Here is a 497,962-nt window from a genome sequence, read left to right on the forward strand (position 1 = left end):
AAATATCATTTTTTTTCAAAATTTGCGGTCTTTTTACGTTTATATCGCAAAAAATAAAAATCGCAGAGGCAATCAAATACCATCAAAAGAAAGCTCTATTTGTGGGAAGAAAAGGACACAAATTTTGTTTGGGTACAACATTGCATGACCGCGCAATTACCAGTTAAAGCAGCGCAGTGCCAAATTGTAAAAAGACCTCTGGTCATTTACCAGAAAAATGGTCCGGTCTGAAGGTGGTTAATACACATTTTTACCTGGGGTGCCCAAACGTTTGATCCCCACTGTACATCACTGTCAGCACACAAGTAGTAAACCATGAGACCTGGGGACCTTCTCTGGGCACCAGTATTAATGGGGCTATTACCTGGGCACTTACCAGTCTGTGTTGCAGGGTCCCAGAATAGCCTTTATCATAATGGATATGAAGATGTCCCGTGTCCTGGGTTGTATGATAAAGGCATTTGTTTTTTAAATTCATTCTGATATGATGGGGGGGGATAATAACCCCTGTCGCTTTTTTGGGGGGGGGGGGGGGGGGTCTTCTATATCCCATTGGGCATATTTTCCTTCACTTCCTGTCTCAGCAAAAACAAGAAGTGAGGGCAAATCCCTCCAAAGTGAGGGAAACCAGGGTTGTCGATGTACAGGTGATACTAGAAAAATTTGAAGATCATGGTTTACAGCTCATGAAAACCCCAAATACACAACCTCAGAAAATTAGAATATTGTTAAAAGGTGCGATATTCTAGGCTCAAAGTGTCCCACTCTAATCAGATAATTAAGCTATAACACCACCAAAGGGTTCCTGAGCCTTTAAATCGTCTCTCAGTCTGGTTCAGTAGGAATCACAATCATGGGAAAGACGGCTGACATGACAGTTGTGCAGAAAACCATCATTGACACCCTCCATAAGGAGGGAAAGCCTCAAAAGATAATTGCAAAATAAGTTCCCAAAGTGCTGTATTAAAGCACATTAATAGAAAGTTATGTGGAAGGGAAAAGTGTGGAAGAAAAAGGTGCACAAGCAGCAGGGATGACCACAGCCTGGAGAGGATTGTCAGGAAAAGGTCCTTCAAAAGTGTTGGGGACTTTCACAAGCAGTGGACTGAGGCTGGACCGATCCGAAAAAGTGTGACGGAGGAAAAAGCTATTTTCCCAAGTGTTCTTCCAGGACAGCCCTTGAGAGATGGAGCTCCTCCCATCGACACAGGAAACACATTGCCACAGTTCAAAAGGCGGTCCCTCAGGTCCCTGGTCAGTCATTTGTGTTTCCTCCGTCGGAGGAACATGTTGCCAGGAACCTGGAGGCCCCTCTCAGGGGCTGCCTGAGAATCTGCAAGCCTAAGGGACCGGGTCCTGGTTTATGGCTGCAGTTTGGGTCCATACCTTTTTTCTTTGGCTCGGGTACCGTCCAGCTGAACCGGAGCAGACCCGTTACCCTCCTCCTTCCAGTGCCGAGGTGGCCAGGGGCAGAATGACGCCGGTTTCCCCCAGGAGTGGTGAGTGGAACCTTCCATCTTCCCTCCTCGTTGCAGGGGGTCGGAGACGCCGAGCGTTCACTTCCGGCGGAACCGCGTCATCACTGCGTGCCGAGACTTCCGGTTCCGGGTCTCTAAGGGTACAAGGAGGAGAGGGAGAGCCAGCGCTGTGCCTGTGAAGCCCGACCAGCGTCCAGCTATACCGGATTAGCGGCGGGATTCGGAGCGTCAGAGGGGGACCATGGAGGCTATTCCCCAGGATACTCCGGCGGAGACAGGCACCAGCCAAACCCAGGTAGGCTGCTGGGCATGCTATTACTCTGGTGGAGTGGTGGTGTTTGTAGGCTGGGCCCTGTAGTACCCCACGGTGGCGGTTTACTCACAGTGAGGTTGTTTGTTAGTGGTGATTCTAAGAGGGACATGGTGCTGACGCTAAGAAATCCTTTTGTCTTCTTATTTTCAGGCTAAAGAGATGCCAAGGGAAGACAAGACAGGCCGCAAAAAGTGCCCTAATTGTGGGAATAGGTTGTCCTCGGGCTCTAACAAAGCCCTATGCAAGCAATGCATTGCAAGCTTGCTTAAATCTGAGGCAGATTCCCCTTTAGCAAAGTTTTTGGGCTCCTTTAAAGAGGAAATGGCGTCGACCTTTAAGTCCCTCCGGGAGTTAATCACTGACGTGGGATCAGCTGCAGCTGCCTCCACGAGTAAAACAACTATAATCTCATCCTCACCATGCCTTACAACACCCAGCTCAGGGGAGCCCCGTATGGTCAGGGAGCCTAGCCCCACGTTGATTAGTCCCGAATCCTCTGACACTGACTCGGGTCAGGAAGAGGATCAAGCAGCATCTAAAGCCTCAAAATATAGATTATCTCTCGAGGAAGTAGATGAGCTAATGGGGGCTATCTATGATACGCTGGAAATTGAGGAGGAAGAAACTCAGTTATCCAGACATGATCAAATGTATGAGGCTCTGGGGAAAAAGAAAGCAAGGGTTTTCCCTATACATAAGGTGCTTTCTGACCTTGTCCTTAAGGAGTGGTCTGAACCAGACAAGAAGGTTTTCTTTCCTAAATCCCTTAAGAGAAGGTTCCCTTTTGATGAGAGCCCAGAGGCGGTCTGGAATAAAAATCCAAAACTAGACGCCCCTCTGTCCAAAATCTCAAAGCAGGCTGATCTGGCCTTTGAGGATATGGGCCACCTGAAAGATCCCATGGACAGGAGAACAGACATTGTCTTAAAGAGGGCCTGGGATGCCTCTATGGCAGGCTTAAAACCAGCTCTAGCCACTTCCTGTGTAGCTAGAAACCTGGAGTTCTGGTTATCGCAACTACAAGAACACTTAAAGGCAGGCACTCCTAGGGGGGAGCTTTTGAAATCCTTCCCTATGCTTTTTAAGGCCACCAGTTTCATCTCTGACGCCTCCACGGACTCCGTTACATTTACGGCTAAATCTGCAGCACTTTCAGTGGCAGCAAGGAGGTCAGTATGGATGAAAACCTGGGGGGGAGACACGGCGTCTAAAACCCGCCTGTGCAGCGTCCCTTTTACAGGAGACTTAGTCTTCGGGCCTGAATTAGACTCCGCCTTAGAAAGGACGGCGGACAAAAAGAAAACCTTTCCCGCAAAAAAGAAAAATTTTCAAAGAAAAATTTTTCGTCCCTTTAAGGAACCCTCTAAATCAGAGAAGAGTTCAACCCCCAAAAAGCATTGGTCGGGACATAAAGGGAAAGGAAAAGGGGGCATACTGTTTAGCCGCCCCAATCAGGATCCCAAACCCCAGTGACGTCAGGGTTCCTGTGGGAGGAAGATTAAGCAAATTTCTTCCTCAATGGGAAGAGACAACCTCGAACGAGTTTGTCTTAAATATAATAAAAAGGGGTCATGCGCTGGAATTTCACAGCAACCCTCCTTCCAAGTTTCTGGTGACAAAGCTTCCAAGTCACTCAGAAAAGGCCAGGGCCTTACCTTTACTAATAGGGGAAATGGTAGATCAAGAAGTATTGACACCAGTCCCTATTCAGGAACAAGGGGACGGTTTTTACTCGCACATCTTTGTGGTAAGAAAACCGTCAGGGAGATTCAGACTAATTATGAACCTCCGTCCACTGAATCGCTCCATCCGTTACAAGAGATTTCGGATGGAGTCCATTTATTCCATAAAGAATCTCCTGCAGAAAGAGACATTTATGGCAACCCTGGACCTAAGGGATGCTTATCTGCACATTCCAATAAGGGAGGAATGCCAGAAATTTCTTCGAATGGCAGTGCAGATAGACACAAAGGTTTACCACTTTCAGTGCAGAGCACTTCCCTTCGGTCTATCATCCTCTCCGAGAATCTTTACCAAGGTTCTCGGAGAGGCTTTAGTTCCTCTGAGGCTTCAATCAGTCTCAATTATCCCCTACCTAGACGATCTGCTCCTAACAGCCCACTCAGAGAGTCGTCTTTCTCAGGACCTAGAATTGACTCAACTCAGTCTGAGTCGATTAGGGTGGATTGTCAGTCAGGAGAAATCCAAGACAACCCCAACACAGGAGATCCTGTATCTGGGGTACTGGATCAAGTCTGTAGATCAGAAAATTATACTGCCGGAAGAAAAGATTTTGAATCTGTGGCAGAGAATATCTTTTCTTCAATGCAGCCCCAAGTGTACGGTGAGGGAAGTAATGTCGGTCTTAGGTCTTATGACGGCAGCCATTCCAGCCGTACAATGGGCCAGGTTCCATCAAAGAGAACTTCAGGGTTTTCTGTTAGAACAATTAAAAGGCAGAGATCTGGAGGAGGAGGTATCGATCCCCTCAAGGGTAAAACGCTCCCTCTGGTGGTGGAAGGACAGGGAGAACCTAAACAAAGGGGTTCATTGGGTCCTTCCTATCACTTCAACACTAACAACGGATGCGAGCAGTTGGGGCTGGGGAGCCCACCTAGGCTCAAGCTGGGTCCAGGACAAGTGGACCCCGGAGGAGAAATGTTTCTCTTCCAATTGGAAAGAACTAACAGCAATCCTGAGAGCTGTTCTAGCTTTCCACCCCGCAATACAGGGTCACCATCTACAAGTCCGTTCAGACAATACGACGGCTGTAGCATACATAAACAAACAAGGAGGAACCAGAAGTCCTCGTTTGATGGTGGTAGCCAGACGCATTCTCCAGTGGGCAGAAGCCAATCTGGAATCCATTTCTGCAGTTCACCTGAAAGGGGAGCTGAACAACAAGGCGGACTTCTTGAGTCGACAAAAGATTTCGAACCAAGAATGGTCCTTACACCCAGAGGCATTCAATCTCATAACAGCTCACTGGGGAGAACCAGAGGTAGACCTTTTTGCGAGCAAGAAAAATGCAAAGGTTCCCAATTTTTTCTCGCTAAACCCAGGAGATCAACCCCTGGCGGTAGATGCCTTGCAAACTCCATGGACTTTCAGTCTGGCGTATGCATTTCCCCCTCTTCATCTCATTCCGAGGGTCCTAGCAAGATTCCTCAAGGAGAAAACCTGTTTGATTCTAGTAGCACCTTTTTGGCCCAGGAGACCGTGGTTCACAACGTTGCTACAATTGACAGACTGTCCGCCTCTAAGACTTCCCTACAGACAGGACCTCCTGTCGCAGGGACCTCTTTACCATCCGCAGGTCGCCACACTGAAGCTGTCAGCGTGGTTACTGAGGAGGAAATCTTAAGGAGTAAGGGCCTGTCAGACGAGGTAATTGCGACCTTACTACAGAGTCGCAAACCAGTCACGAGAGCTATTTACAAAAAAGTCTGGAAAAAATTCAATAGCTGGCTGAATAGCCGGGACATAAATACGGCTAATATTCTACAGTTTTTACAGGAAGGTGTAAACAAGGGTTTAACCCTAAGTACTATTAAAGTACAGATAGCTGCCTTAAGTGTATACCTAGATGAACGCTTACAGGAAAATCCTTTTGTCGCTAGATTCTGTAAGGCAGTCGCTAGACGCAAGCCAGTCAGAATCACAAAAGTCCCATCCTGGGATTTAGCAGTTGTGCTAAAGGCTTTCTTGGGGTCACCCTTTGAGCCTATCTCAGAGGCCTCCCTAAGGCTTATTACCTTTAAGACAGTTCTCCTGGTGGCAATCACTTCAGCCCGTAGGGTCAGTGAAATCCAAGCACTTTCCATCAGGGAACCATTCCTACAGATCCTAGAAGACAGAGTCATTCTAAAGACAGACCCTGGGTTCTTACCAAAGGTAGCATCTAGCTTCCATAGGTCCCAAGATATTGTCCTCCCTTCATTTTGTCAAAATGCAGCAAATGAGAAAGAGGAACGTTTTCATTTATTGGATGTGAGGAGGTGTATTCTAGAATATCTTAAAATAACAAATCCATTCAGAATCTCAGACTCCCTTTTTGTCCTTTTTTCCGGACAGCGTAGGGGACAGAAAGCTTCAAAAGTAACCATAGCTAGATGGATTAGGCTAGCTATAGCAGAGGGGTATAAGGCCTTGAATAGAGATCCTCCTGAGGGTGTTAAAGCTCACTCCACAAGAGCGTTGTCTGCATCCTGGGCAGAAAGAGCTGGTGCCACCCCGGAGCAGGTATGTAAAGCAGCCACATGGTCAAGCTTTTCCACCTTTACAAGGCATTACCGACTGGACTTAATGTCTAGTCAGGATCAGGCCTTTGGGAGGAAAGTCCTCCAGGCCGTGGTCCCCCCCTAATCTGGTAAGTACTTGGGGATCCTCTCAAGGGCTGTCCTGGAAGAACACTTGGGAAAACTGGAGTTAGTACTTACCGGTAACTCCTTTTCCGGTGGTCTTCCAGGACAGCACGATCCCACCCTTTATTTGATTATAGTGATGTACTAATGTTATTACCTGTTATGGTTTATATGTTTTTCAGTTCCATCCTTCGGTTCTTGGTGAATGACTGACCAAGGACCTGAGGGACCGCCTTTTGAACTGTGGCAATGTGTTTCCTGTGTCGATGGGAGGAGCTCCATCTCTCAAGGGCTGTCCTGGAAGACCACCGGAAAAGGAGTTACCGGTAAGTACTAACTCCAGTTTTTCCATCCGTCATCGGATTGGATCGGGTGACAACGGACACTGCGGTCCGTCGTCACCCGATCTGCCATAGGGGAGAGCGGCGCTGTGACAGGTCCGTCCCTGCGCAGTGTGCAGCGGCGGACCTGTCATCTTCCTGCTCAGCGGGGATCGACGGAGCGGATATCCACGGGGCGGATCAGCACTGATCCACCCCGTGTGACAGGACGCCAATACAGAATACATATTGGCCTAAACTGATGAATACATTTGTTTTTTATATATATTTTTGGGATATGTATTATAGCAAAGTCAAATATAATGTGTTTTTTTTTTTTTTCAAAATGGCGGGTCTTTTCTCGTTTATAGCACACAAAAAAAAAACGCAGAGGTGATCAAATACCGCCAAGAGAAAACTCTATTTGTGGGGACAATTTTATTTGGGTACAGCATCGCACGACCGCGCAATTGTCAGTTAAAGTAATGTAAAAAATGACCTGGTAATTAAGGGTCAGGGTAAGTCCTTCTGGGGCTGAACTGTTTGACACTATGCCACTGATGGCAAACCTTGGCATTCTAGATATTTTGGAACTACATTTCCTATGATGCTCACCTACACTGCAGAGTGTGTGAGCATCATGGGAAATGTAGTTCCAAAACATCTGGGGTGCCAAGGTTCGCCATTACTGCACTATGGTATAGCATTCTATGTGTGTACATATCGTCTGTAGTTAGCCATAATTTCTACTTGTTTATTGTGCAGCATCTCTCCCTGGTGGTCTAGTGGTTAGGATTCGGCGCTCTCACCGCCGCGGCCCGGGTTCGATTCCCGGTCAGGGAAAGTAGATTTTTTTTTTTCTTGAAACCTCATCTGCCTATTTAATATTATCACCTCAAAGCAAATGCTGATTATCCAAGAATTATGCCTAGAAAACATGATGAGAAAATCGGACGAAAAAATACCGCTTTCAGAGCGATCGTCTGATAATCTGATCATTAGTACACAGCTTTTGAGAGCCGATCATAACAGCTCATGCAAAATTATTTGAAGGAACAAGCACAAGTGTTTTCTCGTACAATAAAAGAACAAAATAAAAACGATTTTTGTTTAATCAGTACAGTATTTGTCCATAAAAAAAAAATTTGATTGACCAAGACCACGCATGCTCGGAAACAAAATAATATATTCAAATATAATACATTACACCATTACAGGAAGTTGCATTCTGTCGTATGAGAATTTTAGTAACTCTAAAAAAAAAGGACGATCGTTCATCTGATATTCTCATTGTGTGTACCAGGCTGATTTGAGGAGCTAACTAAATTTACCTAGCAGCCTGCTCTAGACATGTTCACTGCTGAAAATTCTTTCATTTTCATTTCATTCATTATTTTTCTTTTATTCTTTATGACCGAAAATCGTTATTTTGAATACATCACTTCAGTACACAATAATTACCCACGAGACCTGGGGACTTTTCTGGGCACCAGTATTAATGGGGCTATCACCTGGGCACTTGACAGTCCGTGCTGAAAGGCCCCATAACTTTTACCATAATGGATATACAGATGCCCCGTGTCCTGGGTTGTATGATAAAGGAATTTATTTATTTTTAATTCATTTTGGATATGATAGGGGAAGATCCTGACCCCTGTAATTTTTTTTTTTTGGGGGGTGGGGGTCTTCTGTGTCTCATTGGGCATATTTTCCTTAACTTCCTGTCTCATAGCAAAAACAAGAAGTGAGGGCAAATCCCTCCAAAGTGAGGGAAACCAGGGTTGTCAATGTACAAGTGATACTCAAAAAATTTGAATATCGTGACTTACAGCTCATGAAAACCCCAAATCCACAATGTCATAAAATTAGAATATTGTGAAAAGGTGCGATATTCTAGGCTCAAAGTGTCCCACTCTAATCAGCTTATTAAGCCATAACACCTGAAAGGGGTTCCTGAGCCTTCAAATGCTCTCTCAGTCTGGTTCAGTAGGAATCACAATCATGGGAAAGACTGCTGACCTGACAGTTGTGCAGGAAACCATCATTGACACCCTCCATAAGGAGGGAAAGCCTCAAAAGGTAATTGCAAAATAAGTTGGATGTTCCCAAAGTGCTGTATCAAAGCATATGTAGCGCCGGCTCCTGAAGAGCACGCGCTATGTTTTGAAAGTTAATGTTACACCTGAACTGCAGTTTGGTTTGGGTATAATTGTTCCAAATTTGGACCTCAGCATCAGTCTGACTGGACTATAGGGTGTTCGGCCTAGCCATAGGGGGCACTGTCTCTTCTGGCAGGCATGGAACCACAGTCTGGTTGGGTGCTTTAAGGTTACTTTCTCTCGCAGCCCGCCCAGTGGGAGTGTCCCTCTTGCTGTGCTTTCTGGGAGAGGGTACTTAAGATGCGGATGTCACATGGTTCGGGGTTCGGATCCAGAAGTATGTTCTGACTCTATGGTCCTGGTCCTCCCGACCAGCCCCCAGGAAGGCTATAGCCTGGGGTGCGGATGCACCCGACTTTATGTCTCGGGGCTTGCTAGCCCGAGGCAAGGAAACTAAAGAAAGGATTCCGAGGTGGTCCGGTGCCGTCTCCGGTCGTGGAGAGGCCCAGCAACTTCGTAGCTATCCTTGGGAGGACTCATCAGAAGAAGGCCACGTATGGGTTGGCTACTTAGCAAGAGCCTGGTAAGGCTGAGGGACCTAAGTGAATCCAATCTCGTGGGTATTGCCGAACCGGCTGAAAGATACTGGTACCACACGAAAGTTCTACAAAGTCTAGTTTCCTACATGTTCTATAACAACGTCTGTTGCAGAGACTTATTCCTGATTTAAGCACCTTGTTGGATGTTAGACCTTGTGAGAGGGACTATCCAACTTGAGTGAACATCCAGTTGTGAATGGCTATTCTCTGGATTTAGTCAAAGTAAGCAAGTCCTTCGTTATTGACTTTGACACTAAGACTACCTGAACGTTCCTCCTAACCCTCTTATCCTATTTTAAGAGACTGTTCGTTAATTACGTTTTTGAAAATAAAAATCCCTTTATGTGGATCTGTCGTCAGTCTCTAAAGTTACTGGGCCATCTACCACAGGAAACCTCTAGACGTAAATCAAGGAGAAGAAGGTAATGGTAGGCCCGATCAAACCAGCAGCTCCTTCGGGGGTTAGTGCTACACATATTAATAGAAAGTTGTGTTGAAGGGAAAAGTGTGGAAGAAAAAGTTGCACAAGCAGCAGGGATGACCGCAGCCTGGAGAGGATTGTCAGGAAAAGGCCATTCAAAAGTGTCCGGGACTTTCACAAGGAGTGGACTGAGGCTGGAGTGCATCAAGATCCACCACACACAGACGGATCCTGGACATGGGCTTCAAATGTCGTATTCCTCTTGTCAAGCCACTCATAAACAACAAACAACGTCAGAAGCGTCTTACCTGGGCTAAAGAAAAACAGACCTGGTCTTTTGCTCAGTGGTCCAAAGTCCTATTTTCTAATGAGAGAAAAAATGTGCATCTCATTTGGAAACCAAGGACTCAGAGTATGGAGGAAGAATGGAGAAGCACACACTGCAAGATGCTTGCAGTCAAGTGTGAAGTTTCCACAGTCTGTGTTGATTTGGGGAGCCATGTCATCTGCTGGTGTTGGTCCACTATGCTTCATTATGTCCAGGGTCAACGCAGCCGTCTACCAGGAGATTTTGGAGCACTTTATGCTTCCTTCCGCAGATGAGCTCTATGGGGATGCTGACTTCATTTTCCAGCAGGACTTGGCACCTCCCCACACTTCCAAAAGCACCAAAACCTGGTTCAATGACCATGGGATTACTGTGCTTGATTGGCCAGCAAACTCACCTGACCTGAACCCCAGAATCTGAGAATCTATCATAGAGAATCTATGGGGCATTGCCAAGAGAAAGATTAGAGATATGAGATCGAACAATGCATAAGAGCTGAAGGCCACTATTGAAGCATCCTAGTCTTCCATAACAGCTCAGTAGTGCCACAGGCTGATGGCTTCCATGCCACACCTCATTGGGGCAATAATTGCTGCAAAAGGGGCCCAAACCAAGTACTGAGTACATACGCATGATTATACCTTTCTGAGGTCCGATATTGTTTTATGTACAATCCTTGTTTTATTGATTGCTTGGAATATTCTAATTTTCTGAGATTGTGGATTTGGGGTTTTCATGATCTGTAAGCCATAATTATCACAATTATGACAAATCATGGCTTGAACTATCTTGCTTTGCATTTAATGAGTCTATCTCATGTATTAGTTTCACCTTTTAAGTTGCATTAGTGAAATAAGTTAACTTTTCTACCATATTCAAATTTTTCGAGTATCGCCTGTAGAACCGTCCTAGTGTAGAGCAGGCTAGGCATGTGCAATTTGTTCCAGTCCAAATTTGGCCTAAACGAATGAATACGTTTTGTTTTTTATTGTTGCTCTTTTTTTGTTTATAACACAATGAATAAAAACCGCTGAGGTGACCAAATACCACCAAAAGAAAACTCTATTTGTGGGGACAATTTTATTTGGGTAGAGCATTGCACGACCACGCAATTGTCAGTTAAAGTAATGCAAAAAAAAATGACCTGAGTGCACGAGCATCATGGGAAACATAGTTCCAAAACATCTGGGGTGCCAAGGTTTGCCATTACTGCACTATGCTGTAACATTCTGTGCTTGTACATATAGTCTGTAGTTAGACAGAATTGCCTTTTGCTTGCAAAACAGCAGCAGCATCTCTCCCTGGTGGTCTAGTGGTTAGGATTCGGCGCTCTCACCGCCGCGGCCCGGGTTCGATTCCCGGTCAGGGAAAGTCAACTTTTTTTCATGAAACTTCATTTATTTATCTATTTAATATTATCAACTCAAAGCAGAGGCTGATTATCCAAGAATTATGCCTAGAACAGACGATGAGAAAATCCGACTGAAAAAATACTGCTTTCAGAGCGATCGTCTGATGATCGTTATTACAAAGCTTTTGAGGGCCGATCATAACAGCTCGTGCAAAATTATTTGAAGGAACAAGCACATTTTTTTTTCTCGTACAATAACAGAACAAAAAAAAGGGTTTTTGTTTAATCAGTACAGTATTTGTCCATGAAAAAATCGATTGACCAAGACCGCGCATGCTCAGAAACAAAATACTACATTACAATATAATACATTACACCATTACAGGAAGTTGTAGTCTGTCGTATGAGAAATTAAGTAACTCTAGTAACCTATTCGTTTTTGATGTGAGATTAGCATGCAAAAGAAAAAAGACATGTTCACTGCTGAAAAATGTGTTAATTTTTGTGTTATTTGTTTTTTTTTTTTTTTTTTTTTTGTGTGTCATTTGTTAAGATTGAAATTTGTTATTTCGAGTAAATTTGGAGCTTCGGAAAAAAATTTAATTTGTTACGTTCCATTTGTTTAGATGCAGTATTCATTATTTAGATAATTCGTAGAAATCTGAAAATCCAAAAATAAGAACGAAAAAATTACTAACTTACTAACAATAACTAACTACAGTATTACCTCGGATTGCGAGTAACACGGTTTACGAGTACAGAGAGGCAGAACAGGGATCTGCCTATGTAAACAAGGCAGATCCCCATTCTGACAAGGGACACCATGGAGATCTGCTGTTCCTAGTGATCAGGAACAGCGATCTCTGTGTACTTTCTGTCAGCACTTTGATTGCCCCATGTAGTTAACCCCTTCCCTGTAATTGTCCTTTATACAGTGACAGTGGATTTTTTTTACAGCACTGATCACTGAATTGATGTCACTTAGTGTGTGCCCGCTGCAATGTCGCAGTCCCGCTATAAAATCGTAGATCCTTGCCATTACCAGTAAAAACAATGAAAAAAAATTAAAAGTCCATAAATCTATCTCCTATTTCGTAGACGCTATAAATTTTGCGCAAACCAATCAATATACGCTTATTACATTTTTTGTTTTTTTTACCAAAAATATGTAGCAGAATACATATTGGCCTAAACTGATGAATAGATTTGTTTTTTATTTTATTTTTTTGGATCTGTATAATAGCAAAGTAAAAAATAATGTGTTTTTTTTTTCAAAATTGTCGGTTTTTTTTTGTTTGTTTATAGCACAAAGAATAAAAACCGCAGAGGTGATAAAATACCACCGAAAGAAAGCTCTATTTGTGGGAAAAAAAGGACATTAATTGAATACATCCCTGGGAATTACAGACCAGTTAGCCTAACATCAATAGTATGTAAACTCTTGGAAAGGGATGATCAGGGACTATATACAAGATTTTAGTAATGAGAACGGTATCATTAGCAGTAATCAGCCTGGATTCATGAAGAATCGTTCTTGCCAAACCAATCTACTAACCTTCTATGAGGAGGTGAGTTGCAATCTAGATAAAGGAAGGCCCGTAGACATGGTGTATCTGGATTTTGCAAAAGCATTTGACACAGTTCCCCATAAACTTTTACTGTACAAAATAAGGTCCGTTGGAATGGACCATAGGGTGAATACATGGATTGAAAACTGGCTACAAGGGCGAGTTCAGAGGGTGGTGATAAATGGGGAGTACTCGGAATGGTCAGGGGTGGATAGTGGGGTCCCCCAGGGTTCCGTGCTGGGACCAATCCTATTTAATTTGTTCATAAAGGACCTGGAGGATGGGAATGGGGTAAACAGTTCAATCACTGTGTTTGCAGACAATACTAAGCTAAGCAGGGCAATAACTTCTCCGCAGGATGTGGAAACCTTGCAAAAAGATCTGAACAAATTAATGGGATGGGCAACTACATGGCAAATGAAGTTTAATGTGGAAAAAGGTAAGGTAATGAATTTGGGTGGCAAAAATATAAATGCAATCTTATTACTAGGAGGACAACCTCTGGGGGAATCTAGGATGGAAAGGACCTGGGGGTCCTAGTAGATGATAGGCTCAGCAATGGCATGCTTGCCAAGCTCCTGCTGCTAACAAAGCAAACTGAATATTGGCATTAAAAAGGGGATCAACTCCAGAGATAAAACGATAATTCTCCCGCTCTACAAGACTCTGGTCCGGCCGCACCTGGAATATACTGTCCAGTTCTGGGCACCAGTCCTCAGGGAGGATGTACTGGAAATGGAGCGAGTACAAAGAAGGGCAACAAAGCTTATAAAGGGTCTGGAGGATATTAGTTATGAGGAAAGGTTGTGAGCACTGAACTTATTCTCTCTGGAGAAGAGACGCTTGAGAGGGGATATGATTTCAATTTACAAATACCGTACTGGTGACCCCACAATAGGGAGAAAATTTTTCAGGGAAGGGAGTTTAACAAAACACGTGGCCACTCATAAAAATTAGAAGAAAAGAGGTTTAACCTTAAACTATGTAGAGGGTTCTTTACTGTAAGCCCTTGTACACACGGTCCGACATTCTGACAACCAAATCCGTCGGATTTTGTCCGACGGATCTTGTCCGAAACTGTTGCATACACACGGTCGGACAAAGTTGTCGGAAAATCCGATCTTTCAGAACGTGATGACGTAATTTCGTTACGATGGGACTACGTTCAGGCTAGTAGCCAATAGCTTTGATGTAGGAATTTGAGCATGCGTGGCACTTTGTCCGATCGGAATTCTTTACACATGATCGGAGTATGTCCGATCGGAGCATTTTGTCGGAAAATATTTCCAGCAAGTTGGAAAATTTGGTCCGACGGATATTCCGTCGGAAACAGTCCGATGCATACCACACACAGTCGGATTATCCGACAACACGGTCCGATAGGAAACATTCCGACGGAATCTCCGACCGTGTGTACAAGGGCTAAGAGTGGCAAGGATGTGGAATTCCCTTCCACAGGCGGTGGTCTCAGCGGGGAACATTGATAGTTTCAAGAAACTATTAGATAAGCATCTGAACGACCGCAACATGCAGGGATATACAATGCAATACTGACATATAATCACACAGGTTGGACTTGATGGACTTGTGACTTTTTTCAACCTCACCTACTATGTAATTTTATTTGGGTACAGCGGCACATGAACGCACAATTGTCAGTTAAAGTAATGCAAAAAATTACCTGGTTATTAAGGGGGTAAGTCCTTCCAGGGCTGAAGTGGTTGACACTATGCCAGTTATGGTGAACCTTGACACCCCAGATGTTTTGAACTACATTTCCCATGATGCTGAACAACTCTGCAGAGTGCATGAGCATCATAGGAAATGTAGTTCCAAAACATCACTGCATTATGCTTTAACATTCTGTGTGTGTACAAACCTTCTGTAGTTACACAGAATTTCCTCTTGCTTGCTAAGTATAAACATCTCTCCCTGGTGGTCTAGTGGTTAGGATTCGGCGCTCTCACCGCCGCGGCCCGGGTTCGATTCCCGGTCAGGGAAAGTGATATTTTTTTTTCTTGCAACTTCATCTGCCTATTTAATATTATCACCTTAAAGCAGAGGCTGATTATCCAAGAATTATGCCTAGAGCACACGATGAGAAAATCAGACGAAAAAAAAAAATACTGCGCATGCTCGGAAACAAACAAATATATTACAATATAAAACATTACACCATTACAGGAAGTTGTATTCTGTCGTATGAGAATTTTAGTAACTCTAGTAACCTATTCGTTTTTGATGTGAGATTAGCATGCAAAAGAAAAAAAGGACGATCGTTCATCCGATATTCTCATTGTGTGTACCAGGCTGATTGAGGAGATAACTAAATTTACCTAGAAGCCTGCTCTAGACATGTTCACTGCTGAATAATGTGTTTTTGTTTTAATTTCATACATTTTTCGAATGAATTCGTAACTTCAAAAAAAATTTGAAATCATTAATTTCCATTAGTTTAGCTGCGGTATTCATTATTTCAATAATTCGTAGAAATCCAAGCTTCAAAAAAAGAAGGAAAATCCGAAAATAAGAACAAAAATTTGATTATTCTTTTTTTTTTTTTTTCCATGTCATTCGTTATGATTGAAATTCGTTATTTCGAATAAATTCGTAACTTTGGAAAAATATGAATTCGTTCCACTCCATTCGTTTACATGCGGTATTCGTTATTTTCGATAATTCGTTCAAAATCTGAAAATAAGAATGAAATAATAACTAACTTACTAATAATGACTAACTACAGTAATACCTCGGATTGCGAGTAATACGGTTTACGAGCGTTTCGCAATGCAAGCTATTTTTTTTTTTAAATGTAATCATTTAATTTAATGTATTATTTTTTTTTTAAATCCTGACTTGGTTTGCGAACGTTGTCTTGCAAAACTAGCAGGATTCAAGCCTCTGCGGTGTGCAGTATTGCATTTGGCCACAGGTGCGGGGGGTACCGGTGACACTCAGAGCTGCTCGGAAACACTCTCCTACTGCATCCGAGCGGCGTCGAGTGTTTCTATATGTCTCCGGCACCACCCCACCTCTGGTTACATGCAATACTGCATACCATAGAAGTAACTGTGGAACAAATTATCTTTGTTTCCATTGACTTCTATGGGGAAACTCGCTTTGATATGCGAGTGCTTTGGATTAAAAGTATTCTCCTGGAACGAATTATGCTCATAATCCAAGATTCCACTGTATTAAATTATAGGTATTGGAATTTATTTTCAAATTGGCTGTTAGTGAACGTAACGAATACGAATTTATCCGAAATAACGAATGCTGCATCTAAACAAATGGAACGTAACTTTTTATTATTATTATTTTTATTATTTGTTATTATTAATTGGTTACGTTCAATTTGTTTATATGCAGCATTCGCTATTTCAGATAATTTGTAACTTTGAATTTGAAAGCAAATTCCAATAGCTATAATTTAATAGTTCGTAATAGCTATTATTAGTTAGTTATTATTTTGAATTTTCGGATTTTCATTCTTTTGAATTCTCGGATTTTCGTTCTTTTGAATTTTCAGCTTTTCATTCTTTTGAATTCTCAAATTTTCATTCTTTTGAATTCTCGGATTTTTGTTCTTTTGAATTTTCAGATTTTCGTTCTTTTGAATTCTCAGATTTTCGTTCTTTTGAATTTTTGGATTTTCGTTCATTTGAATTTTCGGATTTTCATTCTTTTGAATTCTCGGATTTTCGTTCTTTTGAATTTTCAGATTTTCATTCTTTTGAATGCTCAGATTTTCATTCTTTTGAATTTTCAGATTTTCGTTCTTTTGAATTTTCGGATTTTCATTCTTTTGAATTCTCAGATTTTCTTTCTTTTGAATTTTCAGCTTTTCATTCTTTTGAATTCTCGGATTTTCATTCTTTTGAATTCTCGGATTTTCATTCTTTTGAAATTTTGGATTTTCGTTCGTTTGAATTTTCGGATTTTCATTCTTTTGAATTCTCGGATTTTCGTTCTTTTGAATTTTCAGATTTTCATTCTTTTGAATGCTCAGATTTTCATTCTTTTGAATTTTCTGATTTTCGTTCTTTTGAATTTTCGGATTTTCATTCTTTTGAATTCTCAGATTTTCTTTCTTTTGAATTTTCAGCTTTTCATTCTTTTGAATTCTCGGATTTTCATTCTTTTGAATTTTCAGCTTTTCATTCTTTTGAATTCTCGGATTTTCATTCTTTTGAATTCTCGGATTTTCGTTCTTTTGAATTTTCAGATTTTCATTCTTTTGAATTCTCGGATTTTCGTTCTTTTGAATTTTCGTTCGTTTGAATTTTCGGATTTTCATTCTTTAGAATTTTCAGCTTTTCATTCTTTTGAATTCTCGGATTTTCATTCTTTTGAATTCTCGGATTTTCGTTCTTTTGAATTTTCAGATTTTCATTCTTTTGAATTCTCAGATTTTCGTTCTTTTTAATTTTCGTTCGTTTGAATTTTCGGATTTTCACTCTTTTGAATTCTCGGATTTTCGTTCTTTTGAATTTTCAGATTTTCATTCTTTTGAATTTTCAGATTTTCATTCTTTTGAATTTTCAGATTTTCGTTCTTTTGAATTTTCAGATTTTCGTTCTTTTGAATTTTCGAATTTTCATTCTTTTGAATTCTCAGATTTTCATTCTTTTGAATTCTCAGATTTTCATTCTTTTGAATTCTCAGATTTTCTTTCTTTTGAATTCTCAGATTTTCATTCTTTTGAATTCTCGGATTTTCGTTCTTTTGAATTTTCAGCTTTTCATTCTTTTGAATTCTCGGATTTTCATTCTTTTGAATTCTCGGATTTTCGTTCTTTTGAATTTTACAGATTTTCATTCTTTTGAATTCTCGGATTTTCGTTCTTTTGAATTTTACAGATTTTCATTCTTTTGAATTTTCAGATTTTCGTTCTTTTGAATTCTCGGATTTTCATTCTTTTGAATTCTCGGATTTTCGTTCTTTTGAATTTTACAGATTTTCATTCTTTTGAATTTTCAGATTTTCGTTCTTTTGAATTCTCGGATTTTCGTTCTTTTGAATTTTACAGATTTTCGTTCTTTTGAATTTCGGATGTTTCATCTTTCGAATTTTCAGAAAAAAATTGTTAACCCGGGTTTTTTCGTTCATTCTAATATTTCAGAATTAACTAATTTGTTGAATTTATTCTAAAAACGAATTATTGTTTATATTGTAAAGAGCTGTGTAAATTGCTGGAGCTATATAAATCCTGAATAATAATGTCTAGCCTGCTCTACACTAGGAGGGTGCTACGTCGACAACCCTGGTTTCCCTCACTTTGGAAGGATTTGCTCTCACTTCCTGTTTTTCGCTATGAAAATATCCCCAATGTGACACAGAAGACTAAAAAAACAAAAAAAAAAGGTGACAGGGGTTATAATCCTCCCCTTCCTGTATTCAAAAAAGTGTCATAAAACAATTACAACGACCATTTTATTCTCTAGGGTCCCTGATAGAAAAAAAAAAAAAATTATATGTTTTAGGGGATTCTAACTAAATTTCCAGCAAAAAAACAACTCATAAATGATAAATATCAGAAAGGCGTGCAATCTTTAACTTTTTTAGAGAGAGAAAACAGCTACCAGGATGGCCGAGTGGTTAAGGCGTTGGACTTAAGATCCAATGGACATATGTCCGCGTGGGTTCGAACCCCACTTCTGGTATCAACTTTTTAATATGAAATCCTGATTTTTTGGCGGCACAGAGGAGGCTCCATATAACCTCACTCGGACTCTGGCATCAGAGGGGTGGACCGAACAAAACCCCAATATGAGAGTGCATGGTTTGGACTGGGTGATATAAGACCGCCCCGTCCGCACACGCACGTCACGAGCGGTGGGCGGGACCATAGGCTCCTGGGAGCGGAGATTTGGGCGGCTTGGGCACGTGACCTCCCACACGTGCCCGATTGGAGGAACCACAGGCGCCCCCCCAACTACACTTCCCATGATCCCCCCCGCCCAGCGAGCGGACGCCTCAGCCAGTGGGGGGAGGACGGGACGTGTAGTTCTGCGGCGCTCAGGTGCGAATCTGCCGCCGCGGACCGCAACACTCATTACCCACACTGCAGCCGGGGGAGGGAGGTGAGCGGTGCCGCGCATGCGCGGGGGGCTCTGCCTGGCGTTATTGTGTTGGATGGAGGGAGCAGCAGGGAGCTGTGTGCGGTGATAGACCGGAGAAGGGTCGTGAGGTAAGGTGGGGACCTCCACACCTCCATTGCAGGCCTGGTGGGGTTGGCTGTGTCAGCTTTTCTCATGACTGGAGATATTCATCACCCCTCCAATGTGTGGAATCGGTGGGGCTGGAAAATTAGTCGCTAATACCGCCCTCCCCGCCCCCGCGCCGCTGAGCTACGAAAAGAGCGAACGTGTGCGAATACGTCCTTCTGGACCCCCCAAACCCCCCCCCCCCCACCGCGATGTCACACGCACAGGCTGGGGTTGCGCCTTGGCAACGCATGTGCATCGGTGGACGTTGGTCTGCGCGTCAGTGCACCAGCGCGCAACGCAATCGAACAGGTTGCGCCAAAAAAATGCGTTTGCGCTTTTTTTTTTTTTTACCAATTCTATTCCAATTCCGACATGTAAAAATCTGACATTTTAGAAATTTACTCGGATTCCCCCAAACGTTATTAATTTTTTTATTTTTATATTTATTAATATATTTTTTTTTCAGCCGAGACCCAAGAGAATAAGACTGAGGTCGTTTTGCGAGAAAATGACTCGGATTCCCCCAAAACGTTGGGGTTTTTTTTTTTTCAAGCAGGGACCCAAGAGAATAAAACTGATTTCGTTTTGCAAGAAAATGACTCGGATTCCCCCAAACGTTTTTTTAAAAAAAATTTTTCAGCAGAGACCCTAGAGAATAAAATGGAGGTCGTTGCAATTTGTTATGTCACGCCGTAAATTTTCGAAGGCAATTTGTTTTGGGGGGGGGGGGGGGGGGGGGAAATACTCTTTAACCACCTCAAAATACCGGGCACTTTTTACCCCCCCTTCCTGCCCAGGCTGTTTTGTCAGCTTTCAGCGCTTGTCACGATTTGAATGACAATTGCGCGGTCGTGCGACGCTGTACTCGTATGACATGTTTATCATTTTCTTCACACACAAATACAGCTTTCTTTTGGTGATATTTAACGTGGAGTTTGACCCAAAAATGGAACTTCCGGTTTCAGGGAATGTGGCCCCCTGACGTGCCATGTTTGGCATGTGTTTTTTTTTTTTTTGGGGGGGGGGGGTTGTACCCTCTTTTCAGAGAGTTCCGGCTCCCACTTCCTCCTGGCGCACCAGTAAGGAGATCACCTCTTCCCCCCTCCCTCTCGGCAATCATCTGGGACACGTGACAGGTCCCAGATGATTGCCCGGCCAGTCACGGCAAGCGGCTTGCGCATGCACAGTGAATGCCCATCTGTGACGATGCCGGGGCCGCGGAGAGGAACGGGGCTTTGATCCCCCTCATCGCTGGACCCCGGGACAGGTAAGTGTCCGTTTATGAAAAGTCAGCAGCTGCAGTATTTGTAGCTGCAGACTTTTACAATTTTTTTTTTTTTAAGCAGAACTCCGCTGTAATCACCGCTGGGTTTTTTATTTTTTGCTATAAATAAAGTTTTTTTCTTATTTTCTGTCAGTACATTTTGTAAATAAGTAATTTTTTTTCCTTCACTAATGGGCGGTGATTAGATGGCACTGATGAGGAGGCACTAATATGGCGCACGTATGGCCACTGATGAGCACTGATGGGTGGCACTGATGAGGAGGCAATAATATGCCAAACTTATGGCCACTGGTATGTGGCACTGGTAGGCATTGAGGAGGCACTGATATGCTGCACTGATGGGGTGACACTAATATGTCACACTTATGGCCACTATGTGGAACTGATAGGAGGCACTGGTGGGCACTGATGAGGAAGCACTTATATGCCACACTTATGGCCGCTATGTGGCATTGATGAGCACTGATAGGAGGCACTGATGAGGAGGCACTAATATGATGCACTGATGGGTGACACTGATGAGGAGGCACTAATATGCCACACTTATGGCCACTGATATGTGGCACTGATAAGCACTGATGGGTGGCACTGGTGGGCCCTGATGAGGCACTAATATGCCACACTTATGGCCACTATGTGACACTGATAGGTGGCATGGATGGGTGGCACTGGTGGGCACTGATAGGCAGCCCTGATGGGCACTGAGAGCCAGCACTGACTGGCATCACTAATGGGCATTGATTGCTGCCACTGATTGGCGCTTTAGTATAATTTCATCTCTTGTCCCCTGCGAGGAGATGCCACTGATCGGCTCTCCTCGCCACGCGCTCGGTCAGTGTGAGGCGATGAGAGACGATTACCGGCACTTCCTGTATTTACATGTGACCGGCTGTGATTGGACACAGCTATCACATGGTCAAAGAGCCCATCAGTTACTCCTTACAGAGATCAGGGTCACACCGCGTCCTACCAACAGGGCATGGCGTGATCGGCCCCGTGGGAGCGGCTGTTCGGGCGCACCGTCATACAACGGCGGGCGGCAACTGGTTAATGAATTAAAAAAAAAAAAAACGCAGTATTTACACAATTTTATTATTTTTTTTTTTTTTGTATAATTTAAAAGATGATGTTACACTGAATAAATAGATACTGAACAAGCGCTTTAAAATTGCGCACGCTCGCGGAATGGCGACCAACTACGGTAACATTTTTTTTTTTTTTTTTACAGCTTACCAGTTTAGCGTTAAAGAAGATTATTGCTAGAATTATTACTCTTACTCTACTTAAAGTAGCGCAACGCTGAATAGCAAAAAAGTGGCCTGGTTAAGAAGGGAGTAAAACCTTTCCGGAGGTCAGGTGATTAAACAATTATAAAAATGCAGGAGACTTTGTATTACATGAATGTTTTTTTTTAAATGCGCCTCCGTCTTTGCTGAAGTGCTTTAACTCGCGTATTAAATAAAATAACATTTAAAAAAACTAAAATGAATAAAAATCTTTGGGGAAGAATTGTTGGATCTTATACTTTCTTCTGGATTCCATGATGATGGTGATGGGGGGGGGGGGTATAATATCATGAACTTCCAGAGGTAGGGGAATGCGAAGTATTCCGGAGCTGAGAAGGTGATGGAGCATCTTGGTGAGGTATAGAATCAGCTACCAGGATGGCCGAGTGGTTAAGGCGTTGGACTTAAGATCCAATGGACGTATGTCCGCGTGGGTTCGAACCCCACTTCTGGTATCAACTTTTTATTACAAAATACTCTCCTAATTTCTTCACAAATCACGCTTGTACACATTGGATCCTGCCAGGTAATTCCAAGAACCCCCAACAAATAAGAGGGAGACAGTAATCAGTTATAGTGCACTTATGCAAATTTGTCACCATGTGGTTGATTTACTAAAACTGGAGAGTGCGAAATCAGCTCCCAGTTTTTTTTTGTCAAAACTTAATTGAACAAGCTGAAGTTAGAAGCTGATTGGCTACCGTGCAGAGCTGCACCAGATTTTGCACTCTCCAGTTTTAGTAAATCTACCCCCCTCCCCCCCCCAAGTGTTACTGTCAGGGAAGAAAACTCAAATGTGTGCCAATCTTTACCTGTCTGGCGGATGTGGAATCCTGTCTTTTGGAAACCTTAAAAACGTATTGGGCTGCATTACTCAACACAAAAAAACAAGGCGGTTTGCTTTATCCTGCAATTCTTCTTTAGTTCACATCAAGGTGTTGAAAGAGGAAAAAAAATTAAAAATAAGAAAGAATAGAAGTAGAAGTTTGCGGGTGTAGGATGAAAAAAGAGAGCTGCAATGTGTGGTAACAGTGCATAACATTGCGCATTACAATTAGGGGTGCGCATCTTCACTGGTCCCACGATTCTATTATCTTGTCCGCGATTTGATTCCGCGAGGCATCACGATTACTGCGCAAGTGCGCATGGTTAAAAAATGTTTTATCCAAAGATTCAAGCAGTCAGAAAAACACAATTTTTCTCCAGTGGCAAGGGGATGGTGGGATCAGACTGAGATGGTGGGTTCAGAGGCACGGCGCGATCAGAAATGGATGGTGGGATCAGACTGGGATGCACCAGACTGGCATGGTGGGATCAGACTGGCATGGTGGGATGGTGAGATCAGACTGAGATGGTGGGTTCAGAGGCATGGCTGGATCAGACTGGGATAGTGGGTTCAGAGGCACGGCTGGATCAGACTGGGATAGTGGGTTCAGAGGCACGGCTGGATCAGACTGGGATAGTGGGTTCAGAGGCATGGTGGGATCAGACTGGCTTGGTGGGTTCAGAGGCACATTGGGATTAGACTGGCATAGTGTGATCAGATGCATGGTGGGATAAGGCAGAGGGGTCATGGTAGTGTAGGGATGGAATCAGTGACACTGGCACTTACCTGCTATTAGTGCCAGTGGATTCCCCCTCCTCCATGCTGCTTGGTGTGTTTTCCCCCTTCCGGTGCCTCCAGTGAAGCCTCTCTTCATGTCGGGTCTCCTTGAGCTCCTCCCCCTGCACTGTACTGGCTGTCAGCTCATCAGCTGACTCTGCTTCAGTGAAGGGGGAGGGGAGGGGGCGTTATTTAGCATACAAGCTCTTCCTCTGTGTTTCTCCCGGAGAGGCAGAGCACTGCACGGAGCGACCAATGACGTCATCAAAAATCTATTCGGCCAACTCGCAACATCGGTGCAGCATCGCGAACGTCCAAATCGCGATGCAGCGATTATATTCAACAGCACTAATTACAATTCAAATACCAATACACGTATGGAGAGCATATTATTAAAGGGGTTATGAAGGCCGAAGGTGCATTCTATACATCAAGATAAAAAGCCGCCTGTGTGCAGCCGCCCCCCTCCCAAAACTTACCTGAGCCCCACCTCTCTCCAGCAATGTCTACGAGTCCCTCGGCCTTGCAGGACTCTCCCTCCTGATTGGCTAAATCTTCCGGAGGTCAAGTGGGTAAACTTAAATTTTTTCTTTTTTTTTTTTTTTTTTTATATTACTATTATTATTATTTTTTTTTTTTTTTACTTTACTGCTATCACAAGGGAGCTGATTTGTGAGCTTTTGCTCGATCAGCTTCTTCCTCGGTTAGAGCAGCGAAGACTTTGTTTATATGTAGTAAATACATCAGTGGCAGTGAAAGGGTTACACTTCTACAACATTTTATTTTATCTTTATTTCTACATTTATTTCTACATTTATCTGCCTTCTTAGGTATCCTCTGGGATTGATCTGATGCCACGGTGAATGTTGCACACCTCAGTTTTGCAAGCACATTCCTGATTACTTCTCTCACCTGCACGTCGTCGGGTATTCAAAGTGAACAGGAATTTGTTTTTCACATTGAATAATCATTTCACACAGAATACCAATTGAAGTGAATATCTTTGCAATTCGTTGTGTTTAAAAATTCTTCATTCTTTTAGTGAATCAGCCCAGCTGTGTTCCAAAAGGGTCCCACAACTGACATCACAATGCTTGTCTTCTAGTAAAAACAAAAGAGAAGAAATCTGTTGGTGGCCTGGTGGTAACTTTTTAGCCTCCTCGGTTTCTAGTCTTTAGGAAGAATCTTTAGCTGGCTGGATTGGTAGAATATCCACTTTCCGACCGCCTAACTGGAAAAAAACATGTCATTACTTTACCATATAATACCAGGGTGCAGCTAGATGCCATAACCCCAGTCAGATTTCCTCAGCCGCTAATCTTTCTGCTAAAAGTGATCCGAGTGGCTGATTAGCCACTAGATCGCTTTTTCTTTTTTTTTTTAACTTTAAGTCTTTATTGGAGTTTCAAAGAAATACAGGAAACAACAAGGAGAGTGAGAGCTGCTAGATCGCTTTTAGACGAGGCAGGCCCCCTGCGTGTTTCCAGTGATTCCGATCCGGTGGTATTGGTGGCTGGCCATAGAGATTAGTAGAAGAAAGATGGCCCCCGATCACCTCTATGGCCTAGGAGGCCGGGAGCAACGTCACTTCCGGGTTCACAGCCCATGTAAACAAAGCTTTTTTATTTTTTTATTTTTGGAAAGCATTAGATGTGGTTTGTATCTTATTGTATTTTTATTGATCGGATGCTTGTAATTTTATTGGAGAGATGTGGGGTCCGATTAAGCCCCAGATCTCACCATAAAGAGGACCTGCCATAGTTTTATTGTTGTCACAAGAGATGTTTACATTTCTTGTGACAGCAATAAAAATGATAGAGATAATTGTTTTATACTCTGTCTCTATCCTAGAAGTGCAGAATCGCGTATATATGATGATATAGAGATATATATCTATCTATCTCATTTTTTTTAAATATAAATTATATATATAAATTATATATATATATATATATATATATATATATATATATATATATATATATATATATATATATATTATATAATACACACACACACACACACATATATATATATTATAATATAATTTATATACAATTATATTATTATTTACTATGTATATAATTTATATACATAGATTCTGCACTTCTAGGTAGTCTCTTCTGTCAAACATAATCAAAGAAATTTCCAAGCTCAGCCTGCAACCTTCCCTTCCCTCCCCTCCAATCAGCTCTCAGGCCTCTCCTGACTGAGCTCTGCAGTGTGTAATTTCAGCTCTCTGTCCCTTTCTTTCTGACCGCTCGGACAGGCTATATAGATTCTGGGCTTTGTGTTTATGTAGAGAAGAGAATACTGCTGATAAACAGGTACAACTTATGTAGGAGGGGCGGGCCTAAGACTCCATACACTCGCAGGACATCCTCAGTCTTCAAGGTTGAAGGATGCTCAGCATCATTCAGGATAGAGGACTGAAGACAGTTTTTGACAGGAGGAGAGTGCTAATGGAGGACAGCTCTAGGTTGAAGCTGAGTTTTGCAGCCAGACCTGCTTTTTTCACAATTCTAAAACCAAAATAAAATCAAAGCTCCTTATGAATAAAAGGAACGTAAACCCAGCATTTATTTGTTTTTCAGGTGGCATGTCAGTGAATCCATACCTTTTCCCAAGAGTTAAGGAAGAAGGCGACATGGATAACTCTTATACGGACAACTCTGGTCAAGGTAAGAACCGGGGGTGTTGTACAAAGTTACACTTCATCACTGCAAGCCAATGAATACAGATAGACACACACCTTTAAGCCAGGGCTTGACAAACCCCAGGCACCAGGTCGCAGCGGTGACGAGAAGTTTTGTCCCACCCTGTGTGTGCCAACCCACCCCGCGTGGTATCCGGGGCTCCGCTTGCGCACATGCGGCCCCAGGACCGGCATAGTGGGTGCCGCCCGGTATTGGGGGCTGGGGGAGGAGGGAGAGTGGACACACCCCTTCTAATTGACCCGGAAACGACGTGTGACGTCACTTCTGGGTCCCCGTTGACAGTTTCTCCGCTCATCAAGGGCAGAAAAGAATGTAATGCAGTTTAATGTGCATTGCATTACATTCAGTGGAGCACAGGGGAGATATGCGGGGTATTTTAGAGAACCTCTTACCTAATAATAAAAATAAATAAAAATCGTCACATGGGGATTTTTTTTATTTTTTAATTGTAAAAAATTAAAGTTGCACATAAAATCCCCCCCAAAAAAATGTAGGCCCCCACCCCTACAAATACACTCGTACAAACGTAAACGGAAAACTTTGATTGCAATACACGTTACATATCACTGTGGACGCTGGAATGAGAGCAATAATTCTAGCACCAGACCTCCTTTGTAATGCTAAACTGATGGCTTATAGAGGGCTTTTAACCACTTGGCCTCTGGAAAATTTAACTGCTTCATGACCAGACCGCTTTTTGCGATACGGCACTGCATTACTATAACTGACAAATGCGCGGTCATGTGGCGCTGTACCCAAATAAAATTTACGTCCTTTTTCTTCCCCCACAAATAAAGATTTCTTTCGGTGTTATTTGATCACCTCTGGGGTTTTTACTTCGTGCTCTATAAACAAAAAAAAGAGCGACAATTTAAAAAAAAAAAATAATAAAAAAAAAACAAAAAAAAACATTATATATATATATATATATATATTTTTTTTTTTACTTACTCTAATTTCTTCATAAATTTAGGCAAGTGTATTTTCTGTTACATGTTTTTGGTAAAAAAAATCCCAATAAGCGTATATTGACTGGTTTGCGCAAAAGTTATGGCGTCTACAAAATATGAGATATTTAATTTTTTTTTTTTTACTAGTAATGGCAGCGATCAGAGACTTTCTAGCATCACTGTGATATTGCACTGGACAAATCAGACACCGAGACTTTTTGGGGACCAGTGACACTAAAAATATGCACTGCCACTGTTCTAATGACACTGGCTGGGAAGGGGTTAACATCAGGGGCGATCAAAGGATTAAATGTGCGCCTAACCTTTGATTCAGTGTAGTGGGGGAGGTGCTTTGACTACTGGACGGCATGGATTGGTGTTCCTGCTTTATAGGAACACTGACAGAATGGCAATCTGCCTTGTTTGCATAGGTAGACTGCTGCTCTGCCTGTGTAACGAAGCATCGGCGGGTGCCAGCGGACGAGTACATTGTACCCGCTGTGTATAATCAGTGGGAGCGGGTCGTCGGTAGCACGCATGCACGCCCCAGACCCTGGAGATGTCAGATCGGGTATTGGATTCGACACCCTGCCACAGTATATGTACTGTGGGCGGTCCACAAGTGGTTAAAGCGTCACCTATGGAAAATATAGGGTACTGACATTTTTAAGGATTTACATGTTATCTCTTTGGTCGTTCAACCTCGGCTTTTATAGGTTACCAAAAGATTGGGTCATTTATTGCATTTTTGTACCCCCAAAATAAATTTTTAATGTGTTTGTATTTTTTTATTTTTTATTTTTTTTACTAAAATTATGTTTCCTAGACCTTTTCAGTAATACCGTGTGACATAAAAAAAATGGAACTAGCCTTATTTTATTCTCTAGGGTGTCTGATTTCAGAAATTATTTAATGTATGTAATCTTCAGACCTAAAAATGTGCAAAAATCGTCTCTGGTTGTGGAAGGGTTAAAGGATAAGTTCACCTTCGGGGACATGTTACATGTCCCACCTGTAAAGTTTGTTAGTTTAAAAAAAAAAAAAAAAAAATTAGCTGGCTCCTAACTTGTTTTTTAGATTGAAAGCATATTTGCCCTGAAGCCAGCCATACGTGGATCGAAATCATCAGGTTCAGCAGGGACCAGCTGAATTTTGATTCATGTATTGGCACTGTGGTTGTACAGAAGCCAAGCTTACCGTTCAGCTCCTGTACAACCGCTCTGTTGGATTTTTCCTGATTGATCAGTGCCACAGGCTATACCCTGCAATGGCGATCATCGTATTCTGATGGCAGGAAAGTCATTGCGGTGTATAGTAGGGATGTACCGAAATTTCGTCCACAGAAACATATCGGCCGAAGATGAAAAATGCCCGATAATTGAGCCGAAAATGGGGTGGGGTGGGGCTCCTCCCCCCCCTCCCCTGGTACCACCTATCATGGGGCTTCCTATAGCGTACAAGAGAGGAGAGCCACCACCTGGTTGATTAGAGCGCCGGGAACATTACAGCTTTCATTTCAATAGCTGTTACCTGTGCCCGGACAAGGGGGAGGGACTGTATTTGACGGTGCGCAGTGGGGAACACACAGCCATTGAAATTAAAGCTGTGATGTTCCCAGCACTCTAATCAACCAGGCAGCGGCGGTGGCTCTCCTCTCTCTTCCCTTCACAGGCTGGCTGCACTACTGGGGACACTGGCTGGCTGCAGTACTGGGGACAGTGGTGAGGCTGCATTGATCTCGTGTGTCATGTCCGCAGTCTCTGACCATCTCCTGTACCACGTCCGCAGTCTCTGACCATCTCCTGTACCACGTCCGCAGTCTCTGACCATCTCCTGTACCACGTCCGCAGTCTCTGACAATCTCCTGTACCACGTCTGCAGTCTCTGACCATCTCCTGTACCACGTCTGCAGTCTCTGACCATCTCTTGTGCCACGTCTGCAGTCTCTGACCATCTCTTGTGCCACGTCCGAAGTCTCTGACCATCTCCTGTGCCACGTCCGCAGTCTCTGACCATCTCCTGTGCCACGTCCGCAGTCTCTGACCATCTCCTGTGCCACGTCCGCAGTCTCTGACCATCTCCTGTGCCACGTCCGCAGTCTCTGACCATCTCCTGTGCCACGTCCGCAGTCTCTGACCATCTCCTGTGCCACGTCCGCAGTCTCTGACCATCTCCTGTGCCACGTCCGCAGTCTCTGACCATCTCCTGTGCCACGTCCGCAGTCTCTGACCATCTCCTGTGCCATTTTCCGCAGTCTCTGACCATCTCCTGTGCCATTTTCCCCAGTCTCTGACCATGGATTCCTGCCGCTAGGATTCGCACCTTAGCTAAACGCTCGTATGAATGCTGCCTTAAAGATACTCTTATAAAACTAAAAATGAAAGTGGAGTTCCACCCAAAAGTGGAGCTTCCACTCGTTGTACTCTTTCCCCCCTCAGGTGACACATATTTGACCATTGATGTCACCAAACCGGGCACCCTCCTCTTTCCCCGGCTGCCGGGCCAGTAGGAGAAAGGAGTACCCACCACTGCAAAAATTAAAAGCCAGCAGCTGCACATGGTGCTCCCGCCACCATTGCGAGTAGGAGAACCCAGCAGTGTAGCCTTATGGCTTCACGTCGAGAACCCTACTGCACAAGTGCGAGGCTCCGCTCCTCTTTCCTACTGGCCCGGCAATGGGGGGGCCCAAGCGGTGATGTCAGTGGCCGTGGCTCCCTCAAAGATATCCTGTCCCCCCCCCCTCCACCCGAAAGGTGCCAAATGTGGCACCTGAGGGGGGAGGAAACAAATGAGGGGAAGTTCCACTTTTGGAACTCCGCTTTAACCACTTGAACCAATGGAAGATTTACCCCACTTCCTGACGTATTCTTTGCGATACGGCACGGTGTTACTTTAACTGACAATTGCGCGGTCGTGCAACACTGTACCCAAATAAAACTGATGTCCTTTTTTCCCCACAAATAGTTTTATTTTGGTGGTATTTAATCACCTCCTAGGTTTTTTTGTTTTTGTTTTTTTTGCGCTATAAACAAAAAAACAGACTGACAATTCTGGAAAAAAAAAAAAACTATATTTTTTACTTTGGGATATAAAACATACCCAGTAAAAAATTAAAAAAATATCTAATTTCTTCATCAATTTAGGCCAAAATGTATTCTGCTACATGTTTTTGGTAAAAATAAATCCCAATAAGCGTATCTTGATTGGTTTGCGCAAATGTTACAGCTTTAACAAACTATGGCATATTTTTATTTTTTACTAGTAATAGTTCCAATCAGTGAGTTATAGCAGGGCTGCGATATTGTGGCAGACAGACGGGCACTAACTGACACTTGTTGGGGACCAATGACACTAATACAGTGATTAGTGCTAAAAATATACACTGTTACTATACTGATAACACTGGCTGGGAAAGGGTTAAACATAAGGGGCGATCAAAGAGTTAAATGTGTTCCTAGGCAGCGTTTTTAGTACACTGTGGGAGATGCTTTTACTAGGGGATGCCTCCCCTCCTGTCAGAACAGCAATTTGCTTTGTTTACATAGGCAGACTGCCGTTCTGCCTCTGTGCTGGGTGATCGATGGGTTCCGGCAGACTTCGAGTGTATAATCACAGCGGGAGAGGTGCTGCTGGCGGCATGCATGCACTCCCCCAGCCTGGAAGTGTCGGATCATGTACTAGATAATTGATCCGGCACAGCAGTGCCACCTTGCTACCGTATATTTAAGTTATACGGTTGGCAAGTGGTTAAAGCTGAACTTTTGATACACTTTACTTAGTTTGGGCCAGCTCAGCCCAAACAAACTATGTCCTTCACTAACATGTGAGGCCGCTGGATGTGCAGTATAAACTGTGTATGTAGCAAAGGCCACCTACAGCATACCACACCGTGTTCTGGGTTGGAGCCAAGACCTTCCCCTCTCATACCTGCAACACAGAAGAGTCTATCTGATCGCTGCTCAGCCATTCAGAGTAAGCTATGTATTCTAGCAGTGAATACAAAGCTTCCTCTGAATGGCTGAGTCTGAGAGGTGGGCTGATGATGTCACAAACTCTGACTCAGCCATTCAGATGAACCTTTGTATTCGTTTCTAGAATACATAACTTTCTCTGAATGGCTGAGTGCTGATTAGATAGACTCTTCTGTGTTCCGGGTATGAGACAGGAGTGTCTCGGCTCCAACCCAGAACATAGTGCGATATGCTGTTTGTGGCCTCTACATACAGTTTATACTGCACATTCAGCGGCCTCACATGTTAGTGAGGGAAATAGTTTGCTAGGGCCAGCTTGGCTCAAATTAACTATGTAAAGTTTATCAAAAAATTTTAAATACCAAAAATGTCATACTTGCGTCCTCTGTGCAAAGGTTTTGCACAGAGTGGCCCCAATCCTCCTCTTCTGAGGTCCCTCCGAGGCGCTCCTGGCTCCTCCTCTTCTCGAGTGCCCCGTCGGAGAAGCGCTTTCCCCGGGGGCACTCGTGCTGGCATGCTCTTGTGTCTTGCTGCTGCATCAATTGATGCAGACGGCAGGACTCCGGCCCCCAAGTCATTGGATTTGATTGACAGCAGAGGGAGCCAATGGCGGTTGGGGGCATTAAATATGTGGCTCAACTGTGGGCTTTTACTCCCCAGGAACTACTAGTGTGACCGAACCCTTTTAACAGACATTTTGATACTAAAATACGTGTAGCAAAATGTGCTGGGCGTGAAATAAGCAAAGTGACAATATCTTCTAAGTCACCCTTGGATGGATCGAATCTTGGCTGGTTCAACAGGGACGGGCTGAGATTCAATCAATCTATGGGCAGGCTGGTTGTATAGGAGTCGATCCAGTGATTGACTTCAGTACAACCAGATTGTTTTTTTTTTTTTTGTTTTTTTTTTTCATGCGATCATTTCCGGTGGCTACAGCTGCCAGCAGTGATCATTGTGTTTTGTGGGCCGGGAAGACTCCCTATCGGTAAAACACAATAGCAATGCAGAAAGGATTCCCCCATCAATACATGGTGGAAGAAAAGAAAATTGCATAATCTATGGCCAGCTTTAGACCAATGGTTTGCAAGGCTCGGTCAATAAACCTTTTTAGTTTCTATGCACAGAGGTGTTTGTCGTATGTAATGGGCAGTTTCTGTATTTATCATGATTTTGTGTTTTTAGAGCTCTCCGCTTACTCTGATGTCTTTGATCATATTAAAACGGAAGATTCCAGCAATTCATATGGATCTGTGAGGGAGGAGGGAGACAAGATGCAAGGTATCACTGGCATGTGGTTTTATGTTGGTAAATCAACAAGTAAAGAAATTAACCACTTCAACTCTGGAAGATTTACCCCCCTCACCCCTTAATGACCATGCCATTTTTTGCAATACAGCACTGCGTTAATTTAACTGACAATTGCGCGGTCGTGCAGCGCTGTACCCCCTTAGTGTGGGGACAAATTGGACACTAAGTGACACTTTTTTGGAACCAGTGACACTAATATAGTGATCAATGCTAAAAAAAAAAAATATGCACTGTCATTGTACTATGGCGCTGGCTGTGAAAGGGTTAACATGAGATAACATCAGGGGCGAACAAATGGTTAAATGTGTGCCTAGCTGTTTCAGTGTAGTGGAGGAGATGCTTTTTACTAGTGGAAGGCTTGGATCCATGTTCCAGCTTTACAGGAACACAGGGTCCTTGCCGTCTGTACTGATAGAACGGCAATCTGCCTTGTTTACATAGGCAGATTGGCGTTCTGCATGTGTACAGAACGATCAGTGGGTCCCGGCAGACCTCGGGTCCCGTGGGACCCACCAATCAGCTCCTGCTGTGTAGAATCTCAGCCAGAGTGAGCAGCCAGCAGCGTGCACTCACGCCCGATACCCAGAATTGCAGGATCATGTATATACACATGATCCTGTGCAGCATGGCCGCCCTGTAGCAGTAAATGTGCTATAGGGCAAGCGGTAATAAAGCAGTGCAAATGTTTTTAAAGCCTTAAGGGTTTTCACCTTGCTGCATTCTGTGACTAAGCTTGGGGGGAGGGGGCAGAGCGAAACGCGTTGTGGGCGTGGCCTGGACGAAGTCCAGACTTCAGCTGCCACTCTATTTGCCTTCCTAGGAACTCTCGGATATGCGGCATCAGGGAACACCCCCTCATCTCCTTGAGCCATTACGGGGGATGGCCACCATCCCCTGACTGCTCTCCGAGTGGCAGATGCGGAGGCATTTGTTTGCATATCCCCCGTTCATCGAGGAGGGGCCTGGAGCATGGGCAGGGACCCCCGAATAGGAGGATAGGGACTGCTCTGTGCAAAACCAATGCACAGAGTAGGTAGGTATAGGCATGTTTTTTTATTTTTATGAAACCACTTTAAGAGTCAATCAGCCCGATCTATCATAAGCCATACATAGCCAACAAATACATTTTAGGCTTTAAGGAAAATTGGCTTTTAATTACTTGCTCTAAAGTAACGTGTGTAGCTAATGTTCACTCCAAACATAAAGCTGCACTCCGACCTTCCCTTCAGTCTTGAACAGTTGTATAAGCTCCTCTCCTGGACTGAAAGTGGTTGTAAAGCCTACAATTTTTTTACCTAAAAAATGTTTTAGGTCTCCACATTCCCCCCCCCACCCCCACTTTTACTTACCTGAGCCCTCATTGATCCAGCACTGTGCACGTTGCAGCTCTTCTCTCCCCTCACTTCTGGGTCTTGCTGGCTTTGCTGTGGCAGCGGGAGCCATTGGCAGTGACGAGAGAGTGGGTGGGGGGGGGGGGGCGCGGGGCTGAGTCCCGCTGTCTGCGCCAGTCGACGCAGCCGCGGGACTAGGGTGTGAGCACACATGAGTGCCCCCCATGGGAAGTGCCTTCCCCTGGTTACACTGGACAAAGGGGAGGTGCCAGGAGCGCTGGCGGGGGACCCGAAAAGAGGAGGTTCATGGCCGCTCTGTGCAATCGTAAGTATAGACATATTTTGTTATTTAGCCACTCAGCCCACTTCCTGATCAGACCATTTGTTGCGATACAGCACTCCGTCGTTTTACCTGACAATTGCGCGGTTGTGTGATGCTGTACTCAAATAAAATTGATATCCCCCCCCCCCCCCCCCACAAATAGAGCTTTGTTTTGGTGGTATTTGATCACCTCTGCAGTTTTTATTTTTTGTGCTATAAACAAAAAGAGACCGACAATTTCGAAAAAAAAAAAAAAAAAAATGTTTTGCTTTCTGCTATAATACATATCCAGAAAAAATGTAAAAAACTAATTTCTTCATCAGTTTCGCACAATATGTATTCTTCTTTTTTAGTAAAAAAAAAAAAATCCCAATAAGCATATATTGCTTGGTTTGCGCAAAAGTTTGTAGTGTCTACAAAAATAGGGGCTAGATTTATGGCATTTTTTAAAAAAAAATATTTATTTTTTGTTTTTACTAGTAATTGTGATCACCGATTTTTTTTTTTTTTTTTTTTTTTTTTTGCGGGACTGCGACATTGCAGCAGACAGATCGGACACTTTGACACTTTTTTTGGGAACAGTGACACTGGCAGGAAAGGAGTTAACACTAGAGGGCGATCCAGGGGTTAAATGTGTTCCCTGGGAGGTGTTTCTAACTGTGGGGGAGCGATGTGTTACACTGGAGGAAAAGAGAGATCATGATTCAGCTGAGCTGAAACACGATTTCTCACTTTTCCTCCCTGACAGATCAAAGGTGTGTTTTGTTTACATTAGCACGCTGCTGATCCGTCTCTCCTGTGACCGTTCATCGGGCATTGCGGCCGCCGGACCCGCAGATTTGCTCCTGCTATGTCCAAGCCGCGTCCACAAAATCACACACATACATCGTGATTTTGCGCACCCGGGCTGTCTGGGAAAAAAAAACAAAAAAACATTACAATCACTTGAATTTTCTTACTCTGATTTCACTGCATACTCTGAGCTTCTCACAATGTGCCTTGTGCAGCAAGTCAGATAGAGCCGTCTCGTTTCCTGGCTGGAGGACATCCGTCGTCATCTAGTGTTTCCTCTGCAGCCTGACTGTCTCTGGCCTCACTCCTTTCATTCATTGGATTTCAGTTCTTTCAATCATGGAGACTCAGCGTCACATGTTGGTATTACTTGGGTGGTCTGCTGTGTATTATAAACGGTTTCACACACGCATTCCAAGAAAAAGTAAAATACATTTCTTAGCTGGCTGTTCTTTGTCTTCGACATTGAAAAAAAAAGGTTATTGATTAAATGATATATTAATATTTTACTTTTAAAGGGGTTGTAAAGTCTTGTTTTGTTTTTCATAAAAATAACATACTTCATACTTACCTGCTCTGTGCAATCGTTTTGCACAGAGCAGCCCCGATCCCCTCCTTCTGGGGTTCCCCAGGCCCCTCCTTTTTGAGTGCCCCCCACAGGAAAGCCAGTTTCCCTGGGGGCACCTGTGTGGGCTCACTCCCACTGCTGCGTTCATTGACACAGACACCAGGACTTGGGGCCCTCCCCCGCTCCCCCTGCTCCTGTGTCACTGAATTCGATTGACAGCAGTGGGAGCCAATGACTTCCGCTGCTATCAATCTGTCCAATGAGTAGAGAGACAGCAGCTGGACCTTCATTTGTGCACATCGCTGGATTGGATCGGGGGTCAGGTAAGAAAAAGGTGGGGGGAGGGGGCCCACTCTGGGGTAGGGGGTGCAGTGCAGAAGGTTTTTATGCCTCAAGAAAAACCTCGAGGCTTTACAACCACTTTAATGTTTTCCCTTCATACATTCAAATTATATAAAGACAATTTTGTTTTAATGTATACAGTAATAGAAAACAAATCTTCACCTCTTATTCAATCTCGCATTGTTTAGGTGATTTGATTTATAACCCGGATACTTTGCTTTGGATCAAGCGGGTTGATGAAGCAGAAATGACAACTGATGAGGACTCAGAAGCAAAAGGTATGTATGAAATTTGCAAATTTGCAGTGTGTTCTGTGGATTCTAAACTGGAGGCGGCTACCTAGCATGCTAAAGCGTTTGTCCAAAGTCTGGGTCACGCAGGCTTATAGAAGTGCTGCAACTTGCTGAAAGCCCACTCAAGCTTTCTAATCACTTGTTTAACCATTTGCTTACTGGGCACTTTTACCCCCTTCCTGCCCAGGCCAATTTCAGCATTGTCGCACTTTGATAATTGCGCAGTCATGCTACACTATACTCAAATGCCATTTTTATCATATTTTTTTCACACAAATGGAGCTTTCTTTTGGTGGTATTTAATCAATATTTAACCACTTGCTTACCGGGCACTTAAACTCCCCTCCTGCCCAGACCAATTTTTTGCTTTCAGCGCTGTCACACTTTTAATGACAATTGCGCAGTCATGCTACACTATACGCAAATGACATTTTTATCATATTTTTTTCACACAAATGGAGTTTTCTTTTGGTGGTATTTAATCACCACTGGGTTTTTATTTTTTGCTTAACAAACAAAAAAAGAAATTTCATAGTTTGTTATAAAATTTTGCAAACTGGTAATTTTTCTCCTTCATTAATATTTGCTGATGAGGCTGCACTGATAAGGCGACACTGATGGCCACTGATAAGGCGACACTGATGGCCACTGATAAGGCGACACTGATGGCCACTGATAAGGCGACACTGATGGCTACTGATAAGGCGGTACTGGTAGGTGGCACTGATGGGCACTGGTAGGTGGTATTGATAGGCAGCACTGGTGATGACTCACTGGTGACATTTATCGGTGGCACTGTGGACACTGATGGGTGGTACTCTGGGCACTGGTAGGTGGCGCTGGTGGGCGCTGGTAGGCCGCACTGTTGTGCTCTCGTAGGTGGCACAGGTGGGCACAGAAGCAGAGGCTCTCAACGATCGGGACTGATCTCTCTCTCACAGCCGCCGCTACAGCGCGAGGAGAAAAAATAGCCGATCACCGGCTCTGTTTACGTCACATGATCAGCTGTCACTGGCTGACAGCTGATCACGTGGAAAGGGGTCAGGATCGACCCCTTACTCTGATCTGTGATCAGCAGGGGGTGCGCAGGCCACTCGAGCACAGGAGGACGTCTATGGACGGCTGGACACCCTCCCAGCAAAGTAAGTCCGGGCTGCAGCTGTCTTTCGGCTATACTACGGATGGGAAGAGGTTAATCGCTGATGAGGCTGCACTGATTGGTGGCACTGATGAGGCTGCACTGATTGGTGGCACTGATGAGGCTGCACTGATTGGTGGCACTGATGAGGCTGCACTGATTGGTGGCACTGATGAGGCTGCACTGATGAGGCTGCACTGATTGGTGGCACTGATGAGGCTGCACTGATTGGTGGCACTGATTGTCAGCACTTAGGGGCACTGATAGGTGGCACTGGTGGACATTGATAGGTGGCACTGCTCAGCAGTGCTGATATGCACTGGTAGGTGCCACTGATTAGCAGCAGTGGGTCTGAAGTGTGCGGGACCGATGGCCCATTTACTCCAGACGGTAATGGCCTTTTTTTGTTCCTTCTCACGCTGTAAGCTCTGTTTACATCACATGATCAGCTGTCATTGGTAAGGGGACTCGCTGATCACAGAGCAAGCAGCTCATGCATGGGAGGAAGTACATGGACGCCCTCCTGGCAATTTAGGCCTGCGCTGTAGCTGTCTTTCTGCTATAACGCGGATGTGAAGAGGTTAAGGGACAGCTATTACTCTTGTGAAGCATATCTAGACTGGTGCTGAAGCGTGCTTTAAAGCAGTTGTAAATCCCGCCCGCTTTATTTTTGCCTACAGGTACTCTAAGCCTAAAATAAGGCTTAACTTTAGGTCAAATGAATTTCTCCTAAATATGCACCGTTTAGGAGATATGCAGCCTCTAATGTCAGCGGCGCATGCGATTTGAAGGTCCAGCATACTGTGCCGGACCTTCGGAGCTTCTTGCTGGAACCAAGGGTGCGGGAGCAGATTTTTGCCAGTCGCAAGCTGTGTCACACCCCTCCAGCCTGTGTCTTAGAATAAGAGGGAGGTGAAGCCTCCATCAATCTACATGTAATATACTTCCTTCATTGTGTTTAGCTGGTTAGTGGGCATGGAGGAGGAAAGAGAGAGTAGGCTGTTATTTACCTCTGTGACTCTGTAGTCGCATGGGCTGCTCAGATGTTATAGGGAAGAAATGCTCAGGGTAGAATATACACTGAAAACTGAGCATGTTCACTAGCCGCCAACACTGCTCTGCAAAATCCCCAACTGCAGTGGGGACATGGACTGGAGGGGGGTGGGGGGAAGAGATAGAGAACAGCAGGGTCAACCAGGTTTTTTTACAGAAAACAAATCTCATAGTGACTGACTATGAACAGCAAGTAATACATCATTTGTTTTTTTTATGATGTGGACTTCAGAGTTCAGAGCCATGTCATTGCTTGTCACCGCTCTTTGCACCCGCTCCCACCACCAGATAAGAAAGAGGACTTGTGTTCTCATGACCAGAAGGCACCCGAAACAGATTTTTAAGAAAATAAATAAGGGTGCAGAAGGGGTGCACCAAAAGCGAGGGAATAGCAGCAAATAGGGGGCAGGGAAAAACGAATGCTGCGTACACGCGATCGGAATTCCGGCAAGAAAAAGACTGATGAAAGCTTTTTCATCGGAAAATGCGACCGTGTGTATGCTCCATCGTAATTTAGCTGTCCGAATTCCCGCCAGCCAAAAATTGATAGCATGTTCTCAATTTTCCAGACGGAAAAACTTTCTATCAGTAATTCCCATCGTGTGTATGCAATTCCGACACACCAAAAATCACGCATGTTCAGATTCAACTACGAGACAGAAGTTATTGACTACTGGCTATTGAACTTCCTTTTTGTATTCGCGTCGTACATGTTGTACGTCACCGCGTTATAAACGAACAGACAACTGCAGATATCGCCCCGGTACTGTTTTTTTTTTTTTTTTTTTTTTAGAGACGGCTCTCTTATAATAGCAATTGGAGCGGCTTACTACTCGATTGCTATTACAAGTAATGGGAAGGGGCTGTCCCCCTACCACCGCCTTCTGCAGCTCCCTCAGGCTTCATACCAGTAAACCGGAAGCGATGACCTGACAACTCCTGTTCTCGGGACCCACTAACAGGCCAGATTTTAAGTATTACATTGGGGAGATGTAGACTAGAATACTGCAATTACTGAACGGCAAATGATATCACCTGTGATGTATTTCAGTTATCTTGCAAACTTGGTCTGTTAGCGGGTCCCGAGAAAAGGATTTGAGAACCACTGCTCTAGAGGAACCCTAGTTGAAAAACCCTGCTTTAACCGCTTGCTGACCAGCCACCGTCATTATACTGAGGCAGGTCAGCATGATCCCGCGAGCCGTCGTAGCTATACGTCGGCTCCTTTAAGTGGGATAGCAGGCGCGTGTGTGCTGGCCGCTGCACTGCAGGGGTGCCGATGGTCGCGATTACTACTGGCCACAAGCGATCGTGGGCACGAGAGGCAGAACAGGGTGCGCGCGTGCGTGTGTGTGTGCGTGCGTACACACAAATCCCTGTTCTGTTCTGTGAGCAGAGACAGATCGCGAGTAGCTAGGAACCACGATCTGTCATTTCCTCTAGGTCAGTCCCCTCCCCCTACAGTTAGAAACACACACTGAGGGAACACAGTTAACCCCTTGATCACCCCCTAGTGTTAACACGTTCCCGTGCATCATTATAGCACTGATCGCTGTATAAATGCCAATGATCCCAAAAATGTGTCCAAAAAGTGTCCGATGTTTCCGCCACAATGTCGCAGTCCCGATTAAAAATCGTAGATCGCCGCCATTACTAGTAAAACGAAAAAAAATTATAAAAATGCTATAAATCTATCCCCTATTTTTTGTAGACGCTAGAACTTTTTGCGCAAACCAATCAATACACGCTTATTGCGATTTTACCAAAAATATGTAGAGGAATACATATCGCCCTAAAATTTTTTTAATCGCGATATTGATTATAGCAAAAAGTACAAAATGTTGTTTTTTTTTTTCAAAATTGTCGCTCTTTTTTTATTTATAGCGCAAAAAATAAAAACCGCAAAGGTGATCAAGTACCACCAAAAGAACGCTCCATTTGTGGGAAATAAAAGGATGTAAATTTTGTTTGGGTACAGCATCGCATAACCACACAATTGTCAGTTAAAGCGACGCAGTGCAGCATTGCAAAAAAATGGCCTGGTCATTCAGCAGCCAAATCTTCCGGGGCTGAAGTGGTTAAAGTGTATCCCGTTTCTGTATGTAAGAAGTAAATTTTAGTACATTTTTGTCTTCTGACAGAGCATCAGGTTGATGTGCTATCCAGCAGAGAGGGATACCTAAAAACGGGATCTACAAGTAGTATCACTGATAAGGAAGTGAGGCGACGCCCTCGGTTTTCAGCCTCCGAAGAATTTGTTCTGGTGACTGAATTGTTAGAACACTACGACAGACTTTTCGGGGAAAGAGCCAGAATTACCCCATTTGCACAGAAAGTTTTGATTTGGCAGAAGGTCCTCAATAATGTGAATTCTGTCGGCGTGGTGCAGAGAGGCATAGAGGAGGCCAAGAAACACTGGCATCTTTACAGGCATAGACTCATGGAGAAACTAGCTTCAGTCCGAAAGCACGGTTCTGGACCTGGCCACCCCTTGTTTATGCAGTTGACACCTTTGGAAAGCAAGGTGGCCAACCTGTTCAAACTGGAGTACATGCTCAAGAGCCCACAACATGTCCTTCAGAGCCAAGGCAGCGTGGACAAGGCAGGAGAAAAGGGCGGTGTGTGTGTTCAAAATGGAAGCAGCACCGGCGATCCCGGCGTTGGTAGTTATGGGCAGGGTGATTACTCTTACATCAAAGCTCCCCGTAACATCAAATTTTCCTTTGACGAAAACTGTGCTTTGGTACACGAAGCTGTCGGCGTGTGGGACAGTATTATTGGCAAGGATGCAGCCACTACCTCTCAAGCCCGTAAGAACTTCCTGTGGTCCAGGATTGTAGAGGCGGTCAATGCAGCAGGAACCCAGCCCCGAAGTCCAGAAAACTGCAAGAAGAGACTAAGAGATATTAAAAGACGCGTGAAGGCAAAGATGGTCGACCAGCGCAAGTATTTTCAGCGTAACAGCGGTGCTCCTGGCTTGGAATTACAGTACCTGTCCTATGAGGAAGAATTAATGCACGTCATTGGCCCAGATACCGTTCGACCGATAGATGGTCATGTAGATACAGATCGAGAACCACGTAAGTCCAGTTTTATTGCTTGAATGTTTTCTATCCGCTACTGACTTGTTTTTTTTTTTTTTATCGTGTCATGAATAGGGCTGGGGAAAAAATCTTTTTAAATCTTGAATTGAGTTGAGAGGTCAAATCGATTCAAAAGGTCAGCAAATCGATTTTTTTATTTTTTTTCCACCAGGACCGGCTCTGACACCGCGCCGGTCCTGAGGTGCTGCAGGCAGGAGTTTTTATTCGAGGCCGCGGCTTCAGCCTAGGCCATGAGGCCGGAAGCCGTGGACTAGGCCGAAGCTGCAGCCTCGCCTGAAAACTCCTGCCCGCAGCTCCTCGGGACCGGCGCGGTGTCCATCAAAAAAAAGAAAAACTTGATTCGAATCGGGAATCAAGTTTTTTTTTTTTTTTTTTTTTAACTTTTGTAACCTTGTAGCTTCTTTTTTACCACATACAGATACAATTGGTAGCATTGTCCTTGTCGCATTTAAAAACTTCCAGTAGTGTCAGACCCTTACATCTCCCACCATGTTCTGTGTAACTGCAGGCCACAGCAATGACATGTCGGTTAGCAAAAGGAACTGCAACACGCGGCGGTGAACGCAAGGTATCCAACACACCTGAAAGTGTTTAATGTGAGCATTCTTAAAGTGGTTGTAAACCCTTAGGCCCCTGTCACACTGAGGCGTTTTTCAGGCGCTACAGCGCTAAAAATAGCGCCCGTATAGCGCCTGAAAAAAGCGACTTCTTTCACTCCAAGTCCTGCTAGCCGCATCTTTGGAGTGGTGAGGTAGCGGTGTATTCACCGCTCCTAGCCATTGAAATCAGTGGGGCGGTGTGTTTATACCGCTGGCAAAGCACCACTGCAGCGGCGCTTTGTGGGCGGTTTTAACCCTTTTTCGGCCGCTAGCGGGTGGTTTTAACGACGGTAAAGCGCCGCGCAGTGCCCCAGTGTGAAAGGGGCCTTACATATATCGAGTGAAGTGGTTATCCTCAGGTGGCACACAGCGATGAAATAAATCTTTCTACATAAGCTGTACCTGTTTATCTGCTGTCTTATCTTCTCTACAGCCATTCAAAGTATAGAATTTATACAACTTGTCTGAGAGTTCAGAAAAAGGGGGATGGAGAGCTGAAGTTGCAATCTGCAAAGCTCAGTGAGAAGAGCTCTGAGAGCTGATTGGAGGGAAGGGACCCCCTTCACACAGCACCACAGATGCAGAGCTCAGGCAATCAATCAGCTGGAGCTTTCTCCCCTGTCACCTTTTTTTCTCTTGGTGTCAGAAAAGTTTGTCAGAGGTGATTCACGCTGATAGCAGAGGAATGAAGCAGCAGACAGAAATTACACTTCCTGCTTTTAAAGGAGAAGTACAGCCAAATCTTGTTTAGCTGTACTACTCCTGTGACCCGTTTTCAGCAGACAGCGGGCCGAAGCTGACGTCGCAGAGCTGGTCCAGGCTTGGGAAAGATCTGCCCACATGCTTAGACCAGCACCAAGCTCAGCCTCTCCTAAAGCTGTTGAGTGCCTAAGCCGGCCGCTCCGGCCCCCTCCACAGCCCAGCGCTCCAGTGAGCGTGGGGGGGGGGGGGGGGCAGGGCAGAGAGCTGCTGAATGACAGTCACCAGATCTCTTCTCAGGGAGTTGTGTGAACCAAACGTTCGGCGGTGATTGATCGTTCGGTTCTCAGTGTTAGAACCGCAGGGGGACAGATGCAGCATCAGATCGATGCTGCATCCACCTAGGTAAATATGATTCCAAAAAAAAAATCCCCAAACTTCTCTTTTTTAATTGAAACAAGTACACACTATAGGGGCACATGCTTTGTACATATTTCATATCTGAGGTTTACAACCACTTTAGGCCAGCCATAACTCTAGGCAGGACAGGTGAGTATAGAGTCTCTTCTTTTGCAGGTACTGCTTTTTTTAAACCTCTTTTTAACCAAGACACAGAGTCACTTTAACTACAGCAAGTGGGTAGGAGGTATTTCTTTCTGGTGCTGCACTTAAGGACATAGGAGCCTCTCTCACATTCTAGGACCAGGCTATGTGTGGGACCTTGGCTTCTTCCCAAGCTAAGAGTAACCTACACCCCCTGTGGCTTCCATTCAGCTGCCAAATTTCAGAACATCAGAGGGCTGTCCAGGCTCCGACAGCTGAATTCTGAGGCTTGGCTTCTGAAGGAATGAGGGTAGAAATTCTGACCCTATGGACAACCTTAGGGGTTGAAATGCAAGTTGGTGGCACTGGTATTTATAGATTTGCATTTAAGAATGCAGGTACTCGAAGACACCACCAGGTGCCTGCACTTTGTGACATTTATGATCTTTTGAGGTGACATTTAATTTGTCCAAGAGTCCTGTGTAAGAAAAGCCACATCCCTATCTGCTAAGTCCTACGCCTTGCTTTAACAGTGTCATTGCCGAAGCAGATGGCTATACTTGCTTTTTAAAGGGGTTGTAAACCCTCATGGTTTTTCACCTCAATACATTCTATGCATTGAAGTGCAAAACCTCTTGTAGTGCACCTGCCCCCCAGAACCCCCCTTTTACTTACCTGAGCCTGGTCTTTCCTGCGCCGGGGATGAACACACCCGCTCCAGTTGGTGTCTCGTGTCCTGATTGGATAGATTGATAGCAGCGCAGCCATTGGCTCCCGCTGCTGTTAATCAAATCCAATGACGTGAGAGCCGGAGGGGGGGAAGCCGAGTCCTGCTGTCTGTGTCAATGGACGTGGCAACAGGACATGGGAACGTGTCCACACGGGTGCCCCGAGGGAGAGCGCTTCTCCGATGGGGCACTCGAGAAGAGGAGGAGCCCTGCTGAGGGTCCCCAGAAGAGGAGGATCGAGGGCCACTCTGTTCAAAACCAACTGCACAGAGGAGGTAAGTATGTTTAAGAAAAAAAAAAAAAAACTTTAGATATCCTTTAAGCATGGAGAAATGTGTATGAACCATCATTCATTTCCACAGGAAAGGAGAGGGACAGGTCATACATGACCTTGGTTTGCAAGATCTTGGTTGGCCTGTAGCCACCTTCTGTACACATAAATATAGCAGCACACTGGTGGGCTTTATATCCTTCGTCGGTGGTTGCTATCGGGGACCATTCCCAGCAGGAAACACTGAAGGTGACTGCTAGCAGTGGATATAAATGTATTGTTTTCCAATGGGTTGGTCTGGTTCCCACTATAACTAACAAAACAGAGTCACCGATCCAGGTGAGCATTTAGGCCGGCAGCCCCTCCATATACAAGCAGTTGCTGGTCTGATCTGTGATCACGGCAATAGAAATACAAAGATGAAAGGCTGACCTCACTCCCAACAATGTAACGGATAAACAAAGTTTTGTTGAAGTCTTCACAACATTAAAATACAACCACCACAGCTTCAAAGTGGACAGAGGACAGTTGATGTGTTTCACATGGAATGTGTTTACTCATAACTGTCCTTTCTTTTGGAGCTGTAGCGCTTGTGTATTAACCCCTTGGCGCCAGCCACACGCCTCACGGCAGGTGGGTCTTGGCGCATAGCGGCTGCATATTTGCGTGAATTGGTGCTGTGCCCGAGAGCGCACGCCCTGCATACTCTCAGCATAGTTACCATTGGCTGATGGAAAGTTCCCGATCGCTGCTTGCGAATGGGAACTTTCCAATCATGTGACCACCATGACAGTCAGTCACAGCGGTCACATGATCGTTAACCCCCACCTCACCTCCCGGCATCCTAAACCTCCTAAAGAGCCAGGAAGTCTGGTGGCCTGGCGCCCAGAGGTTTATGTTCTGAAGACTTCAACAAACTTTATCTGTTGCATCTTTGGAAAGCTGTCAGCCTTTCATCTTTGTATTTCTATTGGTCTGGCTGCCAAGCACCTGACTACTGTGACAGCCAATACAAGAGACCGCTAGCATCTATCATTCCTCAGGATTTTTATTGAGGTAATTTTGCAAGTGCAATATACAAAAATGCATAGCCTCAAGTGTGGTATGGTTTACTTTGCATTTTGTATATTGCTCATGTAAAATTACCTCCTTTAAAATCCTGAGGTCGATTGGTTGAGTGCTGGCGCTCCCTTCTACTTATTGTTGGTGTATTGCTGCTAGCCATGCACTCCCGACAAAGGAAACGAAAGGGTTTGGTTCTGGTTGGATTTGTTCCATGATACCATGACAGTCGATCGCATCGATCACATGACCAGAAAGCCCAGGAAATGCCTCCAGTGTAAAGCTGAGCTGGCAGTAAGAGGGTAATAAAATTTATGCCACAAAGGCCACAAACTCAAAAACTTTATTTTTTTTTTTTTTTTTTTTTGTAAACTTTTTTTTTTGTTTGATTTTTAACTTTTTGCAGGTATCATTAATTATCCCCAACCAGCGCTTATGGGGTTCTCCTCTCCTGCCACCATTATGCAGAAAAAAGAAGGTAGGAGAAAAACTGTATATAAAGTAGGAACACTGTTACTTTCTGCAAAAGCTTACTGAATTTTTTTTCTTTGTTCTTTTTTTTTATTTTTTTTATTTTATTTTATTTTTTTTTTCACTTATATCTATTCCCTTAAATGGGGTCTTTAGGTAGAAATGGGTGAAGTGGTTGTTATTCCTTCGTACTGACTGACCTTACTTCATAAGGTCTTTCTTAACTTCCAACAGGCAGATCTGAGCCTGAAGACACCTGTGACGGTGAAGACTTCTGGAACCATTCATCGTGTAAGTATTACGTGGAAGGTGAGAATGTTATGTTTACTCAGCAGCCACTTTATTGTTATGTCTGTCCCTTTAAAGTGGTTGTAAACCCTTTACAGACACTTTATACTACAGGCAAGCCTATAATTAGGCTTACCTGTAGCTACGCTAGATATCTCCTAAACCTGCACAGTTTAGGAGATATCCCTGTATTTGCATGTGCCGACATCATCGGCACGTGCGCACTTAAGCAACATGCGTGCCGTTGCTTCGGTTGTACTGTGCCATTACCGGCAGCTCCCGCGCGCATGTGGAAGTGACGTCATCGCGGCTCGGCCAATCACAGCGTCGGAGCCGCGAAACCCGGGAGTAACCCCCCAGGGAGATGTCGGCCACCGGAGCGGTGAACGGGGACCTCTGCGGGGGCTTCAATCTCAAGTACTAGCTCATTATCCCTTTTTCTTGCAGGGTTTTTTTGGGGGGGGGGGGATTTTTTGAATGGGTTTACAACCACTTTAAAGCAGTAGTAAATTCTTGTTAAAAAAAATAAGTTTTTTCCTCCAAGGCAATATCATAATGTGCTAGTAAGCACCACATACTAGCACATTATGAAAGACTTACCCTGAAACGAAGCCTTCCAGCGGCACACTGTCTCTGATGCAGAGGCTACCATCTTCTCCTGGTCTTCCTTCCAGGTTCGTAGGCTGTGGCCACTTGAATGGCCGAGTTGTGATGATGTCGCTCCCTCGCAAGCTTGCTGGAGTCAGGGTCATGGCAAACAGCTCTGAAGGAAATGGCATGGGTATGCTGCCCTTCCTTCAGAGACCTCACCGGCTGCTGCTTGCTAGAATATCTCCTACACAGTGCTGGCTTTAGGTGATATTCATTTTACCTACAAGTACTGTAAGCTTTATTATAAACTTACCAGTAGGTAAAAATTTAAAAAAGAGAGTTTGTGGCTGTAAACTCTATTACACCACTTGAACCTACAGGCAAGCCTATAATAAGGCTTACCTGTAAGTACTGTGAATATCTCCTAAACTTGCACGGTTCAAAGTGCATGCAGCCGATGACATCATTGGCGCATGCCTTCTGAAGGTCCGTCTTACAGTGCCGGACCTGTAGAGCCCATGCCATCGGGGGCTAGAGAGCAGTAGGATCAACCAGGTTTTTTGCAGAATACGTGAAATAAATCCTATAGTGGCCCAGTGAGTATAAACAGCATGCAATACACCATTTATTCAGAGTTTTTTTAATGTTGTGGGTAGGGCTGAAACAACTAAACGATTATGAAATTAATCGATTACTATTTTCATATTCGATTAATCGGCCAGTAACAAAATGGGGTTAAAGTTAATGAGTCTGATATTTACCAGATTGATCCTTTAACGGTATATGCGGTATATCTCTCCTCTAATGGTATATGCGGCATATCTCTCCTCTAATGGTATATGCAGCATATCTCTCCTCTAATGGTATATGCAGCATATCTCTCCTCTAATGGTATATGCAGCATATCTCTCCTCTATATAGCCTATAATAGTATATACAGTCTCTCTCTATCTCTCTATCTCTCTCTCATAATAGTATATATGGTACATCTCTAATATATCTCTTCTGTCATTCTCAAAGTGGATTAGATATTTTGCTCCCTAACCATATAGTTGGTTATTTATATTTACCACTGCATATAGAGATATCTCAGAATAAATTTCCTTTTTTTTTAAACTTTACCTCTTAACTAAATTATACACCACACTTTTTTTTTTTTTTAAGGCTATTAACCGATTAATCGGTCAACTAATAGATTATGAAAATAATCGTTAGTTGCAGCCCTAGTTGTGCGTTAAGGCTTGGTTCACACAGGGGCGACTTGTCCAGGCGACTTAGCCGCCTGACAAGTCGCGCTCCATTCTGTACAATGAAACCGTTCTAATAGGAGCGACTCAACTACTTCACTACTAGTACTACTGTACTACTTCAGGCGACTTGCATTGACTTCTATACAGAAGTCGTTTTGCAAGTCGCCGCTGATCGTTTACAGGTCGCGGCGCTGCATGTTGTGCCTCCCCTGTGTGAACCGAGCCTTAGTGACACTTTATCAGCGGGTAATATGGTACAAGTCTCTATCATTGTTTTGGTTTTGAAATGGAAAACAAACAGACAACCAGATTTAGATCATTTTCAGAAAGGTGTGTACATTGACGTCCTCTGTATCAGTGCAGTTTTCCTTTCATAGCTGATGTGGTACTGAAACAATGCAGACATGTGATGACAGTATGCATCTTACCAAAATTTGCGAAGTGGCGCTTTTAAGAAAAAAATTAGCCCAAAAAATTAGCCAATACACAATAGTTCAAAAATAAATGTATTTTATTTTATTTTTTTTAATTGCCAGCATCATGTCATTGGTAGAATTGTTTTTTTGAATATCTTTATTATTATTATATTTTATTTTCATGTTTAGTTGATATGGCAGAAGAAGAAGAGGAGGAAGATGATAAAGAGATGGTGGTAAAGACAGAACCTATCGATTACAGTGCCGATGCAGTTCCACCTCCTGCACAACCATTTCCTGTTGTTGTCCAGCCCGTACCCGTTACTACCCAGCTTCCTTTTCCTTGTCAGCTTCCTGTTCCTCCTCCACATCAACCAGTTTCTACTAAGTCTATTGTCGATACAGCCAATCCTTCTTTCGTTCCCGCTAAGCATCCACAAGTCATTACCAAGCCTCCACCCATCGCTACTAAGCCAGTCTCCCTTCCTAACAAGCCTCTTTCCTTTCCCGTCAAACCTCCGCCCGTTCCCCACCAGCCTCCCCCTGCTGCTAACGCTACGGGGAATCAGCCCAACATGGCCAACGCGGGAGCTTTTAATAAGGTTTTGGGGTCGTTTCATTCAGTCCAACATAACTATCACCGATCCCAAAGGCACCAAATGCATGTAATCCACATGGACCTGTTACATCTAGGCATGGGTCTCCAACAACTGACTAAAAACGTCAAAGTCCACAACCATGTCCGATCGACCGCAAGGTCCAGAGAACTTAGGCTGAAACAAAAAGACATGGAGGACCAGAGACAGTACAGAATGGAAAAGTTATGTTTGCTGCGAAAACATCAGGAGGAAAAGCAGAAGCTGTTACAGAAACACTTTGAAAGGAAGGAGAAACTCATGCAGGAAAACAACCAGCTTCTAAAAAGTATTTTACAGCAGTTGTCCGATTCTTCTGGGCAATTGCCGGAAGGTTCTTCACAAGCTGCATCTCGAGAGGGTACACAGTTGTCAACCACAATGCAGCCAGTGTATGATCGTGAACCTTCTCCGACCTCGGTCCGGCATTTCCCAAATAAAAGTGGCAGGACAAGAGGTGGTAAGGGGAGAGGAGGAACATAGACAAAACTATGTCTAGGAAGGTTCTCTTTTTATCCAGGTCATAGTATTAGCTAGTAGTTGTTAGTCACATTCAAGGGAACTTGTAATGTTGAAGACCTTTTGTAGCTTCTCCAAGCTACTTCTGCAGTGCTGATTAAGTATCAGGAACATATCCCAGTATTTATATCCCTAGAATGCTTGGGTATCCTGCTGACTAAGTATTAGCCCCTGTACACACGGTCGGCGATTTCGACAACCAAATCCGTCGGATTTTGTCCATCGGATCTTGTCCGAAACTGTTGCATACACACGGTCAGACTAAGTTGTCGAAAAGTCTGATCATTCAGAACGTGATGACGTTATTTCGTTACAATGGGACTACATTCAGGCTAGTAGCCAATAGCTTTGATGTAGGAATTTGATCTGAGCATGCGTGGCACTTGGTCCAATCAAAATTCTCTACACATGATCGGAGTATGTCTGATCGAACCAGTTGGTCGGAAAATATTTCCAACAAGTTGGAAAATTGGGTCCGACGGAATCAGTCCGATGCATACCACACGCAGTCGGATTATCCGACAACACGGTCCGATAGGACACATTCCGACGGATTCTCCGACTGTGTGTACAAGGGCTTAAAGCTCAAAAATGGACTTGGAGAAGATAGGCAACATCTTCAACATTACAGAACTGGTTTCGTCGAATGTGACTGATTATTACTAGGTAGATAAAAACTATACATTCCTACTTGTCACCCTCCCTATTCTTTTGAAAGACTACTGCACTAACTTTTAGGATACTGTTTGCCATAACCTAATTTTGATATCCTTTAATAGAACCTAATTAGTTTAATCCTCAGTCCACTGATTCCTACAACAGACTTGGAGAGTATATCTGGGCAGACTAAAAAATGAAAACGCATTCAGAAGATATCTGCGACACATGCACATTTCTCCATTAATACTTTACAAATATTTCAAGTACATAGAAGTAGCTGGTAGTCTAACAAAGAAATCTGCCTGCTAACTTCCTCTTTGATCTGATAATTCGATGCCTTTGCTGCACTGGAATCTCAAGCGTTGTCAGTTCTTTCTTGCTGTAATACAGCACATAGCCCCACCCTATGCGTCTCATTCCATATGCATATATTGACTTCTTTTCCTAGAAAAACAGCGCTGCTGTCTTGACTTCCATGAGCCTTTTCATATACTGTATGTAAACTAAGGGCTCTTGGGAGATGTAGTTATGGGGGGGGGGGGGGGGGCGTGTCAGTAGGAACTAAGCTCCCAATAGCTGACAAGGCTATTGAGGTCACCAGTTTTTACTGTCCATGTTCATGGATCCATGGCTCATTTTTATAAAGTGTAATTCACTGAAATGTATAATTTGTTGCATTTCCCTTAACAATAACTGCACTTTAAAGACCCAGGCATGCTAATGTAGCTGATAAATTGAGATTTATGTAAAAAAAAAAAAATATGAAATCCCAACTGCCTTTTTATTTTTTCTTCTGTTAACAGCTAGCAGTTGACATGAACTCTTCCATTTTTGTTGATTGTTTCATGTGTTGTTGAAAGACCCTTTAATACTTAAAGGATAAGTTCACCTTTTGTAAAAAAAAAAAAATGCACATCTTTTTGCAGGTTAAAAAAAATGAGCATTTATTTATTTTTACATTGCAGCATGTTATGCATTGTACCCGCGATCATACCGGGCTACTGCAGATTCTCAGTGAGCTATCTGCCCCTACTTCCCCTATGGGGCAGACAGTTAATGAATGGCAGGAATAATCAATGAGCTACGAGACTGCTCACCAGCGCCCTCGCAGTTCATTGAGAACTACAAGCCGTCAGCTGCAATGGGTGACTGAACTTGTAGTCTATTCATTCACAGGAGAATCTGAATGATATGGCTGTGTGGATGGAGCCTTTGCAAATTGTGACAGAACTTGAGAAGAACCCCCGCCCACTGTCACAGAAAGGGGTGCGCCGGAGGTGGGTGTAATAGGAGCATGTTACACCCTAAATATGGGTGTTACCTGCTCCTTAGGGTAAACTTATCCTTTTAAAGTGCATATTGAGGTTTAATAAGGTGGGAACATTTCCTCTCGCTTACTGCCCCATTGCAGATAACCTGTATTAGCAGTAGAGTAGGGGAGGCCTAGATCCCATCCTCAGCTTTTTATAACCGCCTGTGTCACTGTTGGAAATCTCTAACAGAGTTTGAAAGTTAAATCCCCAAGTGTAATTTTGCAATTTCTTTTTTAAAGTAGAATATTTATTTTTATATTGGCCCTGGGATATCTGGATAAAAACAAAATATTGCCAGTGTTTACATACCCTCTTCATGCTCCAGCACTGTCCTCAATTTCCTTCTCAGTCCAGCACCTGAGGTCCTCTTCTGGGCCGAATAGCACTCTGTCATCATGCAGGCGTGGGAGGAATAGTGCCCCATCATTGGTATCAGTGGGAGAAATAGTGCCCCATCATTGGTATCAGTGGGGAGGAATAGTGCCCCATCATTGGTATCAGTGGGAGGAATAGTGCTCCATCATTGGTATCAGTGGGAGAAATAGTGCCCCACCATTGGTATCAGTGGGAGGAATAGTGCCGTATAATTGGTATCAGTGGGAGGAATAGTTCCCCATTCCTGGTGTCAGTGGGAGAATTTGTGCCCCATCATTTATGTCAGTGGGAGAATTGGTGCCCCATTCCTGGTGGAGGTGGGAGGAATAGTGCTCCGTCTTTGGTGTCAGTGGAAGGAATAGTGCCTTGGATCATTGCAAGGCATAGTGTGCCCCAAGGGCTGGGTAAAGCCAAGCAAAGGACTACATGCAGGCCACAGATTGGAGACTCCTGGCCTATAGCAACTAATCAAATTCTATATATTTTTTTTTTTTTTTTTTTTTTAAGCAATCATTTTCCCTGTGCACATATGAATCCAGTTGAGGCAATACAATACAGGCACATACATGATATGGCCAGACGTTTGCAGACACCTGACAGCATACAAAGACAGTGCTGTTAAGCAATACTTAGAGGAAGGCCCTTATTTGTACCAGCGTGCACGGATTGAGGTGGCGGAATTTAAATGGTCTACACAAATCCTTCCCCTCGACCCTTTTAAACTTTTTTGTAATGAACTAGAATGTTGAATGCAGGCCAGGTTTTCTAGTCCACCATCAGTAAGTAACCTCATAAGTGTGCTTGTGACTGAATTTCTACATACATGCCCCAAAAATCCTGTGGACAGCCTTCAGGGCAGAGAAGGGCAGCTTCCCTGCATACAATGGTTTATTGCAGGGATGGGGCACCCTAACCCTAAAGGGGGGGGGGGGACACAGTTTGTCATTTTTGCCCTGGGCGCTGAATGACCTTGTCCCGTCACTAACAGCCTCACTGCAAGAGTGGTGGCGGATTAGAAAAAGGATAGCAAGCTTATGTGAACAAAAACCCTTAACCACTTCAATACCTTAGGGAGTAATATGACGTCCTTGGCAGCTACAGGCATCATTCAGATATCATTCTTTCAAGCAGACGATTCTGTGCACGATAAGAATGATCATAGCGGCAGTTCCATTGATTGATGGGTGACGGGAGGGGACGCCCCCCTCCCGGTGCTTCTCCGGGCTCTCCCATGCCATCGAGGGCGTGGAGAAAGAATAGGGTGACGCCGGATGACGACGATAGAGATTTCCAGTCATCTCTATGACCGCCGGAGGCCAGGGCGCAACGTTATGAAGTCACTCCCGGGTTCCCAGAAGTAAACAAAGCCGCGATTGTGGCCGTCAGCATGAGATCGGTGAATTTGTTTTCTTGATCCCATGCTTTCCAACCTGGAGGACAGATGTGGGGTCTTATTGACCCCCGCATCTCTCCATAAAAAAGGACCTGTCGCAATAGATTCCTATTACAAGGGATGTTTACATTCCTTGTAATGGGAATAAAAGTGCAAAAAAAAAGTGTAAAAGTAAAAAAATTAAGTAAAATAAAAATGTAAAACTCCCCTGTCCCCAGTCGCTTGCGTTCAGAAGCAAACACACACGTGTGTCCCGCCCACATATGTAAACGCCGTTCATACCACACATGTGAGGTATCGCCGCGTGCGTTAGAGCGCGTGCAACAATTCTATCAATTCAAGACCTCCTCTGTAACTCTAAACTGGTAACCTGTAAAAAATTTCAAGGCGTCGCCTATGGAGATTTTTAAGTACCGAAGTTTGGCGCCATTCCATGAGTGTGCACAATTTTAAAGCGTGACATGTTAGGTATCTATTTACTCGGCATAACATCACCTTTCCCATTATATAAAAAATTGGGCTAACTTTACTGTTTTTTAATTTTTTTAATTCATGAACCCTTTTTTGTTTTAGTTTTTAAAAAAAAAACAAAAGGCGTTTGAAAAATTGCGCAAATATCGTGCAAGATAAAACGTTGCAATAACCACCATTTTATTCCCTAGGGCAGTGATGGCGAACCTTGGCACCCCAGATGTTTTAGAACTACATTTCCCATGATGCTCATGCACTCTGCAGTGTAGCTGAGCATCATGGGAAATGTAGTTCCAAAACATCTGGGGTGCCAAGGTTCGCCATCACTGGCCTAGGGTGTCCGCTAGAAAAAATAATTAATATATAGTGTATGTGTGTTTTGGGGTTCTGATGATTTTTACATGTAGGAGAGAAGTGCCAGAATAGGCCCGGTATTGAAGTGGTTAATAAGGTTAAGCGTTATACACCAGTTTCAAATCTGCAAGGACCTAATTGCTGTGCTGCGGGATTGACGGTGTCCCTGGCTGCCTGGTGGAATTTCCATGAAAGTGAAAAGGATGCTCAACTATGCTAGACGGGAAATAAGGAGAAATAACCCCTCTGGAGAACAAAACAATGAAAACCCGATGATCTAGCAAACGTCTTCCACTTTGGTCCTTTAACATTTCTCCATAAATTCACAAGTACCTACCATTGCAAGGAATGCAGCAGGTGGTTATGCAGTGTTTGCAGAAGGTAGACAGAAATCCCAGGTTCTGATAAATTACTCCTGAAATTGTCAGAGGATTTATGGCACGAATAGGTGATTTATTTAAATTCGCTGGTACTGTCTCTGAGCAAGACAAAAAAAAAATAAACGGTTTCAGTTGGACATTAAACTGCTATTAAACCGTAGTGGGGGAATTGAGAAAAGCGCAGTACATGGGTATTTGGTGTGCAAACGTGCTCTGTGCCATTTATCTGAAAGTGAGGAGTTGATTTACAAAACTGCAAGTTTTTATTTCTTTATTCCTGCAGTCCAGAGCCTCAGTAGTCCGCTCCAGTATATCTAGTACATTCCTAAAACATAGTTACTTTTTCTTTAGAAAATGTGAATAGAATGTTTTTAGGAAACGGTGTTCCCCCTAAATTGAATGCCTTTTATACCTTTTTTTCTTTCTTTCTTTTTTTTAATTTTTTTTCCTTTTCCAAAGTGTTACTTTATTTTTTTCATGTTTAGAACTTTTTGTCATACAATAATAATGTAAATGTAGCATTATGGTACTTCAAAATAAATGTTTGGTTATGAAAGTTTGATTTCCTTGTGTTTTTCCTTTCTTGCAGAGGTTCAGTTACAGAATATTGAAACTTCTTTACGTTAAGACCCCTTTCACGCGGGGGTGGCGTCAGCGGTAAAATGCTGCTATTTTTAGCAGCGTTTTGCCGCCAATTTCGTGCAGCTATTAAGCCGCTAGTGGGGGCGCTTTTACCCCCTGCTAGCGGGCCGAGAAAGGGTTAAAACCACCACAGAGCGCTGCTACAGCAGTGCTATGCCGGCGGTATAGCCGCGCTGCCCCGTTGATTACAATGGGCAGGAGCGGTGTATGCACCGCTCCCTCACCGCTCCAAAGATTCTGCTAGCAGGAAGGTTTTTACCGTCCTGCCAGCGCATCGCTCCAGTGTGAACGTCCTCTGGGCTTTCACACTAGAGACAGCGGCTGTTTCAGGGAGCTTTGCAGGCGCTATTTTTAGTGCTGTAGTGCCTGCAAAGCTCCCCAGTGTGAAAGGAGTCTAAAGGAGTTGTAGACCCTTGTGTTTTTTCACCTTAATGCATCCTTTGCAGTTACCACCCCTCCCGTTTTACTTACCTGAGCCTCAAATTTCCATCGGCGCATCCCCGCTGTCCCCCTCTACGCGGGTTCCCGGCTCTTGATTGGATAGATTGATAGCAGCACAGCCATTGGCTCCCACTGCTGTCACTCAAATCCAGGGGGCGGGACCGAGTCCGGCATTAATGTCTGTGGATGCAAATGCTGGACTCGGGAGCACGCATGCAAGGTTACCCCCTTGGGAGAGCGCTTCTCCAAGGGGGTTATCTAATGTGGGGAGGAGCCACCGAGAGACCCCAGAAATGGATGTTCGGGGCCACTCTGTGCAAAATGAGCTTCACAGTGGAGGTATGACATGTTTGTTATTTAAAAAAAAAAAAAAATCCTTTAGTGTCACTTTAAGTGCTAGTTCACACCAGATGCCTTTCCATGTGCTTTTTTTCGGTACTTAAAATACATGCACAGTGTTTTCCATGTATTCCAATGGCTCTAGTTCACACCAGTGCTCTATGATCAGCTGGCAGAAACGCCAGCTTCAGTCCTGGGCTCCCTTGTGGAACCGTAGAGCGAGGGAAGGCGGTGGGGGAAAGACCACCTTCCACCACTTCTAAAAGTTATCCAGCAGCTCTAAAGCCGTTCGGAACACTTTTTACATTACTCAGCAACGCCTTCTGAGAAAAGACACCAAGGGTCATGCCTGCAGCTGTAGCTGTGGACCCCGCATAACCACTGAAACCCAAGGATGTATGGGTACGTCCTTAGGGCATAAAATTGTTACGCCATACCATATAAAAATGGCACGATGGTACAAACGCCTCCAAAATAGCCCCTTTGTTGGAAAGTGGACATCCCAAGGTGATTTCATGTTAGCCATTTTTTGGGGAAATTAGGAAATATCCTGGTATGAGGTAGTTGGAGAAAAATAAATTAAAGTGCTCTTAGCCTTTAAATCACTCATTGGAGCCAATTGCGGGACTTCTGTTATTAGTGAAAGAAATGTAAAAAAGTTCAAATTTAACCCCCCCCCCCCCCCCCCCCAAAGAAAATAATCCCACAGCATTGGTGATCAGTGGCATTGTAATGGCCCTCAAAGCAATCCTACAGTCGCTGCATTTTAAAACCTCTAACCCCCCCCATCATTGGTGATTGTTAGCACTTTAAGGCCTGGTTTACAGTGATGCAAATAGTACCACCTCTCATCGCTGGGGACAGTCGTATAGGCAATTCAATAAAAGATGGCCGCCAGTTCTGAGAGTGGAATTGGAGGTGTGACGTTAGCTTGTAGCTGCTCCCCGAGTTTGTGCAATGGCAATACAAGCGCCTCCTGAAAACGTGCAGTCGCACGAAAAGCGTTGATTCGGAGCTACGTATTCTGATCTGTTCCGAATGCATGGATTTGCATATCATCTGAAATAGCGTTGTTTTCAATTAATCCAGCCCAACTTGACAGCAAGGTGCCGGTGGGCCACTTTTGAAGGCTTGGGCTGCTACCTCTGGGTAAGGCCTCAAGGTCGTTTGCGGGAAAACTTGTGAGGATAGGTAAAAGGAGCGCCCAGTATCCAATCAGAAGTAAATCGGGACGATTGTGGTATTCTCTGGCGGTGCAGCATGGCTCCATGCGGCACTGCCGGAGAATACTGCAAACGTCCCGATCCCAGTCTCACAGACACACCATCTTGGGCACATCATAGCATAGAGCAGCAGCCCTGAAGAAGGGAGGGAGTCTTGTTCCCATGAAACGCGTTGGTTTTATCATGCTCTACTATCCCCAATAAAAACGATCAATCAACTTTTATTTACTTCTGAATGGATACTGGGTGCTCCTTTTATCCATCCTCACCGGCCTACAGGTATTGAATGATAAAGGAGCACTTTTATAAGTGCTTGGCATGCTTCAGTGCATGGAGGGTGGATTATGGAAAATGTCTCTAAAAGGTGAACTAACCCCTTAAATCACCCCAGAGCAATTCCATAACATTGCTAGTATGACCTATGGTTTGGTGTTTCCTTCCATGTAGAGACATTCCCTTTGGTTATATACAGTATCTCACAAAAGTAAGTACACCCCTCCACATTTTTGTAACTATTTTATTATATCTTTTCATGTGACAACACTGAAGAAATTACACTTTGCTACAATGTAAAGTAGTGAGTGTACAGCTTGTATAACAGTGTAAATTTGCTGTCCCCTCAAAATAACTCAACACACAACCATTAACCACTTCAGCCCCGGAACGATTTACCCCCTTCCTGACCAGAGCACTTTTTGCGATTGGGCACTGCGTCGCTTTAACTGACAATTGCGCGGTCGTGCGGAGTGGCTCCCAAACAAAATTTACGTCCTTTTTTTCCCACAAATAGAGCTTTACTTTGGTGGTATTTGATCACCTCTGTGTTTTTTTTTTTTTTTGTGCTATAAACAAAAAAAAAAAGCGACAATTTTGAAACGAAAACATTATTTTTTACTTTTTTGCTATAATAAATATCCCCCAAAAATATATATCATTTTTTTTCCCCTCAGTTTAGGCTGATACGTATTCTACATATTTTTGGTAAAAAAAATAGCAATAAGCATATATTGATTGGTTTGTACAAAATTTATAGCATCTACAAAATAGGGCATAGCTTTATGGCATTTTTATTATATTTTTTTTATTAGTAATGGATTTTTTATCGGGACTGCGACATTATGGCGGACACATCAGACATTTTTGTCACTATTTTGAGACCATTGTAATTTATACAGCGATCAGTGCTATTAAAAATGCATTGATTACTGTGTAAATGACACTGTCAGTGAAGGGGTTAACCACTAGGGGGTTAAGTATGTCCTAGGGCAGTGATGGCGAACCTTGGCACCCCAGATGTTTTGGGACTACATTTCCCATGATGCTCAACTACACTGCAGGGTGCAAGAGCATCATGGGAAATGTAGTTCCAAAACATCTGGGGTGCCAAGGTTCGCCATCACTGTCCTAGGGAGTGATTCTAACTGTGGGGGGGGGGGGGGGGGGCGGAGGGGCTACAACACACATAACGGCGATCACTGCTCCCGATGACAGAGAGCAGTGATCTCTGTTATGTCACTAGGCAGAACGGGGAAATGCTTTGCTTAAAAAAAGCATCTCCCTGTTCTACCTCTCCGTGGCACCATCGTGGGCACCCAGCAGACGTTGAGTCCGCGGAGAACGCGGCGGGTGCACTCTGCAGCTCACCCCCCGCAGCTCCGCTTCCTAAAGGGGACGTACCTGTACGCTCTGTTGCCCACCAGTGCCATTCTGCCGGAAATGCGGTTAATGTCTAAACCGCTGGCAACAAAAGTGAGTACACCCCTAAGTGAAAATGTCCAAACTGGGCCCCTTTAAACATTTTCCCTCCCCAGTGTCATGTGACTCTTTAGTGTTACAAGGTCTCAGAATGGGAGCAGGTGTGTTGAATTTGATGTTATCGCTCTCACTCTCTCATACTGGTCACTGGAAGTTCAACGTGGCACCTCTATCTAATGATAAAAATGTAGCTTGGGTATAGCGTTGCGTAGCTGCGCAATTGTCATTCAAAGTGTGAGAGCGTTGAAAGCTGAAAATTGGCCTGGGCACGAGGGGGGTAAAACTAGTGCCTGGTATTGAACCGTCACGCAGGAGGAGATGAGCAGCCCATCCTCTTCCTTCCTAGGCTCTAACCCATTGGCTGCATTTTTTTTTTCGGGGAGCAGTTACCTATTTTGGCAGGTACCTACTCCCGCTGCCTGGTCATGAAGGGGGGGGGGGGGGCGGGGGGGGGGTAAATGTTCCAGAGGTCAAGTGGTTAACTGCTAGAAGAGGAAAAAAAAAAGTAAACAAATCACAGCTCTGTAACAAACACCAATTTTCCATTATGGAAAATTAAATCAGTACATTGCTATATTAGGAATCTGAAGTATTATACAGTACTGTGTTTAAAATTTCATCAGTAAGCGTTGGTGGTATAGTGGTGAGCATAGCTGCCTTCCAAGCAGTTGACCCGGGTTCGATTCCCGGCCAACGCAGATTTGTTTTTCATTTCCCTTTTAATTAAATATGATGAATATTTGAAATAGGAATCGATATTACAATATATATATAATCATACAATCTTACTATATATCAAATAATCTGGAATTAATGCAACTGAAACAATATTAATAATAATAAAAAAAAAACAGAACAGTATACTTTTTTTTTTTTTGTGTTCCTTTGCCATTGACACACTGGTAACTTGCACTGGTAGTTTAGGAAATGGTTAATATTTTATACTATGTCTGCTTTACACATTATAAATAGTGCTGAATCTATTTATTTTTTTTCCTAAATTACTGTCAGGACTTAACCACTTCCCGCCCGCGATATAGCTGAAAGACAGCTACAGCGCGGACGCTACCTGCCGGGAGGGCGTCCCTGGACGTCCTCCTATTTACTTCCACAATGCTCGCTCCTGAGAGCACGCATCGGGGGAAGTTCTGTGCTGGCCAATCACAAATCGCTGTAAACAGCCAATCACAGCGGCTGTTTACAGCGCGATCGGCGTGTCCAATGAGAGATGAGATCATCTATGTATCACGTATAAGTGCCATCTGTCATCAGTGCCACGTGTCATCAGTGCCATATCAGTGTCACATGTCATCAGTGCCACATATTAGTGCCATCTGTCATCAGTGCCACATATCAGTGCCATTTGTCATCAGTGCCACCTGTCAGTGTCACGTGCCATCTGTTATCAGTGTCACGTGTCATCAATGCCATGTATCAGTACCATCTGTCATCGGTGCCACGTATTAGTGCCATCTGTCATTAGTGCCACGTATTAGTGCCATCTGTCATCAGTGCCACGTATAAGTGCCATCTGTCATCAGTGCCACATATTAGTGCCATCTGTCATCAGTGTCACGTGTCATCAGTGCCCCGGATTAGTGGCATCTGTCATCAGTGCCACATCAGTGTCACGTGTCATCAGTGCCACGTATCAGTGCCACAGCAGTGCCACGTGTCATTGTCCTGGTGCTCCAGCGCCTTCAAAAGTGTAATAGGTAGTCAACAATTTAGATGTGTAATTTATGCTCCTAGAACACGTGATGGCGCTCCCTGCATGTTGGGCCTCTCTAAGTGGCCAGGCTGTGAAAAAGTCCCACACATGTGGTATCATAATACTCAGGAGGAGTAGCAGAATTTATTTTGGGGTGTCATTTATCGTATACACATGCCATGTGAGAGAAATAACCTATTAAAATGACAATTTTGTGGAAAAAAATTTAAAAAAATCAAAAAATCTTCATTTTGCAAAGAATTGTGGGAAAAAATGACAACATCAAAAACCTCACCATGCATCTTACTAAATACCTTGGAATGTCTACTTTAAAAAAAGGGGTCATTTGGGGGGTATTTGTACTTTCCTGACTTGTTCCGGTCGCAAGAAATGAGATCGGCCACCAGTACATCAGATGTGATCAATTTTGTGCGATTCGCACCACAGCTTGTAGACTCTCTAACTTTCACAAAGACCAAATAATATCCACTAACTTGGGTTATTTTTACCAAAGATATGTAGCAGTATAAATTGTGAAGAAAAATTAATAATTTGCAAAATTTTATCACAGAAATAAAGAAAAATATGGGTTTTTTTTTTCAAAATTTTTGGTCTTTTTTCATTTATAGCACACCAAATAAAAAACCCAGAGGTGATCAAATACCACCAAAAGAAAGCACTATTTGTGGGGAAAAAAAAGGACAAAAAATTAATTTGGGTACAGTGTTGCATGACTGAGCAATTGTCTGGATTTTAGGTTGAAAGGTTAAATAGGAAAAAAAAAAAAAAATCAAAATTCTTGTTCCCTGACCGGGAATCGAACCCGGGCCGCGGCGGTGAGAGCGCCGAATCCTAACCACTAGACCACCAGGGATCCTTGTTTGTGTTTGTGAGTCTCAGAAACTTTGTATAAAATATTGATGTTCCTGTGAGTTCTGATTTTCAGTTTTCAGATTAATTCTCTCTTGTCTAGTTTTGATGTGGCAGAGGCAATATGATGAACCCATGAAAATGTTTTAATTGTTTAAAAATAAAAAGTTTATTAGTATTTATGTTTGTGTATTAGCTTTTTAACCACTTGTGTACCAATCTTCGCCCATTTCTGCGTGCTCATATTCATGAGAATAGATGCACTCATGCTTATATTTGCGAGCATGAATTTATTTGTGGATTTAAGGGAAAATGCACAGGCACGCGCCACACTGCCCACGTGCACGCACACAGATTGTGGTACCAGGCAGCCTTTTTAACCACTTCCTGACCGCCCTGTACTTTGGATTGGCAGCCGGTGTAGGCAAAGCGACATACTCATATGTATTTTATGATGCGCTAGTATGCACATTTTTTTTTTTCCAAAACTTTACTACTGCTTTAAAGTGTTTGTAAAGCCTTTTTTTCTTAAAATAACAAATGTGTTATACTTACCTGCTCTGTGCAATGGTTTTGCACAAAGTAGCCTCGATTCTCCTTTTCTTGGGTCCACCGTTTTTGCTTCTGGCTCCACCCCCCTACCGAGTGCCCCCCATAGCCAGGGCCAGATTAACATAGGGGCTATTTGAGCTGCAGCTCCAGGCCCCTTACCTTAACCACTTGCTTACTGGGCACTTAAACCCCCATCCTGCCCAGACCAATTTCCAGCTTTCAGCGCTGATGCACTTTGAATGACAATTGCGCAGTCATACAACACTGTACCCAAATTAAATTTTTATCATTTTTTTCCCACAAATAGAGCTTTCTTTTGGTGATATTTAATTACAGTTGGGAGTTTTATTTTTTGCTAAACAAACAAAAAAAGATGCAAAAAAAAAAAAAAATCATGTTTAATAGTTTGTTATACATTTTTGCAAACAGGTAATTTTTCTCCTTCATTGAAATGCGCTGATGAGGCGGCACTGGTGGGCACTGATGGGTGGCACTGGTGGGCACTGATAGGCAGCACTGGTGGGCACTGATAGGCGGCACTGGTGGGCACTGATAGGCACAGTTAAGGGGACACTAATAGGCACAGATAAGGTGGCACCGATAAGCACAGATAAGGCAGTACTGATGGGCACAGATAAGGCGGCAATGATGGGCACTGATAGGTGACACGGATGGGTGGCACGGATGGGTGGCACTAAGGGGCACTGATAGGTACCACTGATAGATGGGACTGATGGGCACTGATAGGTGGCACTGATAGGTGGCTCTGATAGGTGGCACTGCTGGGCGGCACTGATGGGCACTGATGGGCACTGGTAGATGACACTGATGGGCACGGATATGTGGCACTGAGGTGCAGCAATGTTGTTGAGGCAGATTGTGGGCACTGATAGGTGGCACTGTGACTGATGTCCCGATCACGGCCGCTGGTGATCAGCTTTTTTTTTTCTCTTCTCGCGCTGTCAGCGCGAGGAAGAAAAATAGCCGATTACCGGATCTGTTTTGTTACATGATCAGCTGTCATTGGCTGACAGCTGATCACGTGGTAAGGGGTCGGGATCGACCCCTTGCTCGGATCGGTGATCAGGCGAGTCTCATTGACTCGCCGATCACAGAGCGCGCCGCGCGCGCCCCTCAGGGGGCGCGCAGGGAGCTCGTGCACGGGACTACGTCTATTCGGCTATAGCGCGGATCTCAAGAGGTTAAGATAAAAAAAAATGAAATAAAATAAAAACGATTGATTTTGAGGGGCGTGGGTCGGTGACCAAGGGTCACAGAAACCCCAAATTTGAGGGGTAGGTAGCTGAAGACCTATCCCCACCACTGCCATACCCCCCACACTCCTCTCCTGTACATAGTAACCACTGTAATACCCTCCACACTCCTCTCCTGTACATAGTGCCCACTGTCATACCCTCCACACTCGTCTCCTGTACATAGTGCCCACTGTCATACCCTCCACACTACTCTCCTGTACATAGTGGCCTAAGGGGGGCTGAATAGAAACACACTTTTCCATATTTATTTGTAGAAAATTTTGAAAACCATTTATCATTTTCCTTCCACTTCACACGTATGTGAAGTGATGTGTGAAGACTTTGTGTTGGTCTATCACATAAAATCCCAGTAAAATACATTTACGTTTTTGGTTGTAACGTGAAAAAATTTTGAAAATTTCAAGGGGTGTGAATACTTTTTCAAGGCACTTTATTAAAACAATGGATGTTTTCTTGTCCATGTATTTTGTCTGCAAAAATGCAGGCAAGTACATGACAGCACATAAGCAGAAAACATGCCTCTTAATGTATTACATGACATCTCATTTGTCTCATCAGCTTGTATGTTATTCCGGTGGAAACGTACAGTTCTAAGTTACTTATTTCATTTGTTGACATTTTTCATTGACCTGGAGTACAGAAAAATTAGGTTAAAGAACACAAGACAGGTCAAAGGTTTGTTGCTGCAGCATAAGAAAAAACATTGCGTCCCTGGGTGGGCTTGAACCACCAACCTTTCGGTTAACAGCCGAACGCGCTAACCGATTGCGCCACAGAGACCTGTGTGATGCAGACTTCCAAAATTCATTAACACTTAGCACATTTGCATTGCTTTCCAGACAGGTCCATCCTCTCCTGGTCTGGTGAACTTTGGGTTTGCCCACATAGTATTCATATCAACAATGGTTTGCGGTATTCCTTCAGATCTGGCTTGGCAGTGGCTTGTTTTTTCCAATTCCTAGTCTTCTTGTAGTATATTGACTACTACCTTCCACTTCATAACTTCAGGTCCATACCTTACTACAGGCCTGGACTAAAGTAAGAGTCTGTAGGAGCCATGAACCAATAATTTTGGTTGCAAAGTTTTGCAGGCTCCAATGCAAGACATTAATAAATGCACATTGTTTGAAATGATTGTGGGCGAGCTTAATTATTTTTTGCATAGGTGAAATTAGCCCTTATTCTCAATTAGAGTGTCTTAAGGAGACACGTGTTAGAGTTAAAGAGGAAGTAAAGTCTATTTAAAAGGCAAAGGCATAATGAGCTAGTATGCATAGCATACTAGCTCATTATGAATAACTTACTTGAGAACGAAGCCCCCGAAGCGATCCTCCGTCTTCATCTTCACCACTGCCATGTATCCTAGAGTGACTTCCGGATCTCGCTGCTCCGGCGCTGTGATTCACCGGAGCCGCCACATGCGCACAGGAGCCGACACGAGCGGCATATTGCCGTGATCTGCGGCCTGCTCAGTGCGCCTGCGCGCCGCTGTCTACGGCGCATGCGCCGTAGATAACGATGCCTGTCTTTTTGTAAATATCTCCTAAACCGTATAGGTTTAGGAGATATTTCTTGGACCTACAGGTAAGCCTTAATCTAGGCTTACCTGTAGGTCAAAGTGGTTTGTAAGGGTTTATAACCACTTTAAGCCCTGTACACAAGGGTGAATGCCGGCTGACATCGGCCACTTCAATAAACACCAGCATGTGTATGCATGCTGGAAAACCAGCAGTGGACCGGCTCTCAGCCAATGGTTAAGAGCACTGATCGGAGTGTTCTAGGGGGGGGGGGAGGTGTCCCCCTGTCAGAACACAACAGCTCAGCAGGAGAGATCGATGTACTTTGAAAGAGAAAGGGAAAATATTTGTGTATAGATATAAAAAAAAAATTATAAACACGCTTTCCTCCCTTTTTTTTTATGTGATCATATACCCTCTGTTCTCAGCTGCATAAGGAGCTCAAAGAAATGGGAGAGGGGAAATAGCAGCACACTAGTCTTCCCAGTGAAGGTCTATGTGAGGGGGTGGGGATATGTCTGATCATTGGAGGACAGCAGGCTGAGTTCCCAGCACAGCTAGAAAACTGACCACGCTGTACTCTCATGCACATGTACATGGCACAGCAAGCACATACACTATATTACCAAAAGTATTGGGACACCTGCCTTTACAAGCACATGAACTTTAATGACATCCCAGGCTTATTCCGTAGGGTTTAATATTTAGTTGGCTCCGCCCTTTGCAGCTATAACAGCTTCAACTCTTCTGGGAAGGCTGTCCGCAAGGTTTAGGACTGTGTCTATGGGAATATTTGACCATTCTTCCAGAAGCACATTTGTGAGGTCAGGCACTGATGTTGGCTGAGAAGGACTGATTTGCAGTCTCTGCTCTAATTCACCCCAAAAGGTGTTCTATCATGTTGAGGTCAGGACTCCGTGCAGGCCAGTCAAGTTCCTCCACCCCAAACTCACTCATCCATGTCTTTAGGGGCCTTGCTGTATAGGGGCGGGATTAGGGGTGGGGGATGGTAGGGGTTGGGTGGGGGAACTGGTGGCGAGTAACTCTTAAGGCCTGGCTAGTAGCTCAGAACTTTAAATTTTGAGCCCTGACTATATCTACAGCTCATGACACATTAGTGTGATGGTCAATGAGAAGAATGCTCCTTTCACTTGTGGTCATTGGAAAGAATTGCCCCCTAACAGATAACTAAAAAGATCAATGGTGTCAGTGGGAACTTATCTGAGAGGCAGAAATTGCTCATTGCTCAAGGAACCCCCAGCAGCCTCTGGAGGAACATTGGTTGAAAAACTCTACTATAGAGCAGTGGTGGTCAACTTTCTTGATATAGGGGGCCAAAGTCCTGCACATAATAATCAGTGAATATTCGGTGTTAGGGACAGCAGACACACAACAGGATGTGGTCAAAGGCAATGGACAAGACACAGCAGATGGTCAGGGGCTGTTGGAATGCTACAAGAGATGATCAGAAACTGTGGACATGCTAAAGGACATTGTCAGAGACTACGAGTATGCTACCAGAGATTGTCAGAGAATGCTTCATTAGCCATAGACTGCTGACACACAGTAGTGACTACTGGGACCCTGAGGGTCACACAAAAAGTGCCAAAGGTTGGCATGAGGCCCCTGGGCTACAGGTTGGCCACCACTGGGCTATAGAGTGTCACTTGAGTGACAGCTCTAAGTCTTCTGGGGCTTCTGACATCACATCAAAGATGATGGCATCCAGTAGCAGTCTAATGCTGGCCATACACTAGCCAAAAAATCATTTGAAAATGTCATTTGGACCGTTCATTTTTCGTCCAGTTAATGGGCACAAATAGAAAATCGGTTTTAACTTTTCAGAGCTAAAAAATCAAAGAAACAGGTTAGAAAAACAAAAACAAATGATCAATTGAAAGTTTAACGTGTTTCTCACACTTTAAAAATCTAACTGTTTGCACTGTGAATATGTGACAAAACGGACAAAAAAACAGATTCATTTATGTCCATAATCTAAATCAAAATGTGGTCATTACATGATGGTACTACTGTTTACTTCCATGGCCAAGTGTTCGTTATTCGAAAACGAGTTTGAACGATTTTTTGGCTTGTGTATGATCAGTATTAGTGCTTTTTGAATGTCTATGGGGGTTATTTACCAAAATTGGAGCGTGCAAACTCTGGTGCAACTCTGCATGGAAACCAACCAGCTTCCAGGTTTTATTGTCAAAGCTTAACTGAACAAGCTGAAGTTAGAAGCTGATTGGTTATCAACCTCTTTCTGTCCACATGCACTCCAGAGATTGCTGCTTGGCATTTCTAAGGGTGGGTTTCCTGAGAGCGTCTATAGTGAGCTATGTCTGTGTATTGTGTGTTTAAATAGCTGCTTGTAGTCTCAGTCAGAAGCCCAATTGACAACTTAGGAGCACAAGGATGGCCAACCTGTAGCCCAGGGGCCTCATGCCATCCTTTGGCAATTTTTGTGTGACCCTCAGGGTTCCAGTAGTCCCTACTGTGTGTCAGCAGTCTATGGCTAATGAAACAGTCTCTGACATTCTCTGGTAGCATACTCGTAGTCTCTGACAGTGTGCTTTAGCATGGCCACAGTCTCTGATCATCCTGTTGTGTGTCTGCTCCCCTTAACAACGAATATTCACTGATTATTATGTGCAGCACTTTGGCCCCCTATATCAAGAAAGTTGACCACTACTGCTCTATAGTAGAGTTTCTCAACCAGTGTTCCTCCAGAGGTTGCGGGGGGTTCCTAGGACAGAACATTGTCACCCCTTAACAGGAAGTAGTGATGGACGAACTTCCGACGGGACGTTTCGCAAACGCGAACCGCGAACGCGGCCAATAATATGTGGTTCGCGGCTGACCCCATTGACTTTAATGACAGGCGAACCTTAAAAACCTCCAGGTCATATTTTCAGCCACAAAATACTTACTAGCTGTGCACACATAGTCCCACCACATGGACACTGACATAACAAAAGTATTAAGTGAATCTGGGATCGACAACGACAAGCATTCTTTTTTTATCTGTGAAATTTTGACAATTCAGGAGTGCATGAAGGCCATAGAGGAGAGGCAAGGTCAGGCCAGGCTATGAAGGGGGTGCAGGAGATGATCAGTGCCACAGTCAGGGCAGCGTAGTCCTGTGCCAGTGTCCCAGTGTGCCAACCTGTGCTTGAGCCCCTCCCTCTGCCTGGCCCTTACCCCCACCTATGCAGGGCTCCACTGCAGTGGTCCGGAGGTTCCAGTCCGGTGCTGATCCTCAGCCATGGTGCTGGCACTGCCTGCTGATTGGCTTCTCTGCTGCTATCTCCTTCACTGTCTGAAACCAGCACCGAGATAGAGACTGAGCACTGACACCACACCAGCACTGAGATAGAGAGCACTGACACCAGCCCTGTGATAGAGAGCACTGACACCAGCCCCGTGATAGAGAGCACTGACACCAGCCCCGTGATAGAGAGCACTGACACCAGCCCCATGATAGAGAGCACTGACACCAACACTGTGATAGAGAGCACTGACACCAGCACCGAGATAGAGAGCACTGACACCAGCACCGTGATAGAGAGCACTAACACCAGCACCGTGATAGAGGGAACTGACACCACACCATTACCGAGATAGAGAGCACTGACACCATACCAGCACCGAGATAGAGAGAGAGCACTGACACCAGCACTGTGATAGAGAGCACTGACACCAGCACCGTAAGAGCACTGACCCCATGATAGAGACCACACCAGCACCGAGATAGAGAGCACTGACACCAGCACCTAGATAGAGAGCACTGACACCAGCACTAATACCAGCAACTCGCTGCGGGATATCTATATGTGCAAGTATTTTATACGTGTATTACACACCTATGTACTGCACACCAAATAGTACACCTATACCAGTCCTTAAAAGGACCTTTGTGGACCTAGTAGCTAGTGATTTGCAGACTGTCCCTCAGTCCCTACACTGATAAAAGACTGCTGCAGAATAGGGCAGCAGTGAGCAGCAGTGCACCAGCACCCTATATATTGTACACCTATACCAGTCCTTAAAAGGACCTTTGTGGACCTAGTAGCTAGTGATTTGCAGACAGTCCCTACACTGATAAAAGACTGCTGCAGAATAGGGCAGCAGTCATCAGCAGTGCACCAGCACCCTATATACTGTACACCTATACCAGTCCTTAAAAGGACCTTTGTGGATCTAGTGACGCCATCACGTTGTACGAGGGGAGGACAGGCTTCCGAATGCCGGCCGGCTTTTTATTTTATGCTGGATTCTAATGTGCAATATCCACGTGTTTTAAATAAATGATTCAAGCGGTGTTACACTATGAGGGTTTCCTCTTCTTTTTGGAGCCACTGTTAGTATTATCTGGGATCGCTGAACGTGGGAAAAGTTTATGTGAACGCTGCCACTCATTGGGGTTAGCTGATCCATGAGCGTACGATATAAGGAGAAGGACACAGATGATTCATATACAAGGCTTTATTTAAGCTTCCATCTGGTAAGCACATCCACTTCTCGGTGACGGGCACCTGTTTGCTGTTTAGTGTGGACTCACCTTGGTGTTCTGGAAAGAATTGCGATAGAGGACTTTATATTATGAACCATGTTTGCTCCTTTCCTTTTAGGTTGATGAATTGTAACCTATGATGCTATCCCATTAATTTATCTTGTATTTAATATGATTTATATTAATTTATTCACATTTACTTATTTTTCAATATTTGTGAAGGTAGTAGATAGAGGTTACGGCAAAGCTTTTGTAATCTTTTTTTCTACCTTTTATTATTATTATTATTATTATTATTAAACAAGTGTGATTTAACTGTACTTCTGTCTCAGTCTGATTCGTGGTTTGTGACACTTCTCCCCTGTCAGAACAGCGATCTGCCTTTTTTTACATAGGCAGACTGCCATTCTGCCTCTCTTGAGAACGATTGGTGGCTGGCATACACTGCAGACCTGCTGATTGGCTCCCCCACTGTCCAATCAATGTGAGATTGCGCCTTGGGTTGCACACTAACACCCCCGAGTAGCTATTGCACAAAATGACATACAGGTACGTAATTACATGCAATAGAGCCGACCTGCCACAGTACAAGTACTAGGAAAAGAAAATGTCACTCTAGGTAAATGATGGACCTGGGTAGGCTGGGTAATGGACTCTTCCCAGGGGTGCTAGCCTCGGCTTGCCGGCCATGCAATTTGGATAAAAGGAATGGATGGTTGAACACCAAAGAAGCGATGAATCTCTGTAAAATCCGTAACAGGAATAACACCACAGGACAGGCAAACAGGTACAGGTAGACACGTTTATCACAGCGACAATGCGCTTATTCATTACCGCATTTTACCAAGAAGGCAAAGTCACATGTGAAAATTAAGAGTCAGCAGCTACAAAAACTGTAGCTGCTGATTTTTTATAATGAGAAAATATTGGGTGGATTTCACCATAACAGACAAAAAACAAAAAAAAAAGACAAAAATTAATCAGAACATTTTTCAAAAAGAATCACATGGACTTTTTAGGTGCTCCAAAAGAGTAACTATTGAGCCCTTCTGTCAGCTTGGTCTGGCTTTTATTATACAGGAGCATTTCAATTTTGTATGTATCAGGTTCAGGGGCAGCGCTAGGTGGGTGCTTGAGCGTGCTTTGGCTCCCACAAAATTTTACATAGCACTTTCATAGCACCCCATTCAGCAGCTACCTCTGGAAGATATTTACTGTTTGGAGCCTGGGGCTCCTGCTACTAGCGACGCTCCCGCCCCTAAGCCCACCCCGATGTTCTGCTGACGTCTTAAGTAAATGCATGGGCTATGGACTTTTTAGGCATGGATTACAACAACTAAGTAATTAAAAAATAATTTTATTTACAAAAATATTACAAAGACAAAACAATAGTCAGTACATAAAAGGAACATCATCAGATATCCACACCAATTATTCTTCAATTGTGTTACCACCTAAATATATAATGTAAATACTCTATATTAGTGGAGCAACCACATAATCATCCAATGAATGGAATAAAGCATAATCCAAAAATCGTGGAACATCAATGAGGGTTGAGTGGTGATGTTATCCTCGACATGTTTCGCGTCTCTCAACAAACGCTTCTTCTGGAGCTTAATGTAACTGACTGATAAAATAAAATACAAAATATAGTTGAGTGATATCAAAATATTCATCAGTAAACGTGCTATAACACATCAAAAGGTAAATAAAAATTGGTTAGGCGACAAACACCGGTGTACAACAGGACACTAAAAGGAAGGAACACCATGGGGGCGTGTGTAACATAGTAGAAAAAAGTTTTGTACCAGGGTTAAAAAGGTTACTAGAATCTATCCTAATGGACCAACAATTATCCAAAAAATCACTTACTGAATAACGTGGGAATTCGCTAAACGGATATCCCGTAAACAAAGAAAGGCGGACTAGAACACCTCCACTATAAACTGTGTATACTATGTATAGGAGCCAACCCCAAAGGGTTAATATATTAGGAGATCCCAAAAACAGAATTCTGACATATAAGTAGAAACAGTGTATGAAAAATAATTGTTTAATAACCACCATCGGTAGCATCATTTATTAAATAGATATATGTAAAGCCCAATAATATGCACCACAAACTCACCATCAGGTACTGAATGAAGCCAACTCTCAATAAGCCACAGGAAAAGAGGGCCAAAAGATAGTATTAAGCCATAACCATAACGGAACCGTTTAAGTAACGGTATCAAGACAGCCCGGCGCCAGCATACAGTGCCAAAAACAGGGGTAGCCTGCAATCCAAAACGGCAAATAAAAAAAAATTAAGTAAGGCCAAAGTACACAGTATCCCCTTTAAAGAGGGGGGAACCAAGACGGACAAATCCAAATAAGATACCTCTTAAGGATCCTAAACAGCTTAGCGTGTGAACCACCGAAGACCGATAAATGTGTCCTACAAAGAAAGACACCGGCGGGACGTGTCTTTTTGTACACACGTCCCGCCCGTAGTCAACCAATTGGCCGTTACGCTGACGTGACATAACCCGGGCCGGCCAAATGTGTAAAGGCACATGCGCTCCCGCAAAGGTTACCCGCACCTGCGCAGCACGAGATTATGTGTGAGCAGTACGCAGGGAAAGAGTGGGGCAAACACTAACACATAGCACTGACCGGTGGGAGTGGAGGAACACCATCTCTTGCTCAGACAGGCCCAGTGTCAACAGGCTTAAACAAAGCCTATGACGCTGGGTGGCCGCATGGTGCTCTCAAGACGTCCATATACACCGGCACCAATGCATTATAAAACATGTATACATATATAGTCAAAGAAACATTTCATATAATATTAATACTATAACTTCTTAAATATCAGGAAAAAAAAACCTTTTTACAAGAGTACCGTATATACCAATATCTAAATGTATATTATAGTAGTGTAAATAAATATTAATACAAAACAAAAGTATATACCACTATCTAATTGTACATTATAGTAGTGTAAATAAATAATAGTACAGAACATATTACAGATACTGTAGTGTGAAAAAAAATTATAATACATTTTTAATCAAAACACCCATGTAAACTAAACCAATAAAATATTACTTCGGTGATTCATAAAAAAGGTCTGTAAGACTGAACCTCATTAATGCCGGGAGCAAAAAGGGCATTAAGTCGCTCAATCCACACAGTCTCCCTTCTAAGGATCTGTTTGTCCCAGTCACCCCCACGAGGATTAGGGGGGACTACTGTAAGCGCAATAAAGGAGACCACCGAAGTATCGAATTTGTGGAATAAATCTAGGTATCTACTGACTGATGTAATCATTTTACCCTCCGAGGAATAGTAGACATGATTCTTTATGGGGGCACGAAATTGTCTAATGGTTTTACCCACATAGAAGGCCGTGTATTTGCATAGCATTAAGTAGACAACCCCCCGTGTTTCACAGTCAGCGTAGAAATTGGGAGTAAAGTGTTCCCCATTAGGTAGTATGAAATGCTTGCCTGTCTGGATCTATGGGCAAAATGCACAGCTGCCACACCTATGAATCCCCCTTAATGGGCGACTCCCAGATGTGGTGGAAAAATGGCTAGATGTCAGTTTGTCATGCAAAGAAATTGATCTGCTTAAAGTGAAAATTACATATTTTGCCAGAACTGGATCCTCAATGAGGATAGGCCAATGAGCTGTAAGAATTTTACGTATTTTTTATGTATTTCTGCATGATGATTAGAAAATCTGGTTATAAACCTCACAGTAGAATTCTGTTTAATCGTTTTTTTCTTGTACAACAAGGAATGTCGTGATTGACGTGAGGCTTTGTTGTATGCTCTACATAAAATAGATTTTCTATAGCCTCTAGCTTTGAGACGATCCCGAAGGAGGTTAGCCTGGAACTTAAATTCCTCTATATGTGTACAATTGCGACGTAACCTTACATATTGTGCATATGTGATACTATGTATCAGGCCTTCAGGATGTGCACTAGCTGCATGCAAAAGTGTATTGCCAGCTGTCTCCTTACGGAATAAGGTAGAGGCTATGCACCCTGCTTTATCCTTAAAGATATTAAGATCTAAAAAGGTAATGTGAGATGCATGACTGGACACTGTAAAACTGAGATTGAATGAGTTATGATTCAAAATCTGTACAAATGAATTAAGCTTGTCCAACATGTTTGTCCAGATAATGAACACGTCATCGATGTATAGCAGCCAGCAAAGTGCTTGGCTGGTGTACATCGATAAGGCATCATTATAAAAAATGTGTCGTTCCTACCCCCTCAGGTACAGGTTAGCATAGGCTGGTGCACAACATGTGCCCATAGCCACCCCCTGTACCTGGAGGTAGTGGGACTCTTGAAAAGTAAAACAATTCCGAGTTAGGATAAATTGAAGTAATTCAACAACAAATTCACAAAAATCCCAGCGGTGGTGATCTTGTTCTCCTAAGGAAGGTACGTACTGTCCTGATGCCCTGCTCGTGAGGGATGCTCAAGTACAACGCTTCCACATCCAGGGTCACGAGCAGGGCATCAGGAGGCACGACCATTCCTTTAATATGACATTAAAACAGGATCCACAAAACGACTGGCATTTTCAGGTAAAAACCCTATGCCAGACACTATAGGCCTGTCAGGAGAGACTGTAGGATGTTTATGTACTTTAGGCAGAGCATAGAATGTTGTCATTTTAGGATGTTTCACATTTAGTTTAATCATATGTCTCCTTGTCAATCAAACCTTTTTGGTATGCAGATCCAATAATCAAAAGGTATTCATTTTTAAAAGATAGAATTTGTGTAGTCGTGATTAGTTTATACCATTCCTTATTGCAAAGTATTCTCTGTGCCATAGCTATATAGGAATCTTTAGTCATCAATACAATATTACAGCCCTTGTCTGCGGCTTTTATGACAAGATTCGCATGATTGCGTAAACGCTGGATGGTTTGTAGTTCTGAGGATCTGAGGTTACTTGGTTTGGAACTGAATGTCCTGCATTTTAGGTCCTTAACCGTGGATTTTAAAAAAGCCCAAATGTTCGGGTTGGACATAAGATCAGGAAAACGTTGCGATTTGTGTTTAAATTTGGGTAGTAAACAATCGGTGGGGTTGACAGATACTTCTGTTGGAAGGATCGTTTCGTCCTTAGGCTCATTTTCTTTCAATAATAGTATTAGATCCCGAAGGGCCCGAAAATCCTCCATTGTGTAATTTTTAACTGATTCGGAGATACGTTTATCTTGTAAAGAGTGAAGACAATCCCCATCAAACAGGAATTTGTATGTCAGGTTATGTGAAAATAAATACAGGTCTTTAATTGACCTCATATTTGTCAACACCCATAGAGGGACAAAAGCTAAGGCCCAAACACAGCACATCCAGTTCCTGGGCAGTAAATGTGTAGGGAGTCAAATTAATAACATCAAGATTTAAATCTATGTGAGAGGAAGAGTGTTGGGGGTATTTGAAAATTTGGACTAGAATTCACAGTTTGTGAGATATGTGCATCAAGTGTACTTTGACATGTGAACATTTGCAGCTGTGTAGCTGGTGGAAGAGGGGTCAAAGTGTAATTTTAAAGTGATACTGTAGTGTCAGATGCCCCCATATCCGTAGAAACAGCATGGGAGACAGTGGTACCATTCACTAATGTAGTAGAAGTGGGTGTAGAACCTTTCAATTGTATTTGGCAATTTAAAAGTGAGATAGCTTGTAGAGCACTAGCTCCCAAGTACTTTCCATGTGAATGATTGCCATTGCCTTGTGATTGTGAACCGTCATGAAAAGGTTTATGTAAAGTAAGAGTGGTGTCTACTGTAAGGTTCCCGTTTACGTGCGCCCAAGTAGTAGCATGAGAGGTAGAGTTGCCTTTTCTTGACGTCAACTGTGAAGAAAGCAAAGTAGAATCAGATTCTGTGTCATCATCAGTGGTAGAATAAACATAACCTTTATTTTTATCATTTTGAGAATTTACCCTTGGATTTCTGTTATGTAGTATAGATTGCCAACGATAGGCAAAGCCTTCCATGAAGGCCAGTCTGTCCTTGGAACGTTTGTTATGCTTCTTAAAAATAATGTCACAAGTGATTCTAGTTACATAATCCTTAATTTCCTGCCACCTTTTTTCATAAAGAGTTTGAGTTTTCAATGTCTCATTAGTAGATTGCAATAATACAATATTCTGATCAAGTGAATTTAATTCAGATTGGTGTTGCGAAATAAGCAATTTCATCAAATTTATACTGCATGATGTCAAAATATTTTCTCATGCTACTTTAAATTCAGGAGTATTGTTTTGAAGAGACGGGAAAATGTGTACTCTTAAACCTAAAGGACTTATATTTTCACGGATGTATTTATTCAAAAATTGAATGTGCCAGTATAGCTTAGCTTTCTTTTTGAGCAAATGTTTCATTTTAGCCTTAAACTGATTTAGACCAATTTCTTGTTCTGTATCGACATTACAATTTGTCTGTATTTCTGACATATATCCTGTCCAAGCCGTGCCTACAAAGTCCATAATGGGAGTGGGGGGGTTTGAAGGGGGAAAAAAAAGGATATTTAAGGCATTTATGTAAAAAGGGTATAAAACCCGTGAAAATGGTGTCAAAATTAGGACTAAAACTAATTTAGGACTAAACTCTACGCCCGGGTGTTCCCAACCCACTGAATATTAAATAATTTTATTGTATCAAGGCACCGTGTGGTAAGGTGGATACAGAGAGAGTCCAAACGTGCCGCGTCCTACATTAGCCCTTGTACACACGGTCGGAGATTCCGACGGAATGTGTCTGATCGGACCGTTTTGTCGGATATTCCGACTGTGTGTGGTCTCCATCAGACTGTTTCCGTCGGAGTATCCGACGGACCAAGTTTTCCAACTTGTTGGTAAAATTTTCCGACAAAATGCTCCGATCGGACATACTCCGATCATGTGTAGAGAATTCCGATCGGACAAAGTGCCACGCATGCTCAGATCAAATTCCTACACCAAAGCTATTGGCTACTAGCGTGAACGTAGTCCTGTCGTAGCGAAATAACGTTATCACGTCGGATTTTCCGACAACTTTGTCCGACCGTGTGTATGCAACAGTTTCGGACAAAATCCGTCGGAACAAAATCCGACGGACAAAATCCGAGAGATTTGGTTGTCGGAATCTCCGACCGTGTGTACAAGGGCTTAGACGAGGGGGAGCCCTATTTAAGGGATGTCAGTGGAACAAATCAGGGTAATGAATAAGCGCAGCGTTTCTGTGTGAACCGTGTCTATCTGTACCTGTTTGCCTGTCCTGTGATGTTATTCATGTTACAGATTTTACATAAAAGAGGATCATCACTACCTTGGTGTGCAAGCATCCATTCTTTTTTATCCAAATTGCACGGCCGACGAGTTTGCACCCCTGGGAGGAATCCATTGCTCGACTTACTTGGTTCCATCACTCACCTGGAGCGGCATTTTCTTTTTTTTACTGCCCATGCAAAAAGCATGTCAGTTGAAGGGCTAGATGATCTCATTCCTGTGCCCGTACAGCATGAAGAGGGAGGGATCTTGGAAGCATCTGCTCAGTCTTATCCAATCATATTGTGCCTGTGCTACAACCCCTCACTTCCCCTGCCACCTTGTTTTGATTTCAGGCACCTCTAGAGGAAGAAGAAGCCAAAATGACTCCTCAGCATTCTAACTCTCATGTGAGTCTTTTTTAAATGTATCCTTAGTGGAGGGGAGAAGCAAGTTGTGCAGCAGCCTGGGCGGTGATAGGTTTGTGGTTTAGTGCAGGCAGTGTTCTCCAGAGGAGGACAGGACAAGAGGAAAACGTGTTCTTACCGTCAGGGGAAAAAGTATTTGATCCCCTGCTGATTTTGTACATTTGTCCACTGACAAAAAAAATGATCAGTCTATAATTTTAATGTTTGGTTTAATTTAACAGTGAGAGACAGAACAACAACACAAATAACCAGAAAAACGCATTTAAAAAAAAGTTATAAATTGATTTGCATTTTAATGAGTGAAATAAGTATTGGATCCCCTATCAATTAGCAAGATTTCTGGCTTCCAGGTGTCTTCTATACAGGTAACAAGCTGAGATTAGGAGCACTCTCCTAAAGGGAGCTTGTTACCTGTATAAAAGACACCTGTACACAGAAGCAATCAATCAGATTCCAATCTTTCCACCATGGCCAAGACCAAAGAGCTGTCCAAGGAATGTCAGGGACAAGATTTTAGACCTATACAAGGCTGGAATGGGCTACAAGATCATCGCCAAGCAGCTTGGTGAGAGGGTGACAACAGTTTGGTGCGATTATTTGCAAATGGAAGAAAAACAAACTAACTGTCAATCTCCCTCAATCTGGGGCTCCATGCAAGCTCTCACTTTGTGGAGTTCCAACGATCATGAGAACTAGGGATGAGCCGAACACCCCCCGGTTTGGTTCGCAGCAGAACATGAGAACAGGCAAAAAATTTGTTTGAACACACGAACGCCATTAAAGTCTATGGGACACGAACGTGAAAAATCAAAAGTGCTAATTTTAAGGCTTAATATGCAAGTTATTGTCATAAAAAGTGTTTGGAGACATGGGCACTGCCCCAGGGGACATGTATCAATGCAAAAAAAGTTTTAAAAACTGAAGTTTTTTTGGGAGCACTGATTTTAATAATGTTTAAAGTGAAACAATAAAAGTGAAGTATTCCTTTAAATTTTGTACCTGGGGGGTGTTTATAGTGTGCCTGTAAAGTGGCACATTTTTACCATGTTTAGAACAGTCCCTGCACAAAATGACAGGGTTAGTAATTTAAAGTGGCTATAATGAATTGTCGGGTCCTGGCAATACAGATAAAAGTCATTGAAAAAAACGGCATGGGATCCCCCAGTCCATTGCCGGGCCCTTTGGGTCTGGCATGAATATTAAGGGGAACCCTGATCCAAAATGTAAAAAAAAAATGCGCGGGGGTTTCCCCAAATTCCATACTAGGCCCTTTGGGTCTGGTATGGATATTAAGGGGAACCCTGCGACAATTGTTTTTTTTAAATGGCGTGAGGGTCCCCCAAAAATCCATACTAGACCCTTATCCGATGTCCCATGTTGATGGGGACAAGGGCCTCATCCCCACAACCCTTGCCCGGTGGTTGTGGGAGTCTGCGGGGGGCTTATCAGAATCTGGAAGCCCCCTTTAACAAGGGGACCCCTAGATCCCGCCCCCCTGTTTGAAATGGTAATGGGTACCCGACCAGTTCACAAAAAAAGTGTCAAAATGTTGAAAAAACACAAGACACACCTTGGGACAAGTCCTTTATTTAAAAATTTAAATATAAAAATGTCCCAAGAATTCCATTCATCTTATTCTATGGCTCCACTGATGGACCGAAAAAAACAAAAACCCACCACCGATCTGCCTCCATGGGAGGCTCCCTCCATCTATGCGTCCTCGCAGGTGACTGTTCTTATATAACTGAGGATGGGGCCACACGGTAACGTACCCAGGTGACCCCACCCCTGATGCTCGGGGACTTCCCCATGGCTTTCCTGGAGCGTCAGAGGGGGCGGGCCACCCAGTTACGTAAATGGATGGCCCCAACACAGGGAAGCCATTGGGAAGTCCCCGTGTGTCAGAGCGGGGTGGGGTCACCTGGGTACATCACCGTGTGGACCCGCCATCAGTTATATAAGAACTGTCACCTGCGAGGACACGTCAGACGGTAAGATCCTCCTATAGAGGGGGATCGGTGGCAGTTTTTTTTTCCGGTCCATCAGCGGAGCCATAGAAGAAGATGAATGGACTTTGTGGGACATTATTATTTTTTTATTTTTTAATAAAGGACTTGTCCTTAGGTGCGTCTTGTGTTTTTTTTTTTACATTTTGACACTCTTTGTGAAATGGTACGGGTACAATGTTTTAAAAGGGGGGGGCCAGAATCTGGTGGTCTTCCAGATTCCGATAAGCCCCGCCCACAGACCTCCACAACCACCGGGCAAGGGTTGTGGGGATGAGGCCCTTGTCCCCATCAACATGGGGACAAGGTGCTTTGGGGGGTTACCCCAAAGCACCCTCCCCATGTTGAGGGCATGTGGCCTGGTACAGTTCAGGGGGGGCGCTCTCTCACCCCCCTCTTTTCCTGCTGTCTGCCAGGTTACTTGCTCGGATAAGAATCTGGTATTGATTTTTGGGGGATCCCCATGCCATTTTTTTAAATTTTGGCACAGGGTTCCCCTTCAGGTCTGGTATGGATTTTGAGGGGATCTCTACGCCATTTAAAAAAAAAAATTGGCACAGGGTTCCCCTTCATATCCATACCAGACCTGAAGGGCCTGGTATAGAATTTGGGAGGACCCCACGCAATTATTTTTTTAAACTTTGGTTCGGGGGTTCCCCTTAATATTCATACCAGACCCTATATTGAAGTATAGTGCAATGCGTAGCGGCAGCCCCGGTGTCACCCCTCTGGCGGGAGTCATCCATTGTGAGCTGTGCCCTCCGCCCCCCATAGTGACGCCACTGCAGCTCTGTGACATTAGTCGACAGCGAGCTTAAGCAGGGGAGCAGAGCTGAGGCAGTGATGTCCAGAGTGGCATGCACTTTATGGATTGTCTGTGGTGTAAGCTTATTACTGGTTGGAAGCTTCTAAGGAAGCTCTCAAAATTTACAGTTAGGACTGTAGAAAATATTGGGGTGCCATAACGGGGCTCTGCAGTTTCCGCATGTATTTGCAAATGTGTGCAAACTAAACTCTTGTTTTTTTTTTATAATCGTTATTTACGTTTTTCTTTTGTACAGTCAGTTGACAAACATATAACCAACAGACATTAAAAGGCTACCTCATCCCTTATACAAATCCCCCAGTACAATCACCCATTCATATTAAAAAAAAGGGGGGGGATCCCTGAATCTTTTTGTATTGCAACATAATAAGATTCCTGAATTCCACATCCGGGAAAAAAAATAAAAAAATAAAGGCGTGTCTCCTCCCTTTCATGGAGAAGAAAAGTCTAAACTCCTGTTCACTATACTAAAATTAAACCATGGTTCCCATTTAGCACAAAACTCTTTCAATCTATTACTATTGGTACAGAGCCATTTCTCATCTTCCATAATTTTGTTGACCCATTGTTCTACATCAGGTACTTGGGGCTTTTTCCAATAGATCGGAAATTAACTCTTTAGCTGCATCCAATAGATGTGAAATTATACTATACTCTTATATGCCCTGATGGAACTTTGAGTACCGTGAAAGAGGCATTGCACAGGGTCGTCTCTGATCAAGGCTGTTGCTATTTTAGAGATAACATTCATGAGCTCAGCCCAAAATGGCATAGTCTTAGGGCATTCCCACCAGATGGGGATATGAAAGCCTTGTTGCCCGCAGCCCCATCAACATCTATTGGAGACTGAGGGGTATGCGACGGCCAACATCTTCGGGACCCTATACCACCTAGACAGAAGTTTATAATTTGTCTTCTGTATCTAATATTTATTGAAGATGTATGTACCAGTCCTAACATATTCTGTTTCTGTAGGTCTGTGAAGTGACATTCTAACTGTTTCTAACTCCCCAAAAAAGGCCTATGGTGGCACTACGTCTATTCAGCAATTTATAAGAGATAGAAAACAAACCCTTATCTATTGGCTGTTTATGATAGAAATTCAAAATTAGAGAGAGGTTCCACCTTTCTAGTAGGTGAACAGTAATAAAATGCTGTAGTAGCTTATACCTCCAGGTATCCATTGGAAACTCACGATATTCCCCTCTAATGTCCCTCAACAGGCACTGTCTCCCATTCCACATAAGCTTGAGATAACTAGTGTCTCCATCAGTCACCCGAGAGTAAAAAAAAAGTGATTCACCGCAGGTGAAACCCACAGAAACCACCCAATGGTGATAACGAAGAGATTTTTGTGGATAGGGCTTCTTGTTTACCCATGATTTTAACACATACTGTTAGACAGGACAATTTGGTTGGTTGCAGGTTAGTCGGTAAGTTAAGCTGGGAATTTTCTTTGATTTTCTGCATGCATTGCCCTTCCATGTGCTCCTTGCTGCAAAGGCCAGTTATAGGTGAGGGTGGCGGCCATTTGTTTGTACTGAAATTTGAAAGTGCAACACTTGAACTTTCAATTAAATAATCTTTTAAAGGGTTTATGCACTATGGTCAATTTTATTTTTTAGTGCATGTATTATGACTGCAGCTACCATGTGATGATATCAGTTGGCAAGCCTTTGAAAACTGCAAAACAGCTTATTCATTTGGTCCAGTCAGAGTGGGATGGTGCTGCCAGATTACAATTAAGTGTGTTTTCGCCTATGTATTGTGGCAGCAGCCTCTGGTAGCACCCTGTATCCTCACAGTTGTGGTGATGTAAAGAGTTGGCGGAAGATCTGTACTGATCTCAAATATCCAGATAAACTTTTGTTTTATTGCACATGTCACTTTATTTTTGGTGGAGAAACAATGAAATGGTGGCTAATAGCCGTCAGGCTATCTGCTTCTGTTTGTAATGCATCAATGAATTTAATCTGATGGTTTCAACTTTATTCACTTATTCTAGTTATGTATGTACCACTTTGTTTACACTTAGCACGTTAATTAATTTTGCACAGCATGAAATCGGTACATGTTAGCACATCTATTCAATATTTAGCTATCTCTCAAAGTATTTGTTCATTCACACTTTATGCAGTGTGCTGCTTTCTCCATTTTATTATAATTGTTTAAAAACATTTTGATGAATAGCCACTAAGAGCTTTTGTTTCTATGCACATTTATCAGATTCTATGTAACCTATTTCTCTTAAGCCACTGCCACTGTCAGATGCTATCTCTGCATGCCCACTATGAAACGTGGCATGCTAAGTACTTTTTCCTTTTTTTTTTGTGTGCCCTAGGTCTTTCACAATCCTAGCAACACCCATGCACTATAGCAAGATGCTATATTTCGCTTTTTCCTAGTTAATAAGCTCTGTGGTCTGCAGAGCAATCTTGCATCTCCTGACATCTAGTCTATAGTAGCCTGCTGGGACCCAGGGCTGTTATAGTTTGCAGGTTGATATGAGAAGAGCAGTTGTGGTGCAAAGAGGAAATGGTCTGGAGAAGCTTCTAGAGTCTTTAGATGGTTCCCCCGGCTTATTTGCAGGCCTTAAAGTGGCACTTTTTTGGCACTTGTACCTACAGGTAAGCCTATAATACCTCCTAAACCTACAAGGTTTAGGAGATATTCACACTGCATGCGGCCGGTGACGTCACCGGTGCATGTACTTTGAAGGAACGTTTATCCCTGCCGTCACTTCAGAGCTTTTTGTGCAGTGGAGTGACATAAACCCTGCAGGCCAATCAGACAGCTGGAGGACGCGCACCCGGATGCAAGACCAGGTGATGATAGAGGCAACTGTCAGTGGTGGCATCGCGGCACTGGAGGGCTTTGTTCTGAGGTAAGTATTTCATAATGTGCTAGTATGCTATGCATACTAACACATTGTGCCTTTACCTGGCATTGTTTAAAATTGGTGCAGTTTACTGCTGCTTTAAATTACTATACTTAACTTACCAACTGATGAGGTTATTGCAGGGCCCTGGAACCTTGCTCGGAGTTATAATTGCTGGACCTGACATATTCTGGGGACTCTTATTGTTGGCTTTGGCAATGGAGCTTATAATACTTCCACAAACTCTTCAGGCCCTACTCTGTCAATACAAAATGGCACACTACAAGCTATACACTTGGAAGAAACACGCCCATCTGACCACACCCACTTTTAAGCCACGCCCACCTGTGCAAATTTAGCGGCGCGCTTTGCGCGCCGCATTACTTTCCTCCCTTTTTCCTCTACCTTCTCCTCAACACCCTGAAAAACTGTATACAGTTGGCGAACATCACACAGTAAATTGTTGGAAATAAAGAAATCCATACCAAAATATCTTATCTATGAATTTATGTGTTTCACTTTTAGTAGCAGCTATTGACCTCCTGAAGAAGCAAGCATAGACCCATGCCAACACATGTTGAGGAATCATGGTCATGTTTGATTCACAGGCTAGTGAGACAGGGCCGCGGCGGTGAGAGCGCCGAATCCTAGCCACTAGACCACCAGGGAGAGGTGTGCCCCGTTCTTCCCAGGCTAGCGAGACGAAGTCAATGGCAAATACCCAAGATGGCGTTGATGCACTTTGGAGTGGGCAAATACGGCTTTCTTCCGTCAGAACCAAGGTCTCCAAAATGGGGTGAAGGAGGCACTTCTAGCTACAGCTGGTTAGCAGTGGGTTATCCTAGTCTCTTAACAGCTGGCCGAGTTGACCATGTGGGCCTAAAAGCGCGAAAAGCTTGACAAGGCTCAGCGCAACTGAGAAAACCAGGCCGATGGATGGCGGAGCATTTTTTGGCCCTTAACGAAGCAGAAGCCCAGACGATAGTGTCCAGCTGCTACCAGGGCAAAGAAGAATTCCCTGACCGGGAATCGAACCCGGGCCGCGGCGGTGAGAGCGCCGAATCCTAGCCACTAGACCACCAGGGAGAGGTGTGCCCCGTTTTTCCCAGGCTAGCGAGACGAAGTCAATGGCAAATACCCAAGATGGCGTTGATGCACTTTGGAGTGGGCAAATACGGCTTTCTTCCGTCAGAACCAAGGTCTCCAAAATGGGGTGAAGGAGGCACTTCTAGCTACAGCTGGTTAGCAGTGGGTTATCCTAGTCTCTTAACAGCTGGCCGAGTTGGCCATGTGGGCCTAAAAGCGCGAAAAGCTTGACAAGGCTCAGCGGAACTGAGAAAACCAGGCTGATGGATGGCGGAGCATTTTTTGGCCCTTAACGAAGCAGAAGCCCAGACGATAGTGTCCAGCTGCTACCAGGGCAAAGAAGAATTCCCTGACCGGGAATCGAACCCGGGCTGCGGCGGTGAGAGCGCCAAATCCTAGCCACTAGACCACCAGGGAGAGGTGTGCCCTGTTCTTCCCAGGCTAGCGAGACGAAGTCAATGGCAAATACCCAAGATGGCGTTGATGCACTTTGGAGTGGGCAAATACGGCTTTCTTCCGTCAGAACCAAGGTCTCCAAAATGGGGTGAAGGAGGCACTTCTAGCTACAGCTGGTTAGCAGTGGGTTATCCTAGTCTCTTAACAGCTGGCCGAGTTGACCATGTGGGCCTAAAAGCGCGAAAAGCTTGACAAGGCTCAGCGCAACTGAGAAAACCAGGCCGATGGATGGCGGAGCATTTTTTGGCCCTTAACGAAGCAGAAGCCCAGACGATAGTGTCCAGCTGCTACCAGGGCAAAGAAGAATTCCCTGACCGGGAATCGAACCCGGGCCACGGCGGTGAGAGCGCCGAATCCTAGCCACTAGACCACCAGGGAGAGGTGTGCCCCGTTCTTCCCAGGCTAGCGAGACGAAGTCAATGGCAAATACCCAAGATGGCGTTGATGCACTTTGGAGTGGGCAAATACGGCTTTCTTCCGTCAGAACCAAGGTCTCCAAAATGGGGTGAAGGAGGCACTTCTAGCTACAGCTGGTTAGCAGTGGGTTATCCTAGTCTCTTAACAGCTGGCCGAGTTGACCATGTGGGCCTAAAAGCGCGAAAAGCTTGACAAGGCTCAGCGCAACTGAGAAAACCAGGCCGATGGATGGCGGAGCATTTTTTGGCCCTTAACGAAGCAGAAGCCCAGACGATAGTGTCCAGCTGCTACCAGGGCAAAGAAGAATTCCCTGACCGGGAATCGAACCCGGGCCGCGGCGGTGAGAGCGCCGAATCCTAGCCACTAGACCACCAGGGAGAGGTGTGCCCCGTTTTTCCCAGGCTAGCGAGACGAAGTCAATGGCAAATACCCAAGATGGCGTTGATGCACTTTGGAGTGGGCAAATACGGCTTTCTTCCGTCAGAACCAAGGTCTCCAAAATGGGGTGAAGGAGGCACTTCTAGCTACAGCTGGTTAGCAGTGGGTTATCCTAGTCTCTTAACAGCTGGCCGAGTTGGCCATGTGGGCCTAAAAGCGCGAAAAGCTTGACAAGGCTCAGCGGAACTGAGAAAACCAGGCCGATGGATGGCGGAGCATTTTTTGGCCCTTAACGAAGCAGAAGCCCAGACGATAGTGTCCAGCTGCTACCAGGGCAAAGAAGAATTCCCTGACCGGGAATCGAACCCGGGCTGCGGCGGTGAGAGCGCCGAATCCTAGCCACTAGACCACCAGGGAGAGGTGTGCCCTGTTCTTCCCAGGCTAGCGAGACGAAGTCAATGGCAAATACCCAAGATGGCGTTGATGCACTTTGGAGTGGGCAAATACGGCTTTCTTCCGTCAGAACCAAGGTCTCCAAAATGGGGTGAAGGAGGCACTTCTAGCTACAGCTGGTTAGCAGTGGGTTATCCTAGTCTCTTAACAGCTGGCCGAGTTGACCATGTGGGCCTAAAAGCGCGAAAAGCTTGACAAGGCTCAGCGCAACTGAGAAAACCAGGCCGATGGATGGCGGAGCATTTTTTGGCCCTTAACGAAGCAGAAGCCCAGACGATAGTGTCCAGCTGCTACCAGGGCAAAGAAGAATTCCCTGACCGGGAATCGAACCCGGGCCGCGGCGGTGAGAGCGCCGAATCCTAGCCACTAGACCACCAGGGAGAGGTGTGCCCCGTTCTTCCCAGGCTAGCGAGACGAAGTCAATGGCAAATACCCAAGATGGCGTTGATGCACTTTGGAGTGGGCAAATACGGCTTTCTTCCGTCAGAACCAAGGTCTCCAAAATGGGGTGAAGGAGGCACTTCTAGCTACAGCTGGTTAGCAGTGGGTTATCCTAGTCTCTTAACAGCTGGCCGAGTTGACCATGTGGGCCTAAAAGCGCGAAAAGCTTGACAAGGCTCAGCGCAACTGAGAAAACCAGGCCGATGGATGGCGGAGCATTTTTTGGCCCTTAACGAAGCAGAAGCCCAGACGATAGTGTCCAGCTGCTACCAGGGCAAAGAAGAATTCCCTGACCGGGAATCGAACCCGGGCCGCGGCGGTGAGAGCGCCGAATCCTAGCCACTAGACCACCAGGGAGAGGTGTGCCCCGTTTTTCCCAGGCTAGCGAGACGAAGTCAATGGCAAATACCCAAGATGGCGTTGATGCACTTTGGAGTGGGCAAATACGGCTTTCTTCCGTCAGAACCAAGGTCTCCAAAATGGGGTGAAGGAGGCACTTCTAGCTACAGCTGGTTAGCAGTGGGTTATCCTAGTCTCTTAACAGCTGGCCGAGTTGGCCATGTGGGCCTAAAAGCGCGAAAAGCTTGACAAGGCTCAGCGGAACTGAGAAAACCAGGCCGATGGATGGCGGAGCATTTTTTGGCCCTTAACGAAGCAGAAGCCCAGACGATAGTGTCCAGCTGCTACCAGGGCAAAGAAGAATTCCCTGACCGGGAATCGAACCCGGGCTGCGGCGGTGAGAGCGCCGAATCCTAGCCACTAGACCACCAGGGAGAGGTGTGCCCTGTTCTTCCCAGGCTAGCGAGACGAAGTCAATGGCAAATACCCAAGATGGCGTTGATGCACTTTGGAGTGGGCAAATACGGCTTTCTTCCGTCAGAACCAAGGTCTCCAAAATGGGGTGAAGGAGGCACTTCTAGCTACAGCTGGTTAGCAGTGGGTTATCCTAGTCTCTTAACAGCTGGCCGAGTTGACCATGTGGGCCTAAAAGCGCGAAAAGCTTGACAAGGCTCAGCGCAACTGAGAAAACCAGGCCGATGGATGGCGGAGCATTTTTTGGCCCTTAACGAAGCAGAAGCCCAGACGATAGTGTCCAGCTGCTACCAGGGCAAAGAAGAATTCCCTGACCGGGAATCGAACCCGGGCCGCGGCGGTGAGAGCGCCGAATCCTAGCCACTAGACCACCAGGGAGAGGTGTGCCCCGTTCTTCCCAGGCTAGCGAGACGAAGTCAATGGCAAATACCCAAGATGGCGTTGATGCACTTTGGAGTGGGCAAATACGGCTTTCTTCCGTCAGAACCAAGGTCTCCAAAATGGGGTGAAGGAGGCACTTCTAGCTACAGCTGGTTAGCAGTGGGTTATCCTAGTCTCTTAACAGCTGGCCGAGTTGACCATGTGGGCCTAAAAGCGCGAAAAGCTTGACAAGGCTCAGCGCAACTGAGAAAACCAGGCCGATGGATGGCGGAGCATTTTTTGGCCCTTAACGAAGCAGAAGCCCAGACGATAGTGTCCAGCTGCTACCAGGGCAAAGAAGAATTCCCTGACCGGGAATCGAACCCGGGCCGCGGCGGTGAGAGCGCCGAATCCTAGCCACTAGACCACCAGGGAGAGGTGTGCCCTGTTTTTCCCAGGCTAGCGAGACGAAGTCAATGGCAAATACCCAAGATGGCGTTGATGCACTTTGGAGTGGGCAAATACGGCTTTCTTCCGTCAGAACCAAGGTCTCCAAAATGGGGTGAAGGAGGCACTTCTAGCTACAGCTGGTTAGCAGTGGGTTATCCTAGTCTCTTAACAGCTGGCCGAGTTGGCCATGTGGGCCTAAAAGCGCGAAAAGCTTGACAAGGCTCAGCGGAACTGAGAAAACCAGGCCGATGGATGGCGGAGCATTTTTTGGCCCTTAACGAAGCAGAAGCCCAGACGATAGTGTCCAGCTGCTACCAGGGCAAAGAAGAATTCCCTGACCGGGAATCGAACCCGGGCTGCGGCGGTGAGAGCGCCGAATCCTAGCCACTAGACCACCAGGGAGAGGTGTGCCCTGTTCTTCCCAGGCTAGCGAGACGAAGTCAATGGCAAATACCCAAGATGGCGTTGATGCACTTTGGAGTGGGCAAATACGGCTTTCTTCCGTCAGAACCAAGGTCTCCAAAATGGGGTGAAGGAGGCACTTCTAGCTACAGCTGGTTAGCAGTGGGTTATCCTAGTCTCTTAACAGCTGGCCGAGTTGACCATGTGGGCCTAAAAGCGCGAAAAGCTTGACAAGGCTCAGCGCAACTGAGAAAACCAGGCCGATGGATGGCGGAGCATTTTTTGGCCCTTAACGAAGCAGAAGCCCAGACGATAGTGTCCAGCTGCTACCAGGGCAAAGAAGAATTCCCTGACCGGGAATCGAACCCGGGCCGCGGCGGTGAGAGCGCCGAATCCTAGCCACTAGACCACCAGGGAGAGGTGTGCCCCGTTCTTCCCAGGCTAGCGAGACGAAGTCAATGGCAAATACCCAAGATGGCGTTGATGCACTTTGGAGTGGGCAAATACGGCTTTCTTCCGTCAGAACCAAGGTCTCCAAAATGGGGTGAAGGAGGCACTTCTAGCTACAGCTGGTTAGCAGTGGGTTATCCTAGTCTCTTAACAGCTGGCCGAGTTGACCATGTGGGCCTAAAAGCGCGAAAAGCTTGACAAGGCTCAGCGCAACTGAGAAAACCAGGCCGATGGATGGCGGAGCATTTTTTGGCCCTTAACGAAGCAGAAGCCCAGACGATAGTGTCCAGCTGCTACCAGGGCAAAGAAGAATTCCCTGACCGGGAATCGAACCCGGGCCGCGGCGGTGAGAGCGCCGAATCCTAGCCACTAGACCACCAGGGAGAGGTGTGCCCCGTTTTTCCCAGGCTAGCGAGACGAAGTCAATGGCAAATACCCAAGATGGCGTTGATGCACTTTGGAGTGGGCAAATACGGCTTTCTTCCGTCAGAACCAAGGTCTCCAAAATGGGGTGAAGGAGGCACTTCTAGCTACAGCTGGTTAGCAGTGGGTTATCCTAGTCTCTTAACAGCTGGCCGAGTTGGCCATGTGGGCCTAAAAGCGCGAAAAGCTTGACAAGGCTCAGCGGAACTGAGAAAACCAGGCTGATGGATGGCGGAGCATTTTTTGGCCCTTAACGAAGCAGAAGCCCAGACGATAGTGTCCAGCTGCTACCAGGGCAAAGAAGAATTCCCTGACCGGGAATCGAACCCGGGCTGCGGCGGTGAGAGCGCCGAATCCTAGCCACTAGACCACCAGGGAGAGGTGTGCCCTGTTCTTCCCAGGCTAGCGAGACGAAGTCAATGGCAAATACCCAAGATGGCGATGCACTTTGGAGTGGGCAAATACGGCTTTCTTCCGTCAGAACCAAGGTCTCCAAAATGGGGTGAAGGAGGCACTTCTAGCTACAGCTGGTTAGCAGTGGGTTATCCTAGTCTCTTAACAGCTGGCCGAGTTGACCATGTGGGCCTAAAAGCGCGAAAAGCTTGACAAGGCTCAGCGCAACTGAGAAAACCAGGCCGATGGATGGCGGAGCATTTTTTGGCCCTTAACGAAGCAGAAGCCCAGACGATAGTGTCCAGCTGCTACCAGGGCAAAGAAGAATTCCCTGACCGGGAATCGAACCCGGGCCGCGGCGGTGAGAGCGCCGAATCCTAGCCACTAGACCACCAGGGAGAGGTGTGCCCCGTTCTTCCCAGGCTAGCGAGACGAAGTCAATGGCAAATACCCAAGATGGCGTTGATGCACTTTGGAGTGGGCAAATACGGCTTTCTTCCGTCAGAACCAAGGTCTCCAAAATGGGGTGAAGGAGGCACTTCTAGCTACAGCTGGTTAGCAGTGGGTTATCCTAGTCTCTTAACAGCTGGCCGAGTTGACCATGTGGGCCTAAAAGCGCGAAAAGCTTGACAAGGCTCAGCGCAACTGAGAAAACCAGGCCGATGGATGGCGGAGCATTTTTTGGCCCTTAACGAAGCAGAAGCCCAGACGATAGTGTCCAGCTGCTACCAGGGCAAAGAAGAATTCCCTGACCGGGAATCGAACCCGGGCCGCGGCGGTGAGAGCGCCGAATCCTAGCCACTAGACCACCAGGGAGAGGTGTGCCCCGTTTTTCCCAGGCTAGCGAGACGAAGTCAATGGCAAATACCCAAGATGGCGTTGATGCACTTTGGAGTGGGCAAATACGGCTTTCTTCCGTCAGAACCAAGGTCTCCAAAATGGGGTGAAGGAGGCACTTCTAGCTACAGCTGGTTAGCAGTGGGTTATCCTAGTCTCTTAACAGCTGGCCGAGTTGGCCATGTGGGCCTAAAAGCGCGAAAAGCTTGACAAGGCTCAGCGGAACTGAGAAAACCAGGCCGATGGATGGCGGAGCATTTTTTGGCCCTTAACGAAGCAGAAGCCCAGACGATAGTGTCCAGCTGCTACCAGGGCAAAGAAGAATTCCCTGACCGGGAATCGAACCCGGGCTGCGGCGGTGAGAGCGCCGAATCCTAGCCACTAGACCACCAGGGAGAGGTGTGCCCTGTTCTTCCCAGGCTAGCGAGACGAAGTCAATGGCAAATACCCAAGATGGCGTTGATGCACTTTGGAGTGGGCAAATACGGCTTTCTTCCGTCAGAACCAAGGTCTCCAAAATGGGGTGAAGGAGGCACTTCTAGCTACAGCTGGTTAGCAGTGGGTTATCCTAGTCTCTTAACAGCTGGCCGAGTTGACCATGTGGGCCTAAAAGCGCGAAAAGCTTGACAAGGCTCAGCGCAACTGAGAAAACCAGGCCGATGGATGGCGGAGCATTTTTTGGCCCTTAACGAAGCAGAAGCCCAGACGATAGTGTCCAGCTGCTACCAGGGCAAAGAAGAATTCCCTGACCGGGAATCGAACCCGGGCCGCGGCGGTGAGAGCGCCGAATCCTAGCCACTAGACCACCAGGGAGAGGTGTGCCCCGTTCTTCCCAGGCTAGCGAGACGAAGTCAATGGCAAATACCCAAGATGGCGTTGATGCACTTTGGAGTGGGCAAATACGGCTTTCTTCCGTCAGAACCAAGGTCTCCAAAATGGGGTGAAGGAGGCACTTCTAGCTACAGCTGGTTAGCAGTGGGTTATCCTAGTCTCTTAACAGCTGGCCGAGTTGACCATGTGGGCCTAAAAGCGCGAAAAGCTTGACAAGGCTCAGCGCAACTGAGAAAACCAGGCCGATGGATGGCGGAGCATTTTTTGGCCCTTAACGAAGCAGAAGCCCAGACGATAGTGTCCAGCTGCTACCAGGGCAAAGAAGAATTCCCTGACCGGGAATCGAACCCGGGCCGCGGCGGTGAGAGCGCCGAATCCTAGCCACTAGACCACCAGGGAGAGGTGTGCCCCGTTTTTCCCAGGCTAGCGAGACGAAGTCAATGGCAAATACCCAAGATGGCGTTGATGCACTTTGGAGTGGGCAAATACGGCTTTCTTCCGTCAGAACCAAGGTCTCCAAAATGGGGTGAAGGAGGCACTTCTAGCTACAGCTGGTTAGCAGTGGGTTATCCTAGTCTCTTAACAGCTGGCCGAGTTGGCCATGTGGGCCTAAAAGCGCGAAAAGCTTGACAAGGCTCAGCGGAACTGAGAAAACCAGGCCGATGGATGGCGGAGCATTTTTTGGCCCTTAACGAAGCAGAAGCCCAGACGATAGTGTCCAGCTGCTACCAGGGCAAAGAAGAATTCCCTGACCGGGAATCGAACCCGGGCTGCGGCGGTGAGAGCGCCGAATCCTAGCCACTAGACCACCAGGGAGAGGTGTGCCCTGTTCTTCCCAGGCTAGCGAGACGAAGTCAATGGCAAATACCCAAGATGGCGTTGATGCACTTTGGAGTGGGCAAATACGGCTTTCTTCCGTCAGAACCAAGGTCTCCAAAATGGGGTGAAGGAGGCACTTCTAGCTACAGCTGGTTAGCAGTGGGTTATCCTAGTCTCTTAACAGCTGGCCGAGTTGACCATGTGGGCCTAAAAGCGCGAAAAGCTTGACAAGGCTCAGCGCAACTGAGAAAACCAGGCCGATGGATGGCGGAGCATTTTTTGGCCCTTAACGAAGCAGAAGCCCAGACGATAGTGTCCAGCTGCTACCAGGGCAAAGAAGAATTCCCTGACCGGGAATCGAACCCGGGCCGCGGCGGTGAGAGCGCCGAATCCTAGCCACTAGACCACCAGGGAGAGGTGTGCCCCGTTCTTCCCAGGCTAGCGAGACGAAGTCAATGGCAAATACCCAAGATGGCGTTGATGCACTTTGGAGTGGGCAAATACGGCTTTCTTCCGTCAGAACCAAGGTCTCCAAAATGGGGTGAAGGAGGCACTTCTAGCTACAGCTGGTTAGCAGTGGGTTATCCTAGTCTCTTAACAGCTGGCCGAGTTGACCATGTGGGCCTAAAAGCGCGAAAAGCTTGACAAGGCTCAGCGCAACTGAGAAAACCAGGCCGATGGATGGCGGAGCATTTTTTGGCCCTTAACGAAGCAGAAGCCCAGACGATAGTGTCCAGCTGCTACCAGGGCAAAGAAGAATTCCCTGACCGGGAATCGAACCCGGGCCGCGGCGGTGAGAGCGCCGAATCCTAGCCACTAGACCACCAGGGAGAGGTGTGCCCCGTTTTTCCCAGGCTAGCGAGACGAAGTCAATGGCAAATACCCAAGATGGCGTTGATGCACTTTGGAGTGGGCAAATACGGCTTTCTTCCGTCAGAACCAAGGTCTCCAAAATGGGGTGAAGGAGGCACTTCTAGCTACAGCTGGTTAGCAGTGGGTTATCCTAGTCTCTTAACAGCTGGCCGAGTTGGCCATGTGGGCCTAAAAGCGCGAAAAGCTTGACAAGGCTCAGCGGAACTGAGAAAACCAGGCTGATGGATGGCGGAGCATTTTTTGGCCCTTAACGAAGCAGAAGCCCAGACGATAGTGTCCAGCTGCTACCAGGGCAAAGAAGAATTCCCTGACCGGGAATCGAACCCGGGCTGCGGCGGTGAGAGCGCCGAATCCTAGCCACTAGACCACCAGGGAGAGGTGTGCCCTGTTCTTCCCAGGCTAGCGAGACGAAGTCAATGGCAAATACCCAAGATGGCGTTGATGCACTTTGGAGTGGGCAAATACGGCTTTCTTCCGTCAGAACCAAGGTCTCCAAAATGGGGTGAAGGAGGCACTTCTAGCTACAGCTGGTTAGCAGTGGGTTATCCTAGTCTCTTAACAGCTGGCCGAGTTGACCATGTGGGCCTAAAAGCGCGAAAAGCTTGACAAGGCTCAGCGCAACTGAGAAAACCAGGCCGATGGATGGCGGAGCATTTTTTGGCCCTTAACGAAGCAGAAGCCCAGACGATAGTGTCCAGCTGCTACCAGGGCAAAGAAGAATTCCCTGACCGGGAATCGAACCCGGGCCACGGCGGTGAGAGCGCCGAATCCTAGCCACTAGACCACCAGGGAGAGGTGTGCCCCGTTCTTCCCAGGCTAGCGAGACGAAGTCAATGGCAAATACCCAAGATGGCGTTGATGCACTTTGGAGTGGGCAAATACGGCTTTCTTCCGTCAGAACCAAGGTCTCCAAAATGGGGTGAAGGAGGCACTTCTAGCTACAGCTGGTTAGCAGTGGGTTATCCTAGTCTCTTAACAGCTGGCCGAGTTGACCATGTGGGCCTAAAAGCGCGAAAAGCTTGACAAGGCTCAGCGCAACTGAGAAAACCAGGCCGATGGATGGCGGAGCATTTTTTGGCCCTTAACGAAGCAGAAGCCCAGACGATAGTGTCCAGCTGCTACCAGGGCAAAGAAGAATTCCCTGACCGGGAATCGAACCCGGGCCGCGGCGGTGAGAGCGCCGAATCCTAGCCACTAGACCACCAGGGAGAGGTGTGCCCCGTTTTTCCCAGGCTAGCGAGACGAAGTCAATGGCAAATACCCAAGATGGCGTTGATGCACTTTGGAGTGGGCAAATACGGCTTTCTTCCGTCAGAACCAAGGTCTCCAAAATGGGGTGAAGGAGGCACTTCTAGCTACAGCTGGTTAGCAGTGGGTTATCCTAGTCTCTTAACAGCTGGCCGAGTTGGCCATGTGGGCCTAAAAGCGCGAAAAGCTTGACAAGGCTCAGCGGAACTGAGAAAACCAGGCCGATGGATGGCGGAGCATTTTTTGGCCCTTAACGAAGCAGAAGCCCAGACGATAGTGTCCAGCTGCTACCAGGGCAAAGAAGAATTCCCTGACCGGGAATCGAACCCGGGCTGCGGCGGTGAGAGCGCCGAATCCTAGCCACTAGACCACCAGGGAGAGGTGTGCCCTGTTCTTCCCAGGCTAGCGAGACGAAGTCAATGGCAAATACCCAAGATGGCGTTGATGCACTTTGGAGTGGGCAAATACGGCTTTCTTCCGTCAGAACCAAGGTCTCCAAAATGGGGTGAAGGAGGCACTTCTAGCTACAGCTGGTTAGCAGTGGGTTATCCTAGTCTCTTAACAGCTGGCCGAGTTGACCATGTGGGCCTAAAAGCGCGAAAAGCTTGACAAGGCTCAGCGCAACTGAGAAAACCAGGCCGATGGATGGCGGAGCATTTTTTGGCCCTTAACGAAGCAGAAGCCCAGACGATAGTGTCCAGCTGCTACCAGGGCAAAGAAGAATTCCCTGACCGGGAATCGAACCCGGGCCGCGGCGGTGAGAGCGCCGAATCCTAGCCACTAGACCACCAGGGAGAGGTGTGCCCCGTTCTTCCCAGGCTAGCGAGACGAAGTCAATGGCAAATACCCAAGATGGCGTTGATGCACTTTGGAGTGGGCAAATACGGCTTTCTTCCGTCAGAACCAAGGTCTCCAAAATGGGGTGAAGGAGGCACTTCTAGCTACAGCTGGTTAGCAGTGGGTTATCCTAGTCTCTTAACAGCTGGCCGAGTTGACCATGTGGGCCTAAAAGCGCGAAAAGCTTGACAAGGCTCAGCGCAACTGAGAAAACCAGGCCGATGGATGGCGGAGCATTTTTTGGCCCTTAACGAAGCAGAAGCCCAGACGATAGTGTCCAGCTGCTACCAGGGCAAAGAAGAATTCCCTGACCGGGAATCGAACCCGGGCCGCGGCGGTGAGAGCGCCGAATCCTAGCCACTAGACCACCAGGGAGAGGTGTGCCCCGTTTTTCCCAGGCTAGCGAGACGAAGTCAATGGCAAATACCCAAGATGGCGTTGATGCACTTTGGAGTGGGCAAATACGGCTTTCTTCCGTCAGAACCAAGGTCTCCAAAATGGGGTGAAGGAGGCACTTCTAGCTACAGCTGGTTAGCAGTGGGTTATCCTAGTCTCTTAACAGCTGGCCGAGTTGGCCATGTGGGCCTAAAAGCGCGAAAAGCTTGACAAGGCTCAGCGGAACTGAGAAAACCAGGCCGATGGATGGCGGAGCATTTTTTGGCCCTTAACGAAGCAGAAGCCCAGACGATAGTGTCCAGCTGCTACCAGGGCAAAGAAGAATTCCCTGACCGGGAATCGAACCCGGGCTGCGGCGGTGAGAGCGCCGAATCCTAGCCACTAGACCACCAGGGAGAGGTGTGCCCTGTTCTTCCCAGGCTAGCGAGACGAAGTCAATGGCAAATACCCAAGATGGCGTTGATGCACTTTGGAGTGGGCAAATACGGCTTTCTTCCGTCAGAACCAAGGTCTCCAAAATGGGGTGAAGGAGGCACTTCTAGCTACAGCTGGTTAGCAGTGGGTTATCCTAGTCTCTTAACAGCTGGCCGAGTTGACCATGTGGGCCTAAAAGCGCGAAAAGCTTGACAAGGCTCAGCGCAACTGAGAAAACCAGGCCGATGGATGGCGGAGCATTTTTTGGCCCTTAACGAAGCAGAAGCCCAGACGATAGTGTCCAGCTGCTACCAGGGCAAAGAAGAATTCCCTGACCGGGAATCGAACCCGGGCCGCGGCGGTGAGAGCGCCGAATCCTAGCCACTAGACCACCAGGGAGAGGTGTGCCCCGTTCTTCCCAGGCTAGCGAGACGAAGTCAATGGCAAATACCCAAGATGGCGTTGATGCACTTTGGAGTGGGCAAATACGGCTTTCTTCCGTCAGAACCAAGGTCTCCAAAATGGGGTGAAGGAGGCACTTCTAGCTACAGCTGGTTAGCAGTGGGTTATCCTAGTCTCTTAACAGCTGGCCGAGTTGACCATGTGGGCCTAAAAGCGCGAAAAGCTTGACAAGGCTCAGCGCAACTGAGAAAACCAGGCCGATGGATGGCGGAGCATTTTTTGGCCCTTAACGAAGCAGAAGCCCAGACGATAGTGTCCAGCTGCTACCAGGGCAAAGAAGAATTCCCTGACCGGGAATCGAACCCGGGCCGCGGCGGTGAGAGCGCCGAATCCTAGCCACTAGACCACCAGGGAGAGGTGTGCCCTGTTTTTCCCAGGCTAGCGAGACGAAGTCAATGGCAAATACCCAAGATGGCGTTGATGCACTTTGGAGTGGGCAAATACGGCTTTCTTCCGTCAGAACCAAGGTCTCCAAAATGGGGTGAAGGAGGCACTTCTAGCTACAGCTGGTTAGCAGTGGGTTATCCTAGTCTCTTAACAGCTGGCCGAGTTGGCCATGTGGGCCTAAAAGCGCGAAAAGCTTGACAAGGCTCAGCGGAACTGAGAAAACCAGGCCGATGGATGGCGGAGCATTTTTTGGCCCTTAACGAAGCAGAAGCCCAGACGATAGTGTCCAGCTGCTACCAGGGCAAAGAAGAATTCCCTGACCGGGAATCGAACCCGGGCTGCGGCGGTGAGAGCGCCGAATCCTAGCCACTAGACCACCAGGGAGAGGTGTGCCCTGTTCTTCCCAGGCTAGCGAGACGAAGTCAATGGCAAATACCCAAGATGGCGTTGATGCACTTTGGAGTGGGCAAATACGGCTTTCTTCCGTCAGAACCAAGGTCTCCAAAATGGGGTGAAGGAGGCACTTCTAGCTACAGCTGGTTAGCAGTGGGTTATCCTAGTCTCTTAACAGCTGGCCGAGTTGACCATGTGGGCCTAAAAGCGCGAAAAGCTTGACAAGGCTCAGCGCAACTGAGAAAACCAGGCCGATGGATGGCGGAGCATTTTTTGGCCCTTAACGAAGCAGAAGCCCAGACGATAGTGTCCAGCTGCTACCAGGGCAAAGAAGAATTCCCTGACCGGGAATCGAACCCGGGCCGCGGCGGTGAGAGCGCCGAATCCTAGCCACTAGACCACCAGGGAGAGGTGTGCCCCGTTCTTCCCAGGCTAGCGAGACGAAGTCAATGGCAAATACCCAAGATGGCGTTGATGCACTTTGGAGTGGGCAAATACGGCTTTCTTCCGTCAGAACCAAGGTCTCCAAAATGGGGTGAAGGAGGCACTTCTAGCTACAGCTGGTTAGCAGTGGGTTATCCTAGTCTCTTAACAGCTGGCCGAGTTGACCATGTGGGCCTAAAAGCGCGAAAAGCTTGACAAGGCTCAGCGCAACTGAGAAAACCAGGCCGATGGATGGCGGAGCATTTTTTGGCCCTTAACGAAGCAGAAGCCCAGACGATAGTGTCCAGCTGCTACCAGGGCAAAGAAGAATTCCCTGACCGGGAATCGAACCCGGGCCGCGGCGGTGAGAGCGCCGAATCCTAGCCACTAGACCACCAGGGAGAGGTGTGCCCCGTTTTTCCCAGGCTAGCGAGACGAAGTCAATGGCAAATACCCAAGATGGCGTTGATGCACTTTGGAGTGGGCAAATACGGCTTTCTTCCGTCAGAACCAAGGTCTCCAAAATGGGGTGAAGGAGGCACTTCTAGCTACAGCTGGTTAGCAGTGGGTTATCCTAGTCTCTTAACAGCTGGCCGAGTTGGCCATGTGGGCCTAAAAGCGCGAAAAGCTTGACAAGGCTCAGCGGAACTGAGAAAACCAGGCTGATGGATGGCGGAGCATTTTTTGGCCCTTAACGAAGCAGAAGCCCAGACGATAGTGTCCAGCTGCTACCAGGGCAAAGAAGAATTCCCTGACCGGGAATCGAACCCGGGCTGCGGCGGTGAGAGCGCCGAATCCTAGCCACTAGACCACCAGGGAGAGGTGTGCCCTGTTCTTCCCAGGCTAGCGAGACGAAGTCAATGGCAAATACCCAAGATGGCGTTGATGCACTTTGGAGTGGGCAAATACGGCTTTCTTCCGTCAGAACCAAGGTCTCCAAAATGGGGTGAAGGAGGCACTTCTAGCTACAGCTGGTTAGCAGTGGGTTATCCTAGTCTCTTAACAGCTGGCCGAGTTGACCATGTGGGCCTAAAAGCGCGAAAAGCTTGACAAGGCTCAGCGCAACTGAGAAAACCAGGCCGATGGATGGCGGAGCATTTTTTGGCCCTTAACGAAGCAGAAGCCCAGACGATAGTGTCCAGCTGCTACCAGGGCAAAGAAGAATTCCCTGACCGGGAATCGAACCCGGGCCGCGGCGGTGAGAGCGCCGAATCCTAGCCACTAGACCACCAGGGAGAGGTGTGCCCCGTTCTTCCCAGGCTAGCGAGACGAAGTCAATGGCAAATACCCAAGATGGCGTTGATGCACTTTGGAGTGGGCAAATACGGCTTTCTTCCGTCAGAACCAAGGTCTCCAAAATGGGGTGAAGGAGGCACTTCTAGCTACAGCTGGTTAGCAGTGGGTTATCCTAGTCTCTTAACAGCTGGCCGAGTTGACCATGTGGGCCTAAAAGCGCGAAAAGCTTGACAAGGCTCAGCGCAACTGAGAAAACCAGGCCGATGGATGGCGGAGCATTTTTTGGCCCTTAACGAAGCAGAAGCCCAGACGATAGTGTCCAGCTGCTACCAGGGCAAAGAAGAATTCCCTGACCGGGAATCGAACCCGGGCCGCGGCGGTGAGAGCGCCGAATCCTAGCCACTAGACCACCAGGGAGAGGTGTGCCCCGTTTTTCCCAGGCTAGCGAGACGAAGTCAATGGCAAATACCCAAGATGGCGTTGATGCACTTTGGAGTGGGCAAATACGGCTTTCTTCCGTCAGAACCAAGGTCTCCAAAATGGGGTGAAGGAGGCACTTCTAGCTACAGCTGGTTAGCAGTGGGTTATCCTAGTCTCTTAACAGCTGGCCGAGTTGGCCATGTGGGCCTAAAAGCGCGAAAAGCTTGACAAGGCTCAGCGGAACTGAGAAAACCAGGCCGATGGATGGCGGAGCATTTTTTGGCCCTTAACGAAGCAGAAGCCCAGACGATAGTGTCCAGCTGCTACCAGGGCAAAGAAGAATTCCCTGACCGGGAATCGAACCCGGGCTGCGGCGGTGAGAGCGCCGAATCCTAGCCACTAGACCACCAGGGAGAGGTGTGCCCTGTTCTTCCCAGGCTAGCGAGACGAAGTCAATGGCAAATACCCAAGATGGCGTTGATGCACTTTGGAGTGGGCAAATACGGCTTTCTTCCGTCAGAACCAAGGTCTCCAAAATGGGGTGAAGGAGGCACTTCTAGCTACAGCTGGTTAGCAGTGGGTTATCCTAGTCTCTTAACAGCTGGCCGAGTTGACCATGTGGGCCTAAAAGCGCGAAAAGCTTGACAAGGCTCAGCGCAACTGAGAAAACCAGGCCGATGGATGGCGGAGCATTTTTTGGCCCTTAACGAAGCAGAAGCCCAGACGATAGTGTCCAGCTGCTACCAGGGCAAAGAAGAATTCCCTGACCGGGAATCGAACCCGGGCCGCGGCGGTGAGAGCGCCGAATCCTAGCCACTAGACCACCAGGGAGAGGTGTGCCCCGTTCTTCCCAGGCTAGCGAGACGAAGTCAATGGCAAATACCCAAGATGGCGTTGATGCACTTTGGAGTGGGCAAATACGGCTTTCTTCCGTCAGAACCAAGGTCTCCAAAATGGGGTGAAGGAGGCACTTCTAGCTACAGCTGGTTAGCAGTGGGTTATCCTAGTCTCTTAACAGCTGGCCGAGTTGACCATGTGGGCCTAAAAGCGCGAAAAGCTTGACAAGGCTCAGCGCAACTGAGAAAACCAGGCCGATGGATGGCGGAGCATTTTTTGGCCCTTAACGAAGCAGAAGCCCAGACGATAGTGTCCAGCTGCTACCAGGGCAAAGAAGAATTCCCTGACCGGGAATCGAACCCGGGCCGCGGCGGTGAGAGCGCCGAATCCTAGCCACTAGACCACCAGGGAGAGGTGTGCCCCGTTTTTCCCAGGCTAGCGAGACGAAGTCAATGGCAAATACCCAAGATGGCGTTGATGCACTTTGGAGTGGGCAAATACGGCTTTCTTCCGTCAGAACCAAGGTCTCCAAAATGGGGTGAAGGAGGCACTTCTAGCTACAGCTGGTTAGCAGTGGGTTATCCTAGTCTCTTAACAGCTGGCCGAGTTGGCCATGTGGGCCTAAAAGCGCGAAAAGCTTGACAAGGCTCAGCGGAACTGAGAAAACCAGGCCGATGGATGGCGGAGCATTTTTTGGCCCTTAACGAAGCAGAAGCCCAGACGATAGTGTCCAGCTGCTACCAGGGCAAAGAAGAATTCCCTGACCGGGAATCGAACCCGGGCTGCGGCGGTGAGAGCGCCGAATCCTAGCCACTAGACCACCAGGGAGAGGTGTGCCCTGTTCTTCCCAGGCTAGCGAGACGAAGTCAATGGCAAATACCCAAGATGGCGTTGATGCACTTTGGAGTGGGCAAATACGGCTTTCTTCCGTCAGAACCAAGGTCTCCAAAATGGGGTGAAGGAGGCACTTCTAGCTACAGCTGGTTAGCAGTGGGTTATCCTAGTCTCTTAACAGCTGGCCGAGTTGACCATGTGGGCCTAAAAGCGCGAAAAGCTTGACAAGGCTCAGCGCAACTGAGAAAACCAGGCCGATGGATGGCGGAGCATTTTTTGGCCCTTAACGAAGCAGAAGCCCAGACGATAGTGTCCAGCTGCTACCAGGGCAAAGAAGAATTCCCTGACCGGGAATCGAACCCGGGCCGCGGCGGTGAGAGCGCCGAATCCTAGCCACTAGACCACCAGGGAGAGGTGTGCCCCGTTCTTCCCAGGCTAGCGAGACGAAGTCAATGGCAAATACCCAAGATGGCGTTGATGCACTTTGGAGTGGGCAAATACGGCTTTCTTCCGTCAGAACCAAGGTCTCCAAAATGGGGTGAAGGAGGCACTTCTAGCTACAGCTGGTTAGCAGTGGGTTATCCTAGTCTCTTAACAGCTGGCCGAGTTGACCATGTGGGCCTAAAAGCGCGAAAAGCTTGACAAGGCTCAGCGCAACTGAGAAAACCAGGCCGATGGATGGCGGAGCATTTTTTGGCCCTTAACGAAGCAGAAGCCCAGACGATAGTGTCCAGCTGCTACCAGGGCAAAGAAGAATTCCCTGACCGGGAATCGAACCCGGGCCGCGGCGGTGAGAGCGCCGAATCCTAGCCACTAGACCACCAGGGAGAGGTGTGCCCTGTTTTTCCCAGGCTAGCGAGACGAAGTCAATGGCAAATACCCAAGATGGCGTTGATGCACTTTGGAGTGGGCAAATACGGCTTTCTTCCGTCAGAACCAAGGTCTCCAAAATGGGGTGAAGGAGGCACTTCTAGCTACAGCTGGTTAGCAGTGGGTTATCCTAGTCTCTTAACAGCTGGCCGAGTTGGCCATGTGGGCCTAAAAGCGCGAAAAGCTTGACAAGGCTCAGCGGAACTGAGAAAACCAGGCCGATGGATGGCGGAGCATTTTTTGGCCCTTAACGAAGCAGAAGCCCAGACGATAGTGTCCAGCTGCTACCAGGGCAAAGAAGAATTCCCTGACCGGGAATCGAACCCGGGCTGCGGCGGTGAGAGCGCCGAATCCTAGCCACTAGACCACCAGGGAGAGGTGTGCCCCAATCTTCCCAGGCTAGCGAGATGAAGTCAATGGCAAATACCCAAGATGGCGTTGATGCACTTTGGAGTGGGCAAATACGGCTTTCTTCCGTCAGAACCAAGGTCTCCAAAATGGGGTGAAGGAGGCACTTCTAGCTACAGCTGGTTAGCAGTGGGTTATCCTAGTCTCTTAACAGCTGGCCGAGTTGACCATGTGGGCCTAAAAGCGCGAAAAGCTTGACAAGGCTCAGCGCAACTGAGAAAACCAGGCCGATGGATGGCGGAGCATTTTTTGGCCCTTAACGAAGCAGAAGCCCAGACGATAGTGTCCAGCTGCTACCAGGGCAAAGAAGAATTCCCTGACCGGGAATCGAACCCGGGCCGCGGCGGTGAGAGCGCCGAATCCTAGCCACTAGACCACCAGGGAGAGGTGTGCCCCGTTCTTCCCAGGCTAGCGAGACGAAGTCAATGGCAAATACCCAAGATGGCGTTGATGCACTTTGGAGTGGGCAAATACGGCTTTCTTCCGTCAGAACCAAGGTCTCCAAAATGGGGTGAAGGAGGCACTTCTAGCTACAGCTGGTTAGCAGTGGGTTATCCTAGTCTCTTAACAGCTGGCCGAGTTGACCATGTGGGCCTAAAAGCGCGAAAAGCTTGACAAGGCTCAGCGCAACTGAGAAAACCAGGCCGATGGATGGCGGAGCATTTTTTGGCCCTTAACGAAGCAGAAGCCCAGACGATAGTGTCCAGCTGCTACCAGGGCAAAGAAGAATTCCCTGACCGGGAATCGAACCCGGGCCGCGGCGGTGAGAGCGCCGAATCCTAGCCACTAGACCACCAGGGAGAGGTGTGCCCCGTTTTTCCCAGGCTAGCGAGACGAAGTCAATGGCAAATACCCAAGATGGCGTTGATGCACTTTGGAGTGGGCAAATACGGCTTTCTTCCGTCAGAACCAAGGTCTCCAAAATGGGGTGAAGGAGGCACTTCTAGCTACAGCTGGTTAGCAGTGGGTTATCCTAGTCTCTTAACAGCTGGCCGAGTTGGCCATGTGGGCCTAAAAGCGCGAAAAGCTTGACAAGGCTCAGCGGAACTGAGAAAACCAGGCTGATGGATGGCGGAGCATTTTTTGGCCCTTAACGAAGCAGAAGCCCAGACGATAGTGTCCAGCTGCTACCAGGGCAAAGAAGAATTCCCTGACCGGGAATCGAACCCGGGCTGCGGCGGTGAGAGCGCCGAATCCTAGCCACTAGACCACCAGGGAGAGGTGTGCCCTGTTCTTCCCAGGCTAGCGAGACGAAGTCAATGGCAAATACCCAAGATGGCGTTGATGCACTTTGGAGTGGGCAAATACGGCTTTCTTCCGTCAGAACCAAGGTCTCCAAAATGGGGTGAAGGAGGCACTTCTAGCTACAGCTGGTTAGCAGTGGGTTATCCTAGTCTCTTAACAGCTGGCCGAGTTGACCATGTGGGCCTAAAAGCGCGAAAAGCTTGACAAGGCTCAGCGCAACTGAGAAAACCAGGCCGATGGATGGCGGAGCATTTTTTGGCCCTTAACGAAGCAGAAGCCCAGACGATAGTGTCCAGCTGCTACCAGGGCAAAGAAGAATTCCCTGACCGGGAATCGAACCCGGGCCGCGGCGGTGAGAGCGCCGAATCCTAGCCACTAGACCACCAGGGAGAGGTGTGCCCCGTTCTTCCCAGGCTAGCGAGACGAAGTCAATGGCAAATACCCAAGATGGCGTTGATGCACTTTGGAGTGGGCAAATACGGCTTTCTTCCGTCAGAACCAAGGTCTCCAAAATGGGGTGAAGGAGGCACTTCTAGCTACAGCTGGTTAGCAGTGGGTTATCCTAGTCTCTTAACAGCTGGCCGAGTTGACCATGTGGGCCTAAAAGCGCGAAAAGCTTGACAAGGCTCAGCGCAACTGAGAAAACCAGGCCGATGGATGGCGGAGCATTTTTTGGCCCTTAACGAAGCAGAAGCCCAGACGATAGTGTCCAGCTGCTACCAGGGCAAAGAAGAATTCCCTGACCGGGAATCGAACCCGGGCCGCGGCGGTGAGAGCGCCGAATCCTAGCCACTAGACCACCAGGGAGAGGTGTGCCCCGTTTTTCCCAGGCTAGCGAGACGAAGTCAATGGCAAATACCCAAGATGGCGTTGATGCACTTTGGAGTGGGCAAATACGGCTTTCTTCCGTCAGAACCAAGGTCTCCAAAATGGGGTGAAGGAGGCACTTCTAGCTACAGCTGGTTAGCAGTGGGTTATCCTAGTCTCTTAACAGCTGGCCGAGTTGGCCATGTGGGCCTAAAAGCGCGAAAAGCTTGACAAGGCTCAGCGGAACTGAGAAAACCAGGCCGATGGATGGCGGAGCATTTTTTGGCCCTTAACGAAGCAGAAGCCCAGACGATAGTGTCCAGCTGCTACCAGGGCAAAGAAGAATTCCCTGACCGGGAATCGAACCCGGGCTGCGGCGGTGAGAGCGCCGAATCCTAGCCACTAGACCACCAGGGAGAGGTGTGCCCTGTTCTTCCCAGGCTAGCGAGACGAAGTCAATGGCAAATACCCAAGATGGCGTTGATGCACTTTGGAGTGGGCAAATACGGCTTTCTTCCGTCAGAACCAAGGTCTCCAAAATGGGGTGAAGGAGGCACTTCTAGCTACAGCTGGTTAGCAGTGGGTTATCCTAGTCTCTTAACAGCTGGCCGAGTTGACCATGTGGGCCTAAAAGCGCGAAAAGCTTGACAAGGCTCAGCGCAACTGAGAAAACCAGGCCGATGGATGGCGGAGCATTTTTTGGCCCTTAACGAAGCAGAAGCCCAGACGATAGTGTCCAGCTGCTACCAGGGCAAAGAAGAATTCCCTGACCGGGAATCGAACCCGGGCCGCGGCGGTGAGAGCGCCGAATCCTAGCCACTAGACCACCAGGGAGAGGTGTGCCCCGTTCTTCCCAGGCTAGCGAGACGAAGTCAATGGCAAATACCCAAGATGGCGTTGATGCACTTTGGAGTGGGCAAATACGGCTTTCTTCCGTCAGAACCAAGGTCTCCAAAATGGGGTGAAGGAGGCACTTCTAGCTACAGCTGGTTAGCAGTGGGTTATCCTAGTCTCTTAACAGCTGGCCGAGTTGACCATGTGGGCCTAAAAGCGCGAAAAGCTTGACAAGGCTCAGCGCAACTGAGAAAACCAGGCCGATGGATGGCGGAGCATTTTTTGGCCCTTAACGAAGCAGAAGCCCAGACGATAGTGTCCAGCTGCTACCAGGGCAAAGAAGAATTCCCTGACCGGGAATCGAACCCGGGCCGCGGCGGTGAGAGCGCCGAATCCTAGCCACTAGACCACCAGGGAGAGGTGTGCCCCGTTTTTCCCAGGCTAGCGAGACGAAGTCAATGGCAAATACCCAAGATGGCGTTGATGCACTTTGGAGTGGGCAAATACGGCTTTCTTCCGTCAGAACCAAGGTCTCCAAAATGGGGTGAAGGAGGCACTTCTAGCTACAGCTGGTTAGCAGTGGGTTATCCTAGTCTCTTAACAGCTGGCCGAGTTGGCCATGTGGGCCTAAAAGCGCGAAAAGCTTGACAAGGCTCAGCGGAACTGAGAAAACCAGGCCGATGGATGGCGGAGCATTTTTTGGCCCTTAACGAAGCAGAAGCCCAGACGATAGTGTCCAGCTGCTACCAGGGCAAAGAAGAATTCCCTGACCGGGAATCGAACCCGGGCTGCGGCGGTGAGAGCGCCGAATCCTAGCCACTAGACCACCAGGGAGAGGTGTGCCCTGTTCTTCCCAGGCTAGCGAGACGAAGTCAATGGCAAATACCCAAGATGGCATTGATGCACTTTGGAGTGGGCAAATACGGCTTTCTTCCGTCAGAACCAAGGTCTCCAAAATGGGGTGAAGGAGGCACTTCTAGCTACAGCTGGTTAGCAGTGGGTTATCCTAGTCTCTTAACAGCTGGCCGAGTTGACCATGTGGGCCTAAAAGCGCGAAAAGCTTGACAAGGCTCAGCGCAACTGAGAAAACCAGGCCGATGGATGGCGGAGCATTTTTTGGCCCTTAACGAAGCAGAAGCCCAGACGATAGTGTCCAGCTGCTACCAGGGCAAAGAAGAATTCCCTGACCGGGAATCGAACCCGGGCCGCGGCGGTGAGAGCGCCGAATCCTAGCCACTAGACCACCAGGGAGAGGTGTGCCCCGTTCTTCCCAGGCTAGCGAGACGAAGTCAATGGCAAATACCCAAGATGGCGTTGATGCACTTTGGAGTGGGCAAATACGGCTTTCTTCCGTCAGAACCAAGGTCTCCAAAATGGGGTGAAGGAGGCACTTCTAGCTACAGCTGGTTAGCAGTGGGTTATCCTAGTCTCTTAACAGCTGGCCGAGTTGACCATGTGGGCCTAAAAGCGCGAAAAGCTTGACAAGGCTCAGCGCAACTGAGAAAACCAGGCCGATGGATGGCGGAGCATTTTTTGGCCCTTAACGAAGCAGAAGCCCAGACGATAGTGTCCAGCTGCTACCAGGGCAAAGAAGAATTCCCTGACCGGGAATCGAACCCGGGCCGCGGCGGTGAGAGCGCCGAATCCTAGCCACTAAACCACCAGGGAGAGGTGTGCCCCGTTTTTCCCAGGCTAGCGAGACGAAGTCAATGGCAAATACCCAAGATGGCGTTGATGCACTTTGGAGTGGGCAAATACGGCTTTCTTCCGTCAGAACCAAGGTCTCCAAAATGGGGTGAAGGAGGCACTTCTAGCTACAGCTGGTTAGCAGTGGGTTATCCTAGTCTCTTAACAGCTGGCCGAGTTGGCCATGTGGGCCTAAAAGCGCGAAAAGCTTGACAAGGCTCAGCGGAACTGAGAAAACCAGGCCGATGGATGGCGGAGCATTTTTTGGCCCTTAACGAAGCAGAAGCCCAGACGATAGTGTCCAGCTGCTACCAGGGCAAAGAAGAATTCCCTGACCGGGAATCGAACCCGGGCCGCGGCGGTGAGAGCGCCGAATCCTAGCCACTAGACCACCAGGGAGAGGTGTGCCCCGTTTTTCCCAGGCTAGCGAGACGAAGTCAATGGCAAATACCCAAGATGGCGTTGATGCACTTTGGAGTGGGCAAATACGGCTTTCTTCCGTCAGAACCAAGGTCTCCAAAATGGGGTGAAGGAGGCACTTCTAGCTACAGCTGGTTAGCAGTGGGTTATCCTAGTCTCTTAACAGCTGGCCGAGTTGGCCATGTGGGCCTAAAAGCGCGAAAAGCTTGACAAGGCTCAGCGGAACTGAGAAAACCAGGCCGATGGATGGCGGAGCATTTTTTGGCCCTTAACGAAGCAGAAGCCCAGACGATAGTGTCCAGCTGCTACCAGGGCAAAGAAGAATTCCCTGACCGGGAATCGAACCCGGGCTGCGGCGGTGAGAGCGCCGAATCCTAGCCACTAGACCACCAGGGAGAGGTGTGCCCTGTTCTTCCCAGGCTAGCGAGACGAAGTCAATGGCAAATACCCAAGATGGCGTTGATGCACTTTGGAGTGGGCAAATACGGCTTTCTTCCGTCAGAACCAAGGTCTCCAAAATGGGGTGAAGGAGGCACTTCTAGCTACAGCTGGTTAGCAGTGGGTTATCCTAGTCTCTTAACAGCTGGCCGAGTTGACCATGTGGGCCTAAAAGCGCGAAAAGCTTGACAAGGCTCAGCGCAACTGAGAAAACCAGGCCGATGGATGGCGGAGCATTTTTTGGCCCTTAACGAAGCAGAAGCCCAGACGATAGTGTCCAGCTGCTACCAGGGCAAAGAAGAATTCCCTGACCGGGAATCGAACCCGGGCCGCGGCGGTGAGAGCGCCGAATCCTAGCCACTAGACCACCAGGGAGAGGTGTGCCCCGTTCTTCCCAGGCTAGCGAGACGAAGTCAATGGCAAATACCCAAGATGGCGTTGATGCACTTTGGAGTGGGCAAATACGGCTTTCTTCCGTCAGAACCAAGGTCTCCAAAATGGGGTGAAGGAGGCACTTCTAGCTACAGCTGGTTAGCAGTGGGTTATCCTAGTCTCTTAACAGCTGGCCGAGTTGACCATGTGGGCCTAAAAGCGCGAAAAGCTTGACAAGGCTCAGCGCAACTGAGAAAACCAGGCCGATGGATGGCGGAGCATTTTTTGGCCCTTAACGAAGCAGAAGCCCAGACGATAGTGTCCAGCTGCTACCAGGGCAAAGAAGAATTCCCTGACCGGGAATCGAACCCGGGCCGCGGCGGTGAGAGCGCCGAATCCTAGCCACTAGACCACCAGGGAGAGGTGTGCCCCGTTTTTCCCAGGCTAGCGAGACGAAGTCAATGGCAAATACCCAAGATGGCGTTGATGCACTTTGGAGTGGGCAAATACGGCTTTCTTCCGTCAGAACCAAGGTCTCCAAAATGGGGTGAAGGAGGCACTTCTAGCTACAGCTGGTTAGCAGTGGGTTATCCTAGTCTCTTAACAGCTGGCCGAGTTGACCATGTGGGCCTAAAAGCGCGAAAAGCTTGACAAGGCTCAGCGCAACTGAGAAAACCAGGCCGATGGATGGCGGAGCATTTTTTGGCCCTTAACGAAGCAGAAGCCCAGACGATAGTGTCCAGCTGCTACCAGGGCAAAGAAGAATTCCCTGACCGGGAATCGAACCCGGGCCGCGGCGGTGAGAGCGCCGAATCCTAGCCACTAGACCACCAGGGAGAGGTGTGCCCCGTTTTTCCCAGGCTAGCGAGACGAAGTCAATGGCAAATACCCAAGATGGCGTTGATGCACTTTGGAGTGGGCAAATACGGCTTTCTTCCGTCAGAACCAAGGTCTCCAAAATGGGGTGAAGGAGGCACTTCTAGCTACAGCTGGTTAGCAGTGGGTTATCCTAGTCTCTTAACAGCTGGCCGAGTTGGCCATGTGGGCCTAAAAGCGCGAAAAGCTTGACAAGGCTCAGCGGAACTGAGAAAACCAGGCCGATGGATGGCGGAGCATTTTTTGGCCCTTAACGAAGCAGAAGCCCAGACGATAGTGTCCAGCTGCTACCAGGGCAAAGAAGAATTCCCTGACCGGGAATCGAACCCGGGCCGCGGCGGTGAGAGCGCCGAATCCTAGCCACTAGACCACCAGGGAGAGGTGTGCCCCGTTTTTCCCAGGCTAGCGAGACGAAGTCAATGGCAAATACCCAAGATGGCGTTGATGCACTTTGGAGTGGGCAAATACGGCTTTCTTCCGTCAGAACCAAGGTCTCCAAAATGGGGTGAAGGAGGCACTTCTAGCTACAGCTGGTTAGCAGTGGGTTATCCTAGTCTCTTAACAGCTGGCCGAGTTGGCCATGTGGGCCTAAAAGCGCGAAAAGCTTGACAAGGCTCAGCGGAACTGAGAAAACCAGGCCGATGGATGGCGGAGCATTTTTTGGCCCTTAACGAAGCAGAAGCCCAGACGATAGTGTCCAGCTGCTACCAGGGCAAAGAAGAATTCCCTGACCGGGAATCGAACCCGGGCTGCGGCGGTGAGAGCGCCGAATCCTAGCCACTAGACCACCAGGGAGAGGTGTGCCCTGTTCTTCCCAGGCTAGCGAGACGAAGTCAATGGCAAATACCCAAGATGGCGTTGATGCACTTTGGAGTGGGCAAATACGGCTTTCTTCCGTCAGAACCAAGGTCTCCAAAATGGGGTGAAGGAGGCACTTCTAGCTACAGCTGGTTAGCAGTGGGTTATCCTAGTCTCTTAACAGCTGGCCGAGTTGACCATGTGGGCCTAAAAGCGCGAAAAGCTTGACAAGGCTCAGCGCAACTGAGAAAACCAGGCCGATGGATGGCGGAGCATTTTTTGGCCCTTAACGAAGCAGAAGCCCAGACGATAGTGTCCAGCTGCTACCAGGGCAAAGAAGAATTCCCTGACCGGGAATCGAACCCGGGCCGCGGCGGTGAGAGCGCCGAATCCTAGCCACTAGACCACCAGGGAGAGGTGTGCCCCGTTCTTCCCAGGCTAGCGAGACGAAGTCAATGGCAAATACCCAAGATGGCGTTGATGCACTTTGGAGTGGGCAAATACGGCTTTCTTCCGTCAGAACCAAGGTCTCCAAAATGGGGTGAAGGAGGCACTTCTAGCTACAGCTGGTTAGCAGTGGGTTATCCTAGTCTCTTAACAGCTGGCCGAGTTGACCATGTGGGCCTAAAAGCGCGAAAAGCTTGACAAGGCTCAGCGCAACTGAGAAAACCAGGCCGATGGATGGCGGAGCATTTTTTGGCCCTTAACGAAGCAGAAGCCCAGACGATAGTGTCCAGCTGCTACCAGGGCAAAGAAGAATTCCCTGACCGGGAATCGAACCCGGGCCGCGGCGGTGAGAGCGCCGAATCCTAGCCACTAGACCACCAGGGAGAGGTGTGCCCCGTTCTTCCCAGGCTAGCGAGACGAAGTCAATGGCAAATACCCAAGATGGCGTTGATGCACTTTGGAGTGGGCAAATACGGCTTTCTTCCGTCAGAACCAAGGTCTCCAAAATGGGGTGAAGGAGGCACTTCTAGCTACAGCTGGTTAGCAGTGGGTTATCCTAGTCTCTTAACAGCTGGCCGAGTTGACCATGTGGGCCTAAAAGCGCGAAAAGCTTGACAAGGCTCAGCGCAACTGAGAAAACCAGGCCGATGGATGGCGGAGCATTTTTTGGCCCTTAACGAAGCAGAAGCCCAGACGATAGTGTCCAGCTGCTACCAGGGCAAAGAAGAATTCCCTGACCGGGAATCGAACCCGGGCCGCGGCGGTGAGAGCGCCGAATCCTAGCCACTAGACCACCAGGGAGAGGTGTGCCCCGTTTTTCCCAGGCTAGCGAGACGAAGTCAATGGCAAATACCCAAGATGGCGTTGATGCACTTTGGAGTGGGCAAATACGGCTTTCTTCCGTCAGAACCAAGGTCTCCAAAATGGGGTGAAGGAGGCACTTCTAGCTACAGCTGGTTAGCAGTGGGTTATCCTAGTCTCTTAACAGCTGGCCGAGTTGGCCATGTGGGCCTAAAAGCGCGAAAAGCTTGACAAGGCTCAGCGGAACTGAGAAAACCAGGCCGATGGATGGCGGAGCATTTTTTGGCCCTTAACGAAGCAGAAGCCCAGACGATAGTGTCCAGCTGCTACCAGGGCAAAGAAGAATTCCCTGACCGGGAATCGAACCCGGGCTGCGGCGGTGAGAGCGCCGAATCCTAGCCACTAGACCACCAGGGAGAGGTGTGCCCTGTTCTTCCCAGGCTAGCGAGACGAAGTCAATGGCAAATACCCAAGATGGCGTTGATGCACTTTGGAGTGGGCAAATACGGCTTTCTTCCGTCAGAACCAAGGTCTCCAAAATGGGGTGAAGGAGGCACTTCTAGCTACAGCTGGTTAGCAGTGGGTTATCCTAGTCTCTTAACAGCTGGCCGAGTTGACCATGTGGGCCTAAAAGCGCGAAAAGCTTGACAAGGCTCAGCGCAACTGAGAAAACCAGGCCGATGGATGGCGGAGCATTTTTTGGCCCTTAACGAAGCAGAAGCCCAGACGATAGTGTCCAGCTGCTACCAGGGCAAAGAAGAATTCCCTGACCGGGAATCGAACCCGGGCCGCGGCGGTGAGAGCGCCGAATCCTAGCCACTAGACCACCAGGGAGAGGTGTGCCCCGTTCTTCCCAGGCTAGCGAGACGAAGTCAATGGCAAATACCCAAGATGGCGTTGATGCACTTTGGAGTGGGCAAATACGGCTTTCTTCCGTCAGAACCAAGGTCTCCAAAATGGGGTGAAGGAGGCACTTCTAGCTACAGCTGGTTAGCAGTGGGTTATCCTAGTCTCTTAACAGCTGGCCGAGTTGACCATGTGGGCCTAAAAGCGCGAAAAGCTTGACAAGGCTCAGCGCAACTGAGAAAACCAGGCCGATGGATGGCGGAGCATTTTTTGGCCCTTAACGAAGCAGAAGCCCAGACGATAGTGTCCAGCTGCTACCAGGGCAAAGAAGAATTCCCTGACCGGGAATCGAACCCGGGCCGCGGCGGTGAGAGCGCCGAATCCTAGCCACTAGACCACCAGGGAGAGGTGTGCCCCGTTTTTCCCAGGCTAGCGAGACGAAGTCAATGGCAAATACCCAAGATGGCGTTGATGCACTTTGGAGTGGGCAAATACGGCTTTCTTCCGTCAGAACCAAGGTCTCCAAAATGGGGTGAAGGAGGCACTTCTAGCTACAGCTGGTTAGCAGTGGGTTATCCTAGTCTCTTAACAGCTGGCCGAGTTGGCCATGTGGGCCTAAAAGCGCGAAAAGCTTGACAAGGCTCAGCGGAACTGAGAAAACCAGGCCGATGGATGGCGGAGCATTTTTTGGCCCTTAACGAAGCAGAAGCCCAGACGATAGTGTCCAGCTGCTACCAGGGCAAAGAAGAATTCCCTGACCGGGAATCGAACCCGGGCTGCGGCGGTGAGAGCGCCGAATCCTAGCCACTAGACCACCAGGGAGAGGTGTGCCCTGTTCTTCCCAGGCTAGCGAGACGAAGTCAATGGCAAATACCCAAGATGGCGTTGATGCACTTTGGAGTGGGCAAATACGGCTTTCTTCCGTCAGAACCAAGGTCTCCAAAATGGGGTGAAGGAGGCACTTCTAGCTACAGCTGGTTAGCAGTGGGTTATCCTAGTCTCTTAACAGCTGGCCGAGTTGACCATGTGGGCCTAAAAGCGCGAAAAGCTTGACAAGGCTCAGCGCAACTGAGAAAACCAGGCCGATGGATGGCGGAGCATTTTTTGGCCCTTAACGAAGCAGAAGCCCAGACGATAGTGTCCAGCTGCTACCAGGGCAAAGAAGAATTCCCTGACCGGGAATCGAACCCGGGCCGCGGCGGTGAGAGCGCCGAATCCTAGCCACTAGACCACCAGGGAGAGGTGTGCCCCGTTCTTCCCAGGCTAGCGAGACGAAGTCAATGGCAAATACCCAAGATGGCGTTGATGCACTTTGGAGTGGGCAAATACGGCTTTCTTCCGTCAGAACCAAGGTCTCCAAAATGGGGTGAAGGAGGCACTTCTAGCTACAGCTGGTTAGCAGTGGGTTATCCTAGTCTCTTAACAGCTGGCCGAGTTGACCATGTGGGCCTAAAAGCGCGAAAAGCTTGACAAGGCTCAGCGCAACTGAGAAAACCAGGCCGATGGATGGCGGAGCATTTTTTGGCCCTTAACGAAGCAGAAGCCCAGACGATAGTGTCCAGCTGCTACCAGGGCAAAGAAGAATTCCCTGACCGGGAATCGAACCCGGGCCACGGCGGTGAGAGCGCCGAATCCTAGCCACTAGACCACCAGGGAGAGGTGTGCCCCGTTCTTCCCAGGCTAGCGAGACGAAGTCAATGGCAAATACCCAAGATGGCGTTGATGCACTTTGGAGTGGGCAAATACGGCTTTCTTCCGTCAGAACCAAGGTCTCCAAAATGGGGTGAAGGAGGCACTTCTAGCTACAGCTGGTTAGCAGTGGGTTATCCTAGTCTCTTAACAGCTGGCCGAGTTGACCATGTGGGCCTAAAAGCGCGAAAAGCTTGACAAGGCTCAGCGCAACTGAGAAAACCAGGCCGATGGATGGCGGAGCATTTTTTGGCCCTTAACGAAGCAGAAGCCCAGACGATAGTGTCCAGCTGCTACCAGGGCAAAGAAGAATTCCCTGACCGGGAATCGAACCCGGGCCGCGGCGGTGAGAGCGCCGAATCCTAGCCACTAGACCACCAGGGAGAGGTGTGCCCCGTTTTTCCCAGGCTAGCGAGACGAAGTCAATGGCAAATACCCAAGATGGCGTTGATGCACTTTGGAGTGGGCAAATACGGCTTTCTTCCGTCAGAACCAAGGTCTCCAAAATGGGGTGAAGGAGGCACTTCTAGCTACAGCTGGTTAGCAGTGGGTTATCCTAGTCTCTTAACAGCTGGCCGAGTTGGCCATGTGGGCCTAAAAGCGCGAAAAGCTTGACAAGGCTCAGCGGAACTGAGAAAACCAGGCCGATGGATGGCGGAGCATTTTTTGGCCCTTAACGAAGCAGAAGCCCAGACGATAGTGTCCAGCTGCTACCAGGGCAAAGAAGAATTCCCTGACCGGGAATCGAACCCGGGCTGCGGCGGTGAGAGCGCCGAATCCTAGCCACTAGACCACCAGGGAGAGGTGTGCCCTGTTCTTCCCAGGCTAGCGAGACGAAGTCAATGGCAAATACCCAAGATGGCGTTGATGCACTTTGGAGTGGGCAAATACGGCTTTCTTCCGTCAGAACCAAGGTCTCCAAAATGGGGTGAAGGAGGCACTTCTAGCTACAGCTGGTTAGCAGTGGGTTATCCTAGTCTCTTAACAGCTGGCCGAGTTGACCATGTGGGCCTAAAAGCGCGAAAAGCTTGACAAGGCTCAGCGCAACTGAGAAAACCAGGCCGATGGATGGCGGAGCATTTTTTGGCCCTTAACGAAGCAGAAGCCCAGACGATAGTGTCCAGCTGCTACCAGGGCAAAGAAGAATTCCCTGACCGGGAATCGAACCCGGGCCGCGGCGGTGAGAGCGCCGAATCCTAGCCACTAGACCACCAGGGAGAGGTGTGCCCCGTTCTTCCCAGGCTAGCGAGACGAAGTCAATGGCAAATACCCAAGATGGCGTTGATGCACTTTGGAGTGGGCAAATACGGCTTTCTTCCGTCAGAACCAAGGTCTCCAAAATGGGGTGAAGGAGGCACTTCTAGCTACAGCTGGTTAGCAGTGGGTTATCCTAGTCTCTTAACAGCTGGCCGAGTTGACCATGTGGGCCTAAAAGCGCGAAAAGCTTGACAAGGCTCAGCGCAACTGAGAAAACCAGGCCGATGGATGGCGGAGCATTTTTTGGCCCTTAACGAAGCAGAAGCCCAGACGATAGTGTCCAGCTGCTACCAGGGCAAAGAAGAATTCCCTGACCGGGAATCGAACCCAGGCCGCGGCGGTGAGAGCGCCGAATCCTAGCCACTAGACCACCAGGGAGAGGTGTGCCCCGTTTTTCCCAGGCTAGCGAGACGAAGTCAATGGCAAATACCCAAGATGGCGTTGATGCACTTTGGAGTGGGCAAATACGGCTTTCTTCCGTCAGAACCAAGGTCTCCAAAATGGGGTGAAGGAGGCACTTCTAGCTACAGCTGGTTAGCAGTGGGTTATCCTAGTCTCTTAACAGCTGGCCGAGTTGGCCATGTGGGACTAAAAGCGCGAAAAGCTTGACAAGGCTCAGCGGAACTGAGAAAACCAGGCCGATGGATGGCGGAGCATTTTTTGGCCCTTAACGAAGCAGAAGCCCAGACGATAGTGTCCAGCTGCTACCAGGGCAAAGAAGAATTCCCTGACCGGGAATCGAACCCGGGCTGCGGCGGTGAGAGCGCCGAATCCTAGCCACTAGACCACCAGGGAGAGGTGTGCCCTGTTCTTCCCAGGCTAGCGAGACGAAGTCAATGGCAAATACCCAAGATGGCGTTGATGCACTTTGGAGTGGGCAAATACGGCTTTCTTCCGTCAGAACCAAGGTCTCCAAAATGGGGTGAAGGAGGCACTTCTAGCTACAGCTGGTTAGCAGTGGGTTATCCTAGTCTCTTAACAGCTGGCCGAGTTGACCATGTGGGCCTAAAAGCGCGAAAAGCTTGACAAGGCTCAGCGCAACTGAGAAAACCAGGCCGATGGATGGCGGAGCATTTTTTGGCCCTTAACGAAGCAGAAGCCCAGACGATAGTGTCCAGCTGCTACCAGGGCAAAGAAGAATTCCCTGACCGGGAATCGAACCCGGGCCGCGGCAGTGAGAGCGCCGAATCCTAGCCACTAGACCACCAGGGAGAGGTGTGCCCCGTTCTTCCCAGGCTAGCGAGACGAAGTCAATGGCAAATACCCAAGATGGCGTTGATGCACTTTGGAGTGGGCAAATACGGCTTTCTTCCGTCAGAACCAAGGTCTCCAAAATGGGGTGAAGGAGGCACTTCTAGCTACAGCTGGTTAGCAGTGGGTTATCCTAGTCTCTTAACAGCTGGCCGAGTTGACCATGTGGGCCTAAAAGCGCGAAAAGCTTGACAAGGCTCAGCGCAACTGAGAAAACCAGGCCGATGGATGGCGGAGCATTTTTTGGCCCTTAACGAAGCAGAAGCCCAGACGATAGTGTCCAGCTGCTACCAGGGCAAAGAAGAATTCCCTGACCGGGAATCGAACCCGGGCCGCGGCGGTGAGAGCGCCGAATCCTAGCCACTAGACCACCAGGGAGAGGTGTGCCCCGTTTTTCCCAGGCTAGCGAGACGAAGTCAATGGCAAATACCCAAGATGGCGTTGATGCACTTTGGAGTGGGCAAATACGGCTTTCTTCCGTCAGAACCAAGGTCTCCAAAATGGGGTGAAGGAGGCACTTCTAGCTACAGCTGGTTAGCAGTGGGTTATCCTAGTCTCTTAACAGCTGGCCGAGTTGGCCATGTGGGCCTAAAAGCGCGAAAAGCTTGACAAGGCTCAGCGGAACTGAGAAAACCAGGCCGATGGATGGCGGAGCATTTTTTGGCCCTTAACGAAGCAGAAGCCCAGACGATAGTGTCCAGCTGCTACCAGGGCAAAGAAGAATTCCCTGACCGGGAATCGAACCCGGGCTGCGGCGGTGAGAGCGCCGAATCCTAGCCACTAGACCACCAGGGAGAGGTGTGCCCTGTTCTTCCCAGGCTAGCGAGACGAAGTCAATGGCAAATACCCAAGATGGCGTTGATGCACTTTGGAGTGGGCAAATACGGCTTTCTTCCGTCAGAACCAAGGTCTCCAAAATGGGGTGAAGGAGGCACTTCTAGCTACAGCTGGTTAGCAGTGGGTTATCCTAGTCTCTTAACAGCTGGCCGAGTTGACCATGTGGGCCTAAAAGCGCGAAAAGCTTGACAAGGCTCAGCGCAACTGAGAAAACCAGGCCGATGGATGGCGGAGCATTTTTTGGCCCTTAACGAAGCAGAAGCCCAGACGATAGTGTCCAGCTGCTACCAGGGCAAAGAAGAATTCCCTGACCGGGAATCGAACCCGGGCCGCGGCGGTGAGAGCGCCGAATCCTAGCCACTAGACCACCAGGGAGAGGTGTGCCCCGTTCTTCCCAGGCTAGCGAGACGAAGTCAATGGCAAATACCCAAGATGGCGTTGATGCACTTTGGAGTGGGCAAATACGGCTTTCTTCCGTCAGAACCAAGGTCTCCAAAATGGGGTGAAGGAGGCACTTCTAGCTACAGCTGGTTAGCAGTGGGTTATCCTAGTCTCTTAACAGCTGGCCGAGTTGACCATGTGGGCCTAAAAGCGCGAAAAGCTTGACAAGGCTCAGCGCAACTGAGAAAACCAGGCCGATGGATGGCGGAGCATTTTTTGGCCCTTAACGAAGCAGAAGCCCAGACGATAGTGTCCAGCTGCTACCAGGGCAAAGAAGAATTCCCTGACCGGGAATCGAACCCGGGCCGCGGCGGTGAGAGCGCCGAATCCTAGCCACTAGACCACCAGGGAGAGGTGTGCCCCGTTTTTCCCAGGCTAGCGAGACGAAGTCAATGGCAAATACCCAAGATGGCGTTGATGCACTTTGGAGTGGGCAAATACGGCTTTCTTCCGTCAGAACCAAGGTCTCCAAAATGGGGTGAAGGAGGCACTTCTAGCTACAGCTGGTTAGCAGTGGGTTATCCTAGTCTCTTAACAGCTGGCCGAGTTGGCCATGTGGGCCTAAAAGCGCGAAAAGCTTGACAAGGCTCAGCGGAACTGAGAAAACCAGGCCGATGGATGGCGGAGCATTTTTTGGCCCTTAACGAAGCAGAAGCCCAGACGATAGTGTCCAGCTGCTACCAGGGCAAAGAAGAATTCCCTGACCGGGAATCGAACCCGGGCTGCGGCGGTGAGAGCGCCGAATCCTAGCCACTAGACCACCAGGGAGAGGTGTGCCCTGTTCTTCCCAGGCTAGCGAGACGAAGTCAATGGCAAATACCCAAGATGGCGTTGATGCACTTTGGAGTGGGCAAATACGGCTTTCTTCCGTCAGAACCAAGGTCTCCAAAATGGGGTGAAGGAGGCACTTCTAGCTACAGCTGGTTAGCAGTGGGTTATCCTAGTCTCTTAACAGCTGGCCGAGTTGACCATGTGGGCCTAAAAGCGCGAAAAGCTTGACAAGGCTCAGCGCAACTGAGAAAACCAGGCCGATGGATGGCGGAGCATTTTTTGGCCCTTAACGAAGCAGAAGCCCAGACGATAGTGTCCAGCTGCTACCAGGGCAAAGAAGAATTCCCTGACCGGGAATCGAACCCGGGCCGCGGCGGTGAGAGCGCCGAATCCTAGCCACTAGACCACCAGGGAGAGGTGTGCCCCGTTCTTCCCAGGCTAGCGAGACGAAGTCAATGGCAAATACCCAAGATGGCGTTGATGCACTTTGGAGTGGGCAAATACGGCTTTCTTCCGTCAGAACCAAGGTCTCCAAAATGGGGTGAAGGAGGCACTTCTAGCTACAGCTGGTTAGCAGTGGGTTATCCTAGTCTCTTAACAGCTGGCCGAGTTGACCATGTGGGCCTAAAAGCGCGAAAAGCTTGACAAGGCTCAGCGCAACTGAGAAAACCAGGCCGATGGATGGCGGAGCATTTTTTGGCCCTTAACGAAGCAGAAGCCCAGACGATAGTGTCCAGCTGCTACCAGGGCAAAGAAGAATTCCCTGACCGGGAATCGAACCCGGGCCGCGGCGGTGAGAGCGCCGAATCCTAGCCACTAGACCACCAGGGAGAGGTGTGCCCTGTTTTTCCCAGGCTAGCGAGACGAAGTCAATGGCAAATACCCAAGATGGCGTTGATGCACTTTGGAGTGGGCAAATACGGCTTTCTTCCGTCAGAACCAAGGTCTCCAAAATGGGGTGAAGGAGGCACTTCTAGCTACAGCTGGTTAGCAGTGGGTTATCCTAGTCTCTTAACAGCTGGCCGAGTTGGCCATGTGGGCCTAAAAGCGCGAAAAGCTTGACAAGGCTCAGCGGAACTGAGAAAACCAGGCCGATGGATGGCGGAGCATTTTTTGGCCCTTAACGAAGCAGAAGCCCAGACGATAGTGTCCAGCTGCTACCAGGGCAAAGAAGAATTCCCTGACCGGGAATCGAACCCGGGCTGCGGCGGTGAGAGCGCCGAATCCTAGCCACTAGACCACCAGGGAGAGGTGTGCCCTGTTCTTCCCAGGCTAGCGAGACGAAGTCAATGGCAAATACCCAAGATGGCGTTGATGCACTTTGGAGTGGGCAAATACGGCTTTCTTCCGTCAGAACCAAGGTCTCCAAAATGGGGTGAAGGAGGCACTTCTAGCTACAGCTGGTTAGCAGTGGGTTATCCTAGTCTCTTAACAGCTGGCCGAGTTGACCATGTGGGCCTAAAAGCGCGAAAAGCTTGACAAGGCTCAGCGCAACTGAGAAAACCAGGCCGATGGATGGCGGAGCATTTTTTGGCCCTTAACGAAGCAGAAGCCCAGACGATAGTGTCCAGCTGCTACCAGGGCAAAGAAGAATTCCCTGACCGGGAATCGAACCCGGGCCGCGGCGGTGAGAGCGCCGAATCCTAGCCACTAGACCACCAGGGAGAGGTGTGCCCCGTTCTTCCCAGGCTAGCGAGACGAAGTCAATGGCAAATACCCAAGATGGCGTTGATGCACTTTGGAGTGGGCAAATACGGCTTTCTTCCGTCAGAACCAAGGTCTCCAAAATGGGGTGAAGGAGGCACTTCTAGCTACAGCTGGTTAGCAGTGGGTTATCCTAGTCTCTTAACAGCTGGCCGAGTTGACCATGTGGGCCTAAAAGCGCGAAAAGCTTGACAAGGCTCAGCGCAACTGAGAAAACCAGGCCGATGGATGGCGGAGCATTTTTTGGCCCTTAACGAAGCAGAAGCCCAGACGATAGTGTCCAGCTGCTACCAGGGCAAAGAAGAATTCCCTGACCGGGAATCGAACCCGGGCCGCGGCGGTGAGAGCGCCGAATCCTAGCCACTAGACCACCAGGGAGAGGTGTGCCCCGTTTTTCCCAGGCTAGCGAGACGAAGTCAATGGCAAATACCCAAGATGGCGTTGATGCACTTTGGAGTGGGCAAATACGGCTTTCTTCCGTCAGAACCAAGGTCTCCAAAATGGGGTGAAGGAGGCACTTCTAGCTACAGCTGGTTAGCAGTGGGTTATCCTAGTCTCTTAACAGCTGGCCGAGTTGGCCATGTGGGCCTAAAAGCGCGAAAAGCTTGACAAGGCTCAGCGGAACTGAGAAAACCAGGCTGATGGATGGCGGAGCATTTTTTGGCCCTTAACGAAGCAGAAGCCCAGACGATAGTGTCCAGCTGCTACCAGGGCAAAGAAGAATTCCCTGACCGGGAATCGAACCCGGGCTGCGGCGGTGAGAGCGCCGAATCCTAGCCACTAGACCACCAGGGAGAGGTGTGCCCTGTTCTTCCCAGGCTAGCGAGACGAAGTCAATGGCAAATACCCAAGATGGCGTTGATGCACTTTGGAGTGGGCAAATACGGCTTTCTTCCGTCAGAACCAAGGTCTCCAAAATGGGGTGAAGGAGGCACTTCTAGCTACAGCTGGTTAGCAGTGGGTTATCCTAGTCTCTTAACAGCTGGCCGAGTTGACCATGTGGGCCTAAAAGCGCGAAAAGCTTGACAAGGCTCAGCGCAACTGAGAAAACCAGGCCGATGGATGGCGGAGCATTTTTTGGCCCTTAACGAAGCAGAAGCCCAGACGATAGTGTCCAGCTGCTACCAGGGCAAAGAAGAATTCCCTGACCGGGAATCGAACCCGGGCCGCGGCGGTGAGAGCGCCGAATCCTAGCCACTAGACCACCAGGGAGAGGTGTGCCCCGTTCTTCCCAGGCTAGCGAGACGAAGTCAATGGCAAATACCCAAGATGGCGTTGATGCACTTTGGAGTGGGCAAATACGGCTTTCTTCCGTCAGAACCAAGGTCTCCAAAATGGGGTGAAGGAGGCACTTCTAGCTACAGCTGGTTAGCAGTGGGTTATCCTAGTCTCTTAACAGCTGGCCGAGTTGACCATGTGGGCCTAAAAGCGCGAAAAGCTTGACAAGGCTCAGCGCAACTGAGAAAACCAGGCCGATGGATGGCGGAGCATTTTTTGGCCCTTAACGAAGCAGAAGCCCAGACGATAGTGTCCAGCTGCTACCAGGGCAAAGAAGAATTCCCTGACCGGGAATCGAACCCGGGCCGCGGCGGTGAGAGCGCCGAATCCTAGCCACTAGACCACCAGGGAGAGGTGTGCCCCGTTTTTCCCAGGCTAGCGAGACGAAGTCAATGGCAAATACCCAAGATGGCGTTGATGCACTTTGGAGTGGGCAAATACGGCTTTCTTCCGTCAGAACCAAGGTCTCCAAAATGGGGTGAAGGAGGCACTTCTAGCTACAGCTGGTTAGCAGTGGGTTATCCTAGTCTCTTAACAGCTGGCCGAGTTGGCCATGTGGGCCTAAAAGCGCGAAAAGCTTGACAAGGCTCAGCGGAACTGAGAAAACCAGGCCGATGGATGGCGGAGCATTTTTTGGCCCTTAACGAAGCAGAAGCCCAGACGATAGTGTCCAGCTGCTACCAGGGCAAAGAAGAATTCCCTGACCGGGAATCGAACCCGGGCTGCGGCGGTGAGAGCGCCGAATCCTAGCCACTAGACCACCAGGGAGAGGTGTGCCCTGTTCTTCCCAGGCTAGCGAGACGAAGTCAATGGCAAATACCCAAGATGGCGTTGATGCACTTTGGAGTGGGCAAATACGGCTTTCTTCCGTCAGAACCAAGGTCTCCAAAATGGGGTGAAGGAGGCACTTCTAGCTACAGCTGGTTAGCAGTGGGTTATCCTAGTCTCTTAACAGCTGGCCGAGTTGACCATGTGGGCCTAAAAGCGCGAAAAGCTTGACAAGGCTCAGCGCAACTGAGAAAACCAGGCCGATGGATGGCGGAGCATTTTTTGGCCCTTAACGAAGCAGAAGCCCAGACGATAGTGTCCAGCTGCTACCAGGGCAAAGAAGAATTCCCTGACCGGGAATCGAACCCGGGCCGCGGCGGTGAGAGCGCCGAATCCTAGCCACTAGACCACCAGGGAGAGGTGTGCCCCGTTCTTCCCAGGCTAGCGAGACGAAGTCAATGGCAAATACCCAAGATGGCGTTGATGCACTTTGGAGTGGGCAAATACGGCTTTCTTCCGTCAGAACCAAGGTCTCCAAAATGGGGTGAAGGAGGCACTTCTAGCTACAGCTGGTTAGCAGTGGGTTATCCTAGTCTCTTAACAGCTGGCCGAGTTGACCATGTGGGCCTAAAAGCGCGAAAAGCTTGACAAGGCTCAGCGCAACTGAGAAAACCAGGCCGATGGATGGCGGAGCATTTTTTGGCCCTTAACGAAGCAGAAGCCCAGACGATAGTGTCCAGCTGCTACCAGGGCAAAGAAGAATTCCCTGACCGGGAATCGAACCCGGGCCGCGGCGGTGAGAGCGCCGAATCCTAGCCACTAGACCACCAGGGAGAGGTGTGCCCCGTTTTTCCCAGGCTAGCGAGACGAAGTCAATGGCAAATACCCAAGATGGCGTTGATGCACTTTGGAGTGGGCAAATACGGCTTTCTTCCGTCAGAACCAAGGTCTCCAAAATGGGGTGAAGGAGGCACTTCTAGCTACAGCTGGTTAGCAGTGGGTTATCCTAGTCTCTTAACAGCTGGCCGAGTTGGCCATGTGGGCCTAAAAGCGCGAAAAGCTTGACAAGGCTCAGCGGAACTGAGAAAACCAGGCCGATGGATGGCGGAGCATTTTTTGGCCCTTAACGAAGCAGAAGCCCAGACGATAGTGTCCAGCTGCTACCAGGGCAAAGAAGAATTCCCTGACCGGGAATCGAACCCGGGCTGCGGCGGTGAGAGCGCCGAATCCTAGCCACTAGACCACCAGGGAGAGGTGTGCCCTGTTCTTCCCAGGCTAGCGAGACGAAGTCAATGGCAAATACCCAAGATGGCGTTGATGCACTTTGGAGTGGGCAAATACGGCTTTCTTCCGTCAGAACCAAGGTCTCCAAAATGGGGTGAAGGAGGCACTTCTAGCTACAGCTGGTTAGCAGTGGGTTATCCTAGTCTCTTAACAGCTGGCCGAGTTGACCATGTGGGCCTAAAAGCGCGAAAAGCTTGACAAGGCTCAGCGCAACTGAGAAAACCAGGCCGATGGATGGCGGAGCATTTTTTGGCCCTTAACGAAGCAGAAGCCCAGACGATAGTGTCCAGCTGCTACCAGGGCAAAGAAGAATTCCCTGACCGGGAATCGAACCCGGGCCGCGGCGGTGAGAGCGCCGAATCCTAGCCACTAGACCACCAGGGAGAGGTGTGCCCCGTTCTTCCCAGGCTAGCGAGACGAAGTCAATGGCAAATACCCAAGATGGCGTTGATGCACTTTGGAGTGGGCAAATACGGCTTTCTTCCGTCAGAACCAAGGTCTCCAAAATGGGGTGAAGGAGGCACTTCTAGCTACAGCTGGTTAGCAGTGGGTTATCCTAGTCTCTTAACAGCTGGCCGAGTTGACCATGTGGGCCTAAAAGCGCGAAAAGCTTGACAAGGCTCAGCGCAACTGAGAAAACCAGGCCGATGGATGGCGGAGCATTTTTTGGCCCTTAACGAAGCAGAAGCCCAGACGATAGTGTCCAGCTGCTACCAGGGCAAAGAAGAATTCCCTGACCGGGAATCGAACCCGGGCCGCGGCGGTGAGAGCGCCGAATCCTAGCCACTAGACCACCAGGGAGAGGTGTGCCCTGTTTTTCCCAGGCTAGCGAGACGAAGTCAATGGCAAATACCCAAGATGGCGTTGATGCACTTTGGAGTGGGCAAATACGGCTTTCTTCCGTCAGAACCAAGGTCTCCAAAATGGGGTGAAGGAGGCACTTCTAGCTACAGCTGGTTAGCAGTGGGTTATCCTAGTCTCTTAACAGCTGGCCGAGTTGGCCATGTGGGCCTAAAAGCGCGAAAAGCTTGACAAGGCTCAGCGGAACTGAGAAAACCAGGCCGATGGATGGCGGAGCATTTTTTGGCCCTTAACGAAGCAGAAGCCCAGACGATAGTGTCCAGCTGCTACCAGGGCAAAGAAGAATTCCCTGACCGGGAATCGAACCCGGGCTGCGGCGGTGAGAGCGCCGAATCCTAGCCACTAGACCACCAGGGAGAGGTGTGCCCTGTTCTTCCCAGGCTAGCGAGACGAAGTCAATGGCAAATACCCAAGATGGCGTTGATGCACTTTGGAGTGGGCAAATACGGCTTTCTTCCGTCAGAACCAAGGTCTCCAAAATGGGGTGAAGGAGGCACTTCTAGCTACAGCTGGTTAGCAGTGGGTTATCCTAGTCTCTTAACAGCTGGCCGAGTTGACCATGTGGGCCTAAAAGCGCGAAAAGCTTGACAAGGCTCAGCGCAACTGAGAAAACCAGGCCGATGGATGGCGGAGCATTTTTTGGCCCTTAACGAAGCAGAAGCCCAGACGATAGTGTCCAGCTGCTACCAGGGCAAAGAAGAATTCCCTGACCGGGAATCGAACCCGGGCCGCGGCGGTGAGAGCGCCGAATCCTAGCCACTAGACCACCAGGGAGAGGTGTGCCCCGTTCTTCCCAGGCTAGCGAGACGAAGTCAATGGCAAATACCCAAGATGGCGTTGATGCACTTTGGAGTGGGCAAATACGGCTTTCTTCCGTCAGAACCAAGGTCTCCAAAATGGGGTGAAGGAGGCACTTCTAGCTACAGCTGGTTAGCAGTGGGTTATCCTAGTCTCTTAACAGCTGGCCGAGTTGACCATGTGGGCCTAAAAGCGCGAAAAGCTTGACAAGGCTCAGCGCAACTGAGAAAACCAGGCCGATGGATGGCGGAGCATTTTTTGGCCCTTAACGAAGCAGAAGCCCAGACGATAGTGTCCAGCTGCTACCAGGGCAAAGAAGAATTCCCTGACCGGGAATCGAACCTGGGCCGCGGCGGTGAGAGCGCCGAATCCTAGCCACTAGACCACCAGGGAGAGGTGTGCCCCGTTTTTCCCAGGCTAGCGAGACGAAGTCAATGGCAAATACCCAAGATGGCGTTGATGCACTTTGGAGTGGGCAAATACGGCTTTCTTCCGTCAGAACCAAGGTCTCCAAAATGGGGTGAAGGAGGCACTTCTAGCTACAGCTGGTTAGCAGTGGGTTATCCTAGTCTCTTAACAGCTGGCCGAGTTGGCCATGTGGGCCTAAAAGCGCGAAAAGCTTGACAAGGCTCAGCGGAACTGAGAAAACCAGGCCGATGGATGGCGGAGCATTTTTTGGCCCTTAACGAAGCAGAAGCCCAGACGATAGTGTCCAGCTGCTACCAGGGCAAAGAAGAATTCCCTGACCGGGAATCGAACCCGGGCCGCGGCGGTGAGAGCGCCGAATCCTAGCCACTAGACCACCAGGGAGAGGTGTGCCCCGTTTTTCCCAGGCTAGCGAGACGAAGTCAATGGCAAATACCCAAGATGGCGTTGATGCACTTTGGAGTGGGCAAATACGGCTTTCTTCCGTCAGAACCAAGGTCTCCAAAATGGGGTGAAGGAGGCACTTCTAGCTACAGCTGGTTAGCAGTGGGTTATCCTAGTCTCTTAACAGCTGGCCGAGTTGGCCATGTGGGCCTAAAAGCGCGAAAAGCTTGACAAGGCTCAGCGGAACTGAGAAAACCAGGCCGATGGATGGCGGAGCATTTTTTGGCCCTTAACGAAGCAGAAGCCCAGACGATAGTGTCCAGCTGCTACCAGGGCAAAGAAGAATTCCCTGACCGGGAATCGAACCCGGGCTGCGGCGGTGAGAGCGCCGAATCCTAGCCACTAGACCACCAGGGAGAGGTGTGCCCTGTTCTTCCCAGGCTAGCGAGATGAAGTCAATGGCAAATACCCAAGATGGCGTTGATGCACTTTGGAGTGGGCAAATACGGCTTTCTTCCGTCAGAACCAAGGTCTCCAAAATGGGGTGAAGGAGGCACTTCTAGCTACAGCTGGTTAGCAGTGGGTTATCCTAGTCTCTTAACAGCTGGCCGAGTTGACCATGTGGGCCTAAAAGCGCGAAAAGCTTGACAAGGCTCAGCGCAACTGAGAAAACCAGGCCGATGGATGGCGGAGCATTTTTTGGCCCTTAACGAAGCAGAAGCCCAGACGATAGTGTCCAGCTGCTACCAGGGCAAAGAAGAATTCCCTGACCGGGAATCGAACCCGGGCCGCGGCGGTGAGAGCGCCGAATCCTAGCCACTAGACCACCAGGGAGAGGTGTGCCCCCTTCTTCCCAGGCTAGCGAGACGAAGTCAATGGCAAATACCCAAGATGGCGTTGATGCACTTTGGAGTGGGCAAATACGGCTTTCTTCCGTCAGAACCAAGGTCTCCAAAATGGGGTGAAGGAGGCACTTCTAGCTACAGCTGGTTAGCAGTGGGTTATCCTAGTCTCTTAACAGCTGGCCGAGTTGACCATGTGGGCCTAAAAGCGCGAAAAGCTTGACAAGGCTCAGCGCAACTGAGAAAACCAGGCCGATGGATGGCGGAGCATTTTTTGGCCCTTAACGAAGCAGAAGCCCAGACGATAGTGTCCAGCTGCTACCAGGGCAAAGAAGAATTCCCTGACCGGGAATCGAACCCGGGCCGCGGCGGTGAGAGCGCCGAATCCTAGCCACTAGACCACCAGGGAGAGGTGTGCCCCGTTTTTCCCAGGCTAGCGAGACGAAGTCAATGGCAAATACCCAAGATGGCGTTGATGCACTTTGGAGTGGGCAAATACGGCTTTCTTCCGTCAGAACCAAGGTCTCCAAAATGGGGTGAAGGAGGCACTTCTAGCTACAGCTGGTTAGCAGTGGGTTATCCTAGTCTCTTAACAGCTGGCCGAGTTGGCCATGTGGGCCTAAAAGCGCGAAAAGCTTGACAAGGCTCAGCGGAACTGAGAAAACCAGGCTGATGGATGGCGGAGCATTTTTTGGCCCTTAACGAAGCAGAAGCCCAGACGATAGTGTCCAGCTGCTACCAGGGCAAAGAAGAATTCCCTGACCGGGAATCGAACCCGGGCTGCGGCGGTGAGAGCGCCGAATCCTAGCCACTAGACCACCAGGGAGAGGTGTGCCCTGTTCTTCCCAGGCTAGCGAGACGAAGTCAATGGCAAATACCCAAGATGGCGTTGATGCACTTTGGAGTGGGCAAATACGGCTTTCTTCCGTCAGAACCAAGGTCTCCAAAATGGGGTGAAGGAGGCACTTCTAGCTACAGCTGGTTAGCAGTGGGTTATCCTAGTCTCTTAACAGCTGGCCGAGTTGACCATGTGGGCCTAAAAGCGCGAAAAGCTTGACAAGGCTCAGCGCAACTGAGAAAACCAGGCCGATGGATGGCGGAGCATTTTTTGGCCCTTAACGAAGCAGAAGCCCAGACGATAGTGTCCAGCTGCTACCAGGGCAAAGAAGAATTCCCTGACCGGGAATCGAACCCGGGCCGCGGCGGTGAGAGCGCCGAATCCTAGCCACTAGACCACCAGGGAGAGGTGTGCCCCGTTCTTCCCAGGCTAGCGAGACGAAGTCAATGGCAAATACCCAAGATGGCGTTGATGCACTTTGGAGTGGGCAAATACGGCTTTCTTCCGTCAGAACCAAGGTCTCCAAAATGGGGTGAAGGAGGCACTTCTAGCTACAGCTGGTTAGCAGTGGGTTATCCTAGTCTCTTAACAGCTGGCCGAGTTGACCATGTGGGCCTAAAAGCGCGAAAAGCTTGACAAGGCTCAGCGCAACTGAGAAAACCAGGCCGATGGATGGCGGAGCATTTTTTGGCCCTTAACGAAGCAGAAGCCCAGACGATAGTGTCCAGCTGCTACCAGGGCAAAGAAGAATTCCCTGACCGGGAATCGAACCCGGGCCGCGGCGGTGAGAGCGCCGAATCCTAGCCACTAGACCACCAGGGAGAGGTGTGCCCCGTTTTTCCCAGGCTAGCGAGACGAAGTCAATGGCAAATACCCAAGATGGCGTTGATGCACTTTGGAGTGGGCAAATACGGCTTTCTTCCGTCAGAACCAAGGTCTCCAAAATGGGGTGAAGGAGGCACTTCTAGCTACAGCTGGTTAGCAGTGGGTTATCCTAGTCTCTTAACAGCTGGCCGAGTTGGCCATGTGGGCCTAAAAGCGCGAAAAGCTTGACAAGGCTCAGCGGAACTGAGAAAACCAGGCCGATGGATGGCGGAGCATTTTTTGGCCCTTAACGAAGCAGAAGCCCAGACGATAGTGTCCAGCTGCTACCAGGGCAAAGAAGAATTCCCTGACCGGGAATCGAACCCGGGCTGCGGCGGTGAGAGCGCCGAATCCTAGCCACTAGACCACCAGGGAGAGGTGTGCCCTGTTCTTCCCAGGCTAGCGAGACGAAGTCAATGGCAAATACCCAAGATGGCGTTGATGCACTTTGGAGTGGGCAAATACGGCTTTCTTCCGTCAGAACCAAGGTCTCCAAAATGGGGTGAAGGAGGCACTTCTAGCTACAGCTGGTTAGCAGTGGGTTATCCTAGTCTCTTAACAGCTGGCCGAGTTGACCATGTGGGCCTAAAAGCGCGAAAAGCTTGACAAGGCTCAGCGCAACTGAGAAAACCAGGCCGATGGATGGCGGAGCATTTTTTGGCCCTTAACGAAGCAGAAGCCCAGACGATAGTGTCCAGCTGCTACCAGGGCAAAGAAGAATTCCCTGACCGGGAATCGAACCCGGGCCGCGGCGGTGAGAGCGCCGAATCCTAGCCACTAGACCACCAGGGAGAGGTGTGCCCCGTTCTTCCCAGGCTAGCGAGACGAAGTCAATGGCAAATACCCAAGATGGCGTTGATGCACTTTGGAGTGGGCAAATACGGCTTTCTTCCGTCAGAACCAAGGTCTCCAAAATGGGGTGAAGGAGGCACTTCTAGCTACAGCTGGTTAGCAGTGGGTTATCCTAGTCTCTTAACAGCTGGCCGAGTTGACCATGTGGGCCTAAAAGCGCGAAAAGCTTGACAAGGCTCAGCGCAACTGAGAAAACCAGGCCGATGGATGGCGGAGCATTTTTTGGCCCTTAACGAAGCAGAAGCCCAGACGATAGTGTCCAGCTGCTACCAGGGCAAAGAAGAATTCCCTGACCGGGAATCGAACCCGGGCCGCGGCGGTGAGAGCGCCGAATCCTAGCCACTAGACCACCAGGGAGAGGTGTGCCCCGTTTTTCCCAGGCTAGCGAGACGAAGTCAATGGCAAATACCCAAGATGGCGTTGATGCACTTTGGAGTGGGCAAATACGGCTTTCTTCCGTCAGAACCAAGGTCTCCAAAATGGGGTGAAGGAGGCACTTCTAGCTACAGCTGGTTAGCAGTGGGTTATCCTAGTCTCTTAACAGCTGGCCGAGTTGGCCATGTGGGCCTAAAAGCGCGAAAAGCTTGACAAGGCTCAGCGGAACTGAGAAAACCAGGCCGATGGATGGCGGAGCATTTTTTGGCCCTTAACGAAGCAGAAGCCCAGACGATAGTGTCCAGCTGCTACCAGGGCAAAGAAGAATTCCCTGACCGGGAATCGAACCCGGGCTGCGGCGGTGAGAGCGCCGAATCCTAGCCACTAGACCACCAGGGAGAGGTGTGCCCTGTTCTTCCCAGGCTAGCGAGACGAAGTCAATGGCAAATACCCAAGATGGCGTTGATGCACTTTGGAGTGGGCAAATACGGCTTTCTTCCGTCAGAACCAAGGTCTCCAAAATGGGGTGAAGGAGGCACTTCTAGCTACAGCTGGTTAGCAGTGGGTTATCCTAGTCTCTTAACAGCTGGCCGAGTTGACCATGTGGGCCTAAAAGCGCGAAAAGCTTGACAAGGCTCAGCGCAACTGAGAAAACCAGGCCGATGGATGGCGGAGCATTTTTTGGCCCTTAACGAAGCAGAAGCCCAGACGATAGTGTCCAGCTGCTACCAGGGCAAAGAAGAATTCCCTGACCGGGAATCGAACCCGGGCCGCGGCGGTGAGAGCGCCGAATCCTAGCCACTAGACCACCAGGGAGAGGTGTGCCCCGTTCTTCCCAGGCTAGCGAGACGAAGTCAATGGCAAATACCCAAGATGGCGTTGATGCACTTTGGAGTGGGCAAATACGGCTTTCTTCCGTCAGAACCAAGGTCTCCAAAATGGGGTGAAGGAGGCACTTCTAGCTACAGCTGGTTAGCAGTGGGTTATCCTAGTCTCTTAACAGCTGGCCGAGTTGACCATGTGGGCCTAAAAGCGCGAAAAGCTTGACAAGGCTCAGCGCAACTGAGAAAACCAGGCCGATGGATGGCGGAGCATTTTTTGGCCCTTAACGAAGCAGAAGCCCAGACGATAGTGTCCAGCTGCTACCAGGGCAAAGAAGAATTCCCTGACCGGGAATCGAACCCGGGCCGCGGCGGTGAGAGCGCCGAATCCTAGCCACTAGACCACCAGGGAGAGGTGTGCCCCGTTTTTCCCAGGCTAGCGAGACGAAGTCAATGGCAAATACCCAAGATGGCGTTGATGCACTTTGGAGTGGGCAAATACGGCTTTCTTCCGTCAGAACCAAGGTCTCCAAAATGGGGTGAAGGAGGCACTTCTAGCTACAGCTGGTTAGCAGTGGGTTATCCTAGTCTCTTAACAGCTGGCCGAGTTGGCCATGTGGGCCTAAAAGCGCGAAAAGCTTGACAAGGCTCAGCGGAACTGAGAAAACCAGGCCGATGGATGGCGGAGCATTTTTTGGCCCTTAACGAAGCAGAAGCCCAGACGATAGTGTCCAGCTGCTACCAGGGCAAAGAAGAATTCCCTGACCGGGAATCGAACCCGGGCCGTGGCGGTGAGAGCGCCGAATCCTAGCCACTAGACCACCAGGGAGAGGTGTGCCCCGTTTTTCCCAGGCTAGCGAGACGAAGTCAATGGCAAATACCCAAGATGGCGTTGATGCACTTTGGAGTGGGCAAATACGGCTTTCTTCCGTCAGAACCAAGGTCTCCAAAATGGGGTGAAGGAGGCACTTCTAGCTACAGCTGGTTAGCAGTGGGTTATCCTAGTCTCTTAACAGCTGGCCGAGTTGGCCATGTGGGCCTAAAAGCGCGAAAAGCTTGACAAGGCTCAGCGGAACTGAGAAAACCAGGCCGATGGATGGCGGAGCATTTTTTGGCCCTTAACGAAGCAGAAGCCCAGACGATAGTGTCCAGCTGCTACCAGGGCAAAGAAGAATTCCCTGACCGGGAATCGAACCCGGGCTGCGGCGGTGAGAGCGCCGAATCCTAGCCACTAGACCACCAGGGAGAGGTGTGCCCTGTTCTTCCCAGGCTAGCGAGACGAAGTCAATGGCAAATACCCAAGATGGCGTTGATGCACTTTGGAGTGGGCAAATACGGCTTTCTTCCGTCAGAACCAAGGTCTCCAAAATGGGGTGAAGGAGGCACTTCTAGCTACAGCTGGTTAGCAGTGGGTTATCCTAGTCTCTTAACAGCTGGCCGAGTTGACCATGTGGGCCTAAAAGCGCGAAAAGCTTGACAAGGCTCAGCGCAACTGAGAAAACCAGGCCGATGGATGGCGGAGCATTTTTTGGCCCTTAACGAAGCAGAAGCCCAGACGATAGTGTCCAGCTGCTACCAGGGCAAAGAAGAATTCCCTGACCGGGAATCGAACCCGGGCCGCGGCGGTGAGAGCGCCGAATCCTAGCCACTAGACCACCAGGGAGAGGTGTGCCCCGTTTTTCCCAGGCTAGCGAGACGAAGTCAATGGCAAATACCCAAGATGGCGTTGATGCACTTTGGAGTGGGCAAATACGGCTTTCTTCCGTCAGAACCAAGGTCTCCAAAATGGGGTGAAGGAGGCACTTCTAGCTACAGCTGGTTAGCAGTGGGTTATCCTAGTCTCTTAACAGCTGGCCGAGTTGGCCATGTGGGCCTAAAAGCGCGAAAAGCTTGACAAGGCTCAGCGGAACTGAGAAAACCAGGCTGATGGATGGCGGAGCATTTTTTGGCCCTTAACGAAGCAGAAGCCCAGACGATAGTGTCCAGCTGCTACCAGGGCAAAGAAGAATTCCCTGACCGGGAATCGAACCCGGGCTGCGGCGGTGAGAGCGCCGAATCCTAGCCACTAGACCACCAGGGAGAGGTGTGCCCTGTTCTTCCCAGGCTAGCGAGACGAAGTCAATGGCAAATACCCAAGATGGCGTTGATGCACTTTGGAGTGGGCAAATACGGCTTTCTTCCGTCAGAACCAAGGTCTCCAAAATGGGGTGAAGGAGGCACTTCTAGCTACAGCTGGTTAGCAGTGGGTTATCCTAGTCTCTTAACAGCTGGCCGAGTTGACCATGTGGGCCTAAAAGCGCGAAAAGCTTGACAAGGCTCAGCGCAACTGAGAAAACCAGGCCGATGGATGGCGGAGCATTTTTTGGCCCTTAACGAAGCAGAAGCCCAGACGATAGTGTCCAGCTGCTACCAGGGCAAAGAAGAATTCCCTGACCGGGAATCGAACCCGGGCCGCGGCGGTGAGAGCGCCGAATCCTAGCCACTAGACCACCAGGGAGAGGTGTGCCCCGTTCTTCCCAGGCTAGCGAGACGAAGTCAATGGCAAATACCCAAGATGGCGTTGATGCACTTTGGAGTGGGCAAATACGGCTTTCTTCCGTCAGAACCAAGGTCTCCAAAATGGGGTGAAGGAGGCACTTCTAGCTACAGCTGGTTAGCAGTGGGTTATCCTAGTCTCTTAACAGCTGGCCGAGTTGACCATGTGGGCCTAAAAGCGCGAAAAGCTTGACAAGGCTCAGCGCAACTGAGAAAACCAGGCCGATGGATGGCGGAGCATTTTTTGGCCCTTAACGAAGCAGAAGCCCAGACGATAGTGTCCAGCTGCTACCAGGGCAAAGAAGAATTCCCTGACCGGGAATCGAACCCGGGCCGCGGCGGTGAGAGCGCCGAATCCTAGCCACTAGACCACCAGGGAGAGGTGTGCCCCGTTTTTCCCAGGCTAGCGAGACGAAGTCAATGGCAAATACCCAAGATGGCGTTGATGCACTTTGGAGTGGGCAAATACGGCTTTCTTCCGTCAGAACCAAGGTCTCCAAAATGGGGTGAAGGAGGCACTTCTAGCTACAGCTGGTTAGCAGTGGGTTATCCTAGTCTCTTAACAGCTGGCCGAGTTGGCCATGTGGGCCTAAAAGCGCGAAAAGCTTGACAAGGCTCAGCGGAACTGAGAAAACCAGGCCGATGGATGGCGGAGCATTTTTTGGCCCTTAACGAAGCAGAAGCCCAGACGATAGTGTCCAGCTGCTACCAGGGCAAAGAAGAATTCCCTGACCGGGAATCGAACCCGGGCTGCGGCGGTGAGAGCGCCGAATCCTAGCCACTAGACCACCAGGGAGAGGTGTGCCCTGTTCTTCCCAGGCTAGCGAGACGAAGTCAATGGCAAATACCCAAGATGGCGTTGATGCACTTTGGAGTGGGCAAATACGGCTTTCTTCCGTCAGAACCAAGGTCTCCAAAATGGGGTGAAGGAGGCACTTCTAGCTACAGCTGGTTAGCAGTGGGTTATCCTAGTCTCTTAACAGCTGGCCGAGTTGACCATGTGGGCCTAAAAGCGCGAAAAGCTTGACAAGGCTCAGCGCAACTGAGAAAACCAGGCCGATGGATGGCGGAGCATTTTTTGGCCCTTAACGAAGCAGAAGCCCAGACGATAGTGTCCAGCTGCTACCAGGGCAAAGAAGAATTCCCTGACCGGGAATCGAACCCGGGCCGCGGCGGTGAGAGCGCCGAATCCTAGCCACTAGACCACCAGGGAGAGGTGTGCCCCGTTCTTCCCAGGCTAGCGAGACGAAGTCAATGGCAAATACCCAAGATGGCGTTGATGCACTTTGGAGTGGGCAAATACGGCTTTCTTCCGTCAGAACCAAGGTCTCCAAAATGGGGTGAAGGAGGCACTTCTAGCTACAGCTGGTTAGCAGTGGGTTATCCTAGTCTCTTAACAGCTGGCCGAGTTGACCATGTGGGCCTAAAAGCGCGAAAAGCTTGACAAGGCTCAGCGCAACTGAGAAAACCAGGCCGATGGATGGCGGAGCATTTTTTGGCCCTTAACGAAGCAGAAGCCCAGACGATAGTGTCCAGCTGCTACCAGGGCAAAGAAGAATTCCCTGACCGGGAATCGAACCCGGGCCGCGGCGGTGAGAGCGCCGAATCCTAGCCACTAGACCACCAGGGAGAGGTGTGCCCCGTTTTTCCCAGGCTAGCGAGACGAAGTCAATGGCAAATACCCAAGATGGCGTTGATGCACTTTGGAGTGGGCAAATACGGCTTTCTTCCGTCAGAACCAAGGTCTCCAAAATGGGGTGAAGGAGGCACTTCTAGCTACAGCTGGTTAGCAGTGGGTTATCCTAGTCTCTTAACAGCTGGCCGAGTTGGCCATGTGGGCCTAAAAGCGCGAAAAGCTTGACAAGGCTCAGCGGAACTGAGAAAACCAGGCCGATGGATGGCGGAGCATTTTTTGGCCCTTAACGAAGCAGAAGCCCAGACGATAGTGTCCAGCTGCTACCAGGGCAAAGAAGAATTCCCTGACCGGGAATCGAACCCGGGCTGCGGCGGTGAGAGCGCCGAATCCTAGCCACTAGACCACCAGGGAGAGGTGTGCCCTGTTCTTCCCAGGCTAGCGAGACGAAGTCAATGGCAAATACCCAAGATGGCATTGATGCACTTTGGAGTGGGCAAATACGGCTTTCTTCCGTCAGAACCAAGGTCTCCAAAATGGGGTGAAGGAGGCACTTCTAGCTACAGCTGGTTAGCAGTGGGTTATCCTAGTCTCTTAACAGCTGGCCGAGTTGACCATGTGGGCCTAAAAGCGCGAAAAGCTTGACAAGGCTCAGCGCAACTGAGAAAACCAGGCCGATGGATGGCGGAGCATTTTTTGGCCCTTAACGAAGCAGAAGCCCAGACGATAGTGTCCAGCTGCTACCAGGGCAAAGAAGAATTCCCTGACCGGGAATCGAACCCGGGCCGCGGCGGTGAGAGCGCCGAATCCTAGCCACTAGACCACCAGGGAGAGGTGTGCCCCGTTCTTCCCAGGCTAGCGAGACGAAGTCAATGGCAAATACCCAAGATGGCGTTGATGCACTTTGGAGTGGGCAAATACGGCTTTCTTCCGTCAGAACCAAGGTCTCCAAAATGGGGTGAAGGAGGCACTTCTAGCTACAGCTGGTTAGCAGTGGGTTATCCTAGTCTCTTAACAGCTGGCCGAGTTGACCATGTGGGCCTAAAAGCGCGAAAAGCTTGACAAGGCTCAGCGCAACTGAGAAAACCAGGCCGATGGATGGCGGAGCATTTTTTGGCCCTTAACGAAGCAGAAGCCCAGACGATAGTGTCCAGCTGCTACCAGGGCAAAGAAGAATTCCCTGACCGGGAATCGAACCCGGGCCGCGGCGGTGAGAGCGCCGAATCCTAGCCACTAGACCACCAGGGAGAGGTGTGCCCCGTTTTTCCCAGGCTAGCGAGACGAAGTCAATGGCAAATACCCAAGATGGCGTTGATGCACTTTGGAGTGGGCAAATACGGCTTTCTTCCGTCAGAACCAAGGTCTCCAAAATGGGGTGAAGGAGGCACTTCTAGCTACAGCTGGTTAGCAGTGGGTTATCCTAGTCTCTTAACAGCTGGCCGAGTTGGCCATGTGGGCCTAAAAGCGCGAAAAGCTTGACAAGGCTCAGCGGAACTGAGAAAACCAGGCCGATGGATGGCGGAGCATTTTTTGGCCCTTAACGAAGCAGAAGCCCAGACGATAGTGTCCAGCTGCTACCAGGGCAAAGAAGAATTCCCTGACCGGGAATCGAACCCGGGCCGCGGCGGTGAGAGCGCCGAATCCTAGCCACTAGACCACCAGGGAGAGGTGTGCCCCATTTTTCCCAGGCTAGCGAGACGAAGTCAATGGCAAATACCCAAGATGGCGTTGATGCACTTTGGAGTGGGCAAATACGGCTTTCTTCCGTCAGAACCAAGGTCTCCAAAATGGGGTGAAGGAGGCACTTCTAGCTACAGCTGGTTAGCAGTGGGTTATCCTAGTCTCTTAACAGCTGGCCGAGTTGGCCATGTGGGCCTAAAAGCGCGAAAAGCTTGACAAGGCTCAGCGGAACTGAGAAAACCAGGCCGATGGATGGCGGAGCATTTTTTGGCCCTTAACGAAGCAGAAGCCCAGACGATAGTGTCCAGCTGCTACCAGGGCAAAGAAGAATTCCCTGACCGGGAATCGAACCCGGGCTGCGGCGGTGAGAGCGCCGAATCCTAGCCACTAGACCACCAGGGAGAGGTGTGCCCTGTTCTTCCCAGGCTAGCGAGACGAAGTCAATGGCAAATACCCAAGATGGCGTTGATGCACTTTGGAGTGGGCAAATACGGCTTTCTTCCGTCAGAACCAAGGTCTCCAAAATGGGGTGAAGGAGGCACTTCTAGCTACAGCTGGTTAGCAGTGGGTTATCCTAGTCTCTTAACAGCTGGCCGAGTTGACCATGTGGGCCTAAAAGCGCGAAAAGCTTGACAAGGCTCAGCGCAACTGAGAAAACCAGGCCGATGGATGGCGGAGCATTTTTTGGCCCTTAACGAAGCAGAAGCCCAGACGATAGTGTCCAGCTGCTACCAGGGCAAAGAAGAATTCCCTGACCGGGAATCGAACCCGGGCCGCGGCGGTGAGAGCGCCGAATCCTAGCCACTAGACCACCAGGGAGAGGTGTGCCCCGTTCTTCCCAGGCTAGCGAGACGAAGTCAATGGCAAATACCCAAGATGGCGTTGATGCACTTTGGAGTGGGCAAATACGGCTTTCTTCCGTCAGAACCAAGGTCTCCAAAATGGGGTGAAGGAGGCACTTCTAGCTACAGCTGGTTAGCAGTGGGTTATCCTAGTCTCTTAACAGCTGGCCGAGTTGACCATGTGGGCCTAAAAGCGCGAAAAGCTTGACAAGGCTCAGCGCAACTGAGAAAACCAGGCCGATGGATGGCGGAGCATTTTTTGGCCCTTAACGAAGCAGAAGCCCAGACGATAGTGTCCAGCTGCTACCAGGGCAAAGAAGAATTCCCTGACCGGGAATCGAACCCGGGCCGCGGCGGTGAGAGCGCCGAATCCTAGCCACTAGACCACCAGGGAGAGGTGTGCCCCGTTTTTCCCAGGCTAGCGAGACGAAGTCAATGGCAAATACCCAAGATGGCGTTGATGCACTTTGGAGTGGGCAAATACGGCTTTCTTCCGTCAGAACCAAGGTCTCCAAAATGGGGTGAAGGAGGCACTTCTAGCTACAGCTGGTTAGCAGTGGGTTATCCTAGTCTCTTAACAGCTGGCCGAGTTGACCATGTGGGCCTAAAAGCGCGAAAAGCTTGACAAGGCTCAGCGCAACTGAGAAAACCAGGCCGATGGATGGCGGAGCATTTTTTGGCCCTTAACGAAGCAGAAGCCCAGACGATAGTGTCCAGCTGCTACCAGGGCAAAGAAGAATTCCCTGACCGGGAATCGAACCCGGGCCGTGGCGGTGAGAGCGCCGAATCCTAGCCACTAGACCACCAGGGAGAGGTGTGCCCCGTTTTTCCCAGGCTAGCGAGACGAAGTCAATGGCAAATACCCAAGATGGCGTTGATGCACTTTGGAGTGGGCAAATACGGCTTTCTTCCGTCAGAACCAAGGTCTCCAAAATGGGGTGAAGGAGGCACTTCTAGCTACAGCTGGTTAGCAGTGGGTTATCCTAGTCTCTTAACAGCTGGCCGAGTTGGCCATGTGGGCCTAAAAGCGCGAAAAGCTTGACAAGGCTCAGCGGAACTGAGAAAACCAGGCCGATGGATGGCGGAGCATTTTTTGGCCCTTAACGAAGCAGAAGCCCAGACGATAGTGTCCAGCTGCTACCAGGGCAAAGAAGAATTCCCTGACCGGGAATCGAACCCGGGCCGCGGCGGTGAGAGCGCCGAATCCTAGCCACTAGACCACCAGGGAGAGGTGTGCCCCGTTTTTCCCAGGCTAGCGAGACGAAGTCAATGGCAAATACCCAAGATGGCGTTGATGCACTTTGGAGTGGGCAAATACGGCTTTCTTCCGTCAGAACCAAGGTCTCCAAAATGGGGTGAAGGAGGCACTTCTAGCTACAGCTGGTTAGCAGTGGGTTATCCTAGTCTCTTAACAGCTGGCCGAGTTGGCCATGTGGGCCTAAAAGCGCGAAAAGCTTGACAAGGCTCAGCGGAACTGAGAAAACCAGGCCGATGGATGGCGGAGCATTTTTTGGCCCTTAACGAAGCAGAAGCCCAGACGATAGTGTCCAGCTGCTACCAGGGCAAAGAAGAATTCCCTGACCGGGAATCGAACCCGGGCTGCGGCGGTGAGAGCGCCGAATCCTAGCCACTAGACCACCAGGGAGAGGTGTGCCCTGTTCTTCCCAGGCTAGCGAGACGAAGTCAATGGCAAATACCCAAGATGGCGTTGATGCACTTTGGAGTGGGCAAATACGGCTTTCTTCCGTCAGAACCAAGGTCTCCAAAATGGGGTGAAGGAGGCACTTCTAGCTACAGCTGGTTAGCAGTGGGTTATCCTAGTCTCTTAACAGCTGGCCGAGTTGACCATGTGGGCCTAAAAGCGCGAAAAGCTTGACAAGGCTCAGCGCAACTGAGAAAACCAGGCCGATGGATGGCGGAGCATTTTTTGGCCCTTAACGAAGCAGAAGCCCAGACGATAGTGTCCAGCTGCTACCAGGGCAAAGAAGAATTCCCTGACCGGGAATCGAACCCGGGCCGCGGCGGTGAGAGCGCCGAATCCTAGCCACTAGACCACCAGGGAGAGGTGTGCCCCGTTCTTCCCAGGCTAGCGAGACGAAGTCAATGGCAAATACCCAAGATGGCGTTGATGCACTTTGGAGTGGGCAAATACGGCTTTCTTCCGTCAGAACCAAGGTCTCCAAAATGGGGTGAAGGAGGCACTTCTAGCTACAGCTGGTTAGCAGTGGGTTATCCTAGTCTCTTAACAGCTGGCCGAGTTGACCATGTGGGCCTAAAAGCGCGAAAAGCTTGACAAGGCTCAGCGCAACTGAGAAAACCAGGCCGATGGATGGCGGAGCATTTTTTGGCCCTTAACGAAGCAGAAGCCCAGACGATAGTGTCCAGCTGCTACCAGGGCAAAGAAGAATTCCCTGACCGGGAATCGAACCCGGGCCGCGGCGGTGAGAGCGCCGAATCCTAGCCACTAGACCACCAGGGAGAGGTGTGCCCCGTTCTTCCCAGGCTAGCGAGACGAAGTCAATGGCAAATACCCAAGATGGCGTTGATGCACTTTGGAGTGGGCAAATACGGCTTTCTTCCGTCAGAACCAAGGTCTCCAAAATGGGGTGAAGGAGGCACTTCTAGCTACAGCTGGTTAGCAGTGGGTTATCCTAGTCTCTTAACAGCTGGCCGAGTTGACCATGTGGGCCTAAAAGCGCGAAAAGCTTGACAAGGCTCAGCGCAACTGAGAAAACCAGGCCGATGGATGGCGGAGCATTTTTTGGCCCTTAACGAAGCAGAAGCCCAGACGATAGTGTCCAGCTGCTACCAGGGCAAAGAAGAATTCCCTGACCGGGAATCGAACCCGGGCCGCGGCGGTGAGAGCGCCGAATCCTAGCCACTAGACCACCAGGGAGAGGTGTGCCCCGTTTTTCCCAGGCTAGCGAGACGAAGTCAATGGCAAATACCCAAGATGGCGTTGATGCACTTTGGAGTGGGCAAATACGGCTTTCTTCCGTCAGAACCAAGGTCTCCAAAATGGGGTGAAGGAGGCACTTCTAGCTACAGCTGGTTAGCAGTGGGTTATCCTAGTCTCTTAACAGCTGGCCGAGTTGGCCATGTGGGCCTAAAAGCGCGAAAAGCTTGACAAGGCTCAGCGGAACTGAGAAAACCAGGCCGATGGATGGCGGAGCATTTTTTGGCCCTTAACGAAGCAGAAGCCCAGACGATAGTGTCCAGCTGCTACCAGGGCAAAGAAGAATTCCCTGACCGGGAATCGAACCCGGGCTGCGGCGGTGAGAGCGCCGAATCCTAGCCACTAGACCACCAGGGAGAGGTGTGCCCTGTTCTTCCCAGGCTAGCGAGACGAAGTCAATGGCAAATACCCAAGATGGCGTTGATGCACTTTGGAGTGGGCAAATACGGCTTTCTTCCGTCAGAACCAAGGTCTCCAAAATGGGGTGAAGGAGGCACTTCTAGCTACAGCTGGTTAGCAGTGGGTTATCCTAGTCTCTTAACAGCTGGCCGAGTTGACCATGTGGGCCTAAAAGCGCGAAAAGCTTGACAAGGCTCAGCGCAACTGAGAAAACCAGGCCGATGGATGGCGGAGCATTTTTTGGCCCTTAACGAAGCAGAAGCCCAGACGATAGTGTCCAGCTGCTACCAGGGCAAAGAAGAATTCCCTGACCGGGAATCGAACCCGGGCCGCGGCGGTGAGAGCGCCGAATCCTAGCCACTAGACCACCAGGGAGAGGTGTGCCCCGTTCTTCCCAGGCTAGCGAGACGAAGTCAATGGCAAATACCCAAGATGGCGTTGATGCACTTTGGAGTGGGCAAATACGGCTTTCTTCCGTCAGAACCAAGGTCTCCAAAATGGGGTGAAGGAGGCACTTCTAGCTACAGCTGGTTAGCAGTGGGTTATCCTAGTCTCTTAACAGCTGGCCGAGTTGACCATGTGGGCCTAAAAGCGCGAAAAGCTTGACAAGGCTCAGCGCAACTGAGAAAACCAGGCCGATGGATGGCGGAGCATTTTTTGGCCCTTAACGAAGCAGAAGCCCAGACGATAGTGTCCAGCTGCTACCAGGGCAAAGAAGAATTCCCTGACCGGGAATCGAACCCGGGCCGCGGCGGTGAGAGCGCCGAATCCTAGCCACTAGACCACCAGGGAGAGGTGTGCCCCGTTTTTCCCAGGCTAGCGAGACGAAGTCAATGGCAAATACCCAAGATGGCGTTGATGCACTTTGGAGTGGGCAAATACGGCTTTCTTCCGTCAGAACCAAGGTCTCCAAAATGGGGTGAAGGAGGCACTTCTAGCTACAGCTGGTTAGCAGTGGGTTATCCTAGTCTCTTAACAGCTGGCCGAGTTGGCCATGTGGGCCTAAAAGCGCGAAAAGCTTGACAAGGCTCAGCGGAACTGAGAAAACCAGGCCGATGGATGGCGGAGCATTTTTTGGCCCTTAACGAAGCAGAAGCCCAGACGATAGTGTCCAGCTGCTACCAGGGCAAAGAAGAATTCCCTGACCGGGAATCGAACCCGGGCTGCGGCGGTGAGAGCGCCGAATCCTAGCCACTAGACCACCAGGGAGAGGTGTGCCCTGTTCTTCCCAGGCTAGCGAGACGAAGTCAATGGCAAATACCCAAGATGGCGTTGATGCACTTTGGAGTGGGCAAATACGGCTTTCTTCCGTCAGAACCAAGGTCTCCAAAATGGGGTGAAGGAGGCACTTCTAGCTACAGCTGGTTAGCAGTGGGTTATCCTAGTCTCTTAACAGCTGGCCGAGTTGACCATGTGGGCCTAAAAGCGCGAAAAGCTTGACAAGGCTCAGCGCAACTGAGAAAACCAGGCCGATGGATGGCGGAGCATTTTTTGGCCCTTAACGAAGCAGAAGCCCAGACGATAGTGTCCAGCTGCTACCAGGGCAAAGAAGAATTCCCTGACCGGGAATCGAACCCGGGCCGCGGCGGTGAGAGCGCCGAATCCTAGCCACTAGACCACCAGGGAGAGGTGTGCCCCGTTCTTCCCAGGCTAGCGAGACGAAGTCAATGGCAAATACCCAAGATGGCGTTGATGCACTTTGGAGTGGGCAAATACGGCTTTCTTCCGTCAGAACCAAGGTCTCCAAAATGGGGTGAAGGAGGCACTTCTAGCTACAGCTGGTTAGCAGTGGGTTATCCTAGTCTCTTAACAGCTGGCCGAGTTGACCATGTGGGCCTAAAAGCGCGAAAAGCTTGACAAGGCTCAGCGCAACTGAGAAAACCAGGCCGATGGATGGCGGAGCATTTTTTGGCCCTTAACGAAGCAGAAGCCCAGACGATAGTGTCCAGCTGCTACCAGGGCAAAGAAGAATTCCCTGACCGGGAATCGAACCCGGGCCGCGGCGGTGAGAGCGCCGAATCCTAGCCACTAGACCACCAGGGAGAGGTGTGCCCCGTTCTTCCCAGGCTAGCGAGACGAAGTCAATGGCAAATACCCAAGATGGCGTTGATGCACTTTGGAGTGGGCAAATACGGCTTTCTTCCGTCAGAACCAAGGTCTCCAAAATGGGGTGAAGGAGGCACTTCTAGCTACAGCTGGTTAGCAGTGGGTTATCCTAGTCTCTTAACAGCTGGCCGAGTTGACCATGTGGGCCTAAAAGCGCGAAAAGCTTGACAAGGCTCAGCGCAACTGAGAAAACCAGGCCGATGGATGGCGGAGCATTTTTTGGCCCTTAACGAAGCAGAAGCCCAGACGATAGTGTCCAGCTGCTACCAGGGCAAAGAAGAATTCCCTGACCGGGAATCGAACCCGGGCCGCGGCGGTGAGAGCGCCGAATCCTAGCCACTAGACCACCAGGGAGAGGTGTGCCCCGTTTTTCCCAGGCTAGCGAGACGAAGTCAATGGCAAATACCCAAGATGGCGTTGATGCACTTTGGAGTGGGCAAATACGGCTTTCTTCCGTCAGAACCAAGGTCTCCAAAATGGGGTGAAGGAGGCACTTCTAGCTACAGCTGGTTAGCAGTGGGTTATCCTAGTCTCTTAACAGCTGGCCGAGTTGGCCATGTGGGCCTAAAAGCGCGAAAAGCTTGACAAGGCTCAGCGGAACTGAGAAAACCAGGCCGATGGATGGCGGAGCATTTTTTGGCCCTTAACGAAGCAGAAGCCCAGACGATAGTGTCCAGCTGCTACCAGGGCAAAGAAGAATTCCCTGACCGGGAATCGAACCCGGGCTGCGGCGGTGAGAGCGCCGAATCCTAGCCACTAGACCACCAGGGAGAGGTGTGCCCTGTTCTTCCCAGGCTAGCGAGACGAAGTCAATGGCAAATACCCAAGATGGCGTTGATGCACTTTGGAGTGGGCAAATACGGCTTTCTTCCGTCAGAACCAAGGTCTCCAAAATGGGGTGAAGGAGGCACTTCTAGCTACAGCTGGTTAGCAGTGGGTTATCCTAGTCTCTTAACAGCTGGCCGAGTTGACCATGTGGGCCTAAAAGCGCGAAAAGCTTGACAAGGCTCAGCGCAACTGAGAAAACCAGGCCGATGGATGGCGGAGCATTTTTTGGCCCTTAACGAAGCAGAAGCCCAGACGATAGTGTCCAGCTGCTACCAGGGCAAAGAAGAATTCCCTGACCGGGAATCGAACCCGGGCCGCGGCGGTGAGAGCGCCGAATCCTAGCCACTAGACCACCAGGGAGAGGTGTGCCCCGTTCTTCCCAGGCTAGCGAGACGAAGTCAATGGCAAATACCCAAGATGGCGTTGATGCACTTTGGAGTGGGCAAATACGGCTTTCTTCCGTCAGAACCAAGGTCTCCAAAATGGGGTGAAGGAGGCACTTCTAGCTACAGCTGGTTAGCAGTGGGTTATCCTAGTCTCTTAACAGCTGGCCGAGTTGACCATGTGGGCCTAAAAGCGCGAAAAGCTTGACAAGGCTCAGCGCAACTGAGAAAACCAGGCCGATGGATGGCGGAGCATTTTTTGGCCCTTAACGAAGCAGAAGCCCAGACGATAGTGTCCAGCTGCTACCAGGGCAAAGAAGAATTCCCTGACCGGGAATCGAACCCAGGCCGCGGCGGTGAGAGCGCCGAATCCTAGCCACTAGACCACCAGGGAGAGGTGTGCCCCGTTTTTCCCAGGCTAGCGAGACGAAGTCAATGGCAAATACCCAAGATGGCGTTGATGCACTTTGGAGTGGGCAAATACGGCTTTCTTCCGTCAGAACCAAGGTCTCCAAAATGGGGTGAAGGAGGCACTTCTAGCTACAGCTGGTTAGCAGTGGGTTATCCTAGTCTCTTAACAGCTGGCCGAGTTGGCCATGTGGGACTAAAAGCGCGAAAAGCTTGACAAGGCTCAGCGGAACTGAGAAAACCAGGCCGATGGATGGCGGAGCATTTTTTGGCCCTTAACGAAGCAGAAGCCCAGACGATAGTGTCCAGCTGCTACCAGGGCAAAGAAGAATTCCCTGACCGGGAATCGAACCCGGGCTGCGGCGGTGAGAGCGCCGAATCCTAGCCACTAGACCACCAGGGAGAGGTGTGCCCTGTTCTTCCCAGGCTAGCGAGACGAAGTCAATGGCAAATACCCAAGATGGCGTTGATGCACTTTGGAGTGGGCAAATACGGCTTTCTTCCGTCAGAACCAAGGTCTCCAAAATGGGGTGAAGGAGGCACTTCTAGCTACAGCTGGTTAGCAGTGGGTTATCCTAGTCTCTTAACAGCTGGCCGAGTTGACCATGTGGGCCTAAAAGCGCGAAAAGCTTGACAAGGCTCAGCGCAACTGAGAAAACCAGGCCGATGGATGGCGGAGCATTTTTTGGCCCTTAACGAAGCAGAAGCCCAGACGATAGTGTCCAGCTGCTACCAGGGCAAAGAAGAATTCCCTGACCGGGAATCGAACCCGGGCCGCGGCAGTGAGAGCGCCGAATCCTTGCCACTAGACCACCAGGGAGAGGTGTGCCCCGTTCTTCCCAGGCTAGCGAGACGAAGTCAATGGCAAATACCCAAGATGGCGTTGATGCACTTTGGAGTGGGCAAATACGGCTTTCTTCCGTCAGAACCAAGGTCTCCAAAATGGGGTGAAGGAGGCACTTCTAGCTACAGCTGGTTAGCAGTGGGTTATCCTAGTCTCTTAACAGCTGGCCGAGTTGACCATGTGGGCCTAAAAGCGCGAAAAGCTTGACAAGGCTCAGCGCAACTGAGAAAACCAGGCCGATGGATGGCGGAGCATTTTTTGGCCCTTAACGAAGCAGAAGCCCAGACGATAGTGTCCAGCTGCTACCAGGGCAAAGAAGAATTCCCTGACCGGGAATCGAACCCGGGCCGCGGCGGTGAGAGCGCCGAATCCTAGCCACTAGACCACCAGGGAGAGGTGTGCCCCGTTTTTCCCAGGCTAGCGAGACGAAGTCAATGGCAAATACCCAAGATGGCGTTGATGCACTTTGGAGTGGGCAAATACGGCTTTCTTCCGTCAGAACCAAGGTCTCCAAAATGGGGTGAAGGAGGCACTTCTAGCTACAGCTGGTTAGCAGTGGGTTATCCTAGTCTCTTAACAGCTGGCCGAGTTGGCCATGTGGGCCTAAAAGCGCGAAAAGCTTGACAAGGCTCAGCGGAACTGAGAAAACCAGGCCGATGGATGGCGGAGCATTTTTTGGCCCTTAACGAAGCAGAAGCCCAGACGATAGTGTCCAGCTGCTACCAGGGCAAAGAAGAATTCCCTGACCGGGAATCGAACCCGGGCTGCGGCGGTGAGAGCGCCGAATCCTAGCCACTAGACCACCAGGGAGAGGTGTGCCCTGTTCTTCCCAGGCTAGCGAGACGAAGTCAATGGCAAATACCCAAGATGGCGTTGATGCACTTTGGAGTGGGCAAATACGGCTTTCTTCCGTCAGAACCAAGGTCTCCAAAATGGGGTGAAGGAGGCACTTCTAGCTACAGCTGGTTAGCAGTGGGTTATCCTAGTCTCTTAACAGCTGGCCGAGTTGACCATGTGGGCCTAAAAGCGCGAAAAGCTTGACAAGGCTCAGCGCAACTGAGAAAACCAGGCCGATGGATGGCGGAGCATTTTTTGGCCCTTAACGAAGCAGAAGCCCAGACGATAGTGTCCAGCTGCTACCAGGGCAAAGAAGAATTCCCTGACCGGGAATCGAACCCGGGCCGCGGCGGTGAGAGCGCCGAATCCTAGCCACTAGACCACCAGGGAGAGGTGTGCCCCATTCTTCCCAGGCTAGCGAGACGAAGTCAATGGCAAATACCCAAGATGGCGTTGATGCACTTTGGAGTGGGCAAATACGGCTTTCTTCCGTCAGAACCAAGGTCTCCAAAATGGGGTGAAGGAGGCACTTCTAGCTACAGCTGGTTAGCAGTGGGTTATCCTAGTCTCTTAACAGCTGGCCGAGTTGACCATGTGGGCCTAAAAGCGCGAAAAGCTTGACAAGGCTCAGCGCAACTGAGAAAACCAGGCCGATGGATGGCGGAGCATTTTTTGGCCCTTAACGAAGCAGAAGCCCAGACGATAGTGTCCAGCTGCTACCAGGGCAAAGAAGAATTCCCTGACCGGGAATCGAACCCGGGCCGCGGCGGTGAGAGCGCCGAATCCTAGCCACTAGACCACCAGGGAGAGGTGTGCCCCGTTTTTCCCAGGCTAGCGAGACGAAGTCAATGGCAAATACCCAAGATGGCGTTGATGCACTTTGGAGTGGGCAAATACGGCTTTCTTCCGTCAGAACCAAGGTCTCCAAAATGGGGTGAAGGAGGCACTTCTAGCTACAGCTGGTTAGCAGTGGGTTATCCTAGTCTCTTAACAGCTGGCCGAGTTGGCCATGTGGGCCTAAAAGCGCGAAAAGCTTGACAAGGCTCAGCGGAACTGAGAAAACCAGGCCGATGGATGGCGGAGCATTTTTTGGCCCTTAACGAAGCAGAAGCCCAGACGATAGTGTCCAGCTGCTACCAGGGCAAAGAAGAATTCCCTGACCGGGAATCGAACCCGGGCTGCGGCGGTGAGAGCGCCGAATCCTAGCCACTAGACCACCAGGGAGTGGTGTGCCCTGTTCTTCCCAGGCTAGCGAGACGAAGTCAATGGCAAATACCCAAGATGGCGTTGATGCACTTTGGAGTGGGCAAATACGGCTTTCTTCCGTCAGAACCAAGGTCTCCAAAATGGGGTGAAGGAGGCACTTCTAGCTACAGCTGGTTAGCAGTGGGTTATCCTAGTCTCTTAACAGCTGGCCGAGTTGACCATGTGGGCCTAAAAGCGCGAAAAGCTTGACAAGGCTCAGCGCAACTGAGAAAACCAGGCCGATGGATGGCGGAGCATTTTTTGGCCCTTAACGAAGCAGAAGCCCAGACGATAGTGTCCAGCTGCTACCAGGGCAAAGAAGAATTCCCTGACCGGGAATCGAACCCGGGCCGCGGCGGTGAGAGCGCCGAATCCTAGCCACTAGACCACCAGGGAGAGGTGTGCCCCGTTCTTCCCAGGCTAGCGAGACGAAGTCAATGGCAAATACCCAAGATGGCGTTGATGCACTTTGGAGTGGGCAAATACGGCTTTCTTCCGTCAGAACCAAGGTCTCCAAAATGGGGTGAAGGAGGCACTTCTAGCTACAGCTGGTTAGCAGTGGGTTATCCTAGTCTCTTAACAGCTGGCCGAGTTGACCATGTGGGCCTAAAAGCGCGAAAAGCTTGACAAGGCTCAGCGCAACTGAGAAAACCAGGCCGATGGATGGCGGAGCATTTTTTGGCCCTTAACGAAGCAGAAGCCCAGACGATAGTGTCCAGCTGCTACCAGGGCAAAGAAGAATTCCCTGACCGGGAATCGAACCCGGGCCGCGGCGGTGAGAGCGCCGAATCCTAGCCACTAGACCACCAGGGAGAGGTGTGCCCCGTTTTTCCCAGGCTAGCGAGACGAAGTCAATGGCAAATACCCAAGATGGCGTTGATGCACTTTGGAGTGGGCAAATACGGCTTTCTTCCGTCAGAACCAAGGTCTCCAAAATGGGGTGAAGGAGGCACTTCTAGCTACAGCTGGTTAGCAGTGGGTTATCCTAGTCTCTTAACAGCTGGCCGAGTTGGCCATGTGGGCCTAAAAGCGCGAAAAGCTTGACAAGGCTCAGCGGAACTGAGAAAACCAGGCCGATGGATGGCGGAGCATTTTTTGGCCCTTAACGAAGCAGAAGCCCAGACGATAGTGTCCAGCTGCTACCAGGGCAAAGAAGAATTCCCTGACCGGGAATCGAACCCGGGCTGCGGCGGTGAGAGCGCCGAATCCTAGCCACTAGACCACCAGGGAGAGGTGTGCCCTGTTCTTCCCAGGCTAGCGAGACGAAGTCAATGGCAAATACCCAAGATGGCGTTGATGCACTTTGGAGTGGGCAAATACGGCTTTCTTCCGTCAGAACCAAGGTCTCCAAAATGGGGTGAAGGAGGCACTTCTAGCTACAGCTGGTTAGCAGTGGGTTATCCTAGTCTCTTAACAGCTGGCCGAGTTGACCATGTGGGCCTAAAAGCGCGAAAAGCTTGACAAGGCTCAGCGCAACTGAGAAAACCAGGCCGATGGATGGCGGAGCATTTTTTGGCCCTTAACGAAGCAGAAGCCCAGACGATAGTGTCCAGCTGCTACCAGGGCAAAGAAGAATTCCCTGACCGGGAATCGAACCCGGGCCGCGGCGGTGAGAGCGCCGAATCCTAGCCACTAGACCACCAGGGAGAGGTGTGCCCCGTTTTTCCCAGGCTAGCGAGACGAAGTCAATGGCAAATACCCAAGATGGCGTTGATGCACTTTGGAGTGGGCAAATACGGCTTTCTTCCGTCAGAACCAAGGTCTCCAAAATGGGGTGAAGGAGGCACTTCTAGCTACAGCTGGTTAGCAGTGGGTTATCCTAGTCTCTTAACAGCTGGCCGAGTTGGCCATGTGGGCCTAAAAGCGCGAAAAGCTTGACAAGGCTCAGCGCAACTGAGAAAACCAGGCCGATGGATGGCGGAGCATTTTTTGGCCCTTAACGAAGCAGAAGCCCAGACGATAGTGTCCAGCTGCTACCAGGGCAAAGAAGAATTCCCTGACCGGGAATCGAACCCGGGCTGCGGCGGTGAGAGCGCCGAATCCTAGCCACTAGACCACCAGGGAGAGGTGTGCCCTGTTCTTCCCAGGCTAGCGAGACGAAGTCAATGGCAAATACCCAAGATGGCGTTGATGCACTTTGGAGTGGGCAAATACGGCTTTCTTCCGTCAGAACCAAGGTCTCCAAAATGGGGTGAAGGAGGCACTTCTAGCTACAGCTGGTTAGCAGTGGGTTATCCTAGTCTCTTAACAGCTGGCCGAGTTGACCATGTGGGCCTAAAAGCGCGAAAAGCTTGACAAGGCTCAGCGCAACTGAGAAAACCAGGCCGATGGATGGCGGAGCATTTTTTGGCCCTTAACGAAGCAGAAGCCCAGACGATAGTGTCCAGCTGCTACCAGGGCAAAGAAGAATTCCCTGACCGGGAATCGAACCCGGGCCGCGGCGGTGAGAGCGCCGAATCCTAGCCACTAGACCACCAGGGAGAGGTGTGCCCCGTTCTTCCCAGGCTAGCGAGACGAAGTCAATGGCAAATACCCAAGATGGCGTTGATGCACTTTGGAGTGGGCAAATACGGCTTTCTTCCGTCAGAACCAAGGTCTCCAAAATGGGGTGAAGGAGGCACTTCTAGCTACAGCTGGTTAGCAGTGGGTTATCCTAGTCTCTTAACAGCTGGCCGAGTTGACCATGTGGGCCTAAAAGCGCGAAAAGCTTGACAAGGCTCAGCGCAACTGAGAAAACCAGGCCGATGGATGGCGGAGCATTTTTTGGCCCTTAACGAAGCAGAAGCCCAGACGATAGTGTCCAGCTGCTACCAGGGCAAAGAAGAATTCCCTGACCGGGAATCGAACCCGGGCTGCGGCGGTGAGAGCGCCGAATCCTAGCCACTAGACCACCAGGGAGAGGTGTGCCCTGTTCTTCCCAGGCTAGCGAGACGAAGTCAATGGCAAATACCCAAGATGGCGTTGATGCACTTTGGAGTGGGCAAATACGGCTTTCTTCCGTCAGAACCAAGGTCTCCAAAATGGGGTGAAGGAGGCACTTCTAGCTACAGCTGGTTAGCAGTGGGTTATCCTAGTCTCTTAACAGCTGGCCGAGTTGACCATGTGGGCCTAAAAGCGCGAAAAGCTTGACAAGGCTCAGCGCAACTGAGAAAACCAGGCCGATGGATGGCGGAGCATTTTTTGGCCCTTAACGAAGCAGAAGCCCAGACGATAGTGTCCAGCTGCTACCAGGGCAAAGAAGAATTCCCTGACCGGGAATCGAACCCGGGCCGCGGCGGTGAGAGCGCCGAATCCTAGCCACTAGACCACCAGGGAGAGGTGTGCCCCGTTCTTCCCAGGCTAGCGAGACGAAGTCAATGGCAAATACCCAAGATGGCGTTGATGCACTTTGGAGTGGGCAAATACGGCTTTCTTCCGTCAGAACCAAGGTCTCCAAAATGGGGTGAAGGAGGCACTTCTAGCTACAGCTGGTTAGCAGTGGGTTATCCTAGTCTCTTAACAGCTGGCCGAGTTGACCATGTGGGCCTAAAAGCGCGAAAAGCTTGACAAGGCTCAGCGCAACTGAGAAAACCAGGCCGATGGATGGCGGAGCATTTTTTGGCCCTTAACGAAGCAGAAGCCCAGACGATAGTGTCCAGCTGCTACCAGGGCAAAGAAGAATTCCCTGACCGGGAATCGAACCCGGGCCGCGGCGGTGAGAGCGCCGAATCCTAGCCACTAGACCACCAGGGAGAGGTGTGCCCCGTTTTTCCCAGGCTAGCGAGACGAAGTCAATGGCAAATACCCAAGATGGCGTTGATGCACTTTGGAGTGGGCAAATACGGCTTTCTTCCGTCAGAACCAAGGTCTCCAAAATGGGGTGAAGGAGGCACTTCTAGCTACAGCTGGTTAGCAGTGGGTTATCCTAGTCTCTTAACAGCTGGCCGAGTTGGCCATGTGGGACTAAAAGCGCGAAAAGCTTGACAAGGCTCAGCGGAACTGAGAAAACCAGGCCGATGGATGGCGGAGCATTTTTTGGCCCTTAACGAAGCAGAAGCCCAGACGATAGTGTCCAGCTGCTACCAGGGCAAAGAAGAATTCCCTGACCGGGAATCGAACCCGGGCCGCGGCGGTGAGAGCGCCGAATCCTAGCCACTAGACCACCAGGGAGAGGTGTGCCCTGTTCTTCCCAGGCTAGCGAGACGAAGTCAATGGCAAATACCCAAGATGGCGTTGATGCACTTTGGAGTGGGCAAATACGGCTTTCTTCCGTCAGAACCAAGGTCTCCAAAATGGGGTGAAGGAGGCACTTCTAGCTACAGCTGGTTAGCAGTGGGTTATCCTAGTCTCTTAACAGCTGGCCGAGTTGACCATGTGGGCCTAAAAGCGCGAAAAGCTTGACAAGGCTCAGCGCAACTGAGAAAACCAGGCCGATGGATGGCGGAGCATTTTTTGGCCCTTAACGAAGCAGAAGCCCAGACGATAGTGTCCAGCTGCTACCAGGGCAAAGAAGAATTCCCTGACCGGGAATCGAACCCGGGCCGCGGCGGTGAGAGCGCCGAATCCTAGCCACTAGACCACCAGGGAGAGGTGTGCCCCGTTCTTCCCAGGCTAGCGAGACGAAGTCAATGGCAAATACCCAAGATGGCGTTGATGCACTTTGGAGTGGGCAAATACGGCTTTCTTCCGTCAGAACCAAGGTCTCCAAAATGGGGTGAAGGAGGCACTTCTAGCTACAGCTGGTTAGCAGTGGGTTATCCTAGTCTCTTAACAGCTGGCCGAGTTGACCATGTGGGCCTAAAAGCGCGAAAAGCTTGACAAGGCTCAGCGCAACTGAGAAAACCAGGCCGATGGATGGCGGAGCATTTTTTGGCCCTTAACGAAGCAGAAGCCCAGACGATAGTGTCCAGCTGCTACCAGGGCAAAGAAGAATTCCCTGACCGGGAATCGAACCCGGGCCGCGGCGGTGAGAGCGCCGAATCCTAGCCACTAGACCACCAGGGAGAGGTGTGCCCCGTTTTTCCCAGGCTAGCGAGACGAAGTCAATGGCAAATACCCAAGATGGCGTTGATGCACTTTGGAGTGGGCAAATACGGCTTTCTTCCGTCAGAACCAAGGTCTCCAAAATGGGGTGAAGGAGGCACTTCTAGCTACAGCTGGTTAGCAGTGGGTTATCCTAGTCTCTTAACAGCTGGCCGAGTTGGCCATGTGGGCCTAAAAGCGCGAAAAGCTTGACAAGGCTCAGCGGAACTGAGAAAACCAGGCCGATGGATGGCGGAGCATTTTTTGGCCCTTAACGAAGCAGAAGCCCAGACGATAGTGTCCAGCTGCTACCAGGGCAAAGAAGAATTCCCTGACCGGGAATCGAACCCGGGCTGCGGCGGTGAGAGCGCCGAATCCTAGCCACTAGACCACCAGGGAGAGGTGTGCCCTGTTCTTCCCAGGCTAGCGAGACGAAGTCAATGGCAAATACCCAAGATGGCGTTGATGCACTTTGGAGTGGGCAAATACGGCTTTCTTCCGTCAGAACCAAGGTCTCCAAAATGGGGTGAAGGAGGCACTTCTAGCTACAGCTGGTTAGCAGTGGGTTATCCTAGTCTCTTAACAGCTGGCCGAGTTGACCATGTGGGCCTAAAAGCGCGAAAAGCTTGACAAGGCTCAGCGCAACTGAGAAAACCAGGCCGATGGATGGCGGAGCATTTTTTGGCCCTTAACGAAGCAGAAGCCCAGACGATAGTGTCCAGCTGCTACCAGGGCAAAGAAGAATTCCCTGACCGGGAATCGAACCCGGGCCGCGGCGGTGAGAGCGCCGAATCCTAGCCACTAGACCACCAGGGAGAGGTGTGCCCCGTTCTTCCCAGGCTAGCGAGACGAAGTCAATGGCAAATACCCAAGATGGCGTTGATGCACTTTGGAGTGGGCAAATACGGCTTTCTTCCGTCAGAACCAAGGTCTCCAAAATGGGGTGAAGGAGGCACTTCTAGCTACAGCTGGTTAGCAGTGGGTTATCCTAGTCTCTTAACAGCTGGCCGAGTTGACCATGTGGGCCTAAAAGCGCGAAAAGCTTGACAAGGCTCAGCGCAACTGAGAAAACCAGGCCGATGGATGGCGGAGCATTTTTTGGCCCTTAACGAAGCAGAAGCCCAGACGATAGTGTCCAGCTGCTACCAGGGCAAAGAAGAATTCCCTGACCGGGAATCGAACCCGGGCCGCGGCGGTGAGAGCGCCGAATCCTAGCCACTAGACCACCAGGGAGAGGTGTGCCCCGTTTTTCCCAGGCTAGCGAGACGAAGTCAATGGCAAATACCCAAGATGGCGTTGATGCACTTTGGAGTGGGCAAATACGGCTTTCTTCCGTCAGAACCAAGGTCTCCAAAATGGGGTGAAGGAGGCACTTCTAGCTACAGCTGGTTAGCAGTGGGTTATCCTAGTCTCTTAACAGCTGGCCGAGTTGGCCATGTGGGCCTAAAAGCGCGAAAAGCTTGACAAGGCTCAGCGGAACTGAGAAAACCAGGCCGATGGATGGCGGAGCATTTTTTGGCCCTTAACGAAGCAGAAGCCCAGACGATAGTGTCCAGCTGCTACCAGGGCAAAGAAGAATTCCCTGACCGGGAATCGAACCCGGGCTGCGGCGGTGAGAGCGCCGAATCCTAGCCACTAGACCACCAGGGAGAGGTGTGCCCTGTTCTTCCCAGGCTAGCGAGACGAAGTCAATGGCAAATACCCAAGATGGCGTTGATGCACTTTGGAGTGGGCAAATACGGCTTTCTTCCGTCAGAACCAAGGTCTCCAAAATGGGGTGAAGGAGGCACTTCTAGCTACAGCTGGTTAGCAGTGGGTTATCCTAGTCTCTTAACAGCTGGCCGAGTTGACCATGTGGGCCTAAAAGCGCGAAAAGCTTGACAAGGCTCAGCGCAACTGAGAAAACCAGGCCGATGGATGGCGGAGCATTTTTTGGCCCTTAACGAAGCAGAAGCCCAGACGATAGTGTCCAGCTGCTACCAGGGCAAAGAAGAATTCCCTGACCGGGAATCGAACCCGGGCCGCGGCGGTGAGAGCGCCGAATCCTAGCCACTAGACCACCAGGGAGAGGTGTGCCCCGTTCTTCCCAGGCTAGCGAGACGAAGTCAATGGCAAATACCCAAGATGGCGTTGATGCACTTTGGAGTGGGCAAATACGGCTTTCTTCCGTCAGAACCAAGGTCTCCAAAATGGGGTGAAGGAGGCACTTCTAGCTACAGCTGGTTAGCAGTGGGTTATCCTAGTCTCTTAACAGCTGGCCGAGTTGACCATGTGGGCCTAAAAGCGCGAAAAGCTTGACAAGGCTCAGCGCAACTGAGAAAACCAGGCCGATGGATGGCGGAGCATTTTTTGGCCCTTAACGAAGCAGAAGCCCAGACGATAGTGTCCAGCTGCTACCAGGGCAAAGAAGAATTCCCTGACCGGGAATCGAACCCGGGCCGCGGCGGTGAGAGCGCCGAATCCTAGCCACTAGACCACCAGGGAGAGGTGTGCCCCGTTTTTCCCAGGCTAGCGAGACGAAGTCAATGGCAAATACCCAAGATGGCGTTGATGCACTTTGGAGTGGGCAAATACGGCTTTCTTCCGTCAGAACCAAGGTCTCCAAAATGGGGTGAAGGAGGCACTTCTAGCTACAGCTGGTTAGCAGTGGGTTATCCTAGTCTCTTAACAGCTGGCCGAGTTGGCCATGTGGGCCTAAAAGCGCGAAAAGCTTGACAAGGCTCAGCGGAACTGAGAAAACCAGGCCGATGGATGGCGGAGCATTTTTTGGCCCTTAACGAAGCAGAAGCCCAGACGATAGTGTCCAGCTGCTACCAGGGCAAAGAAGAATTCCCTGACCGGGAATCGAACCCGGGCTGCGGCGGTGAGAGCGCCGAACCCTAGCCACTAGACCACCAGGGAGAAGTGTGCCCTGTTCTTCCCAGGCTAGCGAGACGAAGTCAATGGCAAATACCCAAGATGGCGTTGATGCACTTTGGAGTGGGCAAATACGGCTTTCTTCCGTCAGAACCAAGGTCTCCAAAATGGGGTGAAGGAGGCACTTCTAGCTACAGCTGGTTAGCAGTGGGTTATCCTAGTCTCTTAACAGCTGGCCGAGTTGACCATGTGGGCCTAAAAGCGCGAAAAGCTTGACAAGGCTCAGCGCAACTGAGAAAACCAGGCCGATGGATGGCGGAGCATTTTTTGGCCCTTAACGAAGCAGAAGCCCAGACGATAGTGTCCAGCTGCTACCAGGGCAAAGAAGAATTCCCTGACCGGGAATCGAACCCGGGCTGCGGCGGTGAGAGCGCCGAATCCTAGCCACTAGACCACCAGGGAGAGGTGTGCCCCAATCTTCCCAGGCTAGCGAGATGAAGTCAATGGCAAATACCCAAGATGGCGTTGATGCACTTTGGAGTGGGCAAATACGGCTTTCTTCCGTCAGAACCAAGGTCTCCAAAATGGGGTGAAGGAGGCACTTCTAGCTACAGCTGGTTAGCAGTGGGTTATCCTAGTCTCTTAACAGCTGGCCGAGTTGACCATGTGGGCCTAAAAGCGCGAAAAGCTTGACAAGGCTCAGCGCAACTGAGAAAACCAGGCCGATGGATGGCGGAGCATTTTTTGGCCCTTAACGAAGCAGAAGCCCAGACGATAGTGTCCAGCTGCTACCAGGGCAAAGAAGAATTCCCTGACCGGGAATCGAACCCGGGCCGCGGCGGTGAGAGCGCCGAATCCTAGCCACTAGACCACCAGGGAGAGGTGTGCCCCGTTCTTCCCAGGCTAGCGAGACGAAGTCAATGGCAAATACCCAAGATGGCGTTGATGCACTTTGGAGTGGGCAAATACGGCTTTCTTCCGTCAGAACCAAGGTCTCCAAAATGGGGTGAAGGAGGCACTTCTAGCTACAGCTGGTTAGCAGTGGGTTATCCTAGTCTCTTAACAGCTGGCCGAGTTGACCATGTGGGCCTAAAAGCGCGAAAAGCTTGACAAGGCTCAGCGCAACTGAGAAAACCAGGCCGATGGATGGCGGAGCATTTTTTGGCCCTTAACGAAGCAGAAGCCCAGACGATCGTGTCCAGCTGCTACCAGGGCAAAGAAGAATTCCCTGACCGGGAATTGAACCCGGGCCGCGGCGGTGAGAGCGCCGAATCCTAGCCACTAGACCACCAGGGAGAGGTGTGCCCCGTTTTTCCCAGGCTAGCGAGACGAAGTCAATGGCAAATACCCAAGATGGCGTTGATGCACTTTGGAGTGGGCAAATACGGCTTTCTTCCGTCAGAACCAAGGTCTCCAAAATGGGGTGAAGGAGGCACTTCTAGCTACAGCTGGTTAGCAGTGGGTTATCCTAGTCTCTTAACAGCTGGCCGAGTTGGCCATGTGGGCCTAAAAGCGCGAAAAGCTTGACAAGGCTCAGCGGAACTGAGAAAACCAGGCCGATGGATGGCGGAGCATTTTTTGGCCCTTAACGAAGCAGAAGCCCAGACGATAGTGTCCAGCTGCTACCAGGGCAAAGAAGAATTCCCTGACCGGGAATCGAACCCGGGCTGCGGCGGTGAGAGCGCCGAATCCTAGCCACTAGACCACCAGGGAGAGGTGTGCCCTGCTCTTCCCAGGCTAGCGAGACGAAGTCAATGGCAAATACCCAAGATGGCGTTGATGCACTTTGGAGTGGGCAAATACGGCTTTCTTCCGTCAGAACCAAGGTCTCCAAAATGGGGTGAAGTAGGCACTTCTAGCTACAGCTGGTTAGCAGTGGCTTATCCTAGTCTCTTAACAGCTGGCCGAGTTGACCATGTGGGCCTAAAAGCGCGAAAAGCTTGACAAGGCTCAGCGCAACTGAGAAAACCAGGCCGATGGATGGCGGAGCATTTTTTGGCCCTTAACGAAGCAGAAGCCCAGACGATAGTGTCCAGCTGCTACCAGGGCAAAGAAGAATTCCCTGACCGGGAATCGAACCCGGGCCGCGGCGGTGAGAGCGCCGAATCCTAGCCACTAGACCACCAGGGAGAGGTGTGCCCCGTTCTTCCCAGGCTAGCGAGACGAAGTCAATGGCAAATACCCAAGATGGCGTTGATGCACTTTGGAGTGGGCAAATACGGCTTTCTTCCGTCAGAACCAAGGTCTCCAAAATGGGGTGAAGGAGGCACTTCTAGCTACAGCTGGTTAGCAGTGGGTTATCCTAGTCTCTTAACAGCTGGCCGAGTTGACCATGTGGGCCTAAAAGCGCGAAAAGCTTGACAAGGCTCAGCGCAACTGAGAAAACCAGGCCGATGGATGGCGGAGCATTTTTTGGCCCTTAACGAAGCAGAAGCCCAGACGATAGTGTCCAGCTGCTACCAGGGCAAAGAAGAATTCCCTGACCGGGAATCGAACCCGGGCCGCGGCGGTGAGAGCGCCGAATCCTAGCCACTAGACCACCAGGGAGAGGTGTGCCCCGTTTTTCCCAGGCTAGCGAGACGAAGTCAATGGCAAATACCCAAGATGGCGTTGATGCACTTTGGAGTGGGCAAATACGGCTTTCTTCCGTCAGAACCAAGGTCTCCAAAATGGGGTGAAGGAGGCACTTCTAGCTACAGCTGGTTAGCAGTGGGTTATCCTAGTCTCTTAACAGCTGGCCGAGTTGGCCATGTGGGCCTAAAAGCGCGAAAAGCTTGACAAGGCTCAGCGGAACTGAGAAAACCAGGCCGATGGATGGCGGAGCATTTTTTGGCCCTTAACGAAGCAGAAGCCCAGACGATAGTGTCCAGCTGCTACCAGGGCAAAGAAGAATTCCCTGACCGGGAATCGAACCCGGGCTGCGGCGGTGAGAGCGCCGAATCCTAGCCACTAGACCACCAGGGAGAGGTGTGCCCTGTTCTTCCCAGGCTAGCGAGACGAAGTCAATGGCAAATACCCAAGATGGCGTTGATGCACTTTGGAGTGGGCAAATACGGCTTTCTTCCGTCAGAACCAAGGTCTCCAAAATGGGGTGAAGGAGGCACTTCTAGCTACAGCTGGTTAGCAGTGGGTTATCCTAGTCTCTTAACAGCTGGCCGAGTTGACCATGTGGGCCTAAAAGCGCGAAAAGCTTGACAAGGCTCAGCGCAACTGAGAAAACCAGGCCGATGGATGGCGGAGCATTTTTTGGCCCTTAACGAAGCAGAAGCCCAGACGATAGTGTCCAGCTGCTACCAGGGCAAAGAAGAATTCCCTGACCGGGAATCGAACCCGGGCCGCGGCGGTGAGAGCGCCGAATCCTAGCCACTAGACCACCAGGGAGAGGTGTGCCCCGTTCTTCCCAGGCTAGCGAGACGAAGTCAATGGCAAATACCCAAGATGGCGTTGATGCACTTTGGAGTGGGCAAATACGGCTTTCTTCCGTCAGAACCAAGGTCTCCAAAATGGGGTGAAGGAGGCACTTCTAGCTACAGCTGGTTAGCAGTGGGTTATCCTAGTCTCTTAACAGCTGGCCGAGTTGACCATGTGGGCCTAAAAGCGCGAAAAGCTTGACAAGGCTCAGCGCAACTGAGAAAACCAGGCCGATGGATGGCGGAGCATTTTTTGGCCCTTAACGAAGCAGAAGCCCAGACGATAGTGTCCAGCTGCTACCAGGGCAAAGAAGAATTCCCTGACCGGGAATCGAACCCGGGCCGCGGCGGTGAGAGCGCCGAATCCTAGCCACTAGACCACCAGGGAGAGGTGTGCCCCGTTTTTCCCAGGCTAGCGAGACGAAGTCAATGGCAAATACCCAAGATGGCGTTGATGCACTTTGGAGTGGGCAAATACGGCTTTCTTCCGTCAGAACCAAGGTCTCCAAAATGGGGTGAAGGAGGCACTTCTAGCTACAGCTGGTTAGCAGTGGGTTATCCTAGTCTCTTAACAGCTGGCCGAGTTGGCCATGTGGGCCTAAAAGCGCGAAAAGCTTGACAAGGCTCAGCGGAACTGAGAAAACCAGGCCGATGGATGGCGGAGCATTTTTTGGCCCTTAACGAAGCAGAAGCCCAGACGATAGTGTCCAGCTGCTACCAGGGCAAAGAAGAATTCCCTGACCGGGAATCGAACCCGGGCTGCGGCGGTGAGAGCGCCGAACCCTAGCCACTAGACCACCAGGGAGAAGTGTGCCCTGTTCTTCCCAGGCTAGCGAGACGAAGTCAATGGCAAATACCCAAGATGGCGTTGATGCACTTTGGAGTGGGCAAATACGGCTTTCTTCCGTCAGAACCAAGGTCTCCAAAATGGGGTGAAGGAGGCACTTCTAGCTACAGCTGGTTAGCAGTGGGTTATCCTAGTCTCTTAACAGCTGGCCGAGTTGACCATGTGGGCCTAAAAGCGCGAAAAGCTTGACAAGGCTCAGCGCAACTGAGAAAACCAGGCCGATGGATGGCGGAGCATTTTTTGGCCCTTAACGAAGCAGAAGCCCAGACGATAGTGTCCAGCTGCTACCAGGGCAAAGAAGAATTCCCTGACCGGGAATCGAACCCGGGCTGCGGCGGTGAGAGCGCCGAATCCTAGCCACTAGACCACCAGGGAGAGGTGTGCCCCGTTCTTCCCAGGCTAGCGAGACGAAGTCAATGGCAAATACCCAAGATGGCGTTGATGCACTTTGGAGTGGGCAAATACGGCTTTCTTCCGTCAGAACCAAGGTCTCCAAAATGGGGTGAAGGAGGCACTTCTAGCTACAGCTGGTTAGCAGTGGGTTATCCTAGTCTCTTAACAGCTGGCCGAGTTGACCATGTGGGCCTAAAAGCGCGAAAAGCTTGACAAGGCTCAGCGCAACTGAGAAAACCAGGCCGATGGATGGCGGAGCATTTTTTGGCCCTTAACGAAGCAGAAGCCCAGACGATAGTGTCCAGCTGCTACCAGGGCAAAGAAGAATTCCCTGACCGGGAATCGAACCCGGGCCGCGGCGGTGAGAGCGCCGAATCCTAGCCACTAGACCACCAGGGAGAGGTGTGCCCCGTTCTTCCCAGGCTAGCGAGACGAAGTCAATGGCAAATACCCAAGATGGCGTTGATGCACTTTGGAGTGGGCAAATACGGCTTTCTTCCGTCAGAACCAAGGTCTCCAAAATGGGGTGAAGGAGGCACTTCTAGCTACAGCTGGTTAGCAGTGGGTTATCCTAGTCTCTTAACAGTTGGCCGAGTTGACCATGTGGGCCTAAAAGCGCGAAAAGCTTGACAAGGCTCAGCGCAACTGAGAAAACCAGGCTGATGGATGGCGGAGCATTTTTTGGCCCTTAACGAAGCAGAAGCCCAGACGATCGTGTCCAGCTGCTACCAGGGCAAAGAAGAATTCCCTGACCGGGAATTGAACCCGGGCCGCGGCGGTGAGAGCGCCGAATCCTAGCCACTAGACCACCAGGGAGAGGTGTGCCCCGTTTTTCCCAGGCTAGCGAGACGAAGTCAATGGCAAATACCCAAGATGGCGTTGATGCACTTTGGAGTGGGCAAATACGGCTTTCTTCCGTCAGAACCAAGGTCTCCAAAATGGGGTGAAGGAGGCACTTCTAGCTACAGCTGGTTAGCAGTGGGTTATCCTAGTCTCTTAACAGCTGGCCGAGTTGGCCATGTGGGCCTAAAAGCGCGAAAAGCTTGACAAGGCTCAGCGGAACTGAGAAAACCAGGCCGATGGATGGCGGAGCATTTTTTGGCCCTTAACGAAGCAGAAGCCCAGACGATAGTGTCCAGCTGCTACCAGGGCAAAGAAGAATTCCCTGACCGGGAATCGAACCCGGGCTGCGGCGGTGAGAGCGCCGAATCCTAGCCACTAGACCACCAGGGAGAGGTGTGCCCTGCTCTTCCCAGGCTAGCGAGACGAAGTCAATGGCAAATACCCAAGATGGCGTTGATGCACTTTGGAGTGGGCAAATACGGCTTTCTTCCGTCAGAACCAAGGTCTCCAAAATGGGGTGAAGTAGGCACTTCTAGCTACAGCTGGTTAGCAGTGGGTTATCCTAGTCTCTTAACAGCTGGCCGAGTTGACCATGTGGGCCTAAAAGCGCGAAAAGCTTGACAAGGCTCAGCGCAACTGAGAAAACCAGGCCGATGGATGGCGGAGCATTTTTTGGCCCTTAACGAAGCAGAAGCCCAGACGATAGTGTCCAGCTGCTACCAGGGCAAAGAAGAATTCCCTGACCGGGAATCGAACCCGGGCCGCGGCGGTGAGAGCGCCGAATCCTAGCCACTAGACCACCAGGGAGAGGTGTGCCCCGTTCTTCCCAGGCTAGCGAGACGAAGTCAATGGCAAATACCCAAGATGGCGTTGATGCACTTTGGAGTGGGCAAATACGGCTTTCTTCCGTCAGAACCAAGGTCTCCAAAATGGGGTGAAGGAGGCACTTCTAGCTACAGCTGGTTAGCAGTGGGTTATCCTAGTCTCTTAACAGCTGGCCGAGTTGACCATGTGGGCCTAAAAGCGCGAAAAGCTTGACAAGGCTCAGCGCAACTGAGAAAACCAGGCCGATGGATGGCGGAGCATTTTTTGGCCCTTAACGAAGCAGAAGCCCAGACGATAGTGTCCAGCTGCTACCAGGGCAAAGAAGAATTCCCTGACCGGGAATCGAACCCGGGCCGCGGCGGTGAGAGCGCCGAATCCTAGCCACTAGACCACCAGGGAGAGGTGTGCCCCGTTTTTCCCAGGCTAGCGAGACGAAGTCAATGGCAAATACCCAAGATGGCGTTGATGCACTTTGGAGTGGGCAAATACGGCTTTCTTCCGTCAGAACCAAGGTCTCCAAAATGGGGTGAAGGAGGCACTTCTAGCTACAGCTGGTTAGCAGTGGGTTATCCTAGTCTCTTAACAGCTGGCCGAGTTGGCCATGTGGGCCTAAAAGCGCGAAAAGCTTGACAAGGCTCAGCGGAACTGAGAAAACCAGGCCGATGGATGGCGGAGCATTTTTTGGCCCTTAACGAAGCAGAAGCCCAGACGATAGTGTCCAGCTGCTACCAGGGCAAAGAAGAATTCCCTGACCGGGAATCGAACCCGGGCTGCGGCGGTGAGAGCGCCGAATCCTAGCCACTAGACCACCAGGGAGAGGTGTGCCCTGTTCTTCCCAGGCTAGCGAGACGAAGTCAATGGCAAATACCCAAGATGGCGTTGATGCACTTTGGAGTGGGCAAATACGGCTTTCTTCCGTCAGAACCAAGGTCTCCAAAATGGGGTGAAGGAGGCACTTCTAGCTACAGCTGGTTAGCAGTGGGTTATCCTAGTCTCTTAACAGCTGGCCGAGTTGACCATGTGGGCCTAAAAGCGCGAAAAGCTTGACAAGGCTCAGCGCAACTGAGAAAACCAGGCCGATGGATGGCGGAGCATTTTTTGGCCCTTAACGAAGCAGAAGCCCAGACGATAGTGTCCAGCTGCTACCAGGGCAAAGAAGAATTCCCTGACCGGGAATCGAACCCGGGCCGCGGCGGTGAGAGCGCCGAATCCTAGCCACTAGACCACCAGGGAGAGGTGTGCCCCGTTCTTCCCAGGCTAGCGAGACGAAGTCAATGGCAAATACCCAAGATGGCGTTGATGCACTTTGGAGTGGGCAAATACGGCTTTCTTCCGTCAGAACCAAGGTCTCCAAAATGGGGTGAAGGAGGCACTTCTAGCTACAGCTGGTTAGCAGTGGGTTATCCTAGTCTCTTAACAGCTGGCCGAGTTGACCATGTGGGCCTAAAAGCGCGAAAAGCTTGACAAGGCTCAGCGCAACTGAGAAAACCAGGCCGATGGATGGCGGAGCATTTTTTGGCCCTTAACGAAGCAGAAGCCCAGACGATAGTGTCCAGCTGCTACCAGGGCAAAGAAGAATTCCCTGACCGGGAATCGAACCCGGGCCGCGGCGGTGAGAGCGCCGAATCCTAGCCACTAGACCACCAGGGAGAGGTGTGCCCCGTTTTTCCCAGGCTAGCGAGACGAAGTCAATGGCAAATACCCAAGATGGCGTTGATGCACTTTGGAGTGGGCAAATACGGCTTTCTTCCGTCAGAACCAAGGTCTCCAAAATGGGGTGAAGGAGGCACTTCTAGCTACAGCTGGTTAGCAGTGGGTTATCCTAGTCTCTTAACAGCTGGCCGAGTTGACCATGTGGGCCTAAAAGCGCGAAAAGCTTGACAAGGCTCAGCGCAACTGAGAAAACCAGGCCGATGGATGGCGGAGCATTTTTTGGCCCTTAACGAAGCAGAAGCCCAGACGATAGTGTCCAGCTGCTACCAGGGCAAAGAAGAATTCCCTGACCGGGAATCGAACCCGGGCCGCGGCGGTGAGAGCGCCGAATCCTAGCCACTAGACCACCAGGGAGAGGTGTGCCCCGTTTTTCCCAGGCTAGCGAGACGAAGTCAATGGCAAATACCCAAGATGGCGTTGATGCACTTTGGAGTGGGCAAATACGGCTTTCTTCCGTCAGAACCAAGGTCTCCAAAATGGGGTGAAGGAGGCACTTCTAGCTACAGCTGGTTAGCAGTGGGTTATCCTAGTCTCTTAACAGCTGGCCGAGTTGGCCATGTGGGCCTAAAAGCGCGAAAAGCTTGACAAGGCTCAGCGGAACTGAGAAAACCAGGCCGATGGATGGCGGAGCATTTTTTGGCCCTTAACGAAGCAGAAGCCCAGACGATAGTGTCCAGCTGCTACCAGGGCAAAGAAGAATTCCCTGACCGGGAATCGAACCCGGGCCGCGGCGGTGAGAGCGCCGAATCCTAGCCACTAGACCACCAGGGAGAGGTGTGCCCCGTTTTTCCCAGGCTAGCGAGACGAAGTCAATGGCAAATACCCAAGATGGCGTTGATGCACTTTGGAGTGGGCAAATACGGCTTTCTTCCGTCAGAACCAAGGTCTCCAAAATGGGGTGAAGGAGGCACTTCTAGCTACAGCTGGTTAGCAGTGGGTTATCCTAGTCTCTTAACAGCTGGCCGAGTTGGCCATGTGGGCCTAAAAGCGCGAAAAGCTTGACAAGGCTCAGCGGAACTGAGAAAACCAGGCCGATGGATGGCGGAGCATTTTTTGGCCCTTAACGAAGCAGAAGCCCAGACGATAGTGTCCAGCTGCTACCAGGGCAAAGAAGAATTCCCTGACCGGGAATCGAACCCGGGCTGCGGCGGTGAGAGCGCCGAATCCTAGCCACTAGACCACCAGGGAGAGGTGTGCCCTGTTCTTCCCAGGCTAGCGAGACGAAGTCAATGGCAAATACCCAAGATGGCGTTGATGCACTTTGGAGTGGGCAAATACGGCTTTCTTCCGTCAGAACCAAGGTCTCCAAAATGGGGTGAAGGAGGCACTTCTAGCTACAGCTGGTTAGCAGTGGGTTATCCTAGTCTCTTAACAGCTGGCCGAGTTGGCCATGTGGGCCTAAAAGCGCGAAAAGCTTGACAAGGCTCAGCGGAACTGAGAAAACCAGGCCGATGGATGGCGGAGCATTTTTTGGCCCTTAACGAAGCAGAAGCCCAGACGATAGTGTCCAGCTGCTACCAGGGCAAAGAAGAATTCCCTGACCGGGAATCGAACCCGGGCCGCGGCGGTGAGAGCGCCGAATCCTAGCCACTAGACCACCAGGGAGAGGTGTGCCCCGTTTTTCCCAGGCTAGCGAGACGAAGTCAATGGCAAATACCCAAGATGGCGTTGATGCACTTTGGAGTGGGCAAATACGGCTTTCTTCCGTCAGAACCAAGGTCTCCAAAATGGGGTGAAGGAGGCACTTCTAGCTACAGCTGGTTAGCAGTGGGTTATCCTAGTCTCTTAACAGCTGGCCGAGTTGGCCATGTGGGCCTAAAAGCGCGAAAAGCTTGACAAGGCTCAGCGGAACTGAGAAAACCAGGCCGATGGATGGCGGAGCATTTTTTGGCCCTTAACGAAGCAGAAGCCCAGACGATAGTGTCCAGCTGCTACCAGGGCAAAGAAGAATTCCCTGACCGGGAATCGAACCCGGGCTGCGGCGGTGAGAGCGCCGAATCCTAGCCACTAGACCACCAGGGAGAGGTGTGCCCTGTTCTTCCCAGGCTAGCGAGACGAAGTCAATGGCAAATACCCAAGATGGCGTTGATGCACTTTGGAGTGGGCAAATACGGCTTTCTTCCGTCAGAACCAAGGTCTCCAAAATGGGGTGAAGGAGGCACTTCTAGCTACAGCTGGTTAGCAGTGGGTTATCCTAGTCTCTTAACAGCTGGCCGAGTTGACCATGTGGGCCTAAAAGCGCGAAAAGCTTGACAAGGCTCAGCGCAACTGAGAAAACCAGGCCGATGGATGGCGGAGCATTTTTTGGCCCTTAACGAAGCAGAAGCCCAGACGATAGTGTCCAGCTGCTACCAGGGCAAAGAAGAATTCCCTGACCGGGAATCGAACCCGGGCCGCGGCGGTGAGAGCGCCGAATCCTAGCCACTAGACCACCAGGGAGAGGTGTGCCCCGTTCTTCCCAGGCTAGCGAGACGAAGTCAATGGCAAATACCCAAGATGGCGTTGATGCACTTTGGAGTGGGCAAATACGGCTTTCTTCCGTCAGAACCAAGGTCTCCAAAATGGGGTGAAGGAGGCACTTCTAGCTACAGCTGGTTAGCAGTGGGTTATCCTAGTCTCTTAACAGCTGGCCGAGTTGACCATGTGGGCCTAAAAGCGCGAAAAGCTTGACAAGGCTCAGCGCAACTGAGAAAACCAGGCCGATGGATGGCGGAGCATTTTTTGGCCCTTAACGAAGCAGAAGCCCAGACGATAGTGTCCAGCTGCTACCAGGGCAAAGAAGAATTCCCTGACCGGGAATCGAACCCGGGCCGCGGCGGTGAGAGCGCCGAATCCTAGCCACTAGACCACCAGGGAGAGGTGTGCCCCGTTTTTCCCAGGCTAGCGAGACGAAGTCAATGGCAAATACCCAAGATGGCGTTGATGCACTTTGGAGTGGGCAAATACGGCTTTCTTCCGTCAGAACCAAGGTCTCCAAAATGGGGTGAAGGAGGCACTTCTAGCTACAGCTGGTTAGCAGTGGGTTATCCTAGTCTCTTAACAGCTGGCCGAGTTGGCCATGTGGGCCTAAAAGCGCGAAAAGCTTGACAAGGCTCAGCGGAACTGAGAAAACCAGGCCGATGGATGGCGGAGCATTTTTTGGCCCTTAACGAAGCAGAAGCCCAGACGATAGTGTCCAGCTGCTACCAGGGCAAAGAAGAATTCCCTGACCGGGAATCGAACCCGGGCTGCGGCGGTGAGAGCGCCGAATCCTAGCCACTAGACCACCAGGGAGAGGTGTGCCCTGTTCTTCCCAGGCTAGCGAGACGAAGTCAATGGCAAATACCCAAGATGGCGTTGATGCACTTTGGAGTGGGCAAATACGGCTTTCTTCCGTCAGAACCAAGGTCTCCAAAATGGGGTGAAGGAGGCACTTCTAGCTACAGCTGGTTAGCAGTGGGTTATCCTAGTCTCTTAACAGCTGGCCGAGTTGACCATGTGGGCCTAAAAGCGCGAAAAGCTTGACAAGGCTCAGCGCAACTGAGAAAACCAGGCCGATGGATGGCGGAGCATTTTTTGGCCCTTAACGAAGCAGAAGCCCAGACGATAGTGTCCAGCTGCTACCAGGGCAAAGAAGAATTCCCTGACCGGGAATCGAACCCGGGCCGCGGCGGTGAGAGCGCCGAATCCTAGCCACTAGACCACCAGGGAGAGGTGTGCCCCGTTCTTCCCAGGCTAGCGAGACGAAGTCAATGGCAAATACCCAAGATGGCGTTGATGCACTTTGGAGTGGGCAAATACGGCTTTCTTCCGTCAGAACCAAGGTCTCCAAAATGGGGTGAAGGAGGCACTTCTAGCTACAGCTGGTTAGCAGTGGGTTATCCTAGTCTCTTAACAGCTGGCCGAGTTGACCATGTGGGCCTAAAAGCGCGAAAAGCTTGACAAGGCTCAGCGCAACTGAGAAAACCAGGCCGATGGATGGCGGAGCATTTTTTGGCCCTTAACGAAGCAGAAGCCCAGACGATAGTGTCCAGCTGCTACCAGGGCAAAGAAGAATTCCCTGACCGGGAATCGAACCCGGGCCGCGGCGGTGAGAGCGCCGAATCCTAGCCACTAGACCACCAGGGAGAGGTGTGCCCCGTTTTTCCCAGGCTAGCGAGACGAAGTCAATGGCAAATACCCAAGATGGCGTTGATGCACTTTGGAGTGGGCAAATACGGCTTTCTTCCGTCAGAACCAAGGTCTCCAAAATGGGGTGAAGGAGGCACTTCTAGCTACAGCTGGTTAGCAGTGGGTTATCCTAGTCTCTTAACAGCTGGCCGAGTTGGCCATGTGGGCCTAAAAGCGCGAAAAGCTTGACAAGGCTCAGCGGAACTGAGAAAACCAGGCCGATGGATGGCGGAGCATTTTTTGGCCCTTAACGAAGCAGAAGCCCAGACGATAGTGTCCAGCTGCTACCAGGGCAAAGAAGAATTCCCTGACCGGGAATCGAACCCGGGCTGCGGCGGTGAGAGCGCCGAATCCTAGCCACTAGACCACCAGGGAGAGGTGTGCCCTGTTCTTCCCAGGCTAGCGAGACGAAGTCAATGGCAAATACCCAAGATGGCGTTGATGCACTTTGGAGTGGGCAAATACGGCTTTCTTCCGTCAGAACCAAGGTCTCCAAAATGGGGTGAAGGAGGCACTTCTAGCTACAGCTGGTTAGCAGTGGGTTATCCTAGTCTCTTAACAGCTGGCCGAGTTGACCATGTGGGCCTAAAAGCGCGAAAAGCTTGACAAGGCTCAGCGCAACTGAGAAAACCAGGCCGATGGATGGCGGAGCATTTTTTGGCCCTTAACGAAGCAGAAGCCCAGACGATAGTGTCCAGCTGCTACCAGGGCAAAGAAGAATTCCCTGACCGGGAATCGAACCCGGGCCGCGGCGGTGAGAGCGCCGAATCCTAGCCACTAGACCACCAGGGAGAGGTGTGCCCCGTTCTTCCCAGGCTAGCGAGACGAAGTCAATGGCAAATACCCAAGATGGCGTTGATGCACTTTGGAGTGGGCAAATACGGCTTTCTTCCGTCAGAACCAAGGTCTCCAAAATGGGGTGAAGGAGGCACTTCTAGCTACAGCTGGTTAGCAGTGGGTTATCCTAGTCTCTTAACAGCTGGCCGAGTTGACCATGTGGGCCTAAAAGCGCGAAAAGCTTGACAAGGCTCAGCGCAACTGAGAAAACCAGGCCGATGGATGGCGGAGCATTTTTTGGCCCTTAACGAAGCAGAAGCCCAGACGATAGTGTCCAGCTGCTACCAGGGCAAAGAAGAATTCCCTGACCGGGAATCGAACCCGGGCCGCGGCGGTGAGAGCGCCGAATCCTAGCCACTAGACCACCAGGGAGAGGTGTGCCCCGTTTTTCCCAGGCTAGCGAGACGAAGTCAATGGCAAATACCCAAGATGGCGTTGATGCACTTTGGAGTGGGCAAATACGGCTTTCTTCCGTCAGAACCAAGGTCTCCAAAATGGGGTGAAGGAGGCACTTCTAGCTACAGCTGGTTAGCAGTGGGTTATCCTAGTCTCTTAACAGCTGGCCGAGTTGGCCATGTGGGCCTAAAAGCGCGAAAAGCTTGACAAGGCTCAGCGGAACTGAGAAAACCAGGCCGATGGATGGCGGAGCATTTTTTGGCCCTTAACGAAGCAGAAGCCCAGACGATAGTGTCCAGCTGCTACCAGGGCAAAGAAGAATTCCCTGACCGGGAATCGAACCCGGGCTGCGGCGGTGAGAGCGCCGAATCCTAGCCACTAGACCACCAGGGAGAGGTGTGCCCTGTTCTTCCCAGGCTAGCGAGACGAAGTCAATGGCAAATACCCAAGATGGCGTTGATGCACTTTGGAGTGGGCAAATACGGCTTTCTTCCGTCAGAACCAAGGTCTCCAAAATGGGGTGAAGGAGGCACTTCTAGCTACAGCTGGTTAGCAGTGGGTTATCCTAGTCTCTTAACAGCTGGCCGAGTTGACCATGTGGGCCTAAAAGCGCGAAAAGCTTGACAAGGCTCAGCGCAACTGAGAAAACCAGGCCGATGGATGGCGGAGCATTTTTTGGCCCTTAACGAAGCAGAAGCCCAGACGATAGTGTCCAGCTGCTACCAGGGCAAAGAAGAATTCCCTGACCGGGAATCGAACCCAGGCCGCGGCGGTGAGAGCGCCGAATCCTAGCCACTAGACCACCAGGGAGAGGTGTGCCCTGTTCTTCCCAGGCTAGCGAGACGAAGTCAATGGCAAATACCCAAGATGGCGTTGATGCACTTTGGAGTGGGCAAATACGGCTTTCTTCCGTCAGAACCAAGGTCTCCAAAATGGGGTGAAGGAGGCACTTCTAGCTACAGCTGGTTAGCAGTGGGTTATCCTAGTCTCTTAACAGCTGGCCGAGTTGACCATGTGGGCCTAAAAGCGCGAAAAGCTTGACAAGGCTCAGCGCAACTGAGAAAACCAGGCCGATGGATGGCGGAGCATTTTTTGGCCCTTAACGAAGCAGAAGCCCAGACGATAGTGTCCAGCTGCTACCAGGGCAAAGAAGAATTCCCTGACCGGGAATCGAACCCGGGCCGCGGCGGTGAGAGCGCCGAATCCTAGCCACTAGACCACCAGGGAGAGGTGTGCCCCGTTTTTCCCAGGCTAGCGAGACGAAGTCAATGGCAAATACCCAAGATGGCGTTGATGCACTTTGGAGTGGGCAAATACGGCTTTCTTCCGTCAGAACCAAGGTCTCCAAAATGGGGTGAAGGAGGCACTTCTAGCTACAGCTGGTTAGCAGTGGGTTATCCTAGTCTCTTAACAGCTGGCCGAGTTGGCCATGTGGGCCTAAAAGCGCGAAAAGCTTGACAAGGCTCAGCGGAACTGAGAAAACCAGGCCGATGGATGGCGGAGCATTTTTTGGCCCTTAACGAAGCAGAAGCCCAGACGATAGTGTCCAGCTGCTACCAGGGCAAAGAAGAATTCCCTGACCCGGAATCGAACCCGGGCTGCGGTGGTGAGAGCGCCGAATCCTAGCCACTAGACCACCAGGGAGAGGTGTGCCCTGTTCTTCCCAGGCTAGCGAGACGAAGTCAATGGCAAATACCCAAGATGGCGTTGATGCACTTTGGAGTGGGCAAATACGGCTTTCTTCCGTCAGAACCAAGGTCTCCAAAATGGGGTGAAGGAGGCACTTCTAGCTACAGCTGGTTAGCAGTGGGTTATCCTAGTCTCTTAACAGCTGGCCGAGTTGACCATGTGGGCCTAAAAGCGCGAAAAGCTTGACAAGGCTCAGCGCAACTGAGAAAACCAGGCCGATGGATGGCGGAGCATTTTTTGGCCCTTAACGAAGCAGAAGCCCAGACGATAGTGTCCAGCTGCTACCAGGGCAAAGAAGAATTCCCTGACCGGGAATCGAACCCGGGCCGCGGCGGTGAGAGCGCCGAATCCTAGCCACTAGACCACCAGGGAGAGGTGTGCCCCGTTCTTCCCAGGCTAGCGAGACGAAGTCAATGGCAAATACCCAAGATGGCGTTGATGCACTTTGGAGTGGGCAAATACGGCTTTCTTCCGTCAGAACCAAGGTCTCCAAAATGGGGTGAAGGAGGCACTTCTAGCTACAGCTGGTTAGCAGTGGGTTATCCTAGTCTCTTAACAGCTGGCCGAGTTGACCATGTGGGCCTAAAAGCGCGAAAAGCTTGACAAGGCTCAGCGCAACTGAGAAAACCAGGCCGATGGATGGCGGAGCATTTTTTGGCCCTTAACGAAGCAGAAGCCCAGACGATAGTGTCCAGCTGCTACCAGGGCAAAGAAGAATTCCCTGACCGGGAATCGAACCCAGGCCGCGGCGGTGAGAGCGCCGAATCCTAGCCACTAGACCACCAGGGAGAGGTGTGCCCCGTTTTTCCCAGGCTAGCGAGACGAAGTCAATGGCAAATACCCAAGATGGCGTTGATGCACTTTGGAGTGGGCAAATACGGCTTTCTTCCGTCAGAACCAAGGTCTCCAAAATGGGGTGAAGGAGGCACTTCTAGCTACAGCTGGTTAGCAGTGGGTTATCCTAGTCTCTTAACAGCTGGCCGAGTTGGCCATGTGGGACTAAAAGCGCGAAAAGCTTGACAAGGCTCAGCGGAACTGAGAAAACCAGGCCGATGGATGGCGGAGCATTTTTTGGCCCTTAACGAAGCAGAAGCCCAGACGATAGTGTCCAGCTGCTACCAGGGCAAAGAAGAATTCCCTGACCGGGAATCGAACCCGGGCTGCGGCGGTGAGAGCGCCGAATCCTAGCCACTAGACCACCAGGGAGAGGTGTGCCCTGTTCTTCCCAGGCTAGCGAGACGAAGTCAATGGCAAATACCCAAGATGGCGTTGATGCACTTTGGAGTGGGCAAATACGGCTTTCTTCCGTCAGAACCAAGGTCTCCAAAATGGGGTGAAGGAGGCACTTCTAGCTACAGCTGGTTAGCAGTGGGTTATCCTAGTCTCTTAACAGCTGGCCGAGTTGACCATGTGGGCCTAAAAGCGCGAAAAGCTTGACAAGGCTCAGCGCAACTGAGAAAACCAGGCCGATGGATGGCGGAGCATTTTTTGGCCCTTAACGAAGCAGAAGCCCAGACGATAGTGTCCAGCTGCTACCAGGGCAAAGAAGAATTCCCTGACCGGGAATCGAACCCGGGCCGCGGCAGTGAGAGCGCCGAATCCTAGCCACTAGACCACCAGGGAGAGGTGTGCCCCGTTCTTCCCAGGCTAGCGAGACGAAGTCAATGGCAAATACCCAAGATGGCGTTGATGCACTTTGGAGTGGGCAAATACGGCTTTCTTCCGTCAGAACCAAGGTCTCCAAAATGGGGTGAAGGAGGCACTTCTAGCTACAGCTGGTTAGCAGTGGGTTATCCTAGTCTCTTAACAGCTGGCCGAGTTGACCATGTGGGCCTAAAAGCGCGAAAAGCTTGACAAGGCTCAGCGCAACTGAGAAAACCAGGCCGATGGATGGCGGAGCATTTTTTGGCCCTTAACGAAGCAGAAGCCCAGACGATAGTGTCCAGCTGCTACCAGGGCAAAGAAGAATTCCCTGACCGGGAATCGAACCCGGGCCGCGGCGGTGAGAGCGCCGAATCCTAGCCACTAGACCACCAGGGAGAGGTGTGCCCCGTTTTTCCCAGGCTAGCGAGACGAAGTCAATGGCAAATACCCAAGATGGCGTTGATGCACTTTGGAGTGGGCAAATACGGCTTTCTTCCGTCAGAACCAAGGTCTCCAAAATGGGGTGAAGGAGGCACTTCTAGCTACAGCTGGTTAGCAGTGGGTTATCCTAGTCTCTTAACAGCTGGCCGAGTTGGCCATGTGGGCCTAAAAGCGCGAAAAGCTTGACAAGGCTCAGCGGAACTGAGAAAACCAGGCCGATGGATGGCGGAGCATTTTTTGGCCCTTAACGAAGCAGAAGCCCAGACGATAGTGTCCAGCTGCTACCAGGGCAAAGAAGAATTCCCTGACCGGGAATCGAACCCGGGCTGCGGCGGTGAGAGCGCCGAATCCTAGCCACTAGACCACCAGGGAGAGGTGTGCCCTGTTCTTCCCAGGCTAGCGAGACGAAGTCAATGGCAAATACCCAAGATGGCGTTGATGCACTTTGGAGTGGGCAAATACGGCTTTCTTCCGTCAGAACCAAGGTCTCCAAAATGGGGTGAAGGAGGCACTTCTAGCTACAGCTGGTTAGCAGTGGGTTATCCTAGTCTCTTAACAGCTGGCCGAGTTGACCATGTGGGCCTAAAAGCGCGAAAAGCTTGACAAGGCTCAGCGCAACTGAGAAAACCAGGCCGATGGATGGCGGAGCATTTTTTGGCCCTTAACGAAGCAGAAGCCCAGACGATAGTGTCCAGCTGCTACCAGGGCAAAGAAGAATTCCCTGACCGGGAATCGAACCCGGGCCGCGGCGGTGAGAGCGCCGAATCCTAGCCACTAGACCACCAGGGAGAGGTGTGCCCCGTTCTTCCCAGGCTAGCGAGACGAAGTCAATGGCAAATACCCAAGATGGCGTTGATGCACTTTGGAGTGGGCAAATACGGCTTTCTTCCGTCAGAACCAAGGTCTCCAAAATGGGGTGAAGGAGGCACTTCTAGCTACAGCTGGTTAGCAGTGGGTTATCCTAGTCTCTTAACAGCTGGCCGAGTTGACCATGTGGGCCTAAAAGCGCGAAAAGCTTGACAAGGCTCAGCGCAACTGAGAAAACCAGGCCGATGGATGGCGGAGCATTTTTTGGCCCTTAACGAAGCAGAAGCCCAGACGATAGTGTCCAGCTGCTACCAGGGCAAAGAAGAATTCCCTGACCGGGAATCGAACCCGGGCCGCGGCGGTGAGAGCGCCGAATCCTAGCCACTAGACCACCAGGGAGAGGTGTGCCCCGTTTTTCCCAGGCTAGCGAGACGAAGTCAATGGCAAATACCCAAGATGGCGTTGATGCACTTTGGAGTGGGCAAATACGGCTTTCTTCCGTCAGAACCAAGGTCTCCAAAATGGGGTGAAGGAGGCACTTCTAGCTACAGCTGGTTAGCAGTGGGTTATCCTAGTCTCTTAACAGCTGGCCGAGTTGGCCATGTGGGCCTAAAAGCGCGAAAAGCTTGACAAGGCTCAGCGGAACTGAGAAAACCAGGCCGATGGATGGCGGAGCATTTTTTGGCCCTTAACGAAGCAGAAGCCCAGACGATAGTGTCCAGCTGCTACCAGGGCAAAGAAGAATTCCCTGACCGGGAATCGAACCCGGGCTGCGGCGGTGAGAGCGCCGAATCCTAGCCACTAGACCACCAGGGAGTGGTGTGCCCTGTTCTTCCCAGGCTAGCGAGACGAAGTCAATGGCAAATACCCAAGATGGCGTTGATGCACTTTGGAGTGGGCAAATACGGCTTTCTTCCGTCAGAACCAAGGTCTCCAAAATGGGGTGAAGGAGGCACTTCTAGCTACAGCTGGTTAGCAGTGGGTTATCCTAGTCTCTTAACAGCTGGCCGAGTTGACCATGTGGGCCTAAAAGCGCGAAAAGCTTGACAAGGCTCAGCGCAACTGAGAAAACCAGGCCGATGGATGGCGGAGCATTTTTTGGCCCTTAACGAAGCAGAAGCCCAGACGATAGTGTCCAGCTGCTACCAGGGCAAAGAAGAATTCCCTGACCGGGAATCGAACCCGGGCCGCGGCGGTGAGAGCGCCGAATCCTAGCCACTAGACCACCAGGGAGAGGTGTGCCCCGTTCTTCCCAGGCTAGCGAGACGAAGTCAATGGCAAATACCCAAGATGGCGTTGATGCACTTTGGAGTGGGCAAATACGGCTTTCTTCCGTCAGAACCAAGGTCTCCAAAATGGGGTGAAGGAGGCACTTCTAGCTACAGCTGGTTAGCAGTGGGTTATCCTAGTCTCTTAACAGCTGGCCGAGTTGACCATGTGGGCCTAAAAGCGCGAAAAGCTTGACAAGGCTCAGCGCAACTGAGAAAACCAGGCCGATGGATGGCGGAGCATTTTTTGGCCCTTAACGAAGCAGAAGCCCAGACGATAGTGTCCAGCTGCTACCAGGGCAAAGAAGAATTCCCTGACCGGGAATCGAACCCGGGCCGCGGCGGTGAGAGCGCCGAATCCTAGCCACTAGACCACCAGGGAGAGGTGTGCCCCGTTTTTCCCAGGCTAGCGAGACGAAGTCAATGGCAAATACCCAAGATGGCGTTGATGCACTTTGGAGTGGGCAAATACGGCTTTCTTCCGTCAGAACCAAGGTCTCCAAAATGGGGTGAAGGAGGCACTTCTAGCTACAGCTGGTTAGCAGTGGGTTATCCTAGTCTCTTAACAGCTGGCCGAGTTGGCCATGTGGGCCTAAAAGCGCGAAAAGCTTGACAAGGCTCAGCGGAACTGAGAAAACCAGGCCGATGGATGGCGGAGCATTTTTTGGCCCTTAACGAAGCAGAAGCCCAGACGATAGTGTCCAGCTGCTACCAGGGCAAAGAAGAATTCCCTGACCGGGAATCGAACCCGGGCTGCGGCGGTGAGAGCGCCGAATCCTAGCCACTAGACCACCAGGGAGAGGTGTGCCCTGTTCTTCCCAGGCTAGCGAGACGAAGTCAATGGCAAATACCCAAGATGGCGTTGATGCACTTTGGAGTGGGCAAATACGGCTTTCTTCCGTCAGAACCAAGGTCTCCAAAATGGGGTGAAGGAGGCACTTCTAGCTACAGCTGGTTAGCAGTGGGTTATCCTAGTCTCTTAACAGCTGGCCGAGTTGACCATGTGGGCCTAAAAGCGCGAAAAGCTTGACAAGGCTCAGCGCAACTGAGAAAACCAGGCCGATGGATGGCGGAGCATTTTTTGGCCCTTAACGAAGCAGAAGCCCAGACGATAGTGTCCAGCTGCTACCAGGGCAAAGAAGAATTCCCTGACCGGGAATCGAACCCGGGCCGCGGCGGTGAGAGCGCCGAATCCTAGCCACTAGACCACCAGGGAGAGGTGTGCCCCGTTTTTCCCAGGCTAGCGAGACGAAGTCAATGGCAAATACCCAAGATGGCGTTGATGCACTTTGGAGTGGGCAAATACGGCTTTCTTCCGTCAGAACCAAGGTCTCCAAAATGGGGTGAAGGAGGCACTTCTAGCTACAGCTGGTTAGCAGTGGGTTATCCTAGTCTCTTAACAGCTGGCCGAGTTGGCCATGTGGGCCTAAAAGCGCGAAAAGCTTGACAAGGCTCAGCGGAACTGAGAAAACCAGGCCGATGGATGGCGGAGCATTTTTTGGCCCTTAACGAAGCAGAAGCCCAGACGATAGTGTCCAGCTGCTACCAGGGCAAAGAAGAATTCCCTGACCGGGAATCGAACCCGGGCTGCGGCGGTGAGAGCGCCGAATCCTAGCCACTAGACCACCAGGGAGAGGTGTGCCCTGTTCTTCCCAGGCTAGCGAGACGAAGTCAATGGCAAATACCCAAGATGGCGTTGATGCACTTTGGAGTGGGCAAATACGGCTTTCTTCCGTCAGAACCAAGGTCTCCAAAATGGGGTGAAGGAGGCACTTCTAGCTACAGCTGGTTAGCAGTGGGTTATCCTAGTCTCTTAACAGCTGGCCGAGTTGACCATGTGGGCCTAAAAGCGCGAAAAGCTTGACAAGGCTCAGCGCAACTGAGAAAACCAGGCCGATGGATGGCGGAGCATTTTTTGGCCCTTAACGAAGCAGAAGCCCAGACGATAGTGTCCAGCTGCTACCAGGGCAAAGAAGAATTCCCTGACCGGGAATCGAACCCGGGCCGCGGCGGTGAGAGCGCCGAATCCTAGCCACTAGACCACCAGGGAGAGGTGTGCCCCGTTCTTCCCAGGCTAGCGAGACGAAGTCAATGGCAAATACCCAAGATGGCGTTGATGCACTTTGGAGTGGGCAAATACGGCTTTCTTCCGTCAGAACCAAGGTCTCCAAAATGGGGTGAAGGAGGCACTTCTAGCTACAGCTGGTTAGCAGTGGGTTATCCTAGTCTCTTAACAGCTGGCCGAGTTGACCATGTGGGCCTAAAAGCGCGAAAAGCTTGACAAGGCTCAGCGCAACTGAGAAAACCAGGCCGATGGATGGCGGAGCATTTTTTGGCCCTTAACGAAGCAGAAGCCCAGACGATAGTGTCCAGCTGCTACCAGGGCAAAGAAGAATTCCCTGACCGGGAATCGAACCCGGGCCGCGGCGGTGAGAGCGCCGAATCCTAGCCACTAGACCACCAGGGAGAGGTGTGCCCCGTTTTTCCCAGGCTAGCGAGACGAAGTCAATGGCAAATACCCAAGATGGCGTTGATGCACTTTGGAGTGGGCAAATACGGCTTTCTTCCGTCAGAACCAAGGTCTCCAAAATGGGGTGAAGGAGGCACTTCTAGCTACAGCTGGTTAGCAGTGGGTTATCCTAGTCTCTTAACAGCTGGCCGAGTTGGCCATGTGGGCCTAAAAGCGCGAAAAGCTTGACAAGGCTCAGCGGAACTGAGAAAACCAGGCCGATGGATGGCGGAGCATTTTTTGGCCCTTAACGAAGCAGAAGCCCAGACGATAGTGTCCAGCTGCTACCAGGGCAAAGAAGAATTCCCTGACCGGGAATCGAACCCGGGCTGCGGCGGTGAGAGCGCCGAATCCTAGCCACTAGACCACCAGGGAGTGGTGTGCCCTGTTCTTCCCAGGCTAGCGAGACGAAGTCAATGGCAAATACCCAAGATGGCGTTGATGCACTTTGGAGTGGGCAAATACGGCTTTCTTCCGTCAGAACCAAGGTCTCCAAAATGGGGTGAAGGAGGCACTTCTAGCTACAGCTGGTTAGCAGTGGGTTATCCTAGTCTCTTAACAGCTGGCCGAGTTGACCATGTGGGCCTAAAAGCGCGAAAAGCTTGACAAGGCTCAGCGCAACTGAGAAAACCAGGCCGATGGATGGCGGAGCATTTTTTGGCCCTTAACGAAGCAGAAGCCCAGACGATAGTGTCCAGCTGCTACCAGGGCAAAGAAGAATTCCCTGACCGGGAATCGAACCCGGGCCGCGGCGGTGAGAGCGCCGAATCCTAGCCACTAGACCACCAGGGAGAGGTGTGCCCCGTTTTTCCCAGGCTAGCGAGACGAAGTCAATGGCAAATACCCAAGATGGCGTTGATGCACTTTGGAGTGGGCAAATACGGCTTTCTTCCGTCAGAACCAAGGTCTCCAAAATGGGGTGAAGGAGGCACTTCTAGCTACAGCTGGTTAGCAGTGGGTTATCCTAGTCTCTTAACAGCTGGCCGAGTTGACCATGTGGGCCTAAAAGCGCGAAAAGCTTGACAAGGCTCAGCGCAACTGAGAAAACCAGGCCGATGGATGGCGGAGCATTTTTTGGCCCTTAACGAAGCAGAAGCCCAGACGATAGTGTCCAGCTGCTACCAGGGCAAAGAAGAATTCCCTGACCGGGAATCGAACCCGGGCCGCGGCGGTGAGAGCGCCGAATCCTAGCCACTAGACCACCAGGGAGAGGTGTGCCCCGTTTTTCCCAGGCTAGCGAGACGAAGTCAATGGCAAATACCCAAGATGGCGTTGATGCACTTTGGAGTGGGCAAATACGGCTTTCTTCCGTCAGAACCAAGGTCTCCAAAATGGGGTGAAGGAGGCACTTCTAGCTACAGCTGGTTAGCAGTGGGTTATCCTAGTCTCTTAACAGCTGGCCGAGTTGGCCATGTGGGCCTAAAAGCGCGAAAAGCTTGACAAGGCTCAGCGGAACTGAGAAAACCAGGCCGATGGATGGCGGAGCATTTTTTGGCCCTTAACGAAGCAGAAGCCCAGACGATAGTGTCCAGCTGCTACCAGGGCAAAGAAGAATTCCCTGACCGGGAATCGAACCCGGGCTGCGGCGGTGAGAGCGCCGAATCCTAGCCACTAGACCACCAGGGAGAGGTGTGCCCTGTTCTTCCCAGGCTAGCGAGACGAAGTCAATGGCAAATACCCAAGATGGCGTTGATGCACTTTGGAGTGGGCAAATACGGCTTTCTTCCGTCAGAACCAAGGTCTCCAAAATGGGGTGAAGGAGGCACTTCTAGCTACAGCTGGTTAGCAGTGGGTTATCCTAGTCTCTTAACAGCTGGCCGAGTTGACCATGTGGGCCTAAAAGCGCGAAAAGCTTGACAAGGCTCAGCGCAACTGAGAAAACCAGGCCGATGGATGGCGGAGCATTTTTTGGCCCTTAACGAAGCAGAAGCCCAGACGATAGTGTCCAGCTGCTACCAGGGCAAAGAAGAATTCCCTGACCGGGAATCGAACCCGGGCCGCGGCGGTGAGAGCGCCGAATCCTAGCCACTAGACCACCAGGGAGAGGTGTGCCCCGTTCTTCCCAGGCTAGCGAGACGAAGTCAATGGCAAATACCCAAGATGGCGTTGATGCACTTTGGAGTGGGCAAATACGGCTTTCTTCCGTCAGAACCAAGGTCTCCAAAATGGGGTGAAGGAGGCACTTCTAGCTACAGCTGGTTAGCAGTGGGTTATCCTAGTCTCTTAACAGCTGGCCGAGTTGACCATGTGGGCCTAAAAGCGCGAAAAGCTTGACAAGGCTCAGCGCAACTGAGAAAACCAGGCCGATGGATGGCGGAGCATTTTTTGGCCCTTAACGAAGCAGAAGCCCAGACGATAGTGTCCAGCTGCTACCAGGGCAAAGAAGAATTCCCTGACCGGGAATCGAACCCGGGCCGCGGCGGTGAGAGCGCCGAATCCTAGCCACTAGACCACCAGGGAGAGGTGTGCCCCGTTTTTCCCAGGCTAGCGAGACGAAGTCAATGGCAAATACCCAAGATGGCGTTGATGCACTTTGGAGTGGGCAAATACGGCTTTCTTCCGTCAGAACCAAGGTCTCCAAAATGGGGTGAAGGAGGCACTTCTAGCTACAGCTGGTTAGCAGTGGGTTATCCTAGTCTCTTAACAGCTGGCCGAGTTGGCCATGTGGGCCTAAAAGCGCGAAAAGCTTGACAAGGCTCAGCGGAACTGAGAAAACCAGGCCGATGGATGGCGGAGCATTTTTTGGCCCTTAACGAAGCAGAAGCCCAGACGATAGTGTCCAGCTGCTACCAGGGCAAAGAAGAATTCCCTGACCGGGAATCGAACCCGGGCTGCGGCGGTGAGAGCGCCGAATCCTAGCCACTAGACCACCAGGGAGAGGTGTGCCCTGTTCTTCCCAGGCTAGCGAGACGAAGTCAATGGCAAATACCCAAGATGGCGTTGATGCACTTTGGAGTGGGCAAATACGGCTTTCTTCCGTCAGAACCAAGGTCTCCAAAATGGGGTGAAGGAGGCACTTCTAGCTACAGCTGGTTAGCAGTGGGTTATCCTAGTCTCTTAACAGCTGGCCGAGTTGACCATGTGGGCCTAAAAGCGCGAAAAGCTTGACAAGGCTCAGCGCAACTGAGAAAACCAGGCCGATGGATGGCGGAGCATTTTTTGGCCCTTAACGAAGCAGAAGCCCAGACGATAGTGTCCAGCTGCTACCAGGGCAAAGAAGAATTCCCTGACCGGGAATCGAACCCGGGCCGCGGCGGTGAGAGCGCCGAATCCTAGCCACTAGACCACCAGGGAGAGGTGTGCCCCGTTCTTCCCAGGCTAGCGAGACGAAGTCAATGGCAAATACCCAAGATGGCGTTGATGCACTTTGGAGTGGGCAAATACGGCTTTCTTCCGTCAGAACCAAGGTCTCCAAAATGGGGTGAAGGAGGCACTTCTAGCTACAGCTGGTTAGCAGTGGGTTATCCTAGTCTCTTAACAGCTGGCCGAGTTGACCATGTGGGCCTAAAAGCGCGAAAAGCTTGACAAGGCTCAGCGCAACTGAGAAAACCAGGCCGATGGATGGCGGAGCATTTTTTGGCCCTTAACGAAGCAGAAGCCCAGACGATAGTGTCCAGCTGCTACCAGGGCAAAGAAGAATTCCCTGACCGGGAATCGAACCCGGGCCGCGGCGGTGAGAGCGCCGAATCCTAGCCACTAGACCACCAGGGAGAGGTGTGCCCCGTTTTTCCCAGGCTAGCGAGACGAAGTCAATGGCAAATACCCAAGATGGCGTTGATGCACTTTGGAGTGGGCAAATACGGCTTTCTTCCGTCAGAACCAAGGTCTCCAAAATGGGGTGAAGGAGGCACTTCTAGCTACAGCTGGTTAGCAGTGGGTTATCCTAGTCTCTTAACAGCTGGCCGAGTTGGCCATGTGGGCCTAAAAGCGCGAAAAGCTTGACAAGGCTCAGCGGAACTGAGAAAACCAGGCCGATGGATGGCGGAGCATTTTTTGGCCCTTAACGAAGCAGAAGCCCAGACGATAGTGTCCAGCTGCTACCAGGGCAAAGAAGAATTCCCTGACCGGGAATCGAACCCGGGCTGCGGCGGTGAGAGCGCCGAACCCTAGCCACTAGACCACCAGGGAGAAGTGTGCCCTGTTCTTCCCAGGCTAGCGAGACGAAGTCAATGGCAAATACCCAAGATGGCGTTGATGCACTTTGGAGTGGGCAAATACGGCTTTCTTCCGTCAGAACCAAGGTCTCCAAAATGGGGTGAAGGAGGCACTTCTAGCTACAGCTGGTTAGCAGTGGGTTATCCTAGTCTCTTAACAGCTGGCCGAGTTGACCATGTGGGCCTAAAAGCGCGAAAAGCTTGACAAGGCTCAGCGCAACTGAGAAAACCAGGCCGATGGATGGCGGAGCATTTTTTGGCCCTTAACGAAGCAGAAGCCCAGACGATAGTGTCCAGCTGCTACCAGGGCAAAGAAGAATTCCCTGACCGGGAATCGAACCCGGGCTGCGGCGGTGAGAGCGCCGAATCCTAGCCACTAGACCACCAGGGAGAGGTGTGCCCCAATCTTCCCAGGCTAGCGAGATGAAGTCAATGGCAAATACCCAAGATGGCGTTGATGCACTTTGGAGTGGGCAAATACGGCTTTCTTCCGTCAGAACCAAGGTCTCCAAAATGGGGTGAAGGAGGCACTTCTAGCTACAGCTGGTTAGCAGTGGGTTATCCTAGTCTCTTAACAGCTGGCCGAGTTGACCATGTGGGCCTAAAAGCGCGAAAAGCTTGACAAGGCTCAGCGCAACTGAGAAAACCAGGCCGATGGATGGCGGAGCATTTTTTGGCCCTTAACGAAGCAGAAGCCCAGACGATAGTGTCCAGCTGCTACCAGGGCAAAGAAGAATTCCCTGACCGGGAATCGAACCCGGGCCGCGGCGGTGAGAGCGCCGAATCCTAGCCACTAGACCACCAGGGAGAGGTGTGCCCCGTTCTTCCCAGGCTAGCGAGACGAAGTCAATGGCAAATACCCAAGATGGCGTTGATGCACTTTGGAGTGGGCAAATACGGCTTTCTTCCGTCAGAACCAAGGTCTCCAAAATGGGGTGAAGGAGGCACTTCTAGCTACAGCTGGTTAGCAGTGGGTTATCCTAGTCTCTTAACAGCTGGCCGAGTTGACCATGTGGGCCTAAAAGCGCGAAAAGCTTGACAAGGCTCAGCGCAACTGAGAAAACCAGGCCGATGGATGGCGGAGCATTTTTTGGCCCTTAACGAAGCAGAAGCCCAGACGATCGTGTCCAGCTGCTACCAGGGCAAAGAAGAATTCCCTGACCGGGAATTGAACCCGGGCCGCGGCGGTGAGAGCGCCGAATCCTAGCCACTAGACCACCAGGGAGAGGTGTGCCCCGTTTTTCCCAGGCTAGCGAGACGAAGTCAATGGCAAATACCCAAGATGGCGTTGATGCACTTTGGAGTGGGCAAATACGGCTTTCTTCCGTCAGAACCAAGGTCTCCAAAATGGGGTGAAGGAGGCACTTCTAGCTACAGCTGGTTAGCAGTGGGTTATCCTAGTCTCTTAACAGCTGGCCGAGTTGGCCATGTGGGCCTAAAAGCGTGAAAAGCTTGACAAGGCTCAGCGGAACTGAGAAAACCAGGCCGATGGATGGCGGAGCATTTTTTGGCCCTTAACGAAGCAGAAGCCCAGACGATAGTGTCCAGCTGCTACCAGGGCAAAGAAGAATTCCCTGACCGGGAATCGAACCCGGGCTGCGGCGGTGAGAGCGCCGAATCCTAGCCACTAGACCACCAGGGAGAGGTGTGCCCTGCTCTTCCCAGGCTAGCGAGACGAAGTCAATGGCAAATACCCAAGATGGCGTTGATGCACTTTGGAGTGGGCAAATACGGCTTTCTTCCGTCAGAACCAAGGTCTCCAAAATGGGGTGAAGTAGGCACTTCTAGCTACAGCTGGTTAGCAGTGGGTTATCCTAGTCTCTTAACAGCTGGCCGAGTTGACCATGTGGGCCTAAAAGCGCGAAAAGCTTGACAAGGCTCAGCGCAACTGAGAAAACCAGGCCGATGGATGGCGGAGCATTTTTTGGCCCTTAACGAAGCAGAAGCCCAGACGATAGTGTCCAGCTGCTACCAGGGCAAAGAAGAATTCCCTGACCGGGAATCGAACCCGGGCCGCGGCGGTGAGAGCGCCGAATCCTAGCCACTAGACCACCAGGGAGAGGTGTGCCCCGTTCTTCCCAGGCTAGCGAGACGAAGTCAATGGCAAATACCCAAGATGGCGTTGATGCACTTTGGAGTGGGCAAATACGGCTTTCTTCCGTCAGAACCAAGGTCTCCAAAATGGGGTGAAGGAGGCACTTCTAGCTACAGCTGGTTAGCAGTGGGTTATCCTAGTCTCTTAACAGCTGGCCGAGTTGACCATGTGGGCCTAAAAGCGCGAAAAGCTTGACAAGGCTCAGCGCAACTGAGAAAACCAGGCCGATGGATGGCGGAGCATTTTTTGGCCCTTAACGAAGCAGAAGCCCAGACGATAGTGTCCAGCTGCTACCAGGGCAAAGAAGAATTCCCTGACCGGGAATCGAACCCGGGCCGCGGCGGTGAGAGCGCCGAATCCTAGCCACTAGACCACCAGGGAGAGGTGTGCCCCGTTTTTCCCAGGCTAGCGAGACGAAGTCAATGGCAAATACCCAAGATGGCGTTGATGCACTTTGGAGTGGGCAAATACGGCTTTCTTCCGTCAGAACCAAGGTCTCCAAAATGGGGTGAAGGAGGCACTTCTAGCTACAGCTGGTTAGCAGTGGGTTATCCTAGTCTCTTAACAGCTGGCCGAGTTGGCCATGTGGGCCTAAAAGCGCGAAAAGCTTGACAAGGCTCAGCGGAACTGAGAAAACCAGGCCGATGGATGGCGGAGCATTTTTTGGCCCTTAACGAAGCAGAAGCCCAGACGATAGTGTCCAGCTGCTACCAGGGCAAAGAAGAATTCCCTGACCGGGAATCGAACCCGGGCTGCGGCGGTGAGACCGCCGAATCCTAGCCACTAGACCACCAGGGAGAGGTGTGCCCTGTTCTTCCCAGGCTAGCGAGACGAAGTCAATGGCAAATACCCAAGATGGCGTTGATGCACTTTGGAGTGGGCAAATACGGCTTTCTTCCGTCAGAACCAAGGTCTCCAAAATGGGGTGAAGGAGGCACTTCTAGCTACAGCTGGTTAGCAGTGGGTTATCCTAGTCTCTTAACAGCTGGCCGAGTTGACCATGTGGGCCTAAAAGCGCGAAAAGCTTGACAAGGCTCAGCGCAACTGAGAAAACCAGGCCGATGGATGGCGGAGCATTTTTTGGCCCTTAACGAAGCAGAAGCCCAGACGATAGTGTCCAGCTGCTACCAGGGCAAAGAAGAATTCCCTGACCGGGAATCGAACCCGGGCTGCGGCGGTGAGAGCGCCGAATCCTAGCCACTAGACCACCAGGGAGAGGTGTGCCCCGTTCTTCCCAGGCTAGCGAGACGAAGTCAATGGCAAATACCCAAGATGGCGTTGATGCACTTTGGAGTGGGCAAATACGGCTTTCTTCCGTCAGAACCAAGGTCTCCAAAATGGGGTGAAGGAGGCACTTCTAGCTACAGCTGGTTAGCAGTGGGTTATCCTAGTCTCTTAACAGCTGGCCGAGTTGACCATGTGGGCCTAAAAGCGCGAAAAGCTTGACAAGGCTCAGCGCAACTGAGAAAACCAGGCCGATGGATGGCGGAGCATTTTTTGGCCCTTAACGAAGCAGAAGCCCAGACGATAGTGTCCAGCTGCTACCAGGGCAAAGAAGAATTCCCTGACCGGGAATCGAACCCGGGCCGCGGCGGTGAGAGCGCCGAATCCTAGCCACTAGACCACCAGGGAGAGGTGTGCCCCGTTCTTCCCAGGCTAGCGAGACGAAGTCAATGGCAAATACCCAAGATGGCGTTGATGCACTTTGGAGTGGGCAAATACGGCTTTCTTCCGTCAGAACCAAGGTCTCCAAAATGGGGTGAAGGAGGCACTTCTAGCTACAGCTGGTTAGCAGTGGGTTATCCTAGTCTCTTAACAGCTGGCCGAGTTGACCATGTGGGCCTAAAAGCGCGAAAAGCTTGACAAGGCTCAGCGCAACTGAGAAAACCAGGCTGATGGATGGCGGAGCATTTTTTGGCCCTTAACGAAGCAGAAGCCCAGACGATAGTGTCCAGCTGCTACCAGGGCAAAGAAGAATTCCCTGACCGGGAATCGAACCCGGGCCGCGGCGGTGAGAGCGCCGAATCCTAGCCACTAGACCACCAGGGAGAGGTGTGCCCCGTTCTTCCCAGGCTAGCGAGACGAAGTCAATGGCAAATACCCAAGATGGCGTTGATGCACTTTGGAGTGGGCAAATACGGCTTTCTTCCGTCAGAACCAAGGTCTCCAAAATGGGGTGAAGGAGGCACTTCTAGCTACAGCTGGTTAGCAGTGGGTTATCCTAGTCTCTTAACAGCTGGCCGAGTTGACCATGTGGGCCTAAAAGCGCGAAAAGCTTGACAAGGCTCAGCGCAACTGAGAAAACCAGGCCGATGGATGGCGGAGCATTTTTTGGCCCTTAACGAAGCAGAAGCCCAGACGATAGTGTCCAGCTGCTACCAGGGCAAAGAAGAATTCCCTGACCGGGAATCGAACCCGGGCCGCGGCGGTGAGAGCGCCGAATCCTAGCCACTAGACCACCAGGGAGAGGTGTGCCCCGTTTTTCCCAGGCTAGCGAGACGAAGTCAATGGCAAATACCCAAGATGGCGTTGATGCACTTTGGAGTGGGCAAATACGGCTTTCTTCCGTCAGAACCAAGGTCTCCAAAATGGGGTGAAGGAGGCACTTCTAGCTACAGCTGGTTAGCAGTGGGTTATCCTAGTCTCTTAACAGCTGGCCGAGTTGGCCATGTGGGCCTAAAAGCGCGAAAAGCTTGACAAGGCTCAGCGGAACTGAGAAAACCAGGCCGATGGATGGCGGAGCATTTTTTGGCCCTTAACGAAGCAGAAGCCCAGACGATAGTGTCCAGCTGCTACCAGGGCAAAGAAGAATTCCCTGACCGGGAATCGAACCCGGGCTGCGGCGGTGAGAGCGCCGAACCCTAGCCACTAGACCACCAGGGAGAAGTGTGCCCTGTTCTTCCCAGGCTAGCGAGACGAAGTCAATGGCAAATACCCAAGATGGCGTTGATGCACTTTGGAGTGGGCAAATACGGCTTTCTTCCGTCAGAACCAAGGTCTCCAAAATGGGGTGAAGGAGGCACTTCTAGCTACAGCTGGTTAGCAGTGGGTTATCCTAGTCTCTTAACAGCTGGCCGAGTTGACCATGTGGGCCTAAAAGCGCGAAAAGCTTGACAAGGCTCAGCGCAACTGAGAAAACCAGGCCGATGGATGGCGGAGCATTTTTTGGCCCTTAACGAAGCAGAAGCCCAGACGATAGTGTCCAGCTGCTACCAGGGCAAAGAAGAATTCCCTGACCGGGAATCGAACCCGGGCTGCGGCGGTGAGAGCGCCGAATCCTAGCCACTAGACCACCAGGGAGAGGTGTGCCCCGTTCTTCCCAGGCTAGCGAGACGAAGTCAATGGCAAATACCCAAGATGGCGTTGATGCACTTTGGAGTGGGCAAATACGGCTTTCTTCCGTCAGAACCAAGGTCTCCAAAATGGGGTGAAGGAGGCACTTCTAGCTACAGCTGGTTAGCAGTGGGTTATCCTAGTCTCTTAACAGCTGGCCGAGTTGACCATGTGGGCCTAAAAGCGCGAAAAGCTTGACAAGGCTCAGCGCAACTGAGAAAACCAGGCCGATGGATGGCGGAGCATTTTTTGGCCCTTAACGAAGCAGAAGCCCAGACGATAGTGTCCAGCTGCTACCAGGGCAAAGAAGAATTCCCTGACCGGGAATCGAACCCGGGCCGCGGCGGTGAGAGCGCCGAATCCTAGCCACTAGACCACCAGGGAGAGGTGTGCCCCGTTCTTCCCAGGCTAGCGAGACGAAGTCAATGGCAAATACCCAAGATGGCGTTGATGCACTTTGGAGTGGGCAAATACGGCTTTCTTCCGTCAGAACCAAGGTCTCCAAAATGGGGTGAAGGAGGCACTTCTAGCTACAGCTGGTTAGCAGTGGGTTATCCTAGTCTCTTAACAGCTGGCCGAGTTGACCATGTGGGCCTAAAAGCGCGAAAAGCTTGACAAGGCTCAGCGCAACTGAGAAAACCAGGCTGATGGATGGCGGAGCATTTTTTGGCCCTTAACGAAGCAGAAGCCCAGACGATCGTGTCCAGCTGCTACCAGGGCAAAGAAGAATTCCCTGACCGGGAATTGAACCCGGGCCGCGGCGGTGAGAGCGCCGAATCCTAGCCACTAGACCACCAGGGAGAGGTGTGCCCCGTTTTTCCCAGGCTAGCGAGACGAAGTCAATGGCAAATACCCAAGATGGCGTTGATGCACTTTGGAGTGGGCAAATACGGCTTTCTTCCGTCAGAACCAAGGTCTCCAAAATGGGGTGAAGGAGGCACTTCTAGCTACAGCTGGTTAGCAGTGGGTTATCCTAGTCTCTTAACAGCTGGCCGAGTTGGCCATGTGGGCCTAAAAGCGCGAAAAGCTTGACAAGGCTCAGCGGAACTGAGAAAACCAGGCCGATGGATGGCGGAGCATTTTTTGGCCCTTAACGAAGCAGAAGCCCAGACGATAGTGTCCAGCTGCTACCAGGGCAAAGAAGAATTCCCTGACCGGGAATCGAACCCGGGCTGCGGCGGTGAGAGCGCCGAATCCTAGCCACTAGACCACCAGGGAGAGGTGTGCCCTGCTCTTCCCAGGCTAGCGAGACGAAGTCAATGGCAAATACCCAAGATGGCGTTGATGCACTTTGGAGTGGGCAAATACGGCTTTCTTCCGTCAGAACCAAGGTCTCCAAAATGGGGTGAAGTAGGCACTTCTAGCTACAGCTGGTTAGCAGTGGGTTATCCTAGTCTCTTAACAGCTGGCCGAGTTGACCATGTGGGCCTAAAAGCGCGAAAAGCTTGACAAGGCTCAGCGCAACTGAGAAAACCAGGCCGATGGATGGCGGAGCATTTTTTGGCCCTTAACGAAGCAGAAGCCCAGACGATAGTGTCCAGCTGCTACCAGGGCAAAGAAGAATTCCCTGACCGGGAATCGAACCCGGGCCGCGGCGGTGAGAGCGCCGAATCCTAGCCACTAGACCACCAGGGAGAGGTGTGCCCCGTTCTTCCCAGGCTAGCGAGACGAAGTCAATGGCAAATACCCAAGATGGCGTTGATGCACTTTGGAGTGGGCAAATACGGCTTTCTTCCGTCAGAACCAAGGTCTCCAAAATGGGGTGAAGGAGGCACTTCTAGCTACAGCTGGTTAGCAGTGGGTTATCCTAGTCTCTTAACAGCTGGCCGAGTTGACCATGTGGGCCTAAAAGCGCGAAAAGCTTGACAAGGCTCAGCGCAACTGAGAAAACCAGGCCGATGGATGGCGGAGCATTTTTTGGCCCTTAACGAAGCAGAAGCCCAGACGATAGTGTCCAGCTGCTACCAGGGCAAAGAAGAATTCCCTGACCGGGAATCGAACCCGGGCCGCGGCGGTGAGAGCGCCGAATCCTAGCCACTAGACCACCAGGGAGAGGTGTGCCCCGTTTTTCCCAGGCTAGCGAGACGAAGTCAATGGCAAATACCCAAGATGGCGTTGATGCACTTTGGAGTGGGCAAATACGGCTTTCTTCCGTCAGAACCAAGGTCTCCAAAATGGGGTGAAGGAGGCACTTCTAGCTACAGCTGGTTAGCAGTGGGTTATCCTAGTCTCTTAACAGCTGGCCGAGTTGGCCATGTGGGCCTAAAAGCGCGAAAAGCTTGACAAGGCTCAGCGGAACTGAGAAAACCAGGCCGATGGATGGCGGAGCATTTTTTGGCCCTTAACGAAGCAGAAGCCCAGACGATAGTGTCCAGCTGCTACCAGGGCAAAGAAGAATTCCCTGACTGGGAATCGAACCCGGGCTGCGGCGGTGAGAGCGCCGAATCCTAGCCACTAGACCACCAGGGAGAGGTGTGCCCTGTTCTTCCCAGGCTAGCGAGACGAAGTCAATGGCAAATACCCAAGATGGCGTTGATGCACTTTGGAGTGGGCAAATACGGCTTTCTTCCGTCAGAACCAAGGTCTCCAAAATGGGGTGAAGGAGGCACTTCTAGCTACAGCTGGTTAGCAGTGGGTTATCCTAGTCTCTTAACAGCTGGCCGAGTTGACCATGTGGGCCTAAAAGCGCGAAAAGCTTGACAAGGCTCAGCGCAACTGAGAAAACCAGGCCGATGGATGGCGGAGCATTTTTTGGCCCTTAACGAAGCAGAAGCCCAGACGATAGTGTCCAGCTGCTACCAGGGCAAAGAAGAATTCCCTGACCGGGAATCGAACCCGGGCCGCGGCGGTGAGAGCGCCGAATCCTAGCCACTAGACCACCAGGGAGAGGTGTGCCCCGTTCTTCCCAGGCTAGCGAGACGAAGTCAATGGCAAATACCCAAGATGGCGTTGATGCACTTTGGAGTGGGCAAATACGGCTTTCTTCCGTCAGAACCAAGGTCTCCAAAATGGGGTGAAGGAGGCACTTCTAGCTACAGCTGGTTAGCAGTGGGTTATCCTAGTCTCTTAACAGCTGGCCGAGTTGACCATGTGGGCCTAAAAGCGCGAAAAGCTTGACAAGGCTCAGCGCAACTGAGAAAACCAGGCCGATGGATGGCGGAGCATTTTTTGGCCCTTAACGAAGCAGAAGCCCAGACGATAGTGTCCAGCTGCTACCAGGGCAAAGAAGAATTCCCTGACCGGGAATCGAACCCGGGCCGCGGCGCTGAGAGCGCCGAATCCTAGCCACTAGACCACCAGGGAGAGGTGTGCCCCGTTTTTCCCAGGCTAGCGAGACGAAGTCAATGGCAAATACCCAAGATGGCGTTGATGCACTTTGGAGTGGGCAAATACGGCTTTCTTCCGTCAGAACCAAGGTCTCCAAAATGGGGTGAAGGAGGCACTTCTAGCTACAGCTGGTTAGCAGTGGGTTATCCTAGTCTCTTAACAGCTGGCCGAGTTGGCCATGTGGGCCTAAAAGCGCGAAAAGCTTGACAAGGCTCAGCGGAACTGAGAAAACCAGGCCGATGGATGGCGGAGCATTTTTTGGCCCTTAACGAAGCAGAAGCCCAGACGATAGTGTCCAGCTGCTACCAGGGCAAAGAAGAATTCCCTGACCGGGAATCGAACCCGGGCTGCGGCGGTGAGAGCGCCGAATCCTAGCCACTAGACCACCAGGGAGAGGTGTGCCCTGTTCTTCCCAGGCTAGCGAGACGAAGTCAATGGCAAATACCCAAGATGGCGTTGATGCACTTTGGAGTGGGCAAATACGGCTTTCTTCCGTCAGAACCAAGGTCTCCAAAATGGGGTGAAGGAGGCACTTCTAGCTACAGCTGGTTAGCAGTGGGTTATCCTAGTCTCTTAACAGCTGGCCGAGTTGACCATGTGGGCCTAAAAGCGCGAAAAGCTTGACAAGGCTCAGCGCAACTGAGAAAACCAGGCCGATGGATGGCGGAGCATTTTTTGGCCCTTAACGAAGCAGAAGCCCAGACGATAGTGTCCAGCTGCTACCAGGGCAAAGAAGAATTCCCTGACCGGGAATCGAACCCGGGCCGCGGCGGTGAGAGCGCCGAATCCTAGCCACTAGACCACCAGGGAGAGGTGTGCCCCGTTCTTCCCAGGCTAGCGAGACGAAGTCAATGGCAAATACCCAAGATGGCGTTGATGCACTTTGGAGTGGGCAAATACGGCTTTCTTCCGTCAGAACCAAGGTCTCCAAAATGGGGTGAAGGAGGCACTTCTAGCTACAGCTGGTTAGCAGTGGGTTATCCTAGTCTCTTAACAGCTGGCCGAGTTGACCATGTGGGCCTAAAAGCGCGAAAAGCTTGACAAGGCTCAGCGCAACTGAGAAAACCAGGCCGATGGATGGCGGAGCATTTTTTGGCCCTTAACGAAGCAGAAGCCCAGACGATAGTGTCCAGCTGCTACCAGGGCAAAGAAGAATTCCCTGACCGGGAATCGAACCCGGGCCGCGGCGGTGAGAGCGCCGAATCCTAGCCACTAGACCACCAGGGAGAGGTGTGCCCCGTTTTTCCCAGGCTAGCGAGACGAAGTCAATGGCAAATACCCAAGATGGCGTTGATGCACTTTGGAGTGGGCAAATACGGCTTTCTTCCGTCAGAACCAAGGTCTCCAAAATGGGGTGAAGGAGGCACTTCTAGCTACAGCTGGTTAGCAGTGGGTTATCCTAGTCTCTTAACAGCTGGCCGAGTTGGCCATGTGGGCCTAAAAGCGCGAAAAGCTTGACAAGGCTCAGCGGAACTGAGAAAACCAGGCCGATGGATGGCGGAGCATTTTTTGGCCCTTAACGAAGCAGAAGCCCAGACGATAGTGTCCAGCTGCTACCAGGGCAAAGAAGAATTCCCTGACCGGGAATCGAACCCGGGCTGCGGCGGTGAGAGCGCCGAATCCTAGCCACTAGACCACCAGGGAGAGGTGTGCCCTGTTCTTCCCAGGCTAGCGAGACGAAGTCAATGGCAAATACCCAAGATGGCGTTGATGCACTTTGGAGTGGGCAAATACGGCTTTCTTCCGTCAGAACCAAGGTCTCCAAAATGGGGTGAAGGAGGCACTTCTAGCTACAGCTGGTTAGCAGTGGGTTATCCTAGTCTCTTAACAGCTGGCCGAGTTGACCATGTGGGCCTAAAAGCGCGAAAAGCTTGACAAGGCTCAGCGCAACTGAGAAAACCAGGCCGATGGATGGCGGAGCATTTTTTGGCCCTTAACGAAGCAGAAGCCCAGACGATAGTGTCCAGCTGCTACCAGGGCAAAGAAGAATTCCCTGACCGGGAATCGAACCCGGGCCGCGGCGGTGAGAGCGCCGAATCCTAGCCACTAGACCACCAGGGAGAGGTGTGCCCCGTTCTTCCCAGGCTAGCGAGACGAAGTCAATGGCAAATACCCAAGATGGCGTTGATGCACTTTGGAGTGGGCAAATACGGCTTTCTTCCGTCAGAACCAAGGTCTCCAAAATGGGGTGAAGGAGGCACTTCTAGCTACAGCTGGTTAGCAGTGGGTTATCCTAGTCTCTTAACAGCTGGCCGAGTTGACCATGTGGGCCTAAAAGCGCGAAAAGCTTGACAAGGCTCAGCGCAACTGAGAAAACCAGGCCGATGGATGGCGGAGCATTTTTTGGCCCTTAACGAAGCAGAAGCCCAGACGATAGTGTCCAGCTGCTACCAGGGCAAAGAAGAATTCCCTGACCGGGAATCGAACCCGGGCCGCGGCGGTGAGAGCGCCGAATCCTAGCCACTAGACCACCAGGGAGAGGTGTGCCCCGTTTTTCCCAGGCTAGCGAGACGAAGTCAATGGCAAATACCCAAGATGGCGTTGATGCACTTTGGAGTGGGCAAATACGGCTTTCTTCCGTCAGAACCAAGGTCTCCAAAATGGGGTGAAGGAGGCACTTCTAGCTACAGCTGGTTAGCAGTGTGTTATCCTAGTCTCTTAACAGCTGGCCGAGTTGGCCATGTGGGACTAAAAGCGCGAAAAGCTTGACAAGGCTCAGCGGAACTGAGAAAACCAGGCCGATGGATGGCGGAGCATTTTTTGGCCCTTAACGAAGCAGAAGCCCAGACGATAGTGTCCAGCTGCTACCAGGGCAAAGAAGAATTCCCTGACCGGGAATCGAACCCGGGCTGCGGCGGTGAGAGCGCCGAATCCTAGCCACTAGACCACCAGGGAGAGGTGTGCCCTGTTCTTCCCAGGCTAGCGAGACGAAGTCAATGGCAAATACCCAAGATGGCGTTGATGCACTTTGGAGTGGGCAAATACGGCTTTCTTCCGTCAGAACCAAGGTCTCCAAAATGGGGTGAAGGAGGCACTTCTAGCTACAGCTGGTTAGCAGTGGGTTATCCTAGTCTCTTAACAGCTGGCCGAGTTGACCATGTGGGCCTAAAAGCGCGAAAAGCTTGACAAGGCTCAGCGCAACTGAGAAAACCAGGCCGATGGATGGCGGAGCATTTTTTGGCCCTTAACGAAGCAGAAGCCCAGACGATAGTGTCCAGCTGCTACCAGGGCAAAGAAGAATTCCCTGACCGGGAATCGAACCCGGGCCGCGGCGGTGAGAGCGCCGAATCCTAGCCACTAGACCACCAGGGAGAGGTGTGCCCCGTTCTTCCCAGGCTAGCGAGACGAAGTCAATGGCAAATACCCAAGATGGCGTTGATGCACTTTGGAGTGGGCAAATACGGCTTTCTTCCGTCAGAACCAAGGTCTCCAAAATGGGGTGAAGGAGGCACTTCTAGCTACAGCTGGTTAGCAGTGGGTTATCCTAGTCTCTTAACAGCTGGCCGAGTTGACCATGTGGGCCTAAAAGCGCGAAAAGCTTGACAAGGCTCAGCGCAACTGAGAAAACCAGGCCGATGGATGGCGGAGCATTTTTTGGCCCTTAACGAAGCAGAAGCCCAGACGATAGTGTCCAGCTGCTACCAGGGCAAAGAAGAATTCCCTGACCGGGAATCGAACCCGGGCCGCGGCGGTGAGAGCGCCGAATCCTAGCCACTAGACCACCAGGGAGAGGTGTGCCCCGTTTTTCCCAGGCTAGCGAGACGAAGTCAATGGCAAATACCCAAGATGGCGTTGATGCACTTTGGAGTGGGCAAATACGGCTTTCTTCCGTCAGAACCAAGGTCTCCAAAATGGGGTGAAGGAGGCACTTCTAGCTACAGCTGGTTAGCAGTGGGTTATCCTAGTCTCTTAACAGCTGGCCGAGTTGGCCATGTGGGCCTAAAAGCGCGAAAAGCTTGACAAGGCTCAGCGGAACTGAGAAAACCAGGCCGATGGATGGCGGAGCATTTTTTGGCCCTTAACGAAGCAGAAGCCCAGACGATAGTGTCCAGCTGCTACCAGGGCAAAGAAGAATTCCCTGACCGGGAATCGAACCCGGGCTGCGGCGGTGAGAGCGCCGAATCCTAGCCACTAGACCACCAGGGAGAGGTGTGCCCTGTTCTTCCCAGGCTAGCGAGACGAAGTCAATGGCAAATACCCAAGATGGCGTTGATGCACTTTGGAGTGGGCAAATACGGCTTTCTTCCGTCAGAACCAAGGTCTCCAAAATGGGGTGAAGGAGGCACTTCTAGCTACAGCTGGTTAGCAGTGGGTTATCCTAGTCTCTTAACAGCTGGCCGAGTTGACCATGTGGGCCTAAAAGCGCGAAAAGCTTGACAAGGCTCAGCGCAACTGAGAAAACCAGGCCGATGGATGGCGGAGCATTTTTTGGCCCTTAACGAAGCAGAAGCCCAGACGATAGTGTCCAGCTGCTACCAGGGCAAAGAAGAATTCCCTGACCGGGAATCGAACCCGGGCCGCGGCGGTGAGAGCGCCGAATCCTAGCCACTAGACCACCAGGGAGAGGTGTGCCCCGTTCTTCCCAGGCTAGCGAGACGAAGTCAATGGCAAATACCCAAGATGGCGTTGATGCACTTTGGAGTGGGCAAATACGGCTTTCTTCCGTCAGAACCAAGGTCTCCAAAATGGGGTGAAGGAGGCACTTCTAGCTACAGCTGGTTAGCAGTGGGTTATCCTAGTCTCTTAACAGCTGGCCGAGTTGACCATGTGGGCCTAAAAGCGCGAAAAGCTTGACAAGGCTCAGCGCAACTGAGAAAACCAGGCCGATGGATGGCGGAGCATTTTTTGGCCCTTAACGAAGCAGAAGCCCAGACGATAGTGTCCAGCTGCTACCAGGGCAAAGAAGAATTCCCTGACCGGGAATCGAACCCGGGCCGCGGCGGTGAGAGCGCCGAATCCTAGCCACTAGACCACCAGGGAGAGGTGTGCCCCGTTTTTCCCAGGCTAGCGAGACGAAGTCAATGGCAAATACCCAAGATGGCGTTGATGCACTTTGGAGTGGGCAAATACGGCTTTCTTCCGTCAGAACCAAGGTCTCCAAAATGGGGTGAAGGAGGCACTTCTAGCTACAGCTGGTTAGCAGTGGGTTATCCTAGTCTCTTAACAGCTGGCCGAGTTGGCCATGTGGGCCTAAAAGCGCGAAAAGCTTGACAAGGCTCAGCGGAACTGAGAAAACCAGGCCGATGGATGGCGGAGCATTTTTTGGCCCTTAACGAAGCAGAAGCCCAGACGATAGTGTCCAGCTGCTACCAGGGCAAAGAAGAATTCCCTGACCGGGAATCGAACCCGGGCTGCGGCGGTGAGAGCGCCGAATCCTAGCCACTAGACCACCAGGGAGAGGTGTGCCCTGTTCTTCCCAGGCTAGCGAGACGAAGTCAATGGCAAATACCCAAGATGGCGTTGATGCACTTTGGAGTGGGCAAATACGGCTTTCTTCCGTCAGAACCAAGGTCTCCAAAATGGGGTGAAGGAGGCACTTCTAGCTACAGCTGGTTAGCAGTGGGTTATCCTAGTCTCTTAACAGCTGGCCGAGTTGACCATGTGGGCCTAAAAGCGCGAAAAGCTTGACAAGGCTCAGCGCAACTGAGAAAACCAGGCCGATGGATGGCGGAGCATTTTTTGGCCCTTAACGAAGCAGAAGCCCAGACGATAGTGTCCAGCTGCTACCAGGGCAAAGAAGAATTCCCTGACCGGGAATCGAACCCGGGCCGCGGCGGTGAGAGCGCCGAATCCTAGCCACTAGACCACCAGGGAGAGGTGTGCCCCGTTCTTCCCAGGCTAGCGAGACGAAGTCAATGGCAAATACCCAAGATGGCGTTGATGCACTTTGGAGTGGGCAAATACGGCTTTCTTCCGTCAGAACCAAGGTCTCCAAAATGGGGTGAAGGAGGCACTTCTAGCTACAGCTGGTTAGCAGTGGGTTATCCTAGTCTCTTAACAGCTGGCCGAGTTGACCATGTGGGCCTAAAAGCGCGAAAAGCTTGACAAGGCTCAGCGCAACTGAGAAAACCAGGCCGATGGATGGCGGAGCATTTTTTGGCCCTTAACGAAGCAGAAGCCCAGACGATAGTGTCCAGCTGCTACCAGGGCAAAGAAGAATTCCCTGACCGGGAATCGAACCCGGGCCGCGGCGGTGAGAGTGCCGAATCCTAGCCACTAGACCACCAGGGAGAGGTGTGCCCCGTTTTTCCCAGGCTAGCGAGACGAAGTCAATGGCAAATACCCAAGATGGCGTTGATGCACTTTGGAGTGGGCAAATACGGCTTTCTTCCGTCAGAACCAAGGTCTCCAAAATGGGGTGAAGGAGGCACTTCTAGCTACAGCTGGTTAGCAGTGGGTTATCCTAGTCTCTTAACAGCTGGCCGAGTTGGCCATGTGGGACTAAAAGCGCGAAAAGCTTGACAAGGCTCAGCGGAACTGAGAAAACCAGGCCGATGGATGGCGGAGCATTTTTTGGCCCTTAACGAAGCAGAAGCCCAGACGATAGTGTCCAGCTGCTACCAGGGCAAAGAAGAATTCCCTGACCGGGAATCGAACCCGGGCTGCGGCGGTGAGAGCGCCGAATCCTAGCCACTAGACCACCAGGGAGAGGTGTGCCCTGTTCTTCCCAGGCTAGCGAGACGAAGTCAATGGCAAATACCCAAGATGGCGTTGATGCACTTTGGAGTGGGCAAATACGGCTTTCTTCCGTCAGAACCAAGGTCTCCAAAATGGGGTGAAGGAGGCACTTCTAGCTACAGCTGGTTAGCAGTGGGTTATCCTAGTCTCTTAACAGCTGGCCGAGTTGACCATGTGGGCCTAAAAGCGCGAAAAGCTTGACAAGGCTCAGCGCAACTGAGAAAACCAGGCCGATGGATGGCGGAGCATTTTTTGGCCCTTAACGAAGCAGAAGCCCAGACGATAGTGTCCAGCTGCTACCAGGGCAAAGAAGAATTCCCTGACCGGGAATCAAACCCGGGCCGCGGCGGTGAGAGCGCCGAATCCTAGCCACTAGACCACCAGGGAGAGGTGTACCCCATTCTTCCCAGGCTAGCGAGACGAAGTCAATGGCAAATACCCAAGATGGCGTTGATGCACTTTGGAGTGGGCAAATACGGCTTTCTTCCGTCAGAACCAAGGTCTCCAAAATGGGGTGAAGGAGGCACTTCTAGCTACAGCTGGTTAGCAGTGGGTTATCCTAGTCTCTTAACAGCTGGCCGAGTTGACCATGTGGGCCTAAAAGCGCGAAAAGCTTGACAAGGCTCAGCGCAACTGAGAAAACCAGGCCGATGGATGGCGGAGCATTTTTTGGCCCTTAACGAAGCAGAAGCCCAGACGATAGTGTCCAGCTGCTACCAGGGCAAAGAAGAATTCCCTGACCGGGAATCGAACCCGGGCCGCGGCGGTGAGAGCGCCGAATCCTAGCCACTAGACCAGCAGGGAGAGGTGTGCCCTGTTTTTCCCAGGCTAGCGAGACGAAGTCAATGGCAAATACCCAAGATGGCGTTGATGCACTTTGGAGTGGGCAAATACGGCTTTCTTCCGTCAGAACCAAGGTCTCCAAAATGGGGTGAAGGAGGCACTTCTAGCTACAGCTGGTTAGCAGTGGGTTATCCTAGTCTCTTAACAGCTGGCCGAGTTGGCCATGTGGGACTAAAAGCGCGAAAAGCTTGACAAGGCTCAGCGGAACTGAGAAAACCAGGCCGATGGATGGCGGAGCATTTTTTGGCCCTTAACGAAGCAGAAGCCCAGACGATAGTGTCCAGCTGCTACCAGGGCAAAGAAGAATTCCCTGACCGGGAATCGAACCCGGGCTGCGGCGGTGAGAGCGCCGAATCCTAGCCACTAGACCACCAGGGAGAGGTGTGCCCTGTTCTTCCCAGGCTAGCGAGACGAAGTCAATGGCAAATACCCAAGATGGCGTTGATGCACTTTGGAGTGGGCAAATACGGCTTTCTTCCGTCAGAACCAAGGTCTCCAAAATGGGGTGAAGGAGGCACTTCTAGCTACAGCTGGTTAGCAGTGGGTTATCCTAGTCTCTTAACAGCTGGCCGAGTTGACCATGTGGGCCTAAAAGCGCGAAAAGCTTGACAAGGCTCAGCGCAACTGAGAAAACCAGGCCGATGGATGGCGGAGCATTTTTTGGCCCTTAACGAAGCAGAAGCCCAGACGATAGTGTCCAGCTGCTACCAGGGCAAAGAAGAATTCCCTGACCGGGAATCGAACCCGGGCCGCGGCGGTGAGAGCGCCGAATCCTAGCCACTAGACCACCAGGGAGAGGTGTGCCCCGTTCTTCCCAGGCTAGCGAGACGAAGTCAATGGCAAATACCCAAGATGGCGTTGATGCACTTTGGAGTGGGCAAATACGGCTTTCTTCCGTCAGAACCAAGGTCTCCAAAATGGGGTGAAGGAGGCACTTCTAGCTACAGCTGGTTAGCAGTGGGTTATCCTAGTCTCTTAACAGCTGGCCGAGTTGACCATGTGGGCCTAAAAGCGCGAAAAGCTTGACAAGGCTCAGCGCAACTGAGAAAACCAGGCCGATGGATGGCGGAGCATTTTTTGGCCCTTAACGAAGCAGAAGCCCAGACGATAGTGTCCAGCTGCTACCAGGGCAAAGAAGAATTCCCTGACCGGGAATCGAACCCGGGCCGCGGCGGTGAGAGCGCTGAATCCTAGCCACTAGACCACCAGGGAGAGGTGTGCCCCGTTTTTCCCAGGCTAGCGAGACGAAGTCAATGGCAAATACCCAAGATGGCGTTGATGCACTTTGGAGTGGGCAAATACGGCTTTCTTCCGTCAGAACCAAGGTCTCCAAAATGGGGTGAAGGAGGCACTTCTAGCTACAGCTGGTTAGCAGTGGGTTATCCTAGTCTCTTAACAGCTGGCCGAGTTGGCCATGTGGGCCTAAAAGCGCGAAAAGCTTGACAAGGCTCAGCGGAACTGAGAAAACCAGGCCGATGGATGGCGGAGCATTTTTTGGCCCTTAACGAAGCAGAAGCCCAGACGATAGTGTCCAGCTGCTACCAGGGCAAAGAAGAATTCCCTGACCGGGAATCGAACCCGGGCTGCGGCGGTGAGAGCGCCGAATCCTAGCCACTAGACCACCAGGGAGAGGTGTGCCCTGTTCTTCCCAGGCTAGCGAGACGAAGTCAATGGCAAATACCCAAGATGGCGTTGATGCACTTTGGAGTGGGCAAATACGGCTTTCTTCCGTCAGAACCAAGGTCTCCAAAATGGGGTGAAGGAGGCACTTCTAGCTACAGCTGGTTAGCAGTGGGTTATCCTAGTCTCTTAACAGCTGGCCGAGTTGACCATGTGGGCCTAAAAGCGCGAAAAGCTTGACAAGGCTCAGCGCAACTGAGAAAACCAGGCCGATGGATGGCGGAGCATTTTTTGGCCCTTAACGAAGCAGAAGCCCAGACGATAGTGTCCAGCTGCTACCAGGGCAAAGAAGAATTCCCTGACCGGGAATCGAACCCGGGCCGCGGCGGTGAGAGCGCCGAATCCTAGCCACTAGACCACCAGGGAGAGGTGTGCCCCGTTCTTCCCAGGCTAGCGAGACGAAGTCAATGGCAAATACCCAAGATGGCGTTGATGCACTTTGGAGTGGGCAAATACGGCTTTCTTCCGTCAGAACCAAGGTCTCCAAAATGGGGTGAAGGAGGCACTTCTAGCTACAGCTGGTTAGCAGTGGGTTATCCTAGTCTCTTAACAGCTGGCCGAGTTGACCATGTGGGCCTAAAAGCGCGAAAAGCTTGACAAGGCTCAGCGCAACTGAGAAAACCAGGCCGATGGATGGCGGAGCATTTTTTGGCCCTTAACGAAGCAGAAGCCCAGACGATAGTGTCCAGCTGCTACCAGGGCAAAGAAGAATTCCCTGACCGGGAATCGAACCCGGGCCGCGGCGGTGAGAGCGCCGAATCCTAGCCACTAGACCACCAGGGAGAGGTGTGCCCCGTTTTTCCCAGGCTAGCGAGACGAAGTCAATGGCAAATACCCAAGATGGCGTTGATGCACTTTGGAGTGGGCAAATACGGCTTTCTTCCGTCAGAACCAAGGTCTCCAAAATGGGGTGAAGGAGGCACTTCTAGCTACAGCTGGTTAGCAGTGGGTTATCCTAGTCTCTTAACAGCTGGCCGAGTTGGCCATGTGGGCCTAAAAGCGCGAAAAGCTTGACAAGGCTCAGCGGAACTGAGAAAACCAGGCCGATGGATGGCGGAGCATTTTTTGGCCCTTAACGAAGCAGAAGCCCAGACGATAGTGTCCAGCTGCTACCAGGGCAAAGAAGAATTCCCTGACCGGGAATCGAACCCGGGCTGCGGCGGTGAGAGCGCCGAATCCTAGCCACTAGACCACCAGGGAGAGGTGTGCCCTGTTCTTCCCAGGCTAGCGAGACGAAGTCAATGGCAAATACCCAAGATGGCGTTGATGCACTTTGGAGTGGGCAAATACGGCTTTCTTCCGTCAGAACCAAGGTCTCCAAAATGGGGTGAAGGAGGCACTTCTAGCTACAGCTGGTTAGCAGTGGGTTATCCTAGTCTCTTAACAGCTGGCCGAGTTGACCATGTGGGCCTAAAAGCGCGAAAAGCTTGACAAGGCTCAGCGCAACTGAGAAAACCAGGCCGATGGATGGCGGAGCATTTTTTGGCCCTTAACGAAGCAGAAGCCCAGACGATAGTGTCCAGCTGCTACCAGGGCAAAGAAGAATTCCCTGACCGGGAATCGAACCCGGGCCGCGGCGGTGAGAGCGCCGAATCCTAGCCACTAGACCACCAGGGAGAGGTGTGCCCCGTTCTTCCCAGGCTAGCGAGATGAAGTCAATGGCAAATACCCAAGATGGCGTTGATGCACTTTGGAGTGGGCAAATACGGCTTTCTTCCGTCAGAACCAAGGTCTCCAAAATGGGGTGAAGGAGGCACTTCTAGCTACAGCTGGTTAGCAGTGGGTTATCCTAGTCTCTTAACAGCTGGCCGAGTTGACCATGTGGGCCTAAAAGCGCGAAAAGCTTGACAAGGCTCAGCGCAACTGAGAAAACCAGGCCGATGGATGGCGGAGCATTTTTTGGCCCTTAACGAAGCAGAAGCCCAGACGATAGTGTCCAGCTGCTACCAGGGCAAAGAAGAATTCCCTGACCGGGAATCGAACCCGGGCCGCGGCGGTGAGAGCGCCGAATCCTAGCCACTAGACCACCAGGGAGAGGTGTGCCCCGTTTTTCCCAGGCTAGCGAGACGAAGTCAATGGCAAATACCCAAGATGGCGTTGATGCACTTTGGAGTGGGCAAATACGGCTTTCTTCCGTCAGAACCAAGGTCTCCAAAATGGGGTGAAGGAGGCACTTCTAGCTACAGCTGGTTAGCAGTGGGTTATCCTAGTCTCTTAACAGCTGGCCGAGTTGGCCATGTGGGCCTAAAAGCGCGAAAAGCTTGACAAGGCTCAGCGGAACTGAGAAAACCAGGCCGATGGATGGCGGAGCATTTTTTGGCCCTTAACGAAGCAGAAGCCCAGATGATAGTGTCCAGCTGCTACCAGGGCAAAGAAGAATTCCCTGACCGGGAATCGAACCCGGGCTGCGGCGGTGAGAGCGCCGAATCCTAGCCACTAGACCACCAGGGAGAGGTGTGCCCTGTTCTTCCCAGGCTAGCGAGACGAAGTCAATGGCAAATACCCAAGATGGCGTTGATGCACTTTGGAGTGGGCAAATACGGCTTTCTTCCGTCAGAACCAAGGTCTCCAAAATGGGGTGAAGGAGGCACTTCTAGCTACAGCTGGTTAGCAGTGGGTTATCCTAGTCTCTTAACAGCTGGCCGAGTTGACCATGTGGGCCTAAAAGCGCGAAAAGCTTGACAAGGCTCAGCGCAACTGAGAAAACCAGGCCGATGGATGGCGGAGCATTTTTTGGCCCTTAACGAAGCAGAAGCCCAGACGATAGTGTCCAGCTGCTACCAGGGCAAAGAAGAATTCCCTGACCGGGAATCGAACCGGGGCTGCGGCGGTGAGAGCGCCGAATCCTAGCCACTAGACCACCAGGGAGAGGTGTGCCCTGCTCTTCCCAGGCTAGCGAGACGAAGTCAATGGCAAATACCCAAGATGGCGTTGATGCACTTTGGAGTGGGCAAATACGGCTTTCTTCCGTCAGAACCAAGGTCTCCAAAATGGGGTGAAGTAGGCACTTCTAGCTACAGCTGGTTAGCAGTGGGTTATCCTAGTCTCTTAACAGCTGGCCGAGTTGACCATGTGGGCCTAAAAGCGCGAAAAGCTTGACAAGGCTCAGCGCAACTGAGAAAACCAGGCCGATGGATGGCGGAGCATTTTTTGGCCCTTAACGAAGCAGAAGCCCAGACGATAGTGTCCAGCTGCTACCAGGGCAAAGAAGAATTCCCTGACCGGGAATCGAACCCGGGCCGCGGCGGTGAGAGCGCCGAATCCTAGCCACTAGACCACCAGGGAGAGGTGTGCCCCGTTCTTCCCAGGCTAGCGAGACGAAGTCAATGGCAAATACCCAAGATGGCGTTGATGCACTTTGGAGTGGGCAAATACGGCTTTCTTCCGTCAGAACCAAGGTCTCCAAAATGGGGTGAAGGAGGCACTTCTAGCTACAGCTGGTTAGCAGTGGGTTATCCTAGTCTCTTAACAGCTGGCCGAGTTGACCATGTGGGCCTAAAAGCGCGAAAAGCTTGACAAGGCTCAGCGCAACTGAGAAAACCAGGCCGATGGATGGCGGAGCATTTTTTGGCCCTTAACGAAGCAGAAGCCCAGACGATAGTGTCCAGCTGCTACCAGGGCAAAGAAGAATTCCCTGACCGGGAATCGAACCCGGGCCGCGGCGGTGAGAGCGCCGAATCCTAGCCACTAGACCACCAGGGAGAGGTGTGCCCCGTTCTTCCCAGGCTAGCGAGACGAAGTCAATGGCAAATACCCAAGATGGCGTTGATGCACTTTGGAGTGGGCAAATACGGCTTTCTTCCGTCAGAACCAAGGTCTCCAAAATGGGGTGAAGGAGGCACTTCTAGCTACAGCTGGTTAGCAGTGGGTTATCCTAGTCTCTTAACAGCTGGCCGAGTTGGCCATGTGGGCCTAAAAGCGCGAAAAGCTTGACAAGGCTCAGCGCAACTGAGAAAACCAGGCCGATGGATGGCGGAGCATTTTTTGGCCCTTAACGAAGCAGAAGCCCAGACGATAGTGTCCAGCTGCTACCAGGGCAAAGAAGAATTCCCTGACCGGGAATCGAACCCGGGCCGCGGCGGTGAGAGCGCCGAATCCTAGCCACTAGACCACCAGGGAGAGGTGTGCCCCGTTCTTCCCAGGCTAGCGAGACGAAGTCAATGGCAAATACCCAAGATGGCGTTGATGCACTTTGGAGTGGGCAAATACGGCTTTCTTCCGTCAGAACCAAGGTCTCCAAAATGGGGTGAAGGAGGCACTTCTAGCTACAGCTGGTTAGCAGTGGGTTATCCTAGTCTCTTAACAGCTGGCCGAGTTGACCATGTGGGCCTAAAAGCGCGAAAAGCTTGACAAGGCTCAGCGCAACTGAGAAAACCAGGCCGATGGATGGCGGAGCATTTTTTGGCCCTTAACGAAGCAGAAGCCCAGACGATAGTGTCCAGCTGCTACCAGGGCAAAGAAGAATTCCCTGACCGGGAATCGAACCCGGGCCGCGACGGTGAGAGCGCCGAATCCTAGCCACTAGACCACCAGGGAGAGGTGTGCCCCGTTTTTCCCAGGCTAGCGAGACGAAGTCAATGGCAAATACCCAAGATGGCGTTGATGCACTTTGGAGTGGGCAAATACGGCTTTCTTCCGTCAGAACCAAGGTCTCCAAAATGGGGTGAAGGAGGCACTTCTAGCTACAGCTGGTTAGCAGTGGGTTATCCTAGTCTCTTAACAGCTGGCCGAGTTGGCCATGTGGGCCTAAAAGCGCGAAAAGCTTGACAAGGCTCAGCGGAACTGAGAAAACCAGGCCGATGGATGGCGGAGCATTTTTTGGCCCTTAACGAAGCAGAAGCCCAGACGATAGTGTCCAGCTGCTACCAGGGCAAAGAAGAATTCCCTGACCGGGAATCGAACCCGGGCTGCAGCGGTGAGAGCGCCGAATCCTAGCCACTAGACCACCAGGGAGAGGTGTGCCCTGTTCTTCCCAGGCTAGCGAGACGAAGTCAATGGCAAATACCCAAGATGGCGTTGATGCACTTTGGAGTGGGCAAATACGGCTTTCTTCCGTCAGAACCAAGGTCTCCAAAATGGGGTGAAGGAGGCACTTCTAGCTACAGCTGGTTAGCAGTGGGTTATCCTAGTCTCTTAACAGCTGGCCGAGTTGACCATGTGGGCCTAAAAGCGCGAAAAGCTTGACAAGGCTCAGCGCAACTGAGAAAACCAGGCCGATGGATGGCGGAGCATTTTTTGGCCCTTAACGAAGCAGAAGCCCAGACGATAGTGTCCAGCTGCTACCAGGGCAAAGAAGAATTCCCTGACCGGGGATCGAACCCGGGCCGCGGCGGTGAGAGCGCCGAATCCTAGCCACTAGACCACCAGGGAGAGGTGTGCCCCATTTTTCCCAGGCTAGCGAGACGAAGTCAATGGCAAATACCCAAGATGGCGTTGATGCACTTTGGAGTGGGCAAATACGGCTTTCTTCCGTCAGAACCAAGGTCTCCAAAATGGGGTGAAGGAGGCACTTCTAGCTACAGCTGGTTAGCAGTGGGTTATCCTAGTCTCTTAACAGCTGGCCGAGTTGACCATGTGGGCCTAAAAGCGCGAAAAGCTTGACAAGGCTCAGCGCAACTGAGAAAACCAGGCCGATGGATGGCGGAGCATTTTTTGGCCCTTAACGAAGCAGAAGCCCAGACGATAGTGTCCAGCTGCTACCAGGGCAAAGAAGAATTCCCTGACCGGGAATCGAACCCGGGCCGCGGCGGTGAGAGCGCCGAATCCTAGCCACTAGACCACCAGGGAGAGGTGTGCCCCGTTCTTCCCAGGCTAGCGAGACGAAGTCAATGGCAAATACCCAAGATGGCGTTGATGCACTTTGGAGTGGGCAAATACGGCTTTCTTCCGTCAGAACCAAGGTCTCCAAAATGGGGTGAAGGAGGCACTTCTAGCTACAGCTGGTTAGCAGTGGGTTATCCTAGTCTCTTAACAGCTGGCCGAGTTGGCCATGTGGGCCTAAAAGCGCGAAAAGCTTGACAAGGCTCAGCGCAACTGAGAAAACCAGGCCGATGGATGGCGGAGCATTTTTTGGCCCTTAACGAAGCAGAAGCCCAGACGATAGTGTCCAGCTGCTACCAGGGCAAAGAAGAATTCCCTGACCGGGAATCGAACCCGGGCCGCGGCGGTGAGAGCGCCGAATCCTAGCCACTAGACCACCAGGGAGAGGTGTGCCCCGTTCTTCCCAGGCTAGCGAGACGAAGTCAATGGCAAATACCCAAGATGGCGTTGATGCACTTTGGAGTGGGCAAATACGGCTTTCTTCCGTCAGAACCAAGGTCTCCAAAATGGGGTGAAGGAGGCACTTCTAGCTACAGCTGGTTAGCAGTGGGTTATCCTAGTCTCTTAACAGCTGGCCGAGTTGACCATGTGGGCCTAAAAGCGCGAAAAGCTTGACAAGGCTCAGCGCAACTGAGAAAACCAGGCCGATGGATGGCGGAGCATTTTTTGGCCCTTAACGAAGCAGAAGCCCAGACGATAGTGTCCAGCTGCTACCAGGGCAAAGAAGAATTCCCTGACCGGGAATCGAACCCGGGCCGCGACGGTGAGAGCGCCGAATCCTAGCCACTAGACCACCAGGGAGAGGTGTGCCCCGTTTTTCCCAGGCTAGCGAGACGAAGTCAATGGCAAATACCCAAGATGGCGTTGATGCACTTTGGAGTGGGCAAATACGGCTTTCTTCCGTCAGAACCAAGGTCTCCAAAATGGGGTGAAGGAGGCACTTCTAGCTACAGCTGGTTAGCAGTGGGTTATCCTAGTCTCTTAACAGCTGGCCGAGTTGGCCATGTGGGCCTAAAAGCGCGAAAAGCTTGACAAGGCTCAGCGGAACTGAGAAAACCAGGCCGATGGATGGCGGAGCATTTTTTGGCCCTTAACGAAGCAGAAGCCCAGACGATAGTGTCCAGCTGCTACCAGGGCAAAGAAGAATTCCCTGACCGGGAATCGAACCCGGGCTGCAGCGGTGAGAGCGCCGAATCCTAGCCACTAGACCACCAGGGAGAGGTGTGCCCTGTTCTTCCCAGGCTAGCGAGACGAAGTCAATGGCAAATACCCAAGATGGCGTTGATGCACTTTGGAGTGGGCAAATACGGCTTTCTTCCGTCAGAACCAAGGTCTCCAAAATGGGGTGAAGGAGGCACTTCTAGCTACAGCTGGTTAGCAGTGGGTTATCCTAGTCTCTTAACAGCTGGCCGAGTTGACCATGTGGGCCTAAAAGCGCGAAAAGCTTGACAAGGCTCAGCGCAACTGAGAAAACCAGGCCGATGGATGGCGGAGCATTTTTTGGCCCTTAACGAAGCAGAAGCCCAGACGATAGTGTCCAGCTGCTACCAGGGCAAAGAAGAATTCCCTGACCGGGGATCGAACCCGGGCCGCGGCGGTGAGAGCGCCGAATCCTAGCCACTAGACCACCAGGGAGAGGTGTGCCCCATTTTTCCCAGGCTAGCGAGACGAAGTCAATGGCAAATACCCAAGATGGCGTTGATGCACTTTGGAGTGGGCAAATACGGCTTTCTTCCGTCAGAACCAAGGTCTCCAAAATGGGGTGAAGGAGGCACTTCTAGCTACAGCTGGTTAGCAGTGGGTTATCCTAGTCTCTTAACAGCTGGCCGAGTTGACCATGTGGGCCTAAAAGCGCGAAAAGCTTGACAAGGCTCAGCGCAACTGAGAAAACCAGGCCGATGGATGGCGGAGCATTTTTTGGCCCTTAACGAAGCAGAAGCCCAGACGATAGTGTCCAGCTGCTACCAGGGCAAAGAAGAATTCCCTGACCGGGAATCGAACCCGGGCCGCGGCGGTGAGAGCGCCGAATCCTAGCCACTAGACCACCAGGGAGAGGTGTGCCCCGTTCTTCCCAGGCTAGCGAGACGAAGTCAATGGCAAATACCCAAGATGGCGTTGATGCACTTTGGAGTGGGCAAATACGGCTTTCTTCCGTCAGAACCAAGGTCTCCAAAATGGGGTGAAGGAGGCACTTCTAGCTACAGCTGGTTAGCAGTGGGTTATCCTAGTCTCTTAACAGCTGGCCGAGTTGACCATGTGGGCCTAAAAGCGCGAAAAGCTTGACAAGGCTCAGCGCAACTGAGAAAACCAGGCCGATGGATGGCGGAGCATTTTTTGGCCCTTAACGAAGCAGAAGCCCAGACGATAGTGTCCAGCTGCTACCAGGGCAAAGAAGAATTCCCTGACCGGGAATCGAACCCGGGCCGCGGCGGTGAGAGCGCCGAATCCTAGCCACTAGACCAGCAGGGAGAGGTGTGCCCCGTTTTTCCCAGGCTAGCGAGACGAAGTCAATGGCAAATACCCAAGATGGCGTTGATGCACTTTGGAGTGGGCAAATACGGCTTTCTTCCGTCAGAACCAAGGTCTCCAAAATGGGGTGAAGGAGGCACTTCTAGCTACAGCTGGTTAGCAGTGGGTTATCCTAGTCTCTTAACAGCTGGCCGAGTTGGCCATGTGGGACTAAAAGCGCGAAAAGCTTGACAAGGCTCAGCGGAACTGAGAAAACCAGGCCGATGGATGGCGGAGCATTTTTTGGCCCTTAACGAAGCAGAAGCCCAGACGATAGTGTCCAGCTGCTACCAGGGCAAAGAAGAATTCCCTGACCGGGAATCGAACCCGGGCTGCGGCGGTGAGAGCGCCGAATCCTAGCCACTAGACCACCAGGGAGAGGTGTGCCCTGTTCTTCCCAGGCTAGCGAGACGAAGTCAATGGCAAATACCCAAGATGGCGTTGATGCACTTTGGAGTGGGCAAATACGGCTTTCTTCCGTCAGAACCAAGGTCTCCAAAATGGGGTGAAGGAGGCACTTCTAGCTACAGCTGGTTAGCAGTGGGTTATCCTAGTCTCTTAACAGCTGGCCGAGTTGACCATGTGGGCCTAAAAGCGCGAAAAGCTTGACAAGGCTCAGCGCAACTGAGAAAACCAGGCCGATGGATGGCGGAGCATTTTTTGGCCCTTAACGAAGCAGAAGCCCAGACGATAGTGTCCAGCTGCTACCAGGGCAAAGAAGAATTCCCTGACCGGGAATCGAACCCGGGCCGCGGCGGTGAGAGCGCCGAATCCTAGCCACTAGACCACCAGGGAGAGGTGTGCCCCGTTCTTCCCAGGCTAGCGAGACGAAGTCAATGGCAAATACCCAAGATGGCGTTGATGCACTTTGGAGTGGGCAAATACGGCTTTCTTCCGTCAGAACCAAGGTCTCCAAAATGGGGTGAAGGAGGCACTTCTAGCTACAGCTGGTTAGCAGTGGGTTATCCTAGTCTCTTAACAGCTGGCCGAGTTGACCATGTGGGCCTAAAAGCGCGAAAAGCTTGACAAGGCTCAGCGCAACTGAGAAAACCAGGCCGATGGATGGCGGAGCATTTTTTGGCCCTTAACGAAGCAGAAGCCCAGACGATAGTGTCCAGCTGCTACCAGGGCAAAGAAGAATTCCCTGACCGGGAATCGAACCCGGGCCGCGGCGGTGAGAGCGCCGAATCCTAGCCACTAGACCACCAGGGAGAGGTGTGCCCCGTTTTTCCCAGGCTAGCGAGACGAAGTCAATGGCAAATACCCAAGATGGCGTTGATGCACTTTGGAGTGGGCAAATACGGCTTTCTTCCGTCAGAACCAAGGTCTCCAAAATGGGGTGAAGGAGGCACTTCTAGCTACAGCTGGTTAGCAGTGGGTTATCCTAGTCTCTTAACAGCTGGCCGAGTTGGCCATGTGGGCCTAAAAGCGCGAAAAGCTTGACAAGGCTCAGCGGAACTGAGAAAACCAGGCCGATGGATGGCGGAGCATTTTTTGGCCCTTAACGAAGCAGAAGCCCAGACGATAGTGTCCAGCTGCTACCAGGGCAAAGAAGAATTCCCTGACCGGGAATCGAACCCGGGCTGCGGCGGTGAGAGCGCCGAATCCTAGCCACTAGACCACCAGGGAGAGGTGTGCCCTGTTCTTCCCAGGCTAGCGAGACGAAGTCAATGGCAAATACCCAAGATGGCGTTGATGCACTTTGGAGTGGGCAAATACGGCTTTCTTCCGTCAGAACCAAGGTCTCCAAAATGGGGTGAAGGAGGCACTTCTAGCTACAGCTGGTTAGCAGTGGGTTATCCTAGTCTCTTAACAGCTGGCCGAGTTGACCATGTGGGCCTAAAAGCGCGAAAAGCTTGACAAGGCTCAGCGCAACTGAGAAAACCAGGCCGATGGATGGCGGAGCATTTTTTGGCCCTTAACGAAGCAGAAGCCCAGACGATAGTGTCCAGCTGCTACCAGGGCAAAGAAGAATTCCCTGACCGGGAATCGAACCCGGGCCGCGGCGGTGAGAGCGCCGAATCCTAGCCACTAGACCACCAGGGAGAGGTGTGCCCCGTTCTTCCCAGGCTAGCGAGACGAAGTCAATGGCAAATACCCAAGATGGCGTTGATGCACTTTGGAGTGGGCAAATACGGCTTTCTTCCGTCAGAACCAAGGTCTCCAAAATGGGGTGAAGGAGGCACTTCTAGCTACAGCTGGTTAGCAGTGGGTTATCCTAGTCTCTTAACAGCTGGCCGAGTTGGCCATGTGGGACTAAAAGCGCGAAAAGCTTGACAAGGCTCAGCGGAACTGAGAAAACCAGGCCGATGGATGGCGGAGCATTTTTTGGCCCTTAACGAAGCAGAAGCCCAGACGATAGTGTCCAGCTGCTACCAGGGCAAAGAAGAATTCCCTGACCGGGAATCGAACCCGGGCTGCGGCGGTGAGAGCGCCGAATCCTAGCCACTAGACCACCAGGGAGAGGTGTGCCCTGTTCTTCCCAGGCTAGCGAGACGAAGTCAATGGCAAATACCCAAGATGGCGTTGATGCACTTTGGAGTGGGCAAATACGGCTTTCTTCCGTCAGAACCAAGGTCTCCAAAATGGGGTGAAGGAGGCACTTCTAGCTACAGCTGGTTAGCAGTGGGTTATCCTAGTCTCTTAACAGCTGGCCGAGTTGACCATGTGGGCCTAAAAGCGCGAAAAGCTTGACAAGGCTCAGCGCAACTGAGAAAACCAGGCCGATGGATGGCGGAGCATTTTTTGGCCCTTAACGAAGCAGAAGCCCAGACGATAGTGTCCAGCTGCTACCAGGGCAAAGAAGAATTCCCTGACCGGGAATCGAACCCGGGCCGCGGCGGTGAGAGCGCCGAATCCTAGCCACTAGACCACCAGGGAGAGGTGTGCCCCGTTCTTCCCAGGCTAGCGAGACGAAGTCAATGGCAAATACCCAAGATGGCGTTGATGCACTTTGGAGTGGGCAAATACGGCTTTCTTCCGTCAGAACCAAGGTCTCCAAAATGGGGTGAAGGAGGCACTTCTAGCTACAGCTGGTTAGCAGTGGGTTATCCTAGTCTCTTAACAGCTGGCCGAGTTGACCATGTGGGCCTAAAAGCGCGAAAAGCTTGACAAGGCTCAGCGGAACTGAGAAAACCAGGCCGATGGATGGCGGAGCATTTTTTGGCCCTTAACGAAGCAGAAGCCCAGACGATAGTGTCCAGCTGCTACCAGGGCAAAGAAGAATTCCCTGACCGGGAATCGAACCCGGGCTGCGGCGGTGAGAGCGCCGAATCCTAGCCACTAGACCACCAGGGAGAGGTGTGCCCTGTTCTTCCCAGGCTAGCGAGACGAAGTCAATGGCAAATACCCAAGATGGCGTTGATGCACTTTGGAGTGGGCAAATACGGCTTTCTTCCGTCAGAACCAAGGTCTCCAAAATGGGGTGAAGGAGGCACTTCTAGCTACAGCTGGTTAGCAGTGGGTTATCCTAGTCTCTTAACAGCTGGCCGAGTTGACCATGTGGGCCTAAAAGCGCGAAAAGCTTGACAAGGCTCAGCGCAACTGAGAAAACCAGGCCGATGGATGGCGGAGCATTTTTTGGCCCTTAACGAAGCAGAAGCCCAGACGATAGTGTCCAACTGCTACCAGGGCAAAGAAGAATTCCCTGACCGGGAATCGAACCCGGGCCGCGGCGGTGAGAGCGCCGAATCCTAGCCACTAGACCACCAGGGAGAGGTGTGCCCCGTTCTTCCCAGGCTAGCGAGACGAAGTCAATGGCAAATACCCAAGATGGCGTTGATGCACTTTGGAGTGGGCAAATACGGCTTTCTTCCGTCAGAACCAAGGTCTCCAAAATGGGGTGAAGGAGGCACTTCTAGCTACAGCTGGTTAGCAGTGGGTTATCCTAGTCTCTTAACAGCTGGCCGAGTTGACCATGTGGGCCTAAAAGCGCGAAAAGCTTGACAAGGCTCAGCGCAACTGAGAAAACCAGGCCGATGGATGGCGGAGCATTTTTTGGCCCTTAACGAAGCAGAAGCCCAGACGATAGTGTCCAGCTGCTACCAGGGCAAAGAAGAATTCCCTGACCGGGAATCGAACCCGGGCCGCGGCGGTGAGAGCGCCGAATCCTAGCCACTAGACCACCAGGGAGAGGTGTGCCCCGTTTTTCCCAGGCTAGCGAGACGAAGTCAATGGCAAATACCCAAGATGGCGTTGATGCACTTTGGAGTGGGCAAATACGGCTTTCTTCCGTCAGAACCAAGGTCTCCAAAATGGGGTGAAGGAGGCACTTCTAGCTACAGCTGGTTAGCAGTGGGTTATCCTAGTCTCTTAACAGCTGGCCGAGTTGGCCATGTGGGCCTAAAAGCGCGAAAAGCTTGACAAGGCTCAGCGGAACTGAGAAAACCAGGCCGATGGATGGCGGAGCATTTTTTGGCCCTTAACGAAGCAGAAGCCCAGACGATAGTGTCCAGCTGCTACCAGGGCAAAGAAGAATTCCCTGACCGGGAATCGAACCCGGGCTGCGGCGGTGAGAGCGCCGAATCCTAGCCACTAGACCACCAGGGAGAGGTGTGCCCTGTTCTTCCCAGGCTAGCGAGACGAAGTCAATGGCAAATACCCAAGATGGCGTTGATGCACTTTGGAGTGGGCAAATACGGCTTTCTTCCGTCAGAACCAAGGTCTCCAAAATGGGGTGAAGGAGGCACTTCTAGCTACAGCTGGTTAGCAGTGGGTTATCCTAGTCTCTTAACAGCTGGCCGAGTTGACCATGTGGGCCTAAAAGCGCGAAAAGCTTGACAAGGCTCAGCGCAACTGAGAAAACCAGGCCGATGGATGGCGGAGCATTTTTTGGCCCTTAACGAAGCAGAAGCCCAGACGATAGTGTCCAGCTGCTACCAGGGCAAAGAAGAATTCCCTGACCGGGAATCGAACCCGGGCCGCGGCGGTGAGAGCGCCGAATCCTAGCCACTAGACCACCAGGGAGAGGTGTGCCCCGTTCTTCCCAGGCTAGCGAGACGAAGTCAATGGCAAATACCCAAGATGGCGTTGATGCACTTTGGAGTGGGCAAATACGGCTTTCTTCCGTCAGAACCAAGGTCTCCAAAATGGGGTGAAGGAGGCACTTCTAGCTACAGCTGGTTAGCAGTGGGTTATCCTAGTCTCTTAACAGCTGGCCGAGTTGGCCATGTGGGACTAAAAGCGCGAAAAGCTTGACAAGGCTCAGCGGAACTGAGAAAACCAGGCCGATGGATGGCGGAGCATTTTTTGGCCCTTAACGAAGCAGAAGCCCAGACGATAGTGTCCAGCTGCTACCAGGGCAAAGAAGAATTCCCTGACCGGGAATCGAACCCGGGCTGCGGCGGTGAGAGCGCCGAATCCTAGCCACTAGACCACCAGGGAGAGGTGTGCCCTGTTCTTCCCAGGCTAGCGAGACGAAGTCAATGGCAAATACCCAAGATGGCGTTGATGCACTTTGGAGTGGGCAAATACGGCTTTCTTCCGTCAGAACCAAGGTCTCCAAAATGGGGTGAAGGAGGCACTTCTAGCTACAGCTGGTTAGCAGTGGGTTATCCTAGTCTCTTAACAGCTGGCCGAGTTGACCATGTGGGCCTAAAAGCGCGAAAAGCTTGACAAGGCTCAGCGCAACTGAGAAAACCAGGCCGATGGATGGCGGAGCATTTTTTGGCCCTTAACGAAGCAGAAGCCCAGACGATAGTGTCCAGCTGCTACCAGGGCAAAGAAGAATTCCCTGACCGGGAATCGAACCCGGGCCGCGGCGGTGAGAGCGCCGAATCCTAGCCACTAGACCACCAGGGAGAGGTGTGCCCCGTTCTTCCCAGGCTAGCGAGACGAAGTCAATGGCAAATACCCAAGATGGCGTTGATGCACTTTGGAGTGGGCAAATACGGCTTTCTTCCGTCAGAACCAAGGTCTCCAAAATGGGGTGAAGGAGGCACTTCTAGCTACAGCTGGTTAGCAGTGGGTTATCCTAGTCTCTTAACAGCTGGCCGAGTTGACCATGTGGGCCTAAAAGCGCGAAAAGCTTGACAAGGCTCAGCGCAACTGAGAAAACCAGGCCGATGGATGGCGGAGCATTTTTTGGCCCTTAACGAAGCAGAAGCCCAGACGATAGTGTCCAGCTGCTACCAGGGCAAAGAAGAATTCCCTGACCGGGAATCGAACCCGGGCCGCGGCGGTGAGAGCGCCGAATCCTAGCCACTAGACCACCAGGGAGAGGTGTGCCCCGTTTTTCCCAGGCTAGCGAGACGAAGTCAATGGCAAATACCCAAGATGGCGTTGATGCACTTTGGAGTGGGCAAATACGGCTTTCTTCCGTCAGAACCAAGGTCTCCAAAATGGGGTGAAGGAGGCACTTCTAGCTACAGCTGGTTAGCAGTGGGTTATCCTAGTCTCTTAACAGCTGGCCGAGTTGGCCATGTGGGCCTAAAAGCGCGAAAAGCTTGACAAGGCTCAGCGGAACTGAGAAAACCAGGCCGATGGATGGCGGAGCATTTTTTGGCCCTTAACGAAGCAGAAGCCCAGACGATAGTGTCCAGCTGCTACCAGGGCAAAGAAGAATTCCCTGACCGGGAATCGAACCCGGGCTGCGGCGGTGAGAGCGCCGAATCCTAGCCACTAGACCACCAGGGAGAGGTGTGCCCTGTTCTTCCCAGGCTAGCGAGACGAAGTCAATGGCAAATACCCAAGATGGCGTTGATGCACTTTGGAGTGGGCAAATACGGCTTTCTTCCGTCAGAACCAAGGTCTCCAAAATGGGGTGAAGGAGGCACTTCTAGCTACAGCTGGTTAGCAGTGGGTTATCCTAGTCTCTTAACAGCTGGCCGAGTTGACCATGTGGGCCTAAAAGCGCGAAAAGCTTGACAAGGCTCAGCGCAACTGAGAAAACCAGGCCGATGGATGGCGGAGCATTTTTTGGCCCTTAACGAAGCAGAAGCCCAGACGATAGTGTCCAGCTGCTACCAGGGCAAAGAAGAATTCCCTGACCGGGAATCGAACCCGGGCCGCGGCGGTGAGAGCGCCGAATCCTAGCCACTAGACCACCAGGGAGAGGTGTGCCCCGTTCTTCCCAGGCTAGCGAGACGAAGTCAATGGCAAATACCCAAGATGGCGTTGATGCACTTTGGAGTGGGCAAATACGGCTTTCTTCCGTCAGAACCAAGGTCTCCAAAATGGGGTGAAGGAGGCACTTCTAGCTACAGCTGGTTAGCAGTGGGTTATCCTAGTCTCTTAACAGCTGGCCGAGTTGGCCATGTGGGCCTAAAAGCGCGAAAAGCTTGACAAGGCTCAGCGGAACTGAGAAAACCAGGCCGATGGATGGCGGAGCATTTTTTGGCCCTTAACGAAGCAGAAGCCCAGACGATAGTGTCCAGCTGCTACCAGGGCAAAGAAGAATTCCCTGACCGGGAATCGAACCCGGGCCGCGGCGGTGAGAGCGCCGAATCCTAGCCACTAGACCACCAGGGAGAGGTGTGCCCCGTTCTTCCCAGGCTAGCGAGATGAAGTCAATGGCAAATACCCAAGATGGCGTTGATGCACTTTGGAGTGGGCAAATACGGCTTTCTTCCGTCAGAACCAAGGTCTCCAAAATGGGGTGAAGGAGGCACTTCTAGCTACAGCTGGTTAGCAGTGGGTTATCCTAGTCTCTTAACAGCTGGCCGAGTTGACCATGTGGGCCTAAAAGCGCGAAAAGCTTGACAAGGCTCAGCGGAACTGAGAAAACCAGGCCGATGGATGGCGGAGCATTTTTTGGCCCTTAACGAAGCAGAAGCCCAGACGATAGTGTCCAGCTGCTACCAGGGCAAAGAAGAATTCCCTGACCGGGAATCGAACCCGGGCTGCGGCGGTGAGAGCGCCGAATCCTAGCCACTAGACCACCAGGGAGAGGTGTGCCCTGTTCTTCCCAGGCTAGCGAGACGAAGTCAATGGCAAATACCCAAGATGGCGTTGATGCACTTTGGAGTGGGCAAATACGGCTTTCTTCCGTCAGAACCAAGGTCTCCAAAATGGGGTGAAGGAGGCACTTCTAGCTACAGCTGGTTAGCAGTGGGTTATCCTAGTCTCTTAACAGCTGGCCGAGTTGACCATGTGGGCCTAAAAGCGCGAAAAGCTTGACAAGGCTCAGCGCAACTGAGAAAACCAGGCCGATGGATGGCGGAGCATTTTTTGGCCCTTAACGAAGCAGAAGCCCAGACGATAGTGTCCAGCTGCTACCAGGGCAAAGAAGAATTCCCTGACCGGGAATCGAACCCGGGCCGCGGCGGTGAGAGCGCCGAATCCTAGCCACTAGACCACCAGGGAGAGGTGTGCCCCGTTCTTCCCAGGCTAGCGAGATGAAGTCAATGGCAAATACCCAAGATGGCGTTGATGCACTTTGGAGTGGGCAAATACGGCTTTCTTCCGTCAGAACCAAGGTCTCCAAAATGGGGTGAAGGAGGCACTTCTAGCTACAGCTGGTTAGCAGTGGGTTATCCTAGTCTCTTAACAGCTGGCCGAGTTGACCATGTGGGCCTAAAAGCGCGAAAAGCTTGACAAGGCTCAGCGCAACTGAGAAAACCAGGCCGATGGATGGCGGAGCATTTTTTGGCCCTTAACGAAGCAGAAGCCCAGACGATAGTGTCCAGCTGCTACCAGGGCAAAGAAGAATTCCCTGACCGGGAATCGAACCCGGGCCGCGGCGGTGAGAGCGCCGAATCCTAGCCACTAGACCACCAGGGAGAGGTGTGCCCCGTTTTTCCCAGGCTAGCGAGACGAAGTCAATGGCAAATACCCAAGATGGCGTTGATGCACTTTGGAGTGGGCAAATACGGCTTTCTTCCGTCAGAACCAAGGTCTCCAAAATGGGGTGAAGGAGGCACTTCTAGCTACAGCTGGTTAGCAGTGGGTTATCCTAGTCTCTTAACAGCTGGCCGAGTTGGCCATGTGGGCCTAAAAGCGCGAAAAGCTTGACAAGGCTCAGCGGAACTGAGAAAACCAGGCCGATGGATGGCGGAGCATTTTTTGGCCCTTAACGAAGCAGAAGCCCAGATGATAGTGTCCAGCTGCTACCAGGGCAAAGAAGAATTCCCTGACCGGGAATCGAACCCGGGCTGCGGCGGTGAGAGCGCCGAATCCTAGCCACTAGACCACCAGGGAGAGGTGTGCCCTGTTCTTCCCAGGCTAGCGAGACGAAGTCAATGGCAAATACCCAAGATGGCGTTGATGCACTTTGGAGTGGGCAAATACGGCTTTCTTCCGTCAGAACCAAGGTCTCCAAAATGGGGTGAAGGAGGCACTTCTAGCTACAGCTGGTTAGCAGTGGGTTATCCTAGTCTCTTAACAGCTGGCCGAGTTGACCATGTGGGCCTAAAAGCGCGAAAAGCTTGACAAGGCTCAGCGCAACTGAGAAAACCAGGCTGATGGATGGCGGAGCATTTTTTGGCCCTTAACGAAGCAGAAGCCCAGACGATAGTGTCCAGCTGCTACCAGGGCAAAGAAGAATTCCCTGACCGGGAATCGAACCGGGGCTGCGGCGGTGAGAGCGCCGAATCCTAGCCACTAGACCACCAGGGAGAGGTGTGCCCTGCTCTTCCCAGGCTAGCGAGACGAAGTCAATGGCAAATACCCAAGATGGCGTTGATGCACTTTGGAGTGGGCAAATACGGCTTTCTTCCGTCAGAACCAAGGTCTCCAAAATGGGGTGAAGTAGGCACTTCTAGCTACAGCTGGTTAGCAGTGGGTTATCCTAGTCTCTTAACAGCTGGCCGAGTTGACCATGTGGGCCTAAAAGCGCGAAAAGCTTGACAAGGCTCAGCGCAACTGAGAAAACCAGGCCGATGGATGGCGGAGCATTTTTTGGCCCTTAACGAAGCAGAAGCCCAGACGATAGTGTCCAGCTGCTACCAGGGCAAAGAAGAATTCCCTGACCGGGAATCGAACCCGGGCCGCGGCGGTGAGAGCGCCGAATCCTAGCCACTAGACCACCAGGGAGAGGTGTGCCCCGTTCTTCCCAGGCTAGCGAGACGAAGTCAATGGCAAATACCCAAGATGGCGTTGATGCACTTTGGAGTGGGCAAATACGGCTTTCTTCCGTCAGAACCAAGGTCTCCAAAATGGGGTGAAGGAGGCACTTCTAGCTACAGCTGGTTAGCAGTGGGTTATCCTAGTCTCTTAACAGCTGGCCGAGTTGACCATGTGGGCCTAAAAGCGCGAAAAGCTTGACAAGGCTCAGCGCAACTGAGAAAACCAGGCCGATGGATGGCGGAGCATTTTTTGGCCCTTAACGAAGCAGAAGCCCAGACGATAGTGTCCAGCTGCTACCAGGGCAAAGAAGAATTCCCTGACCGGGAATCGAACCCGGGCCGCGGCGGTGAGAGCGCCGAATCCTAGCCACTAGACCACCAGGGAGAGGTGTGCCCCGTTCTTCCCAGGCTAGCGAGACGAAGTCAATGGCAAATACCCAAGATGGCGTTGATGCACTTTGGAGTGGGCAAATACGGCTTTCTTCCGTCAGAACCAAGGTCTCCAAAATGGGGTGAAGGAGGCACTTCTAGCTACAGCTGGTTAGCAGTGGGTTATCCTAGTCTCTTAACAGCTGGCCGAGTTGGCCATGTGGGCCTAAAAGCGCGAAAAGCTTGACAAGGCTCAGCGCAACTGAGAAAACCAGGCCGATGGATGGCGGAGCATTTTTTGGCCCTTAACGAAGCAGAAGCCCAGACGATAGTGTCCAGCTGCTACCAGGGCAAAGAAGAATTCCCTGACCGGGAATCGAACCCGGGCCGCGGCGGTGAGAGCGCCGAATCCTAGCCACTAGACCACCAGGGAGAGGTGTGCCCCGTTCTTCCCAGGCTAGCGAGACGAAGTCAATGGCAAATACCCAAGATGGCGTTGATGCACTTTGGAGTGGGCAAATACGGCTTTCTTCCGTCAGAACCAAGGTCTCCAAAATGGGGTGAAGGAGGCACTTCTAGCTACAGCTGGTTAGCAGTGGGTTATCCTAGTCTCTTAACAGCTGGCCGAGTTGACCATGTGGGCCTAAAAGCGCGAAAAGCTTGACAAGGCTCAGCGCAACTGAGAAAACCAGGCCGATGGATGGCGGAGCATTTTTTGGCCCTTAACGAAGCAGAAGCCCAGACGATAGTGTCCAGCTGCTACCAGGGCAAAGAAGAATTCCCTGACCGGGAATCGAACCCGGGCCGCGACGGTGAGAGCGCCGAATCCTAGCCACTAGACCACCAGGGAGAGGTGTGCCCCGTTTTTCCCAGGCTAGCGAGACGAAGTCAATGGCAAATACCCAAGATGGCGTTGATGCACTTTGGAGTGGGCAAATACGGCTTTCTTCCGTCAGAACCAAGGTCTCCAAAATGGGGTGAAGGAGGCACTTCTAGCTACAGCTGGTTAGCAGTGGGTTATCCTAGTCTCTTAACAGCTGGCCGAGTTGGCCATGTGGGCCTAAAAGCGCGAAAAGCTTGACAAGGCTCAGCGGAACTGAGAAAACCAGGCCGATGGATGGCGGAGCATTTTTTGGCCCTTAACGAAGCAGAAGCCCAGACGATAGTGTCCAGCTGCTACCAGGGCAAAGAAGAATTCCCTGACCGGGAATCGAACCCGGGCTGCAGCGGTGAGAGCGCCGAATCCTAGCCACTAGACCACCAGGGAGAGGTGTGCCCTGTTCTTCCCAGGCTAGCGAGACGAAGTCAATGGCAAATACCCAAGATGGCGTTGATGCACTTTGGAGTGGGCAAATACGGCTTTCTTCCGTCAGAACCAAGGTCTCCAAAATGGGGTGAAGGAGGCACTTCTAGCTACAGCTGGTTAGCAGTGGGTTATCCTAGTCTCTTAACAGCTGGCCGAGTTGACCATGTGGGCCTAAAAGCGCGAAAAGCTTGACAAGGCTCAGCGCAACTGAGAAAACCAGGCCGATGGATGGCGGAGCATTTTTTGGCCCTTAACGAAGCAGAAGCCCAGACGATAGTGTCCAGCTGCTACCAGGGCAAAGAAGAATTCCCTGACCGGGGATCGAACCCGGGCCGCGGCGGTGAGAGCGCCGAATCCTAGCCACTAGACCACCAGGGAGAGGTGTGCCCCATTTTTCCCAGGCTAGCGAGACGAAGTCAATGGCAAATACCCAAGATGGCGTTGATGCACTTTGGAGTGGGCAAATACGGCTTTCTTCCGTCAGAACCAAGGTCTCCAAAATGGGGTGAAGGAGGCACTTCTAGCTACAGCTGGTTAGCAGTGGGTTATCCTAGTCTCTTAACAGCTGGCCGAGTTGACCATGTGGGCCTAAAAGCGCGAAAAGCTTGACAAGGCTCAGCGCAACTGAGAAAACCAGGCCGATGGATGGTGGAGCATTTTTTGGCCCTTAACGAAGCAGAAGCCCAGACGATAGTGTCCAGCTGCTACCAGGGCAAAGAAGAATTCCCTGACCGGGAATCGAACCCGGGCCGCGGCGGTGAGAGCGCCGAATCCTAGCCACTAGACCACCAGGGAGAGGTGTGCCCCGTTCTTCCCAGGCTAGCGAGACGAAGTCAATGGCAAATACCCAAGATGGCGTTGATGCACTTTGGAGTGGGCAAATACGGCTTTCTTCCGTCAGAACCAAGGTCTCCAAAATGGGGTGAAGGAGGCACTTCTAGCTACAGCTGGTTAGCAGTGGGTTATCCTAGTCTCTTAACAGCTGGCCGAGTTGACCATGTGGGCCTAAAAGCGCGAAAAGCTTGACAAGGCTCAGCGCAACTGAGAAAACCAGGCCGATGGATGGCGGAGCATTTTTTGGCCCTTAACGAAGCAGAAGCCCAGACGATAGTGTCCAGCTGCTACCAGGGCAAAGAAGAATTCCCTGACCGGGAATTGAACCCGGGCCGCGGCGGTGAGAGCGCCGAATCCTAGCCACTAGACCACCAGGGAGAGGTGTGCCCCGTTTTTCCCAGGCTAGCGAGACGAAGTCAATGGCAAATACCCAAGATGGCGTTGATGCACTTTGGAGTGGGCAAATTACGGCTTTCTTCCGTCAGAACCAAGGTCTCCAAAATGGGGTGAAGGAGGCACTTCTAGCTACAGCTGGTTAGCAGTGGGTTATCCTAGTCTCTTAACAGCTGGCCGAGTTGGCCATGTGGGCCTAAAAGCGCGAAAAGCTTGACAAGGCTCAGCGGAACTGAGAAAACCAGGCCGATGGATGGCGGAGCATTTTTTGGCCCTTAACGAAGCAGAAGCCCAGACGATAGTGTCCAGCTGCTACCAGGGCAAAGAAGAATTCCCTGACCGGGAATCGAACCCGGGCTGCGGCGGTGAGAGCGCCGAATCCTAGCCACTAGACCACCAGGGAGAGGTGTGCCCTGTTCTTCCCAGGCTAGCGAGACGAAGTCAATGGCAAATACCCAAGATGGCGTTGATGCACTTTGGAGTGGGCAAATACGGCTTTCTTCCGTCAGAACCAAGGTCTCCAAAATGGGGTGAAGGAGGCACTTCTAGCTACAGCTGGTTAGCAGTGGGTTATCCTAGTCTCTTAACAGCTGGCCGAGTTGACCATGTGGGCCTAAAAGCGCGAAAAGCTTGACAAGGCTCAGCGCAACTGAGAAAACCAGGCCGATGGATGGCGGAGCATTTTTTGGCCCTTATGAAGCAGAAGCCCAGACGATAGTGTCCAGCTGCTACCAGGGCAAAGAAGAATTCCCTGACCGGGAATCGAACCCGGGCCGCGGCGGTGAGAGCGCCGAATCCTAGCCACTAGACCACCAGGGAGAGGTGTGCCCCGTTCTTCCCAGGCTAGCGAGACGAAGTCAATGGCAAATACCCAAGATGGCGTTGATGCACTTTGGAGTGGGCAAATACGGCTTTCTTCCGTCAGAACCAAGGTCTCCAAAATGGGGTGAAGGAGGCACTTCTAGCTACAGCTGGTTAGCAGTGGGTTATCCTAGTCTCTTAACAGCTGGCCGAGTTGACCATGTGGGCCTAAAAGCGCGAAAAGCTTGACAAGGCTCAGCGCAACTGAGAAAACCAGGCCGATGGATGGCGGAGCATTTTTTGGCCCTTAACGAAGCAGAAGCCCAGACGATAGTGTCCAGCTGCTACCAGGGCAAAGAAGAATTCCCTGACCGGGGATCGAACCCGGGCCGCGGCGGTGAGAGCGCCGAATCCTAGCCACTAGACCACCAGGGAGAGGTGTGCCCCGTTCTTCCCAGGCTAGCGAGACGAAGTCAATGGCAAATACCCAAGATGGCGTTGATGCACTTTGGAGTGGGCAAATACGGCTTTCTTCCGTCAGAACCAAGGTCTCCAAAATGGGGTGAAGGAGGCACTTCTAGCTACAGCTGGTTAGCAGTGGGTTATCCTAGTCTCTTAACAGCTGGCCGAGTTGACCATGTGGGCCTAAAAGCGCGAAAAGCTTGACAAGGCTCAGCGCAACTGAGAAAACCAGGCCGATGGATGGCGGAGCATTTTTTGGCCCTTAACGAAGCAGAAGCCCAGACGATAGTGTCCAGCTGCTACCAGGGCAAAGAAGAATTCCCTGACCGGGAATCGAACCCCGGCCGCGGCGGTGAGAGCGCCGAATCCTAGCCACTAGACCACCAGGGAGAGGTGTGCCCCGTTCTTCCCAGGCTAGCGAGACGAAGTCAATGGCAAATACCCAAGATGGCGTTGATGCACTTTGGAGTGGGCAAATACGGCTTTCTTCCGTCAGAACCAAGGTCTCCAAAATGGGGTGAAGGAGGCACTTCTAGCTACAGCTGGTTAGCAGTGGGTTATCCTAGTCTCTTAACAGCTGGCCGAGTTGACCATGTGGGCCTAAAAGCGCGAAAAGCTTGACAAGGCTCAGCGCAACTGAGAAAACCAGGCCGATGGATGGCGGAGCATTTTTTGGCCCTTAACGAAGCAGAAGCCCAGACGATAGTGTCCAGCTGCTACCAGGGCAAAGAAGAATTCCCTGACCGGGAATTGAACCCGGGCCGCGGCGGTGAGAGCGCCGAATCCTAGCCACTAGACCACCAGGGAGAGGTGTGCCCCGTTTTTCCCAGGCTAGCGAGACGAAGTCAATGGCAAATACCCAAGATGGCGTTGATGCACTTTGGAGTGGGCAAATTACGGCTTTCTTCCGTCAGAACCAAGGTCTCCAAAATGGGGTGAAGGAGGCACTTCTAGCTACAGCTGGTTAGCAGTGGGTTATCCTAGTCTCTTAACAGCTGGCCGAGTTGGCCATGTGGGCCTAAAAGCGCGAAAAGCTTGACAAGGCTCAGCGGAACTGAGAAAACCAGGCCGATGGATGGCGGAGCATTTTTTGGCCCTTAACGAAGCAGAAGCCCAGACGATAGTGTCCAGCTGCTACCAGGGCAAAGAAGAATTCCCTGACCGGGAATCGAACCCGGGCTGCGGCGGTGAGAGCGCCAAATCCTAGCCACTAGACCACCAGGGAGAGGTGTGCCCTGTTCTTCCCAGGCTAGCGAGACGAAGTCAATGGCAAATACCCAAGATGGCGTTGATGAACTTTGGAGTGGGCAAATACGGCTTTCTTCCGTCAGAACCAAGGTCTCCAAAATGGGGTGAAGGAGGCACTTCTAGCTACAGCTGGTTAGCAGTGGGTTATCCTAGTCTCTTAACAGCTGGCCGAGTTGACCATGTGGGCCTAAAAGCGCGAAAAGCTTGACAAGGCTCAGCGCAACTGAGAAAACCAGGCCGATGGATGGCGGAGCATTTTTTGGCCCTTATGAAGCAGAAGCCCAGACGATAGTGTCCAGCTGCTACCAGGGCAAAGAAGAATTCCCTGACCGGGAATCGAACCCGGGCCGCGGCGGTGAGAGCGCCGAATCCTAGCCACTAGACCACCAGGGAGAGGTGTGCCCCGTTCTTCCCAGGCTAGCGAGACGAAGTCAATGGCAAATACCCAAGATGGCGTTGATGCACTTTGGAGTGGGCAAATACGGCTTTCTTCCGTCAGAACCAAGGTCTCCAAAATGGGGTGAAGGAGGCACTTCTAGCTACAGCTGGTTAGCAGTGGGTTATCCTAGTCTCTTAACAGCTGGCCGAGTTGACCATGTGGGCCTAAAAGCGCGAAAAGCTTGACAAGGCTCAGCGCAACTGAGAAAACCAGGCCGATGGATGGCGGAGCATTTTTTGGCCCTTAACGAAGCAGAAGCCCAGACGATAGTGTCCAGCTGCTACCAGGGCAAAGAAGAATTCCCTGACCGGGAATCGAACCCGGGCCGCGGCGGTGAGAGCGCCGAATCCTAGCCACTAGACCACCAGGGAGAGGTGTGCCCCGTTCTTCCCAGGCTAGCGAGACGAAGTCAATGGCAAATACCCAAGATGGCGTTGATGCACTTTGGAGTGGGCAAATACGGCTTTCTTCCGTCAGAACCAAGGTCTCCAAAATGGGGTGAAGGAGGCACTTCTAGCTACAGCTGGTTAGCAGTGGGTTATCCTAGTCTCTTAACAGCTGGCCGAGTTGGCCATGTGGGCCTAAAAGCTTGACAAGGCTCAGCGCAACTGAGAAAACCAGGCCGATGGATGGCGGAGCATTTTTTGGCCCTTAACGAAGCAGAAGCCCAGACGATAGTGTCCAGCTGCTACCAGGGCAAAGAAGAATTCCCTGACCGGGAATCGAACCCGGGCCGCGGCGGTGAGAGCGCCGAATCCTAGCCACTAGACCACCAGGGAGAGGTGTGCCCTGTTCTTCCCAGGCTAGCAAGACGAAGTCAATGGCAAATACCCAAGATGGCGTTGATGCACTTTGGAGTGGGCAAATACGGCTTTCTTCCGTCAGAACCAAGGTCTCCAAAATGGGGTGAAGGAGGCACTTCTAGCTACAGCTGGTTAGCAGTGGGTTATCCTAGTCTCTTAACAGCTGGCTGAGTTGGCCATGTGGGTGTAAAAGCGCGAAAAGCTTGACAAGGCTCAGCGGAACTGAGAAAACCAGGCCGATGGATGGCGGAGCATTTTTTGGCCCTTAATGAAGCAGAAGCCCAGACGATAGTGTCCAGCTGCTACCAGGGCAAAGAAGAATTCCCTGACCGGGAATCGAACCCGGGCCGCGGCGGTGAGAGCGCCGAATCCTAGCCACTAGACCACCAGGGAGAGGTGTGCCCCGTTCTTCCCAGGCTAGCGAGACGAAGTCAATGGCAAATACCCAAGATGGCGTTGATGCACTTTGGAGTGGGCAAATACGGCTTTCTTCCGTCAGAACCAAGGTCTCCAAAATGGGGTGAAGGAGGCACTTCTAGCTACAGCTGGTTAGCAGTGGGTTATCCTAGTCTCTTAACAGCTGGCCGAGTTGACCATGTGGGCCTAAAAGCGCGAAAAGCTTGACAAGGCTCAGCGCAACTGAGAAAACCAGGCCGATGGATGGCGGAGCATTTTTTGGCCCTTAACGAAGCAGAAGCCCAGACGATAGTGTCCAGCTGCTACCAGGGCAAAGAAGAATTCCCTGACCGGGAATCGAACCCGGGCCGCGGCGGTGAGAGCACCGAATCCTAGCCACTAGACCACCAGGGAGAGGTGTGCCTTGTTTTTCCCAGGCTAGCGAGACGAAGTCAATGGCAAATACCCAAGATGGCGTTGATGCACTTTGGAGTGGGCAAATACGGCTTTCTTCCGTCAGAACCAAGGTCTCCAAAATGGGGTGAAGGAGGCACTTCTAGCTACAGCTGGTTAGCAGTGGGTTATCCTAGTCTCTTAACAGCTGGCCGAGTTGGCCATGTGGGCCTAAAAGCGCGAAAAGCTTGACAAGGCTCAGCGGAACTGAGAAAACCAGGCCGATGGATGGCGGAGCATTTTTTGGCCCTTAACGAAGCAGAAGCCCAGACGATAGTGTCCAGCTGCTACCAGGGCAAAGAAGAATTCCCTGACCGGGAATCGAACCCGGGCCGCGGCGGTGAGAGCGCCGAATCCTAGCCACTAGACCACCAGGGAGAGGTGTGCCCTGTTCTTCCCAGGCTAGCGAGACGAAGTCAATGGCAAATACCCAAGATGGCGTTGATGCACTTTGGAGTGGGCAAATACGGCTTTCTTCCGTCAGAACCAAGGTCTCCAAAATGGGGTGAAGGAGGCACTTCTAGCTACAGCTGGTTAGCAGTGGGTTATCCTAGTCTCTTAACAGCTGGCCGAGTTGACCATGTGGGCCTAAAAGCGCGAAAAGCTTGACAAGGCTCAGCGCAACTGAGAAAACCAGGCCGATGGATGGCGGAGCATTTTTTGGCCCTTAACGAAGCAGAAGCCCAGACGATAGTGTCCAGCTGCTACCAGGGCAAAGAAGAATTCCCTGACCGGGAATCGAACCCGGGCCGCGGCGGTGAGAGCGCCGAATCCTAGCCACTAGACCACCAGGGAGAGGTGTGCCCCGTTCTTCCCAGGCTAGCGAGACGAAGTCAATGGCAAATACCCAAGATGGCGTTGATGCACTTTGGAGTGGGCAAATACGGCTTTCTTCCGTCAGAACCAAGGTCTCCAAAATGGGGTGAAGGAGGCACTTCTAGCTACAGCTGGTTAGCAGTGGGTTATCCTAGTCTCTTAACAGCTGGCCGAGTTGACCATGTGGGCCTAAAAGCGCGAAAAGCTTGACAAGGCTCAGCGCAACTGAGAAAACCAGGCCGATGGATGGCGGAGCATTTTTTGGCCCTTAACGAAGCAGAAGCCCAGACGATAGTGTCCAGCTGCTACCAAGGCAAAGAAGAATTCCCTGACCGGGAATCGAACCCGGGCCGCGGCGGTGAGAGCGCCGAATCCTAGCCACTAGACCACCAGGGAGAGGTGTGCCCCGTTCTTCCCAGGCTAGCGAGACGAAGTCAATGGCAAATACCCAAGATGGCGTTGATGCACTTTGGAGTGGGCAAATACGGCTTTCTTCCGTCAGAACCAAGGTCTCCAAAATGGGGTGAAGGAGGCACTTCTAGCTACAGCTGGTTAGCAGTGGGTTATCCTAGTCTCTTAACAGCTGGCCGAGTTGGCCATGTGGGCCTAAAAGCGCGAAAAGCTTGACAAGGCTCAGCGCAACTGAGAAAACCAGGCCGATGGATGGCGGAGCATTTTTTGGCCCTTAACGAAGCAGAAGCCCAGACGATAGTGTCCAGCTGCTACCAGGGCAAAGAAGAATTCCCTGACCGGGAATCGAACCCGGGCCGCGGCGGTGAGAGCGCCGAATCCTAGCCACTAGACCACCAGGGAGAGGTGTGCCCCGTTCTTCCCAGGCTAGCGAGACGAAGTCAATGGCAAATACCCAAGATGGCGTTGATGCACTTTGGAGTGGGCAAATACGGCTTTCTTCCGTCAGAACCAAGGTCTCCAAAATGGGGTGAAGGAGGCACTTCTAGCTACAGCTGGTTAGCAGTGGGTTATCCTAGTCTCTTAACAGCTGGCCGAGTTGACCATGTGGGCCTAAAAGCGCGAAAAGCTTGACAAGGCTCAGCGCAACTGAGAAAACCAGGCCGATGGATGGCGGAGCATTTTTTGGCCCTTAACGAAGCAGAAGCCCAGACGATAGTGTCCAGCTGCTACCAGGGCAAAGAAGAATTCCCTGACCGGGAATCGAACCCGGGCCGCGGCGGTGAGAGCGCCGAATCCTAGCCACTAGACCACCAGGGAGAGGTGTGCCCCGTTTTTCCCAGGCTAGCGAGACGAAGTCAATGGCAAATACCCAAGATGGCGTTGATGCACTTTGGAGTGGGCAAATACGGCTTTCTTCCGTCAGAACCAAGGTCTCCAAAATGGGGTGAAGGAGGCACTTCTAGCTACAGCTGGTTAGCAGTGGGTTATCCTAGTCTCTTAACAGCTGGCCGAGTTGGCCATGTGGGCCTAAAAGCGCGAAAAGCTTGACAAGGCTCAGCGGAACTGAGAAAACCAGGCCGATGGATGGCGGAGCATTTTTTGGCCCTTAACGAAGCAGAAGCCCAGACGATAGTGTCCAGCTGCTACCAGGGCAAAGAAGAATTCCCTGACCGGGAATCGAACCCGGGCTGCGGCGGTGAGAGCGCCGAATCCTAGCCACTAGACCACCAGGGAGAGGTGTGCCCTGTTCTTCCCAGGCTAGCGAGACGAAGTCAATGGCAAATACCCAAGATGGCGTTGATGCACTTTGGAGTGGGCAAATACGGCTTTCTTCCGTCAGAACCAAGGTCTCCAAAATGGGGTGAAGGAGGCACTTCTAGCTACAGCTGGTTAGCAGTGGGTTATCCTAGTCTCTTAACAGCTGGCCGAGTTGACCATGTGGGCCTAAAAGCGCGAAAAGCTTGACAAGGCTCAGCGCAACTGAGAAAACCAGGCCGATGGATGGCGGAGCATTTTTTGGCCCTTAACGAAGCAGAAGCCCAGACGATAGTGTCCAGCTGCTACCAGGGCAAAGAAGAATTCCCTGACCGGGAATCGAACCCGGGCCGCGGCGGTGAGAGCGCCGAATCCTAGCCACTAGACCACCAGGGAGAGGTGTGCCCCGTTCTTCCCAGGCTAGCGAGACGAAGTCAATGGCAAATACCCAAGATGGCGTTGATGCACTTTGGAGTGGGCAAATACGGCTTTCTTCCGTCAGAACCAAGGTCTCCAAAATGGGGTGAAGGAGGCACTTCTAGCTACAGCTGGTTAGCAGTGGGTTATCCTAGTCTCTTAACAGCTGGCCGAGTTGACCATGTGGGCCTAAAAGCGCGAAAAGCTTGACAAGGCTCAGCGCAACTGAGAAAACCAGGCCGATGGATGGCGGAGCATTTTTTGGCCCTTAACGAAGCAGAAGCCCAGACGATAGTGTCCAGCTGCTACCAGGGCAAAGAAGAATTCCCTGACCGGGAATCGAACCCGGGCCGCGGCGGTGAGAGCGCCGAATCCTAGCCACTAGACCACCAGGGAGAGGTGTGCCCCGTTCTTCCCAGGCTAGCGAGACGAAGTCAATGGCAAATACCCAAGATGGCGTTGATGCACTTTGGAGTGGGCAAATACGGCTTTCTTCCGTCAGAACCAAGGTCTCCAAAATGGGGTGAAGGAGGCACTTCTAGCTACAGCTGGTTAGCAGTGGGTTATCCTAGTCTCTTAACAGCTGGCCGAGTTGACCACGTGGGCCTAAAAGCGCGAAAAGCTTGACAAGGCTCAGCGCAACTGAGAAAACCAGGCCGATGGATGGCGGAGCATTTTTTGGCCCTTAACGAAGCAGAAGCCCAGACGATAGTGTCCAGCTGCTACCAGGGCAAAGAAGAATTCCCTGACCGGGGATCGAACCCGGGCCGCGGCGGTGAGAGCGCCGAATCCTAGCCACTAGACCACCAGGGAGAGGTGTGCCCCGTTTTTCCCAGGCTAGCGAGACGAAGTCAATGGCAAATACCCAAGATGGCGTTGATGCACTTTGGAGTGGGCAAATACGGCTTTCTTCCGTCAGAACCAAGGTCTCCAAAATGGGGTGAAGGAGGCACTTCTAGCTACAGCTGGTTAGCAGTGGGTTATCCTAGTCTCTTAACAGCTGGCCGAGTTGACCATGTGGGCCTAAAAGCGCGAAAAGCTTGACAAGGCTCAGCGCAACTGAGAAAACCAGGCCGATGGATGGCGGAGCATTTTTTGGCCCTTAACGAAGCAGAAGCCCAGACGATAGTGTCCAGCTGCTACCAGGGCAAAGAAGAATTCCCTGACCGGGAATCGAACCCGGGCCGCGGCGGTGAGAGCGCCGAATCCTAGCCACTAGACCACCAGGGAGAGGTGTGCCCCGTTCTTCCCAGGCTAGCGAGACGAAGTCAATGGCAAATACCCAAGATGGCGTTGATGCACTTTGGAGTGGGCAAATACGGCTTTCTTCCGTCAGAACCAAGGTCTCCAAAATGGGGTGAAGGAGGCACTTCTAGCTACAGCTGGTTAGCAGTGGGTTATCCTAGTCTCTTAACAGCTGGCCGAGTTGACCATGTGGGCCTAAAAGCGCGAAAAGCTTGACAAGGCTCAGCGCAACTGAGAAAACCAGGCCGATGGATGGCGGAGCATTTTTTGGCCCTTAACGAAGCAGAAGCCCAGACGATAGTGTCCAGCTGCTACCAGGGCAAAGAAGAATTCCCTGACCGGGAATTGAACCCGGGCCGCGGCGGTGAGAGCGCCGAATCCTAGCCACTAGACCACCAGGGAGAGGTGTGCCCCGTTTTTCCCAGGCTAGCGAGACGAAGTCAATGGCAAATACCCAAGATGGCGTTGATGCACTTTGGAGTGGGCAAATTACGGCTTTCTTCCGTCAGAACCAAGGTCTCCAAAATGGGGTGAAGGAGGCACTTCTAGCTACAGCTGGTTAGCAGTGGGTTATCCTAGTCTCTTAACAGCTGGCCGAGTTGGCCATGTGGGCCTAAAAGCGCGAAAAGCTTGACAAGGCTCAGCGGAACTGAGAAAACCAGGCCGATGGATGGCGGAGCATTTTTTGGCCCTTAACGAAGCAGAAGCCCAGACGATAGTGTCCAGCTGCTACCAGGGCAAAGAAGAATTCCCTGACCGGGAATCGAACCCGGGCTGCGGCGGTGAGAGCGCCGAATCCTAGCCACTAGACCACCAGGGAGAGGTGTGCCCTGTTCTTCCCAGGCTAGCGAGACGAAGTCAATGGCAAATACCCAAGATGGCGTTGATGCACTTTGGAGTGGGCAAATACGGCTTTCTTCCGTCAGAACCAAGGTCTCCAAAATGGGGTGAAGGAGGCACTTCTAGCTACAGCTGGTTAGCAGTGGGTTATCCTAGTCTCTTAACAGCTGGCCGAGTTGACCATGTGGGCCTAAAAGCGCGAAAAGCTTGACAAGGCTCAGCGCAACTGAGAAAACCAGGCCGATGGATGGCGGAGCATTTTTTGGCCCTTATGAAGCAGAAGCCCAGACGATAGTGTCCAGCTGCTACCAGGGCAAAGAAGAATTCCCTGACCGGGAATCGAACCCGGGCCGCGGCGGTGAGAGCGCCGAATCCTAGCCACTAGACCACCAGGGAGAGGTGTGCCCCGTTCTTCCCAGGCTAGCGAGACGAAGTCAATGGCAAATACCCAAGATGGCGTTGATGCACTTTGGAGTGGGCAAATACGGCTTTCTTCCGTCAGAACCAAGGTCTCCAAAATGGGGTGAAGGAGGCACTTCTAGCTACAGCTGGTTAGCAGTGGGTTATCCTAGTCTCTTAACAGCTGGCCGAGTTGACCATGTGGGCCTAAAAGCGCGAAAAGCTTGACAAGGCTCAGCGCAACTGAGAAAACCAGGCCGATGGATGGCGGAGCATTTTTTGGCCCTTAACGAAGCAGAAGCCCAGACGATAGTGTCCAGCTGCTACCAGGGCAAAGAAGAATTCCCTGACCGGGGATCGAACCCGGGCCGCGGCGGTGAGAGCGCCGAATCCTAGCCACTAGACCACCAGGGAGAGGTGTGCCCCGTTCTTCCCAGGCTAGCGAGACGAAGTCAATGGAAAATACCCAAGATGGCGTTGATGCACTTTGGAGTGGGCAAATACGGCTTTCTTCCGTCAGAACCAAGGTCTCCAAAATGGGGTGAAGGAGGCACTTCTAGCTACAGCTGGTTAGCAGTGGGTTATCCTAGTCTCTTAACAGCTGGCCGAGTTGACCATGTGGGCCTAAAAGCGCGAAAAGCTTGACAAGGCTCAGCGCAACTGAGAAAACCAGGCCGATGGATGGCGGAGCATTTTTTGGCCCTTAACGAAGCAGAAGCCCAGACGATAGTGTCCAGCTGCTACCAGGGCAAAGAAGAATTCCCTGACCGGGAATCGAACCCCGGCCGCGGCGGTGAGAGCGCCGAATCCTAGCCACTAGACCACCAGGGAGAGGTGTGCCCCGTTCTTCCCAGGCTAGCGAGACGAAGTCAATGGCAAATACCCAAGATGGCGTTGATGCACTTTGGAGTGGGCAAATACGGCTTTCTTCCGTCAGAACCAAGGTCTCCAAAATGGGGTGAAGGAGGCACTTCTAGCTACAGCTGGTTAGCAGTGGGTTATCCTAGTCTCTTAACAGCTGGCCGAGTTGACCATGTGGGCCTAAAAGCGCGAAAAGCTTGACAAGGCTCAGCGCAACTGAGAAAACCAGGCCGATGGATGGCGGAGCATTTTTTGGCCCTTAACGAAGCAGAAGCCCAGACGATAGTGTCCAGCTGCTACCAGGGCAAAGAAGAATTCCCTGACCGGGAATTGAACCCGGGCCGCGGCGGTGAGAGCGCCGAATCCTAGCCACTAGACCACCAGGGAGAGGTGTGCCCCGTTTTTCCCAGGCTAGCGAGACGAAGTCAATGGCAAATACCCAAGATGGCGTTGATGCACTTTGGAGTGGGCAAATTACGGCTTTCTTCCGTCAGAACCAAGGTCTCCAAAATGGGGTGAAGGAGGCACTTCTAGCTACAGCTGGTTAGCAGTGGGTTATCCTAGTCTCTTAACAGCTGGCCGAGTTGGCCATGTGGGCCTAAAAGCGCGAAAAGCTTGACAAGGCTCAGCGGAACTGAGAAAACCAGGCCGATGGATGGCGGAGCATTTTTTGGCCCTTAACGAAGCAGAAGCCCAGACGATAGTGTCCAGCTGCTACCAGGGCAAAGAAGAATTCCCTGACCGGGAATCGAACCCGGGCTGCGGCGGTGAGAGCGCCAAATCCTAGCCACTAGACCACCAGGGAGAGGTGTGCCCTGTTCTTCCCAGGCTAGCGAGACGAAGTCAATGGCAAATACCCAAGATGGCGTTGATGCACTTTGGAGTGGGCAAATACGGCTTTCTTCCGTCAGAACCAAGGTCTCCAAAATGGGGTGAAGGAGGCACTTCTAGCTACAGCTGGTTAGCAGTGGGTTATCCTAGTCTCTTAACAGCTGGCCGAGTTGACCATGTGGGCCTAAAAGCGCGAAAAGCTTGACAAGGCTCAGCGCAACTGAGAAAACCAGGCCGATGGATGGCGGAGCATTTTTTGGCCCTTATGAAGCAGAAGCCCAGACGATAGTGTCCAGCTGCTACCAGGGCAAAGAAGAATTCCCTGACCGGGAATCGAACCCGGGCCGCGGCGGTGAGAGCGCCGAATCCTAGCCACTAGACCACCAGGGAGAGGTGTGCCCCGTTCTTCCCAGGCTAGCGAGACGAAGTCAATGGCAAATACCCAAGATGGCGTTGATGCACTTTGGAGTGGGCAAATACGGCTTTCTTCCGTCAGAACCAAGGTCTCCAAAATGGGGTGAAGGAGGCACTTCTAGCTACAGCTGGTTAGCAGTGGGTTATCCTAGTCTCTTAACAGCTGGCCGAGTTGACCATGTGGGCCTAAAAGCGCGAAAAGCTTGACAAGGCTCAGCGCAACTGAGAAAACCAGGCCGATGGATGGCGGAGCATTTTTTGGCCCTTAACGAAGCAGAAGCCCAGACGATAGTGTCCAGCTGCTACCAGGGCAAAGAAGAATTCCCTGACCGGGAATCGAACCCGGGCCGCGGCGGTGAGAGCGCCGAATCCTAGCCACTAGACCACCAGGGAGAGGTGTGCCCCGTTCTTCCCAGGCTAGCGAGACGAAGTCAATGGCAAATACCCAAGATGGCGTTGATGCACTTTGGAGTGGGCAAATACGGCTTTCTTCCGTCAGAACCAAGGTCTCCAAAATGGGGTGAAGGAGGCACTTCTAGCTACAGCTGGTTAGCAGTGGGTTATCCTAGTCTCTTAACAGCTGGCCGAGTTGGCCATGTGGGCCTAAAAGCTTGACAAGGCTCAGCGCAACTGAGAAAACCAGGCCGATGGATGGCGGAGCATTTTTTGGCCCTTAACGAAGCAGAAGCCCAGACGATAGTGTCCAGCTGCTACCAGGGCAAAGAAGAATTCCCTGACCGGGAATCGAACCCGGGCCGCGGCGGTGAGAGCGCCGAATCCTAGCCACTAGACCACCAGGGAGAGGTGTGCCCTGTTCTTCCCAGGCTAGCAAGACGAAGTCAATGGCAAATACCCAAGATGGCGTTGATGCACTTTGGAGTGGGCAAATACGGCTTTCTTCCGTCAGAACCAAGGTCTCCAAAATGGGGTGAAGGAGGCACTTCTAGCTACAGCTGGTTAGCAGTGGGTTATCCTAGTCTCTTAACAGCTGGCTGAGTTGGCCATGTGGGTGTAAAAGCGCGAAAAGCTTGACAAGGCTCAGCGGAACTGAGAAAACCAGGCCGATGGATGGCGGAGCATTTTTTGGCCCTTAACGAAGCAGAAGCCCAGACGATAGTGTCCAGCTGCTACCAGGGCAAAGAAGAATTCCCTGACCGGGAATCGAACCCGGGCCGCGGCGGTGAGAGCGCCGAATCCTAGCCACTAGACCACCAGGGAGAGGTGTGCCCCGTTCTTCCCAGGCTAGCGAGACGAAGTCAATGGCAAATACCCAAGATGGCGTTGATGCACTTTGGAGTGGGCAAATACGGCTTTCTTCCGTCAGAACCAAGGTCTCCAAAATGGGGTGAAGGAGGCACTTCTAGCTACAGCTGGTTAGCAGTGGGTTATCCTAGTCTCTTAACAGCTGGCCGAGTTGACCATGTGGGCCTAAAAGCGCGAAAAGCTTGACAAGGCTCAGCGCAACTGAGAAAACCAGGCCGATGGATGGCGGAGCATTTTTTGGCCCTTAACGAAGCAGAAGCCCAGACGATAGTGTCCAGCTGCTACCAGGGCAAAGAAGAATTCCCTGACCGGGAATCGAACCCGGGCCGCGGCGGTGAGAGCGCCGAATCCTAGCCACTAGACCACCAGGGAGAGGTGTGCCTTGTTTTTCCCAGGCTAGCGAGACGAAGTCAATGGCAAATACCCAAGATGGCGTTGATGCACTTTGGAGTGGGCAAATACGGCTTTCTTCCGTCAGAACCAAGGTCTCCAAAATGGGGTGAAGGAGGCACTTCTAGCTACAGCTGGTTAGCAGTGGGTTATCCTAGTCTCTTAACAGCTGGCCGAGTTGGCCATGTGGGCCTAAAAGCGCGAAAAGCTTGACAAGGCTCAGCGGAACTGAGAAAACCAGGCCGATGGATGGCGGAGCATTTTTTGGCCCTTAACGAAGCAGAAGCCCAGACGATAGTGTCCAGCTGCTACCAGGGCAAAGAAGAATTCCCTGACCGGGAATCGAACCCGGGCCGCGGCGGTGAGAGCGCCGAATCCTAGCCACTAGACCACCAGGGAGAGGTGTGCCCTGTTCTTCCCAGGCTAGCGAGACGAAGTCAATGGCAAATACCCAAGATGGCGTTGATGCACTTTGGAGTGGGCAAATACGGCTTTCTTCCGTCAGAACCAAGGTCTCCAAAATGGGGTGAAGGAGGCACTTCTAGCTACAGCTGGTTAGCAGTGGGTTATCCTAGTCTCTTAACAGCTGGCCGAGTTGACCATGTGGGCCTAAAAGCGCGAAAAGCTTGACAAGGCTCAGCGCAACTGAGAAAACCAGGCCGATGGATGGCGGAGCATTTTTTGGCCCTTAACGAAGCAGAAGCCCAGACGATAGTGTCCAGCTGCTACCAGGGCAAAGAAGAATTCCCTGACCGGGAATCGAACCCGGGCCGCGGCGGTGAGAGCGCCGAATCCTAGCCACTAGACCACCAGGGAGAGGTGTGCCCCGTTCTTCCCAGGCTAGCGAGACGAAGTCAATGGCAAATACCCAAGATGGCGTTGATGCACTTTGGAGTGGGCAAATACGGCTTTCTTCCGTCAGAACCAAGGTCTCCAAAATGGGGTGAAGGAGGCACTTCTAGCTACAGCTGGTTAGCAGTGGGTTATCCTAGTCTCTTAACAGCTGGCCGAGTTGACCATGTGGGCCTAAAAGCGCGAAAAGCTTGACAAGGCTCAGCGCAACTGAGAAAACCAGGCCGATGGATGGCGGAGCATTTTTTGGCCCTTAACGAAGCAGAAGCCCAGACGATAGTGTCCAGCTGCTACCAGGGCAAAGAAGAATTCCCTGACCGGGAATCGAACCCGGGCCGCGGCGGTGAGAGCGCCGAATCCTAGCCACTAGACCACCAGGGAGAGGTGTGCCCCGTTCTTCCCAGGCTAGCGAGACGAAGTCAATGGCAAATACCCAAGATGGCGTTGATGCACTTTGGAGTGGGCAAATACGGCTTTCTTCCGTCAGAACCAAGGTCTCCAAAATGGGGTGAAGGAGGCACTTCTAGCTACAGCTGGTTAGCAGTGGGTTATCCTAGTCTCTTAACAGCTGGCCGAGTTGGCCATGTGGGCCTAAAAGCGCGAAAAGCTTGACAAGGCTCAGCGCAACTGAGAAAACCAGGCCGATGGATGGCGGAGCATTTTTTGGCCCTTAACGAAGCAGAAGCCCAGACGATAGTGTCCAGCTGCTACCAGGGCAAAGAAGAATTCCCTGACCGGGAATCGAACCCGGGCCGCGGCGGTGAGAGCGCCGAATCCTAGCCACTAGACCACCAGGGAGAGGTGTGCCCCGTTCTTCCCAGGCTAGCGAGACGAAGTCAATGGCAAATACCCAAGATGGCGTTGATGCACTTTGGAGTGGGCAAATACGGCTTTCTTCCGTCAGAACCAAGGTCTCCAAAATGGGGTGAAGGAGGCACTTCTAGCTACAGCTGGTTAGCAGTGGGTTATCCTAGTCTCTTAACAGCTGGCCGAGTTGACCATGTGGGCCTAAAAGCGCGAAAAGCTTGACAAGGCTCAGCGCAACTGAGAAAACCAGGCCGATGGATGGCGGAGCATTTTTTGGCCCTTAACGAAGCAGAAGCCCAGACGATAGTGTCCAGCTGCTACCAGGGCAAAGAAGAATTCCCTGACCGGGAATCGAACCCGGGCCGCGGCGGTGAGAGCGCCGAATCCTAGCCACTAGACCACCAGGGAGAGGTGTGCCCCGTTTTTCCCAGGCTAGCGAGACGAAGTCAATGGCAAATACCCAAGATGGCGTTGATGCACTTTGGAGTGGGCAAATACGGCTTTCTTCCGTCAGAACCAAGGTCTCCAAAATGGGGTGAAGGAGGCACTTCTAGCTACAGCTGGTTAGCAGTGGGTTATCCTAGTCTCTTAACAGCTGGCCGAGTTGGCCATGTGGGCCTAAAAGCGCGAAAAGCTTGACAAGGCTCAGCGGAACTGAGAAAACCAGGCCGATGGATGGCGGAGCATTTTTTGGCCCTTAACGAAGCAGAAGCCCAGACGATAGTGTCCAGCTGCTACCAGGGCAAAGAAGAATTCCCTGACCGGGAATCGAACCCGGGCTGCGGCGGTGAGAGCGCCGAATCCTAGCCACTAGACCACCAGGGAGAGGTGTGCCCTGTTCTTCCCAGGCTAGCGAGACGAAGTCAATGGCAAATACCCAAGATGGCGTTGATGCACTTTGGAGTGGGCAAATACGGCTTTCTTCCGTCAGAACCAAGGTCTCCAAAATGGGGTGAAGGAGGCACTTCTAGCTACAGCTGGTTAGCAGTGGGTTATCCTAGTCTCTTAACAGCTGGCCGAGTTGACCATGTGGGCCTAAAAGCGCGAAAAGCTTGACAAGGCTCAGCGCAACTGAGAAAACCAGGCCGATGGATGGCGGAGCATTTTTTGGCCCTTAACGAAGCAGAAGCCCAGACGATAGTGTCCAGCTGCTACCAGGGCAAAGAAGAATTCCCTGACCGGGAATCGAACCCGGGCCGCGGCGGTGAGAGCGCCGAATCCTAGCCACTAGACCACCAGGGAGAGGTGTGCCCCGTTCTTCCCAGGCTAGCGAGACGAAGTCAATGGCAAATACCCAAGATGGCGTTGATGCACTTTGGAGTGGGCAAATACGGCTTTCTTCCGTCAGAACCAAGGTCTCCAAAATGGGGTGAAGGAGGCACTTCTAGCTACAGCTGGTTAGCAGTGGGTTATCCTAGTCTCTTAACAGCTGGCCGAGTTGACCATGTGGGCCTAAAAGCGCGAAAAGCTTGACAAGGCTCAGCGCAACTGAGAAAACCAGGCCGATGGATGGCGGAGCATTTTTTGGCCCTTAACGAAGCAGAAGCCCAGACGATAGTGTCCAGCTGCTACCAGGGCAAAGAAGAATTCCCTGACCGGGAATCGAACCCGGGCCGCGGCGGTGAGAGCGCCGAATCCTAGCCACTAGACCACCAGGGAGAGGTGTGCCCCGTTCTTCCCAGGCTAGCGAGACGAAGTCAATGGCAAATACCCAAGATGGCGTTGATGCACTTTGGAGTGGGCAAATACGGCTTTCTTCCGTCAGAACCAAGGTCTCCAAAATGGGGTGAAGGAGGCACTTCTAGCTACAGCTGGTTAGCAGTGGGTTATCCTAGTCTCTTAACAGCTGGCCGAGTTGACCACGTGGGCCTAAAAGCGCGAAAAGCTTGACAAGGCTCAGCGCAACTGAGAAAACCAGGCCGATGGATGGCGGAGCATTTTTTGGCCCTTAACGAAGCAGAAGCCCAGACGATAGTGTCCAGCTGCTACCAGGGCAAAGAAGAATTCCCTGACCGGGAATTGAACCCGGGCCGCGGCGGTGAGAGCGCCGAATCCTAGGCACTAGACCACCAGGGAGAGGTGTGCCCCGTTTTTCCCAGGCTAGCGAGACGAAGTCAATGGCAAATACCCAAGATGGCGTTGATGCACTTTGGAGTGGGCAAATACGGCTTTCTTCCGTCAGAACCAAGGTCTCCAAAATGGGGTGAAGGAGGCACTTCTAGCTACAGCTGGTTAGCAGTGGGTTATCCTAGTCTCTTAACAGCTGGCCGAGTTGGCCATGTGGGCCTAAAAGCGCGAAAAGCTTGACAAGGCTCAGCGGAACTGAGAAAACCAGGCCGATGGATGGCGGAGCATTTTTTGGCCCTTAACGAAGCAGAAGCCCAGACGATAGTGTCCAGCTGCTACCAGGGCAAAGAAGAATTCCCTGACCGGGAATCGAACCCGGGCTGCGGCGGTGAGAGCGCCGAATCCTAGCCACTAGACCACCAGGGAGAGGTGTGCCCTGTTCTTCCCAGGCTAGCGAGACGAAGTCAATGGCAAATACCCAAGATGGCGTTGATGCACTTTGGAGTGGGCAAATACGGCTTTCTTCCGTCAGAACCAAGGTCTCCAAAATGGGGTGAAGGAGGCACTTCTAGCTACAGCTGGTTAGCAGTGGGTTATCCTAGTCTCTTAACAGCTGGCCGAGTTGACCATGTGGGCCTAAAAGCGCGAAAAGCTTGACAAGGCTCAGCGCAACTGAGAAAACCAGGCCGATGGATGGCGGAGCATTTTTTGGCCCTTAACGAAGCAGAAGCCCAGACGATAGTGTCCAGCTGCTACCAGGGCAAAGAAGAATTCCCTGACCGGGAATCGAACCCGGGCCGCGGCGGTGAGAGCGCCGAATCCTAGCCACTAGACCACCAGGGAGAGGTGTGCCCTGTTCTTCCCAGGCTAGCGAGACGAAGTCAATGGCAAATACCCAAGATGGCGTTGATGCACTTTGGAGTGGGCAAATACGGCTTTCTTCCGTCAGAACCAAGGTCTCCAAAATGGGGTGAAGGAGGCACTTCTAGCTACAGCTGGTTAGCAGTGGGTTATCCTAGTCTCTTAACAGCTGGCCGAGTTGACCATGTGGGCCTAAAAGCGCGAAAAGCTTGACAAGGCTCAGCGCAACTGAGAAAACCAGGCCGATGGATGGCGGAGCATTTTTTGGCCCTTAACGAAGCAGAAGCCAAGACGATAGTGTCCAGCTGCTACCAGGGCAAAGAAGAATTCCCTGACCGGGAATCGAACCCGGGCCGCGGCGGTGAGAGCGCCGAATCCTAGCCACTAGACCACCAGGGAGAGGTGTGCCCCGTTTTTCCCAGGCTAGCGAGACGAAGTCAATGGCAAATACCCAAGATGGCGTTGATGCACTTTGGAGTGGGCAAATACGGCTTTCTTCCGTCAGAACCAAGGTCTCCAAAATGGGGTGAAGGAGGCACTTCTAGCTACAGCTGGTTAGCAGTGGGTTATCCTAGTCTCTTAACAGCTGGCCGAGTTGGCCATGTGGGCCTAAAAGCGCGAAAAGCTTGACAAGGCTCAGCGGAACTGAGAAAACCAGGCCGATGGATGGCGGAGCATTTTTTGGCCCTTAACGAAGCAGAAGCCCAGACGATAGTGTCCAGCTGCTACCAGGGCAAAGAAGAACTCCCTGACCGGGAATCGAACCCGGGCCGCGGCGGTGAGAGCGCCGAATCCTAGCCACTAGACCACCAGGGAGAGGTGTGCCCTGTTCTTCCCAGGCTAGCGAGACGAAGTCAATGGCAAATACCCAAGATGGCGTTGATGCACTTTGGAGTGGGCAAATACGGCTTTCTTCCGTCAGAACCAAGGTCTCCAAAATGGGGTGAAGGAGGCACTTCTAGCTACAGCTGGTTAGCAGTGGGTTATCCTAGTCTCTTAACAGCTGGCCGAGTTGACCATGTGGGCCTAAAAGCGCGAAAAGCTTGACAAGGCTCAGCGGAACTGAGAAAACCAGGCCGATGGATGGCGGAGCATTTTTTGGCCCTTAACGAAGCAGAAGCCCAGACGATAGTGTCCAGCTGCTACCAGGGCAAAGAAGAACTCCCTGACCGGGAATCGAACCCGGGCCGCGGCGGTGAGAGCGCCGAATCCTAGCCACTAGACCACCAGGGAGAGGTGTGCCCTGTTCTTCCCAGGCTAGCGAGACGAAGTCAATGGCAAATACCCAAGATGGCGTTGATGCACTTTGGAGTGGGCAAATACGGCTTTCTTCCGTCAGAACCAAGGTCTCCAAAATGGGGTGAAGGAGGCACTTCTAGCTACAGCTGGTTAGCAGTGGGTTATCCTAGTCTCTTAACAGCTGGCCGAGTTGACCATGTGGGCCTAAAAGCGCGAAAAGCTTGACAAGGCTCAGCGCAACTGAGAAAACCAGGCCGATGGATGGCGGAGCATTTTTTGGCCCTTAACGAAGCAGAAGCCCAGACGATAGTGTCCAGCTGCTACCAGGGCAAAGAAGAATTCCCTGACCGGGAATCGAACCCGGGCCGCGGCGGTGAGAGCGCCGAATCCTAGCCACTAGACCACCAGGGAGAGGTGTGCCCCGTTCTTCCCAGGCTAGCGAGACGAAGTCAATGGCAAATACCCAAGATGGCGTTGATGCACTTTGGAGTGGGCAAATACGGCTTTCTTCCGTCAGAACCAAGGTCTCCAAAATGGGGTGAAGGAGGCACTTCTAGCTACAGCTGGTTAGCAGTGGGTTATCCTAGTCTCTTAACAGCTGGCCGAGTTGGCCATGTGGGCCTAAAAGCGCGAAAAGCTTGACAAGGCTCAGCGCAACTGAGAAAACCAGGCCGATGGATGGCGGAGCATTTTTTGGCCCTTAACGAAGCAGAAGCCCAGACGATAGTGTCCAGCTGCTACCAGGGCAAAGAAGAATTCCCTGACCGGGAATCGAACCCGGGCCGCGGCGGTGAGAGCGCCGAATCCTAGCCACTAGACCACCAGGGAGAGGTGTGCCCCGTTCTTCCCAGGCTAGCGAGACGAAGTCAATGGCAAATACCCAAGATGGCGTTGATGCACTTTGGAGTGGGCAAATACGGCTTTCTTCCGTCAGAACCAAGGTCTCCAAAATGGGGTGAAGGAGGCACTTCTAGCTACAGCTGGTTAGCAGTGGGTTATCCTAGTCTCTTAACAGCTGGCCGAGTTGACCATGTGGGCCTAAAAGCGCGAAAAGCTTGACAAGGCTCAGCGCAACTGAGAAAACCAGGCCGATGGATGGCGGAGCATTTTTTGGCCCTTAACGAAGCAGAAGCCCAGACGATAGTGTCCAGCTGCTACCAGGGCAAAGAAGAATTCCCTGACCGGGAATCGAACCCGGGCCGCGGCGGTGAGAGGGCCGAATCCTAGCCACTAGACCACCAGGGAGAGGTGTGCCCCGTTTTTCCCAGGCTAGCGAGACGAAGTCAATGGCAAATACCCAAGATGGCGTTGATGCACTTTGGAGTGGGCAAATGCGGCTTTCTTCCGTCAGAACCAAGGTCTCCAAAATGGGGTGAAGGAGGCACTTCTAGCTACAGCTGGTTAGCAGTGGGTTATCCTAGTCTCTTAACAGCTGGCCGAGTTGGCCATGTGGGCCTAAAAGCGCGAAAAGCTTGACAAGGCTCAGCGGAACTGAGAAAACCAGGCCGATGGATGGCGGAGCATTTTTTGGCCCTTAACGAAGCAGAAGCCCAGACGATAGTGTCCAGCTGCTACCAGGGCAAAGAAGAATTCCCTGACCGGGAATCGAACCCGGGCTGCGGCGGTGAGAGCGCCGAATCCTAGCCACTAGACCACCAGGGAGAGGTGTGCCCTGTTCTTCCCAGGCTAGCGAGACGAAGTCAATGGCAAATACCCAAGATGGCGTTGATGCACTTTGGAGTGGGCAAATACGGCTTTCTTCTGTCAGAACCAAGGTCTCCAAAATGGGGTGAAGGAGGCACTTCTAGCTACAGCTGGTTAGCAGTGGGTTATCCTAGTCTCTTAACAGCTGGCCGAGATGACCATGTGGGCCTAAAAGCGCGAAAAGCTTGACAAGGCTCAGCGCAACTGAGAAAACCAGGCCGATGGATGGCGGAGCATTTTTTGGCCCTTAACGAAGCAGAAGCCCAGACGATAGTGTCCAGCTGCTACCAGGGCAAAGAAGAATTCCCTGACCGGGAATCGAACCCGGGCCGCGGCGGTGAGAGCACCGAATCCTAGCCACTAGACCACCAGGGAGAGGTGTGCCCCGTTCTTCCCAGGCTAGCGAGACGAAGTCAATGGCAAATACCCAAGATGGCGTTGATGCACTTTGGAGTGGGCAAATACGGCTTTCTTCCGTCAGAACCAAGGTCTCCAAAATGGGGTGAAGGAGGCACTTCTAGCTACAGCTGGTTAGCAGTGGGTTATCCTAGTCTCTTAACAGCTGGCCGAGTTGACCATGTGGGCCTAAAAGCGCGAAAAGCTTGACAAGGCTCAGCGCAACTGAGAAAACCAGGCCGATGGATGGCGGAGCATTTTTTGGCCCTTAACGAAGCAGAAGCCCAGACGATAGTGTCCAGCTGCTACCAGGGCAAAGAAGAATTCCCTGACCGGGAATCGAACCCGGGCCGCGGCGGTGAGAGCGCCGAATCCTAGCCACTAGACCACCAGGGAGAGGTGTGCCCCGTTCTTCCCAGGCTAGCGAGACGAAGTCAATGGCAAATACCCAAGATGGCGTTGATGCACTTTGGAGTGGGCAAATACGGCTTTCTTCCGTCAGAACCAAGGTCTCCAAAATGGGGTGAAGGAGGCACTTCTAGCTACAGCTGGTTAGCAGTGGGTTATCCTAGTCTCTTAACAGCTGGCCGAGTTGACCATGTGGGCCTAAAAGCGCGAAAAGCTTGACAAGGCTCAGCGCAACTGAGAAAACCAGGCCGATGGATGGCGGAGCATTTTTTGGCCCTTAACGAAGCAGAAGCCCAGACGATAGTGTCCAGCTGCTACCAGGGCAAAGAAGAATTCCCTGACCGGGAATTGAACCCGGGCCGCGGCGGTGAGAGCGCCGAATCCTAGCCACTAGACCACCAGGGAGAGGTGTGCCCTGTTTTTCCCAGGCTAGCGAGACGAAGTCAATGGCAAATACCCAAGATGGCGTTGATGCACTTTGGAGTGGGCAAATACGGCTTTCTTCCGTCAGAACCAAGGTCTCCAAAATGGGGTGAAGGAGGCACTTCTAGCTACAGCTGGTTAGCAGTGGGTTATCCTAGTCTCTTAACAGCTGGCCGAGTTGGCCATGTGGGCCTAAAAGCGCGAAAAGCTTGACAAGGCTCAGCGGAACTGAGAAAACCAGGCCGATGGATGGCGGAGCATTTTTTGGCCCTTAACGAAGCAGAAGCCCAGACGATAGTGTCCAGCTGCTACCAGGGCAAAGAAGAATTCCCTGACCGGGAATCGAACCCGGGCCGCGGCGGTGAGAGCGCCGAATCCTAGCCACTAGACCACCAGGGAGAGGTGTGCCCCGTTCTTCCCAGGCTAGCGAGACGAAGTCAATGGCAAATACCCAAGATGGCGTTGATGCACTTTGGAGTGGGCAAATACGGCTTTCTTCCGTCAGAACCAAGGTCTCCAAAATGGGGTGAAGGAGGCACTTCTAGCTACAGCTGGTTAGCAGTGGGTTATCCTAGTCTCTTAACAGCTGGCCGAGTTGACCATGTGGGCCTAAAAGCGCGAAAAGCTTGACAAGGCTCAGCGCAACTGAGAAAACCAGGCCGATGGATGGCGGAGCATTTTTTGGCCCTTAACGAAGCAGAAGCCCAGACGATAGTGTCCAGCTGCTACCAGGGCAAAGAAGAATTCCCTGACCGGGAATCGAACCCGGGCCGCGGCGGTGAGAGCGCCGAATCCTAGCCACTAGACCACCAGGGAGAGGTGTGCCCTGTTTTTCCCAGGCTAGCGAGACGAAGTCAATGGCAAATACCCAAGATGGCGTTGATGCACTTTGGAGTGGGCAAATACGGCTTTCTTCCGTCAGAACCAAGGTCTCCAAAATGGGGTGAAGGAGGCACTTCTAGCTACAGCTGGTTAGCAGTGGGTTATCCTAGTCTCTTAACAGCTGGCCGAGTTGGCCATGTGGGCCTAAAAGCGCGAAAAGCTTGACAAGGCTCAGCGGAACTGAGAAAACCAGGCCGATGGATGGCGGAGCATTTTTTGGCCCTTAACGAAGCAGAAGCCCAGACGATAGTGTCCAGCTGCTACCAGGGCAAAGAAGAATTCCCTGACCGGGAATCGAACCCGGGCTGCGGCGGTGAGAGCGCCGAATCCTAGCCACTAGACCACCAGGGAGAGGTGTGCCCTGTTCTTCCCAGGCTAGCGAGACGAAGTCAATGGCAAATACCCAAGATGGCGTTGATGCACTTTGGAGTGGGCAAATACGGCTTTCTTCCGTCAGAACCAAGGTCTCCAAAATGGGGTGAAGGAGGCACTTCTAGCTACAGCTGGTTAGCAGTGGGTTATCCTAGTCTCTTAACAGCTGGCCGAGTTGACCATGTGGGCCTAAAAGCGCGAAAAGCTTGACAAGGCTCAGCGCAACTGAGAAAACCAGGCCGATGGATGGCGGAGCATTTTTTGGCCCTTAACGAAGCAGAAGCCCAGACGATAGTGTCCAGCTGCTACCAGGGCAAAGAAGAATTCCCTGACCGGGAATCGAACCCGGGCCGCGGCGGTGAGAGCGCCGAATCCTAGCCACTAGACCACCAGGGAGAGGTGTGCCCCGTTCTTCCCAGGCTAGCGAGACGAAGTCAATGGCAAATACCCAAGATGGCGTTGATGCACTTTGGAGTGGGCAAATACGGCTTTCTTCCGTCAGAACCAAGGTCTCCAAAATGGGGTGAAGGAGGCACTTCTAGCTACAGCTGGTTAGCAGTGGGTTATCCTAGTCTCTTAACAGCTGGCCGAGTTGACCATGTGGGCCTAAAAGCGCGAAAAGCTTGACAAGGCTCAGCGCAACTGAGAAAACCAGGCCGATGGATGGCGGAGCATTTTTTGGCCCTTAACGAAGCAGAAGCCCAGACGATAGTGTCCAGCTGCTACCAGGGCAAAGAAGAATTCCCTGACCGGGAATTGAACCCGGGCCGCGGCGGTGAGAGCACCGAATCCTAGCCACTAGACCACCAGGGAGAGGTGTGCCCCGTTTTTCCCAGGCTAGCGAGACGAAGTCAATGGCAAATACCCAAGATGGCGTTGATGCACTTTGGAGTGGGCAAATACGGCTTTCTTCCGTCAGAACCAAGGTCTCCAAAATGGGGTGAAGGAGGCACTTCTAGCTACAGCTGGTTAGCAGTGGGTTATCCTAGTCTCTTAACAGCTGGCCGAGTTGGCCATGTGGGCCTAAAAGCGCGAAAAGCTTGACAAGGCTCAGCGGAACTGAGAAAACCAGGCCGATGGATGGCGGAGCATTTTTTGGCCCTTAACGAAGCAGAAGCCCAGACGATAGTGTCCAGCTGCTACCAGGGCAAAGAAGAATTCCCTGACCGGGAATCGAACCCGGGCTGCGGCGGTGAGAGCGCCGAATCCTAGCCACTAGACCACCAGGGAGAGGTGTGCCCTGCTCTTCCCAGGCTAGCGAGACGAAGTCAATGGCAAATACCCAAGATGGCGTTGATGCACTTTGGAGTGGGCAAATACGGCTTTCTTCCGTCAGAACCAAGGTCTCCAAAATGGGGTGAAGGAGGCACTTCTAGCTACAGCTGGTTAGCAGTGGGTTATCCTAGTCTCTTAACAGCTGGCCGAGTTGACCATGTGGGCCTAAAAGCGCGAAAAGCTTGACAAGGCTCAGCGCAACTGAGAAAACCAGGCCGATGGATGGCGGAGCATTTTTTGGCCCTTAACGAAGCAGAAGCCCAGACGATAGTGTCCAGCTGCTACCAGGGCAAAGAAGAATTCCCTGACCGGGAATCGAACCCGGGCCGCGGCGGTGAGAGCGCCGAATCCTAGCCACTAGACCACCAGGGAGAGGTGTGCCCCGTTCTTCCCAGGCTAGCGAGACGAAGTCAATGGCAAATACCCAAGATGGCGTTGATGCACTTTGGAGTGGGCAAATACGGCTTTCTTCCGTCAGAACCAAGGTCTCCAAAATGGGGTGAAGGAGGCACTTCTAGCTACAGCTGGTTAGCAGTGGGTTATCCTAGTCTCTTAACAGCTGGCCGAGTTGACCATGTGGGCCTAAAAGCGCGAAAAGCTTGACAAGGCTCAGCGCAACTGAGAAAACCAGGCCGATGGATGGCGGAGCATTTTTTGGCCCTTAACGAAGCAGAAGCCCAGACGATAGTGTCCAGCTGCTACCAGGGCAAAGAAGAATTCCCTGACCGGGAATCGAACCCGGGCTGCGGCGGTGAGAGCGCCGAATCCTAGCCACTAGACCACCAGGGAGAGGTGTGCCCTGTTCTTCCCAGGCTAGCGAGACGAAGTCAATGGCAAATACCCAAGATGGCGTTGATGCACTTTGGAGTGGGCAAATACGGCTTTCTTCCGTCAGAACCAAGGTCTCCAAAATGGGGTGAAGGAGGCACTTCTAGCTACAGCTGGTTAGCAGTGGGTTATCCTAGTCTCTTAACAGCTGGCCGAGTTGGCCATGTGGGCCTAAAAGCGCGAAAAGCTTGACAAGGCTCAGCGGAACTGAGAAAACCAGGCCGATGGATGGCGGAGCATTTTTTGGCCCTTAACGAAGCAGAAGCCCAGACGATAGTGTCCAGCTGCTACCAGGGCAAAGAAGAATTCCCTGACCGGGAATCGAACCCGGGCCGCGGCGGTGAGAGCGCCGAATCCTAGCCACTAGACCACCAGGGAGAGGTGTGCCCCGTTCTTCCCAGGCTAGCGAGACGAAGTCAATGGCAAATACCCAAGATGGCGTTGATGCACTTTGGAGTGGGCAAATACGGCTTTCTTCCGTCAGAACCAAGGTCTCCAAAATGGGGTGAAGGAGGCACTTCTAGCTACAGCTGGTTAGCAGTGGGTTATCCTAGTCTCTTAACAGCTGGCCGAGTTGGCCATGTGGGCCTAAAAGCGCGAAAAGCTTGACAAGGCTCAGCGGAACTGAGAAAACCAGGCCGATGGATGGCGGAGCATTTTTTGGCCCTTAACGAAGCAGAAGCCCAGACGATAGTGTCCAGCTGCTACCAGGGCAAAGAAGAATTCCCTGACCGGGAATCGAACCCGGGCTGCGGCGGTGAGAGCGCCGAATCCTAGCCACTAGACCACCAGGGAGAGGTGTGCCCTGCTCTTCCCAGGCTAGCGAGACGAAGTCAATGGCAAATACCCAAGATGGCGTTGATGCACTTTGGAGTGGGCAAATACGGCTTTCTTCCGTCAGAACCAAGGTCTCCAAAATGGGGTGAAGGAGGCACTTCTAGCTACAGCTGGTTAGCAGTGGGTTATCCTAGTCTCTTAACAGCTGGCCGAGTTGACCATGTGGGCCTAAAAGCGCGAAAAGCTTGACAAGGCTCAGCGCAACTGAGAAAACCAGGCCGATGGATGGCGGAGCATTTTTTGGCCCTTAACGAAGCAGAAGCCCAGACGATAGTGTCCAGCTGCTACCAGGGCAAAGAAGAATTCCCTGACCGGGAATCGAACCCGGGCCGCGGCGGTGAGAGCGCCGAATCCTAGCCACTAGACCACCAGGGAGAGGTGTGCCCCGTTCTTCCCAGGCTAGCGAGACGAAGTCAATGGCAAATACCCAAGATGGCGTTGATGCACTTTGGAGTGGGCAAATACGGCTTTCTTCCGTCAGAACCAAGGTCTCCAAAATGGGGTGAAGGAGGCACTTCTAGCTACAGCTGGTTAGCAGTGGGTTATCCTAGTCTCTTAACAGCTGGCCGAGTTGACCATGTGGGCCTAAAAGCGCGAAAAGCTTGACAAGGCTCAGCGCAACTGAGAAAACCAGGCCGATGGATGGCGGAGCATTTTTTGGCCCTTAACGAAGCAGAAGCCCAGACGATAGTGTCCAGCTGCTACCAGGGCAAAGAAGAATTCCCTGACCGGGAATCGAACCCGGGCTGCGGCGGTGAGAGCGCCGAATCCTAGCCACTAGACCACCAGGGAGAGGTGTGCCCTGTTCTTCCCAGGCTAGCGAGACGAAGTCAATGGCAAATACCCAAGATGGCGTTGATGCACTTTGGAGTGGGCAAATACGGCTTTCTTCCGTCAGAACCAAGGTCTCCAAAATGGGGTGAAGGAGGCACTTCTAGCTACAGCTGGTTAGCAGTGGGTTATCCTAGTCTCTTAACAGCTGGCCGAGTTGGCCATGTGGGCCTAAAAGCGCGAAAAGCTTGACAAGGCTCAGCGGAACTGAGAAAACCAGGCCGATGGATGGCGGAGCATTTTTTGGCCCTTAACGAAGCAGAAGCCCAGACGATAGTGTCCAGCTGCTACCAGGGCAAAGAAGAATTCCCTGACCGGGAATCGAACCCGGGCCGCGGCGGTGAGAGCGCCGAATCCTAGCCACTAGACCACCAGGGAGAGGTGTGCCCCGTTCTTCCCAGGCTAGCGAGACGAAGTCAATGGCAAATACCCAAGATGGCGTTGATGCACTTTGGAGTGGGCAAATACGGCTTTCTTCCGTCAGAACCAAGGTCTCCAAAATGGGGTGAAGGAGGCACTTCTAGCTACAGCTGGTTAGCAGTGGGTTATCCTAGTCTCTTAACAGCTGGCCGAGTTGACCATGTGGGCCTAAAAGCGCGAAAAGCTTGACAAGGCTCAGCGCAACTGAGAAAACCAGGCCGATGGATGGCGGAGCATTTTTTGGCCCTTAACGAAGCAGAAGCCCAGACGATAGTGTCCAGCTGCTACCAGGGCAAAGAAGAATTCCCTGACCGGGAATCGAACCCGGGCCGCGGCGGTGAGAGCGCCGAATCCTAGCCACTAGACCACCAGGGAGAGGTGTGCCCCGTTTTTCCCAGGCTAGCGAGACGAAGTCAATGGCAAATACCCAAGATGGCGTTGATGCACTTTGGAGTGGGCAAATACGGCTTTCTTCCGTCAGAACCAAGGTCTCCAAAATGGGGTGAAGGAGGCACTTCTAGCTACAGCTGGTTAGCAGTGGGTTATCCTAGTCTCTTAACAGCTGGCCGAGTTGGCCATGTGGGCCTAAAAGCGCGAAAAGCTTGACAAGGCTCAGCGGAACTGAGAAAACCAGGCCGATGGATGGCGGAGCATTTTTTGGCCCTTAACGAAGCAGAAGCCCAGACGATAGTGTCCAGCTGCTACCAGGGCAAAGAAGAATTCCCTGACCGGGAATCGAACCCGGGCTGCGGCGGTGAGAGCGCCGAATCCTAGCCACTAGACCACCAGGGAGAGGTGTGCCCTGTTCTTCCCAGGCTAGCGAGACGAAGTCAATGGCAAATACCCAAGATGGCGTTGATGCACTTTGGAGTGGGCAAATACGGCTTTCTTCCGTCAGAACCAAGGTCTCCAAAATGGGGTGAAGGAGGCACTTCTAGCTACAGCTGGTTAGCAGTGGGTTATCCTAGTCTCTTAACAGCTGGCCGAGTTGACCATGTGGGCCTAAAAGCGCGAAAAGCTTGACAAGGCTCAGCGCAACTGAGAAAACCAGGCCGATGGATGGCGGAGCATTTTTTGGCCCTTAACGAAGCAGAAGCCCAGACGATAGTGTCCAGCTGCTACCAGGGCAAAGAAGAATTCCCTGACCGGGAATCGAACCCGGGCCGCGGCGGTGAGAGCGCCGAATCCTAGCCACTAGACCACCAGGGAGAGGTGTGCCCCGTTCTTCCCAGGCTAGCGAGACGAAGTCAATGGCAAATACCCAAGATGGCGTTGATGCACTTTGGAGTGGGCAAATACGGCTTTCTTCCGTCAGAACCAAGGTCTCCAAAATGGGGTGAAGGAGGCACTTCTAGCTACAGCTGGTTAGCAGTGGGTTATCCTAGTCTCTTAACAGCTGGCCGAGTTGACCATGTGGGCCTAAAAGCGCGAAAAGCTTGACAAGGCTCAGCGCAACTGAGAAAACCAGGCTGATGGATGGCGGAGCATTTTTTGGCCCTTAACGAAGCAGAAGCCCAGACGATAGTGTCCAGCTGCTACCAGGGCAAAGAAGAATTCCCTGACCGGGAATTGAACCCGGGCCGCGGCGGTGAGAGCGCCGAATCCTAGCCACTAGACCACCAGGGAGAGGTGTGCCCCGTTTTTCCCAGGCTAGCGAGACGAAGTCAATGGCAAATACCCAAGATGGCGTTGATGCACTTTGGAGTGGGCAAATACGGCTTTCTTCCGTCAGAACCAAGGTCTCCAAAATGGGGTGAAGGAGGCACTTCTAGCTACAGCTGGTTAGCAGTGGGTTATCCTAGTCTCTTAACAGCTGGCCGAGTTGGCCATGTGGGCCTAAAAGCGCGAAAAGCTTGACAAGGCTCAGCGGAACTGAGAAAACCAGGCCGATGGATGGCGGAGCATTTTTTGGCCCTTAACGAAGCAGAAGCCCAGACGATAGTGTCCAGCTGCTACCAGGGCAAAGAAGAATTCCCTGACCGGGAATCGAACCCGGGCTGCGGCGGTGAGAGCGCCGAATCCTAGCCACTAGACCACCAGGGAGAGGTGTGCCCTGCTCTTCCCAGGCTAGCGAGACGAAGTCAATGGCAAATACCCAAGATGGCGTTGATGCACTTTGGAGTGGGCAAATACGGCTTTCTTCCGTCAGAACCAAGGTCTCCAAAATGGGGTGAAGGAGGCACTTCTAGCTACAGCTGGTTAGCAGTGGGTTATCCTAGTCTCTTAACAGCTGGCCGAGTTGACCATGTGGGCCTAAAAGCGCGAAAAGCTTGACAAGGCTCAGCGCAACTGAGAAAACCAGGCCGATGGATGGCGGAGCATTTTTTGGCCCTTAACGAAGCAGAAGCCCAGACGATAGTGTCCAGCTGCTACCAGGGCAAAGAAGAATTCCCTGACCGGGAATCGAACCCGGGCCGCGGCGGTGAGAGCGCCGAATCCTAGCCACTAGACCACCAGGGAGAGGTGTGCCCCGTTCTTCCCAGGCTAGCGAGACGAAGTCAATGGCAAATACCCAAGATGGCGTTGATGCACTTTGGAGTGGGCAAATACGGCTTTCTTCCGTCAGAACCAAGGTCTCCAAAATGGGGTGAAGGAGGCACTTCTAGCTACAGCTGGTTAGCAGTGGGTTATCCTAGTCTCTTAACAGCTGGCCGAGTTGACCATGTGGGCCTAAAAGCGCGAAAAGCTTGACAAGGCTCAGCGCAACTGAGAAAACCAGGCCGATGGATGGCGGAGCATTTTTTGGCCCTTAACGAAGCAGAAGCCCAGACGATAGTGTCCAGCTGCTACCAGGGCAAAGAAGAATTCCCTGACCGGGAATCGAACCCGGGCCGCGGCGGTGAGAGCGCCGAATCCTAGCCACTAGACCACCAGGGAGAGGTGTGCCCCGTTTTTCCCAGGCTAGCGAGACGAAGTCAATGGCAAATACCCAAGATGGCGTTGATGCACTTTGGAGTGGGCAAATACGGCTTTCTTCCGTCAGAACCAAGGTCTCCAAAATGGGGTGAAGGAGGCACTTCTAGCTACAGCTGGTTAGCAGTGGGTTATCCTAGTCTCTTAACAGCTGGCCGAGTTGGCCATGTGGGCCTAAAAGCGCGAAAAGCTTGACAAGGCTCAGCGCAACTGAGAAAACCAGGCCGATGGATGGCGGAGCATTTTTTGGCCCTTAACGAAGCAGAAGCCCAGACGATAGTGTCCAGCTGCTACCAGGGCAAAGAAGAATTCCCTGACCGGGAATCGAACCCGGGCCGCGGCGGTGAGAGCGCCGAATCCTAGCCACTAGACCACCAGGGAGAGGTGTGCCCTGTTCTTCCCAGGCTAGCAAGACGAAGTCAATGGCAAATACCCAAGATGGCGTTGATGCACTTTGGAGTGGGCAAATACGGCTTTCTTCCGTCAGAACCAAGGTCTCCAAAATGGGGTGAAGGAGGCACTTCTAGCTACAGCTGGTTAGCAGTGGGTTATCCTAGTCTCTTAACAGCTGGCTGAGTTGGCCATGTGGGCCTAAAAGCGCGAAAAGCTTGACAAGGCTCAGCGGAACTGAGAAAACCAGGCCGATGGATGGCGGAGCATTTTTTGGCCCTTAACGAAGCAGAAGCCCAGACGATAGTGTCCAGCTGCTACCAGGGCAAAGAAGAATTCCCTGACCGGGAATCGAACCCGGACCGCGGCGGTGAGAGCGCCGAATCCTAGCCACTAGACCACCAGGGAGAGGTGTGCCCCGTTCTTCCCAGGCTAGCGAGACGAAGTCAATGGCAAATACCCAAGATGGCGTTGATGCACTTTGGAGTGGGCAAATACGGCTTTCTTCCGTCAGAACCAAGGTCTCCAAAATGGGGTGAAGGAGGCACTTCTAGCTACAGCTGGTTAGCAGTGGGTTATCCTAGTCTCTTAACAGCTGGCCGAGTTGACCATGTGGGCCTAAAAGCGCGAAAAGCTTGACAAGGCTCAGCGCAACTGAGAAAACCAGGCCGATGGATGGCGGAGCATTTTTTGGCCCTTAACGAAGCAGAAGCCCAGACGATAGTGTCCAGCTGCTACCAGGGCAAAGAAGAATTCCCTGACCGGGAATCGAACCCGGGCCGCGGCGGTGAGAGCGCCGAATCCTAGCCACTAGACCACCAGGGAGAGGTGTGCCCCGTTTTTCCCAGGCTAGCGAGACGAAGTCAATGGCAAATACCCAAGATGGCGTTGATGCACTTTGGAGTGGGCAAATACGGCTTTCTTCCGTCAGAACCAAGGTCTCCAAAATGGGGTGAAGGAGGCACTTCTAGCTACAGCTGGTTAGCAGTGGGTTATCCTAGTCTCTTAACAGCTGGCCGAGTTGGCCATGTGGGCCTAAAAGCGCGAAAAGCTTGACAAGGCTCAGCGGAACTGAGAAAACCAGGCCGATGGATGGCGGAGCATTTTTTGGCCCTTAACGAAGCAGAAGCCCAGACGATAGTGTCCAGCTGCTACCAGGGCAAAGAAGAATTCCCTGACCGGGAATCGAACCCGGGCTGCGGCGGTGAGAGCGCCGAATCCTAGCCACTAGACCACCAGGGAGAGGTGTGCCCTGTTCTTCCCAGGCTAGCGAGACGAAGTCAATGGCAAATACCCAAGATGGCGTTGATGCACTTTGGAGTGGGCAAATACGGCTTTCTTCCGTCAGAACCAAGGTCTCCAAAATGGGGTGAAGGAGGCACTTCTAGCTACAGCTGGTTAGCAGTGGGTTATCCTAGTCTCTTAACAGCTGGCCGAGTTGACCATGTGGGCCTAAAAGCGCGAAAAGCTTGACAAGGCTCAGCGCAACTGAGAAAACCAGGCCGATGGATGGCGGAGCATTTTTTGGCCCTTAACGAAGCAGAAGCCCAGACGATAGTGTCCAGCTGCTACCAGGGCAAAGAAGAATTCCCTGACCGGGAATCGAACCCGGGCCGCGGCGGTGAGAGCGCCGAATCCTAGCCACTAGACCACCAGGGAGAGGTGTGCCCCGTTCTTCCCAGGCTAGCGAGACGAAGTCAATGGCAAATACCCAAGATGGCGTTGATGCACTTTGGAGTGGGCAAATACGGCTTTCTTCCGTCAGAACCAAGGTCTCCAAAATGGGGTGAAGGAGGCACTTCTAGCTACAGCTGGTTAGCAGTGGGTTATCCTAGTCTCTTAACAGCTGGCCGAGTTGACCATGTGGGCCTAAAAGCGCGAAAAGCTTGACAAGGCTCAGCGCAACTGAGAAAACCAGGCCGATGGATGGCGGAGCATTTTTTGGCCCTTAACGAAGCAGAAGCCCAGACGATAGTGTCCAGCTGCTACCAGGGCAAAGAAGAATTCCCTGACCGGGAATCGAACCCGGGCCGCGGCGGTGAGAGCGCCGAATCCTAGCCACTAGACCACCAGGGAGAGGTGTGCCCCATTCTTCCCAGGCTAGCGAGACGAAGTCAATGGCAAATACCCAAGATGGCGTTGATGCACTTTGGAGTGGGCAAATACGGCTTTCTTCCGTCAGAACCAAGGTCTCCAAAATGGGGTGAAGGAGGCACTTCTAGCTACAGCTGGTTAGCAGTGGGTTATCCTAGTCTCTTAACAGCTGGCCGAGTTGACCATGTGGGCCTAAAAGCGCGAAAAGCTTGACAAGGCTCAGCGCAACTGAGAAAACCAGGCCGATGGATGGCGGAGCATTTTTTGGCCCTTAACGAAGCAGAAGCCCAGACGATAGTGTCCAGCTGCTACCAGGGCAAAGAAGAATTCCCTGACCGGGAATTGAACCCGGGCCGCGGCGGTGAGAGCGCCGAATCCTAGCCACTAGACCACCAGGGAGAGGTGTGCCCTGTTTTTCCCAGGCTAGCGAGATGAAGTCAATGGCAAATACCCAAGATGGCGTTGATGCACTTTGGAGTGGGCAAATACGGCTTTCTTCCGTCAGAACCAAGGTCTCCAAAATGGGGTGAAGGAGGCACTTCTAGCTACAGCTGGTTAGCAGTGGGTTATCCTAGTCTCTTAACAGCTGGCCGAGTTGGCCATGTGGGCCTAAAAGCGCGAAAAGCTTGACAAGGCTCAGCGGAACTGAGAAAACCAGGCCGATGGATGGCAGAGCATTTTTTGGCCCTTAACGAAGCAGAAGCCCAGACGATAGTGTCCAGCTGCTACCAGGGCAAAGAAGAATTCCCTGACCGGGAATCGAACCCGGGCTGCGGCGGTGAGAGCGCCGAATCCTAGCCACTAGACCACCAGGGAGAGGTGTGCCCTGTTCTTCCCAGGCTAGCGAGACGAAGTCAATGGCAAATACCCAAGATGGCGTTGATGCACTTTGGAGTGGGCAAATACGGCTTTCTTCCGTCAGAACCAAGGTCTCCAAAATGGGGTGAAGGAGGCACTTCTAGCTACAGCTGGTTAGCAGTGGGTTATCCTAGTCTCTTAACAGCTGGCCGAGTTGACCATGTGGGCCTAAAAGCGCGAAAAGCTTGACAAGGCTCAGCGCAACTGAGAAAACCAGGCCGATGGATGGCGGAGCATTTTTTGGCCCTTAACGAAGCAGAAGCCCAGACGATAGTGTCCAGCTGCTACCAGGGCAAAGAAGAATTCCCTGACCGGGAATCGAACCCGGGCCGCGGCGGTGAGAGCGCCGAATCCTAGCCACTAGACCACCAGGGAGAGGTGTGCCCCGTTCTTCCCAGGCTAGCGAGACGAAGTCAATGGCAAATACCCAAGATGGCGTTGATGCACTTTGGAGTGGGCAAATACGGCTTTCTTCCGTCAGAACCAAGGTCTCCAAAATGGGGTGAAGGAGGCACTTCTAGCTACAGCTGGTTAGCAGTGGGTTATCCTAGTCTCTTAACAGCTGGCCGAGTTGACCATGTGGGCCTAAAAGCGCGAAAAGCTTGACAAGGCTCAGCGCAACTGAGAAAACCAGGCCGATGGATGGCGGAGCATTTTTTGGCCCTTAACGAAGCAGAAGCCCAGACGATAGTGTCCAGCTGCTACCAGGGCAAAGAAGAATTCCCTGACCGGGAATCGAACCCGGGCCGCGGCGGTGAGAGCGCCGAATCCTAGCCACTAGACCACCAGGGAGAGGTGTGCCCCGTTCTTCCCAGGCTAGCGAGACGAAGTCAATGGCAAATACCCAAGATGGCGTTGATGCACTTTGGAGTGGGCAAATACGGCTTTCTTCCGTCAGAACCAAGGTCTCCAAAATGGGGTGAAGGAGGCACTTCTAGCTACAGCTGGTTAGCAGTGGGTTATCCTAGTCTCTTAACAGCTGGCCGAGTTGGCCATGTGGGCCTAAAAGCGCGAAAAGCTTGACAAGGCTCAGCGCAACTGAGAAAACCAGGCCGATGGATGGCGGAGCATTTTTTGGCCCTTAACGAAGCAGAAGCCCAGACGATAGTGTCCAGCTGCTACCAGGGCAAAGAAGAATTCCCTGACCGGGAATCGAACCCGGGCCGCGGCGGTGAGAGCGCCGAATCCTAGCCACTAGACCACCAGGGAGAGGTGTGCCCTGTTCTTCCCAGGCTAGCAAGACGAAGTCAATGGCAAATACCCAAGATGGCGTTGATGCACTTTGGAGTGGGCAAATACGGCTTTCTTCCGTCAGAACCAAGGTCTCCAAAATGGGGTGAAGGAGGCACTTCTAGCTACAGCTGGTTAGCAGTGGGTTATCCTAGTCTCTTAACAGCTGGCTGAGTTGGCCATGTGGGTGTAAAAGCGCGAAAAGCTTGACAAGGCTCAGCGGAACTGAGAAAACCAGGCCGATGGATGGCGGAGCATTTTTTGGCCCTTAACGAAGCAGAAGCCCAGACGATAGTGTCCAGCTGCTACCAGGGCAAAGAAGAATTCCCTGACCGGGAATCGAACCCGGGCCGCGGCGGTGAGAGCGCCGAATCCTAGCCACTAGACCACCAGGGAGAGGTGTGCCCCGTTCTTCCCAGGCTAGCGAGACGAAGTCAATGGCAAATACCCAAGATGGCGTTGATGCACTTTGGAGTGGGCAAATACGGCTTTCTTCCGTCAGAACCAAGGTCTCCAAAATGGGGTGAAGGAGGCACTTCTAGCTACAGCTGGTTAGCAGTGGGTTATCCTAGTCTCTTAACAGCTGGCCGAGTTGACCATGTGGGCCTAAAAGCGCGAAAAGCTTGACAAGGCTCAGCGCAACTGAGAAAACCAGGCCGATGGATGGCGGAGCATTTTTTGGCCCTTAACGAAGCAGAAGCCCAGACGATAGTGTCCAGCTGCTACCAGGGCAAAGAAGAATTCCCTGACCGGGAATCGAACCCGGGCCGCGGCGGTGAGAGCGCCGAATCCTAGCCACTAGACCACCAGGGAGAGGTGTGCCCCGTTTTTCCCAGGCTAGCGATACGAAGTCAATGGCAAATACCCAAGATGGCGTTGATGCACTTTGGAGTGGGCAAATACGGCTTTCTTCCGTCAGAACCAAGGTCTCCAAAATGGGGTGAAGGAGGCACTTCTAGCTACAGCTGGTTAGCAGTGGGTTATCCTAGTCTCTTAACAGCTGGCCGAGTTGGCCATGTGGGCCTAAAAGCGCGAAAAGCTTGACAAGGCTCAGCGGAACTGAGAAAACCAGGCCGATGGATGGCGGAGCATTTTTTGGCCCTTAACGAAGCAGAAGCCCAGACGATAGTGTCCAGCTGCTACCAGGGCAAAGAAGAATTCCCTGACCGGGAATCGAACCCGGGCCGCGGCGGTGAGAGCGCCGAATCCTAGCCACTAGACCACCAGGGAGAGGTGTGCCCTGTTCTTCCCAGGCTAGCGAGACGAAGTCAATGGCAAATACCCAAGATGGCGTTGATGCACTTTGGAGTGGGCAAATACGGCTTTCTTCCGTCAGAACCAAGGTCTCCAAAATGGGGTGAAGGAGGCACTTCTAGCTACAGCTGGTTAGCAGTGGGTTATCCTAGTCTCTTAACAGCTGGCCGAGTTGACCATGTGGGCCTAAAAGCGCGAAAAGCTTGACAAGGCTCAGCGCAACTGAGAAAACCAGGCCGATGGATGGCGGAGCATTTTTTGGCCCTTAACGAAGCAGAAGCCCAGACGATAGTGTCCAGCTGCTACCAGGGCAAAGAAGAATTCCCTGACCGGGAATCGAACCCGGGCCGCGGCGGTGAGAGCGCCGAATCCTAGCCACTAGACCACCAGGGAGAGGTGTGCCCCGTTCTTCCCAGGCTAGCGAGACGAAGTCAATGGCAAATACCCAAGATGGCGTTGATGCACTTTGGAGTGGGCAAATACGGCTTTCTTCCGTCAGAACCAAGGTCTCCAAAATGGGGTGAAGGAGGCACTTCTAGCTACAGCTGGTTAGCAGTGGGTTATCCTAGTCTCTTAACAGCTGGCCGAGTTGACCATGTGGGCCTAAAAGCGCGAAAAGCTTGACAAGGCTCAGCGCAACTGAGAAAACCAGGCCGATGGACGGCGGAGCATTTTTTGGCCCTTAACGAAGCAGAAGCCCAGACGATAGTGTCCAGCTGCTACCAGGGCAAAGAAGAATTCCCTGACCGGGAATCGAACCCGGGCCGCGGCGGTGAGAGCGCCGAATCCTAGCCACTAGACCACCAGGGAGAGGTGTGCCCCGTTCTTCCCAGGCTAGCGAGACGAAGTCAATGGCAAATACCCAAGATGGCGTTGATGCACTTTGGAGTGGGCAAATACGGCTTTCTTCCGTCAGAACCAAGGTCTCCAAAATGGGGTGAAGGAGGCACTTCTAGCTACAGCTGGTTAGCAGTGGGTTATCCTAGTCTCTTAACAGCTGGCCGAGTTGGCCATGTGGGCCTAAAAGCGCGAAAAGCTTGACAAGGCTCAGCGCAACTGAGAAAACCAGGCCGATGGATGGCGGAGCATTTTTTGGCCCTTAACGAAGCAGAAGCCCAGACGATAGTGTCCAGCTGCTACCAGGGCAAAGAAGAATTCCCTGACCGGGAATCGAACCCGGGCCGCGGCGGTGAGAGCGCCGAATCCTAGCCACTAGACCACCAGGGAGAGGTGTGCCCCGTTCTTCCCAGGCTAGCGAGACGAAGTCAATGGCAAATACCCAAGATGGCGTTGATGCACTTTGGAGTGGGCAAATACGGCTTTCTTCCGTCAGAACCAAGGTCTCCAAAATGGGGTGAAGGAGGCACTTCTAGCTACAGCTGGTTAGCAGTGGGTTATCCTAGTCTCTTAACAGCTGGCTGAGTTGACCATGTGGGCCTAAAAGCGCGAAAAGCTTGACAAGGCTCAGCGCAACTGAGAAAACCAGGCCGATGGATGGCGGAGCATTTTTTGGCCCTTAACGAAGCAGAAGCCCAGACGATAGTGTCCAGCTGCTACCAGGGCAAAGAAGAATTCCCTGACCGGGAATCGAACCCGGGCCGCGGCGGTGAGAGCGCCGAATCCTAGCCACTAGACCACCAGGGAGAGGTGTGCCCCGTTTTTCCCAGGCTAGCGAGACGAAGTCAATGGCAAATACCCAAGATGGCGTTGATGCACTTTGGAGTGGGCAAATACGGCTTTCTTCCGTCAGAACCAAGGTCTCCAAAATGGGGTGAAGGAGGCACTTCTAGCTACAGCTGGTTAGCAGTGGGTTATCCTAGTCTCTTAACAGCTGGCCGAGTTGGCCATGTGGGCCTAAAAGCGCGAAAAGCTTGACAAGGCTCAGCGGAACTGAGAAAACCAGGCCGATGGATGGCGGAGCATTTTTTGGCCCTTAACGAAGCAGAAGCCCAGACGATAGTGTCCAGCTGCTACCAGGGCAAAGAAGAATTCCCTGACCGGGAATCGAACCCGGGCTGCGGCGGTGAGAGCGCCGAATCCTAGCCACTAGACCACCAGGGAGAGGTGTGCCCTGTTCTTCCCAGGCTAGCGAGACGAAGTCAATGGCAAATACCCAAGATGGCGTTGATGCACTTTGGAGTGGGCAAATACGGCTTTCTTCCGTCAGAACCAAGGTCTCCAAAATGGGGTGAAGGAGGCACTTCTAGCTACAGCTGGTTAGCAGTGGGTTATCCTAGTCTCTTAACAGCTGGCCGAGATGACCATGTGGGCCTAAAAGCGCGAAAAGCTTGACAAGGCTCAGCGCAACTGAGAAAACCAGGCCGATGGATGGCGGAGCATTTTTTGGCCCTTAACGAAGCAGAAGCCCAGACGATAGTGTCCAGCTGCTACCAGGGCAAAGAAGAATTCCCTGACCGGGAATCGAACCCGGGCCGCGGCGGTGAGAGCGCCGAATCCTAGCCACTAGACCACCAGGGAGAGGTGTGCCCCGTTTTTCCCAGGCTAGCGAGACGAAGTCAATGGCAAATACCCAAGATGGCGTTGATGCACTTTGGAGTGGGCAAATACGGCTTTCTTCCGTCAGAACCAAGGTCTCCAAAATGGGGTGAAGGAGGCACTTCTAGCTACAGCTGGTTAGCAGTGGGTTATCCTAGTCTCTTAACAGCTGGCCGAGTTGGCCATGTGGGCCTAAAAGCGCGAAAAGCTTGACAAGGCTCAGCGGAACTGAGAAAACCAGGCCGATGGATGGCGGAGCATTTTTTGGCCCTTAACGAAGCAGAAGCCCAGACGATAGTGTCCAGCTGCTACCAGGGCAAAGAAGAATTCCCTGACCGGGAATCGAACCCGGGCTGCGGCGGTGAGAGCGCCGAATCCTAGCCACTAGACCACCAGGGAAAGGTGTGCCCCGTTCTTCCCAGGCTAGCGAGATGAAGTCAATGGCAAATACCCAAGATGGCGTTGATGCACTTTGGAGTGGGCAAATACGGCTTTCTTCCGTCAGAACCAAGGTCTCCAAAATGGGGTGAAGGAGGCACTTCTAGCTACAGCTGGTTAGCAGTGGGTTATCCTAGTCTCTTAACAGCTGGCCGAGTTGGCCATGTGGGCCTAAAAGCGCGAAAAGCTTGACAAGGCTCAGCGCAACTGAGAAAACCAGGCCGATGGATGGCGGAGCATTTTTTGGCCCTTAACGAAGCAGAAGCCCAGACGATAGTGTCCAGCTGCTACCAGGGCAAAGAAGAATTCCCTGACCGGGAATCGAACCCGGGCCGCGGCGGTGAGAGCGCCGAATCCTAGCCACTAGACCACCAGGGAGAGGTGTGCCCCGTTCTTCCCAGGCTAGCGAGACGAAGTCAATGGCAAATACCCAAGATGGCGTTGATGCACTTTGGAGTGGGCAAATACGGCTTTCTTCCGTCAGAACCAAGGTCTCCAAAATGGGGTGAAGGAGGCACTTCTAGCTACAGCTGGTTAGCAGTGGGTTATCCTAGTCTCTTAACAGCTGGCCGAGTTGACCATGTGGGCCTAAAAGCGCGAAAAGCTTGACAAGGCTCAGCGCAACTGAGAAAACCAGGCCGATGGATGGCGGAGCATTTTTTGGCCCTTAACGAAGCAGAAGCCCAGACGATAGTGTCCAGCTGCTACCAGGGCAAAGAAGAATTCCCTGACCGGGAATCGAACCCGGGCCGCGGCGGTGAGAGCGCCGAATCCTAGCCACTAGACCACCAGGGAGAGGTGTGCCCCGTTCTTCCCAGGCTAGCGAGACGAAGTCAATGGCAAATACCCAAGATGGCGTTGATGCACTTTGGAGTGGGCAAATACGGCTTTCTTCCGTCAGAACCAAGGTCTCCAAAATGGGGTGAAGGAGGCACTTCTAGCTACAGCTGGTTAGCAGTGGGTTATCCTAGTCTCTTAACAGCTGGCCGAGTTGACCATGTGGGCCTAAAAGCGCGAAAAGCTTGACAAGGCTCAGCGCAACTGAGAAAACCAGGCCGATGGATGGCGGAGCATTTTTTGGCCCTTAACGAAGCAGAAGCCCAGACGATAGTGTCCAGCTGCTACCAGGGCAAAGAAGAATTCCCTGACCGGGAATCGAACCCGGGCCGCGGCGGTGAGAGCGCCGAATCCTAGCCACTAGACCACCAGGGAGAGGTGTGCCCAGTTCTTCCCAGGCTAGCGAGACGAAGTCAATGGCAAATACCCAAGATGGCGTTGATGCACTTTGGAGTGGGCAAATACGGCTTTCTTCCGTCAGAACCAAGGTCTCCAAAATGGGGTGAAGGAGGCACTTCTAGCTACAGCTGGTTAGCAGTGGGTTATCCTAGTCTCTTAACAGCTGGCCGAGTTGGCCATGTGGGCCTAAAAGCGCGAAAAGCTTGACAAGGCTCAGCGCAACTGAGAAAACCAGGCCGATGGATGGCGGAGCATTTTTTGGCCCTTAACGAAGCAGAAGCCCAGACGATAGTGTCCAGCTGCTACCAGGGCAAAGAAGAATTCCCTGACCGGGAATCGAACCCGGGCCGCGGCGGTGAGAGCACCGAATCCTAGCCACTAGACCACCAGGGAGAGGTGTGCCCTGTTCTTCCCAGGCTAGCAAGACGAAGTCAATGGCAAATACCCAAGATGGCGTTGATGCACTTTGGAGTGGGCAAATACGGCTTTCTTCCGTCAGAACCAAGGTCTCCAAAATGGGGTGAAGGAGGCACTTCTAGCTACAGCTGGTTAGCAGTGGGTTATCCTAGTCTCTTAACAGCTGGCCGAGTTGGCCATGTGGGTGTAAAAGCGCGAAAAGCTTGACAAGGCTCAGCGGAACTGAGAAAACCAGGCCGATGGATGGCGGAGCATTTTTTGGCCCTTAACGAAGCAGAAGCCCAGACGATAGTGTCCAGCTGCTACCAGGGCAAAGAAGAATTCCCTGACCGGGAATCGAACCCGGGCCGCGGCGGTGAGAGCGCCGAATCCTAGCCACTAGACCACCAGGGAGAGGTGTGCCCTGTTCTTCCCAGGCTAGCAAGACGAAGTCAATGGCAAATACCCAAGATGGCGTTGATGCACTTTGGAGTGGGCAAATACGGCTTTCTTCCGTCAGAACCAAGGTCTCCAAAATGGGGTGAAGGAGGCACTTCTAGCTACAGCTGGTTAGCAGTGGGTTATCCTAGTCTCTTAACAGCTGGCCGAGTTGGCCATGTGGGCCTAAAAGCGCGAAAAGCTTGACAAGGCTCAGCGGAACTGAGAAAACCAGGCCGATGGATGGCGGAGCATTTTTTGGCCCTTAACGAAGCAGAAGCCCAGACGATAGTGTCCAGCTGCTACCAGGGCAAAGAAGAATTCCCTGACCGGGAATCGAACCCGGGCTGCGGCGGTGAGAGCGCCGAATCCTAGCCACTAGACCACCAGGGAGAGGTGTGCCCCGTTCTTCCCAGGCTAGCGAGACGAAGTCAATGGCAAATACCCAAGATGGCGTTGATGCACTTTGGAGTGGGCAAATACGGCTTTCTTCCGTCAGAACCAAGGTCTCCAAAATGGGGTGAAGGAGGCACTTCTAGCTACAGCTGGTTAGCAGTGGGTTATCCTAGTCTCTTAACAGCTGGCCGAGTTGACCATGTGGGCCTAAAAGCGCGAAAAGCTTGACAAGGCTCAGCGCAACTGAGAAAACCAGGCCGATGGATGGCGGAGCATTTTTTGGCCCTTAACGAAGCAGAAGCCCAGACGATAGTGTCCAGCTGCTACCAGGGCAAAGAAGAATTCCCTGACCGGGAATCGAACCCGGGCCGCGGCGGTGAGAGCGCCGAATCCTAGCCACTAGACCACCAGGGAGAGGTGTGCCCCGTTTTTCCCAGGCTAGCGAGACGAAGTCAATGGCAAATACCCAAGATGGCGTTGATGCACTTTGGAGTGGGCAAATACGGCTTTCTTCCGTCAGAACCAAGGTCTCCAAAATGGGGTGAAGGAGGCACTTCTAGCTACAGCTGGTTAGCAGTGGGTTATCCTAGTCTCTTAACAGCTGGCCGAGTTGGCCATGTGGGCCTAAAAGCGCGAAAAGCTTGACAAGGCTCAGCGCAACTGAGAAAACCAGGCCGATGGATGGCGGAGCATTTTTTGGCCCTTAACGAAGCAGAAGCCCAGACGATAGTGTCCAGCTGCTACCAGGGCAAAGAAGAATTCCCTGACCGGGAATCGAACCCGGGCTGCGGCGGTGAGAGCGCCGAATCCTAGCCACTAGACCACCAGGGAGAGGTGTGCCCTGTTCTTCCCAGGCTAGCGAGACGAAGTCAATGGCAAATACCCAAGATGGCGTTGATGCACTTTGGAGTGGGCAAATACGGCTTTCTTCCGTCAGAACCAAGGTCTCCAAAATGGGGTGAAGGAGGCACTTCTAGCTACAGCTGGTTAGCAGTGGGTTATCCTAGTCTCTTAACAGCTGGCCGAGTTGACCATGTGGGCCTAAAAGCGCGAAAAGCTTGACAAGGCTCAGCGCAACTGAGAAAACCAGGCCGATGGATGGCGGAGCATTTTTTGGCCCTTAACGAAGCAGAAGCCCAGACGATAGTGTCCAGCTGCTACCAGGGCAAAGAAGAATTCCCTGACCGGGAATCGAACCCGGGCCGCGGCGGTGAGAGCGCCGAATCCTAGCCACTAGACCACCAGGGAGAGGTGTGCCCCGTTCTTCCCAGGCTAGCGAGACGAAGTCAATGGCAAATACCCAAGATGGCGTTGATGCACTTTGGAGTGGGCAAATACGGCTTTCTTCCGTCAGAACCAAGGTCTCCAAAATGGGGTGAAGGAGGCACTTCTAGCTACAGCTGGTTAGCAGTGGGTTATCCTAGTCTCTTAACAGCTGGCCGAGTTGACCATGTGGGCCTAAAAGCGCGAAAAGCTTGACAAGGCTCAGCGCAACTGAGAAAACCAGGCCGATGGATGGCGGAGCATTTTTTGGCCCTTAACGAAGCAGAAGCCCAGACGATAGTGTCCAGCTGCTACCAGGGCAAAGAAGAATTCCCTGACCGGGAATCGAACCCGGGCCGCGGCGGTGAGAGCACCGAATCCTAGCCACTAGACCACCAGGGAGAGGTGTGCCCTGTTCTTCCCAGGCTAGCAAGACGAAGTCAATGGCAAATACCCAAGATGGCGTTGATGCACTTTGGAGTGGGCAAATACGGCTTTCTTCCGTCAGAACCAAGGTCTCCAAAATGGGGTGAAGGAGGCACTTCTAGCTACAGCTGGTTAGCAGTGGGTTATCCTAGTCTCTTAACAGCTGGCCGAGTTGGCCATGTGGGTGTAAAAGCGCGAAAAGCTTGACAAGGCTCAGCGGAACTGAGAAAACCAGGCCGATGGATGGCGGAGCATTTTTTGGCCCTTAACGAAGCAGAAGCCCAGACGATAGTGTCCAGCTGCTACCAGGGCAAAGAAGAATTCCCTGACCGGGAATCGAACCCGGGCCGCGGCGGTGAGAGCGCCGAATCCTAGCCACTAGACCACCAGGGAGAGGTGTGCCCCGTTCTTCCCAGGCTAGCGAGACGAAGTCAATGGCAAATACCCAAGATGGCGTTGATGCACTTTGGAGTGGGCAAATACGGCTTTCTTCCGTCAGAACCAAGGTCTCCAAAATGGGGTGAAGGAGGCACTTCTAGCTACAGCTGGTTAGCAGTGGGTTATCCTAGTCTCTTAACAGCTGGCCGAGTTGACCATGTGGGCCTAAAAGCGCGAAAAGCTTGACAAGGCTCAGCGCAACTGAGAAAACCAGGCCGATGGATGGCGGAGCATTTTTTGGCCCTTAACGAAGCAGAAGCCCAGACGATAGTGTCCAGCTGCTACCAGGGCAAAGAAGAATTCCCTGACCGGGAATCGAACCCGGGCCGCGGCGGTGAGAGCGCCGAATCCTAGCCACTAGACCACCAGGGAGAGGTGTGCCCCGTTCTTCCCAGGCTAGCGAGACGAAGTCAATGGCAAATACCCAAGATGGCGTTGATGCACTTTGGAGTGGGCAAATACGGCTTTCTTCCGTCAGAACCAAGGTCTCCAAAATGGGGTGAAGGAGGCACTTCTAGCTACAGCTGGTTAGCAGTGGGTTATCCTAGTCTCTTAACAGCTGGCCGAGTTGACCATGTGGGCCTAAAAGCGCGAAAAGCTTGACAAGGCTCAGCGCAACTGAGAAAACCAGGCCGATGGATGGCGGAGCATTTTTTGGCCCTTAACGAAGCAGAAGCCCAGACGATAGTGTCCAGCTGCTACCAGGGCAAAGAAGAATTCCCTGACCGGGAATCGAACCCGGGCCGCGGCAGTGAGAGCGCCGAATCCTAGCCACTAGACCACCAGGGAGAGGTGTGCCCCGTTCTTCCCAGGCTAGCGAGACGAAGTCAATGGCAAATACCCAAGATGGCGTTGATGCACTTTGGAGTGGGCAAATACGGCTTTCTTCCGTCAGAACCAAGGTCTCCAAAATGGGGTGAAGGAGGCACTTCTAGCTACAGCTGGTTAGCAGTGGGTTATCCTAGTCTCTTAACAGCTGGCCGAGTTGGCCATGTGGGCCTAAAAGCGCGAAAAGCTTGACAAGGCTCAGCGGAACTGAGAAAACCAGGCCGATGGATGGCGGAGCATTTTTTGGCCCTTAACGAAGCAGAAGCCCAGACGATAGTGTCCAGCTGCTACCAGGGCAAAGAAGAATTCCCTGACCGGGAATCAAACCCGGGCCGCGGCGGTGAGAGCGCTGAATCCTAGCCACTAGACCACCAGGGAGAGGTGTGCCCTGTTCTTCCCAGGCTAGCGAGACGAAGTCAATGGCAAATACCCAAGATGGCGTTGATGCACTTTGGAGTGGGCAAATACGGCTTTCTTCCGTCAGAACCAAGGTCTCCAAAATGGGGTGAAGGAGGCACTTCTAGCTACAGCTGGTTAGCAGTGGGTTATCCTAGTCTCTTAACAGCTGGCCGAGTTGGCCATGTGGGTGTAAAAGCGCGAAAAGCTTGACAAGGCTCAGCGGAACTGAGAAAACCAGGCCGATGGATGGCGGAGCATTTTTTGGCCCTTAACGAAGCAGAAGCCCAGACGATAGTGTCCAGCTGCTACCAGGGCAAAGAAGAATTCCCTGACCGGGAATCGAACCCGGGCCGCGGCGGTGAGAGCGCCGAATCCTAGCCACTAGACCACCAGGGAGAGGTGTGCCCCGTTCTTCCCAGGCTAGCGAGACGAAGTCAATGGCAAATACCCAAGATGGCGTTGATGCACTTTGGAGTGGGCAAATACGGCTTTCTTCCGTCAGAACCAAGGTCTCCAAAATGGGGTGAAGGAGGCACTTCTAGCTACAGCTGGTTAGCAGTGGGTTATCCTAGTCTCTTAACAGCTGGCCGAGTTGACCATGTGGGCCTAAAAGCGCGAAAAGCTTGACAAGGCTCAGCGCAACTGAGAAAACCAGGCCGATGGATGGCGGAGCATTTTTTGGCCCTTAACGAAGCAGAAGCCCAGACGATAGTGTCCAGCTGCTACCAGGGCAAAGAAGAATTCCCTGACCGGGAATCGAACCCGGGCCGCGGCGGTGAGAGCACCGAATCCTAGCCACTAGACCACCAGGGAGAGGTGTGCCCCGTTCTTCCCAGGCTAGCGAGACGAAGTCAATGGCAAATACCCAAGATGGCGTTGATGCACTTTGGAGTGGGCAAATACGGCTTTCTTCCGTCAGAACCAAGGTCTCCAAAATGGGGTGAAGGAGGCACTTCTAGCTACAGCTGGTTAGCAGTGGGTTATCCTAGTCTCTTAACAGCTGGCCGAGTTGGCCATGTGGGCCTAAAAGCGCGAAAAGCTTGACAAGGCTCAGCGCAACTGAGAAAACCAGGCCGATGGATGGCGGAGCATTTTTTGGCCCTTAACGAAGCAGAAGCCCAGACGATAGTGTCCAGCTGCTACCAGGGCAAAGAAGAATTCCCTGACCGGGAATCGAACCCGGGCCGCGGCGGTGAGAGCGCCGAATCCTAGCCACTAGACCACCAGGGAGAGGTGTGCCCCGTTCTTCCCAGGCTAGCGAGACGAAGTCAATGGCAAATACCCAAGATGGCGTTGATGCACTTTGGAGTGGGCAAATACGGCTTTCTTCCGTCAGAACCAAGGTCTCCAAAATGGGGTGAAGGAGGCACTTCTAGCTACAGCTGGTTAGCAGTGGGTTATCCTAGTCTCTTAACAGCTGGCCGAGTTGACCATGTGGGCCTAAAAGCGCGAAAAGCTTGACAAGGCTCAGCGCAACTGAGAAAACCAGGCCGATGGATGGCGGAGCATTTTTTGGCCCTTAACGAAGCAGAAGCCCAGACGATAGTGTCCAGCTGCTACCAGGGCAAAGAAGAATTCCCTGACCGGGAATCGAACCCGGGCCGCGGCGGTGAGAGCGCCGAATCCTAGCCACTAGACCACCAGGGAGAGGTGTGCCCAGTTCTTCCCAGGCTAGCGAGACGAAGTCAATGGCAAATACCCAAGATGGCGTTGATGCACTTTGGAGTGGGCAAATACGGCTTTCTTCCGTCAGAACCAAGGTCTCCAAAATGGGGTGAAGGAGGCACTTCTAGCTACAGCTGGTTAGCAGTGGGTTATCCTAGTCTCTTAACAGCTGGCCGAGTTGGCCATGTGGGCCTAAAAGCGCGAAAAGCTTGACAAGGCTCAGCGCAACTGAGAAAACCAGGCCGATGGATGGCGGAGCATTTTTTGGCCCTTAACGAAGCAGAAGCCCAGACGATAGTGTCCAGCTGCTACCAGGGCAAAGAAGAATTCCCTGACCGGGAATCGAACCCGGGCCGCGGCGGTGAGAGCACCGAATCCTAGCCACTAGACCACCAGGGAGAGGTGTGCCCTGTTCTTCCCAGGCTAGCAAGACGAAGTCAATGGCAAATACCCAAGATGGCGTTGATGCACTTTGGAGTGGGCAAATACGGCTTTCTTCCGTCAGAACCAAGGTCTCCAAAATGGGGTGAAGGAGGCACTTCTAGCTACAGCTGGTTAGCAGTGGGTTATCCTAGTCTCTTAACAGCTGGCCGAGTTGGCCATGTGGGTGTAAAAGCGCGAAAAGCTTGACAAGGCTCAGCGGAACTGAGAAAACCAGGCCGATGGATGGCGGAGCATTTTTTGGCCCTTAACGAAGCAGAAGCCCAGACGATAGTGTCCAGCTGCTACCAGGGCAAAGAAGAATTCCCTGACCGGGAATCGAACCCGGGCCGCGGCGGTGAGAGCGCCGAATCCTAGCCACTAGACCACCAGGGAGAGGTGTGCCCCGTTCTTCCCAGGCTAGCGAGACGAAGTCAATGGCAAATACCCAAGATGGCGTTGATGCACTTTGGAGTGGGCAAATACGGCTTTCTTCCGTCAGAACCAAGGTCTCCAAAATGGGGTGAAGGAGGCACTTCTAGCTACAGCTGGTTAGCAGTGGGTTATCCTAGTCTCTTAACAGCTGGCCGAGTTGACCATGTGGGCCTAAAAGCGCGAAAAGCTTGACAAGGCTCAGCGCAACTGAGAAAACCAGGCCGATGGATGGCGGAGCATTTTTTGGCCCTTAACGAAGCAGAAGCCCAGACGATAGTGTCCAGCTGCTACCAGGGCAAAGAAGAATTCCCTGACCGGGAATCGAACCCGGGCCGCGGCAGTGAGAGCGCCGAATCCTAGCCACTAGACCACCAGGGAGAGGTGTGCCCCGTTCTTCCCAGGCTAGCGAGACGAAGTCAATGGCAAATACCCAAGATGGCGTTGATGCACTTTGGAGTGGGCAAATACGGCTTTCTTCCGTCAGAACCAAGGTCTCCAAAATGGGGTGAAGGAGGCACTTCTAGCTACAGCTGGTTAGCAGTGGGTTATCCTAGTCTCTTAACAGCTGGCCGAGTTGGCCATGTGGGCCTAAAAGCGCGAAAAGCTTGACAAGGCTCAGCGCAACTGAGAAAACCAGGCCGATGGATGGCGGAGCATTTTTTGGCCCTTAACGAAGCAGAAGCCCAGACGATAGTGTCCAGCTGCTACCAGGGCAAAGAAGAATTCCCTGACCGGGAATCGAACCCGGGCCGCGGCGGTGAGAGCGCTGAATCCTAGCCACTAGACCACCAGGGAGAGGTGTGCCCTGTTCTTCCCAGGCTAGCGAGACGAAGTCAATGGCAAATACCCAAGATGGCGTTGATGCACTTTGGAGTGGGCAAATACGGCTTTCTTCCGTCAGAACCAAGGTCTCCAAAATGGGGTGAAGGAGGCACTTCTAGCTACAGCTGGTTAGCAGTGGGTTATCCTAGTCTCTTAACAGCTGGCCGAGTTGGCCATGTGGGTGTAAAAGCGCGAAAAGCTTGACAAGGCTCAGCGGAACTGAGAAAACCAGGCCGATGGATGGCGGAGCATTTTTTGGCCCTTAACGAAGCAGAAGCCCAGACGATAGTGTCCAGCTGCTACCAGGGCAAAGAAGAATTCCCTGACCGGGAATCGAACCCGGGCCGCGGCGGTGAGAGCGCCGAATCCTAGCCACTAGACCACCAGGGAGAGGTGTGCCCCGTTCTTCCCAGGCTAGCGAGACGAAGTCAATGGCAAATACCCAAGATGGCGTTGATGCACTTTGGAGTGGGCAAATACGGCTTTCTTCCGTCAGAACCAAGGTCTCCAAAATGGGGTGAAGGAGGCACTTCTAGCTACAGCTGGTTAGCAGTGGGTTATCCTAGTCTCTTAACAGCTGGCCGAGTTGACCATGTGGGCCTAAAAGCGCGAAAAGCTTGACAAGGCTCAGCGCAACTGAGAAAACCAGGCCGATGGATGGCGGAGCATTTTTTGGCCCTTAACGAAGCAGAAGCCCAGACGATAGTGTCCAGCTGCTACCAGGGCAAAGAAGAATTCCCTGACCGGGAATCGAACCCAGGCCGCGGCGGTGAGAGCGCCGAATCCTAGCCACTAGACCACCAGGGAGAGGTGTGCCCTGTTTTTCCCAGGCTAGCGAGACGAAGTCAATGGCAAATACCCAAGATGGCGTTGATGCACTTTGGAGTGGGCAAATACGGCTTTCTTCCGTCAGAACCAAGGTCTCCAAAATGGGGTGAAGGAGGCACTTCTAGCTACAGCTGGTTAGCAGTGGGTTATCCTAGTCTCTTAACAGCTGGCCGAGTTGGCCATGTGGGCCTAAAAGCGCGAAAAGCTTGACAAGGCTCAGCGGAACTGAGAAAACCAGGCCGATGGATGGCGGAGCATTTTTTGGCCCTTAACGAAGCAGAAGCCCAGACGATAGTGTCCAGCTGCTACCAGGGCAAAGAAGAATTCCCTGACCGGGAATCGAACCCGGGCCGCGGCGGTGAGAGCGCCGAATCCTAGCCACTAGACCACCAGGGAGAGGTGTGCCCCGTTTTTCCCAGGCTAGCGAGACGAAGTCAATGGCAAATACCCAAGATGGCGTTGATGCACTTTGGAGTGGGCAAATACGGCTTTCTTCCGTCAGAACCAAGGTCTCCAAAATGGGGTGAAGGAGGCACTTCTAGCTACAGCTGGTTAGCAGTGGGTTATCCTAGTCTCTTAACAGCTGGCCGAGTTGGCCATGTGGGCCTAAAAGCGCGAAAAGCTTGACAAGGCTCAGCGGAACTGAGAAAACCAGGCCGATGGATGGCGGAGCATTTTTTGGCCCTTAACGAAGCAGAAGCCCAGACGATAGTGTCCAGCTGCTACCAGGGCAAAGAAGAATTCCCTGACCGGAAATCGAACCCGGGCTGCGGCGGTGAGAGCGCCGAATCCTAGCCACTAGACCACCAGGGAGAGGTGTGCCCTGTTCTTCCCAGGCTAGCGAGACGAAGTCAATGGCAAATACCCAAGATGGCGTTGATGCACTTTGGAGTGGGCAAATACGGCTTTCTTCCGTCAGAACCAAGGTCTCCAAAATGGGGTGAAGGAGGCACTTCTAGCTACAGCTGGTTAGCAGTGGGTTATCCTAGTCTCTTAACAGCTGGCCGAGTTGACCATGTGGGCCTAAAAGCGCAAAAAGGTTGACAAGGCTCAGCGCAACTGAGAAAACCAGGCCGATGGATGGCGGAGCATTTTTTGGCCCTTAACGAAGCAGAAGCCCAGACGATAGTGTCCAGCTGCTACCAGGGCAAAGAAGAATTCCCTGACCGGGAATCGAACCCGGGCCGCGGCGGTGAGAGCGCCGAATCCTAGCCACTAGACCACCAGGGAGAGGTGTGCCCTGTTCTTCCCAGGCTAGCGAGACGAAGTCAATGGCAAATACCCAAGATGGCGTTGATGCACTTTGGAGTGGGCAAATACGGCTTTCTTCCGTCAGAACCAAGGTCTCCAAAATGGGGTGAAGGAGGCACTTCTAGCTACAGCTGGTTAGCAGTGGGTTATCCTAGTCTCTTAACAGCTGGCCGAGTTGACCATGTGGGCCTAAAAGCGCGAAAAGCTTGACAAGGCTCAGCGCAACTGAGAAAACCAGGCCGATGGATGGCGGAGCATTTTTTGGCCCTTAACGAAGCAGAAGCCCAGACGATAGTGTCCAGCTGCTACCAGGGCAAAGAAGAATTCCCTGACCGGGAATCGAACCCGGGCCGCGGCGGTGAGAGCGCCGAATCCTAGCCACTAGACCACCAGGGAGAGGTGTGCCCTGTTCTTCCCAGGCTAGCGAGACGAAGTCAATGGCAAATACCCAAGATGGCGTTGATGCACTTTGGAGTGGGCAAATACGGCTTTCTTCCGTCAGAACCAAGGTCTCCAAAATGGGGTGAAGGAGGCACTTCTAGCTACAGCTGGTTAGCAGTGGGTTATCCTAGTCTCTTAACAGCTGGCCGAGTTGGCCATGTGGGCCTAAAAGCACGAAAAGCTTGACAAGGCTCAGCGCAACTGAGAAAACCAGGCCGATGGATGGCGGAGCATTTTTTGGCCCTTAACGAAGCAGAAGCCCAGACGATAGTGTCCAGCTGCTACCAGGGCAAAGAAGAATTCCCTGACCGGGAATCGAACCCGGGCCGCGGCGGTGAGAGCGCCGAATCCTAGCCACTAGACCACCAGGGAGAGGTGTGCCCTGTTCTTCCCAGGCTAGCAAGACGAAGTCAATGGCAAATACCCAAGATGGCGTTGATGCACTTTGGAGTGGGCAAATACGGCTTTCTTCCGTCAGAACCAAGGTCTCCAAAATGGGGTGAAGGAGGCACTTCTAGCTACAGCTGGTTAGCAGTGGGTTATCCTAGTCTCTTAACAGCTGGCCGAGTTGGCCATGTGGGTGTAAAAGCGCGAAAAGCTTGACAAGGCTCAGCGGAACTGAGAAAACCAGGCCGATGGATGGCGGAGCATTTTTTGGCCCTTAACGAAGCAGAAGCCCAGACGATAGTGTCCAGCTGCTACCAGGGCAAAGAAGAATTCCCTGACCGGGAATCGAACCCGGGCCGCGGCGGTGAGAGCGCCGAATCCTAGCCACTAGACCACCAGGGAGAGGTGTGCCCCGTTCTTCCCAGGCTAGCGAGACGAAGTCAATGGCAAATACCCAAGATGGCGTTGATGCACTTTGGAGTGGGCAAATACGGCTTTCTTCCGTCAGAACCAAGGTCTCCAAAATGGGGTGAAGGAGGCACTTCTAGCTACAGCTGGTTAGCAGTGGGTTATCCTAGTCTCTTAACAGCTGGCCGAGTTGACCATGTGGGCCTAAAAGCGCGAAAAGCTTGACAAGGCTCAGCGCAACTGAGAAAACCAGGCCGATGGATGGCGGAGCATTTTTTGGCCCTTAACGAAGCAGAAGCCCAGACGATAGTGTCCAGCTGCTACCAGGGCAAAGAAGAATTCCCTGACCGGGAATCGAACCCGGGCCGCGGCGGTGAGAGCGCCGAATCCTAGCCACTAGACCACCCGGGAGAGGTGTGCCCCGTTTTTCCCAGGCTAGCGAGACGAAGTCAATGGCAAATACCCAAGATGGCGTTGATGCACTTTGGAGTGGGCAAATACGGCTTTCTTCCGTCAGAACCAAGGTCTCCAAAATGGGGTGAAGGAGGCACTTCTAGCTACAGCTGGTTAGCAGTGGGTTATCCTAGTCTCTTAACAGCTGGCCGAGTTGGCCATGTGGGCCTAAAAGCGCGAAAAGCTTGACAAGGCTCAGCGGAACTGAGAAAACCAGGCCGATGGATGGCGGAGCATTTTTTGGCCCTTAACGAAGCAGAAGCCCAGACGATAGTGTCCAGCTGCTACCAGGGCAAAGAAGAATTCCCTGACCGGGAATCGAACCCGGGCCGCGGCGGTGAGAGCGCCGAATCCTAGCCACTAGACCACCAGGGAGAGGTGTGCCCTGTTCTTCCCAGGCTAGCGAGACGAAGTCAATGGCAAATACCCAAGATGGCGTTGATGCACTTTGGAGTGGGCAAATACGGCTTTCTTCCGTCAGAACCAAGGTCTCCAAAATGGGGTGAAGGAGGCACTTCTAGCTACAGCTGGTTAGCAGTGGGTTATCCTAGTCTCTTAACAGCTGGCCGAGTTGACCATGTGGGCCTAAAAGCGCGAAAAGCTTGACAAGGCTCAGCGCAACTGAGAAAACCAGGCCGATGGATGGCGGAGCATTTTTTGGCCCTTAACGAAGCAGAAGCCCAGACGATAGTGTCCAGCTGCTACCAGGGCAAAGAAGAATTCCCTGACCGGGAATCGAACCCGGGCCGCGGCGGTGAGAGCGCCGAATCCTAGCCACTAGACCACCAGGGAGAGGTGTGCCCCGTTCTTCCCAGGCTAGCGAGACGAAGTCAATGGCAAATACCCAAGATGGCGTTGATGCACTTTGGAGTGGGCAAATACGGCTTTCTTCCGTCAGAACCAAGGTCTCCAAAATGGGGTGAAGGAGGCACTTCTAGCTACAGCTGGTTAGCAGTGGGTTATCCTAGTCTCTTAACAGCTGGCCGAGTTGACCATGTGGGCCTAAAAGCGCGAAAAGCTTGACAAGGCTCAGCGCAACTGAGAAAACCAGGCCGATGGATGGCGGAGCATTTTTTGGCCCTTAACGAAGCAGAAGCCCAGACGATAGTGTCCAGCTGCTACCAGGGCAAAGAAGAATTCCCTGACCGGGAATCGAACCCGGGCCGCGGCGGTGAGAGCGCCGAATCCTAGCCACTAGACCACCAGGGAGAGGTGTGCCCCGTTTTTCCCAGGCTAGCGAGACGAAGTCAATGGCAAATACCCAAGATGGCGTTGATGCACTTTGGAGTGGGCAAATACGGCTTTCTTCCGTCAGAACCAAGGTCTCCAAAATGGGGTGAAGGAGGCACTTCTAGCTACAGCTGGTTAGCAGTGGGTTATCCTAGTCTCTTAACAGCTGGCCGAGTTGGCCATGTGGGCCTAAAAGCGCGAAAAGCTTGACAAGGCTCAGCGGAACTGAGAAAACCAGGCCGATGGACGGCGGAGCATTTTTTGGCCCTTAACGAAGCAGAAGTCCAGACGATAGTGTCCAGCTGCTACCAGGGCAAAGAAGAATTCCCTGACCGGGAATCGAACCCGGGCCGCGGCGGTGAGAGCGCCGAATCCTAGCCACTAGACCACCAGGGAGAGGTGTGCCCCGTTCTTCCCAGGCTAGCGAGACGAAGTCAATGGCAAATACCCAAGATGGCGTTGATGCACTTTGGAGTGGGCAAATACGGCTTTCTTCCGTCAGAACCAAGGTCTCCAAAATGGGGTGAAGGAGGCACTTCTAGCTACAGCTGGTTAGCAGTGGGTTATCCTAGTCTCTTAACAGCTGGCCGAGTTGACCATGTGGGCCTAAAAGCGCGAAAAGCTTGACAAGGCTCAGCGCAACTGAGAAAACCAGGCCGATGGATGGCGGAGCATTTTTTGGCCCTTAACGAAGCAGAAGCCCAGACGATAGTGTCCAGCTGCTACCAGGGCAAAGAAGAATTCCCTGACCGGGAATCGAACCCGGGCCGCGGCGGTGAGAGCGCCGAATCCTAGCCACTAGACCACCAGGGAGAGGTGTGCCCCGTTCTTCCCAGGCTAGCGAGACGAAGTCAATGGCAAATACCCAAGATGGCGTTGATGCACTTTGGAGTGGGCAAATACGGCTTTCTTCCGTCAGAACCAAGGTCTCCAAAATGGGGTGAAGGAGGCACTTCTAGCTACAGCTGGTTAGCAGTGGGTTATCCTAGTCTCTTAACAGCTGGCCGAGTTGGCCATGTGGGCCTAAAAGCGCGAAAAGCTTGACAAGGCTCAGCGCAACTGAGAAAACCAGGCCGATGGATGGCGGAGCATTTTTTGGCCCTTAACGAAGCAGAAGCCCAGACGATAGTGTCCAGCTGCTACCAGGGCAAAGAAGAATTCCCTGACCGGGAATCGAACCCGGGCCGCGGCGGTGAGAGCGCCGAATCCTAGCCACTAGACCACCAGGGAGAGGTGTGCCCTGTTCTTCCCAGGCTAGCAAGACGAAGTCAATGGCAAATACCCAAGATGGCGTTGATGCACTTTGGAGTGGGCAAATACGGCTTTCTTCCGTCAGAACCAAGGTCTCCAAAATGGGGTGAAGGAGGCACTTCTAGCTACAGCTGGTTAGCAGTGGGTTATCCTAGTCTCTTAACAGCTGGCCGAGTTGGCCATGTGGGTGTAAAAGCGCGAAAAGCTTGACAAGGCTCAGCGGAACTGAGAAAACCAGGCCGATGGATGGCGGAGCATTTTTTGGCCCTTAACGAAGCAGAAGCCCAGACGATAGTGTCCAGCTGCTACCAGGGCAAAGAAGAATTCCCTGACCGGGAATCAAACCCGGGCCGCGGCGGTGAGAGCGCCGAATCCTAGCCACTAGACCACCAGGGAGAGGTGTGCCCCGTTCTTCCCAGGCTAGCGAGACGAAGTCAATGGCAAATACCCAAGATGGCGTTGATGCACTTTGGAGTGGGCAAATACGGCTTTCTTCCGTCAGAACCAAGGTCTCCAAAATGGGGTGAAGGAGGCACTTCTAGCTACAGCTGGTTAGCAGTGGGTTATCCTAGTCTCTTAACAGCTGGCCGAGTTGACCATGTGGGCCTAAAAGCGCGAAAAGCTTGACAAGGCTCAGCGCAACTGAGAAAACCAGGCCGATGGATGGCGGAGCATTTTTTGGCCCTTAACGAAGCAGAAGCCCAGACGATAGTGTCCAGCTGCTACCAGGGCAAAGAAGAATTCCCTGACCGGGAATCGAACCCGGGCCGCGGCGGTGAGAGCGCCGAATCCTAGCCACTAGACCACCAGGGAGAGGTGTGCCTCGTTCTTCCCAGGCTAGCGAGACGAAGTCAATGGCAAATACCCAAGATGGCGTTGATGCCCTTTGGAGTGGGCAAATACGGCTTTCTTCCGTCAGAACCAAGGTCTCCAAAATGGGGTGAAGGAGGCACTTCTAGCTACAGCTGGTTAGCAGTGGGTTATCCTAGTCTCTTAACAGCTGGCCGAGTTGGCCATGTGGGCCTAAAAGCGCGAAAAGCTTGACAAGGCTCAGCGCAACTGAGAAAACCAGGCCGATGGATGGCGGAGCATTTTTTGGCCCTTAACGAAGCAGAAGCCCAGACGATAGTGTCCAGCTGCTACCAGGGCAAAGAAGAATTCCCTGACCGGGAATCGAACCCGGGCCGCGGCGCTGAGAGCGCCGAATCCTAGCCACTAGACCACCAGGGAGAAGTGTGCCCTGTTCTTCCCAGGCTAGCAAGACGAAGTCAATGGCAAATACCCAAGATGGCGTTGATGCACTTTGGAGTGGGCAAATACGGCTTTCTTCCGTCAGAACCAAGGTCTCCAAAATGGGGTGAAGGAGGCACTTCTAGCTACAGCTGGTTAGCAGTGGGTTATCCTAGTCTCTTAACAGCTGGCCGAGTTGGCCATGTGGGTGTAAAAGCGCGAAAAGCTTGACAAGGCTCAGCGGAACTGAGAAAACCAGGCCGATGGATGGCGGAGCATTTTTTGGCCCTTAACGAAGCAGAAGCCCAGACGATAGTGTCCAGCTGCCACCAGGGCAAAGAAGAATTCCCTGACCGGGAATCGAACCCGGGCCGCGGCGGTGAGAGCGCCGAATCCTAGCCACTAGACCACCAGGGAGAGGTGTGCCCCGTTCTTCCCAGGCTAGCGAGATGAAGTCAATGGCAAATACCCAAGATGGCGTTGATGCACTTTGGAGTGGGCAAATACGGCTTTCTTCCGTCAGAACCAAGGTCTCCAAAATGGGGTGAAGGAGGCACTTCTAGCTACAGCTGGTTAGCAGTGGGTTATCCTAGTCTCTTAACAGCTGGCCGAGTTGACCATGTGGGCCTAAAAGCGCGAAAAGCTTGACAAGGCTCAGCGCAACTGAGAAAACCAGGCCGATGGATGGCGGAGCATTTTTTGGCCCTTAACGAAGCAGAAGCCCAGACGATAGTGTCCAGCTGCTACCAGGGCAAAGAAGAATTCCCTGACCGGGAATCGAACCCGGGCCGCGGCGGTGAGAGCGCCGAATCCTAGCCACTAGACCACCAGGGAGAGGTGTGCCCCGTTTTTCCCAGGCTAGCGAGACGAAGTCAATGGCAAATACCCAAGATGGCGTTGATGCACTTTGGAGTGGGCAAATACGGCTTTCTTCCGTCAGAACCAAGGTCTCCAAAATGGGGTGAAGGAGGCACTTCTAGCTACAGCTGGTTAGCAGTGGGTTATCCTAGTCTCTTAACAGCTGGCCGAGTTGGCCATGTGGGCCTAAAAGCGCGAAAAGCTTGACAAGGCTCAGCGGAACTGAGAAAACCAGGCCGATGGATGGCGGAGCATTTTTTGGCCCTTAACGAAGCAGAAGCCCAGACGATAGTGTCCAGCTGCTACCAGGGCAAAGAAGAATTCCCTGACCGGGAATCGAACCCGGGCCGCGGCGGTGAGAGCGCCGAATCCTAGCCACTAGACCACCAGGGAGAGGTGTGCCCTGTTCTTCCCAGGCTAGCGAGACGAAGTCAATGGCAAATACCCAAGATGGCGTTGATGCACTTTGGAGTGGGCAAATACGGCTTTCTTCCGTCAGAACCAAGGTCTCCAAAATGGGGTGAAGGAGGCACTTCTAGCTACAGCTGGTTAGCAGTGGGTTATCCTAGTCTCTTAACAGCTGGCCGAGTTGACCATGTGGGCCTAAAAGCGCGAAAAGCTTGACAAGGCTCAGCGCAACTGAGAAAACCAGGCCGATGGATGGCGGAGCATTTTTTGGCCCTTAACGAAGCAGAAGCCCAGACGATAGTGTCCAGCTGCTACCAGGGCAAAGAAGAATTCCCTGACCGGGAATCGAACCCGGGCCGCGGCGGTGAGAGCGCCGAATCCTAGCCACTAGACCACCAGGGAGAGGTGTGCCCCGTTCTTCCCAGGCTAGCGAGACGAAGTCAATGGCAAATACCCAAGATGGCGTTGATGCACTTTGGAGTGGGCAAATACGGCTTTCTTCCGTCAGAACCAAGGTCTCCAAAATGGGGTGAAGGAGGCACTTCTAGCTACAGCTGGTTAGCAGTGGGTTATCCTAGTCTCTTAACAGCTGGCCGAGTTGACCATGTGGGCCTAAAAGCGCGAAAAGCTTGACAAGGCTCAGCGCAACTGAGAAAACCAGGCCGATGGATGGCGGAGCATTTTTTGGCCCTTAACGAAGCAGAAGCCCAGACGATAGTGTCCAGCTGCTACCAGGGCAAAGAAGAATTCCCTGACCGGGAATCGAACCCGGGCCGCGGCGGTGAGAGCGCCGAATCCTAGCCACTAGACCACCAGGGAGAGGTGTGCCCCGTTTTTCCCAGGCTAGCGAGACGAAGTCAATGGCAAATACCCAAGATGGCGTTGATGCACTTTGGAGTGGGCAAATACGGCTTTCTTCCGTCAGAACCAAGGTCTCCAAAATGGGGTGAAGGAGGCACTTCTAGCTACAGCTGGTTAGCAGTGGGTTATCCTAGTCTCTTAACAGCTGGCCGAGTTGGCCATGTGGGCCTAAAAGCGCGAAAAGCTTGACAAGGCTCAGCGGAACTGAGAAAACCAGGCCGATGGACGGCGGAGCATTTTTTGGCCCTTAACGAAGCAGAAGCCCAGACGATAGTGTCCAGCTGCTACCAGGGCAAAGAAGAATTCCCTGACCGGGAATCGAACCCGGGCCGCGGCGGTGAGAGCGCCGAATCCTAGCCACTAGACCACCAGGGAGAGGTGTGCCCCGTTCTTCCCAGGCTAGCGAGACAAAGTCAATGGCAAATACCCAAGATGGCGTTGATGCACTTTGGAGTGGGCAAATACGGCTTTCTTCCGTCAGAACCAAGGTCTCCAAAATGGGGTGAAGGAGGCACTTCTAGCTACAGCTGGTTAGCAGTGGGTTATCCTAGTCTCTTAACAGCTGGCCGAGTTGACCATGTGGGCCTAAAAGCGCGAAAAGCTTGACAAGGCTCAGCGCAACTGAGAAAACCAGGCCGATGGATGGCGGAGCATTTTTTGGCCCTTAACGAAGCAGAAGCCCAGACGATAGTGTCCAGCTGCTACCAGGGCAAAGAAGAATTCCCTGACCGGGAATCGAACCCGGGCCGGGGCGGTGAGAGCGCCGAATCCTAGCCACTAGACCACCAGGGAGAGGTGTGCCCCGTTCTTCCCAGGCTAGCGAGACGAAGTCAATGGCAAATACCCAAGATGGCGTTGATGCACTTTGGAGTGGGCAAATACGGCTTTCTTCCGTCAGAACCAAGGTCTCCAAAATGGGGTGAAGGAGGCACTTCTAGCTACAGCTGGTTAGCAGTGGGTTATCCTAGTCTCTTAACAGCTGGCCGAGTTGACCATGTGGGCCTAAAAGCGCGAAAAGCTTGACAAGGCTCAGCGCAACTGAGAAAACCAGGCCGATGGATGGCGGAGCATTTTTTGGCCCTTAACGAAGCAGAAGCCCAGACGATAGTGTCCAGCTGCTACCAGGGCAAAGAAGAATTCCCTGACCGGGAATCGAACCCGGGCCGCGGCGGTGAGAGCGCCGAATCCTAGCCACTAGACCACCAGGGAGAGGTGTGCCCCGTTTTTCCCAGGCTAGCGAGACGAAGTCAATGGCAAATACCCAAGATGGCGTTGATGCACTTTGGAGTGGGCAAATACGGCTTTCTTCCGTCAGAACCAAGGTCTCCAAAATGGGGTGAAGGAGGCACTTCTAGCTACAGCTGGTTAGCAGTGGGTTATCCTAGTCTCTTAACAGCTGGCCGAGTTGGCCATGTGGGCCTAAAAGCGCGAAAAGCTTGACAAGGCTCAGCGCAACTGAGAAAACCAGGCCGATGGATGGCGGAGCATTTTTTGGCCCTTAACGAAGCAGAAGCCCAGACGATAGTGTCCAGCTGCTACCAGGGCAAAGAAGAATTCCCTGACCGGGAATCGAACCCGGGCCGGGGCGGTGAGAGCGCCGAATCCTAGCCACTAGACCACCAGGGAGAGGTGTGCCCCGTTCTTCCCAGGCTAGCGAGACGAAGTCAATGGCAAATACCCAAGATGGCGTTGATGCACTTTGGAGTGGGCAAATACGGCTTTCTTCCGTCAGAACCAAGGTCTCCAAAATGGGGTGAAGGAGGCACTTCTAGCTACAGCTGGTTAGCAGTGGGTTATCCTAGTCTCTTAACAGCTGGCCGAGTTGGCCATGTGGGTGTAAAAGCGCGAAAAGCTTGACAAGGCTCAGCGGAACTGAGAAAACCAGGCCGATGGATGGCGGAGCATTTTTTGGCCCTTAACGAAGCAGAAGCCCAGACGATAGTGTCCAGCTGCTACCAGGGCAAAGAAGAATTCCCTGACCGGGAATCGAACCCGGGCCGCGGCGGTGAGAGCGCCGAATCCTAGCCACTAGACCACCAGGGAGAGGTGTGCCCCGTTCTTCCCAGGCTAGCGAGACGAAGTCAATGGCAAATACCCAAGATGGCGTTGATGCACTTTGGAGTGGGCAAATACGGCTTTCTTCCGTCAGAACCAAGGTCTCCAAAATGGGGTGAAGGAGGCACTTCTAGCTACAGCTGGTTAGCAGTGGGTTATCCTAGTCTCTTAACAGCTGGCCGAGTTGACCATGTGGGCCTAAAAGCGCGAAAAGCTTGACAAGGCTCAGCGCAACTGAGAAAACCAGGCCGATGGATGGCGGAGCATTTTTTGGCCCTTAACGAAGCAGAAGCCCAGACGATAGTGTCCAGCTGCTACCAGGGCAAAGAAGAATTCCCTGACCGGGAATCGAACCCGGGCCGCGGCGGTGAGAGCGCCGAATCCTAGCCACTAGACCACCAGGGAGAGGTGTGCCCCGTTTTTCCCAGGCTAGCGAGACGAAGTCAATGGCAAATACCCAAGATGGCGTTGATGCACTTTGGAGTGGGCAAATACGGCTTTCTTCCGTCAGAACCAAGGTCTCCAAAATGGGGTGAAGGAGGCACTTCTAGCTACAGCTGGTTAGCAGTGGGTTATCCTAGTCTCTTAACAGCTGGCCGAGTTGGCCATGTGGGCCTAAAAGCGCGAAAAGCTTGACAAGGCTCAGCGGAACTGAGAAAACCAGGCCGATGGATGGCGGAGCATTTTTTGGCCCTTAACGAAGCAGAAGCCCAGACGATAGTGTCCAGCTGCTACCAGGGCAAAGAAGAATTCCCTGACCGGGAATCGAACCCGGGCTGCGGCGGTGAGTGCGCCGAATCCTAGCCACTAGACCACCAGGGAGAGGTGTGCCCTGTTCTTCCCAGGCTAGCGAGACGAAGTCAATGGCAAATACCCAAGATGGCGTTGATGCACTTTGGAGTGGGCAAATACGGCTTTCTTCCGTCAGAACCAAGGTCTCCAAAATGGGGTGAAGGAGGCACTTCTAGCTACAGCTGGTTAGCAGTGGGTTATCCTAGTCTCTTAACAGCTGCCCGAGTTGACCATGTGGGCCTAAAAGCGCGAAAAGCTTGACAAGGCTCAGCGCAACTGAGAAAACCAGGCCGATGGATGGCGGAGCATTTTTTGGCCCTTAACGAAGCAGAAGCCCAGACGATAGTGTCCAGCTGCTACCAGGGCAAAGAAGAATTCCCTGACCGGGAATCGACCCCGGGCCGGGGCGGTGAGAGCGCCGAATCCTAGCCACTAGACCACCAGGGAGAGGTGTGCCCCGTTCTTCCCAGGCTAGCGAGACGAAGTCAATGGCAAATACCCAAGATGGCGTTGATGCACTTTGGAGTGGGCAAATACGGCTTTCTTCCGTCAGAACCAAGGTCTCCAAAATGGGGTGAAGGAGGCACTTCTAGCTACAGCTGGTTAGCAGTGGGTTATCCTAGTCTCTTAACAGCTGGCCGAGTTGACCATGTGGGCCTAAAAGCGCGAAAAGCTTGACAAGGCTCAGCGCAACTGAGAAAACCAGGCCGATGGATGGCGGAGCATTTTTTGGCCCTTAACGAAGCAGAAGCCCAGACGATAGTGTCCAGCTGCTACCAGGGCAAAGAAGAATTCCCTGACCGGGAATCGAACCCGGGCCGCGGCGGTGAGAGCGCCGAATCCTAGCCACTAGACCACCAGGGAGAGGTGTGCCCCGTTCTTCCCAGGCTAGCGAGACGAAGTCAATGGCAAATACCCAAGATGGCGTTGATGCACTTTGGAGTGGGCAAATACGGCTTTCTTCCGTCAGAACCAAGGTCTCCAAAATGGGGTGAAGGAGGCACTTCTAGCTACAGCTGGTTAGCAGTGGGTTATCCTAGTCTCTTAACAGCTGGCCGAGTTGGCCATGTGGGCCTAAAAGCGCGAAAAGCTTGACAAGGCTCAGCGCAACTGAGAAAACCAGGCCGATGGATGGCGGAGCATTTTTTGGCCCTTAACGAAGCAGAAGCCCAGACGATAGTGTCCAGCTGCTACCAGGGCAAAGAAGAATTCCCTGACCGGGAATCGAACCCGGGCCGCGGCGGTGAGAGCGCCGAATCCTAGCCACTAGACCACCAGGGAGAGGTGTGCCCTGTTCTTCCCAGGCTAGCAAGACGAAGTCAATGGCAAATACCCAAGATGGCGTTGATGCACTTTGGAGTGGGCAAATACGGCTTTCTTCCGTCAGAACCAAGGTCTCCAAAATGGGGTGAAGGAGGCACTTCTAGCTACAGCTGGTTAGCAGTGGGTTATCCTAGTCTCTTAACAGCTGGCCGAGTTGGCCATGTGGGTGTAAAAGCGCGAAAAGCTTGACAAGGCTCAGCGGAACTGAGAAAACCAGGCCGATGGATGGCGGAGCATTTTTTGGCCCTTAACGAAGCAGAAGCCCAGACGATAGTGTCCAGCTGCTACCAGGGCAAAGAAGAATTCCCTGACCGGGAATCGAACCCGGGCCGGGGCGGTGAGAGCGCCGAATCCTAGCCACTAGACCACCAGGGAGAGGTGTGCCCCGTTCTTCCCAGGCTAGCGAGACGAAGTCAATGGCAAATACCCAAGATGGCGTTGATGCACTTTGGAGTGGGCAAATACGGCTTTCTTCCGTCAGAACCAAGGTCTCCAAAATGGGGTGAAGGAGGCACTTCTAGCTACAGCTGGTTAGCAGTGGGTTATCCTAGTCTCTTAACAGCTGGCCGAGTTGGCCATGTGGGTGTAAAAGCGCGAAAAGCTTGACAAGGCTCAGCGGAACTGAGAAAACCAGGCCGATGGATGGCGGAGCATTTTTTGGCCCTTAACGAAGCAGAAGCCCAGACGATAGTGTCCAGCTGCTACCAGGGCAAAGAAGAATTCCCTGACCGGGAATCGAACCCGGGCCGCGGCGGTGAGAGCGCCGAATCCTAGCCACTAGACCACCAGGGAGAGGTGTGCCCCGTTCTTCCCAGGCTAGCGAGACGAAGTCAATGGCAAATACCCAAGATGGCGTTGATGCACTTTGGAGTGGGCAAATACGGCTTTCTTCCGTCAGAACCAAGGTCTCCAAAATGGGGTGAAGGAGGCACTTCTAGCTACAGCTGGTTAGCAGTGGGTTATCCTAGTCTCTTAACAGCTGGCCGAGTTGACCATGTGGGCCTAAAAGCGCGAAAAGCTTGACAAGGCTCAGCGCAACTGAGAAAACCAGGCCGATGGATGGCGGAGCATTTTTTGGCCCTTAACGAAGCAGAAGCCCAGACGATAGTGTCCAGCTGCTACCAGGGCAAAGAAGAATTCCCTGACCGGGAATCGAACCCGGGCCGCGGCGGTGAGAGCGCCGAATCCTAGCCACTAGACCACCAGGGAGAGGTGTGCCCCGTTTTTCCCAGGCTAGCGAGACGAAGTCAATGGCAAATACCCAAGATGGCGTTGATGCACTTTGGAGTGGGCAAATACGGCTTTCTTCCGTCAGAACCAAGGTCTCCAAAATGGGGTGAAGGAGGCACTTCTAGCTACAGCTGGTTAGCAGTGGGTTATCCTAGTCTCTTAACAGCTGGCCGAGTTGGCCATGTGGGCCTAAAAGCGCGAAAAGCTTGACAAGGCTCAGCGGAACTGAGAAAACCAGGCCGATGGATGGCGGAGCATTTTTTGGCCCTTAACGAAGCAGAAGCCCAGACGATAGTGTCCAGCTGCTACCAGGGCAAAGAAGAATTCCCTGACCGGGAATCGAACCCGGGCTGCGGCGGTGAGAGCGCCGAATCCTAGCCACTAGACCACCAGGGAGAGGTGTGCCCTGTTCTTCCCAGGCTAGCGAGACGAAGTCAATGGCAAATACCCAAGATGGCGTTGATGCACTTTGGAGTGGGCAAATACGGCTTTCTTCCGTCAGAACCAAGGTCTCCAAAATGGGGTGAAGGAGGCACTTCTAGCTACAGCTGGTTAGCAGTGGGTTATCCTAGTCTCTTAACAGCTGGCCGAGTTGACCATGTGGGCCTAAAAGCGCGAAAAGCTTGACAAGGCTCAGCGCAACTGAGAAAACCAGGCCGATGGATGGCGGAGCATTTTTTGGCCCTTAACGAAGCAGAAGCCCAGACGATAGTGTCCAGCTGCTACCAGGGCAAAGAAGAATTCCCTGACCGGGAATCGACCCCGGGCCGGGGCGGTGAGAGCGCCGAATCCTAGCCACTAGACCACCAGGGAGAGGTGTGCCCCGTTCTTCCCAGGCTAGCGAGACGAAGTCAATGGCAAATACCCAAGATGGCGTTGATGCACTTTGGAGTGGGCAAATACGGCTTTCTTCCGTCAGAACCAAGGTCTCCAAAATGGGGTGAAGGAGGCACTTCTAGCTACAGCTGGTTAGCAGTGGGTTATCCTAGTCTCTTAACAGCTGGCCGAGTTGACCATGTGGGCCTAAAAGCGCGAAAAGCTTGACAAGGCTCAGCGCAACTGAGAAAACCAGGCCGATGGATGGCGGAGCATTTTTTGGCCCTTAACGAAGCAGAAGCCCAGACGATAGTGTCCAGCTGCTACCAGGGCAAAGAAGAATTCCCTGACCGGGAATCGAACCCGGGCCGCGGCGGTGAGAGCGCCGAATCCTAGCCACTAGACCACCAGGGAGAGGTGTGCCCCGTTCTTCCCAGGCTAGCGAGACGAAGTCAATGGCAAATACCCAAGATGGCGTTGATGCACTTTGGAGTGGGCAAATACGGCTTTCTTCCGTCAGAACCAAGGTCTCCAAAATGGGGTGAAGGAGGCACTTCTAGCTACAGCTGGTTAGCAGTGGGTTATCCTAGTCTCTTAACAGCTGGCCGAGTTGGCCATGTGGGCCTAAAAGCGCGAAAAGCTTGACAAGGCTCAGCGCAACTGAGAAAACCAGGCCGATGGATGGCGGAGCATTTTTTGGCCCTTAACGAAGCAGAAGCCCAGACGATAGTGTCCAGCTGCTACCAGGGCAAAGAAGAATTCCCTGACCGGGAATCGAACCCGGGCCGCGGCGGTGAGAGCGCCGAATCCTAGCCACTAGACCACCAGGGAGAGGTGTGCCCTGTTCTTCCCAGGCTAGCAAGACGAAGTCAATGGCAAATACCCAAGATGGCGTTGATGCACTTTGGAGTGGGCAAATACGGCTTTCTTCCGTCAGAACCAAGGTCTCCAAAATGGGGTGAAGGAGGCACTTCTAGCTACAGCTGGTTAGCAGTGGGTTATCCTAGTCTCTTAACAGCTGGCCGAGTTGGCCATGTGGGTGTAAAAGCGCGAAAAGCTTGACAAGGCTCAGCGGAACTGAGAAAACCAGGCCGATGGATGGCGGAGCATTTTTTGGCCCTTAACGAAGCAGAAGCCCAGACGATAGTGTCCAGCTGCTACCAGGGCAAAGAAGAATTCCCTGACCGGGAATCGAACCCGGGCCGCGGCGGTGAGAGCGCCGAATCCTAGCCACTAGACCACCAGGGAGAGGTGTGCCCCGTTCTTCCCAGGCTAGCGAGACGAAGTCAATGGCAAATACCCAAGATGGCGTTGATGCACTTTGGAGTGGGCAAATACGGCTTTCTTCCGTCAGAACCAAGGTCTCCAAAATGGGGTGAAGGAGGCACTTCTAGCTACAGCTGGTTAGCAGTGGGTTATCCTAGTCTCTTAACAGCTGGCCGAGTTGACCATGTGGGCCTAAAAGCGCGAAAAGCTTGACAAGGCTCAGCGCAACTGAGAAAACCAGGCCGATGGATGGCGGAGCATTTTTTGGCCCTTAACGAAGCAGAAGCCCAGACGATAGTGTCCAGCTGCTACCAGGGCAAAGAAGAATTCCCTGACCGGGAATCGAACCCGGGCCGCGGCGGTGAGAGCGCCGAATCCTAGCCACTAGACCACCAGGGAGAGGTGTGCCCCGTTTTTCCCAGGCTAGCGAGACGAAGTCAATGGCAAATACCCAAGATGGCGTTGATGCACTTTGGAGTGGGCAAATACGGCTTTCTTCCGTCAGAACCAAGGTCTCCAAAATGGGGTGAAGGAGGCACTTCTAGCTACAGCTGGTTAGCAGTGGGTTATCCTAGTCTCTTAACAGCTGGCCGAGTTGGCCATGTGGGCCTAAAAGCGCGAAAAGCTTGACAAGGCTCAGCGGAACTGAGAAAACCAGGCCGATGGATGGCGGAGCATTTTTTGGCCCTTAACGAAGCAGAAGCCCAGACGATAGTGTCCAGCTGCTACCAGGGCAAAGAAGAATTCCCTGACCGGGAATCGAACCCGGGCTGCGGCGGTGAGAGCGCCGAATCCTAGCCACTAGACCACCAGGGAGAGGTGTGCCCTGTTCTTCCCAGGCTAGCGAGACGAAGTCAATGGCAAATACCCAAGATGGCGTTGATGCACTTTGGAGTGGGCAAATACGGCTTTCTTCCGTCAGAACCAAGGTCTCCAAAATGGGGTGAAGGAGGCACTTCTAGCTACAGCTGGTTAGCAGTGGGTTATCCTAGTCTCTTAACAGCTGGCCGAGTTGACCATGTGGGCCTAAAAGCGCGAAAAGCTTGACAAGGCTCAGCGCAACTGAGAAAACCAGGCCGATGGATGGCGGAGCATTTTTTGGCCCTTAACGAAGCAGAAGCCCAGACGATAGTGTCCAGCTGCTACCAGGGCAAAGAAGAATTCCCTGACCGGGAATCGAACCCGGGCCGCGGCGGTGAGAGCGCCGAATCCTAGCCACTAGACCACCAGGGAGAGGTGTGCCCCGTTCTTCCCAGGCTAGCGAGACGAAGTCAATGGCAAATACCCAAGATGGCGTTGATGCACTTTGGAGTGGGCAAATACGGCTTTCTTCCGTCAGAACCAAGGTCTCCAAAATGGGGTGAAGGAGGCACTTCTAGCTACAGCTGGTTAGCAGTGGGTTATCCTAGTCTCTTAACAGCTGGCCGAGTTGGCCATGTGGGCCTAAAAGCGCGAAAAGCTTGACAAGGCTCAGCGCAACTGAGAAAACCAGGCCGATGGATGGCGGAGCATTTTTTGGCCCTTAACGAAGCAGAAGCCCAGACGATAGTGTCCAGCTGCTACCAGGGCAAAGAAGAATTCCCTGACCGGGAATCGAACCCGGGCCGCGGCGGTGAGAGCGCCGAATCCTAGCCACTAGACCACCAGGGAGAGGTGTGCCCTGTTCTTCCCAGGCTAGCAAGACGAAGTCAATGGCAAATACCCAAGATGGCGTTGATGCACTTTGGAGTGGGCAAATACGGCTTTCTTCCGTCAGAACCAAGGTCTCCAAAATGGGGTGAAGGAGGCACTTCTAGCTACAGCTGGTTAGCAGTGGGTTATCCTAGTCTCTTAACAGCTGGCCGAGTTGGCCATGTGGGTGTAAAAGCGCGAAAAGCTTGACAAGGCTCAGCGGAACTGAGAAAACCAGGCCGATGGATGGCGGAGCATTTTTTGGCCCTTAACGAAGCAGAAGCCCAGACGATAGTGTCCAGCTGCTACCAGGGCAAAGAAGAATTCCCTGACCGGGAATCGAACCCGGGCAGTGGCGGTGAGAGCGCCGAATCCTAGCCACTAGACCACCAGGGAGAGGTGTGCCCCGTTCTTCCCAGGCTAGCGAGACGAAGTCAATGGCAAATACCCAAGATGGCGTTGATGCACTTTGGAGTGGGCAAATACGGCTTTCTTCCGTCAGAACCAAGGTCTCCAAAATGGGGTGAAGGAGGCACTTCTAGCTACAGCTGGTTAGCAGTGGGTTATCCTAGTCTCTTAACAGCTGGCCGAGTTGACCATGTGGGCCTAAAAGCGCGAAAAGCTTGACAAGGCTCAGCGCAACTGAGAAAACCAGGCCGATGGATGGCGGAGCATTTTTTGGCCCTTAACGAAGCAGAAGCCCAGACGATAGTGTCCAGCTGCTACCAGGGCAAAGAAGAATTCCCTGACCGGGAATCGAACCCGGGCCGCGGCGGTGAGAGCGCCGAATCCTAGCCACTAGACCACCAGGGAGTAGTGATGGACGAACTTCCGACGGGACGTTTCGCGAACGCGAAACGCGAACGGGCACAAACGTTCGCGAAAACGACCGTTCGCCGCGGGCTCCATTGACTTCAATGGGAGGCGAATTTCGCAAACCTTTAGGTCGAATTTGCGGCCACGGGGTAATTATTAGGGGGTAGCACGTAGTCCCACCACCTGGACAATAGCATAATACATGTATGAGGTGAATTTGGGATCGATAACTACAAGCATTTTTTTTTTATTTGGGAAATTGTTCTGACAATTCAGGACTATGGAGCTAATGAAGGCAATGGAGGAGAGGGAAGGTCAGGGACCAGGGTAGGCAAACAAGAGGGTGCAGGAGATACAGAGCACTGACAGCAGCACCGTAATACAGAGCACTGACATCAGCACCGTGACATACAGCGCTGACAGCAGCTCCGTGACATACAGCGCTGACAGCAGCTCCGTGACATACAGCGCTGACAGCAGCTCCGTGACATACAGCGCTGACAGCAGCTCCGTGACATACAGCGCTGACAGCAGCTCCGTGACATACAGCGCTGACAGCAGCACCGTGACATACAGCGCTGACAGCAGCTCCGTGACATACAGCGCTGACAGCAGCTCCGTGACATACAGCGCTGACAGCAGCTCCGTGACATACAGCACTGACAGCAGCTCCGTGACATACAGCGCTGACAGCAGCTCCGTGACATACAGCGCTGACAGCAGCACCGTGACATACAGCGCTGACAGCAGCTCCGTGACATACAGCGCTGACAGCAGCTCCGTGACATACAGCGCTGACAGCAGCTCCGTGACATACAGCACTGACAGCAGCTCCGTGACATACAGCGCTGACAGCAGCTCCGTGACATACAGCGCTGACAGCAGCACCGTGACATACAGCGCTGACAGCAGCTCCGTGACATACAGCGCTGACAGCAGCTCCGTGACATACAGCGCTGACAGCAGCTCCGTGACATACAGCGCTGACAGCAGCTCCGTGACATACAGCGCTGACAGCAGCTCCGTGACATACAGCGCTGACAGCAGCTCCGTGACATACAGCGCTGACAGCAGCTCCGTGACATACAGCGCTGACAGCAGCTCCGTGACATACAGCGCTGACAGCAGCTCCGTGACATACAGCGCTGACAGCAGCACCGTAAGCAGCCCCAGGAGGAGGTCAGCACAGCACAGGGATGGTGTGATCCCCTCATAATAAGAACCCCCAGGAGGAAGTCAGCACAGCACAGGGATGGTGGGAGCCCCTCATAATAAGAACCCCCAGGAGGAAGTCAGCACAGCACAGGGATGGTGGGAGCCCCTCATAATAAGAACACCCAGGAGGAAGTCAGCACAGCACAGGGATGGTGGGAACCCCTCATAATAAGCAGCCCCAGTAGAAATATGACACCGCTCAACCTCTTCAAAGAGGAGGGTAGGGGCATATAGTACGGTGTGCTTTTTTGGGTCAGGGAAGTGAGCCAAATGAATTAAGAAGGTCTGTGTGCTTGATTCCAAAAATTGTTTATAGACATATACATGGTCTACTGATCACATGTGTTGAATTCCTCCGAGATCCATGCCTCATTCATTTTTAGAAATGTGAGGTAGTTAACACTGTCGTGAGCTAGGCGAGTACGCTTATCGGTCACAATCCCCCCTGCTGCGCTGAACGTCCTTTCGGACAGGACACTGGATGAGGGGCAAGCCAACAGTTCGATTGCAAATTGGGCAAGCTCTGGCCAGAGGTCAAGCCTGCCCACCCAGTAGTCTAGGGGTTCATCACTCCTCAGAGCGTCCACATCGGCCGTTAACCCAATGTAGTCGGACACCTGACGGTCTAGGCGTTCCCTGATGCTGGATCCGGATGACACCTGTCGATGGGTCGGCTGAAAGAATGACCTCATATCCGAAGTCACCAACACATCTTCAAACCGGCCTCTTCTTGCAGGCGCTGTTGGATTGGTACCCGCAAATCCTTCTCTGGGAGTGGGAATTGCTCCTCTGCCAGCGCACGCAAAAGCAGAATGCAGCATTTCTCGAAGCAAGGCCTGGAAGTGCTGCATTCTGACAGCCCTCTGCGACGGCGGTAACATTTCCGCCATTTTGTGTTTGTACCGGGGATCTAAGTACGTTGCCACCCAGTACTGGTCCTTGACCCTCATGCTTTTTATACGGGGGTCCCTATTAAAACACTGGAGCATGAAGGCCCCCATTTGCACTCAAGCGGAAGGTATGTGGTGGTGGTGGTGTTGTTGGTGGTAGTGTCTTTGGGGGTGCACATAGCAGAGAGTGAAGAAGAGGGTGCAGATCGAGAGGATGAGGAGGGTGCAGAAGAATAAGGCTGAGTGAGCCACTCAACCAAGTCTGGTGCGTCCTTTAAAGTAATTGAACGCACCTTCTGCAACTTCCCACTTTGGCTCAAGGCTGTTGCTCCTGCCCTACCCCTACCACCCCTGCGGAAGGGCCTGCCTCTTCCTCTGCCTGTCATTTTTTAAATCACCCTGTGACAAAACTCTTAGTCCCTATACCGCTGAAGGACTGCTGCAGTATAGGGCAGCGGTCAGCAGTAGTGCACGTCAACCCTATGTATTGTGGACCGATAGCGGTCCTTACAGAACAGCAGACTGTACTGCACTCAGGCCTATGTACCGTAGCACCCTATACCAAGTTACCAGTCCTTATAAAAACTTTTGTGGACCAAGCAGGTTGTGTGTTAGTGATTAGCAGACTGTACGTCAGTCCCTATACCAATGAAGGACTGCTGCAGTATAGGGCAGCGGTCAGCAGTAGTGCACGGCAACCCTATGTATTGTGGACCGATAGCGGTCCTTACAGAACAGCAGACTGTACTGCACTCAGGCCTATGTACCGTAGCACCCTATACCAAGTTACCAGTCCTTATAAGAACTTTTGTGGACCAAGCAGGTTGTGTGTTAGTGATTAGCAGACTGTACGTCAGTCCCTATACCAATGAAGGACTGCTACAGTATAGGGCAGCGGTCAGCAGTAGTGCACGTCAACCCTATGTATTGTGGACCGATAGCGGTCCTTACAGAACAGCAGACTGTACTGCACTCAGGCCTATGTACCGTAGCACCCTATACCAAGTTACCAGTCCTTATAAAAACTTTTGTGGACCAAGCAGGTTGTGTGTTAGTGATTAGCAGACTGTACGTCAGTCCCTATACCAATGAAGGACTGCTGCAGTATAGGGCAGCGGTCAGCAGTAGTGCACGGCAACCCTATGTATTGTGGACCGATAGCGGTCCTTACAGAACAGCAGACTGTACTGCACTCAGGCCTATGTACCGTAGCACCCTATACCAAGTTACCAGTCCTTATAAGAACTTTTGTGGACCAAGCAGGTTGTGTGTTAGTGATTAGCAGACTGTACGTCAGTCCCTATACCAATGAAGGACTGCTGCAGTATAGGGCAGCGGTCAGCAGTAGTGCACGTCAACCCTATGTATTGTGGACCGATAGCGGTCCTTACAGAACAGCAGACTGTACTGCACTCAGGCCTATGTACCGTAGCACCCTATACCAAGTTACCAGTCCTTATAAAAACTTTTGTGGACCAAGCAGGTTGTGTGTTAGTGATTAGCAGACTGTACGTCAGTCCCTATACCAATGAAGGACTGCTGCAGTATAGGGCAGCGGTCAGCAGTAGTGCACGGCAACCCTATGTATTGTGGACCGATAGCGGTCCTTACAGAACAGCAGACTGTAACGCACTCAGGCCTATGTACCGTAGCACCCTATACCAAGTTACCAGTCCTTATAAGAACTTTTGTGGACCAAGCAGGTTGTGTGTTAGTGATTAGCAGACTGTACGTCAGTCCCTATACCAATGAAGGACTGCTGCAGTATAGGGCAGCGGTCAGCAGTAGTGCACGGCAACCCTATGTATTGTGGACCGATAGCGGTCCTTACAGAACAGCAGACTGTACTGCACTCAGGCCTATGTACCGTAGCACCCTATACCAAGTTACCAGTCCTTATAAGAACTTTTGTGGACCAAGCAGGTTGTGTGTTAGTGTTTAGCAGACTGTGCGTCAGTCCCTATACCGCTGAAGGACTGCTGCAGTATAGGGCAGCGGTCAGCAGTAGTGCACGGCAACCCTATGTATTGTGGACCGATAGCGGTCCTTACAGAACAGCAGACTGTAACGCACTCAGGCCTATGTACCGTAGCACCCTATACCAAGTTACCAGTCCTTATAAGAACTTTTGTGGACCAAGCAGGTTGTGTGTTAGTGATTAGCAGACTGTACGTCAGTCCCTATACCAATGAAGGACTGCTGCAGTATAGGGCAGCGGTCAGCAGTAGTGCACGGCAACCCTATGTATTGTGGACCGATAGCGGTCCTTACAGAACAGCAGACTGTAACGCACTCAGGCCTATGTACCGTAGCACCCTATACCAAGTTACCAGTCCTTATAAGAACTTTTGTGGACCAAGCAGGTTGTGTGTTAGTGATTAGCAGACTGTACGTCAGTCCCTATACCAATGAAGGACTGCTGCAGTATAGGGCAGCGGTCAGCAGTAGTGCACGGCAACCCTATGTATTGTGGACCGATAGCGGTCCTTACAGAACAGCAGACTGTACTGCACTCAGGCCTATGTACCGTAGCACCCTATACCAAGTTACCAGTCCTTATAAGAACTTTTGTGGACCAAGCAGGTTGTGTGTTAGTGTTTAGCAGACTGTGCGTCAGTCCCTATACCGCTGAAGGACTGCTGCAGTATAGGGCAGCGGTCAGCAGTAGTGCACGGCAACCCTATGTATTGTGGACCGATAGCGGTCCTTACAGAACAGCAGACTGTAACGCACTCAGGCCTATGTACCGTAGCACCCTATACCAAGTTACCAGTCCTTATAAGAACTTTTGTGGACCAAGCAGGTTGTGTGTTAGTGATTAGCAGACTGTACGTCAGTCCCTATACCAATGAAGGACTGCTGCAGTATAGGGCAGCGGTCAGCAGTAGTGCACGGCAACCCTATGTATTGTGGACCGATAGCGGTCCTTACAGAACAGCAGACTGTAACGCACTCAGGCCTATGTACCGTAGCACCCTATACCAAGTTACCAGTCCTTATAAGAACTTTTGTGGACCAAGCAGGTTGTGTGTTAGTGATTAGCAGACTGTACGTCAGTCCCTATACCAATGAAGGACTGCTGCAGTATAGGGCAGCGGTCAGCAGTAGTGCACGGCAACCCTATGTATTGTGGACCGATAGCGGTCCTTACAGAACAGCAGACTGTAACGCACTCAGGCCTATGTACCGTAGCACCCTATACCAAGTTACCAGTCCTTATAAGAACTTTTGTGGACCAAGCAGGTTGTGTGTTAGTGATTAGCAGACTGTACGTCAGTCCCTATACCAATGAAGGACTGCTGCAGTATAGGGCAGCGGTCAGCAGTAGTGCACGGCAACCCTATGTATTGTGGACCGATAGCGGTCCTTACAGAACAGCAGACTGTAACGCACTCAGGCCTATGTACCGTAGCACCCTATACCAAGTTACCAGTCCTTATAAGAACTTTTGTGGACCAAGCAGGTTGTGTGTTAGTGATTAGCAGACTGTACGTCAGTCCCTATACCAATGAAGGACTGCTGCAGTATAGGGCAGCGGTCAGCAGTAGTGCACGGCAACCCTATGTATTGTGGACCGATAGCGGTCCTTACAGAACAGCAGACTGTAACGCACTCAGGCCTATGTACCGTAGCACCCTATACCAAGTTACCAGTCCTTATAAGAACTTTTGTGGACCAAGCAGGTTGTGTGTTAGTGTTTAGCAGACTGTGCGTCAGTCCCTATACCGCTGAAGGACTGCTGCAGTATAGGGCAGCGGTCAGCAGTAGTGCACGGCAACCCTATGTATTGTGGACCGATAGCGGTCCTTACAGAACAGCAGACTGTACTGCACTCAGGCCTATGTACCGTAGCACCCTATACCAAGTTACCAGTCCTTATAAGAACTTTTGTGGACCAAGCAGGTTGTGTGTTAGTGTTTAGCAGACTGTGCGTCAGTCCCTATACCGCTGAAGGACTGCTGCAGTATAGGGCAGCGGTCAGCAGTAGTGCACGGCAACCCTATGTATTGTGGACCGATAGCGGTCCTTACAGAACAGCAGACTGTAACGCACTCAGGCCTATGTACCGTAGCACCCTATACCAAGTTACCAGTCCTTATAAGAACTTTTGTGGACCAAGCAGGTTGTGTGTTAGTGATTAGCAGACTGTACGTCAGTCCCTATACCAATGAAGGACTGCTGCAGTATAGGGCAGCGGTCAGCAGTAGTGCACGGCAACCCTATGTATTGTGGACCGATAGCGGTCCTTACAGAACAGCAGACTGTAACGCACTCAGGCCTATGTACCGTAGCACCCTATACCAAGTTACCAGTCCTTATAAGAACTTTTGTGGACCAAGCAGGTTGTGTGTTAGTGATTAGCAGACTGTACGTCAGTCCCTATACCAATGAAGGACTGCTGCAGTATAGGGCAGCGGTCAGCAGTAGTGCACGGCAACCCTATGTATTGTGGACCGATAGCGGTCCTTACAGAACAGCAGACTGTACTGCACTCAGGCCTATGTACCGTAGCACCCTATACCAAGTTACCAGTCCTTATAAGAACTTTTGTGGACCAAGCAGGTTGTGTGTTAGTGTTTAGCAGACTGTGCGTCAGTCCCTATACCGCTGAAGGACTGCTGCAGTATAGGGCAGCGGTCAGCAGTAGTGCACGGCAACCCTATGTATTGTGGACCGATAGCGGTCCTTACAGAACAGCAGACTGTAACGCACTCAGGCCTATGTACCGTAGCACCCTATACCAAGTTACCAGTCCTTATAAGAACTTTTGTGGACCAAGCAGGTTGTGTGTTAGTGTTTAGCAGACTGTGCGTCAGTCCCTATACCGCTGAAGGACTGCTGCAGTATAGGGCAGCGGTCAGCAGTAGTGCACGTCAACCCTATGTATTGTGGACCGATAGCGGTCCTTACAGAACAGCAGACTGTAACGCACTCAGGCCTATGTACCGTAGCACCCTATACCAAGTTACCAGTCCTTATAAGAACTTTTGTGGACCAAGCAGGTTGTGTATTAGTGTTTAGCAGACTGTGCGTCAGTCCCTATACCGCTGAAGGACTGCTGCAGTATAGGGCAGCGGTCAGCAGTAGTGCACGGCAACCCTATCTATTGTGGACCGATAGCGGTCCTTACAGAACAGCAGACTGTACCGCACCCAAGCCTATGTACCGTAGCACCCTAGACAGACCAAGTTACCAGTCCTTATAAGAACTTTTGTGGAACAAGTGAGTTGTGAATGATTAGCAGACTGCAGCAGAAGGGCAGCAGTCAAGTATAATATTCTTTCTATATTTGGAAGAAAGAATATTATACGTGTACAAGCCTATTACCGTACCACTGATACCAGTCCTGAAAAGAACCTTTGTGGAACTAATAGTAACAGCAAGTCTTTAAAATTATCCTCACTGCCTGACACACTGCTTCCTGCCTGTCCCTATACAAATTGGCAAAAAAGAGTAGGCTGGAACGATTAGCTGGAACAGCTCTTTTGTGGACCTGATAGTAACAGCTAATGATGATGATGATGATGATGATGAAGAAAGACTAATCTGGCTGAGCTGTCCCTAAAATAGCAGCATACAGCGCTCTGTCCCTTTATCTAAACTGACAAAAGAAACTCAGGCTGCTGACCTAACACCTATACCAGTCCTGAAAAGAACTTTTGTGTACCAAATAGCTAGCGTTTTCTCTGTCCCTACTCCACACAGGATCCTTTCCCTACAGTGACAGAAGAAAGAATGTAAAATGGCCACCGGATCGGGTGTATTTATAGGTTAGGGGGAATGTCCAAGTGTCCATGAGCTGTCATGTCTCAATTGGTTGTCCTGTAACACATGATAAACGTGTCACGAAAGGTTAAAGTTCTTGTATACATTAAACACGTAAGTCCGCCGGGGCGAACGACGGAAAAAGGCGTTCGAACCCGCGGACGGCGAAAGTCGGAAATTCGCCGCGAAACGACCGCCGGGCGAACCGTTCGGCCATCACTACCAGGGAGAGGTGTGCCCCGTTTTTCCCAGGCTAGCGAGACGAAGTCAATGGCAAATACCCAAGATGGCGTTGATGCACTTTGGAGTGGGCAAATACGGCTTTCTTCCGTCAGAACCAAGGTCTCCAAAATGGGGTGAAGGAGGCACTTCTAGCTACAGCTGGTTAGCTGTGGGTTATCCTAGTCTCTTAACAGCTGGCCGAGTTGGCCATGTGGGCCTAAAAGCGCGAAAAGCTTGACAAGGCTCAGCGGAACTGAGAAAACCAGGCCGATGGATGGCGGAGCATTTTTTGGCCCTTAACGAAGCAGAAGCCCAGACGATAGTGTCCAGCTGCTACCAGGGCAAAGAAGAATTCCCTGACCGGGAATCGAACCCGGGCTGCGGCGGTGAGAGCGCCGAATCCTAGCCACTAGACCACCAGGGAGAGGTGTGCCCTGTTCTTCCCAGGCTAGCGAGACGAAGTCAATGGCAAATACCCAAGATGGCGTTGATGCACTTTGGAGTGGGCAAATACGGCTTTCTTCCGTCAGAACCAAGGTCTCCAAAATGGGGTGAAGGAGGCACTTCTAGCTACAGCTGGTTAGCAGTGGGTTATCCTAGTCTCTTAACAGCTGGCCGAGTTGACCATGTGGGCCTAAAAGCGCGAAAAGCTTGACAAGGCTCAGCGCAACTGAGAAAACCAGGCCGATGGATGGCGGAGCATTTTTTGGCCCTTAACGAAGCAGAAGCCCAGACGATAGTGTCCAGCTGCTACCAGGGCAAAGAAGAATTCCCTGACCGGGAATCGAACCCGGGCCGCGGCGGTGAGAGCGCCGAATCCTAGCCACTAGACCACCAGGGAGAGGTGTGCCCCGTTCTTCCCAGGCTAGCGAGACGAAGTCAATGGCAAATACCCAAGATGGCGTTGATGCACTTTGGAGTGGGCAAATACGGCTTTCTTCCGTCAGAACCAAGGTCTCCAAAATGGGGTGAAGGAGGCACTTCTAGCTACAGCTGGTTAGCAGTGGGTTATCCTAGTCTCTTAACAGCTGGCCGAGTTGACCATGTGGGCCTAAAAGCGCGAAAAGCTTGACAAGGCTCAGCGCAACTGAGAAAACCAGGCCGATGGATGGCGGAGCATTTTTTGGCCCTTAACGAAGCAGAAGCCCAGACGATAGTGTCCAGCTGCTACCAGGGCAAAGAAGAATTCCCTGACCGGGAATCGAACCCGGGCCGCGGCGGTGAGAGCGCCGAATCCTAGCCACTAGACCACCAGGGAGAGGTGTGCCCCGTTTTTCCCAGGCTAGCGAGACGAAGTCAATGGCAAATACCCAAGATGGCGTTGATGCACTTTGGAGTGGGCAAATACGGCTTTCTTCCGTCAGAACCAAGGTCTCCAAAATGGGGTGAAGGAGGCACTTCTAGCTACAGCTGGTTAGCAGTGGGTTATCCTAGTCTCTTAACAGCTGGCCGAGTTGGCCATGTGGGCCTAAAAGCGCGAAAAGCTTGACAAGGCTCAGCGGAACTGAGAAAACCAGGCCGATGGATGGCGGAGCATTTTTTGGCCCTTAACGAAGCAGAAGCCCAGACGATAGTGTCCAGCTGCTACCAGGGCAAAGAAGAATTCCCTGACCGGGAATCGAACCCGGGCTGCGGCGGTGAGAGCGCCGAATCCTAGCCACTAGACCACCAGGGAGAGGTGTGCCCTGTTCTTCCCAGGCTAGCGAGACGAAGTCAATGGCAAATACCCAAGATGGCGTTGATGCACTTTGGAGTGGGCAAATACGGCTTTCTTCCGTCAGAACCAAGGTCTCCAAAATGGGGTGAAGGAGGCACTTCTAGCTACAGCTGGTTAGCAGTGGGTTATCCTAGTCTCTTAACAGCTGGCCGAGTTGACCATGTGGGCCTAAAAGCGCGAAAAGCTTGACAAGGCTCAGCGCAACTGAGAAAACCAGGCCGATGGATGGCGGAGCATTTTTTGGCCCTTAACGAAGCAGAAGCCCAGACGATAGTGTCCAGCTGCTACCAGGGCAAAGAAGAATTCCCTGACCGGGAATCGAACCCGGGCCGCGGCGGTGAGAGCGCCGAATCCTAGCCACTAGACCACCAGGGAGAGGTGTGCCCCGTTCTTCCCAGGCTAGCGAGACGAAGTCAATGGCAAATACCCAAGATGGCGTTGATGCACTTTGGAGTGGGCAAATACGGCTTTCTTCCGTCAGAACCAAGGTCTCCAAAATGGGGTGAAGGAGGCACTTCTAGCTACAGCTGGTTAGCAGTGGGTTATCCTAGTCTCTTAACAGCTGGCCGAGTTGGCCATGTGGGCCTAAAAGCGCGAAAAGCTTGACAAGGCTCAGCGCAACTGAGAAAACCAGGCCGATGGATGGCGGAGCATTTTTTGGCCCTTAACGAAGCAGAAGCCCAGACGATAGTGTCCAGCTGCTACCAGGGCAAAGAAGAATTCCCTGACCGGGAATCGAACCCGGGCCGCGGCGGTGAGAGCGCCGAATCCTAGCCACTAGACCACCAGGGAGAGGTGTGCCCTGTTCTTCCCAGGCTAGCAAGACGAAGTCAATGGCAAATACCCAAGATGGCGTTGATGCACTTTGGAGTGGGCAAATACGGCTTTCTTCCGTCAGAACCAAGGTCTCCAAAATGGGGTGAAGGAGGCACTTCTAGCTACAGCTGGTTAGCAGTGGGTTATCCTAGTCTCTTAACAGCTGGCTGAGTTGGCCATGTGGGTGTAAAAGCGCGAAAAGCTTGACAAGGCTCAGCGGAACTGAGAAAACCAGGCCGATGGATGGCGGAGCATTTTTTGGCCCTTAACGAAGCAGAAGCCCAGACGATAGTGTCCAGCTGCTACCAGGGCAAAGAAGAATTCCCTGACCGGGAATCGAACCCGGGCCGCGGCGGTGAGAGCGCCGAATCTTAGCCACTAGACCACCAGGGAGAGGTGTGCCCCGTTCTTCCCAGGCTAGCGAGACGAAGTCAATGGCAAATACCCAAGATGGCGTTGATGCACTTTGGAGTGGGCAAATACGGCTTTCTTCCGTCAGAACCAAGGTCTCCAAAATGGGGTGAAGGAGGCACTTCTAGCTACAGCTGGTTAGCAGTGGGTTATCCTAGTCTCTTAACAGCTGGCCGAGTTGACCATGTGGGCCTAAAAGCGCGAAAAGCTTGACAAGGCTCAGCGCAACTGAGAAAACCAGGCCGATGGATGGCGGAGCATTTTTTGGCCCTTAACGAAGCAGAAGCCCAGACGATAGTGTCCAGCTGCTACCAGGGCAAAGAAGAATTCCCTGACCGGGAATCGAACCCGGGCCGCGGCGGTGAGAACTCCGAATCCTAGCCACTAGACCACCAGGGAGAGGTGTGCCCTGTTCTTCCCAGGCTAGCAAGACGAAGTCAATGGCAAATACCCAAGATGGCGTTGATGCACTTTGGAGTGGGCAAATACGGCTTTCTTCCGTCAGAACCAAGGTCTCCAAAATGGGGTGAAGGAGGCACTTCTAGCTACAGCTGGTTAGCAGTGGGTTATCCTAGTCTCTTAACAGCTGGCCGAGTTGGCCATGTGGGTGTAAAAGCGCGAAAAGCTTGACAAGGCTCAGCGGAACTGAGAAAACCAGGCCGATGGATGGCGGAGCATTTTTTGGCCCTTAACGAAGCAGAAGCCCAGACGATAGTGTCCAGCTGCTACCAGGGCAAAGAAGAATTCCCTGACCGGGAATCGAACCCGGGCCGCGGCGGTGAGAGCGCCGAATCCTAGCCACTAGACCACCAGGGAGAGGTGTGCCCCGTTCTTCCCAGGCTAGCGAGACGAAGTCGATGGCAAATACCCAAGATGGCGTTGATGCACTTTGGAGTGGGCAAATACGGCTTTCTTCCGTCAGAACCAAGGTCTCCAAAATGGGGTGAAGGAGGCACTTCTAGCTACAGCTGGTTAGCAGTGGGTTATCCTAGTCTCTTAACAGCTGGCCGAGTTGACCATGTGGGCCTAAAAGCGCGAAAAGCTTGACAAGGCTCAGCGCAACTGAGAAAACCAGGCCGATGGATGGCGGAGCATTTTTTGGCCCTTAACGAAGCAGAAGCCCAGACGATAGTGTCCAGCTGCTACCAGGGCAAAGAAGAATTCCCTGACCGGGAATCGAACCCGGGCCGCGGCGGTGAGAGCGCCGAATCCTAGCCACTAGACCACCAGGGAGAGGTGTGCCCCGTTTTTCCCAGGCTAGCGAGACGAAGTCAATGGCAAATACCCAAGATGGCGTTGATGCACTTTGGAGTGGGCAAATACAGCTTTCTTCCGTCAGAACCAAGGTCTCCAAAATGGGGTGAAGGAGGCACTTCTAGCTACAGCTGGTTAGCAGTGGGTTATCCTAGTCTCTTAACAGCTGGCCGAGTTGGCCATGTGGGCCTAAAAGCGCGAAAAGCTTGACAAGGCTCAGCGGAACTGAGAAAACCAGGCCGATGGATGGCGGAGCATTTTTTGGCCCTTAACGAAGCAGAAGCCCAGACGATAGTGTCCAGCTGCTACCAGGGCAAAGAAGAATTCCCTGACCGGGAATCGAACCCGGGCCGCGGCGGTGAGAGCGCCGAATCCTAGCCACTAGACCACCAGGGAGAGGTGTGCCCTGTTCTTCCCAGGCTAGCGAGACGAAGTCAATGGCAAATACCCAAGATGGCGTTGATGCACTTTGGAGTGGGCAAATACGGCTTTCTTCCGTCAGAACCAAGGTCTCCAAAATGGGGTGAAGGAGGCACTTCTAGCTACAGCTGGTTAGCAGTGGGTTATCCTAGTCTCTTAACAGCTGGCCGAGTTGACCATGTGGGCCTAAAAGCGCGAAAAGCTTGACAAGGCTCAGCGCAACTGAGAAAACCAGGCCGATGGATGGCGGAGCATTTTTTGGCCCTTAACGAAGCAGAAGCCCAGACGATAGTGTCCAGCTGCTACCAGGGCAAAGAAGAATTCCCTGACCGGGAATCGAACCCGGGCCGCGGCGGTGAGAGCGCCGAATCCTAGCCACTAGACCACCAGGGAGAGGTGTGCCCCGTTCTTCCCAGGCTAGCGAGACGAAGTCAATGGCAAATACCCAAGATGGCGTTGATGCACTTTGGAGTGGGCAAATACGGCTTTCTTCCGTCAGAACCAAGGTCTCCAAAATGGGGTGAAGGAGGCACTTCTAGCTACAGCTGGTTAGCAGTGGGTTATCCTAGTCTCTTAACAGCTGGCCGAGTTGACCATGTGGGCCTAAAAGCGCGAAAAGCTTGACAAGGCTCAGCGCAACTGAGAAAACCAGGCCGATGGATGGCGGAGCATTTTTTGGCCCTTAACGAAGCAGAAGCCCAGACGATAGTGTCCAGCTGCTACCAGGGCAAAGAAGAATTCCCTGACCGGGAATCGAACCCGGGCCGCGGCGGTGAGAGCGCCGAATCCTAGCCACTAGACCACCAGGGAGAGGTGTGCCCCGTTTTTCCCAGGCTAGCGAGACGAAGTCAATGGCAAATACCCAAGATGGCGTTGATGCACTTTGGAGTGGGCAAATACGGCTTTCTTCCGTCAGAACCAAGGTCTCCAAAATGGGGTGAAGGAGGCACTTCTAGCTACAGCTGGTTAGCAGTGGGTTATCCTAGTCTCTTAACAGCTGGCCGAGTTGGCCATGTGGGCCTAAAAGCGCGAAAAGCTTGACAAGGCTCAGCGGAACTGAGAAAACCAGGCCGATGGACGGCGGAGCATTTTTTGGCCCTTAACGAAGCAGAAGCCCAGACGATAGTGTCCAGCTGCTACCAGGGCAAAGAAGAATTCCCTGACCGGGAATCGAACCCGGGCCGCGGCGGTGAGAGCGCCGAATCCTAGCCACTAGACCACCAGGGAGAGGTGTGCCCCGTTCTTCCCAGGCTAGCGAGACGAAGTCAATGGCAAATACCCAAGATGGCGTTGATGCACTTTGGAGTGGGCAAATACGGCTTTCTTCCGTCAGAACCAAGGTCTCCAAAATGGGGTGAAGGAGGCACTTCTAGCTACAGCTGGTTAGCAGTGGGTTATCCTAGTCTCTTAACAGCTGGCCGAGTTGACCATGTGGGCCTAAAAGCGCGAAAAGCTTGACAAGGCTCAGCGCAACTGAGAAAACCAGGCCGATGGATGGCGGAGCATTTTTTGGCCCTTAACGAAGCAGAAGCCCAGACGATAGTGTCCAGCTGCTACCAGGGCAAAGAAGAATTCCCTGACCGGGAATCGAACCCGGGCCGCGGCGGTGAGAGCGCCGAATCCTAGCCACTAGACCACCAGGGAGAGGTGTGCCCTGTTCTTCCCAGGCTAGCGAGACGAAGTCAATGGCAAATACCCAAGATGGCGTTGATGCACTTTGGAGTGGGCAAATACGGCTTTCTTCCGTCAGAACCAAGGTCTCCAAAATGGGGTGAAGGAGGCACTTCTAGCTACAGCTGGTTAGCAGTGGGTTATCCTAGTCTCTTAACAGCTGGCCGAGTTGACCATGTGGGCCTAAAAGCGCGAAAAGCTTGACAAGGCTCAGCGCAACTGAGAAAACCAGGCCGATGGATGGCGGAGCATTTTTTGGCCCTTAACGAAGCAGAAGCCCAGACGATAGTGTCCAGCTGCTACCAGGGCAAAGAAGAATTCCCTGACCGGGAATCGAACCCGGGCCGCGGCGGTGAGAGCGCCGAATCCTAGCCACTAGACCACCAGGGAGAGGTGTGCCCCGTTCTTCCCAGGCTAGCGAGACGAAGTCAATGGCAAATACCCAAGATGGCGTTGATGCACTTTGGAGTGGGCAAATACGGCTTTCTTCCGTCAGAACCAAGGTCTCCAAAATGGGGTGAAGGAGGCACTTCTAGCTACAGCTGGTTAGCAGTGGGTTATCCTAGTCTCTTAACAGCTGGCCGAGTTGGCCATGTGGGCCTAAAAGCGCGAAAAGCTTGACAAGGCTCAGCGCAACTGAGAAAACCAGGCCGATGGATGGCGGAGCATTTTTTGGCCCTTAACGAAGCAGAAGCCCAGACGATAGTGTCCAGCTGCTACCAGGGCAAAGAAGAATTCCCTGACCGGGAATCGAAACCGGGCCGCGGCGGTGAGAGCGCCGAATCCTAGCCACTAGACCACCAGGGAGAGGTTTGCCCTGTTCTTCCCAGGCTAGCAAGACGAAGTCAATGGCAAATACCCAAGATGGCGTTGATGCACTTTGGAGTGGGCAAATACGGCTTTCTTCCGTCAGAACCAAGGTCTCCAAAATGGGGTGAAGGAGGCACTTCTAGCTACAGCTGGTTAGCAGTGGGTTATCCTAGTCTCTTAACAGCTGGCCGAGTTGGCCATGTGGGTGTAAAAGCGCGAAAAGCTTGACAAGGCTCAGCGGAACTGAGAAAACCAGGCCGATGGATGGCGGAGCATTTTTTGGCCCTTAACGAAGCAGAAGCCCAGACGATAGTGTCCAGCTGCTACCAGGGCAAAGAAGAATTCCCTGACCGGGAATCGAACCCGGGCCGCGGCGGTGAGAGCGCCGAATCCTAGCCACTAGACCACCAGGGAGAGGTGTGCCCCGTTCTTCCCAGGCTAGCGAGACGAAGTCAATGGCAAATACCCAAGATGGCGTTGATGCACTTTGGAGTGGGCAAATACGGCTTTCTTCCGTCAGAACCAAGGTCTCCAAAATGGGGTGAAGGAGGCACTTCTAGCTACAGCTGGTTAGCAGTGGGTTATCCTAGTCTCTTAACAGCTGGCCGAGTTGACCATGTGGGCCTAAAAGCGCGAAAAGCTTGACAAGGCTCAGCGCAACTGAGAAAACCAGGCCGATGGATGGCGGAGCATTTTTTGGCCCTTAACGAAGCAGAAGCCAAGACGATAGTGTCCAGCTGCTACCAGGGCAAAGAAGAATTCCCTGACCGGGAATCGAACCCGGGCCGCGGCGGTGAGAGCGCCGAATCCTAGCCACTAGACCACCAGGGAGAGGTGTGCCCCGTTCTTCCCAGGCTAGCAAGACGAAGTCAATGGCAAATACCCAAGATGGCGTTGATGCACTTTGGAGTGGGCAAATACGGCTTTCTTCCGTCAGAACCAAGGTCTCCAAAATGGGGTGAAGGAGGCACTTCTAGCTACAGCTGGTTAGCAGTGGGTTATCCTAGTCTCTTAACAGCTGGCCGAGTTGGCCATGTGGGTGTAAAAGCGCGAAAAGCTTGACAAGGCTCAGCGGAACTGAGAAAACCAGGCCGATGGATGGCGGAGCATTTTTTGGCCCTTAACGAAGCAGAAGCCCAGACGATAGTGTCCAGCTGCTACCAGGGCAAAGAAGAATTCCCTGACCGGGAATCGAACCCGGGCCGCGGCGGTGAGAGCGCCGAATCCTAGCCACTAGACCACCAGGGAGAGGTGTGCCCCGTTCTTCCCAGGCTAGCGAGACGAAGTCAATGGCAAATACCCAAGATGGCGTTGATGCACTTTGGAGTGGGCAAATACGGCTTTCTTCCGTCAGAACCAAGGTCTCCAAAATGGGGTGAAGGAGGCACTTCTAGCTACAGCTGGTTAGCAGTGGGTTATCCTAGTCTCTTAACAGCTGGCCGAGTTGACCATGTGGGCCTAAAAGCGCGAAAAGCTTGACAAGGCTCAGCGCAACTGAGAAAACCAGGCCGATGGATGGCGGAGCATTTTTTGGCCATTAACGAAGCAGAAGCCCAGACGATAGTGTCCAGCTGCTACCAGGGCAAAGAAGAATTCCCTGACCGGGAATCGAACCCGGGCCGCGGCGGTGAGAGCGCCGAATCCTAGCCACTAGACCACCAGGGAGAGGTGTGCCCCGTTTTTCCCAGGCTAGCGAGACGAAGTCAATGGCAAATACCCAAGATGGCGTTGATGCACTTTGGAGTGGGCAAATACGGCTTTCTTCCGTCAGAACCAAGGTCTCCAAAATGGGGTGAAGGAGGCACTTCTAGCTACAGCTGGTTAGCAGTGGGTTATCCTAGTCTCTTAACAGCTGGCCGAGTTGGCCATGTGGGCCTAAAAGCGCGAAAAGCTTGACAAGGCTCAGCGCAACTGAGAAAACCAGGCCGATGGATGGCGGAGCATTTTTTGGCCCTTAACGAAGCAGAAGCCCAGACGATAGTGTCCAGCTGCTACCAGGGCAAAGAAGAATTCCCTGACCGGGAATCGAACCCGGGCCGCGGCGGTGAGAGCGCCGAATCCTAGCCACTAGACCACCAGGGAGAGGTGTGCCCCGTTCTTCCCAGGCTAGCGAGACGAAGTCAATGGCAAATACCCAAGATGGCGTTGATGCACTTTGGAGTGGGCAAATACGGCTTTCTTCCGTCAGAACCAAGGTCTCCAAAATGGGGTGAAGGAGGCACTTCTAGCTACAGCTGGTTAGCAGTGGGTTATCCTAGTCTCTTAACAGCTGGCCGAGTTGACCATGTGGGCCTAAAAGCGCGAAAAGCTTGACAAGGCTCAGCGCAACTGAGAAAACCAGGCCGATGGATGGCGGAGCATTTTTTGGCCCTTAACGAAGCAGAAGCCCAGACGATAGTGTCCAGCTGCTACCAGGGCAAAGAAGAATTCCCTGACCGGGAATCGAACCCGGGCCGCGGCGGTGAGAGCGCCGAATCCTAGCCACTAGACCACCAGGGAGAGGTGTGCCCCGTTCTTCCCAGGCTAGCGAGACGAAGTCAATGGCAAATACCCAAGATGGCGTTGATGCACTTTGGAGTGGGCAAATACGGCTTTCTTCCGTCAGAACCAAGGTCTCCAAAATGGGGTGAAGGAGGCACTTCTAGCTACAGCTGGTTAGCAGTGGGTTATCCTAGTCTCTTAACAGCTGGCCGAGTTGACCATGTGGGCCTAAAAGCGCGAAAAGCTTGACAAGGCTCAGCGCAACTGAGAAAACCAGGCCGATGGATGGCGGAGCATTTTTTGGCCATTAACGAAGCAGAAGCCCAGACGATAGTGTCCAGCTGCTACCAGGGCAAAGAAGAATTCCCTGACCGGGAATCGAACCCGGGCCGCGGCGGTGAGAGCGCCGAATCCTAGCCACTAGACCACCAGGGAGAGGTGTGCCCCGTTTTTCCCAGGCTAGCGAGACGAAGTCAATGGCAAATACCCAAGATGGCGTTGATGCACTTTGGAGTGGGCAAATACGGCTTTCTTCCGTCAGAACCAAGGTCTCCAAAATGGGGTGAAGGAGGCACTTCTAGCTACAGCTGGTTAGCAGTGGGTTATCCTAGTCTCTTAACAGCTGGCCGAGTTGGCCATGTGGGCCTAAAAGCGCGAAAAGCTTGACAAGGCTCAGCGCAACTGAGAAAACCAGGCCGATGGATGGCGGAGCATTTTTTGGCCCTTAACGAAGCAGAAGCCCAGACGATAGTGTCCAGCTGCTACCAGGGCAAAGAAGAATTCCCTGACCGGGAATCGAACCCAGGCCGCGGCGGTGAGAGCGCCGAATCCTAGCCACTAGACCACCAGGGAGAGGTGTGCCCCGTTCTTCCCAGGCTAGCGAGACGAAGTCAATGGCAAATACCCAAGATGGCGTTGATGCACTTTGGAGTGGGCAAATACGGCTTTCTTCCGTCAGAACCAAGGTCTCCAAAATGGGGTGAAGGAGGCACTTCTAGCTACAGCTGGTTAGCAGTGGGTTATCCTAGTCTCTTAACAGCTGGCCGAGTTGACCATGTGGGCCTAAAAGCGCGAAAAGCTTGACAAGGCTCAGCGCAACTGAGAAAACCAGGCCGATGGATGGCGGAGCATTTTTTGGCCCTTAACGAAGCAGAAGCCCAGACGATAGTGTCCAGCTGCTACCAGGGCAAAGAAGAATTCCCTGACCGGGAATCGAACCCGGGCCGCGGCGGTGAGAGCGCCGAATCCTAGCCACTAGACCACCAGGGAGAGGTGTGCCCCGTTCTTCCCAGGCTAGCGAGACGAAGTCAATGGCAAATACCCAAGATGGCGTTGATGCACTTTGGAGTGGGCAAATACGGCTTTCTTCCGTCAGAACCAAGGTCTCCAAAATGGGGTGAAGGAGGCACTTCTAGCTACAGCTGGTTAGCAGTGGGTTATCCTAGTCTCTTAACAGCTGGCCGAGTTGACCATGTGGGCCTAAAAGCGCGAAAAGCTTGACAAGGCTCAGCGGAACTGAGAAAACCAGGCCGATGGATGGCGGAGCATTTTTTGGCCCTTAACGAAGCAGAAGCCCAGACGATAGTGTCCAGCTGCTACCAGGGCAAAGAAGAATTCCCTGACCGGGAATCGAACCCGGGCCGCGGCGGTGAGAGCGCCGAATCCTAGCCACTAGACCACCAGGGAGAGGTGTGCCCTGTTCTTCCCAGGCTAGCGAGACGAAGTCAATGGCAAATACCCAAGATGGCGTTGATGCACTTTGGAGTGGGCAAATACGGCTTTCTTCCGTCAGAACCAAGGTCTCCAAAATGGGGTGAAGGAGGCACTTCTAGCTACAGCTGGTTAGCAGTGGGTTATCCTAGTCTCTTAACAGCTGGCCGAGTTGACCATGTGGGCCTAAAAGCGCGAAAAGCTTGACAAGGCTCAGCGCAACTGAGAAAACCAGGCCGATGGATGGCGGAGCATTTTTTGGCCCTTAACGAAGCAGAAGCCCAGACGATAGTGTCCAGCTGCTACCAGGGCAAAGAAGAATTCCCTGACCGGGAATCGAACCCGGGCCGCGGCGGTGAGAGCGCCGAATCCTAGCCACTAGACCACCAGGGAGAGGTGTGCCCCGTTCTTCCCAGGCTAGCGAGACGAAGTCAATGGCAAATACCCAAGATGGCGTTGATGCACTTTGGAGTGGGCAAATACGGCTTTCTTCCGTCAGAACCAAGGTCTCCAAAATGGGGTGAAGGAGGCACTTCTAGCTACAGCTGGTTAGCAGTGGGTTATCCTAGTCTCTTAACAGCTGGCCGAGTTGACCATGTGGGCCTAAAAGCGCGAAGAGCTTGACAAGGCTCAGCGCAACTGAGAAAACCAGGCCGATGGATGGCGGAGCATTTTTTGGCCCTTAACGAAGCAGAAGCCCAGACGATAGTGTCCAGCTGCTACCAGGGCAAAGAAGAATTCCCTGACCGGGAATCGAACGCGGGCCGCGGCGGTGAGAGCGCCGAATCCTAGCCACTAGACCACCAGGGAGAGGTGTGCCCCGTTCTTCCCAGGCTAGCGAGACGAAGTCAATGGCAAATACCCAAGATGGCGTTGATGCACTTTGGAGTGGGCAAATACGGCTTTCTTCCGTCAGAACCAAGGTCTCCAAAATGGGGTGAAGGAGGCACTTCTAGCTACAGCTGGTTAGCAGTGGGTTATCCTAGTCTCTTAACAGCTGGCTGAGTTGGCCATGTGGGTGTAAAAGCGCAAAAAGCTTGACAAGGCTCAGCGGAACTGAGAAAACCAGGCCGATGGATGGCGGAGCATTTTTTGGCCCTTAACGAAGCAGAAGCCCAGACGATAGTGTCCAGCTGCTACCAGGGCAAAGAAGAATTCCCTGACCGGGAATCGAACACGGGCCGCGGCGGTGAGAGCGCCGAATCCTAGCCACTAGACCACCAGGGAGAGGTGTGCCCCGTTCTTCCCAGGCTAGCGAGACGAAGTCAATGGCAAATACCCAAGATGGCGTTGATGCACTTTGGAGTGGGCAAATACGGCTTTCTTCCGTCAGAACCAAGGTCTCCAAAATGGGGTGAAGGAGGCACTTCTAGCTACAGCTGGTTAGCAGTGGGTTATCCTAGTCTCTTAACAGCTGGCTGAGTTGGCCATGTGGGTGTAAAAGCGCAAAAAGCTTGACAAGGCTCAGCGGAACTGAGAAAACCAGGCCGATGGATGGCGGAGCATTTTTTGGCCCTTAACGAAGCAGAAGCCCAGACGATAGTGTCCAGCTGCTACCAGGGCAAAGAAGAATTCCCTGACCGGGAATCGAACCCGGGCCGCGGCGGTGAGAGCGCCGAATCCTAGCCACTAGACCACCAGGGAGAGGTGTGCCCCGTTCTTCCCAGGCTAGCGAGACGAAGTCAATGGCAAATACCCAAGATGGCGTTGATGCACTTTGGAGTGGGCAAATACGGCTTTCTTCCGTCAGAACCAAGGTCTCCAAAATGGGGTGAAGGAGGCACTTCTAGCTACAGCTGGTTAGCAGTGGGTTATCCTAGTCTCTTAACAGCTGGCCGAGTTGACCATGTGGGCCTAAAAGCGCGAAAAGCTTGACAAGGCTCAGCGCAACTGAGAAAACCAGGCCGATGGATGGCGGAGCATTTTTTGGCCCTTAACGAAGCAGAAGCCCAGACGATAGTGTCCAGCTGCTACCAGGGCAAAGAAGAATTCCCTGACCGGGAATCGAACCCGGGCCGCGGCGGTGAGAGCGCCGAATCCTAGCCACTAGACCACCAGGGAGAGGTGTGCCCCGTTTTTCCCAGGCTAGCGAGACGAAGTCAATGGCAAATACCCAAGATGGCGTTGATGCACTTTGGAGTGGGCAAATACGGCTTTCTTCCGTCAGAACCAAGGTCTCCAAAATGGGGTGAAGGAGGCACTTCTAGCTACAGCTGGTTAGCAGTGGGTTATCCTAGTCTCTTAACAGCTGGCCGAGTTGGCCATGTGGGCCTAAAAGCGCGAAAAGCTTGACAAGGCTCAGCGGAACTGAGAAAACCAGGCCGATGGATGGCGGAGCATTTTTTGGCCCTTAACGAAGCAGAAGCCCAGACGATAGTGTCCAGCTGCTACCAGGGCAAAGAAGAATTCCCTGACCGGGAATCGAACCCGGGCTGCGGCGGTGAGAGCGCCGAATCCTAGCCACTAGACCACCAGGGAGAGGTGTGCCCTGTTCTTCCCAGGCTAGCGAGACGAAGTCAATGGCAAATACCCAAGATGGCGTTGATGCACTTTGGAGTGGGCAAATACGGCTTTCTTCCGTCAGAACCAAGGTCTCCAAAATGGGGTGAAGGAGGCACTTCTAGCTACAGCTGGTTAGCAGTGGGTTATCCTAGTCTCTTAACAGCTGGCCGAGTTGACCATGTGGGCCTAAAAGCTTGACAAGGCTCAGCGCAACTGAGAAAACCAGGCCGATGGATGGCGGAGCATTTTTTGGCCCTTAACGAAGCAGAAGCCCAGACGATAGTGTCCAGCTGCTACCAGGGCAAAGAAGAATTCCCTGACCGGGAATCGAACCCGGGCCGCGGCGGTGAGAGCGCCGAATCCTAGCCACTAGACCACCAGGGAGAGGTGTGCCCCGTTCTTCCCAGGCTAGCGAGACGAAGTCAATGGCAAATACCCAAGATGGCGTTGATGCACTTTGGAGTGGGCAAATACGGCTTTCTTCCGTCAGAACCAAGGTCTCCAAAATGGGGTGAAGGAGGCACTTCTAGCTACAGCTGGTTAGCAGTGGGTTATCCTAGTCTCTTAACAGCTGGCCGAGTTGACCATGTGGGCCTAAAAGCGCGAAAAGCTTGACAAGGCTCAGCGCAACTGAGAAAACCAGGCCGATGGATGGCGGAGCATTTTTTGGCCCTTAACGAAGCAGAAGCCCAGACGATAGTGTCCAGCTGCTACCAGGGCAAAGAAGAATTCCCTGACCGGGAATCGAACCCGGGCCGCGGCGGTGAGAGTGCCGAATCCTAGCCACTAGACCACCAGGGAGAGGTGTGCCCCGTTCTTCCCAGGCTAGCGAGACGAAGTCAATGGCAAATACCCAAGATGGCGTTGATGCACTTTGGAGTGGGCAAATACGGCTTTCTTCCGTCAGAACCAAGGTCTCCAAAATGGGGTGAAGGAGGCACTTCTAGCTACAGCTGGTTAGCAGTGGGTTATCCTAGTCTCTTAACAGCTGGCCGAGTTGACCATGTGGGCCTAAAAGCGCGAAAAGCTTGACAAGGCTCAGCGCAACTGAGAAAACCAGGCCGATGGATGGCGGAGCATTTTTTGGCCCTTAACGAAGCAGAAGCCCAGACGATAGTGTCCAGCTGCTACCAGGGCAAAGAAGAATTCCCTGACCGGGAATCGAACCCGGGCCGCGGCGGTGAGAGCGCCGAATCCTAGCCACTAGACCACCAGGGAGAGGTGTGCCCCGTTCTTCCCAGGCTAGCGAGACGAAGTCAATGGCAAATACCCAAGATGGCGTTGATGCACTTTGGAGTGGGCAAATACGGCTTTCTTCCGTCAGAACCAAGGTCTCCAAAATGGGGTGAAGGAGGCACTTCTAGCTACAGCTGGTTAGCAGTGGGTTATCCTAGTCTCTTAACAGCTGGCCGAGTTGACCATGTGGGCCTAAAAGCGCGAAAAGCTTGACAAGGCTCAGCGCAACTGAGAAAACCAGGCCGATGGATGGCGGAGCATTTTTTGGCCCTTAACGAAGCAGAAGCCCAGACGATAGTGTCCAGCTGCTACCAGGGCAAAGAAGAATTCCCTGACCGGGAATCGAACCCGGGCCGCGGCGGTGAGAGCGCCGAATCCTAGCCACTAGACCACCAGGGAGAGGTGTGCCCCGTTCTTCCCAGGCTAGCGAGACGAAGTCAATGGCAAATACCCAAGATGGCGTTGATGCACTTTGGAGTGGGCAAATACGGCTTTCTTCCGTCAGAACCAAGGTCTCCAAAATGGGGTGAAGGAGGCACTTCTAGCTACAGCTGGTTAGCAGTGGGTTATCCTAGTCTCTTAACAGCTGGCCGAGTTGGCCATGTGGGCCTAAAAGCGCGAAAAGCTTGACAAGGCTCAGCGCAACTGAGAAAACCAGGCCGATGGATGGCGGAGCATTTTTTGGCCCTTAACGAAGCAGAAGCCCAGACGATAGTGTCCAGCTGCTACCAGGGCAAAGAAGAATTCCCTGACCGGGAATCGAACCCGGGCCGCGGCGGTGAGAGCGCCGAATCCTAGCCACTAGACCACCAGGGAGAGGTGTGCCCTGTTCTTCCCAGGCTAGCAAGACGAAGTCAATGGCAAATACCCAAGATGGCGTTGATGCACTTTGGAGTGGGCAAATACGGCTTTCTTCCGTCAGAACCAAGGTCTCCAAAATGGGGTGAAGGAGGCACTTCTAGCTACAGCTGGTTAGCAGTGGGTTATCCTAGTCTCTTAACAGCTGGCCGAGTTGACCATGTGGGCCTAAAAGCGCGAAAAGCTTGACAAGGCTCAGCGCAACTGAGAAAACCAGGCCGATGGATGGCGGAGCATTTTTTGGCCCTTAACGAAGCAGAAGCCCAGACGATAGTGTCCAGCTGCTACCAGGGCAAAGAAGAATTCCCTGACCGGGAATCGAACGCGGGCCGCGGCGGTGAGAGCGCCGAATCCTAGCCACTAGACCACCAGGGAGAGGTGTGCCCCGTTTTTCCCAGGCTAGCGAGACGAAGTCAATGGCAAATACCCAAGATGGCGTTGATGCACTTTGGAGTGGGCAAATACGGCTTTCTTCCGTCAGAACCAAGGTCTCCAAAATGGGGTGAAGGAGGCACTTCTAGCTACAGCTGGTTAGCAGTGGGTTATCCTAGTCTCTTAACAGCTGGCCGAGTTGGCCATGTGGGCCTAAAAGCGCGAAAAGCTTGACAAGGCTCAGCGGAACTGAGAAAACCAGGCCGATGGATGGCGGAGCATTTTTTGGCCCTTAACGAAGCAGAAGCCCAGACGATAGTGTCCAGCTGCTACCAGGGCAAAGAAGAATTCCCTGACCGGGAATCGAACCCGGGCCGCGGCGGTGAGAGCGCCGAATCCTAGCCACTAGACCACCAGGGAGAGGTGTGCCCCGTTCTTCCCAGGCTAGCGAGACGAAGTCAATGGCAAATACCCAAGATGGCGTTGATGCACTTTGGAGTGGGCAAATACGGCTTTCTTCCGTCAGAACCAAGGTCTCCAAAATGGGGTGAAGGAGGCACTTCTAGCTACAGCTGGTTAGCAGTGGGTTATCCTAGTCTCTTAACAGCTGGCCGAGTTGACCATGTGGGCCTAAAAGCGCGAAAAGCTTGACAAGGCTCAGCGCAACTGAGAAAACCAGGCCGATGGATGGCGGAGCATTTTTTGGCCCTTAACGAAGCAGAAGCCCAGACGATAGTGTCCAGCTGCTACCAGGGCAAAGAAGAATTCCCTGACCGGGAATCGAACCCGGGCCGCGGCGGTGAGAGCGCCGAATCCTAGCCACTAGACCACCAGGGAGAGGTGTGCCCCGTTCTTCCCAGGCTAGCGAGACGAAGTCAATGGCAAATACCCAAGATGGCGTTGATGCACTTTGGAGTGGGCAAATACGGCTTTCTTCCGTCAGAACCAAGGTCTCCAAAATGGGGTGAAGGAGGCACTTCTAGCTACAGCTGGTTAGCAGTGGGTTATCCTAGTCTCTTAACAGCTGGCCGAGTTGACCATGTGGGCCTAAAAGCGCGAAAAGCTTGACAAGGCTCAGCGCAACTGAGAAAACCAGGCCGATGGATGGCGGAGCATTTTTTGGCCCTTAACGAAGCAGAAGCCCAGACGATAGTGTCCAGCTGCTACCAGGGCAAAGAAGAATTCCCTGACCGGGAATCGAACCCGGGCCGCGGCGGTGAGAGCGCCGAATCCTAGCCACTAGACCACCGGGGAGAGGTGTGCCCCGTTCTTCCCAGGCTAGCGAGACGAAGTCAATGGCAAATACCCAAGATGGCGTTGATGCACTTTGGAGTGGGCAAATACGGCTTTCTTCCGTCAGAACCAAGGTCTCCAAAATGGGGTGAAGGAGGCACTTCTAGCTACAGCTGGTTAGCAGTGGGTTATCCTAGTCTCTTAACAGCTGGCCGAGTTGGCCATGTGGGCCTAAAAGCGCGAAAAGCTTGACAAGGCTCAGCGCAACTGAGAAAACCAGGCCGATGGATGGCGGAGCATTTTTTGGCCCTTAACGAAGCAGAAGCCCAGACGATAGTGTCCAGCTGCTACCAGGGCAAAGAAGAATTCCCTGACCGGGAATCGAACCCGGGCCGCGGCGGTGAGAGCGCCGAATCCTAGCCACTAGACCACCAGGGAGAGGTGTGCCCTGTTCTTCCCAGGCTAGCAAGACGAAGTCAATGGCAAATACCCAAGATGGCGTTGATGCACTTTGGAGTGGGCAAATACGGCTTTCTTCCGTCAGAACCAAGGTCTCCAAAATGGGGTGAAGGAGGCACTTCTAGCTACAGCTGGTTAGCAGTGGGTTATCCTAGTCTCTTAACAGCTGGCCGAGTTGGCCATGTGGGTGTAAAAGCGCGAAAAGCTTGACAAGGCTCAGCGGAACTGAGAAAACCAGGCCGATGGATGGCGGAGCATTTTTTGGCCCTTAACGAAGCAGAAGCCCAGACGATAGTGTCCAGCTGCTACCAGGGCAAAGAAGAATTCCCTGACCGGGAATCGAACCCGGGCCGCGGCGGTGAGAGCGCCGAATCCTAGCCACTAGACCACCAGGGAGAGGTGTGCCCCGTTCTTCCCAGGCTAGCGAGACGAAGTCAATGGCAAATACCCAAGATGGCGTTGATGCACTTTGGAGTGGGCAAATACGGCTTTCTTCCGTCAGAACCAAGGTCTCCAAAATGGGGTGAAGGAGGCACTTCTAGCTACAGCTGGTTAGCAGTGGGTTATCCTAGTCTCTTAACAGCTGGCCGAGTTGACCATGTGGGCCTAAAAGCGCGAAAAGCTTGACAAGGCTCAGCGCAACTGAGAAAACCAGGCCGATGGATGGCGGAGCATTTTTTGGCCCTTAACGAAGCAGAAGCCCAGACGATAGTGTCCAGCTGCTACCAGGGCAAAGAAGAATTCCCTGACCGGGAATCGAACCCGGGCCGCGGCGGTGAGAGCGCCGAATCCTAGCCACTAGACCACCAGGGAGAGGTGTGCCCCGTTTTTCCCAGGCTAGCGAGACGAAGTCAATGGCAAATACCCAAGATGGCGTTGATGCACTTTGGAGTGGGCAAATACGGCTTTCTTCCGTCAGAACCAAGGTCTCCAAAATGGGGTGAAGGAGGCACTTCTAGCTACAGCTGGTTAGCAGTGGGTTATCCTAGTCTCTTAACAGCTGGCCGAGTTGGCCATGTGGGCCTAAAAGCGCGAAAAGCTTGACAAGGCTCAGCGGAACTGAGAAAACCAGGCCGATGGATGGCGGAGCATTTTTTGGCCCTTAACGAAGCAGAAGCCCAGACGATAGTGTCCAGCTGCTACCAGGGCAAAGAAGAATTCCCTGACCGGGAATCGAACCCGGGCTGCGGCGGTGAGAGCGCCGAATCCTAGCCACTAGACCACCAGGGAGAGGTGTGCCCTGTTCTTCCCAGGCTAGCGAGACGAAGTCAATGGCAAATACCCAAGATGGCGTTGATGCACTTTGGAGTGGGCAAATACGGCTTTCTTCCGTCAGAACCAAGGTCTCCAAAATGGGGTGAAGGAGGCACTTCTAGCTACAGCTGGTTAGCAGTGGGTTATCCTAGTCTCTTAACAGCTGGCCGAGTTGACCATGTGGGCCTAAAAGCGCGAAAAGCTTGACAAGGCTCAGCGCAACTGAGAAAACCAGGCCGATGGATGGCGGAGCATTTTTTGGCCCTTAACGAAGCAGAAGCCCAGACGATAGTGTCCAGCTGCTACCAGGGCAAAGAAGAATTCCCTGACCGGGAATCGAACCCGGGCCGCGGCGGTGAGAGCGCCGAATCCTAGCCACTAGACCACCAGGGAGAGGTGTGCCCTGTTCTTCCCAGGCTAGCGAGACGAAGTCAATGGCAAATACCCAAGATGGCGTTGATGCACTTTGGAGTGGGCAAATACGGCTTTCTTCCGTCAGAACCAAGGTCTCCAAAATGGGGTGAAGGAGGCACTTCTAGCTACAGCTGGTTAGCAGTGGGTTATCCTAGTCTCTTAACAGCTGGCCGAGTTGACCATGTGGGCCTAAAAGCGCGAAAAGCTTGACAAGGCTCAGCGCAACTGAGAAAACCAGGCCGATGGATGGCGGAGCATTTTTTGGCCCTTAACGAAGCAGAAGCCCAGACGATAGTGTCCAGCTGCTACCAGGGCAAAGAAGAATTCCCTGACCGGGAATCGAACCCGGGCCGCGGCGGTGAGAGCGCCGAATCCTAGCCACTAGACCACCAGGGAGAGGTGTGCCCTGTTCTTCCCAGGCTAGCAAGACGAAGTCAATGGCAAATACCCAAGATGGCGTTGATGCACTTTGGAGTGGGCAAATACGGCTTTCTTCCGTCAGAACCAAGGTCTCCAAAATGGGGTGAAGGAGGCACTTCTAGCTACAGCTGGTTAGCAGTGGGTTATCCTAGTCTCTTAACAGCTGGCCGAGTTGGCCATGTGGGTGTAAAAGCGCGAAAAGCTTGACAAGGCTCAGCGGAACTGAGAAAACCAGGCCGATGGATGGCGGAGCATTTTTTGGCCCTTAACGAAGCAGAAGCCCAGACGATAGTGTCCAGCTGCTACCAGGGCAAAGAAGAATTCCCTGACCGGGAATCGAACCCGGGCCGCGGCGGTGAGAGCGCCGAATCCTAGCCACTAGACCACCAGGGAGAGGTGTGCCCCGTTCTTCCCAGGCTAGCGAGACGAAGTCAATGGCAAATACCCAAGATGGCGTTGATGCACTTTGGAGTGGGCAAATACGGCTTTCTTCCGTCAGAACCAAGGTCTCCAAAATGGGGTGAAGGAGGCACTTCTAGCTACAGCTGGTTAGCAGTGGGTTATCCTAGTCTCTTAACAGCTGGCCGAGTTGACCATGTGGGCCTAAAAGCGCGAAAAGCTTGACAAGGCTCAGCGCAACTGAGAAAACCAGGCCGATGGATGGCGGAGCATTTTTTGGCCCTTAACGAAGCAGAAGCCCAGACGATAGTGTCCAGCTGCTACCAGGGCAAAGAAGAATTCCCTGACCGGGAATCGAACCCGGGCCGCGGCGGTGAGAGCGCCGAATCCTAGCCACTAGACCACCAGGGAGAGGTGTGCCCCGTTTTTCCCAGGCTAGCGAGACGAAGTCAATGGCAAATACCCAAGATGGCGTTGATGCACTTTGGAGTGGGCAAATACGGCTTTCTTCCGTCAGAACCAAGGTCTCCAAAATGGGGTGAAGGAGGCACTTCTAGCTACAGCTGGTTAGCAGTGGGTTATCCTAGTCTCTTAACAGCTGGCCGAGTTGGCCATGTGGGCCTAAAAGCGCGAAAAGCTTGACAAGGCTCAGCGGAACTGAGAAAACCAGGCCGATGGATGGCGGAGCATTTTTTGGCCCTTAACGAAGCAGAAGCCCAGACGATAGTGTCCAGCTGCTACCAGGGCAAAGAAGAATTCCCTGACCGGGAATCGAACCCGGGCTGCGGCGGTGAGAGCGCCGAATCCTAGCCACTAGACCACCAGGGAGAGGTGTGCCCTGTTCTTCCCAGGCTAGCGAGACGAAGTCAATGGCAAATACCCAAGATGGCGTTGATGCACTTTGGAGTGGGCAAATACGGCTTTCTTCCGTCAGAACCAAGGTCTCCAAAATGGGGTGAAGGAGGCACTTCTAGCTACAGCTGGTTAGCAGTGGGTTATCCTAGTCTCTTAACAGCTGGCCGAGTTGACCATGTGGGCCTAAAAGCGCGAAAAGCTTGACAAGGCTCAGCGCAACTGAGAAAACCAGGCCGATGGATGGCGGAGCATTTTTTGGCCCTTAACGAAGCAGAAGCCCAGACGATAGTGTCCAGCTGCTACCAGGGCAAAGAAGAATTCCCTGACCGGGAATCGAACCCGGGCCGCGGCGGTGAGAGCGCCGAATCCTAGCCACTAGACCACCAGGGAGAGGTGTGCCCTGTTCTTCCCAGGCTAGCGAGACGAAGTCAATGGCAAATACCCAAGATGGCGTTGATGCACTTTGGAGTGGGCAAATACGGCTTTCTTCCGTCAGAACCAAGGTCTCCAAAATGGGGTGAAGGAGGCACTTCTAGCTACAGCTGGTTAGCAGTGGGTTATCCTAGTCTCTTAACAGCTGGCCGAGTTGACCATGTGGGCCTAAAAGCGCGAAAAGCTTGACAAGGCTCAGCGCAACTGAGAAAACCAGGCCGATGGATGGCGGAGCATTTTTTGGCCCTTAACGAAGCAGAAGCCCAGACGATAGTGTCCAGCTGCTACCAGGGCAAAGAAGAATTCCCTGACCGGGAATCGAACCCGGGCCGCGGCGGTGAGAGCGCCGAATCCTAGCCACTAGACCACCAGGGAGAGGTGTGCCCCGTTCTTCCCAGGCTAGCGAGACGAAGTCAATGGCAAATACCCAAGATGGCGTTGATGCACTTTGGAGTGGGCAAATACGGCTTTCTTCCGTCAGAACCAAGGTCTCCAAAATGGGGTGAAGGAGGCACTTCTAGCTACAGCTGGTTAGCAGTGGGTTATCCTAGTCTCTTAACAGCTGGCCGAGTTGACCATGTGGGCCTAAAAGCGCGAAAAGCTTGACAAGGCTCAGCGCAACTGAGAAAACCAGGCCGATGGATGGCGGAGCATTTTTTGGCCCTTAACGAAGCAGAAGCCCAGACGATAGTGTCCAGCTGCTACCAGGGCAAAGAAGAATTCCCTGACCGGGAATCGAACCCGGGCCGCGGCGGTGAGAGCGCCGAATCCTAGCCACTAGACCACCAGGGAGAGGTGTGCCCCGTTCTTCCCAGGCTAGCGAGACGAAGTCAATGGCAAATACCCAAGATGGCGTTGATGCACTTTGGAGTGGGCAAATACGGCTTTCTTCCGTCAGAACCAAGGTCTCCAAAATGGGGTGAAGGAGGCACTTCTAGCTACAGCTGGTTAGCAGTGGGTTATCCTAGTCTCTTAACAGCTGGCCGAGTTGACCATGTGGGCCTAAAAGCGCGAAAAGCTTGACAAGGCTCAGCGCAACTGAGAAAACCAGGCCGATGGATGGCGGAGCATTTTTTGGCCCTTAACGAAGCAGAAGCCCAGACGATAGTGTCCAGCTGCTACCAGGGCAAAGAAGAATTCCCTGACCGGGAATCGAACCCGGGCCGCGGCGGTGAGAGCGCCGAATCCTTGCCACTAGACCACCAGGGAGAGGTGTGCCCCGTTTTTCCCAGGCTAGCGAGACGAAGTCAATGGCAAATACCCAAGATGGCGTTGATGCACTTTGGAGTGGGCAAATACGGCTTTCTTCCGTCAGAACCAAGGTCTCCAAAATGGGGTGAAGGAGGCACTTCTAGCTACAGCTGGTTAGCAGTGGGTTATCCTAGTCTCTTAACAGCTGGCCGAGTTGGCCATGTGGGCCTAAAAGCGCGAAAAGCTTGACAAGGCTCAGCGGAACTGAGAAAACCAGGCCGATGGATGGCGGAGCATTTTTTGGCCCTTAACGAAGCAGAAGCCCAGACGATAGTGTCCAGCTGCTACCAGGGCAAAGAAGAATTCCCTGACCGGGAATCGAACCCGGGCTGCGGCGGTGAGAGCGCCGAATCCTAGCCACTAGACCACCAGGGAGAGGTGTGCCCTGTTCTTCCCAGGCTAGCGAGACGAAGTCAATGGCAAATACCCAAGATGGCGTTGATGCACTTTGGAGTGGGCAAATACGGCTTTCTTCCGTCAGAACCAAGGTCTCCAAAATGGGGTGAAGGAGGCACTTCTAGCTACAGCTGGTTAGCAGTGGGTTATCCTAGTCTCTTAACAGCTGGCCGAGTTGACCATGTGGGCCTAAAAGCGCGAAAAGCTTGACAAGGCTCAGCGCAACTGAGAAAACCAGGCCGATGGATGGCGGAGCATTTTTTGGCCCTTAACGAAGCAGAAGCCCAGACGATAGTGTCCAGCTGCTACCAGGGCAAAGAAGAATTCCCTGACCGGGAATCGAACCCGGGCCGCGGCGGTGAGAGCGCCGAATCCTAGCCACTAGACCACCAGGGAGAGGTGTGCCCCGTTCTTCCCAGGCTAGCGAGACGAAGTCAATGGCAAATACCCAAGATGGCGTTGATGCACTTTGGAGTGGGCAAATACGGCTTTCTTCCGTCAGAACCAAGGTCTCCAAAATGGGGTGAAGGAGGCACTTCTAGCTACAGCTGGTTAGCAGTGGGTTATCCTAGTCTCTTAACAGCTGGCCGAGTTGACCATGTGGGCCTAAAAGCGCGAAAAGCTTGACAAGGCTCAGCGCAACTGAGAAAACCAGGCCGATGGATGGCGGAGCATTTTTTGGCCCTTAACGAAGCAGAAGCCCAGACGATAGTGTCCAGCTGCTACCAGGGCAAAGAAGAATTCCCTGACCGGGAATCGAACCCGGGCCGCGGCGGTGAGAGCGCCGAATCCTAGCCACTAGACCACCAGGGAGAGGTGTGCCCCGTTCTTCCCAGGCTAGCGAGACGAAGTCAATGGCAAATACCCAAGATGGCGTTGATGCACTTTGGAGTGGGCAAATACGGCTTTCTTCCGTCAGAACCAAGGTCTCCAAAATGGGGTGAAGGAGGCACTTCTAGCTACAGCTGGTTAGCAGTGGGTTATCCTAGTCTCTTAACAGCTGGCCGAGTTGGCCATGTGGGCCTAAAAGCGCGAAAAGCTTGACAAGGCTCAGCGCAACTGAGAAAACCAGGCCGATGGATGGCGGAGCATTTTTTGGCCCTTAACGAAGCAGAAGCCCAGACGATAGTGTCCAGCTGCTACCAGGGCAAAGAAGAATTCCCTGACCGGGAATCGAACCCGGGCCGCGGCGGTGAGAGCGCCGAATCCTAGCCACTAGACCACCAGGGAGAGGTGTGCCCTGTTCTTCCCAGGCTAGCAAGACGAAGTCAATGGCAAATACCCAAGATGGCGTTGATGCACTTTGGAGTGGGCAAATACGGCTTTCTTCCGTCAGAACCAAGGTCTCCAAAATGGGGTGAAGGAGGCACTTCTAGCTACAGCTGGTTAGCAGTGGGTTATCCTAGTCTCTTAACAGCTGGCCGAGTTGACCATGTGGGCCTAAAAGCGCGAAAAGCTTGACAAGGCTCAGCGCAACTGAGAAAACCAGGCCGATGGATGGCGGAGCATTTTTTGGCCCTTAACGAAGCAGAAGCCCAGACGATAGTGTCCAGCTGCTACCAGGGCAAAGAAGAATTCCCTGACCGGGAATCGAACCCGGGCCGCGGCGGTGAGAGCGCCGAATCCTTGCCACTAGACCACCAGGGAGAGGTGTGCCCCGTTTTTCCCAGGCTAGCGAGACGAAGTCAATGGCAAATACCCAAGATGGCGTTGATGCACTTTGGAGTGGGCAAATACGGCTTTCTTCCGTCAGAACCAAGGTCTCCAAAATGGGGTGAAGGAGGCACTTCTAGCTACAGCTGGTTAGCAGTGGGTTATCCTAGTCTCTTAACAGCTGGCCGAGTTGGCCATGTGGGCCTAAAAGCGCGAAAAGCTTGACAAGGCTCAGCGGAACTGAGAAAACCAGGCCGATGGATGGCGGAGCATTTTTTGGCCCTTAACGAAGCAGAAGCCCAGACGATAGTGTCCAGCTGCTACCAGGGCAAAGAAGAATTCCCTGACCGGGAATCGAACCCGGGCCGCGGCGGTGAGAGCTCCGAATCCTAGCCACTAGACCACCAGGGAGAGGTGTGCCCTGTTCTTCCCAGGCTAGCAAGACGAAGTCAATGGCAAATACCCAAGATGGCGTTGATGCACTTTGGAGTGGGCAAATACGGCTTTCTTCCGTCAGAACCAAGGTCTCCAAAATGGGGTGAAGGAGGCACTTCTAGCTACAGCTGGTTAGCAGTGGGTTATCCTAGTCTCTTAACAGCTGGCCGAGTTGGCCATGTGGGTGTAAAAGCGCGAAAAGCTTGACAAGGCTCAGCGGAACTGAGAAAACCAGGCCGATGGATGGCGGAGCATTTTTTGGCCCTTAACGAAGCAGAAGCCCAGACGATAGTGTCCAGCTGCTACCAGGGCAAAGAAGAATTCCCTGACCGGGAATCGAACCCGGGCCGCGGCGGTGAGAGCGCCGAATCCTAGCCACTAGACCACCAGGGAGAGGTGTGCCTCGTTCTTCCCAGGCTAGCGAGACGAAGTCAATGGCAAATACCCAAGATGGCGTTGATGCACTTTGGAGTGGGCAAATACGGCTTTCTTCCGTCAGAACCAAGGTCTCCAAAATGGGGTGAAGGAGGCACTTCTAGCTACAGCTGGTTAGCAGTGGGTTATCCTAGTCTCTTAACAGCTGGCCGAGTTGACCATGTGGGCCTAAAAGCGCGAAAAGCTTGACAAGGCTCAGCGCAACTGAGAAAACCAGGCCGATGGATGGCGGAGCATTTTTTGGCCCTTAACGAAGCAGAAGCCCAGACGATAGTGTCCAGCTGCTACCAGGGCAAAGAAGAATTCCCTGACCGGGAATCGAACCCGGGCCGCGGCGGTGAGAGCGCCGAATCCTAGCCACTAGACCACCAGGGAGAGGTGTGCCCCGTTTTTCCCAGGCTAGCGAGACGAAGTCAATGGCAAATACCCAAGATGGCGTTGATGCACTTTGGAGTGGGCAAATACAGCTTTCTTCCGTCAGAACCAAGGTCTCCAAAATGGGGTGAAGGAGGCACTTCTAGCTACAGCTGGTTAGCAGTGGGTTATCCTAGTCTCTTAACAGCTGGCCGAGTTGGCCATGTGGGCCTAAAAGCGCGAAAAGCTTGACAAGGCTCAGCGGAACTGAGAAAACCAGGCCGATGGATGGCGGAGCATTTTTTGGCCCTTAACGAAGCAGAAGCCCAGACGATAGTGTCCAGCTGCTACCAGGGCAAAGAAGAATTCCCTGACCGGGAATCGAACCCGGGCCGCGGCGGTGAGAGCGCCGAATCCTAGCCACTAGACCACCAGGGAGAGGTGTGCCCTGTTCTTCCCAGGCTAGCGAGACGAAGTCAATGGCAAATACCCAAGATGGCGTTGATGCACTTTGGAGTGGGCAAATACGGCTTTCTTCCGTCAGAACCAAGGTCTCCAAAATGGGGTGAAGGAGGCACTTCTAGCTACAGCTGGTTAGCAGTGGGTTATCCTAGTCTCTTAACAGCTGGCCGAGTTGACCATGTGGGCCTAAAAGCGCGAAAAGCTTGACAAGGCTCAGCGCAACTGAGAAAACCAGGCCGATGGATGGCGGAGCATTTTTTGGCCCTTAACGAAGCAGAAGCCCAGACGATAGTGTCCAGCTGCTACCAGGGCAAAGAAGAATTCCCTGACCGGGAATCGAACCCGGGCCGCGGCGGTGAGAGCGCCGAATCCTAGCCACTAGACCACCAGGGAGAGGTGTGCCCCGTTCTTCCCAGGCTAGCGAGACGAAGTCAATGGCAAATACCCAAGATGGCGTTGATGTACTTTGGAGTGGGCAAATACGGCTTTCTTCCGTCAGAACCAAGGTCTCCAAAATGGGGTGAAGGAGGCACTTCTAGCTACAGCTGGTTAGCAGTGGGTTATCCTAGTCTCTTAACAGCTGGCCGAGTTGACCATGTGGGCCTAAAAGCGCGAAAAGCTTGACAAGGCTCAGCGCAACTGAGAAAACCAGGCCGATGGATGGCGGAGCATTTTTTGGCCCTTAACGAAGCAGAAGCCCAGACGATAGTGTCCAGCTGCTACCAGGGCAAAGAAGAATTCCCTGACCGGGAATCGAACCCGGGCCGCGGCGGTGAGAGCGCCGAATCCTAGCCACTAGACCACCAGGGAGAGGTGTGCCCCGTTTTTCCCAGGCTAGCGAGACGAAGTCAATGGCAAATACCCAAGATGGCGTTGATGCACTTTGGAGTGGGCAAATACGGCTTTCTTCCGTCAGAACCAAGGTCTCCAAAATGGGGTGAAGGAGGCACTTCTAGCTACAGCTGGTTAGCAGTGGGTTATCCTAGTCTCTTAACAGCTGGCCGAGTTGGCCATGTGGGCCTAAAAGCGCGAAAAGCTTGACAAGGCTCAGCGGAACTGAGAAAACCAGGCCGATGGACGGCGGAGCATTTTTTGGCCCTTAACGAAGCAGAAGCCCAGACGATAGTGTCCAGCTGCTACCAGGGCAAAGAAGAATTCCCTGACCGGGAATCGAACCCGGGCCGCGGCGGTGAGAGCGCCGAATCCTAGCCACTAGACCACCAGGGAGAGGTGTGCCCCGTTCTTCCCAGGCTAGCGAGACGAAGTCAATGGCAAATACCCAAGATGGCGTTGATGCACTTTGGAGTGGGCAAATACGGCTTTCTTCCGTCAGAACCAAGGTCTCCAAAATGGGGTGAAGGAGGCACTTCTAGCTACAGCTGGTTAGCAGTGGGTTATCCTAGTCTCTTAACAGCTGGCCGAGTTGACCATGTGGGCCTAAAAGCGCGAAAAGCTTGACAAGGCTCAGCGCAACTGAGAAAACCAGGCTGATGGATGGCGGAGCATTTTTTGGCCCTTAACGAAGCAGAAGCCCAGACGATAGTGTCCAGCTGCTACCAGGGCAAAGAAGAATTCCCTGACCGGGAATCGAACCCGGGCCGCGGCGGTGAGAGCGCCGAATCCTAGCCACTAGACCACCAGGGAGAGGTGTGCCCTGTTCTTCCCAGGCTAGCGAGACGAAGTCAATGGCAAATACCCAAGATGGCGTTGATGCACTTTGGAGTGGGCAAATACGGCTTTCTTCCGTCAGAACCAAGGTCTCCAAAATGGGGTGAAGGAGGCACTTCTAGCTACAGCTGGTTAGCAGTGGGTTATCCTAGTCTCTTAACAGCTGGCCGAGTTGACCATGTGGGCCTAAAAGCGCGAAAAGCTTGACAAGGCTCAGCGCAACTGAGAAAACCAGGCCGATGGATGGCGGAGCATTTTTTGGCCCTTAACGAAGCAGAAGCCCAGACGATAGTGTCCAGCTGCTACCAGGGCAAAGAAGAATTCCCTGACCGGGAATCGAACCCGGGCCGCGGCGGTGAGAGCGCCGAATCCTAGCCACTAGACCACCAGGGAGAGGTGTGCCCCGTTCTTCCCAGGCTAGCGAGACGAAGTCAATGGCAAATACCCAAGATGGCGTTGATGCACTTTGGAGTGGGCAAATACGGCTTTCTTCCGTCAGAACCAAGGTCTCCAAAATGGGGTGAAGGAGGCACTTCTAGCTACAGCTGGTTAGCAGTGGGTTATCCTAGTCTCTTAACAGCTGGCCGAGTTGGCCATGTGGGCCTAAAAGCGCGAAAAGCTTGACAAGGCTCAGCGCAACTGAGAAAACCAGGCCGATGGATGGCGGAGCATTTTTTGGCCCTTAACGAAGCAGAAGCCCAGACGATAGTGTCCAGCTGCTACCAGGGCAAAGAAGAATTCCCTGACCGGGAATCGAACCCGGGCCGCGGCGGTGAGAGCGCCGAATCCTAGCCACTAGACCACTAGGGAGAGGTTTGCCCTGTTCTTCCCAGGCTAGCAAGACGAAGTCAATGGCAAATACCCAAGATGGCGTTGATGCACTTTGGAGTGGGCAAATACGGCTTTCTTCCGTCAGAACCAAGGTCTCCAAAATGGGGTGAAGGAGGCACTTCTAGCTACAGCTGGTTAGCAGTGGGTTATCCTAGTCTCTTAACAGCTGGCCGAGTTGGCCATGTGGGTGTAAAAGCGCGAAAAGCTTGACAAGGCTCAGCGGAACTGAGAAAACCAGGCCGATGGATGGCGGAGCATTTTTTGGCCCTTAACGAAGCAGAAGCCCAGACGATAGTGTCCAGCTGCTACCAGGGCAAAGAAGAATTCCCTGACCGGGAATCGAACCCGGGCCGCGGCGGTGAGAGCGCCGAATCCTAGCCACTAGACCACCAGGGAGAGGTGTGCCCCGTTCTTCCCAGGCTAGCGAGACGAAGTCAATGGCAAATACCCAAGATGGCGTTGATGCACTTTGGAGTGGGCAAATACGGCTTTCTTCCGTCAGAACCAAGGTCTCCAAAATGGGGTGAAGGAGGCACTTCTAGCTACAGCTGGTTAGCAGTGGGTTATCCTAGTCTCTTAACAGCTGGCCGAGTTGACCATGTGGGCCTAAAAGCGCGAAAAGCTTGACAAGGCTCAGCGCAACTGAGAAAACCAGGCCGATGGATGGCGGAGCATTTTTTGGCCCTTAACGAAGCAGAAGCCCAGACGATAGTGTCCAGCTGCTACCAGGGCAAAGAAGAATTCCCTGACCGGGAATCGAACCCGGGCCGCGGCGGTGAGAGCGCCGAATCCTAGCCACTAGACCACCAGGGAGAGGTGTGCCCCGTTCTTCCCAGGCTAGCGAGACGAAGTCAATGGCAAATACCCAAGATGGCGTTGATGCACTTTGGAGTGGGCAAATACGGCTTTCTTCCGTCAGAACCAAGGTCTCCAAAATGGGGTGAAGGAGGCACTTCTAGCTACAGCTGGTTAGCAGTGGGTTATCCTAGTCTCTTAACAGCTGGCCGAGTTGACCATGTGGGCCTAAAAGCGCGAAAAGCTTGACAAGGCTCAGCGCAACTGAGAAAACCAGGCCGATGGATGGCGGAGCATTTTTTGGCCCTTAACGAAGCAGAAGCCCAGACGATAGTGTCCAGCTGCTACCAGGGCAAAGAAGAATTCCCTGACCGGGAATCGAACCCGGGCCGCGGCGGTGAGAGCGCCGAATCCTAGCCACTAGACCACCAGGGAGAGGTGTGCCCCGTTCTTCCCAGGCTAGCGAGACGAAGTCAATGGCAAATACCCAAGATGGCGTTGATGCACTTTGGAGTGGGCAAATACGGCTTTCTTCCGTCAGAACCAAGGTCTCCAAAATGGGGTGAAGGAGGCACTTCTAGCTACAGCTGGTTAGCAGTGGGTTATCCTAGTCTCTTAACAGCTGGCCGAGTTGGCCATGTGGGCCTAAAAGCGCGAAAAGCTTGACAAGGCTCAGCGCAACTGAGAAAACCAGGCCGATGGATGGCGGAGCATTTTTTGGCCCTTAACGAAGCAGAAGCCCAGACGATAGTGTCCAGCTGCTACCAGGGCAAAGAAGAATTCCCTGACCGGGAATCGAACCCGGGCCGCGGCGGTGAGAGCGCCGAATCCTAGCCACTAGACCACCAGGGAGAGGTGTGCCCCGTTTTTCCCAGGCTAGCGAGACGAAGTCAATGGCAAATACCCAAGATGGCGTTGATGCACTTTGGAGTGGGCAAATACGGCTTTCTTCCGTCAGAACCAAGGTCTCCAAAATGGGGTGAAGGAGGCACTTCTAGCTACAGCTGGTTAGCAGTGGGTTATCCTAGTCTCTTAACAGCTGGCCGAGTTGGCCATGTGGGCCTAAAAGCGCGAAAAGCTTGACAAGGCTCAGCGGAACTGAGAAAACCAGGCCGATGGACGGCGGAGCATTTTTTGGCCCTTAACGAAGCAGAAGCCCAGACGATAGTGTCCAGCTGCTACCAGGGCAAAGAAGAATTCCCTGACCGGGAATCGAACCCGGGCCGCGGCGGTGAGAGCGCCGAATCCTAGCCACTAGACCACCAGGGAGAGGTGTGCCCCGTTCTTCCCAGGCTAGCGAGACGAAGTCAATGGCAAATACCCAAGATGGCGTTGATGCACTTTGGAGTGGGCAAATACGGCTTTCTTCCGTCAGAACCAAGGTCTCCAAAATGGGGTGAAGGAGGCACTTCTAGCTACAGCTGGTTAGCAGTGGGTTATCCTAGTCTCTTAACAGCTGGCCGAGTTGACCATGTGGGCCTAAAAGCGCGAAAAGCTTGACAAGGCTCAGCGCAACTGAGAAAACCAGGCCGATGGATGGCGGAGCATTTTTTGGCCCTTAACGAAGCAGAAGCCCAGACGATAGTGTCCAGCTGCTACCAGGGCAAAGAAGAATTCCCTGACCGGGAATCGAACCCGGGCCGCGGCGGTGAGAGCGCCGAATCCTAGCCACTAGACCACCAGGGAGAGGTGTGCCCTGTTCTTCCCAGGCTAGCGAGACGAAGTCAATGGCAAATACCCAAGATGGCGTTGATGCACTTTGGAGTGGGCAAATACGGCTTTCTTCCGTCAGAACCAAGGTCTCCAAAATGGGGTGAAGGAGGCACTTCTAGCTACAGCTGGTTAGCAGTGGGTTATCCTAGTCTCTTAACAGCTGGCCGAGTTGACCATGTGGGCCTAAAAGCGCGAAAAGCTTGACAAGGCTCAGCGCAACTGAGAAAACCAGGCCGATGGATGGCGGAGCATTTTTTGGCCCTTAACGAAGCAGAAGCCCAGACGATAGTGTCCAGCTGCTACCAGGGCAAAGAAGAATTCCCTGACCGGGAATCGAACCCGGGCCGCGGCGGTGAGAGCGCCGAATCCTAGCCACTAGACCACCAGGGAGAGGTGTGCCCCGTTCTTCCCAGGCTAGCGAGACGAAGTCAATGGCAAATACCCAAGATGGCGTTGATGCACTTTGGAGTGGGCAAATACGGCTTTCTTCCGTCAGAACCAAGGTCTCCAAAATGGGGTGAAGGAGGCACTTCTAGCTACAGCTGGTTAGCAGTGGGTTATCCTAGTCTCTTAACAGCTGGCCGAGTTGGCCATGTGGGCCTAAAAGCGCGAAAAGCTTGACAAGGCTCAGCGCAACTGAGAAAACCAGGCCGATGGATGGCGGAGCATTTTTTGGCCCTTAACGAAGCAGAAGCCCAGACGATAGTGTCCAGCTGCTACCAGGGCAAAGAAGAATTCCCTGACCGGGAATCGAACCCGGGCCGCGGCGGTGAGAGCGCCGAATCCTAGCCACTAGACCACTAGGGAGAGGTTTGCCCTGTTCTTCCCAGGCTAGCAAGACGAAGTCAATGGCAAATACCCAAGATGGCGTTGATGCACTTTGGAGTGGGCAAATACGGCTTTCTTCCGTCAGAACCAAGGTCTCCAAAATGGGGTGAAGGAGGCACTTCTAGCTACAGCTGGTTAGCAGTGGGTTATCCTAGTCTCTTAACAGCTGGCCGAGTTGGCCATGTGGGTGTAAAAGCGCGAAAAGCTTGACAAGGCTCAGCGGAACTGAGAAAACCAGGCCGATGGATGGCGGAGCATTTTTTGGCCCTTAACGAAGCAGAAGCCCAGACGATAGTGTCCAGCTGCTACCAGGGCAAAGAAGAATTCCCTGACCGGGAATCGAACCCGGGCCGCGGCGGTGAGAGCGCCGAATCCTAGCCACTAGACCACCAGGGAGAGGTGTGCCCCGTTCTTCCCAGGCTAGCGAGACGAAGTCAATGGCAAATACCCAAGATGGCGTTGATGCACTTTGGAGTGGGCAAATACGGCTTTCTTCCGTCAGAACCAAGGTCTCCAAAATGGGGTGAAGGAGGCACTTCTAGCTACAGCTGGTTAGCAGTGGGTTATCCTAGTCTCTTAACAGCTGGCCGAGTTGACCATGTGGGCCTAAAAGCGCGAAAAGCTTGACAAGGCTCAGCGCAACTGAGAAAACCAGGCCGATGGATGGCGGAGCATTTTTTGGCCCTTAACGAAGCAGAAGCCAAGACGATAGTGTCCAGCTGCTACCAGGGCAAAGAAGAATTCCCTGACCGGGAATCGAACCCGGGCCGCGGCGGTGAGAGCGCCGAATCCTAGCCACTAGACCACCAGGGAGAGGTGTGCCCCGTTCTTCCCAGGCTAGCAAGACGAAGTCAATGGCAAATACCCAAGATGGCGTTGATGCACTTTGGAGTGGGCAAATACGGCTTTCTTCCGTCAGAACCAAGGTCTCCAAAATGGGGTGAAGGAGGCACTTCTAGCTACAGCTGGTTAGCAGTGGGTTATCCTAGTCTCTTAACAGCTGGCCGAGTTGGCCATGTGGGTGTAAAAGCGCGAAAAGCTTGACAAGGCTCAGCGGAACTGAGAAAACCAGGCCGATGGATGGCGGAGCATTTTTTGGCCCTTAACGAAGCAGAAGCCCAGACGATAGTGTCCAGCTGCTACCAGGGCAAAGAAGAATTCCCTGACCGGGAATCGAACCCGGGCCGCGGCGGTGAGAGCGCCGAATCCTAGCCACTAGACCACCAGGGAGAGGTGTGCCCCGTTCTTCCCAGGCTAGCGAGACGAAGTCAATGGCAAATACCCAAGATGGCGTTGATGCACTTTGGAGTGGGCAAATACGGCTTTCTTCCGTCAGAACCAAGGTCTCCAAAATGGGGTGAAGGAGGCACTTCTAGCTACAGCTGGTTAGCAGTGGGTTATCCTAGTCTCTTAACAGCTGGCCGAGTTGACCATGTGGGCCTAAAAGCGCGAAAAGCTTGACAAGGCTCAGCGCAACTGAGAAAACCAGGCCGATGGATGGCGGAGCATTTTTTGGCCCTTAACGAAGCAGAAGCCCAGACGATAGTGTCCAGCTGCTACCAGGGCAAAGAAGAATTCCCTGACCGGGAATCGAACCCGGGCCGCGGCGGTGAGAGCGCCGAATCCTAGCCACTAGACCACCAGGGAGAGGTGTGCCCCGTTTTTCCCAGGCTAGCGAGACGAAGTCAATGGCAAATACCCAAGATGGCGTTGATGCACTTTGGAGTGGGCAAATACGGCTTTCTTCCGTCAGAACCAAGGTCTCCAAAATGGGGTGAAGGAGGCACTTCTAGCTACAGCTGGTTAGCAGTGGGTTATCCTAGTCTCTTAACAGCTGGCCGAGTTGGCCATGTGGGCCTAAAAGCGCGAAAAGCTTGACAAGGCTCAGCGCAACTGAGAAAACCAGGCCGATGGATGGCGGAGCATTTTTTGGCCCTTAACGAAGCAGAAGCCCAGACGATAGTGTCCAGCTGCTACCAGGGCAAAGAAGAATTCCCTGACCGGGAATCGAACCCGGGCCGCGGCGGTGAGAGCGCCGAATCCTAGCCACTAGACCACCAGGGAGAGGTGTGCCCCGTTCTTCCCAGGCTAGCGAGACGAAGTCAATGGCAAATACCCAAGATGGCGTTGATGCACTTTGGAGTGGGCAAATACGGCTTTCTTCCGTCAGAACCAAGGTCTCCAAAATGGGGTGAAGGAGGCACTTCTAGCTACAGCTGGTTAGCAGTGGGTTATCCTAGTCTCTTAACAGCTGGCCGAGTTGACCATGTGGGCCTAAAAGCGCGAAAAGCTTGACAAGGCTCAGCGCAACTGAGAAAACCAGGCCGATGGATGGCGGAGCATTTTTTGGCCCTTAACGAAGCAGAAGCCCAGACGATAGTGTCCAGCTGCTACCAGGGCAAAGAAGAATTCCCTGACCGGGAATCGAACCCGGGCCGCGGCGGTGAGAGCGCCGAATCCTAGCCACTAGACCACCAGGGAGAGGTGTGCCCCGTTCTTCCCAGGCTAGCGAGACGAAGTCAATGGCAAATACCCAAGATGGCGTTGATGCACTTTGGAGTGGGCAAATACGGCTTTCTTCCGTCAGAACCAAGGTCTCCAAAATGGGGTGAAGGAGGCACTTCTAGCTACAGCTGGTTAGCAGTGGGTTATCCTAGTCTCTTAACAGCTGGCCGAGTTGACCATGTGGGCCTAAAAGCGCGAAAAGCTTGACAAGGCTCAGCGCAACTGAGAAAACCAGGCCGATGGATGGCGGAGCATTTTTTGGCCCTTAACGAAGCAGAAGCCCAGACGATAGTGTCCAGCTGCTACCAGGGCAAAGAAGAATTCCCTGACCGGGAATCGAACGCGGGCCGCGGCGGTGAGAGCGCCGAATCCTAGCCACTAGACCACCAGGGAGAGGTGTGCCCCGTTCTTCCCAGGCTAGCGAGACGAAGTCAATGGCAAATACCCAAGATGGCGTTGATGCACTTTGGAGTGGGCAAATACGGCTTTCTTCCGTCAGAACCAAGGTCTCCAAAATGGGGTGAAGGAGGCACTTCTAGCTACAGCTGGTTAGCAGTGGGTTATCCTAGTCTCTTAACAGCTGGCTGAGTTGGCCATGTGGGTGTAAAAGCGCAAAAAGCTTGACAAGGCTCAGCGGAACTGAGAAAACCAGGCCGATGGATGGCGGAGCATTTTTTGGCCCTTAACGAAGCAGAAGCCCAGACGATAGTGTCCAGCTGCTACCAGGGCAAAGAAGAATTCCCTGACCGGGAATCGAACCCGGGCCGCGGCAGTGAGAGCGCCGAATCCTAGCCACTAGACCACCAGGGAGAGGTGTGCCCCGTTCTTCCCAGGCTAGCGAGACGAAGTCAATGGCAAATACCCAAGATGGCGTTGATGCACTTTGGAGTGGGCAAATACGGCTTTCTTCCGTCAGAACCAAGGTCTCCAAAATGGGGTGAAGGAGGCACTTCTAGCTACAGCTGGTTAGCAGTGGGTTATCCTAGTCTCTTAACAGCTGGCTGAGTTGGCCATGTGGGTGTAAAAGCGCAAAAAGCTTGACAAGGCTCAGCGGAACTGAGAAAACCAGGCCGATGGATGGCGGAGCATTTTTTGGCCCTTAACGAAGCAGAAGCCCAGACGATAGTGTCCAGCTGCTACCAGGGCAAAGAAGAATTCCCTGACCGGGAATCGAACCCGGGCCGCGGCGGTGAGAGCGCCGAATCCTAGCCACTAGACCACCAGGGAGAGGTGTGCCCCGTTCTTCCCAGGCTAGCGAGACGAAGTCAATGGCAAATACCCAAGATGGCGTTGATGCACTTTGGAGTGGGCAAATACGGCTTTCTTCCGTCAGAACCAAGGTCTCCAAAATGGGGTGAAGGAGGCACTTCTAGCTACAGCTGGTTAGCAGTGGGTTATCCTAGTCTCTTAACAGCTGGCCGAGTTGACCATGTGGGCCTAAAAGCGCGAAAAGCTTGACAAGGCTCAGCGCAACTGAGAAAACCAGGCCGATGGATGGCGGAGCATTTTTTGGCCCTTAACGAAGCAGAAGCCCAGACGATAGTGTCCAGCTGCTACCAGGGCAAAGAAGAATTCCCTGACCGGGAATCGAACCCGGGCCGCGGCGGTGAGAGCGCCGAATCCTAGCCACTAGACCACCAGGGAGAGGTGTGCCCCGTTTTTCCCAGGCTAGCGAGACGAAGTCAATGGCAAATACCCAAGATGGCGTTGATGCACTTTGGAGTGGGCAAATACGGCTTTCTTCCGTCAGAACCAAGGTCTCCAAAATGGGGTGAAGGAGGCACTTCTAGCTACAGCTGGTTAGCAGTGGGTTATCCTAGTCTCTTAACAGCTGGCCGAGTTGGCCATGTGGGCCTAAAAGCGCGAAAAGCTTGACAAGGCTCAGCGGAACTGAGAAAACCAGGCCGATGGATGGCGGAGCATTTTTTGGCCCTTAACGAAGCAGAAGCCCAGACGATAGTGTCCAGCTGCTACCAGGGCAAAGAAGAATTCCCTGACCGGGAATCGAACCCGGGCCGCGGCGGTGAGAGCGCCGAATCCTAGCCACTAGACCACCAGGGAGAGGTGTGCCCTGTTCTTCCCAGGCTAGCGAGACGAAGTCAATGGCAAATACCCAAGATGGCGTTGATGCACTTTGGAGTGGGCAAATACGGCTTTCTTCCGTCAGAACCAAGGTCTCCAAAATGGGGTGAAGGAGGCACTTCTAGCTACAGCTGGTTAGCAGTGGGTTATCCTAGTCTCTTAACAGCTGGCCGAGTTGACCATGTGGGCCTAAAAGCTTGACAAGGCTCAGCGCAACTGAGAAAACCAGGCCGATGGATGGCGGAGCATTTTTTGGCCCTTAACGAAGCAGAAGCCCAGACGATAGTGTCCAGCTGCTACCAGGGCAAAGAAGAATTCCCTGACCGGGAATCGAACCCGGGCCGTGGCGGTGAGAGCGCCGAATCCTAGCCACTAGACCACCAGGGAGAGGTGTGCCCCGTTCTTCCCAGGCTAGCGAGACGAAGTCAATGGCAAATACCCAAGATGGCGTTGATGCACTTTGGAGTGGGCAAATACGGCTTTCTTCCGTCAGAACCAAGGTCTCCAAAATGGGGTGAAGGAGGCACTTCTAGCTACAGCTGGTTAGCAGTGGGTTATCCTAGTCTCTTAACAGCTGGCCGAGTTGACCATGTGGGCCTAAAAGCGCGAAAAGCTTGACAAGGCTCAGCGCAACTGAGAAAACCAGGCCGATGGATGGCGGAGCATTTTTTGGCCCTTAACGAAGCAGAAGCCCAGACGATAGTGTCCAGCTGCTACCAGGGCAAAGAAGAATTCCCTGACCGGGAATCGAACGCGGGCCGCGGCGGTGAGAGCGCCGAATCCTAGCCACTAGACCACCAGGGAGAGGTGTGCCCCGTTTTTCCCAGGCTAGCGAGACGAAGTCAATGGCAAATACCCAAGATGGCGTTGATGCACTTTGGAGTGGGCAAATACGGCTTTCTTCCGTCAGAACCAAGGTCTCCAAAATGGGGTGAAGGAGGCACTTCTAGCTACAGCTGGTTAGCAGTGGTTTATCCTAGTCTCTTAACAGCTGGCCGAGTTGGCCATGTGGGCCTAAAAGCGCGAAAAGCTTGACAAGGCTCAGCGGAACTGAGAAAACCAGGCCGATGGATGGCGGAGCATTTTTTGGCCCTTAACGAAGCAGAAGCCCAGACGATAGTGTCCAGCTGCTACCAGGGCAAAGAAGAATTCCCTGACCGGGAATCGAACCCGGGCCGCGGCGGTGAGAGTGCCGAATCCTAGCCACTAGACCACCAGGGAGAGGTGTGCCCCGTTCTTCCCAGGCTAGCGAGACGAAGTCAATGGCAAATACCCAAGATGGCGTTGATGCACTTTGGAGTGGGCAAATACGGCTTTCTTCCGTCAGAACCAAGGTCTCCAAAATGGGGTGAAGGAGGCACTTCTAGCTACAGCTGGTTAGCAGTGGGTTATCCTAGTCTCTTAACAGCTGGCCGAGTTGACCATGTGGGCCTAAAAGCGCGAAAAGCTTGACAAGGCTCAGCGCAACTGAGAAAACCAGGCCGATGGATGGCGCAGCATTTTTTGGCCCTTAACGAAGCAGAAGCCCAGACGATAGTGTCCAGCTGCTACCAGGGCAAAGAAGAATTCCCTGACCGGGAATCGAACCCGGGCCGCGGCGGTGAGAGCGCCGAATCCTAGCCACTAGACCACCAGGGAGAGGTGTGCCCCGTTCTTCCCAGGCTAGCGAGACGAAGTCAATGGCAAATACCCAAGATGGCGTTGATGCACTTTGGAGTGGGCAAATACGGCTTTCTTCCGTCAGAACCAAGGTCTCCAAAATGGGGTGAAGGAGGCACTTCTAGCTACAGCTGGTTAGCAGTGGGTTATCCTAGTCTCTTAACAGCTGGCCGAGTTGACCATGTGGGCCTAAAAGCGCGAAAAGCTTGACAAGGCTCAGCGCAACTGAGAAAACCAGGCCGATGGATGGCGGAGCATTTTTTGGCCCTTAACGAAGCAGAAGCCCAGACGATAGTGTCCAGCTGCTACCAGGGCAAAGAAGAATTCCCTGACCGGGAATCGAACCCGGGCCGCGGCGGTGAGACCGCCGAATCCTAGCCACTAGACCACCAGGGAGAGGTGTGCCCCGTTCTTCCCAGGCTAGCGAGACGAAGTCAATGGCAAATACCCAAGATGGCGTTGATGCACTTTGGAGTGGGCAAATACGGCTTTCTTCCGTCAGAACCAAGGTCTCCAAAATGGGGTGAAGGAGGCACTTCTAGCTACAGCTGGTTAGCAGTGGGTTATCCTAGTCTCTTAACAGCTGGCCGAGTTGGCCATGTGGGCCTAAAAGCGCGAAAAGCTTGACAAGGCTCAGCGCAACTGAGAAAACCAGGCCGATGGATGGCGGAGCATTTTTTGGCCCTTAACGAAGCAGAAGCCCAGACGATAGTGTCCAGCTGCTACCAGGGCAAAGAAGAATTCCCTGACCGGGAATCGAACCCGGGCCGCGGCGGTGAGAGCGCCGAATCCTAGCCACTAGACCACCAGGGAGAGGTGTGCCCTGTTCTTCCCAGGCTAGCAAGACGAAGTCAATGGCAAATACCCAAGATGGCGTTGATGCACTTTGGAGTGGGCAAATACGGCTTTCTTCCGTCAGAACCAAGGTCTCCAAAATGGGGTGAAGGAGGCACTTCTAGCTACAGCTGGTTAGCAGTGGGTTATCCTAGTCTCTTAACAGCTGGCCGAGTTGACCATGTGGGCCTAAAAGCGCGAAAAGCTTGACAAGGCTCAGCGCAACTGAGAAAACCAGGCCGATGGATGGCGGAGCATTTTTTGGCCCTTAACGAAGCAGAAGCCCAGACGATAGTGTCCAGCTGCTACCAGGGCAAAGAAGAATTCCCTGACCGGGAATCGAACGCGGGCCGCGGCGGTGAGAGCGCCGAATCCTAGCCACTAGACCACCAGGGAGAGGTGTGCCCCGTTTTTCCCAGGCTAGCGAGACGAAGTCAATGGCAAATACCCAAGATGGCGTTGATGCACTTTGGAGTGGGCAAATACGGCTTTCTTCCGTCAGAACCAAGGTCTCCAAAATGGGGTGAAGGAGGCACTTCTAGCTACAGCTGGTTAGCAGTGGGTTATCCTAGTCTCTTAACAGCTGGCCGAGTTGGCCATGTGGGCCTAAAAGCGCGAAAAGCTTGACAAGGCTCAGCGGAACTGAGAAAACCAGGCCGATGGATGGCGGAGCATTTTTTGGCCCTTAACGAAGCAGAAGCCCAGACGATAGTGTCCAGCTGCTACCAGGGCAAAGAAGAATTCCCTGACCGGGAATCGAACCCGGGCCGCGGCGGTGAGAGCGCCGAATCCTAGCCACTAGACCACCAGGGAGAGGTGTGCCCCGTTCTTCCCAGGCTAGCGAGACGAAGTCAATGGCAAATACCCAAGATGGCGTTGATGCACTTTGGAGTGGGCAAATACGGCTTTCTTCCGTCAGAACCAAGGTCTCCAAAATGGGGTGAAGGAGGCACTTCTAGCTACAGCTGGTTAGCAGTGGGTTATCCTAGTCTCTTAACAGCTGGCCGAGTTGACCATGTGGGCCTAAAAGCGCGAAAAGCTTGACAAGGCTCAGCGCAACTGAGAAAACCAGGCCGATGGATGGCGGAGCATTTTTTGGCCCTTAACGAAGCAGAAGCCCAGACGATAGTGTCCAGCTGCTACCAGGGCAAAGAAGAATTCCCTGACCGGGAATCGAACCCGGGCCGCGGCGGTGAGAGCGCCGAATCCTAGCCACTAGACCACCAGGGAGAGGTGTGCCCCGTTCTTCCCAGGCTAGCGAGACGAAGTCAATGGCAAATACCCAAGATGGCGTTGATGCACTTTGGAGTGGGCAAATACGGCTTTCTTCCGTCAGAACCAAGGTCTCCAAAATGGGGTGAAGGAGGCACTTCTAGCTACAGCTGGTTAGCAGTGGGTTATCCTAGTCTCTTAACAGCTGGCCGAGTTGACCATGTGGGCCTAAAAGCGCGAAAAGCTTGACAAGGCTCAGCGCAACTGAGAAAACCAGGCCGATGGATGGCGGAGCATTTTTTGGCCCTTAACGAAGCAGAAGCCCAGACGATAGTGTCCAGCTGCTACCAGGGCAAAGAAGAATTCCCTGACCGGGAATCGAACCCGGGCCGCGGCGGTGAGAGCGCCGAATCCTAGCCACTAGACCACCGGGGAGAGGTGTGCCCCGTTCTTCCCAGGCTAGCGAGACGAAGTCAATGGCAAATACCCAAGATGGCGTTGATGCACTTTGGAGTGGGCAAATACGGCTTTCTTCCGTCAGAACCAAGGTCTCCAAAATGGGGTGAAGGAGGCACTTCTAGCTACAGCTGGTTAGCAGTGGGTTATCCTAGTCTCTTAACAGCTGGCCGAGTTGGCCATGTGGGCCTAAAAGCGCGAAAAGCTTGACAAGGCTCAGCGCAACTGAGAAAACCAGGCCGATGGATGGCGGAGCATTTTTTGGCCCTTAACGAAGCAGAAGCCCAGACGATAGTGTCCAGCTGCTACCAGGGCAAAGAAGAATTCCCTGACCGGGAATCGAACCCGGGCCGCGGCGGTAAGAGCGCCGAATCCTAGCCACTAGACCACCAGGGAGAGGTGTGCCCTGTTCTTCCCAGGCTAGCAAGACGAAGTCAATGGCAAATACCCAAGATGGCGTTGATGCACTTTGGAGTGGGCAAATACGGCTTTCTTCCGTCAGAACCAAGGTCTCCAAAATGGGGTGAAGGAGGCACTTCTAGCTACAGCTGGTTAGCAGTGGGTTATCCTAGTCTCTTAACAGCTGGCCGAGTTGGCCATGTGGGTGTAAAAGCGCGAAAAGCTTGACAAGGCTCAGCGGAACTGAGAAAACCAGGCCGATGGATGGCGGAGCATTTTTTGGCCCTTAACGAAGCAGAAGCCCAGACGATAGTGTCCAGCTGCTACCAGGGCAAAGAAGAATTCCCTGACCGGGAATCGAACCCGGGCCGCGGCGGTGAGAGCGCCGAATCCTAGCCACTAGACCACCAGGGAGAGGTGTGCCCCGTTCTTCCCAGGCTAGCGAGACGAAGTCAATGGCAAATACCCAAGATGGCGTTGATGCACTTTGGAGTGGGCAAATACGGCTTTCTTCCGTCAGAACCAAGGTCTCCAAAATGGGGTGAAGGAGGCACTTCTAGCTACAGCTGGTTAGCAGTGGGTTATCCTAGTCTCTTAACAGCTGGCCGAGTTGACCATGTGGGCCTAAAAGCGCGAAAAGCTTGACAAGGCTCAGCGCAACTGAGAAAACCAGGCCGATGGATGGCGGAGCATTTTTTGGCCCTTAACGAAGCAGAAGCCCAGACGATAGTGTCCAGCTGCTACCAGGGCAAAGAAGAATTCCCTGACCGGGAATCGAACCCGGGCCGCGGCGGTGAGAGCGCCGAATCCTAGCCACTAGACCACCAGGGAGAGGTGTGCCCCGTTTTTCCCAGGCTAGCGAGACGAAGTCAATGGCAAATACCCAAGATGGCGTTGATGCACTTTGGAGTGGGCAAATACGGCTTTCTTCCGTCAGAACCAAGGTCTCCAAAATGGGGTGAAGGAGGCACTTCTAGCTACAGCTGGTTAGCAGTGGGTTATCCTAGTCTCTTAACAGCTGGCCGAGTTGGCCATGTGGGCCTAAAAGCGCGAAAAGCTTGACAAGGCTCAGCGGAACTGAGAAAACCAGGCCGATGGATGGCGGAGCATTTTTTGGCCCTTAACGAAGCAGAAGCCCAGACGATAGTGTCCAGCTGCTACCAGGGCAAAGAAGAATTCCCTGACCGGGAATCGAACCCGGGCTGCGGCGGTGAGAGCGCCGAATCCTAGCCACTAGACCACCAGGGAGAGGTGTGCCCTGTTCTTCCCAGGCTAGCGAGACGAAGTCAATGGCAAATACCCAAGATGGCGTTGATGCACTTTGGAGTGGGCAAATACGGCTTTCTTCCGTCAGAACCAAGGTCTCCAAAATGGGGTGAAGGAGGCACTTCTAGCTACAGCTGGTTAGCAGTGGGTTATCCTAGTCTCTTAACAGCTGGCCGAGTTGACCATGTGGGCCTAAAAGCGCGAAAAGCTTGACAAGGCTCAGCGCAACTGAGAAAACCAGGCCGATGGATGGCGGAGCATTTTTTGGCCCTTAACGAAGCAGAAGCCCAGACGATAGTGTCCAGCTGCTACCAGGGCAAAGAAGAATTCCCTGACCGGGAATCGAACCCGGGCCGCGGCGGTGAGAGCGCCGAATCCTAGCCACTAGACCACCAGGGAGAGGTGTGCCCCGTTCTTCCCAGGCTAGCGAGACGAAGTCAATGGCAAATACCCAAGATGGCGTTGATGCACTTTGGAGTGGGCAAATACGGCTTTCTTCCGTCAGAACCAAGGTCTCCAAAATGGGGTGAAGGAGGCACTTCTAGCTACAGCTGGTTAGCAGTGGGTTATCCTAGTCTCTTAACAGCTGGCCGAGTTGACCATGTGGGCCTAAAAGCGCGAAAAGCTTGACAAGGCTCAGCGCAACTGAGAAAACCAGGCCGATGGATGGCGGAGCATTTTTTGGCCCTTAACGAAGCAGAAGCCCAGACGATAGTGTCCAGCTGCTACCAGGGCAAAGAAGAATTCCCTGACCGGGAATCGAACCCGGGCCGCGGCGGTGAGAGCGCCGAATCCTAGCCACTAGACCACCAGGGAGAGGTGTGCCCCGTTCTTCCCAGGCTAGCGAGACGAAGTCAATGGCAAATACCCAAGATGGCTTTGATGCACTTTGGAGTGGGCAAATACGGCTTTCTTCCGTCAGAACCAAGGTCTCCAAAATGGGGTGAAGGAGGCACTTCTAGCTACAGCTGGTTAGCAGTGGGTTATCCTAGTCTCTTAACAGCTGGCCGAGTTGACCATGTGGGCCTAAAAGCGCGAAAAGCTTGACAAGGCTCAGCGCAACTGAGAAAACCAGGCCGATGGATGGCGGAGCATTTTTTGGCCCTTAACGAAGCAGAAGCCCAGACGATAGTGTCCAGCTGCTACCAGGGCAAAGAAGAATTCCCTGACCGGGAATCGAACCCGGGCCGCGGCGGTGAGAGCGCCGAATCCTAGCCACTAGACCACCGGGGAGAGGTGTGCCCCGTTCTTCCCAGGCTAGCGAGACGAAGTCAATGGCAAATACCCAAGATGGCGTTGATGCACTTTGGAGTGGGCAAATACGGCTTTCTTCCGTCAGAACCAAGGTCTCCAAAATGGGGTGAAGGAGGCACTTCTAGCTACAGCTGGTTAGCAGTGGGTTATCCTAGTCTCTTAACAGCTGGCCGAGTTGGCCATGTGGGCCTAAAAGCGCGAAAAGCTTGACAAGGCTCAGCGCAACTGAGAAAACCAGGCCGATGGATGGCGGAGCATTTTTTGGCCCTTAACGAAGCAGAAGCCCAGACGATAGTGTCCAGCTGCTACCAGGGCAAAGAAGAATTCCCTGACCGGGAATCGAACCCGGGCTGCGGCGGTGAGAGCGCCGAATCCTAGCCACTAGACCACCAGGGAGAGGTGTGCCCTGTTCTTCCCAGGCTAGCGAGACGAAGTCAATGGCAAATACCCAAGATGGCGTTGATGCACTTTGGAGTGGGCAAATACGGCTTTCTTCCGTCAGAACCAAGGTCTCCAAAATGGGGTGAAGGAGGCACTTCTAGCTACAGCTGGTTAGCAGTGGGTTATCCTAGTCTCTTAACAGCTGGCCGAGTTGGCCATGTGGGTGTAAAAGCGCGAAAAGCTTGACAAGGCTCAGCGGAACTGAGAAAACCAGGCCGATGGATGGCGGAGCATTTTTTGGCCCTTAACGAAGCAGAAGCCCAGACGATAGTGTCCAGCTGCTACCAGGGCAAAGAAGAATTCCCTGACCGGGAATCGAACCCGGGCCGCGGCGGTGAGAGCGCCGAATCCTAGCCACTAGACCACCAGGGAGAGGTGTGCCCCGTTCTTCCCAGGCTAGCGAGACGAAGTCAATGGCAAATACCCAAGATGGCGTTGATGCACTTTGGAGTGGGCAAATACGGCTTTCTTCCGTCAGAACCAAGGTCTCCAAAATGGGGTGAAGGAGGCACTTCTAGCTACAGCTGGTTAGCAGTGGGTTATCCTAGTCTCTTAACAGCTGGCCGAGTTGACCATGTGGGCCTAAAAGCGCGAAAAGCTTGACAAGGCTCAGCGCAACTGAGAAAACCAGGCCGATGGATGGCGGAGCATTTTTTGGCCCTTAACGAAGCAGAAGCCCAGACGATAGTGTCCAGCTGCTACCAGGGCAAAGAAGAATTCCCTGACCGGGAATCGAACCCGGGCCGCGGCGGTGAGAGCGCCGAATCCTAGCCACTAGACCACCAGGGAGAGGTGTGCCCCGTTTTTGCCAGGCTAGCGAGACGAAGTCAATGGCAAATACCCAAGATGGCGTTGATGCACTTTGGAGTGGGCAAATACGGCTTTCTTCCGTCAGAACCAAGGTCTCCAAAATGGGGTGAAGGAGGCACTTCTAGCTACAGCTGGTTAGCAGTGGGTTATCCTAGTCTCTTAACAGCTGGCCGAGTTGGCCATGTGGGCCTAAAAGCGCGAAAAGCTTGACAAGGCTCAGCGGAACTGAGAAAACCAGGCCGATGGATGGCGGAGCATTTTTTGGCCCTTAACGAAGCAGAAGCCCAGACGATAGTGTCCAGCTGCTACCAGGGCAAAGAAGAATTCCCTGACCGGGAATCGAACCCGGGCTGCGGCGGTGAGAGCGCCGAATCCTAGCCACTAGACCACCAGGGAGAGGTGTGCCCTGTTCTTCCCAGGCTAGCGAGACGAAGTCAATGGCAAATACCCAAGATGGCGTTGATGCACTTTGGAGTGGGCAAATACGGCTTTCTTCCGTCAGAACCAAGGTCTCCAAAATGGGGTGAAGGAGGCACTTCTAGCTACAGCTGGTTAGCAGTGGGTTATCCTAGTCTCTTAACAGCTGGCCGAGTTGACCATGTGGGCCTAAAAGCGCGAAAAGCTTGACAAGGCTCAGCGCAACTGAGAAAACCAGGCCGATGGATGGCGGAGCATTTTTTGGCCCTTAACGAAGCAGAAGCCCAGACGATAGTGTCCAGCTGCTACCTGGGCAAAGAAGAATTCCCTGACCGGGAATCGAACCCGGGCCGCGGCGGTGAGAGCGCCGAATCCTAGCCACTAGTCCACCAGGGAGAGGTGTGCCCCGTTCTTCCCAGGCTAGCGAGACGAAGTCAATGGCAAATACCCAAGATGGCGTTGATGCACTTTGGAGTGGGCAAATACGGCTTTCTTCCGTCAGAACCAAGGTCTCCAAAATGGGGTGAAGGAGGCACTTCTAGCTACAGCTGGTTAGCAGTGGGTTATCCTAGTCTCTTAACAGCTGGCCGAGTTGACCATGTGGGCCTAAAAGCGCGAAAAGCTTGACAAGGCTCAGCGCAACTGAGAAAACCAGGCCGATGGATGGCGGAGCATTTTTTGGCCCTTAACGAAGCAGAAGCCCAGACGATAGTGTCCAGCTGCTACCAGGGCAAAGAAGAATTCCCTGACCGGGAATCGAACCCGGGCCGCGGCGGTGAGAGCGCCGAATCCTAGCCACTAGACCACCAGGGAGAGGTGTGCCCCGTTCTTCCCAGGCTAGCGAGACGAAGTCAATGGCAAATACCCAAGATGGCGTTGATGCACTTTGGAGTGGGCAAATACGGCTTTCTTCCGTCAGAACCAAGGTCTCCAAAATGGGGTGAAGGAGGCACTTCTAGCTACAGCTGGTTAGCAGTGGGTTATCCTAGTCTCTTAACAGCTGGCCGAGTTGACCATGTGGGCCTAAAAGCGCGAAAAGCTTGACAAGGCTCAGCGCAACTGAGAAAACCAGGCCGATGGATGGCGGAGCATTTTTTGGCCCTTAACGAAGCAGAAGCCCAGACGATAGTGTCCAGCTGCTACCAGGGCAAAGAAGAATTCCCTGACCGGGAATCGAACCCGGGCCGCGGCGGTGAGAGCGCCGAATCCTTGCCACTAGACCACCAGGGAGAGGTGTGCCCCGTTTTTCCCAGGCTAGCGAGACGAAGTCAATGGCAAATACCCAAGATGGCGTTGATGCACTTTGGAGTGGGCAAATACGGCTTTCTTCCGTCAGAACCAAGGTCTCCAAAATGGGGTGAAGGAGGCACTTCTAGCTACAGCTGGTTAGCAGTGGGTTATCCTAGTCTCTTAACAGCTGGCCGAGTTGGCCATGTGGGCCTAAAAGCGCGAAAAGCTTGACAAGGCTCAGCGGAACTGAGAAAACCAGGCCGATGGATGGCGGAGCATTTTTTGGCCCTTAACGAAGCAGAAGCCCAGACGATAGTGTCCAGCTGCTACCAGGGCAAAGAAGAATTCCCTGACCGGGAATCGAACCCGGGCTGCGGCGGTGAGAGCGCCGAATCCTAGCCACTAGACCACCAGGGAGAGGTGTGCCCTGTTCTTCCCAGGCTAGCGAGACGAAGTCAATGGCAAATACCCAAGATGGCGTTGATGCACTTTGGAGTGGGCAAATACGGCTTTCTTCCGTCAGAACCAAGGTCTCCAAAATGGGGTGAAGGAGGCACTTCTAGCTACAGCTGGTTAGCAGTGGGTTATCCTAGTCTCTTAACAGCTGGCCGAGTTGACCATGTGGGCCTAAAAGCGCGAAAAGCTTGACAAGGCTCAGCGCAACTGAGAAAACCAGGCCGATGGATGGCGGAGCATTTTTTGGCCCTTAACGAAGCAGAAGCCCAGACGATAGTGTCCAGCTGCTACCAGGGCAAAGAAGAATTCCCTGACCGGGAATCGAACCCGGGCCGCGGCGGTGAGAGCGCCGAATCCTAGCCACTAGACCACCAGGGAGAGGTGTGCCCCGTTCTTCCCAGGCTAGCGAGACGAAGTCAATGGCAAATACCCAAGATGGCGTTGATGCACTTTGGAGTGGGCAAATACGGCTTTCTTCCGTCAGAACCAAGGTCTCCAAAATGGGGTGAAGGAGGCACTTCTAGCTACAGCTGGTTAGCAGTGGGTTATCCTAGTCTCTTAACAGCTGGCCGAGTTGACCATGTGGGCCTAAAAGCGCGAAAAGCTTGACAAGGCTCAGCGCAACTGAGAAAACCAGGCCGATGGATGGCGGAGCATTTTTTGGCCCTTAACGAAGCAGAAGCCCAGACGATAGTGTCCAGCTGCTACCAGGGCAAAGAAGAATTCCCTGACCGGGAATCGAACCCGGGCCGCGGCGGTGAGAGCGCCGAATCCTAGCCACTAGACCACCAGGGAGAGGTGTGCCCCGTTCTTCCCAGGCTAGCGAGACGAAGTCAATGGCAAATACCCAAGATGGCGTTGATGCACTTTGGAGTGGGCAAATACGGCTTTCTTCCGTCAGAACCAAGGTCTCCAAAATGGGGTGAAGGAGGCACTTCTAGCTACAGCTGGTTAGCAGTGGGTTATCCTAGTCTCTTAACAGCTGGCCGAGTTGGCCATGTGGGCCTAAAAGCGCGAAAAGCTTGACAAGGCTCAGCGCAACTGAGAAAACCAGGCCGATGGATGGCGGAGCATTTTTTGGCCCTTAACGAAGCAGAAGCCCAGACGATAGTGTCCAGCTGCTACCAGGGCAAAGAAGAATTCCCTGACCGGGAATCGAACCCGGGCCGCGGCGGTGAGAGCGCCGAATCCTAGCCACTAGACCACCAGGGAGAGGTGTGCCCTGTTCTTCCCAGGCTAGCAAGACGAAGTCAATGGCAAATACCCAAGATGGCGTTGATGCACTTTGGAGTGGGCAAATACGGCTTTCTTCCGTCAGAACCAAGGTCTCCAAAATGGGGTGAAGGAGGCACTTCTAGCTACAGCTGGTTAGCAGTGGGTTATCCTAGTCTCTTAACAGCTGGCCGAGTTGACCATGTGGGCCTAAAAGCGCGAAAAGCTTGACAAGGCTCAGCGCAACTGAGAAAACCAGGCCGATGGATGGCGGAGCATTTTTTGGCCCTTAACGAAGCAGAAGCCCAGACGATAGTGTCCAGCTGCTACCAGGGCAAAGAAGAATTCCCTGACCGGGAATCGAACCCGGGCCGCGGCGGTGAGAGCGCCGAATCCTTGCCACTAGACCACCAGGGAGAGGTGTGCCCCGTTTTTCCCAGGCTAGCGTGACGAAGTCAATGGCAAATACCCAAGATGGCGTTGATGCACTTTGGAGTGGGCAAATATGGCTTTCTTCCGTCAGAACCAAGGTCTCCAAAATGGGGTGAAGGAGGCACTTCTAGCTACAGCTGGTTAGCAGTGGGTTATCCTAGTCTCTTAACAGCTGGCCGAGTTGGCCATGTGGGCCTAAAAGCGCGAAAAGCTTGACAAGGCTCAGCGGAACTGAGAAAACCAGGCCGATGGATGGCGGAGCATTTTTTGGCCCTTAACGAAGCAGAAGCCCAGACGATAGTGTCCAGCTGCTACCAGGGCAAAGAAGAATTCCCTGACCGGGAATCGAACCCGGGCTGCGGCGGTGAGAGCGCCGAATCCTAGCCACTAGACCACCAGGGAGAGGTGTGCCCTGTTCTTCCCAGGCTAGCGAGACGAAGTCAATGGCAAATACCCAAGATGGCGTTGATGCACTTTGGAGTGGGCAAATACGGCTTTCTTCCGTCAGAACCAAGGTCTCCAAAATGGGGTGAAGGAGGCACTTCTAGCTACAGCTGGTTAGCAGTGGGTTATCCTAGTCTCTTAACAGCTGGCCGAGTTGACCATGTGGGCCTAAAAGCGCGAAAAGCTTGACAAGGCTCAGCGCAACTGAGAAAACCAGGCCGATGGATGGCGGAGCATTTTTTGGCCCTTAACGAAGCAGAAGCCCAGACGATAGTGTCCAGCTGCTACCAGGGCAAAGAAGAATTCCCTGACCGGGAATCGAACCCGGGCCGCGGCGGTGAGAGCGCCGAATCCTAGCCACTAGACCACCAGGGAGAGGTGTGCCCCGTTCTTCCCAGGCTAGCGAGACGAAGTCAATGGCAAATACCCAAGATGGCGTTGATGCACTTTGGAGTGGGCAAATACGGCTTTCTTCCGTCAGAACCAAGGTCTCCAAAATGGGGTGAAGGAGGCACTTCTAGCTACAGCTGGTTAGCAGTGGGTTATCCTAGTCTCTTAACAGCTGGCCGAGTTGACCATGTGGGCCTAAAAGCGCGAAAAGCTTGACAAGGCTCAGCGCAACTGAGAAAACCAGGCCGATGGATGGCGGAGCATTTTTTGGCCCTTAACGAAGCAGAAGCCCAGACGATAGTGTCCAGCTGCTACCAGGGCAAAGAAGAATTCCCTGACCGGGAATCGAACCCGGGCCGCGGCGGTGAGAGCGCCGAATCCTAGCCACTAGACCACCAGGGAGAGGTGTGCCCCGTTCTTCCCAGGCTAGCGAGACGAAGTCAATGGCAAATACCCAAGATGGCGTTGATGCACTTTGGAGTGGGCAAATACGGCTTTCTTCCGTCAGAACCAAGGTCTCCAAAATGGGGTGAAGGAGGCACTTCTAGCTACAGCTGGTTAGCAGTGGGTTATCCTAGTCTCTTAACAGCTGGCCGAGTTGGCCATGTGGGCCTAAAAGCGCGAAAAGCTTGACAAGGCTCAGCGCAACTGAGAAAACCAGGCCGATGGATGGCGGAGCATTTTTTGGCCCTTAACGAAGCAGAAGCCCAGACGATAGTGTCCAGCTGCTACCAGGGCAAAGAAGAATTCCCTGACCGGGAATCGAACCCGGGCCGCAGCGGTGAGAGCGCCGAATCCTAGCCACTAGACCACCAGGGAGAGGTGTGCCCTGTTCTTCCCAGGCTAGCAAGACGAAGTCAATGGCAAATACCCAAGATGGCGTTGATGCACTTTGGAGTGGGCAAATACGGCTTTCTTCCGTCAGAACCAAGGTCTCCAAAATGGGGTGAAGGAGGCACTTCTAGCTACAGCTGGTTAGCAGTGGGTTATCCTAGTCTCTTAACAGCTGGCCGAGTTGGCCATGTGGGTGTAAAAGCGCGAAAAGCTTGACAAGGCTCAGCGGAACTGAGAAAACCAGGCCGATGGATGGCGGAGCATTTTTTGGCCCTTAACGAAGCAGAAGCCCAGACGATAGTGTCCAGCTGCTACCAGGGCAAAGAAGAATTCCCTGACCGGGAATCGAACCCGGGCCGCGGCGGTGAGAGCGCCGAATCCTAGCCACTAGACCACCAGGGAGAGGTGTGCCCCGTTCTTCCCAGGCTAGCGAGACGAAGTCAATGGCAAATACCCAAGATGGCGTTGATGCATTTTGGAGTGGGCAAATACGGCTTTCTTCCGTCAGAACCAAGGTCTCCAAAATGGGGTGAAGGAGGCACTTCTAGCTACAGCTGGTTAGCAGTGGGTTATCCTAGTCTCTTAACAGCTGGCCGAGTTGACCATGTGGGCCTAAAAGCGCGAAAAGCTTGACAAGGCTCAGCGCAACTGAGAAAACCAGGCCGATGGATGGCGGAGCATTTTTTGGCCCTTAACGAAGCAGAAGCCCAGACGATAGTGTCCAGCTGCTACCAGGGCAAAGAAGAATTCCCTGACCGGGAATCGAACCCGGGCCGCGGCGGTGAGAGCGCCGAATCCTAGCCACTAGACCACCAGGGAGAGGTGTGCCCCGTTTTTCCCAGGCTAGCGAGACGAAGTCAATGGCAAATACCCAAGATGGCGTTGATGCACTTTGGAGTGGGCAAATACGGCTTTCTTCCGTCAGAACCAAGGTCTCCAAAATGGGGTGAAGGAGGCACTTCTAGCTACAGCTGGTTAGCAGTGGGTTATCCTAGTCTCTTAACAGCTGGCCGAGTTGGCCATGTGGGCCTAAAAGCTTGACAAGGCTCAGCGGAACTGAGAAAACCAGGCCGATGGATGGCGGAGCATTTTTTGGCCCTTAACGAAGCAGAAGCCCAGACGATAGTGTCCAGCTGCTACCAGGGCAAAGAAGAATTCCCTGACCGGGAATCGAACCCGGGCCGCGGCGGTGAGAGCGCCGAATCCTAGCCACTAGACCACCAGGGAGAGGTGTGCCCTGTTCTTCCCAGGCTAGCGAGACGAAGTCAATGGCAAATACCCAAGATGGCGTTGATGCACTTTGGAGTGGGCAAATACGGCTTTCTTCCGTCAGAACCAAGGTCTCCAAAATGGGGTGAAGGAGGCACTTCTAGCTACAGCTGGTTAGCAGTGGGTTATCCTAGTCTCTTAACAGCTGGCCGAGTTGACCATGTGGGCCTAAAAGCGCGAAAAGCTTGACAAGGCTCAGCGCAACTGAGAAAACCAGGCCGATGGATGGCGGAGCATTTTTTGGCCCTTAACGAAGCAGAAGCCCAGACGATAGTGTCCAGCTGCTACCAGGGCAAAGAAGAATTCCCTGACCGGGAATCGAACCCGGGCCGCGGCGGTGAGAGCGCCGAATCCTAGCCACTAGACCACCAGGGAGAGGTGTGCCCCGTTCTTCCCAGGCTAGCGAGACGAAGTCAATGGCAAATACCCAAGATGGCGTTGATGCACTTTGGAGTGGGCAAATACGGCTTTCTTCCGTCAGAACCAAGGTCTCCAAAATGGGGTGAAGGAGGCACTTCTAGCTACAGCTGGTTAGCAGTGGGTTATCCTAGTCTCTTAACAGCTGGCCGAGTTGACCATGTGGGCCTAAAAGCGCGAAAAGCTTGACAAGGCTCAGCGCAACTGAGAAAACCAGGCCGATGGATGGCGGAGCATTTTTTGGCCCTTAACGAAGCAGAAGCCCAGACGATAGTGTCCAGCTGCTACCAGGGCAAAGAAGAATTCCCTGACCGGGAATCGAACCCGGGCCGCGGCGGTGAGAGCGCCGAATCCTAGCCACTAGACCACCAGGGAGAGGTGTGCCCCGTTTTTCCCAGGCTAGCGAGACGAAGTCAATGGCAAATACCCAAGATGGCGTTGATGCACTTTGGAGTGGGCAAATACGGCTTTCTTCCGTCAGAACCAAGGTCTCCAAAATGGGGTGAAGGAGGCACTTCTAGCTACAGCTGGTTAGCAGTGGGTTATCCTAGTCTCTTAACAGCTGGCCGAGTTGGCCATGTGGGTGTAAAAGCGCGAAAAGCTTGACAAGGCTCAGCGGAACTGAGAAAACCAGGCCGATGGATGGCGGAGCATTTTTTGGCCCTTAACGAAGCAGAAGCCCAGTCGATAGTGTCCAGCTGCTACCAGGGCAAAGAAGAATTCCCTGACCGGGAATCGAACCCGGGCCGCGGCGGTGAGAGCGCCGAATCTTAGCCACTAGACCACCAGGGAGAGGTGTGCCCCGTTCTTCCCAGGCTAGCGAGACGAAGTCAATGGCAAATACCCAAGATGGCGTTGATGCATTTTGGAGTGGGCAAATACGGCTTTCTTCCGTCAGAACCAAGGTCTCCAAAATGGGGTGAAGGAGGCACTTCTAGCTACAGCTGGTTAGCAGTGGGTTATCCTAGTCTCTTAACAGCTGGCCGAGTTGACCATGTGGGCCTAAAAGCGCGAAAAGCTTGACAAGGCTCAGCGCAACTGAGAAAACCAGGCCGATGGATGGCGGAGCATTTTTTGGCCCTTAACGAAGCAGAAGCCCAGACGATAGTGTCCAGCTGCTACCAGGGCAAAGAAGAATTCCCTGACCGGGAATCGAACCCGGGCCGCGGCGGTGAGAGCCCCGAATCCTAGCCACTAGACCACCAGGGAGAGGTGTGCCCCGTTTTTCCCAGGCTAGCGAGACGAAGTCAATGGCAAATACCCAAGATGGCGTTGATGCACTTTGGAGTGGGCAAATACGGCTTTCTTCCGTCAGAACCAAGGTCTCCAAAATGGGGTGAAGGAGGCACTTCTAGCTACAGCTGGTTAGCAGTGGGTTATCCTAGTCTCTTAACAGCTGGCCGAGTTGGCCATGTGGGCCTAAAAGCTTGACAAGGCTCAGCGGAACTGAGAAAACCAGGCCGATGGATGGCGGAGCATTTTTTGGCCCTTAACGAAGCAGAAGCCCAGACGATAGTGTCCAGCTGCTACCAGGGCAAAGAAGAATTCCCTGACCGGGAATCGAACCCGGGCCGCGGCGGTGAGAGCGCCGAATCCTAGCCACTAGACCACCAGGGAGAGGTGTGCCCTGTTCTTCCCAGGCTAGCGAGACGAAGTCAATGGCAAATACCCAAGATGGCGTTGATGCACTTTGGAGTGGGCAAATACGGCTTTCTTCCGTCAGAACCAAGGTCTCCAAAATGGGGTGAAGGAGGCACTTCTAGCTACAGCTGGTTAGCAGTGGGTTATCCTAGTCTCTTAACAGCTGGCCGAGTTGACCATGTGGGCCTAAAAGCGCGAAAAGCTTGACAAGGCTCAGCGCAACTGAGAAAACCAGGCCGATGGATGGCGGAGCATTTTTTGGCCCTTAACGAAGCAGAAGCCCAGACGATAGTGTCCAGCTGCTACCAGGGCAAAGAAGAATTCCCTGACCGGGAACCGAACCCGGGCCGCGGCGGTGAGAGCGCCGAATCCTAGCCACTAGACCACCAGGGAGAGGTGTGCCCCGTTCTTCCCAGGCTAGCGAGACGAAGTCAATGGCAAATACCCAAGATGGCGTTGATGCACTTTGGAGTGGGCAAATACGGCTTTCTTCCGTCAGAACCAAGGTCTCCAAAATGGGGTGAAGGAGGCACTTCTAGCTACAGCTGGTTAGCAGTGGGTTATCCTAGTCTCTTAACAGCTGGCCGAGTTGACCATGTGGGCCTAAAAGCGCGAAAAGCTTGACAAGGCTCAGCGCAACTGAGAAAACCAGGCCGATGGATGGCGGAGCATTTTTTGGCCCTTAACGAAGCAGAAGCCCAGACGATAGTGTCCAGCTGCTACCAGGGCAAAGAAGAATTCCCTGACCGGGAATCGAACCCGGGCCGCGGCGGTGAGAGCGCCGAATCCTAGCCACTAGACCACCAGGGAGAGGTGTGCCCCGTTTTTCCCAGGCTAGCGAGACGAAGTCAATGGCAAATACCCAAGATGGCGTTGATGCACTTTGGAGTGGGCAAATACGGCTTTCTTCCGTCAGAACCAAGGTCTCCAAAATGGGGTGAAGGAGGCACTTCTAGCTACAGCTGGTTAGCAGTGGGTTATCCTAGTCTCTTAACAGCTGGCCGAGTTGGCCATGTGGGCCTAAAAGCGCGAAAAGCTTGACAAGGCTCAGCGGAACTGAGAAAACCAGGCCGATGGACGGCGGAGCATTTTTTGGCCCTTAACGAAGCAGAAGCCCAGACGATAGTGTCCAGCTGCTACCAGGGCAAAGAAGAATTCCCTGACCGGGAATCGAACCCGGGCCGCGGCGGTGAGAGCGCCGAATCCTAGCCACTAGACCACCAGGGAGAGGTGTGCCCCGTTCTTCCCAGGCTAGCGAGACGAAGTCAATGGCAAATACCCAAGATGGCGTTGATGCACTTTGGAGTGGGCAAATACGGCTTTCTTCCGTCAGAACCAAGGTCTCCAAAATGGGGTGAAGGAGGCACTTCTAGCTACAGCTGGTTAGCAGTGGGTTATCCTAGTCTCTTAACAGCTGGCCGAGTTGACCATGTGGGCCTAAAAGCGCGAAAAGCTTGACAAGGCTCAGCGCAACTGAGAAAACCAGGCCGATGGATGGCGGAGCATTTTTTGGCCCTTAACGAAGCAGAAGCCCAGACGATAGTGTCCAGCTGCTACCAGGGCAAAGAAGAATTCCCTGACCGGGAATCGAACCCGGGCCGCGGCGGTGAGAGCGCCGAATCCTAGCCACTAGACCACCAGGGAGAGGTGTGCCCCGTTCTTCCCAGGCTAGCGAGACGAAGTCAATGGCAAATACCCAAGATGGCGTTGATGCACTTTGGAGTGGGCAAATACGGCTTTCTTCCGTCAGAACCAAGGTCTCCAAAATGGGGTGAAGGAGGCACTTCTAGCTACAGCTGGTTAGCAGTGGGTTATCCTAGTCTCTTAACAGCTGGCCGAGTTGACCATGTGGGCCTAAAAGCGCGAAAAGCTTGACAAGGCTCAGCGCAACTGAGAAAACCAGGCCGATGGATGGCGGAGCATTTTTTGGCCCTTAACGAAGCAGAAGCCCAGACGATAGTGTCCAGCTGCTACCAGGGCAAAGAAGAATTCCCTGACCGGGAATCGAACCCGGGCCGCGGCGGTGAGAGCGCCGAATCCTAGCCACTAGACCACCAGGGAGAGGTGTGCCCCGTTTTTCCCAGGCTAGCGAGACGAAGTCAATGGCAAATACCCAAGATGGCGTTGATGCACTTTGGAGTGGGCAAATACGGCTTTCTTCCGTCAGAACCAAGGTCTCCAAAATGGGGTGAAGGAGGCACTTCTAGCTACAGCTGGTTAGCAGTGGGTTATCCTAGTCTCTTAACAGCTGGCCGAGTTGGCCATGTGGGCCTAAAAGCGCGAAAAGCTTGACAAGGCTCAGCGGAACTGAGAAAACCAGGCCGATGGATGGCGGAGCATTTTTTGGCCCTTAACGAAGCAGAAGCCCAGACGATAGTGTCCAGCTGCTACCAGGGCAAAGAAGAATTCCCTGACCGGGAATCGAACCCGGGCCGCGGCGGTGAGAGCGCCGAATCCTAGCCACTAGACCACCAGGGAGAGGTGTGCCCTGTTCTTCCCAGGCTAGCGAGACGAAGTCAATGGCAAATACCCAAGATGGCGTTGATGCACTTTGGAGTGGGCAAATACGGCTTTCTTCCGTCAGAACCAAGGTCTCCAAAATGGGGTGAAGGAGGCACTTCTAGCTACAGCTGGTTAGCAGTGGGTTATCCTAGTCTCTTAACAGCTGGCCGAGTTGACCATGTGGGCCTAAAAGCGCGAAAAGCTTGACAAGGCTCAGCGCAACTGAGAAAACCAGGCCGATGGATGGCGGAGCATTTTTTGGCCCTTAACGAAGCAGAAGCCCAGACGATAGTGTCCAGCTGCTACCAGGGCAAAGAAGAATTCCCTGACCGGGAATCGAACCCGGGCCGCGGCGGTGAGAGCGCCGAATCCTAGCCACTAGACCACCAGGGAGAGGTGTGCCCCGTTCTTCCCAGGCTAGCGAGACGAAGTCAATGGCAAATACCCAAGATGGCGTTGATGCACTTTGGAGTGGGCAAATACGGCTTTCTTCCGTCAGAACCAAGGTCTCCAAAATGGGGTGAAGGAGGCACTTCTAGCTACAGCTGGTTAGCAGTGGGTTATCCTAGTCTCTTAACAGCTGGCCGAGTTGACCATGTGGGCCTAAAAGCGCGAAAAGCTTGACAAGGCTCAGCGCAACTGAGAAAACCAGGCCGATGGATGGCGGAGCATTTTTTGGCCCTTAACGAAGCAGAAGCCCAGACGATAGTGTCCAGCTGCTACCAGGGCAAAGAAGAATTCCCTGACCGGGAATCGAACCCGGGCCGCGGCGGTGAGAGCGCCGAATCCTAGCCACTAGACCACCAGGGAGAGGTGTGCCCCGTTTTTCCCAGGCTAGCGAGACGAAGTCAATGGCAAATACCCAAGATGGCGTTGATGCACTTTGGAGTGGGCAAATACGGCTTTCTTCCGTCAGAACCAAGGTCTCCAAAATGGGGTGAAGGAGGCACTTCTAGCTACAGCTGGTTAGCAGTGGGTTATCCTAGTCTCTTAACAGCTGGCCGAGTTGGCCATGTGGGCCTAAAAGCGCGAAAAGCTTGACAAGGCTCAGCGGAACTGAGAAAACCAGGCCGATGGATGGCGGAGCATTTTTTGGCCCTTAACGAAGCAGAAGCCCAGACGATAGTGTCCAGCTGCTACCAGGGCAAAGAAGAATTCCCTGACCGGGAATCGAACCCGGGCTGCGGCGGTGAGAGCGCCGAATCCTAGCCACTAGACCACCAGGGAGAGGTGTGCCCTGTTCTTCCCGGGCTAGCGAGACGAAGTCAATGGCAAATACCCAAGATGGCGTTGATGCACTTTGGAGTGGGCAAATACGGCTTTCTTCCGTCAGAACCAAGGTCTCCAAAATGGGGTGAAGGAGGCACTTCTAGCTACAGCTGGTTAGCAGTGGGTTATCCTAGTCTCTTAACAGCTGGCCGAGTTGACCATGTGGGCCTAAAAGCGCGAAAAGCTTGACAAGGCTCAGCGCAACTGAGAAAACCAGGCCGATGGATGGCGGAGCATTTTTTGGCCCTTAACGAAGCAGAAGCCCAGACGATAGTGTCCAGCTGCTACCAGGGCAAAGAAGAATTCCCTGACCGGGAATCGAACCCGGGCCGTGGCGGTGAGAGCGCCGAATCCTAGCCACTAGACCACCAGGGAGAGGTGTGCCCCGTTCTTCCCAGGCTAGCGAGACGAAGTCAATGGCAAATACCCAAGATGGCGTTGATGCACTTTGGAGTGGGCAAATACGGCTTTCTTCCGTCAGAACCAAGGTCTCCAAAATGGGGTGAAGGAGGCACTTCTAGCTACAGCTGGTTAGCAGTGGGTTATCCTAGTCTCTTAACAGCTGGCCGAGTTGACCATGTGGGCCTAAAAGCGCGAAAAGCTTGACAAGGCTCAGCGCAACTGAGAAAACCAGGCCGATGGATGGCGGAGCATTTTTTGGCCCTTAACGAAGCAGAAGCCCAGACGATAGTGTCCAGCTGCTACCAGGGCAAAGAAGAATTCCCTGACCGGGAATCGAACCCGGGCCGCGGCGGTGAGAGCGCCGAATCCTAGCCACTAGACCACCAGGGAGAGGTGTGCCCCGTTTTTCCCAGGCTAGCGAGACGAAGTCAATGGCAAATACCCAAGATGGCGTTGATGCACTTTGGAGTGGGCAAATACGGCTTTCTTCCGTCAGAACCAAGGTCTCCAAAATGGGGTGAAGGAGGCACTTCTAGCTACAGCTGGTTAGCAGTGGGTTATCCTAGTCTCTTAACAGCTGGCCGAGTTGGCCATGTGGGTGTAAAAGCGCGAAAAGCTTGACAAGGCTCAGCGGAACTGAGAAAACCAGGCCGATGGATGGCGGAGCATTTTTTGGCCCTTAACGAAGCAGAAGCCCAGACGATAGTGTCCAGCTGCTACCAGGGCAAAGAAGAATTCCCTGACCGGGAATCGAACCCGGGCCGCGGCGGTGAGAGCGCCGAATCCTAGCCACTAGACCACCAGGGAGAGGTGTGCCCCGTTCTTCCCAGGCTAGCGAGACGAAGTCAATGGCAAATACCCAAGATGGCGTTGATGCATTTTGGAGTGGGCAAATACGGCTTTCTTCCGTCAGAACCAAGGTCTCCAAAATGGGGTGAAGGAGGCACTTCTAGCTACAGCTGGTTAGCAGTGGGTTATCCTAGTCTCTTAACAGCTGGCCGAGTTGACCATGTGGGCCTAAAAGCGCGAAAAGCTTGACAAGGCTCAGCGCAACTGAGAAAACCAGGCCGATGGATGGCGGAGCATTTTTTGGCCCTTAACGAAGCAGAAGCCCAGACGATAGTGTCCAGCTGCTACCAGGGCAAAGAAGAATTCCCTGACCGGGAATTGAACCCGGGCCGCGGCGGTGAGAGCGCCGAATCCTAGCCACTAGACCACCAGGGAGAGGTGTGCCCCGTTTTTCCCAGGCTAGCGAGACGAAGTCAATGGCAAATACCCAAGATGGCGTTGATGCACTTTGGAGTGGGCAAATACGGCTTTCTTCCGTCAGAACCAAGGTCTCCAAAATGGGGTGAAGGAGGCACTTCTAGCTACAGCTGGTTAGCAGTGGGTTATCCTAGTCTCTTAACAGCTGGCCGAGTTGGCCATGTGGGCCTAAAAGCTTGACAAGGCTCAGCGGAACTGAGAAAACCAGGCCGATGGATGGCGGAGCATTTTTTGGCCCTTAACGAAGCAGAAGCCCAGACGATAGTGTCCAGCTGCTACCAGGGCAAAGAAGAATTCCCTGACCGGGAATCGAACCCGGGCCGCGGCGGTGAGAGCGCCGAATCCTAGCCACTAGACCACCAGGGAGAGGTGTGCCCTGTTCTTCCCAGGCTAGCGAGACGAAGTCAATGGCAAATACCCAAGATGGCGTTGATGCACTTTGGAGTGGGCAAATACGGCTTTCTTCCGTCAGAACCAAGGTCTCCAAAATGGGGTGAAGGAGGCACTTCTAGCTACAGCTGGTTAGCAGTGGGTTATCCTAGTCTCTTAACAGCTGGCCGAGTTGACCATGTGGGCCTAAAAGCGCGAAAAGCTTGACAAGGCTCAGCGCAACTGAGAAAACCAGGCCGATGGATGGCGGAGCATTTTTTGGCCCTTAACGAAGCAGAAGCCCAGACGATAGTGTCCAGCTGCTACCAGGGCAAAGAAGAATTCCCTGACCGGGAATCGAACCCGGGCCGCGGCGGTGAGAGCGCCGAATCCTAGCCACTAGACCACCAGGGAGAGGTGTGCCCCGTTCTTCCCAGGCTAGCGAGACGAAGTCAATGGCAAATACCCAAGATGGCGTTGATGCACTTTGGAGTGGGCAAATACGGCTTTCTTCCGTCAGAACCAAGGTCTCCAAAATGGGGTGAAGGAGGCACTTCTAGCTACAGCTGGTTAGCAGTGGGTTATCCTAGTCTCTTAACAGCTGGCCGAGTTGACCATGTGGGCCTAAAAGCGCGAAAAGCTTGACAAGGCTCAGCGCAACTGAGAAAACCAGGCCGATGGATGGCGGAGCATTTTTTGGCCCTTAACGAAGCAGAAGCCCAGACGATAGTGTCCAGCTGCTACCAGGGCAAAGAAGAATTCCCTGACCGGGAATCGAACCCGGGCCGCGGCGGTGAGAGCGCCGAATCCTAGCCACTAGACCACCAGGGAGAGGTGTGCCCCGTTTTTCCCAGGCTAGCGAGATGAAGTCAATGGCAAATACCCAAGATGGCGTTGATGCACTTTGGAGTGGGCAAATACGGCTTTCTTCCGTCAGAACCAAGGTCTCCAAAATGGGGTGAAGGAGGCACTTCTAGCTACAGCTGGTTAGCAGTGGGTTATCCTAGTCTCTTAACAGCTGGCCGAGTTGGCCATGTGGGCCTAAAAGCGCGAAAAGCTTGACAAGGCTCAGCGGAACTGAGAAAACCAGGCCGATGGACGGCGGAGCATTTTTTGGCCCTTAACGAAGCAGAAGCCCAGACGATAGTGTCCAGCTGCTACCAGGGCAAAGAAGAATTCCCTGACCGGGAATCGAACCCGGGCCGCGGCGGTGAGAGCGCCGAATCCTAGCCACTAGACCACCAGGGAGAGGTGTGCCCCGTTCTTCCCAGGCTAGCGAGACGAAGTCAATGGCAAATACCCAAGATGGCGTTGATGCACTTTGGAGTGGGCAAATACGGCTTTCTTCCGTCAGAACCAAGGTCTCCAAAATGGGGTGAAGGAGGCACTTCTAGCTACAGCTGGTTAGCAGTGGGTTATCCTAGTCTCTTAACAGCTGGCCGAGTTGACCATGTGGGCCTAAAAGCGCGAAAAGCTTGACAAGGCTCAGCGCAACTGAGAAAACCAGGCCGATGGATGGCGGAGCATTTTTTGGCCCTTAACGAAGCAGAAGCCCAGACGATAGTGTCCAGCTGCTACCAGGGCAAAGAAGAATTCCCTGACCGGGAATCGAACCCGGGCCGCGGCGGTGAGAGCGCCGAATCCTAGCCACTAGACCACCAGGGAGAGGTGTGCCCCGTTCTTCCCAGGCTAGCGAGACGAAGTCAATGGCAAATACCCAAGATGGCGTTGATGCACTTTGGAGTGGGCAAATACGGCTTTCTTCCGTCAGAACCAAGGTCTCCAAAATGGGGTGAAGGAGGCACTTCTAGCTACAGCTGGTTAGCAGTGGGTTATCCTAGTCTCTTAACAGCTGGCCGAGTTGACCATGTGGGCCTAAAAGCGCGAAAAGCTTGACAAGGCTCAGCGCAACTGAGAAAACCAGGCCGATGGATGGCGGAGCATTTTTTGGCCCTTAACGAAGCAGAAGCCCAGACGATAGTGTCCAGCTGCTACCAGGGCAAAGAAGAATTCCCTGACCGGGAATCGAACCCGGGCCGCGGCGGTGAGAGCGCCGAATCCTAGCCACTAGACCACCAGGGAGAGGTGTGCCCCGTTTTTCCCAGGCTAGCGAGACGAAGTCAATGGCAAATACCCAAGATGGCGTTGATGCACTTTGGAGTGGGCAAATACGGCTTTCTTCCGTCAGAACCAAGGTCTCCAAAATGGGGTGAAGGAGGCACTTCTAGCTACAGCTGGTTAGCAGTGGGTTATCCTAGTCTCTTAACAGCTGGCCGAGTTGGCCATGTGGGCCTAAAAGCGCGAAAAGCTTGACAAGGCTCAGCGGAACTGAGAAAACCAGGCCGATGGATGGCGGAGCATTTTTTGGCCCTTAACGAAGCAGAAGCCCAGACGATAGTGTCCAGCTGCTACCAGGGCAAAGAAGAATTCCCTGACCGGGAATCGAACCCGGGCCGCGGCGGTGAGAGCGCCGAATCCTAGCCACTAGACCACCAGGGAGAGGTGTGCCCTGTTCTTCCCAGGCTAGCGAGACGAAGTCAATGGCAAATACCCAAGATGGCGTTGATGCACTTTGGAGTGGGCAAATACGGCTTTCTTCCGTCAGAACCAAGGTCTCCAAAATGGGGTGAAGGAGGCACTTCTAGCTACAGCTGGTTAGCAGTGGGTTATCCTAGTCTCTTAACAGCTGGCCGAGTTGACCATGTGGGCCTAAAAGCGCGAAAAGCTTGACAAGGCTCAGCGCAACTGAGAAAACCAGGCCGATGGATGGCGGAGCATTTTTTGGCCCTTAACGAAGCAGAAGCCCAGACGATAGTGTCCAGCTGCTACCAGGGCAAAGAAGAATTCCCTGACCGGGAATCGAACCCGGGCCGCGGCGGTGAGAGCGCCGAATCCTAGCCACTAGACCACCAGGGAGAGGTGTGCCCCGTTCTTCCCAGGCTAGCGAGACGAAGTCAATGGCAAATACCCAAGATGGCGTTGATGCACTTTGGAGTGGGCAAATACGGCTTTCTTCCGTCAGAACCAAGGTCTCCAAAATGGGGTGAAGGAGGCACTTCTAGCTACAGCTGGTTAGCAGTGGGTTATCCTAGTCTCTTAACAGCTGGCCGAGTTGACCATGTGGGCCTAAAAGCGCGAAAAGCTTGACAAGGCTCAGCGCAACTGAGAAAACCAGGCCGATGGATGGCGGAGCATTTTTTGGCCCTTAACGAAGCAGAAGCCCAGACGATAGTGTCCAGCTGCTACCAGGGCAAAGAAGAATTCCCTGACCGGGAATCGAACCCGGGCCGCGGCGGTGAGAGCGCCGAATCCTAGCCACTAGACCACCAGGGAGAGGTGTGCCCCGTTTTTCCCAGGCTAGCGAGACGAAGTCAATGGCAAATACCCAAGATGGCGTTGATGCACTTTGGAGTGGGCAAATACGGCTTTCTTCCGTCAGAACCAAGGTCTCCAAAATGGGGTGAAGGAGGCACTTCTAGCTACAGCTGGTTAGCAGTGGGTTATCCTAGTCTCTTAACAGCTGGCCGAGTTGGCCATGTGGGCCTAAAAGCGCGAAAAGCTTGACAAGGCTCAGCGGAACTGAGAAAACCAGGCCGATGGATGGCGGAGCATTTTTTGGCCCTTAACGAAGCAGAAGCCCAGACGATAGTGTCCAGCTGCTACCAGGGCAAAGAAGAATTCCCTGACCGGGAATCGAACCCGGGCTGCGGAGGTGAGAGCGCCGAATCCTAGCCACTAGACCACCAGGGAGAGGTGTGCCCTGTTCTTCCCAGGCTAGCGAGACGAAGTCAATGGCAAATACCCAAGATGGCGTTGATGCACTTTGGAGTGGGCAAATACGGCTTTCTTCCGTCAGAACCAAGGTCTCCAAAATGGGGTGAAGGAGGCACTTCTAGCTACAGCTGGTTAGCAGTGGGTTATCCTAGTCTCTTAACAGCTGGCCGAGTTGACCATGTGGGCCTAAAAGCGCGAAAAGCTTGACAAGGCTCAGCGCAACTGAGAAAACCAGGCCGATGGATGGCGGAGCATTTTTTGGCCCTTAACGAAGCAGAAGCCCAGACGATAGTGTCCAGCTGCTACCAGGGCAAAGAAGAATTCCCTGACCGGGAATCGAACCCGGGCCGCGGCGGTGAGAGCGCCGAATCCTAGCCACTAGACCACCAGGGAGAGGTGTGCCCCGTTCTTCCCAGGCTAGCGAGACGAAGTCAATGGCAAATACCCAAGATGGCGTTGATGCACTTTGGAGTGGGCAAATACGGCTTTCTTCCGTCAGAACCAAGGTCTCCAAAATGGGGTGAAGGAGGCACTTCTAGCTACAGCTGGTTAGCAGTGGGTTATCCTAGTCTCTTAACAGCTGGCCGAGTTGACCATGTGGGCCTAAAAGCGCGAAAAGCTTGACAAGGCTCAGCGCAACTGAGAAAACCAGGCCGATGGATGGCGGAGCATTTTTTGGCCCTTAACGAAGCAGAAGCCCAGACGATAGTGTCCAGCTGCTACCAGGGCAAAGAAGAATTCCCTGACCGGGAATCGAACCCGGGCCGCGGCGGTGAGAGCGCCGAATCCTAGCCACTAGACCACCAGGGAGAGGTGTGCCCCGTTTTTCCCAGGCTAGCGAGACGAAGTCAATGGCAAATACCCAAGATGGCGTTGATGCACTTTGGAGTGGGCAAATACGGCTTTCTTCCGTCAGAACCAAGGTCTCCAAAATGGGGTGAAGGAGGCACTTCTAGCTACAGCTGGTTAGCAGTGGGTTATCCTAGTCTCTTAACAGCTGGCCGAGTTGGCCATGTGGGTGTAAAAGCGCGAAAAGCTTGACAAGGCTCAGCGGAACTGAGAAAACCAGGCCGATGGATGGCGGAGCATTTTTTGGCCCTTAACGAAGCAGAAGCCCAGACGATAGTGTCCAGCTGCTACCAGGGCAAAGAAGAATTCCCTGACCGGGAATCGAACCCGGGCCGCGGCGGTGAGAGCGCCGAATCCTAGCCACTAGACCACCAGGGAGAGGTGTGCCCCGTTCTTCCCAGGCTAGCGAGACGAAGTCAATGGCAAATACCCAAGATGGCGTTGATGCATTTTGGAGTGGGCAAATACGGCTTTCTTCCGTCAGAACCAAGGTCTCCAAAATGGGGTGAAGGAGGCACTTCTAGCTACAGCTGGTTAGCAGTGGGTTATCCTAGTCTCTTAACAGCTGGCCGAGTTGACCATGTGGGCCTAAAAGCGCGAAAAGCTTGACAAGGCTCAGCGCAACTGAGAAAACCAGGCCGATGGATGGCGGAGCATTTTTTGGCCCTTAACGAAGCAGAAGCCCAGACGATAGTGTCCAGCTGCTACCAGGGCAAAGAAGAATTCCCTGACCGGGAATCGAACCCGGGCCGCGGCGGTGAGAGCGCCGAATCCTAGCCACTAGACCACCAGGGAGAGGTGTGCCCCGTTTTTCCCAGGCTAGCGAGACGAAGTCAATGGCAAATACCCAAGATGGCGTTGATGCACTTTGGAGTGGGCAAATACGGCTTTCTTCCGTCAGAACCAAGGTCTCCAAAATGGGGTGAAGGAGGCACTTCTAGCTACAGCTGGTTAGCAGTGGGTTATCCTAGTCTCTTAACAGCTGGCCGAGTTGGCCATGTGGGCCTAAAAGCTTGACAAGGCTCAGCGGAACTGAGAAAACCAGGCCGATGGATGGCGGAGCATTTTTTGGCCCTTAACGAAGCAGAAGCCCAGACGATAGTGTCCAGCTGCTACCAGGGCAAAGAAGAATTCCCTGACCGGGAATCGAACCCGGGCCGCGGCGGTGAGAGCGCCGAATCCTAGCCACTAGACCACCAGGGAGAGGTGTGCCCTGTTCTTCCCAGGCTAGCGAGACGAAGTCAATGGCAAATACCCAAGATGGCGTTGATGCACTTTGGAGTGGGCAAATACGGCTTTCTTCCGTCAGAACCAAGGTCTCCAAAATGGGGTGAAGGAGGCACTTCTAGCTACAGCTGGTTAGCAGTGGGTTATCCTAGTCTCTTAACAGCTGGCCGAGTTGACCATGTGGGCCTAAAAGCGCGAAAAGCTTGACAAGGCTCAGCGCAACTGAGAAAACCAGGCCGATGGATGGCGGAGCATTTTTTGGCCCTTAACGAAGCAGAAGCCCAGACGATAGTGTCCAGCTGCTACCAGGGCAAAGAAGAATTCCCTGACCGGGAATCGAACCCGGGCCGCGGCGGTGAGAGCGCCGAATCCTAGCCACTAGACCACCAGGGAGAGGTGTGCCCCGTTCTTCCCAGGCTAGCGAGACGAAGTCAATGGCAAATACCCAAGATGGCGTTGATGCACTTTGGAGTGGGCAAATACGGCTTTCTTCCGTCAGAACCAAGGTCTCCAAAATGGGGTGAAGGAGGCACTTCTAGCTACAGCTGGTTAGCAGTGGGTTATCCTAGTCTCTTAACAGCTGGCCGAGTTGACCATGTGGGCCTAAAAGCGCGAAAAGCTTGACAAGGCTCAGCGCAACTGAGAAAACCAGGCCGATGGATGGCGGAGCATTTTTTGGCCCTTAACGAAGCAGAAGCCCAGACGATAGTGTCCAGCTGCTACCAGGGCAAAGAAGAATTCCCTGACCGGGAATCGAACCCGGGCCGCGGCGGTGAGAGCGCCGAATCCTAGCCACTAGACCACCAGGGAGAGGTGTGCCCCGTTTTTCCCAGGCTAGCGAGACGAAGTCAATGGCAAATACCCAAGATGGCGTTGATGCACTTTGGAGTGGGCAAATACGGCTTTCTTCCGTCAGAACCAAGGTCTCCAAAATGGGGTGAAGGAGGCACTTCTAGCTACAGCTGGTTAGCAGTGGGTTATCCTAGTCTCTTAACAGCTGGCCGAGTTGGCCATGTGGGCCTAAAAGCGCGAAAAGCTTGACAAGGCTCAGCGGAACTGAGAAAACCAGGCCGATGGACGGCGGAGCATTTTTTGGCCCTTAACGAAGCAGAAGCCCAGACGATAGTGTCCAGCTGCTACCAGGGCAAAGAAGAATTCCCTGACCGGGAATCGAACCCGGGCCGCGGCGGTGAGAGCGCCGAATCCTAGCCACTAGACCACCAGGGAGAGGTGTGCCCCGTTCTTCCCAGGCTAGCGAGACGAAGTCAATGGCAAATACCCAAGATGGCGTTGATGCACTTTGGAGTGGGCAAATACGGCTTTCTTCCGTCAGAACCAAGGTCTCCAAAATGGGGTGAAGGAGGCACTTCTAGCTACAGCTGGTTAGCAGTGGGTTATCCTAGTCTCTTAACAGCTGGCCGAGTTGACCATGTGGGCCTAAAAGCGCGAAAAGCTTGACAAGGCTCAGCGCAACTGAGAAAACCAGGCCGATGGATGGCGGAGCATTTTTTGGCCCTTAACGAAGCAGAAGCCCAGACGATAGTGTCCAGCTGCTACCAGGGCAAAGAAGAATTCCCTGACCGGGAATCGAACCCGGGCCGCGGCGGTGAGAGCGCCGAATCCTAGCCACTAGACCACCAGGGAGAGGTGTGCCCCGTTCTTCCCAGGCTAGCGAGACGAAGTCAATGGCAAATACCCAAGATGGCGTTGATGCACTTTGGAGTGGGCAAATACGGCTTTCTTCCGTCAGAACCAAGGTCTCCAAAATGGGGTGAAGGAGGCACTTCTAGCTACAGCTGGTTAGCAGTGGGTTATCCTAGTCTCTTAACAGCTGGCCGAGTTGACCATGTGGGCCTAAAAGCGCGAAAAGCTTGACAAGGCTCAGCGCAACTGAGAAAACCAGGCCGATGGATGGCGGAGCATTTTTTGGCCCTTAACGAAGCAGAAGCCCAGACGATAGTGTCCAGCTGCTACCAGGGCAAAGAAGAATTCCCTGACCGGGAATCGAACCCGGGCCGCGGCGGTGAGAGCGCCGAATCCTAGCCACTAGACCACCAGGGAGAGGTGTGCCCCGTTTTTCCCAGGCTAGCGAGACGAAGTCAATGGCAAATACCCAAGATGGCGTTGATGCACTTTGGAGTGGGCAAATACGGCTTTCTTCCGTCAGAACCAAGGTCTCCAAAATGGGGTGAAGGAGGCACTTCTAGCTACAGCTGGTTAGCAGTGGGTTATCCTAGTCTCTTAACAGCTGGCCGAGTTGGCCATGTGGGCCTAAAAGCGCGAAAAGCTTGACAAGGCTCAGCGGAACTGAGAAAACCAGGCCGATGGACGGCGGAGCATTTTTTGGCCCTTAACGAAGCAGAAGCCCAGACGATAGTGTCCAGCTGCTACCAGGGCAAAGAAGAATTCCCTGACCGGGAATCGAACCCGGGCCGCGGCGGTGAGAGCGCCGAATCCTAGCCACTAGACCACCAGGGAGAGGTGTGCCCCGTTCTTCCCAGGCTAGCGAGACGAAGTCAATGGCAAATACCCAAGATGGCGTTGATGCACTTTGGAGTGGGCAAATACGGCTTTCTTCCGTCAGAACCAAGGTCTCCAAAATGGGGTGAAGGAGGCACTTCTAGCTACAGCTGGTTAGCAGTGGGTTATCCTAGTCTCTTAACAGCTGGCCGAGTTGACCATGTGGGCCTAAAAGCGCGAAAAGCTTGACAAGGCTCAGCGCAACTGAGAAAACCAGGCCGATGGATGGCGGAGCATTTTTTGGCCCTTAACGAAGCAGAAGCCCAGACGATAGTGTCCAGCTGCTACCAGGGCAAAGAAGAATTCCCTGACCGGGAATCGAACCCGGGCCGCGGCGGTGAGAGCGCCGAATCCTAGCCACTAGACCACCAGGGAGAGGTGTGCCCCGTTCTTCCCAGGCTAGCGAGACGAAGTCAATGGCAAATACCCAAGATGGCGTTGATGCACTTTGGAGTGGGCAAATACGGCTTTCTTCCGTCAGAACCAAGGTCTCCAAAATGGGGTGAAGGAGGCACTTCTAGCTACAGCTGGTTAGCAGTGGGTTATCCTAGTCTCTTAACAGCTGGCCGAGTTGACCATGTGGGCCTAAAAGCGCGAAAAGCTTGACAAGGCTCAGCGCAACTGAGAAAACCAGGCCGATGGATGGCGGAGCATTTTTTGGCCCTTAACGAAGCAGAAGCCCAGACGATAGTGTCCAGCTGCTACCAGGGCAAAGAAGAATTCCCTGACCGGGAATCGAACCCGGGCCGCGGCGGTGAGAGCGCCGAATCCTAGCCACTAGACCACCAGGGAGAGGTGTGCCCCGTTTTTCCCAGGCTAGCGAGACGAAGTCAATGGCAAATACCCAAGATGGCGTTGATGCACTTTGGAGTGGGCAAATACGGCTTTCTTCCGTCAGAACCAAGGTCTCCAAAATGGGGTGAAGGAGGCACTTCTAGCTACAGCTGGTTAGCAGTGGGTTATCCTAGTCTCTTAACAGCTGGCCGAGTTGGCCATGTGGGCCTAAAAGCGCGAAAAGCTTGACAAGGCTCAGCGGAACTGAGAAAACCAGGCCGATGGATGGCGGAGCATTTTTTGGCCCTTAACGAAGCAGAAGCCCAGACGATAGTGTCCAGCTGCTACCAGGGCAAAGAAGAATTCCCTGACCGGGAATCGAACCCGGGCCGCGGCGGTGAGAGCGCCGAATCCTAGCCACTAGACCACCAGGGAGAGGTGTGCCCTGTTCTTCCCAGGCTAGCGAGACGAAGTCAATGGCAAATACCCAAGATGGCGTTGATGCACTTTGGAGTGGGCAAATACGGCTTTCTTCCGTCAGAACCAAGGTCTCCAAAATGGGGTGAAGGAGGCACTTCTAGCTACAGCTGGTTAGCAGTGGGTTATCCTAGTCTCTTAACAGCTGGCCGAGTTGACCATGTGGGCCTAAAAGCGCGAAAAGCTTGACAAGGCTCAGCGCAACTGAGAAAACCAGGCCGATGGATGGCGGAGCATTTTTTGGCCCTTAACGAAGCAGAAGCCCAGACGATAGTGTCCAGCTGCTACCAGGGCAAAGAAGAATTCCCTGACCGGGAATCGAACCTGGGCCGCGGCGGTGAGAGCGCCGAATCCTAGCCACTAGACCACCAGGGAGAGGTGTGCCCCGTTCTTCCCAGGCTAGCGAGACGAAGTCAATGGCAAATACCCAAGATGGCGTTGATGCACTTTGGAGTGGGCAAATACGGCTTTCTTCCGTCAGAACCAAGGTCTCCAAAATGGGGTGAAGGAGGCACTTCTAGCTACAGCTGGTTAGCAGTGGGTTATCCTAGTCTCTTAACAGCTGGCCGAGTTGACCATGTGGGCCTAAAAGCGCGAAAAGCTTGACAAGGCTCAGCGCAACTGAGAAAACCAGGCCGATGGATGGCGGAGCATTTTTTGGCCCTTAACGAAGCAGACGCCCAGACGATAGTGTCCAGCTGCTACCAGGGCAAAGAAGAATTCCCTGACCGGGAATCGAACCCGGGCCGCGGCGGTGAGAGCGCCGAATCCTAGCCACTAGACCACCAGGGAGAGGTGTGCCCCGTTTTTCCCAGGCTAGCGAGACGAAGTCAATGGCAAATACCCAAGATGGCGTTGATGCACTTTGGAGTGGGCAAATACGGCTTTCTTCCGTCAGAACCAAGGTCTCCAAAATGGGGTGAAGGAGGCACTTCTAGCTACAGCTGGTTAGCAGTGGGTTATCCTAGTCTCTTAACAGCTGGCCGAGTTGGCCATGTGGGCCTAAAAGCGCGAAAAGCTTGACAAGGCTCAGCGGAACTGAGAAAACCAGGCCGATGGATGGCGGAGCATTTTTTGGCCCTTAACGAAGCAGAAGCCCAGACGATAGTGTCCAGCTGCTACCAGGGCAAAGAAGAATTCCCTGACCGGGAATCGAACCCGGGCTGCGGCGGTGAGAGCGCTGAATCCTAGCCACTAGACCACCAGGGAGAGGTGTGCCCTGTTCTTCCCAGGCTAGCGAGACGAAGTCAATGGCAAATACCCAAGATGGCGTTGATGCACTTTGGAGTGGGCAAATACGGCTTTCTTCCGTCAGAACCAAGGTCTCCAAAATGGGGTGAAGGAGGCACTTCTAGCTACAGCTGGTTAGCAGTGGGTTATCCTAGTCTCTTAACAGCTGGCCGAGTTGACCATGTGGGCCTAAAAGCGCGAAAAGCTTGACAAGGCTCAGCGCAACTGAGAAAACCAGGCCGATGGATGGCGGAGCATTTTTTGGCCCTTAACGAAGCAGAAGCCCAGACGATAGTGTCCAGCTGCTACCAGGGCAAAGAAGAATTCCCTGACCGGGAATCGAACCCGGGCCGCGGCGGTGAGAGCGCCGAATCCTAGCCACTAGACCACCAGGGAGAGGTGTGCCCCGCTCTTCCCAGGCTAGCGAGACGAAGTCAATGGCAAATACCCAAGATGGCGTTGATGCACTTTGGAGTGGGCAAATACGGCTTTCTTCCGTCAGAACCAAGGTCTCCAAAATGGGGTGAAGGAGGCACTTCTAGCTACAGCTGGTTAGCAGTGGGTTATCCTAGTCTCTTAACAGCTGGCCGAGTTGACCATGTGGGCCTAAAAGCGCGAAAAGCTTGACAAGGCTCAGCGCAACTGAGAAAACCAGGCCGATGGATGGCGGAGCATTTTTTGGCCCTTAACGAAGCAGAAGCCCAGACGATAGTGTCCAGCTGCTACCAGGGCAAAGAAGAATTCCCTGACCGGGAATCGAACCCGGGCCGCGGCGGTGAGAGCGCCGAATCCTAGCCACTAGACCACCGGGGAGAGGTGTGCCCCGTTCTTCCCAGGCTAGCGAGACGAAGTCAATGGCAAATACCCAAGATGGCGTTGATGCACTTTGGAGTGGGCAAATACGGCTTTCTTCCGTCAGAACCAAGGTCTCCAAAATGGGGTGAAGGAGGCACTTCTAGCTACAGCTGGTTAGCAGTGGGTTATCCTAGTCTCTTAACAGCTGGCCGAGTTGGCCATGTGGGCCTAAAAGCGCGAAAAGCTTGACAAGGCTCAGCGCAACTGAGAAAACCAGGCCGATGGATGGCGGAGCATTTTTTGGCCCTTAACGAAGCAGAAGCCCAGACGATAGTGTCCAGCTGCTACCAGGGCAAAGAAGAATTCCCTGACCGGGAATCGAACCCGGGCCGCGGCGGTGAGAGCGCCGAATCCTAGCCACTAGACCACCAGGGAGAGGTGTGCCCTGTTCTTCCCAGGCTAGCAAGACGAAGTCAATGGCAAATACCCAAGATGGCGTTGATGCACTTTGGAGTGGGCAAATACGGCTTTCTTCCGTCAGAACCAAGGTCTCCAAAATGGGGTGAAGGAGGCACTTCTAGCTACAGCTGGTTAGCAGTGGGTTATCCTAGTCTCTTAACAGCTGGCCGAGTTGGCCATGTGGGTGTAAAAGCGCGAAAAGCTTGACAAGGCTCAGCGGAACTGAGAAAACCAGGCCGATGGATGGCGGAGCATTTTTTGGCCCTTAACGAAGCAGAAGCCCAGACGATAGTGTCCAGCTGCTACCAGGGCAAAGAAGAATTCCCTGACCGGGAATCGAACCCGGGCCGCGGCGGTGAGAGCGCCGAATCCTAGCCACTAGACCACCAGGGAGAGGTGTGCCCCGTTCTTCCCAGGCTAGCGAGACGAAGTCAATGGCAAATACCCAAGATGGCGTTGATGCACTTTGGAGTGGGCAAATACGGCTTTCTTCCGTCAGAACCAAGGTCTCCAAAATGGGGTGAAGGAGGCACTTCTAGCTACAGCTGGTTAGCAGTGGGTTATCCTAGTCTCTTAACAGCTGGCCGAGTTGACCATGTGGGCCTAAAAGCGCGAAAAGCTTGACAAGGCTCAGCGCAACTGAGAAAACCAGGCCGATGGATGGCGGAGCATTTTTTGGCCCTTAACGAAGCAGAAGCCCAGACGATAGTGTCCAGCTGCTACCAGGGCAAAGAAGAATTCCCTGACCGGGAATCGAACCCGGGCCGCGGCGGTGAGAGCGCCGAATCCTAGCCACTAGACCACCAGGGAGAGGTGTGCCCCGTTTTTCCCAGGCTAGCGAGACGAAGTCAATGGCAAATACCCAAGATGGCGTTGATGCACTTTGGAGTGGGCAAATACGGCTTTCTTCCGTCAGAACCAAGGTCTCCAAAATGGGGTGAAGGAGGCACTTCTAGCTACAGCTGGTTAGCAGTGGGTTATCCTAGTCTCTTAACAGCTGGCCGAGTTGGCCATGTGGGCCTAAAAGCGCGAAAAGCTTGACAAGGCTCAGCGGAACTGAGAAAACCAGGCCGATGGATGGTGGAGCATTTTTTGGCCCTTAACGAAGCAGAAGCCCAGACGATAGTGTCCAGCTGCTACCAGGGCAAAGAAGAATTCCCTGACCGGGAATCGAACCCGGGCTGCGGCAGTGAGAGCGCCGAATCCTAGCCACTAGACCACCAGGGAGAGGTGTGCCCTGTTCTTCCCAGGCTAGCGAGACGAAGTCAATGGCAAATACCCAAGATGGCGTTGATGCACTTTGGAGTGGGCAAATACGGCTTTCTTCCGTCAGAACCAAGGTCTCCAAAATGGGGTGAAGGAGGCACTTCTAGCTACAGCTGGTTAGCAGTGGGTTATCCTAGTCTCTTAACAGCTGGCCGAGTTGACCATGTGGGCCTAAAAGCGCGAAAAGCTTGACAAGGCTCAGCGCAACTGAGAAAACCAGGCCGATGGATGGCGGAGCATTTTTTGGCCCTTAACGAAGCAGAAGCCCAGACGATAGTGTCCAGCTGCTACCTGGGCAAAGAAGAATTCCCTGACCGGGAATCGAACCCGGGCCGCGGCGGTGAGAGCGCCGAATCCTAGCCACTAGACCACCAGGGAGAGGTGTGCCCCGTTCGTCCCAGGCTAGCGAGACGAAGTCAATGGCAAATACCCAAGATGGCGTTGATGCACTTTGGAGTGGGCAAATACGGCTTTCTTCCGTCAGAACCAAGGTCTCCAAAATGGGGTGAAGGAGGCACTTCTAGCTACAGCTGGTTAGCAGTGGGTTATCCTAGTCTCTTAACAGCTGGCCGAGTTGACCATGTGGGCCTAAAAGCGCGAAAAGCTTGACAAGGCTCAGCGCAACTGAGAAAACCAGGCCGATGGATGGCGGAGCATTTTTTGGCCCTTAACGAAGCAGAAGCCCAGACGATAGTGTCCAGCTGCTACCAGGGCAAAGAAGAATTCCCTGACCGGGAATCGAACCCGGGCCGCGGCGGTGAGAGCGCCGAATCCTAGCCACTAGACCACCAGGGAGAGGTGTGCCCCGTTCTTCCCAGGCTAGCGAGACGAAGTCAATGGCAAATACCCAAGATGGCGTTGATGCACTTTGGAGTGGGCAAATACGGCTTTCTTCCGTCAGAACCAAGGTCTCCAAAATGGGGTGAAGGAGGCACTTCTAGCTACAGCTGGTTAGCAGTGGGTTATCCTAGTCTCTTAACAGCTGGCCGAGTTGACCATGTGGGCCTAAAAGCGCGAAAAGCTTGACAAGGCTCAGCGCAACTGAGAAAACCAGGCCGATGGATGGCGGAGCATTTTTTGGCCCTTAACGAAGCAGAAGCCCAGACGATAGTGTCCAGCTGCTACCAGGGCAAAGAAGAATTCCCTGACCGGGAATCGAACCCGGGCCGCGGCGGTGAGAGCGCCGAATCCTAGCCACTAGACCACCAGGGAGAGGTGTGCCCTGTCCTTCCCAGGCTAGCAAGACGAAGTCAATGGCAAATACCCAAGATGGCGTTGATGCACTTTGGAGTGGGCAAATACGGCTTTCTTCCGTCAGAACCAAGGTCTCCAAAATGGGGTGAAGGAGGCACTTCTAGCTACAGCTGGTTAGCAGTGGGTTATCCTAGTCTCTTAACAGCTGGCCGAGTTGGCCATGTGGGTGTAAAAGCGCGAAAAGCTTGACAAGGCTCAGCGGAACTGAGAAAACCAGGCCGATGGATGGCGGAGCATTTTTTGGCCCTTAACGAAGCAGAAGCCCAGACGATAGTGTCCAGCTGCTACCAGGGCAAAGAAGAATTCCCTGACCGGGAATCGAACCCGGGACGCGGCGGTGAGAGCGCCGAATCCTAGCCACTAGACCACCAGGGAGAGGTGTGCCCCGTTCTTCCCAGGCTAGCGAGACGAAGTCAATGGCAAATACCCAAGATGGCGTTGATGCACTTTGGAGTGGGCAAATACGGCTTTCTTCCGTCAGAACCAAGGTCTCCAAAATGGGGTGAAGGAGGCACTTCTAGCTACAGCTGGTTAGCAGTGGGTTATCCTAGTCTCTTAACAGCTGGCCGAGTTGACCATGTGGGCCTAAAAGCGCGAAAAGCTTGACAAGGCTCAGCGCAACTGAGAAAACCAGGCCGATGGATGGCGGAGCATTTTTTGGCCCTTAACGAAGCAGAAGCCCAGACGATAGTGTCCAGCTGCTACCAGGGCAAAGAAGAATTCCCTGACCGGGAATCGAACCCGGGCCGCGGCGGTGAGAGCGCCGAATCCTAGCCACTAGACCACCAGGGAGAGGTGTGCCCCGTTTTTCCCAGGCTAGCGAGACGAAGTCAATGGCAAATACCCAAGATGGCGTTGATGCACTTTGGAGTGGGCAAATACGGCTTTCTTCCGTCAGAACCAAGGTCTCCAAAATGGGGTGAAGGAGGCACTTCTAGCTACAGCTGGTTAGCAGTGGGTTATCCTAGTCTCTTAACAGCTGGCCGAGTTGGCCATGTGGGCCTAAAAGCGCGAAAAGCTTGACAAGGCTCAGCGGAACTGAGAAAACCAGGCCGATGGATGGCGGAGCATTTTTTGGCCCTTAACGAAGCAGAAGCCCAGACGATAGTGTCCAGCTGCTACCAGGGCAAAGAAGAATTCCCTGACCGGGAATCGAACCCGGGCTGCGGCAGTGAGAGCGCCGAATCCTAGCCACTAGACCACCAGGGAGAGGTGTGCCCTGTTCTTCCCAGGCTAGCGAGACGAAGTCAATGGCAAATACCCAAGATGGCGTTGATGCACTTTGGAGTGGGCAAATACGGCTTTCTTCCGTCAGAACCAAGGTCTCCAAAATGGGGTGAAGGAGGCACTTCTAGCTACAGCTGGTTAGCAGTGGGTTATCCTAGTCTCTTAACAGCTGGCCGAGTTGACCATGTGGGCCTAAAAGCGCGAAAAGCTTGACAAGGCTCAGCGCAACTGAGAAAACCAGGCCGATGGATGGCGGAGCATTTTTTGGCCCTTAACGAAGCAGAAGCCCAGACGATAGTGTCCAGCTGCTACCTGGGCAAAGAAGAATTCCCTGACCGGGAATCGAACCCGGGCCGCGGCGGTGAGAGCGCCGAATCCTAGCCACTAGACCACCAGGGAGAGGTGTGCCCCGTTCTTCCCAGGCTAGCGAGACGAAGTCAATGGCAAATACCCAAGATGGCGTTGATGCACTTTGGAGTGGGCAAATACGGCTTTCTTCCGTCAGAACCAAGGTCTCCAAAATGGGGTGAAGGAGGCACTTCTAGCTACAGCTGGTTAGCAGTGGGTTATCCTAGTCTCTTAACAGCTGGCCGAGTTGACCATGTGGGCCTAAAAGCGCGAAAAGCTTGACAAGGCTCAGCGCAACTGAGAAAACCAGGCCGATGGATGGCGGAGCATTTTTTGGCCCTTAACGAAGCAGAAGCCCAGACGATAGTGTCCAGCTGCTACCAGGGCAAAGAAGAATTCCCTGACCGGGAATCGAACCCGGGCCGCGGCGGTGAGAGCGCCGAATCCTAGCCACTAGACCACCAGGGAGAGGTGTGCCCCGTTCTTCCCAGGCTAGCGAGACGAAGTCAATGGCAAATACCCAAGATGGCGTTGATGCACTTTGGAGTGGGCAAATACGGCTTTCTTCCGTCAGAACCAAGGTCTCCAAAATGGGGTGAAGGAGGCACTTCTAGCTACAGCTGGTTAGCAGTGGGTTATCCTAGTCTCTTAACAGCTGGCCGAGTTGACCATGTGGGCCTAAAAGCGCGAAAAGCTTGACAAGGCTCAGCGCAACTGAGAAAACCAGGCCGATGGATGGCGGAGCATTTTTTGGCCCTTAACGAAGCAGAAGCCCAGACGATAGTGTCCAGCTGCTACCAGGGCAAAGAAGAATTCCCTGACCGGGAATCGAACCCGGGCCGCGGCGGTGAGAGCGCCGAATCCTAGCCACTAGACCACCAGGGAGAGGTGTGCCCCGTTCTTCCCAGGCTAGCGAGACGAAGTCAATGGCAAATACCCAAGATGGCGTTGATGCACTTTGGAGTGGGCAAATACGGCTTTCTTCCGTCAGAACCAAGGTCTCCAAAATGGGGTGAAGGAGGCACTTCTAGCTACAGCTGGTTAGCAGTGGGTTATCCTAGTCTCTTAACAGCTGGCCGAGTTGGCCATGTGGGCCTAAAAGCGCGAAAAGCTTGACAAGGCTCAGCGCAACTGAGAAAACCAGGCCGATGGATGGCGGAGCATTTTTTGGCCCTTAACGAAGCAGAAGCCCAGACGATAGTGTCCAGCTGCTACCAGGGCAAAGAAGAATTCCCTGACCGGGAATCGAACCCGGGCCACGGCGGTGAGAGCGCCGAATCCTAGCCACTAGACCACCAGGGAGAGGTGTGCCCTGTTCTTCCCAGGCTAGCAAGACGAAGTCAATGGCAAATACCCAAGATGGCGTTGATGCACTTTGGAGTGGGCAAATACGGCTTTCTTCCGTCAGAACCAAGGTCTCCAAAATGGGGTGAAGGAGGCACTTCTAGCTACAGCTGGTTAGCAGTGGGTTATCCTAGTCTCTTAACAGCTGGCCGAGTTGGCCATGTGGGTGTAAAAGCGCGAAAAGCTTGACAAGGCTCAGCGGAACTGAGAAAACCAGGCCGATGGATGGCGGAGCATTTTTTGGCCCTTAACGAAGCAGAAGCCCAGACGATAGTGTCCAGCTGCTACCAGGGCAAAGAAGAATTCCCTGACCGGGAATCGAACCCGGGCCGCGGCGGTGAGAGCGCCGAATCCTAGCCACTAGACCACCAGGGAGAGGTGTGCCCTGTTCTTCCCAGGCTAGCGAGACGAAGTCAATGGCAAATACCCAAGATGGCGTTGATGCATTTTGGAGTGGGCAAATACGGCTTTCTTCCGTCAGAACCAAGGTCTCCAAAATGGGGTGAAGGAGGCACTTCTAGCTACAGCTGGTTAGCAGTGGGTTATCCTAGTCTCTTAACAGCTGGCCGAGTTGACCATGTGGGCCTAAAAGCGCGAAAAGCTTGACAAGGCTCAGCGCAACTGAGAAAACCAGGCCGATGGATGGCGGAGCATTTTTTGGCCCTTAACGAAGCAGAAGCCCAGACGATAGTGTCCAGCTGCTACCAGGGCAAAGAAGAATTCCCTGACCGGGAATCGAACCCGGGCCGCGGCGGTGAGAGCGCCGAATCCTAGCCACTAGACCACCAGGGAGAGGTGTGCCCTGTTCTTCCCAGGCTAGCGAGACGAAGTCAATGGCAAATACCCAAGATGGCGTTGATGCACTTTGGAGTGGGCAAATACGGCTTTCTTCCGTCAGAACCAAGGTCTCCAAAATGGGGTGAAGGAGGCACTTCTAGCTACAGCTGGTTAGCAGTGGGTTATCCTAGTCTCTTAACAGCTGGCCGAGTTGACCATGTGGGCCTAAAAGCGCGAAAAGCTTGACAAGGCTCAGCGCAACTGAGAAAACCAGGCCGATGGATGGCGGAGCATTTTTTGGCCCTTAACGAAGCAGAAGCCCAGACGATAGTGTCCAGCTGCTACCAGGGCAAAGAAGAATTCCCTGACCGGGAATCGAACCCGGGCCGCGGCGGTGAGAGCGCCGAATCCTAGCCACTAGACCACCAGGGAGAGGTGTGCCCCGTTCTTCCCAGGCTAGCGAGACGAAGTCAATGGCAAATACCCAAGATGGCGTTGATGCACTTTGGAGTGGGCAAATACGGCTTTCTTCCGTCAGAACCAAGGTCTCCAAAATGGGGTGAAGGAGGCACTTCTAGCTACAGCTGGTTAGCAGTGGGTTATCCTAGTCTCTTAACAGCTGGCCGAGTTGACCATGTGGGCCTAAAAGCGCGAAAAGCTTGACAAGGCTCAGCGCAACTGAGAAAACCAGGCCGATGGATGGCGGAGCATTTTTTGGCCCTTAACGAAGCAGAAGCCCAGACGATAGTGTCCAGCTGCTACCAGGGCAAAGAAGAATTCCCTGACCGGGAATCGAACCCGGGCCGCGGCGGTGAGAGCGCCGAATCCTAGCCACTAGACCACCAGGGAGAGGTGTGCCTCGTTTTTCCCAGGCTAGCGAGACGAAGTCAATGGCAAATACCCAAGATGGCGTTGATGCACTTTGGAGTGGGCAAATACGGCTTTCTTCCGTCAGAACCAAGGTCTCCAAAATGGGGTGAAGGAGGCACTTCTAGCTACAGCTGGTTAGCAGTGGGTTATCCTAGTCTCTTAACAGCTGGCCGAGTTGGCCATGTGGGCCTAAAAGCGCGAAAAGCTTGACAAGGCTCAGCGGAACTGAGAAAACCAGGCCGATGGACGGCGGAGCATTTTTTGGCCCTTAACGAAGCAGAAGCCCAGACGATAGTGTCCAGCTGCTACCAGGGCAAAGAAGAATTCCCTGACCGGGAATCGAACCCGGGCCGCGGCGGTGAGAGCGCCGAATCCTAGCCACTAGACCACCAGGGAGAGGTGTGCCCCGTTCTTCCCAGGCTAGCGAGACGAAGTCAATGGCAAATACCCAAGATGGCGTTGATGCACTTTGGAGTGGGCAAATACGGCTTTCTTCCGTCAGAACCAAGGTCTCCAAAATGGGGTGAAGGAGGCACTTCTAGCTACAGCTGGTTAGCAGTGGGTTATCCTAGTCTCTTAACAGCTGGCCGAGTTGACCATGTGGGCCTAAAAGCGCGAAAAGCTTGACAAGGCTCAGCGCAACTGAGAAAACCAGGCCGATGGATGGCGGAGCATTTTTTGGCCCTTAACGAAGCAGAAGCCCAGACGATAGTGTCCAGCTGCTACCAGGGCAAAGAAGAATTCCCTGACCGGGAATCGAACCCGGGCCGCGGCGGTGAGAGCGCCGAATCCTAGCCACTAGACCACCAGGGAGAGGTGTGCCCCGTTCTTCCCAGGCTAGCGAGACGAAGTCAATGGCAAATACCCAAGATGGCGTTGATGCACTTTGGAGTGGGCAAATACGGCTTTCTTCCGTCAGAACCAAGGTCTCCAAAATGGGGTGAAGGAGGCACTTCTAGCTACAGCTGGTTAGCAGTGGGTTATCCTAGTCTCTTAACAGCTGGCCGAGTTGACCATGTGGGCCTAAAAGCGCGAAAAGCTTGACAAGGCTCAGCGCAACTGAGAAAACAAGGCCGATGGATGGCGGAGCATTTTTTGGCCCTTAACGAAGCAGAAGCCCAGACGATAGTGTCCAGCTGCTACCAGGGCAAAGAAGAATTCCCTGACCGGGAATCGAACCCAGGCCGCGGCGGTGAGAGCGCCGAATCCTAGCCACTAGACCACCAGGGAGAGGTGTGCCCCGTTCTTCCCAGGCTAGCGAGACGAAGTCAATGGCAAATACCCAAGATGGCGTTGATGCACTTTGGAGTGGGCAAATACGGCTTTCTTCCGTCAGAACCAAGGTCTCCAAAATGGGGTGAAGGAGGCACTTCTAGCTACAGCTGGTTAGCAGTGGGTTATCCTAGTCTCTTAACAGCTGGCCGAGTTGGCCATGTGGGCCTAAAAGCGCGAAAAGCTTGACAAGGCTCAGCGCAACTGAGAAAACCAGGCCGATGGATGGCGGAGCATTTTTTGGCCCTTAACGAAGCAGAAGCCCAGACGATAGTGTCCAGCTGCTACCAGGGCAAAGAAGAATTCCCTGACCGGGAATTGAACCCGGGCCGCGGCGGTGAGAGCGCCGAATCCTAGCCACTAGACAACCAGGGAGAGGTGTGCCCTGTTCTTCCCAGGCTAGCGAGACGAAGTCAATGGCAAATACCCAAGATGGCGTTGATGCACTTTGGAGTGGGCAAATACGGCTTTCTTCCGTCAGAACCAAGGTCTCCAAAATGGGGTGAAGGAGGCACTTCTAGCTACAGCTGGTTAGCAGTGGGTTATCCTAGTCTCTTAACAGCTGGCCGAGTTGACCATGTGGGCCTAAAAGCGCGAAAAGCTTGACAAGGCTCAGCGCAACTGAGAAAACCAGGCCGATGGATGGCGGAGCATTTTTTGGCCCTTAACGAAGCAGAAGCCCAGACGATAGTGTCCAGCTGCTACCAGGGCAAAGAAGAATTCCCTGACCGGGAATCGAACCCGGGCCGCGGCGGTGAGAGCGCCGAATCCTAGCCACTAGACCACCAGGGAGAGGTGTGCCCCGTTCTTCCCAGGCTAGCGAGACGAAGTCAATGGCAAATACCCAAGATGGCGTTGATGCACTTTGGAGTGGGCAAATACGGCTTTCTTCCGTCAGAACCAAGGTCTCCAAAATGGGGTGAAGGAGGCACTTCTAGCTACAGCTGGTTAGCAGTGGGTTATCCTAGTCTCTTAACAGCTGGCCGAGTTGACCATGTGGGCCTAAAAGCGCGAAAAGCTTGACAAGGCTCAGCGCAACTGAGAAAACCAGGCCGATGGATGGCGGAGCATTTTTTGGCCCTTAACGAAGCAGAAGCCCAGACGATAGTGTCCAGCTGCTACCAGGGCAAAGAAGAATTCCCTGACCGGGAATCGAACCCGGGCCGCGGCGGTGAGAGCGCCGAATCCTAGCCACTAGACCACCAGGGAGAGGTGTGCCCCGTTTTTCCCAGGCTAGCGAGACGAAGTCAATGGCAAATACCCAAGATGGCGTTGATGCACTTTGGAGTGGGCAAATACGGCTTTCTTCCGTCAGAACCAAGGTCTCCAAAATGGGGTGAAGGAGGCACTTCTAGCTACAGCTGGTTAGCAGTGGGTTATCCTAGTCTCTTAACAGCTGGCCGAGTTGGCCATGTGGGCCTAAAAGCGCGAAAAGCTTGACAAGGCTCAGCGCAACTGAGAAAACCAGGCCGATGGATGGCGGAGCATTTTTTGGCCCTTAACGAAGCAGAAGCCCAGACGATAGTGTCCAGCTGCTACCAGGGCAAAGAAGAATTCCCTGACCGGGAATCGAACCCGGGCCGCGGCGGTGAGAGCGCCAAATCCTAGCCACTAGACCACCAGGGAGAGGTGTGCCCTGTTCTTCCCAGGCTAGCAAGACGAAGTCAATGGCAAATACCCAAGATGGCGTTGATGCACTTTGGAGTGGGCAAATACGGCTTTCTTCCGTCAGAACCAAGGTCTCCAAAATGGGGTGAAGGAGGCACTTCTAGCTACAGCTGGTTAGCAGTGGGTTATCCTAGTCTCTTAACAGCTGGCCGAGTTGGCCATGTGGGCCTAAAAGCGCGAAAAGCTTGACAAGGCTCAGCGGAACTGAGAAAACCAGGCCGATGGATGGCGGAGCATTTTTTGGCCCTTAACGAAGCAGAAGCCCAGACGATAGTGTCCAGCTGCTACCAGGGCAAAGAAGAATTCCCTGACCGGGAATCGAACCCGGGCTGCGGCGGTGAGAGCGCCGAATCCTAGCCACTAGACCACCAGGGAGAGGTGTGCCCTGTTCTTCCCAGGCTAGCGAGACGAAGTCAATGGCAAATACCCAAGATGGCGTTGATGCACTTTGGAGTGGGCAAATACGGCTTTCTTCCGTCAGAACCAAGGTCTCCAAAATGGGGTGAAGGAGGCACTTCTAGCTACAGCTGGTTAGCAGTGGGTTATCCTAGTCTCTTAACAGCTGGCCGAGTTGACCATGTGGGCCTAAAAGCGCGAAAAGCTTGACAAGGCTCAGCGCAACTGAGAAAACCAGGCCGATGGATGGCGGAGCATTTTTTGGCCCTTAACGAAGCAGAAGCCCAGACGATAGTGTCCAGCTGCTACCAGGGCAAAGAAGAATTCCCTGACCGGGAATCGAACCTGGGCCGCGGCGGTGAGAGCGCCGAATCCTAGCCACTAGACCACCAGGGAGAGGTGTGCCCCGTTCTTCCCAGGCTAGCGAGACGAAGTCAATGGCAAATACCCAAGATGGCGTTGATGCACTTTGGAGTGGGCAAATACGGCTTTCTTCCGTCAGAACCAAGGTCTCCAAAATGGGGTGAAGGAGGCACTTCTAGCTACAGCTGGTTAGCAGTGGGTTATCCTAGTCTCTTAACAGCTGGCCGAGTTGACCATGTGGGCCGAAAAGCGCGAAAAGCTTGACAAGGCTCAGCGCAACTGAGAAAACCAGGCCGATGGATGGCGGAGCATTTTTTGGCCCTTAACGAAGCAGAAGCCCAGACGATAGTGTCCAGCTGCTACCAGGGCAAAGAAGAATTCCCTGACCGGGAATCGAACGCGGGCCGCGGCGGTGAGAGCGCCGAATCCCAGCCACTAGACCACCAGGGAGAGGTGTGCCCTGTTCTTCCCAGGCTAGCGAGACGAAGTCAATGGCAAATACCCAAGATGGCGTTGATGCACTTTGGAGTGGGCAAATACGGCTTTCTTCCGTCAGAACCAAGGTCTCCAAAATGGGGTGAAGGAGGCACTTCTAGCTACAGCTGGTTAGCAGTGGGTTATCCTAGTCTCTTAACAGCTGGCCGAGTTGACCATGTGGGCCTAAAAGCGCGAAAAGCTTGACAAGGCTCAGCGCAACTGAGAAAACCAGGCCGATGGATGGCGGAGCATTTTTTGGCCCTTAACGAAGCAGAAGCCCAGACGATAGTGTCCAGCTGCTACCAGGGCAAAGAAGAATTCCCTGACCGGGAATCGAACCCAGGCCGCGGCGGTGAGAGCGCCGAATCCTAGCCACTAGACCACCAGGGAGAGGTGTGCCCCGTTCTTCCCAGGCTAGCGAGACGAAGTCAATGGCAAATACCCAAGATGGCGTTGATGCACTTTGGAGTGGGCAAATACGGCTTTCTTCCGTCAGAACCAAGGTCTCCAAAATGGGGTGAAGGAGGCACTTCTAGCTACAGCTGGTTAGCAGTGGGTTATCCTAGTCTCTTAACAGCTGGCCGAGTTGACCATGTGGGCCTAAAAGCGCGAAAAGCTTGACAAGGCTCAGCGCAACTGAGAAAACCAGGCCGATGGATGGCGGAGCATTTTTTGGCCCTTAACGAAGCAGAAGCCCAGACGATAGTGTCCAGCTGCTACCAGGGCAAAGAAGAATTCCCTGACCGGGAATCGAACCCGGGCCGCGGCGGTGAGAGCGCCGAATCCTAGCCACTAGACCACCAGGGAGAGGTGTGCCCTGTTCTTCCCAGGCTAGCGAGACGAAGTCAATGGCAAATACCCAAGATGGCGTTGATGCACTTTGGAGTGGGCAAATACGGCTTTCTTCCGTCAGAACCAAGGTCTCCAAAATGGGGTGAAGGAGGCACTTCTAGCTACAGCTGGTTAGCAGTGGGTTATCCTAGTCTCTTAACAGCTGGCCGAGTTGGCCATGTGGGCCTAAAAGCGCGAAAAGCTTGACAAGGCTCAGCGCAACTGAGAAAACCAGGCCGATGGATGGCGGAGCATTTTTTGGCCCTTAACGAAGCAGAAGCCCAGACGATAGTGTCCAGCTGCTACCAGGGCAAAGAAGAATTCCCTGACCGGGAATCGAACCCGGGCCGCGGTGGTGAGAGCGCCGAATCCTAGCCACTAGACCACCAGGGAGAGGTGTGCCCTGTTCTTCCCAGGCTAGCAAGACGAAGTCAATGGCAAATACCCAAGATGGCGTTGATGCACTTTGGAGTGGGCAAATACGGCTTTCTTCCGTCAGAACCAAGGTCTCCAAAATGGGGTGAAGGAGGCACTTCTAGCTACAGCTGGTTAGCAGTGGGTTATCCTAGTCTCTTAACAGCTGGCCGAGTTGGCCATGTGGGTGTAAAAGCGCGAAAAGCTTGACAAGGCTCAGCGGAACTGAGAAAACCAGGCCGATGGATGGCGGAGCATTTTTTGGCCCTTAACGAAGCAGAAGCCCAGACGATAGTGTCCAGCTGCTACCAGGGCAAAGAAGAATTCCCTGACCGGGAATCGAACCCGGGCCGCGGCGGTGAGAGCGCCGAATCCTAGCCACTAGACCACCAGGGAGAGGTGTGCCCCGTTCTTCCCAGGCTAGCGAGACGAAGTCAATGGCAAATACCCAAGATGGCGTTGATGCACTTTGGAGTGGGCAAATACGGCTTTCTTCCGTCAGAACCAAGGTCTCCAAAATGGGGTGAAGGAGGCACTTCTAGCTACAGCTGGTTAGCAGTGGGTTATCCTAGTCTCTTAACAGCTGGCCGAGTTGACCATGTGGGCCTAAAAGCGCGAAAAGCTTGACAAGGCTCAGCGCAACTGAGAAAACCAGGCCGATGGATGGCGGAGCATTTTTTGGCCCTTAACGAAGCAGAAGCCCAGACGATAGTGTCCAGCTGCTACCAGGGCAAAGAAGAATTCCCTGACCGGGAATCGAACCCGGGCCGCGGCGGTGAGAGCCCCGAATCCTAGCCACTAGACCACCAGGGAGAGGTGTGCCCCGTTTTTCCCAGGCTAGCGAGACGAAGTCAATGGCAAATACCCAAGATGGCGTTGATGCACTTTGGAGTGGGCAAATACGGCTTTCTTCCGTCAGAACCAAGGTCTCCAAAATGGGGTGAAGGAGGCACTTCTAGCTACAGCTGGTTAGCAGTGGGTTATCCTAGTCTCTTAACAGCTGGCCGAGTTGGCCATGTGGGCCTAAAAGCGCGAAAAGCTTGACAAGGCTCAGCGGAACTGAGAAAACCAGGCCGATGGATGGCGGAGCATTTTTTGGCCCTTAACGAAGCAGAAGCCCAGACGATAGTGTCCAGCTGCTACCAGGGCAAAGAAGAATTCCCTGACCGGGAATCGAACGCGGGCCGCGGCGGTGAGAGCGCCGAATCCCAGCCACTAGACCACCAGGGAGAGGTGTGCCCTGTTCTTCCCAGGCTAGCGAGACGAAGTCAATGGCAAATACCCAAGATGGCGTTGATGCACTTTGGAGTGGGCAAATACGGCTTTCTTCCGTCAGAACCAAGGTCTCCAAAATGGGGTGAAGGAGGCACTTCTAGCTACAGCTGGTTAGCAGTGGGTTATCCTAGTCTCTTAACAGCTGGCCGAGTTGACCATGTGGGCCTAAAAGCGCGAAAAGCTTGACAAGGCTCAGCGCAACTGAGAAAACCAGGCGGATGGATGGCGGAGCATTTTTTGGCCCTTAACGAAGCAGAAGCCCAGACGATAGTGTCCAGCTGCTACCAGGGCAAAGAAGAATTCCCTGACCGGGAATCGAACGCGGGCCGCGGCGGAGAGAGCGCCGAATCCTAGCCACTAGACCACCAGGGAGAGGTGTGCCCCGTTCTTCCCAGGCTAGCGAGACGAAGTCAATGGCAAATACCCAAGATGGCGTTGATGCACTTTGGAGTGGGCAAATACGGCTTTCTTCCGTCAGAACCAAGGTCTCCAAAATGGGGTGAAGGAGGCACTTCTAGCTACAGCTGGTTAGCAGTGGGTTATCCTAGTCTCTTAACAGCTGGCCGAGTTGACCATGTGGGCCTAAAAGCGCGAAAAGCTTGACAAGGCTCAGCGCAACTGAGAAAACCAGGCCGATGGATGGCGGAGCATTTTTTGGCCCTTAACGAAGCAGAAGCCCAGACGATAGTGTCCAGCTGCTACCAGGGCAAAGAAGAATTCCCTGACCGGGAATCGAACCCGGGCCGCGGCGGTGAGAGCGCCGAATCCTAGCCACTAGACCACCAGGGAGAGGTGTGCCCCGTTCTTCCCAGGCTAGCGAGATGAAGTCAATGGCAAATACCCAAGATGGCGTTGATGCACTTTGGAGTGGGCAAATACGGCTTTCTTCCGTCAGAACCAAGGTCTCCAAAATGGGGTGAAGGAGGCACTTCTAGCTACAGCTGGTTAGCAGTGGGTTATCCTAGTCTCTTAACAGCTGGCCGAGTTGGCCATGTGGGCCTAAAAGCGCGAAAAGCTTGACAAGGCTCAGCGCAACTGAGAAAAGCAGGCCGATGGATGGCGGAGCATTTTTTGGCCCTTAACGAAGCAGAAGCCCAGACGATAGTGTCCAGCTGCTACCAGGGCAAAGAAGAATTCCCTGACCGGGAATCGAACCCGGGCCGCGGCGGTGAGAGCGCCGAATCCTAGCCACTAGACCACCAGGGAGAGGTGTGCCCCGTTCTTCCCAGGCTAGCGAGACGAAGTCAATGGCAAATACCCAAGATGGCGTTGATGCACTTTGGAGTGGGCAAATACGGCTTTCTTCCGTCAGAACCAAGGTCTCCAAAATGGGGTGAAGGAGGCACTTCTAGCTACAGCTGGTTAGCAGTGGGTTATCCTAGTCTCTTAACAGCTGGCCGAGTTGACCATGTGGGCCTAAAAGCGCGAAAAGCTTGACAAGGCTCAGCGCAACTGAGAAAACCAGGCCGATGGATGGCGGAGCATTTTTTGGCCCTTAACGAAGCAGAAGCCCAGACGATAGTGTCCAGCTGCTACCAGGGCAAAGAAGAATTCCCTGACCGGGAATCGAACCCGGGCCGCGGCAGTGAGAGCGCCGAATCCTAGCCACTAGACCACCAGGGAGAGGTGTGCCCAGTTTTTCCCAGGCTAGCGAGACGAAGTCAATGGCAAATACCCAAGATGGCGTTGATGCACTTTGGAGTGGGCAAATACGGCTTTCTTCCGTCAGAACCAAGGTCTCCAAAATGGGGTGAAGGAGGCACTTCTAGCTACAGCTGGTTAGCAGTGGGTTATCCTAGTCTCTTAACAGCTGGCCGAGTTGACCATGTGGGCCTAAAAGCGCGAAAAGCTTGACAAGGCTCAGCGCAACTGAGAAAACCAGGCCGATGGATGGCGGAGCATTTTTTGGCCCTTAACGAAGCAGAAGCCCAGACGATAGTGTCCAGCTGCTACCAGGGCAAAGAAGAATTCCCTGACCGGGAATCGAACCCGGGCCGCGGCGGTGAGAGCGCCGAATCCTAGCCACTAGACCACCAGGGAGAGGTGTGCCCTGTTCTTCCCAGGCTAGCGAGACGAAGTCAATGGCAAATACCCAAGATGGCGTTGATGCACTTTGGAGTGGGCAAATACGGCTTTCTTCCGTCAGAACCAAGGTCTCCAAAATGGGGTGAAGGAGGCACTTCTAGCTACAGCTGGTTAGCAGTGGGTTATCCTAGTCTCTTAACAGCTGGCCGAGTTGACCATGTGGGCCTAAAAGCGCGAAAAGCTTGACAAGGCTCAGCGCAACTGAGAAAACCAGGCCGATGGATGGCGGAGCATTTTTTGGCCCTTAACGAAGCAGAAGCCCAGACGATAGTGTCCAGCTGCTACCAGGGCAAAGAAGAATTCCCTGACCGGGAATCGAACCCGGGCCGCGGCGGTGAGAGCGCCGAATCCTAGCCACTAGACCACCAGGGAGAGGTGTGCCCCGTTCTTCCCAGGCTAGCGAGACGAAGTCAATGGCAAATACCCAAGATGGCGTTGATGCACTTTGGAGTGGGCAAATACGGCTTTCTTCCGTCAGAACCAAGGTCTCCAAAATGGGGTGAAGGAGGCACTTCTAGCTACAGCTGGTTAGCAGTGGGTTATCCTAGTCTCTTAACAGCTGGCCGAGTTGGCCATGTGGGCCTAAAAGCGCGAAAAGCTTGACAAGGCTCAGCGCAACTGAGAAAACCAGGCCGATGGATGGCGGAGCATTTTTTGGCCCTTAACGAAGCAGAAGCCCAGACGATAGTGTCCAGCTGCTACCAGGGCAAAGAAGAATTCCCTGACCGGGAATCGAACCCGGGCCGCGGCGGTGAGAGCGCCGAATCCTAGCCACTAGACCACCAGGGAGAGGTGTGCCCTGTTCTTCCCAGGCTAGCAAGACGAAGTCAATGGCAAATACCCAAGATGGCGTTGATGCACTTTGGAGTGGGCAAATACGGCTTTCTTCCGTCAGAACCAAGGTCTCCAAAATGGGGTGAAGGAGGCACTTCTAGCTACAGCTGGTTAGCAGTGGGTTATCCTAGTCTCTTAACAGCTGGCCGAGTTGACCATGTGGGCCTAAAAGCGCGAAAAGCTTGACAAGGCTCAGCGCAACTGAGAAAACCAGGCCGATGGATGGCGGAGCATTTTTTGGCCCTTAACGAAGCAGAAGCCCAGACGATAGTGTCCAGCTGCTACCAGGGCAAAGAAGAATTCCCTGACCGGGAATCGAACCCGGGCCGCGGCGGTGAGAGCGCCGAATCCTAGCCACTAGACCACCAGGGAGAGGTGTGCCCCGTTCTTCCCAGGCTAGCGAGACGAAGTCAATGGCAAATACCCAAGATGGCGTTGATGCACTTTGGAGTGGGCAAATACGGCTTTCTTCCGTCAGAACCAAGGTCTCCAAAATGGGGTGAAGGAGGCACTTCTAGCTACAGCTGGTTAGCAGTGGGTTATCCTAGTCTCTTAACAGCTGGCCGAGTTGACCATGTGGGCCTAAAAGCGCGAAAAGCTTGACAAGGCTCAGCGCAACTGAGAAAACCAGGCCGATGGATGGCGGAGCATTTTTTGGCCCTTAACGAAGCAGAAGCCCAGACGATAGTGTCCAGCTGCTACCAGGGCAAAGAAGAATTCCCTGACCGGGAATCGAACCCGGGCCGCGGCGGTGAGAGCCCCGAATCCTAGCCACTAGACCACCAGGGAGAGGTGTGCCCCGTTTTTCCCAGGCTAGCGAGACGAAGTCAATGGCAAATACCCAAGATGGCGTTGATGCACTTTGGAGTGGGCAAATACGGCTTTCTTCCGTCAGAACCAAGGTCTCCAAAATGGGGTGAAGGAGGCACTTCTAGCTACAGCTGGTTAGCAGTGGGTTATCCTAGTCTCTTAACAGCTGGCCGAGTTGGCCATGTGGGCCTAAAAGCGCGAAAAGCTTGACAAGGCTCAGCGGAACTGAGAAAACCAGGCCGATGGATGGCGGAGCATTTTTTGGCCCTTAACGAAGCAGAAGCCCAGACGATAGTGTCCAGCTGCTACCAGGGCAAAGAAGAATTCCCTGACCGGGAATCGAACGCGGGCCGCGGCGGTGAGAGCGCCGAATCCCAGCCACTAGACCACCAGGGAGAGGTGTGCCCTGTTCTTCCCAGGCTAGCGAGACGAAGTCAATGGCAAATACCCAAGATGGCGTTGATGCACTTTGGAGTGGGCAAATACGGCTTTCTTCCGTCAGAACCAAGGTCTCCAAAATGGGGTGAAGGAGGCACTTCTAGCTACAGCTGGTTAGCAGTGGGTTATCCTAGTCTCTTAACAGCTGGCCGAGTTGACCATGTGGGCCTAAAAGCGCGAAAAGCTTGACAAGGCTCAGCGCAACTGAGAAAACCAGGCGGATGGATGGCGGAGCATTTTTTGGCCCTTAACGAAGCAGAAGCCCAGACGATAGTGTCCAGCTGCTACCAGGGCAAAGAAGAATTCCCTGACCGGGAATCGAACGCTGGCCGCGGCGGAGAGAGCGCCGAATCCTAGCCACTAGACCACCAGGGAGAGGTGTGCCCCGTTCTTCCCAGGCTAGCGAGACGAAGTCAATGGCAAATACCCAAGATGGCGTTGATGCACTTTGGAGTGGGCAAATACGGCTTTCTTCCGTCAGAACCAAGGTCTCCAAAATGGGGTGAAGGAGGCACTTCTAGCTACAGCTGGTTAGCAGTGGGTTATCCTAGTCTCTTAACAGCTGGCCGAGTTGACCATGTGGGCCTAAAAGCGCGAAAAGCTTGACAAGGCTCAGCGCAACTGAGAAAACCAGGCCGATGGATGGCGGAGCATTTTTTGGCCCTTAACGAAGCAGAAGCCCAGACGATAGTGTCCAGCTGCTACCAGGGCAAAGAAGAATTCCCTGACCGGGAATCGAACCCGGGCCGCGGCGGTGAGAGCGCCGAATCCTAGCCACTAGACCACCAGGGAGAGGTGTGCCCCGTTCTTCCCAGGCTAGCGAGATGAAGTCAATGGCAAATACCCAAGATGGCGTTGATGCACTTTGGAGTGGGCAAATACGGCTTTCTTCCGTCAGAACCAAGGTCTCCAAAATGGGGTGAAGGAGGCACTTCTAGCTACAGCTGGTTAGCAGTGGGTTATCCTAGTCTCTTAACAGCTGGCCGAGTTGGCCATGTGGGCCTAAAAGCGCGAAAAGCTTGACAAGGCTCAGCGCAACTGAGAAAAGCAGGCCGATGGATGGCGGAGCATTTTTTGGCCCTTAACGAAGCAGAAGCCCAGACGATAGTGTCCAGCTGCTACCAGGGCAAAGAAGAATTCCCTGACCGGGAATCGAACCCGGGCCGCGGCGGTGAGAGCGCCGAATCCTAGCCACTAGACCACCAGGGAGAGGTGTGCCCCGTTCTTCCCAGGCTAGCGAGACGAAGTCAATGGCAAATACCCAAGATGGCGTTGATGCACTTTGGAGTGGGCAAATACGGCTTTCTTCCGTCAGAACCAAGGTCTCCAAAATGGGGTGAAGGAGGCACTTCTAGCTACAGCTGGTTAGCAGTGGGTTATCCTAGTCTCTTAACAGCTGGCCGAGTTGACCATGTGGGCCTAAAAGCGCGAAAAGCTTGACAAGGCTCAGCGCAACTGAGAAAACCAGGCCGATGGATGGCGGAGCATTTTTTGGCCCTTAACGAAGCAGAAGCCCAGACGATAGTGTCCAGCTGCTACCAGGGCAAAGAAGAATTCCCTGACCGGGAATCGAACCCGGGCCGCGGCAGTGAGAGCGCCGAATCCTAGCCACTAGACCACCAGGGAGAGGTGTGCCCAGTTTTTCCCAGGCTAGCGAGACGAAGTCAATGGCAAATACCCAAGATGGCGTTGATGCACTTTGGAGTGGGCAAATACGGCTTTCTTCCGTCAGAACCAAGGTCTCCAAAATGGGGTGAAGGAGGCACTTCTAGCTACAGCTGGTTAGCAGTGGGTTATCCTAGTCTCTTAACAGCTGGCCGAGTTGACCATGTGGGCCTAAAAGCGCGAAAAGCTTGACAAGGCTCAGCGCAACTGAGAAAACCAGGCCGATGGATGGCGGAGCATTTTTTGGCCCTTAACGAAGCAGAAGCCCAGACGATAGTGTCCAGCTGCTACCAGGGCAAAGAAGAATTCCCTGACCGGGAATCGAACCCGGGCCGCGGCGGTGAGAGCGCCGAATCCTAGCCACTAGACCACCAGGGAGAGGTGTGCCCTGTTCTTCCCAGGCTAGCGAGACGAAGTCAATGGCAAATACCCAAGATGGCGTTGATGCACTTTGGAGTGGGCAAATACGGCTTTCTTCCGTCAGAACCAAGGTCTCCAAAATGGGGTGAAGGAGGCACTTCTAGCTACAGCTGGTTAGCAGTGGGTTATCCTAGTCTCTTAACAGCTGGCCGAGTTGACCATGTGGGCCTAAAAGCGCGAAAAGCTTGACAAGGCTCAGCGCAACTGAGAAAACCAGGCCGATGGATGGCGGAGCATTTTTTGGCCCTTAACGAAGCAGAAGCCCAGACGATAGTGTCCAGCTGCTACCAGGGCAAAGAAGAATTCCCTGACCGGGAATCGAACCCGGGCCGCGGCGGTGAGAGCGCCGAATCCTAGCCACTAGACCACCAGGGAGAGGTGTGCCCCGTTCTTCCCAGGCTAGCGAGACGAAGTCAATGGCAAATACCCAAGATGGCGTTGATGCACTTTGGAGTGGGCAAATACGGCTTTCTTCCGTCAGAACCAAGGTCTCCAAAATGGGGTGAAGGAGGCACTTCTAGCTACAGCTGGTTAGCAGTGGGTTATCCTAGTCTCTTAACAGCTGGCCGAGTTGGCCATGTGGGCCTAAAAGCGCGAAAAGCTTGACAAGGCTCAGCGCAACTGAGAAAACCAGGCCGATGGATGGCGGAGCATTTTTTGGCCCTTAACGAAGCAGAAGCCCAGACGATAGTGTCCAGCTGCTACCAGGGCAAAGAAGAATTCCCTGACCGGGAATCGAACCCGGGCCGCGGCGGTGAGAGCGCCGAATCCTAGCCACTAGACCACCAGGGAGAGGTGTGCCCTGTTCTTCCCAGGCTAGCAAGACGAAGTCAATGGCAAATACCCAAGATGGCGTTGATGCACTTTGGAGTGGGCAAATACGGCTTTCTTCCGTCAGAACCAAGGTCTCCAAAATGGGGTGAAGGAGGCACTTCTAGCTACAGCTGGTTAGCAGTGGGTTATCCTAGTCTCTTAACAGCTGGCCGAGTTGACCATGTGGGCCTAAAAGCGCGAAAAGCTTGACAAGGCTCAGCGCAACTGAGAAAACCAGGCCGATGGATGGCGGAGCATTTTTTGGCCCTTAACGAAGCAGAAGCCCAGACGATAGTGTCCAGCTGCTACCAGGGCAAAGAAGAATTCCCTGACCGGGAATCGAACCCGGGCCGCGGCGGTGAGAGCGCCGAATCCTAGCCACTAGACCACCAGGGAGAGGTGTGCCCTGTCCTTCCCAGGCTAGCAAGACGAAGTCAATGGCAAATACCCAAGATGGCGTTGATGCACTTTGGAGTGGGCAAATACGGCTTTCTTCCGTCAGAACCAAGGTCTCCAAAATGGGGTGAAGGAGGCACTTCTAGCTACAGCTGGTTAGCAGTGGGTTATCCTAGTCTCTTAACAGCTGGCCGAGTTGGCCATGTGGGTGTAAAAGCGCGAAAAGCTTGACAAGGCTCAGCGGAACTGAGAAAACCAGGCCGATGGATGGCGGAGCATTTTTTGGCCCTTAACGAAGCAGAAGCCCAGACGATAGTGTCCAGCTGCTACCAGGGCAAAGAAGAATTCCCTGACCGGGAATCGAACCCGGGACGCGGCGGTGAGAGCGCCGAATCCTAGCCACTAGACCACCAGGGAGAGGTGTGCCCCGTTCTTCCCAGGCTAGCGAGACGAAGTCAATGGCAAATACCCAAGATGGCGTTGATGCACTTTGGAGTGGGCAAATACGGCTTTCTTCCGTCAGAACCAAGGTCTCCAAAATGGGGTGAAGGAGGCACTTCTAGCTACAGCTGGTTAGCAGTGGGTTATCCTAGTCTCTTAACAGCTGGCCGAGTTGACCATGTGGGCCTAAAAGCGCGAAAAGCTTGACAAGGCTCAGCGCAACTGAGAAAACCAGGCCGATGGATGGCGGAGCATTTTTTGGCCCTTAACGAAGCAGAAGCCCAGACGATAGTGTCCAGCTGCTACCAGGGCAAAGAAGAATTCCCTGACCGGGAATCGAACCCGGGCCGCGGCGGTGAGAGCGCCGAATCCTAGCCACTAGACCACCAGGGAGAGGTGTGCCCCGTTCTTCCCAGGCTAGCGAGACGAAGTCAATGGCAAATACCCAAGATGGCGTTGATGCACTTTGGAGTGGGCAAATACGGCTTTCTTCCGTCAGAACCAAGGTCTCCAAAATGGGGTGAAGGAGGCACTTCTAGCTACAGCTGGTTAGCAGTGGGTTATCCTAGTCTCTTAACAGCTGGCCGAGTTGGCCATGTGGGCCTAAAAGCGCGAAAAGCTTGACAAGGCTCAGCGGAACTGAGAAAACCAGGCCGATGGATGGCGGAGCATTTTTTGGCCCTTAACGAAGCAGAAGCCCAGACGATAGTGTCCAGCTGCTACCAGGGCAAAGAAGAATTCCCTGACCGGGAATCGAACCCGGGCCGCGGCGGTGAGAGCGCCGAATCCTAGCCACTAGACCACCAGGGAGAGGTGTGCCCTGTTCTTCCCAGGCTAGCAAGACGAAGTCAATGGCAAATACCCAAGATGGCGTTGATGCACTTTGGAGTGGGCAAATACGGCTTTCTTCCGTCAGAACCAAGGTCTCCAAAATGGGGTGAAGGAGGCACTTCTAGCTACAGCTGGTTAGCAGTGGGTTATCCTAGTCTCTTAACAGCTGGCCGAGTTGGCCATGTGGGTGTAAAAGCGCGAAAAGCTTGACAAGGCTCAGCGGAACTGAGAAAACCAGGCCGATGGATGGCGGAGCATTTTTTGGCCCTTAACGAAGCAGAAGCCCAGACGATAGTGTCCAGCTGCTACCAGGGCAAAGAAGAATTCCCTGACCGGGAATCGAACCCGGGCCGCGGCGGTGAGAGCGCCGAATCCTAGCCACTAGACCACCAGGGAGAGGTGTGCCCTGTTCTTCCCAGGCTAGCGAGACGAAGTCAATGGCAAATACCCAAGATGGCGTTGATGCACTTTGGAGTGGGCAAATACGGCTTTCTTCCGTCAGAACCAAGGTCTCCAAAATGGGGTGAAGGAGGCACTTCTAGCTACAGCTGGTTAGCAGTGGGTTATCCTAGTCTCTTAACAGCTGGCCGAGTTGACCATGTGGGCCTAAAAGCGCGAAAAGCTTGACAAGGCTCAGCGAAACTGAGAAAACCAGGCCGATGGATGGCGGAGCATTTTTTGGCCCTTAACGAAGCAGAAGCCCAGACGATAGTGTCCAGCTGCTACCAGGGCAAAGAAGAATTCCCTGACCGGGAATCGAACCCGGGCCGCGGCGGTGAGAGCGCCGAATCCTAGCCACTAGACCACCAGGGAGAGGTGTGCCCCGTTCTTCCCAGGCTAGCGAGACGAAGTCAATGGCAAATACCCAAGATGGCGTTGATGCACTTTGGAGTGGGCAAATACGGCTTTCTTCCGTCAGAACCAAGGTCTCCAAAATGGGGTGAAGGAGGCACTTCTAGCTACAGCTGGTTAGCAGTGGGTTATCCTAGTCTCTTAACAGCTGGCCGAGTTGGCCATGTGGGCCTAAAAGCGCGAAAAGCTTGACAAGGCTCAGCGGAACTGAGAAAACCAGGCCGATGGATGGCGGAGCATTTTTTGGCCCTTAACGAAGCAGAAGCCCAGACGATAGTGTCCAGCTGCTACCAGGGCAAAGAAGAATTCCCTGACCGGGAATCGAACCCGGGCCGCGGCGGTGAGAGCGCCGAATCCTAGCCACTAGACCACCAGGGAGAGGTGTGCCCCGTTCTTCCCAGGCTAGCGAGACGAAGTCAATGGCAAATACCCAAGATGGCGTTGATGCACTTTGGAGTGGGCAAATACGGCTTTCTTCCGTCAGAACCAAGGTCTCCAAAATGGGGTGAAGGAGGCACTTCTAGCTACAGCTGGTTAGCAGTGGGTTATCCTAGTCTCTTAACAGCTGGCCGAGTTGGCCATGTGGGCCTAAAAGCGCGAAAAGCTTGACAAGGCTCAGCGGAACTGAGAAAACCAGGCCGATGGATGGCGGAGCATTTTTTGGCCCTTAACGAAGCAGAAGCCCAGACGATAGTGTCCAGCTGCTACCAGGGCAAAGAAGAATTCCCTGACCGGGAATCGAACCCGGGCCGCGGCGGTGAGAGCGCCGAATCCTAGCCACTAGACCACCAGGGAGAGGTGTGCCCTGTTCTTCCCAGGCTAGCGAGACGAAGTCAATGGCAAATACCCAAGATGGCGTTGATGCACTTTGGAGTGGGCAAATACGGCTTTCTTCCGTCAGAACCAAGGTCTCCAAAATGGGGTGAAGGAGGCACTTCTAGCTACAGCTGGTTAGCAGTGGGTTATCCTAGTCTCTTAACAGCTGGCCGAGTTGACCATGTGGGCCTAAAAGCGCGAAAAGCTTGACAAGGCTCAGCGCAACTGAGAAAACCAGGCCGATGGATGGCGGAGCATTTTTTGGCCCTTAACGAAGCAGAAGCCCAGACGATAGTGTCCAGCTGCTACCAGGGCAAAGAAGAATTCCCTGACCGGGAATCGAACCCGGGCCGCGGCGGTGAGAGCGCCGAAACCTAGCCACTAGACCACCAGGGAGAGGTGTGCCCCGTTCTTCCCAGGCTAGCGAGACGAAGTCAATGGCAAATACCCAAGATGGCGTTGATGCACTTTGGAGTGGGCAAATACGGCTTTCTTCCGTCAGAACCAAGGTCTCCAAAATGGGGTGAAGGAGGCACTTCTAGCTACAGCTGGTTAGCAGTGGGTTATCCTAGTCTCTTAACAGCTGGCCGAGTTGGCCATGTGGGCCTAAAAGCGCGAAAAGCTTGACAAGGCTCAGCGCAACTGAGAAAACCAGGCCGATGGATGGCGGAGCATTTTTTGGCCCTTAACGAAGCAGAAGCCCAGACGATAGTGTCCAGCTGCTACCAGGGCAAAGAAGAATTCCCTGACCGGGAATCGAACCCGGGCCGCGGCGGTGAGAGCGCCGAATCCTAGCCACTAGACCACCAGGGAGAGGTGTGCCCTGTTCTTCCCAGGCTAGCAAGACGAAGTCAATGGCAAATACCCAAGATGGCGTTGATGCACTTTGGAGTGGGCAAATACGGCTTTCTTCCGTCAGAACCAAGGTCTCCAAAATGGGGTGAAGGAGGCACTTCTAGCTACAGCTGGTTAGCAGTGGGTTATCCTAGTCTCTTAACAGCTGGCCGAGTTGACCATGTGGGCCTAAAAGCGCGAAAAGCTTGACAAGGCTCAGCGCAACTGAGAAAACCAGGCCGATGGATGGCGGAGCATTTTTTGGCCCTTAACGAAGCAGAAGCCCAGACGATAGTGTCCAGCTGCTACCAGGGCAAAGAAGAATTCCCTGACCGGGAATCGAACCCGGGCCGCGGCGGTGAGAGCGCCGAATCCTAGCCACTAGACCACCAGGGAGAGGTGTGCCCTGTCCTTCCCAGGCTAGCAAGACGAAGTCAATGGCAAATACCCAAGATGGCGTTGATGCACTTTGGAGTGGGCAAATACGGCTTTCTTCCGTCAGAACCAAGGTCTCCAAAATGGGGTGAAGGAGGCACTTCTAGCTACAGCTGGTTAGCAGTGGGTTATCCTAGTCTCTTAACAGCTGGCCGAGTTGGCCATGTGGGTGTAAAAGCGCGAAAAGCTTGACAAGGCTCAGCGGAACTGAGAAAACCAGGCCGATGGATGGCGGAGCATTTTTTGGCCCTTAACGAAGCAGAAGCCCAGACGATAGTGTCCAGCTGCTACCAGGGCAAAGAAGAATTCCCTGACCGGGAATCGAACCCGGGACGCGGCGGTGAGAGCGCCGAATCCTAGCCACTAGACCACCAGGGAGAGGTGTGCCCCGTTCTTCCCAGGCTAGCGAGACGAAGTCAATGGCAAATACCCAAGATGGCGTTGATGCACTTTGGAGTGGGCAAATACGGCTTTCTTCCGTCAGAACCAAGGTCTCCAAAATGGGGTGAAGGAGGCACTTCTAGCTACAGCTGGTTAGCAGTGGGTTATCCTAGTCTCTTAACAGCTGGCCGAGTTGACCATGTGGGCCTAAAAGCGCGAAAAGCTTGACAAGGCTCAGCGCAACTGAGAAAACCAGGCCAATGGATGGCGGAGCATTTTTTGGCCCTTAACGAAGCAGAAGCCCAGACGATAGTGTCCAGCTGCTACCAGGGCAAAGAAGAATTCCCTGACCGGGAATCGAACCCGGGCCGCGGCGGTGAGAGCGCCGAATCCTAGCCACTAGACCACCAGGGAGAGGTGTGCCCCGTTTTTCCCAGGCTAGCGAGACGAAGTCAATGGCAAATACCCAAGATGGCGTTGATGCACTTTGGAGTGGGCAAATACGGCTTTCTTCCGTCAGAACCAAGGTCTCCAAAATGGGGTGAAGGAGGCACTTCTAGCTACAGCTGGTTAGCAGTGGGTTATCCTAGTCTCTTAACAGCTGGCCGAGTTGGCCATGTGGGCCTAAAAGCGCGAAAAGCTTGACAAGGCTCAGCGCAACTGAGAAAACCAGGCCGATGGATGGCGGAGCATTTTTTGGCCCTTAACGAAGCAGAAGCCCAGACGATAGTGTCCAGCTGCTACCAGGGCAAAGAAGAATTCCCTGACCGGGAATCGAACCCGGGCCGCGGCGGTGAGAGCGCCGAATCCTAGCCACTAGACCACCAGGGAGAGGTGTGCCCTGTTCTTCCCAGGCTAGCGAGACGAAGTCAATGGCAAATACCCAAGATGGCGTTGATGCACTTTGGAGTGGGCAAATACGGCTTTCTTCCGTCAGAACCAAGGTCTCCAAAATGGGGTGAAGGAGGCACTTCTAGCTACAGCTGGTTAGCAGTGGGTTATCCTAGTCTCTTAACAGCTGGCCGAGTTGACCATGTGGGCCTAAAAGCGCGAAAAGCTTGACAAGGCTCAGCGCAACTGAGAAAACCAGGCCGATGGATGGCGGAGCATTTTTTGGCCCTTAACGAAGCAGAAGCCCAGACGATAGTGTCCAGCTGCTACCAGGGCAAAGAAGAATTCCCTGACCGGGAATCGAACCCGGGCCGCGGCGGTGAGAGCGCCGAATCCTAGCCACTAGACCACCAGGGAGAGGTGTGCCCCGTTCTTCCCAGGCTAGCGAGACGAAGTCAATGGCAAATACCCAAGATGGCGTTGATGCACTTTGGAGTGGGCAAATACGGCTTTCTTCCGTCAGAACCAAGGTCTCCAAAATGGGGTGAAGGAGGCACTTCTAGCTACAGCTGGTTAGCAGTGGGTTATCCTAGTCTCTTAACAGCTGGCCGAGTTGACCATGTGGGCCTAAAAGCGCGAAAAGCTTGACAAGGCTCAGCGCAACTGAGAAAACCAGGCCGATGGATGGCGGAGCATTTTTTGGCCCTTAACGAAGCAGAAGCCCAGACGATAGTGTCCAGCTGCTACCAGGGCAAAGAAGAATTCCCTGACCGGGAATCGAACCCGGGCCGCGGCGGTGAGAGCGCCGAATCCTAGCCACTAGACCACCAGGGAGAGGTGTGCCCTGTTCTTCCCAGGCTAGCGAGACGAAGTCAATGGCAAATACCCAAGATGGCGTTGATGCACTTTGGAGTGGGCAAATACGGCTTTCTTCCGTCAGAACCAAGGTCTCCAAAATGGGGTGAAGGAGGCACTTCTAGCTACAGCTGGTTAGCAGTGGGTTATCCTAGTCTCTTAACAGCTGGCCGAGTTGACCATGTGGGCCTAAAAGCGCGAAAAGCTTGACAAGGCTCAGCGCAACTGAGAAAACCAGGCCGATGGATGGCGGAGCATTTTTTGGCCCTTAACGAAGCAGAAGCCCAGACGATAGTGTCCAGCTGCTACCAGGGCAAAGAAGAATTCCCTGACCGGGAATCGAACCCGGGCCGCGGCGGTGAGAGCGCCGAATCCTAGCCACTAGACCACCAGGGAGAGGTGTGCCCCGTTCTTCCCAGGCTAGCGAGACGAAGTCAATGGCAAATACCCAAGATGGCGTTGATGCACTTTGGAGTGGGCAAATACGGCTTTCTTCCGTCAGAACCAAGGTCTCCAAAATGGGGTGAAGGAGGCACTTCTAGCTACAGCTGGTTAGCAGTGGGTTATCCTAGTCTCTTAACAGCTGGCCGAGTTGACCATGTGGGCCTAAAAGCGCGAAAAGCTTGACAAGGCTCAGCGCAACTGAGAAAACCAGGCCGATGGATGGCGGAGCATTTTTTGGCCCTTAACGAAGCAGAAGCCCAGACGATAGTGTCCAGCTGCTACCAGGGCAAAGAAGAATTCCCTGACCGGGAATCGAACCCGGGCCGCGGCGGTGAGAGCGCCGAATCCTAGCCACTAGACCACCAGGGAGAGGTGTGCCCCATTCTTCCCAGGCTAGCGAGACGAAGTCAATGGCAAATACCCAAGATGGCGTTGATGCACTTTGGAGTGGGCAAATACGGCTTTCTTCCGTCAGAACCAAGGTCTCCAAAATGGGGTGAAGGAGGCACTTCTAGCTACAGCTGGTTAGCAGTGGGTTATCCTAGTCTCTTAACAGCTGGCCGAGTTGGCCATGTGGGCCTAAAAGCGCGAAAAGCTTGACAAGGCTCAGCGCAACTGAGAAAACCAGGCCGATGGATGGCGGAGCATTTTTTGGCCCTTAACGAAGCAGAAGCCCAGACGATAGTGTCCAGCTGCTACCAGGGCAAAGAAGAATTCCCTGACCGGGAATCGAACCCGGGCCGCGGCGGTGAGAGCGCCGAATCCTAGCCACTAGACCACCAGGGAGAGGTGTGCCCTGTTCTTCCCAGGCTAGCAAGACGAAGTCAATGGCAAATACCCAAGATGGCGTTGATGCACTTTGGAGTGGGCAAATACGGCTTTCTTCCGTCAGAACCAAGGTCTCCAAAATGGGGTGAAGGAGGCACTTCTAGCTACAGCTGGTTAGCAGTGGGTTATCCTAGTCTCTTAACAGCTGGCCGAGTTGGCCATGTGGGTGTAAAAGCGCGAAAAGCTTGACAAGGCTCAGCGGAACTGAGAAAACCAGGCCGATGGATGGCGGAGCATTTTTTGGCCCTTAACGAAGCAGAAGCCCAGACGATAGTGTCCAGCTGCTACCAGGGCAAAGAAGAATTCCCTGACCGGGAATCGAACCCGGGCCGCGGCGGTGAGAGCGCCGAATCCTAGCCACTAGACCACCAGGGAGAGGTGTGCCCCGTTCTTCCCAGGCTAGCGAGACGAAGTCAATGGCAAATACCCAAGATGGCGTTGATGCACTTTGGAGTGGGCAAATACGGCTTTCTTCCGTCAGAACCAAGGTCTCCAAAATGGGGTGAAGGAGGCACTTCTAGCTACAGCTGGTTAGCAGTGGGTTATCCTAGTCTCTTAACAGCTGGCCGAGTTGACCATGTGGGCCTAAAAGCGCGAAAAGCTTGACAAGGCTCAGCGCAACTGAGAAAACCAGGCCGATGGATGGCGGAGCATTTTTTGGCCCTTAACGAAGCAGAAGCCCAGACGATAGTGTCCAGCTGCTACCAGGGCAAAGAAGAATTCCCTGACCGGGAATCGAACCCGGGCCGCGGCGGTGAGAGTGCCGAATCCTAGCCACTAGACCACCAGGGAGAGGTGTGCCCCGTTTTTCCCAGGCTAGCGAGACGAAGTCAATGGCAAATACCCAAGATGGCGTTGATGCACTTTGGAGTGGGCAAATACGGCTTTCTTCCGTCAGAACCAAGGTCTCCAAAATGGGGTGAAGGAGGCACTTCTAGCTACAGCTGGTTAGCAGTGGGTTATCCTAGTCTCTTAACAGCTGGCCGAGTTGGCCATGTGGGCCTAAAAGCGCGAAAAGCTTGACAAGGCTCAGCGGAACTGAGAAAACCAGGCCGATGGATGGCGGAGCATTTTTTGGCCCTTAACGAAGCAGAAGCCCAGACGATAGTGTCCAGCTGCTACCAGGGCAAAGAAGAATTCCCTGACCGGGAATCGAACCCGGGCCGCGGCGGTGAGAGCGCCGAATCCTAGCCACTAGACCACCAGGGAGAGGTGTGCCCTGTTCTTCCCAGGCTAGCGAGACGAAGTCAATGGCAAATACCCAAGATGGCGTTGATGCACTTTGGAGTGGGCAAATACGGCTTTCTTCCGTCAGAACCAAGGTCTCCAAAATGGGGTGAAGGAGGCACTTCTAGCTACAGCTGGTTAGCAGTGGGTTATCCTAGTCTCTTAACAGCTGGCCGAGTTGACCATGTGGGCCTAAAAGCGCGAAAAGCTTGACAAGGCTCAGCGCAACTGAGAAAACCAGGCCGATGGATGGCGGAGCATTTTTTGGCCCTTAACGAAGCAGAAGCCCAGACGATAGTGTCCAGCTGCTACCAGGGCAAAGAAGAATTCCCTGACCGGGAATCGAACCCGGGCCGCGGCGGTGAGAGCGCCGAATCCTAGCCACTAGACCACCAGGGAGAGGTGTGCCCCGTTCTTCCCAGGCTAGCGAGACGAAGTCAATGGCAAATACCCAAGATGGCGTTGATGCACTTTGGAGTGGGCAAATACGGCTTTCTTCCGTCAGAACCAAGGTCTCCAAAATGGGGTGAAGGAGGCACTTCTAGCTACAGCTGGTTAGCAGTGGGTTATCCTAGTCTCTTAACAGCTGGCCGAGTTGACCATGTGGGCCTAAAAGCGCGAAAAGCTTGACAAGGCTCAGCGCAACTGAGAAAACCAGGCCGATGGATGGTGGAGCATTTTTTGGCCCTTAACGAAGCAGAAGCCCAGACGATAGTGTCCAGCTGCTACCAGGGCAAAGAAGAATTCCCTGACCGGGAATCGAACCCGGGCCGCGGCGGTGAGAGCGCCGAATCCTAGCCACTAGACCACCAGGGAGAGGTGTGCCCCGTTCTTCCCAGGCTAGCGAGACGAAGTCAATGGCAAATACCCAAGATGGCGTTGATGCACTTTGGAGTGGGCAAATACGGCTTTCTTCCGTCAGAACCAAGGTCTCCAAAATGGGGTGAAGGAGGCACTTCTAGCTACAGCTGGTTAGCAGTGGGTTATCCTAGTCTCTTAACAGCTGGCCGAGTTGGCCATGTGGGCCTAAAAGCGCGAAAAGCTTGACAAGGCTCAGCGCAACTGAGAAAACCAGGCCGATGGATGGCGGAGCATTTTTTGGCCCTTAACGAAGCAGAAGCCCAGACGATAGTGTCCAGCTGCTACCAGGGCAAAGAAGAATTCCCTGACCGGGAATCGAACCCGGGCCGCGGCGGTGAGAGCGCCGAATCCTAGCCACTAGACCACCAGGGAGAGGTGTGCCCTGTTCTTCCCAGGCTAGCAAGACGAAGTCAATGGCAAATACCCAAGATGGCGTTGATGCACTTTGGAGTGGGCAAATACGGCTTTCTTCCGTCAGAACCAAGGTCTCCAAAATGGGGTGAAGGAGGCACTTCTAGCTACAGCTGGTTAGCAGTGGGTTATCCTAGTCTCTTAACAGCTGGCCGAGTTGGCCATGTGGGTGTAAAAGCGCGAAAAGCTTGACAAGGCTCAGCGGAACTGAGAAAACCAGGCCGATGGATGGCGGAGCATTTTTTGGCCCTTAACGAAGCAGAAGCCCAGACGATAGTGTCCAGCTGCTACCAGGGCAAAGAAGAATTCCCTGACCGGGAATCGAACCCGGGCCGCGGCGGTGAGAGCGCCGAATCCTAGCCACTAGACCACCAGGGAGAGGTGTGCCCCGTTCTTCCCAGGCTAGCGAGACGAAGTCAATGGCAAATACCCAAGATGGCGTTGATGCACTTTGGAGTGGGCAAATACGGCTTTCTTCCGTCAGAACCAAGGTCTCCAAAATGGGGTGAAGGAGGCACTTCTAGCTACAGCTGGTTAGCAGTGGGTTATCCTAGTCTCTTAACAGCTGGCCGAGTTGACCATGTGGGCCTAAAAGCGCGAAAAGCTTGACAAGGCTCAGCGCAACTGAGAAAACCAGGCCGATGGATGGCGGAGCATTTTTTGGCCCTTAACGAAGCAGAAGCCCAGACGATAGTGTCCAGCTGCTACCAGGGCAAAGAAGAATTCCCTGACCGGGAATCGAACCCGGGCCGCGGCGGTGAGAGCGCCGAATCCTAGCCACTAGACCACCAGGGAGAGGTGTGCCCTGTTCTTCCCAGGCTAGCAAGACGAAGTCAATGGCAAATACCCAAGATGGCGTTGATGCACTTTGGAGTGGGCAAATACGGCTTTCTTCCGTCAGAACCAAGGTCTCCAAAATGGGGTGAAGGAGGCACTTCTAGCTACAGCTGGTTAGCAGTGGGTTATCCTAGTCTCTTAACAGCTGGCCGAGTTGGCCATGTGGGTGTAAAAGCGCGAAAAGCTTGACAAGGCTCAGCGGAACTGAGAAAACCAGGCCGATGGATGGCGGAGCATTTTTTGGCCCTTAACGAAGCAGAAGCCCAGACGATAGTGTCCAGCTGCTACCAGGGCAAAGAAGAATTCCCTGACCGGGAATCGAACCCGGGCCGCGGCGGTGAGAGCGCCGAATCCTAGCCACTAGACCACCAGGGAGAGGTGTGCCCCGTTCTTCCCAGGCTAGCGAGACGAAGTCAATGGCAAATACCCAAGATGGCGTTGATGCACTTTGGAGTGGGCAAATACGGCTTTCTTCCGTCAGAACCAAGGTCTCCAAAATGGGGTGAAGGAGGCACTTCTAGCTACAGCTGGTTAGCAGTGGGTTATCCTAGTCTCTTAACAGCTGGCCGAGTTGACCATGTGGGCCTAAAAGCGCGAAAAGCTTGACAAGGCTCAGCGCAACTGAGAAAACCAGGCCGATGGATGGCGGAGCATTTTTTGGCCCTTAACGAAGCAGAAGCCCAGACGATAGTGTCCAGCTGCTACCAGGGCAAAGAAGAATTCCCTGACCGGGAATCGAACCCGGGCCGCGGCGGTGAGAGTGCCGAATCCTAGCCACTAGACCACCAGGGAGAGGTGTGCCCCGTTTTTCCCAGGCTAGCGAGACGAAGTCAATGGCAAATACCCAAGATGGCGTTGATGCACTTTGGAGTGGGCAAATACGGCTTTCTTCCGTCAGAACCAAGGTCTCCAAAATGGGGTGAAGGAGGCACTTCTAGCTACAGCTGGTTAGCAGTGGGTTATCCTAGTCTCTTAACAGCTGGCCGAGTTGGCCATGTGGGCCTAAAAGCGCGAAAAGCTTGACAAGGCTCAGCGGAACTGAGAAAACCAGGCCGATGGATGGCGGAGCATTTTTTGGCCCTTAACGAAGCAGAAGCCCAGACGATAGTGTCCAGCTGCTACCAGGGCAAAGAAGAATTCCCTGACCGGGATTCGAACCCGGGCCGCGGCGGTGAGAGCGCCGAATCCTAGCCACTAGACCACCAGGGAGAGGTGTGCCCTGTTCTTCCCAGGCTAGCGAGACGAAGTCAATGGCAAATACCCAAGATGGCGTTGATGCACTTTGGAGTGGGCAAATACGGCTTTCTTCCGTCAGAACCAAGGTCTCCAAAATGGGGTGAAGGAGGCACTTCTAGCTACAGCTGGTTAGCAGTGGGTTATCCTAGTCTCTTAACAGCTGGCCGAGTTGACCATGTGGGCCTAAAAGCGCGAAAAGCTTGACAAGGCTCAGCGCAACTGAGAAAACCAGGCCGATGGATGGCGGAGCATTTTTTGGCCCTTAACGAAGCAGAAGCCCAGACGATAGTGTCCAGCTGCTACCAGGGCAAAGAAGAATTCCCTGACCGGGAATCGAACCCGGGCCGCGGCGGTGAGAGCGCCGAATCCTAGCCACTAGACCACCAGGGAGAGGTGTGCCCCGTTCTTCCCAGGCTAGCGAGATGAAGTCAATGGCAAATACCCAAGATGGCGTTGATGCACTTTGGAGTGGGCAAATACGTCTTTCTTCCGTCAGAACCAAGGTCTCCAAAATGGGGTGAAGGAGGCACTTCTAGCTACAGCTGGTTAGCAGTGGGTTATCCTAGTCTCTTAACAGCTGGCCGAGTTGACCATGTGGGCCTAAAAGCGCGAAAAGCTTGACAAGGCTCAGCGCAACTGAGAAAACCAGGCCGATGGATGGCGGAGCATTTTTTGGCCCTTAACGAAGCAGAAGCCCAGACGATAGTGTCCAGCTGCTACCAGGGCAAAGAAGAATTCCCTGACCGGGAATCGAACCCGGGCCGCGGCGGTGAGAGCGCCGAATCCTAGCCACTAGACCACCAGGGAGAGGTGTGCCCCGTTCTTCCCAGGCTAGCGAGACGAAGTCAATGGCAAATACCCAAGATGGCGTTGATGCACTTTGGAGTGGGCAAATACGGCTTTCTTCCGTCAGAACCAAGGTCTCCAAAATGGGGTGAAGGAGGCACTTCTAGCTACAGCTGGTTAGCAGTGGGTTATCCTAGTCTCTTAACAGCTGGCCGAGTTGGCCATGTGGGCCTAAAAGCGCGAAAAGCTTGACAAGGCTCAGCGCAACTGAGAAAACCAGGCCGATGGATGGCGGAGCATTTTTTGGCCCTTAACGAAGCAGAAGCCCAGACGATAGTGTCCAGCTGCTACCAGGGCAAAGAAGAATTCCCTGACCGGGAATCGAACCCGGGCCGCGGCGGTGAGAGCGCCGAATCCTAGCCACTAGACCACCAGGGAGAGGTGTGCCCTGTTCTTCCCAGGCTAGCTAGACGAAGTCAATGGCAAATACCCAAGATGGCGTTGATGCACTTTGGAGTGGGCAAATACGGCTTTCTTCCGTCAGAACCAAGGTCTCCAAAATGGGGTGAAGGAGGCACTTCTAGCTACAGCTGGTTAGCAGTGGGTTATCCTAGTCTCTTAACAGCTGGCCGAGTTGGCCATGTGGGTGTAAAAGCGCGAAAAGCTTGACAAGGCTCAGCGGAACTGAGAAAACCAGGCCGATGGATGGCGGAGCATTTTTTGGCCCTTAACGAAGCAGAAGCCCAGACGATAGTGTCCAGCTGCTACCAGGGCAAAGAAGAATTCCCTGACCGGGAATCGAACGCGGGCCGCGGCGGTGAGAGCGCCGAATCCTAGCCACTAGACCACCAGGGAGAGGTGTGCCCCGTTCTTCCCAGGCTAGCGAGACGAAGTCAATGGCAAATACCCAAGATGGCGTTGATGCACTTTGGAGTGGGCAAATACGGCTTTCTTCCGTCAGAACCAAGGTCTCCAAAATGGGGTGAAGGAGGCACTTCTAGCTACAGCTGGTTAGCAGTGGGTTATCCTAGTCTCTTAACAGCTGGCCGAGTTGACCATGTGGGCCTAAAAGCGCGAAAAGCTTGACAAGGCTCAGCGCAACTGAGAAAACCAGGCCGATGGATGGCGGAGCATTTTTTGGCCCTTAACGAAGCAGAAGCCCAGACGATAGTGTCCAGCTGCTACCAGGGCAAAGAAGAATTCCCTGACCGGGAATCGAACCCGGGCCGCGGCGGTGAGAGCGCCGAATCCTAGCCACTAGACCACCAGGGAGAGGTGTGCCCCGTTTTTCCCAGGCTAGCGAGACGAAGTCAATGGCAAATACCCAAGATGGCGTTGATGCACTTTGGAGTGGGCAAATACGGCTTTCTTCCGTCAGAACCAAGGTCTCCAAAATGGGGTGAAGGAGGCACTTCTAGCTACAGCTGGTTAGCAGTGGGTTATCCTAGTCTCTTAACAGCTGGCCGAGTTGGCCATGTGGGCCTAAAAGCGCGAAAAGCTTGACAAGGCTCAGCGGAACTGAGAAAACCAGGCCGATGGATGGCGGAGCATTTTTTGGCCCTTAACGAAGCAGAAGCCCAGACGATAGTGTCCAGCTGCTACCAGGGCAAAGAAGAATTCCCTGACCGGGAATCGAACCCGGGCCGCGGCGGTGAGAGCGCCGAATCCTAGCCACTAGACCACCAGGGAGAGGTGTGCCCTGTTCTTCCCAGGCTAGCGAGACGAAGTCAATGGCAAATACCCAAGATGGCGTTGATGCACTTTGGAGTGGGCAAATACGGCTTTCTTCCGTCAGAACCAAGGTCTCCAAAATGGGGTGAAGGAGGCACTTCTAGCTACAGCTGGTTAGCAGTGGGTTATCCTAGTCTCTTAACAGCTGGCCGAGTTGACCATGTGGGCCTAAAAGCGCGAAAAGCTTGACAAGGCTCAGCGCAACTGAGAAAACCAGGCCGATGGATGGCGGAGCATTTTTTGGCCCTTAACGAAGCAGAAGCCCAGACGATAGTGTCCAGCTGCTACCAGGGCAAAGAAGAATTCCCTGACCGGGAATCGAACCCGGGCCGCGGCGGTGAGAGCGCCGAATCCTAGCCACTAGACCACCAGGGAGAGGTGTGCCCTGTTTTTCCCAGGCTAGCGAGACGAAGTCAATGGCAAATACCCAAGATGGCGTTGATGCACTTTGGAGTGGGCAAATACGGCTTTCTTCCGTCAGAACCAAGGTCTCCAAAATGGGGTGAAGGAGGCACTTCTAGCTACAGCTGGTTAGCAGTGGGTTATCCTAGTCTCTTAACAGCTGGCCGAGTTGGCCATGTGGGCCTAAAAGCGCGAAAAGCTTGACAAGGCTCAGCGGAACTGAGAAAACCAGGCCGATGGATGGCGGAGCATTTTTTGGCCCTTAACGAAGCAGAAGCCCAGACGATAGTGTCCAGCTGCTACCAGGGCAAAGAAGAATTCCCTGACCGGGAATCGAACCCGGGCCGCGGCAGTGAGAGCGCCGAATCCTAGCCACTAGACCACCAGGGAGAGGTGTGCCCTGTTCTTCCCAGGCTAGCGAGACGAAGTCAATGGCAAATACCCAAGATGGCGTTGATGCACTTTGGAGTGGGCAAATACGGCTTTCTTCCGTCAGAACCAAGGTCTCCAAAATGGGGTGAAGGAGGCACTTCTAGCTACAGCTGGTTAGCAGTGGGTTATCCTAGTCTCTTAACAGCTGGCCGAGTTGACCATGTGGGCCTAAAAGCGCGAAAAGCTTGACAAGGCTCAGCGCAACTGAGAAAACCAGGCCGATGGATGGCGGAGCATTTTTTGGCCCTTAACGAAGCAGAAGCCCAGACGATAGTGTCCAGCTGCTACCAGGGCAAAGAAGAATTCCCTGACCGGGAATCGAACCCGGGCCGCGGCGGTGAGAGCGCCGAATCCTAGCCACTAGACCACCAGGGAGAGGTGTGCCCCGTTCTTCCCAGGCTAGCGAGACGAAGTCAATGGCAAATACCCAAGATGGCGTTGATGCACTTTGGAGTGGGCAAATACGGCTTTCTTCCGTCAGAACCAAGGTCTCCAAAATGGGGTGAAGGAGGCACTTCTAGCTACAGCTGGTTAGCAGTGGGTTATCCTAGTCTCTTAACAGCTGGCCGAGTTGACCATGTGGGCCTAAAAGCGCGAAAAGCTTGACAAGGCTCAGCGCAACTGAGAAAACCAGGCCGATGGATGGCGGAGCATTTTTTGGCCCTTAACGAAGCAGAAGCCCAGACGATAGTGTCCAGCTGCTACCAGGGCAAAGAAGAATTCCCTGACCGGGAATCGAACCCGGGCCGCGGCGGTGAGAGCGCCGAATCCTAGCCACTAGACCACCAGGGAGAGGTGTGCCCTGTTCTTCCCAGGCTAGCGAGACGAAGTCAATGGCAAATACCCAAGATGGCGTTGATGCACTTTGGAGTGGGCAAATACGGCTTTCTTCCGTCAGAACCAAGGTCTCCAAAATGGGGTGAAGGAGGCACTTCTAGCTACAGCTGGTTAGCAGTGGGTTATCCTAGTCTCTTAACAGCTGGCCGAGTTGGCCATGTGGGCCTAAAAGCGCGAAAAGCTTGACAAGGCTCAGCGCAACTGAGAAAACCAGGCCGATGGATGGCGGAGCATTTTTTGGCCCTTAACGAAGCAGAAGCCCAGACGATAGTGTCCAGCTGCTACCAGGGCAAAGAAGAATTCCCTGACCGGGAATCGAACCCGGGCCGCGGCGGTGAGAGCGCCGAATCCTAGCCACTAGACCACCAGGGAGAGGTGTGCCCTGTTCTTCCCAGGCTAGCAAGACGAAGTCAATGGCAAATACCCAAGATGGCGTTGATGCACTTTGGAGTGGGCAAATACGGCTTTCTTCCGTCAGAACCAAGGTCTCCAAAATGGGGTGAAGGAGGCACTTCTAGCTACAGCTGGTTAGCAGTGGGTTATCCTAGTCTCTTAACAGCTGGCCGAGTTGGCCATGTGGGTGTAAAAGCGCGAAAAGCTTGACAAGGCTCAGCGGAACTGAGAAAACCAGGCCGATGGATGGCGGAGCATTTTTTGGCCCTTAACGAAGCAGAAGCCCAGACGATAGTGTCCAGCTGCTACCAGGGCAAAGAAGAATTCCCTGACCGGGAATCGAACCCGGGCCGCGGCGGTGAGAGCGCCGAATCCTAGCCACTAGACCACCAGGGAGAGGTGTGCCCCGTTCTTCCCAGGCTAGCGAGATGAAGTCAATGGCAAATACCCAAGATGGCGTTGATGCACTTTGGAGTGGGCAAATACGGCTTTCTTCCGTCAGAACCAAGGTCTCCAAAATGGGGTGAAGGAGGCACTTCTAGCTACAGCTGGTTAGCAGTGGGTTATCCTAGTCTCTTAACAGCTGGCCGAGTTGACCATGTGGGCCTAAAAGCGCGAAAAGCTTGACAAGGCTCAGCGCAACTGAGAAAACCAGGCCGATGGATGGCGGAGCATTTTTTGGCCCTTAACGAAGCAGAAGCCCAGACGATAGTGTCCAGCTGCTACCAGGGCAAAGAAGAATTCCCTGACCGGGAATCGAACCCGGGCCGCGGCGGTGAGAGCGCCGAATCCTAGCCACTAGACCACCAGGGAGAGGTGTGCCCCGTTTTTCCCAGGCTAGCGAGACGAAGTCAATGGCAAATACCCAAGATGGCGTTGATGCACTTTGGAGTGGGCAAATACGGCTTTCTTCCGTCAGAACCAAGGTCTCCAAAATGGGGTGAAGGAGGCACTTCTAGCTACAGCTGGTTAGCAGTGGGTTATCCTAGTCTCTTAACAGCTGGCCGAGTTGACCATGTGGGCCTAAAAGCGCGAAAAGCTTGACAAGGCTCAGCGCAACTGAGAAAACCAGGCCGATGGATGGCGGAGCATTTTTTGGCCCTTAACGAAGCAGAAGCCCAGACGATAGTGTCCAGCTGCTACCAGGGCAAAGAAGAATTCCCTGACCGGGAATCGAACCCGGGCCGCGGCGGTGAGAGCGCCGAATCCTAGCCACTAGACCACCAGGGAGAGGTGTGCCCTGTTCTTCCCAGGCTAGCGAGACGAAGTCAATGGCAAATACCCAAGATGGCGTTGATGCACTTTGGAGTGGGCAAATACGGCTTTCTTCCGTCAGAACCAAGGTCTCCAAAATGGGGTGAAGGAGGCACTTCTAGCTACAGCTGGTTAGCAGTGGGTTATCCTAGTCTCTTAACAGCTGGCCGAGTTGACCATGTGGGCCTAAAAGCGCGAAAAGCTTGACAAGGCTCAGCGCAACTGAGAAAACCAGGCCGATGGATGGCGGAGCATTTTTTGGCCCTTAACGAAGCAGAAGCCCAGACGATAGTGTCCAGCTGCTACCAGGGCAAAGAAGAATTCCCTGACCGGGAATCGAACCCGGGCCGCGGCGGTGAGAGCGCCGAATCCTAGCCACTAGACCACCAGGGAGAGGTGTGCCCCGTTTTTCCCAGGCTAGCGAGACGAAGTCAATGGCAAATACCCAAGATGGCGTTGATGCACTTTGGAGTGGGCAAATACGGCTTTCTTCCGTCAGAACCAAGGTCTCCAAAATGGGGTGAAGGAGGCACTTCTAGCTACAGCTGGTTAGCAGTGGGTTATCCTAGTCTCTTAACAGCTGGCCGAGTTGGCCATGTGGGCCTAAAAGCGCGAAAAGCTTGACAAGGCTCAGCGGAACTGAGAAAACCAGGCCGATGGATGGCGGAGCATTTTTTGGCCCTTAACGAAGCAGAAGCCCAGACGATAGTGTCCAGCTGCTAACAGGGCAAAGAAGAATTCCCTGACCGGGAATCGAACCCGGGCCGCGGCGGTGAGAGCGCCGAATCCTAGCCACTAGACCACCAGGGAGAGGTGTGCCCTGTTCTTCCCAGGCTAGCGAGACGAAGTCAATGGCAAATACCCAAGATGGCGTTGATGCACTTTGGAGTGGGCAAATACGGCTTTCTTCCGTCAGAACCAAGGTCTCCAAAATGGGGTGAAGGAGGCACTTCTAGCTACAGCTGGTTAGCAGTGGGTTATCCTAGTCTCTTAACAGCTGGCCGAGTTGACCATGTGGGCCTAAAAGCGCGAAAAGCTTGACAAGGCTCAGCGCAACTGAGAAAACCAGGCCGATGGATGGCGGAGCATTTTTTGGCCCTTAACGAAGCAGAAGCCCAGACGATAGTGTCCAGCTGCTACCAGGGCAAAGAAGAATTCCCTGACCGGGAATCGAACCCGGGCCGCGGCGGTGAGAGCGCCGAATCCTAGCCACTAGACCACCAGGGAGAGGTGTGCCCCGTTCTTCCCAGGCTAGCGAGACGAAGTCAATGGCAAATACCCAAGCTGGCGTTGATGCACTTTGGAGTGGGCAAATACGGCTTTCTTCCGTCAGAACCAAGGTCTCCAAAATGGGGTGAAGGAGGCACTTCTAGCTACAGCTGGTTAGCAGTGGGTTATCCTAGTCTCTTAACAGCTGGCCGAGTTGGCCATGTGGGCCTAAAAGCGCGAAAAGCTTGACAAGGCTCAGCGGAACTGAGAAAACCAGGCCGATGGATGGCGGAGCATTTTTTGGCCCTTAACGAAGCAGAAGCCCAGACGATAGTGTCCAGCTGCTACCAGGGCAAAGAAGAATTCCCTGACCGGGAATCGAACCCGGGCCGCGGCGGTGAGAGCGCCGAATCCTAGCCACTAGACCACCAGGGAGAGGTGTGCCCCGTTTTTCCCAGGCTAGCGAGACGAAGTCAATGGCAAATACCCAAGATGGCGTTGATGCACTTTGGAGTGGGCAAATACGGCTTTCTTCCGTCAGAACCAAGGTCTCCAAAATGGGGTGAAGGAGGCACTTCTAGCTACAGCTGGTTAGCAGTGGGTTATCCTAGTCTCTTAACAGCTGGCCGAGTTGGCCATGTGGGCCTAAAAGCGCGAAAAGCTTGACAAGGCTCAGCGGAACTGAGAAAACCAGGCCGATGGATGGCGGAGCATTTTTTGGCCCTTAACGAAGCAGAAGCCCAGACGATAGTGTCCAGCTGCTACCAGGGCAAAGAAGAATTCCCTGACCGGGAATCGAACCCGGGCCGCGGCGGTGAGAGCGCCGAATCCTAGCCACTAGACCACCAGGGAGAGGTGTGCCCTGTTCTTCCCAGGCTAGCGAGACGAAGTCAATGGCAAATACCCAAGATGGCGTTGATGCACTTTGGAGTGGGCAAATACGGCTTTCTTCCGTCAGAACCAAGGTCTCCAAAATGGGGTGAAGGAGGCACTTCTAGCTACAGCTGGTTAGCAGTGGGTTATCCTAGTCTCTTAACAGCTGGCCGAGTTGACCATGTGGGCCTAAAAGCGCGAAAAGCTTGACAAGGCTCAGCGCAACTGAGAAAACCAGGCCGATGGATGGCGGAGCATTTTTTGGCCCTTAACGAAGCAGAAGCCCAGACGATAGTGTCCAGCTGCTACCAGGGCAAAGAAGAATTCCCTGACCGGGAATCGAACCCGGGCCGCGGCGGTGAGAGCGCCGAATCCTAGCCACTAGACCAGCAGGGAGAGGTGTGCCCCGTTTTTCCCAGGCTAGCGAGACGAAGTCAATGGCAAATACCCAAGATGGCGTTGATGCACTTTGGAGTGGGCAAATACGGCTTTCTTCCGTCAGAACCAAGGTCTCCAAAATGGGGTGAAGGAGGCACTTCTAGCTACAGCTGGTTAGCAGTGGGTTATCCTAGTCTCTTAACAGCTGGCCGAGTTGACCATGTGGGCCTAAAAGCGCGAAAAGCTTGACAAGGCTCAGCGCAACTGAGAAAACCAGGCCGATGGATGGCGGAGCATTTTTTGGCCCTTAACGAAGCAGAAGCCCAGACGATAGTGTCCAGCTGCTACCAGGGCAAAGAAGAATTCCCTGACCGGGAATCGAACCCGGGCCGCGGCGGTGAGAGCGCCGAATCCTAGCCACTAGACCACCAGGGAGAGGTGTGCCCCGTTCTTCCCAGGCTAGCGAGACGAAGTCAATGGCAAATACCCAAGATGGCGTTGATGCACTTTGGAGTGGGCAAATACGGCTTTCTTCCGTCAGAACCAAGGTCTCCAAAATGGGGTGAAGGAGGCACTTCTAGCTACAGCTGGTTAGCAGTGGGTTATCCTAGTCTCTTAACAGCTGGCCGAGTTGACCATGTGGGCCTAAAAGCGCGAAAAGCTTGACAAGGCTCAGCGCAACTGAGAAAACCAGGCCGATGGATGGCGGAGCATTTTTTGGCCCTTAACGAAGCAGAAGCCCAGACGATAGTGTCCAGCTGCTACCAGGGCAAAGAAGAATTCCCTGACCGGGAATCGAACCCGGGCCGCGGCGGTGAGAGCGCCGAATCCTAGCCACTAGACCACCAGGGAGAGGTGTGCCCCGTTTTTCCCAGGCTAGCGAGACGAAGTCAATGGCAAATACCCAAGATGGCGTTGATGCACTTTGGAGTGGGCAAATACGGCTTTCTTCCGTCAGAACCAAGGTCTCCAAAATGGGGTGAAGGAGGCACTTCTAGCTACAGCTGGTTAGCAGTGGGTTATCCTAGTCTCTTAACAGCTGGCCGAGTTGGCCATGTGGGCCTAAAAGCGCGAAAAGCTTGACAAGGCTCAGCGGAACTGAGAAAACCAGGCCGATGGATGGCGGAGCATTTTTTGGCCCTTAACGAAGCAGAAGCCCAGACGATAGTGTCCAGCTGCTAACAGGGCAAAGAAGAATTCCCTGACCGGGAATCGAACCCGGGCCGCGGCGGTGAGAGCGCCGAATCCTAGCCACTAGACCACCAGGGAGAGGTGTGCCCTGTTCTTCCCAGGCTAGCGAGACGAAGTCAATGGCAAATACCCAAGATGGCGTTGATGCACTTTGGAGTGGGCAAATACGGCTTTCTTCCGTCAGAACCAAGGTCTCCAAAATGGGGTGAAGGAGGCACTTCTAGCTACAGCTGGTTAGCAGTGGGTTATCCTAGTCTCTTAACAGCTGGCCGAGTTGACCATGTGGGCCTAAAAGCGCGAAAAGCTTGACAAGGCTCAGCGCAACTGAGAAAACCAGGCCGATGGATGGCGGAGCATTTTTTGGCCCTTAACGAAGCAGAAGCCCAGACGATAGTGTCCAGCTGCTACCAGGGCAAAGAAGAATTCCCTGACCGGGAATCGAACCCGGGCCGCGGCGGTGAGAGCGCCGAATCCTAGCCACTAGACCACCAGGGAGAGGTGTGCCCCGTTCTTCCCAGGCTAGCGAGACGAAGTCAATGGCAAATACCCAAGCTGGCGTTGATGCACTTTGGAGTGGGCAAATACGGCTTTCTTCCGTCAGAACCAAGGTCTCCAAAATGGGGTGAAGGAGGCACTTCTAGCTACAGCTGGTTAGCAGTGGGTTATCCTAGTCTCTTAACAGCTGGCCGAGTTGGCCATGTGGGCCTAAAAGCGCGAAAAGCTTGACAAGGCTCAGCGGAACTGAGAAAACCAGGCCGATGGATGGCGGAGCATTTTTTGGCCCTTAACGAAGCAGAAGCCCAGACGATAGTGTCCAGCTGCTACCAGGGCAAAGAAGAATTCCCTGACCGGGAATCGAACCCGGGCCGCGGCGGTGAGAGCGCCGAATCCTAGCCACTAGACCACCAGGGAGAGGTGTGCCCCGTTTTTCCCAGGCTAGCGAGACGAAGTCAATGGCAAATACCCAAGATGGCGTTGATGCACTTTGGAGTGGGCAAATACGGCTTTCTTCCGTCAGAACCAAGGTCTCCAAAATGGGGTGAAGGAGGCACTTCTAGCTACAGCTGGTTAGCAGTGGGTTATCCTAGTCTCTTAACAGCTGGCCGAGTTGGCCATGTGGGCCTAAAAGCGCGAAAAGCTTGACAAGGCTCAGCGGAACTGAGAAAACCAGGCCGATGGATGGCGGAGCATTTTTTGGCCCTTAACGAAGCAGAAGCCCAGACGATAGTGTCCAGCTGCTACCAGGGCAAAGAAGAATTCCCTGACCGGGAATCGAACCCGGGCCGCGGCGGTGAGAGCGCCGAATCCTAGCCACTAGACCACCAGGGAGAGGTGTGCCCTGTTCTTCCCAGGCTAGCGAGACGAAGTCAATGGCAAATACCCAAGATGGCGTTGATGCACTTTGGAGTGGGCAAATACGGCTTTCTTCCGTCAGAACCAAGGTCTCCAAAATGGGGTGAAGGAGGCACTTCTAGCTACAGCTGGTTAGCAGTGGGTTATCCTAGTCTCTTAACAGCTGGCCGAGTTGACCATGTGGGCCTAAAAGCGCGAAAAGCTTGACAAGGCTCAGCGCAACTGAGAAAACCAGGCCGATGGATGGCGGAGCATTTTTTGGCCCTTAACGAAGCAGAAGCCCAGACGATAGTGTCCAGCTGCTACCAGGGCAAAGAAGAATTCCCTGACCGGGAATCGAACCCGGGCCGCGGCGGTGAGAGCGCCGAATCCTAGCCACTAGACCACCAGGGAGAGGTGTGCCCTGTTTTTCCCAGGCTAGCGAGACGAAGTCAATGGCAAATACCCAAGATGGCGTTGATGCACTTTGGAGTGGGCAAATACGGCTTTCTTCCGTCAGAACCAAGGTCTCCAAAATGGGGTGAAGGAGGCACTTCTAGCTACAGCTGGTTAGCAGTGGGTTATCCTAGTCTCTTAACAGCTGGCCGAGTTGGCCATGTGGGCCTAAAAGCGCGAAAAGCTTGACAAGGCTCAGCGGAACTGAGAAAACCAGGCCGATGGATGGCGGAGCATTTTTTGGCCCTTAACGAAGCAGAAGCCCAGACGATAGTGTCCAGCTGCTACCAGGGCAAAGAAGAATTCCCTGACCGGGAATCGAACCCGGGCCGCGGCGGTGAGAGCGCCGAATCCTAGCCACTAGACCACCAGGGAGAGGTGTGCCCTGTTCTTCCCAGGCTAGCGAGACGAAGTCAATGGCAAATACCCAAGATGGCGTTGATGCACTTTGGAGTGGGCAAATACGGCTTTCTTCCGTCAGAACCAAGGTCTCCAAAATGGGGTGAAGGAGGCACTTCTAGCTACAGCTGGTTAGCAGTGGGTTATCCTAGTCTCTTAACAGCTGGCCGAGTTGACCATGTGGGCCTAAAAGCGCGAAAAGCTTGACAAGGCTCAGCGCAACTGAGAAAACCAGGCCGATGGATGGCGGAGCATTTTTTGGCCCTTAACGAAGCAGAAGCCCAGACGATAGTGTCCAGCTGCTACCAGGGCAAAGAAGAATTCCCTGACCGGGAATCGAACCCGGGCCGCGGCGGTGAGAGCGCCGAATCCTAGCCACTAGACCACCAGGGAGAGGTGTGCCCCGTTTTTCCCAGGCTAGCGAGACGAAGTCAATGGCAAATACCCAAGATGGCGTTGATGCACTTTGGAGTGGGCAAATACGGCTTTCTTCCGTCAGAACCAAGGTCTCCAAAATGGGGTGAAGGAGGCACTTCTAGCTACAGCTGGTTAGCAGTGGGTTATCCTAGTCTCTTAACAGCTGGCCGAGTTGGCCATGTGGGCCTAAAAGCGCGAAAAGCTTGACAAGGCTCAGCGGAACTGAGAAAACCAGGCCGATGGATGGCGGAGCATTTTTTGGCCCTTAACGAAGCAGAAGCCCAGACGATAGTGTCCAGCTGCTACCAGGGCAAAGAAGAATTCCCTGACCGGGAATCGAACCCGGGCCGCGGCGGTGAGAGCGCCGAATCCTAGCCACTAGACCACCAGGGAGAGGTGTGCCCTGTTCTTCCCAGGCTAGCAAGACGAAGTCAATGGCAAATACCCAAGATGGCGTTGATGCACTTTGGAGTGGGCAAATACGGCTTTCTTCCGTCAGAACCAAGGTCTCCAAAATGGGGTGAAGGAGGCACTTCTAGCTACAGCTGGTTAGCAGTGGGTTATCCTAGTCTCTTAACAGCTGGCCGAGTTGGCCATGTGGGTGTAAAAGCGCGAAAAGCTTGACAAGGCTCAGCGGAACTGAGAAAACCAGGCCGATGGATGGCGGAGCATTTTTTGGCCCTTAACGAAGCAGAAGCCCAGACGATAGTGTCCAGCTGCTACCAGGGTAAAGAAGAATTCCCTGACCGGGAATCGAACCCGGGCCGCGGCGGTGAGAGCGCCGAATCCTAGCCACTAGACCACCAGGGAGAGGTGTGCCCCGTTCTTCCCAGGCTAGCGAGACGAAGTCAATGGCAAATACCCAAGATGGCGTTGATGCACTTTGGAGTGGGCAAATACGGCTTTCTTCCGTCAGAACCAAGGTCTCCAAAATGGGGTGAAGGAGGCACTTCTAGCTACAGCTGGTTAGCAGTGGGTTATCCTAGTCTCTTAACAGCTGGCCGAGTTGACCATGTGGGCCTAAAAGCGCGAAAAGCTTGACAAGGCTCAGCGCAACTGAGAAAACCAGGCCGATGGATGGCGGAGCATTTTTTGGCCCTTAACGAAGCAGAAGCCCAGACGATAGTGTCCAGCTGCTACCAGGGCAAAGAAGAATTCCCTGACCGGGAATCGAACCCGGGCCGCGGCGGTGAGAGCGCCGAATCCTAGCCACTAGACCACCAGGGAGAGGTGTGCCCCGTTTTTCCCAGGCTAGCGAGACGAAGTCAATGGCAAATACCCAAGATGGCGTTGATGCACTTTGGAGTGGGCAAATACGGCTTTCTTCCGTCAGAACCAAGGTCTCCAAAATGGGGTGAAGGAGGCACTTCTAGCTACAGCTGGTTAGCAGTGGGTTATCCTAGTCTCTTAACAGCTGGCCGAGTTGGCCATGTGGGCCTAAAAGCGCGAAAAGCTTGACAAGGCTCAGCGGAACTGAGAAAACCAGGCCGATGGATGGCGGAGCATTTTTTGGCCCTTAACGAAGCAGAAGCCCAGACGATAGTGTCCAGCTGCTACCAGGGCAAAGAAGAATTCCCTGACCGGGAATCGAACCCGGGCCGCGGCGGTGAGAGCGCCGAATCCTAGCCACTAGACCACCAGGGAGAGGTGTGCCCTGTTCTTCCCAGGCTAGCGAGACGAAGTCAATGGCAAATACCCAAGATGGCGTTGATGCACTTTGGAGTGGGCAAATACGGCTTTCTTCCGTCAGAACCAAGGTCTCCAAAATGGGGTGAAGGAGGCACTTCTAGCTACAGCTGGTTAGCAGTGGGTTATCCTAGTCTCTTAACAGCTGGCCGAGTTGACCATGTGGGCCTAAAAGCGCGAAAAGCTTGACAAGGCTCAGCGCAACTGAGAAAACAAGGCCGATGGATGGCGGAGCATTTTTTGGCCCTTAACGAAGCAGAAGCCCAGACGATAGTGTCCAGCTGCTACCAGGGCAAAGAAGAATTCCCTGACCGGGAATCGAACCCGGGCCGCGGCGGTGAGAGCGCCGAATCCTAGCCACTAGACCACCAGGGAGAGGTGTGCCCCGTTCTTCCCAGGCTAGCGAGACGAAGTCAATGACAAATACCCAAGATGGCGTTGATGCACTTTGGAGTGGGCAAATACGGCTTTCTTCCGTCAGAACCAAGGTCTCCAAAATGGGGTGAAGGAGGCACTTCTAGCTACAGCTGGTTAGCAGTGGGTTATCCTAGTCTCTTAACAGCTGGCCGAGTTGGCCATGTGGGCCTAAAAGCGCGAAAAGCTTGACAAGGCTCAGCGGAACTGAGAAAACCAGGCCGATGGATGGCGGAGCATTTTTTGGCCCTTAACGAAGCAGAAGCCCAGACGATAGTGTCCAGCTGCTACCAGGGCAAAGAAGAATTCCCTGACTGGGAATCGAACCCGGGCCGCGGCGGTGAGAGCGCCGAATCCTAGCCACTAGACCACCAGGGAGAGGTGTGCCCTGTTCTTCCCAGGCTAGCAAGACGAAGTCAATGGCAAATACCCAAGATGGCGTTGATGCACTTTGGAGTGGGCAAATACGTCTTTCTTCCGTCAGAACCAAGGTCTCCAAAATGGGGTGAAGGAGGCACTTCTAGCTACAGCTGGTTAGCAGTGGGTTATCCTAGTCTCTTAACAGCTGGCCGAGTTGGCCATGTGGGCCTAAAAGCGCGACAAGCTTGACAAGGCTCAGCGGAACTGAGAAAACCAGGCCGATGGATGGCGGAGCATTTTTTGGCCCTTAACGAAGCAGAAGCCCAGACGATAGTGTCCAGCTGCTACCAGGGCAAAGAAGAATTCCCTGACCGGGAATCGAACCTGGGCCGCGGCGGTGAGAGCGCCGAATCCTAGCCACTAGACCACCAGGGAGAGGTGTGCCCTGTTCTTCCCAGGCTAGCAAGACGAAGTCAATGGCAAATACCCAAGATGGCGTTGATGCACTTTGGAGTGGGCAAATACGGCTTTCTTCCGTCAGAACCAAGGTCTCCAAAATGGGGTGAAGGAGGCACTTCTAGCTACAGCTGGTTAGCAGTGGGTTATCCTAGTCTCTTAACAGCTGGCCGAGTTGGCCATGTGGGTGTAAAAGCGCGAAAAGCTTGACAAGGCTCAGCGGAACTGAGAAAACCAGGCCGATGGATGGCGGAGCATTTTTTGGCCCTTAACGAAGCAGAAGCCCAGACGATAGTGTCCAGCTGCTACCAGGGCAAAGAAGAATTCCCTGACCGGGAATCGAACCCGGGCCGCGGCGGTGAGAGCGCCGAATCCTAGCCACTAGACCACCAGGGAGAGGTGTGCCCCGTTCTTCCCAGGCTAGCGAGACGAAGTCAATGGCAAATACCCAAGATGGCGTTGATGCACTTTGGAGTGGGCAAATACGGCTTTCTTCCGTCAGAACCAAGGTCTCCAAAATGGGGTGAAGGAGGCACTTCTAGCTACAGCTGGTTAGCAGTGGGTTATCCTAGTCTCTTAACAGCTGGCCGAGTTGACCATGTGGGCCTAAAAGCGCGAAAAGCTTGACAAGGCTCAGCGCAACTGAGAAAACCAGGCCGATGGATGGCGGAGCATTTTTTGGCCCTTAACGAAGCAGAAGCCCAGACGATAGTGTCCAGCTGCTACCAGGGCAAAGAAGAATTCCCTGACCGGGAATCGAACCCGGGCCGCGGCGGTGAGAGCGCCGAATCCTAGCCACTAGACCACCAGGGAGAGGTGTGCCCCGTTTTTCCCAGGCTAGCGAGACGAAGTCAATGGCAAATACCCAAGATGGCGTTGATGCACTTTGGAGTGGGCAAATACGGCTTTCTTCCGTCAGAACCAAGGTCTCCAAAATGGGGTGAAGGAGGCACTTCTAGCTACAGCTGGTTAGCAGTGGGTTATCCTAGTCTCTTAACAGCTGGCCGAGTTGGCCATGTGGGCCTAAAAGCGCGAAAAGCTTGACAAGGCTCAGCGGAACTGAGAAAACCAGGCCGATGGATGGCGGAGCATTTTTTGGCCCTTAACGAAGCAGAAGCCCAGACGATAGTGTCCAGCTGCTACCAGGGCAAAGAAGAATTCCCTGACCGGGAATCGAACCCGGGCCGCGGCGGTGAGAGCGCCGAATCCTAGCCACTAGACCACCAGGGAGAGGTGTGCCCTGTTCTTCCCAGGCTAGCGAGACGAAGTCAATGGCAAATACCCAAGATGGCGTTGATGCACTTTGGAGTGGGCAAATGCGGCTTTCTTCCGTCAGAACCAAGGTCTCCAAAATGGGGTGAAGGAGGCACTTCTAGCTACAGCTGGTTAGCAGTGGGTTATCCTAGTCTCTTAACAGCTGGCCGAGTTGACCATGTGGGCCTAAAAGCGCGAAAAGCTTGACAAGGCTCAGCGCAACTGAGAAAACCAGGCCGATGGATGGCGGAGCATTTATTGGCCCTTAACGAAGCAGAAGCCCAGACGATAGTGTCCAGCTGCTACCAGGGCAAAGAAGAATTCCCTGACCGGGAATCGAACCCGGGCCGCGGCGGTGAGAGCGCCGAATCCTAGCCACTAGACCACCAGGGAGAGGTGTGCCCCGTTCTTCCCAGGCTAGCGAGACGAAGTCAATGGCAAATACCCAAGATGGCGTTGATGCACTTTGGAGTGGGCAAATACGGCTTTCTTCCGTCAGAACCAAGGTCTCCAAAATGGGGTGAAGGAGGCACTTCTAGCTACAGCTGGTTAGCAGTGGGTTATCCTAGTCTCTTAACAGCTGGCCGAGTTGACCATGTGGGCCTAAAAGCGCGAAAAGCTTGACAAGGCTCAGCGCAACTGAGAAAACCAGGCCGATGGATGGCGGAGCATTTTTTGGCCCTTAACGAAGCAGAAGCCCAGACGATAGTGTCCAGCTGCTACCAGGGCAAAGAAGAATTCCCTGACCGGGAATCGAACCCGGGCCGCGGCGGTGAGAGCGCCGAATCCTAGCCACTAGACCACCAGGGAGAGGTGTGCCCCGTTTTTCCCAGGCTAGCGAGACGAAGTCAATGGCAAATACCCAAGATGGCGTTGATGCACTTTGGAGTGGGCAAATACGGCTTTCTTCCGTCAGAACCAAGGTCTCCAAAATGGGGTGAAGGAGGCACTTCTAGCTACAGCTGGTTAGCAGTGGGTTATCCTAGTCTCTTAACAGCTGGCCGAGTTGGCCATGTGGGCCTAAAAGCGCGAAAAGCTTGACAAGGCTCAGCGGAACTGAGAAAACCAGGCCGATGGATGGCGGAGCATTTTTTGGCCCTTAACGAAGCAGAAGCCCAGACGATAGTGTCCAGCTGCTACCAGGGCAAAGAAGAATTCCCTGACCGGGAATCGAACCCGGGCCGCGGCGGTGAGAGGGCCGAATCCTAGCCACTAGACCACCAGGGAGAGGTGTGCCCTGTTCTTCCCAGGCTAGCGAGACGAAGTCAATGGCAAATACCCAAGATGGCGTTGATGCACTTTGGAGTGGGCAAATACGGCTTTCTTCCGTCAGAACCAAGGTCTCCAAAATGGGGTGAAGGAGGCACTTCTAGCTACAGCTGGTTAGCAGTGGGTTATCCTAGTCTCTTAACAGCTGGCCGAGTTGACCATGTGGGCCTAAAAGCGCGAAAAGCTTGACAAGGCTCAGCGCAACTGAGAAAACCAGGCCGATGGATGGCGGAGCATTTTTTGACCCTTAACGAAGCAGAAGCCCAGACGATAGTGTCCAGCTGCTACCAGGGCAAAGAAGAATTCCCTGACCGGGAATCGAACCCGGGCCGCGGCGGTGAGAGCGCCGAATCCTAGCCACTAGACCACCAGGGAGAGGTGTGCCCTGTTCTTCCCAGGCTAGCGAGACGAAGTCAATGGCAAATACCCAAGATGGCGTTGATGCACTTTGGAGTGGGCAAATACGGCTTTCTTCCGTCAGAACCAAGGTCTCCAAAATGGGGTGAAGGAGGCACTTCTAGCTACAGCTGGTTAGCAGTGGGTTATCCTAGTCTCTTAACAGCTGGCCGAGTTGACCATGTGGGCCTAAAAGCGCGAAAAGCTTGACAAGGCTCAGCGCAACTGAGAAAACCAGGCCGATGGATGGCGGAGCATTTTTTGGCCCTTAACGAAGCAGAAGCCCAGACGATAGTGTCCAGCTGCTACCAGGGCAAAGAAGAATTCCCTGACCGGGAATCGAACCCGGGCCGCGGCGGTGAGAGCGCCGAATCCTAGCCACTAGACCACCAGGGAGAGGTGTGCCCCGTTCTTCCCAGGCAAGCGAGACGAAGTCAATGGCAAATACCCAAGATGGCGTTGATGCACTTTGGAGTGGGCAAATACGGCTTTCTTCCGTCAGAACCAAGGTCTCCAAAATGGGGTGAAGGAGGCACTTCTAGCTACAGCTGGTTAGCAGTGGGTTATCCTAGTCTCTTAACAGCTGGCCGAGTTGACCATGTGGGCCTAAAAGCGCGAAAAGCTTGACAAGGCTCAGCGCAACTGAGAAAACCAGGCCGATGGATGGCGGAGCATTTTTTGGCCCTTAACGAAGCAGAAGCCCAGACGATAGTGTCCAGCTGCTACCAGGGCAAAGAAGAATTCCCTGACCGGGAATCGAACCCGGGCCGCGGCGGTGAGAGCGCCGAATCCTAGCCACTAGACCACCAGGGAGAGGTGTGCCCCGTTCTTCCCAGGCTAGCGAGACGAAGTCAATGGCAAATACCCAAGATGGCGTTGATGCACTTTGGAGTGGGCAAATACGGCTTTCTTCCGTCAGAACCAAGGTCTCCAAAATGGGGTGAAGGAGGCACTTCTAGCTACAGCTGGTTAGCAGTGGGTTATCCTAGTCTCTTAACAGCTGGCCGAGTTGGCCATGTGGGTGTAAAAGCGCGAAAAGCTTGACAAGGCTCAGCGGAACTGAGAAAACCAGGCCGATGGATGGCGGAGCATTTTTTGGCCCTTAACGAAGCAGAAGCCCAGACGATAGTGTCCAGCTGCTACCAGGGCAAAGAAGAATTCCCTGACCGGGAATCGAACCCGGGCCGCGGCGGTGAGAGCGCCGAATCCTAGCCACTAGACCACCAGGGAGAGGTGTGCCCCGTTCTTCCCAGGCTAGCGAGACGAAGTCAATGGCAAATACCCAAGATGGCGTTGATGCACTTTGGAGTGGGCAAATACGACTTTCTTCCGTCAGAACCAAGGTCTCCAAAATGGGGTGAAGGAGGCACTTCTAGCTACAGCTGGTTAGCAGTGGGTTATCCTAGTCTCTTAACAGCTGGCCGAGTTGACCATGTGGGCCTAAAAGCGCGAAAAGCTTGACAAGGCTCAGCGCAACTGAGAAAACCAGGCCGATGGATGGCGGAGCATTTTTTGGCCCTTAACGAAGCAGAAGCCCAGACGATAGTGTCCAGCTGCTACCAGGGCAAAGAAGAATTCCCTGACCGGGAATCGAACCCGGGCCGCGGCGGTGAGAGCGCCGAATCCTAGCCACTAGACCACCAGGGAGAGGTGTGCCCCGTTTTTCCCAGGCTAGCGAGACGAAGTCAATGGCAAATACCCAAGATGGCGTTGATGCACTTTGGAGTGGGCAAATACGGCTTTCTTCCGTCAGAACCAAGGTCTCCAAAATGGGGTGAAGGAGGCACTTCTAGCTACAGCTGGTTAGCAGTGGGTTATCCTAGTCTCTTAACAGCTGGCCGAGTTGGCCATGTGGGCCTAAAAGCGCGAAAAGCTTGACAAGGCTCAGCGGAACTGAGAAAACCAGGCCGATGGATGGCGGAGCATTTTTTGGCCCTTAACGAAGCAGAAGCCCAGACGATAGTGTCCAGCTGCTACCAGGGCAAAGAAGAATTCCCTGACCGGGAATTGAACCCGGGCCGCGGCGGTGAGAGCGCCGAATCCTAGCCACTAGACCACCAGGGAGAGGTGTGCCCTGTTCTTCCCAGGCTAGCGAGACGAAGTCAATGGCAAATACCCAAGATGGCGTTGATGCACTTTGGAGTGGGCAAATACGGCTTTCTTCCGTCAGAACCAAGGTCTCCAAAATGGGGTGAAGGAGGCACTTCTAGCTACAGCTGGTTAGCAGTGGGTTATCCTAGTCTCTTAACAGCTGGCCGAGTTGGCCATGTGGGTGTAAAAGCGCGAAAAGCTTGACAAGGCTCAGCGGAACTGAGAAAACCAGGCCGATGGATGGCGGAGCATTTTTTGGCCCTTAACGAAGCAGAAGCCCAGACGATAGTGTTCAGCTGCTACCAGGGCAAAGAAGAATTCCCAGACCGGGAATCGAACCCGGGCCGCGGCGGTGAGAGCGCCGAATCCTAGCCACTAGACCACCAGGGAGAGGTGTGCCCCGTTCTTCCCAGGCTAGCGAGACGAAGTCAATGGCAAATACCCAAGATGGCGTTGATGCACTTTGGAGTGGGCAAATACGGCTTTCTTCCGTCAGAACCAAGGTCTCCAAAATGGGGTGAAGGAGGCACTTCTAGCTACAGCTGGTTAGCAGTGGGTTATCCTAGTCTCTTAACAGCTGGCCGAGTTGACCATGTGGGCCTAAAAGCGCGAAAAGCTTGACAAGGCTCAGCGCAACTGAGAAAACCAGGCCGATGGATGGCGGAGCATTTTTTGGCCCTTAACGAAGCAGAAGCCCAGACGATAGTGTCCAGCTGCTACCAGGGCAAAGAAGAATTCCCTGACCGGGAATCGAACCCGGGCCGCGGCGGTGAGAGCGCCGAATCCTAGCCACTAGACCACCAGGGAGAGGTGTGCCCCGTTTTTCCCAGGCTAGCGAGACGAAGTCAATGGCAAATACCCAAGATGGCGTTGATGCACTTTGGAGTGGGCAAATACGGCTTTCTTCCGTCAGAACCAAGGTCTCCAAAATGGGGTGAAGGAGGCACTTCTAGCTACAGCTGGTTAGCAGTGGGTTATCCTAGTCTCTTAACAGCTGGCCGAGTTGGCCATGTGGGCCTAAAAGCGCGAAAAGCTTGACAAGGCTCAGCGGAACTGAGAAAACCAGGCCGATGGATGGCGGAGCATTTTTTGGCCCTTAACGAAGCAGAAGCCCAGACGATAGTGTTCAGCTGCTACCAGGGCAAAGAAGAATTCCCTGACCGGGAATCGAACCCGGGCCGCGGCGGTGAGAGCGCCGAATCCTAGCCACTAGACCACCAGGGAGAGGTGTGCCCTGTTCTTCCCAGGCTAGCGAGACGAAGTCAATGGCAAATACCCAAGATGGCGTTGATGCACTTTGGAGTGGGCAAATACGGCTTTCTTCCGTCAGAACCAAGGTCTCCAAAATGGGGTGAAGGAGGCACTTCTAGCTACAGCTGGTTAGCAGTGGGTTATCCTAGTCTCTTAACAGCTGGCCGAGTTGACCATGTGGGCCTAAAAGCGCGAAAAGCTTGACAAGGCTCAGCGCAACTGAGAAAACCAGGCCGATGGATGGCGGAGCATTTTTTGGCCCTTAACGAAGCAGAAGCCCAGACGATAGTGTCCAGCTGCTACCAGGGCAAAGAAGAATTCCCTGACCGGGAATCGAACCCGGGCCGCGGCGGTGAGAGCGCCGAATCCTAGCCACTAGACCACCAGGGAGAGGTGTGCCCCGTTTTTCCCAGGCTAGCGAGACGAAGTCAATGGCAAATACCCAAGATGGCGTTGATGCACTTTGGAGTGGGCAAATACGGCTTTCTTCCGTCAGAACCAAGGTCTCCAAAATGGGGTGAAGGAGGCACTTCTAGCTACAGCTGGTTAGCAGTGGGTTATCCTAGTCTCTTAACAGCTGGCCGAGTTGGCCATGTGGGCCTAAAAGCGCGAAAAGCTTGACAAGGCTCAGCGGAACTGAGAAAACCAGGCCGATGGATGGCGGAGCATTTTTTGGCCCTTAACGAAGCAGAAGCCCAGACGATAGTGTGCAGCTGCTACCAGGGCAAAGAAGAATTCCCTGACCGGGAATCGAACCCGGGCCGCGGCGGTGAGAGCGCCGAATCCTAGCCACTAGACCACCAGGGAGAGGTGTGCCCTGTTCTTCCCAGGCTAGCGAGACGAAGTCAATGGCAAATACCCAAGATGGCGTTGATGCACTTTGGAGTGGGCAAATACGGCTTTCTTCCGTCAGAACCAAGGTCTCCAAAATGGGGTGAAGGAGGCACTTCTAGCTACAGCTGGTTAGCAGTGGGTTATCCTAGTCTCTTAACAGCTGGCCGAGTTGACCATGTGGGCCTAAAAGCGCGAAAAGCTTGACAAGGCTCAGCGCAACTGAGAAAACCAGGCCGATGGATGGCGGAGCATTTTTTGGCCCTTAACGAAGCAGAAGCCCAGACGATAGTGTCCAGCTGCTACCAGGGCAAAGAAGAATTCCCTGACCGGGAATCGAACCCGGGCCGCGGCGGTGAGAGCCCGAATCCTAGCCACTAGACCACCAGGGAGAGGTGTGCCCCGTTCTTCCCAGGCAAGCGAGACGAAGTCAATGGCAAATACCCAAGATGGCGTTGATGCACTTTGGAGTGGGCAAATACGGCTTTCTTCCGTCAGAACCAAGGTCTCCAAAATGGGGTGAAGGAGGCACTTCTAGCTACAGCTGGTTAGCAGTGGGTTATCCTAGTCTCTTAACAGCTGGCCGAGTTGACCATGTGGGCCTAAAAGCGCGAAAAGCTTGACAAGGCTCAGCGCAACTGAGAAAACCAGGCCGATGGATGGCGGAGCATTTTTTGGCCCTTAACGAAGCAGAAGCCCAGACGATAGTGTCCAGCTGCTACCAGGGCAAAGAAGAATTCCCTGACCGGGAATCGAACCCGGGCCGCGGCGGTGAGAGCGCCGAATCCTAGCCACTAGACCACCAGGGAGAGGTGTGCCCCGTTCTTCCCAGGCTAGCGAGACGAAGTCAATGGCAAATACCCAAGATGGCGTTGATGCACTTTGGAGTGGGCAAATACGGCTTTCTTCCGTCAGAACCAAGGTCTCCAAAATGGGGTGAAGGAGGCACTTCTAGCTACAGCTGGTTAGCAGTGGGTTATCCTAGTCTCTTAACAGCTGGCCGAGTTGACCATGTGGGCCTAAAAGCGCGAAAAGCTTGACAAGGCTCAGCGCAACTGAGAAAACCAGGCCGATGGATGGCGGAGCATTTTTTGGCCCTTAACGAAGCAGAAGCCCAGACGATAGTGTTCAGCTGCTACCAGGGCAAAGAGGAATTCCCTGACCGGGAATCGAACCCGGGCCGCGGCGGTGAGAGCGCCGAACCCTAGCCACTAGACCACCAGGGAGAGGTGTGCCCCGTTTTTCCCAGGCTAGCGAGACGAAGTCAATGGCAAATACCCAAGATGGCGTTGATGCACTTTGGAGTGGGCAAATACGGCTTTCTTCCGTCAGAACCAAGGTCTCCAAAATGGGGTGAAGGAGGCACTTCTAGCTACAGCTGGTTAGCAGTGGGTTATCCTAGTCTCTTAACAGCTGGCCGAGTTGGCCATGTGGGCCTAAAAGCTTGACAAGGCTCAGCGGAACTGAGAAAACCAGGCCGATGGATGGCGGAGCATTTTTTGGCCCTTAACGAAGCAGAAGCCCAGACGATAGTGTCCAGCTGCTACCAGGGCAAAGAAGAATTCCCTGACCGGGAGTCGAACCCGGGCCGCAGCGGTGAGAGCGCCGAATCCTAGCCACTAGACCACCAGGGAGAGGTGTGCCCTGTTCTTCCCAGGCTAGCGAGACGAAGTCAATGGCAAATACCCAAGATGGCGTTGATGCACTTTGGAGTGGGCAAATACGGCTTTCTTCCGTCAGAACCAAGGTCTCCAAAATGGGGTGAAGGAGGCACTTCTAGCTACAGCTGGTTAGCAGTGGGTTATCCTAGTCTCTTAACAGCTGGCCGAGTTGACCATGTGGGCCTAAAAGCGCGAAAAGCTTGACAAGGCTCAGCGCAACTGAGAAAACCAGGCCGATGGATGGCGGAGCATTTTTTGGCCCTTAACGAAGCAGAAGCCCAGACGATAGTGTCCAGCTGCTACCAGGGCAAAGAAGAATTCCCTGACCGGGAGTCGAACCCGGGCCGCGGCGGTGAGAGCGCCGAATCCTAGCCACTAGACCACCAGGGAGAGGTGTGCCCCGTTCTTCCCAGGCAAGCGAGACGAAGTCAATGGCAAATACCCAAGATGGCGTTGATGCACTTTGGAGTGGGCAAATACGGCTTTCTTCCGTCAGAACCAAGGTCTCCAAAATGGGGTGAAGGAGGCACTTCTAGCTACAGCTGGTTAGCAGTGGGTTATCCTAGTCTCTTAACAGCTGGCCGAGTTGACCATGTGGGCCTAAAAGCGCGAAAAGCTTGACAAGGCTCAGCGCAACTGAGAAAACCAGGCCGATGGATGGCGGAGCATTTTTTGGCCCTTAACGAAGCAGAAGCCCAGACGATAGTGTCCAGCTGCTACCAGGGCAAAGAAGAATTCCCTGACCGGGAATCGAACCCGGGCCGCGGCGGTGAGAGCGCCGAATCCTAGCCACTAGACCACCAGGGAGAGGTGTGCCCTGTTCTTCCCAGGCTAGCGAGACGAAGTCAATGGCAAATACCCAAGATGGCGTTGATGCACTTTGGAGTGGGCAAATACGGCTTTCTTCCGTCAGAACCAAGGTCTCCAAAATGGGGTGAAGGAGGCACTTCTAGCTACAGCTGGTTAGCAGTGGGTTATCCTAGTCTCTTAACAGCTGGCCGAGTTGGCCATGTGGGTGTAAAAGCGCGAAAAGCTTGACAAGGCTCAGCGGAACTGAGAAAACCAGGCCGATGGATGGCGGAGCATTTTTTGGCCCTTAACGAAGCAGAAGCCCAGACGATAGTGTCCAGCTGCTACCAGGGCAAAGAAGAATTCCCTGACCGGGAATCGAACCCGGGCCGCGGCGGTGAGAGCGCCGAATCCTAGCCACTAGACCACCAGGGAGAGGTGTGCCCCGTTCTTCCCAGGCTAGCGAGACGAAGTCAATGGCAAATACCCAAGATGGCGTTGATGCACTTTGGAGTGGGCAAATACGACTTTCTTCCGTCAGAACCAAGGTCTCCAAAATGGGGTGAAGGAGGCACTTCTAGCTACAGCTGGTTAGCAGTGGGTTATCCTAGTCTCTTAACAGCTGGCCGAGTTGACCATGTGGGCCTAAAAGCGCGAAAAGCTTGACAAGGCTCAGCGCAACTGAGAAAACCAGGCCGATGGATGGCGGAGCATTTTTTGGCCCTTAACGAAGCAGAAGCCCAGACGATAGTGTCCAGCTGCTACCAGGGCAAAGAAGAATTCCCTGACCGGGAATCGAACCCGGGCCGCGGCGGTGAGAGCGCCGAATCCTAGCCACTAGACCACCAGGGAGAGGTGTGCCCCGTTTTTCCCAGGCTAGCGAGACGAAGTCAATGGCAAATACCCAAGATGGCGTTGATGCACTTTGGAGTGGGCAAATACGGCTTTCTTCCGTCAGAACCAAGGTCTCCAAAATGGGGTGAAGGAGGCACTTCTAGCTACAGCTGGTTAGCAGTGGGTTATCCTAGTCTCTTAACAGCTGGCCGAGTTGGCCATGTGGGCCTAAAAGCGCGAAAAGCTTGACAAGGCTCAGCGGAACTGAGAAAACCAGGCCGATGGATGGCGGAGCATTTTTTGGCCCTTAACGAAGCAGAAGCCCAGACGATAGTGTCCAGCTGCTACCAGGGCAAAGAAGAATTCCCTGACCGGGAATCGAACCCGGGCCGCGGCGGTGAGAGCGCCGAATCCTAGCCACTAGACCACCAGGGAGAGGTGTGCCCCGTTCTTCCCAGGCTAGCGAGACGAAGTCAATGGCAAATACCCAAGATGGCGTTGATGCACTTTGGAGTGGGCAAATACGGCTTTCTTCCGTCAGAACCAAGGTCTCCAAAATGGGGTGAAGGAGGCACTTCTAGCTACAGCTGGTTAGCAGTGGGTTATCCTAGTCTCTTAACAGCTGGCCGAGTTGACCATGTGGGCCTAAAAGCGCGAAAAGCTTGACAAGGCTCAGCGCAACTGAGAAAAGCAGGCCGATGGATGGCGGAGCATTTTTTGGCCCTTAATGAAGCAGAAGCCCAGACGATAGTGTCCAGCTGCTACCAGGGCAAAGAAGAATTCCCTGACCGGGAATCGAACACGGGCCGCGGCGGTGAGAGTGCCGAATCCTAGCCACTAGACCACCAGGGAGAGGTGTGCCCTGTTCTTCCCAGGCTAGCGAGACGAAGTCAATGGCAAATACCCAAGATGGCGTTGATGCACTTTGGAGTGGGCAAATGCGGCTTTCTTCCGTCAGAACCAAGGTCTCCAAAATGGGGTGAAGGAGGCACTTCTAGCTACAGCTGGTTAGCAGTGGGTTATCCTAGTCTCTTAACAGCTGGCCGAGTTGACCATGTGGGCCTAAAAGCGCGAAAAGCTTGACAAGGCTCAGCGCAACTGAGAAAACCAGGCCGATGGATGGCGGAGCATTTTTTGGCCCTTAACGAAGCAGAAGCCCAGACGATAGTGTCCAGCTGCTACCAGGGCAAAGAAGAATTCCCTGACCGGGAATCGAACCCGGGCCGCGGCGGTGAGAGCGCCGAATCCTAGCCACTAGACCACCAGGGAGAGGTGTGCCCCGTTTTTCCCAGGCTAGCGAGACGAAGTCAATGGCAAATACCCAAGATGGCGTTGATGCACTTTGGAGTGGGCAAATACGGCTTTCTTCCGTCAGAACCAAGGTCTCCAAAATGGGGTGAAGGAGGCACTTCTAGCTACAGCTGGTTAGCAGTGGGTTATCCTAGTCTCTTAACAGCTGGCCGAGTTGGCCATGTGGGCCTAAAAGCGCGAAAAGCTTGACAAGGCTCAGCGGAACTGAGAAAACCAGGCCGATGGATGGCGGAGCATTTTTTGGCCCTTAACGAAGCAGAAGCCCAGACGATAGTGTCCAGCTGCTACCAGGGCAAAGAAGAATTCCCTGACCGGGAATCGAACCCGGGCCGCGGCGGTGAGAGCGCCGAATCCTAGCCACTAGACCACCAGGGAGAGGTGTGCCCTGTTCTTCCCAGGCTAGCGAGACGAAGTCAATGGCAAATACCCAAGATGGCGTTGATGCACTTTGGAGTGGGCAAATACGGCTTTCTTCCGTCAGAACCAAGGTCTCCAAAATGGGGTGAAGGAGGCACTTCTAGCTACAGCTGGTTAGCAGTGGGTTATCCTAGTCTCTTAACAGCTGGCCGAGTTGACCATGTGGGCCTAAAAGCGCGAAAAGCTTGACAAGGCTCAGCGCAACTGAGAAAACCAGGCCGATGGATGGCGGAGCATTTTTTGGCCCTTAACGAAGCAGAAGCCCAGACGATAGTGTCCAGCTGCTACCAGGGCAAAGAAGAATTCCCTGACCGGGAATCGAACCCGGGCCGCGGCGGTGAGAGCGCCGAATCCTAGCCACTAGACCACCAGGGAGAGGTGTGCCCCGTTCTTCCCAGGCTAGCGAGACGAAGTCAATGGCAAATACCCAAGATGGCGTTGATGCACTTTGGAGTGGGCAAATACGGCTTTCTTCCGTCAGAACCAAGGTCTCCAAAATGGGGTGAAGGAGGCACTTCTAGCTACAGCTGGTTAGCAGTGGGTTATCCTAGTCTCTTAACAGCTGGCCGAGTTGGCCATGTGGGCCTAAAAGCGCGAAAAGCTTGACAAGGCTCAGCGCAACTGAGAAAACCAGGCCGATGGATGGCGGAGCATTTTTTGGCCCTTAACGAAGCAGAAGCCCAGACGATAGTGTTCAGCTGCTACCAGGGCAAAGAAGAATTCCCTGACCGGGAATCGAACCCGGGCCGCGGCGGTGAGAGCGCCGAACCCTAGCCACTAGACCACCAGGGAGAGGTGTGCCCCGTTTTTCCCAGGCTAGCGAGACGAAGTCAATGGCAAATACCCAAGATGGCGTTGATGCACTTTGGAGTGGGCAAATACGGCTTTCTTCCGTCAGAACCAAGGTCTCCAAAATGGGGTGAAGGAGGCACTTCTAGCTACAGCTGGTTAGCAGTGGGTTATCCTAGTCTCTTAACAGCTGGCCGAGTTGGCCATGTGGGCCTAAAAGCTTGACAAGGCTCAGCGGAACTGAGAAAACCAGGCCGATGGATGGCGGAGCATTTTTTGGCCCTTAACGAAGCAGAAGCCCAGATGATAGTGTCCAGCTGCTACCAGGGCAAAGAAGAATTCCCTGACCGGGAATCGAACCCGGGCCGCGGCGGTGAGAGCGCCGAATCCTAGCCACTAGACCACCAGGGAGAGGTGTGCCCTGTTCTTCCCAGGCTAGCGAGACGAAGTCAATGGCAAATACCCAAGATGGCGTTGATGCACTTTGGAGTGGGCAAATACGGCTTTCTTCCGTCAGAACCAAGGTCTCCAAAATGGGGTGAAGGAGGCACTTCTAGCTACAGCTGGTTAGCAGTGGGTTATCCTAGTCTCTTAACAGCTGGCCGAGTTGACCATGTGGGCCTAAAAGCGCGAAAAGCTTGACAAGGCTCAGCGCAACTGAGAAAACCAGGCCGATGGATGGCGGAGCATTTTTTGGCCCTTAACGAAGCAGAAGCCCAGACGATAGTGTCCAGCTGCTACCAGGGCAAAGAAGAATTCCCTGACCGGGAATCGAACCCGGGCCGCGGCGGTGAGAGCACCGAATCCTAGCCACTAGACCACCAGGGAGAGGTGTGCCCCGTTCTTCCCAGGCAAGCGAGACGAAGTCAATGGCAAATACCCAAGATGGCGTTGATGCACTTTGGAGTGGGCAAATACGGCTTTCTTCCGTCAGAACCAAGGTCTCCAAAATGGGGTGAAGGAGGCACTTCTAGCTACAGCTGGTTAGCAGTGGGTTATCCTAGTCTCTTAACAGCTGGCCGAGTTGACCATGTGGGCCTAAAAGCGCGAAAAGCTTGACAAGGCTCAGCGCAACTGAGAAAACCAGGCCGATGGATGGCGGAGCATTTTTTGGCCCTTAACGAAGCAGAAGCCCAGACGATAGTGTCCAGCTGCTACCAGGGCAAAGAAGAATTCCCTGACCGGGAATCGAACCCGGGCCGCGGCGGTGAGAGCGCCGAATCCTAGCCACTAGACCACCAGGGAGAGGTGTGCCCCGTTCTTCCCAGGCTAGCGAGACGAAGTCAATGGCAAATACCCAAGATGGCGTTGATGCACTTTGGAGTGGGCAAATACGGCTTTCTTCCGTCAGAACCAAGGTCTCCAAAATGGGGTGAAGGAGGCACTTCTAGCTACAGCTGGTTAGCAGTGGGTTATCCTAGTCTCTTAACAGCTGGCCGAGTTGACCATGTGGGCCTAAAAGCGCGAAAAGCTTGACAAGGCTCAGCGCAACTGAGAAAACCAGGCCGATGGATGGCGGAGCATTTTTTGGCCCTTAACGAAGCAGAAGCCCAGACGATAGTGTTCAGCTGCTACCAGGGCAAAGAAGAATTCCCTGACCGGGAATCGAACCCGGGCCGCGGCGGTGAGAGCGCCGAACCCTAGCCACTAGACCACCAGGGAGAGGTGTGCCCCGTTTTTCCCAGGCTAGCGAGACGAAGTCAATGGCAAATACCCAAGATGGCGTTGATGCACTTTGGAGTGGGCAAATACGGCTTTCTTCCGTCAGAACCAAGGTCTCCAAAATGGGGTGAAGGAGGCACTTCTAGCTACAGCTGGTTAGCAGTGGGTTATCCTAGTCTCTTAACAGCTGGCCGAGTTGGCCATGTGGGCCTAAAAGCTTGACAAGGCTCAGCGGAACTGAGAAAACCAGGCCGATGGATGGCGGAGCATTTTTTGGCCCTTAACGAAGCAGAAGCCCAGATGATAGTGTCCAGCTGCTACCAGGGCAAAGAAGAATTCCCTGACCGGGAATCGAACCCGGGCCGCGGCGGTGAGAGCGCCGAATCCTAGCCACTAGACCACCAGGGAGAGGTGTGCCCTGTTCTTCCCAGGCTAGCGAGACGAAGTCAATGGCAAATACCCAAGATGGCGTTGATGCACTTTGGAGTGGGCAAATACGGCTTTCTTCCGTCAGAACCAAGGTCTCCAAAATGGGGTGAAGGAGGCACTTCTAGCTACAGCTGGTTAGCAGTGGGTTATCCTAGTCTCTTAACAGCTGGCCGAGTTGACCATGTGGGCCTAAAAGCGCGAAAAGCTTGACAAGGCTCAGCGCAACTGAGAAAACCAGGCCGATGGATGGCGGAGCATTTTTTGGCCCTTAACGAAGCAGAAGCCCAGACGATAGTGTCCAGCTGCTACCAGGGCAAAGAAGAATTCCCTGACCGGGAATCGAACCCGGGCCGCGGCGGTGAGAGCACCGAATCCTAGCCACTAGACCACCAGGGAGAGGTGTGCCCCGTTCTTCCCAGGCAAGCGAGACGAAGTCAATGGCAAATACCCAAGATGGCGTTGATGCACTTTGGAGTGGGCAAATACGGCTTTCTTCCGTCAGAACCAAGGTCTCCAAAATGGGGTGAAGGAGGCACTTCTAGCTACAGCTGGTTAGCAGTGGGTTATCCTAGTCTCTTAACAGCTGGCCGAGTTGACCATGTGGGCCTAAAAGCGCGAAAAGCTTGACAAGGCTCAGCGCAACTGAGAAAACCAGGCCGATGGATGGCGGAGCATTTTTTGGCCCTTAACGAAGCAGAAGCCCAGACGATAGTGTTCAGCTGCTACCAGGGCAAAGAAGAATTCCCTGACCGGGAATCGAACCCGGGCCGCGGCGGTGAGAGCGCCGAATCCTAGCCACTAGACCACCAGGGAGAGGTGTGCCCCGTTCTTCCCAGGCTAGCGAGACGAAGTCAATGGCAAATACCCAAGATGGCGTTGATGCACTTTGGAGTGGGCAAATACGGCTTTCTTCCGTCAGAACCAAGGTCTCCAAAATGGGGTGAAGGAGGCACTTCTAGCTACAGCTGGTTAGCAGTGGGTTATCCTAGTCTCTTAACAGCTGGCCGAGTTGGCCATGTGGGTGTAAAAGCGCGAAAAGCTTGACAAGGCTCAGCGGAACTGAGAAAACCAGGCCGATGGATGGCGGAGCATTTTTTGGCCCTTAACGAAGCAGAAGCCCAGACGATAGTGTCCAGCTGCTACCAGGGCAAAGAAGAATTCCCTGACCGGGAATCGAACCCGGGCCGCGGCGGTGAGAGCGCCGAATCCTAGCCACTAGACCACCAGGGAGAGGTGTGCCCCGTTCTTCCCAGGCTAGCGAGACGAAGTCAATGGCAAATACCCAAGATGGCGTTGATGCACTTTGGAGTGGGCAAATACGACTTTCTTCCGTCAGAACCAAGGTCTCCAAAATGGGGTGAAGGAGGCACTTCTAGCTACAGCTGGTTAGCAGTGGGTTATCCTAGTCTCTTAACAGCTGGCCGAGTTGACCATGTGGGCCTAAAAGCGCGAAAAGCTTGACAAGGCTCAGCGCAACTGAGAAAACCAGGCCGATGGATGGCGGAGCATTTTTTGGCCCTTAACGAAGCAGAAGCCCAGACGATAGTGTCCAGCTGCTACCAGGGCAAAGAAGAATTCCCTGACCGGGAATCGAACCCGGGCCGCGGCGGTGAGAGCGCCGAATCCTAGCCACTAGACCACCAGGGAGAGGTGTGCCCCGTTTTTCCCAGGCTAGCGAGACGAAGTCAATGGCAAATACCCAAGATGGCGTTGATGCACTTTGGAGTGGGCAAATACGGCTTTCTTCCGTCAGAACCAAGGTCTCCAAAATGGGGTGAAGGAGGCACTTCTAGCTACAGCTGGTTAGCAGTGGGTTATCCTAGTCTCTTAACAGCTGGCCGAGTTGGCCATGTGGGCCTAAAAGCGCGAAAAGCTTGACAAGGCTCAGCGGAACTGAGAAAACCAGGCCGATGGATGGCGGAGCATTTTTTGGCCCTTAACGAAGCAGAAGCCCAGACGATAGTGTCCAGCTGCTACCAGGGCAAAGAAGAATTCCCTGACCGGGAATCGAACCCGGGCCGCGGCGGTGAGAGCGCCGAATCCTAGCCACTAGACCACCAGGGAGAGGTGTGCCCTGTTCTTCCCAGGCTAGCGAGACGAAGTCAATGGCAAATACCCAAGATGGCGTTGATGCACTTTGGAGTGGGCAAATACGGCTTTCTTCCGTCAGAACCAAGGTCTCCAAAATGGGGTGAAGGAGGCACTTCTAGCTACAGCTGGTTAGCAGTGGGTTATCCTAGTCTCTTAACAGCTGGCCGAGTTGGCCATGTGGGTGTAAAAGCGCGAAAAGCTTGACAAGGCTCAGCGGAACTGAGAAAACCAGGCCGATGGATGGCGGAGCATTTTTTGGCCCTTAACGAAGCAGAAGCCCAGACGATAGTGTTCAGCTGCTACCAGGGCAAAGAAGAATTCCCAGACCGGGAATCGAACCCGGGCCGCGGCGGTGAGAGCACCGAATCCTAGCCACTAGACCACCAGGGAGAGGTGTGCCCCATTCTTCCCAGGCTAGCGAGACGAAGTCAATGGCAAATACCCAAGATGGCGTTGATGCACTTTGGAGTGGGCAAATACGGCTTTCTTCCGTCAGAACCAAGGTCTCCAAAATGGGGTGAAGGAGGCACTTCTAGCTACAGCTGGTTAGCAGTGGGTTATCCTAGTCTCTTAACAGCTGGCCGAGTTGACCATGTGGGCCTAAAAGCGCGAAAAGCTTGACAAGGCTCAGCGCAACTGAGAAAACCAGGCCGATGGATGGCGGAGCATTTTTTGGCCCTTAACGAAGCAGAAGCCCAGACGATAGTGTCCAGCTGCTACCAGGGCAAAGAAGAATTCCCTGACCGGGAATCGAACCCGGGCCGCGGCGGTGAGAGCGCCGAATCCTAGCCACTAGACCACCAGGGAGAGGTGTGCCCCGTTTTTCCCAGGCTAGCGAGACGAAGTCAATGGCAAATACCCAAGATGGCGTTGATGCACTTTGGAGTGGGCAAATACGGCTTTCTTCCGTCAGAACCAAGGTCTCCAAAATGGGGTGAAGGAGGCACTTCTAGCTACAGCTGGTTAGCAGTGGGTTATCCTAGTCTCTTAACAGCTGGCCGAGTTGGCCATGTGGGCCTAAAAGCGCGAAAAGCTTGACAAGGCTCAGCGGAACTGAGAAAACCAGGCCGATGGATGGCGGAGCATTTTTTGGCCCTTAACGAAGCAGAAGCCCAGACGATAGTGTCCAGCTGCTACCAGGGCAAAGAAGAATTCCCTGACCGGGAATCGAACCCGGGCCGCGGCGGTGAGAGCGCCGAATCCTAGCCACTAGACCACCAGGGAGAGGTGTGCCCTGTTCTTCCCAGGCTAGCGAGACGAAGTCAATGGCAAATACCCAAGATGGCGTTGATGCACTTTGGAGTGGGCAAATACGGCTTTCTTCCGTCAGAACCAAGGTCTCCAAAATGGGGTGAAGGAGGCACTTCTAGCTACAGCTGGTTAGCAGTGGGTTATCCTAGTCTCTTAACAGCTGGCCGAGTTGACCATGTGGGCCTAAAAGCGCGAAAAGCTTGACAAGGCTCAGCGCAACTGAGAAAACCAGGCCGATGGATGGCGGAGCATTTTTTGGCCCTTAACGAAGCAGAAGCCCAGACGATAGTGTCCAGCTGCTACCAGGGCAAAGAAGAATTCCCTGACCGGGAATCGAACCCGGGCCGCGGCGGTGAGAGCGCCGAATCCTAGCCACTAGACCACCAGGGAGAGGTGTGCCCCGTTCTTCCCAGGCTAGCGAGACGAAGTCAATGGCAAATACCCAAGATGGCGTTGATGCACTTTGGAGTGGGCAAATACGGCTTTCTTCCGTCAGAACCAAGGTCTCCAAAATGGGGTGAAGGAGGCACTTCTAGCTACAGCTGGTTAGCAGTGGGTTATCCTAGTCTCTTAACAGCTGGCCGAGTTGACCATGTGGGCCTAAAAGCGCGAAAAGCTTGACAAGGCTCAGCGCAACTGAGAAAACCAGGCCGATGGATGGCGGAGCATTTTTTGGCCCTTAACGAAGCAGAAGCCCAGACGATAGTGTTCAGCTGCTACCAGGGCAAAGAAGAATTCCCTGACCGGGAATCGAACCCGGGCCGCGGCGGTGAGAGCGCCGAACCCTAGCCACTAGACCACCAGGGAGAGGTGTGCCCCGTTTTTCCCAGGCTAGCGAGACGAAGTCAATGGCAAATACCCAAGATGGCGTTGATGCACTTTGGAGTGGGCAAATACGGCTTTCTTCCGTCAGAACCAAGGTCTCCAAAATGGGGTGAAGGAGGCACTTCTAGCTACAGCTGGTTAGCAGTGGGTTATCCTAGTCTCTTAACAGCTGGCCGAGTTGGCCATGTGGGCCTAAAAGCTTGACAAGGCTCAGCGGAACTGAGAAAACCAGGCCGATGGATGGCGGAGCATTTTTTGGCCCTTAACGAAGCAGAAGCCCAGACGATAGTGTCCAGCTGCTACCAGGGCAAAGAAGAATTCCCTGACCGGGAATCGAACCCGGGCCGCGGCGGTGAGAGCGCTGAATCCTAGCCACTAGACCACCAGGGAGAGGTGTGCCCTGTTCTTCCCAGGCTAGCGAGACGAAGTCAATGGCAAATACCCAAGATGGCGTTGATGCACTTTGGAGTGGGCAAATACGGCTTTCTTCCGTCAGAACCAAGGTCTCCAAAATGGGGTGAAGGAGGCACTTCTAGCTACAGCTGGTTAGCAGTGGGTTATCCTAGTCTCTTAACAGCTGGCCGAGTTGACCATGTGGGCCTAAAAGCGCGAAAAGCTTGACAAGGCTCAGCGCAACTGAGAAAACCAGGCCGATGGATGGCGGAGCATTTTTTGGCCCTTAACGAAGCAGAAGCCCAGATGATAGTGTCCAGCTGCTACCAGGGCAAAGAAGAATTCCCTGACCGGGAATCGAACCCGGGCCGCGGCGGTGAGAGCGCCGAATCCTAGCCACTAGACCACCAGGGAGAGGTGTGCCCCGTTCTTCCCAGGCAAGCGAGACGAAGTCAATGGCAAATACCCAAGATGGCGTTGATGCACTTTGGAGTGGGCAAATACGGCTTTCTTCCGTCAGAACCAAGGTCTCCAAAATGGGGTGAAGGAGGCACTTCTAGCTACAGCTGGTTAGCAGTGGGTTATCCTAGTCTCTTAACAGCTGGCCGAGTTGACCATGTGGGCCTAAAAGCGCGAAAAGCTTGACAAGGCTCAGCGCAACTGAGAAAACCAGGCCGATGGATGGCGGAGCATTTTTTGGCCCTTAACGAAGCAGAAGCCCAGACGATAGTGTCCAGCTGCTACCAGGGCAAAGAAGAATTCCCTGACCGGGAATCGAACCCGGGCCGCGGCGGTGAGAGCGCCGAATCCTAGCCACTAGACCACCAGGGAGAGGTGTGCCCCGTTTTTCCCAGGCTAGCGAGACGAAGTCAATGGCAAATACCCAAGATGGCGTTGATGCACTTTGGAGTGGGCAAATACGGCTTTCTTCCGTCAGAACCAAGGTCTCCAAAATGGGGTGAAGGAGGCACTTCTAGCTACAGCTGGTTAGCAGTGGGTTATCCTAGTCTCTTAACAGCTGGCCGAGTTGGCCATGTGGGCCTAAAAGCGCGAAAAGCTTGACAAGGCTCAGCGGAACTGAGAAAACCAGGCCGATGGATGGCGGAGCATTTTTTGGCCCTTAACGAAGCAGAAGCCCAGACGATAGTGTCCAGCTGCTACCAGGGCAAAGAAGAATTCCCTGACCGGGAATCGAACCCGGGCCGCGGCGGTGAGAGCGCCGAATCCTAGCCACTAGACCACCAGGGAGAGGTGTGCCCTGTTCTTCCCAGGCTAGCGAGACGAAGTCAATGGCAAATACCCAAGATGGCGTTGATGCACTTTGGAGTGGGCAAATACGGCTTTCTTCCGTCAGAACCAAGGTCTCCAAAATGGGGTGAAGGAGGCACTTCTAGCTACAGCTGGTTAGCAGTGGGTTATCCTAGTCTCTTAACAGCTGGCCGAGTTGACCATGTGGGCCTAAAAGCGCGAAAAGCTTGACAAGGCTCAGCGCAACTGAGAAAACCAGGCCGATGGATGGCGGAGCATTTTTTGGCCCTTAACGAAGCAGAAGCCCAGACGATAGTGTCCAGCTGCTACCAGGGCAAAGAAGAATTCCCTGACCGGGAATCGAACCCGGGCCGCGGCGGTGAGAGCGCCGAATCCTAGCCACTAGACCACCAGGGAGAGGTGTGCCCCGTTCTTCCCAGGCTAGCGAGACGAAGTCAATGGCAAATACCCAAGATGGCGTTGATGCACTTTGGAGTGGGCAAATACGGCTTTCTTCCGTCAGAACCAAGGTCTCCAAAATGGGGTGAAGGAGGCACTTCTAGCTACAGCTGGTTAGCAGTGGGTTATCCTAGTCTCTTAACAGCTGGCCGAGTTGACCATGTGGGCCTAAAAGCGCGAAAAGCTTGACAAGGCTCAGCGCAACTGAGAAAACCAGGCCGATGGATGGCGGAGCATTTTTTGGCCCTTAACGAAGCAGAAGCCCAGACGATAGTGTTCAGCTGCTACCAGGGCAAAGAAGAATTCCCTGACCGGGAATCGAACCCGGGCCGCGGCGGTGAGAGCGCCGAACCCTAGCCACTAGACCACCAGGGAGAGGTGTGCCCCGTTTTTCCCAGGCTAGCGAGACGAAGTCAATGGCAAATACCCAAGATGGCGTTGATGCACTTTGGAGTGGGCAAATACGGCTTTCTTCCGTCAGAACCAAGGTCTCCAAAATGGGGTGAAGGAGGCACTTCTAGCTACAGCTGGTTAGCAGTGGGTTATCCTAGTCTCTTAACAGCTGGCCGAGTTGGCCATGTGGGCCTAAAAGCTTGACAAGGCTCAGCGGAACTGAGAAAACCAGGCCGATGGATGGCGGAGCATTTTTTGGCCCTTAACGAAGCAGAAGCCCAGACGATAGTGTCCAGCTGCTACCAGGGCAAAGAAGAATTCCCTGACCGGGAATCGAACCCGGGCCGCGGCGGTGAGAGCGCTGAATCCTAGCCACTAGACCACCAGGGAGAGGTGTGCCCTGTTCTTCCCAGGCTAGCGAGACGAAGTCAATGGCAAATACCCAAGATGGCGTTGATGCACTTTGGAGTGGGCAAATACGGCTTTCTTCCGTCAGAACCAAGGTCTCCAAAATGGGGTGAAGGAGGCACTTCTAGCTACAGCTGGTTAGCAGTGGGTTATCCTAGTCTCTTAACAGCTGGCCGAGTTGACCATGTGGGCCTAAAAGCGCGAAAAGCTTGACAAGGCTCAGCGCAACTGAGAAAACCAGGCCGATGGATGGCGGAGCATTTTTTGGCCCTTAACGAAGCAGAAGCCCAGATGATAGTGTCCAGCTGCTACCAGGGCAAAGAAGAATTCCCTGACCGGGAATCGAACCCGGGCCGCGGCGGTGAGAGCGCCGAATCCTAGCCACTAGACCACCAGGGAGAGGTGTGCCCCGTTCTTCCCAGGCAAGCGAGACGAAGTCAATGGCAAATACCCAAGATGGCGTTGATGCACTTTGGAGTGGGCAAATACGGCTTTCTTCCATCAGAACCAAGGTCTCCAAAATGGGGTGAAGGAGGCACTTCTAGCTACAGCTGGTTAGCAGTGGGTTATCCTAGTCTCTTAACAGCTGGCCGAGTTGACCATGTGGGCCTAAAAGCGCGAAAAGCTTGACAAGGCTCAGCGCAACTGAGAAAACCAGGCCGATGGATGGCGGAGCATTTTTTGGCCCTTAACGAAGCAGAAGCCCAGACGATAGTGTCCAGCTGCTACCAGGGCAAAGAAGAATTCCCTGACCGGGAATCGAACCCGGGCCACGGCGGTGAGAGCGCCGAATCCTAGCCACTAGACCACCAGGGAGAGGTGTGCCATGTTCTTCCCAGGCTAGCGAGACGAAGTCAATGGCAAATACCCAAGATGGCGTTGATGCACTTTGGAGTGGGCAAATACGGCTTTCTTCCGTCAGAACCAAGGTCTCCAAAATGGGGTGAAGGAGGCACTTCTAGCTACAGCTGGTTAGCAGTGGGTTATCCTAGTCTCTTAACAGCTGGCCGAGTTGACCATGTGGGCCTAAAAGCGCGAAAAGCTTGACAAGGCTCAGCGCAACTGAGAAAACCAGGCCGATGGATGGCGGAGCATTTTTTGGCCCTTAACGAAGCAGAAGCCCAGACGATAGTGTCCAGCTGCTACCAGGGCAAAGAAGAATTCCCTGACCGGGAATCGAACCCGGGCCGCGGCGGTGAGAGCGCCGAATCCTAGCCACTAGACCACCAGGGAGAGGTGTGCCCCGTTTTTCCCAGGCTAGCGAGACGAAGTCAATGGCAAATACCCAAGATGGCGTTGATGCACTTTGGAGTGGGCAAATACGGCTTTCTTCCGTCAGAACCAAGGTCTCCAAAATGGGGTGAAGGAGGCACTTCTAGCTACAGCTGGTTAGCAGTGGGTTATCCTAGTCTCTTAACAGCTGGCCGAGTTGGCCATGTGGGCCTAAAAGCGCGAAAAGCTTGACAAGGCTCAGCGCAACTGAGAAAATCAGGCCGATGGATGGCGGAGCATTTTTTGGCCCTTATCGAAGCAGAAGCCCAGACGATAGTGTCCAGCTGCTACCAGGGCAAAGAAGAATTCCCTGACCGGGAATCGAACCCGGGCCGCGGCGGTGAGAGCGCCGAATCCTAGCCACTAGACCACCAGGGAGAGGTGTGCCCCGTTCTTCCCAGGCTAGCGAGACGAAGTCAATGGCAAATACCCAAGATGGCGTTGATGCACTTTGGAGTGGGCAAATACGGCTTTCTTCCGTCAGAACCAAGGTCTCCAAAATGGGGTGAAGGAGGCACTTCTAGCTACAGCTGGTTAGCAGTGGGTTATCCTAGTCTCTTAACAGCTGGCCGAGTTGGCCATGTGGGCCGAAAAGCTTGACAAGGCTCAGCGGAACTGAGAAAACCAGGCTGATGGATGGCGGAGTATTTTTTGGCCCTTAACGAAGCAGAAGCCCAGACGATAGTGTCCAGCTGCTACCAGGGCAAAGAAGAATTCCCTGACCGGGAATCGAACCCGGGCCGCGGCGGTGAGAGCGCCGAATCCTAGCCACTAGACCACCAGGGAGAGGTGTGCCCTGTTCTTCCCAGGCTAGCGAGACGAAGTCAATGGCAAATACCCAAGATGGCGTTGATGCACTTTGGAGTGGGCAAATACGGCTTTCTTCCGTCAGAACCAAGGTCTCCAAAATGGGGTGAAGGAGGCACTTCTAGCTACAGCTGGTTAGCAGTGGGTTATCCTAGTCTCTTAACAGCTGGCCGAGTTGGCCATGTGGGTGTAAAAGCGCGAAAAGCTTGACAAGGCTCAGCGGAACTGAGAAAACCAGGCCGATGGATGGCGGAGCATTTTTTGGCCCTTAACGAAGCAGAAGCCCAGACGATAGTGTCCAGCTGCTACCAGGGCAAAGAAGAATTCCCTGACCGGGAATCGAACCCGGGCCGCGGCGGTGAGAGCGCCGAATCCTAGCCACTAGACCACCAGGGAGAGGTGTGCCCCGTTCTTCCCAGGCTAGCGAGACGAAGTCAATGGCAAATACCCAAGATGGCGTTGATGCACTTTGGAGTGGGCAAATACGGCTTTCTTCCGTCAGAACCAAGGTCTCCAAAATGGGGTGAAGGAGGCACTTCTAGCTACAGCTGGTTAGCAGTGGGTTATCCTAGTCTCTTAACAGCTGGCCGAGTTGACCATGTGGGCCTAAAAGCGCGAAAAGCTTGACAAGGCTCAGCGCAACTGAGAAAACCAGGCCGATGGATGGCGGAGCATTTTTTGGCCCTTAACGAAGCAGAAGCCCAGACGATAGTGTCCAGCTGCTACCAGGGCAAAGAAGAATTCCCTGACCGGGAATCGAACCCGGACCGCGGCGGTGAGAGCGCCGAATCCTAGCCACTAGACCACCAGGGAGAGGTGTGCCCCGTTTTTCCCAGGCTAGCGAGACGAAGTCAATGGCAAATACCCAAGATGGCGTTGATGCACTTTGGAGTGGGCAAATACGGCTTTCTTCCGTCAGAACCAAGGTCTCCAAAATGGGGTGAAGGAGGCACTTCTAGCTACAGCTGGTTAGCAGTGGGTTATCCTAGTCTCTTAACAGCTGGCCGAGTTGGCCATGTGGGCCTAAAAGCGCGAAAAGCTTGACAAGGCTCAGCGCAACTGAGAAAACCAGGCCGATGGATGGCGGAGCATTTTTTGGCCCTTATCGAAGCAGAAGCCCAGACGATAGTGTCCAGCTGCTACCAGGGCAAAGAAGAATTCCCTGACCGGGAATCGAACCCGGGCCGCGGCGGTGAGAGCGCCGAATCCTAGCCACTAGACCACCAGGGAGAGGTGTGCCCCGTTCTTCCCAGGCTAGCGAGACGAAGTCAATGGCAAATACCCAAGATGGCATTGATGCACTTTGGAGTGGGCAAATACGGCTTTCTTCCGTCAGAACCAAGGTCTCCAAAATGGGGTGAAGGAGGCACTTCTAGCTACAGCTGGTTAGCAGTGGGTTATCCTAGTCTCTTAACAGCTGGCCGAGTTGGCCATGTGGGCCTAAAAGCGCGAAAAGCTTGACAAGGCTCAGCGGAACTGAGAAAACCAGGCTGATGGATGGCGGAGCATTTTTTGGCCCTTAACGAAGCAGAAGCCCAGACGATAGTGTCCAGCTGCTACCAGGGCAAAGAAGAATTCCCTGACCGGGAATCGAACCCGGGCCGCGGCGGTGAGAGCGCCGAATCCTAGCCACTAGACCACCAGGGAGAGGTGTGCCCTGTTCTTCCCAGGCTAGCGAGACGAAGTCAATGGCAAATACCCAAGATGGCGTTGATGCACTTTGGAGTGGGCAAATACGGCTTTCTTCCGTCAGAACCAAGGTCTCCAAAATGGGGTGAAGGAGGCACTTCTAGCTACAGCTGGTTAGCAGTGGGTTATCCTAGTCTCTTAACAGCTGGCCGAGTTGGCCATGTGGGTGTAAAAGCGCGAAAAGCTTGACAAGGCTCAGCGGAACTGAGAAAACCAGGCCGATGGATGGCGGAGCATTTTTTGGCCCTTAACGAAGCAGAAGCCCAGACGATAGTGTCCAGCTGCTACCAGGGCAAAGAAGAATTCCCTGACCGGGAATCGAACCCGGGCCGCGGCGGTGAGAGCGCCGAATCCTAGCCACTAGACCACCAGGGAGAGGTGTGCCCCGTTCTTCCCAGGCTAGCGAGACGAAGTCAATGGCAAATACCCAAGATGGCGTTGATGCACTTTGGAGTGGGCAAATACGGCTTTCTTCCGTCAGAACCAAGGTCTCCAAAATGGGGTGAAGGAGGCACTTCTAGCTACAGCTGGTTAGCAGTGGGTTATCCTAGTCTCTTAACAGCTGGCCGAGTTGACCATGTGGGCCTAAAAGCGCGAAAAGCTTGACAAGGCTCAGCGCAACTGAGAAAACCAGGCCGATGGATGGCGGAGCATTTTTTGGCCCTTAACGAAGCAGAAGCCCAGACGATAGTGTCCAGCTGCTACCAGGGCAAAGAAGAATTCCCTGACCGGGAATCGAACCCGGGCCGCGGCGGTGAGAGCGCCGAATCCTAGCCACTAGACCACCAGGGAGAGGTGTGCCCCGTTTTTCCCAGGCTAGCGAGACGAAGTCAATGGCAAATACCCAAGATGGCGTTGATGCACTTTGGAGTGGGCAAATACGGCTTTCTTCCGTCAGAACCAAGGTCTCCAAAATGGGGTGAAGGAGGCACTTCTAGCTACAGCTGGTTAGCAGTGGGTTATCCTAGTCTCTTAACAGCTGGCCGAGTTGGCCATGTGGGCCTAAAAGCGCGAAAAGCTTGACAAGGCTCAGCGGAACTGAGAAAACCAGGCCGATGGATGGCGGAGCATTTTTTGGCCCTTAACGAAGCAGAAGCCCAGACGATAGTGTCCAGCTGCTACCAGGGCAAAGAAGAATTCCCTGACCGGGAATCGAACCCGGGCCGCGGCGGTGAGAGCGCCGAATCCTAGCCACTAGACCACCAGGGAGAGGTGTGCCCTGTTCTTCCCAGGCTAGCAAGACGAAGTCAATGGCAAATACCCAAGATGGCGTTGATGCACTTTGGAGTGGGCAAATACGGCTTTCTTCCGTCAGAACCAAGGTCTCCAAAATGGGGTGAAGGAGGCACTTCTAGCTACAGCTGGTTAGCAGTGGGTTATCCTAGTCTCTTAACAGCTGGCCGAGTTGGCCATGTGGGTGTAAAAGCGCGAAAAGCTTGACAAGGCTCAGCGGAACTGAGAAAACCAGGCCGATGGATGGCGGAGCATTTTTTGGCCCTTAACGAAGCAGAAGCCCAGACGATAGTGTCCAGCTGCTACCAGGGCAAAGAAGAATTCCCTGACCGGGAATCGAACCCGGGCCACGGCGGTGAGAGCGCCGAATCCTAGCCACTAGACCACCAGGGAGAGGTGTGCCCCGTTCTTCCCAGGCTAGCGAGACGAAGTCAATGGCAAATACCCAAGATGGCGTTGATGCACTTTGGAGTGGGCAAATACGACTTTCTTCCGTCAGAACCAAGGTCTCCAAAATGGGGTGAAGGAGGCACTTCTAGCTACAGCTGGTTAGCAGTGGGTTATCCTAGTCTCTTAACAGCTGGCCGAGTTGACCATGTGGGCCTAAAAGCGCGAAAAGCTTGACAAGGCTCAGCGCAACTGAGAAAACCAGGCCGATGGATGGCGGAGCATTTTTTGGCCCTTAACGAAGCAGAAGCCCAGACGATAGTGTCCAGCTGCTACCAGGGCAAAGAAGAATTCCCTGACCGGGAATCGAACCCGGGCCGCGGCGGTGAGAGCGCCGAATCCTAGCCACTAGACCACCAGGGAGAGGTGTGCCCCGTTTTTCCCAGGCTAGCGAGACGAAGTCAATGGCAAATACCCAAGATGGCGTTGATGCACTTTGGAGTGGGCAAATACGGCTTTCTTCCGTCAGAACCAAGGTCTCCAAAATGGGGTGAAGGAGGCACTTCTAGCTACAGCTGGTTAGCAGTGGGTTATCCTAGTCTCTTAACAGCTGGCCGAGTTGGCCATGTGGGCCTAAAAGCGCGAAAAGCTTGACAAGGCTCAGCGGAACTGAGAAAACCAGGCCGATGGATGGCGGAGCATTTTTTGGCCCTTAACGAAGCAGAAGCCCAGACGATAGTGTCCAGCTGCTACCAGGGCAAAGAAGAATTCCCTGACCGGGAATCGAACCCGGGCCGCAGCGGGGAGAGCGCCGAATCCTAGCCACTAGACCACCAGGGAGAGGTGTGCCATGTTCTTCCCAGGCTAGCGAGACGAAGTCAATGGCAAATACCCAAGATGGCGTTGATGCACTTTGGAGTGGGCAAATACGGCTTTCTTCCGTCAGAACCAAGGTCTCCAAAATGGGGTGAAGGAGGCACTTCTAGCTACAGCTGGTTAGCAGTGGGTTATCCTAGTCTCTTAACAGCTGGCCGAGTTGGCCATGTGGGCCTAAAAGCGCGAAAAGCTTGACAAGGCTCAGCGGAACTGAGAAAACCAGGCCGATGGATGGCGGAGCATTTTTTGGCCCTTAACGAAGCAGAAGCCCAGACGATAGTGTCCAGCTGCTACCAGGGCAAAGAAGAATTCCCTGACCGGGAATCGAACCCGGGCCGCGGCGGTGAGAGCGCCGAATCCTAGCCACTAGACCACCAGGGAGAGGTGTGCCCTGTTCTTCCCAGGCTAGCGAGACGAAGTCAATGGCAAATACCCAAGATGGCGTTGATGCACTTTGGAGTGGGCAAATACGGCTTTCTTCCGTCAGAACCAAGGTCTCCAAAATGGGGTGAAGGAGGCACTTCTAGCTACAGCTGGTTAGCAGTGGGTTATCCTAGTCTCTTAACAGCTGGCCGAGTTGACCATGTGGGCCTAAAAGCGCGAAAAGCTTGACAAGGCTCAGCGCAACTGAGAAAACCAGGCCGATGGATGGCGGAGCATTTTTTGGCCCTTAACGAAGCAGAAGCCCAGACGATAGTGTCCAGCTGCTACCAGGGCAAAGAAGAATTCCCTGACCGGGAATCGAACCCGGGCCGCGGCGGTGAGAGCGCCGAATCCTAGCCACTAGACCACCAGGGAGAGGTGTGCCCCGTTCTTCCCAGGCTAGCGAGACGAAGTCAATGGCAAATACCCAAGATGGCGTTGATGCACTTTGGAGTGGGCAAATACGGCTTTCTTCCGTCAGAACCAAGGTCTCCAAAATGGGGTGAAGGAGGCACTTCTAGCTACAGCTGGTTAGCAGTGGGTTATCCTAGTCTCTTAACAGCTGGCCGAGTTGACCATGTGGGCCTAAAAGCGCGAAAAGCTTGACAAGGCTCAGCGCAACTGAGAAAACCAGGCCGATGGATGGCGGAGCATTTTTTGGCCATTAACGAAGCAGAAGCCCAGACGATAGTGTCCAGCTGCTACCAGGGCAAAGAAGAATTCCCTGACCGGGAATCGAACCCGGGCCGCGGCGGTGAGAGCGCCGAATCCTAGCCACTAGACCACCAGGGAGAGGTGTGCCCCGTTCTTCCCAGGCTAGCGAGACGAAGTCAATGGCAAATACCCAAGATGGCGTTGATGCACTTTGGAGTGGGCAAATACGGCTTTCTTCCGTCAGAACCAAGGTCTCCAAAATGGGGTGAAGGATGCACTTCTAGCTACAGCTGGTTAGCAGTGGGTTATCCTAGTCTCTTAACAGCTGGCCGAGTTGGCCATGTGGGCCTAAAAGCGCGAAAAGCTTGACAAGGCTCAGCGGAACTGAGAAAACCAGGCCGATGGATGGCGGAGCATTTTTTGGCCCTTAACGAAGCAGAAGCCCAGACGATAGTGTCCAGCTGCTACCAGGGCAAAGAAGAATTCCCTGACCGGGAATCGAACCCGGGCCGCGGCGGTGAGAGCGCCGAATCCTAGCCACTAGACCACCAGGGAGAGGTGTGCCCTTTTCTTCCCAGGCTAGCGAGACGAAGTCAATGGCAAATACCCAAGATGGCGTTGATGCACTTTGGAGTGGGCAAATACGGCTTTCTTCCGTCAGAACCAAGGTCTCCAAAATGGGGTGAAGGAGGCACTTCTAGCTACAGCTGGTTAGCAGTGGGTTATCCTAGTCTCTTAACAGCTGGCCGAGTTGGCCATGTGGGTGTAAAAGCGCGAAAAGCTTGACAAGGCTCAGTGGAACTGAGAAAACCAGGCCGATGGATGGCGGAGCATTTTTTGGTCCTTAACGAAGCAGAAGCCCAGACGATAGTGTCCAGCTGCTACCAGGGCAAAGAAGAATTCCCTGACCGGGAATCGAACCCGGGCCGCGGCGGTGAGAGCGCCGAATCCTAGCCACTAGACCACCAGGGAGAGGTGTGCCCCGTTCTTCCCAGGCTAGCGAGACGAAGTCAATGGCAAATACCCAAGATGGCGTTGATGCACTTTGGAGTGGGCAAATACGGCTTTCTTCCGTCAGAACCAAGGTCTCCAAAATGGGGTGAAGGAGGCACTTCTAGCTACAGCTGGTTAGCAGTGGGTTATCCTAGTCTCTTAACAGCTGGCCGAGTTGACCATGTGGGCCTAAAAGCGCGAAAAGCTTGACAAGGCTCAGCGCAACTGAGAAAACCAGGCCGATGGATGGCGGAGCATTTTTTGGCCCTTAACGAAGCAGAAGCCCAGACGATAGTGTCCAGCTGCTACCAGGGCAAAGAAGAATTCCCTGACCGGGAATCGAACCCGGGCCGCGGCGGTGAGAGCGCCGAATCCTAGCCACTAGACCACCAGGGAGAGGTGTGCCCCGTTTTTCCCAGGCTAGCGAGATGAAGTCAATGGCAAACACCCAAGATGGCGTTGATGCACTTTGGAGTGGGCAAATACGGCTTTCTTCCGTCAGAACCAAGGTCTCCAAAATGGGGTGAAGGAGGCACTTCTAGCTACAGCTGGTTAGCAGTGGGTTATCCTAGTCTCTTAACAGCTGGCCGAGTTGGCCATGTGGGCCTAAAAGCGCGAAAAGCTTGACAAGGCTCAGCGGAACTGAGAAAACCAGGCCGATGGATGGCGGAGCATTTTTTGGCCCTTAACGAAGCAGAAGCCCAGACGATAGTGTCCAGCTGCTACCAGGGCAAAGAAGAATTCCCTGACCGGGAATCGAACCCGGGCCGCGGCGGTGAGAGCGCCGAATCCTAGCCACTAGACCACCAGGGAGAGGTGTGCCCTGTTCTTCCCAGGCTAGCGAGACGAAGTCAATGGCAAATACCCAAGATGGCGTTGATGCACTTTGGAGTGGGCAAATACGGCTTTCTTCCGTCAGAACCAAGGTCTCCAAAATGGGGTGAAGGAGGCACTTCTAGCTACAGCTGGTTAGCAGTGGGTTATCCTAGTCTCTTAACAGCTGGCCGAGTTGACCATGTGGGCCTAAAAGCGCGAAAAGCTTGACAAGGCTCAGCGCAACTGAGAAAACCAGGCCGATGGATGGCGGAGCATTTTTTGGCCCTTAACGAAGCAGAAGCCCAGACGATAGTGTCCAGCTGCTACCAGGGCAAAGAAGAATTCCCTGACCGGGAATCGAACCCGGGCCGCGGCAGTGAGAGCGCCGAATCCTAGCCACTAGACCACCAGGGAGAGGTGTGCCCCGTTTTTCCCAGGCTAGCGAGACGAAGTCAATGGCAAATACCCAAGATGGCGTTGATGCACTTTGGAGTGGGCAAATACGGCTTTCTTCCGTCAGAACCAAGGTCTCCAAAATGGGGTGAAGGAGGCACTTCTAGCTACAGCTGGTTAGCAGTGGGTTATCCTAGTCTCTTAACAGCTGGCCGAGTTGGCCATGTGGGCCTAAAAGCGCGAAAAGCTTGACAAGGCTCAGCGGAACTGAGAAAACCAGGCCGATGGATGGCGGAGCATTTTTTGGCCCTTAACGAAGCAGAAGCCCAGACGATAGTGTCCAGCTGCTACCAGGGCAAAGAAGAATTCCCTGACCGGGAATCGAACCCGGGCCGCGGCGGTGAGAGCGCCGAATCCTAGCCACTAGACCACCAGGGAGAGGTGTGCCCTGTTCTTCCCAGGCTAGCGAGACGAAGTCAATGGCAAATACCCAAGATGGCGTTGATGCACTTTGGAGTGGGCAAATACGGGTTTCTTCCGTCAGAACCAAGGTCTCCAAAATGGGGTGAAGGAGGCACTTCTAGCTACAGCTGGTTAGCAGTGGGTTATCCTAGTCTCTTAACAGCTGGCCGAGTTGACCATGTGGGCCTAAAAGCGCGAAAAGCTTGACAAGGCTCAGCGGAACTGATAAAACCAGGCCGATGGATGGCGGAGCATTTTTTGGCCCTTAACGAAGCAGAAGCCCAGACGATAGTGTCCAGCTGCTACCAGGGCAAAGAAGAATTCCCTGACCGGGAATCGAACCCGGGCCGCGGCGGTGAGAGCGCCGAATCCTAGCCACTAGACCACCAGGGAGAGGTGTGCCCTGTTCTTCCCAGGCTAGCGAGACGAAGTCAATGGCAAATACCCAAGATGGCGTTGATGCACTTTGGAGTGGGCAAATACGGCTTTCTTCCGTCAGAACCAAGGTCTCCAAAATGGGGTGAAGGAGGCACTTCTAGCTACAGCTGGTTAGCAGTGGGTTATCCTAGTCTCTTAACAGCTGGCCGAGTTGGCCATGTGGGTGTAAAAGCGCGAAAAGCTTGACAAGGCTCAGTGGAACTGAGAAAACCAGGCCGATGGATGGCGGAGCATTTTTTGGTCCTTAACGAAGCAGAAGCCCAGACGATAGTGTCCAGCTGCTACCAGGGCAAAGAAGAATTCCCTGACCGGGAATCGAACCCGGGCCGCGGCGGTGAGAGCGCCGAATCCTAGCCACTAGACCACCAGGGAGAGGTGTGCCCCGTTCTTCCCAGGCTAGCGAGACGAAGTCAATGGCAAATACCCAAGATGGCGTTGATGCACTTTGGAGTGGGCAAATACGGCTTTCTTCCGTCAGAACCAAGGTCTCCAAAATGGGGTGAAGGAGGCACTTCTAGCTACAGCTGGTTAGCAGTGGGTTATCCTAGTCTCTTAACAGCTGGCCGAGTTGACCATGTGGGCCTAAAAGCGCGAAAAGGTTGACAAGGCTCAGCGCAACTGAGAAAACCAGGCCGATGGATGGCGGAGCATTTTTTGGCCCTTAACGAAGCAGAAGCCCAGACGATAGTGTCCAGCTGCTACCAGGGCAAAGAAGAATTCCCTGACCGGGAATCGAACCCGGGCCGCGGCGGTGAGAGCGCCGAATCCTAGCCACTAGACCACCAGGGAGAGGTGTGCCCTGTTTTTCCCAGGCTAGCGAGACGAAGTCAATGGCAAACACCCAAGATGGCGTTGATGCACTTTGGAGTGGGCAAATACGGCTTTCTTCCGTCAGAACCAAGGTCTCCAAAATGGGGTGAAGGAGGCACTTCTAGCTACAGCTGGTTAGCAGTGGGTTATCCTAGTCTCTTAACAGCTGGCCGAGTTGGCCATGTGGGCCTAAAAGCGCGAAAAGCTTGACAAGGCTCAGCGGAACTGAGAAAACCAGGCCGATGGATGGCGGAGCATTTTTTGGCCCTTAACGAAGCAGAAGCCCAGACGATAGTGTCCAGCTGCTACCAGGGCAAAGAAGAATTCCCTGACCGGGAATCGAACCCGGGCCGCGGCGGTGAGAGCGCCGAATCCTAGCCACTAGACCACCAGGGAGAGGTGTGCCCTGTTCTTCCCAGGCTAGCGAGACGAAAGTCAATGGCAAATATCCAAGATGGCGTTGATGCACTTTGGAGTGGGCAAATACGGGTTTCTTCCGTCAGAACCAAGGTCTCCAAAATGGGGTGAAGGAGGCACTTCTAGCTACAGCTGGTTAGCAGTGGGTTATCCTAGTCTCTTAACAGCTGGCCGAGTTGACCATGTGGGCCTAAAAGCGCGAAAAGCTTGACAAGGCTCAGCGGAACTGAGAAAACCAGGCCGATGGATGGCGGAGCATTTTTTGGCCCTTAACGAAGCAGAAGCCCAGACGATAGTGTCCAGCTGCTACCAGGGCAAAGAAGAATTCCCTGACCGGGAATCGAACCCGGGCCGCGGCGGTGAGAGCGCCGAATCCTAGCCACTAGACCACCAGGGAGAGGTGTGCCCCGTTCTTCCCAGGCAAGACGAGACGAAGTCAATGGCAAATACCCAAGATGGCGTTGATGCACTTTGGAGTGGGCAAATACGGCTTTCTTCCGTCAGAACCAAGGTCTCCAAAATGGGGTGAAGGAGGCACTTCTAGCTACAGCTGGTTAGCAGTGTTTTATCCTAGTCTCTTAACAGCTGGCCGAGTTGACCATGTGGGCCTAAAAGCGCGAAAAGCTTGACAAGGCTCAGCGCAACTGAGAAAACCAGGCCGATGGATGGCGGAGCATTTTTTGGCCCTTAACGAAGCAGAAGCCCAGACGATAGTGTCCAGCTGCTACCAGGGCAAAGAAGAATTCCCTGACCGGGAATTGAACCCGGGCCGCGGCGGTGAGAGCGCCGAATCCTAGCCACTAGACCACCAGGGAGAGGTGTGCCCCGTTTTTCCCAGGCTAGCGAGACGAAGTCAATGGCAAATACCCAAGATGGCGTTGATGCACTTTGGAGTGGGCAAATACGGCTTTCTTCCGTCAGAACCAAGGTCTCCAAAATGGGGTGAAGGAGGCACTTCTAGCTACAGCTGGTTAGCAGTGGGTTATCCTAGTCTCTTAACAGCTGGCCGAGTTGACCATGTGGGCCTAAAAGCGCGAAAAGCTTGACAAGGCTCAGCGCAACTGAGAAAACCAGGCCGATGGATGGCGGAGCATTTTTTGGCCCTTAACGAAGCAGAAGCCCAGACGATAGTGTCCAGCTGCTACCAGGGCAAAGAAGAATTCCCTGACCGGGAATCGAACCCAGGCCGCGGCGGTGAGAGCGCCGAATCCTAGCCACTAGACCACCAGGGAGAGGTGTGCCCCGTTCTTCCCAGGCAAGACGAGACGAAGTCAATGGCAAATACCCAAGATGGCGTTGATGCACTTTGGAGTGGGCAAATACGGCTTTCTTCCGTCAGAACCAAGGTCTCCAAAATGGGGTGAAGGAGGCACTTCTAGCTACAGCTGGTTAGCAGTGGGTTATCCTAGTCTCTTAACAGCTGGCCGAGTTGACCATGTGGGCCTAAAAGCGCGAAAAGCTTGACAAGGCTCAGCGCAACTGAGAAAACCAGGCCGATGGATGGCGGAGCATTTTTTGGCCCTTAACGAAGCAGAAGCCCAGACGATAGTGTCCAGCTGCTACCAGGGCAAAGAAGAATTCCCTGACCGGGAATTGAACCCGGGCCGCGGCGGTGAGAGCGCCGAATCCTAGCCACTAGACCACCAGGGAGAGGTGTGCCCCGTTTTTCCCAGGCTAGCGAGACGAAGTCAATGGCAAATACCCAAGATGGCGTTGATGCACTTTGGAGTGGGCAAATACGGCTTTCTTCCGTCAGAACCAAGGTCTCCAAAATGGGGTGAAGGAGGCACTTCTAGCTACAGCTGGTTAGCAGTGGGTTATCCTAGTCTCTTAACAGCTGGCCGAGTTGACCATGTGGGCCTAAAAGCGCGAAAAGCTTGACAAGGCTCAGCGCAACTGAGAAAACCAGGCCGATGGATGGCGGAGCATTTTTTGGCCCTTAACGAAGCAGAAGCCCAGACGATAGTGTCCAGCTGCTACCAGGGCAAAGAAGAATTCCCTGACCGGGAATCGAACCCAGGCCGCGGCGGTGAGAGCGCCGAATCCTAGCCACTAGACCACCAGGGAGAGGTGTGCCCCGTTCTTCCCAGGCAAGACGAGACGAAGTCAATGGCAAATACCCAAGATGGCGTTGATGCACTTTGGAGTGGGCAAATACGGCTTTCTTCCGTCAGAACCAAGGTCTCCAAAATGGGGTGAAGGAGGCACTTCTAGCTACAGCTGGTTAGCAGTGGGTTATCCTAGTCTCTTAACAGCTGGCCGAGTTGACCATGTGGGCCTAAAAGCGCGAAAAGCTTGACAAGGCTCAGCGCAACTGAGAAAACCAGGCCGATGGATGGCGGAGCATTTTTTGGCCCTTAACGAAGCAGAAGCCCAGACGATAGTGTCCAGCTGCTACCAGGGCAAAGAAGAATTCCCTGACCGGGAATCGAACCCGGGCCGCGGCGGTGAGAGCGCCGAATCCTAGCCACTAGACCACCAGGGAGAGGTGTGCCCCGTTCTTCCCAGGCTAGCGAGACGAAGTCAATGGCAAATACCCAAGATGGCGTTGATGCACTTTGGAGTGGGCAAATACGGCTTTCTTCCGTCAGAACCAAGGTCTCCAAAATGGGGTGAAGGAGGCACTTCTAGCTACAGCTGGTTAGCAGTGGGTTATCCTAGTCTCTTAACAGCTGGCCGAGTTGACCATGTGGGCCTAAAAGCGCGAAAAGCTTGACAAGGCTCAGCGCAACTGAGAAAACCAGGCCGATGGATGGCGGAGCATTTTTTGGCCCTTAATGAAGCAGAAGCCCAGACGATAGTGTCCAGCTGCTACCAGGGCAAAGAAGAATTCCCTGACCGGGAATCGAACCCGGGCCGCGGCGGTGAGAGCGCCGAATCCTAGCCACTAGACCACCAGGGAGAGGTGTGCCCTGTTCTTCCCAGGCTAGCGAGACGAAGTCAATGGCAAATACCCAAGATGGCGTTGATGCACTTTGGAGTGGGCAAATACGGCTTTCTTCCGTCAGAACCAAGGTCTCCAAAATGGGGTGAAGGAGGCACTTCTAGCTACAGCTGGTTAGCAGTGGGTTATCCTAGTCTCTTAACAGCTGGCCGAGTTGACCATGTGGGCCTAAAAGCGCGAAAAGCTTGACAAGGCTCAGCGCAACTGAGAAAACCAGGCCGATGGATGGCGGAGCATTTTTTGGCCCTTAACGAAGCAGAAGCCCAGACGATAGTGTCCAGCTGCTACCAGGGCAAAGAAGAATTCCCTGACCGGGAATCGAACCCGGGCCGCGGCGGTGAGAGCGCCGAATCCTAGCCACTAGACCACCAGGGAGAGGTGTGCCCCGTTCTTCCCAGGCTAGCGAGACGAAGTCAATGGCAAATACCCAAGATGGCGTTGATGCACTTTGGAGTGGGCAAATACGGCTTTCTTCCGTCAGAACCAAGGTCTCCAAAATGGGGTGAAGGAGGCACTTCTAGCTACAGCTGGTTAGCAGTGGGTTATCCTAGTCTCTTAACAGCTGGCCGAGTTGACCATGTGGGCCTAAAAGCACGAAAAGCTTGACAAGGCTCAGCGGAACTGAGAAAACCAGGCCGATGGATGGCGGAGCATTTTTTGGCCCTTAACGAAGCAGAAGCCCAGACGATAGTGTCCAGCTGCTACCAGGGCAAAGAAGAATTCCCAGACCGGGAATCGAACCCGGGCCGCGGCGGTGAGAGCGCCGAATCCTAGCCACTAGACCACCAGGGAGAGGTGTGCCCTGTTCTTCCCAGGCTAGCGAGACGAAGTCAATGGCAAATACCCAAGATGGCGTTGATGCACTTTGGAGTGGGCAAATACGGCTTTCTTCCGTCAGAACCAAGGTCTCCAAAATGGGGTGAAGGAGGCACTTCTAGCTACAGCTGGTTAGCAGTGGGTTATCCTAGTCTCTTAACAGCTGGCCGAGTTGGCCATGTGGGTGTAAAAGCGCGAAAAGCTTGACAAGGCTCAGCGGAACTGAGAAAAACAGGCCGATGGATGGCGGAGCATTTTTTGGCCCTTAACGAAGCAGAAGCCCAGACGATAGTGTCCAGCTGCTACCAGGGCAAAGAAGAATTCCCTGACCGGGAATCGAACCCGGGCCGCGGCGGTGAGAGCGCCGAATCCTAGCCACTAGACCACCAGGGAGAGGTGTGCCCCGTTCTTCCCAGGCTAGCGAGACGAAGTCAATGGCAAATACCCAAGATGGCGTTGATGCACTTTGGAGTGGGCAAATACGGCTTTCTTCCGTCAGAACCAAGGTCTCCAAAATGGGGTGAAGGAGGCACTTCTAGCTACAGCTGGTTAGCAGTGGGTTATCCTAGTCTCTTAACAGCTGGCCGAGTTGACCATGTGGGCCTAAAAGCGCGAAAAGCTTGACAAGGCTCAGCGCAACTGAGAAAACCAGGCCGATGGATGGCGGAGCATTTTTTGGCCCTTAACGAAGCAGAAGCCCAGACGATAGTGTCCAGCTGCTACCAGGGCAAAGAAGAATTCCCTGACCGGGAATCGAACCCGGGCCGCGGCGGTGAGAGCGCCGAATCCTAGCCACTAGACCACCAGGGAGAGGTGTGCCCCGTTTTTCCCAGGCTAGCTAGACGAAGTCAATGGCAAATACCCAAGATGGCGTTGATGCACTTTGGAGTGGGCAAATACGGCTTTCTTCCGTCAGAACCAAGGTCTCCAAAATGGGGTGAAGGAGGCACTTCTAGCTACAGCTGGTTAGCAGTGGGTTATCCTAGTCTCTTAACAGCTGGCCGAGTTGGCCATGTGGGCCTAAAAGCGCGAAAAGCTTGACAAGGCTCAGCGGAACTGAGAAAACCAGGCCGATGGATGGCGGAGCATTTTTTGGCCCTTAACGAAGCAGAAGCCCAGACGATAGTGTCCAGCTGCTACCAGGGCAAAGAAGAATTCCCTGACCAGGAATCGAACCCGGGCCGCGGCGGTGAGAGCGCCGAATCCTAGCCACTAGACCACCAGGGAGAGGTGTGCCATGTTCTTCCCAGGCTAGCGAGACGAAGTCAATGGCAAATACCCAAGATGGCGTTGATGCACTTTGGAGTGGGCAAATACGGCTTTCTTCCGTCAGAACCAAGGTCTCCAAAATGGGGTGAAGGAGGCACTTCTAGCTACAGCTGGTTAGCAGTGGGTTATCCTAGTCTCTTAACAGCTGGCCGAGTTGACCATGTGGGCCTAAAAGCGCGAAAAGCTTGACAAGGCTCAGCGCAACTGAGAAAACCAGGCTGATGGATGGCGGAGCATTTTTTGGCCCTTAACGAAGCAGAAGCCCAGACGATAGTGTCCAGCTGCTACCAGGGCAAAGAAGAATTCCCTGACCGGGAATCGAACCCGGGCCGCGGCGGTGAGAGCGCCGAATCCTAGCCACTAGACCACCAGGGAGAGGTGTACCCCGTTCTTCCCAGGCTAGCGAGACGAAGTCAATGGCAAATACCCAAGATGGCGTTGATGCACTTTGGAGTGGGCAAATACGGCTTTCTTCCGTCAGAACCAAGGTCTCCAAAATGGGGTGAAGGAGGCACTTCTAGCTACAGCTGGTTAGCAGTGGGTTATCCTAGTCTCTTAACAGCTGGCCGAGTTGACCATGTGGGCCTAAAAGCGCGAAAAGCTTGACAAGGCTCAGCGCAACTGAGAAAACCAGGCCGATGGATGGCGGAGCATTTTTTGGCCCTTAACGAAGCAGAAGCCCAGACGATAGTGTCCAGCTGCTACCAGGGCAAAGAAGAATTCCCTGACCGGGAATCGAACCCGGGCCGCGGCGGTGAGAGCGCCGAATCCTAGCCACTAGACCACCAGGGAGAGGTGTGCCCCGTTCTTCCCAGGCTAGCGAGACGAAGTCAATGGCAAATACCCAAGATGGCGTTGATGCACTTTGGAGTGGGCAAATACGGCTTTCTTCCGTCAGAACCAAGGTCTCCAAAATGGGGTGAAGGAGGCACTTCTAGCTACAGCTGGTTAGCAGTGGGTTATCCTAGTCTCTTAACAGCTGGCCGAGTTGGCCATGTGGGCCTAAAAGCGCAAAAAGCTTGACAAGGCTCAGCGGAACTGAGAAAACCAGGCCGATGGATGGCGGAGCATTTTTTGGCCCTTAACGAAGCAGAAGCCCAGACTATAGTGTCCAGCTGCTACCAGGGCAAAGAAGAATTCCCTGACCGGGAATCGAACCCGGGCCGCGGCGGTGAGAGCGCCGAATCCTAGCCACTAGACCACCAGGGAGAGGTGTGCCCTGTTCTTCCCAGGCTAGCGAGACGAAGTCAATGGCAAATACCCAAGATGGCGTTGATGCACTTTGGAGTGGGCAAATACGGCTTTCTTCCGTCAGAACCAAGGTCTCCAAAATGGGGTGAAGGAGGCACTTCTAGCTACAGCTGGTTAGCAGTGGGTTATCCTAGTCTCTTAACAGCTGGCCGAGTTGACCATGTGGGCCTAAAAGCGCGAAAAGCTTGACAAGGCTCAGCGCAACTGAGAAAACCAGGCCGATGGATGGCGGAGCATTTTTTGGCCCTTAACGAAGCAGAAGCCCAGACGATAGTGTCCAGCTGCTACCAGGGCAAAGAAGAATTCCCTGACCGGGAATCGAACCCGGGCCGCGGCGGTGAGAGCGCCGAATCCTAGCCACTAGACCACCAGGGAGAGGTGTGCCCCGTTCTTCCCAGGCTAGCGAGACGAAGTCAATGGCAAATACCCAAGATGGCGTTGATGCACTTTGGAGTGGGCAAATACGGCTTTCTTCCGTCAGAACCAAGGTCTCCAAAATGGGGTGAAGGAGGCACTTCTAGCTACAGCTGGTTAGCAGTGGGTTATCCTAGTCTCTTAACAGCTGGCCGAGTTGACCATGTGGGCCTAAAAGCGCGAAAAGCTTGACAAGGCTCAGCGCAACTGAGAAAACCAGGCCGATGGATGGCGGAGCATTTTTTGGCCCTTAACGAAGCAGAAGCCCAGACGATAGTGTCCAGCTGCTACCAGGGCAAAGAAGAATTCCCTGACCGGGAATCGAACCCGGGCCGCGGCGGTGAGAGCGCCGAATCCTAGCCACTAGACCACCAGGGAGAGGTGTGCCCTGTTTTTCCCAGGCTAGCGAGACGAAGTCAATGGCAAATACCCAAGATGGCGTTGATGCACTTTGGAGTGGGCAAATACGGCTTTCTTCCGTCAGAACCAAGGTCTCCAAAATGGGGTGAAGGAGGCACTTCTAGCTACAGCTGGTTTGCAGTGGGTTATCCTAGTCTCTTAACAGCTGGCCGAGTTGACCATGTGGGCCTAAAAGCGCGAAAAGCTTGACAAGGCTCAGCGCAACTGAGAAAACCAGGCTGATGGATGGCGGAGCATTTTTTGGCCCTTAACGAAGCAGAAGCCCAGACGATAGTGTCCAGCTGCTACCAGGGCAAAGAAGAATTCCCTGACCGGGAATCGAACCCGGGCCGCGGCGGTGAGAGCGCCGAATCCTAGCCACTAGACCACCAGGGAGAGGTGTGCCCCGTTCTTCCCAGGCTAGCGAGACGAAGTCAATGGCAAATACCCAAGATGGCGTTGATGCACTTTGGAGTGGGCAAATACGGCTTTCTTCCGTCAGAACCAAGGTCTCCAAAATGGGGTGAAGGAGGCACTTCTAGCTACAGCTGGTTAGCAGTGGGTTATCCTAGTCTCTTAACAGCTGGCCGAGTTGACCATGTGGGCCTAAAAGCGCGAAAAGCTTGACAAGGCTCAGCGCAACTGAGAAAACCAGGCCGATGGATGGCGGAGCATTTTTTGGCCCTTAACGAAGCAGAAGCCCAGACGATAGTGTCCAGCTGCTACCAGGGCAAAGAAGAATTCCCTGACCGGGAATCGAACCCGGGCCGCGGCGGTGAGAGCGCCGAATCCTAGCCACTAGACCACCAGGGAGAGGTGTGCCCTGTTCTTCCCAGGCTAGCGAGACGAAGTCAATGGCAAATACCCAAGATGGCGTTGATGCACTTTGGAGTGGGCAAATACGGCTTTCTTCCGTCAGAACCAAGGTCTCCAAAATGGGGTGAAGGAGGCACTTCTAGCTACAGCTGGTTAGCAGTGGGTTATCCTAGTCTCTTAACAGCTGGCCGAGTTGACCATGTGGGCCTAAAAGCGCGAAAAGCTTGACAAGGCTCAGCGCAACTGAGAAAACCAGGCCGATGGATGGCGGAGCATTTTTTGGCCCTTAACGAAGCAGAAGCCCAGACGATAGTGTCCAGCTGCTACCAGGGCAAAGAAGAATTCCCTGACCGGGAATCGAACCCGGGCCGCGGCGGTGAGAGCGCCGAATCCTAGCCACTAGACCACCAGGGAGAGGTGTGCCCCGTTCTTCCCAGGCTAGCGAGACGAAGTCAATGGCAAATACCCAAGATGGCGTTGATGCACTTTGGAGTGGGCAAATACGGCTTTCTTCCGTCAGAACCAAGGTCTCCAAAATGGGGTGAAGGAGGCACTTCTAGCTACAGCTGGTTAGCAGTGGGTTATCCTAGTCTCTTAACAGCTGGCCGAGTTGACCATGTGGGCCTAAAAGCGCGAAAAGCTTGACAAGGCTCAGCGCAACTGAGAAAACCAGGCCGATGGATGGCGGAGCATTTTTTGGCCCTTAACGAAGCAGAAGCCCAGACGATAGTGTCCAGCTGCTACCAGGGCAAAGAAGAATTCCCTGACCGGGAATCGAACCCGGGCCGCGGCGGTGAGAGCGCCGAATCCTAGCCACTAGACCACCAGGGAGAGGTGTGCCCTGTTCTTCCCAGGCTAGCGAGACGAAGTCAATGGCAAATACCCAAGATGGCGTTGATGCACTTTGGAGTGGGCAAATACGGCTTTCTTCCGTCAGAACCAAGGTCTCCAAAATGGGGTGAAGGAGGCACTTCTAGCTACAGCTGGTTAGCAGTGGGTTATCCTAGTCTCTTAACAGCTGGCCGAGTTGACCATGTGGGCCTAAAAGCGCGAAAAGCTTGACAAGGCTCAGCGCAACTGAGAAAACCAGGCCGATGGATGGCGGAGCATTTTTTGGCCCTTAACGAAGCAGAAGCCCAGACGATAGTGTCCAGCTGCTACCAGGGCAAAGAAGAATTCCCTGACCGGGAATCGAACCCGGGCCGCGGCGGTGAGAGCGCCGAATCCTAGCCACTAGACCACCAGGGAGAGGTGTGCCCTTTTCTTCCCAGGCTAGCGAGACGAAGTCAATGGCAAATACCCAAGATGGCGTTGATGCACTTTGGAGTGGGCAAATACGGCTTTCTTCCGTCAGAACCAAGGTCTCCAAAATGGGGTGAAGGAGGCACTTCTAGCTACAGCTGGTTAGCAGTGGGTTATCCTAGTCTCTTAACAGCTGGCCGAGTTGGCCATGTGGGTGTAAAAGCGCGAAAAGCTTGAAAAGGCTCAGTGGAACTGAGAAAACCAGGCCGATGGATGGCGGAGCATTTTTTGGTCCTTAACGAAGCAGAAGCCCAGACGATAGTGTCCAGCTGCTACCAGGGCAAAGAAGAATTCCCTGACCGGGAATCGAACCCGGGCCGCGGCGGTGAGAGCGCCGAATCCTAGCCACTAGACCACCAGGGAGAGGTGTGCCCCGTTCTTCCCAGGCTAGCGAGACGAAGTCAATGGCAAATACCCAAGATGGCGTTGATGCACTTTGGAGTGGGCAAATACGGCTTTCTTCCGTCAGAACCAAGGTCTCCAAAATGGGGTGAAGGAGGCACTTCTAGCTACAGCTGGTTAGCAGTGGGTTATCCTAGTCTCTTAACAGCTGGCCGAGTTGACCATGTGGGCCTAAAAGCGCGAAAAGCTTGACAAGGCTCAGCGCAACTGAGAAAACCAGGCCGATGGATGGCGGAGCATTTTTTGGCCCTTAACGAAGCAGAAGCCCAGACGATAGTGTCCAGCTGCTACCAGGGCAAAGAAGAATTCCCTGACCGGGAATCGAACCCGGGCCGCGGCGGTGAGAGCGCCGAATCCTAGCCACTAGACCACCAGGGAGAGGTGTGCCCCGTTTTTCCCAGGCTAGCGAGATGAAGTCAATGGCAAACACCCAAGATGGCGTTGATGCACTTTGGAGTGGGCAAATACGGCTTTCTTCCGTCAGAACCAAGGTCTCCAAAATGGGGTGAAGGAGGCACTTCTAGCTACAGCTGGTTAGCAGTGGGTTATCCTAGTCTCTTAACAGCTGGCCGAGTTGACCATGTGGGCCTAAAAGCACGAAAAGCTTGACAAGGCTCAGCGGAACTGAGAAAACCAGGCCGATGGATGGCGGAGCATTTTTTGGCCCTTAACGAAGCAGAAGCCCAGACGATAGTGTCCAGCTGCTACCAGGGCAAAGAAGAATTCCCAGACCGGGAATCGAACCCGGGCCGCGGCGGTGAGAGCGCCGAATCCTAGCCACTAGACCACCAGGGAGAGGTGTGCCCTGTTCTTCCCAGGCTAGCGAGACGAAGTCAATGGCAAATACCCAAGATGGCGTTGATGCACTTTGGAGTGGGCAAATACGGCTTTCTTCCGTCAGAACCAAGGTCTCCAAAATGGGGTGAAGGAGGCACTTCTAGCTACAGCTGGTTAGCAGTGGGTTATCCTAGTCTCTTAACAGCTGGCCGAGTTGGCCATGTGGGTGTAAAAGCGCGAAAAGCTTGACAAGGCTCAGCGGAACTGAGAAAAACAGGCCGATGGATGGCGGAGCATTTTTTGGCCCTTAACGAAGCAGAAGCCCAGACGATAGTGTCCAGCTGCTACCAGGGCAAAGAAGAATTCCCTGACCGGGAATCGAACCCGGGCCGCGGCGGTGAGAGCGCCGAATCCTAGCCACTAGACCACCAGGGAGAGGTGTGCCCCGTTCTTCCCAGGCTAGCGAGACGAAGTCAATGGCAAATACCCAAGATGGCGTTGATGCACTTTGGAGTGGGCAAATACGGCTTTCTTCCGTCAGAACCAAGGTCTCCAAAATGGGGTGAAGGAGGCACTTCTAGCTACAGCTGGTTAGCAGTGGGTTATCCTAGTCTCTTAACAGCTGGCCGAGTTGACCATGTGGGCCTAAAAGCGCGAAAAGCTTGACAAGGCTCAGCGCAACTGAGAAAACCAGGCCGATGGATGGCGGAGCATTTTTTGGCCCTTAACGAAGCAGAAGCCCAGACGATAGTGTCCAGCTGCTACCAGGGCAAAGAAGAATTCCCTGACCGGGAATCGAACCCGGGCCGCGGCGGTGAGAGCGCCGAATCCTAGCCACTAGACCACCAGGGAGAGGTGTGCCCCGTTTTTCCCAGGCTAGCTAGACGAAGTCAATGGCAAATACCCAAGATGGCGTTGATGCACTTTGGAGTGGGCAAATACGGCTTTCTTCCGTCAGAACCAAGGTCTCCAAAATGGGGTGAAGGAGGCACTTCTAGCTACAGCTGGTTAGCAGTGGGTTATCCTAGTCTCTTAACAGCTGGCCGAGTTGGCCATGTGGGCCTAAAAGCGCGAAAAGCTTGACAAGGCTCAGCGGAACTGAGAAAACCAGGCCGATGGATGGCGGAGCATTTTTTGGCCCTTAACGAAGCAGAAGCCCAGACGATAGTGTCCAGCTGCTACCAGGGCAAAGAAGAATTCCCTGACCGGGAATCGAACCCGGGCCGCGGCGGTGAGAGCGCCGAATCCTAGCCACTAGACCACCAGGGAGAGGTGTGCCATGTTCTTCCCAGGCTAGCGAGACGAAGTCAATGGCAAATACCCAAGATGGCGTTGATGCACTTTGGAGTGGGCAAATACGGCTTTCTTCCGTCAGAACCAAGGTCTCCAAAATGGGGTGAAGGAGGCACTTCTAGCTACAGCTGGTTAGCAGTGGGTTATCCTAGTCTCTTAACAGCTGGCCGAGTTGACCATGTGGGCCTAAAAGCGCGAAAAGCTTGACAAGGCTCAGCGCAACTGAGAAAACCAGGCTGATGGATGGCGGAGCATTTTTTGGCCCTTAACGAAGCAGAAGCCCAGACGATAGTGTCCAGCTGCTACCAGGGCAAAGAAGAATTCCCTGACCGGGAATCGAACCCGGGCCGCGGCGGTGAGAGCGCCGAATCCTAGCCACTAGACCACCAGGGAGAGGTGTACCCCGTTCTTCCCAGGCTAGCGAGACGAAGTCAATGGCAAATACCCAAGATGGCGTTGATGCACTTTGGAGTGGGCAAATACGGCTTTCTTCCGTCAGAACCAAGGTCTCCAAAATGGGGTGAAGGAGGCACTTCTAGCTACAGCTGGTTAGCAGTGGGTTATCCTAGTCTCTTAACAGCTGGCCGAGTTGACCATGTGGGCCTAAAAGCGCGAAAAGCTTGACAAGGCTCAGCGCAACTGAGAAAACCAGGCCGATGGATGGCGGAGCATTTTTTGGCCCTTAACGAAGCAGAAGCCCAGACGATAGTGTCCAGCTGCTACCAGGGCAAAGAAGAATTCCCTGACCGGGAATCGAACCCGGGCCGCGGCGGTGAGAGCGCCGAATCCTAGCCACTAGACCACCAGGGAGAGGTGTGCCCCGTTCTTCCCAGGCTAGCGAGACGAAGTCAATGGCAAATACCCAAGATGGCGTTGATGCACTTTGGAGTGGGCAAATACGGCTTTCTTCCGTCAGAACCAAGGTCTCCAAAATGGGGTGAAGGAGGCACTTCTAGCTACAGCTGGTTAGCAGTGGGTTATCCTAGTCTCTTAACAGCTGGCCGAGTTGGCCATGTGGGCCTAAAAGCGCAAAAAGCTTGACAAGGCTCAGCGGAACTGAGAAAACCAGGCCGATGGATGGCGGAGCATTTTTTGGCCCTTAACGAAGCAGAAGCCCAGACTATAGTGTCCAGCTGCTACCAGGGCAAAGAAGAATTCCCTGACCGGGAATCGAACCCGGGCCGCGGCGGTGAGAGCGCCGAATCCTAGCCACTAGACCACCAGGGAGAGGTGTGCCCTGTTCTTCCCAGGCTAGCGAGACGAAGTCAATGGCAAATACCCAAGATGGCGTTGATGCACTTTGGAGTGGGCAAATACGGCTTTCTTCCGTCAGAACCAAGGTCTCCAAAATGGGGTGAAGGAGGCACTTCTAGCTACAGCTGGTTAGCAGTGGGTTATCCTAGTCTCTTAACAGCTGGCCGAGTTGACCATGTGGGCCTAAAAGCGCGAAAAGCTTGACAAGGCTCAGCGCAACTGAGAAAACCAGGCCGATGGATGGCGGAGCATTTTTTGGCCCTTAACGAAGCAGAAGCCCAGACGATAGTGTCCAGCTGCTACCAGGGCAAAGAAGAACTCCCTGACCGGGAATCGAACCCGGGCCGCGGCGGTGAGAGCGCCGAATCCTAGCCACTAGACCACCAGGGAGAGGTGTGCCCCGTTCTTCCCAGGCTAGCGAGACGAAGTCAATGGCAAATACCCAAGATGGCGTTGATGCACTTTGGAGTGGGCAAATACGGCTTTCTTCCGTCAGAACCAAGGTCTCCAAAATGGGGTGAAGGAGGCACTTCTAGCTACAGCTGGTTAGCAGTGGGTTATCCTAGTCTCTTAACAGCTGGCCGAGTTGACCATGTGGGCCTAAAAGCGCGAAAAGCTTGACAAGGCTCAGCGCAACTGAGAAAACCAGGCCGATGGATGGCGGAGCATTTTTTGGCCCTTAACGAAGCAGAAGCCCAGACGATAGTGTCCAGCTGCTACCAGGGCAAAGAAGAATTCCCTGACCGGGAATCGAACCCGGGCCGCGGCGGTGAGAGCGCCGAATCCTAGCCACTAGACCACCAGGGAGAGGTGTGCCCTGTTTTTCCCAGGCTAGCGAGACGAAGTCAATGGCAAATACCCAAGATGGCGTTGATGCACTTTGGAGTGGGCAAATACGGCTTTCTTCCGTCAGAACCAAGGTCTCCAAAATGGGGTGAAGGAGGCACTTCTAGCTACAGCTGGTTTGCAGTGGGTTATCCTAGTCTCTTAACAGCTGGCCGAGTTGACCATGTGGGCCTAAAAGCGCGAAAAGCTTGACAAGGCTCAGCGCAACTGAGAAAACCAGGCTGATGGATGGCGGAGCATTTTTTGGCCCTTAACGAAGCAGAAGCCCAGACGATAGTGTCCAGCTGCTACCAGGGCAAAGAAGAATTCCCTGACCGGGAATCGAACCCGGGCCGCGGCGGTGAGAGCGCCGAATCCTAGCCACTAGACCACCAGGGAGAGGTGTGCCCCGTTCTTCCCAGGCTAGCGAGACGAAGTCAATGGCAAATACCCAAGATGGCGTTGATGCACTTTGGAGTGGGCAAATACGGCTTTCTTCCGTCAGAACCAAGGTCTCCAAAATGGGGTGAAGGAGGCACTTCTAGCTACAGCTGGTTAGCAGTGGGTTATCCTAGTCTCTTAACAGCTGGCCGAGTTGACCATGTGGGCCTAAAAGCGCGAAAAGCTTGACAAGGCTCAGCGCAACTGAGAAAACCAGGCCGATGGATGGCGGAGCATTTTTTGGCCCTTAACGAAGCAGAAGCCCAGACGATAGTGTCCAGCTGCTACCAGGGCAAAGAAGAATTCCCTGACCGGGAATCGAACCCGGGCCGCGGCGGTGAGAGCGCCGAATCCTAGCCACTAGACCACCAGGGAGAGGTGTGCCCTGTTCTTCCCAGGCTAGCGAGACGAAGTCAATGGCAAATACCCAAGATGGCGTTGATGCACTTTGGAGTGGGCAAATACGGCTTTCTTCCGTCAGAACCAAGGTCTCCAAAATGGGGTGAAGGAGGCACTTCTAGCTACAGCTGGTTAGCAGTGGGTTATCCTAGTCTCTTAACAGCTGGCCGAGTTGACCATGTGGGCCTAAAAGCGCGAAAAGCTTGACAAGGCTCAGCGCAACTGAGAAAACCAGGCCGATGGATGGCGGAGCATTTTTTGGCCCTTAACGAAGCAGAAGCCCAGACGATAGTGTCCAGCTGCTACCAGGGCAAAGAAGAATTCCCTGACCGGGAATCGAACCCGGGCCGCGGCGGTGAGAGCGCCGAATCCTAGCCACTAGACCACCAGGGAGAGGTGTGCCCCGTTCTTCCCAGGCTAGCGAGACGAAGTCAATGGCAAATACCCAAGATGGCGTTGATGCACTTTGGAGTGGGCAAATACGGCTTTCTTCCGTCAGAACCAAGGTCTCCAAAATGGGGTGAAGGAGGCACTTCTAGCTACAGCTGGTTAGCAGTGGGTTATCCTAGTCTCTTAACAGCTGGCCGAGTTGACCATGTGGGCCTAAAAGCGCGAAAAGCTTGACAAGGCTCAGCGCAACTGAGAAAACCAGGCCGATGGATGGCGGAGCATTTTTTGGCCCTTAACGAAGCAGAAGCCCAGACGATAGTGTCCAGCTGCTACCAGGGCAAAGAAGAATTCCCTGACCGGGAATCGAACCCAGGCCGCGGCGGTGAGAGCGCCGAATCCTAGCCACTAGACCACCAGGGAGAGGTGTGCCCTGTTCTTCCCAGGCTAGCGAGACGAAGTCAATGGCAAATACCCAAGATGGCGTTGATGCACTTTGGAGTGGGCAAATACGGCTTTCTTCCGTCAGAACCAAGGTCTCCAAAATGGGGTGAAGGAGGCACTTCTAGCTACAGCTGGTTAGCAGTGGGTTATCCTAGTCTCTTAACAGCTGGCCGAGTTGACCATGTGGGCCTAAAAGCGCGAAAAGCTTGACAAGGCTCAGCGCAACTGAGAAAACCAGGCCGATGGATGGCGGAGCATTTTTTGGCCCTTAACGAAGCAGAAGCCCAGACGATAGTGTCCAGCTGCTACCAGGGCAAAGAAGAATTCCCTGACCGGGAATCGAACCCGGGCCGCGGCGGTGAGAGCGCCGAATCCTAGCCACTAGACCACCAGGGAGAGGTGTGCCCCGTTCTTCCCAGGCTAGCGAGACGAAGTCAATGGCAAATACCCAAGATGGCGTTGATGCACTTTGGAGTGGGCAAATACGGCTTTCTTCCGTCAGAACCAAGGTCTCCAAAATGGGGTGAAGGAGGCACTTCTAGCTACAGCTGGTTAGCAGTGGGTTATCCTAGTCTCTTAACAGCTGGCCGAGTTGGCCATGTGGGCCTAAAAGCGCGAAAAGCTTGACAAGGCTCAGCGGAACTGAGAAAACCAGGCCGATGGATGGCGGAGCATTTTTTGGCCCTTAACGAAGCAGAAGCCCAGACGATAGTGTCCAGCTGCTACCAGGGCAAAGAAGAATTCCCTGACCGGGAATCGAACCCGGGCCGCGGCGGTGAGAGCGCCGAATCCTAGCCACTAGACCACCAGGGAGAGGTGTGCCCTGTTCTTCCCAGGCTAGCGAGACGAAGTCAATGGCAAATACCCAAGATGGCGTTGATGCACTTTGGAGTGGGCAAATACGGCTTTCTTCCGTCAGAACCAAGGTCTCCAAAATGGGGTGAAGGAGGCACTTCTAGCTACAGCTGGTTAGCAGTGGGTTATCCTAGTCTCTTAACAGCTGGCCGAGTTGACCATGTGGGCCTAAAAGCGCGAAAAGCTTGACAAGGCTCAGCGCAACTGAGAAAACCAGGCCGATGGATGGCGGAGCATTTTTTGGCCCTTAACGAAGCAGAAGCCCAGACGATAGTGTCCAGCTGCTACCAGGGCAAAGAAGAATTCCCTGACCGGGAATCGAACCCGGGCCGCGGCGGTGAGAGCGCCGAATCCTAGCCACTAGACCACCAGGGAGAGGTGTGCCCCGTTCTTCCCAGGCTAGCGAGACGAAGTCAATGGCAAATACCCAAGATGGCGTTGATGCACTTTGGAGTGGGCAAATACGGCTTTCTTCCGTCAGAACCAAGGTCTCCAAAATGGGGTGAAGGAGGCACTTCTAGCTACAGCTGGTTAGCAGTGGGTTATCCTAGTCTCTTAACAGCTGGCCGAGTTGGCCATGTGGGTGTAAAAGCGCGAAAAGCTTGACAAGGCTCAGCGGAACTGAGAAAACCAGGCCGATGGATGGCGGAGCATTTTTTGGCCCTTAACGAAGCAGAAGCCCAGACGATAGTGTCCAGCTGCTACCAGGGCAAAGAAGAATTCCCTGACCGGGAATCGAACCCGGGCCGCGGCGGTGAGAGCGCCGAATCCTAGCCACTAGACCACCAGGGAGAGGTGTGCCCCGTTCTTCCCAGGCTAGCGAGACGAAGTCAATGGCAAATACCCAAGATGGCGTTGATGCACTTTGGAGTGGGCAAATACGGCTTTCTTCCGTCAGAACCAAGGTCTCCAAAATGGGGTGAAGGAGGCACTTCTAGCTACAGCTGGTTAGCAGTGGGTTATCCTAGTCTCTTAACAGCTGGCCGAGTTGACCATGTGGGCCTAAAAGCGCGAAAAGCTTGACAAGGCTCAGCGCAACTGAGAAAACCAGGCCGATGGATGGCGGAGCATTTTTTGGCACTTAACGAAGCAGAAGCCCAGACGATAGTGTCCAGCTGCTACCAGGGCAAAGAAGAATTCCCTGACCGGGAATCGAACCCGGGCCGGGCCGGTGAGAGCGCCGACTCCTAGCCACTAGACCACCAGGGAGAGGTGTACCCCGTTTTTCCCAGGCTAGCGAGACGAAGTCAATGGCAAATACCCAAGATGGCGTTGATGCACTTTGGAGTGGGCAAATACGGCTTTCTTCCGTCAGAACCAAGGTCTCCAAAATGGGGTGAAGGAGGCACTTCTAGCTACAGCTGGTTAGCAGTGGGTTATCCTAGTCTCTTAACAGCTGGCCGAGTTGGCCATGTGGGCCTAAAAGCGCGAAAAGCTTGACAAGGCTCAGCGGAACTGAGAAAACCAGGCCGATGGATGGCGGAGCATTTTTTGGCCCTTAACGAAGCAGAAGCCCAGACGATAGTGTCCAGCTGCTACCAGGGCAAAGAAGAATTCCCTGACCGGGAATCGAACCCGGGCCGCGGCGGTGAGAGCGCCGAATCCTAGCCACTAGACCACCAGGGAGAGGTGTGCCCTGTTCTTCCCAGGCTAGCGAGACGAAGTCAATGGCAAATACCCAAGATGGCGTTGATGCACTTTGGAGTGGGCAAATACGGCTTTCTTCCGTCAGAACCAAGGTCTCCAAAATGGGGTGAAGGAGGCACTTCTAGCTACAGCTGGTTAGCAGTGGGTTATCCTAGTCTCTTAACAGCTGGCCGAGTTGACCATGTGGGCCTAAAAGCGCGAAAAGCTTGACAAGGCTCAGCGCAACTGAGAAAACCAGGCCGATGGATGGCGGAGCATTTTTTGGCCCTTAACGAAGCAGAAGCCCAGACGATAGTGTCCAGCTGCTACCAGGGCAAAGAAGAATTCCCTGACCGGGAATCGAACCCGGGCCGCGGCGGTGAGAGCGCCGAATCCTAGCCACTAGACCACCAGGGAGAGGTGTGCCCTGTTCTTCCCAGGCTAGCGAGACGAAGTCAATGGCAAATACCCAAGATGGCGTTGATGCACTTTGGAGTGGGCAAATACGGCTTTCTTCCGTCAGAACCAAGGTCTCCAAAATGGGGTGAAGGAGGCACTTCTAGCTACAGCTGGTTAGCAGTGGGTTATCCTAGTCTCTTAACAGCTGGCCGAGTTGGCCATGTGGGTGTAAAAGCGCGAAAAGCTTGACAAGGCTCAGCGGAACAGAGAAAAACAGGCCGATGGATGGCGGAGCATTTTTTGGCCCTTAACGAAGCAGAAGCCCAGACGATAATGTCCAGCTGCTACCAGGGCAAAGAAGAATTCCCTGACCGGGAATCGAACCCGGGCCGCGGCGGTGAGAGCGCCGACTCCTAGCCACTAGACCACCAGGGAGAGGTGTACCCCGTTTTTCCCAGGCTAGCGAGACGAAGTCAATGGCAAATACCCAAGATGGCGTTGATGCACTTTGGAGTGGGCAAATACGGCTTTCTTCCGTCAGAACCAAGGTCTCCAAAATGGGGTGAAGGAGGCACTTCTAGCTACAGCTGGTTAGCAGTGGGTTATCCTAGTCTCTTAACAGCTGGCCGAGTTGGCCATGTGGGCCTAAAAGCGCGAAAAGCTTGACAAGGCTCAGCGGAACTGAGAAAACCAGGCCGATGGATGGCGGAGCATTTTTTGGCCCTTAACGAAGCAGAAGCCCAGACGATAGTGTCCAGCTGCTACCAGGGCAAAGAAGAATTCCCTGACCGGGAATCGAACCCGGGCCGCGGCGGTGAGAGCGCCGAATCCTAGCCACTAGACCACCAGGGAGAGGTGTGCCCTGTTCTTCCCAGGCTAGCGAGACGAAGTCAATGGCAAATACCCAAGATGGCGTTGATGCACTTTGGAGTGGGCAAATACGGCTTTCTTCCGTCAGAACCAAGGTCTCCAAAATGGGGTGAAGGAGGCACTTCTAGCTACAGCTGGTTAGCAGTGGGTTATCCTAGTCTCTTAACAGCTGGCCGAGTTGACCATGTGGGCCTAAAAGCGCGAAAAGCTTGACAAGGCTCAGCGCAACTGAGAAAACCAGGCCGATGGATGGCGGAGCATTTTTTGGCCCTTAACGAAGCAGAAGCCCAGACGATAGTGTCCAGCTGCTACCAGGGCAAAGAAGAATTCCCTGACCGGGAATCGAACCCGGGCCGCGGCGGTGAGAGCGCCGAATCCTAGCCACTAGACCACCAGGGAGAGGTGTGCCCCGTTCTTCCCAGGCTAGCGAGACGAAGTCAATGGCAAATACCCAAGATGGCGTTGATGCACTTTGGAGTGGGCAAATACGGCTTTCTTCCGTCAGAACCAAGGTCTCCAAAATGGGGTGAAGGAGGCACTTCTAGCTACAGCTGGTTAGCAGTGGGTTATCCTAGTCTCTTAACAGCTGGCCGAGTTGGCCATGTGGGTGTAAAAGCGCGAAAAGCTTGACAAGGCTCAGCGGAACAGAGAAAAACAGGCCGATGGATGGCGGAGCATTTTTTGGCCCTTAACGAAGCAGAAGCCCAGACGATAATGTCCAGCTGCTACCAGGGCAAAGAAGAATTCCCTGACCGGGAATCGAACCCGGGCCGCGGCGGTGAGAGCGCCGAATCCTAGCCACTAGACCACCAGGGAGAGGTGTGACCCGTTCTTCCCAGGCTAGCGAGACGAAGTCAATGGCAAATACCCAAGATGGCGTTGATGCACTTTGGAGTGGGCAAATACGGCTTTCTTCCGTCAGAACCAAGGTCTCCAAAATGGGGTGAAGGAGGCACTTCTAGCTACAGCTGGTTAGCAGTGGGTTATCCTAGTCTCTTAACAGCTGGCCGAGTTGACCATGTGGGCCTAAAAGCGCGAAAAGCTTGACAAGGCTCAGCGCAACTGAGAAAACCAGGCCGATGGATGGCGGAGCATTTTTTGGCCCTTAACGAAGCAGAAGCCCAGACGATAGTGTCCAGCTGCTACCAGGGCAAAGAAGAATTCCCTGACCGGGAATCGAACCCGGGCCGCGGCGGTGAGAGCGCCGAATCCTAGCCACTAGACCACCAGGGAGAGGTGTGCCCCGTTCTTCCCAGGCTAGCAAGACAAAGTCAATGGCAAATACCCAAGATGGCGTTGATGCACTTTGGAGTGGGCAAATACGGCTTTCTTCCGTCAGAACCAAGGTCTCCAAAATGGGGTGAAGGAGGCACTTCTAGCTACAGCTGGTTAGCAGTGGGTTATCCTAGTCTCTTAACAGCTGGCCGAGTTGACCATGTGGGCCTAAAAGCGCGAAAAGCTTGACAAGGCTCAGCGCAACTGAGAAAACCAGGCCGATGGATGGCGGAGCATTTTTTGGCCCTTAACGAAGCAGAAGCCCAGACGATAGTGTCCAGCTGCTACCAGGGCAAAGAAGAATTCCCTGACCGGGAATCGAACCCGGGCCGCGGCGGTGAGAGCGCCGAATCCTAGCCACTAGACCACCAGGGAGAGGTGTGCCATGTTCTTCCCAGGCTAGCGAGACGAAGTCAATGGCAAATACCCAAGATGGCGTTGATGCACTTTGGAGTGGGCAAATACGGCTTTCTTCCGTCAGAACCAAGGTCTCCAAAATGGGGTGAAGGAGGCACTTCTAGCTACAGCTGGTTAGCAGTGGGTTATCCTAGTCTCTTAACAGCTGGCCGAGTTGACCATGTGGGCCTAAAAGCGCGAAAAGCTTGACAAGGCTCAGCGCAACTGAGAAAACCAGGCTGATGGATGGCGGAGCATTTTTTGGCCCTTAACGAAGCAGAAGCCCAGACGATAGTGTCCAGCTGCTACCAGGGCAAAGAAGAATTCCCTGACCGGGAATCGAACCCGGGCCGCGGCGGTGAGAGCGCCGAATCCTAGCCACTAGACCACCAGGGAGAGGTGTGCCCCGTTCTTCCCAGGCTAGCGAGACGAAGTCAATGGCAAATACCCAAGATGGCGTTGATGCACTTTGGAGTGGGCAAATACGGCTTTCTTCCGTCAGAACCAAGGTCTCCAAAATGGGGTGAAGGAGGCACTTCTAGCTACAGCTGGTTAGCAGTGGGTTATCCTAGTCTCTTAACAGCTGGCCGAGTTGACCATGTGGGCCTAAAAGCGCGAAAAGCTTGACAAGGCTCAGCGCAACTGAGAAAACCAGGCCGATGGATGGCGGAGCATTTTTTGGCCCTTAACGAAGCAGAAGCCCAGACGATAGTGTCCAGCTGCTACCAGGGCAAAGAAGAATTCCCTGACCGGGAATCGAACCCGGGCCGCGGCGGTGAGAGCGCCGAATCCTAGCCACTAGACCACCAGGGAGAGGTGTGCCCCGTTCTTCCCAGGCTAGCGAGACAAAGTCAATGGCAAATACCCAAGATGGCGTTGATGCACTTTGGAGTGGGCAAATACGGCTTTCTTCCGTCAGAACCAAGGTCTCCAAAATGGGGTGAAGGAGGCACTTCTAGCTACAGCTGGTTAGCAGTGGGTTATCCTAGTCTCTTAACAGCTGGCCGAGTTGGCCATGTGGGCCTAAAAGCGCGAAAAGCTTGACAAGGCTCAGCGGAACTGAGAAAACCAGGCCGATGGATGGCGGAGCATTTTTTGGCCCTTAACGAAGCAGAAGCCCAGACGATAGTGTCCAGCTGCTACCAGGGCAAAGAAGAATTCCCTGACCGGGAATCGAACCCGGGCCGCGGCGGTGAGAGCGCCGAATCCTAGCCGCTAGACCACCAGGGAGAGGTGTGCCCTGTTCTTCCCAGGCTAGCGAGACGAAGTCAATGGCAAATACCCAAGATGGCGTTGATGCACTTTGGAGTGGGCAAATACGGCTTTCTTCCGTCAGAACCAAGGTCTCCAAAATGGGGTGAAGGAGGCACTTCTAGCTACAGCTGGTTAGCAGTGGGTTATCCTAGTCTCTTAACAGCTGGCCGAGTTGACCATGTGGGCCTAAAAGCGCGAAAAGCTTGACAAGGCTCAGCGCAACTGAGAAAACCAGGCCGATGGATGGCGGAGCATTTTTTGGCCCTTAACGAAGCAGAAGCCCAGACGATAGTGTCCAGCTGCTACCAGGGCAAAGAAGAATTCCCTGACCGGGAATCGAACCCGGGCCGCGGCGGTGAGAGCGCCGAATCCTAGCCACTAGACCACCAGGGAGAGGTGTGCCCCGTTCTTCCCAGGCTAGCGAGACGAAGTCAATGGCAAATACCCAAGATGGCGTTGATGCACTTTGGAGTGGGCAAATACGGCTTTCTTCCGTCAGAACCAAGGTCTCCAAAATGGGGTGAAGGAGGCACTTCTAGCTACAGCTGGTTAGCAGTGGGTTATCCTAGTCTCTTAACAGCTGGCCGAGTTGACCATGTGGGCCTAAAAGCGCGAAAAGCTTGACAAGGCTCAGCGCAACTGAGAAAACCAGGCCGATGGATGGCGGAGCATTTTTTGGCCCTTAACGAAGCAGAAGCCCAGACGATAGTGTCCAGCTGCTACCAGGGCAAAGAAGAATTCCCTGACCGGGAATCGAACCCGGGCCGCGGCGGTGAGAGCGCCGAATCCTAGCCACTAGACCACCAGGGAGAGGTGTGCCCCGTTCTTCCCAGGCTAGCAAGACGAAGTCAATGGCAAATACCCAAGATGGCGTTGATGCACTTTGGAGTGGGCAAATACGGCTTTCTTCCGTCAGAACCAAGGTCTCCAAAATGGGGTGAAGGAGGCACTTCTAGCTACAGCTGGTTAGCAGTGGGTTATCCTAGTCTCTTAACAGCTGGCCGAGTTGACCATGTGGGCCTAAAAGCGCGAAAAGCTTGACAAGGCTCAGCGCAACTGAGAAAACCAGGCCGATGGATGGCGGAGCATTTTTTGGCCCTTAACGAAGCAGAAGCCCAGACGATAGTGTCCAGCTGCTACCAGGGCAAAGAAGAATTCCCTGACCGGGAATCGAACCCGGGCCGCGGCGGTGAGAGCGCCGAATCCTAGCCACTAGACCACCAGGGAGAGGTGTGCCCCGTTTTTCCCAGGCTAGCGCAACTGAGAAAACCAGGCCGATGGATGGCGGAGCATTTTTTGGCCCTTAACGAAGCAGAAGCCCAGACGATAGTGTCCAGCTGCTACCAGGGCAAAGAAGAATTCCCTGACCGGGAATCGAACCCGGGCCACGGCGGTGAGAGCGCCGAATCCTAGCCACTAGACCACCAGGGAGAGGTGTGCCCCGTTTTTCCCAGGCTAGCGAGACGAAGTCAATGGCAAATACCCAAGATGGCGTTGATGCACTTTGGAGTGGGCAAATACGGCTTTCTTCCGTCAGAACCAAGGTCTCCAAAATGGGGTGAAGGAGGCACTTCTAGCTACAGCTGGTTAGCAGTGGGTTATCCTAGTCTCTTAACAGCTGGCCGAGTTGGCCATGTGGGCCTAAAAGCGCGAAAAGCTTGACAAGGCTCAGCGGAACTGAGAAAACCAGGCCGATGGATGGCGGAGCATTTTTTGGCCCTTAACGAAGCAGAAGCCCAGACGATAGTGTCCAGCTGCTACCAGGGCAAAAAAGAATTCCCTGACTGGGAATCGAACCCGGGCCGCGGCGGTGAGAGCGCCGAATCCTCGCCACTAGACCACCAGGGAGAGGTGTGCCCCGTTCTTCCCAGGCTAGCGAGACGAAGTCAATGGCAAATACCCAAGATGGCGTTGATGCACTTTGGAGTGGGCAAATACGGCTTTCTTCCGTCAGAACCAAGGTCTCCAAAATGGGGTGAAGGAGGCACTTCTAGCTACAGCTGGTTAGCAGTGGGTTATCCTAGTCTCTTAACAGCTGGCCGAGTTGGCCATGTGGGTGTAAAAGCGCGAAAAGCTTGACAAGGCTCAGCGGAACTGAGAAAACCAGGCCGATGGATGGCGGAGCATTTTTTGGCCCTTAACGAAGCAGAAGCCCAGACGATAGTGTCCAGCTGCTACCAGGGCAAAGAAGAATTCCCTGACCGGGAATCGAACCCGGGCCGCGGCGGTGAGAGCGCCGAATCCTAGCCACTAGACCACCAGGGAGAGGTGTGCCCCGTTCTTCCCAGGCTAGCGAGACGAAGTCAATGGCAAATACCCAAGATGGCGTTGATGCACTTTGGAGTGGGCAAATACGGCTTTCTTCCGTCAGAACCAAGGTCTCCAAAATGGGGTGAAGGAGGCACTTCTAGCTACAGCTGGTTAGCAGTGGGTTATCCTAGTCTCTTAACAGCTGGCCGAGTTTACCATGTGGGCCTAAAAGCGCGAAAAGCTTGACAAGGCTCAGCGCAACTGAGAAAACCAGGCCGATGGATGGCGGAGCATTTTTTGGCACTTAACGAAGCAGAAGCCCAGACGATAGTGTCCAGCTGCTACCAGGGCAAAGAAGAATTCCCTGACCGGGAATCGAACCCGGGCCGCGGCGGTGAGAGCGCCGACTCCTAGCCACTAGACCACCAGGGAGAGGTGTGCCCCGTTTTTCCCAGGCTAGCGAGACGAAGTCAATGGCAAATACCCAAGATGGCGTTGATGCACTTTGGAGTGGGCAAATACGGCTTTCTTCCGTCAGAACCAAGGTCTCCAAAATGGGGTGAAGGAGGCACTTCTAGCTACAGCTGGTTAGCAGTGGGTTATCCTAGTCTCTTAACAGCTGGCCGAGTTGGCCATGTGGGCCTAAAAGCGCGAAAAGCTTGACAAGGCTCAGCGCAACTGAGAAAACCAGGCCGATGGATGGCGGAGCATTTTTTGGCCCTTAACGAAGCAGAAGCCCAGACGATAGTGTCCAGCTGCTACCAGGGCAAAGAAGAATTCCCTGACCGGGAATCGAACCCGGGCCGCGGCGGTGAGAGCGCCGAATCCTAGCCACTAGACCACCAGGGAGAGGTGTGCCATGTTCTTCCCAGGCTAGCGAGACGAAGTCAATGGCAAATACCCAAGATGGCGTTGATGCACTTTGGAGTGGGCAAATACGGCTTTCTTCCGTCAGAACCAAGGTCTCCAAAATGGGGTGAAGGAGGCACTTCTAGCTACAGCTGGTTAGCAGTGGGTTATCCTAGTCTCTTAACAGCTGGCCGAGTTGACCATGTGGGCCTAAAAGCGCGAAAAGCTTGACAAGGCTCAGCGCAACTGAGAAAACCAGGCCGATGGATGGCGGAGCATTTTTTGGCCCTTAACGAAGCAGAAGCCCAGACGATAGTGTCCAGCTGCTACCAGGGCAAAGAAGAATTCCCTGACCGGTAATCGAACCCGGGCCGCGGCGGTGAGAGCGCCGAATCCTAGCCACTAGACCACCAGGGAGAGGTGTGCCCCGTTCTTCCCAGGCTAGCGAGACGAAGTCAATGGCAAATACCCAAGATGGCGTTGATGCACTTTGGAGTGGGCAAATACGGCTTTCTTCCGTCAGAACCAAGGTCTCCAAAATGGGGTGAAGGAGGCACTTCTAGCTACAGCTGGTTAGCAGTGGGTTATCCTAGTCTCTTAACAGCTGGCCGAGTTGACCATGTGGGCCTAAAAGCGCGAAAAGCTTGACAAGGCTCAGCGCAACTGAGAAAACCAGGCCGATGGATGGCGGAGCATTTTTTGGCCCTTAACGAAGCAGAAGCCCAGACGATAGTGTCCAGCTGCTACCAGGGCAAAGAAGAATTCCCTGACCGGGAATCGAACCCGGGCCGCGGCGGTGAGAGCGCCGAATCCTAGCCACTAGACCACCAGGGAGAGGTGTGCCCCGTTTTTCCCAGGCTAGCGAGACGAAGTCAATGGCAAATACCCAAGATGGCGTTGATGCACTTTGGAGTGGGCAAATACGGCTTTCTTCCGTCAGAACCAAGGTCTCCAAAATGGGGTGAAGGAGGCACTTCTAGCTACAGCTGGTTAGCAGTGGGTTATCCTAGTCTCTTAACAGCTGGCCGAGTTGGCCATGTGGGCCTAAAAGCGCGAAAAGCTTGACAAGGCTCAGCGGAACTGAGAAAACCAGGCCGATGGATGGCGGAGCATTTTTTGGCCCTTAACGAAGCAGAAGCCCAGACGATAGTGTCCAGCTGCTACCAGGGCAAAGAAGAATTCCCTGACCGGGAATCGAACCCGGGCCGCGGCGGTGAGAGCGCCGAATCCTAGCCACTAGACCACCAGGGAGAGGTGTGCCATGTTCTTCCCAGGCTAGCGAGACGAAGTCAATGGCAAATACCCAAGATGGCGTTGATGCACTTTGGAGTGGGCAAATACGGCTTTCTTCCGTCAGAACCAAGGTCTCCAAAATGGGGTGAAGGAGGCACTTCTAGCTACAGCTGGTTAGCAGTGGGTTATCCTAGTCTCTTAACAGCTGGCCGAGTTGACCATGTGGGCCTAAAAGCGCGAAAAGCTTGACAAGGCTCAGCGCAACTGAGAAAACCAGGCCGATGGATGGCGGAGCATTTTTTGGCCCTTAACGAAGCAGAAGCCCAGACGATAGTGTCCAGCTGCTACCAGGGCAAAGAAGAATTCCCTGACCGGGAATCGAACCCGGGCCGCGGCGGTGAGAGCGCCGAATCCTAGCCACTAGACCACCAGGGAGAGGTGTGCCCCGCTCTTCCCAGGCTAGCGAGACGAAGTCAATGGCAAATACCCAAGATGGCGTTGATGCACTTTGGAGTGGGCAAATACGGCTTTCTTCCGTCAGAACCAAGGTCTCCAAAATGGGGTGAAGGAGGCACTTCTAGCTACAGCTGGTTAGCAGTGGGTTATCCTAGTCTCTTAACAGCTGGCCGAGTTGGCCATGTGGGCCTAAAAGCGCGAAAAGCTTGACAAGGCTCAGCGGAACTGAGAAAACCAGGCTGATGGATGGCGGAGCATTTTTTGGCCCTTAACGAAGCAGAAGCCCAGACGATAGTGTCCAGCTGCTACCAGGGCAAAGAAGAATTCCCTGACCGGGAATCGAACCCGGGCCGCGGCGGTGAGAGCGCTGAATCCTAGCCACTAGACCACCAGGGAGAGGTGTGCCCTGTTCTTCCCAGGCTAGCGAGACGAAGTCAATGGCAAATACCCAAGATGGCGTTGATGCACTTTGGAGTGGGCAAATACGGCTTTCTTCCGTCAGAACCAAGGTCTCCAAAATGGGGTGAAGGAGGCACTTCTAGCTACAGCTGGTTAGCAGTGGGTTATCCTAGTCTCTTAACAGCTGGCCGAGTTGGCCATGTGGGTGTAAAAGCGCGAAAAGCTTGACAAGGCTCAGCGCAACTGAGAAAACCAGGCCGATGGATGGCGGAGCATTTTTTGGCCCTTAACGAAGCAGAAGCCCAGACGATAGTGTCCAGCTGCTACCAGGGCAAAGAAGAATTCCCTGACCGGGAATCGAACCCGGGCCGCGGCGGTGAGAGCGCCGAATCCTAGCCACTAGACCACCAGGGAGAGGTGTGCCCCGTTCTTCCCAGGCTAGCGAGACGAAGTCAATGGCAAATACCCAAGATGGCGTTGATGCACTTTGGAGTGGGCAAATACGGCTTTCTTCCGTCAGAACCAAGGTCTCCAAAATGGGGTGAAGGAGGCACTTCTAGCTACAGCTGGTTAGCAGTGGGTTATCCTAGTCTCTTAACAGCTGGCCGAGTTGACCATGTGGGCCTAAAAGCGCGAAAAGCTTGACAAGGCTCAGCGCAACTGAGAAAACCAGGCCGATGGATGGCGGAGCATTTTTTGGCCCTTAACGAAGCAGAAGCCCAGACGATAGTGTCCAGCTGCTACCAGGGCAAAGAAGAATTCCCTGACCGGGAATCGAACACGGGCCGCGGCGGTGAGAGCGCCGAATCCTAGCCACTAGACCACCAGGGAGAGGTGTGCCCTGTTTTTCCCAGGCTGGCGAGACGAAGTCAATGGCAAATACCCAAGATGGCGTTGATGCACTTTGGAGTGGGCAAATACGGCTTTCTTCCGTCAGAACCAAGGTCTCCAAAATGGGGTGAAGGAGGCACTTCTAGCTACAGCTGGTTAGCAGTGGGTTATCCTAGTCTCTTAACAGCTGGCCGAGTTGGCCATGTGGGCCTAAAAGCGCGAAAAGCTTGACAAGGCTCAGCGGAACTGAGAAAACCAGGCCGATGGATGGCGGAGCATTTTTTGGCCCTTAACGAAGCAGAAGCCCAGACGATAGTGTCCAGCTGCTACCAGGGCAAAGAAGAATTCCCTGACCGGGAATCGAACCCGGGCCGCGGCGGTGAGAGTGCCGAATCCTAGCCACTAGACCACCAGGGAGAGGTGTGCCCTGTTCTTCCCAGGCTAGCGAGACGAAGTCAATGGCAAATACCCAAGATGGCGTTGATGCACTTTGGAGTGGGCAAATACGGCTTTCTTCCGTCAGAACCAAGGTCTCCAAAATGGGGTGAAGGAGGCACTTCTAGCTACAGCTGGTTAGCAGTGGGTTATCCTAGTCTCTTAACAGCTGGCCGAGTTGGCCATGTGGGTGTAAAAGCGCGAAAAGCTTGACAAGGCTCAGCGGAACTGAGAAAACCAGGCCGATGGATGGCGGAGCATTTTTTGGCCCTTAACGAAGCAGAAGCCCAGACGATAGTGTCCAGCTGCTACCAGGGCAAAGAAGAATTCCCTGACCGGGAATCGAACCGGGGCCGCGGCGGTGAGAGCGCCGAATCCTAGCCACTAGACCACCAGGGAGAGGTGTGCCCCGTTCTTCCCAGGCTAGCGAGACGAAGTCAATGGCAAATACCCAAGATGGCGTTGATGCACATTGGAGTGGGCAAATACGGCTTTCTTCCGTCAGAACCAAGGTCTCCAAAATGGGGTGAAGGAGGCACTTCTAGCTACAGCTGGTTAGCAGTGGGTTAGCAGTGGGTTATCCTAGTCTCTTAACAGCTGGCCGAGTTGACCATGTGGGCCTAAAAGCGCGAAAAGCTTGACAAGGCTCAGCGCAACTGAGAAAACCAGGCCGACAGCTGGTTAGCAGTGGGTTATCCTAGTCTCTTAACAGCTGACCGAGTTGGCCATGTGGGTGTAAAAGCGCGAAAAGCTTGACAAGGCTCAGCGGAACTGAGAAAACCAGGCCGATGGATGGCGGAGCATTTTTTGGCCCTTAACGAAGCATAAGCCCAGACGATAGTGTCCAGCTGTTACCAGGGCAAAGAAGAATTCCCTGACCGGGAATCGAACCCGGGCCGCGGCGGTGAGAGCGCCGAATCCTAGCCACTAGACCACCAGGGAGAGGTGTGCCCCGTTTTTCCCAGGCTAGCGAGACGAAGTCAATGGCAAATACCCAAGATGGCGTTGATGCACTTTGGAGTGGGCAAATACGGCTTTCTTCCGTCAGAACCAAGGTCTCCAAAATGGGGTGAAGGAGGCACTTCTAGCTACAGCTGGTTAGCAGTGGGTTATCCTAGTCTCTTAACAGCTGGCCGAGTTGGCCATGTGGGCCTAAAAGCGCGAAAAGCTTGACAAGGCTCAGCGGAACTGAGAAAACCAGGCCGATGGATGGCGGAGCATTTTTTGGCCCTTAACGAAGCAGAAGCCCAGACGATAGTGTCCAGCTGCTACCAGGGCAAAGAAGAATTCCCTGACCGGGAATCGAACCCAGGCCGCGGCGGTGAGAGCGCCGAATCCTAGCCACTAGACCACCAGGGAGAGGTGTGCCATGTTCTTCCCAGGCTAGCGAGACGAAGTCAATGGCAAATACCCAAGATGGCGTTGATGCACTTTGGAGTGGGCAAATACGGCTTTCTTCCGTCAGAACCAAGGTCTCCAAAATGGGGTGAAGGAGGCACTTCTAGCTACAGCTGGTTAGCAGTGGGTTATCCTAGTCTCTTAACAGCTGGCCGAGTTGACCATGTGGGCCTAAAAGCGCGAAAAGCTTGACAAGGCTCAGCGCAACTGAGAAAACCAGGCCGATGGATGGCGGAGCATTTTTTGGCCCTTAACGAAGCAGAAGCCCAGACGATAGTGTCCAGCTGCTACCAGGGCAAAGAAGAATTCCCTGACCGGGAATCGAACCCGGGCCGCGGCGGTGAGAGCGCCGAATCCTAGCCACTAGACCACCAGGGAGAGGTGTGCCCCGTTCTTCCCAGGCTAGCGAGACGAAGTCAATGGCAAATACCCAAGATGGCGTTAATGCACTTTGGAGTGGGCAAATATGGCTTTCTTCCGTCAGAACCAAGGTCTCCAAAATGGGGTGAAGGAGGCACTTCTAGCTACAGCTGGTTAGCAGTGGGTTATCCTAGTCTCTTAACAGCTGGCCGAGTTGGCCATGTGGGTGTAAAAGCGCGAAAAGCTTGACAAGGCTCAGCGGAACTGAGAAAACCAGGCCGATGGATGGCGGAGCATTTTTTGGCCCTTAACGAAGCAGAAGCCCAGACGATAGTGTCCAGCTGCTACCAGGGCAAAGAAGAATTCCCTGACCGGGAATCGAACCCGGGCCGCGGCGGTGAGAGCGCCGAATCCTAGCCACTAGACCACCAGGGAGAGGTGTGCCCCGTTCTTCCCAGGCTAGCGAGACGAAGTCAATGGCAAATACCCAAGATGGCGTTGATGCACTTTGGAGTGGGCAAATACGGCTTTCTTCCGTCAGAACCAAGGTCTCCAAAATGGGGTGAAGGAGGCACTTCTAGCTACAGCTGGTTAGCAGTGGGTTAGCAGTGGGTTATCCTAGTCTCTTAACAGCTGGCCGAGTTGACCATGTGGGCCTAAAAGCGCGAAAAGCTTGACAAGGCTCAGCGCAACTGAGAAAACCAGGCCGACAGCTGGTTAGCAGTGGGTTATCCTAGTCTCTTAACAGCTGACCGAGTTGGCCATGTGGGTGTAAAAGCGCGAAAAGCTTGACAAGGCTCAGCGGAACTGAGAAAACCAGGCCGATGGATGGCGGAGCATTTTTTGGCCCTTAACGAAGCATAAGCCCAGACGATAGTGTCCAGCTGTTACCAGGGCAAAGAAGAATTCCCTGACCGGGAATCGAACCCGGGCCGCGGCGGTGAGAGCGCCGAATCCTAGCCACTAGACCACCAGGGAGAGGTGTGCCCCGTTTTTCCCAGGCTAGCGAGACGAAGTCAATGGCAAATACCCAAGATGGCGTTGATGCACTTTGGAGTGGGCAAATACGGCTTTCTTCCGTCAGAACCAAGGTCTCCAAAATGGGGTGAAGGAGGCACTTCTAGCTACAGCTGGTTAGCAGTGGGTTATCCTAGTCTCTTAACAGCTGGCCGAGTTGGCCATGTGGGCCTAAAAGCGCGAAAAGCTTGACAAGGCTCAGCGGAACTGAGAAAACCAGGCCGATGGATGGCGGAGCATTTTTTGGCCCTTAACGAAGCAGAAGCCCAGACGATAGTGTCCAGCTGCTACCAGGGCAAAGAAGAATTCCCTGACCGGGAATCGAACCCGGGCCGCGGCGGTGAGAGCGCCGAATCCTAGCCACTAGACCACCAGGGAGAGGTGTGCCCCGTTCTTCCCAGGCTAGCGAGACGAAGTCAATGGCAAATACCCAAGATGGCGTTGATGCACTTTGGAGTGGGCAAATACGGCTTTCTTCCGTCAGAACCAAGGTCTCCAAAATGGGGTGAAGGAGGCACTTCTAGCTACAGCTGGTTAGCAGTGGGTTATCCTAGTCTCTTAACAGCTGGCCGAGTTGGCCATGTGGGTGTAAAAGCGCGAAAAGCTTGACAAGGCTCAGCGGAACTGAGAAAACCAGGCCGATGGATGGCGGAGCATTTTTTGGCCCTTAACGAAGCAGAAGCCCAGACGATAGTGTCCAGCTGCTACCAGGGCAAAGAAGAATTCCCTGACCGGGAATCGAACCCGGGCCGCGGCGGTGAGAGCGCCGAATCCTGGCCACTAAACCACCAGGGAGAGGTGTGCCATGTTCTTCCCAGGCTAGCGAGACGAAGTCAATGGCAAATACCCAAGATGGCGTTGATGCACTTTGGAGTGGGCAAATACGGCTTTCTTCCGTCAGAACCAAGGTCTCCAAAATGGGGTGAAGGAGGCACTTCTAGCTACAGCTGGTTAGCAGTGGGTTATCCTAGTCTCTTAACAGCTGGCCGAGTTGACCATGTGGGCCTAAAAGCGCGAAAAGCTTGACAAGGCTCAGCGCAACTGAGAAAACCAGGCCGATGGATGGCGGAGCATTTTTTGGCCCTTAACGAAGCAGAAGCCCAGACGATAGTGTCCAGCTGCTACCAGGGCAAAGAAGAATTCCCTGACCGGGAATCGAACCCGGGCCGCGGCGGTGAGAGCGCCGAATCCTAGCCACTAGACCACCAGGGAGAGGTGTGCCCCGTTCTTCCCAGGCTAGCGAGACGAAGTCAATGGCAAATACCCAAGATGGCGTTAATGCACTTTGGAGTGGGCAAATACGGCTTTCTTCCGTCAGAACCAAGGTCTCCAAAATGGGGTGAAGGAGGCACTTCTAGCTACAGCTGGTTAGCAGTGGGTTATCCTAGTCTCTTAACAGCTGGCCGAGTTGGCCATGTGGGTGTAAAAGCGCGAAAAGCTTGACAAGGCTCAGCGGAACTGAGAAAACCAGGCCGATGGATGGCGGAGCATTTTTTGGCCCTTAACGAAGCAGAAGCCCAGACGATAGTGTCCAGCTGCTACCAGGGCAAAGAAGAATTCCCTGACCGGGAATCGAACCCGGGCCGCGGCGGTGAGAGCGCCGAATCCTAGCCACTAGACCACCAGGGAGAGGTGTGCCCCGTTCTTCCCAGGCTAGCGAGACGAAGTCAATGGCAAATACCCAAGATGGCGTTGATGCACTTTGGAGTGGGCAAATACGGCTTTCTTCCGTCAGAACCAAGGTCTCCAAAATGGGGTGAAGGAGGCACTTCTAGCTACAGCTGGTTAGCAGTGGGTTAGCAGTGGGTTATCCTAGTCTCTTAACAGCTGGCCGAGTTGACCATGTGGGCCTAAAAGCGCGAAAAGCTTGACAAGGCTCAGCGCAACTGAGAAAACCAGGCCGACAGCTGGTTAGCAGTGGGTTATCCTAGTCTCTTAACAGCTGACCGAGTTGGCCATGTGGGTGTAAAAGCGCGAAAAGCTTGACAAGGCTCAGCGGAACTGAGAAAACCAGGCCGATGGATGGCGGAGCATTTTTTGGCCCTTAACGAAGCATAAGCCCAGACGATAGTGTCCAGCTGTTACCAGGGCAAAGAAGAATTCCCTGACCGGGAATCGAACCCGGGCCGCGGCGGTGAGAGCGCCGAATCCTAGCCACTAGACCACCAGGGAGAGGTGTGCCCCATTTTTCCCAGGCTAGCGAGACGAAGTCAATGGCAAATACCCAAGATGGCGTTGATGCACTTTGGAGTGGGCAAATACGGCTTTCTTCCGTCAGAACCAAGGTCTCCAAAATGGGGTGAAGGAGGCACTTCTAGCTACAGCTGGTTAGCAGTGGGTTATCCTAGTCTCTTAACAGCTGGCCGAGTTGGCCATGTGGGCCTAAAAGCGCGAAAAGCTTGACAAGGCTCAGCGGAACTGAGAAAACCAGGCCGATGGATGGCGGAGCATTTTTTGGCCCTTAACGAAGCAGAAGCCCAGACGATAGTGTCCAGCTGCTACCAGGGCAAAGAAGAATTCCCTGACCGGGAATCGAACCCGGGCCGCGGCGGTGAGAGCGCTGAATCCTAGCCACTAGACCACCAGGGAGAGGTGTGCCCTGTTCTTCCCAGGCTAGCGAGACGAAGTCAATGGCAAATACCCAAGATGGCGTTGATGCACTTTGGAGTGGGCAAATACGGCTTTCTTCCGTCAGAACCAAGGTCTCCAAAATGGGGTGAAGGAGGCACTTCTAGCTACAGCTGGTTATCCTAGTCTCTTAACAGCTGGCCGAGTTGGCCATGTGGGCCTAAAAGCGCAAAAAGCTTGACAAGGCTCAGCGGAACTGAGAAAACCAGGCCGATGGATGGCGGAGCATTTTTTGGCCCTTAACGAAGCAGAAGCCCAGACGATAGTGTCCAGCTGCTACCAGGGCAAAGAAGAATTCCCTGACCGGGAATACGAACCCGGGCCGCGGCGGTGAGAGCGCCGAATCCTAGCCACTAGACCACCAGGGAGAGGTGTGCCCCGTTCTTCCCAGGCTAGCGAGACGAAGTCAATGGCAAATACCCAAGATGGCGTTGATGCACTTTGGAGTGGGCAAATACGGCTTTCTTCCGTCAGAACCAAGGTCTGCAAAATGGGGTGAAGGAGGCACTTCTAGCTACAGCTGGTTAGCAGTGGGTTATCCTAGTCTCTTAACAGCTGGCCGAGTTGGCCATGTGGGCCTAAAAGCGCGAAAAGCTTGACAAGGCTCAGCGGAACTGAGAAAACCAGGCCGATGGATGGCGGAGCATTTTTTGGCCCTTAACGAAGCAGAAGCCCAGACGATAGTGTCCAGCTGCTACCAGGGCAAAGAAGAATTCCCTGACCGGGAATCGAACCCGGGCCGCGGCGGTGAGAGCGCCGAATCCTAGCCACTAGACCACCAGGGAGAGGTGTGCCCTGCTCTTCCCAGGCTAGCGAGATGAAGTCAATGGCAAATACCCAAGATGGCGTTGATGCACTTTGGAGTGGGCAAATACGGCTTTCTTCCGTCAGAACCAAGGTCTGCAAAATGGGGTGAAGGAGGCACTTCTAGCTACAGCTGGTTAGCAGTGGGTTATCCTAGTCTCTTAACAGAGTTGGCCATGTGGGCCTAAAAGCGCGAAAAGCTTGACAAGGCTCAGCGGAACTGAGAAAACCAGGCCGATGGATGGCGGAGCATTTTTTGGCCCTTAACGAAGCAGAAGCCCAGACGATAGTGTCCAGCTGCTACCAGGGCAAAGAAGAATTCCCTGACCGGGAATCGAACCCAGGCCGCGGCGGTGAGAGCGCTGAATCCTAGCCACTAGACCACCAGGGAGAGGTGTGCCCTGTTCTTCCCAGGCTAGCGAGACGAAGTCAATGGCAAATACCCAAGATGGCGTTGATGCACTTTGGAGTGGGCAAATACGGCTTTCTTCCGTCAGAACCAAGGTCTCCAAAATGGGGTGAAGGAGGCACTTCTAGCTACAGCTGGTTAGCAGTGGGTTATCCTAGTCTCTTAACAGCTGGCCGAGTTGGCCATGTGGGCCTAAAAGCGCGAAAAGCTTGACAAGGCTCAGCGGAACTGAGAAAACCAGGCCGATGGATGGCGGAGCATTTTTTGGCCCTTAACGAAGCAGAAGCCCAGACGATAGTGTCCAGCTGCTACCAGGGCAAAGAAGAATTCCCTGACCGGTAATCGAACCCGGGCCGCGGCGGTGAGAGCGCTGAAACCTAGCCACTAGACCACCAGGGAGAGGTGTGCCCTGTTCTTCCCAGGCTAGCGAGACGAAGTCAATGGCAAATACCCAAGATGGCGTTGATGCACTTTGGAGTGGGCAAATACGGCTTTCTTCCGTCAGAACCAAGGTCTCCAAAATGGGGTGAAGGAGGAACTTCTAGCTACAGCTGGTTATCCTAGTCTCTTAACAGCTGGCCGAGTTGGCCATGTGGGCCTAAAAGCGTGAAAAGCTTGACAAGGCTCAGCGGAACTGAGAAAACCAGGCCGATGGATGGCGGAGCATTTTTTGGCCCTTAACAAAGCAGAAGCCCAGACGATAGTGTCCAGCTGCTACCAGGGCAAAGAAGAATTCACTGACCGGGAATACGAACCCGGGCCGCGGCGGTGAGAGCGCCGAATCCTAGCCACTAGACCACCAGGGAGAGGTGTGCCCCGTTCTTCCCAGGCTAGCGAGACGAAGTCAATGGCAAATACCCAAGATGGCGTTGATGCACTTTGGAGTGGGCAAATACGGCTTTCTTCCGTCAGAACCAAGGTCTGCAAAATGGGGTGAAGGAGGCACTTCTAGCTACAGCTGGTTAGCAGTGGGTTATCCTAGTCTCTTGACAATAAGAAAAATAAGATTGCGCTATGGACAAATTTACCTGTTCACTAGACAAGTTTGAAATAATTAAAGTAACTAAAATAAAGTGAACTGTGAGGGGTTAAAGCTGCCTGTGCTTGAAACCTATCCCTCTAAGTGGGAATAGGCTGGAAATCTGAAAAAGAAAATTAAGCTATGGCGCTAAAACCTTATTAGTGTACTATAAATATAAATGCTGATACTCTGCAAAATCAAACGAAACCTAATGTAGAATTTCCCAAACTCCACTATATGCGTGGTGTTAAACAAATTGCGTGAGACGAAAAAATGTGAATGAAATGTGTGTCTTATCTTACAACACAAACATGCACAGGTGTAGTGAAAAATACGGTTAAACTAACACGGCTGAAAATATGGGTGCTTGAGTAAAAAAGTGCTTTTGCTCACATGTGTGAGCCAATAATTATACTCCAAAAGTGACAATCAGAAAAGCATTGTGAAAAAATATCAAATAAGAACACCAAAAAAATATTTTTTATAATGTCCAACTAAAAATATTTGTTCAAAGTCGCATCTTCTAGTTGTTATGAAAACGCATAAAACTTTTTTCTGGTAAGGAAGGTAAAGCAAGGTGACTGGTGTAAAGGGTTGGATTCCTCTCCGGTGCGCCACTCTGTGTTAGAGAAGAAATATATATATGCGCTCACCAGACATCAAACCCTTAATGGGTTAACCAAGCAGTCACAGTATGAGCCACTGTGCAGCTCTCGCAGGGCTCTGCCTCCGCTGTGCTGTGGAGATATTTTGCACTCTTCCTTCCGTGAATGGTCCGTTTAGCGTTTATGCATAAAGGGAAATAGAAGTACAGCCATAGTGCAATACTGTTGTATAAACGTACTTGTTTATTAAAATCAGGTTACTCACATAATCCAAAAAGACAAATCGCTGTGAAATTAGTTGCGCCGGCGTTACTGCTTGAATAGCGGTGTAAGGTGCACGTCCTAGGCCACGGCCTACGCGTTTCGTCAGAGCGACGTCATCTGGAGCGGACGTCATCTAGTCTCTTAACAGCTGGCCGAGTTGGCCATGTGGGCCTAAAAGCGCGAAAAGCTTGACAAGGCTCAGCGGAACTGAGAAAACCAGGCCGATGGATGGCGGAGCATTTTTTGGCCCTTAACGAAGCAGAAGCCCAGACGATAGTGTCCAGCTGCTACCAGGGCAAAGAAGAATTCCCTGACCGGGAATCGAACCCGGGCCGCGGCGGTGAGAGCGCCGAATCCTAGCCACTAGACCACCAGGGAGAGGTGTGCCCCGTTCTTCCCAGGCTAGCGAGACGAAGTCAATGGCAAATACCCAAGATGGCGTTGATGCACTTTGGAGTGGGCAAATACGGCTTTCTTCCGTCAGAACCAAGGTCTCCAAAATGGGGTGAAGGAGGCACTTCTAGCTACAGCTGGTTATCCTAGTCTCTTAACAGCTGGCCGAGTTGGCCATGTGGGCCTAAAAGCGCGAAAAGCTTGACAAGGCTCAGCGGAACTGAGAAAACCAGGCCGATGGATGGCGGAGCATTTTTTGGCCCTTAACGAAGCAGAAGCCCAGACGATAGTGTCCAGCTGCTACCAGGGCAAAGAAGAATTCCCTGACCGCGAATCGAACCCGGGCCGCGGCGGTGAGAGCGCCGAATCCTAGCCACTAGACCACCAGGGAGAGGTGTGCCCTGTTCTTCCCAGGCTAGCGAGATGAAGTCAATGGCAAATACCCAAGATGGCGTTGATGCACTTTGGAGTGGGCAAATACGGCTTTCTTCCGTCAGAACCAAGGTCTGCAAAATGGGGTGAAGGAGGCACTTCTAGCTACAGCTGGTTAGCAGTGGGTTATCCTAGTCTCTTAACAGAGTTGGCCATGTGGGCCTAAAAGCGCGAAAAGCTTGACAAGGCTCAGCGGAACTGAGAAAACCAGGCCGATGGATGGCGGAGCATTTTTTGGCCCTTAACGAAGCAGAAGCCCAGACGATAGTGTCCAGCTGCTACCAGGGCAAAGAAGAATTCCCTGACCGGGAATCGAACCCAGGCCGCGGCGGTGAGAGCGCCGAATCCTAGCCACTAGACCACCAGGGAGAGGTGTGCCCCGTTCTTCCCAGGCTAGCGAGACGAAGTCAATGGCAAATACCCAAGATGGCGTTGATGCACTTTGGAGTGGGCAAATACGGCTTTCTTCCGTCAGAACCAAGGTCTGCAAAATGGGGTGAAGGAGGCACTTCTAGCTACAGCTGGTTAGCAGTGGGTTATCCTAGTCTCTTAACAGCTGGCCGAGTTGGCCATGTGGGCCTAAAAGCGCGAAAAGCTTGACAAGGCTCAGCGGAACTGAGAAAACCAGGCCGATGGATGGCGGAGCATTTTTTGGCCCTTAACGAAGCAGAAGCCCAGACGATAGTGTCCAGCTGCTACCAGGGCAAAGAAGAATTCCCTGACCGGGAATCGAACCCGGGCCGCGGCGGTGAGAGCGCTGAAACCTAGCCACTAGACCACCAGGGAGAGGTGTGCCCTGTTCTTCCCAGGCTAGCGAGACGAAGTCAATGGCAAATACCCAAGATGGCGTTGATGCACTTTGGAGTGGGCAAATACGGCTTTCTTCCGTCAGAACCAAGGTCTCCAAAATGGGGTGAAGGAGGAACTTCTAGCTACAGCTGGTTATCCTAGTCTCTTAACAGCTGGCCGAGTTGGCCATGTGGGCCTAAAAGCGTGAAAAGCTTGACAAGGCTCAGCGGAACTGAGAAAACCAGGCCGATGGATGGCGGAGCATTTTTTGGCCCTTAACGAAGCAGAAGCCCAGACGATAGTGTCCAGCTGCTACCAGGGCAAAGAAGAATTCACTGACCGGGAATACGAACCCGGGCCGCGGCGGTGAGAGCGCCGAATCCTAGCCACTAGACCACCAGGGAGAGGTGTGCCCCGTTCTTCCCAGGCTAGCGAGACGAAGTCAATGGCAAATACCCAAGATGGCGTTGATGCACTTTGGAGTGGGCAAATACGGCTTTCTTCCGTCAGAACCAAGGTCTGCAAAATGGGGTGAAGGAGGCACTTCTAGCTACAGCTGGTTAGCAGTGGGTTATCCTAGTCTCTTGACAATAAGAAAAATAAGATTGCGCTATGGACAAATTTACCTGTTCACTAGACAAGTTTGAAATAATTAAAGTAACTAAAATAAAGTGAACTGTGAGGGGTTAAAGCTGCCTGTGCTTGAAACCTATCCCTCTAAGTGGGAATAGGCTGGAAATCTGAAAAAGAAAATTAAGCTATGGCGCTAAAACCTTATTAGTGTACTATAAATATAAATGCTGATACTCTGCAAAATCAAACGAAACCTAATGTAGAATTTCCCAAACTCCACTATATGCGTGGTGTTAAACAAATTGCGTGAGACGAAAAAATGTGAATGAAATGTGTGTCTTATCTTACAACACAAACATGCACAGGTGTAGTGAAAAATACGGTTAAACTAACACGGCTGAAAATATGGGTGCTTGAGTAAAAAAGTGCTTTTGCTCACATGTGTGAGCCAATAATTATACTCCAAAAGTGACAATCAGAAAAGCATTGTGAAAAAATATCAAATAAGAACACCAAAAAAATATTTTTTATAATGTCCAACTAAAAATATTTGTTCAAAGTCGCATCTTCTAGTTGTTATGAAAACGCATAAAACTTTTTTCTGGTAAGGAAGGTAAAGCAAGGTGACTGGTGTAAAGGGTTGGATTCCTCTCCGGTGCGCCACTCTGTGTTAGAGAAGAAATATATATATGCGCTCACCAGACATCAAACCCTTAATGGGTTAACCAAGCAGTCACAGTATGAGCCACTGTGCAGCTCTCGCAGGGCTCTGCCTCCGCTGTGCTGTGGAGATATTTTGCACTCTTCCTTCCGTGAATGGTCCGTTTAGCGTTTATGCATAAAGGGAAATAGAAGTACAGCCATAGTGCAATACTGTTGTATAAACGTACTTGTTTATTAAAATCAGGTTACTCACATAATCCAAAAAGACAAATCGCTGTGAAATTAGTTGCGCCGGCGTTACTGCTTGAATAGCGGTGTAAGGTGCACGTCCTAGGCCACGCCCTACGCGTTTCGTCAGAGCGACGTCATCTGGAGCGGACGTCATCTAGTCTCTTAACAGCTGGCCGAGTTGGCCATGTGGGCCTAAAAGCGCGAAAAGCTTGACAAGGCTCAGCGGAACTGAGAAAACCAGGCCGATGGATGGCGGAGCATTTTTTGGCCCTTAACGAAGCAGAAGCCCAGACGATAGTGTCCAGCTGCTACCAGGGCAAAGAAGAATTCCCTGACCGGGAATCGAACCCGGGCCGCGGCGGTGAGAGCGCCGAATCCTAGCCACTAGACCACCAGGGAGAGGTGTGCCCCGTTCTTCCCAGGCTAGCGAGACGAAGTCAATGGCAAATACCCAAGATGGCGTTGATGCACTTTGGAGTGGGCAAATACGGCTTTCTTCCGTCAGAACCAAGGTCTCCAAAATGGGGTGAAGGAGGCACTTCTAGCTACAGCTGGTTATCCTAGTCTCTTAACAGCTGGCCGAGTTGGCCATGTGGGCCTAAAGGCGCGAAAAGCTTGACAAGGCTCAGCGGAACTGAGAAAACCAGGCCGATGGATGGCGGAGCATTTTTTGGCCCTTAACGAAGCAGAAGCCCAGACGATAGTGTCCAGCTGCTACCAGGGCAAAGAAGAATTCCCTGACCGGGAATCGAACCCGGGCCGCGGCGGTGAGAGCGCCGAATCCTAGCCACTAGACCACCAGGGAGAGGTGTGCCCCGTTCTTCCCAGGCTAGCGAGACGAAGTCAATGGCAAATACCCAAGATGGCGTTGATGCACTTTGGAGTGGGCAAATACGGCTTTCTTCCGTCAGAACCAAGGTCTCCAAAATGGGGTGAAGGAGGCACTTCTAGCTACAGCTGGTTATCCTAGTCTCTTAACAGCTGGCCGAGTTGGCCATGTGGGCCTAAAAGCGCGAAAAGCTTGACAAGGCTCAGCGGAACTGAGAAAACCAGGCCGATGGATGGCGGAGCATTTTTTGGCCCTTAACGAAGCAGAAGCCCAGACGATAGTGTCCAGCTGCTACCAGGGCAAAGAAGAATTCCCTGACCGCGAATCTAACCCGGGCCGCGCCGGTGAGAGCGCCGAATCCTAGCCACTAGACCACCAGGGAGAGGTGTGCCCTGTTCTTCCCAGGCTAGCGAGATGAAGTCAATGGCAAATACCCAAGATGGCGTTGATGCACTTTGGAGTGGGCAAATACGGCTTTCTTCCGTCAGAACCAAGGTCTGCAAAATGGGGTGAAGGAGGCACTTCTAGCTACAGCTGGTTAGCAGTGGGTTATCCTAGTCTCTTAACAGAGTTGGCCATGTGGGCCTAAAAGCGCGAAAAGCTTGACAAGGCTCAGCGGAACTGAGAAAACCAGGCCGATGGATGGCGGAGCATTTTTTGGCCCTTAACGAAGCAGAAGCCCAGACGATAGTGTCCAGCTGCTACCAGGGCAAAGAAGAATTCCCTGACCGGGAATCGAACCCAGGCCGCGGCGGTGAGAGCGCTGAATCCTAGCCACTAGACCACCAGGGAGAGGTGTACCCTGTTCTTCCCAGGCTAGCGAGACGAAGTCAATGGCAAATACCCAAGATGGCGTTGATGCACTTTGGAGTGGGCAAATACGGCTTTCTTCCGTCAGAACCAAGGTCTCCAAAATGGGGTGAAGGAGGCACTTCTAGCTACAGCTGGTTAGCAGTGGGTTATCCTAGTCTCTTAACAGCTGGCCGAGTTGGCCATGTGGGCCTAAAAGCGTGAAAAGCTTGACAAGGCTCAGCGGAACTGAGAAAACCAGGCCGATGGATGGCGGAGCATTTTTTGGCCCTTAACGAAGCAGAAGCCCAGACGATAGTGTCCAGCTGCTACCAGGGCAAAGAAGAATTCCCTGACCGGGAATCGAACCCGGGCCGCGGCGGTGAGAGCGCTGAATCCTAGCCACTAGACCACCAGGGAGAGGTGTGCCCTGTTCTTCCCAGGCTAGCGAGACGAAGTCAATGGCAAATACCCAAGATGGCGTTGATGCACTTTGGAGTGGGCAAATACGGCTTTCTTCCGTCAGAACCAAGGTCTCCAAAATGGGGTGAAGGAGGAACTTCTAGCTACAGCTGGTTATCCTAGTCTCTTAACAGCTGGCCGAGTTGGCCATGTGGGCCTAAAAGCGTGAAAAGCTTGACAAGGCTCAGCGGAACTGAGAAAACCAGGCCGATGGATGGCGGAGCATTTTTTGGCCCTTAACGAAGCAGAAGCCCAGACGATAGTGTCCAGCTGCTACCAGGGCAAAGAAGAATTCACTGACCGGGAATACGAACCCGGGCCGCGGCGGTGAGAGCGCCGAATCCTAGCCACTAGACCACCAGGGAGAGGTGTGCCCCGTTCTTCCCAGGCTAGCGAGACGAAGTCAATGGCAAATACCCAAGATGGCGTTGATGCACTTTGGAGTGGGCAAATACGGCTTTCTTCCGTCAGAACCAAGGTCTGCAAAATGGGGTGAAGGAGGCACTTCTAGCTACAGCTGGTTAGCAGTGGGTTATCCTAGTCTCTTAACAGCTGGCCGAGTTGGCCATGTGGGCCTAAAAGCGCGAAAAGCTTGACAAGGCTCAGCGGAACTGAGAAAACCAGGCCGATGGATGGCGGAGCATTTTTTGGCCCTTAACGAAGCAGAAGCCCAGACGATAGTGTCCAGCTGCTACCAGGGCAAAGAAGAATTCCCTGACCGGGAATCGAACCCGGGCCGCGGCGGTGAGAGCGCCGAATCCTAGCCACTAGACCACCAGGGAGAGGTGTGCCCCGTTCTTCCCAGGCTAGCGAGACGAAGTCAATGGCAAATACCCAAGATGGCGTTGATGCACTTTGGAGTGGGCAAATACGGCTTTCTTCCGTCAGAACCAAGGTCTCCAAAATGGGGTGAAGGAGGCACTTCTAGCTACAGCTGGTTATCCTAGTCTCTTAACAGCTGGCCGAGTTGGCCATGTGGGCCTAAAAGCGCGAAAAGCTTGACAAGGCTCAGCGGAACTGAGAAAACCAGGCCGATGGATGGCGGAGCATTTTTTGGCCCTTAACGAAGCAGAAGCCCAGACGATAGTGTCCAGCTGCTACCAGGGCAAAGAAGAATTCCCTGACCGGGAATCGAACCCGGGCCGCGGCGGTGAGAGCGCCGAATCCTAGCCACTAGACCACCAGGGAGAGGTGTGCCCCGTTCTTCCCAGGCTAGCGAGACGAAGTCAATGGCAAATACCCAAGATGGCGTTGATGCACTTTGGAGTGGGCAAATACGGCTTTCTTCCGTCAGAACCAAGGTCTCCAAAATGGGGTGAAGGAGGCACTTCTAGCTACAGCTGGTTATCCTAGTCTCTTAACAGCTGGCCGAGTTGGCCATGTGGGCCTAAAAGCGCGAAAAGCTTGACAAGGCTCAGCGGAACTGAGAAAAACAGGCCGATGGATGGCGGAGCATTTTTTGGCCCTTAACGAAGCAGAAGCCCAGACGATAGTGTCCAGCTGCTACCAGGGCAAAGAAGAATTCCCTGACCGGGAATACGAACCCGGGCCGCGGCGGTGAGAGCGCCGAATCCTAGCCACTAGACCACCAGGGAGAGGTGTGCCCCGTTCTTCCCAGGCTAGCGAGACGAAGTCAATGGCAAATACCCAAGATGGCGTTGATGCACTTTGGAGTGGGCAAATACGGCTTTCTTCCGTCAGAACCAAGGTCTGCAAAATGGGGTGAAGGAGGCACTTCTAGCTACAGCTGGTTAGCAGTGGGTTATCCTAGTCTCTTAACAGCTGGCCGAGTTGGCCATGTGGGCCTAAAAGCGCGAAAAGCTTGACAAGGCTCAGCGGAACTGAGAAAACCAGGCCGATGGATGGCAGAGCATTTGTTGGCCCTTAACGAAGCAGAAGCCCAGACGATAGTGTCCAGCTGCTACCAGGGCAAAGAAGAATTCCCTGACCGGGAATCGAACCCGGGCCGCGGCGGTGAGAGCGCCGAATCCTAGCCACTAGACCACCAGGGAGAGGTGTGCCCCATTCTTCCCGGCTAGCGAGATGAAGTCAATGGCAAATACCCAAGATGGCGTTGATGCACTTTGGAGTGGGCAAATACGGCTTTCTTCCGTCAGAACCAAGGTCTCCAAAATGGGGTGAAGGAGGCACTTCTAGCTACAGCTGGTTAGCAGTGGGTTATCCTAGTCTCTTAACAGCTGGCCGAGTTGGCCATGTGGGCCTAAAAGCGCGAAAAGCTTGACAAGGCTCAGCGGAACTGAGAAAACCAGGCCGATGGATGGCGGAGCATTTTTTGGCCCTTAACGAAGCAGAAGCCCAGACGGTAGTGTCCAGCTGCTACCAGGGCAAAGAAGAATTCCCTGACCGGGATTTGAACCTGGGCCACGGCGGTGAGAGCGCCGAATCCTAGCCACTAGACCACCAGGGAGAGGTATGCCCCGTTCTTCCCAGGCTAGCGAGACGAATTCAATGGCAAATACCCAAGATGGCGTTGATGCACTTTGGAGTGGGCAAATACGGCTTTCTTCCGTCAGAACCAAGGTCTCCAAAATGGGGTGAAGGAGGCACTTCTAGCTACAGCTGGTTAGCAGTGGGTTATCCTAGTCTCTTAACAGCTGGCCGAGTTGGCCATGTGGGCCTAAAAGCGCGAAAAGCTTGACAAGGCTCAGCGGAACTGAGAAAACCAGGCCGATGGATGGCGGAGCATTTTTTGGCCCTTAACGAAGCAGAAGCCCAGACGATAGTGTCCAGCTGCTACCAGGGCAAAGAAGAATTCCCTGACCGGGAATACGAACCCGGGCCGCGGCGGTGAGAGCGCCGAATCCTAGCCACTAGACCACCAGGGAGAGGTGTGCCCCGTTCTTCCCAGGCTAGCGAGACAAAGTCAATGGCAAATACCCAAGATGGCGTTGATGCACTTTGGAGTGGGCAAATACGGCTTTCTTCCGTCAGAACCAAGGTCTCCAAAATGGGGTGAAGGAGGCACTTCTAGCTACAGCTGGTTAGCAGTGGGTTATCCTAGTCTCTTAACAGCTGGCCGAGTTGGCCATGTGGGCCTAAAAGCGCGAAAAGCTTGACAAGGCTCAGCGGAACTGAGAAAACCAGGCCGATGGATGGCGGAGCATTTTTTGGCCCTTAACGAAGCAGAAGCCCAGACGATAGTGTCCAGCTGCTACCAGGGCAAAGAAGAATTCCCTGACCGGGAATCGAACCCGGGCCGCGGCGGTGAGAGCGCCGAATCCTAGCCACTAGACCACCAGGGAGAGGTGTGCCCCGTTCTTCCCAGGCTAGCGAGACGAAGTCAATGGCAAATACCCAAGATGGCGTTGATGCACTTTGGAGTGGGCAAATACGGCTTTCTTCCGTCAGAACCAAGGTCTCCAAAATGGGGTGAAGGAGGCACTTCTAGCTACAGCTGGTTAGCAGTGGGTTATCCTAGTCTCTTAACAGCTGGCCGAGTTGGCCATGTGGGCCTAAAAGCGCGAAAAGCTTGACAAGGCTCAGCGGAACTGAGAAAACCAGGCCGATGGATGGCGGAGCATTTTTTGGCCCTTAACGAAGCAGAAGCCCAGACGATAGTGTCCAGCTGCTACCAGGGCAAAGAAGAATTCCCTGACCGGGAATCGAACCCGGGCCACGGCGGTGAGAGCGCCGAATCCTAGCCACTAGACCACCAGGGAGAGGTGTGCCCCGTTCTTCCCAGGCTAGCGAGACGAAGTCAATGGCAAATACCCAAGATGGCGTTGATGCACTTTGGAGTGGGCAAATACGGCTTTCTTCCGTCAGAACCAAGGTCTCCAAAATGGGGTGAAGGAGGCACTTCTAGCTACAGCTGGTTAGCAGTGGGTTATCCTAGTCTCTTAACAGCTGGCCGAGTTGGCCATGTGGGCCTAAAAGCGCGAAAAGCTTGACAAGGCTCAGCGGAACTGAGAAAACCAGGCCGATGGATGGCGGAGCATTTTTTGGCCCTTAACGAAGCAGAAGCCCAGACGATAGTGTCCAGCTGCTACCAGGGCAAAGAAGAATTCCCTGACCGGGAATCGAACCCGGGCCGCGGCGGTGAGAGCGCCGAATCCTAGCCACTAGACCACCAGGGAGAGGTGTGCCCCATTCTTCCCAGGCTAGCGAGACGAAGTCAATGGCAAATACCCAAGATGGCGTTGATGCACTTTGGAGTGGGCAAATACGGCTTTCTTCCGTCAGAACCAAGGTCTCCAAAATGGGGTGAAGGAGGCACTTCTAGCTACAGCTGGTTAGCAGTGGGTTATCCTAGTCTCTTAACAGCTGGCCGAGTTGGCCATGTGGGCCTAAAAGCGCGAAAAGCTTGACAAGGCTCAGCGGAACTGAGAAAACCAGGCCGATGGATGGCGGAGCATTTTTTGGCCCTTAACGAAGCAGAAGCCCAGACGATAGTGTCCAGCTGCTACCAGGGCAAAGAAGAATTCCCTGACCGGGAATCGAACCCAGGCCGCGGCGGTGAGAGCGCCGAATCCTAGCCACTAGACCACCAGGGAGAGGTGTGCCCTGTTTTTCCCAGGCTAGCGAGACGAAGTCAATGGCAAATACCCAAGATGGCGTTGATGCACTTTGGAGTGGGCAAATACGGCTTTCTTCCGTCAGAACCAAGGTCTCCAAAATGGGGTGAAGGAGGCACTTCTAGCTACAGCTGGTTAGCAGTGGGTTATCCTAGTCTCTTAACAGCTGGCCGAGTTGGCCATGTGGGCCTAAAAGCGCGAAAAGCTTGACAAGGCTCAGCGGAACTGAGAAAACCAGGCCGATGGATGGCGGAGCATTTTTTGGCCCTTAACGAAGCAGAAGCCCAGACGATAGTGTCCAGCTGCTACCAGGGCAAAGAAGAATTCCCTGACCGGGAATCGAACCCGGGCCGCGGCGGTGAGAGCGCCGAATCCTAGCCACTAGACCACCAGGGAGAGGTGTACCCCATTCTTCCCAGGCTAGCGAGACGAAGTCAATGGCAAATACCCAAGATGGCGTTGATGCACTTTGGAGTGGGCAAATACGGCTTTCTTCCGTCAGAACCAAGGTCTCCAAAATGGGGTGAAGGAGGCACTTCTAGCTACAGATGGTTAGCAGTGGGTTATCCTAGTCTCTTAACAGCTGGCCGAGTTGGCCATGTGGGTGTAAAAGCGCGAAAAGCTTGACAAGGCTCAGCGGAACAGAGAAAAACAGGCCGATGGATGGCGGAGCATTTTTTGGCCCTTAACGAAGCAGAAGCCCAGACGATAATGTCCAGCTGCTACCAGGGCAAAGAAGAATTCCCTGACCGGGAATCGAACCCGGGCCGCGGCGGTGAGAGCGCCGAATCCTAGCCACTAGACCACCAGGGAGAGGTGTGCCCCGTTCTTCCCAGGCTAGTGAGACGAAGTCAATGGCAAATACCCAAGATGGCGTTGATGCACTTTGGAGTGGGCAAATACGGCTTTCTTCCGTCAGAACCAAGGTCTGCAAAATGGGGTGAAGGAGGCACTTCTAGCTACAGCTGGTTAGCAGTGGGTTATCCTAGTCTCTTAACAGCTGGCCGAGTTGGCCATGTGGGCCTAAAAGCGCGAAAAGCTTGACAAGGCTCAGCGGAACTGAGAAAACCAGGCCGATGGATGGCAGAGCATTTTTTGGCCCTTAACGAAGCAGAAGCCCAGACGATAGTGTCCAGCTGCTACCAGGGCAAAGAAGAATTCCCTGACCGGGAATCGAACCCAGGCCGCGGCGGTGAGAGCGCCGAATCCTAGCCACTAGACCACCAGGGAGAGGTGTGCCCCGTTCTTCCCAGGCTAGCGAGACGAAGTCAATGGCAAATACCCAAGATGGCGTTGATGCACTTTGGAGTGGGCAAATACGGCTTTCTTCCGTCAGAACCAAGGTCTCCAAAATGGGGTGAAGGAGGCACTTCTAGCTACAGCTGGTTATCCTAGTCTCTTAACAGCTGGCCGAGTTGGCCATGTGGGCCTAAAAGCGCGAAAAGCTTGACAAGGCTCAGCGGAACTGAGAAAACCAGGCCGATGGATGGCGGAGCATTTTTTGGCCCTTAACAAAGCAGAAGCCCAGACG

The 497,962-nt window shown here is 52.7% G+C and overlaps 1 protein-coding gene and 514 non-coding genes across 517 annotated transcripts; 7 read left to right on the plus strand and 508 right to left on the minus strand.

The window, feature by feature from the left end:
- Positions 1–7,246: 7,246 nt before the first annotated feature.
- Positions 7,247–7,318, plus strand: TRNAE-CUC (transfer RNA glutamic acid (anticodon CUC)). Its single transcript has one exon. It is a non-coding gene; the product is annotated as a tRNA-Glu (tRNA).
- A 3,902-nt stretch (positions 7,319–11,220) lies between these two features.
- TRNAE-CUC (transfer RNA glutamic acid (anticodon CUC)) lies at positions 11,221–11,292 on the plus strand. The gene has a single exon. It is a non-coding gene; the product is annotated as a tRNA-Glu (tRNA).
- Positions 11,293–14,770: 3,478 nt separating this feature from the next.
- TRNAE-CUC (transfer RNA glutamic acid (anticodon CUC)) lies at positions 14,771–14,842 on the plus strand. The gene has a single exon. It is a non-coding gene; the product is annotated as a tRNA-Glu (tRNA).
- Positions 14,843–18,421: 3,579 nt separating this feature from the next.
- Positions 18,422–18,504, plus strand: TRNAL-UAA (transfer RNA leucine (anticodon UAA)). The gene has a single exon. It is a non-coding gene; the product is annotated as a tRNA-Leu (tRNA).
- A 304-nt stretch (positions 18,505–18,808) lies between these two features.
- Positions 18,809–50,390, plus strand: LOC143986378 (uncharacterized). 3 transcript variants are annotated; one of them, XM_077484787.1, is made up of 8 exons: positions 18,809–19,031; positions 25,819–25,905; positions 32,048–32,143; positions 35,717–35,806; positions 40,154–41,092; positions 45,425–45,496; positions 45,724–45,780; positions 48,224–50,390. In XM_077484787.1, the coding sequence occupies exons 2-8, from the start codon at positions 25,824–25,826 to the stop codon at positions 49,150–49,152; spliced, it is 2,265 nt and encodes a 754-aa protein (XP_077340913.1). In that variant the 5' UTR covers positions 18,809–19,031; positions 25,819–25,823; the 3' UTR covers positions 49,153–50,390. The 3 variants fall into 3 exon arrangements, with proteins under 3 accessions (XP_077340913.1, XP_077340914.1, XP_077340915.1); XM_077484788.1 differs by lacking the exon at positions 45,425–45,496 and having other exon boundaries at positions 18,810–19,031; XM_077484789.1 differs by lacking the exon at positions 32,048–32,143 and having other exon boundaries at positions 18,810–19,031.
- Positions 21,994–22,076, plus strand: TRNAL-UAA (transfer RNA leucine (anticodon UAA)). The gene has a single exon. It is a non-coding gene; the product is annotated as a tRNA-Leu (tRNA).
- An 8,770-nt stretch (positions 50,391–59,160) lies between the features above and the next one.
- Positions 59,161–59,232, plus strand: TRNAG-UCC (transfer RNA glycine (anticodon UCC)). Its single transcript has one exon. It is a non-coding gene; the product is annotated as a tRNA-Gly (tRNA).
- A 1,815-nt stretch (positions 59,233–61,047) lies between these two features.
- Positions 61,048–61,119, minus strand: TRNAE-CUC (transfer RNA glutamic acid (anticodon CUC)). Its single transcript has one exon. It is a non-coding gene; the product is annotated as a tRNA-Glu (tRNA).
- Positions 61,120–63,650: 2,531 nt separating this feature from the next.
- Positions 63,651–63,724, minus strand: TRNAN-GUU (transfer RNA asparagine (anticodon GUU)). The gene has a single exon. It is a non-coding gene; the product is annotated as a tRNA-Asn (tRNA).
- A 19,675-nt stretch (positions 63,725–83,399) lies between these two features.
- TRNAE-CUC (transfer RNA glutamic acid (anticodon CUC)) lies at positions 83,400–83,471 on the minus strand. Its single transcript has one exon. It is a non-coding gene; the product is annotated as a tRNA-Glu (tRNA).
- A 762-nt stretch (positions 83,472–84,233) lies between these two features.
- Positions 84,234–84,305, minus strand: TRNAE-CUC (transfer RNA glutamic acid (anticodon CUC)). Its single transcript has one exon. It is a non-coding gene; the product is annotated as a tRNA-Glu (tRNA).
- A 345-nt stretch (positions 84,306–84,650) lies between these two features.
- TRNAE-CUC (transfer RNA glutamic acid (anticodon CUC)) lies at positions 84,651–84,722 on the minus strand. The gene has a single exon. It is a non-coding gene; the product is annotated as a tRNA-Glu (tRNA).
- A 762-nt stretch (positions 84,723–85,484) lies between these two features.
- Positions 85,485–85,556, minus strand: TRNAE-CUC (transfer RNA glutamic acid (anticodon CUC)). The gene has a single exon. It is a non-coding gene; the product is annotated as a tRNA-Glu (tRNA).
- Positions 85,557–85,901: 345 nt separating this feature from the next.
- Positions 85,902–85,973, minus strand: TRNAE-CUC (transfer RNA glutamic acid (anticodon CUC)). The gene has a single exon. It is a non-coding gene; the product is annotated as a tRNA-Glu (tRNA).
- A 762-nt stretch (positions 85,974–86,735) lies between these two features.
- Positions 86,736–86,807, minus strand: TRNAE-CUC (transfer RNA glutamic acid (anticodon CUC)). Its single transcript has one exon. It is a non-coding gene; the product is annotated as a tRNA-Glu (tRNA).
- Positions 86,808–87,152: 345 nt separating this feature from the next.
- TRNAE-CUC (transfer RNA glutamic acid (anticodon CUC)) lies at positions 87,153–87,224 on the minus strand. Its single transcript has one exon. It is a non-coding gene; the product is annotated as a tRNA-Glu (tRNA).
- A 762-nt stretch (positions 87,225–87,986) lies between these two features.
- TRNAE-CUC (transfer RNA glutamic acid (anticodon CUC)) lies at positions 87,987–88,058 on the minus strand. Its single transcript has one exon. It is a non-coding gene; the product is annotated as a tRNA-Glu (tRNA).
- Positions 88,059–88,403: 345 nt separating this feature from the next.
- On the minus strand, positions 88,404–88,475 carry TRNAE-CUC (transfer RNA glutamic acid (anticodon CUC)). The gene has a single exon. It is a non-coding gene; the product is annotated as a tRNA-Glu (tRNA).
- Positions 88,476–89,234: 759 nt separating this feature from the next.
- Positions 89,235–89,306, minus strand: TRNAE-CUC (transfer RNA glutamic acid (anticodon CUC)). Its single transcript has one exon. It is a non-coding gene; the product is annotated as a tRNA-Glu (tRNA).
- Positions 89,307–89,651: 345 nt separating this feature from the next.
- On the minus strand, positions 89,652–89,723 carry TRNAE-CUC (transfer RNA glutamic acid (anticodon CUC)). The gene has a single exon. It is a non-coding gene; the product is annotated as a tRNA-Glu (tRNA).
- A 762-nt stretch (positions 89,724–90,485) lies between these two features.
- Positions 90,486–90,557, minus strand: TRNAE-CUC (transfer RNA glutamic acid (anticodon CUC)). Its single transcript has one exon. It is a non-coding gene; the product is annotated as a tRNA-Glu (tRNA).
- Positions 90,558–90,902: 345 nt separating this feature from the next.
- TRNAE-CUC (transfer RNA glutamic acid (anticodon CUC)) lies at positions 90,903–90,974 on the minus strand. The gene has a single exon. It is a non-coding gene; the product is annotated as a tRNA-Glu (tRNA).
- Positions 90,975–91,736: 762 nt separating this feature from the next.
- TRNAE-CUC (transfer RNA glutamic acid (anticodon CUC)) lies at positions 91,737–91,808 on the minus strand. Its single transcript has one exon. It is a non-coding gene; the product is annotated as a tRNA-Glu (tRNA).
- Positions 91,809–92,153: 345 nt separating this feature from the next.
- TRNAE-CUC (transfer RNA glutamic acid (anticodon CUC)) lies at positions 92,154–92,225 on the minus strand. The gene has a single exon. It is a non-coding gene; the product is annotated as a tRNA-Glu (tRNA).
- Positions 92,226–92,987: 762 nt separating this feature from the next.
- TRNAE-CUC (transfer RNA glutamic acid (anticodon CUC)) lies at positions 92,988–93,059 on the minus strand. The gene has a single exon. It is a non-coding gene; the product is annotated as a tRNA-Glu (tRNA).
- Positions 93,060–93,404: 345 nt separating this feature from the next.
- On the minus strand, positions 93,405–93,476 carry TRNAE-CUC (transfer RNA glutamic acid (anticodon CUC)). The gene has a single exon. It is a non-coding gene; the product is annotated as a tRNA-Glu (tRNA).
- A 762-nt stretch (positions 93,477–94,238) lies between these two features.
- Positions 94,239–94,310, minus strand: TRNAE-CUC (transfer RNA glutamic acid (anticodon CUC)). Its single transcript has one exon. It is a non-coding gene; the product is annotated as a tRNA-Glu (tRNA).
- A 345-nt stretch (positions 94,311–94,655) lies between these two features.
- Positions 94,656–94,727, minus strand: TRNAE-CUC (transfer RNA glutamic acid (anticodon CUC)). Its single transcript has one exon. It is a non-coding gene; the product is annotated as a tRNA-Glu (tRNA).
- A 762-nt stretch (positions 94,728–95,489) lies between these two features.
- On the minus strand, positions 95,490–95,561 carry TRNAE-CUC (transfer RNA glutamic acid (anticodon CUC)). The gene has a single exon. It is a non-coding gene; the product is annotated as a tRNA-Glu (tRNA).
- A 345-nt stretch (positions 95,562–95,906) lies between these two features.
- TRNAE-CUC (transfer RNA glutamic acid (anticodon CUC)) lies at positions 95,907–95,978 on the minus strand. Its single transcript has one exon. It is a non-coding gene; the product is annotated as a tRNA-Glu (tRNA).
- A 762-nt stretch (positions 95,979–96,740) lies between these two features.
- Positions 96,741–96,812, minus strand: TRNAE-CUC (transfer RNA glutamic acid (anticodon CUC)). Its single transcript has one exon. It is a non-coding gene; the product is annotated as a tRNA-Glu (tRNA).
- Positions 96,813–97,157: 345 nt separating this feature from the next.
- On the minus strand, positions 97,158–97,229 carry TRNAE-CUC (transfer RNA glutamic acid (anticodon CUC)). The gene has a single exon. It is a non-coding gene; the product is annotated as a tRNA-Glu (tRNA).
- Positions 97,230–97,991: 762 nt separating this feature from the next.
- On the minus strand, positions 97,992–98,063 carry TRNAE-CUC (transfer RNA glutamic acid (anticodon CUC)). The gene has a single exon. It is a non-coding gene; the product is annotated as a tRNA-Glu (tRNA).
- A 345-nt stretch (positions 98,064–98,408) lies between these two features.
- Positions 98,409–98,480, minus strand: TRNAE-CUC (transfer RNA glutamic acid (anticodon CUC)). Its single transcript has one exon. It is a non-coding gene; the product is annotated as a tRNA-Glu (tRNA).
- A 762-nt stretch (positions 98,481–99,242) lies between these two features.
- Positions 99,243–99,314, minus strand: TRNAE-CUC (transfer RNA glutamic acid (anticodon CUC)). Its single transcript has one exon. It is a non-coding gene; the product is annotated as a tRNA-Glu (tRNA).
- A 345-nt stretch (positions 99,315–99,659) lies between these two features.
- Positions 99,660–99,731, minus strand: TRNAE-CUC (transfer RNA glutamic acid (anticodon CUC)). Its single transcript has one exon. It is a non-coding gene; the product is annotated as a tRNA-Glu (tRNA).
- A 762-nt stretch (positions 99,732–100,493) lies between these two features.
- Positions 100,494–100,565, minus strand: TRNAE-CUC (transfer RNA glutamic acid (anticodon CUC)). Its single transcript has one exon. It is a non-coding gene; the product is annotated as a tRNA-Glu (tRNA).
- Positions 100,566–100,910: 345 nt separating this feature from the next.
- On the minus strand, positions 100,911–100,982 carry TRNAE-CUC (transfer RNA glutamic acid (anticodon CUC)). Its single transcript has one exon. It is a non-coding gene; the product is annotated as a tRNA-Glu (tRNA).
- A 762-nt stretch (positions 100,983–101,744) lies between these two features.
- Positions 101,745–101,816, minus strand: TRNAE-CUC (transfer RNA glutamic acid (anticodon CUC)). Its single transcript has one exon. It is a non-coding gene; the product is annotated as a tRNA-Glu (tRNA).
- A 345-nt stretch (positions 101,817–102,161) lies between these two features.
- Positions 102,162–102,233, minus strand: TRNAE-CUC (transfer RNA glutamic acid (anticodon CUC)). Its single transcript has one exon. It is a non-coding gene; the product is annotated as a tRNA-Glu (tRNA).
- Positions 102,234–102,995: 762 nt separating this feature from the next.
- Positions 102,996–103,067, minus strand: TRNAE-CUC (transfer RNA glutamic acid (anticodon CUC)). Its single transcript has one exon. It is a non-coding gene; the product is annotated as a tRNA-Glu (tRNA).
- Positions 103,068–103,412: 345 nt separating this feature from the next.
- TRNAE-CUC (transfer RNA glutamic acid (anticodon CUC)) lies at positions 103,413–103,484 on the minus strand. The gene has a single exon. It is a non-coding gene; the product is annotated as a tRNA-Glu (tRNA).
- A 762-nt stretch (positions 103,485–104,246) lies between these two features.
- Positions 104,247–104,318, minus strand: TRNAE-CUC (transfer RNA glutamic acid (anticodon CUC)). Its single transcript has one exon. It is a non-coding gene; the product is annotated as a tRNA-Glu (tRNA).
- Positions 104,319–104,663: 345 nt separating this feature from the next.
- TRNAE-CUC (transfer RNA glutamic acid (anticodon CUC)) lies at positions 104,664–104,735 on the minus strand. Its single transcript has one exon. It is a non-coding gene; the product is annotated as a tRNA-Glu (tRNA).
- Positions 104,736–105,497: 762 nt separating this feature from the next.
- On the minus strand, positions 105,498–105,569 carry TRNAE-CUC (transfer RNA glutamic acid (anticodon CUC)). Its single transcript has one exon. It is a non-coding gene; the product is annotated as a tRNA-Glu (tRNA).
- Positions 105,570–106,331: 762 nt separating this feature from the next.
- TRNAE-CUC (transfer RNA glutamic acid (anticodon CUC)) lies at positions 106,332–106,403 on the minus strand. Its single transcript has one exon. It is a non-coding gene; the product is annotated as a tRNA-Glu (tRNA).
- A 762-nt stretch (positions 106,404–107,165) lies between these two features.
- TRNAE-CUC (transfer RNA glutamic acid (anticodon CUC)) lies at positions 107,166–107,237 on the minus strand. Its single transcript has one exon. It is a non-coding gene; the product is annotated as a tRNA-Glu (tRNA).
- A 345-nt stretch (positions 107,238–107,582) lies between these two features.
- Positions 107,583–107,654, minus strand: TRNAE-CUC (transfer RNA glutamic acid (anticodon CUC)). Its single transcript has one exon. It is a non-coding gene; the product is annotated as a tRNA-Glu (tRNA).
- A 345-nt stretch (positions 107,655–107,999) lies between these two features.
- TRNAE-CUC (transfer RNA glutamic acid (anticodon CUC)) lies at positions 108,000–108,071 on the minus strand. The gene has a single exon. It is a non-coding gene; the product is annotated as a tRNA-Glu (tRNA).
- A 345-nt stretch (positions 108,072–108,416) lies between these two features.
- On the minus strand, positions 108,417–108,488 carry TRNAE-CUC (transfer RNA glutamic acid (anticodon CUC)). The gene has a single exon. It is a non-coding gene; the product is annotated as a tRNA-Glu (tRNA).
- A 762-nt stretch (positions 108,489–109,250) lies between these two features.
- On the minus strand, positions 109,251–109,322 carry TRNAE-CUC (transfer RNA glutamic acid (anticodon CUC)). The gene has a single exon. It is a non-coding gene; the product is annotated as a tRNA-Glu (tRNA).
- Positions 109,323–109,667: 345 nt separating this feature from the next.
- TRNAE-CUC (transfer RNA glutamic acid (anticodon CUC)) lies at positions 109,668–109,739 on the minus strand. The gene has a single exon. It is a non-coding gene; the product is annotated as a tRNA-Glu (tRNA).
- Positions 109,740–110,084: 345 nt separating this feature from the next.
- On the minus strand, positions 110,085–110,156 carry TRNAE-CUC (transfer RNA glutamic acid (anticodon CUC)). The gene has a single exon. It is a non-coding gene; the product is annotated as a tRNA-Glu (tRNA).
- A 762-nt stretch (positions 110,157–110,918) lies between these two features.
- Positions 110,919–110,990, minus strand: TRNAE-CUC (transfer RNA glutamic acid (anticodon CUC)). The gene has a single exon. It is a non-coding gene; the product is annotated as a tRNA-Glu (tRNA).
- Positions 110,991–111,335: 345 nt separating this feature from the next.
- On the minus strand, positions 111,336–111,407 carry TRNAE-CUC (transfer RNA glutamic acid (anticodon CUC)). The gene has a single exon. It is a non-coding gene; the product is annotated as a tRNA-Glu (tRNA).
- A 762-nt stretch (positions 111,408–112,169) lies between these two features.
- TRNAE-CUC (transfer RNA glutamic acid (anticodon CUC)) lies at positions 112,170–112,241 on the minus strand. The gene has a single exon. It is a non-coding gene; the product is annotated as a tRNA-Glu (tRNA).
- A 345-nt stretch (positions 112,242–112,586) lies between these two features.
- On the minus strand, positions 112,587–112,658 carry TRNAE-CUC (transfer RNA glutamic acid (anticodon CUC)). The gene has a single exon. It is a non-coding gene; the product is annotated as a tRNA-Glu (tRNA).
- A 345-nt stretch (positions 112,659–113,003) lies between these two features.
- On the minus strand, positions 113,004–113,075 carry TRNAE-CUC (transfer RNA glutamic acid (anticodon CUC)). The gene has a single exon. It is a non-coding gene; the product is annotated as a tRNA-Glu (tRNA).
- Positions 113,076–113,837: 762 nt separating this feature from the next.
- TRNAE-CUC (transfer RNA glutamic acid (anticodon CUC)) lies at positions 113,838–113,909 on the minus strand. The gene has a single exon. It is a non-coding gene; the product is annotated as a tRNA-Glu (tRNA).
- A 1,596-nt stretch (positions 113,910–115,505) lies between these two features.
- On the minus strand, positions 115,506–115,577 carry TRNAE-CUC (transfer RNA glutamic acid (anticodon CUC)). Its single transcript has one exon. It is a non-coding gene; the product is annotated as a tRNA-Glu (tRNA).
- Positions 115,578–116,339: 762 nt separating this feature from the next.
- TRNAE-CUC (transfer RNA glutamic acid (anticodon CUC)) lies at positions 116,340–116,411 on the minus strand. The gene has a single exon. It is a non-coding gene; the product is annotated as a tRNA-Glu (tRNA).
- A 345-nt stretch (positions 116,412–116,756) lies between these two features.
- Positions 116,757–116,828, minus strand: TRNAE-CUC (transfer RNA glutamic acid (anticodon CUC)). Its single transcript has one exon. It is a non-coding gene; the product is annotated as a tRNA-Glu (tRNA).
- Positions 116,829–117,590: 762 nt separating this feature from the next.
- Positions 117,591–117,662, minus strand: TRNAE-CUC (transfer RNA glutamic acid (anticodon CUC)). Its single transcript has one exon. It is a non-coding gene; the product is annotated as a tRNA-Glu (tRNA).
- Positions 117,663–118,007: 345 nt separating this feature from the next.
- Positions 118,008–118,079, minus strand: TRNAE-CUC (transfer RNA glutamic acid (anticodon CUC)). The gene has a single exon. It is a non-coding gene; the product is annotated as a tRNA-Glu (tRNA).
- Positions 118,080–118,841: 762 nt separating this feature from the next.
- Positions 118,842–118,913, minus strand: TRNAE-CUC (transfer RNA glutamic acid (anticodon CUC)). Its single transcript has one exon. It is a non-coding gene; the product is annotated as a tRNA-Glu (tRNA).
- A 345-nt stretch (positions 118,914–119,258) lies between these two features.
- On the minus strand, positions 119,259–119,330 carry TRNAE-CUC (transfer RNA glutamic acid (anticodon CUC)). The gene has a single exon. It is a non-coding gene; the product is annotated as a tRNA-Glu (tRNA).
- A 762-nt stretch (positions 119,331–120,092) lies between these two features.
- Positions 120,093–120,164, minus strand: TRNAE-CUC (transfer RNA glutamic acid (anticodon CUC)). Its single transcript has one exon. It is a non-coding gene; the product is annotated as a tRNA-Glu (tRNA).
- Positions 120,165–120,509: 345 nt separating this feature from the next.
- On the minus strand, positions 120,510–120,581 carry TRNAE-CUC (transfer RNA glutamic acid (anticodon CUC)). The gene has a single exon. It is a non-coding gene; the product is annotated as a tRNA-Glu (tRNA).
- Positions 120,582–121,343: 762 nt separating this feature from the next.
- TRNAE-CUC (transfer RNA glutamic acid (anticodon CUC)) lies at positions 121,344–121,415 on the minus strand. The gene has a single exon. It is a non-coding gene; the product is annotated as a tRNA-Glu (tRNA).
- Positions 121,416–121,760: 345 nt separating this feature from the next.
- Positions 121,761–121,832, minus strand: TRNAE-CUC (transfer RNA glutamic acid (anticodon CUC)). The gene has a single exon. It is a non-coding gene; the product is annotated as a tRNA-Glu (tRNA).
- Positions 121,833–122,594: 762 nt separating this feature from the next.
- On the minus strand, positions 122,595–122,666 carry TRNAE-CUC (transfer RNA glutamic acid (anticodon CUC)). Its single transcript has one exon. It is a non-coding gene; the product is annotated as a tRNA-Glu (tRNA).
- A 345-nt stretch (positions 122,667–123,011) lies between these two features.
- Positions 123,012–123,083, minus strand: TRNAE-CUC (transfer RNA glutamic acid (anticodon CUC)). The gene has a single exon. It is a non-coding gene; the product is annotated as a tRNA-Glu (tRNA).
- Positions 123,084–123,845: 762 nt separating this feature from the next.
- Positions 123,846–123,917, minus strand: TRNAE-CUC (transfer RNA glutamic acid (anticodon CUC)). The gene has a single exon. It is a non-coding gene; the product is annotated as a tRNA-Glu (tRNA).
- A 762-nt stretch (positions 123,918–124,679) lies between these two features.
- TRNAE-CUC (transfer RNA glutamic acid (anticodon CUC)) lies at positions 124,680–124,751 on the minus strand. Its single transcript has one exon. It is a non-coding gene; the product is annotated as a tRNA-Glu (tRNA).
- A 762-nt stretch (positions 124,752–125,513) lies between these two features.
- On the minus strand, positions 125,514–125,585 carry TRNAE-CUC (transfer RNA glutamic acid (anticodon CUC)). The gene has a single exon. It is a non-coding gene; the product is annotated as a tRNA-Glu (tRNA).
- Positions 125,586–125,930: 345 nt separating this feature from the next.
- TRNAE-CUC (transfer RNA glutamic acid (anticodon CUC)) lies at positions 125,931–126,002 on the minus strand. The gene has a single exon. It is a non-coding gene; the product is annotated as a tRNA-Glu (tRNA).
- A 762-nt stretch (positions 126,003–126,764) lies between these two features.
- On the minus strand, positions 126,765–126,836 carry TRNAE-CUC (transfer RNA glutamic acid (anticodon CUC)). Its single transcript has one exon. It is a non-coding gene; the product is annotated as a tRNA-Glu (tRNA).
- A 345-nt stretch (positions 126,837–127,181) lies between these two features.
- Positions 127,182–127,253, minus strand: TRNAE-CUC (transfer RNA glutamic acid (anticodon CUC)). Its single transcript has one exon. It is a non-coding gene; the product is annotated as a tRNA-Glu (tRNA).
- Positions 127,254–128,015: 762 nt separating this feature from the next.
- TRNAE-CUC (transfer RNA glutamic acid (anticodon CUC)) lies at positions 128,016–128,087 on the minus strand. The gene has a single exon. It is a non-coding gene; the product is annotated as a tRNA-Glu (tRNA).
- Positions 128,088–128,432: 345 nt separating this feature from the next.
- TRNAE-CUC (transfer RNA glutamic acid (anticodon CUC)) lies at positions 128,433–128,504 on the minus strand. Its single transcript has one exon. It is a non-coding gene; the product is annotated as a tRNA-Glu (tRNA).
- Positions 128,505–129,266: 762 nt separating this feature from the next.
- On the minus strand, positions 129,267–129,338 carry TRNAE-CUC (transfer RNA glutamic acid (anticodon CUC)). Its single transcript has one exon. It is a non-coding gene; the product is annotated as a tRNA-Glu (tRNA).
- A 345-nt stretch (positions 129,339–129,683) lies between these two features.
- On the minus strand, positions 129,684–129,755 carry TRNAE-CUC (transfer RNA glutamic acid (anticodon CUC)). Its single transcript has one exon. It is a non-coding gene; the product is annotated as a tRNA-Glu (tRNA).
- A 1,179-nt stretch (positions 129,756–130,934) lies between these two features.
- TRNAE-CUC (transfer RNA glutamic acid (anticodon CUC)) lies at positions 130,935–131,006 on the minus strand. Its single transcript has one exon. It is a non-coding gene; the product is annotated as a tRNA-Glu (tRNA).
- Positions 131,007–131,768: 762 nt separating this feature from the next.
- On the minus strand, positions 131,769–131,840 carry TRNAE-CUC (transfer RNA glutamic acid (anticodon CUC)). The gene has a single exon. It is a non-coding gene; the product is annotated as a tRNA-Glu (tRNA).
- A 345-nt stretch (positions 131,841–132,185) lies between these two features.
- TRNAE-CUC (transfer RNA glutamic acid (anticodon CUC)) lies at positions 132,186–132,257 on the minus strand. The gene has a single exon. It is a non-coding gene; the product is annotated as a tRNA-Glu (tRNA).
- Positions 132,258–133,019: 762 nt separating this feature from the next.
- On the minus strand, positions 133,020–133,091 carry TRNAE-CUC (transfer RNA glutamic acid (anticodon CUC)). Its single transcript has one exon. It is a non-coding gene; the product is annotated as a tRNA-Glu (tRNA).
- Positions 133,092–133,436: 345 nt separating this feature from the next.
- TRNAE-CUC (transfer RNA glutamic acid (anticodon CUC)) lies at positions 133,437–133,508 on the minus strand. Its single transcript has one exon. It is a non-coding gene; the product is annotated as a tRNA-Glu (tRNA).
- A 762-nt stretch (positions 133,509–134,270) lies between these two features.
- TRNAE-CUC (transfer RNA glutamic acid (anticodon CUC)) lies at positions 134,271–134,342 on the minus strand. The gene has a single exon. It is a non-coding gene; the product is annotated as a tRNA-Glu (tRNA).
- A 345-nt stretch (positions 134,343–134,687) lies between these two features.
- On the minus strand, positions 134,688–134,759 carry TRNAE-CUC (transfer RNA glutamic acid (anticodon CUC)). The gene has a single exon. It is a non-coding gene; the product is annotated as a tRNA-Glu (tRNA).
- Positions 134,760–135,104: 345 nt separating this feature from the next.
- TRNAE-CUC (transfer RNA glutamic acid (anticodon CUC)) lies at positions 135,105–135,176 on the minus strand. The gene has a single exon. It is a non-coding gene; the product is annotated as a tRNA-Glu (tRNA).
- Positions 135,177–135,938: 762 nt separating this feature from the next.
- On the minus strand, positions 135,939–136,010 carry TRNAE-CUC (transfer RNA glutamic acid (anticodon CUC)). Its single transcript has one exon. It is a non-coding gene; the product is annotated as a tRNA-Glu (tRNA).
- Positions 136,011–136,355: 345 nt separating this feature from the next.
- On the minus strand, positions 136,356–136,427 carry TRNAE-CUC (transfer RNA glutamic acid (anticodon CUC)). Its single transcript has one exon. It is a non-coding gene; the product is annotated as a tRNA-Glu (tRNA).
- A 762-nt stretch (positions 136,428–137,189) lies between these two features.
- TRNAE-CUC (transfer RNA glutamic acid (anticodon CUC)) lies at positions 137,190–137,261 on the minus strand. Its single transcript has one exon. It is a non-coding gene; the product is annotated as a tRNA-Glu (tRNA).
- Positions 137,262–138,023: 762 nt separating this feature from the next.
- Positions 138,024–138,095, minus strand: TRNAE-CUC (transfer RNA glutamic acid (anticodon CUC)). Its single transcript has one exon. It is a non-coding gene; the product is annotated as a tRNA-Glu (tRNA).
- A 345-nt stretch (positions 138,096–138,440) lies between these two features.
- Positions 138,441–138,512, minus strand: TRNAE-CUC (transfer RNA glutamic acid (anticodon CUC)). The gene has a single exon. It is a non-coding gene; the product is annotated as a tRNA-Glu (tRNA).
- Positions 138,513–138,857: 345 nt separating this feature from the next.
- TRNAE-CUC (transfer RNA glutamic acid (anticodon CUC)) lies at positions 138,858–138,929 on the minus strand. Its single transcript has one exon. It is a non-coding gene; the product is annotated as a tRNA-Glu (tRNA).
- A 762-nt stretch (positions 138,930–139,691) lies between these two features.
- Positions 139,692–139,763, minus strand: TRNAE-CUC (transfer RNA glutamic acid (anticodon CUC)). The gene has a single exon. It is a non-coding gene; the product is annotated as a tRNA-Glu (tRNA).
- Positions 139,764–140,108: 345 nt separating this feature from the next.
- On the minus strand, positions 140,109–140,180 carry TRNAE-CUC (transfer RNA glutamic acid (anticodon CUC)). Its single transcript has one exon. It is a non-coding gene; the product is annotated as a tRNA-Glu (tRNA).
- A 762-nt stretch (positions 140,181–140,942) lies between these two features.
- On the minus strand, positions 140,943–141,014 carry TRNAE-CUC (transfer RNA glutamic acid (anticodon CUC)). The gene has a single exon. It is a non-coding gene; the product is annotated as a tRNA-Glu (tRNA).
- A 345-nt stretch (positions 141,015–141,359) lies between these two features.
- TRNAE-CUC (transfer RNA glutamic acid (anticodon CUC)) lies at positions 141,360–141,431 on the minus strand. The gene has a single exon. It is a non-coding gene; the product is annotated as a tRNA-Glu (tRNA).
- Positions 141,432–141,776: 345 nt separating this feature from the next.
- TRNAE-CUC (transfer RNA glutamic acid (anticodon CUC)) lies at positions 141,777–141,848 on the minus strand. Its single transcript has one exon. It is a non-coding gene; the product is annotated as a tRNA-Glu (tRNA).
- A 762-nt stretch (positions 141,849–142,610) lies between these two features.
- On the minus strand, positions 142,611–142,682 carry TRNAE-CUC (transfer RNA glutamic acid (anticodon CUC)). The gene has a single exon. It is a non-coding gene; the product is annotated as a tRNA-Glu (tRNA).
- Positions 142,683–144,278: 1,596 nt separating this feature from the next.
- Positions 144,279–144,350, minus strand: TRNAE-CUC (transfer RNA glutamic acid (anticodon CUC)). The gene has a single exon. It is a non-coding gene; the product is annotated as a tRNA-Glu (tRNA).
- Positions 144,351–145,112: 762 nt separating this feature from the next.
- TRNAE-CUC (transfer RNA glutamic acid (anticodon CUC)) lies at positions 145,113–145,184 on the minus strand. The gene has a single exon. It is a non-coding gene; the product is annotated as a tRNA-Glu (tRNA).
- Positions 145,185–145,529: 345 nt separating this feature from the next.
- TRNAE-CUC (transfer RNA glutamic acid (anticodon CUC)) lies at positions 145,530–145,601 on the minus strand. Its single transcript has one exon. It is a non-coding gene; the product is annotated as a tRNA-Glu (tRNA).
- Positions 145,602–146,363: 762 nt separating this feature from the next.
- Positions 146,364–146,435, minus strand: TRNAE-CUC (transfer RNA glutamic acid (anticodon CUC)). Its single transcript has one exon. It is a non-coding gene; the product is annotated as a tRNA-Glu (tRNA).
- A 345-nt stretch (positions 146,436–146,780) lies between these two features.
- TRNAE-CUC (transfer RNA glutamic acid (anticodon CUC)) lies at positions 146,781–146,852 on the minus strand. Its single transcript has one exon. It is a non-coding gene; the product is annotated as a tRNA-Glu (tRNA).
- A 762-nt stretch (positions 146,853–147,614) lies between these two features.
- Positions 147,615–147,686, minus strand: TRNAE-CUC (transfer RNA glutamic acid (anticodon CUC)). Its single transcript has one exon. It is a non-coding gene; the product is annotated as a tRNA-Glu (tRNA).
- A 762-nt stretch (positions 147,687–148,448) lies between these two features.
- TRNAE-CUC (transfer RNA glutamic acid (anticodon CUC)) lies at positions 148,449–148,520 on the minus strand. The gene has a single exon. It is a non-coding gene; the product is annotated as a tRNA-Glu (tRNA).
- A 762-nt stretch (positions 148,521–149,282) lies between these two features.
- On the minus strand, positions 149,283–149,354 carry TRNAE-CUC (transfer RNA glutamic acid (anticodon CUC)). Its single transcript has one exon. It is a non-coding gene; the product is annotated as a tRNA-Glu (tRNA).
- Positions 149,355–149,699: 345 nt separating this feature from the next.
- Positions 149,700–149,771, minus strand: TRNAE-CUC (transfer RNA glutamic acid (anticodon CUC)). Its single transcript has one exon. It is a non-coding gene; the product is annotated as a tRNA-Glu (tRNA).
- Positions 149,772–150,116: 345 nt separating this feature from the next.
- Positions 150,117–150,188, minus strand: TRNAE-CUC (transfer RNA glutamic acid (anticodon CUC)). The gene has a single exon. It is a non-coding gene; the product is annotated as a tRNA-Glu (tRNA).
- A 345-nt stretch (positions 150,189–150,533) lies between these two features.
- TRNAE-CUC (transfer RNA glutamic acid (anticodon CUC)) lies at positions 150,534–150,605 on the minus strand. Its single transcript has one exon. It is a non-coding gene; the product is annotated as a tRNA-Glu (tRNA).
- Positions 150,606–150,950: 345 nt separating this feature from the next.
- TRNAE-CUC (transfer RNA glutamic acid (anticodon CUC)) lies at positions 150,951–151,022 on the minus strand. The gene has a single exon. It is a non-coding gene; the product is annotated as a tRNA-Glu (tRNA).
- Positions 151,023–151,784: 762 nt separating this feature from the next.
- Positions 151,785–151,856, minus strand: TRNAE-CUC (transfer RNA glutamic acid (anticodon CUC)). Its single transcript has one exon. It is a non-coding gene; the product is annotated as a tRNA-Glu (tRNA).
- Positions 151,857–152,201: 345 nt separating this feature from the next.
- On the minus strand, positions 152,202–152,273 carry TRNAE-CUC (transfer RNA glutamic acid (anticodon CUC)). Its single transcript has one exon. It is a non-coding gene; the product is annotated as a tRNA-Glu (tRNA).
- Positions 152,274–153,035: 762 nt separating this feature from the next.
- TRNAE-CUC (transfer RNA glutamic acid (anticodon CUC)) lies at positions 153,036–153,107 on the minus strand. Its single transcript has one exon. It is a non-coding gene; the product is annotated as a tRNA-Glu (tRNA).
- A 345-nt stretch (positions 153,108–153,452) lies between these two features.
- TRNAE-CUC (transfer RNA glutamic acid (anticodon CUC)) lies at positions 153,453–153,524 on the minus strand. The gene has a single exon. It is a non-coding gene; the product is annotated as a tRNA-Glu (tRNA).
- Positions 153,525–154,703: 1,179 nt separating this feature from the next.
- On the minus strand, positions 154,704–154,775 carry TRNAE-CUC (transfer RNA glutamic acid (anticodon CUC)). The gene has a single exon. It is a non-coding gene; the product is annotated as a tRNA-Glu (tRNA).
- Positions 154,776–155,954: 1,179 nt separating this feature from the next.
- Positions 155,955–156,026, minus strand: TRNAE-CUC (transfer RNA glutamic acid (anticodon CUC)). Its single transcript has one exon. It is a non-coding gene; the product is annotated as a tRNA-Glu (tRNA).
- A 345-nt stretch (positions 156,027–156,371) lies between these two features.
- On the minus strand, positions 156,372–156,443 carry TRNAE-CUC (transfer RNA glutamic acid (anticodon CUC)). The gene has a single exon. It is a non-coding gene; the product is annotated as a tRNA-Glu (tRNA).
- A 762-nt stretch (positions 156,444–157,205) lies between these two features.
- On the minus strand, positions 157,206–157,277 carry TRNAE-CUC (transfer RNA glutamic acid (anticodon CUC)). The gene has a single exon. It is a non-coding gene; the product is annotated as a tRNA-Glu (tRNA).
- Positions 157,278–157,622: 345 nt separating this feature from the next.
- TRNAE-CUC (transfer RNA glutamic acid (anticodon CUC)) lies at positions 157,623–157,694 on the minus strand. Its single transcript has one exon. It is a non-coding gene; the product is annotated as a tRNA-Glu (tRNA).
- Positions 157,695–158,873: 1,179 nt separating this feature from the next.
- On the minus strand, positions 158,874–158,945 carry TRNAE-CUC (transfer RNA glutamic acid (anticodon CUC)). Its single transcript has one exon. It is a non-coding gene; the product is annotated as a tRNA-Glu (tRNA).
- Positions 158,946–160,124: 1,179 nt separating this feature from the next.
- On the minus strand, positions 160,125–160,196 carry TRNAE-CUC (transfer RNA glutamic acid (anticodon CUC)). Its single transcript has one exon. It is a non-coding gene; the product is annotated as a tRNA-Glu (tRNA).
- Positions 160,197–160,541: 345 nt separating this feature from the next.
- On the minus strand, positions 160,542–160,613 carry TRNAE-CUC (transfer RNA glutamic acid (anticodon CUC)). Its single transcript has one exon. It is a non-coding gene; the product is annotated as a tRNA-Glu (tRNA).
- A 762-nt stretch (positions 160,614–161,375) lies between these two features.
- TRNAE-CUC (transfer RNA glutamic acid (anticodon CUC)) lies at positions 161,376–161,447 on the minus strand. The gene has a single exon. It is a non-coding gene; the product is annotated as a tRNA-Glu (tRNA).
- Positions 161,448–161,792: 345 nt separating this feature from the next.
- On the minus strand, positions 161,793–161,864 carry TRNAE-CUC (transfer RNA glutamic acid (anticodon CUC)). The gene has a single exon. It is a non-coding gene; the product is annotated as a tRNA-Glu (tRNA).
- Positions 161,865–162,209: 345 nt separating this feature from the next.
- On the minus strand, positions 162,210–162,281 carry TRNAE-CUC (transfer RNA glutamic acid (anticodon CUC)). Its single transcript has one exon. It is a non-coding gene; the product is annotated as a tRNA-Glu (tRNA).
- A 345-nt stretch (positions 162,282–162,626) lies between these two features.
- On the minus strand, positions 162,627–162,698 carry TRNAE-CUC (transfer RNA glutamic acid (anticodon CUC)). The gene has a single exon. It is a non-coding gene; the product is annotated as a tRNA-Glu (tRNA).
- Positions 162,699–163,460: 762 nt separating this feature from the next.
- TRNAE-CUC (transfer RNA glutamic acid (anticodon CUC)) lies at positions 163,461–163,532 on the minus strand. The gene has a single exon. It is a non-coding gene; the product is annotated as a tRNA-Glu (tRNA).
- A 762-nt stretch (positions 163,533–164,294) lies between these two features.
- On the minus strand, positions 164,295–164,366 carry TRNAE-CUC (transfer RNA glutamic acid (anticodon CUC)). Its single transcript has one exon. It is a non-coding gene; the product is annotated as a tRNA-Glu (tRNA).
- A 345-nt stretch (positions 164,367–164,711) lies between these two features.
- Positions 164,712–164,783, minus strand: TRNAE-CUC (transfer RNA glutamic acid (anticodon CUC)). The gene has a single exon. It is a non-coding gene; the product is annotated as a tRNA-Glu (tRNA).
- Positions 164,784–165,545: 762 nt separating this feature from the next.
- TRNAE-CUC (transfer RNA glutamic acid (anticodon CUC)) lies at positions 165,546–165,617 on the minus strand. The gene has a single exon. It is a non-coding gene; the product is annotated as a tRNA-Glu (tRNA).
- A 345-nt stretch (positions 165,618–165,962) lies between these two features.
- On the minus strand, positions 165,963–166,034 carry TRNAE-CUC (transfer RNA glutamic acid (anticodon CUC)). Its single transcript has one exon. It is a non-coding gene; the product is annotated as a tRNA-Glu (tRNA).
- Positions 166,035–166,796: 762 nt separating this feature from the next.
- On the minus strand, positions 166,797–166,868 carry TRNAE-CUC (transfer RNA glutamic acid (anticodon CUC)). Its single transcript has one exon. It is a non-coding gene; the product is annotated as a tRNA-Glu (tRNA).
- Positions 166,869–167,213: 345 nt separating this feature from the next.
- Positions 167,214–167,285, minus strand: TRNAE-CUC (transfer RNA glutamic acid (anticodon CUC)). Its single transcript has one exon. It is a non-coding gene; the product is annotated as a tRNA-Glu (tRNA).
- Positions 167,286–168,464: 1,179 nt separating this feature from the next.
- On the minus strand, positions 168,465–168,536 carry TRNAE-CUC (transfer RNA glutamic acid (anticodon CUC)). Its single transcript has one exon. It is a non-coding gene; the product is annotated as a tRNA-Glu (tRNA).
- A 762-nt stretch (positions 168,537–169,298) lies between these two features.
- TRNAE-CUC (transfer RNA glutamic acid (anticodon CUC)) lies at positions 169,299–169,370 on the minus strand. Its single transcript has one exon. It is a non-coding gene; the product is annotated as a tRNA-Glu (tRNA).
- Positions 169,371–170,966: 1,596 nt separating this feature from the next.
- Positions 170,967–171,038, minus strand: TRNAE-CUC (transfer RNA glutamic acid (anticodon CUC)). Its single transcript has one exon. It is a non-coding gene; the product is annotated as a tRNA-Glu (tRNA).
- A 762-nt stretch (positions 171,039–171,800) lies between these two features.
- TRNAE-CUC (transfer RNA glutamic acid (anticodon CUC)) lies at positions 171,801–171,872 on the minus strand. The gene has a single exon. It is a non-coding gene; the product is annotated as a tRNA-Glu (tRNA).
- Positions 171,873–172,217: 345 nt separating this feature from the next.
- On the minus strand, positions 172,218–172,289 carry TRNAE-CUC (transfer RNA glutamic acid (anticodon CUC)). Its single transcript has one exon. It is a non-coding gene; the product is annotated as a tRNA-Glu (tRNA).
- Positions 172,290–173,051: 762 nt separating this feature from the next.
- On the minus strand, positions 173,052–173,123 carry TRNAE-CUC (transfer RNA glutamic acid (anticodon CUC)). The gene has a single exon. It is a non-coding gene; the product is annotated as a tRNA-Glu (tRNA).
- A 345-nt stretch (positions 173,124–173,468) lies between these two features.
- TRNAE-CUC (transfer RNA glutamic acid (anticodon CUC)) lies at positions 173,469–173,540 on the minus strand. Its single transcript has one exon. It is a non-coding gene; the product is annotated as a tRNA-Glu (tRNA).
- A 762-nt stretch (positions 173,541–174,302) lies between these two features.
- Positions 174,303–174,374, minus strand: TRNAE-CUC (transfer RNA glutamic acid (anticodon CUC)). The gene has a single exon. It is a non-coding gene; the product is annotated as a tRNA-Glu (tRNA).
- Positions 174,375–175,136: 762 nt separating this feature from the next.
- On the minus strand, positions 175,137–175,208 carry TRNAE-CUC (transfer RNA glutamic acid (anticodon CUC)). Its single transcript has one exon. It is a non-coding gene; the product is annotated as a tRNA-Glu (tRNA).
- Positions 175,209–175,553: 345 nt separating this feature from the next.
- TRNAE-CUC (transfer RNA glutamic acid (anticodon CUC)) lies at positions 175,554–175,625 on the minus strand. Its single transcript has one exon. It is a non-coding gene; the product is annotated as a tRNA-Glu (tRNA).
- A 762-nt stretch (positions 175,626–176,387) lies between these two features.
- TRNAE-CUC (transfer RNA glutamic acid (anticodon CUC)) lies at positions 176,388–176,459 on the minus strand. Its single transcript has one exon. It is a non-coding gene; the product is annotated as a tRNA-Glu (tRNA).
- A 345-nt stretch (positions 176,460–176,804) lies between these two features.
- TRNAE-CUC (transfer RNA glutamic acid (anticodon CUC)) lies at positions 176,805–176,876 on the minus strand. The gene has a single exon. It is a non-coding gene; the product is annotated as a tRNA-Glu (tRNA).
- Positions 176,877–177,638: 762 nt separating this feature from the next.
- On the minus strand, positions 177,639–177,710 carry TRNAE-CUC (transfer RNA glutamic acid (anticodon CUC)). The gene has a single exon. It is a non-coding gene; the product is annotated as a tRNA-Glu (tRNA).
- A 345-nt stretch (positions 177,711–178,055) lies between these two features.
- Positions 178,056–178,127, minus strand: TRNAE-CUC (transfer RNA glutamic acid (anticodon CUC)). Its single transcript has one exon. It is a non-coding gene; the product is annotated as a tRNA-Glu (tRNA).
- A 762-nt stretch (positions 178,128–178,889) lies between these two features.
- Positions 178,890–178,961, minus strand: TRNAE-CUC (transfer RNA glutamic acid (anticodon CUC)). The gene has a single exon. It is a non-coding gene; the product is annotated as a tRNA-Glu (tRNA).
- A 345-nt stretch (positions 178,962–179,306) lies between these two features.
- Positions 179,307–179,378, minus strand: TRNAE-CUC (transfer RNA glutamic acid (anticodon CUC)). The gene has a single exon. It is a non-coding gene; the product is annotated as a tRNA-Glu (tRNA).
- Positions 179,379–180,557: 1,179 nt separating this feature from the next.
- On the minus strand, positions 180,558–180,629 carry TRNAE-CUC (transfer RNA glutamic acid (anticodon CUC)). Its single transcript has one exon. It is a non-coding gene; the product is annotated as a tRNA-Glu (tRNA).
- Positions 180,630–181,808: 1,179 nt separating this feature from the next.
- Positions 181,809–181,880, minus strand: TRNAE-CUC (transfer RNA glutamic acid (anticodon CUC)). The gene has a single exon. It is a non-coding gene; the product is annotated as a tRNA-Glu (tRNA).
- Positions 181,881–182,225: 345 nt separating this feature from the next.
- Positions 182,226–182,297, minus strand: TRNAE-CUC (transfer RNA glutamic acid (anticodon CUC)). Its single transcript has one exon. It is a non-coding gene; the product is annotated as a tRNA-Glu (tRNA).
- A 1,179-nt stretch (positions 182,298–183,476) lies between these two features.
- On the minus strand, positions 183,477–183,548 carry TRNAE-CUC (transfer RNA glutamic acid (anticodon CUC)). The gene has a single exon. It is a non-coding gene; the product is annotated as a tRNA-Glu (tRNA).
- A 345-nt stretch (positions 183,549–183,893) lies between these two features.
- Positions 183,894–183,965, minus strand: TRNAE-CUC (transfer RNA glutamic acid (anticodon CUC)). The gene has a single exon. It is a non-coding gene; the product is annotated as a tRNA-Glu (tRNA).
- Positions 183,966–184,310: 345 nt separating this feature from the next.
- TRNAE-CUC (transfer RNA glutamic acid (anticodon CUC)) lies at positions 184,311–184,382 on the minus strand. The gene has a single exon. It is a non-coding gene; the product is annotated as a tRNA-Glu (tRNA).
- Positions 184,383–185,561: 1,179 nt separating this feature from the next.
- Positions 185,562–185,633, minus strand: TRNAE-CUC (transfer RNA glutamic acid (anticodon CUC)). The gene has a single exon. It is a non-coding gene; the product is annotated as a tRNA-Glu (tRNA).
- A 1,179-nt stretch (positions 185,634–186,812) lies between these two features.
- TRNAE-CUC (transfer RNA glutamic acid (anticodon CUC)) lies at positions 186,813–186,884 on the minus strand. Its single transcript has one exon. It is a non-coding gene; the product is annotated as a tRNA-Glu (tRNA).
- A 345-nt stretch (positions 186,885–187,229) lies between these two features.
- Positions 187,230–187,301, minus strand: TRNAE-CUC (transfer RNA glutamic acid (anticodon CUC)). The gene has a single exon. It is a non-coding gene; the product is annotated as a tRNA-Glu (tRNA).
- A 762-nt stretch (positions 187,302–188,063) lies between these two features.
- TRNAE-CUC (transfer RNA glutamic acid (anticodon CUC)) lies at positions 188,064–188,135 on the minus strand. Its single transcript has one exon. It is a non-coding gene; the product is annotated as a tRNA-Glu (tRNA).
- Positions 188,136–189,314: 1,179 nt separating this feature from the next.
- Positions 189,315–189,386, minus strand: TRNAE-CUC (transfer RNA glutamic acid (anticodon CUC)). Its single transcript has one exon. It is a non-coding gene; the product is annotated as a tRNA-Glu (tRNA).
- A 345-nt stretch (positions 189,387–189,731) lies between these two features.
- On the minus strand, positions 189,732–189,803 carry TRNAE-CUC (transfer RNA glutamic acid (anticodon CUC)). Its single transcript has one exon. It is a non-coding gene; the product is annotated as a tRNA-Glu (tRNA).
- A 762-nt stretch (positions 189,804–190,565) lies between these two features.
- TRNAE-CUC (transfer RNA glutamic acid (anticodon CUC)) lies at positions 190,566–190,637 on the minus strand. The gene has a single exon. It is a non-coding gene; the product is annotated as a tRNA-Glu (tRNA).
- A 345-nt stretch (positions 190,638–190,982) lies between these two features.
- TRNAE-CUC (transfer RNA glutamic acid (anticodon CUC)) lies at positions 190,983–191,054 on the minus strand. Its single transcript has one exon. It is a non-coding gene; the product is annotated as a tRNA-Glu (tRNA).
- A 762-nt stretch (positions 191,055–191,816) lies between these two features.
- On the minus strand, positions 191,817–191,888 carry TRNAE-CUC (transfer RNA glutamic acid (anticodon CUC)). The gene has a single exon. It is a non-coding gene; the product is annotated as a tRNA-Glu (tRNA).
- A 345-nt stretch (positions 191,889–192,233) lies between these two features.
- On the minus strand, positions 192,234–192,305 carry TRNAE-CUC (transfer RNA glutamic acid (anticodon CUC)). Its single transcript has one exon. It is a non-coding gene; the product is annotated as a tRNA-Glu (tRNA).
- A 762-nt stretch (positions 192,306–193,067) lies between these two features.
- On the minus strand, positions 193,068–193,139 carry TRNAE-CUC (transfer RNA glutamic acid (anticodon CUC)). Its single transcript has one exon. It is a non-coding gene; the product is annotated as a tRNA-Glu (tRNA).
- Positions 193,140–193,484: 345 nt separating this feature from the next.
- Positions 193,485–193,556, minus strand: TRNAE-CUC (transfer RNA glutamic acid (anticodon CUC)). The gene has a single exon. It is a non-coding gene; the product is annotated as a tRNA-Glu (tRNA).
- A 762-nt stretch (positions 193,557–194,318) lies between these two features.
- TRNAE-CUC (transfer RNA glutamic acid (anticodon CUC)) lies at positions 194,319–194,390 on the minus strand. The gene has a single exon. It is a non-coding gene; the product is annotated as a tRNA-Glu (tRNA).
- Positions 194,391–196,820: 2,430 nt separating this feature from the next.
- On the minus strand, positions 196,821–196,892 carry TRNAE-CUC (transfer RNA glutamic acid (anticodon CUC)). Its single transcript has one exon. It is a non-coding gene; the product is annotated as a tRNA-Glu (tRNA).
- A 1,179-nt stretch (positions 196,893–198,071) lies between these two features.
- Positions 198,072–198,143, minus strand: TRNAE-CUC (transfer RNA glutamic acid (anticodon CUC)). The gene has a single exon. It is a non-coding gene; the product is annotated as a tRNA-Glu (tRNA).
- A 345-nt stretch (positions 198,144–198,488) lies between these two features.
- On the minus strand, positions 198,489–198,560 carry TRNAE-CUC (transfer RNA glutamic acid (anticodon CUC)). Its single transcript has one exon. It is a non-coding gene; the product is annotated as a tRNA-Glu (tRNA).
- Positions 198,561–199,322: 762 nt separating this feature from the next.
- Positions 199,323–199,394, minus strand: TRNAE-CUC (transfer RNA glutamic acid (anticodon CUC)). The gene has a single exon. It is a non-coding gene; the product is annotated as a tRNA-Glu (tRNA).
- A 345-nt stretch (positions 199,395–199,739) lies between these two features.
- TRNAE-CUC (transfer RNA glutamic acid (anticodon CUC)) lies at positions 199,740–199,811 on the minus strand. The gene has a single exon. It is a non-coding gene; the product is annotated as a tRNA-Glu (tRNA).
- A 1,179-nt stretch (positions 199,812–200,990) lies between these two features.
- TRNAE-CUC (transfer RNA glutamic acid (anticodon CUC)) lies at positions 200,991–201,062 on the minus strand. The gene has a single exon. It is a non-coding gene; the product is annotated as a tRNA-Glu (tRNA).
- A 345-nt stretch (positions 201,063–201,407) lies between these two features.
- Positions 201,408–201,479, minus strand: TRNAE-CUC (transfer RNA glutamic acid (anticodon CUC)). Its single transcript has one exon. It is a non-coding gene; the product is annotated as a tRNA-Glu (tRNA).
- A 345-nt stretch (positions 201,480–201,824) lies between these two features.
- On the minus strand, positions 201,825–201,896 carry TRNAE-CUC (transfer RNA glutamic acid (anticodon CUC)). The gene has a single exon. It is a non-coding gene; the product is annotated as a tRNA-Glu (tRNA).
- A 1,596-nt stretch (positions 201,897–203,492) lies between these two features.
- TRNAE-CUC (transfer RNA glutamic acid (anticodon CUC)) lies at positions 203,493–203,564 on the minus strand. Its single transcript has one exon. It is a non-coding gene; the product is annotated as a tRNA-Glu (tRNA).
- A 345-nt stretch (positions 203,565–203,909) lies between these two features.
- TRNAE-CUC (transfer RNA glutamic acid (anticodon CUC)) lies at positions 203,910–203,981 on the minus strand. Its single transcript has one exon. It is a non-coding gene; the product is annotated as a tRNA-Glu (tRNA).
- A 1,596-nt stretch (positions 203,982–205,577) lies between these two features.
- Positions 205,578–205,649, minus strand: TRNAE-CUC (transfer RNA glutamic acid (anticodon CUC)). The gene has a single exon. It is a non-coding gene; the product is annotated as a tRNA-Glu (tRNA).
- Positions 205,650–206,828: 1,179 nt separating this feature from the next.
- TRNAE-CUC (transfer RNA glutamic acid (anticodon CUC)) lies at positions 206,829–206,900 on the minus strand. Its single transcript has one exon. It is a non-coding gene; the product is annotated as a tRNA-Glu (tRNA).
- Positions 206,901–207,245: 345 nt separating this feature from the next.
- TRNAE-CUC (transfer RNA glutamic acid (anticodon CUC)) lies at positions 207,246–207,317 on the minus strand. Its single transcript has one exon. It is a non-coding gene; the product is annotated as a tRNA-Glu (tRNA).
- Positions 207,318–208,079: 762 nt separating this feature from the next.
- On the minus strand, positions 208,080–208,151 carry TRNAE-CUC (transfer RNA glutamic acid (anticodon CUC)). The gene has a single exon. It is a non-coding gene; the product is annotated as a tRNA-Glu (tRNA).
- Positions 208,152–208,913: 762 nt separating this feature from the next.
- Positions 208,914–208,985, minus strand: TRNAE-CUC (transfer RNA glutamic acid (anticodon CUC)). The gene has a single exon. It is a non-coding gene; the product is annotated as a tRNA-Glu (tRNA).
- A 762-nt stretch (positions 208,986–209,747) lies between these two features.
- TRNAE-CUC (transfer RNA glutamic acid (anticodon CUC)) lies at positions 209,748–209,819 on the minus strand. The gene has a single exon. It is a non-coding gene; the product is annotated as a tRNA-Glu (tRNA).
- A 345-nt stretch (positions 209,820–210,164) lies between these two features.
- On the minus strand, positions 210,165–210,236 carry TRNAE-CUC (transfer RNA glutamic acid (anticodon CUC)). The gene has a single exon. It is a non-coding gene; the product is annotated as a tRNA-Glu (tRNA).
- A 762-nt stretch (positions 210,237–210,998) lies between these two features.
- Positions 210,999–211,070, minus strand: TRNAE-CUC (transfer RNA glutamic acid (anticodon CUC)). Its single transcript has one exon. It is a non-coding gene; the product is annotated as a tRNA-Glu (tRNA).
- A 762-nt stretch (positions 211,071–211,832) lies between these two features.
- Positions 211,833–211,904, minus strand: TRNAE-CUC (transfer RNA glutamic acid (anticodon CUC)). Its single transcript has one exon. It is a non-coding gene; the product is annotated as a tRNA-Glu (tRNA).
- Positions 211,905–212,249: 345 nt separating this feature from the next.
- TRNAE-CUC (transfer RNA glutamic acid (anticodon CUC)) lies at positions 212,250–212,321 on the minus strand. The gene has a single exon. It is a non-coding gene; the product is annotated as a tRNA-Glu (tRNA).
- Positions 212,322–213,083: 762 nt separating this feature from the next.
- Positions 213,084–213,155, minus strand: TRNAE-CUC (transfer RNA glutamic acid (anticodon CUC)). Its single transcript has one exon. It is a non-coding gene; the product is annotated as a tRNA-Glu (tRNA).
- Positions 213,156–213,500: 345 nt separating this feature from the next.
- TRNAE-CUC (transfer RNA glutamic acid (anticodon CUC)) lies at positions 213,501–213,572 on the minus strand. Its single transcript has one exon. It is a non-coding gene; the product is annotated as a tRNA-Glu (tRNA).
- Positions 213,573–214,334: 762 nt separating this feature from the next.
- TRNAE-CUC (transfer RNA glutamic acid (anticodon CUC)) lies at positions 214,335–214,406 on the minus strand. The gene has a single exon. It is a non-coding gene; the product is annotated as a tRNA-Glu (tRNA).
- A 345-nt stretch (positions 214,407–214,751) lies between these two features.
- On the minus strand, positions 214,752–214,823 carry TRNAE-CUC (transfer RNA glutamic acid (anticodon CUC)). The gene has a single exon. It is a non-coding gene; the product is annotated as a tRNA-Glu (tRNA).
- Positions 214,824–216,002: 1,179 nt separating this feature from the next.
- Positions 216,003–216,074, minus strand: TRNAE-CUC (transfer RNA glutamic acid (anticodon CUC)). Its single transcript has one exon. It is a non-coding gene; the product is annotated as a tRNA-Glu (tRNA).
- A 345-nt stretch (positions 216,075–216,419) lies between these two features.
- Positions 216,420–216,491, minus strand: TRNAE-CUC (transfer RNA glutamic acid (anticodon CUC)). Its single transcript has one exon. It is a non-coding gene; the product is annotated as a tRNA-Glu (tRNA).
- A 345-nt stretch (positions 216,492–216,836) lies between these two features.
- On the minus strand, positions 216,837–216,908 carry TRNAE-CUC (transfer RNA glutamic acid (anticodon CUC)). The gene has a single exon. It is a non-coding gene; the product is annotated as a tRNA-Glu (tRNA).
- A 1,596-nt stretch (positions 216,909–218,504) lies between these two features.
- Positions 218,505–218,576, minus strand: TRNAE-CUC (transfer RNA glutamic acid (anticodon CUC)). The gene has a single exon. It is a non-coding gene; the product is annotated as a tRNA-Glu (tRNA).
- Positions 218,577–219,755: 1,179 nt separating this feature from the next.
- On the minus strand, positions 219,756–219,827 carry TRNAE-CUC (transfer RNA glutamic acid (anticodon CUC)). The gene has a single exon. It is a non-coding gene; the product is annotated as a tRNA-Glu (tRNA).
- A 2,013-nt stretch (positions 219,828–221,840) lies between these two features.
- Positions 221,841–221,912, minus strand: TRNAE-CUC (transfer RNA glutamic acid (anticodon CUC)). The gene has a single exon. It is a non-coding gene; the product is annotated as a tRNA-Glu (tRNA).
- Positions 221,913–222,257: 345 nt separating this feature from the next.
- Positions 222,258–222,329, minus strand: TRNAE-CUC (transfer RNA glutamic acid (anticodon CUC)). Its single transcript has one exon. It is a non-coding gene; the product is annotated as a tRNA-Glu (tRNA).
- A 336-nt stretch (positions 222,330–222,665) lies between these two features.
- Positions 222,666–222,737, minus strand: TRNAE-CUC (transfer RNA glutamic acid (anticodon CUC)). The gene has a single exon. It is a non-coding gene; the product is annotated as a tRNA-Glu (tRNA).
- Positions 222,738–223,082: 345 nt separating this feature from the next.
- Positions 223,083–223,154, minus strand: TRNAE-CUC (transfer RNA glutamic acid (anticodon CUC)). Its single transcript has one exon. It is a non-coding gene; the product is annotated as a tRNA-Glu (tRNA).
- A 762-nt stretch (positions 223,155–223,916) lies between these two features.
- On the minus strand, positions 223,917–223,988 carry TRNAE-CUC (transfer RNA glutamic acid (anticodon CUC)). The gene has a single exon. It is a non-coding gene; the product is annotated as a tRNA-Glu (tRNA).
- A 345-nt stretch (positions 223,989–224,333) lies between these two features.
- Positions 224,334–224,405, minus strand: TRNAE-CUC (transfer RNA glutamic acid (anticodon CUC)). The gene has a single exon. It is a non-coding gene; the product is annotated as a tRNA-Glu (tRNA).
- A 345-nt stretch (positions 224,406–224,750) lies between these two features.
- Positions 224,751–224,822, minus strand: TRNAE-CUC (transfer RNA glutamic acid (anticodon CUC)). Its single transcript has one exon. It is a non-coding gene; the product is annotated as a tRNA-Glu (tRNA).
- A 345-nt stretch (positions 224,823–225,167) lies between these two features.
- TRNAE-CUC (transfer RNA glutamic acid (anticodon CUC)) lies at positions 225,168–225,239 on the minus strand. Its single transcript has one exon. It is a non-coding gene; the product is annotated as a tRNA-Glu (tRNA).
- Positions 225,240–225,584: 345 nt separating this feature from the next.
- TRNAE-CUC (transfer RNA glutamic acid (anticodon CUC)) lies at positions 225,585–225,656 on the minus strand. The gene has a single exon. It is a non-coding gene; the product is annotated as a tRNA-Glu (tRNA).
- Positions 225,657–226,418: 762 nt separating this feature from the next.
- Positions 226,419–226,490, minus strand: TRNAE-CUC (transfer RNA glutamic acid (anticodon CUC)). The gene has a single exon. It is a non-coding gene; the product is annotated as a tRNA-Glu (tRNA).
- Positions 226,491–226,835: 345 nt separating this feature from the next.
- Positions 226,836–226,907, minus strand: TRNAE-CUC (transfer RNA glutamic acid (anticodon CUC)). The gene has a single exon. It is a non-coding gene; the product is annotated as a tRNA-Glu (tRNA).
- A 762-nt stretch (positions 226,908–227,669) lies between these two features.
- TRNAE-CUC (transfer RNA glutamic acid (anticodon CUC)) lies at positions 227,670–227,741 on the minus strand. The gene has a single exon. It is a non-coding gene; the product is annotated as a tRNA-Glu (tRNA).
- Positions 227,742–228,920: 1,179 nt separating this feature from the next.
- On the minus strand, positions 228,921–228,992 carry TRNAE-CUC (transfer RNA glutamic acid (anticodon CUC)). The gene has a single exon. It is a non-coding gene; the product is annotated as a tRNA-Glu (tRNA).
- Positions 228,993–231,005: 2,013 nt separating this feature from the next.
- TRNAE-CUC (transfer RNA glutamic acid (anticodon CUC)) lies at positions 231,006–231,077 on the minus strand. Its single transcript has one exon. It is a non-coding gene; the product is annotated as a tRNA-Glu (tRNA).
- Positions 231,078–231,422: 345 nt separating this feature from the next.
- On the minus strand, positions 231,423–231,494 carry TRNAE-CUC (transfer RNA glutamic acid (anticodon CUC)). Its single transcript has one exon. It is a non-coding gene; the product is annotated as a tRNA-Glu (tRNA).
- A 336-nt stretch (positions 231,495–231,830) lies between these two features.
- TRNAE-CUC (transfer RNA glutamic acid (anticodon CUC)) lies at positions 231,831–231,902 on the minus strand. The gene has a single exon. It is a non-coding gene; the product is annotated as a tRNA-Glu (tRNA).
- A 345-nt stretch (positions 231,903–232,247) lies between these two features.
- Positions 232,248–232,319, minus strand: TRNAE-CUC (transfer RNA glutamic acid (anticodon CUC)). Its single transcript has one exon. It is a non-coding gene; the product is annotated as a tRNA-Glu (tRNA).
- A 345-nt stretch (positions 232,320–232,664) lies between these two features.
- Positions 232,665–232,736, minus strand: TRNAE-CUC (transfer RNA glutamic acid (anticodon CUC)). The gene has a single exon. It is a non-coding gene; the product is annotated as a tRNA-Glu (tRNA).
- A 345-nt stretch (positions 232,737–233,081) lies between these two features.
- On the minus strand, positions 233,082–233,153 carry TRNAE-CUC (transfer RNA glutamic acid (anticodon CUC)). The gene has a single exon. It is a non-coding gene; the product is annotated as a tRNA-Glu (tRNA).
- A 345-nt stretch (positions 233,154–233,498) lies between these two features.
- On the minus strand, positions 233,499–233,570 carry TRNAE-CUC (transfer RNA glutamic acid (anticodon CUC)). Its single transcript has one exon. It is a non-coding gene; the product is annotated as a tRNA-Glu (tRNA).
- Positions 233,571–233,915: 345 nt separating this feature from the next.
- On the minus strand, positions 233,916–233,987 carry TRNAE-CUC (transfer RNA glutamic acid (anticodon CUC)). Its single transcript has one exon. It is a non-coding gene; the product is annotated as a tRNA-Glu (tRNA).
- A 345-nt stretch (positions 233,988–234,332) lies between these two features.
- Positions 234,333–234,404, minus strand: TRNAE-CUC (transfer RNA glutamic acid (anticodon CUC)). Its single transcript has one exon. It is a non-coding gene; the product is annotated as a tRNA-Glu (tRNA).
- A 345-nt stretch (positions 234,405–234,749) lies between these two features.
- Positions 234,750–234,821, minus strand: TRNAE-CUC (transfer RNA glutamic acid (anticodon CUC)). The gene has a single exon. It is a non-coding gene; the product is annotated as a tRNA-Glu (tRNA).
- A 762-nt stretch (positions 234,822–235,583) lies between these two features.
- On the minus strand, positions 235,584–235,655 carry TRNAE-CUC (transfer RNA glutamic acid (anticodon CUC)). The gene has a single exon. It is a non-coding gene; the product is annotated as a tRNA-Glu (tRNA).
- Positions 235,656–236,000: 345 nt separating this feature from the next.
- Positions 236,001–236,072, minus strand: TRNAE-CUC (transfer RNA glutamic acid (anticodon CUC)). The gene has a single exon. It is a non-coding gene; the product is annotated as a tRNA-Glu (tRNA).
- Positions 236,073–237,251: 1,179 nt separating this feature from the next.
- TRNAE-CUC (transfer RNA glutamic acid (anticodon CUC)) lies at positions 237,252–237,323 on the minus strand. The gene has a single exon. It is a non-coding gene; the product is annotated as a tRNA-Glu (tRNA).
- Positions 237,324–237,668: 345 nt separating this feature from the next.
- On the minus strand, positions 237,669–237,740 carry TRNAE-CUC (transfer RNA glutamic acid (anticodon CUC)). Its single transcript has one exon. It is a non-coding gene; the product is annotated as a tRNA-Glu (tRNA).
- Positions 237,741–238,919: 1,179 nt separating this feature from the next.
- Positions 238,920–238,991, minus strand: TRNAE-CUC (transfer RNA glutamic acid (anticodon CUC)). The gene has a single exon. It is a non-coding gene; the product is annotated as a tRNA-Glu (tRNA).
- Positions 238,992–239,336: 345 nt separating this feature from the next.
- Positions 239,337–239,408, minus strand: TRNAE-CUC (transfer RNA glutamic acid (anticodon CUC)). Its single transcript has one exon. It is a non-coding gene; the product is annotated as a tRNA-Glu (tRNA).
- A 1,596-nt stretch (positions 239,409–241,004) lies between these two features.
- Positions 241,005–241,076, minus strand: TRNAE-CUC (transfer RNA glutamic acid (anticodon CUC)). Its single transcript has one exon. It is a non-coding gene; the product is annotated as a tRNA-Glu (tRNA).
- A 762-nt stretch (positions 241,077–241,838) lies between these two features.
- Positions 241,839–241,910, minus strand: TRNAE-CUC (transfer RNA glutamic acid (anticodon CUC)). The gene has a single exon. It is a non-coding gene; the product is annotated as a tRNA-Glu (tRNA).
- A 345-nt stretch (positions 241,911–242,255) lies between these two features.
- Positions 242,256–242,327, minus strand: TRNAE-CUC (transfer RNA glutamic acid (anticodon CUC)). The gene has a single exon. It is a non-coding gene; the product is annotated as a tRNA-Glu (tRNA).
- A 762-nt stretch (positions 242,328–243,089) lies between these two features.
- Positions 243,090–243,161, minus strand: TRNAE-CUC (transfer RNA glutamic acid (anticodon CUC)). The gene has a single exon. It is a non-coding gene; the product is annotated as a tRNA-Glu (tRNA).
- A 1,179-nt stretch (positions 243,162–244,340) lies between these two features.
- On the minus strand, positions 244,341–244,412 carry TRNAE-CUC (transfer RNA glutamic acid (anticodon CUC)). The gene has a single exon. It is a non-coding gene; the product is annotated as a tRNA-Glu (tRNA).
- Positions 244,413–245,174: 762 nt separating this feature from the next.
- On the minus strand, positions 245,175–245,246 carry TRNAE-CUC (transfer RNA glutamic acid (anticodon CUC)). Its single transcript has one exon. It is a non-coding gene; the product is annotated as a tRNA-Glu (tRNA).
- A 762-nt stretch (positions 245,247–246,008) lies between these two features.
- On the minus strand, positions 246,009–246,080 carry TRNAE-CUC (transfer RNA glutamic acid (anticodon CUC)). Its single transcript has one exon. It is a non-coding gene; the product is annotated as a tRNA-Glu (tRNA).
- Positions 246,081–246,842: 762 nt separating this feature from the next.
- Positions 246,843–246,914, minus strand: TRNAE-CUC (transfer RNA glutamic acid (anticodon CUC)). Its single transcript has one exon. It is a non-coding gene; the product is annotated as a tRNA-Glu (tRNA).
- A 345-nt stretch (positions 246,915–247,259) lies between these two features.
- Positions 247,260–247,331, minus strand: TRNAE-CUC (transfer RNA glutamic acid (anticodon CUC)). Its single transcript has one exon. It is a non-coding gene; the product is annotated as a tRNA-Glu (tRNA).
- A 762-nt stretch (positions 247,332–248,093) lies between these two features.
- On the minus strand, positions 248,094–248,165 carry TRNAE-CUC (transfer RNA glutamic acid (anticodon CUC)). Its single transcript has one exon. It is a non-coding gene; the product is annotated as a tRNA-Glu (tRNA).
- A 1,179-nt stretch (positions 248,166–249,344) lies between these two features.
- TRNAE-CUC (transfer RNA glutamic acid (anticodon CUC)) lies at positions 249,345–249,416 on the minus strand. The gene has a single exon. It is a non-coding gene; the product is annotated as a tRNA-Glu (tRNA).
- Positions 249,417–249,761: 345 nt separating this feature from the next.
- On the minus strand, positions 249,762–249,833 carry TRNAE-CUC (transfer RNA glutamic acid (anticodon CUC)). Its single transcript has one exon. It is a non-coding gene; the product is annotated as a tRNA-Glu (tRNA).
- A 345-nt stretch (positions 249,834–250,178) lies between these two features.
- Positions 250,179–250,250, minus strand: TRNAE-CUC (transfer RNA glutamic acid (anticodon CUC)). The gene has a single exon. It is a non-coding gene; the product is annotated as a tRNA-Glu (tRNA).
- A 762-nt stretch (positions 250,251–251,012) lies between these two features.
- Positions 251,013–251,084, minus strand: TRNAE-CUC (transfer RNA glutamic acid (anticodon CUC)). Its single transcript has one exon. It is a non-coding gene; the product is annotated as a tRNA-Glu (tRNA).
- A 762-nt stretch (positions 251,085–251,846) lies between these two features.
- On the minus strand, positions 251,847–251,918 carry TRNAE-CUC (transfer RNA glutamic acid (anticodon CUC)). Its single transcript has one exon. It is a non-coding gene; the product is annotated as a tRNA-Glu (tRNA).
- A 345-nt stretch (positions 251,919–252,263) lies between these two features.
- Positions 252,264–252,335, minus strand: TRNAE-CUC (transfer RNA glutamic acid (anticodon CUC)). Its single transcript has one exon. It is a non-coding gene; the product is annotated as a tRNA-Glu (tRNA).
- Positions 252,336–253,514: 1,179 nt separating this feature from the next.
- TRNAE-CUC (transfer RNA glutamic acid (anticodon CUC)) lies at positions 253,515–253,586 on the minus strand. The gene has a single exon. It is a non-coding gene; the product is annotated as a tRNA-Glu (tRNA).
- A 345-nt stretch (positions 253,587–253,931) lies between these two features.
- TRNAE-CUC (transfer RNA glutamic acid (anticodon CUC)) lies at positions 253,932–254,003 on the minus strand. Its single transcript has one exon. It is a non-coding gene; the product is annotated as a tRNA-Glu (tRNA).
- A 345-nt stretch (positions 254,004–254,348) lies between these two features.
- Positions 254,349–254,420, minus strand: TRNAE-CUC (transfer RNA glutamic acid (anticodon CUC)). Its single transcript has one exon. It is a non-coding gene; the product is annotated as a tRNA-Glu (tRNA).
- A 345-nt stretch (positions 254,421–254,765) lies between these two features.
- TRNAE-CUC (transfer RNA glutamic acid (anticodon CUC)) lies at positions 254,766–254,837 on the minus strand. The gene has a single exon. It is a non-coding gene; the product is annotated as a tRNA-Glu (tRNA).
- A 345-nt stretch (positions 254,838–255,182) lies between these two features.
- TRNAE-CUC (transfer RNA glutamic acid (anticodon CUC)) lies at positions 255,183–255,254 on the minus strand. Its single transcript has one exon. It is a non-coding gene; the product is annotated as a tRNA-Glu (tRNA).
- Positions 255,255–255,599: 345 nt separating this feature from the next.
- TRNAE-CUC (transfer RNA glutamic acid (anticodon CUC)) lies at positions 255,600–255,671 on the minus strand. Its single transcript has one exon. It is a non-coding gene; the product is annotated as a tRNA-Glu (tRNA).
- A 345-nt stretch (positions 255,672–256,016) lies between these two features.
- On the minus strand, positions 256,017–256,088 carry TRNAE-CUC (transfer RNA glutamic acid (anticodon CUC)). The gene has a single exon. It is a non-coding gene; the product is annotated as a tRNA-Glu (tRNA).
- A 345-nt stretch (positions 256,089–256,433) lies between these two features.
- TRNAE-CUC (transfer RNA glutamic acid (anticodon CUC)) lies at positions 256,434–256,505 on the minus strand. Its single transcript has one exon. It is a non-coding gene; the product is annotated as a tRNA-Glu (tRNA).
- A 345-nt stretch (positions 256,506–256,850) lies between these two features.
- TRNAE-CUC (transfer RNA glutamic acid (anticodon CUC)) lies at positions 256,851–256,922 on the minus strand. The gene has a single exon. It is a non-coding gene; the product is annotated as a tRNA-Glu (tRNA).
- Positions 256,923–257,267: 345 nt separating this feature from the next.
- TRNAE-CUC (transfer RNA glutamic acid (anticodon CUC)) lies at positions 257,268–257,339 on the minus strand. Its single transcript has one exon. It is a non-coding gene; the product is annotated as a tRNA-Glu (tRNA).
- Positions 257,340–258,101: 762 nt separating this feature from the next.
- Positions 258,102–258,173, minus strand: TRNAE-CUC (transfer RNA glutamic acid (anticodon CUC)). Its single transcript has one exon. It is a non-coding gene; the product is annotated as a tRNA-Glu (tRNA).
- Positions 258,174–258,935: 762 nt separating this feature from the next.
- Positions 258,936–259,007, minus strand: TRNAE-CUC (transfer RNA glutamic acid (anticodon CUC)). The gene has a single exon. It is a non-coding gene; the product is annotated as a tRNA-Glu (tRNA).
- Positions 259,008–259,352: 345 nt separating this feature from the next.
- Positions 259,353–259,424, minus strand: TRNAE-CUC (transfer RNA glutamic acid (anticodon CUC)). The gene has a single exon. It is a non-coding gene; the product is annotated as a tRNA-Glu (tRNA).
- Positions 259,425–259,769: 345 nt separating this feature from the next.
- Positions 259,770–259,841, minus strand: TRNAE-CUC (transfer RNA glutamic acid (anticodon CUC)). The gene has a single exon. It is a non-coding gene; the product is annotated as a tRNA-Glu (tRNA).
- Positions 259,842–260,603: 762 nt separating this feature from the next.
- TRNAE-CUC (transfer RNA glutamic acid (anticodon CUC)) lies at positions 260,604–260,675 on the minus strand. Its single transcript has one exon. It is a non-coding gene; the product is annotated as a tRNA-Glu (tRNA).
- Positions 260,676–261,437: 762 nt separating this feature from the next.
- On the minus strand, positions 261,438–261,509 carry TRNAE-CUC (transfer RNA glutamic acid (anticodon CUC)). The gene has a single exon. It is a non-coding gene; the product is annotated as a tRNA-Glu (tRNA).
- Positions 261,510–262,271: 762 nt separating this feature from the next.
- TRNAE-CUC (transfer RNA glutamic acid (anticodon CUC)) lies at positions 262,272–262,343 on the minus strand. Its single transcript has one exon. It is a non-coding gene; the product is annotated as a tRNA-Glu (tRNA).
- A 762-nt stretch (positions 262,344–263,105) lies between these two features.
- TRNAE-CUC (transfer RNA glutamic acid (anticodon CUC)) lies at positions 263,106–263,177 on the minus strand. Its single transcript has one exon. It is a non-coding gene; the product is annotated as a tRNA-Glu (tRNA).
- Positions 263,178–263,522: 345 nt separating this feature from the next.
- Positions 263,523–263,594, minus strand: TRNAE-CUC (transfer RNA glutamic acid (anticodon CUC)). The gene has a single exon. It is a non-coding gene; the product is annotated as a tRNA-Glu (tRNA).
- Positions 263,595–264,773: 1,179 nt separating this feature from the next.
- Positions 264,774–264,845, minus strand: TRNAE-CUC (transfer RNA glutamic acid (anticodon CUC)). Its single transcript has one exon. It is a non-coding gene; the product is annotated as a tRNA-Glu (tRNA).
- A 762-nt stretch (positions 264,846–265,607) lies between these two features.
- On the minus strand, positions 265,608–265,679 carry TRNAE-CUC (transfer RNA glutamic acid (anticodon CUC)). The gene has a single exon. It is a non-coding gene; the product is annotated as a tRNA-Glu (tRNA).
- A 345-nt stretch (positions 265,680–266,024) lies between these two features.
- On the minus strand, positions 266,025–266,096 carry TRNAE-CUC (transfer RNA glutamic acid (anticodon CUC)). The gene has a single exon. It is a non-coding gene; the product is annotated as a tRNA-Glu (tRNA).
- Positions 266,097–266,858: 762 nt separating this feature from the next.
- On the minus strand, positions 266,859–266,930 carry TRNAE-CUC (transfer RNA glutamic acid (anticodon CUC)). The gene has a single exon. It is a non-coding gene; the product is annotated as a tRNA-Glu (tRNA).
- Positions 266,931–268,109: 1,179 nt separating this feature from the next.
- On the minus strand, positions 268,110–268,181 carry TRNAE-CUC (transfer RNA glutamic acid (anticodon CUC)). Its single transcript has one exon. It is a non-coding gene; the product is annotated as a tRNA-Glu (tRNA).
- Positions 268,182–268,943: 762 nt separating this feature from the next.
- On the minus strand, positions 268,944–269,015 carry TRNAE-CUC (transfer RNA glutamic acid (anticodon CUC)). Its single transcript has one exon. It is a non-coding gene; the product is annotated as a tRNA-Glu (tRNA).
- Positions 269,016–269,777: 762 nt separating this feature from the next.
- Positions 269,778–269,849, minus strand: TRNAE-CUC (transfer RNA glutamic acid (anticodon CUC)). The gene has a single exon. It is a non-coding gene; the product is annotated as a tRNA-Glu (tRNA).
- A 345-nt stretch (positions 269,850–270,194) lies between these two features.
- Positions 270,195–270,266, minus strand: TRNAE-CUC (transfer RNA glutamic acid (anticodon CUC)). The gene has a single exon. It is a non-coding gene; the product is annotated as a tRNA-Glu (tRNA).
- Positions 270,267–270,611: 345 nt separating this feature from the next.
- On the minus strand, positions 270,612–270,683 carry TRNAE-CUC (transfer RNA glutamic acid (anticodon CUC)). The gene has a single exon. It is a non-coding gene; the product is annotated as a tRNA-Glu (tRNA).
- A 345-nt stretch (positions 270,684–271,028) lies between these two features.
- Positions 271,029–271,100, minus strand: TRNAE-CUC (transfer RNA glutamic acid (anticodon CUC)). The gene has a single exon. It is a non-coding gene; the product is annotated as a tRNA-Glu (tRNA).
- Positions 271,101–271,862: 762 nt separating this feature from the next.
- Positions 271,863–271,934, minus strand: TRNAE-CUC (transfer RNA glutamic acid (anticodon CUC)). Its single transcript has one exon. It is a non-coding gene; the product is annotated as a tRNA-Glu (tRNA).
- A 345-nt stretch (positions 271,935–272,279) lies between these two features.
- Positions 272,280–272,351, minus strand: TRNAE-CUC (transfer RNA glutamic acid (anticodon CUC)). The gene has a single exon. It is a non-coding gene; the product is annotated as a tRNA-Glu (tRNA).
- A 345-nt stretch (positions 272,352–272,696) lies between these two features.
- Positions 272,697–272,768, minus strand: TRNAE-CUC (transfer RNA glutamic acid (anticodon CUC)). The gene has a single exon. It is a non-coding gene; the product is annotated as a tRNA-Glu (tRNA).
- A 345-nt stretch (positions 272,769–273,113) lies between these two features.
- On the minus strand, positions 273,114–273,185 carry TRNAE-CUC (transfer RNA glutamic acid (anticodon CUC)). The gene has a single exon. It is a non-coding gene; the product is annotated as a tRNA-Glu (tRNA).
- Positions 273,186–273,530: 345 nt separating this feature from the next.
- TRNAE-CUC (transfer RNA glutamic acid (anticodon CUC)) lies at positions 273,531–273,602 on the minus strand. The gene has a single exon. It is a non-coding gene; the product is annotated as a tRNA-Glu (tRNA).
- A 345-nt stretch (positions 273,603–273,947) lies between these two features.
- On the minus strand, positions 273,948–274,019 carry TRNAE-CUC (transfer RNA glutamic acid (anticodon CUC)). Its single transcript has one exon. It is a non-coding gene; the product is annotated as a tRNA-Glu (tRNA).
- A 762-nt stretch (positions 274,020–274,781) lies between these two features.
- Positions 274,782–274,853, minus strand: TRNAE-CUC (transfer RNA glutamic acid (anticodon CUC)). The gene has a single exon. It is a non-coding gene; the product is annotated as a tRNA-Glu (tRNA).
- A 762-nt stretch (positions 274,854–275,615) lies between these two features.
- Positions 275,616–275,687, minus strand: TRNAE-CUC (transfer RNA glutamic acid (anticodon CUC)). The gene has a single exon. It is a non-coding gene; the product is annotated as a tRNA-Glu (tRNA).
- Positions 275,688–276,032: 345 nt separating this feature from the next.
- On the minus strand, positions 276,033–276,104 carry TRNAE-CUC (transfer RNA glutamic acid (anticodon CUC)). Its single transcript has one exon. It is a non-coding gene; the product is annotated as a tRNA-Glu (tRNA).
- Positions 276,105–276,449: 345 nt separating this feature from the next.
- On the minus strand, positions 276,450–276,521 carry TRNAE-CUC (transfer RNA glutamic acid (anticodon CUC)). Its single transcript has one exon. It is a non-coding gene; the product is annotated as a tRNA-Glu (tRNA).
- A 345-nt stretch (positions 276,522–276,866) lies between these two features.
- TRNAE-CUC (transfer RNA glutamic acid (anticodon CUC)) lies at positions 276,867–276,938 on the minus strand. The gene has a single exon. It is a non-coding gene; the product is annotated as a tRNA-Glu (tRNA).
- A 345-nt stretch (positions 276,939–277,283) lies between these two features.
- TRNAE-CUC (transfer RNA glutamic acid (anticodon CUC)) lies at positions 277,284–277,355 on the minus strand. Its single transcript has one exon. It is a non-coding gene; the product is annotated as a tRNA-Glu (tRNA).
- Positions 277,356–277,700: 345 nt separating this feature from the next.
- TRNAE-CUC (transfer RNA glutamic acid (anticodon CUC)) lies at positions 277,701–277,772 on the minus strand. The gene has a single exon. It is a non-coding gene; the product is annotated as a tRNA-Glu (tRNA).
- A 762-nt stretch (positions 277,773–278,534) lies between these two features.
- TRNAE-CUC (transfer RNA glutamic acid (anticodon CUC)) lies at positions 278,535–278,606 on the minus strand. The gene has a single exon. It is a non-coding gene; the product is annotated as a tRNA-Glu (tRNA).
- Positions 278,607–279,368: 762 nt separating this feature from the next.
- TRNAE-CUC (transfer RNA glutamic acid (anticodon CUC)) lies at positions 279,369–279,440 on the minus strand. Its single transcript has one exon. It is a non-coding gene; the product is annotated as a tRNA-Glu (tRNA).
- Positions 279,441–279,785: 345 nt separating this feature from the next.
- On the minus strand, positions 279,786–279,857 carry TRNAE-CUC (transfer RNA glutamic acid (anticodon CUC)). Its single transcript has one exon. It is a non-coding gene; the product is annotated as a tRNA-Glu (tRNA).
- Positions 279,858–281,036: 1,179 nt separating this feature from the next.
- TRNAE-CUC (transfer RNA glutamic acid (anticodon CUC)) lies at positions 281,037–281,108 on the minus strand. The gene has a single exon. It is a non-coding gene; the product is annotated as a tRNA-Glu (tRNA).
- A 345-nt stretch (positions 281,109–281,453) lies between these two features.
- TRNAE-CUC (transfer RNA glutamic acid (anticodon CUC)) lies at positions 281,454–281,525 on the minus strand. Its single transcript has one exon. It is a non-coding gene; the product is annotated as a tRNA-Glu (tRNA).
- Positions 281,526–282,287: 762 nt separating this feature from the next.
- On the minus strand, positions 282,288–282,359 carry TRNAE-CUC (transfer RNA glutamic acid (anticodon CUC)). Its single transcript has one exon. It is a non-coding gene; the product is annotated as a tRNA-Glu (tRNA).
- A 345-nt stretch (positions 282,360–282,704) lies between these two features.
- On the minus strand, positions 282,705–282,776 carry TRNAE-CUC (transfer RNA glutamic acid (anticodon CUC)). The gene has a single exon. It is a non-coding gene; the product is annotated as a tRNA-Glu (tRNA).
- Positions 282,777–283,955: 1,179 nt separating this feature from the next.
- Positions 283,956–284,027, minus strand: TRNAE-CUC (transfer RNA glutamic acid (anticodon CUC)). The gene has a single exon. It is a non-coding gene; the product is annotated as a tRNA-Glu (tRNA).
- A 345-nt stretch (positions 284,028–284,372) lies between these two features.
- Positions 284,373–284,444, minus strand: TRNAE-CUC (transfer RNA glutamic acid (anticodon CUC)). The gene has a single exon. It is a non-coding gene; the product is annotated as a tRNA-Glu (tRNA).
- A 345-nt stretch (positions 284,445–284,789) lies between these two features.
- Positions 284,790–284,861, minus strand: TRNAE-CUC (transfer RNA glutamic acid (anticodon CUC)). The gene has a single exon. It is a non-coding gene; the product is annotated as a tRNA-Glu (tRNA).
- A 345-nt stretch (positions 284,862–285,206) lies between these two features.
- Positions 285,207–285,278, minus strand: TRNAE-CUC (transfer RNA glutamic acid (anticodon CUC)). The gene has a single exon. It is a non-coding gene; the product is annotated as a tRNA-Glu (tRNA).
- A 762-nt stretch (positions 285,279–286,040) lies between these two features.
- TRNAE-CUC (transfer RNA glutamic acid (anticodon CUC)) lies at positions 286,041–286,112 on the minus strand. The gene has a single exon. It is a non-coding gene; the product is annotated as a tRNA-Glu (tRNA).
- A 345-nt stretch (positions 286,113–286,457) lies between these two features.
- On the minus strand, positions 286,458–286,529 carry TRNAE-CUC (transfer RNA glutamic acid (anticodon CUC)). The gene has a single exon. It is a non-coding gene; the product is annotated as a tRNA-Glu (tRNA).
- Positions 286,530–287,291: 762 nt separating this feature from the next.
- TRNAE-CUC (transfer RNA glutamic acid (anticodon CUC)) lies at positions 287,292–287,363 on the minus strand. The gene has a single exon. It is a non-coding gene; the product is annotated as a tRNA-Glu (tRNA).
- Positions 287,364–296,228: 8,865 nt separating this feature from the next.
- Positions 296,229–296,300, minus strand: TRNAE-CUC (transfer RNA glutamic acid (anticodon CUC)). Its single transcript has one exon. It is a non-coding gene; the product is annotated as a tRNA-Glu (tRNA).
- A 345-nt stretch (positions 296,301–296,645) lies between these two features.
- Positions 296,646–296,717, minus strand: TRNAE-CUC (transfer RNA glutamic acid (anticodon CUC)). Its single transcript has one exon. It is a non-coding gene; the product is annotated as a tRNA-Glu (tRNA).
- A 762-nt stretch (positions 296,718–297,479) lies between these two features.
- On the minus strand, positions 297,480–297,551 carry TRNAE-CUC (transfer RNA glutamic acid (anticodon CUC)). The gene has a single exon. It is a non-coding gene; the product is annotated as a tRNA-Glu (tRNA).
- Positions 297,552–297,896: 345 nt separating this feature from the next.
- On the minus strand, positions 297,897–297,968 carry TRNAE-CUC (transfer RNA glutamic acid (anticodon CUC)). Its single transcript has one exon. It is a non-coding gene; the product is annotated as a tRNA-Glu (tRNA).
- Positions 297,969–299,147: 1,179 nt separating this feature from the next.
- TRNAE-CUC (transfer RNA glutamic acid (anticodon CUC)) lies at positions 299,148–299,219 on the minus strand. The gene has a single exon. It is a non-coding gene; the product is annotated as a tRNA-Glu (tRNA).
- A 345-nt stretch (positions 299,220–299,564) lies between these two features.
- Positions 299,565–299,636, minus strand: TRNAE-CUC (transfer RNA glutamic acid (anticodon CUC)). Its single transcript has one exon. It is a non-coding gene; the product is annotated as a tRNA-Glu (tRNA).
- A 345-nt stretch (positions 299,637–299,981) lies between these two features.
- TRNAE-CUC (transfer RNA glutamic acid (anticodon CUC)) lies at positions 299,982–300,053 on the minus strand. Its single transcript has one exon. It is a non-coding gene; the product is annotated as a tRNA-Glu (tRNA).
- Positions 300,054–300,398: 345 nt separating this feature from the next.
- TRNAE-CUC (transfer RNA glutamic acid (anticodon CUC)) lies at positions 300,399–300,470 on the minus strand. Its single transcript has one exon. It is a non-coding gene; the product is annotated as a tRNA-Glu (tRNA).
- A 345-nt stretch (positions 300,471–300,815) lies between these two features.
- On the minus strand, positions 300,816–300,887 carry TRNAE-CUC (transfer RNA glutamic acid (anticodon CUC)). Its single transcript has one exon. It is a non-coding gene; the product is annotated as a tRNA-Glu (tRNA).
- Positions 300,888–301,232: 345 nt separating this feature from the next.
- TRNAE-CUC (transfer RNA glutamic acid (anticodon CUC)) lies at positions 301,233–301,304 on the minus strand. The gene has a single exon. It is a non-coding gene; the product is annotated as a tRNA-Glu (tRNA).
- A 345-nt stretch (positions 301,305–301,649) lies between these two features.
- Positions 301,650–301,721, minus strand: TRNAE-CUC (transfer RNA glutamic acid (anticodon CUC)). The gene has a single exon. It is a non-coding gene; the product is annotated as a tRNA-Glu (tRNA).
- A 345-nt stretch (positions 301,722–302,066) lies between these two features.
- Positions 302,067–302,138, minus strand: TRNAE-CUC (transfer RNA glutamic acid (anticodon CUC)). Its single transcript has one exon. It is a non-coding gene; the product is annotated as a tRNA-Glu (tRNA).
- Positions 302,139–302,900: 762 nt separating this feature from the next.
- Positions 302,901–302,972, minus strand: TRNAE-CUC (transfer RNA glutamic acid (anticodon CUC)). The gene has a single exon. It is a non-coding gene; the product is annotated as a tRNA-Glu (tRNA).
- A 345-nt stretch (positions 302,973–303,317) lies between these two features.
- Positions 303,318–303,389, minus strand: TRNAE-CUC (transfer RNA glutamic acid (anticodon CUC)). The gene has a single exon. It is a non-coding gene; the product is annotated as a tRNA-Glu (tRNA).
- Positions 303,390–303,734: 345 nt separating this feature from the next.
- TRNAE-CUC (transfer RNA glutamic acid (anticodon CUC)) lies at positions 303,735–303,806 on the minus strand. The gene has a single exon. It is a non-coding gene; the product is annotated as a tRNA-Glu (tRNA).
- A 345-nt stretch (positions 303,807–304,151) lies between these two features.
- TRNAE-CUC (transfer RNA glutamic acid (anticodon CUC)) lies at positions 304,152–304,223 on the minus strand. Its single transcript has one exon. It is a non-coding gene; the product is annotated as a tRNA-Glu (tRNA).
- Positions 304,224–304,568: 345 nt separating this feature from the next.
- On the minus strand, positions 304,569–304,640 carry TRNAE-CUC (transfer RNA glutamic acid (anticodon CUC)). Its single transcript has one exon. It is a non-coding gene; the product is annotated as a tRNA-Glu (tRNA).
- A 345-nt stretch (positions 304,641–304,985) lies between these two features.
- On the minus strand, positions 304,986–305,057 carry TRNAE-CUC (transfer RNA glutamic acid (anticodon CUC)). Its single transcript has one exon. It is a non-coding gene; the product is annotated as a tRNA-Glu (tRNA).
- Positions 305,058–305,402: 345 nt separating this feature from the next.
- Positions 305,403–305,474, minus strand: TRNAE-CUC (transfer RNA glutamic acid (anticodon CUC)). The gene has a single exon. It is a non-coding gene; the product is annotated as a tRNA-Glu (tRNA).
- Positions 305,475–306,236: 762 nt separating this feature from the next.
- TRNAE-CUC (transfer RNA glutamic acid (anticodon CUC)) lies at positions 306,237–306,308 on the minus strand. Its single transcript has one exon. It is a non-coding gene; the product is annotated as a tRNA-Glu (tRNA).
- A 345-nt stretch (positions 306,309–306,653) lies between these two features.
- On the minus strand, positions 306,654–306,725 carry TRNAE-CUC (transfer RNA glutamic acid (anticodon CUC)). Its single transcript has one exon. It is a non-coding gene; the product is annotated as a tRNA-Glu (tRNA).
- Positions 306,726–307,070: 345 nt separating this feature from the next.
- Positions 307,071–307,142, minus strand: TRNAE-CUC (transfer RNA glutamic acid (anticodon CUC)). Its single transcript has one exon. It is a non-coding gene; the product is annotated as a tRNA-Glu (tRNA).
- Positions 307,143–308,321: 1,179 nt separating this feature from the next.
- TRNAE-CUC (transfer RNA glutamic acid (anticodon CUC)) lies at positions 308,322–308,393 on the minus strand. Its single transcript has one exon. It is a non-coding gene; the product is annotated as a tRNA-Glu (tRNA).
- Positions 308,394–308,738: 345 nt separating this feature from the next.
- On the minus strand, positions 308,739–308,810 carry TRNAE-CUC (transfer RNA glutamic acid (anticodon CUC)). Its single transcript has one exon. It is a non-coding gene; the product is annotated as a tRNA-Glu (tRNA).
- A 753-nt stretch (positions 308,811–309,563) lies between these two features.
- TRNAE-CUC (transfer RNA glutamic acid (anticodon CUC)) lies at positions 309,564–309,635 on the minus strand. The gene has a single exon. It is a non-coding gene; the product is annotated as a tRNA-Glu (tRNA).
- Positions 309,636–310,397: 762 nt separating this feature from the next.
- Positions 310,398–310,469, minus strand: TRNAE-CUC (transfer RNA glutamic acid (anticodon CUC)). The gene has a single exon. It is a non-coding gene; the product is annotated as a tRNA-Glu (tRNA).
- A 345-nt stretch (positions 310,470–310,814) lies between these two features.
- Positions 310,815–310,886, minus strand: TRNAE-CUC (transfer RNA glutamic acid (anticodon CUC)). The gene has a single exon. It is a non-coding gene; the product is annotated as a tRNA-Glu (tRNA).
- Positions 310,887–311,231: 345 nt separating this feature from the next.
- TRNAE-CUC (transfer RNA glutamic acid (anticodon CUC)) lies at positions 311,232–311,303 on the minus strand. Its single transcript has one exon. It is a non-coding gene; the product is annotated as a tRNA-Glu (tRNA).
- Positions 311,304–312,065: 762 nt separating this feature from the next.
- Positions 312,066–312,137, minus strand: TRNAE-CUC (transfer RNA glutamic acid (anticodon CUC)). The gene has a single exon. It is a non-coding gene; the product is annotated as a tRNA-Glu (tRNA).
- Positions 312,138–312,482: 345 nt separating this feature from the next.
- Positions 312,483–312,554, minus strand: TRNAE-CUC (transfer RNA glutamic acid (anticodon CUC)). The gene has a single exon. It is a non-coding gene; the product is annotated as a tRNA-Glu (tRNA).
- A 762-nt stretch (positions 312,555–313,316) lies between these two features.
- On the minus strand, positions 313,317–313,388 carry TRNAE-CUC (transfer RNA glutamic acid (anticodon CUC)). Its single transcript has one exon. It is a non-coding gene; the product is annotated as a tRNA-Glu (tRNA).
- Positions 313,389–313,733: 345 nt separating this feature from the next.
- Positions 313,734–313,805, minus strand: TRNAE-CUC (transfer RNA glutamic acid (anticodon CUC)). Its single transcript has one exon. It is a non-coding gene; the product is annotated as a tRNA-Glu (tRNA).
- Positions 313,806–314,150: 345 nt separating this feature from the next.
- Positions 314,151–314,222, minus strand: TRNAE-CUC (transfer RNA glutamic acid (anticodon CUC)). The gene has a single exon. It is a non-coding gene; the product is annotated as a tRNA-Glu (tRNA).
- A 762-nt stretch (positions 314,223–314,984) lies between these two features.
- On the minus strand, positions 314,985–315,056 carry TRNAE-CUC (transfer RNA glutamic acid (anticodon CUC)). The gene has a single exon. It is a non-coding gene; the product is annotated as a tRNA-Glu (tRNA).
- Positions 315,057–315,401: 345 nt separating this feature from the next.
- TRNAE-CUC (transfer RNA glutamic acid (anticodon CUC)) lies at positions 315,402–315,473 on the minus strand. Its single transcript has one exon. It is a non-coding gene; the product is annotated as a tRNA-Glu (tRNA).
- Positions 315,474–315,818: 345 nt separating this feature from the next.
- On the minus strand, positions 315,819–315,890 carry TRNAE-CUC (transfer RNA glutamic acid (anticodon CUC)). The gene has a single exon. It is a non-coding gene; the product is annotated as a tRNA-Glu (tRNA).
- Positions 315,891–316,235: 345 nt separating this feature from the next.
- Positions 316,236–316,307, minus strand: TRNAE-CUC (transfer RNA glutamic acid (anticodon CUC)). Its single transcript has one exon. It is a non-coding gene; the product is annotated as a tRNA-Glu (tRNA).
- A 762-nt stretch (positions 316,308–317,069) lies between these two features.
- TRNAE-CUC (transfer RNA glutamic acid (anticodon CUC)) lies at positions 317,070–317,141 on the minus strand. The gene has a single exon. It is a non-coding gene; the product is annotated as a tRNA-Glu (tRNA).
- A 345-nt stretch (positions 317,142–317,486) lies between these two features.
- Positions 317,487–317,558, minus strand: TRNAE-CUC (transfer RNA glutamic acid (anticodon CUC)). Its single transcript has one exon. It is a non-coding gene; the product is annotated as a tRNA-Glu (tRNA).
- A 345-nt stretch (positions 317,559–317,903) lies between these two features.
- Positions 317,904–317,975, minus strand: TRNAE-CUC (transfer RNA glutamic acid (anticodon CUC)). Its single transcript has one exon. It is a non-coding gene; the product is annotated as a tRNA-Glu (tRNA).
- Positions 317,976–318,320: 345 nt separating this feature from the next.
- On the minus strand, positions 318,321–318,392 carry TRNAE-CUC (transfer RNA glutamic acid (anticodon CUC)). Its single transcript has one exon. It is a non-coding gene; the product is annotated as a tRNA-Glu (tRNA).
- A 762-nt stretch (positions 318,393–319,154) lies between these two features.
- Positions 319,155–319,226, minus strand: TRNAE-CUC (transfer RNA glutamic acid (anticodon CUC)). Its single transcript has one exon. It is a non-coding gene; the product is annotated as a tRNA-Glu (tRNA).
- A 345-nt stretch (positions 319,227–319,571) lies between these two features.
- On the minus strand, positions 319,572–319,643 carry TRNAE-CUC (transfer RNA glutamic acid (anticodon CUC)). Its single transcript has one exon. It is a non-coding gene; the product is annotated as a tRNA-Glu (tRNA).
- Positions 319,644–319,988: 345 nt separating this feature from the next.
- TRNAE-CUC (transfer RNA glutamic acid (anticodon CUC)) lies at positions 319,989–320,060 on the minus strand. Its single transcript has one exon. It is a non-coding gene; the product is annotated as a tRNA-Glu (tRNA).
- A 345-nt stretch (positions 320,061–320,405) lies between these two features.
- On the minus strand, positions 320,406–320,477 carry TRNAE-CUC (transfer RNA glutamic acid (anticodon CUC)). The gene has a single exon. It is a non-coding gene; the product is annotated as a tRNA-Glu (tRNA).
- Positions 320,478–321,239: 762 nt separating this feature from the next.
- TRNAE-CUC (transfer RNA glutamic acid (anticodon CUC)) lies at positions 321,240–321,311 on the minus strand. Its single transcript has one exon. It is a non-coding gene; the product is annotated as a tRNA-Glu (tRNA).
- A 345-nt stretch (positions 321,312–321,656) lies between these two features.
- Positions 321,657–321,728, minus strand: TRNAE-CUC (transfer RNA glutamic acid (anticodon CUC)). Its single transcript has one exon. It is a non-coding gene; the product is annotated as a tRNA-Glu (tRNA).
- Positions 321,729–322,073: 345 nt separating this feature from the next.
- TRNAE-CUC (transfer RNA glutamic acid (anticodon CUC)) lies at positions 322,074–322,145 on the minus strand. Its single transcript has one exon. It is a non-coding gene; the product is annotated as a tRNA-Glu (tRNA).
- Positions 322,146–322,490: 345 nt separating this feature from the next.
- Positions 322,491–322,562, minus strand: TRNAE-CUC (transfer RNA glutamic acid (anticodon CUC)). The gene has a single exon. It is a non-coding gene; the product is annotated as a tRNA-Glu (tRNA).
- A 345-nt stretch (positions 322,563–322,907) lies between these two features.
- TRNAE-CUC (transfer RNA glutamic acid (anticodon CUC)) lies at positions 322,908–322,979 on the minus strand. The gene has a single exon. It is a non-coding gene; the product is annotated as a tRNA-Glu (tRNA).
- Positions 322,980–323,324: 345 nt separating this feature from the next.
- Positions 323,325–323,396, minus strand: TRNAE-CUC (transfer RNA glutamic acid (anticodon CUC)). Its single transcript has one exon. It is a non-coding gene; the product is annotated as a tRNA-Glu (tRNA).
- Positions 323,397–323,741: 345 nt separating this feature from the next.
- TRNAE-CUC (transfer RNA glutamic acid (anticodon CUC)) lies at positions 323,742–323,813 on the minus strand. Its single transcript has one exon. It is a non-coding gene; the product is annotated as a tRNA-Glu (tRNA).
- Positions 323,814–324,158: 345 nt separating this feature from the next.
- TRNAE-CUC (transfer RNA glutamic acid (anticodon CUC)) lies at positions 324,159–324,230 on the minus strand. The gene has a single exon. It is a non-coding gene; the product is annotated as a tRNA-Glu (tRNA).
- A 762-nt stretch (positions 324,231–324,992) lies between these two features.
- TRNAE-CUC (transfer RNA glutamic acid (anticodon CUC)) lies at positions 324,993–325,064 on the minus strand. The gene has a single exon. It is a non-coding gene; the product is annotated as a tRNA-Glu (tRNA).
- Positions 325,065–325,409: 345 nt separating this feature from the next.
- Positions 325,410–325,481, minus strand: TRNAE-CUC (transfer RNA glutamic acid (anticodon CUC)). The gene has a single exon. It is a non-coding gene; the product is annotated as a tRNA-Glu (tRNA).
- Positions 325,482–325,826: 345 nt separating this feature from the next.
- Positions 325,827–325,898, minus strand: TRNAE-CUC (transfer RNA glutamic acid (anticodon CUC)). The gene has a single exon. It is a non-coding gene; the product is annotated as a tRNA-Glu (tRNA).
- Positions 325,899–326,243: 345 nt separating this feature from the next.
- Positions 326,244–326,315, minus strand: TRNAE-CUC (transfer RNA glutamic acid (anticodon CUC)). Its single transcript has one exon. It is a non-coding gene; the product is annotated as a tRNA-Glu (tRNA).
- A 345-nt stretch (positions 326,316–326,660) lies between these two features.
- Positions 326,661–326,732, minus strand: TRNAE-CUC (transfer RNA glutamic acid (anticodon CUC)). Its single transcript has one exon. It is a non-coding gene; the product is annotated as a tRNA-Glu (tRNA).
- Positions 326,733–327,077: 345 nt separating this feature from the next.
- TRNAE-CUC (transfer RNA glutamic acid (anticodon CUC)) lies at positions 327,078–327,149 on the minus strand. The gene has a single exon. It is a non-coding gene; the product is annotated as a tRNA-Glu (tRNA).
- Positions 327,150–327,494: 345 nt separating this feature from the next.
- On the minus strand, positions 327,495–327,566 carry TRNAE-CUC (transfer RNA glutamic acid (anticodon CUC)). Its single transcript has one exon. It is a non-coding gene; the product is annotated as a tRNA-Glu (tRNA).
- A 762-nt stretch (positions 327,567–328,328) lies between these two features.
- Positions 328,329–328,400, minus strand: TRNAE-CUC (transfer RNA glutamic acid (anticodon CUC)). Its single transcript has one exon. It is a non-coding gene; the product is annotated as a tRNA-Glu (tRNA).
- A 345-nt stretch (positions 328,401–328,745) lies between these two features.
- On the minus strand, positions 328,746–328,817 carry TRNAE-CUC (transfer RNA glutamic acid (anticodon CUC)). Its single transcript has one exon. It is a non-coding gene; the product is annotated as a tRNA-Glu (tRNA).
- A 345-nt stretch (positions 328,818–329,162) lies between these two features.
- Positions 329,163–329,234, minus strand: TRNAE-CUC (transfer RNA glutamic acid (anticodon CUC)). The gene has a single exon. It is a non-coding gene; the product is annotated as a tRNA-Glu (tRNA).
- Positions 329,235–329,579: 345 nt separating this feature from the next.
- On the minus strand, positions 329,580–329,651 carry TRNAE-CUC (transfer RNA glutamic acid (anticodon CUC)). The gene has a single exon. It is a non-coding gene; the product is annotated as a tRNA-Glu (tRNA).
- Positions 329,652–329,996: 345 nt separating this feature from the next.
- TRNAE-CUC (transfer RNA glutamic acid (anticodon CUC)) lies at positions 329,997–330,068 on the minus strand. Its single transcript has one exon. It is a non-coding gene; the product is annotated as a tRNA-Glu (tRNA).
- A 345-nt stretch (positions 330,069–330,413) lies between these two features.
- TRNAE-CUC (transfer RNA glutamic acid (anticodon CUC)) lies at positions 330,414–330,485 on the minus strand. The gene has a single exon. It is a non-coding gene; the product is annotated as a tRNA-Glu (tRNA).
- Positions 330,486–331,664: 1,179 nt separating this feature from the next.
- Positions 331,665–331,736, minus strand: TRNAE-CUC (transfer RNA glutamic acid (anticodon CUC)). Its single transcript has one exon. It is a non-coding gene; the product is annotated as a tRNA-Glu (tRNA).
- Positions 331,737–332,081: 345 nt separating this feature from the next.
- TRNAE-CUC (transfer RNA glutamic acid (anticodon CUC)) lies at positions 332,082–332,153 on the minus strand. Its single transcript has one exon. It is a non-coding gene; the product is annotated as a tRNA-Glu (tRNA).
- A 345-nt stretch (positions 332,154–332,498) lies between these two features.
- TRNAE-CUC (transfer RNA glutamic acid (anticodon CUC)) lies at positions 332,499–332,570 on the minus strand. The gene has a single exon. It is a non-coding gene; the product is annotated as a tRNA-Glu (tRNA).
- A 1,587-nt stretch (positions 332,571–334,157) lies between these two features.
- TRNAE-CUC (transfer RNA glutamic acid (anticodon CUC)) lies at positions 334,158–334,229 on the minus strand. Its single transcript has one exon. It is a non-coding gene; the product is annotated as a tRNA-Glu (tRNA).
- A 762-nt stretch (positions 334,230–334,991) lies between these two features.
- On the minus strand, positions 334,992–335,063 carry TRNAE-CUC (transfer RNA glutamic acid (anticodon CUC)). Its single transcript has one exon. It is a non-coding gene; the product is annotated as a tRNA-Glu (tRNA).
- A 762-nt stretch (positions 335,064–335,825) lies between these two features.
- On the minus strand, positions 335,826–335,897 carry TRNAE-CUC (transfer RNA glutamic acid (anticodon CUC)). Its single transcript has one exon. It is a non-coding gene; the product is annotated as a tRNA-Glu (tRNA).
- A 345-nt stretch (positions 335,898–336,242) lies between these two features.
- Positions 336,243–336,314, minus strand: TRNAE-CUC (transfer RNA glutamic acid (anticodon CUC)). The gene has a single exon. It is a non-coding gene; the product is annotated as a tRNA-Glu (tRNA).
- Positions 336,315–337,076: 762 nt separating this feature from the next.
- Positions 337,077–337,148, minus strand: TRNAK-CUU (transfer RNA lysine (anticodon CUU)). Its single transcript has one exon. It is a non-coding gene; the product is annotated as a tRNA-Lys (tRNA).
- A 345-nt stretch (positions 337,149–337,493) lies between these two features.
- TRNAE-CUC (transfer RNA glutamic acid (anticodon CUC)) lies at positions 337,494–337,565 on the minus strand. Its single transcript has one exon. It is a non-coding gene; the product is annotated as a tRNA-Glu (tRNA).
- A 345-nt stretch (positions 337,566–337,910) lies between these two features.
- TRNAE-CUC (transfer RNA glutamic acid (anticodon CUC)) lies at positions 337,911–337,982 on the minus strand. The gene has a single exon. It is a non-coding gene; the product is annotated as a tRNA-Glu (tRNA).
- Positions 337,983–338,744: 762 nt separating this feature from the next.
- On the minus strand, positions 338,745–338,816 carry TRNAE-CUC (transfer RNA glutamic acid (anticodon CUC)). The gene has a single exon. It is a non-coding gene; the product is annotated as a tRNA-Glu (tRNA).
- Positions 338,817–339,161: 345 nt separating this feature from the next.
- TRNAE-CUC (transfer RNA glutamic acid (anticodon CUC)) lies at positions 339,162–339,233 on the minus strand. The gene has a single exon. It is a non-coding gene; the product is annotated as a tRNA-Glu (tRNA).
- A 1,179-nt stretch (positions 339,234–340,412) lies between these two features.
- TRNAE-CUC (transfer RNA glutamic acid (anticodon CUC)) lies at positions 340,413–340,484 on the minus strand. Its single transcript has one exon. It is a non-coding gene; the product is annotated as a tRNA-Glu (tRNA).
- Positions 340,485–340,829: 345 nt separating this feature from the next.
- Positions 340,830–340,901, minus strand: TRNAE-CUC (transfer RNA glutamic acid (anticodon CUC)). Its single transcript has one exon. It is a non-coding gene; the product is annotated as a tRNA-Glu (tRNA).
- A 1,179-nt stretch (positions 340,902–342,080) lies between these two features.
- On the minus strand, positions 342,081–342,152 carry TRNAE-CUC (transfer RNA glutamic acid (anticodon CUC)). Its single transcript has one exon. It is a non-coding gene; the product is annotated as a tRNA-Glu (tRNA).
- A 345-nt stretch (positions 342,153–342,497) lies between these two features.
- Positions 342,498–342,569, minus strand: TRNAE-CUC (transfer RNA glutamic acid (anticodon CUC)). The gene has a single exon. It is a non-coding gene; the product is annotated as a tRNA-Glu (tRNA).
- Positions 342,570–343,331: 762 nt separating this feature from the next.
- Positions 343,332–343,403, minus strand: TRNAE-CUC (transfer RNA glutamic acid (anticodon CUC)). The gene has a single exon. It is a non-coding gene; the product is annotated as a tRNA-Glu (tRNA).
- Positions 343,404–343,748: 345 nt separating this feature from the next.
- On the minus strand, positions 343,749–343,820 carry TRNAE-CUC (transfer RNA glutamic acid (anticodon CUC)). Its single transcript has one exon. It is a non-coding gene; the product is annotated as a tRNA-Glu (tRNA).
- A 345-nt stretch (positions 343,821–344,165) lies between these two features.
- On the minus strand, positions 344,166–344,237 carry TRNAE-CUC (transfer RNA glutamic acid (anticodon CUC)). Its single transcript has one exon. It is a non-coding gene; the product is annotated as a tRNA-Glu (tRNA).
- A 345-nt stretch (positions 344,238–344,582) lies between these two features.
- TRNAE-CUC (transfer RNA glutamic acid (anticodon CUC)) lies at positions 344,583–344,654 on the minus strand. The gene has a single exon. It is a non-coding gene; the product is annotated as a tRNA-Glu (tRNA).
- Positions 344,655–345,416: 762 nt separating this feature from the next.
- On the minus strand, positions 345,417–345,488 carry TRNAE-CUC (transfer RNA glutamic acid (anticodon CUC)). Its single transcript has one exon. It is a non-coding gene; the product is annotated as a tRNA-Glu (tRNA).
- A 345-nt stretch (positions 345,489–345,833) lies between these two features.
- On the minus strand, positions 345,834–345,905 carry TRNAE-CUC (transfer RNA glutamic acid (anticodon CUC)). The gene has a single exon. It is a non-coding gene; the product is annotated as a tRNA-Glu (tRNA).
- A 762-nt stretch (positions 345,906–346,667) lies between these two features.
- TRNAE-CUC (transfer RNA glutamic acid (anticodon CUC)) lies at positions 346,668–346,739 on the minus strand. The gene has a single exon. It is a non-coding gene; the product is annotated as a tRNA-Glu (tRNA).
- A 345-nt stretch (positions 346,740–347,084) lies between these two features.
- TRNAE-CUC (transfer RNA glutamic acid (anticodon CUC)) lies at positions 347,085–347,156 on the minus strand. Its single transcript has one exon. It is a non-coding gene; the product is annotated as a tRNA-Glu (tRNA).
- Positions 347,157–347,492: 336 nt separating this feature from the next.
- Positions 347,493–347,564, minus strand: TRNAE-CUC (transfer RNA glutamic acid (anticodon CUC)). Its single transcript has one exon. It is a non-coding gene; the product is annotated as a tRNA-Glu (tRNA).
- Positions 347,565–347,909: 345 nt separating this feature from the next.
- TRNAE-CUC (transfer RNA glutamic acid (anticodon CUC)) lies at positions 347,910–347,981 on the minus strand. The gene has a single exon. It is a non-coding gene; the product is annotated as a tRNA-Glu (tRNA).
- Positions 347,982–348,326: 345 nt separating this feature from the next.
- Positions 348,327–348,398, minus strand: TRNAE-CUC (transfer RNA glutamic acid (anticodon CUC)). Its single transcript has one exon. It is a non-coding gene; the product is annotated as a tRNA-Glu (tRNA).
- Positions 348,399–349,568: 1,170 nt separating this feature from the next.
- On the minus strand, positions 349,569–349,640 carry TRNAE-CUC (transfer RNA glutamic acid (anticodon CUC)). Its single transcript has one exon. It is a non-coding gene; the product is annotated as a tRNA-Glu (tRNA).
- Positions 349,641–350,402: 762 nt separating this feature from the next.
- Positions 350,403–350,474, minus strand: TRNAE-CUC (transfer RNA glutamic acid (anticodon CUC)). Its single transcript has one exon. It is a non-coding gene; the product is annotated as a tRNA-Glu (tRNA).
- A 345-nt stretch (positions 350,475–350,819) lies between these two features.
- On the minus strand, positions 350,820–350,891 carry TRNAE-CUC (transfer RNA glutamic acid (anticodon CUC)). The gene has a single exon. It is a non-coding gene; the product is annotated as a tRNA-Glu (tRNA).
- Positions 350,892–351,236: 345 nt separating this feature from the next.
- TRNAE-CUC (transfer RNA glutamic acid (anticodon CUC)) lies at positions 351,237–351,308 on the minus strand. Its single transcript has one exon. It is a non-coding gene; the product is annotated as a tRNA-Glu (tRNA).
- A 345-nt stretch (positions 351,309–351,653) lies between these two features.
- On the minus strand, positions 351,654–351,725 carry TRNAE-CUC (transfer RNA glutamic acid (anticodon CUC)). The gene has a single exon. It is a non-coding gene; the product is annotated as a tRNA-Glu (tRNA).
- A 345-nt stretch (positions 351,726–352,070) lies between these two features.
- Positions 352,071–352,142, minus strand: TRNAE-CUC (transfer RNA glutamic acid (anticodon CUC)). The gene has a single exon. It is a non-coding gene; the product is annotated as a tRNA-Glu (tRNA).
- A 345-nt stretch (positions 352,143–352,487) lies between these two features.
- TRNAE-CUC (transfer RNA glutamic acid (anticodon CUC)) lies at positions 352,488–352,559 on the minus strand. Its single transcript has one exon. It is a non-coding gene; the product is annotated as a tRNA-Glu (tRNA).
- Positions 352,560–352,904: 345 nt separating this feature from the next.
- On the minus strand, positions 352,905–352,976 carry TRNAE-CUC (transfer RNA glutamic acid (anticodon CUC)). The gene has a single exon. It is a non-coding gene; the product is annotated as a tRNA-Glu (tRNA).
- Positions 352,977–354,155: 1,179 nt separating this feature from the next.
- Positions 354,156–354,227, minus strand: TRNAE-CUC (transfer RNA glutamic acid (anticodon CUC)). Its single transcript has one exon. It is a non-coding gene; the product is annotated as a tRNA-Glu (tRNA).
- Positions 354,228–354,572: 345 nt separating this feature from the next.
- Positions 354,573–354,644, minus strand: TRNAE-CUC (transfer RNA glutamic acid (anticodon CUC)). The gene has a single exon. It is a non-coding gene; the product is annotated as a tRNA-Glu (tRNA).
- Positions 354,645–355,397: 753 nt separating this feature from the next.
- TRNAE-CUC (transfer RNA glutamic acid (anticodon CUC)) lies at positions 355,398–355,469 on the minus strand. Its single transcript has one exon. It is a non-coding gene; the product is annotated as a tRNA-Glu (tRNA).
- A 345-nt stretch (positions 355,470–355,814) lies between these two features.
- Positions 355,815–355,886, minus strand: TRNAE-CUC (transfer RNA glutamic acid (anticodon CUC)). Its single transcript has one exon. It is a non-coding gene; the product is annotated as a tRNA-Glu (tRNA).
- Positions 355,887–356,231: 345 nt separating this feature from the next.
- On the minus strand, positions 356,232–356,303 carry TRNAE-CUC (transfer RNA glutamic acid (anticodon CUC)). Its single transcript has one exon. It is a non-coding gene; the product is annotated as a tRNA-Glu (tRNA).
- A 345-nt stretch (positions 356,304–356,648) lies between these two features.
- On the minus strand, positions 356,649–356,720 carry TRNAE-CUC (transfer RNA glutamic acid (anticodon CUC)). Its single transcript has one exon. It is a non-coding gene; the product is annotated as a tRNA-Glu (tRNA).
- A 345-nt stretch (positions 356,721–357,065) lies between these two features.
- Positions 357,066–357,137, minus strand: TRNAE-CUC (transfer RNA glutamic acid (anticodon CUC)). Its single transcript has one exon. It is a non-coding gene; the product is annotated as a tRNA-Glu (tRNA).
- Positions 357,138–357,482: 345 nt separating this feature from the next.
- TRNAE-CUC (transfer RNA glutamic acid (anticodon CUC)) lies at positions 357,483–357,554 on the minus strand. The gene has a single exon. It is a non-coding gene; the product is annotated as a tRNA-Glu (tRNA).
- Positions 357,555–357,899: 345 nt separating this feature from the next.
- Positions 357,900–357,971, minus strand: TRNAE-CUC (transfer RNA glutamic acid (anticodon CUC)). Its single transcript has one exon. It is a non-coding gene; the product is annotated as a tRNA-Glu (tRNA).
- A 345-nt stretch (positions 357,972–358,316) lies between these two features.
- Positions 358,317–358,388, minus strand: TRNAE-CUC (transfer RNA glutamic acid (anticodon CUC)). The gene has a single exon. It is a non-coding gene; the product is annotated as a tRNA-Glu (tRNA).
- Positions 358,389–358,733: 345 nt separating this feature from the next.
- On the minus strand, positions 358,734–358,805 carry TRNAE-CUC (transfer RNA glutamic acid (anticodon CUC)). The gene has a single exon. It is a non-coding gene; the product is annotated as a tRNA-Glu (tRNA).
- Positions 358,806–359,567: 762 nt separating this feature from the next.
- On the minus strand, positions 359,568–359,639 carry TRNAE-CUC (transfer RNA glutamic acid (anticodon CUC)). Its single transcript has one exon. It is a non-coding gene; the product is annotated as a tRNA-Glu (tRNA).
- A 345-nt stretch (positions 359,640–359,984) lies between these two features.
- On the minus strand, positions 359,985–360,056 carry TRNAE-CUC (transfer RNA glutamic acid (anticodon CUC)). The gene has a single exon. It is a non-coding gene; the product is annotated as a tRNA-Glu (tRNA).
- Positions 360,057–360,401: 345 nt separating this feature from the next.
- Positions 360,402–360,473, minus strand: TRNAE-CUC (transfer RNA glutamic acid (anticodon CUC)). Its single transcript has one exon. It is a non-coding gene; the product is annotated as a tRNA-Glu (tRNA).
- Positions 360,474–360,818: 345 nt separating this feature from the next.
- TRNAE-CUC (transfer RNA glutamic acid (anticodon CUC)) lies at positions 360,819–360,890 on the minus strand. Its single transcript has one exon. It is a non-coding gene; the product is annotated as a tRNA-Glu (tRNA).
- A 336-nt stretch (positions 360,891–361,226) lies between these two features.
- TRNAE-CUC (transfer RNA glutamic acid (anticodon CUC)) lies at positions 361,227–361,298 on the minus strand. The gene has a single exon. It is a non-coding gene; the product is annotated as a tRNA-Glu (tRNA).
- Positions 361,299–361,643: 345 nt separating this feature from the next.
- TRNAE-CUC (transfer RNA glutamic acid (anticodon CUC)) lies at positions 361,644–361,715 on the minus strand. The gene has a single exon. It is a non-coding gene; the product is annotated as a tRNA-Glu (tRNA).
- Positions 361,716–362,060: 345 nt separating this feature from the next.
- TRNAE-CUC (transfer RNA glutamic acid (anticodon CUC)) lies at positions 362,061–362,132 on the minus strand. The gene has a single exon. It is a non-coding gene; the product is annotated as a tRNA-Glu (tRNA).
- Positions 362,133–362,477: 345 nt separating this feature from the next.
- On the minus strand, positions 362,478–362,549 carry TRNAE-CUC (transfer RNA glutamic acid (anticodon CUC)). Its single transcript has one exon. It is a non-coding gene; the product is annotated as a tRNA-Glu (tRNA).
- A 345-nt stretch (positions 362,550–362,894) lies between these two features.
- TRNAE-CUC (transfer RNA glutamic acid (anticodon CUC)) lies at positions 362,895–362,966 on the minus strand. The gene has a single exon. It is a non-coding gene; the product is annotated as a tRNA-Glu (tRNA).
- A 345-nt stretch (positions 362,967–363,311) lies between these two features.
- TRNAE-CUC (transfer RNA glutamic acid (anticodon CUC)) lies at positions 363,312–363,383 on the minus strand. The gene has a single exon. It is a non-coding gene; the product is annotated as a tRNA-Glu (tRNA).
- A 345-nt stretch (positions 363,384–363,728) lies between these two features.
- TRNAE-CUC (transfer RNA glutamic acid (anticodon CUC)) lies at positions 363,729–363,800 on the minus strand. Its single transcript has one exon. It is a non-coding gene; the product is annotated as a tRNA-Glu (tRNA).
- Positions 363,801–364,145: 345 nt separating this feature from the next.
- On the minus strand, positions 364,146–364,217 carry TRNAE-CUC (transfer RNA glutamic acid (anticodon CUC)). Its single transcript has one exon. It is a non-coding gene; the product is annotated as a tRNA-Glu (tRNA).
- A 345-nt stretch (positions 364,218–364,562) lies between these two features.
- On the minus strand, positions 364,563–364,634 carry TRNAE-CUC (transfer RNA glutamic acid (anticodon CUC)). The gene has a single exon. It is a non-coding gene; the product is annotated as a tRNA-Glu (tRNA).
- Positions 364,635–364,979: 345 nt separating this feature from the next.
- On the minus strand, positions 364,980–365,051 carry TRNAE-CUC (transfer RNA glutamic acid (anticodon CUC)). The gene has a single exon. It is a non-coding gene; the product is annotated as a tRNA-Glu (tRNA).
- A 762-nt stretch (positions 365,052–365,813) lies between these two features.
- On the minus strand, positions 365,814–365,885 carry TRNAE-CUC (transfer RNA glutamic acid (anticodon CUC)). The gene has a single exon. It is a non-coding gene; the product is annotated as a tRNA-Glu (tRNA).
- Positions 365,886–366,647: 762 nt separating this feature from the next.
- Positions 366,648–366,719, minus strand: TRNAE-CUC (transfer RNA glutamic acid (anticodon CUC)). Its single transcript has one exon. It is a non-coding gene; the product is annotated as a tRNA-Glu (tRNA).
- Positions 366,720–367,481: 762 nt separating this feature from the next.
- TRNAE-CUC (transfer RNA glutamic acid (anticodon CUC)) lies at positions 367,482–367,553 on the minus strand. Its single transcript has one exon. It is a non-coding gene; the product is annotated as a tRNA-Glu (tRNA).
- A 345-nt stretch (positions 367,554–367,898) lies between these two features.
- Positions 367,899–367,970, minus strand: TRNAE-CUC (transfer RNA glutamic acid (anticodon CUC)). Its single transcript has one exon. It is a non-coding gene; the product is annotated as a tRNA-Glu (tRNA).
- Positions 367,971–368,315: 345 nt separating this feature from the next.
- TRNAE-CUC (transfer RNA glutamic acid (anticodon CUC)) lies at positions 368,316–368,387 on the minus strand. Its single transcript has one exon. It is a non-coding gene; the product is annotated as a tRNA-Glu (tRNA).
- A 762-nt stretch (positions 368,388–369,149) lies between these two features.
- On the minus strand, positions 369,150–369,221 carry TRNAE-CUC (transfer RNA glutamic acid (anticodon CUC)). The gene has a single exon. It is a non-coding gene; the product is annotated as a tRNA-Glu (tRNA).
- Positions 369,222–369,566: 345 nt separating this feature from the next.
- Positions 369,567–369,638, minus strand: TRNAE-CUC (transfer RNA glutamic acid (anticodon CUC)). Its single transcript has one exon. It is a non-coding gene; the product is annotated as a tRNA-Glu (tRNA).
- A 345-nt stretch (positions 369,639–369,983) lies between these two features.
- TRNAE-CUC (transfer RNA glutamic acid (anticodon CUC)) lies at positions 369,984–370,055 on the minus strand. The gene has a single exon. It is a non-coding gene; the product is annotated as a tRNA-Glu (tRNA).
- A 762-nt stretch (positions 370,056–370,817) lies between these two features.
- Positions 370,818–370,889, minus strand: TRNAE-CUC (transfer RNA glutamic acid (anticodon CUC)). Its single transcript has one exon. It is a non-coding gene; the product is annotated as a tRNA-Glu (tRNA).
- Positions 370,890–371,651: 762 nt separating this feature from the next.
- TRNAE-CUC (transfer RNA glutamic acid (anticodon CUC)) lies at positions 371,652–371,723 on the minus strand. Its single transcript has one exon. It is a non-coding gene; the product is annotated as a tRNA-Glu (tRNA).
- Positions 371,724–372,068: 345 nt separating this feature from the next.
- TRNAE-CUC (transfer RNA glutamic acid (anticodon CUC)) lies at positions 372,069–372,140 on the minus strand. Its single transcript has one exon. It is a non-coding gene; the product is annotated as a tRNA-Glu (tRNA).
- A 345-nt stretch (positions 372,141–372,485) lies between these two features.
- Positions 372,486–372,557, minus strand: TRNAE-CUC (transfer RNA glutamic acid (anticodon CUC)). The gene has a single exon. It is a non-coding gene; the product is annotated as a tRNA-Glu (tRNA).
- Positions 372,558–372,902: 345 nt separating this feature from the next.
- On the minus strand, positions 372,903–372,974 carry TRNAE-CUC (transfer RNA glutamic acid (anticodon CUC)). The gene has a single exon. It is a non-coding gene; the product is annotated as a tRNA-Glu (tRNA).
- Positions 372,975–373,319: 345 nt separating this feature from the next.
- Positions 373,320–373,391, minus strand: TRNAE-CUC (transfer RNA glutamic acid (anticodon CUC)). Its single transcript has one exon. It is a non-coding gene; the product is annotated as a tRNA-Glu (tRNA).
- Positions 373,392–373,736: 345 nt separating this feature from the next.
- TRNAE-CUC (transfer RNA glutamic acid (anticodon CUC)) lies at positions 373,737–373,808 on the minus strand. Its single transcript has one exon. It is a non-coding gene; the product is annotated as a tRNA-Glu (tRNA).
- Positions 373,809–374,153: 345 nt separating this feature from the next.
- On the minus strand, positions 374,154–374,225 carry TRNAE-CUC (transfer RNA glutamic acid (anticodon CUC)). The gene has a single exon. It is a non-coding gene; the product is annotated as a tRNA-Glu (tRNA).
- Positions 374,226–374,570: 345 nt separating this feature from the next.
- Positions 374,571–374,642, minus strand: TRNAE-CUC (transfer RNA glutamic acid (anticodon CUC)). Its single transcript has one exon. It is a non-coding gene; the product is annotated as a tRNA-Glu (tRNA).
- Positions 374,643–374,987: 345 nt separating this feature from the next.
- TRNAE-CUC (transfer RNA glutamic acid (anticodon CUC)) lies at positions 374,988–375,059 on the minus strand. The gene has a single exon. It is a non-coding gene; the product is annotated as a tRNA-Glu (tRNA).
- Positions 375,060–375,404: 345 nt separating this feature from the next.
- TRNAE-CUC (transfer RNA glutamic acid (anticodon CUC)) lies at positions 375,405–375,476 on the minus strand. The gene has a single exon. It is a non-coding gene; the product is annotated as a tRNA-Glu (tRNA).
- Positions 375,477–376,655: 1,179 nt separating this feature from the next.
- On the minus strand, positions 376,656–376,727 carry TRNAE-CUC (transfer RNA glutamic acid (anticodon CUC)). Its single transcript has one exon. It is a non-coding gene; the product is annotated as a tRNA-Glu (tRNA).
- A 345-nt stretch (positions 376,728–377,072) lies between these two features.
- Positions 377,073–377,144, minus strand: TRNAE-CUC (transfer RNA glutamic acid (anticodon CUC)). The gene has a single exon. It is a non-coding gene; the product is annotated as a tRNA-Glu (tRNA).
- A 2,430-nt stretch (positions 377,145–379,574) lies between these two features.
- TRNAE-CUC (transfer RNA glutamic acid (anticodon CUC)) lies at positions 379,575–379,646 on the minus strand. Its single transcript has one exon. It is a non-coding gene; the product is annotated as a tRNA-Glu (tRNA).
- Positions 379,647–380,408: 762 nt separating this feature from the next.
- Positions 380,409–380,480, minus strand: TRNAE-CUC (transfer RNA glutamic acid (anticodon CUC)). The gene has a single exon. It is a non-coding gene; the product is annotated as a tRNA-Glu (tRNA).
- Positions 380,481–382,076: 1,596 nt separating this feature from the next.
- On the minus strand, positions 382,077–382,148 carry TRNAE-CUC (transfer RNA glutamic acid (anticodon CUC)). The gene has a single exon. It is a non-coding gene; the product is annotated as a tRNA-Glu (tRNA).
- Positions 382,149–382,493: 345 nt separating this feature from the next.
- On the minus strand, positions 382,494–382,565 carry TRNAE-CUC (transfer RNA glutamic acid (anticodon CUC)). The gene has a single exon. It is a non-coding gene; the product is annotated as a tRNA-Glu (tRNA).
- Positions 382,566–383,327: 762 nt separating this feature from the next.
- Positions 383,328–383,399, minus strand: TRNAE-CUC (transfer RNA glutamic acid (anticodon CUC)). Its single transcript has one exon. It is a non-coding gene; the product is annotated as a tRNA-Glu (tRNA).
- A 345-nt stretch (positions 383,400–383,744) lies between these two features.
- TRNAE-CUC (transfer RNA glutamic acid (anticodon CUC)) lies at positions 383,745–383,816 on the minus strand. Its single transcript has one exon. It is a non-coding gene; the product is annotated as a tRNA-Glu (tRNA).
- Positions 383,817–384,161: 345 nt separating this feature from the next.
- TRNAE-CUC (transfer RNA glutamic acid (anticodon CUC)) lies at positions 384,162–384,233 on the minus strand. Its single transcript has one exon. It is a non-coding gene; the product is annotated as a tRNA-Glu (tRNA).
- Positions 384,234–384,578: 345 nt separating this feature from the next.
- Positions 384,579–384,650, minus strand: TRNAE-CUC (transfer RNA glutamic acid (anticodon CUC)). Its single transcript has one exon. It is a non-coding gene; the product is annotated as a tRNA-Glu (tRNA).
- A 1,596-nt stretch (positions 384,651–386,246) lies between these two features.
- Positions 386,247–386,318, minus strand: TRNAE-CUC (transfer RNA glutamic acid (anticodon CUC)). The gene has a single exon. It is a non-coding gene; the product is annotated as a tRNA-Glu (tRNA).
- A 345-nt stretch (positions 386,319–386,663) lies between these two features.
- TRNAE-CUC (transfer RNA glutamic acid (anticodon CUC)) lies at positions 386,664–386,735 on the minus strand. The gene has a single exon. It is a non-coding gene; the product is annotated as a tRNA-Glu (tRNA).
- A 762-nt stretch (positions 386,736–387,497) lies between these two features.
- Positions 387,498–387,569, minus strand: TRNAE-CUC (transfer RNA glutamic acid (anticodon CUC)). Its single transcript has one exon. It is a non-coding gene; the product is annotated as a tRNA-Glu (tRNA).
- Positions 387,570–387,914: 345 nt separating this feature from the next.
- On the minus strand, positions 387,915–387,986 carry TRNAE-CUC (transfer RNA glutamic acid (anticodon CUC)). Its single transcript has one exon. It is a non-coding gene; the product is annotated as a tRNA-Glu (tRNA).
- A 345-nt stretch (positions 387,987–388,331) lies between these two features.
- TRNAE-CUC (transfer RNA glutamic acid (anticodon CUC)) lies at positions 388,332–388,403 on the minus strand. The gene has a single exon. It is a non-coding gene; the product is annotated as a tRNA-Glu (tRNA).
- A 345-nt stretch (positions 388,404–388,748) lies between these two features.
- TRNAE-CUC (transfer RNA glutamic acid (anticodon CUC)) lies at positions 388,749–388,820 on the minus strand. Its single transcript has one exon. It is a non-coding gene; the product is annotated as a tRNA-Glu (tRNA).
- A 762-nt stretch (positions 388,821–389,582) lies between these two features.
- Positions 389,583–389,654, minus strand: TRNAE-CUC (transfer RNA glutamic acid (anticodon CUC)). Its single transcript has one exon. It is a non-coding gene; the product is annotated as a tRNA-Glu (tRNA).
- A 345-nt stretch (positions 389,655–389,999) lies between these two features.
- TRNAE-CUC (transfer RNA glutamic acid (anticodon CUC)) lies at positions 390,000–390,071 on the minus strand. The gene has a single exon. It is a non-coding gene; the product is annotated as a tRNA-Glu (tRNA).
- Positions 390,072–390,416: 345 nt separating this feature from the next.
- On the minus strand, positions 390,417–390,488 carry TRNAE-CUC (transfer RNA glutamic acid (anticodon CUC)). The gene has a single exon. It is a non-coding gene; the product is annotated as a tRNA-Glu (tRNA).
- Positions 390,489–390,833: 345 nt separating this feature from the next.
- On the minus strand, positions 390,834–390,905 carry TRNAE-CUC (transfer RNA glutamic acid (anticodon CUC)). Its single transcript has one exon. It is a non-coding gene; the product is annotated as a tRNA-Glu (tRNA).
- Positions 390,906–391,250: 345 nt separating this feature from the next.
- On the minus strand, positions 391,251–391,322 carry TRNAE-CUC (transfer RNA glutamic acid (anticodon CUC)). Its single transcript has one exon. It is a non-coding gene; the product is annotated as a tRNA-Glu (tRNA).
- Positions 391,323–391,667: 345 nt separating this feature from the next.
- TRNAE-CUC (transfer RNA glutamic acid (anticodon CUC)) lies at positions 391,668–391,739 on the minus strand. The gene has a single exon. It is a non-coding gene; the product is annotated as a tRNA-Glu (tRNA).
- Positions 391,740–392,501: 762 nt separating this feature from the next.
- Positions 392,502–392,573, minus strand: TRNAE-CUC (transfer RNA glutamic acid (anticodon CUC)). Its single transcript has one exon. It is a non-coding gene; the product is annotated as a tRNA-Glu (tRNA).
- Positions 392,574–392,918: 345 nt separating this feature from the next.
- Positions 392,919–392,990, minus strand: TRNAE-CUC (transfer RNA glutamic acid (anticodon CUC)). Its single transcript has one exon. It is a non-coding gene; the product is annotated as a tRNA-Glu (tRNA).
- A 762-nt stretch (positions 392,991–393,752) lies between these two features.
- On the minus strand, positions 393,753–393,824 carry TRNAE-CUC (transfer RNA glutamic acid (anticodon CUC)). Its single transcript has one exon. It is a non-coding gene; the product is annotated as a tRNA-Glu (tRNA).
- Positions 393,825–394,169: 345 nt separating this feature from the next.
- TRNAE-CUC (transfer RNA glutamic acid (anticodon CUC)) lies at positions 394,170–394,241 on the minus strand. The gene has a single exon. It is a non-coding gene; the product is annotated as a tRNA-Glu (tRNA).
- Positions 394,242–394,586: 345 nt separating this feature from the next.
- Positions 394,587–394,658, minus strand: TRNAE-CUC (transfer RNA glutamic acid (anticodon CUC)). The gene has a single exon. It is a non-coding gene; the product is annotated as a tRNA-Glu (tRNA).
- Positions 394,659–395,003: 345 nt separating this feature from the next.
- TRNAE-CUC (transfer RNA glutamic acid (anticodon CUC)) lies at positions 395,004–395,075 on the minus strand. The gene has a single exon. It is a non-coding gene; the product is annotated as a tRNA-Glu (tRNA).
- A 345-nt stretch (positions 395,076–395,420) lies between these two features.
- Positions 395,421–395,492, minus strand: TRNAE-CUC (transfer RNA glutamic acid (anticodon CUC)). The gene has a single exon. It is a non-coding gene; the product is annotated as a tRNA-Glu (tRNA).
- A 345-nt stretch (positions 395,493–395,837) lies between these two features.
- On the minus strand, positions 395,838–395,909 carry TRNAE-CUC (transfer RNA glutamic acid (anticodon CUC)). The gene has a single exon. It is a non-coding gene; the product is annotated as a tRNA-Glu (tRNA).
- A 345-nt stretch (positions 395,910–396,254) lies between these two features.
- On the minus strand, positions 396,255–396,326 carry TRNAE-CUC (transfer RNA glutamic acid (anticodon CUC)). The gene has a single exon. It is a non-coding gene; the product is annotated as a tRNA-Glu (tRNA).
- A 345-nt stretch (positions 396,327–396,671) lies between these two features.
- Positions 396,672–396,743, minus strand: TRNAE-CUC (transfer RNA glutamic acid (anticodon CUC)). The gene has a single exon. It is a non-coding gene; the product is annotated as a tRNA-Glu (tRNA).
- Positions 396,744–397,505: 762 nt separating this feature from the next.
- Positions 397,506–397,577, minus strand: TRNAE-CUC (transfer RNA glutamic acid (anticodon CUC)). Its single transcript has one exon. It is a non-coding gene; the product is annotated as a tRNA-Glu (tRNA).
- Positions 397,578–397,922: 345 nt separating this feature from the next.
- Positions 397,923–397,994, minus strand: TRNAE-CUC (transfer RNA glutamic acid (anticodon CUC)). Its single transcript has one exon. It is a non-coding gene; the product is annotated as a tRNA-Glu (tRNA).
- Positions 397,995–398,339: 345 nt separating this feature from the next.
- On the minus strand, positions 398,340–398,411 carry TRNAE-CUC (transfer RNA glutamic acid (anticodon CUC)). The gene has a single exon. It is a non-coding gene; the product is annotated as a tRNA-Glu (tRNA).
- Positions 398,412–398,756: 345 nt separating this feature from the next.
- On the minus strand, positions 398,757–398,828 carry TRNAE-CUC (transfer RNA glutamic acid (anticodon CUC)). The gene has a single exon. It is a non-coding gene; the product is annotated as a tRNA-Glu (tRNA).
- A 345-nt stretch (positions 398,829–399,173) lies between these two features.
- On the minus strand, positions 399,174–399,245 carry TRNAE-CUC (transfer RNA glutamic acid (anticodon CUC)). The gene has a single exon. It is a non-coding gene; the product is annotated as a tRNA-Glu (tRNA).
- Positions 399,246–399,590: 345 nt separating this feature from the next.
- TRNAE-CUC (transfer RNA glutamic acid (anticodon CUC)) lies at positions 399,591–399,662 on the minus strand. The gene has a single exon. It is a non-coding gene; the product is annotated as a tRNA-Glu (tRNA).
- A 345-nt stretch (positions 399,663–400,007) lies between these two features.
- Positions 400,008–400,079, minus strand: TRNAE-CUC (transfer RNA glutamic acid (anticodon CUC)). Its single transcript has one exon. It is a non-coding gene; the product is annotated as a tRNA-Glu (tRNA).
- Positions 400,080–400,841: 762 nt separating this feature from the next.
- On the minus strand, positions 400,842–400,913 carry TRNAE-CUC (transfer RNA glutamic acid (anticodon CUC)). Its single transcript has one exon. It is a non-coding gene; the product is annotated as a tRNA-Glu (tRNA).
- Positions 400,914–401,258: 345 nt separating this feature from the next.
- On the minus strand, positions 401,259–401,330 carry TRNAE-CUC (transfer RNA glutamic acid (anticodon CUC)). The gene has a single exon. It is a non-coding gene; the product is annotated as a tRNA-Glu (tRNA).
- A 345-nt stretch (positions 401,331–401,675) lies between these two features.
- Positions 401,676–401,747, minus strand: TRNAE-CUC (transfer RNA glutamic acid (anticodon CUC)). Its single transcript has one exon. It is a non-coding gene; the product is annotated as a tRNA-Glu (tRNA).
- A 345-nt stretch (positions 401,748–402,092) lies between these two features.
- On the minus strand, positions 402,093–402,164 carry TRNAE-CUC (transfer RNA glutamic acid (anticodon CUC)). Its single transcript has one exon. It is a non-coding gene; the product is annotated as a tRNA-Glu (tRNA).
- A 762-nt stretch (positions 402,165–402,926) lies between these two features.
- TRNAE-CUC (transfer RNA glutamic acid (anticodon CUC)) lies at positions 402,927–402,998 on the minus strand. Its single transcript has one exon. It is a non-coding gene; the product is annotated as a tRNA-Glu (tRNA).
- A 345-nt stretch (positions 402,999–403,343) lies between these two features.
- TRNAE-CUC (transfer RNA glutamic acid (anticodon CUC)) lies at positions 403,344–403,415 on the minus strand. The gene has a single exon. It is a non-coding gene; the product is annotated as a tRNA-Glu (tRNA).
- Positions 403,416–403,760: 345 nt separating this feature from the next.
- TRNAE-CUC (transfer RNA glutamic acid (anticodon CUC)) lies at positions 403,761–403,832 on the minus strand. The gene has a single exon. It is a non-coding gene; the product is annotated as a tRNA-Glu (tRNA).
- Positions 403,833–404,594: 762 nt separating this feature from the next.
- TRNAE-CUC (transfer RNA glutamic acid (anticodon CUC)) lies at positions 404,595–404,666 on the minus strand. Its single transcript has one exon. It is a non-coding gene; the product is annotated as a tRNA-Glu (tRNA).
- A 345-nt stretch (positions 404,667–405,011) lies between these two features.
- TRNAE-CUC (transfer RNA glutamic acid (anticodon CUC)) lies at positions 405,012–405,083 on the minus strand. Its single transcript has one exon. It is a non-coding gene; the product is annotated as a tRNA-Glu (tRNA).
- A 345-nt stretch (positions 405,084–405,428) lies between these two features.
- TRNAE-CUC (transfer RNA glutamic acid (anticodon CUC)) lies at positions 405,429–405,500 on the minus strand. Its single transcript has one exon. It is a non-coding gene; the product is annotated as a tRNA-Glu (tRNA).
- A 345-nt stretch (positions 405,501–405,845) lies between these two features.
- Positions 405,846–405,917, minus strand: TRNAE-CUC (transfer RNA glutamic acid (anticodon CUC)). The gene has a single exon. It is a non-coding gene; the product is annotated as a tRNA-Glu (tRNA).
- Positions 405,918–406,262: 345 nt separating this feature from the next.
- TRNAE-CUC (transfer RNA glutamic acid (anticodon CUC)) lies at positions 406,263–406,334 on the minus strand. Its single transcript has one exon. It is a non-coding gene; the product is annotated as a tRNA-Glu (tRNA).
- Positions 406,335–406,679: 345 nt separating this feature from the next.
- On the minus strand, positions 406,680–406,751 carry TRNAE-CUC (transfer RNA glutamic acid (anticodon CUC)). The gene has a single exon. It is a non-coding gene; the product is annotated as a tRNA-Glu (tRNA).
- Positions 406,752–407,096: 345 nt separating this feature from the next.
- TRNAE-CUC (transfer RNA glutamic acid (anticodon CUC)) lies at positions 407,097–407,168 on the minus strand. The gene has a single exon. It is a non-coding gene; the product is annotated as a tRNA-Glu (tRNA).
- Positions 407,169–407,513: 345 nt separating this feature from the next.
- Positions 407,514–407,585, minus strand: TRNAE-CUC (transfer RNA glutamic acid (anticodon CUC)). Its single transcript has one exon. It is a non-coding gene; the product is annotated as a tRNA-Glu (tRNA).
- Positions 407,586–407,930: 345 nt separating this feature from the next.
- On the minus strand, positions 407,931–408,002 carry TRNAE-CUC (transfer RNA glutamic acid (anticodon CUC)). Its single transcript has one exon. It is a non-coding gene; the product is annotated as a tRNA-Glu (tRNA).
- A 345-nt stretch (positions 408,003–408,347) lies between these two features.
- On the minus strand, positions 408,348–408,419 carry TRNAE-CUC (transfer RNA glutamic acid (anticodon CUC)). Its single transcript has one exon. It is a non-coding gene; the product is annotated as a tRNA-Glu (tRNA).
- Positions 408,420–408,764: 345 nt separating this feature from the next.
- Positions 408,765–408,836, minus strand: TRNAE-CUC (transfer RNA glutamic acid (anticodon CUC)). Its single transcript has one exon. It is a non-coding gene; the product is annotated as a tRNA-Glu (tRNA).
- Positions 408,837–409,598: 762 nt separating this feature from the next.
- TRNAE-CUC (transfer RNA glutamic acid (anticodon CUC)) lies at positions 409,599–409,670 on the minus strand. Its single transcript has one exon. It is a non-coding gene; the product is annotated as a tRNA-Glu (tRNA).
- Positions 409,671–410,015: 345 nt separating this feature from the next.
- Positions 410,016–410,087, minus strand: TRNAE-CUC (transfer RNA glutamic acid (anticodon CUC)). The gene has a single exon. It is a non-coding gene; the product is annotated as a tRNA-Glu (tRNA).
- Positions 410,088–410,432: 345 nt separating this feature from the next.
- Positions 410,433–410,504, minus strand: TRNAE-CUC (transfer RNA glutamic acid (anticodon CUC)). Its single transcript has one exon. It is a non-coding gene; the product is annotated as a tRNA-Glu (tRNA).
- Positions 410,505–410,849: 345 nt separating this feature from the next.
- Positions 410,850–410,921, minus strand: TRNAE-CUC (transfer RNA glutamic acid (anticodon CUC)). Its single transcript has one exon. It is a non-coding gene; the product is annotated as a tRNA-Glu (tRNA).
- Positions 410,922–411,266: 345 nt separating this feature from the next.
- Positions 411,267–411,338, minus strand: TRNAE-CUC (transfer RNA glutamic acid (anticodon CUC)). Its single transcript has one exon. It is a non-coding gene; the product is annotated as a tRNA-Glu (tRNA).
- Positions 411,339–411,683: 345 nt separating this feature from the next.
- Positions 411,684–411,755, minus strand: TRNAE-CUC (transfer RNA glutamic acid (anticodon CUC)). Its single transcript has one exon. It is a non-coding gene; the product is annotated as a tRNA-Glu (tRNA).
- Positions 411,756–412,100: 345 nt separating this feature from the next.
- Positions 412,101–412,172, minus strand: TRNAE-CUC (transfer RNA glutamic acid (anticodon CUC)). The gene has a single exon. It is a non-coding gene; the product is annotated as a tRNA-Glu (tRNA).
- A 26,570-nt stretch (positions 412,173–438,742) lies between these two features.
- Positions 438,743–438,814, minus strand: TRNAE-CUC (transfer RNA glutamic acid (anticodon CUC)). Its single transcript has one exon. It is a non-coding gene; the product is annotated as a tRNA-Glu (tRNA).
- A 4,506-nt stretch (positions 438,815–443,320) lies between these two features.
- Positions 443,321–443,392, minus strand: TRNAE-CUC (transfer RNA glutamic acid (anticodon CUC)). Its single transcript has one exon. It is a non-coding gene; the product is annotated as a tRNA-Glu (tRNA).
- Positions 443,393–473,135: 29,743 nt separating this feature from the next.
- Positions 473,136–473,207, minus strand: TRNAE-CUC (transfer RNA glutamic acid (anticodon CUC)). The gene has a single exon. It is a non-coding gene; the product is annotated as a tRNA-Glu (tRNA).
- A 22,297-nt stretch (positions 473,208–495,504) lies between these two features.
- On the minus strand, positions 495,505–495,576 carry TRNAE-CUC (transfer RNA glutamic acid (anticodon CUC)). Its single transcript has one exon. It is a non-coding gene; the product is annotated as a tRNA-Glu (tRNA).
- Between the last annotated feature and the right edge of the window lie 2,386 nt (positions 495,577–497,962).

This window comes from Lithobates pipiens, unplaced genomic scaffold (assembly GCF_037356315.1).
Source record: "Lithobates pipiens isolate NorthernLeopardFrog02 unplaced genomic scaffold, aLitPip1_a1.2 Scaffold_1, whole genome shotgun sequence".
Lineage (NCBI taxonomy): Eukaryota > Metazoa > Chordata > Amphibia > Anura > Ranidae > Lithobates > Lithobates pipiens.

Coding starts and splice junctions, on each gene's coding strand:
- LOC143986378 (XM_077484787.1), top strand. CDS start 25,824: ATGTCAGTGAATCCATACCTTTTCCCAAGAGTTAAGGAAGAAGGCGAC. Junction 25,906..32,047: donor TACGGACAACTCTGGTCAAG/GTAAGAACCGGG, acceptor TTGTGTTTTTAG/AGCTCTCCGCTTACTCTGAT. Junction 32,144..35,716: donor GGAGGGAGACAAGATGCAAG/GTATCACTGGCA, acceptor CGCATTGTTTAG/GTGATTTGATTTATAACCCG.